The sequence below is a fragment of the Zootoca vivipara genome, chromosome 2 (assembly GCF_963506605.1).
Source record: "Zootoca vivipara chromosome 2, rZooViv1.1, whole genome shotgun sequence".
NCBI lineage: Eukaryota > Metazoa > Chordata > Lepidosauria > Squamata > Lacertidae > Zootoca > Zootoca vivipara.
Genome location: NC_083277.1, coordinates 65,161,741 through 65,710,286, shown reverse-complemented (window position 1 = coordinate 65,710,286; position 548,546 = coordinate 65,161,741). Strand labels below are relative to the sequence as shown.

The following is a 548,546-nucleotide window of genomic DNA, read 5'->3' as shown; positions in this document are numbered from 1 at the left end:
CCTGCTATAACGATTTCCCCCTCCTCTGTCCACACGCTATTCTGGGGGGTTCATCTTTCAACTCATCCTAGCCTATTGGTGGTGGTTTGGGGGACAGTGGGGACACACAGTGGGAAAAGAGCTTCTGGGAATATACCACAAACCACCCACATATCTTTAGCAGCCATGTGGAAACATTCCTCTTCTTCCAGGCCTTTGCCTAATTAAACAACCTATGGCCTTTTAAAATCTCTCTGCGTGGAGGTGTTGTGTTATTTGTTATTATGTTATGTATTTTTGTGTGTTTATACTGTAAACCGTGCTGTGATCCTCGAATGAAGAGTGGTATATAAATTTAATAAATAATAAAAATGAAAATAAATAAAAATTTCACTCATGGCCTGTGATCTTTTATATCAAGATGCTGTAAATATAGTACCCTTGAAAGGCTTGTGAAAGGGCAGTGGGTCAGCCATGCAGCAGCACGCACAGGATGCAGAAGTGGAAATGGGTACTTCTCCTATGACGAAAAACACTTGGGAGTTAAGTTTGCTAGCATGGTATCTTATTACAAATGTTCTGACACTTAAAAAGAGGTCAGCAAGTCTTTTGATAGTCTAGGGTTTTGGCACTTGTGGTTCTCATGCGCCACAGTCAGTGCATGTAGCAATTAAAAAAACAAAACAATATCGATGTAAAGAAATAACCTAAATAGGTCCTGACAAAAGAGCATATGCGAAATGTTTGTAGGACAACAAAAGACAGAAGAGAACGAAAAAGTGCTTTGGGAAAGAGGCTTACCGTATTTTTTTCCTGATGGTGCAGTACAGAAAGCTGACTCGTAAAAACAGACAAGACTCTGACTGTTTCAAAGCCCTAAACAATTAAGCCTGACAATTGTTCTAAACTCAACTTGGCACAGATGGCAGTCATGTATTTAGGGGTAGTGATTAGATGGCAAAAGCATAGTCAAGGAAAGGAGCTGTATAAAACTATTATAGAGCAGAAAGAGGAAGAGGTTACAGTACACACATCTGAGGTAGGCTAGGCAAGCTTCTCATGCTGAATATGTGAAATCAATTCATTAGGATATGTTTTAACACCATAGATTGCATACTAACCATGATACCAGCTTCTCCAGGTTGTCCTTTCTCACCCTAAAGAAACACAAATTATTTAAATAACACAAGTTATTTAAATAGAGGCAATGAATGCATTTCTAAAATTACTTTTTCAAAACCCTCCCCTCCCACCTAAAAAGCACAACAGTGAAGAAAAGAAGCTTCAGGAGATTGCATTATTTCATTGACTTAGGGAACGTAGAAATGTTGCCATGTCTTGATGATCTAGATTAGTGTTATTAATAAAGTGAAAATACATACAGGTATGCTATGGATCTATTTATCGTGGATTTACATTGAACACATAAACTGTATCTCATCTCAGTTATCTTTGCTTGGTAGATAATGACTGTTAATTCTCCTAATTCAACAGCAGGGGATTTAGTGATTAATTTAATGACTAAGGACTGAGTATGAATAGCTAGTTAATAAAAGGCTACTGTGAATATCATTTTTATGACACAACTACCACTTGCCCTACAGAACAATCCCATGGGCACTGCCAAAAAAGATTGCTGCTGTAGCAGCAAGGGAAACTCAAATTTTGATAAACCCCGAAGCCTGCCATGTTGCTAGAATCTACAAGCAGAATTGTCAAAATATTAGCTGCTCATTGCAAAATGCAAGATACCCATTCCAAGGCAAGCCGCCACTACAAAGCTTTGTTGACTAGATTATCGTCCCTGTCCAACGCAAGCAGTTTGAAGATGAGTTCTGCCTCTGGTTTCAAGATATTGAAGAGTGATTTCTCTTCGCTCTTACTCTTTGCTCCAAAAATGCCTACATCCTCCCCCAGGCACCTTGATACATCTGACTTCTAGGCTCAGGAACTTATAGTTGAAATGCATTCATGGGCAGGATATCCCCGCAAAACATGCATTTTAGTTTTCAACAGTTATCTTAGCTAATAACTACGCCTTACAGGAAGGCCTGGGGCTCCCCTTGGGCCATCTTTTCCTGTGTCTCCAGGGGGCCCTCTTGCACCCGGCTGTCCAGGAGGACCTGGTGGACCAGCAGCACCATCATTACCTTGATCCCCCTATAAGAAGTTTAGACAAAACATCGCAATGTGAAAAAAATAAAAACAAAGTCCTTATGGATGGACTGTGGCTGCAAACTCACTGCATAGCAAAATGAGAGAAGGAAAGAAAGAAAACAGGACACATGGTCAGGGAATCAGTATGTTTGAGTTAAAAGATAAAACCTTGAGACCTTTCTATGGTACGTAAACTTACTAAAAGAAAAGGAATTTATGCCTAAGGTTTCTTGGTGTTTGTTTTATTCCTCATTGGTAATTAGTATTTCTAACTCATCCGTGTCCAATTTGTGTGCCTGCATGGTACAGAATGTCGTATTCTGTTTCTGCTTGCGAACACTGGACTCCAATGAGAAATGATTAGTAAAAGGTCTTTTCTCTTCCAATGAGAAACAGGTAAAGCAACTAAAGAATGAACCCCAGTTCTTTAAATACCACAGTACTATCGCGAGAAAGTAAAAGAGAAAACTACCACCCAGATTATGATTGTAAGACAACATTTGCAAAATTAGATTCTTTATCTGAGTACTGTATGCATTTAGTAAAGCAAATCTTTAAAATATCCAAAAATGCTAAGCCTCAAAATTAGCATTCCAGTTTATTTTTACATGGATAACTTAAGAGTTCTGGCATCTAGAAGATGCCAGAATTATTGTAATTATTACATTTATATCCAGCCTTTCTTTCGCAGACATAAATGAAATTTATTTTTTACATAGGGTTCAAAGGCATTCTCCCATCCAGGTATTGACCAAATCCAGGCTTGCTTAGCTTCAGCAAATTTGTTGCATCATGTGTCTTTAGATCATACCTAATTTATTATCTTGGGGGGGGGGGGAAGGAGGAATCTAGCAACTTTCTGTTTTTTTTTTACAACATTTTAATGCATTCTGTAAAAAACACAAATCATTGATTTTAAAGGAGAAAGGGTTGGATGTCACAGCAAGAATACACACAGATGTAGAATGCTAGCATACATTGCACACCATGCTCATGGAGCGTGTACATTTTCTATCAACATCTAGTGAACACAAGAGAAGACTCAAAACAGATATAATGTTGGTTGTATAATAAGTGCACCGATTATATAATAAATGCACTAGTAATCTGGTCACAATCTACAGAATTATGCAACTGTGTGAGCAGCAGAGCTTTTTATTTCCTGTTTTCAAATAAGAAGACTTTTATCTTTAAATGACGAACTGCTTTTTATATGTTAAGCTAGTTTCCAAAAGGACTTGCAACAAAGCATAGCCAGATATTTCATCTCTGATCATGAATTCTACACTTAACCTTTGTTTTATGTACAGAGCATACTTCTGATGCAGGCCACACTTATTTCATTTTTACTAAAGCCAAGAGAATGGTTTCTTTCAGAGATCTTCTGGCTAAAGCAGAGAATTGACACCAGGTCTCCAAGATCTATCATAGATGACCATGACTGCCTATTAACATTACTGTTCCTGGGGTTATGATCAACTGTGGGTAAGTTGGGGTGAAGAGCTCAGCATCTAGAATTGGTCTGCTTGAACATATGGAAGCAGCACTGAAACCCCCCATGATAAGGGTAGATTATAAAGCTCTTTATAACATCTGGGCAGGATGTCCCCAGTGACAGACTTGTACTTAAAGTCATCATGCTATAAATCAAAAACCTAACAGTGAATGCCATTCTACATTCCAGTTCAGAAAGCCATACTACTAAGGTCCAGTTCAGAAAATTCCCTCACTGAGCAATGCTACGAGTACAAGATAAAAATAAATGGATCTAGCTCTATAAAATTTCTCAGTATATTATTATTTACTAGTGTCATTCAGCCCATTTAATAAATGGGCGCTGGAATATTCGGCCGTTTTCAGCGGCGGCTCATGGGGGGCCGGCTGGCCCCTCCTCACGGCCGCTGCTTTGTCGGGGTGCTCCGCTGAGCTCAGCTGGCCAGCGGGCGCCCAGGAGAAGGCTGCAATTCTTCTGAGGACTGCGAGGGAAACGGTAGGCAGAGGGGTGGGGTGGGGAGAGTGTGTGTGTGTGTGTGTGTGTGTGTGTGTGCGTCAAGTCTCTTCATCCAATCCCTGTGTCCGTGGGGCACATGCACAGTAGCGCGGACACAGTGACACAGGGACTGGACGCAGAGACACTTGCACTTTATTATATAGGATTATCATTTCTTTTATACACCAACATATTTTTATTCACGAAATATGCAGGCATCCTCCAGCTATAATCCTGAAAGTACAACATTTCAAAATCAGTCTTCAAACGCTCTGCATCCAATAAATCAGAAAGCATGGTCCTTAACAAATTTGCCGTTTTAAAGCAAATGCTTAATTTGTGTACATTTTGTGTGCAGGGACCATATCACTTATGTATTCTATACTGTGTGTGGAACTCAGTACATATAGTAGTGAACCCAGACAGGTCACTCTAAACTCAGGTATCGTCAACCTATTATTTATTTATTTAGTCTGAATTTTTATTGAAGAATACAATGATTACTTTTTTTAGATCCAGGACCTACTTTTAACCCAATCTGGCATTTGGGGACCCATTTCTTAATCTCCTATTGTATATCTGCATGGTGGTAGTGCTCCTGTTGCAACCCACCAGTTGAAGACCAGTGGTGACTCATCTGATGGAATGACCATCTACAGAAAAATTCCTTGCACATAGAAAACTAGATGTCAGGGAGAAGGGTTCTCGTCTAGCCTCGCCCGATAGACGCCAGTTTCCCATTAAAGGGAAACACTAACAGGGCTTCAGGGACGTGTGTTTTTTCTTGCTCCTGGAGCTATGTGACAGCCTTTAGCCCTTTGTGTGTTTATGGCATACTTTAGGAGCTTTGTGTATCTTGTAAAGGCTACCTACCTGAGAGAGATGATCAGGGTTCCCACTTGCAGAAGGAGCCTTTAAATGCCATAAGGCACCCCGATGCAGATGTCCACGGTAAACAATTCTATGGCCTGAAAGTCACATGGCTCTGGGGGATGGGCTAAAAGTGTGCACCCCAACTCTGTTCAGTGTTCCTTTTTCAGGCAATAATATGTTAATGCCTGAAGAGGGCTCTGCTGCTTCTGAGAACAGAAACACTGTACAAGTTTCTATTAACCTATCCTTCGTTTCAGATTTTCAGGGAGACTGCTCAATATAATAATAATTATTATTATTATTATTTATACCCCACCCATCTGGCTGGGTTTCCCCAGCCATTCTGGGCAGCTTCCAACAGAAAAATAAAATACAATAATCTATTGAACATTAAAAGCCTCTCTAAATATTGTAATAGAGAGGATGCAATTCTGGCCAGGGGGAAATTAGATTTAAGAATTTATCTTTGGGAAAGTCTACTAGTCATCATGACATTCAGCATGGCTTTGATTGTGTAGATGACAAAGAATGTTAGATCTGCTTTCATGAAAGCAAATGTGAAATCCTGTTAACACAATGAGGCTAAGTAATTTGCTCAAAGTTAATGGGAAGACTGCTTTGAATTGTCTCATAAGTTGATGTTTACCTGTGAATGTTTCTATTATTATTTTTGGCGCTATTGCAATAGGGGGGGGGGAAACTCTGATTCTAGTTGTCATGGCAATGGCTCCATTTTGTTTATGATGAAAACTGTAGGGGGGTGGTTGTTAGATTGTAAAAGAACAGAACAGGAAAACGAAAGAATGGAAATGAAGGAGGGATTATCAGATCATAAATTAGAAAAGTTTTTAAAAAGCAACCTCACAAGAAAACACAGCAAGCCAGAAGATTAAAAGCGATTCTACCTTAAGGATACGTCGGCTAAAAATAGGCTGGTCAGAGAGAAATCCATGACTGAGGCGAGGGAAAGCCATCTAGTCAATGTGTGGCAGGAAAGACAAAGAGGTCAAGACAAATGTTATGATGGTAGAGAAAAATGTTTCAATCAGCATAATATATGAGAGGGAGCCCAGTATGGAACAAACAATTGGTATCACAAGGTGAAATAATAAATGGAACAGCAACAATAGATTTAAGACGCATTATTCAATAGCTGTATGGGTGGCACCAGAATGTACAGCTTTCCATTAGGTCAGTATCACAGACTTCAGAACTACAAAATAATGGCGGCAGTGGTGGGTGGGGATCTTACTAATTCCTCAGCTTCACAGGACATAGTTTAAGATATTTTTCAACATTTCTTTAAAGGGCAAGAATTGCTATCACTTCAGCAACCATGATTTTATAGGCACGTGTGTTCCTTGGCAACTGATATATATATATATACCCACCAAGGAAGAATCTAGACAAATTCCAGCTTTCTAATGCTGGCATACCTTAACCATTTGGGAGTTCATGTTTTCCATTTTGAGTATAGGTGTTTAAATATTCAATTTTCAAAATTATCTATTTTGAAAGTGACCCAAGTGTCTAACTATATGAAGCTGAAATTCTAAATAAGCTTACTTGAAAGCAAGCCCCATTGAATTCAGTGGTACTTACTTCAGAGTAAGCATTCCTAGGATTCTACTACATGATCTTTGTATTTGAGATTTGAGCTAAACTGTAAAACCATTCACAGGGCTGTTTGCCAACCTGTCAGCCACAGTAAATCTCATTTATATCCAAGTATGTTAAGCCCTAAAATAAAGTGTAACTTGAGTTACTGTACATACTTACAAGTGGTTTAAATATAGAAAAACATGAGCCTGACTGCTTTGCCAGTCAACCCGTTTGGATAAGGCTAATGCCTGACAGCCAAGTAAACTCAATTCATCTGCTTGATGTACAAGAAAGGAGATAATTTTTGTATGTGGTTATGGGTGCTTTCTGTAAAGCTCATCTTCCTCAAAAAAGAAAGAAAAATCAAATAGGATTTAAAAAAATCTAATTCATATAGTATCATTACATATATCAAATGTTGTCCTCCACTGCCAACAGCATATAAATACCCTGGAGTCAAGCAATTTAGTCCTAAAATGCAATTAAGTTAGACATGGAATGTGGACCAGATTACAGAACTGGATACCAGAAGCATTGCTCCTCTGTTCGATAAAAGGACCGGGGGGTGGGGGGTGGGCTGTCTACTACCATGGGAGAACTACCAGTGCTTCCATGAGTTTGGTTGAGGGTTATCTGCAGTCATAAGATGCATGTAGCATCTGCAACACAGATGTAACATTTTCATATCCTCATTCTCTGCCCTGAGGCAAGTCTCATTGAACAGCATGTAAATTGTTTTAGTTGGGTACACGGACGATTACAATCTTAGCTGAAGAACAGATCAACATGCAAGAACTACACATTTGTTTTGGTATAACTGCTAGCAACACCAAATAAGAAGCACCTCTTGGAAAAGAAAATGAAAAAAAAATAAGTTGTTTTTGTAGAAAACAACTCATGTTGCCCAGGGCTGAGCAAAGACAAACTGCAACACTCTTGGAAACAAATGGTCATGATTTTAAGTAAAACGGTTGCATGACTTAATGAGAGTAGAACCCACTTTCTTTCTACATCCTATTTCTAATTACTTTGACAACAGAGAGGACTCAGCATAGATTAAAGAACTTTAGTTCTTGTTCTGAACAACACTAAAACAATAGAAGGCAGCAACTGCTTTATTCTAGGGCAGCTTTCCTCAACTTGGTGTTCTTCAGATGCTGTGGTCTCCTATTCCTATTCCAGCATTGGCCGGCATGGTCAAAGACCAGGGATGGTGTACTCCAGAAACTTCTAGAGGGCACCAGGTTGGGGAAGGCTCCTCTAGAGAACTGGAATTTCAATCATAGTCAATGCCCAATATATCACTGACTTTTTGGAAATACATAGCTATGGGTTGCAAATACTTCATGGTTCCCCCTGAATGTATTTTTGCATACACTTATTATCTTGTTTCCTAGTACATAGATAACAATGGTAGCATTGCTACTTTTTTTTTAATACCCATTCTATACAGTTTCCCCATTTCTTTTTACTTTTATTAAGTATACAGTGGTGCCTCGCTAGACGAATTTAATTCATTCCACGGGTCTATTCTTATAACGAAAAATTCATCTAGTGAATCCCATAGGAATGCATTGGATTTTTTTTTAAAAAAATTGCCCATAGGAACGCATTAATTCAGGCATCCCCAAACTGTGGCCCTCCAGATGTTTTGGCCTACAACTCCTATGATCCCTAGCTAAAAGGACCAGTGGTCAGGGATGATGGGAATTGTAGTCCAAAACATCTGGAGGGCCGAAGTTTGGGGATGCCTGCATTAATTGAATTTCAATGCATTCCTATGGGAAACCGCGATTCGCTAGACGAATTTTTCGTAAAATGAATTCGTCTAGCGAGGCAACCTCCACTAGAAAAATCCTTTCTTTAAGTGAAAATTTCGTCTTACAGGGCGTTCGTTAAGCAAGGCACCACTGTACTGCAGTAACTGTCAAGAACTGTTACATGTGGTATATTATTATCAGCTCCTTGCTTGTTTCTGTGTGGCATATTTATATTCAGTAAAAGCTAGTCAGCAATAGGACAAACTGTGGCACTTGACCAAGTTCTGCAAAACAATAGTACAGCAACACCCCTCTCCTTTTGTTGCAAATGTTGTATGCTTCAACCAGAAATTCGGTCTCATTAAAAATCCCAATCAAATTTCAGCAGAAGACACTTAATTTCGTGTTCTGAAGCAGTATTGTTCTGAATGCCTGGTCTGAGATACAAAAACATGTCCTGCTTGTGGGCTTCCCAGCAGCATCTGCTTGACGTCACTGTGAAAACAAGGAAGCTGGACTACAAAGATGGGATATTTTTTTTGCCCAGAGTTGAAGAATTTGCCGTTTTTGAGCTATTTTTGTGCAGAATCAGCAAAACAGGCACTGCCGACATGGGTTGCCATACGTCCAGATTTTCCTGGACACCCCCCCCCCAAAAAAAAATTTCGCCCAGACACTGCTGCTGATTGCAGTATTCTGGATATGTCTGGGAAATTATGGATATATGGCAACCCTAGTTCTAACCTTTTGGCTTTTCTGTTTTTGATGTTCTTAAGTCTGTTTGGGTTGCTCATGCATTTTAATGATGACATATTATTTTTATTTGTGTGTTTGGCTTGCTTGTTAAGGCACTTTGAATGATTCCTTCAGGATGGGAAAAATGGGTATTAAAAATAATAACAATTTAATTTTTTTTAAACTGTCTTCTTGAGAATTTATGAGCCTGAATTTTATTTTGTTTTGCTTTGAAAGCAACTGAAAATGCTTGGGGAATTGTATGCAAGCAGATCATGCAAAATGCATGATTGATGAAACAGATTCAAACATAGTTGTTTCAGTTTCAGTTAAATTAAAGGAAATACATTTTGGGAAAGTTTGAGCTGATGTTTTTTTGGTAAAATAACTGTAATTTTGAACTGGGAAAAGAATACCGGCACCATGTTTTTCCATGAGAAAGATGTTGTCAAACAGAATAGATGCATTAAGCTAGTACCACTCAAGCTATGCTTAAGATAGCATAGTTTCAGAACAGGATGCGCTCAAAGAAAATTATGCAATTTCCATTTTAATTAAATGATTACCCTGTCTCTAAAAAAATCTCTTAAGAAAACTTGTTCTCTCAGAGGCATTAGCAGCTGCTGATTGTTTTTTCTTTACTGCCACCACAGAACATGTACAGTAATCTGAAATAACGCATCCTCCCATATAAACCAGGAAACAACTTTAGGAAATAAAGTCTATCACTGAGGCTAAAGAAAAGATACTGCTGAAGTTAAGGAACTAAAGCTAATTGAGGCCAGGTGGTGTCACAGGAAAGGTCCCAGGAATTGGAAGAGAAAACAGAAGGACTGAGGAGCCAAATAAATGTCCTAAACATCCAGAATCATTAACATTTGTACGTGTGTGTGTGTGTGTGTGAGAGAGAGAGAGAGAGAGAGAGGGAAAATCACAAACAGTTAGTACCATAATCTGATTACTTGATGATCCTGCTGAGCGACTGGAGCTCAGTTTTCCCAAGGGATACAACACATTTGAGAAACTGGGGCATGAACATATTTCATAACATGAATGCTTCTAAATGCAGACTGCTTTCATGCATAATTGATAACATCTGGGGACTGCTTGCAACGATTTCCATCTTTTTAAAACGTAACATATTTCTGAATGATCTCCATTCAATGGTTTCTATTTAATGGTGACAACTCTCTTCTGGGAACAGATATCAGGCATCACCAGTCACCAAACACCTTTTCCTTACTACTCTTTCAGGTATAATCTTGTCTTAGGAACCTATACTGATACGGTTTTGTTCATAAAGTAGCACAAGATTTCCTACATAGATAGTTTGTGGATGAAAGCCTCCAAATCCTACTTTATGAGGTGCATCCAGATATAATTTGCCAAGTGAAACAGAGCAATATCATAATATAAAGTGTGCTGTCCTACTTCTGATAAAGTACAGGAAACATTTCCCCTACAGAATATATTTCACAGTAGTTTGTATCACAGTGAGTATTGTGTAATTTGAAAAACGAATTCCTCATTTTCTTCAAAGTTGTTATATTAGCTTAAAAAGATTACACATAGGGTATACTGTACTTCCTATGATCAAGGGCCTCCATAACATTATTAATTATAAAGTTAGAAGGTTCTAGAATCTAATCAGTGTTTTTTTCAGCACTCATTGATTCACTGGCCTTGCAGACGGGTTTTTTTCACCAACACTGTACTGATTTGATGGCATATGAGGAAAGTATCAGGATGGCAAATGCTGATCTAATGTCTAGCATATTCCTGGATTACTCAGCTATATGGCTGCCCTCACAGGAGATGATACAGAATCAATCTGCAGCATTGGCACAGCATGCATGCGCATGCTGATGCTGAAGCCAAATACCAGGCTTCTCCATTCCCTTGTTGTTTGTTTGTTTGTTGTTGTTTAGTCATTAGTCGTGACCCCATGGACCAGAGCACGCCAGGCACTCCTGTCTTCTCTCCATTCCCTAGTAGCTGCAAAGGCTGTTCTCCATGGCAGCCACTTTGGGCACAACAGCAGCAGGATTCTGCGCCTTGAATTCACTAGCCAATATTGAACCAGGCATGTCTTCTTGTGCCTCAGTGTTCTTCAGCCATGAAATGGGATCAATGTTCTCTGAATGGAATAAATGCAATATCATACTGATAATGCATATTATATGTTTGACATTCTGTGTAGCCTTTGTCACCTGGAGGAACTCGTGCTTAGTTTCATTTCAAGATTCCTGCTTGTGCTGTATTTGAGTATGGATTATATTTATTGATTTTATTAATGATTAAAAAACCTTTTAAAAGCATAAGCAGTGGAGTTCCAGCAATAAAACAATTGCCATTTAATAATTATAAAAAATTCTAAACAGCTCTTTTGCCTATTTTTCACCTCTCCCACAAAAACATCCCTACTATGGATAGATAACTGTGACTATTACCTCAGTGGAACCTCGGTTTATGAACACCTCGGTTTACGAATTTTCGGTTTACGAATGCCGCGGACCCATCTGGAACGGATTAATTCACTTTCCATTACTTTCAATGGGAAAGTTACAGGTAGGTAGCCGTGTTGGTCTGGCTCGAAACAAAATAAAAAAATTCCTTCAGTAGCACCTTAAAGACCAACTAAGTTTTTATTTTGGTATGAGCTTTCGTGTGCATGCACACTTCATCAGGTGCATGCACACGAAAGCTCATACCAAAAAAAAACCTTAGTTGGTCTTTAAAATGCTACTGAAGGATTTTTTTTATTTTGTTTCAATGGGAAAGTTCGCTTCAGTTTAGGAACGCTTCAGTTTATGAACAGACTTCCGGAACCAATTACACCCATGCTTCGGGTTAAGTACGCTTCAGGTTGAGTAATCCACGGACCCGTCTGGAATGGATTAATCCACTTTCCATTACTCTCAATGGGAAAGTTCGCTTCAGTTTATGAACGCTTCAGTTTAAGTACTCCACGGACTGTCTGGAACAGATTAATCCACTTTCCATTACTTTCAATGGGAAAGTTCGTTTCAGTTTATGAACGCTTCAGTTTATGAACAGACTTCCGGAACCAATTGTGTTCATAAACCGAGGTACCACTGTATTTCAAAACTGCAATCCTTAAATACAAAAACTGCGACATTAGAAAAAAAAATTGGACTGCTCTTTCAACTTGCTTGGGTTTTTGCTACCACATTTTCAACCAAATGTCTTTGTTCATGGGGGCTAGAAACTTATTTTAAAACAGATGCAGAGATACTGAGAATCCAAATGGAGTCTTTAGGTCAAGGGTTGACCCATATGCTGGCTAAGTTTGGCGAGTCCATTTTATAATTTCCCATACCAGCATTCATTATTTTACTTGCTGTAAAATCTAAGCTGCTGTGATAAAGCTCCTGGTCCTATTTATCAGTTGATGCCTGCTCTATTTCACTACTCTCAAGTTTAAAAACAATATTCTTTGAAGTAATTTCCAGAACACCTCATTCATTTCATTTGTTTTGCGTTTTGTTTTGTTTTGTTTGTTTTTGTCTCTACCTCATACAAATGCACAAGAAGACACTTAATAAAGTTGATTGCAAATCCCTGAGGAGTGGGGGTGGGAAATAGAACAATGCTTTGCCTAGAAACAAACAAAAAAATGCATCTTTTCAGTTCACTGGAAGTGGAAATCCTGTTGTGGACATGTATGTATTACAGCTGAACTCAGTCCCACTCCATTAAAATTAAGTAGAAAGAAAATGAGTCAGAGGAAGGATGCCCATATGCTAGCTTGTATGACGTTAAGAAAGGTTTATTAAATTCTAACTTTTATAGTTTAATGAGGCAGTCTTCCATATGGATGAGGACCAAGAAAAGGAAAGATGAAACAAGTTCACTATCAATTTCCTCATTGCCCTATGCTCTTTCTCTGCCTTTAAAAAAAAAAAAAAGCTGAGAATCATCTTAAATTTGGGCTTCGATTTTCTAATACTTGCAAAGAATTTAAGGCACCAAACTTCCTCCTGAGTTATCATAGTCATCCTCTTCTTCCAATTAATTTGTTTTAGTTATAGATATCATTAGAGATCTTTGTAAGCTGACAATTAGAAAAGTGATGGAGGAAGCAGGGGCATCGCAATAGGGGGTGAGGGGGCGGGTTGCCGGCGCCGCCCCTCTAGCATCGGGATCCTTGGATCCGGGCGCTGGAGCACCACCCCCGGCGCATGCGTCATGACGTAGCGACGTTATGTCTTGACGTTACGTCATGACGTATGCGTCACGACAGAGTGGGTTGCTGCCCCGGGCAGCAGAGAGGCTCTGTACATGCCTAGGAGGAAGAACAAAAGAGGAGATAGAGAGAGAAATGTAAGTGGAGTGGGATGAATATGATAAAGTGCAGCTGCACACACAATTTTTCCTTTTTCACCTTGTTTTGCCTTCACATGCAAGTACATCTGTCTGTGCTTATCAAAGCCATGCTCTAACATAAGCTTTAAAAATGTTCATAGTTAGTAACGGTGCTTACTCTTGGGCCGATGTCTCCTTGATCCCCCTGCAAAACAGAAAAGTCATCACAATTCTTCTTTCCCCCATTTCATTTATTTGTTGTTTAAGCATTGCTGTGATGAGAGAATTCATTTCTTCCACATACAATAGAAAAGCGTAACCAATTGAATGAAGGAAGGAAGTTTACAAATTAGCATTTGACCATGTGATGGATGTCCTTTACACATTTCATGCATGTAAGGGCCTCAGTCTTTCCATTTAAAGGACTGCTGATCTATACGCAAAAAAACAATAAAAAAATAGGAAGGGCATATGCAAGGCGCCCGCCCTGTGGAACGCCCTCCCATCGGAGGTCAAGGAGATCAACAACTACCCTGTTTCTCATATTTTAAGACATACCCATAAAATAAGCCATAGCAGGATTTTTAAGCATTCAAGGAATATAAGCCATGCTCCAAAAATAAGACATAGTGATAGGCGCAGCAGCAATGCCGGCCGCGGCAGGAAGAGGAGGAAAAAAATAAGACATCCCTTGAAAATAAGCCATAGTGTGTTTTTTTGAGGAAAAAATAAATATAAGACATGTCTTATAATATGAGAAACACGGTACCTGACATTTAGAAAACACCTAAAGGCAGTCCTGTTTAGGGAAGTTTTTAATCTGTGATATTTTAATGTATTTTGCTATTTGTTGGAAGCCGCCCAGAGTGGTGGGGGAAACCCGGCAAGATGGGCGGGATATAAATAAATAAATAATAATAATAATAATAATAATAATAATAATAATAATAATAATAATAATAATACAAGGAATTCCTGTGGGACTGTGGCATCAAGACAGGGCATGGATAAAATATCTGTGGAATTTTTTAAAAGAATTATTTTTAATTTCAAGTAACAAAACACATCCATACAAGGAAAACAGAGCTTAGTTGTATAGAAAAGAAAGACAAATAGGGGCTGATGGTTGTAGTTCTAGATGTTCCAAGAAAGGCAATCAAATGAAAGTGTCTTTCCATGAGTCAATAAAATGATATCTTGTTGTATAGAAGGTGTGAGTCTCCCCCTACACCGCCTGATTGATATTCCTTTTGTGAAATAATTTATTTGTCCATAAGCACATTATCCCACACTTGCGAAATCCAGCCTTCCAAAAGATTTGCATTTAAAGTTTTCCTATTATTTGTAGTGCTTTGGCGTGCTCTGGTTCATAGGGTCACGAAGAGTCGAACACGAATAAACGACTAAACAACAACAAATTATTTGCAGTCACTAATCTAGCTGCAGTTAATTTAGCTGCATGACTGTACTATTCCAAGTCAGAATGCAGAAGCACAGCCCTTCTTGATTCCTCCAACAGAGCACACTGGACGTTTGGAATCTCCTCCTCTCTGCCCGCCAATTTTCACCCATCCGTTGTTGGGGTGATGGAGCTGCTGGAGAACCCTCCCCAGCTGGGGGGGCTGGTGCTATCACCTCTGGCACCTCCCCTTCCTGCGCTCTCTGATCCAACCCTCCAATGCTTCCCTCTGAGGACCTTCCCTCCTCAGCATCCTCAAGGGTCTGCACTGCTTCCTGAGGTTCAGCACCATCTCCAGCGGACGGCTCCGCCTCACTGCCATCTAGGGCTCTGGCAGCATCGAAGAGCCCTTGTTCCCCCTTCCGGGATTCTCCGCTGACCCCTGGTGGTTCCCTGACAGCACGGAAACACCATTTATCTTCCCACTGTAGCGGTACCTATTTATCTACTTGCACTTGACGTGCTTTCGAACTGCTAGGTTGACAGCAGCTGGGGCCGAACAACGGGAGCTCACCCCGTCACGGGGATTTGAACTGCCAACCTTCCGATTGGCAAACTCAGTGGTTTAGACCACAGTGCCACCCACGTCTCGTAAAATTAGATAGTGGGGCTAATTTGGGGCTGGTTGTAGCGATTGTTCCATTATTTGGGAATACGTTTTGGGCAAAACCACCCCATATGTAGCAGAGAGCCAGGCAAATTGCATTCCCTCCAGCAAAGGTTGGATGTATAACAATGAATTCTATATAATTTGGATGGGTGATGTAATATCTTTAAAGCATTTTCTTGAGTTCTAATTGAGATGCATCCAAATGGTAGTTTATTCCCCATTTGTTTCCAGAGTTGTTCCTCTAATTCTTCTCCAAAATCTTTATCCCATTTTATTTGTAATGAAGTAAGAGGAAGTTCATCCCAGTTGTGTGAGAATGTTATACAGCTAGGAGATGATTGTCTTTCCCAGTGGGTTGGTTGAGTTGAGTAGTTGCTCAAAACTATTGAAAGTGCCCTAACCCTTATATTTGGCTAATTTAGAAAATGTCTAATTTGGTGTGTCTCTACTCTCTAACCCAGGCATCCCCAAACTTCGGCCCTCCAGATGTTTTGGACTACAATTCCCAACTTCCCCGACCACTGGTCCTGTTAACTAGGGATCATGGGAGTTGTAGGCCAAAACGTCTGGAGGGCCACAGTTTGGGGATGCCTGCTCTAATGAGTCATATGCTACATTTCCCAATATAAAATTTATTTCTAGAACTGTAAGGAGCTTTTGGTTCTGTGGAATTCTTTGATGGCAATCATGTCAAGATCAGAGGGTCCAAGCAGCAACAGGTAACCTGTGGCCCTCCTGATGTCATTGGGCTCCACCCACCCCAACCAGCAGGGCCAAGGGTGTGGAAATGTGGTCTGGAAGGCCACAAATCCCCCACCCTTCTCTAATGGAATGCAAAACAATATGACCGAAAGGCCAAACAAGAAGATGTTTTTTTAAAAAAGAATTGAGACAACTCTTACCGGTACTAGAATACTTAGGAACTTAAGAAATTTTAAGGCAATGACCAATCTTACCTTTTCCCCTTTTGCTCCTGGAGGCCCCTGTAGAGATCAACAAGAGGATAGTAAGGAAGCATCTGATTAATCTACAGTTCAGCTTTCCCCCCTCTAAACTTTTACTAAAACAAATAATTTCAAGGAGAAAGCGGAGCCATTTACCCCTAATGTAGGGATGAGGAACATCCCTGATTTAACCTCTCCCCTGTCTTTATTTGTGGATATTTATGCTAGACCCTTTCCCCTGACTTCTATATATTTATGTATGTATGTGTGTGTGTGTGTGGGGGGGGGGAAATTCCCCTCTATAGAGATGCATTTAATCATGTGAACAATCTGAAGCAGTACAGCCGAGACCTTGGTTGACTAACTCAGTGACTGACAGCTAGACCATATTTGGGGCCCACAGAGCAGCTGTGACTCTCAGGTGACGGTTTTTTATTCTTGCTTTATTAGAACATAAATATTTTATTCTTCAGTAAAGCTTTCTCAGAATACTCACTTTCTCAGAATACTTTCATGAGCTCTGGGCCCATTAGTGCAACCTAACAAGGTTCACACAGTTAAATCAATGGATTTTAGATACCGTGGAGCCGTGCCATGGAGTTTCTCCTCCTTATGCTTTTGCACATAGCTAAATAATGACACTTTAAATTCATCCACAGTGTGTGTGTGTACTCAGAGCGCAACTTACTGGTTTGCCATCCAGTCCAAGAGGCCCCTAAAACAAAAGAAGACAACAATGTGTTATAAAGCAATATTATTTTTGTAGCACAGTAAATCCTGCCTTCCCACCTCAGAGGGTTTTCCCACATGATCAGTGAAAAGCATGTCCCAAGGGCACCGCAGTCTTTGCACAATAATTTTGAAAAAGCTCCTTTACAGGCTAATAATACAAGAGTGCAAGACTGGCGTATAGGGTCTTCAGTGTGGTGCTACCCATACTTTGGAATTCCCTTTCATTGCATATCATATAGGCACTTTCTCTGTTGGCTTTTTGGTGCCTGCTAAAGACATTCCTCTTCCAGCAAGCCTTCTAAAACTTTGATCCCAAGTTGGTTTCTGTCCTGCATCTGAACTGATTTCATGTACGGTATCTGCTGTTTATACTTTAAACTGTTTTTTTAAAAAAAATATTTATAGGTGGTTTTTTTAATTAAAAATGTTATTATATGCAATTGTTTTCAACTGTTTTTTATATATGTAACTGTTTTTTATATATGTAACTGTATCCGAATAAGTGTGCATGCACACGAAAGCTCATACCAAAATAAAAACTTAGTTGGTCTTTAAGGTGCTACTGAAGGATTTATATATATATATATATATGTCATTATATTGTAATGTGCTTCAAGATGCCTCATGAGAAGTGATTCATAAATGAAATCACCACCATCATCAATGCTTTTTGTTATGTATTGAAGTTCTCACCCTGGGCCAGCAGGGGGATAGTGTACCATAGTTTTCACTCAGGTCATTGTCAGTTAGTTTAGGCGGGAAACCCTGGGTTGTTGTGTTGCTACAATGTTACAATAGTGTAAGCCGGCTGCCTATAAAAGCAGGCTGGCTGAGCTGCCAGTTAGTTCTGTTCCAGCTCCCAAATAAAGAGCTTCTTGAAGAAATCACTGCGTCGTCTGCGATGTCTACCCACAACTTAACACTTTTGATGTGTCAGTACTCACCAACAGAGAATGCCAGCACCTCTTTTTTTTTTTTTTTTGCTGTCCATAGCAGCCCTGATGTCCTGGCACTCATGACACTTCAATCAAGATAAAAGAGTGCCAGCAACTCATTGATTTATTTGTTTTTCTTTACCAAAAAGTACTGATAATATTGGTGCAGAACTAGCAAGACATCCACCCATGGCTCCTTTGGGAAGAAGGGGAGGATAAAAATTTAATAAATACAAGAGACATGGAAAGGAGTAGCCTCATTGTGTGGGAGTATATGGCTTACAAGTATTTATTAAGACATGAGCATAGGAGAGGGTCAGAGCAAATTATGACAAAGAAAGGCAAATGAGGAAATCAACAGCAATGGTGTTTGTGGGTTGTTGTTTTTTAAATGGATGCATCTCATGATTACAATTTTAAATGAGTAAATGATTAAATGGGAATTCAAAAGAAGAGAATGGGATAAAAATTAATGAAATGATGTAAGTGCAGAATGAGGAAGGCTGTGCCACTAATCAAGTCACATGCAATACTTATTAGGTGCCTGACGTACATTCCAAACAATAAACATAATACATACGAACATACTATTTCCTTTGGGCAAATAATACTGCGAATTTAAATACTGTACTGTGAAAATGTGATATCCTCAGGACAGTAGTACAAACTTGAGAGACAATTTGTTGACTTTGTACACTATTAATTGCACAAAACATTGATCATGTGGGAAAACTCTAGGCATTTCGAAAGGTGTTTAATTATTGAGTAATATTTTGGTTGGTTGTTTTTGAGGCACCACATCCTTTTCTAATTCTTTGTAAAATGGAAACCAGTTGGCCTTGTCATGCAAGAGTTGGTACCCACCCTTTAATGTGCTACTTTATTTGGAGGCTGTCCCTCACTGCATCTGCTTACTAATTTTAAAAATGATTAATTACTAACAGTGGTAAAAGCAGGGTTGCCATATTTCCCAGAAATCCAAGTATTATCTGGATTAAAGAAACTGCAGATGGTGCCTGGGCAATGCATCACCTGGTTTAGATTCTAAGCTTTTATGTGAAAAAAGAACTTTTCAAGTTGCAGAGAAAAACAGGAAAATGTGCCAATCACCTGGTACTTAGTAACAAAGTTGTTTCTCCTCCCAAAGTTGTTTCTTTGTTCTAGGCAATGATGCCTAATCTTTAGCCACTCCTAACCAGCACATGTAAATGGAAAAGAGTGGCTAAGTCAGGCATCCCTAAACTGCGGTCCTCCAGATGTTTTGGCCTACAACTCCCATGATCCCTAGCTAACACAACCAGTGATCAGGGATGATGGGAATTGTAGTACAAAACATCTGGAGGGCTGAAGTTTGGAGATGCCTGGGCTAAGTGGACCAAATGGTTACCTAAACACTTGAAGGGACAGAGCTTAACATTTGCTGAACACCTCTCCACTCCCCTAATTTCCTTCTAACAGTGAAGGTAGTGCTTGTTGGTGAAAAGGTTCTGCCTCTTTTTATTTGCCACTCTGGGTGATGATGGGGACTGCTACTGCTGCCATTTCTCTTTTCTGCTTGTGTATGCATGGACTCTTAAATTAAAAGCAATTATATATATAAAAAAGAAGCTGTGTGATATCAATGAGCAGATCAAAAAACCATTATCAGAGTATCATAGAATTTGTAGAGTTCAAATGGTGATCTAGTCTAACCCCTTGCAATGCAGGAATCATAGCTAAAGAATCTCCGACAGGTGGCCATATAAAAAGGGTGTTAAAAACTCCATTGAAGTTCAACACCTTCTTAGGTTGTCCATTTCACTATTGAACAGCTCTTTCCATCCAGTTCTTCCTAATGTTTAGTTGGGATCTGCTTTCTTGTAATCTGAATCTACTGGTTTGGGTCCTGCTCTTTGGAGCAAACAGAAAACAAGCCTGCTTAAGGTCACCCAGTAGGTAGTGACAGAGAGGGTAAAAGACCTGAGCTAATATGTCAATTCTTTCTTCCCTGGTATTGTAATCGCCAAACACCCACAAGCCTTTCCATGGGTTCTTTTGTCACTGCTTAGTTTCTTGGCAACTAGTAGAGAGATAAAAAAAAATTATATTGAAGTGGTGTGGTGGCAGCAAGGTGGTGGCGGTGGCAAATGAAGTAAGATTGTCCAGCTATGTCCAATTTAAATAATAATTTGCTGTTTAGTTTTCTGGGGCTGTGATATGGCAACCCTACGTAAGAGTTATTTTTTTAAAAAAGATATTTCTTTATACAAATATAATGACAGTAAGAACCAGAAATCATCACATATGATATAATAAGAGTGTCAAAGGAAATGGAAAAATTATTGATTTGTAGCAAGGTTGAAAGAAGTGGGGAGAGACGATAGCGAAAGAAGTGGCCCTGAAATTCCTAAACATTTTCTAAGAGAAGTAACACCAAGAGCAGGCTTCCTCAAACTCGGCCCTCCAGATGTTTTTGGCCTACAACTCCCATGATCCCTATCTAGCAGGACTAGGGGTCAGGGATGATGGGAATTGTAGTCTCAAAACATCTGGAGGGCTGAATCTGAGGTAGCCTGACCAAGAGCATTAGAAGTGCATGCTTGATCAAGTCTTCCTGACTGCACAGAAGATTAGATTGCCTTTAAGGACAAACCCTCTCAGTGCTGCTTATAGAATAAAATAAAGTATAAAAGCAACAGCAATGAATAATAAACAGCAGTAATCATAATAAAAGAAATATCCAGTTAAAAAATATTAAAATCCAACACACAAATGCTACTAAAAGCAATCAGCACTCCAATACAACAACAACAACCAGAAAAAGCCAAGCAAACCAAAGGGGTCTTTAGGTTTTGCTAAAGTCCTGTAATCTCTGGGCCTGACAGACCTCACATGGCAATGAGGTATGGCAACCAGAAGGCTCTTTGGCGATTGTAAGGGTTGCACCAAAGCACCTCTGGAAGGCTGTGACTGCAGCCAAAGGAAGCAGCAGCAGTGGAGAAGGAGGAAGCAGAAAAGGGGGGGGGGAGTGAGCTAGCAAGTGAGCGGGGGCGGGGAGTGGTGGCAGCAAGGTGGTGGTGGTGGAAAAAGAGGTGGCAGTAGGCTGTACCGACACGTACTGACCCAAAAAGCAGCATGCTGACTTGAAACTGAGTCCCTGAATATGATGGTAAGTAAACATGCATACAATTGGTTGGAACACCAACTCATTTAATTACCAATTTCAAGAGGGATTTTAGAAATACTGTGTGATTTATGCAGCATGTACAGTGTGCACATTCATCTCCTACAGTTTAGCATCCAAGTAATAAAAGTATAAACCAAGCCTATATATAGCCACCCTTGTATAGGGCCTTCATAAAACATCAAAATAAAGTTTCAATCATCTGTTAGTGCCAGGCCACGTCTTTATCCTAAGTGGCTGCACACATGGGAGGCAGACAGCTGAAAAGTAAAGTCATTCCACCACTGAGTGTCCACACTGAGTGTCCTGAAATGATTTGGCAATTGCTCTGTTAATTTTTCATACTGCCATTTTGTATGGTGAAGTTAAATTGGGAGAAATCATTTGGCAGAGTAATGTGGTGAGGGACACACTGACATCATTCTTGCTTAAATGCAGACCTTCATTGCTATAATCAGTCCCACAACATCCATCTGCAGTGCAGATGGAAGCAGATCTTTTCCTGAGTTTTACTATGGACAGCAAGGACCATTTTGGGGTGAATTCAGGATTCACTGGAGCCGTGTGGTAGTCACTTAAGTCTACCTTGAGTTGCTGCCTATACACAGAGGGGTGATGAAGTTGTTTGTAGCCTTTTATCATACTGTTGAGCCCAACATTACTATCTCTCTGAAACTTTATATCTGGAGCCTTGGGTGATTGCCAATGTTGGGCTTCATTGCATAATCAAACTGCTGCCACCCTATGTGATACAACTGCTAACTATGTAATAAGCTTTGAGCAAAGACCCATAGTTCCCAGTTATCTGAACCTAGCAGTTCCAGATCAGGAGCAAACCTGGCCCTCCTCTCATCTGATCAGCACATAAAGTTGTCCCAGCAAGTTCTATACCCAGATCACTCATCACACTAAAATATGAGCAGAAGACAAATGCCCTCAGCCACCACACCGCTGCAACATTTTGCCAATAGTACAACTTCCAGGTCCTTGAGAGGCAGCAATCTCAAAATGACACTTCTCTTACAATGCCTTTTAAGTATTACAAAGCTCTGCAACTATTTTCTACAAAGGTAAGGATATATAGTGGAAATCTATCTTTAAACTGGCCACAAGTATTGGACATACATTTTGGGTTTCGTTTATTTTACACAGTGATACTTCAAATGAGTAAGTACTCTAATAGGAAAAAAGATTGGATAAGACCAAAAGGAGTTGTGCAGGGTCAGCCTAAATATCCATGTTGCTCAGTATCCTCTTTTGGACAGAGGCCAACAAAGAATGCTTCAGTTGCTGTATGGGAAATCAGGCTATTAATCTCCTTTGTTCAGTTGCAGTCAGTACTGTCATTCTAGTTTTATGCTGAACTGTAATTTTGAACCTTTCACATCTCTGACCTAGGCTTTTCTCCTCTGCAAATACTCACATACAAAGCTGAACACACAGAACGCACCAGTCTTTTTATTAAAAGCATGCTCATCCAGCCACACATATTCTATAGCAGACTGGTCAGTCAATGGCTATCTGAAATTGTGCTCCTCCACTGAGTGTAGCCAAGCTAAGAGAACGGCAATTCTGAATTGCATGGGATTTTTAAAGCATCCCATGCGGGCAACAGTACTCTTTACAATAAGGAAATCCCAGATAATAATTGCACCATATATAAGCTACTCCTCAGACTGTTTGAGGCCCCTGCTTTATATAACCTTCTACACAGCTATTTAAGTTTTAGGAAAAGTGGAAGAACAAGCTGACGTTCCATGGCCATATTGTGGCTGCATCTTGGCTGATAGCAATAGGCAGACTCAGATATTGGATTTAGTAGAATATACCATGTGATGTGAATTTCATTTGTGTGTGTGTGTGAAGATCACTTCTGTAATGCTTAGCAAATCCCAGCACATCGTGTAAGAAATTCAAATACATGGATCTATTATAACTACTGTACTGCACTTTGCATATCAATCCGAACTAGGAAGCAGCTGATCATCTCACATGCAACATTTGACCTCATGTATTATCATCTTCCTCTCTAGTGCCAAACCCATTACTACACAGTACAAATTAGGAACACTGCAGCCACAAAATAAGACCATAGAACAGCTATGCTTCTCTAACTCATATTTGCACATAAAAGTTGCCACATGTTACACATACACACATTACATCTTCCTCTAAATCTATACATACATAGTGGGTTATTAGTGTTCATTACCAGCGTAAATCTGAAATAACCACAAATGTAAATCTGAAATAACCACAAATGCAAATGCAATGAGGTTGAGTTTGGACTTCCACCTCAAAAACAAAATCTGAATATTCCTCTGTGCTTTAGCACAAAATTCACAGGGCAACCAGCTCAGTCAAACAGTCTGAAATGATGCATGCTGGGGGTGTGGGGGTGGAGGCAGAATCTATGAAAAGCATTATGGCTATGTATTGAATTCCCTGCTGTCAACTTTCTCCCCACTTTTTGCAATTCAAAATAACCAGAACTTCTGACTGGAGCAGTCCTGATGAATGTCAGAATTCTCAGTTGTTCCAGAATTCATGTGCTTTCAGAAAGGCAACCTTAAACCCTTAAGCTTAGGATCTAGGGAATATTTTTTTTAAAAAAATGTTACAGGACCCCCCAAAAAAACTCAAAAGAAATAAACATACATATTTTAAAGCTCCTATCGGAGTGCTTGTTTACTCCTTTAAAAATACCCTTGTTGAAACTAAAAATTTTCCTTTGAGCAATTTCTTCTTTTTTTATAGAGCTGAAAGGAATAAACTTCCCCCTTTCTAGAGAAGTGTGTGTATTGGGGGGGGGCAGACAATCAACACTGCAAAACATTCATTTCTTTCCAGAACAACCCAAACAGAATTGAATTTTAGAATAGTAACAGTGCAGAACTGAGGAAATCTGTTCATACCTGCTTATTTGATTTATCATTTGCGCATACAGATCCACCATTCTTCATTAACAAATTATACTGTTTACAAGAATTACTAAGCATTGTCGCATGACGGTCTGGAGTTTGTACAATGCAGCTGTATGAAAAAGAGTGGGGACAGCTGTCAAGAGGTAGCTTTGTTGCTTACAACAGAACAAGAACATTGGAATCTGCAGCTTTCTATATGGGGAAAAGCAAGTTTGCATTGTACGTGGAAGCAGGGCTTTTTGTTTTAAAAAAACATTACTGTATTAGCTGCAAATGAGATAATCAGTAAACAAGAGTTGTATCCAAACAGTAGTCCTCCTGTTAATGCAAGGAATTCCTCCTACAGAATGGTACTTCCTATTCTGCCTGCCAACCCTCCACATCTCCCCAAATCTGCCCCAGAGCATCGGGTGAACCCCAAGAATATTACTGGTAGTTACACGTGATTTACCCTCAAGTATGTTGGGAGTATGTTCTCGAAGCTACAAACATGAGTTTGACCAAACTGCGGGAGGCAGTGGAAGACAGGAGTGCCTGGCGTGCTATGGTCCATGGGGTCACAAAGAGTCGGACACGACTAAACGTCTAAACAACAACAACAATGTTGGGATTGCCTGTTTGCAGTCTAACAATTTCTAAACAGTAGGTAAACTTTGAAGTAACTTAGTTAACAGTAGGAAAAATAGTTAATCTGTTGGTAAAAGTGGTAACTCAAATTATATTAATAGAGGTTTTCATCTTCTCCTCTCATCATTAAGCCATTGTTCATTTTCTTGTACTGCTCTGAGGCTGGATGCAGAAAGATCCTCTGCTTCCACAGCTTCTAGTTATCTCTCTCTTGGACTACTGCAATACGCTCTATGAGGGGCTACCTTTGAAGCTGACCCGGAAACTACAACTACAGTAATCTAGAATGCGGTAGATAGACTGGTGACTGGGAGCGGCCGCCGAGACCATATAACACCGTTCCTGCAAGACCTACATTGGCTTCCAGTACGTTTCCAAGCAAAATTCAAAGTGATAGTGCTGACCTTTAAAGCCCTAAATGGTCTCAGCCCAGTATACCTGAAGGAGCATCTCCATCCCCATCGTTCTGCCCGGACACTGAGGTCCAGCGCCGAGGGCCTTCTGGCGGTTCCCTCACTGCGAGAAGCAAAGCTACAGGGAACCAGGCAGAGGGCCTTCTCGGTAGTGGTGCTCACCCTGTGGAATGCCCTCCCATCAGAGGTGAAAGAGATAAACAACTACTTGACATTTAGAAAACATCTGAAGGCAGCCCTGTTTAGGGAAGTTTTTAATGTGTGACATTTTAATGTATTTTAATGTTTGGTGGAAGCCGCCCAGAGTGGCTGGGGAGACCCAGCCAGATGGGTGGGGTATAAATAATAAATACTACTACTACTACTACTACTACTTTGAACTCAAAGTATTGTTATGAGTTCAAGGATGCCAGACTCCCTTAAATTCCTGCACCCAGTAAGTGTTAGAATTTAATCAAGCCTCCTGAATTCTTGGATCCAACAGGGGGTTAAAATATAAGCCAAGCTAGCTTCTCCATAAGGTAATCACCTGAGCAATGGGCAATTAAGAGAACAAAGGGGAGGTGATGAGCCATCAAGAAACCAAGGAAAAGGGGCTCTGTACCAGACAGCCAAGTGGGTGGTGCCCTTCCTCCTTTTCTTCGTTAGACAAAGCAGGCATTTGGAGGACAGAGTTGGCTGTGATGTGAACTAGAGGAAGAAGATGGAAAAGCTGGAAAAGGCTGGAAAAGCTGAGAAAAAGTCATGGCTGATTTTCTGCTTGAATCTATGGGAGAAACAAGACCCTTTGGGGTGTTAATGCTGTGAACCCTTCCATCATAGGCTCAGGTTGTATATATTTGATAAACCAACTATCATAAGGACACCACAGTCTTTGTGAATTATTGCCAAAAGGAAACATGGACTCTGGGTGAGTGGCCTGAAACCCCTGGAATCTCGTACTGCTCAGAGATTGGGGTGGCATGCAATAGTTTGTTTCCTGTGTTTCTTTTCTGGTCTGAGTGCAGCTTCCAGAAAACACCAGGCACAAAATACAACTAATCCATAGGACATGCCAACATAAATCTTTTTCAGAGCTGAACTGCTGGCAACAACAAGAAGAAAACATGTTGCTAAATGAAGCAAAGGCACGTCTGGCTGCCACATGGATGTTGGAGACAACACCCTGGATATGATTGTCCTGGGGTTTCACGACCTGCCATAGGCAACGCACCACCTGAAGGCACATATGCTGCATCAAAGTACAAAACCACACAATGGTTTATTTATAGACTAATTTATAGCAGTAAAAAATATATATAGCAAAAAATGCTGGGAGGGGGAATCTAAGATTCAAGCAGGTTTCTTTTAATTGTAAAATGTACTGTAACATTTATTCTACACCTCTGCAGGCATGACATGTGGCATTTTTTTAAGAGTAAATTCTTAGATTCAGAAATATTTAGTCTGCTTTAAGATTCAGATTAAAAAAAAACCAAACAACAACAACCCAGAAATAAGGTACTTAAATTTTATGATGGGAGTGTTTGTGCATGTTTGGTGCTGCCTTGCAGCAGCAGTTACATTTGAAAACCAGATTTATTTGGTGGGAAAATATTTATTTGGTGGGAAATTCACACCCAAGCAAACAGTGAATCTGTCATGCTCTCTAGTGCAGAGCACAGTTATTATGACTACTGACTACCTTAAACACATTCCTCTCGCAGTCCACAACACAATGTAAGACTGATCATCTTCTCTCCCACAGGCTTTTCTCAATGCCACACTGAGCTGCAAATTAGTAAGCACTCAATTGTATATGAACGCTTATGGTTTTGCCTTCCCTTCAGAACTTGTGGCAGCATGTGTGAAATGTTTTAAGAGGAAAACATGTTGAATGGAGTCTGCATGAACAACTGGGGGAAAGATAATTGCCAGCATCTCAACAGATGAATGAAGACAGCTATTAAAGTACAACATACAAGACAACACAGTATTAATGGCTATTAGCCAGGTAGCTCAATTGAACCCCCATGGGCAGGAGCAGGTCATATCAGTACAGTGGTACCTCGGTTTACAGACGCAATTGGTTCTGGGGAGCCGGTCACTCCCCGAGCAGTCCGTAAACGGAGTGCCTCTTCTGCGCGAAGCACCGATAGAGTGCTTCTGTGCATGCGCGCTGTGCAGAATGCTTCTGCGCATCCACGTGCCGCGGAACCCGGATGTAAGCACTTCCGGGTCTGCGGCGTTCGCAAACCGATTGATCGCAAACCATAGTGATCGTAAACCGAGGTACCACTGTACTAGAAGCTGGATACGAAGATCAGACAATGTCAGCATCTTCATGCCTTGGGTGGCTTTAAAAGAGGATTTCACAGATTCAAGGAGAAGCCCATCAACAGCTACTAGCCAGGGCGGCTATGTCCCACCTTCACCATTATTGGAAACATGGTCCTGAAATACCAGTTGCTGGGCAGAGTGCTCTAAGCTCTGGTCCTGCTTGCAGGCTTCTCATAGGCCTCTCTGGTTGGTCACAGTGAGAACAGGACACTGGATTGGACAGGCCAGCAGGCTCTTCTTATATTCTTATGCCTGACTTGATTCCCCCCCTAGGGGCATTAGGCAAGCCTGGGTTGAAAAACAATGGGCCTTGATGTGATTCAGCAACCCATATAGTCTTTAATGTTGTGTGCCTACCAAATTATCAGAAAATGCAACCCCAGCTGATAAAGCAGCAGTAACAAGAGATGATTGATTTTCAGAATGCATCCCAGATAAATTGTTTAGAATGCTAATGCTCCCTCCTTCCACCTGCCAATCCACTACCTACAACAGGGATTCCAAAACACTAGCTCTCTTCCAATTCTCTTTCATGTGTGTTTCTGATAATCTCACCACTAAACCCAGCAGTGTAATCTCCAGAGTGTCTACCAGAGTGTCTAAATTTCATACTCAAGAAGATTTGTTCCATTTACTTATTTGTTCACAGTATGCTGACCAAATAGAGCCTCTAATACTCTACTACAGACCTTTACAGAAAGTTATTTCAGTTAGTTAGACATGGAAACTAGTTCCGCTACTAATATGAGCTGACACTTGAGGCAGTAAGGGGGGCGGGGCGGGTTGAGGGGACCCAAAAGTAAAAACCAGCTACTGTTTCCACATGAGCTCTAATGAAAATTGAGCAATATTAAGAAAAGCAAATTAAATGTTATTGTTAAGACCATGCTGTAAGGGCAATTTGCTTGATTGTAGCTTCCAGTGTCATTCCCTGAAATCACAAGGATCAAGGAATGAAAAATCATTTTCAAATTTAATCTTGCTTGGGAGAGAAAATGGGCCACTGGGCCTTAGCACTGAAAATGCATTTGACGATACAGGCAGTATGTACACAACACACACACACACACACACACACAAACGTTCCACCAGGGTTCCGAATAACCAGTCACTTACTTGCCATTGTTACCATTCTCTCTTCTAAAAACAATGCAACATGGTTTGGAACGACCGTACATTCCGATTTAACTTATGCTTTTTATTAAGCATTACAGCACCATGCTGCATTAATTATGTGACAATCCCAGAGTAGCATTTTAAGTGACTGATTGGTTTTGTGAAATAAGAAATTTCTGGACTGAAGGATTTATGGGCTCGACCAAACATCAGTTGGAGGCAGTGTTTAAACATGTTTAAAAAATGTTTAAACATAATTTTTGCTAATACAAATTCCAAGACTTTGATTTATTTTTTAAATTGTTGTTTTCAACGTAAAATAAGACATCATAAGGACAAGACCTATAGAAAAGAGCTACAAAGATGGTAGTCTGCTTTATAGCACTAGTCCAAAAATTCAATTACAATCAGTAAATAACTGTTGCACTATATATTTCCCCTAATTTAGAAGACATGCTGCATGAAAAGTGCCGCAATAGCTTTGCATTTAACCTATGTAATATGCATGGCTGGCGATCACACATGCCCATGGTCACATGGAAGAAGTATTCTGTGTACTGCAAGTGGTGTACAGTGGCATAAAGGATTCCAGTGCACAATTTTTAAAACTACCATGACTGTGAGAAGCTCACTGGGCGACCTTGGCCTAGTCACTGTCTCTCAGCCTAACCTACTTCACAGAGCTGTTGTGAGGATAAAATGGGGAGAAGAATGAAGTGTACCACCTTGAGCTCCTTGGGAGAAAAGGTGTTATAGAAATGTAACAAACAAACAAACAAACAAACAGTCTTTGCAAGAAGGTATACTATTTCTTGATTTACTCTAAGTTAAAGAGATGCTACAGGAACTGCCTGCAAACATCTACCTTTGCTCTATGTTAGCATCTATATGCACTGTGATGAATCTTACATTTTTTTTACATGTTTTGGGATGGGGTTGTTTTTGTGCAGTTGTGATACTTTTTGTGTTTCATTCTGGTATTATGGTATAAAATTTATCTTGCTAATATTTAATCATTATTTGGCGCATGTAGAGCCTTAACTTTCTGCTTTATTTTTAAGGTCACTGCATAAATACGAAACCAAACAAATAAATCTATTGCAAAAAGCATCGGGAGGGATAAACTTGCTCACGAGAACCTTGCTTTTTTAGAGAATTGCAGTCTAATTCTGAGTAGGTCCAAAATATATCAGCACAAACTAAAGTAAAAATCAGCACTCTATATACCGTATATTCCTGTTCATCTTATTGTTCTGTTATGAGCTCACTGGCAGAAAAAAGTCCAATTTTGAATGTTCTCCAGTCTTAGAGCTGCCTATTCCTGGGGGAAGCATTGCCATAATCATGTGACTTGGTGAACTGTAAGTAATCTGGCAATTTCCCCATCCTATCAGAAGGAGGAAAGTGTTCTGAGTCTGCATGTTTAGCTAGGATGGAGATTAAAAAGCAAAGAAAACATACTTTGGGTTACAAAGTAAAGTATTGGCTGAGAAAAACCTTGTGACAACTAGCCACTTGCTCATTCAAAGCCATCCTCCTTGTTTTCCATTAGGACCCCTCTGCACAATCACTTCATTGCACAATAAATGTACATATGTTTCTCATTTGCTGCTCGCAGTGCTCATCCCTTCCTCTCAATACTGTACTTCTGTTGCTTTTAGTTTTCTTTTGTTTTAATGTTGTTGTTGTTGTTGTTGTTGTTGTTTTGTTGTTGTTGTTGTTGTTGTTGTTAAATATAGAATTACCACAGACCTAGAATAACAAGTCTTGTTGATGAAGAACCAGCATGGCTTTTGCAAGTCCTGTTTAACTAGCCTTTTAGAGTTTTTCAAAAGTACATGGATATGAATGATTCAGTAAACATTTCAAAAAATTCCTACACCAGAGACTTTTGAGTAAGCTTAGCAGTCATGGGATAAGAGGGCAGGTCCTTTAATGGATCAGTACCTGGCTAAAGAACAGAAAGCAGAGAGTAGGAAGAAATGGGTGAAGTGAAGCTCCTAAAGGACCTCTGCTTTTAAACTTGTTTGTGAGTGACCTGGATTTAGGGGTGAGAAGCGAAGAGACCAAATTGTTTGGGATGGTAAGAAGAAAGACGGATTGCAAGGTGCTCCAAAGGGTTGTCTACAAACTGGGTAAATGAACATTAAAATGGCAACTGCAATTCAATGTAAACAAATATAAAATGCTGCACATTAGGGCAAAATAATCCTATTCACATATGGGCTGAGCTGATGTTGATTGACCAGGAAAGAGAACTCAGAATCATCAAAGATGGCTAAATTAAATTTTTGACCCAGAGTACAGCAGCTGTGAAAAAGGCAAGTTCCATGTTAGGGATCTTTATGAATGGGATTGAAAATAAAACTGCCAGTATTATAATGTCATTATACAAAGCTATAGTCCAACCATACTTGGAATATAAGGCTATCAACAAACAGGTTGGAGAAGGCTGGCATATACATTTTGCAGATATTGTCTGAGGTTAACCAGAACCTCCACCAGCATCTTGTCTATGTCTCACATTTGGCTGACACCTCTCTTCTTTCTTCTCACTTTCTGAAGACTTGGGTTTGCAGTTTTCCTTAGTTCCAGAAATCAAGCAGCAGTTGCAACTCCGAAAAAGGAGTGGGGAAGTGGAGGGACCCACAAGCAGGGCAATGCTCAAGAAAGGGATATATTGGGACCACAGGGAAAGTAGGGCTGAGAAGGGGAAAGGACGGGTGCAAACCAGTGTTTTTGTTTAATCAAAGTTCATGCTTATAATTATGTATTTCACATGAAATCAGTTTTGCTTTTTTCAAGCCATAGTGTTATTCTGAGTGTGTTTCCCATCATTGTTGGGTTGTTGGTTTTTTTATTGTCTGTGCAATAAGCAGCTGAGGTATGGGTTATCTGTCAGCTCCAACAGCTGGCTCCTGCACTAGCCTTGTGGATTATCCCTCCCTCTTCTGGAGCCATTCCCACCTATTCTCCTGCTGATATACTTTACATCACTGCAAAGAGTAGAGAAATTATAGGTACACAAAACCAGATGATCTCTTCCTTGAAATGATTCCAAACATCCAGTTTTGTTGCAAAAGAATATTTGAACATCAATGTAAAAAACAGATAGAAGACTTCTAAAGTACCTCATGGGAATTTGTTGCTGCCAACGATTTCACTTTCTCTTGTGAAAGCAATAAATCCTTGTATTTCTTTCTAAAGTTGATTATGCCAATAGAGACCATTTTATCTGTTCATCAGGCAAGCTTTGCATCTCCCAATACCCATACAGATTTGCAAGGAGAAAAAAGAAATCTGAGAACAACCTATGGTGCAGCATATCAAACACGTTTTGAAGTGCAACATGCTTTTTAGCATACACAATACAAGCACATACTAAGTACTTAATATATGAAGCAGTCTGGGAACCAGGAGGACTATCCATAAGGGCTACACTTTATCTGCTACAGAATCAAAGAGTTTGAAGAGACCTCAAAAGTTATCTAGCCCAGCTTCTGCCGATGCAGGAAACCCATCCCTGATAGTGGCTATCCAGCCTCTGTTTAAAAACTTTCCCAGGCTATCTGTTCCATTAAAAAAAAAAAGCTTGCACTGCCATGAAATCCTTCCTAATGTTTTGTCTAATCCTGTTCCTTGAAATTTGAACCCATTGCCTCATGCCCTACCCTCTGGAGCAAAAGACAGAGAAATTGCTCCATCATCTATGTGGCAGCCCTTCAAACAGCTATTGTATCACCTCTTATAAGTCTTTTCTCCATGCTAGACATACCCAACTCTTTCAACATTTTTCTCATAGGAAATGGTCCCTGTAACTCCCCTCTGGACACATTCCAGCTTGTTGATATCCTTCTCAAACCGCACTGCCCAGAACTGGACAAGGTGCTCCTGATGAGGTCTGAGAGCAGGGCCTTTACTCCTCATGCTTTCCACATTTCAACTGCTACAACCCAGAATTGTAGCAGCTTTATCTTATTTTATTTTTGGCCACCATATCACACAGCTGACCACATGTGTCATGAAGTTCTAAGGTTTTGACTATTGGGCTTGTTCCTGTATGCTTTCTGCACTGGTCAGGTCTTTATTATCCATATTGTTGCTAACGAACCCCCAGTTTTAACTGAGCAGCAAATAGCATACCAGAACCATCACCAAATATCAAGTCACTAACTTCTTGGAAAGTAGGTACCAAGGCAACAAGAAATGGCTACATGATGGAGCATTAGAACATACTGCAGAAAAATAACCACATCAGTTGCTGCCTCAATGGTTTTTTGATCTACACATGGGTTATGGTTTTAAGGTGCCGCATAGGACTCTTTTTGGAATCACTAAACTGACCTTTCATCCTAAACCAGATGAACTCCAAGGCTAGGCGTAGAGAAAATGAGGACTGAGATACAAAGAGCCCTTGTGAATGTATAAAGCACATTTACATTCTCAATGAGAGGGAGGCAAATTTACCCTTCTGGCTGGAACACCTGTACCATGTGAAATACTGAAGCAGAATCCCACTCTGCCTCCAAGTAGCAATGGGAGATTTATTTCCAGGGTTAATCAGCTGGTGGGGATTTTTGTCTGGATTACACAGGGAAAAAATATTAAACCTTCTCTTGTCACATAATACAATCCTTGCAAAACTCCTGCCCCCCCGTGCCCCCCCTGTTAATGTTAAAGTGCAACACAGACGTGGTTGTTAATGCTCAACACCACATACATACTATCACTGGTGACCCACTGTACTGCAGCTCCTTTACTTTGCTAATTAAAGAAAACAATGGAAGCTATGGAGAACTAAGCCAGTTCCTGTCTCCATAACCCCACTCTGACCACAGTAAAGGTAAGGGTAAAGGGACCCCTGACCATTAGGTCCAGTTGTGACCGACTCTGGGGTTGCAGCGCTCATCTCACGTTATTGGCCGAGGGAGCCGGCATACAGCTTCCAGGTCATGTGGGCAGCATGACAAAGCCGCTTCTGGCGAACCAGAGCAACGCATGGAAACACCGTTTACCTTCCCGCTGGAGTGGTACCTATTTATCTACTTGCACTTTGACGTGCTTTCGAACTGCTAGGTTGGCAGGAGCTGGGACCGAGCAACAGGAGCTCACCCCATCGCGGGGATCCGAACCGCTGACCTTCTGATCAGCAAGCCCTAGGTTCTGTGGTTTAACCCACAGCGCCACCTGCGTCCCTCTGATGACAGTAGAGTGTGGCTAAACACTGGGACATCCATATCTGATTCCTCTTTATTGCACAGTTTCAAACTAATTTCCCTGTGAGCCTGGAGCTCCACTATAAGGCAACAATATACAGTTTGGGAATCATTGCTAGGCCAAGCCACTGACATACTGGTTGCAGGAGCTGCTTTGGGGGTATGGGATCTCCCACTGCTCAGGGAGCTAAATTGTTCATTCACCTTCCACAGAGGCAGAGAAAGTTCAGCTGGGATTAAACTTTCAGGGCAGGCTGGAAATTGGGAAATATATTTCAGGATGTAGAAAAGCTTTTGATAGGGAGCCCAGAAGCAAGGAGACCAGAGAAAAGGCACATAAGGGAATAGACTGAAAATGAGGAAGGGTTGTGGAGTTGAGTAAAAAGGCAAAAGGAGAAAAGGGATTTGAAGCAAGAAGGGGCTTTGAAGAAACAAGATCATGAGAAAGCTCATGCTATGGACTGGAGGGCAAAAGAGGAACTGAGGCAGTAGTGCTGGAAAGGTTGGTCAAGGGACTGGAAGTGGATGTTGGGTCTCACAGTCTGCAGTGATACTTCTACGGACACCTCAAAGGAGCAACGAGAGCCAAAAAGCAATGCTGAAGTTGCATGGGCTGATGTTTAGCTATTTATGTCCTAACTACATGTGACTTTAGCCAGGGTGGGGGGGGGCACCAAATGGGAGTCATCTGTACCCCGCCCCCATGCTAACTGTTGCGTAGGGAACAGCAAGTTTCATAGAGACTGCAGCTTGGGAGGGCACACTGCACACTTAATAACAGTTGTCACATGTAGTTAGAACCCGCTTTGAGCTAATCAGTGAGTTCTTTGGCTGCAGGCCAAAGTAAGGAACTTATTGCACTACTTTGCTAAGCTGCTGGATGAAACTGATTACTCACCGTTAGTATTCCGTCTTACTTCCATTATACTTATCTCCCGGCATCATTTTTAGAACTACAGAGATAAACGATCTCACATGGGGGAGCTGTAGCTATAAGCAAAACTACTTGCAAGAGAAAGAGTAGACATGAGTAGACATGAGAAAGAGTAGTATTACAAGGCATGGTTGAGCTACCTAGTCAGTCAAAGATGTTAACAGAATTGTTCAGCTGGACACCATTTGGAGCGAATAGTAACCAATGTCACAAAATGTTCTTTTAAAAAACCCTGAACAGTAAAACAGATGGTCTGTGCTACTTTTTGAAGCAAATGACCCATGGCACTGTTGGACAACTAGTTCCTTGTGCACGTGCCTGTCTTAATGCTCTCGAGGGCTTTATCTTGAATTAAGATGGAGTGATTATCACACATATGCTGACAATTCACTAACATTCAAGGCTGTCACGTTCTGACTGGGTTGTAAATACTCTTTTAAGAAAAGTTTACTATGGTATCACTGTTTATATTCATGTAGTCTAAGGTTACCAGATGTCCCTGTTTTCCGGGGACAGTCCCCAGATTTACAGCTTTCTCAGCATTCACATGTACATAGTGTCCCCAGATTCAATGAAAAAAATCTGGCAACCTTAGTGTAGTCATGCTTCATAAAGTTTAGATAGCCATGTGTATTCCTCAATAAGTTCATTCCGTGCAGTAAGTGGGCATTATTTAGGGGCAAGGATTTACTGAGGATTTGTTCTTTGGCACACTTTATTTCTTGCAGATTTGGCTGTCTACATTTCTGGTATGTTTATTAGATATTATGTCGGCTTTCCCATGTTTAATTATCTAGACTGGGTGAAACTCCTAATTGCTTATTGGAGGAGGAAACATAAACAAGTTGATTGAGGCCAACATATAAAAGCTGCTGTTATACTGCTACTTATTTTTATTCTACAAAGCATTAGCGTTGAACAATCTGGATCAGAATTCCTGTGTTTTGTCCCCAGCCCCAGTTCTATCTGATCCCACCCACCCAAATTAGAATGCTGTCAAAGCATTCCTAGTTCCTTGGGGAAGAAGACCCAGGAAGAGTAAAGTGTGTGGCTGGGAGAGGGGACTGAGAAAAGAGAACAGGTCCAGCCTTAGTTAAAAATAAAATAAGAAATTTGGGCATTTATTTATTTGAAATATTTCGAGCCCATCTTTCATTGCAAAGCTATACTAGGGCGTGGGGTACAGTAAAATAAATTGCAACTAAAAGTTCAAAACCACAAAGCATAAAGTGAGAACACATCCATGTCACAGAATCAATAACAATATGCATAATATAAAACCTGGCCAAGCATAATTCAAGGGGGACAGCATTCCAAGACTACCCTATGAACTTCATAGTTGAATGGGGATCGGAGCTTGGGTCTGCCTAGTCCCTAAATATCACTACACCATGCAGGCTCTTCAGGTGAAATAGAAACATTAAAAAGAAATTCCACAAACTCATTTTTACAATTTTATTTTTATCCTGCATTTCTTTCAAATACTTCCCAATTTATCCTCACAATAACAATTTAACACACAGACACACACACACACACAGACACACACACAGACACACACACAGACACACACAGACACACACAGACACACACAGACACACACACACACAGAGAGAGAGAGAGAGAGAGAGAAACTGAAATCCACCCAATGAACTTTGGAGCTAAGTGCGATTTGAACTTCAAACTTTATCTTCTTCAGTTTGAACTTCAAACTGAATCTTTGGAAAAATTACATCAATACAGGTCAAAAGCGCAAACTGCTGACTATCCATGTACTGGGTATTTTTAGAAAACGAGCCAGTGTTTTATTTATATTTAGCAATTCTGTATACAATAAATCTTTCAACCCTTCCTAATTAGTACTTTGAATACTTTATTAGGAATAGTCAATCCCTTTTCAGCCATTTATTCAAAGAATAACAAAACCCAGAATTGAATAATAAAAATCCTATAAATTCTGAAGCCCAGCAATTACTGGATGTGATAGTTTTTTGGTAGAAGTTGGTGGTACACAAGAACCAGTTGTAAAACCGAAAATGTTCAGGTAAGGTACAGGTAAAGGTAAAGGGACCCCTGACCGTTAGGTCCAGTCGTGGACGACTCTGGGGTTACGGTGCTCATCTTGCTCTATAGGCCGAGGGAGCCGGCATACAGCTTCCAGGTCATGTGGCCAGCATGACTAAGCCGCTTCTGGCGAACCAGAGCAATGCATGGAAATGCTGTTTACCTTCCCACCAGAGTGGTACCTATTTATCTACTTGCACTTTCACGTACTTTCGAACTGCTAGGTTGGCAGGAGCAGGGACCAAGCAATGGGAGCTCACCTCGTTGCAGGGATTCGAACCGCCGACCTTCTGATCGGCAAGCCCTAGGCTCAGTGGTTTAGACCACAGTGCCACCTTGATTTTCTATTTTTTGTTGGCATCCATCTGTCTTGGGAGATAATGGAGGAGTACGTCTTTGGGGGTGAGGTCAACATGTTGGAAGGTTGCAGAGCCTGCTGTAGCTGTACAGACTGATGCGGGAGAGACGTGTTTTGTTGCAGCTGGGGCAGATGAAGGCGTCCAGTTGTGCTGCTGCAGGTGCACCATGTCCTGCCTTTTTGAAAACGTGGACAGCATGGCTGAACACAGATGCAAGGTGGGGAATATGTGCCTTTGTCATCAATGGCTTTGTGAGCACTTTCCAATAAGGTCTGCCTGACCAGCTGCAGAACCTTCTACCATACACAAAAGAATCTTATGACATTTTAGGAGCTATCTGAAAGGAGAGCTGAATTTAGCTAGCAGCAACAAATCTTCCTGATCCAAGGCAGTGAGGAGGCATGGCACAGATGGAAAGTATCTCTATCAAAAGAATTGTGAGACTGTCCTCACTCCTCACAAAAAACAATTCCTTGCCTATGGCTTAACTTGTTTCATTGTTTCCCCCCGCAAATGTATTGTAGTTATTTCTTGTGGAATGCATGAGAAGAACAATAGATATAACTTGCTCCAACCCCAAATTACAAACTGGAGTAACCAAAATCCTACCACACATGTGGGGCAATAAAAAGTTGCTACTATAGCAAGGAAATCTCATAAAATCCTCAAAGTGGAGTCTACTTTGCTTTTCCGTAACAGATTTTCCATAGTTTTCAAGCAATGCTTTCTCTTAATATACAAACAATGTTTTCGGTTTCTAACATCCATTGCTTCCTAACATACAACGCAACACAAAAGATTACAATTAAATCCTTAAAATTATAAAAACAGTGCTGAAATCTATGTTCCTCAATAACAAAGTATGTCCCTAATCAAGGCAATATATTTTCCTAAAATAAGGACTTCGACTCAGATTTAGATTTTGAGTTATCAAAACTTGGGCAAGTTAAGATGTCCTTTGTTTTTTCTGCTCATGATAGAAACTGCTATACATTGGATTTGAGCTTGGGCACTGAATCAAAGCAACTTTCTGTTGAATAGCTTTGGGAAGAAGAGGGTGATGCACCAATTAATATCTAATGAGGAAGGAACTGCAAAATTCTAATGAGAAAAGAAGAAATGCTGACTAATTCACAAAGTGTTCAATGTTGTACTGGGGATTGAAAGTCAAAGTGATGATGAATGACGATTAAACATGTTTCTGCCTTGGGATTCAACTGATGACATGCTATCATGGAGAAGATCCTCCAAGCAAATTTTGCCCACAGCAGCTCTATTTGTTGACTGTATGAAACTGTCTTGTATGTGGTGAGATTGTCAATCCATGTACCGGTAGTCCAGTATCACCTAGGAGCAACTACTCTAACTGACTGTATCTGTTCAGGGTTGTTCCCATAATCTTCTACTTCAGATATTTTCAGATGGAGATGCCTTGGCTTGAATCTGGGACCTTTTGTGTGCAATGCATTTGCACACAATGCATTAAGCTATGGTCGCTCCCCTAAAAACATACACTGAGGTTCTCATTCCTTTAGCTCTTCTTTCTATCTTTCTTACCAGTGCTCATTGCATGTACCTGACTCTTTAACATGCTGTTGAGTGTATCTCAAAGACGGGGCCAGCTGATCAAGAGTTCACATTTTTTTTTAACCTTTTCTTCTTCCCAGTCCCCAAAGCACAGTATGTTGTACTGGTACTGCTAAAATAATCAGGTCATCGCTGCTTATTTTTTGTATAAATAATTTGAACCATTAAATAGCAACAACGGGAAAATCTGGCTGCATTTATGGGCTAGCTGAAAAGGTCTACTTCTAGTGTTTGCACTTGCATCTGTTTTTCATTTTCCCCTTTTCTACTCTCTTCCAGATGTAGCTGTCTACAGTGCTAATATAAGCATCAGAAACTATCCCTGTCCTAGCTTTTCTTTAACCCAATCTCCTTCTTTATAATATATTGCTGTTGTAGTTTTATGAGGATAAATGCCCACCAGCAGGCAAACACAAGACTGGGCAGCATATAAAATCAAAATTAACGAGCCCATGTCTGAGGACCTTCTAATAAGCCATTAAATCAAGAACAGCTAAAATATGTAGAAACTGGAAAATAGAGCATATTCTGCTTTATCCTCAGCCTCAGTAATTTATTATGTCCTTACCGCTCCATTGACTCCAATAGAACTACCGGTACTTGCAAAGCAAGTGGCATATGCCACTTAGAGTAAAGGGTAATGCAAACTGGACCTAACACATGCTAATATTTTGGCAAACATGAAAGCAGATCCTGATGTTCTATGTTCTCATCCCTATTGTTTTCCAGTTCATTGTGGCAGTGTTTATTCTTATAAATTCTGGTGAAGGAAAAAACAAAACAAATGTTAGTTCTGAAACTTTTTTTTTAATCGTAATGGCATATGGTTTAGTAGAAGGAAAATGCATCCTGGATGCATTTAATGTGATTCAAAGAAGGCTGTAGTGTGCATGTCACAGCACAGGCAACGTATCAGACTGAAGTAATATAGCCAAGTTGATAACTTGCCCTCCACCCCCAACTGAAGGTTTGCTCAGCACACTGAACCTCTTTTCATAGGTCCCTCCTGAATACTCTTGCCATGCTTTAAGAGTATCACAATGCATAATAAATACAACACAATAAAAGGTCTGGGGAAATACTCCACAGACTTTGCAGTATGAGGAGATTCTAATCCAGAAGGATAACTTCTACATGCACTTACTTCCCTGATCCCCTCGGTAGAAAGATTGGCAATAAGCAAGAACAACAGACAAACAAAATTGCATTTATTTATTTAACACCCTGCCTTTATTTATTGCATTTACTGGCTTTATATCTAACCTTTCCTCTAAGAACCTCCAGGTGGCATACATAGTTCATTTCCTCTCCATTCCATCCTCCTAGCAACACTGGGAGGTAGGTTAGGCTGAGAGTCTGTGACTGGCCCAAGGTAAACTGGGCAAATAAACTCTGGTCTCCCAGGTCCTAGTTCAACAATTTCTCCCAGTACAGGACTCAAAGCGGCTTACAACATGTAGGTGTAGTTAAAAGACACGCCAATCAGTTATCAATATTAAACCAAAAAAGTTACCATATTAAAAATAGTACCGAAGCATAACAACTTGTAACCATTTCAAAGAACAGCAAGGCAAGAAGAAAATATACACCACTCATTAGTCAGAGACTCCACTGCGATGGCCAGTTAGCAGCCAAAGGCCTGTCTAAACATCAAAAAGTACTGTATTTGCCAGCCAGTGAAAGGAAAGCATAGAGGGTTGTTAGCAGTTACATAATTAGAAATGCCAAGAAGCTGATATCTACAATAAACTTTAAAAGCCGATCCTTGGTTTATTATGCATTGCATCAGCTAAGCATACCTGAGGTATACAACAACCAGGGCCGTCTTAAGCATTTCTGGCGCCCTGGCGCTGTGGTGTGAAGACCCCTCCGGCGCCCCCCCCGCCCCGTTTCCCAGCGCCCGCCGCGCGGCTGCCGCGGGCACAGCAGCGCGGCGCTCCCCTGGTGGCCCGGTGCCCTGGCGCCCTGCACCACCCAGCCTTGCCGTAGGGCTTGCCCTGACAACAACTGAACACAACAAGCATTTCCTCTGGACCTGTGTTGTGTGGCAGCAGTATCAGGAAGTGCATGCCCCTTTGAAAGAGTAGCTCCACCTGCAGGAGGAGGAGATCACAGAGCTCTGCACTGAAAAATTGCTGCAGCATCTGGATTTTGAAACCAGTACATCAGTTTATCTGACTAAGCAACCTGAACTGTCCAGTGACTCAAATCTTTGCATGAGGCATCCATGGACTGGTTAAGAAGATACAAAACTCTGTAGATCTGCAAAGCTACAGTGAAAATATGATTCTTTTCAGTGCTCTTTAGTCCCTAATTATGAGGTATGTGGTAGGACCCAAGATACAAGGGTTCTGCAGCTCATAGAAGCAACTTGCCTGCCTCCTGGAACTGTCCATGGTTTCTGCATTTAACAGTCCTGGTTCACGTGTTCACCTCACCATCCTTTGAGTCTATCAGTTTCTGAAGTGATGCAGGCAGCTGTAATGAGATCTTTCCCTGTTCTCACTGGAAAATAGCAACGTTTCTGCTACCATCATTCACTTACACTCAATGGTAGCACAGCTTCTTGCTTTTTACCATCTGTCCCATAACTGCAGAAACTCTTGATTCATTCAAACTGAGGATGTAAGATGTCATGGTGTACTGAAAAAAAGTGTGCAAAAAGGCCTGGAAACAATCCTGCATAACTGATGAATATTGAAAATGTGAACATTGTCTCTGCAGCAATGTTCTTAGTAGTCCGGGATAGGACTGTGTTTGAAAGAAAATCGGTTTGAGGTCCATATCTCAATATTGGTTTCATCTTTTTTGACCTGGAAATATATCACGAATCATGATGTGTGTTAGGGGTGGTCAATGAATGAATGAATGAATGAATGAAAATTATTATTTATACCCTGCCCATTGGCTGGGTTTCCAAAACTGGTTTCAAGTCCATATCATGATGTTGATTTCATAATTTTTGACCTGGCAATATATTGCGAATCATGATGTGTGTGTGTGTGTGTGTGTGTGTGTGCTATGCAAAAATCACAATGTGGGAAAAACCGTGAAGCCTGCCATTGCCTCTACACAGCTCCATTCTTATTTCAGATATTACAAATATATCCAAATATGTTCCAATTTTATCAATGATATGATGTTAAAAGTTTATCTGTACAATATATTAAAGTTAGCCATGCTGATTGCCTAGGAGTATTTCTGTACAATTTCTTAACTCCTTTCCATATCCTCTGAACTCTCTGCCTGTCCTTCCACTGATTGACATTGACTGATATGCTTGATTTTAAAAAGAGCTTTACATGTGGGGATGCCAGATTCTCTACGGCTGCCATTAGCTCACTCTTGATGGAACAGAGGAGCTGGGATAGGCTAGGTGCTAAGGGGTTCTTGGGTTAGATCAAAATGTAAACTCTAAGGTTGTTAAAGAACTCATCTTATGTTAAACCCTTCCATCTTTGTGTCTATAGCATGGAGATTCAATTTTTTTCTACTTTAACATTTTCAAATGGTGTTTTCTTTCTAAAATAGTCTATATTTTTGGTACCTACCTCTTTATTAATCTACTCCTTCTTGCCCTTAGGCAATGACAGCAATCTAGTTGCAGTGTCATCTGTGGGACTGCATGGTGCCTAGCTATCCCACTGATTCAAGCTTTTGTGTTGTTTCTGCATCTGCTTTATATCTCTGCTGTGGCTGAATACTGCATCTAGATACAGATCAGTGCACAGAAGAGCTAGGAATAGCTATATTTTCAAGTAAACACTTTCCTGAAATAACGTAACATAAGACTGTTGTCTGCTTGCAGTCCCAAAAGCACTAGAGGGCGCCTTTAAGCTTAGGAAAAATGTGCAAGGCAGAAAAAGAAGAAAGGAATACAAACACACAGAAGCTTTTGACTCAAAACAGGATAAATGAGTTGTTTTGTAAGGCCACTATAAAAAAATATACAACATGGACAACCCCATACATAAGCCATATTGTACCAAGAGAGTACTGACTTTTACACAAACACACACACACTGAGTTGGGAGAGGATATCAGAAATTATTTGTGGTCTACACAAGTCACTCTCAGTACCTATAGGTTGTTGTTGTTTAGTCGTTTAGTCGTGTCCGACTCTTCGTGACCCCATGGACCAGAGCACGCCAGGCACTCCTGTCTTGCACTGCCTCCCGCAGTTTGGTCAAACTCATGTTCGTAGCTTCGAGAACACTGTCCAACCATCTTGTCCTCTGTCGTCCCCTTCTCCTAGTGCCCTCAATCTTTCCCAACATCAGGGTCTTTTCCAAGGATTCTTCTCTTCTCATGAGGTGGCCAAAGTATTGGAGCCTCAGCTTCACGATCTGTCCTTCCAGGGAGCACTCAGGGCTGATTTCCTTAAGAATGGATAGGTTTGATCTTCTTGCAGTCCATGGGACTCTCAAGAGTCTCCTCCAGCACCATAATTCAAAAGCATCAATTCTTCGGCGATCAGCCTTCTTTATGGTCCAACTCTCACTTCCATACATCACTACTGGGAAAACCATAGCTTTAACTATACGGACCTTTGTCGGCAAGGTGATGTCTCTGCTTTTTAAGATGCTGTCTAGGTTTGTCATTGCTTTTCTCTCAAGAAGCAGGCGTCTTTTAATTTCGTGACTGCTGTCACCATCTGCAGTGATCAAGGAGCCCAAGAAAGTAAAATCTCTCACTGCCTCCATTTCTTCCCCTTCTATTTGCCAGGAGGTGATGGGACCAGTGGCCATGATCTTGGTTTTTTTGATGTTGAGCTTCTTTCACCCTCATTAAAAGGTTCTACCTATAGGTATGGATAATATTTTCCCATTTATGTAGGAAAGAATCCCAAGTTTGTTAATACTAAGGACCAAGATTAGGCGAAACACTAGCAAGAGGAATACTATGTATTATGGGGAAACCTCAACTAGGTATGGCTAGAAAGAGTCTCGTCTACCAGCTCTGGGATTCCCTGCTGCAGAAGGTGGTTTCTTATTTCTCCAGGACCTAGACACTTTTAAGTAGCACCGGCAAGACACTAATTTCTGTTCGCAGTGTAGACTGCTGAGCTTTGCTCTAGGGATCTTTATCAACTACAGTGGGAAATTCTCTAACTAGCAAAACACCCAAAATATAAACTCAAGCTCTACTAATGTCTGTGGTGTTTAAACCATGTACTTTACTAAAGTGGAGCCAAGTTATGCCTAAATCTCAGTGAGGTGCTTGGGCCTGTAAATGTCTTCCAAATATAGAGCCTGTCACTTTTATTATGCTGACTCGTACTTCGTTACTCATATAGTTCAACAGGCCGCTCCAAGATGGTAAAAGGTTAAGCAAGGTGAGGGTATCAAATTCGGTTCCTTAAGGAGACTGATCTATTCCTTTCTGCCCCTACAAGCAGTCCAAAGGAAACACTTTCAAAGCTACTGCTTTGAGACAAAGCACAATTTCTACCTCTTCCCTTTGTAACCTGATCATTACCATACAATCAGGATACTGCTGCACATGGTATTTTTAATACAGCACTTTAGCTTAATATGAATTCTAATTCTATATCCTTTTGGGGTGGGCTATTCTAAATGTTCATAGGACTGTAAATAAGCTAATATCACCTGCTCCTCAAGAATCATGGAGCCAAATAAATTCTAGAAGTGAGAACCAGTGGTTAGAGTTGTTGTGGGGATTAAGTGATGGAGGAGAGAACCATGTATTCCACCTTGAGCTCCTTGGAGAAAAAGGTGAGATATAAATGCAGCAAACAAACAAATTTCCAATTCTCTGGGTTCATATCTGTTGATAAGCTGGTGCACCTTGGAATAGGAAATTGAAATATTTGACCCTACTTTATTATAAAAGGGTTTTTTTATTACTAGGGATAACAAGTCAATAATTACAGATAATTTAAAAATCACAATGTGCTAGTACTACACTGACTTTCGAACACTAAGCAAAGTCTTCAGTTCTGGTTATCTGGGGGGGGGGGATCTATAAAGGTTCATCTAGCTCTAAGTTCATGAGTAACATTCTCCTTTTAAACATATTATGGGAATGATTCCATCCCAGCAGGTGCAGTACTCATACACAGAGGAATTATCATAGTACTCAGTGTAGCCCTGTTTTCTCTGTATTTGGCATATACAAAGACAAGTAAGAGTGCAAGACAGGAGTGCCTGGTATACTATGGTCCATGGGGTCACGAAGAGTCGGACACGACTAAACGACTAAACAACAACAACAAGACAAGTAAGAAGGGCTGGACAGGAATAAGAGGCATGGAAAGAAACTTCGAGTACTTGTAATTACTTGGTGTGCTGATTGCGCGCGCGCACACACACACACACACACATTATGTGCATGAATTGGGGAAATTTGGTTCTTTTGATCCCTATGGAAAACTGTCTGCTTGTGGATGCTGGGCTGTACTTGAATTTGCCTAGTGATTTTGCCCACAATTAAAAATAACTAGACATTAAATAACTGATGCAGAAGGGCTAAATCTAAGGAATGATTCTACACAACTGCATGGATAGACAAGGCAGTTGAAAGCTCATACCAATGACAAACTTAGTTGGTCTCTAAGGTGCTACTGGAAGGATTTTTTATTTTTTTATTTTGTTTCAACAACACAAGACTTCTCGTTATGTCTTCCTCCTTGTGCAGCTGTTTAATTCTGAATACATAGAACAATTTGTTGTTGTTGTTGGGGTTATTACGTTTTATAGGGGAAAGCACATAACATTTTACCACTTGCTATGTGTACCTAAGCTCAAACAAAACTGCTTACGTTCAAACTAGCTATGAGTATGCTTCTTTGCCAGGATGTAATCTCTATTTCACGATAAAAATAGAGTGGCTGTTTCTATATAAAAAAAGTTTATGTTTGGTGCACCATTCTTAATGCTTAGCTCTTTTACTAACTAACAGAAATAATACGGTGATAAAGTTTCATTTTACCTATAGGAATAAGGTAATAGGACAGATTTTGAATGTAGTCTGGCAAATTACTCAGTGCGTTGGCTAGAGTCCCTTTGCTGGGAGTACAAAACTGTCTCTTAACTCAGCTAGGTTTCATATATATTCTGAGCCCCAGAGACCACTGGAAGAAAGAACTCCATCCGGCCAGGAGGTCAGTGGGAGGGTACAGAAATCCCTATCTGGGACATAGTACCAATTTTAAGCACTGCCTCGGCTCCAGACCATATTCAGCAAAAGCACCTCATTAAGATACTTGGAGATACCCCACAAAAGCTTTCCACCTGCCTCCTGCTTTAAGAGAAAGCAAATCCAAGACGATCAAGATCATGACTAAGGTTTCTGTCGCAATCAGGGATCAGTAGCTGAATACATACCCTCTCTCAGAAACACAGACACATTCACTGAACTCTTGTTTCAAAAGTTAGATACTATAAGAGAACAGGATGATAAATATTTTTTAGGCAAGTTTGCATCATAATAATTCATTGTTAAGAAGAAATATTAGATACTTTCTGCTCCCTGACCCTTTGTTCTTTCTTGAGGTACTTATACTTCTCCTGAGATGGTGCATACAGCACCTTCATCTTGCCCACCATGACTAAGTAAGGGGTGTGTGTGCAGAACACACATCCTCACAACAGACCTTTCTTAACCTGCCCCTTCTTAGAACTGGGTTACAAGTGTCATTAGGACACTGGATAACATTGGAGAAGATAATATTACTGCCCAGCATTTCTAGTAAACATAGAAACTGCATCACCTCCACTTATCTTTAAAAAAAACTACATTCAAAGTACAGTGGTTATGGCCTGGATGTGAAAAGCCCAGCTTCAAATTCAGCTCCATGCAACATATTTCCCAACCCTGGGGCCAATGAATTCCTGTAGAGTGCCTTTCTCTTGTGGTCAAAACGCCTCAATTTTCAACTTCATCTTTTTTTAATCCCCCCAAAGAGCAGGATCTACTATTGCATCCTGTTGCTCCTGAGTCTCACTCCCTTGATCATCACCTTGTCGTGGTGAGTGGGCTTGCACGTTCCTATGACCCTTGTGTGTGAAGCCATCGGAAATCTCGTACTCCCAGCAGGGTCACTCGAACACAGAACGCAAGGGAGAAACTAAGAGGAAGGCATGCCTGGCAAATCCACACCGTGATCAACTCCTGCCCGAGAACCAATGTCCCCACTGTGGAAGGGCGTGTGGATCCAGAATTGGCCTCCACAGTCACTTACAGACTTATTGTTCAAACCTTGTTTATGGAAGACAATCTTACTTGGCTACGAGTGATCGAAGAAGAAGAAGAAGAAGAAGAAGAAGCAGCAGCAGCAGCAGCAGCAGCAGCAGCAGCTCCTGAGTAACATGTGCATTAAACTGGTTGTTGCACAACCCCAATGAAGTGGTGCCCCAGGCACTTTTCTGATGACAAGCTCAATTCTACTCACGCCAAGCTACATATTGCAGGTGTTGGAGCGAAACATTTTGCCTAATCTTATTTTATCCTATTTCTAGCAAAATACATCTCCACATAAACTTTGAATCCTTCGTTTCTTATCTCTCCCCCCCCAACCCTCTTTCAGCAAGTTTATTCAGTCTTCCATCATACTGGAAATCATTTCCCGCTTGTTAACACACCACAGTGACACCTCCCCACTGCCTGCTGGACACATGAGATCTAACGGCAGTCTGCATTCTGCAATTGCTTTTTTTTAGCTTTTGCCGAGAAACTTTTAATTTAAATATAATGGGTACTGAAATCTGTTCTCACATTGCAATGATATTGTGAGTCCCAATATTTCCCAACTGTGCGTGACCTAATTGCAGTTCTTGAAGGATTGACTTGACAGACTTCAGACACAGAGACACTGTTTGGAGGTCACCAATGTGTGCAGGGATGCCAGAAAGCAGTAAATTGAACTCAAGTGGTTTTCATTCTGCAGGGCACGGAGAGGAGCAAGCAAGGTCACTAACCTTCCAACCCTATTCCCTGTAATTAAAATCCAATCAGACCATTAGATTGATTCAAAGTGCTTCTTGGTGAGTCCTGGGGGGATTCAGGGATGCAAGACACAAGGAAAACACACTTTGCTTCTCAGCAGTTGCAAGAACATTGGAAGACAAAAATAAATTTGGCAATAGGCAATGGAGAAAGGGAGGAGGGAAAGGGAATAGAATGGTTTTACTCTGTTTGACAAAAGCTGTTCTTATAAATATAGTTCTAGGATGAAGCACAGTAAGTCACTGCTTTCTCTTCCAAGCCTTTTGCAGAGTTTTCTCATTTCCAGTTCTAAACCAAATTGCAAGATGAAAGCAAACCATATCCCAAAATGTACTTGTGGTATGTGTATGGTGGGCATACACCACCCATTTGTGGTGGGGTTTCTTTTTAATTAGCGTTTTTTGTTGTATTTGTGTGTTAGCTTTCAGTTTCTCCGGGTGGTTTTTGTTGTTATTTTGGATTAGGTTTGTTTTTGTCTTGCAATTTGTTTTTAAAATGGGGAATGAGTACTGAAACAGTACTGTCTTATACTGCTATCTTCTTCTAAAAAGAAAGAAAGAAAAATCCTGCATTTAAAAACTCAGAATTTTCTCATTATTGACCCCAAACAACTTTGCACTGGTAATGCTATTTTGTGTAAAGTAAAAAGGTTGCTTTTGAATTATTTGGTTGTGAGCATAGACTTATTTGCAGGTGGACAGCTGGTGTCCCAAGAGCTAGTTGAAGATGCTTGCTTTGATCCTAAAAGAAATTCCATGAATGGGCAGAGATGGTTGGTGTTTACTACCTAGAACACATGCAAGATACTTGAGTGTGGACTAGAAAGAGATATGTGCTGCCCAAGACAAAGGAGATGATGCCTGCCCATTGCACAACAACCAATAAGACAGCCAGGTGACTCTTACTTCAATGCTGGTGATGAGCCAAAGTTCTCCACTGCACCTAGGCGACAGGCTAACTTTGCAATCAAATATATATCTTAAAAATAACTTAAATTGGCAATTATCTCTCCTTATAAGAAACAGGTACTTTAGCAGCTGCATCTGGATCTTCCCACAGCTTTAGGAAGCAGGGAGCCGCATGCACTTAATATTATTTCTCCTTTCCGCCATAACCATTTATGATACCTTTTTACACAACACATGAATCCAACAAAGAAGAGAAGAAGAGTTTGGATTTGATATCCCACTTTATCACTACCCTAAGGAGTTTCCAAGCAGCTAACATTCTCCTTTCCCTTCCTCCCCCACAACAAACACTTTGTGGGGTGGGGTGAGTGGGGCTGAGAGACTTCAGAGAAGTGTGACTAGCCCAAGGTCACCCAGCAGCTGCATGTGGAGGAGCGGGAAATCAAACCCAGTTCACCAGATTATGAGTCCACTGCTCTTAACCACTATACCACACTGGCTCGTACATACATACTATCCATAAAACCTGGTCAGTAGGCCTACTGTCGTGCTTAATGAACGAGGTGCTTCTCTGTACAACCTTTAGAATGCTTGATTACTCTACTCTGCAGGGGAAATAATTATATATTTCAGGGTAGGTAAGAATTCGCTGCTAAATATGTGAATAATGACTACACACTGACAAAAAATAACATCAAATGGGAAGTATATAAAAAATTTAATAAAACATAAATCACTAGGCTAGTTCACTATAAAACATCCAAACAGATTTTAATTGGAAAAACAACTTGTTTCCTTCCCTTTTTGCTTCGTGGTGCTTTTTTTTGCCAGAAGCAACAATGGGAAGGTCCTGCTTCAGTTGGCAGAATCCAGGAGCAATGAAACCTGTGTTCATTTTCTTCTTGCTTGCTTGCTACTTGTTAGGGGGAAATACCATGGGTCTGCCTGTATTTTGGTATTGGTGAGGATTAGGTCTGACAGGAGGAAACTTGTAATGTTGAAAAAGCATATAATGTAGCTTGGAAGGGCATGCATTGCACAGCCTCAGGGCTGTCATGGCATGGAGAAAGCCCTCGCATGCGCTACCACTGCCTGAACTGCACCAGGGCCTCTTAACATGGATAGACATGTTAATATGGGTGGAGTCTCTCCACCAAGATATTTGGGGCCCAAGTCATTTAAGGCTTTGTATGTTAAATATGGTCCTTGATTGAGGCTTGGAAGTAAATTGGTGAGTAGGTCAGATCTTTTAAAGCTGGCATAATATGTGTCTGGCTGGTGATGCCCGTTAGGACACTAGCTGCTGCATTCTGATCCACCTGCAGCCTCTGTAGTGTCTATAAGGGGAGCTCTACATAGAATGCATTACAAGTGTCCAAACCAGAGGCTACAAGAGCATGTGTTACTGCAGGCCAGGGGTAGGCAATCTCAGGCCCGTGGGCCGGATGTGGCCCAATCGCCTTCTCAATCCAGCCCACGGACGGTCCGGGAATCCCTGTGTTTTTACATGAATAGAATGTGTCCTTTTATTTAAAATGCATCTTTGGGTTATTTGTGGGGCATAGGAATTTGTTCATTATTTTTTTCCAAAATATAGTCCGGCCCACCACATGGTCTGAGGGACGGTGGACCAGTCCACGGCTGAAAAAGGTTGCTGGCTCCTGCTGTAGGCAGACTTTTTCTATCCTAGAAGAACCTGCAGGTAGGCACTCCTAACCAATAAAACCACCTGGGCCTCAAGTGACAACACTAGATCCGGGAAGATCTTTCCCCCCATGGCAAACTCCTGATCTGAATTAGCCCCCAGAGTTGTACCTCCTATTTACAGATTTTTTTTAAAAAAATTGCACAGTTTCTAATTGCGTGAATGGTGTCACATTTAGCACTCACAGTCAGAGTCTTCACCTGTTTGCGTGCAGCTTGGATAGGGGAGATACATAAGCTGAAGTCGGGGCAGGGCCTCTCTGTTGCTGCAACTGCCTTATTGGGTGCACACCTAGGAGTAGCTGAGAGATGCTGACATACCTTTCCCTAACTTGAAAGTATAATTTTGACAATAAAGCATTAATTCCCCACTCTGAACATCCCGTGCCCGACAGCATTGTGACTCTGTCACTTTTTATTCAATCTATCCACTTTCTTCTTCGAAGGACCGTGCAATTGCATTCTTGTTTTGGCCACGATACCTGATAATGCTTACTGTACTTTTAATAGCTATTCGAAGGCTGAAGCCAAATCGGTATCAGTTACGCTAGTGCTGGCAAGGATTATGATACTACCAGGATTAACTGGGTTGAAGAGCACTTAAGTGACTGGCAGGACAGCCAATGGGTAGCATTATTAGAATGTAAGCATGTAAAACATCAGTTCCACCCACAGAAATTTATCAGATGGTGTCATACCAACAGAAGTGGGATACTTATCTCTCTTCATACTCCTTAGGCTGTCATACCCAAGTGCAGTAATAAAACTACAGAGAGGAAGGAGAAATCTTTAACTCCTTAGTACATGGGAGGTTTTAACCTTTTTCACTCAACTGTGGTCCCAAGCTAGATCAGGTCACTGCACCTGTAATTTGGACTTCCCAAAAAGGATCTGTTGTTTTATGTCAGGGATTGCCAACCTATTACCTGTGAAGGCTTTGCCTTACCCCCAGGAAAGGCCCCTAGACTGAGCTTTTTATTTTATTTTGTTTTGTTTGTTTTATTTATTTTATTCTAAGTATCTAGTCCTCCTAGAAAGAAAGTTAAGAAGCAAAATGTGCAGGTACCCTTCTAAGCATTTTATCTGAAATAGCCAGCTTGGCTGTTCCTGCCTGTCACAGTGTTTTTACCCGCTGTATGAAGTCAGCTATGACTGATAAATGAGTCGTTTGGACACCAGGCAATGGCTGGACACCCTGGGGATCTAAAGAGTTATGGTCAGGGCCGTCTCTAGGCCTAGACTGGGTGGCGCTGCTGTGCCAGGGCGCCTGGCCACCAGGGGCGCTGCTGCGCCCGCCAGACAGCTGATGTCTGTGAGAAGGACTTTCCTCCCTTCCATTCGGTGCCGCACCCAGAGGCTCCGTCCTGCTGCCCGCCCAGAGGGCTGCCTCTCGCCTTTCCCATCTCCCCTTCAGCAAAGGGGCCCTCAGGGCACGCCGGCGGGAGCTGCCAAAGCACCAAGGCACACCGCGATGCGCATGCTTTGCCAGACCCTCGCAGCACACGAGGGCTGCCAGGAGGCGGCCGGCTGCCGAGGGCGAGGCCCGGAGCTGCCGCCTCTTCCTCACCGCCAGGAGCCCACGCCTGTCCTGACCTGAGCTCAGCAGCAGCAGCAGCACCAAGGAAGGGAAGCATGGTGCGGGCTCCTCCTGGGCACCGCCTGTGGCTGCTCCTCCTCGCGCTGCTCCTCCACGCGCTGCCAAGGCTAATGTGGGGCCACCTGCAGTGCCTGGACTTCAAGCCGCTCCATTTCTGCATGCAGTACTCAGACTTTGGCTGCTGCGATGTGGAGCGTGCCATTGCCCTGCTGGAGCGCTATTACCTAGTGGCTGAGAACTTAGACCAGGCTGCCTACGCCGCCTGCACCAGCACCTGCAGAACCTCTTGTGCCAGGTGACCTTGGTGGGGCCATCGCCCACCCCTTGCCTCCCACCCGCACCCCCAAATCCTAGTGAGAGGGGCCATGGTGGTGTTAGAGTGTGGGACCTGTGAGACCAGGGTTCAAATCCTCACTCAGCCCTGAAGCTTATTGGGTGACTTCGGGCCAATCACTCTCTCTCAGCCTGACCTACCTTACAGGGTGTTGTGAGGATAAAATGGAGCAGGGGGGGAAAGCGGCATACAACTTACTTTAGGGTTCCCCCCTTTAAAAAGGTCAGCAACTCTGGGAAACAGGGGGGGGGGGGCGAGCGCTGGAGGGACCTTTGCACCACAGCACCGGATGGGCTTAAGATGACCCTGGTTATGGTCCCCTTGCTTACTGCACTTTTCCTGCTTCTTTCTTTTCTAGTCCTTGGAATCTCCCTTTGTTTTTCCTCAGCAACCAGGACCATAGCTGCCAAGTTTTCCCTTTTCTCGAGAGGAAGCCTATTCAGCATAAGGGAAAATCCCTTTAAAAAAGGGATAACTTGACAGCTATGACCAGGACGCATCTTTCCTGTGTTGGATTTGTTTGAGATCAAGTAGTTCCTAGAAGTTATTTTCTGCAAATACTTATCTCCTCTCAAAATGTGAAAACTTTGCAGAGGCTTAGGAATGTTTCCTGCTGTGCAGGAAGTAGAGGCCAGGCACTCGTTATGGATTCACTGTATAGTAAACTTAGAGCACAGTGAAATCCATGTCTACTCAAAAGTCTGTGGCCATTTATGACTGGTGCCCACAGTACTCTCTCAAAATTTGAAATGTGCCCACTGGTTGGTGGAGTTGTTATGTCCCTCTACCTCAATGGAGATTTTGTAGTCACACCGAAAACAAAGCTAATAGTGGAGCCTTAAGATTGAGTTTCTCAACTGTGCTCCTGGAGTACTACATACCAGTTTGAGTCCAGGGGAAGTAATTTGATGCTTGCCAAGGACAATAATGGATCATTTGCTCTGGAACAAAGGGTGAGCCTAGGAATGAATTTTAATGTGCCAGTATCCAAGCATCCCCCCACTGAGGATAGATTATAAATGTATTACTGACCCATTGGTATGTAACTATAGGGGATTAGTACATTCCAACATTTCCTGTTTGCAGGGTATTGTGACTAAAAATAGAGCTAAGACTCCAAAAAATAAGCATTTTTTAAACACAAACACACAGACACACACACATGATTAGTCAGTAAGAGTATTTCTACGACCCATGCTAATTCATAAAAGAGCATTCAAATTCTTAGTGACTATATTTAAGCAGACCACTTAGAACAAATCCTGTTTGCCTAATCTTTAATAAATTAAATTCTTAGCATTTGAAAGCCAAGAAGGTTTTTACACAAGTTGGTACCTTTTTTTTTGCTTTTGCCCTTCGCAGAACTCCTCCCAGTAGGTAAATCTTTGCTACTTCTATAGCTAGTCCTGCTTTTCTCTTATTCAGAATGCTCATTTACACCCTATACTTGCCTTTAATACATGAATTAACACAGACATCACCAGAAGAGTTTCTCCTCTTAGGACCAACCCCACCCACAACTCACATTATCAGTAATTAATTGCTACACTTACGTAATTGCAACTCATGCTATGCCAATGTAATGAATGGGAAAAAGAGCTAGGAGCATGCCACTTGTTCTTTTAAAAAAACACCAAACAAAAGTACTGTATTTGTACAGTGTTTACAGAGAAATAATGCACCACCGTCTGATTTTAACCTTAAAAAATGGCATCCAGGTATGTAAAAAGGAAGTAACCTTGCTAATGTTTGCTTCAACAGACTTTTTTTTAATGCTACATGATGTTGTCATACTGGAGTACTAAAATGACGAAGCTGTCTGTCTCTAACAGTGCAATTGTATAATCAGCTCAGAAATCAGGCAGAGATAACCTGGAGCTACTTCCAGGTAAATGGCACTTGGAACTGCACCCTAAAGCTGAAAAAGTTATTAAATAAAACTAAACAAACAGTCATAAAAATTGCACAGGTAATGGGAAGGACTTAAGACACCTTTATCATTTCTATCATAGCAATATCAAATAGGTGTTCGTGATAGTCATGCAACCATATTTCACACAGTAAAAACAGCAATGATGGATGTGTTATCTGGAAAACAAATTGCATTTCCCCAGATACAACTATGGTACATTACATGCTGGAAATTGTGATGATGATGATGATGATGATGATGATGATGATGATAATGTTCCAGCAATAGAAGCACAGGTTTGAGAGAATATATCTGGAGTGGACAATACATAACAAATGCCTATCAAATGATCTTGCGGCAAGGCAGATCCCAGATACTAGCCCTAACACATATTCATGCAAATGACTTCCAAAACATCCCAGCTGTTCTTTTCTTTCACAGCCAGAGAAATAACTGTGCATTTGCTGTACTGTAATAATCTGTAGATCACAACTAAATATAAGCCTTTCTCTGTTTACAATTAAGCAAACTCTGAGATATCTCAATGGAAATCTGTTCAGTGTCGGCCTTCCTAAAAACAAACAAACAAACCGAGCCAAACAGGCTTGTAATTCCTGTGTGAATGAAGACTTTGAGAACGCTTATTTTGTTTTTCTAAGATGCATATTCTATTGCATGCACATCCCCCTTACACTGGACAGAAGGTGGAAGCCTGTGCATGTGGGTGTTTCATGTAGAAACCAAGGAGCTTTGGATGAGATCCAAGACTGCCAACCTGCATTTTAGTTGCTCATCCACTAATGCCAATTAAATAAATTGCTACCAATGCATATTGAAACAGCTCTTCAAAGATTTAATATTAAAACCTTAAAACTGTGGTAATGATTGAAAGGAGAAGTGGGAGGGTGGAGAGAGAGTGAGCGAGTGCTGAAAAGGATAGGAAGAAGACTATGAGGTTCAGAATGATGTGCAGTTTGGAGAAAATATTACAAAATAAAGGGAAAGGCAAAGTTACCGGGTAACCAACTCGTCCTGACTGCCCCTGTGATATTAAATAAGGAAAACAATAAGATCAGTCAATTGCACTTAACAGCAGCAAGGCATCATAGAATATAAAAAGTCAGGGGTTGATCTGAAAGGGAACAGAAGCTCTGTCGGGGACAACCCCTGTCCCCAGGGCAGCAGGAGAGCAGAACAGAGCTCATGGCTGGGTATAGTATATCCTTTTTTAATTTTTATCTTTGCAACAACCATATGAGGTAGTAGACTGGGTTGTCAGATTGTGATCTGCCAAAGACCATTCTCCATTACGGGTAGTATTCAGCTAAGTTTTACTCAGACTGCACCTATTGAAATTAATGGACTTAGTCATGTTCTTTAATTTCAATGGGTCTCACTGAGTAAAACTTAGTTGAATACCACCCTATGCCTCAGCAAAGATGGAAACTCTCGTCCTGCAGGCTTAGACCCAACACTGCATTGAACCATTAGTCCACATGAAACAACTTTTTCTAAGAGTAGTTTTCCTATTAACAGGGGATACCTGATATATCTCAGAACTGAAAGCAGTGTAAAAACCCAAAATTCAGCTGAAAAGTAACCTTCAGGTGTCGTTGTTAGTTAATGTACGTGGTGGTTTCCCCAAACATGCCCTCATGATCCCATTTGATTTTGTAGTCCTTAATGCATCACCATGTGCAAGTCACTAGGATCACACATAACCACCTTCATTGTTAAAAAATAATTATAAGCCAAATGTTTGATTCCGTAGCTCTATGGTCATGCTGTTCAAGTGCAATTGGAATACTCATGGTGAACTTAGAGTGCAATTAGAGCACATGGCTGAACTTTGCCTCCCTGCTTTTTCTTCTTTTTGAACTACAAGTGGACATCAGCTGGGAGGAGATGAGTCCTTTTCAGAGGGAGAGGGAGACTGTCTTGCTTCCTTGACCCTTTTGCTTTGCCTTAGGCTGGACCATTGCCTAATGTTGCTTCCAACCAGAGATATAAATTATTTTCTGCAAATGTAAGGCAGCAAGAGCTGCATCTGTGCAGCAGGTTCAGGTTACACTATGCAGTGTGTACATATAACAGAGGCATAAACCTATATTATTTATATATACATGCAGTAGTGGTATAAAAATGTATTAGCTGACACACTCTTTAATTATATGCTGTGAAGTTCATGCCTCTTCTATTACAACCCTTGAGAAGGTCATGAGCCGAAGGGGAATATGCAAGTATTTTTATGGGCATAAGTTTAATATGTATTTGGCATCTGGATCACTGAATGATATCTGGACAACAGTAACCCAGTTTACACCTTCAGACAAATGTTCCTCCAATTTTTTTTTAAAGTTTGTGCCTGGTTCCACAGCCGAAATGCTTAATAAGAAACGGCTTTAAATAATGGAGCACTTTGATCCATTCAAAATTCTCCTCACACCAAACTGACCCATTGTGATAATTTTGTTTAGCAAAATAGGAACTCAGAATGAAATATAGGATTGGTTCTGGATATCTGAAGATTACCTGGGGCAGAGGCAATCTGTGCACTCCTTACAGTACTTTTTCAAGCTGGCTCACTTCTGCTCACAATGGGGGACATTCAGATTAGAGGAACTCCTCATAAGAAAGGAAGGTTTAGAGATGACAATTGGGAGATGAGGGTGAACAAGGAAAAAATATATGTCTCTCCACGTATTTTATCTTTTTTCACCTGCTTTGTTCATGTTGCCTCTAAAATGAGAGACACATGTCCACCTCTCACTCCCAGAGGGAGTGCCTAGGGCCAATAGGCCTACCCATTTTGGTAACAGTAGTAGAGGTAGTAGTAAAAGTAGTAGTGGTAATAGTAATAGTAATGTTGTTGTTTAGTCGTTTAGTCGTGTACGACTCTTCGTGACCCCATGGACCATAGCATGCCAGGCACTCCTGTCTTGCACTGCCTCCCGCAGTTTGGTCAAACTCATGTTCGTAACTTCGAGAACACTGTCCAACCATCTCGTCCTCTGTCGTCCCCTTCTCCTAGTGCCCTCAATCTTTCCCAACATCAGGGTCTTTTCCAGGGAGTCTTCTCTTCTCATGAGGTGGCCAAAGTATTGGAGCCTCAGCTTCACGACCTGTCCTTCCAGTGAGCACTCAGGGCTGATTTCCTTCAGAATGGATGGGTTTGATCTTCTTGCAGTCCATGGGACTCTCAAGAGTCTCCTCCAGCACCATAATTCAAAAGCATCAATTCTTCGGCGATCAGCCTTCTTTATGGTCCAGCTCTCACTTCCATACATCACTACTGGGAAAACCATAGCTTTAACTATACGGACCTTTGTAGGCAAGGTGATGTCTCTGCGTTTTAAGATGCTGTCTAGGTTTGTCATTGCTTTTCTCCCAAGAAGCAGGTGTCTTTTAATTTCATGAGTACTGCTGTCACCATCTGCAGTGATCAAGGAGCCCAAGAAAGTAAAATCTCTCACTGCCTCCATTTCTTCCCCTTCTATTTGCCAGGAGGTGATGGGACCAGTGGCCATGATCTTGGTTTTTTTTGATGTTGAGCTTCAGACCATATTTTGCGCTCTCCTCTTTCACCCTCATTAAAAGGTTCTTTAATTCCTCCTCGCTTTCTGCCATCAAGGTTGTGTCATCTGCATACCTGAGGTTGTTGATATTTCTTCCGGCAATCTTAATTCCGGCTTGAGATTAATCTAGTCCAGCCTTTCGCAAGATGAATTCTGCATATAAGTTAAATAAGCAGGGAGACAATATACAACCTTGTCGTACTCCTTTCCCAATTTTGAACCAATCAGTTGTTCCATATCCAGTTCTAACTGTAGCTTCTTGTCCCACATAGAGATTTCTCAGGAGACAGATGAGGTGATCAGGCACTCCCATTTCTTTAAGAATTTGCCATAGTTTGCTGTGGTCGGCACAGTCAAAGGCTTTTGCATAGTCAATGAAGTAGTAATAGTAATAATAATACTGAAAACCCAATAATAATGGACTCAGTATGTACTATGCAGTTCAGAACACTCCTGTGTCAGTGACCCTCCATACTCTCTACCTTACCATACAGAGTGTTTTATAATATTTTGTATGGTTGGTGCTAAATTACGAGAACATGTTAAATATATCCTTCAGGTTGCAGAAATTACCTACTCAGCATGTGACTTTAATATCCTCTGTAACCAGCTCTTTTGAAGCACTTTTGAACAGCATACTCATTCTGCAGACAGGATGGTCAGTCATCTAGCATCCATAAATACTGAACCACAAAGTTTAATATTTAATATGTGAACCCAATTTATGGCAACTGAAAAGTAAGAAGCAGCTTTGGTGGCACAGGGAGTGAAGAATGAATTCTCGGCATAGTATGATGCTTTATGGTATGTGTAGTAATGAATTCCTTATGGCAGAAGAAAGAAAATAAAGGGGGAGGGGGTGCGCAGAAGAAACCAATTGTCTTAAATGTAATGCTGTCCAAATACAATAATATTGGGGACAGTAGAAGGACTTTGTCATTGTTGTAGTTAGGGTTGGAAAGAAACTATGCTTTGCAACTATGCAACAGTATTATACGGAGGTAAATGAAAACCTTATTTAGGTGAAAAAGGCATATTTGCAATTCAGTCATAGTACAGTACATCAATTCCAAGTGAAACTGATTGGATGCAAAAAGGGAATAAATCTTGCATGAACAGTCCAATTAAAAAAGTAAGCAAACTGTGCAGTGGAAGGAGTATCAGGGTCTGGTCTTGCAAGTAGCAATGGATGCAATCTAAAGCCACCAAGTACAGTACAGTCCTTTTAACATCTATGGAGCTCTACATGGAAACACACCATAATTCACATATGTTATTGATAGCTAAATTGGAACCCAATAAGGTTACATTTTCAGTTATAATATTATGAGGTATGGCAAGCAACAACATTTAATTATCTCCATGATTTTAAAAAAATCCAGTGAAAAGTTACTATAAACAAGTTGGCTACACTTTGTCTCTCATGAATTATCAGTGAGCACACATTGCAAATTCTATTGTAGCAGTTCCTGCAGAATTGGCTAAAAAACTCTAAACAGAGTGCCAAGCTGTCATATAGCCCAGCATAAATCCTCAGTGCAATGGTTTTAAAATGAGCTCCCACCACCATAGTTAAATTCTACTAATAATTACCAGTGACACACAAATTCCATGAAACCGGTAGATTAGTGCCGTATCTATATTTTAAAGCCTGAACTGGAGAGTACTTTGAGCAGATCTGTTTCAAAGAATCCAGTAGAATAAAATACATCACTAAAATATGTTTCTCATGAATTTCCTTTATAACATCCATCACTGGCTTAATGCTCATGCAGGATAACAAAGCACAGCAAGAACAAGTTTTCTACAACCTCCAATTTCTGATTTTTCTGCAGCAAACTCAAGAAGGGGAAAAAAATAGTTTCAACTCCTATTGCATGACATGCCTAACGTTCAAAATACAACAGCAAATTTCAAAACTGGCACTTTGATAAATAAATATCTGAAACCTAAAATCCAACCTCAAACAGTTTAAAATTTATTTTAGCTAATATTAGAAGGATGTTTATGCAGGGGAGAAAAACTTTTTTTAATGTTATATTTTAAATATTATATGGAAAGCATTTTCTGAGTCTTAAGGGTACTGAATTGCATTTCCACCATTCACAATTGCAGGCAAGTGCTAAGAAAGATGTGAAATGGGGCACAAAAACTTCACAGTTGATTATTAAACTAAGAACACACTTAATACCCCATTATGAAATTGCCTCGAGTGGCAGAATTCAACAGAGTTCTAAATATGTCTTTTCTTTCTTGATAGATTTTGGTTGTTTGTTTTACTACCAGACACTAAGTAAATCTAAATGTTTATTTGTATTTGCTCTGATATTTGAGAGGGAGCTTACTAATTTGAAGGAACCTCTCTATACAACTTTTAGGAGCCCAGCTGATGAAACCACAGAGAGCAAAGCTATTCAAAGCAGCTTCACAGCCTGACACAGTGTTTCCCTTGGAACCTTTGACAAATCACATCCAACCCAACTTAATGGGTAAATGTGAAAAGCTTTGTAGATCACCTATGCAAGGCACCCCTCCCCTCCTGAGGTGAAACAGGAATTGCCGCCTCCTGCCCCCCTGCTGTGCCCCCACTTCTGCTGCTGCCACACTCTCGCTCTCGAACTGCTGCTCAAAGAGTTGCTGCTTGGCTTTCCACTGTTGGGAAGCGGAGCAGATTGGCAACATGGCACACAGGAATGCCCCAGCTCTCACTGAATCTGTCAGGAGCCAAGGTGCTCCTCAAAGTGCTGCCACTCAGCTTCCCTGGTGGAGCTGTGGTGGAGCCCTGGCTTTCACCAAACTTGGCGGGAGCTGGGGCAATCCTTACAGTGGGCTGCTCACTCAGCTTCTCCGCCTTTAGGTGGGGAAGATGAGTGGCAACGGTGCATGCCAGAACGCCTTCCTCTTGGTGGCAGAAGTGGTGGAGCAAGCAGAGCATCACCTCTTGCACTTCCACTGCCTGAGGCGGGCACTTCACCCTGTTTCATGGGGAGGCCAGCTCTGCCTCCTCTTCTCCCACTATAGCTGCCTCCCACTTGCCTTTGTGCTACTGAAGGTACACTGTGCCCTTCTGGATGCCAGAATATACCTTTAAAGCATGTACAAAGCACATCCCCCCCAACACACTCACACACACGAAAAATTTTTCCAGGAAAAATGGTGATTTAAATGTGCATGAGTGTTCATGACTTGAAACAATATATGTGGATACTGTATGCATCCATCCACATCTGATGACAAAAAATAAAAAGTACCCAAAGTATTACCTGTAATTCTAGTTCAGGTAGGTAGCCGTGTTGGTCTGCCGTAGTCGAAACAAAATAAAAAAATCCTTCCAGTAGCACCTTAGAGACCAACTAAGTTTGCCATTGGTATGCACACTAAGTTTGTTGTTGGTATGAGCTTTCGTGTGCATATGAAGAAGTGTGCATGCACACGAAAGCTCATACCAATGACAAACTTAGTTGGTCTCTAAGGTGCTACTGGAAGGATTTTTTTTTTTATTTTGTTTCGACAAAAAACCAGGGCACTGCAGTCAATCCCTCAGACAGTTACGATTTCCAGGAACTCTTAAACTACAGTGTCCGGAATTCTCTGAGGGGGAGAATGCGTTTCAAATGTGCCTTAAAGTTATAGAGCATATAACTGGTCTCTCCCTCTTTATACCCTCTTCATGTTATTGCTAAGGGCAGCACATGTAAGGGTGAAGAGTGTAGGCAGGAATGGAAAGCAGAGCTAGAATTTAGATGACTGCCCCATTAAAACACATTTGCAACGCTGGTTTAAAAGTTTTTTTGAGTAGGTTCTTGGCCTGCAGTGTTTACAACTTTCTGAACAACCTCAATTGCGCAGCTCCCCAGCCACAATGCGGCACATTTAGTCACAGCTTTGTGCCATCAGCATCAGTAGCAACCACCCCTCAGACATGTTAGAGGCTGCTGGGAGCTGGTGAGGTAATTTAACATTTGCAATAAATAATACAAGCATAAAACAGGCATATTGTTCATTTATTTTTGAGACCCACAAAAAGATGTTTGAAAAAAAAGGTTTTTACTAGACTTTAAATGGTCAAAAAGCCATGTAGGCAGAGAGTGAAAAAAGCATTTCCCAAACATTCCTATAACAAGCGCAGGGAAAAGCAGCATCTGGTACCAATTTATGCCCTAGACACACCTCTACAAAAGTACTGTTCCCGTGAAATGACACAGAAAGGAAAATAAATGCCTTAACTTTGTTGACTCATGATCAAGAGTAACATCCATGTACTTACTGGAGGACCTGGAAAACAAAACACAACACATTTAGCATTAATTACAGAGAACATAGAGTATTTTCCTACCATGTAAAATGTTCATTCTGAAGATGACAAATTGTGCGAGAACTACCCTCTTCCAAAGCATGAACAGTACAACATATTACACAGTGTAGCATCAGTTCACAGTGTAGCATCAGTTCTTAGTGTGGTATTATGTAGTATCATGTCAAATTAGTATAGTAGGTTTAGAAATAAAAGAAAAACACCTCCCCCCCAAACACTTAAAGCAAAGAAAATAGTAAGACAACTTCACTGCATGAGTGCTGAACCATTAAGAAAGGACCTAACAAATTTGACTCCTAAGGGTGAAGTTGGAAGAATGTAGGGTCTAAAAAATGCCATTTCGGGGCCAGATTAAATAGGGCAGGTAACCATCCTACTTCTAGTTTGTTAAACTTCCAACTTGCATGCCACAAGGGCTGCTTATATATACGTTAACCAAGAAGCTGGTAGAATGTATCATGTCATGTTTTTCCTTGCCCCACACAGAAGGAAAAGTTCAGCTGGAATCAGTTCCCTCTTGGAAAGGGCATTGAACATAAATGGCTTCCTAGGTATCTCTCATATCTTCATGTGTGAGATTTTACCTACAAAGGAAGACACAGTATACATATATGTCTTTTTTGGACACTACAGGTGGTGGATCACATGTTTGGATTACTTTGCAGCTAATAAATCAGAGACAATGGTTTCAGCCTTCTCTCTCTCTCTCAAGCTAATAGCTCCCCATCTGAAGTCTAAAGTAGTACTTTCTAAAGAAGACTTTACCTTGAACTATTTTTTTGTATATTGAAATTGGCTCGCAGTCAAGCTCAATAAAGTGAAACCTCTGGAGTGCTAGTATTTGTTTCGCTAATAAGGACAGACTCTTCATACCCCTGCTCATCTGCTATATCCTCACAAAGACCCCTGCCCAACACTGAGGTGAGCATTTAGTTTGAAGAGACTAATGGAATCCACATTTCACTCCTATTTAAAAGAGGCGTTTTACACTCTCTTTTCTTTCTCCTTTAGCTTCTTCATGCTCCATTTCCTACATGATCAAAACCAGAAGGATTAAAGGAGGGGGGGGGAGGGATGTGGGAAAAATTAAAGAAAAACTGAACTCCCTGAAAAACAATATAAAATGAGAAACATGCTTTTGTTTGTTTATGCAAGTATCTTCAAACACTAAACCTATTTTAAAGCCTCTTTTAATACCATCATCAACCTGAAGAATGGAATTAATAATCACAGGCTCATTACAGAATCCACTGACTTCACTGTGCCTTACAATCACTTACGCTGCTGCTGCTGCTGAAGAACCACAGCTCAGGGTGGTGTGGGAAACCACCCCCAGTTAAATAGCCTTTTATTAAAGCTAATGTGTTGAATGCAGACTTGGATCCTGCAGGGGCTACTGCTTGAGGAAGGGGGAGTGATGCAATTTTCACCAGTATTCCCTGCAGCCTCCAGCACCGCCTCCCATGCTGCTCCAAAAAGTTATCCAATCCTTTTTAAAAGGGTGGTGGGTTGCAGGGTGAATCAATCAAAATTGCCTCTTCCCACTTGTGTTTCCCAAGAGAAGAATTCTTCTCATGTTTAGTGTGGATCCAACCTTTTGCACATCATCATAACACTTCCATACATTGGGTACGGTGTGTGTGTGTGTGTGTGATTCATGAATCGATGATGGTCTCCTTATGCAGGAAACTGGCTTTTTATGTCTGCTGACTCTAAGAAGGTAGATGGAAGTACAGCAAGTTCAGTCTAGATCAGAAATTAAAAGGCTTTCTTATACAAGGAAATGTATTTTGTCTGTGTAGAGAACTAAGCTGGGGAACACTGCTTTCCTTTCTAGGGATTGTATGCAAGCAGATACATTAGAGAATATTCCATTGTGCAAAGAGAACTCCTTGTGCCTATTGGAACATTTTGCTTAGCACTACATTGAACGCAACGCAAATCCAACAGCCATGTCTACACAGAAGCAAGTTCTACTGTTCAAAGGGGTCTTCCTCCCAGGTAAGTAGTGTTAGGATTGCAGCCTCAAATGCTCATAAAATCAAAATAGTCGCATGTCTTAAACCAAGCTCATAATTTCAGCAGGCCTAACAATTTGTGATTTAAAAAATAAGAACATTTGCATTGGCCATCGTTAGGCTCTTGGGTCAGCAGCATAATTAGCTGGCAAGTGGAGTTGTCATGTGTTACATCACATAACCACTTTCTTTCATTATGAAAATAACTTCTACAGGAAATAAATTAATTTCAAAGATTAATTAGTTCCCAGCTAAACCCTGCATTTCCAGAATGATTTTGTTAATGATCACCCACATTAACACAAGGAACCCATGTTGCTGGACATTTTCTTGGACTTGGCTATGAAATACTTGCAGCTGTGATTAAGTGAAGAAAATCTGAAACACACACACACTATATTTTATAACATAATTGGAAGTGGGGCGTCATTTCATCATCCACACGCAGGCATTGTATTTCAGTACAGTGCATTTCAAAACAAGTTAGGTATTTTTGTGAGGCACATTCGATTGTATAGTCTTCTTTTAAAGCCCTCAGTCAAGCTTCTAAGTATACTCTATGGGTCCAGGTCCATTGATTTCAAGAGGTCTACTCTGAGGATGACTAGCAATTGATTTCACCATATACCTTTTATTAATAAACTACCATGACATGTCTACAATACTGTCCTCACATTATATCAGTGTTGAATGCCCTCTAATGGTATTTCATGTCTCAGGATGGTTCACAGGATAAAATCAGAATATAAAACCACAAAATACATAATCAAAATAAGAACAACAACCCAGTAACGCCCCCTCCCCATTTTAAAAGAGCATAGGATGTCAATAAAATCAACCAAAGGCCTGGTTAAAAACAAAGGCTTTTGCCTCTTGCCTAAAGGTATATAATGAAGCATTACACAAATGGGGAGCCACTGCAGAGAAGGTCTGTTCTTGTCTTTTATGTATTAGTTGTAAATTATTCTGAGTACAAATGCAGAAGACTGGGGTTAGAAATAACAAACTATTCTTGATGTTGTTAACAGAGCCTAGCTATTTTCTAATCAGCACCACTGCAATCAAATGTCATTCATGTTCAATATCTTCAGCCAAATCCTGTCCTCCCTCAAAGAGTTGCGGTGTGACCTGGCAACCAAACCCTGTGTTGTGGGTGGGTACGATTGGATAGCCACAACACCCTATTGGTAGGTCCCTTGATGCTGGGTTTAATCAGGCCAATGGGACACTAGCCAAACCAATCAAGGGACCTATATATGCCCATGCATGTGACCCAGAGCTTCCTCTTTTGGTCAGTGCATCGGAACACCCGCCCACCTCTCCCTACTTTTAGGGCTTGTGTGCTTGACCTTGCGATGTGGTTGTGTGTCTTCTCTCGTTGGGACAGGGGCACAGCAGGAATTTCCCCCACTTGGCTGATTGGCTGCTGCCACTTGGGTTTCGCCTGCCACATAGCAAATCGTCACAACTTGTAAGCTCTGATTCAGGTGATAGGGATGGGGGAGCGCTCTCGCCATCCCTATGTGAAGGGTACTCCGTTAAAGGAATCCAGGGACTCTATGGTTTGGTCAACCCTGTGAGGGGGTTGTGCCCGTGCCTGAGTCCAGGGGGACATCTGGGTGGTGGACATAGCATGTCCCCGGCTTTCTGCCTATCCAGGTGTTCATCCTAGGCTGGCCGATGCTGGTGCCCTGGGTCAGCGCTACCTGCAATGGTGCAGGGAGCTAATTGAACCAGAGCCTATGCAACCACTCACTTGCTGTAATCAATAAAGTTGTGGCCTAAATTCTGGCAAAAACCAAACCAAAATTTGAGTCTTGTCTGAATTTATTTAAGGGGGGAGGTTCAAAGGTCTAAACATGCAAATTGAAGTGCCAACCCCAACAGTAACTAATGAGAAACCTGGAGCACTGGCAGGAATATCACATTTTAACATTACATTAAACAGTGAGTGCAACCTGGAGAGTTAAATGACAAAGTAATTAACCTTCTTAGCTCACATCCGGCATTATCATCTCCCATGTGAAGAGGACTATGTGGGAGGGAGACTTTGCCCGCTGGGGGCACACCTGGAACCTCGTATTCATGGAGATTCCTGAACAATCTAGAAAACTGATATTCCAGCATTCTATATCATGTAGTGAGTCTCCACAAGGAGTGATGGGCGACAAGGCTGAAGGTGTATCTTAGCATGCTTGTCCCTGTTCTCCTTCACATGATGCTACTTGGGCGGGAGGTTGTTATAATGCTTTGAGAGAGCTATTCTCTACAGTAATAACAGTATCAATAATAGCAGATGGCTAAACAAAGATAAATTATTACATAGCATCTTTTATGACTGGTAAAAAAAAGTTTGAACTATTCCTTCCTTTCCACAGTACTGAAGTATGGAAGTAATTGGGTGATGGTGCTGGGTGAATTAATGCAGACCTGAAGGGTTTTGAGTACACTATGAAAGTGTGTTAAATGGTAACCATGATGTGATCTTACAGATTGTCAGAGCTGGGTCAAAGGCAAACACACAGTGTGTGGAAAGTATGGATCCAGGAAGCAGAGACAGCAATACAGCTTTGGATCAGATCTTACTGAAAGGCAGAGGAAGAGCTGCATAAGCCAAACATTGCATAATAGGGTAAATCTCAAAGCAGGATCAGTCACAGACCAGGGAATACAGTTGAGCCAAGCAGTTTACTGGAACAAAGATGATGGGAAGCAGCAAGTTGAAAGGCAAGCAGGCATAAGAACAAGGGAGCTGGATGACATTGATGTGCTGGTGGGTGTGTGGGTGTTGGGATGTGGCAGTCCAGCAGACCAGAAGACAATCTGGATTCTAGCTGTGGGTATTCTAAAGGGAAAGTAGAGATTCATATAGACAAGGCCAGAATCTTGATGTCATCTAGGCAAAGATCATTCTAGGCTTTACTTGGAACTATTTATAATCAAATCCTGACCTGGAAAAACCAATAGACTACTTGGGGCATGGAGCCTAGGAAGATAAGCTTGTCCCTTTCCGTCCAAGTTTTCACGTACTTACAAAATCAGGCATCCGTGTGCAGACCAGGAGGCTCCATGTCGGAACCCTAACATGTCCTGAGGTCTGAAACTTAATGGAAGGATGAATTGGTTTTACTTCTCAAGTTGACCAGTACAAAGACTTTGTGGTTTGGCTTAATTACAAGTTATTGGTCAGAAAATCACAAGTCTTCATTTATTCCTCTTAAGAGAAATTTATATGCTCTCCAGGATATATTTTATGACCTATACTGCCTAAGTGATGTATGAATTAGGTGACAAGTAAAAATTCTACATAATGTACCATGAGATAAACTTGCAGAGAAACAGGAATGCTTTACAGGGCAAAATAAGAACATGACAGCAATATACTGTGAAACAACGAGCCTAATAATGTAAGAAGAGACTACTGGATCAGGTCAAATGGCCATCTAGAATTGCTACTGCTAACTTAGCACTTCAAAAATTGGCCATCTTTGGCTGCAATTCTGTTGTTGTTGTTTAGTCGTTTAGTCGTGTCCGACTCTTCGTGACCCCATGGACCATAGCACGCCAGGCACTCCTGTCTTGCACTGCCTCCCGTAGTTTGGTCAAACACATGTTCGTAGCTTCGAGAACACTGTCCAACTATCTCGTCCTCTGTCGTCCCCTTCTCCTAGTGCCCTCAATCTTTCCCAACATCAGAGTCTTTTCCAAGGATTCTTCTCTTCTCATGAGGTGGCCAAAGTATTGGAGCCTCAGCTTCACGATCTGTCCTTCCAGGGAGCACTCAGGGCTGATTTCCTTAAGAATTGATAGGTTTGATCTTCTAGCAGTCCATGGGACTCTCAAGAGTCTCCTCCAGCACCATAATTCAAAAGCATCAATTATTCGGCGATCAGCCTTCTTAATGGTCCAGCTCTCACTTCCATACATCACTACTGGGAAAACCATAGCTTTAACTATACGGACCTTTGTCGGCAAGGTGATGTCTCTGCTTTTTAAGATGCTGTCTAGGTTTGTCATTGCTTTTCTCCCAAGAAGCAGGCGTGTTTTAATTTCGTGACTGCTGTCACCATCTGCAGTGATCAAGGAGCCCAAGAAAGTAAAATCTCTCACTGCCTCCATTCGATGAGACATGCTTCTGATTAGTCATGTATAGACTAAATTCGATGAGACATGCTTCTGATTAGTCATGTATAGACTCCCACCATTTATCACTTACTAAGACAGAAGGAAACATAAGTCACCATTATTCCTGTTTCACAGAGGAGGAATAAAGCTAAAAGACAGTGACTTGCCCAACTATGTAACCAATTTACCCACCTCATTAGGATGGACAAGTGATAACAGATATGTGGCCACACCAGTTTATATGTTAACTCCTCTATGTGGCTGCATCTCTCCATATGGAGGATTTTAGAACATATGAACTGGCCCTGATCACGCCACAAACACTTTTTGAGATTCTTCTTCATGCTGTTTGCCATGTAGTTGAAAGACTGCTGCCTGAGAAAACAGTGCCCTTTGGACTTCTTGGTACAAATCTATTTATCAACGTACATCCTGTTTAATTAATTAAAAATGTACACCCCATTTAATGAATTAAAAATTCTCAAAATTACAAAGATGGTGGATTGAAATCACAACTGAACAACTATTTAAATGACCTCAATCAAAAATGCAAGCAAGCAGCAGTTAAAACAGTAAACAAATACTATTCAGTAAAAACTTACTTATTCAGTAAACCAATACTAAATAGTTCAGCCATAATTTTTTTGTGTCCTGGCTCCTAGCTACTGAACCGCGTTTGTTCTTCAGAGGATGGCTAGATGACAGGACCGGAACAGGAATTTTCCATTCCCAATTTTAGAAAATGAAATATGACTTTGTATCTGTTGAACATATAACATGATGGAACTTGAGAGAGAGCAAAAGTGATGAGATGAGAGAATTCTTTCCAAAGAGTTTGAAGCCTTGGAAAGCAGTCCTGCTAGCATTTAAGAAAGCTTGGCTTTGTATACGCTAGGAAGTATGGCTCAGATAAACAATCAAGAGAAACAAGGATAGGGACTGAAGAGTTGCAACGAGAAAAACATGTGGCTATGCAGACTTGTTATGGAGCTCACACTTATTTGGCTTGATGTCATTTAAATACAAATCTATTTAAAATAACTAACAAGCAAACAAACAAACCTTCACAGTTCCTGTTCCTGCCTTTCAGGCGTAAAAAAATGTGCATCTACCAAAGTGAAATTGTGGGGAATGCCTGACATATACCAAACCCTATGGGCTTGATCATCTCCAGTCAGAACTGAAGAGCAGGATTAATAATGCTTTAAGTACCTAAGTAAATTGGCTCCCTAATACTTGTACTGTACTTTTTTTTTAAAAAAAATTGACATATAGCTATTTCAATGGGTACACCAAAAAAGTCTTTAACATGTGCTGAATACAAATATAATGTACTAGCTGGCCCTGCACATGTTGCTGTGTGTTAGTCTGTGAAATGGAGGGTAATAGCCCCCCTTCAGATCCCCCTGAGCCTCAGAGTCCCCCTGAGTCGAGGCGAGATACTGTGGAGAGGGCAGGTTTCATCCCTGTGTCTCCCCCCCACCCTGTTCTGACCCATTACGTATCCCTGCCCCCTATTCGGCCCCCCATCCCCCCCAGGCAGGCCCCTACCTCCACTTGGCAATGTTGGGTCTTGTTGCTGGAAAAGGCCTGTTTTCAGTTGGTTTGGTCTTCAACACCTCTGCTGGATGGATGTATGTGAGTGGTGGATCTCGTGGTGGAGGCGGAGTTTGTGGGTGTGGTGTAGATTTCCCAGGAAGGGAGGGGGTGTACTGTGGGAGGAAATCCACTTGAGGGCGCTGTTTTACTTTGTTGAAAAAGAGGTTTGTACCTGCGGAGGTGTGAGATTTGAGGGATTTTTTTTTCCTAACAACGCTCGGGGAGTGGCCTGGATCATTGTGTCAAAATTTCAGGACGATCGGTCAAGCAGCTACGGAGAAAAGTGGATCCTGCACTTTCACGATTTTTACATTTTTATATATATAGATGAAAGAGAACACACAGGATGGTGCTTGTGACCTGCCTTTCAGGAAGATCACCTACTTCCAACTCACCCAGTGTGCAGTAAATCTTAAGATACTGAGACACTCAGAGCAAGGAGAGAGTTTCCTTATTTCTCTATGATCATGTAAATACTATGAATGGGAGCTTCATTCCAAAGAGAGTCCTGTATATATAAATGCATCCTTTCTAATGGTCCCAGGAGTGAAAGCACAACTGTGACCTTCGTTTTTTCCTCCCTGTAACACGGCTGCTATTCTGAGAGATTTGTAAAATTTATGGCCACCATGTGACAAAGCTAAAACAAAAAAACCCAAAGAGCACTATGTTATGTTATTCTTGTTATTATTTATTAAATTCAAAGTTACATTCATGATTTTCACTTGCTTGCATTCTTCTTTACATACTTCTGTAATCATAAATGTACTTTGGGACAAGACAAACATCTGCTGAGACTTGTTAGATAGTTTTGTCCTGGGAATATTTTGTGGAAAGTTGTTAAAACAACTGCAGTGCTGGAAATAATTAACCTTTCTGAAGGGCTGGGGAGCGGGGGCGGGGGGAAGGTTTGCTGTACATTTGAGCTACTATTAAAACAATTTTAAATAAATGCTGTTTATTTTCTCGAATTCCTGTATGGTACATTTATATTTAATCCATGAAGAGTATTAATATAAATACTATTCGCCGAAATCTCCATCTTCTTCAACACCAGAGTTCCTTTTTGTTGGATCTAAGATACTGGCAATATCAAGCTGTGCCTACAAAGATTATTTTCATTGCTAACTTGAACCCAAGCTGTGAGATAAAGGGACATTTTTCCTTTGTAGGTGCAGCTTGAGTCATGCCTGCAGAGAATCATCATTTGCACTGCCGGCTTGAATTCAAGTTGCCAATGAATATTTGCACTTGCACATATATCAGCACATCCCAGAGAGTTCAAATATACTACAGAGTTTTCCCACTGGGAATTTCACAGTGCAGCCCTGCCCAATACTGTCATCACCAGTGACACAGCACAGCAAGCACTGGTAGGACTGGATGTGCTATGGAGCTCCTCCTGCGAAGTTCTGTATTGCACCCCATCCCACTGGGACTTGTGGTTAGTGCCAATTAGCTGATCAGCACCCCTAGCATCCTTAGCTTGCCAAGGAACAATCAGGAGTGGATTTTAAGGTTCTCAGAGGCATCTGGACTAAGATACAAATCCCAACTCAGCTATGGCAGACCCTCCAGGTGTCACTATTTTTCAGGGACGACCCTCATTCAGAGAAGCCGTCCTGGTTTCTGCTTTGATTCCAGAATGTCCTTAGGATCATTAGGATGTCCCTATTTTCATTGAAAAAATGTTGGAGAGTATTATAGGATGTCCCTATTTTCACTGGAGAAATGTCGGAAGGTATGCTATGAAGCACCCTGTGTAATCTTGGGCCAGTAATGATGTCTCAGCCTACAAAGTTTTGCTGTGAGTGTAAACTGGAGAGGGGGGAGGGAACTCCTGGGGAAAAGAGGGGGCAAAAATGTAATCAATCAATCAATCAATCAATCAATCAATCAATGTTACTAATCTTCTAACTAAGGGGCCCTCAATAAGGTTGCAAAGAAACCCAGTGTTCTGCAGGATAGTTTGAAAGCAAGTATAGACACTGCATTAGTGAACTGTTGAGAGCATTAGTGAACTGTTGCAAGGCCAAGCAAGGAAACTACTTTCATGCAGAGGCACATCATAGAAGACTGGAGAAGACCAGGTTTTCCAAGTGGTCACTTTTAAGCATCTTGAAGTCATAGTCCAATTTTAAAACCAATTGATTTTAAAGAGCAGCCTCTTTCAAAAGAGGCTAGCCCATAAAACCTATTAGCAAAGTGAACACTGCAGTTTACTAGCCAATACCATGAAGTGCACAGTGACTGCTCTCATGAGACAGACATGTGGAAACAATTAAATGAAGCAACCAAATTACTACCAGAAATACATAAAACGGATCATGTAGAATCAAGTGACTCAATATATTTGAGTTTCTTGCTATATACACACTGCAGGGGAAAGACCTTCAAAATCAATGAACTTTTCCTGTTTAGAAATGAAGGTCAACGACACAATGAAAATACAAACAGAGGACGAAATGCATTGGGCTGGGCCTGAAGAAACTCTTATCATCTGAATTTTGTATGTGTATTGTCATTACAGAAATTCTGAAAAAAAATAAGATCAGTCAGCGTCTGGGGGCCAACAGTACCGCAACAACTGATTCAAGAGATTTTGAGATTTAAAGATATTTTGCAAACAAAAATAACAAAAATGTTAACATAAGACAGGAGATATAGGAAATCTGATGCTAGATTATATCTGGAACAAAATGGCTTGTAACGGATAGTTTACAGTTCAGTTTTAGCCATATTTACATGGAAGTAAGTTCCACAGAGGCCAACCATTCAGGTGCTGACATTCCTACATCATCAGTCAACTTACTGGGTAAGGGCCACCTTGGATGTAAGGAAATCATGTTTTTTCTATTATTACAGTGATAGGATTGGGCACTATCTCTCGCCACTCCAGTTCAGGCAGGGGTTTAAGTGGGATCCAACCTTGAAAGAATGAACTGCAGCTGCTACTTCTCCTTTCTGCCCAATGACAGGCATCATGAAGAGTCACAGGCTCTTCCTTTAAATGGCTTCCCACCCTCTCTTGAGTGAAGAAATATCTCAACAGACGTTGCTAAGATGATTGCCTTTCCCTAGCTGCTGCACATATATGAACATAGCTGTCAAGTTTTCCCTTTTCTCGCGAGGAAGCCTATTCAGTATAATGGAATTTCCCTTAAAAAAGGGGAGAGCTTGACAGTTATGTATATGAATCAGACAGGAGTTCAACCTTGAAATTTTGTACAGAGTGCCTGAGACAAGAGGAAGCTGTGCTGCTGCCTCCTCACCTCTTTCTGCAAACCTTGTACCGAATGAACGGACTGTTGCCCTTCCTTTCCTGCTCTGTGCATAGCTGCCAAGTTTTCCCTCTTCTCACGAGGAAGCCTATTCAGCATAAGGGAAAATCCCTTAAAAAAAGGGATAACTTGGCAGCTATGGCTCTGTGCCATGGGGTGAAGGTGAAAACCCTGTTCCTTTATGATAATTTTGCAGATAAAAAGAAGAAACAATTATCAATGGAAAACAGCAAAAAATGTTTTTGTCACTTGCCCAACAGTATCACACTTAAGAGGTCTGGTCGACGAGTATCAGAGTTCATAAATTATTTTGCAAGGTAAAAGAGTTAAGGGTCCAGTGGATTGTGAATTGACTTAATTATGACAATAACTAATAACTCAGCTGCTGTTCTGTGATGAAGTTGGTAAAATGTCCTGGCTTGAAAGTGCTGTAGTGAGGGTTTCACTATATAGGGTTTTTTTTTCTAATTTTCTAATTTTCATTTCGATAGCCAGAACAAAGCTCCCTCAAGCAAGCCAAACTACTGTTGGGCCTTTGGCTCTATGTCAGAATTTGTCTGGAAGCTGTAAAGTTGTAACCACATACACGCCTCTAGGGAAGGATGCTATCATACAGAGCAAATAAATTTCTACTCCCATTTATCAGCTGTGGTAAAGAAGCAAGGACCTGGTTTCTGTGTGGTAAGCCTCTGAAACAAATATACAAATATATATATCCAAGCTATCTGTGATAACAAACATTCGGCAGCTAAGCCAAAACCAATACACCAAGAACTTTCTGCTCTTTGGTTAGGCTGTATTACAGATAACGGCAAGCATTCTCTGGCACAACATTACAGAGCCCTTGTCTATCCAGCATGCTGTATTTCAGTTTTGTGTTGTATTTGCCCTTGTGCCTCCCTATTTTTATATATACTTTCCCTCTATTACGGAAGAATATATCAGTATAACCATCTGCTTAAAAAATGATACAGTGCATGGGATTCCTTGCCAAGAACAACTAAAATCACTTCTTAGTTTTCCTCCCCAATTACAGAAAAATCTAAATAGACATGGCTGAGTCATATTAATTCTTTATAATTCCTCTTCTGCTGGCCGTGTTTGTAATATGATCCAAGGGCAGCCTTTTACTGCTGCAGATGAGCAATAATTATGTGGTTAAAGCAGTAAATCAAAATATGTGAAGTTTATGTTTAATGCTCTGCCCTTCCGCACACTTCCAGTCTAATCTTTGGTCCCCAAGGCAGAATTCTGGAAAAGCGCTGGAGCAGAAAGAAACAAAAGCTGTGGAAAGTAACTGATCAGAACCAAGGCACAGGGATAGATTACATCACACACTAAATAATCAATGTAATTAAGGTCTGTCCTTAATTAGTACACTCATCTCTAAGTTGGATATAAGCATGAAATTCAATTATGCAATGCAAAAAAATCAGATATTTTTTCCTGACAATGGGGTGAGATTGAACTAAAGAATCACACTAGCAGAAGCCAGTGCAAGGGATCTCACTAGTGCAATGGAGTGTTGTCTTTTCTCTCCCCTAAGTGACCCCCACAAATTTGACTCACCCCCCAGAAAACCCCCCAGAACAGCATGTGAGTGGAGGAGAAAGGGGATTAGTCTGTTTGGCAAGCTGGAAAGCTTGCACAGACAGAACAATTGCCTTAGTGCTATTCGTATTATCTGTCAGAACAAATAAAAATATATATTAAGGTTTAAATCTGAAGCTATTAATAGCTAGGCTCTTGCTCCAAGAAAGGTTCCCAAAACAGAAGAGCAGGAGTTTCTTACTAAGATCTATAGCAATATATTTCTTCTTCTTTATATCCATGGATCAGGCATACCAGGCATGCAGCCTTGGCTGTGTATTTCATCCATCTCTCTTGTTCTAAACTGTTATTGTTCATCACCATCATTATTACACTGTTTCTTTTGAGAATGAAAATGTAATTGTACACAAGACACACATAGTGGCCAATTCCAAAATGTAATGTTTCAAAGTAAAATTCATATGTTGAGGAAAAATACCTCAGTGGTGGAACATGAGCTCTGTTTGCAGTAAGTCCCACAAATGTACGAACCTAGGCAGCTCAGTAGCAGATTTCTTCACACAATTAATTAATTAATTAATTTTAATACCCCACTGTTTCTCCTTTAGGAACCATGGGCAACTAACAACAAATATTGTTTTCTACTGACAATATTTTTTATAATAAAGGTCAGTAAAACACAGTGCACTAGACAGTAGTTCTTGGATTCCACTCTATGCTCCATGACAATAACCAATCTGGAACAGGCTGCCTCCCTAATTCCTGGACACAGGAACCACCTATCTACAGCATCTTGTTCTTATTGAGATTCAGCCTCAGTTTATTGGCCAGTCCACTACTGCCTTAAATGCTGGGTGTCAGCTGCACATTGGTGCTACAAATCCCCAGATGCCTCCTTCCAGTGGTTTTATATAGATATTAAATAGTATGGGAGACAATATGGGATCAAAGTGCCAAGGGTTGAAGCAGAGAGACTGGGCAGTAGTTATCCAAAAACCTCGGTGTGCTCAGGGAGGGTGACTTCATAGGTTGCTCTACCAGTGATTCTGGGCAACACTCTCTTCCATCTCAAGGCATTCACAATTCCCTGGACATGCCCCACTCCATCCCCAGCAGTCGATCTCTCCCTCCTAGATTTCACAAACCAAGATGGGCAAGTTTCAAAAGAGCAGATGGTCACTCTAAACCAGGCATCCCCAAACTGCGGCCCTCCAGATGTTTTGGTCTACAACTCCCATGATCCCTAGCTAACAGGACCAGTGGTCAGGGATTATGGGAATTGTAGTCCAAAACATCTGGAGGGCCGAAGTTTGGGGATGCCTGCTCTAAACTCTGCAAGTATACCTGTCCACATCTTCAATTTGTAGTAACTGGAAAAAGATCCCATTAACTATGATGAGACTATGGTCTAAATACCTCTACAGGACCTGCCTCAATTGGGGCAATCAGTTTGGTATAGATACAAGTGTGCTTTACTCCTTGTCATCTTTAAGTACAAAAAGTTAAATACAGTGGTAACTCGGGTTAAGAACTTGATTTGTTCTGCAGGTCCGTTCTTAACCTGAAACTGTTCTTAACCTGATGTACCACTTTAGCTAATGGGGCCTCCCACCACCGCCACGCGATTTCTGTTCTCATCCTGAAGCAAAGTTCTTAACCCGAGGTACTATTTCTGGGTCAGTGGAGTCTGTAACCTGAAGCATCTGTAATCTGAAGCTTCTGTAACCTGAGGTACCACTGCAGCAGGATTGGCCCTTTATGCAACATTCTCTATAACGATTTCCAGCGTCAGATTATGAATGAGCTTTTAGCTCCCCAGACTAGGACATGTATGGGAGCTGCTCTCATATGGCTTATACCACGGGTAGACAAACTAAGGCCCAGGGGCCGGATCCAGCCCAACCACCTTCTAAATCTGGCCCACGGACAGTCCGGGAATTAGCGTGTTTTTACATGAGTAGAATGTGTGCATTTAAAATGCATCTCTGGGTTATTTGTGGGGCATAGGAATTTGTTCACCCCCCTCAAAAAAAATAGTCTGGCCCCCCACAAGGTCTGAGGGACAGTGGACTGGCCCTCTACTGAAAAAGTTTGCTGACCCCTGGCTTATACCCATGTGACTTGTATATTTCCTTATCCCCCTCTGCATTAAGGATGTTATGACTATTTATAGAAGGGATGGGGAACCTCGGACCCCACGGCCAAATTATGCCTGCAAAGCTATTTCTCCTAGTCATTGGTGTTGGGCAGGGAAAGCTTCAGCTGCAAAGGAACAATCTGGAGCCTTAAAGCATGGTCCTGATTGTTCCTTGGCAAGCATGGCTTGCATCTTTTAAATTTGGTGCCAAATGCAAGCTCTACTGGGATGGATTCCACTTGGGAGCTCCCAATCAGACTCGATCCCTGCTAAAAACACTAAATGCAAACCATGCTTTCAAAAGGAATCTTTGCTTGAATTCAACCCATGGATGCAAAAACAAAACATAACACAACCAAAAAAACAAAACAAAACCTTTCTTTGCAGCCCTGGCTTAAATTAAAGTTGGGGCTGTAAAAGAAGGGAAGAATCAGAACCACACTTAAAAGTCTGCTCTTGATTTTTCTTTGAAGTTTGAATCACCTGACATCATGTGAAGTCAGGTGATTGACAGGTAGGTGGCCATGTCCATCTGTCAAAAATGGACCACAGAGGACAAGCCAAATCTGAACCCAGCATTAGCCCTTACCACAGAAAGAAATGGCTGAACATGTAAGTTTTTATTTGGTAGTCAGTAATTCAATAGGCTACTGCTATAAACTAAGAAAACAGTAAACATTTCACAGTTGGTGACGTATTATGCATGAGAACGAGAACACTACTTTTCAAGCAACCATTTCAAACTTTCATTTCCTAAACAAAAATTTAAAAAATCCTTCCAGTAGCATCTTAGAGACCAACTAAGTTTGTCATAGGTATGAGCTTTCGTGTGCATATACTTTCCTCTCCTAGTTCATGTCGACAACTTACAGTGGAACCTCGGTTTATGAACACCTCGGTTTATGAATTTTCAGTTTATGAACGGCGCGGAACCATCTGGAACGGATTAATTCATATTCCATTACTTTCAATGGGAAAGTTCGCTTCAGTTTATGAACGCTTCAGTTTATGAACAGACTTCCGGAACCAATTACACCCATGCTTCAGTTTATGAACGCTTCAGTTTAAGTACTCTGCGGACCCGTCTGGAACGGATTAATCCACTTTCCATTACTTTCAATGGAAAAGTTTGCTTCAGTTTATGAACGCTTCAGTTTAAGTACTCCGCGAACAGATTAATCCACTTTCCATTACTTTCAATGGGAAAGTTCGCTTCAGTTTATGAACACTTCAGTTTATGAACAGACTTCCGGAACCAATTGTGTTCATAAACCGAGGTACCACTGTACTAACGTTTTTGCACAAGACATAGGGACTTACCTGGATCTCCTCGTCGTCCAGCCTTTCCTCGCCTTCCAGGTGGACCTGTGCAGGGGAAAAAATATATACATGTAATTTTGGTCCCACTTATGTACCTTTCAGAAAGCTTAAACCAGTTTACATAGGGATCCCAAACAGTCTTCCATTGAGGCAGTGACCAGGTTGAGAGGCCTCTTTGGCTTTCACAATGCAATAGCATCATGTGCTGGGGTGAGGAATCTGCAGCCCAGATGTAGCCTTCCTATTTCAGCAGCATGTGCCATCAGCCTCCTATGATACTGTGGCCCACACTTGCCTCTTTCGAATGCCCCTCAAGCACCTTCAAATGCTTCCTCTTTGTTGACTCCTGAGGGATTGATGGCAGTGTTGGAGAAATGCCAGGGGAAAAGAAGCTGAACAGAAGTCTAGTGTCCAGACCAAGGGAAGTAATAGTACTACTCTATTCTGCAGACCACACCTGGAATACTGTGACCAATTCTGGACACCACAATTTAAGAAGGATGTTGACAAGCTGGAACGTGTGCAGAGGAGGGTGACCAAGATGATCAAGGGTCTGGAAACTAAGCATTACGAGGAGAGCTTGAAGGAGCTGGGTATGTTTAGCCTGGAAAAGAGAAGATATGATAGCCATCTTCAAATATCTTAAGGGCTGTCACATGGAAGAGGGAACATGGTTGTTTTCTCATGTTCTGGAGGGTAGGACTTAAACCAATGGCTTCAAGTTATAAGAAAGGAGATTCCAAGTAAACATTCATAAAAATTTTATGGCAGTAAGAGCTGTTCAGCAGTGGAACAGACTCCCACAAGAGGTGGTGCTCTCCTTCCTTGGAGGTTTTTAAGCAGAGGTTGAACGACCATATGTCATAGATGCTTTACCTGAGATTCCTGCATTGCAGGCGGTTGGATGAGATGGCCCTTGGGTGCCTTCCAACTCTAGGATTCTATTATTCTATGACACCACTGCCTTGCAGGGCATCCCTGGAGGTGGTGTGGGTAGCAAGTACAGGCAAGAAAGGGGGAAATGGGGAAGTGGATGGGGGATGGGGAGGAAAGGAAAGGGTGTGTGGAACCAAAGCAGTCCTGTTAGGAAGAGGATAATAGGAATGGCAGAGAGATGGAGGAGGAAACCAAAATTAAGTTGTGGCCCAAAGGCACATGAGGCCACCACCCTGCGGAAGCTAAGTAGGTCTGGGTTTGGTGAGCACTTGATTGCCTGAGAACCACGTGTGTATGTCACTTTCAGATCCATGATGGAAGAATGGCAGAATTTAAATTTAAGAAAAATTCTAAACAAATAAAGTTGAAATATTGCTGTATTGCAATGCTGTATGGGGAAGGGGGACAGAAAGATGGAAGGATAGGGGAAAGTGGAATGGCCCTCCTGTCTTGCATCAAGCCTTGGGGATGGACAGAGAGGAAGAATGGGCCTTGTGATGGGGTGAGTGGGAAAGAGATATGTGTCTGTGGTTGGTGGTCTTGCTTATTCAGCAGGGAAGATCTGGAGCCAATGCAATCAACAGGCAGTGAAAAAAATGATAGAAGTACTACACCTTTTTTAAAAAAACAAGAAAGCTTTCCATCTGTAACACTGTATTGTCAGCTTTTACAATACTGCATGTTTTCATCATCTGCGTTGTTGTATAAACGCTTCAGTTAGTGGAAACCATATAAAAAGATCTAGACTATTAGACATTCCCAGTCTATGAAATAATTGTTGAACTGCCAAAAAAGTTTCCTTTCTACATATGTAAAAGAGCTATTAGCCAAGATCTAGAGATCTCACTTGAAGTACAAACAACACTTGTTAAGTCTTGCCTGTACTGCAATACTCTTGTGAACCCCAAGGGGGAATTTCATATATACAGACCAAGAGAGAGAACAAACTTAATTAAACAGTTATGTATGTGAAAATCCCACAAGTCCTTGAAGATGGCAGTGTCCTAAAACTACAGCAATATAAGCATACTAAAGAGGCTGCATAGCACAGAGGTCAGTGTACTCATAATAGTTTTCTTTTAAACCTTAATCCTGTGGCAAACTGACCCATGTAAAATATTACAGATATGCATTACAGACTTATTTCTTTTTTGGGTACTGTGTCGTCTTGCCCTGCCTTATCCCACCCAGCAGTTGCTGTAGTGTCAAAGCATCAGCATGCTGATTCACACACTTGATTTCATAATGTACTCTATCAGGACAGCAGCTCACATGATATCAATATCTAACAACAAATTGGTTAATATTACCTACTAGCTAGCCTGGCCACGCATTGCTGTGGCTCATCCCTGTGACTGCCTCCACCCTGTTCCGACCCATGACCTATTCTGCTCCCTCCTCCCCCCACTCCTGGCTCATCCCTGTGATTGGCCCCACCCTGTCCCGACCCATGACCTATCCCGGCCCCTTGGCCCAGTCTGCAAAGCCAAGCTGAGATGCTGTTGGAGAGGGAAGGTTTCCTAGCTGCAGTACCAGTGTAGCCGTCGCTAGAGGGTGCTGTTTTGCAACTTCTGCTGTGCTCCCAGCATCCCTGGCTGTCTGAGTTTTGTGTTTGGGAACAGTGGGTTTTACCTGCTTTACTTGCCTTTCTGACTAATCCAAAATGAGGAAGGGTGTAGAGTAGGGGATGAAAGGCATACAATGAGATTCACACACTGACTTATGATTCAAAACAGCTCAGGGTTGTTTTTGCTTTTTACAGATATGCAGTATCAAAATTTTGGAAAAGGCATACACATCCCTTTCCCCAATGCCAGTTACAAGACAGCTGGATGAAGCAGAAAGACTCCTTCATAACTGAATCCACATGAAAGAAGTCTATTTTAAATGGAGATGCTGAAGCTGCCAGTTGCTTCAGGCTCTTCCACAGGGACCGCTATACAGAGCACAGGCTGGTTGTTTTTGTGTGGGTTGTTTTTTGTGGGGATGGGAAGGCTTGGGTATGTTGGGTTGGCTGTTTGGGGCCAGAGACCATGAGCAAATTTGGAGAAGATTTTGACTGTAGGTGGACACATACTCATTGGACATGCATGGCGGCAAATGTGGGCAGTGGGAAGAGTCCCAGTTTGTAAACAGTTTGTATACAGTTATGTATTCCCGACCCTGTCCATAGGGAGCTTAAATCTTTGGTTCAGCATTCCTAAGCTTGTTTGTAACATGACAACTCTGACGAGCACTGATATATTAAACCTCTCATGGGTTCGTTCAATGCATGAGGGGATAGTCTGCCTAAAGCAGAGTTGGGTAAGATGTGGTCCTCCAGACGACGTTGGATCCAGCGCCTATCAGCCTTAGCCAGCACAGCCAATAGTAAGGGACAATGGGAGTTGTAGTTCAGCAACATCTGGAGACTCACAGGGTAGCTACCCCTGTACTAGAGAAAAGGGGAGAAGCAGCTTGAACAATTGATCATCAGCTTATATTGTATTCCATTGAAATAACTTGATATACAAATCCAATTGTGTACGTGACTAAAACTGAGGACCATCTATCACAAGTAGCTACGACTAAGGCCAATGAATATTTCCATATACTTTTATACTCTGCAAGAAACCTACAGTCTTGGGTTTGTTTGTTTTTAACAATAATATCTTATTCAGGGATAGTATATTACTGAAAATCTGTACTATCTCTCCTGCTTATTGTTGTTTTATTATTATATCTGTGTTGCTGGATTTTAGCAGTATGTGGCAATGGAAATCATTATAAATAACTTGGATATAAGATTTGCACCAAGGTATCCAGAATAAGATGGTTAGACTGCAAAACAGTACAACAAGGAAAGAGTCCTGTTCCAACTTTCATGGGGAAAGTAGTTTAACTGGTTGCAATTTATTGAGTGGAAGAATATGTACTGTTTTTAATTTTTACAGCATCTTGTAGCCAGTGATGAGTGCTAACACAATGCTCATTTTAATGCCTTGTTTACTAGCCATTCAACAGTGAATATAAAGGAACTTCAGCACCAACTAGTAAACTGGACTGATTATCACTTGTTATCAAAAGGCAACTGTTTTATGATGTATATCAACAATTCCTCATAATGTTTCCAGATTGTGAAGTGTTTCTTGTTCTGTTCTGTTGTTCCTAATAAGCTCAATATTCCTATAGAAATAGGCCTGCTTTGCTGGAATGTGACAAGATGTTGAGGAATAGGCTGTTTTATGCTTTGTATTTACACTGCACTCACAAAAAACTTTCATAAAAATGTAAATAAAGAACTCTTGTTCAAAGAACCACAAGAAGAAATAATCTTTGTTGTTGCTGCGTTGACATTAACGAGGGAAAAATTGGAATTAGACTGCACCAGAATGAAAAAAGTATGTTTTGATAAAAGCACAAACTTTTAATTACTGCTAAGCATTGATCTTTAAAAGCAAACAGAACCCCCCCCTTTATTCTCATTTTTAGTTCTTTTGGGAAGAGTAAATAGTATGACATACAAGAATATAGGAATCAATGCCAGTTTATAAAGTATTTGCTGCCTCCACATCACTATAAGAAGAGGAATATTTTATTTACACACCTTCCCCTTCTATTGCTATTTATAGACAGAACTCAACCAGAATTTAATACCACAGGCTATTGAATGGTTGCACTATGCTCTGCTGAGTGAATGTCTAATTACAACTATGCTGGAAATGGCTTTTCTTACTCAATTGTCATGGGTGGTTTGCCAGTGCTTCTACTGAGAGGAAATTGCAATTCCACCAGTAATCAATTTACAATATTCTGTCAATCACCTTTGTTCCTTTTACAATTTATAGTTATTCACACAGCTCATTCCCAGCTCGTGGGCTTCCCATGGCCATCTGGTTAGCTACTGTGAGAACAGTATGGTGGACTAGATGGGGCTTTGCTCTGATTCTTCAGAACTTTTCTCATGCTCTGTGTAGAATAGGATTGTGCAGGTATCATAAGCGCCTACTGATTAGTGCCTGTGGAAGCAGGTAATTTAATTTTGTAATTGTGCATATTATTTTTAATGTAGACACCTTGTAATGCTAAGGACCCAAACTATGACTTAATGAGAATGAGTAAGCATCTCCCTCCCTCCCTCCCTCCCTTTATTTGTATGCTGCCTTTCCATAGCTGAAACAATGCTCAAGGCGGCTTACAACATGACAAGATTTACATAATTACCAACATAACAAAAGTCATAAACAATAGATAAAACACATCAAAAAGTACACAACCAAATGGAAAACAATTTCCATATAAATCATAAAATCTAAAACTAAGAATACAGCATTAGTATCACAATTTAAAATTACATAGATAAAAAATAAGACCAATTAAACAAAAAACAAAAAGGAGCCCTCTCTGCCCAGCAGCAGCAGCAGCAGCAGCAGCAGCAGCAGCAGCAGCAGCAGCAGCAGCAGCAGCAGCACTCCTTTATGTGAAGCCCCCAGGGGGAATATCACAACTGCTTTGTTCTTCCCCCAGTCCTCCTGCTGCCACAAGACCTGGAGTTAAGCCATTGTTTGGTTTAGTGTTAAATGCAAACCTGGGCTACAGTTTGTTTTGATTCAAACAAACTCTGAGCTATAAGCAAGGTTTGTTCTTGGTTAACTACTTGCAGTTTGTATGCAGGAGGCACTACAGTTTAGCTCTAAGTATCACTGCGCTGTGGGTTAATGCACAGAGTCTAGGGCTTGCTGATCAGAAGGTCGGCGGTTCGAATCCCTGCAATGGGGTGAGCTCCCGTTGCTCGGTCCCTGCTCCTGCCAACCTAGCAGTTCGAAAGCACATCAAAGTGCAAGTAGATAAATAGGGACCGCTCCGGCGGGAAGGTAAACGGCGTTTCCGTGCGCTGCTCTGGTTCGCCAGAAGCGGCTTTGTCATGCTGGCCACATGACCCAGAAGCTGTCTGCGGACAAACGCCGGCTCCCTCGGCCTATAGAGGGAGATGAGCGCCACAACCCCAGAGTCGGACACGACTGGACCTAATGGTCAGGGGCCCCTTTACCTTTACCTATCACTGCAGCAGCAGCACTGGGGAGGCCAGGGGCGCCGGTTTTCGCCCTCCACACTCTCCCCACCTCAAAGGGATGCCCAGCCATCCCAGCAGACCTGGCCAGACATGTCATGCCCATGCAACACCCCCTCCCCCAACTTGGCTTGCCTGGGGGAGGCTCCCTGCATGCTTGCTTTTCACTAAGTCATAGTTTGGCTTAGCATCATGTGGAAACGAGGCCACTGAGTGTTTCCTGCAGTACCGCTTCACTATAGGAATATGGCTATGAACACCCAGCAAACATTACCAAGTAATATTTCAGCATTAGAGCAGCACAATTTAATAAACCACCTACCAACTGCCTGCCCCCATTTGCCATGAACTACAGCACATTAATCCTAAATTGTTTTGTTTAGTGGTAAAAAAACTTTCTCAACACACGCACATGAAGGACAGGAGGTGGGGAAAAGCTTAGGCAACATTTCCTCATTTGGATTATACTCGAAATCCCATCCAGGCACACACTGATGGTGACATGGACACTGCACATACTTTGTATGACAAACAGGATGGGTGATGTTTAAACTATGCCGGATGTGTAGTGCTCCACCATCAGGAATCACTTTTTGTAAGCCCCTTTTACAGCTTCCTATGGGAAAATTGGTTTAAATTGAAAGAACAAAGCAATGTGAAATGAGGCAATTTTATATAAAAATAGATATGAAGCAATACTGTGCGAAGAAGTATCCAAATATTTGGACAAGATGGCACTAGTGATGCTGCAATTGACATCTGGCAGTTTCGAAAACCTAAATGGCCAGAGCAACTAATTACATTTCATTATTAATTTGGTGAACGTCATCCAAGGGGCCTTCAAGCATAACTGCAGGGAAACCGAAGAAGAACTAGGCAGCATTCTTTTTCAAAAACCGAGACACAATTTAGGTTGCTATCAGAATATCCCTAGCAATTGGAGACATTTGTGAAGCATGCCACCCACACTTTACAAATGTATCATGCATGGGGTGGGCTCAATATTGGATAAGCAGATAGGAATCTTCCTTAAAATGAGTCAGGCCACCGGTCCATCTAGCTGAGTATGATTTACACTGAGTGGCAAAGGCTTTGCAGGGTTTCAGACAGGGAGCATTACATGGAAATGTCAGAGATTGAACATAGGAGCTTCTACATACAGAGCAGTTAAACTATCACTGAGATACTATCCTCTCACCCCTTTTCTGAATATTTGTGTAGGGGGAATATGTACTGGTAGACTTGCCCTAAAACAAGGGCTTTTTTCAAGCTGGAATTCTCCACCACTCAGTTGGGCACCATTGCCATTATAAGAGAACAAGCGTTCATAGTTAAGTTCCGGCAACCCTTCTTCTAGAAAAACAGCACTATCTAAAACCCTAGCACTGCCATCTTCCAGAGAGGCATATATACTGTTCAATGACACACCTTTCAGTGAAAATGCAGTTGAATTCAACCATGTATCTTTATAAGCAAAATAAAAAATTGCCAAAGGCATTTGTAACGCTAGGGATTATTTCACCAGCATATTTCTCAAGAATGTAATAACTAATATTGGGGATTTTCCTACCTACCTCCATACCAAACAACTTCTAATATTTGAATTAGGAATTCAAAATGTGAAGTAAAAAGTTATATAACACTACCAAATTTCAAGCAGCAAACAAAATGCAGCTTTCCCCAAACTTTCCAGGTGTTCTAGTGAAGGCATGGAAGCGTCTTATGGCTCAGTCATTAATCAAGCCTCTCTCTCTCTCTCTCTGTGGGGTCCCCACACATAATTCCCCACCCGTTCCAGACAAAAAAAAGTTACATATGGAAGCTTTTGCATTGTTCATTCAGTATTTAAAAAGTAATATTCTTTTTTATAGAGGCAGTCAAATACATGTAGGATACCTTGTATGGGAACACTCAGAACTCCAAAAATAAAATGAAATTTAATTTATTTTGTGACCTAAAACTAACAATGGAGCTATTTGTAATGTTCAATTTCAAGAGACAATTTCATGCTGGGAATTTCAGCTATAAAAATTCCAACAGCATTTATTTCAAGAACTATTCAAAATAAAACAAATAAATTACGTATTTGGCTAAATTACATATTTCAGCTTCCACCTCCTAGTCCTGTGCTGTTATACAAGCATATGCCAACATAACAACACTTCCCTCTTTCTGTTCTTATAGACATGAACACACTGTGTAGCAGAAGCATTGCAAACTGGATCTAAGAGGCTGAAATATTTCTGTGCAGAAGTGATATACATAAATACGTAATTTTTTTTAAAACACAACTAGCATCCTCAAGTACTAAACAGTGATGAATGAACTACCCTTTGCATGATTTGGAAAGCATTTTATTTTTCTACACACTCTGAATGATTTTTTTAAATAAAAAAAACACCTTCTGAGCCACTTCTGAAAAAGCATGACAAAAACAAATGTGAGGAAGGGAGACCTCAGCTCTCTCTTCCAATTATATAAACATACTATCTCCAAGCAAACTTATGAAAGGACGGAAACTGGGAACAATGATAGAATGGCTTATTGAAGCTAGGAATGAACCCACTAACATTGCAGTTAAGCAGAGGCCCATACAGCATTTTCTGCTTCCACCAGTGAACTTTCTCATCTTTCCTTTGGAATAAAATATGGCTGGAAGAGAGGGTCTGCAGGAGAACAGGCTGGAGAGGGGGGCAAATTGCATCACTGTACAGTGGTACCTCTACTTACGAATTTAATGCGTTCCGAACACACATTTTTAAGTCAAAAAAATTTGTAAGTCGAATCCCATAGGAATGCATTGGGAGAAAAAATTCGTAAGTCGAAGCAACCCTATCTAAAAATTCGTAAGTAGAAAAAATCCTATCTAAACTGCATCCAAGATGGCGGACGGAGCTCCATTTGTAAGTAGAAAAATTGGTAAGTAGAGTTATTTGTAAGTAGAGGTACCACTGTACATACTATACCTGGGTTCTGAGGGGTTCTGAGAGGACAGGTTCATAGAAAGGAGTGGATTTCTAAATGGGGAAGTTCATAATCCAAAGTCCTCCAATTTCAAATTCATTTCCATTCCTAGTGCCATAGCGTTTGAATGGCACTGGTGTTTGAATGCTAAAATTCATTCAGTCATACAGTCTTCTACAACCCAGATGTTGCTGGATAACCTGTTCCATAATTCAGGCTAAGTGAGTTGTGATCCCAAATAGATAAAGGGCACCAGGTTGGGAAAGGTTGTGATAATAGAAGTTTGTGACTTTGCACCTTCTGGAGAGTAGGCTTCTTTGACAGTTGGTACTCGGTACTTAAAAAATCAAGAATCACTGTGAGAAAATCTAGCTTTACCATAAGACTACTCCAACTATAGGGGACATGGGTGGCGCTGTGGTCTAAACCACTGAGCCTAGGGCTTGCCGATCAGAAGGTGAGCAGTTCGAATCCCCGCGACAGGGTAAGCTCCCATTGTTCGGTCCCAGCTCCTGCCAACCTAGCAGTTCGAAAGCACATCAAAGTGCAAGTAGATAAATATGTACCACACTGGCGGGAAGGTAAACGACGTTTCCGTGTGCTGCTCTGGTTCACCAGAAGCAGCTTACTCATGCTGGCCACATGACCGGGAAGCTGTCTGCAGACAAACACCAGCTCCCTCTGTCTATATGAGTGTGCAACCCCAGAGTTGTCCGCGATTGGACCTAACGGTCAGGGGTACCTTTACCTTTACCTTTACTCCAACTATAATTTTAATATAAGCCCAATGCTTAGCCATTTAGATGACCTTAAAAAAAACCTCAGCTAATATTAGACAGTACACAAATTTGACTCATTATGCCAAATGAATCTGCCTCATGAACACCACACACTCACATACCCCATAGCTAACAAACATAATATGACTATATGTGGGAAAATTGGTTTTGTACTAAACATGAACCAAAGAGCTGTAGTAAGCTGACACCATAATAACACTACTTTAAGCTTCTCCAGAAGTATTCTGTCAAGAGGCATGGGAGGATTAAAAAAGCAGGGTGTCTAAAATGAACCCTCCCATGGCATTCACAAGCAATCAAGAGAGGGAACACATTTAGGAACCACTTTACTCTAAAGTCCTTTGCCAACAGGTCAAAGCATATCAATTACCCAATTGGCCTTCTCAGAGCAGCGAGACAGGAGCTGGCTTAGTTTTAATTGCTCAGCTAACATTTATCCTCTACACATAGAAAAAAAGCTAGTTTCCTATCCAATTAATCCTTAACTTTTACCTTTAAAGAGCAAACATTCACTATTGTGCATAGCACCACAAATAATTATGTATGTATTATTAGTCTGGGAGATAGTTCAATCAATAAAAAGAAAATGTTGTCATTAATCTCTTACACACATCCCACCACCCAATCACTACAGCACACAGATGCTAAGAAAATTGCTGCGGCTGAATACAGAGCAGCATTAGTGATGTTTTGAAGGGGCCCAACTGAATGAAGGGAAACAAAAAAAATATTGCAGAGTAAGGGCTAGCATTCAGTTTTCTGAGGGGGGTCATGGGCACATAGAAGCTGTTTACAAATCTCCCTCTCCCCTTGTTGCTTCCAAACCTCCCTTCCAACCTGGCATTTTCTTAGCAAATTGTTATCAGGCATACACTGAATTGTCACAGACAGTACTACTCAATGTTATTCTTATTAATGAAAGATGCTGTGGCATCAAACTGTCTTAAGTGAATGCAATCTGGAGGTCAGCAGAGGTAGATCCCACATTTTGGGAGTGATTCCCACTCACTGTTGGGCAGAAGCCTAGTCAGGGCAAAGCAGAGGTGGCAGCTGCAGCAGAAAACCAGACCTTGGCTTCTTTCTTACTCAGATGATTTGGTGCCAGTGTGAGTGAAGAGTGTTCCTAGCAGATGCAAAGCTACCTCTTCCTTCACCTGACAATAGGCAGCACCAGTAACAAGGAAACAAAACGAAATGAAACTGAAACAAAACAAACAAACAAACAAAAATAAAGGATCGACATTCCCAAGTTCCTGCTTCCCTGCAGCTGCTCTCCTATTCTGCTCCAGCCTGGCTTGGCCTTGACGGGCTGAGACTGGAAATCCAGACTTCCCACACTAGGGGAACACAAGTGGCATGAAAATCCCCAGTGCTCAGTGTCTATGTTCTGTTCTTAAAGAACATAGTCTCTCGTTCTTCCTGCCACAGAAACATGCGGCAGAGAGCTTAGTTTGGTTTATCACCTCATTATAAGCTAGCCTTGTGAAGTGGCTTTTAGATTTTTGAAAATGTAAGCTGTACATTAAGAAGGGACACAAAACCCACAAAGGTACTTTTAGCTGGTCATTTTTCTCAGCTGTGGCTGCTTTTATCCTTGCCATTTTCTGATAGCTCCCTGGCATTGCTGCCACTACCCTTGTAGAAGGGTGAGCATAACTGAATTTATGACGTGAACACTCACTTTATATATACACTTTCCAACAGAGAATGCTTATTTTTTTGGCAGTAGTTTATGCTTCCATATGTTTGGAGGAGGGGAAGAAACAGTTCAAGGCCAGATTTCTATTCTGAACATATGCTTCTGGGTAGCTGCTTAAGTTAAAATTTCAGGAAGAAAAGAAAAGAAAAGCTGATATAGTTTGAATTTTTCTCTTCTAAACATAAAACATATGCATATGTTCTCATCCTTATCATGTCTTGGAATATTGGCCACTACATGTATCTTATCTATCCAACACATGCACTCCATAGGGACTGTCAATTTAACCCCATGTTAGTTAAAACCTACATTGTTTGTTTGCAGCGTTTAACTACCTTGAAAACCAGAGAGTAAAGCCAAAACATATTAAGATCACTGACTATGATCTAACCGACTTAAGAACCCTTAAGGCCACTGAAATAAATGGGATTAATCAATCACTCTTAATTCCACACTGGGTTGTAGCCAATCACAATGTGTCCGTCTAACCTATACCTAACCAAACCTAGATTGGTATTACAAGGACAAAATGAGAGACAAGTCATATATCAGCCTGATGAGGACCAATCATGCTCACCAGGCATGGAATAATGCTTGACTGTTGTGGGATAAGGGAGAATGGAAAATGTGGAGAGGAAATGGAATGGATTGGATGGAATTCTGAACAGGGACTCTACAATGAAATATTTTGTGGAAAGTCCCATTGGCAACAGATAACCCACTACCAAAAAAACCCCCTCTCTTCCAAATTGTTATGACCCTGAGACCTTGCACTGCATGGTGGAGGACTTGGGGGGGGGGACCACCAGTACCTTCTTTAAGGATAGAGAACACAGTCCTGCCACCACCCTCAGACTCAGAGGATGAGCCTCTGTCTCTCCAACCTTGAGACGTCAATTAAGCAGAAACCCTTTAACCAACCAGCCAGCCAGCCAGCTCCTCTAGACAGGCAGAGCCTACCACACTTTAGGCCTGCTCAGTCTAAACATGTTTACTTGCTCTAGGTCCTTGTAGAAGAAATGTCTGTTGCAGCTGTTTTAGCAAAGCTCTAAGGAGCTGTCCAAGGTCCTGTAGGCTCTCTGTTGGACTTGTGGTTGGGCACTGCCTGCTTCCCTTGTGAGTCTCATGTGCCAACTGGACACAAATGCTATAAGTGTTATGAGAATAAATGATAAATGAAAGTTAATCAAAGAGCATACTCTTGGGTGGAAGTTGTGGAGAAAAGGGTAACATATATTAAAGTGTCTGGAATCTACCATATTCTTGAGGTTACAGTCCTTGTTTTCATTTATTTATAAAACCCTGAAATACAGCATTTTTATTTTATTTTATTTAAAAAAACTCCTTTCTGTTAGAGGAAAATGCAATCAATTAACAACAAAACACAACTTGCATAATGAAAGCCCGGATTTTGTTAAAAGGCCTGAGTGAGTCAAATGCCCATAAATTACTTGGATCAACTCAAAATGTACAAAGCCCTGAATGACTTTGGAGCCAAATAATTGAAGAAACTTTGTCCATGGAGTTTTCTTGGCAGGGATACTGGAGTGGCTTGCCAGTTCCTTCTCCAGGTGGATCACGTTTAGTCAAAACTCTCCACTATGACCTGTCCATCTTGGGTGGCCCTGCATGACATAGCTCATAGCTTCTCTGAGTTATTCAAGCCCCTTCGCCACGACAAGGCATTGATCCATGAAGGGATCCCTGCTTATTTAACTTATATGCAGAATTCATCATGCAAAAGGCTGGGCTAGATGAATCCCAAGTCAGAATTAAGATTGCCGGAAGAAATATCAACAACCTCGGTATGCAGATGACACAACCTTGATGGCAGAAAGTGAGGAGGAATTAAAGAACCTTTTAATGAGGGTGAAAGAGGAGAGCGCAAAATATGGTCTGAAGCTCAACATCAAAAAAACCAAGATCATGGCCACTGGTCCCATCACCTCCTGGCAAATAAAAGGGGAAGAAATGGAGGCAGTGAGAGATTTTACTTTCTTGGGCTCCTTGATCACTGCAGATGGTGACAGCAGTCACGAAATTAAAAGATGCCTGCTTCTTGGGAGAAAAGCAATGACAAACCTAGACAGCATCTTAAAAAGCAGAGACATCACCTTGCTTACAAAGGTCCGTATAGTTAAAGCTATGGTTTTCCCAGTAGTGATGTATGGAAGTGAGAGCTGGACCATAAAAAAGGCTGACCGCCGAAGAATTGATGCTTTTGAATTATGGTGCTGGAGGAGACTCTTGAGAGTCCCATGGACTGCAAGAAGATCAAACCTATCCATTCTGAAGGAAATCAGCCCTGAGTGCTCCCTGGAAGGACAGATCCTGAAGCTGAGGCTCCAATACTTTGGCCACCTCATGAGAAGAGAAGAATCCTTGGAAAAGACCCTGATGTTGGGAAAGATTGAGGGCACAAGGAGAAGGGGACGACAGAGGACAAGATGGTTGGACAGTGTTCTCGAAGCTACCAACATGAGTCTGACCAAACTGCGGGAGGCGGTGCAAGACAGGAGTGCCTGGCGTGCTATGGTCCATGGGGTCACGAAGAGTCGGACACGACTAAACGACTAAACAACAACAACAACAATTGAAGAAACACCTTTCTCATACAAACCTGGTTTTGTATTAAGATGTGCAGAAGAAACCTACTTTGTGGTCATGGGGACAGGAGAAACTCATTGTTGTTGTTTGTATTCTTGTATTCTATTGTGTTTTGATTATTATGCTGTTTTAGTATTTTGTAACTTGCCTTTGAATTGCAGGCAAGTAATAATTTTAAAAAAATATTCACCAGGCACCAAACATACCATCTGAGGAGGACTTTTCATGAAGGTGACAATATACACTGAATTTTTGTTAGTAGTATAAGCTCTACTTCATGAACATCACAAAAATGTAAAGAAGTAATTGACAAAAATGCCATTCTCCCTTGAACATTTCCATGAATTGCAAAAAATTGTACTTAAAAATGAGAGGCGCTTAAAACTCAGGGCTAATGTAAATGAAAGCTTTTCAGCTTTACTACTGGCTCAGCTTCGTGAATGCAGTGGCTATATGAAGCTAAGATCTCTATTAAAAAAATGTGGGCAGTGCTGAAATAGGAAATGCGTCTAACAATGGGAAGTAATTCATACAAGCAAGCAGACTAGATTACTTTTATCTATCATGTTGGTCACCAGCAACAGCAAGTATAATATATGTAATGTAATACATATATGTAAACAGAAAAATTACATCATCATAAGAAAACCAGAGGTCTGGCAAATGTCTACAGTTATATTAGAATGCTTATATTTCTGACAAGGGGCAGATTCCTTTAATTATCTCACCGCACCCTTGTAATCGGCTAATGTAAAAGTTGGGGAAAAGTTTTTTTAGCTTATTTGATATTAGTAAGTTTACATATTGGATAAATTCTGAAGATTACTGGGATTTATTCAGATTAAATATACACTGGATCATGCTGCATAGCTATAATCCTAAACAGATGCAGAAGGGAGCACACCTCATGGAACTTGGTGGGACCTACTTCAGAATAAACATGCTTAAAACTGTGCTGCAAACAGATTAATGGTTTTTGTAGCCCTAAGTGATCCACAATCAAATGAAAGCATTCTTGGAACACAGCAACAGATCCTGATAACAAAGAGGCCATAAAAATGTATATGGTAAATCTGTATACATAAGAAATGTAGTCTACCCAGAATATACAGAATTAACAGCTTTGGGTTGTTTTATGGCAAGCATGGGCAAACTCGGCCCTCCAGATGTTTTGGGACTACAACTCCCATCATCCCTAGCTAACAGGACCAGTGGTCAGGGATGATGGGAATTGTAGTCTCAAAACATCTGAAGGGCAGAGTTTCCCTATGCCTGTTTTATGGTGTTGGCTGGGGCAGGGTGCTCACTTTCATATTTGGTAAATTGCTTGCTTAACCACAATAGTTTATTCTGAGACATTGCAACTTAATTACAACTGACACACATAATGAAGTGTCCTGTACATATGCCCTAAACAGCAAGAGCTATACGATGAAATAACATCTCCCATTAAAATTAACCAGATAACACATTATCAACAAATGTACTTGAATTATTGTACCATTGTACCAAAAGTTGACAAAATGACTACATATCAATTTGTTTGATTGTCATAGCCTCCAAGCATTACTTCTGCTTAAACTTGATGCCGAAAAGAAAAAAGCCAAACATTGGTTCTACTTCTCTGTTTATTTGTAACAAATGTATAAATACAATTAAACTGCATATTATTTGTTACAATTTTGGCTTTTACTTCAGCATTTGATCGTTAATTTGGGACCAACTTTCGTCTAAACCAGAAAAGTCAAATAATCACCAGAGAGATCACTCACTTTTGTTACACAGTGAGGCTTGCAATTCATGTATTCAAGAAAGTTTTAGCATTTAATGACAATTCAGACTCCATCATTCTATTACTTCTAGATATGTAAAAATATCACTGCTTGTTTGCTTGCTTTTAAAAGTTTACATTATTTTAATGTGACTAAACTTTTTAAAGGCCCTCAGCAAATCACTATGTTAATGGATACTGATGATACAATTTTGTTTTCTTAAACAATGATGGGGATGAGATAGTATTTGAAAGACTTCAATTCTTACTACATCATTTATGAATTAAGTTACAAAAGAACTTTCAGTTTTTAGTCAGCTAGCCCTTTAATATGTGTGTGTGTGGTAACATAGTGTTTTTGTTTTTTATCGTGGGGCATATTATATTGTTTTTATATTGTGATATTTGGATGAAGGGCAGTATAGAAATTAAACAAACAAAACAAATGAAAATTGAAAGAAGTAAACTGAACAGTGAAAGACTGTAAAGATTGAAGTATTCATTTTCAACCTGCAACCATGGAGGTTTCAACAGTGAAAGACAAGCACATGGTGTGTGATGTGTTGCAATTCCTAAGAATAAGTGAGGACAATCTAATTATTCTAGCCATTTGGATTTTTGAGAGCCAACTACAGGAATCAATTTTGCAATATTATGACTTTTTTTGGGGGGGGGGAATCCATTACTACAGTCTCACTTGTGGAACAACTTTTGCTTTTGTGGAAACATCTGCTAACATGAGAGGCAATGTTCTGATTCCCCCTGCAACCCCCAAAATTTGTTCCAGAACAGCATGGAAAGCAAAGTAAGAGGCTGCAGTGGGAAGGGGCAACCAGAGAAATCTGCCTCCTTCCTCTTACGCCAGTTGATGCCTCTGCAAGTGGGATACCAGCATTAGATTTCACTCAGGGACAAGTACTTCCCCCCCCCCACTGAACAGTGTTAAAAACAGATTCCTTAGGGTTGCCTTAAATAATTCTACAAAGGATGCATACATATATTTTTTCAGAGATAAAATAGTTTGCATGTTGTAGGGATTTCAACTTCTTGAAAAAAAAATTAAGCATGGATAATTCTAGGCTACCTCCTGTTGATGCAAGAACTTAAAGTAAATCTGGAAAAGGAATAGTTTCAAAACTTAGGGAAGTCATTATTTCAATCGTAATTAAATTGCTTACTCTACCATATAACAGGCTGTTTAATGTATTTAAGCTTAGATATTCAGCCGCAAAGAGCAACACACAAGTAAAAACAGGAGATTCATGTTCAACATTGTTGTAGAAAGCTACAAAGAGGAAGTAGTTGCTGCTGAAATATCGTTTAATTTCATCCTTTTTGGCAAGACCATTATTTTTCTGCACATCAACTTTGTTGTTACTATAAGCACTGCTATTTGAAACCAACAATTCATTTGACAAACTTGGGAGACATCTAGTGATGTCTACCCACTTGTACAACAGGGGGACTTCTGGTTACTGTTGCCCCTTTCAGTTTTTCTCTCTCCCCCCCATCCTGCTCTGGAATCTTTCCCAGCCCTTTGGAACAAGTGGAGGGACTTAGAACACCTTTAGCCTACTTTGTTAATTCTTGGAATTGAAATATACAATAAAGTTATGTACATGAAAGCAACAGTTTGAAGACAGTAAATCTCAAATGCACTACTGTCTTGATGTCCACGTCTTCAAGAGTGACGTCATTTACGTAGCATCCACTCTTATCAAATTGATTTTGTGTTTTTTTCATACATGAACATTTGCAAAAACATTGTTAAAGAACGACGATGACTTCTTCTAGGACTTTTATCACAATTCTCAGCCGAATTAATGTAATACAAATTTGTCACATGTTAACTGTTGAAGATGCCCGAAATCTACAAGGGGGGGGGGATGAGAAGACAAATAATTCCTGACAGTGAGTCTCAGGATGGCAACAAGGCTGACACCAACAGCTAGAGCTCATTTTATAAAGGATGAAAATTATAGCTTTCCTGTTTCACAATTCAAACAGATTCATGTTATTTCAGTGTCACCATTGCAACCCTTTTCAGAAACCTGTTAAGAAGTCTTCACTGTTGACTTCAAAGAAAGCATCATATTTTCCTTCTGTTTTACTCCCATCTTAATGAGTTTAGCATGTACAATATATTTCATTTTGACCTTTACTGTACCATTAACAAGACAATTCACCAGCAAGTACTTTAGGGTGGTTTTCTTGGGTTTTTTTTTTAGTAAGGGATATTGAAGTCTGATTCTGAATGAAGCATGATTAAAAAAAACTTTCTCTATAAATATACTTGTAAGGAAAGCATATTGAGAATATAATTGTGCTGTGGCAGAATATGAACTGTTAAGTGTGTTCTACCATTCTCAAGGTACCGTTATTTGTAAGCCAAGAGAAATTTGACCCCAGCTCAGATCAGCCATTTGACACTATCATATTCCTAAGGACGCAGTTTCTGCATACAAAAAAAAAAATCACATCTTTTGAGGCTCACCAGTCAGATTACTACAGTAGACACAAACACTTAATTGAGCTATGATATGATAAAGCAGCACATTTTTTTCTGATGAAGCCATGGTAAATATAATTAGATACAAAAGCTGAAACAATCTGGATTTGTTTAAATTTCACCACCTCTCATTGCAAAAAAATTCAAGATGTCTTTCACTGAAACAAATACTACAAATTTGTTGACTGGAAAAGTATGTTTGTTCTAGCACTAAAAGCCATCATTTTCAATATAATTTTAAACATAACAGATAAAATATTGGCTACATATGTGTTGTACTCTTCGTATTGAGGAAGTTACATACAAAAGAATGAGGACAATACAGCCAAAGTTGGCTCTCTTTTTTAAATCAATGGGATATAAAGGGACATAACTTTAATGAACTGTGTCCTATGTCTTCCAGGCACAAAATTAAAATTCCTAGAATCCTCCCGCTCCCTTTGAAATTTTTTGAGCCTCCATGACTATAGAGAAAAGATTATTATTGTAGTGTAATGTCTGTTAAGAGGCCCAGAACTGGGAAAGCTTAATGTTGTCAAATAGCGTCAGAGGCCCAGATTTGGGAGGGGATACTTAGTTTGCCTGGATAAAGCTGATTTCTGGTACAGGAGAAAAACAAGTCCCAGTCAGTGGTCCCAGATGGCCTGAACTTCCCCCAGCCAGAACATGCATGTGTTGAACTCTTAACTAATGACTTGCATCCCTCCAAGCACCACATCTGATTGACAGATAAACTATAGAAGCAACTCTACCTCAAATTCTGTAAGGAACTAGGCATAATTCCCATGTTACCAATGTAGTAAGGCAGACACCAGAAATGTGGTTAGGCTCCTCATCAGTAATGTTGTGTTCTCATCTGATACCAGGTCGTACATGGCAAGGCAGATCAGGAGTTGTAAGGGCACAGATAGGTTTAAGTCTCTGCTTCCAGATCGGCTCTCCTAGATTCTGTTTCCTTATGGAAAACTTCAGATTTTTAAGAGGGCCAACCCTTTGGCTTAAAGATAAGTGCTCCTCCTCTATTCCATAGCCTCCTATCTAGCACACTCTTTGCACCACTGTACTGGTATGGTACTGTGCGAGGAATTTGGTTCCTAAGGTTCAGGGGAAGGCACCTATGAAAGCACCCTACAGGCCCTGGTGGTACATGAGGTTCTTCTGGGGGAACCTATCTGACAGCCTCAGATGCAGTGGTCTCCTGATTTCCAACAGCAGGCTCAAAGCCCCCAATTTGGTCCGGCTCCTTGTCCAGCTCCTTAGCTGGAGACTCTTCAAGCCTCCAAATACAACTTGAGTGCTGCACGACTATTACGAGCTATATACATGGTGAATTCTGATACATGGGTCATCTAAATAATGCAATGTCATCCCATACCAGCACCCGGCAAACACTAGAATGACAAAATGGTGCTGGTGACTCACTCCATGGTCACAGCTTCCATAAATCACATGTGATGAAAGTAGGACTCCCAAAAGTAGGAAATCAATTTTTGCCTGTTGTGCAGCATGCCTGCAGCAGCCATGGAGACCCTGGTACTTCCTTCTCATTCCTCCCAGTTTTGCATAGACGGTCTGCACGGGCAGAGTGGCATGCAGGCAAATCTGTACTAATGCTTGGACCTTGCCTTTTATCAGTAACAGCCCCTGTCAGTCTTCTTCTCTCATGCTTTCCTGAATTTGGTTTTAAGAATGGTACTTAGGGTAACACTTCTAATAAGCACTCATTACATTTATTACATTTATTATTTTTATTTCAGATGAATACTAATGATTTGTTAGCATTTTTCAGACTAAAGATTAACCTTACATCTGCACAGAAAGTCTCCAATTTATACCCAATTAGCTGCAATTCATCGGGTCATATCCAACACCGGCTGTATGCATGTGGGATGGACTTCTGCTCATGTCACATCCTCTCCTTCCCCATGCAGCTCCCATCCACAGTGCCCTCAAAATCTGTTCCAGGGGGTTGGAACGTCCTCTGGAGCAGATCTTTGAGGCATGTGGGAGGGCTACAGAGGGAGGAGATGAAAATGAAGTCCCAGTGTGCAAGCACAAGTCCACTTGCACAAAGTTGTCTTCTGCCCATGTTGGCCCGGTTTATAAATTGTATTTTCCTGGCAATGTAACTTCCTGCTAAAATGGGAAGAAATCTTTTTTTACTCTTTGTTTGAAGACAAACATCTAATTTTCACAACTATAGGGTAAAATAAATCTGGGACGGGGGACAATTAGCCTGTCTTTGGGCTTATATTTGTATTCCTATAGTGTCATAATATACAAATCTGAGTTATGAACAATTGGGACAGTAAAAAAGTAAAGGACCCTTGACAGTTAAGTCTAGTTGTGGACGACACTGCGGTTGCGGTGCTCATCTTGCTCTACTGGCCGAGAGAGCCGACATTTGTTTGCAGACAGTTTCTCCAGGTCATGTGGCCAACATGATTAAGCTGCTTCTGGCGAAAGCAGAGCAGCGCACAGAAACACCATTTACCTTCCCATCGGAGAGGTAAAAGAATTCCCACATTGATTATTTCCCATTCCTAACAGTTGTCTACTTGATGAGTGGTGTTAAAATCCCCCCCCCTTCCAGGACTTCATATGCCATAAATATTGAGGAACAGCAGAACTCTGATATTCCTTCAGCAACACATTTAGTACTCAATGTGTATGTAATAACCCTTCTTCTTCAGCCTCTTTGAAAATCAGATTTCTCTGTGCATAAGGCACGTACAAGAGATTACAATGCAAAGATTCAGTATGTGACTGAGTGAGAATGCAGACATACTGCCAATTCCTTATCAAAGCTTTGTAGTTTTAAGCTAGCTATTGCAGAGCGTAACTAATTTTCTATAAACACTAATCAGATCTATCCCTTTAAAAATTCTGAAGAGCAGGTGGAGTCAAATAAGTAATCTTCCCAGAAAAAAGCATTATTACAGGTAACTCCTAGAATTCTTAACCAGTTCATGTACCCTTACCGAGAGCAGTGGCTCTCAACAAAGGCTTTGGATCTGTTGCAAAAGATGCACTGTTTCAAACTGCATTCTTATTTAAAATTACTGTAAACTTCATCTTCCTATATAATTACCCATTCATTCTAGATAAATAATTTCCTACAATTTCATTGTAGCAAGTACTTGTTGCAGATTATCCATGCATATGATTTTTAAGTGGCTACACTTAAATTTCAAACAAAATAAAGGGGCACTGCAGCAAATTATGATTCCCCCTCAGAGTGAGCACACAGTTTCAAAAGCAGGAGTTGGCTAATATGAATCTTTATACAAGCAGCAATATTTTATCTTATTGAGAGTGTCAAAAACTGTACAACATAATCCCTTTCATCAGTGTTTGCAAGTGATGTATTTTCTTACAAGGTAAGAAAAGGTAGCAAACATAAGGGATTCCCCTTGTAATTAGACAATTTAATTCAAAATTGGAAGAGAACAAAAGGGCTCCTGAGCATCATATAGGATATTGTGATATTAACTCAAGCAGGAGATCCATTATGAAATTATTAAGGACAAAAGAGAGCAAGATCCACAGGGTCCCATTACAGCTGTACAATAAAAATTATTATTTTGTTGTTTAGTCGTGTCCGACTCTTCGTGACCCCATGGACCAGAGCACGCCAGGCATTCCTGTCTTCCACTGCCTCCCGCAGTTTGGTCAAACTCATGTTGGTAGCTTCGAGAACACTGTCCAAACTTATTATTAATAAGTGGCAAAGTATAGTATTGCCTCAAATATAAAACATGATTTTATAGATGGTATCTAACCCCTAAAACCTGAATAAGGCACACAATACTATCATGAGGGGAGCATTGAAGCGATGAATCAGACTTCATTCACTCTGGGTTAAAGTGTAATAATATCTGATCCAAGGAACATAAAAAGGCTATAACTAAAATATTCTGTGCTTGATGATTAGCAACAAAAAGTATTTGATATCTGAGTGCTTGATAGAATGGAAATAGCAGGAAGATGCTGCTTATTCCAAGGAAACTATGAAAAAGGAACTTGTGCTAGATTTGCTATGAGAACAAGATTACAATATCGAAGAACCTAGCTAGGATTTGAAACAGGCAAAGAGGAACTAATAGTTTTAAACTAAGACAGGGTTCTAAGAGGGTTCTGGCTGGGAGACTCCACCAGTATTTACAACATTCCAGTTCAGGCATGGAAACTGACTAGGAATATTCTATAGTCATGAAGTGAATACCTTGGGTCTCCCAAGTACTCTGATGGCATTAGCAAGGAGAGCTTGGAATCCACTGGCATGGGAAGATTCTGATGGGTGAGTCCGCTGAAACAGGTGCCAAGCAGCCAAGGAATTCCCCCCACCCTTTGCTAAGCCCCAACCTCCACATCTGCAGCAAAGAGTCCAGACCAGGCACCCCCAAACTTCGGCCCTCCAGATGTTTTGGTCTACAATTCCCATCACCACTGACCACTGGTCCTGTTAGCTAGGGATCATGGGAATTGTAGGCCAAAACATCTGGAGGGCCGCTGTTTGGGGATGCCTGGTCCAGACTATTCTCTGCATTGTGACTAATCTTCCTAAAGAAAAAAAAGGAGACATTCATTTTGATATTTTTGGCCCATGTAAAATGTTATTTGCTTTAGCGAGGTCACCTTATTACAGTGGTACCTCTACGTACGACTAACTCTACTTACGAATGTTTCTACTTATGAATGGAGCTCCGTCCGCCATCTTGGATGCGGTTTAGATAGGATTTTTTCTACTTACGAATTTTTAGATAGGGTTGCTTCTATTTACAATTTTTTTCTCCCAATGCATTCCTATGGGATTCAACTTACATTTTTTTCGACTTACAAATGTGTGTTTGACATAGCTGCCAAGTTCTCCCTTTTTTTAAAGGGAAATTCCCTTATGCTGAATAGGCTTCCTCGCGAGAAAAGGGAAAACTTGGCAGCTATGGTGTTTGAACGCATTCAGTTCGTAAGTAGAGGTACCACTGTATTCAGTTTCTTGAACACCTCTGATGACTAAACAAGCAGGAGAAAAACAACAACATTAGTATGGCTTGAGAAATTTTTCTCCACCTTATCTGATTGGAATACAGAGTTGAAGAAAAAAATGTAATAACAACTGCCCCCCCCAACCTACCCTATCATGCAATGCAATCCTGTGCATGTTTACTCAGAAGTAAATCCCACAGAATTCAACGGCTCTTACGGTGAAATGTACATAGGACAGCAAACTTAACTGAGAGCAAACTAGAAGTGCTTGAGCATGGGTAGGCAAACGAAGGCCCGGGGGCCAGATCCGGCCCAATTGCCTTCTAAATCCGGCCCGCGGATGGTCCAGGAATCAGCATGTTTTTACATGAATAGAATGAGTCCTTTTATTTAAAATGCATCTCTGGGTTATTTGTGGGGCCTGCCTGGTGTTTTTTACATGAAAAGAATGTGTGCTTTTATTTAAAATGCATCTCTGGCAGGGCCGTCTTAAGGGTATCCAACGCTGTGGTGCAAAAATGCCTCCGGTGACCCCCCTCCCATATTAAATCAGATTGGGCAGCGTGCACAAAGGATTCGTCTATTTCTAGCAATCCCCTGTGCTAAGAAATAAAACGGTGCACGAGCTTCAGTTCCATTCATGAATTCGTCTTCTCCTAGTGCTTCAAGGAGAAAAGCGAATCTCCTGCGGGGTGTGTGTGTGTGTGCTTTCTCTCCTTCAGGCATCCAGATTCTCTGCTGCGCTGCTGCCGCCCACGTTCACGTCGCCCAGGAGCTTCACGTCCTGTCGGGCTTCAGGCCCGCTCCACGTCTGGAGCCGCTGAGGGAAACTCCGCCAGGCTGGAGGGACAGGGGCGGCGCAGAAGAGGGAGGGTGGTGTCAGGGCGGGTGCTCGGCAGGGGCTTCACTGGCCGGCCCATGCTGCCGGGGCCCGGGCGCTCCTCTTTGGACAGCTGCACGGAGCATCGGTGCGCCCCGTGCTTTTGCCCGGACGTGGCTTCAGGCTCTTCTCCCGCTGCTCCATCCAGCCAAACCTCCGGTGGCGGAGTCGGGGGCTCCAGGCGGCGCTGCGCTCACTCGGCTTCAGGCGCCCTTGAGAGGCCAGGTTCCCTGGCGCCACGTGCCAGTAAGCCCAAAGGCTGGGTTATTTGTGGGGCATAGGAATTAGATCATTTATTTATTTACTGTATTTCAAAATATGGTCCAGCCTCCCCCTACCAATGTCTGAGGGACAGTGGACCGATCCCCTGCTGAAAAAGTTTGCTGACCCCTGTGCTTGAGGATCTGCTCCAATAAGATTTTAGGTCGTAAGTGCCTGTGGCTTTTGTCTGCACTTACTACATAAAGCTCACACATATGCAATTTAAACAATATGTATGCCTCCCGAAATCAACAAACCTCACCCAAGGCACACTGGCCCTGTTAAGACAGTAAGGCTGTGACAGAACAGAAAATTTAAAATGAGAGTTTAAAGACCAGGCTATCCTTAAGTGCATCCTGAACCAAATAACATGTTCTTCTTTGACAACATTTTATAGTTTTTGGGATGTGACTGGAGGGCTGGTGCAAAGAGGGAACAGGACTCTTTAGTTTGCCCAGTACTGTTGTGAAGTTGCACAGGGGGGAAAAAGAGTGAGTGAAAATCATTTTTGGTTTAGGTTACATAGAAAAATATTAATCCATTGACCCATAGAAAGCTATGTACCAAACTGTTTTGTTCTCAAAAATTGGGAGCAGGTAAGCTGTCCCACTCTATGACACAGCAGTTGCTCATCTCAAACTGGAGAGCAGGGCAATTGCATTAGGCTGCTAAGTCAAACCTAAGCTACAAGCAGCTGTTTGGCTTTCATTTCACATAAGAGCAGTAAAAGGAATTCTGGCCCAAACTCAACAGTTACATTTGTGCCTAAGTGCCATGCTCATTTTTATTCTTGATAATGGAACGAAATCCACAATGAAAAAATCTGAACAAACATGAAGAGAGGAAAACTTTTACCGCAGACTTTCATTTAAGCGGTCGTTCTCATGTTCTGGTGTTCAGGCCCAGTTCTTTAATTCTCAATGTGTTTAACTACCTTTCAGCCATATGACAAACATTAACTGAACAATCTAAACTTCTGACAAAATTTGTATTCAGCAGTTCAGTCAATTATCTTGGATGCCTCTAATGATGAAATAAATGAATCTAGACATGTGTGTATGAAATATATAAACCAAATTATCAAATAACTAAATATTAGCTTTTCTGAGTTGACAAGGCACTTAGTATTATATTATTTCAGTAATTCTTACAACAGCCCTATAAGGTGGGTCACTATTATTTCCAGATAGGCTGCTGAAAAAGAGTTGTTTGTCCTTGGCCACCTAATAAGTTAATGGAGGAGGTGAGATTTTAACAAGGGATTTAGCAGAGTCCCTAACCCACTTTATTAAACCAGCTATATGTATTTGGATTATTTTCACTTACACAATAACAATGATTTGACAATTGACTCAGGTAGAAACCTCTATTTGGAGAAACAGGAAAGCAAGAAGAGGGAGGAAATACCACAACTACTGTAGGCTGCTGCTGTATCTCCACTCGTGTACGGTAATTTTACATAACATTACTTTCTTTTTCCTAGAAGCACCACCCATTAATATGACACAATTTCTGGTAGAACTGGATATCTGCTGTTGATAATTTAATGCAGAACAAGTGACAAAAGTCGCTACTTTAGTAAAGTACTGTGGCCACAGAAGGCAAATCTAAGTACAACCATTGATGAATATCTCCCTTCTACTAAAATTTTCAGAAACAACCAACAACGGGACACTTGTTAAGAGTGCTGAAGAAATACTGCATAAGCAACTTGCTCTAGGAAGAACAGTTTCATCCTTTGCAACAGAGCAACTACTACTACTACTACTACAACTACAGGAGTTCTTTTTCTTACAATTCCCACAAACAAGGACAGTGACAAGAGACTTCATATTTTAATGATGTGATGCCAGCATCCTTGTGTCTCTGGATTTTAAATAAAATCAAATTAGTGTCAAATGCTTCTTTTGCAACACAACAATCTGAATTCTGCTTCTTGTTAAACCCAAAATAAATCTTGAGACAGACACACAGTCTGCAAGGCTTTGTTTTCGGCACTAGTCAGCCCATAGAAAAGGGACAAGAGAAAAGATTTCACTACAATAGCTAGTTAAGTTCCAATGCAATGGTGTCTAGACTCTCCATCACATGGCTCCTCAAGGTCCTCTACCAAATGAGCACAAATGAGGGAGCATTATGAGGACCTGAGTCTCAAGCAGAATTATTAAGAAAACGACTATGCTCTTGTTTTCTTAGGGAGGGATTCAATACATGTATCTGCATAATACATGCATACATGAATTGATGGAACATCAGTCTAACTTGCTCCCAGATTCACATGCTCTAGGTTTACACTTTTCTATGTATGCCTGACTAAAAAGGGAGGGGGGAAGAGTAGCTGGGCTTCCCAACTGTGGGCACTGCAGAGGGCTTGTTGGTTTTTTGGATGTTGAGCGATAGGCCAAGCTTTCCGTAAAATATTTAGGATGGTTTGGAAGTCATCCTCTGAGTGTGCACACTATACATTGTCATCAGCGTACTGAAGCTCTATGACAGAAGTTATTGTAACCCTACTCTTTGCTTTCAGTCTACTCAGATTAAAGAAATTTCCCTCTTTTGGATATATGATTTCTACCCCGATGGGGAGTTTCCCTTCGACAATGTGAAGAATCATGGTGATGAAGATAATAAATAGAGTTAGGGTGATAACACACCCCTGTTTAACGCCTGATCCCACTGTGAATGGTTCACTTTGAGAGCCATTGTTATCTGCAATTGTTGCCGTCATATTGTATTACCATGGAGGAGCTGAAATATATTCACAAATTTATCTGGGCAGCCAATTTTCAGAAGGACAGTTCACAGGGCAGTGCAATTTACAGTGTTGAAGGCCTTAGTCAGGTAAATAAATGCCATATACAGGGGTTGGTTTTGCTCTCTGCATTTTTCTTGAAGCTGTTGAGCAGTGAAAAATCATATCCACTGTCCTTCAATAGGTTGAAAACCATTTTGGGATTCAGGAAGTGTATCCTCGGATATAGCTAGGAGATGGTTTGCTAAGATCCTTTAAACAACAGCAACAACCCACTGAAGAATAGTAACCATGTGAGGCAGAAGGCTATAGATAACCCCTTATCTCTACCTGCTAGCTTTCTAGGTATGGGCAGTTTTGAGGTGGGTTGCCATACAAACAAACAATTCTAAAGTGATATAACTGAGGGACCCTGAAACACGTGATGCTTCTGAAAGTTTAATTCAAATACTTGCACAACCCTAGAACTGATTTCTTGTGCAAGTATATATTCATTTCCAAAAAAAGAAACCATTTAATTTTTATTAAGTGTGGGCTCAAGACTGAAGAACCCTGCTCCCCTTAAAAACCGAAAACCTGCTGCAAGTTCAGCTCTCAGTTATGGACCACGAAGCCAAACAACGGTATCAAATTTTATTTTCTAAAGTAACACTTCATATAACCAATAAGAATGATGTATCTTATATTATTACCCTATGTTTAAATTTATGCACTGGATTAATAAATAATCTTTAAAAAGACTCTGAAACCCTATGACATGTTTAGAGCATTAAAGTATGTAACACAATCAGTGTGTGTGTGTCAAATGCAGGCTGTGTGCATTTTAATGGATTCCTGGCAGTATTCTGTGGTGACGGAAGAAAGTGTTCAGTGAATGGTTTTTGAATATATGAAAACATTTCTCCTTTTAAGATCTATAAAATGTTTATTATATATATATCATGAAACTATGCATAATAATACTGGATTTCTGTGGAAATTTAACAGAATTCTTTGACAAATAGAATATTAATAAGAGGCAATGCTTTTAAGGGTCTTAAAATCTATTCCTTGAAACGCTGCTGAAAGTTCTATCCCTGTTATCAGAAATGCATAGATTAGTTTACAAATTCCAATGAACTCCTTCTGCCAGGAAATGACACTATTATATAAATACAGAATGAATTGAATTGAGAGTTTCTTTCACAGTTGCCTGTGCTCTCTGAGTGGTTGCCACCAAAGCAGCAGAGCTGATGGAAACAGATGTCAAAGTCAGCATCTGACCCAACAGAAAAGCTGCTCCATAAACTATAGGATCTTATTTAGCTATGCTGAATCTGACTGTGATGCTAATTTAGTGAGAATATAAAGATGAAACCAACAGCCTTTTAAATCCTATGCTTTTATTTAGTATGAATGCCCACTCCACAAGTTTGTTTGCAACAAAACTGGCATTATAAATTATTAGAAAGTAAGTCAGACCCAGAGATAAGTGTTTGTACTCCTCAAGAAAATTGTCTTAGGGGAAAAAAAAACTGAGAGCAGGCTAAATCCTTGCTGACTTTTCAACCACACACACACACACATACACACACACCCTATGGCAGGGGTCAGTAAACTTTTTCAGCAGGGGGCTAGTCCACTATCTCTCAGACCTTGTGGGGGGCCAGACTATATTTTGAAAAAAAATAATGAACATATTCCTATGCCCCACAAATAACCCAGAGATGCATTTTAAATAAAAGCACACATTCTACTCATGGAAAAACACACTGATTCCCGGACCGTCCGTGGGCTGGATTTAGAAGGCGATTGGGCCGGATCTGGTCCCCGGGCCTTGGTTTGCCTACCCATGCCCTATGGCATGGAATTTTGGTGTGTGTTAGGTCTACTGCCCACAAAAAGTTTAATAATGCGATTCACGGGAAGGGGCATGATTCAATGGCAGAACTCATGATTTGCATGTTAAGGAGCCCAGCTTCAGAGCCTGACCTCTCCAGGTACAGCTGGGAACAACTGCTGTATGAAAAACTGGATTGCCTCTGCCAGTTGGCATAAATAATGCTTAGCTTGATAGACAATTGTCAGAAAATCCCCTGTTCTTGTGTTCCGTTATTTCTATAATCAGTGCCAGCTCAAGGGTTTTTGGGCCTCCACTTCTCACCATTGTCACCATGGCCCATTCAGTTGTCCTCCCCCACTAGCCCAATCTTAACAACCTCCCAAGGAAGTGTGCAGGACAAGTGGAGGATGCTACTTCATTTTTAACATCCGGGATAGGAATCCTCAAGCCTGGAGACCAAATGCCACTCTACAAGCCTATCTAGCCCTTGAAATTTTTCCCAATGCCACCCCCTGAGAAGCACTGCTTTGCACCCTGAGTGTTTCTGCCTTCAACTCTGATCATGCATTTTGCTTGTTGGGATGGAAAATAGAGCTGGGTTTGTGAGTGTGTTTAAGGTAAAATTTACATTCTTGGTTTCACTGTTTTTTTGTCTCTGGTCTTCTCCACCTGTGGCATGTGGCTCCTGGAAGGTTGCCCAGAAGGAACGTGGCCCTCAGGCTGAAAAAGGTTCCCCACTCCTGATCTGTACTAATCACTGCTTGGAGAGGCCAGGTGAAGAAGCAATAAGAGCAAAGAGAAGGAGCCGGCCCAGGCAGCTTCAGGGTTTGGACATGGGTCCCTTACAGGGGTGGGGACTCCAGTAAAGTACCCAACGATGCTGAATCCTGATGCAGGTTCTGTCTATAATGCACTTTATTGCTAGTTACAGGTAGGTAGCCGTGTTGGTCTGCTGTAGTCGAAACAAAATAAAAAATTCCTTCCAGTAGCACCTTAGAGACCAACTAAGTTTGCCATTGGTATGCACACTAAAGCTCATACCAATGACAAACTTAGTTGGTCTCTAAGATCAAACCTATCCATTCTTAAGGAAATCAGCCCTGAGTGCTCCCTGGAAGGACAGATCGTGAAGCTGAGGCTCCAATACTTTGGCCACCTCATGAGAAGAGAAGAATCCTTGGAAAAGACCCTGATGTTGGGAAAGATTGAGGGCACTAGGAGAAGGGGACGACAGAGGACGAGATGGTTGGACAGTGTTCTCGAAGCTACGAACATGAGTTTGACCAAACTGCGGGAGGCAGTGCAAGACAGGAGTGCCTGGCGTGTTATGGTCCATGGGGTCACGAAGAGTCGGACACGACTAAACGACTAAACAACAACAAAAAGGTGCTACTGGAAGCACTTTATTGCTGTAATTATCAGTAGAGTCTATGGCGGTATGCTTTGAATTGCTTGTGATCACAAACCGGATAGTGATTTTGTGCTAATCTCTTACTTGAGGTCTTCCTAGCAACATCTTGTGGGCCATTGTGAGAACAAAATGCTAGGCTAGATATAGGCCTGATCCAGCAAGGATCTTCCTATGATTCAACAAAACAGCCTTTTCCTACGAGTCCTCCATAGGAAAGGGTCTATAAGCCAGTTAAGATAGAACCTCTCTGTATATCACGTCAGCTAGGGCAAAACAACAAGCTAGGGCAAATATTAGAAGCTAGGATGAACATATTGCTCTGGGTATTTTCCTTGACTACAAATCTATGCTGTTCATAGAATAAATTGGTGAGTTCTGATCTGGGGAAATTCTGTTGGTCTTCTTAGTCAGGTTTATGAGAAGAAAACACACACTAATATTCATGGAGAGTTGGGTGGCTTGAGAATGGAAACTGATATAGTTGTAACTCACTAATTTCATTACATCTCTTCCCATCAATACAGAAGAGTGTGGTATCAAATAATCAAGTAGGTATCAACTGCAAAATTCTTTTTTTTTTGGATTTCAGGGTGGATTTAGTCCCAGTGGTAAAGCTGGGGCAAGTAGCCATGCACTTAATCTGAAATATCAGGTACCCTAGCCCCACACTTCTGGATGCCAGGATAAGCAAGTGATGCTCCAGTGTAGCCCATTGATGCCAGAATATAAAGCATCTTCTGAACACTTCGAGGAACATTCCTTGAAACAGTAGCGCATCACTAGGATTGTTGTGGTATCAGAATCAGTGCATACAAATCTGACAGCACAGATTTCGCACACAGGAAGCATTTCCATGAAATGGCTGTATATTTATTTAGATCAATGCACAAAAAAGCCCTGAATATAAACTACTAATACATATATAATTATGGTTAGTAATTCCTTCTCCTTCTGACACTCTTCCCCCACTCAACACCTCCTGGCTTCCAGTTAGGACTCCACACATCTATCCATGCCATATATGCGAATATTACACAAGCTTCTACTTTGTGGCACTGTAATGGATCTTGCCTGTCAGCTAAGAAAGAGTATTGGAGCGATGGACATGTTCATACAGAGACAATGTAACTGTGTGAGAGTATTACCAATGTAGCCCAAAGTATGCATAACTGAAATAATCACTAGATTCAGGTAGGTCTGACACAGTCGAAATAAATTAAAAAATTGTCCAGTAGCACCTTGGTAAAGGTAAAGGGACCCCAGACCATTAGGTCCAGTTGTGACTGACTCTGGGGTTGCAGCGCTCATCTTGCGTTATTGTCTGAGGGAGCTACTGTACAGCTTCCAGGTCATGTGGCCAGCATGACAAAGCCGCTTCTGGCAAACCAGAGCAGCACATGGAAACGCCATTTACCTTCCTGCTGGAGCGATATCTATTTATCTACTTGCACTTTGAGGTGCTTTTGAACTGCTAGGTTGGCAGGAGCTGGGACTGAACAATGGGAGCTCACCCCGTCGTGGGATTCGAACCGCCGACCTTCTGATCGGCAAGCCCTAGGCTCTGTGGTTTAACCCACAGCGCCACCCGCGTCTTAGAGACCAACTAAGCACCTTAGTTGACCAAGTGCACCTTAGAGACCAACTAAGTTTGTTCTGGGTATAAGCTTTTGTGTGCATGCACACTTCTTCAGATACACTGGACAATTTTTTTAATTTTTGAAATAATCACATAATCAAAGTATTTCCCCTTGCCCACCCATGTCTCCATTTCCTCCCCTCTTGTATTGTTTCCTCATGTTTGAATACAGCTGGTGCTACATAAAATCAATAAATAATAGAATTGATAAACACCTTTTTTTGGTGCTGTCAGTTGGATCTATTTAAAATTGTCTCTACCTCACAGACCAAATCACAGGGTTTTCAGAACTTATTCCAAGTTTTCCTTCCTTTGTTAAATGATGAATAGATTTACTAAGTTTCCTGTAAAGCATGTGGCTTGGCTATATTTTATGTCATTCAGATTCCCTCCCCTCCCCCCCTTTCTGGAATAAGACACTATAGGATGCACTGCAGAGGAGGCCATGCCGGAAAACCTATTGACCTCAACAGGAAACTGTTTAAAAACTGGAGTACGCTGAACATTTGACAGAATAATTAGAATGCATTTAGACTTTAATTTCCATCTGCCCAAAGCAAACAGGCAGTTGCCAGAAATGCAACTTAAGCTGCTGGAACTGCAAAATAAACAGAAAAGAGCATGGACTTAGTAACAATACTTGTCATCTGCACAACTGATAAAGCTCTCCAAGTTCAGTGTTGCCACAAATAGTGTTTGGATAACGCGGTACTGCTCAAGCAGAGTACTGGTAATTACCCACAATGAGGCATATAATTGAGAATGCATTTGTATTATAAATTTGTACATTGGTAAAACCTCTTCCAATTACTCTATCTTAATCTCTTCCCCACCAACTGTAATTAAATAAATTACTAGAAGAAACAGTCCCTGTTCTGGAAAAAGAAAAACATGAACTGGATACATAGTTAAAACAGTACAGTATCTCTAAGGAGATCACTCTATCAAGAGAGCATTTGCCTCTGTGCACATGCTATGCTCCTGACCCTTCCTGAGCCAATTTGGGAGGAGATGGAGACACTTACCGGTAGCTCAGGAGGGAAGCCCCTCTGCACTGGTGGAAATCCTTGCAGGGGCTTCAGCTAGTGGGACCAATTAAATATGGCCCTATGGTGGGGGTTTGCCAGAGTTTCTACATTTGGCACAATGTCCTAATGAGTTTATAAGACCACACAACACACACCTGCTTTTACCAGGATTGAGCTGTAGAGTTTGCTATACATAAAGTATTTTCACCAATTGTTTTCTTTTTTCTTTCAAGCATCACCTGGTATGATTGACCAAGGCTGGTCACTTTGTTTCAGTTGATTTAAGATTAACTACTGTTTGTCATTATGAAAAAAGAATAGTGTCACTAATCATTTGTCTTTCAGCTTTGAAAAATATCTCTCCAGTCACATGTGATCCTTACACTTCTGCTCATCATACACCTCATCTTTCAGCTTTGTGCTCCCCGCGAGAAATAGTCCTCCCCGCGAGAAATAAAGACCCAAAACACATTGCATAGGGTTAATGGGCATAAAAGGCCACAACTTTATTGATTACGGATGTAGAGGGGTATTGGCATAGGCATTGGATCAAACCGACTATATCTGACTCCAGCCCGCTCTGCTGGCAGTCTGTGAAGGGTTAACCACCATTGGATGAGTCCTGCGATGCACATCAACTAGGAACTCATCCTGGGGCCACCGCTAGGGGCGTGCCCTCTGGCCCTCACCTACCACGGCTTCGGACTTGGCAACGCCCCGGACTCCTTAAGGGAGTACCCTTCCGCATTTTGGGGGAGGTGATGGTAGCAACCTCCCCCCCCGCACCTGTACCTTCTCGAGATAATCCAATGCCTACCGCCAATACCCATAAGTTGTGACGATTTGCATACGCAGCAGGCAAAAAACCACAAGGCCAGAGCCAACTTGCCAAGTGGGAAAAAGTCCTACCAGGTCCCATACAGCGACCAATCAAAGTGCGCAGCAACGTCAAAGAAGAAACCTGCCTAAAAAGAGGGGGGTGGGAAATGCAGGAGCCGGGTCAGGAAAAAGCGAGGTCGATTCCCCGCCGCGCGCTCGTTTAAATGCCCGAGCCGCGCCCCCATGGCACATCCGGATTGGGTGCGCCAAGGGCGCGCCGCGACGGGAGAGCAACCAATGGGCTGGGGGGGGAACGCTAACCATTCCCCCCCCCGTGAAGTCCTTGTGGGCCTACAACATCTCCTCCCCCTGAGGAGGGAAGAGATTTTTGAAGACAACATATCTGATGTGGGCATTACTGCTTGGAATAGAATTTTCTGCCTCACTAGGCAGTTCAAGATTACTGTATCTTGGCATCTGCAATAATCCTTTGTTTCTGAGAACATCTACCTCTGCCTATCCCAATTAGCCCAGCATCAACCCAGAGAGCAGCAAGATTTAATCCTTTCCCTGAAATGTTTCCAACAGCTCCTTTTCGCTGCCAAGAGAAAGAGTCTGCATTCCTTTGTTTCTAACACCCTCTGCCATACAGCTTGCCAGCTTCCATTACCCAATTGTAAATATAAGTGTTTTAGAAATCTAACCTCTGGAGAGAAGCTCACATTGTTTTACAGAACAAATCCAAATGGTCACCAATCCTACGTCCTAGAATAAGGTATGCATGATATATTAGTGGTATGGTTTCATGTATATTTGCTTAGCAAAAGCAGGGGAGCTATCGCCAGCCATACTTGATGCACCAGGGATTTCAACTCAACAGCAGGAGACACCAACATTAAACTATAATGATTTTAAACAAAAGCATACCTAAACCACCTTTTGCAGTATATTTTAAAAGTGAGAACTAGGATAGACTAGAGCCCCTTTCAGATGTTTTCAAATGAATGCAGGAGGAACACCATGGAGACAGGCCCTACTTCTGATCTATGTACTTTCACTTGAAGGTCTGGAGACAGCCAAATCAATGCATGCATATAACTGTACACGTAAATGGATGTAACTGGGACCCCTGATTTTTTCTTGTAAATATTGTATCTTATCTTGATTCTGTAAACTGCTCTATAAGGTCCTGTAAATCTTTTAGATAAAATAAATATATATTAGGACATTTACATTAGGCACCTCTACCTCTGGTATTTCCTGATTTCACTAAAGAAATGCCTGCATTGTTCAGAAAATACATTTCAGAAGTCTTTTAAAAAATAAATTCATGCCTCTATCAAATTTTGATTTGTACATTTTAGCTATAAATCAACACTCCATCAATTCTACTTTTAATAGCAAAAGGCACAGATGGTCAATGGCCTGCCCTGAATAACTCTCTAGGAAATATGACATTTCATCTTTTTGTTAATGCATTGTGAGAATCTGACCATGATGCCCCAGAGAGTAAAAAACAAAACAAAACTATTATTAGGGAAAGAATGCAGCCACATTCTGAATGTTAGCTTAATCATAAGGATTGAAACTGAGACAACAGATAGGAAGTGATAATCGGTGGTGTGATAAGGACTCATAATTTTTTCTTAATAGACTGCAGAAGCACCACATGTGTACATGTTTTATGTGTAGCAAATAATGGGAATTAAAACCTTTGCAGTGTCCGAAAATGGGATGCTGCAAGTGAAGAGGTGAGCTCTCCTTCTTAGCCTGTGCCAGAGCAGGTGACAGGCAGTTCCTTTACTTTGGACAGCTGGTTCTATAATAGATATGGCTCTGGTGTTTCAGATAATGGGGGTGTTCACTTCTTCTAGATGGTACTATCCCTTCCATGCTTGTTGGAGATCTGAATCTGTATTGCCTATCCTGGCTGACAGTTGATCTCCAAAGACTCAAGCAGTGCTCTTTACCAGCCCTACTACCATAGTGCCTTTGAAGGAGAGATAATAGGAACTGGACTGGGAACCCACTGCATACACAGCATGTGCACCACCAGAAAGCATGTGCTTTACCAGCTTGTAGTATACAATAAATTCCTACACAAATATTACTTACGAAATTGTAATTGCTAGATCTCTGCATGCACACAACCGCATACAAATATATGAGCCTGTAAAACTGTGTTTCTGTATTGGAGTGGCAGTAAATCAGATTGCTATGGATCCATGTGTATAGTTTTTCATATTTGAAAATGATACATGTGATAGAAATTCACCATGGGTACAGCAGTCCTATGATGGTGAAGTGCACTAGTCAGAATACTGATTTGGTGCTCATTTTCTTCAAACATCTAAATGCGTGTTCTGCTTAGGTTGTTCCAGATGCTCTGATGATAGCAAAAGCAACTGTCTCTCCTGGAAACTTTCTGAATGTTAGAAGTCATTCCATAGCAGTTCTGTGAGTGACAAGTGTCACCCAAAGCCATACTTTAATACAGGGGTGTCAAACTCAAATTCATCGGGGGCCACATCAGCAGTTTGGTCACCCTCAAAGGGCCGGTTGTGTCTGTAGGACTATGTGTCCACTCTTTATTATCATAAATTATTGTCACTGCATTCAATTATTACTGTTTTTTGTAATAATGTAAGCTCATTCCCGCCCCCACACGGATCACATTCCTGCGTCGTGGCGCGTGTGTGGGAAGGAGAAAGCCACTGCTGGGATTAAAAACCTGCAGATTGAAAGAGGGCTTCCCTCTCCCGCCCTGCGCACGCCCAAACCCCGCTAGGCAGGATGCCACACGCTGCAACCCACCCCATGCTTTGGAGAGGGGCAGGAACATGTGGTGCAGCGCCAACTCCCTGCTTTGCTTTTGCATCCTCCCTCCTCAGCGCCAGAGTCCCTTCCCCCTTGCGCTGAGGGAGGGCAGCGGATTTCCCGAGGAGGAAGGCGGCGGCAGCCCCAGCGGACGTGCATCTTCGCCTCAGAGCTGCTCTTCCCCCCACCCGCGCTGTTGTCGTCTTCGCCGCCGCCTCTCCCTACCGGGACTGCAGGCAGAGGAGGCTTGAAACCCCCCCAAATTCCCCTCCCACCTACTCAAACCGCGAGGCGACATCACGAGGGGCTGAGAGGAGGAGGCGGCAGAGCGGGAAGAGCAGGAACCCGTGCCGTTGCCGCCGCCTCCCTCCCGGCCGCCCCCCGGGGAGCAGCTCCGCCGGAACTGAGAAGCCAAAGGGCGGCTCGGGGGTGGGGGGCAGAGCAAAAGCCAGGCACCCTCCCGAGTGTCTATGAGGAGAAAACGGGGGAAGAGGGAAGAGAAACCCAGCTCCATCAAGAGAGCGGATGTTGCGCTTCGCCTACTTCCCCCTCAGGCTCACTCCGCGTCCCTTTCGCCCGCTCGCTCGCCCACCTCCCGGATGCAGCCGAGGAGAGGAAGGGAAGCGGCGGGCGGTGGCTCCCCAGTGCCGCCTCACTCGCTCTCGGAGACAACAGCAAAGCCCGCCAAAAAAAAATCCAGCGCTGCTCCGTCCCGGCACCAACTTTGCCGGCGGCGCCTGTAGGGCTTTCCTACCTCCTCGGCGGGCTTCCTCCTCCTCCTCCTGCATCTCACTTCCCTGTCTGGCCACTGTGCCACCACCTCCCTCAGCCTCATTCGAAATTGAAATTCCCTGGCCAAGGCAGTCAGCGCGGCTCCAGCGCCCCGGCCTCCGCCTGCAGCCCCGCCCCCGGTTTTGACCCTCGGCCAATCGCAGGCTCCAGAACTACTGGTAGCGGGTTGTGTCGGCGGCGGCTACGCGGGCCACATGATGAGGTCTGGCGGGCCGGATTAGGCCCCCGGGCCTTGTGTTTGACACCCATGCTTTAATATATGGCATAAAAAGCAACCAGCCAACCAGAGTTAGACATTAAGAAGTCTCTTTGGGATTTCCAAAGCAAAGGTAAAATTGCTTTAAGTTATTTTAATGACACACCAAATTATGTATTCTTTCTATGAAGTTATATATTTCTTTGTGATGCATGCAACTAAACTGGAAGAGGGTGGAGTCAAAATGACAACTCTAATTCTCTTCTAGGTATAATTCTCTTTTCTCTCCCCGCCCCCAATGTAATATATATATTTCATTGTGTTGTGTTGTCTTAACAAGACAGTAGAATAACTTTGGCTGATCCTCAGATATTCCAGCTACTAAGTTCCTTATGGTACAATTGTTATTTAAAGATTGCCAAAAACAATTTAATGTGGTTTGAACAGCCTCACTCTAAGTTCTAAGACCAGATGTGCCATCTTTATGGTTGCCAGCCATTCAGAAACTCCTGAATCAAGAAGCTTTTAAAACTCACAACACTTGCTTTTATTTATTTGCTTGTTTTAAGGAATAAATATATGGGGTTCCTTTTATTTGAGCCCTACATTTCACAGGGCACCCTGCAGTGCTATTTCAAAGAGCTTCTCATATTAAGTAGTAAATTAAAATAAATTATTGAAATTTTGATTATGATTAATGTATGCTTATTTGTTCGCTTTTATTTAGGAATCACTTATGAAACATCAACAATAAAGACATACAAAAATAATTTTGTACGTCTCTGTTTAAAATCTCTGTTTAAAAAGCTTGTTGAAAAGAGACAGTCTTGAATACAGTAGGTGCGTAAAAGACAATGGAAACTGTGTCTGTCTAACATGTATCAGAAGGGAGTTCCAAAGGGAAGGTATGAAACAGACCTCCTGATGAAACAATGTCTGCAGCAAGCCTTATTCTGTAGAGTGCAGTGATTGGCTGGGTATCCTGGTCCAAGCTTATAGGGCTTTGAACACCAGCACAAACAGCTACGTAATTGACAGCCAGTGCAATTATTTCAGCAGCGTTGTTACATAATGACAATAACCTGCTAATGGGCTGTCAATCCACTGGAACACACATGTACCCAGTCTATGTGAGGGTAGTGGATGCCATCTATTACTACAGCATTTCCTCATTTCAAGATGTTTCAGATAACTTTTCACAAACCATTCACTCGGCTAAAATTATCACATGGCACATTTTAATGTTTATGTCGAAGACTAACCTAGCAGCTTTCGAGTTTATCTTGAAAATATGAACGTGGTGTACAAGGTCGTAAGATTCCATATGGAACAGAGCTCCTGTGCTCTTAATTCTTCTACAGAAAGGAGATATGTATTCTGTGCAGTTAGTTTCTCCTCATTACCACGACAAGAAAAACTACATTAGCTGAAAACTCCTTACAAAAGTGTAAATTGTCATATACTGAATCTGGCAGTCCTATCTTTTTTGTGGCAATTTTAGACATTTTAGATTTGCAGGATTAGAGCTGCAAAAGTTCTATGTCAATGAATCCTCTACAAAAAAGCTGTATGTTGACAAAGTAGAGAAAGTTTAAGAGTGTAGCCATGAAATTAAAAGTTTTGAAATGCTATAATGGAAGCATAAAAGAACTCGCCACACTTTAATAAATAGGATAAAACACTGACAAGGGTTATGGCTTACTGTTCTCAAATACTTCACAGCTGATTTAAACAGACTATAGTTCTTTGTGGCTACTGAAAGTAAACAAGGCTTAAGCATAAGACTAAATACTGCTACTCAATAAATATTTAGGCTAAATTTGAGGAAGAATTATCTGCTTGTAAGCAAATTGAAGAAACTGAAGATATAAAACTTAGGTTTGTGAAGAAGATGCTATTTACCAGTTTTGTTTTTTTACAAGGCAAGCACCATGACCAGGATCTGGAGAAATACTTTAGGTGCTTTTACGGGCTTAGGCATTCCCCATGGGATTTTGATTACCATAATTAAATTTCTTAAGAGCAGATGCCCAAGCTGTAGCACAACCTGCTTTTCAAAGCCCCCTCAGGCTCAAAAGTGGTTTTCCCTGTGGCGTGGTAGGCTACTATTTAAGAAATAAAAGCCCCACTGCTCCAGGCATGCAGAACTAGTAGTTCATTGGATCTCATCCTTTGTTATTCTCTTTTAATATTATGGGGATAGAGAAGATGTATTGATGACTCTGATTCTAAGGCTCTGCCTTGCAATCTGTAGACAGGCTTTCTTCCTTTGGGGACACTTAGGGTCACAATAAACTGTGACAATATTCCAGTCATACAGGAGCCATGAAAACAGGCCCAGATTTTTGCAAGAGTCTGATCAAAAGCGAGTGCAGTACATTAAAAGGGAAATTTGCCCAGTGATGTCACCACTTGGGTGGCAGGCCACCTTCACCCCCCCCCCCAATGCTCAGCCTCACATTAGGTAGAATTTAGCATAAAAATGTGCAAAGTGCATTTCAGACATATGAGGCCATTTTTTCTTAATAAAAGGGAACTGTTTGTTCTAACAATCTTCAAAAGATGAAATTAACATTTGAGAGGCACACCCATTTCTGTGGTAGCACAATTTGCACTTCCTTATAATTCATAGCACATAGCAACTCAGAAAACTGTAGCACATAATACAATAAACCATGTGAAAGCCAGATGACAAAACAATATTCGAGTACTAGGAGCAGCAATACATTTAAACATTTTAAACTTGTGACGGCGGATTGTGGGCAATTCTCACAAGGGTTAGAGAAAGTTGAACACTTGAACAGATCTGCAATATTAGAAGATTCCCACCTCTTCTCAAAGAAGTTTATAAATCTGTATTTGTGCTGCAGGAAGAAAACGTATCACTGTGGCTCCCAAATACCACTCAAGAGTCAGTGTACTGCATTTTTACACTTTTATGGTCAAGAGGTTTGGCTACAGATTTGCTCTTAAAGTGTATTATGATTACTTTGGGTTGAATCCCACCAAGTCACAAAGTGAGTGGAACATTTTCCACCTGCACAATGGAACTTCCCCTTTGCCTTCATCCACACCCCCAAATTTACTCTAGAGGATTGGAGAAAAGCTCAGGGCAGATCTCAGGGCGCAAGGGAAGGAGAGGAAGAGAAAACTTTGTTACACAAGCAGAAGTCATTCTATTCATGCAGTGACTTCGTTGGATACAACCTTTTATAGCTGTGGTGGTAGTTCAGTAATTGAGTATATAATCTGCATTCCATTTAAAAGGCACCCAGGTTGTGGGGCTGCAAATTAAGGGCTTGCCCTTATAAGACTATCTCATTTTAACATATACTTCTTCTCTGTTCCCTGACTTCTATGGATGGTACCAAATATCTCTGCCTGAGACTTTGGAGAGCTGATGCTGCCAACTGGAGTAGATCTGACTCAGTATATGGCTCCTTCGTTTGTTTATATAAGGCAGTGTGTTCTGAACATTAGGAGCCAGCCCTAAGATAGATGTCCTTGTGGCTATTGAGTCACCGCATCACTCAATGAAGTGCTGGCTGCTGTCAACTGATACTGAAATGATATTAGAGTCAATGCAGTAATCATGCAACTGGGACAATTCAAGAACAGTAAAAAAATAAAGAATTAGATAGGACATGAACAGAGAGAACCCAAAACAGTATTTGTATGTACACAGAGGCATTTATGTGATTGGTTTTTTAAATTACAGGAGTAGGTTCTATAAGGTATTCTTTAATTATTACACAATATCACGCATGAACTGCTGTAGACTTCATGACCCTCAGACCCAGCCAGCAAATACATTTAAAACATATTCCCCATTATGAAAACACACAAAAAGAATTGTCAAGGCCAACTTTCTGAAACTTTAGCACACTACTGTTTACGCCTGGGTGATTCATGACTAGGATAAGGTTGCCAGTTAGAAATTTCACAAATAAAGAACTTCTTTTGCAACTGATGTTGGATGGAAATATGGTCAATCTGAAATAAGAACTTTCATTATTTTCTGAACAGCGGGGTTTTCTGAAATAAAAAATATTCATTTGCAGAAAAAGAGAGAGATCCTTAAAATGAGAAACACCAGGGCAAACTCAAATTACAAGGCTTTAAAAATGCAGACTGCAGAGGTAGACTGGTGCGAAAAGGATGCCTAGGTCCTGTGCGAAAAGGATGCCTAGGTCCTGTAGAGATCTACAGCCAAATGAGCAACATTTCCTCATAAATCCCATCAGGTGTTTAGTTTAGTTAATCAGGCTAAGCACTTATTGGAGAGGTAAACATTTAAGTTTAAACAACTCTAAGCATAAACAAAAGTCCCAACTTTAGTGCAATAAACTGCCTACACATGTTTAGTGATTAGATAGCCAGGAAATTTAACAAGTTAGATAATTTAAGTACAGGGGACTTTTCTATTTGGCATGCTATAACAGGAGAATGCAAATACAAGCTTCTAAATAGGCAGCTGAACCAGAAAACAGTTGGCGTAACTTAGTCTGTGCCTCATTTTAAGTCTGTGCCTATGTCATTATGACACAGGATTTTTGATTACAGTATTATCATGATCATGCTATGGTCTAGACCAGTGTTTCCCAACCTTGTGCCTCCAGATGTTTTGGGACTACAACTCCCATCATCCCTAGCTAGCAAGCCCAGTGGTCAGGAATGATGGGAATTGTAGTCCGAAAACAGCTGGAGGCACAAGGTTGGGAAACACTGGTCTAGACTAGAGCTTGAGCAGTTACTAATTTCAGGAGCTGAAATTCATTGTATGCCTAGAACATCTCACCTGTTTGCTGGCTTTCACTTTGACCAAGTGAAAAGCAAGTTTCCCACTCACTTACTCATATATACATATTCTATTTTTACTGACTATGGAAATTAATTCTTTAAATAAAAATCATAGAAGCTTGATTGTGTTTAAAAATGTTCTAATAGGCTGAACACATTGAACTAATGTTTGCAGTCAAGGCCTCAAGCTGTTTTTCAAAACAATGAGCCTCCACATCTTTGCCCACAGTTACTAAGATGGACAATGACAAACAGCCACTTTCATTTAAAGATGCATCTCTGGAGTTAATCAGCTCTCATTGTCAGGCCACAGCAGAACGACACAGTGATTGCTTACTGCAAACATTTTCCTTTTACCTTGGTTAAGTGGCATACTTTCCCCTTTTAAGTAAAAACATCAGGCTACAGGCATCTCTGCCCAGTCAATTATTTGTTGCTTTTAACTTCTACCAGCTCCTGTTTTTACTCAAGCAAAAGAAATTACTGCACATTGCCATGCCCTTTCTTACACATGAGAATGAAAGAGTCATGCAATTCATATTTCCATTGCCTGAATCAGGCTGCAGTAACTTGACAACATCTCAATAGTAATCAAGCTACTTTCCATCACAACTTATGGGAGTGTACTTAGTTAATTTTGTACTGAGAATGAAAAAAGGGCTTCTTCTACAACCCTGAAAATGCAAGTGTATGAGATTCTCATGACTGCCTATGAACTCACATCAAGCCAACTTCACAGCCAACCTCTCGCATCCTTGTACTTTCACAGTTAGTTAAAACATTTAATTTGTTTAGCGAATACTTAATTTGTTTGAGCTGATTTGTATAAACATTGGCAAGCAACTGCATAGAGTTTCCATATGTATAGAAATATATTTATTTGCAGGGTCTTGCCATGTAGATCCAGCATACCATGATTTCCAACATAAAGCAGGAAGTACCATATAAAGAATTGCAGGAGACTGCTGGCAGCAGTTGTTGTTGTTGTTGTTTAGTCGTTTAGTCGTGTCCGACTCTTCATGACCCCATGGACCATAGCACGCCAGGCACTCCTGTCTTGCACTGCCTCCCGCAGTTTGGTCAAACTCATGTTCGTAGCTTCGAGAACACTGTCCAACCATCTCGTCCTCTGTCGTCCCCTTCTCCTAGTGCCCTCCATCTTTCCCAACATCAGGGTCTTTTCCAAGGATTCTTCTCTTCTCATGAGGTGGCCAAAGTATTGGAGCCTCAGCTTCACGATCTGTCCTTCCAGGGAGCACTCAGGGCTTTCCTTAAGAATGGATAGGTTTGATCTTCTAGCAGTCCATGGGACTCTCAAGAGTCTCCTCCAGCACCATAATTCAAAAGCATCAATTCTTCGACGATCAGCCTTCTTTATGGTCCAGCTCTCACTTCCATACATCACTACTGGGAAAACCATAGCTTTAACTATACGGACCTTTGTCGGCAAAGTGATGTCTCTGCTTTTTAAGATGCTGTCTAGGTTTGTCATTGCTTTTCTCCCAAGAAGCAGGCGTCTTTTAATTTCGTGACTGCTGTCACCATCTGCAGTGATCAAGGAGCCCAAGAAAGTAAAATCTCTCACTGCCTCCATTTCTTCCCCTTCTATTTGCCAGGAGGTGATGGGACCAGTGGCCATGATCTTGGTTTTTTTTTGATGTTGAGCTTCAGACCATATTTTGCGCTCTCCTCTTTCACCCTCATTAAAAGGTTCTTTAATTCCTCCTCGCTTTCTGCCATCAAGGTTGTGTCATCTGCATATCTGAGGTTGTTGATATTTCTTCCGGCAATCTTAATTCCGGCTTGGGATTCATCTAGTCCAGCCTTTCGCATGATGAATTCTGCATATAAGTTAAATAAGCAGGGAGACAATATACAACCTTGTCGTACTCCTTTCCCAATTTTGAACCAATCAGTTGTTCCATATCCAGTTCTAACTGTAGCTTCTTGTCCCACATAGATATTTCTCAGGAGACAGATGAGGTGATCAGGCACTCCCATTTCTTTAAGAACTTGCCATAGTTTGCTGTGGTCGACACAGTCGAAGGCTTTTGCATAGTCAATGAAGCAGAAGTAGACGTTTTTCTGGAACTCTCTAGCTTTCTCCATAATCCAGCGCATGTTTGCTATTTGGTCTCTGGTTCCTCTGCCCTTTCGAAATCCAGCTTGCACTTCTGGGAGTTCTCGGTCCACATACTGCCTAAGCCTGCCTTGTAGAATTTTAAGCATAACCTTGCTAGCGTGTGAAATGAGCGCAATTGTGCGGTAGTTGGAGCATTCTTTGGCACTGCCCTTCTTTGGAATTGGGATGTAGACTGATCTTCTCCAATCCTCTGGCCATTGCTGAGTTTTCCAAACTTGCTGGCATATTGGGTGTAGCACCTTAACAGCATCATCTTTTAAAATTTTAAATAGTTCAGCTGGAATATCATCACTTCCACTGGCCTTGTTATTAGCAGTGCTTTCTAAGGCCCATTTGACTTCACTCTCCAAGATGTCTGGCTCAAGGTCAGCAACCACACTACCTGGGGTGTACGAGACCTCCATATCTTTCTGGTATAATTCCTCTGTGTATTCCTGCCACCTCTTCTTGATGTCTTCTGCTTCTGTTAGGTCCTTACCACTTTTGTCCTTGATTATGGTAATCTTTGTACGAAATGTTCCTTTCATATCTCCAATTTTCTTGAACAGATCTCTGGTTTTCCCCATTCTATTGTTTTCCTCTATTTCTTTGCATTGCTCATTTAAGAAGACCCTCTTGTCTCTCCTTGCTGTTTTTTGGAAATCTGCATTCAGTTTCCTGTATCTTTCCCTATCTCCCTTGCATTTTGCTTGCCTCCTCTCCTCCGCTATTTGTAAGGCCTCGTTGGATAGCCATTTTGCTTTCTTGCATTTCCTTTTCCTTGGGATGGTTTTCGTTGCTGCCTCCTGTATAATGTTACGAGCCTCCATCCATAGTTCTTCAGGCACTCTGTCCACCAAATCTAAATCCTTAAACCTGTTCCTCACTTCCACTGTGTATTCATAAGGGATTTGATTCAGATTGTATCTTACTGGCCCAGTGCTTTTTCCTACTTTCTTCAGTTTAAGCTGGAATTTTGCTATAAGAAGCTGATGATCTGAGTTACAGTCAGCTCCAGGTCTTGTTTTTGCTGACTGTATAGAGCTTCTCCATCTTTGGCTGCAGAGAATATAATCAATCTGATTTCGATGCTGCCCATTTGGTGATATCCATGTGTAGAGTTGTCTCTTGTGTTGTTGGAAGAGAGTGTTTGTGATGACCAGCTTGTTCTCTTGACAGAACTCTATTAGCCTTTGCCCTGCTTCATTTTGAACTCCAAGGCCAAACTTGCCAGTTGTTCCTTTTATCTCTTGATTCCCTACTTTAGCATTCCAATCCCCTGTAATGAGAAGAACATCCTTCTTTGGTGTCATTTCTAGAAGTTGTTGTAGGTCTTCATAGAATTGGTCAATTTCACTTTCTTCAGCACCGGTAGTTGGTGCATAAACTTGGATTACTGTGATGTTAAAAGGTCTGCCTTGGATTCGTATCGAGATCATTCTGTCATTTTTGAGATTGCATCCCATTACAGCTTTTGCCACTCTTTTGTTGACTATGAGGGCCACTCCATTTCTGCTACAGGATTCTTGCCCACAGTAGTAGATATGATAGTCACCCGAACTGAATTCGCCCATTCCCTTCCATTTTAGTTCACTGATGCCCAGGATGTCGATATTTATTCTTGTCATCTCATTTTTGACCACATCCAGCTTACCTCCACTCATGGTTCTTACATTCCAGGTTCCTATGCAATATTTTTCTTTACAGCATCGGACTTTCCTTTCGCTTCCAGGCATATCCGCAACTGAGCATCCTTTCGGCTTTGGCCCAGCCGCTTCATCAGCTCTGAATCTACTTGTACTTGTCCTCCGCTCTTCCTCAGTAGCATGTTGGACGCCTTCCGACCTGAGGGGCTCATCTTCCAGCGTCATAACTTTTATATGCCTGTTGTCTTTGTCCATGGAGTTTTCTTGGCAGGGATACTGGAGTGGCTTGCCAGTTCCTTCTCCAGGTGGATCACGTTTAGTCAAAACTCTCCACTATGACCTGTCCATCTTGGGTGGCCCTGCATGGCATAGCTCATAGCTTCTCCGAGTTATTCAAGCCCCTTCGCCACGACAAGGCATTGATCCATGAAGGGGGCTGGCAGCAGTTATAATCGAGATATTGTATTTGGCCATTATTTCTACAAGGTTCAGAACTGAATCTTCCTCTTGTTCAACAGGGGGGTCATTCATCAGCTCAACTGCAGGAACAAATTCTACTCTGCCATTTTAGCTGGTTCATTACTACTTACTGGCTTTTTCAGTTTACTTTTTAATAATAAATACTATGGTGGTCCTGAACAAGTTTCCCATACCTGTGTGCTTCATCAGGTTCTGGGGCTGTATTAAAAACATAGAAACATAAAAAGAGCCCTGCATACTAAAGTCCCATGTGGTCCAACATCCAGCTCTTAAAGGGTCCAACCTGGTTTTAAAGGTTTGCTTGGTGGGAGATAGGTCACAGCTTGCATTCTCAACCCATCTGCATTTGAACCAGAAGGTTCTACCTTTGGGGCTTTACAGTCAGGTGACTGATGGTCAGTAGGAATAGCTTCTTAAGAACGACATCCATGCTGGCTTCTTTCCACGTAATTGTCCATGGGCACCAGCAGTCTAGACTCTGAACTTTTGCCTCTGACAGGGATTTGAAATGTTATCTGAGCACCTGCATCATTTCTAATCCTATGTTTTAATCTGCAGTTGGACACATGACAGCTCAACATGCCACTCCTAAATGGACATGGTTGCTTTGTACTGTGAGCATTTCAAGAACAATACAGCAGAGGAATTACATGCAAACCAGAGCTGCTTCTAGTAGTTTGTTTGTTTGTTTAAGTTGGTGAATTTTATTTTGTTTTGTTTAGAAGCAAAAGAGAAATCCTCAGTAAGCAAATATTGATTAGTGACATCAGAGAATCCCAGAACCGTAGGAATGAAGAATCCTCAAAAGTAATCTAATAGCCTTCACCAGTGCAGGATCTTCCATACTCAGCATTCCTAATGATAGCCCATATAATAAAAGGCAGCCACCTACTTAATCATCCAGCTTCTAGCATGGAACAAATGGGAAGCAAGGAAGACTAGAGTGCACTGTTTCAGATGCCTGCGGTCAGGGCTCAGTAAGCAAATCATAGTAATAACTAACCTGATCTAAGAACAAGATTCTTGCTGTTAACTTGAGTAGTGAGATATGCAGCAAAGCAACATTGCCCATCACGCTTTGCCTCACAAGAAAACATATTTAGCTCTCTTGTACTACTTTATTCCTATCCAGTTGCCCATTTACAGCTGCGGCCACCTCTGATTCCTCAGAGAAAAGTAAAAATAACCACAGAAGTTTAGCTCTAACACACCACTATTGGAGTCAGATTATTATTAATTGCAGCAATACTCCTCACCAATTTATCCAGCTAAGTCTCAAAAGTAACGAGACTCTTTGCTCCAGTTACTTTTTTAAAAAAAGTACTGACCAACTTTAAAGGGACTATTATTGATGTACATTCTACATAAATTAACACCAGATGAAGTATCTTTCTGACCACTACTTAGCACACAATTAAATGGGCACTTGACACAGAAATAACCATGTGCGGAGATTTGGCCATAAATTCCTCTGCAAGATTCCAAGTTTATTAATAAAATATGCCATATTATTCAGACTTCCTTAGATTTAGGCACTTCACCTAGCTCCCAGAGAGGGCAACATCAGTGCCAGGTTCTCAGCTTTCTTTTAAAACTTGTGAAATGTCTCCCACTACGATGTGATGTACATGTCTAAATGAGGAGACCCGTGGGGCCTGTTTGTAGCAGACGGATAATGCAGTATCCATCTGCATTATGGATATGCTCTCTTGTTCCCAAGTACCTTTTAGGAGCTAAGCCTCCCTTGCACAGATGATTCCAGTGACTGGGATGAGTAGCAGCTTTATTTATTTCAATATTTCATGTACCAATTAAACACAGTCGTCTTGAAGTAGAGACCAAAAGCAATAAGAGTAGAAAAGAGTTTAAAAAGCAAAAAGAGTAAAAAAAACCTATACAATCAGAAATCAATTAAAACATCTGCTAGAATAAAAGAAGTATTCAGTAAGCTCCAGAAGTTCAACAGGAAAGGGGCATGCCTGAACTCAACCTGGAAGCGAGTTCCACAAAACTGAGACCATAATACTGAATATATAGCCTCAGTGATTGAGCACAGATCTAAGGAATCAGGCAGTCCCTGGGGTATCCTGGACCCAAGTTGTTAAAGGCCTTCTAAATTAATAAAAGAACCTTGAACCTGGCTCAGTAGCATATGGGCAGCCAATAAAAGCTTTTGAGCACAGGAGTTATATGCTGGTGATATCAGTAGTCTAGCCACAGCAATCTGTGCCAACTGGAGCCTCTGGACCAGGCCCAATTGCAGCAATTGAGACTTGAGGTTACCAATGCATCACCCACAGTCTCCAGATTATCCCTGTCCAAGCAAGATCATAGTTAGAATACCAACTGTAGCTAGTAAAAGGCACTCCTTGCCACTGAGGCTGCCTGAATCTCCAGCAGCAAAGATGGATCCAAGAGTATCCGCAAAGTCCAAACCTGTCCTTTCAGAGGAAGTGCATGCCCATCAAGAACAGGCAACTGGCCAGTCTCCTGGACACTGGAATCACCAACCTAGTGTCTCCATCTTCTCATAGTTCAAACTCAAATAATTAGCCCTCATCCACTCCACCTCTGCACCCATAGAGCAGTAGAAATCAAGCACAGCTTCTCTTGATTTCCTGCAGCCTGCAGTACACCATAGGGCAGAGACCATGGGGCCAAAACACGGTCCTCCAATGCTACTCTCTGGCCATGACCCTGTAGGTGGGAGCAGACACACTATAGAACAGTGCCCCCAATACCCATCCCACAGAGCTGGTACATGAGGATACCAGGGTCAATGATATCAAAAGTCATTGAGAAATCAAGCAGAAGCACAGATGAAGACCCCTATCCCACTCTCAGTAATGGTAACCCATTAGGTTCATCTCATCTGCATACCAAAATACCACCAGTGAGTGCCACTTTATCCCTTCTCATTTATAAAGTACATAACCATTTTAGCATACTCCCACAGTTCTTCTAAAACAAAAGCTGATCTACAATAAAAAATATTCTTGATGACCTATGAGGTACTTTTTATATATACAGTGGGCTTTCTTTCAAAAGCATATGATAGCTTTTGGGGGGGTAGGTAAGAAAATTTGCCTCTTATTTTTGTTAATAGCACAAAACTACTTTGGCAGCAATATATATTTTTCAAATACCCCAAACCTCACTAACCAGTGGAATGTGCAACTGAAACCCATGCAAATCTGCAAATAATACAAAAGAGGTCAAAAATATGGAGTGAAGTGTTTTCCAAGATTCCCATTTTGTTTTTAGCAATTTTTTGTGCTTTAAGGAGAGGTGTGTAGAGTAACGTGTCAACTTGTGGGTGGAAATAGCTTAAACTATAAAGAAGAATTTTTTAAAAAAGAACCTTGCAGTTTTTGACTGGTTGGCAAAGCAGATACTAATATATTAAATACTTGGACACTAAAAATACTAAAAAGCCAATAATTTCTGTTAACATTTATATGCGGCAGATAATTATTTGATTTACTGGCAGCCTCTATGACTTCCGATAAAATTCTGGCCTTGTTTAAGCCAACTGTTTCCAAAAATTTGATAAACAAAGAGACCGTGTGCAGAATTCCAAGTATGCTGTGCTGCCTAATGTGCAGTTTGCTTGTGTGAACACTCTTGTGCGTAAAGTGAGTGAAAATACATTTATCAACAGCTCACCCTCAGCTGATTTGAGTTAACCATTTCAGCAGTGGCGGCAGCTGGGAAAGCTAAGGCTGCAACCTTACACCCCCCGCCCCCACCTGATGGGCTTTGTGGAGTGACTGCCCCAATTGCCACTCATGGTAGCAGAGATTGGGGAGGGGTTGGGGTTGGGTTGGGGCACAACAATTGAGCCTGATTCCAGCCAGTGATGCGTATGAGACTGATTAGGGATCCAGTGGATCCCAGGGTTCCTCAGCCTTGCAGCACCCCATTTAGACACTTTCCACTGGGTTCAGCTGGCAGGGATAACACCACTGGGTCCCCTGTCCACATGAGAAAGCTCAGCATAGGGACATATCCATTGAAGGGTGGGGGGTTGAATTGCTTTGGCCATTCAAGAAAATCCATGCCTTCCAAACCCTCCTCTTCTGGCTCTTCAGCAATAGCTTTGAAAAAAGATTCTAGAAGCTCACCATTAATTTACTCAGAGCTAGCTAGTAGTGTTAGATAGCACATTAATGAAAGTCACCACTTTCATGACAACCAGAATAGTGATCCACCTCTGACCAGACCATTTATTGATGGGAAATGCTGGCGGGGGGGGGATATAATATAATTTTTTGGCAGCACACTAGTTGTACATGATAATATTCTCATTCACCTATGAAGTGGGGGAGTTGTTGGTAAAAGGAATTGAACCTTCTGATATGAGCCAGGGCTCAGATTTGCTATCATCAGGAGAAGAAGCCATGGATTCAGAGGACATATCTGACTGGGAATTGAATGTGTCTGCTGAATGAGTATGGCCCTACTCAACTCTGCAGTGGTGGGGCTAGCTGCTCAAAGCAAGTAGCAGGCCTATTTAAGGGTCAGTCTTGGTTTGCCGGTTCGAGCAATAGCCAAGCCTGCCTCCTAATCTAGGAACTAACCGACCTTAAACAAAAACCCCTTACCTACTTTCCCCCCTTCCCCTACTTGCCTTTTGGACTTTGACCATTGCTTACCTGGACTTATTCTCTGCTGTGTTCGACCATGCCTCACTAGAACATTTTACTGCTTCTTGGATTTGGAACTGATGCTAGAGGTACATGATCTGATGTCTCTGGACTCTGTGATCAGCACAAGCTCCCACTCACCTAGAACCCAGTCCCCTCCCCCCGCCATGAGACAATTTTCTGAATACCCTCCCTTCTCAAAGTCTGCAGCTCCCGAAATAATAATAATAATAATAATAATAATAATAATAATAATAATTTTGGTGTCCTTAAAAACTTACCTGCCATTCTGAACTGTAAATGTACTGTTATTTTCCTAACTTCACCAGAAGGCAGCCTATCCCTATGCGATACTTACCAGTATTTTTCCTGCATCCATCAGTCACAAATAGCAGCTTTAATACATTTCACTAATTCCAACATGTATTTTATTCCAATAGTAGGTTTTTTTTTACATGCAAACACACTCTTTGTACTAAAGAAAACAAAGTCTACATATAATGCCAAAATAATATGTTGCACCTGCCAATTGTGGTAAGAACCTAAATGTTTAATTTATGCACTCTTTTTAATTCTCGTTCTTTTTTTTAGACGCAATATTAGTACCAGAGAGAATCTTGTTTTTGATACTTCGAAAGCAAAATCAAAACTAATTCATGCTTGGATTAATAATCTTTGCATGCAGTTTTCTCTATTAGATTACCATTGGCATTATTGACTTGATTTTAAGCATTTACCTTATCAAGCTTTCAAATGCAGCTTTCAACTGTATTTCCAAACCAAACTTTCAAATACAAAGAGATTAAGAAGCGGCTAAACTGGGATAAGTAATTGTGATTTTTTTACCCTGGTAAAATCATCTCTTGGGGGAATCATAGGTAGAGCTACCCATTTTAAAAAATGGTATCACCAGTGAGTAAATAGCATGCACATGTCATGTCAGTGTGATTTATTAGTTTTCTCCTGAATCACATCTGGACTTTTATTCCTTCCCCTCTAGCTTTTGGCAAGGTTGTCTTTTCCTGAACAACCTGACTATAACTTCCCAAGTGACCATTCTCCTGACAATGGTCAACTTCATACTTTCCTGTTCTTTGCTTACTTTGAATCCCCTTCTTGTCAATGTATTTGGCCATGATTCATGCCTCTTCCATCTCTGTAAATTTATTTGGTCATATTTCATGCCTTTTCCACCTCTGCCCTTCCTCTTATTTCCCCCTTTTGCCAAGCTTTGTACTTTAAGATTGTGGAAGCCAAAAACAAAAAGTATGAGATACATAAATTAAAATACAGAATTCTTGAAAATACTCATGCACACAGTCTTCTCATCTGTCAGATATTATTTTCAAAAGTGCAAAATATTAATGTTCTAACAAATATCAAAACAGCATTTGCATAGGTGATTTCTGCATATTATCAACTAAACCAGTGTTTCCCAACCTTTGGTCTCCAGCTGTTTCAGACTACAATTCCCATCATCCCTGACCATTGGTCTTGCTAGCTAGTGATGATGGGAGTTGTAGTCCAAAAACAGCTGGAGACCAAAGGTTGGGAAACACTGAACTAAATTACCCTAGCTGCAGCTGGGAAAAAAAATAAGAACATTGAGGAAGTCACCTTGAAGGGACAAAATTTCACAGCCAAGTGATAGAAGTAAAAGTATATTTTACGAGGTTAAGGTGTCACATCACTAATACTACATGATACTCATCAGCTCTCTTTCAAAGGGATTCCATTTTTGTTTCGGCATTCCAGCTCCACTTAACAGTGAAAGGAGCATACTGTGAGAAATGACACTGGATTTAAGCCAATTACAGCAGCTATAATTAAATTATACAATAGGGAGCTCAAAGATCGGAAGTATGTTTATGATCCAGCACCAACCAGATTGATATTCTTTTGTATTAATTGATATTCTGTCTCCAACAATAGCACAATCTGATTTAGTAATAGGTTTTTTTTATATAAAAAAAAGGTGGCGGGGATACCATTTTCTCTTGACCTATCTTTTACATTGTTTCATAGTTGTGGCTTTATTATACATAATCTTGGATATTATGTAAAAGAAGATCAAAATTTAGAAATACACAGTTTGTTGCCCCTTTCATGATACCCAAACTTATCACAGTGTGCGTAATGGCAGGGCCACCACTGGGCTAAAAGTGGGGCAAAGGGCAGCAGTGCAGACAGCCACGTCTCTCTTTGTCATATTCCATGGTTGCCGTAACTCCACCCCTAGTTACTGATTTATTATGTTGCTATGGAGTGAAGACCTATACCTCTATGCATTGCTGCAGTGTTTTGTTGCTACTTCTTGCTTATTTGTTTAGGGAAGCACTGTAGATGGGCACGGTCTTCTCACAGTCTTAAGTTTCTTGACAGTCTTAAGTTTGCTGAGAGTTGTTAGAAGACCTGTGTCCCTCACAGAACTTTACTTCCCAGATTTCCCCAGAAAGAGGCATTGGCTGTCAAACCACTCAGAGAACTGGAGCTCTGTGAAGAGAAAAGGAGTCTCCTAACAAGTCTCAGCATCCGTAACAAAGGCCCTGTTAGCATATAACACTAAGCCAAATCATGGCTTCTTGTGAACAAATTTCACTATGGCACAGGTTCCCAGGGTGAACACTGTGGCTGCTTTGCTCCTCCACTCCTGGTGCTGTGAGCTAAGCATTAAACCAGGCACCCCCAAACTTCGTCCCTCCAGATGTTTTGGACTACAATTCCCATCTTCCCTGACCACTGGTCCTGTTAGCTAGGGATCATGGGAGTTGTAGGCCAAAACATCTGGAGGGCCGCAGTTTGGGGATGCCTGCATTAAACCATGAGCCCAGAGTCAAATTGAGCAAATTTTTTTGTAACCGTGGTTTGTCCCCATTAAGTCAGGCTTAAAATGATCCACATGCAGCCTTGGTGTGGGTATATTCAAAGGTAAAAGGTGAAGGTAAAGGTCCCCTGGACAGTTAAGTCCAGTCAAAGGTGACTATGGGGTGTAGCGCTTCAGGCTGAGAGAGCTGGCATTTGTCCACAGACTGCTTCTGGTGCAATGGAATACCATGACGGAAGCCAGAGCGCACGGAAATGCTGTTTACATTCAAAGACAACAAAGGAGTGACATACATAACTGAGAAGTCCATTCTCCTATATTCAGAACTGCATGCTGTCTCTTGGATAAAGTTACTTACTACAATTGTCTAAAGCTGTAATTTGATGAGTGTGTTCAATTTACATTTAATTCAAAACACTGTGCTTTATCATTAACATGGGGAATATTACTATAGTGGTTTTCAGATTAATAGTGCAGCTACAATTATTACAGATAAATTTTTATGAGGATTTCATTCCAACCATCTCAGATGTCCAAGAAACCAAAGATAAGTTTGTCTTGCTACTTAAACAGCCCTCACTGTTTAGATTACACATTTTGTTTTGTGACTAGATAATTATATCTATACAGAAACAATAGAGCCTTGCTTCTATTCACAGCTCTAGACATTCTGGAACAGAAGCCTTCTAATTCCAGAGAGGGCCTTAGTTTCAGGAGCAAAGATAGGATAAATGACACTTCTTCACCAGACTAGCTGCCACATTCTGGATAAGTTGTAGTTTCCAGGTCACCTTCAAAGGTAGCGCCACGTAGAGTGCATTGCAGTAGCCCAAGCGGGAGATAACTGAGCATGTACCACTCTGGCGAGACAGTCCACGGGCAGATAGGGTCTCAGCCTGTGTACCAGATGGAGCTGGTGGACAGCTGCCCTGGACACAGAATTAACCTGGGCCTCCATGGACAGCTGTGAGTCCAAAATGACTCCCCACAGTTTGTTTAAGCTTTCACAAAAATACCTAAAGTAAGGCAACAAGACCCAGCAGCAATCCTATACAGTAGAAATAAAATCTCTCAATTTCCTTATTAGTCAGCACAACTTCTTTCAACAGCCTACAGAAAAAGTGTATGAGCTTTATGTGGGTGTTGTAATAGGCAGTAACAAGCTTCCCTCCTAACACACAGCTGAAGTAGTCTACCATGTGAGGGCAGTCTAGGTACTTCCAAACATCTAGGTACTTCCAAGCAACAACAACAACAACAACAACAGGTGATTATGTAAATCAGGTGGGTGGGTGTACAAGCCTGTGTGTTTAGCATGTAAATTGAATGTTATCTGTTATTTATTTCTTGGTGTGTGGGGGCCTGTACACTCCTCAAGTGTTCACAGATTGACAAGTTATATGGAGAACTAAGGGCAATAAATACATATGTAGAAAGTGTGTGTGTGTGTGTGTGTGTCAGAGAGAAGCAACAACTCACTTGGGATACTCTCCTAACATTTTTGAGATGTATGAGAGAGACATGTAATTGAAAATTCTAACACTTGAGCACAGGAGCATAACTCCTGAAGTAGTGGCTGAATTCTAATATGGATAATTACAACCAACCCTTTCAAAGAAAACCCTTTGATGCTCTCTACTACAAAGCATTTTATACCGGTATTTATTTGCTGCCTCATCAAAGTAATACGTATGAGTATCAGCAGCTGCTCAATTTTTTTATCCCCTTCCTGTATCACCACATTTTAGTAGTAGCCAACTAATGTGAATCTATGCAATTTGTAAAGTGCTTAAGATGAAAGCCACCATATAAATGCTATGTATCTATGGCATTTCCAAGACCCTCACCAGCTGTGCTTGAACAATCATCATGCGAAGCCCTGGCTTGCACTGAAAGTTAATGACAGGAACTTATTACCCTGCTGAAGCACGTAACTTCAGAAGATAGTTAACTTCATTGCATCTTCATTTCCTTCTTGGACTCAACATTTGAAGGTTCTGGATATACAGTAGTAGACTACCCTGTAGCTCCAGCTTTTTACTGCAAAACGCTTATAAGAATGATTATGTTTGTACTCTAAAATAATGATTTAGCAAGGCCATCACTATATATTTTAGAATAAGTATGCCTGTGCGCAAAGGAATACAGAACACTGGCTTGTTTTAGATTGTTCTGCAACTTCTTATCTATACTTCAAGAAAGAGAAATCAAGGATTTTTTGTGTTCAAAAATACTAATGATATTGAGTATTAAAAGCTTTCTCAATTCAATTACTCTCACATCAAAGTCCTCACCTCCTTTTATTATGTGATAGTTATAACACCATTTCCTTACTAAAAGGAGTCTAGGATCTGATCAGTCAAATTACTATCATCAGCTTTCATGGGCTTACCCAGTTATCAGGGAAATATCCAAGCGCCTCAGCATTCCTGTAGGACCTGAATAAATGCAAAAAGCAGTTTTCCCTAAACTCAACATTGTATTCAGTGTGTGAGTGTATCTGCACATGTTCATAGAATTGTAGTCAGAACAGACCTAAAGGGTCATCTACTTCAACGCCCTTTAGTTTTAATGTATAGTATGATCTCTGATATGTTTAGTATACATACCCTCTTTTTTAATATATTCCTTTGTTTCTTCTCTGCTTTCCATATCCCCCCTCCACTATTTCCTACTAGAATGAAAGCCACCATATAACCATATAACTGCCTCCCACAGTTTGGCCAAACTCATGTTCGTGTTCTCGAAGCTACGAACATGAGTTTGACCAAACTGCGGGAGGCAGTGGAAGACAGGAGTGCCTGGCGTGCTATGGTCCATGGGGTCACGAAGAGTCGGACACGACTAAACGACTAAACAACAACAATGATCTTCTCTGATATGTTTAGTATACATACCCTCTTTTTTTAATATATTCCTTTGTTTCTTCTCTGCTTTCCATATTCCCCCTCCACTATTTCCTACTAGAATGCTTTTATTGCTTTTTAAATTGGATTTATTATATTGAAACTATTAAATATAAATGTTTGTCGGTCAGTTGGTTTATGGTATACACCACCTTATACCGTAAACCAACTGGCCGACAAACATATCTACATGCTTCTAGCTACCATCCCAAACATACCAAACAATCCATTCTAAATAGCCAGGCCCTACGCTACAGCCGCATCTGTTCCACCTAAGAGATCTACAGCAAACCTTTTTAGAACTAAAATATCCGCCCGGTGAAGTTAAACAACAGATCAACAGAGCCAGACTGATAGCCAGAGAGAACTTGCTGCAAGACAGACCCAAAAAACCCCACTAGTAATCACATACAGCTCCCAAGTTAAAACAGTACAATGCATCATCACAGATCTACAACCTCTCCTAGACAATGACAGTTCTCTTTCTCAAGCTCTGGGAGACCTTTCATTGCCTACAGACAGCCACCCAATCTTAAACAACTCCTCACCCACAATAATACTACCACCAGACTTAACACGGACACTGGTACCAGAGCCTGCAATAAACCCAGATGGCAACTTTGCTGCCACATATACACATTTGTGTTGTATACACATACCGGTATACAACTTTCCTGCCACACCTGGACAACACCATTACTGGCCCCAACAACATCAAACATACCATCTCAGGTCTATTTAATTGCTCATCTTCTAACATTGTGTATGCCATCAAATGCCAACAGTACCCTTCAGGCCAAACAGGCCAAACCCTATGCTAAAGGATAAATGACATAAATCTGACATCAGGAGTCACAAGACAGAGAAACCAGTAGGAGAACACTTCAGTCTCCCAGGACATTCTATACAAGATCTCAAAGTAGCTGTGTTATTACAAAAGAATTTCAGAAACAGACCAGAAAGAGAAGTTGCTGAATTGCAACTTATTACCAAACGTAAAACCATGGAGGGACCTGGTATGAATAGAGACATTGGATACTTACCTCATTATACATGATAAAGCTATTTTTAGCCATCTAACCCTTGCTTTTTCCTGTAAGACCAATTGCAGTCATTAACAGTCGTCAACAGGTTTACCACACCTATCAGTCAACCACCCATTCCCACCACCCTTCTGAGTAGTACCCCTCTCCACCCTCTCACTATATATAAGGGTCTGGTGACTTCTGTTTCAGTGTATCTGAAGAAATGTGCATGCACACAAAAGCTCATACCAATGACAAAATTAGTTGGTCTCCAAGGTGCTTCTGGAAGGATTTTTTTTATATTTTGTTTCGACTATGTCAGACCAACACGGCTACCTACCTGTAACTAGAATTACAGGTAATACTCTGGGTACTTTTTATTTTTTGTCATCAGATGTGGATGGATGCATACAGTATCCACATATATTGTTTCAACCCATGAACACTCATGCACATTTAAATCACCATTTTTCCTGGAAAAATATACAGCAATGACGGAAAATCAATCAGCTCTTTTTCTATGTATTTTGCAATTAAATAGACATACATACACTATTCAGAACTGACATGAGGCATGTGTATTTTGTATTTGGCTATCTGTACCAGTGTATTATGAGAAGCAGTTATTTGATTCATCAGCCTGGTTGCAGGCCAGTATAATTAAGCCTCAACATCATCAGCTCCTCTCTGCTTGGCTTGAAGCAGGGCCTTGCAGCTGGATAAAGGCAGCTGCGGATAAGACCAAGTTGCTCCCTGTTTTGGCTTCAGGAAACACTGACTTGCTGTGGGGTCTTTAGTCAAGTGCAGGTGGGTAAGCAAGGCTTTGCTGGCTCTCCTTTCAGGGTCAATTCAAACACTGCAGTGCACACGTGACAGCTACTGAAAATTATTACCACATGGCTGGGCTCCACATGGGGACTATATGTTAGTAAGCTTCTTAACATGTGTGCTAAGCACTAGGCATGGGAGTCCAACAGTACAGATGAGGCTGAACTAAACTTTCACAAGGCTATTGGAGTAATCAGTTGGCTCAAATGTTGGTTACAACATCTAAAACAACTAGAGAAGGGGCTAGAGCAGGCATCCCCAAACTTCGGCCCTCCAGATGTTTTGGACTACAATTCCCATCTTCCCCGACCACTGGTACTGTTAGCTAGGGATCATGGGAGTTGTAGGCCAAAACATCTGGAGGGCCGCAGTTTGGGGATGCCTGGGCTAGAGCAAAGTAGACCTTTCTGAATTACTTTACAGCAGAAACCTAATTATGTCTATTCAGAAATAAGTCCTACTGTATTCAGTGGGGCTTATTCCTACACTAGTCATGAAGCCCGTTAAATTAACGGGTGCTAGAACAGACCTGTTGCTCTAGCAACCTCGGGGACATGCACAGAGCTGACATTGCTCGCCCACCGCCACTTGTAACGGCCACTGCCGCTTAGAAGTAAGTCCACGAGAGAAGTAAACGGCCTCGCGAGTGCGCCTGCGTGGAGACAGAGCGCGCTCGCGAGGACGGGGCTATCTTGCGCGTTCTCTGGATTCTCTCGCAAGAGCTGCTCCAAACGCCGAGAGGCTGAGCTCCCTTACGTGCCTGCCAACATGCTCCGTCTCTGCGCTCCAAGTCGCAACGGCTGTCCGTGGGGCACATGCACAGTAGCGCAATCCCATGGACACAGGGACTGGACGCAGAGACACTTGGACTTTATTATAGAGGGTAAGTGGGGTTAGGATTGTAGTCTCAGTTATCAGTTGCTTGCCTGAACTACCGCAAGCCTACAGGGAGTTCAACCTTACCATCAGCCTTATGAAGACCAACATATTGGGTCAGGATATCGTCTGCACTCCATGCATCAGCATTGGTGACCACATGCTTGAGGTGGTTAGACAATTTGGTCTACCTGGGTTTCACCATAAGCGGCAATCTCTCCATCAATGCTGAGCTGGAGAAACATATTGGCCAGGCAACTACAGCAATGGCTCACCTCTCCAAATGAGTATGCAAGAATGTGATGCTAATGTCCAATACAGTCATACCTCGGTTTAAGTACGCTTTGGTTTGAGTACTTTTAGTTTAAGTACTCCACGGAACCGTCTGGAACGGATTAATCCACTTTCCATTACTTTCAATGGGAAAGTTCGCTTCAGGTTAAGTACGCTTTAAGTTAAGTACTCTGCGGACCCGTCTGGAACGGATCAACCCACTTTCCATTACTTTCAATGGGAACGTTCGCTTCAGGTTAAGTACGCTTCAGGTTAAGTACAGACTTCCGGAACCAATTGTGTACTTAAACCGAGGTACCACTGTACCAAGATTAAAGTCTACTAGGCTTGATAAAGCACACTACTTTATGGTAGTGAGTCATGAGCAACTTACAACTGTCAGGAGCAACACCTCAACACCTTCCATGTGTGCTGCATCAGGAGGAATTTGGGTATCAAATGGCAAGACAGAATTCCAAACAAAGATGTGCTTTCCCAAGCTTACATTCCCAGCATGTTCCTGTCTTAGTGACGTCTACACTGGCTCAGTCATGTCCACAGAATAGAAGATGGCAGAGTCCCCAAGGACGTGCTGTATGGGAAATTGGCTTCTGGTACCAGGGCAGTTGGCAGACCAACTCTGCATTACAAAGATTTCTGCAAACATGACATGAAAGCTGGCAACATCAACATTTCCATGTGGGAATCCCTTGCAGACGACTGCAGTGCCTCAAGACAGGCAATCAAGTCATGTATCCATAGTAGTGACCAGAGGAGAAATTACTACTGGGAAGAACACAGAGAGAATAAACACCATGGTGCATTTGCAGCAGCACAACTCGACGCCTTCATCTGCCTCAGCTGCAACAAAACATGTCTCTCCTGATTTCGTTTCTACAGCCACAGCAGGTACTGCAACCTTATGGCAGCTTGACCTCACCTCCAAAGGTGCACTCCTCCATTGTCTCCCAAGACAGATGAATACCAGCCTGATCTACAATGCTGTGATTGTTGAGTATATCTATGACATTATCTAAAATGTTTTAATGCTTTGTTTTTTTATACAGGGTGGGCTACCACAGGATACTGGCTTCCCGTCCTTCCTTTCCCCTGAGTTTCTAGTGATATGATAAGCATTTATCCATGTTATAAGAAGGTAAAAGTTAGGAGAAAGTTTCCTAGAGGAGCCACTCATCCTTGTACCGTGTTTCTCCAAAAATAGGACACCATCTTATATTTATTTTTCCTCAAAAAAACCCACGGTGGCTTATTTTCAGGGGATGTCTTATTTTTTTATTAAGTATGGTACAGTTTAACCTACAAGGTTAAACTGCCTATCACTATGGCTTATTTTCGGGGTCTGGCTTATTTTCGGAGAAACACGGTATCAACCTGGAATGCTGGATCAATGTGACAGAGATATGAACAATGCAGCATTTTCTAATATGTGTGTGTGTGTTTGTGTAAATCTTTTTTTTAAGTGGATATTTTTGAAGCCAACAATCCCATGAATAGCTTATGTTAAAAAGAAGGTTCTTCTGCTTTCTACTGTTGTATACTTTTTTTAAAAAATATTTTCAATTTAGTGCAAATTCAGCAAGATATAAAGATGGGCTCTAACCATTCTACTTGCATGCACAAATGTTTAGCTTCTGCCCAAGTAACTTCTGTGATTCAAAACCACCCTTTCTCCATTTTGAAACCCTTTAATTGGCTTTATGAAATGTGAAGGTTTTAAAAATGTTTAATTGATTTCAGTTCCTAAGCCGCATGCCTTTCCAGTTTTTTTTTTGCATAGAATAACAGAAGTACATATGATTTTACTTTCATTCCCTATGAATTATAGCCAAAAACTGTTCCATGTATTAAAGCCAAAAATTAGTATTGGGGAATAGAAGAGAGGTATTTTCACAAATTCCTGTAATGTTTGATACACGCACACAAACAAACCCTCGTACACAGAATTCTGTGCTTTAAACCATTTTAAGTAATGCCAACTTCCTCATCTCTCCAATATTTGCTTCAACTACTATCAGGAAATAGGTGAAAATCTGTAGAATCTTGGAACTCTCTTGCTTTTTGAAGGGGAAAAAAACCCTCTACATGTGCTGTTTGACCAGTTGTAGCACGTCTGCAATCTACACATTTGAGTTTTTAACCCAGGGGTTGCCAACCCTTTTGAGACCATCAGTATATCTGCAAACCGAGAAATTTTTGTGGGTACCATACAATACCACAACTGTGCTCTGCAGTCACAGACACACAGGTGCACATTCTCCTCTCAATCAGCCATTAGGCTGGTGGGGTGAGGGAGCAATCCCCCCCAAAGTCCTAATTGGGGTGTATGTGAGATCTTTTGGGGGAGTGTAGCTGGGAACGTAATCTTCCCTCCCCAGTGGCAATAGGCAGGGAGACCAGACACAGAACAGTTAGGCGGGTGTGTGTGTGAGGAATTTTACCTGTGCCATAGAAGGCTCATTTTAAGCCTACCTGTGGCAAGGAGAGGTGCTTTCAGTGGGGAGGGGAGATTTAACTCTCCTCTCTCCAGCCGAAATGCCTCTAAAACAGCCATACTACACCTTTCCTGACTACAACAGAAGGTGTCTTTGAAGCCTGACTGCAGCTGAGGGAAGAAGCGGGGGACATTATGGGTGTCTGCATCAGCCCTTGTGGCCACAGCACTGGCAACTTCTGTTTCATTGGTTGTAATCCACAAGTTATTATGTGCAGCACAGCAGAAATCAGTGCGAACCAGAATCCTCAAAGACCAAATTCCTCAGGGAATCCCTACTTGCTGGTATTGAAAGAGGAGATAATTGAGCACTGAGACTTAAGGAATTTTTAAGTGAAATAATACAGCGTAATTTTGTAATTTATACTGTTACAGTACTCCTGCTGCGTTCTTATATTCCTACATTAGGCCCTCTGACAAAATCTTGTATTAATGAATAATGTGTGTGCTCATTTGAGTAAATTGCCTTCAAGTCTACCTCCATAATACTTTCCAATAATGCTTTCCTGTTCGACCGCTGAGGAAAGTAACAGATTACCTAAACTGTCTACGAGATTGCTTGGATTCCAGCCTAGGTGTTTGGATTCCAGCCTAGATGTTTGAGTTGCTTTTGAAGAAAGGAATTACATGCCTAATCTTTTTTACTCTGTGAGGATAAAAGCAGTTTGGGAGAGAGGGTGATTTTAACTTTTAGGGAAACTCTGGGAACCAAATTACAGTTGGCTTAAAACTGTGTGAAGTACATCCATAAATTTAAGATTAACAGGACAATCAGCGCTTATTAATCAACTTAATACTGTTCTTAAATCTGATGGATTAGAATATGATGCAATGTACCAAATAAACATTTTCACTGAGAAAACAATAGATTGCTATTTATTTATTTATTTATTATTGCATTTGCACCTGATACTTTTCTCCAAAGAGCTCATGATGGAGCTCATGTTTCTCCCCTTCCACATTTAATACCCAGAACCACCCTGTGAAGTAGATAAGGTTGAGAGGAAGTGACTGGCACAAACTCACCCTTCTTGGCTCAGTTGCTGAGTTCATGGTCCTGCTACAATTGTTCTCACATTTTACTCTGATTTCAAATCACAGTTAGATCTGGTTTGGATGCTACCTTATTCATTCCTTAGCTATTTTCATCATGGTAAATTTCCATATCTTTGTACAAATGCCACATTATACATTATTATGTTGTGGATTTCATTGCCACCACTGCCAGAAGCCCACCATTGTGAGGCTGGGACACAAAAACTTGCTCTAATGAGGACCATAAAAAACACAAATATAAGCATTTGATAACTCCTTTAATATCTTTAAACTTTATTTAATTCCTAAGCATAAGGAAAAGCAGCTTTAATGTGTATAAATATCATGTACTTTTTTTTAAAAAAAAGATGTTCTTCAGGTATTATACAAAAAATACAGATTTCTTCTCTGTATTTTATTTCCTATATGCTCCTTTTAACTTTCAGACATTCCTGGTTAAAAGGACATTTTGCTCCATAATTCCCACAAATTCAATACAGCAGTTTGGAAATGAAGTACCACTTTACTGCATTCATTTTCTTAAACATGACTAAAAACCATGCAGTATGCTTAATTAGCTGAAATGGGGCTGTTTTTAGAAGCCAAATAAAATATTGAGAGCAGACCATTTCCTTAGGGCAAAAGTGACTATGTAATCATATCCACATGACACTGTCATCTACAAATCAGAGCTGCTCTTATTTGGAATGCGACAAATACTGCTTTTTATTTGGCTTGCCATCATCCATGCACCAGTCAAGTGTCATCACAGTTGCCCGTGAAAAATGGGCAGCAGATGCTGACATCTTCATTGAGAAAGCAGAATTACTATCACTGAAGTCACAGGGAAATATAAACATCCCTGGTCATGAAATAATAATAATAAAAATGCTTCTATTAGCATCACCCAAAACTTGAGCGAGATGCAAGCAAGTTTCTGGCAATCATTCAAGCACAATCAAATATAGAGGAAATGCATTTCATTTCATGGCCATTGTAAGACTCTAACTTTTCACCGCCTTCATCATCTTAAAGGTCCTCTGCATACTTTGATGCTTTGATGGTGTTTCCTGCTTGGCAGGGGGTTGGACTGGATGGCCCTTGTGGTCTCTTCCAACTCTATGATTCTATGATTCTACTTTCAAGCACCAAGAAGGTGACTATCACAGCTGCTTCATATATTACAAAAATTTCGCATGTAAGAGGATTGCTGCATAGGAACAAGGGTGCAACATGTATTTTGCTGTGCACATGAAGGATCTGCCAGAGCTTCCCATCACATGCACACAAAGGAAAATATATAATAAGCTAACATATGACAACCTATACGTGTCTTGCATGCCAATTCTTACACAGAAATGCCTTCCAAGTGGGAATTTGGTGATGCTTGGGAATGGAGAGGTACAGTGAATCTGTGTATTCAGTGACAGTGGCAAGAGCAACACCAAAGGCTGATCTCTGTTCATACTAAACCACTGATTATGACAGAGCTTTAGGGATTAGATCAGGTCCTCATTTATATGCAGGTTAGTTGAGAAAGATTAAAAGAGAGTTTCCTGATTTGAACTAAATGGGAGATTCTGCCTTAATGTAAGCCAGGAATGAAGTGCCAAAGCCAGCACACAAAGGGAGGGAGGGGTGAATTTATGAAGGAAGCCAAGAAAGACAGCTGGGACCTGACTTTTCATAGTCAGAAACAAAACAAACCTAAGGCGTACTAGTGTATACTGTGCACCTTAAAGAGATTGAAAAGTGAGATGAAAGGATGTCCTCATTCAGCAAAGCATAAACAGAAATGGTGGTCTATCTGATTAGGATGGAAAAGTGAACTGTACTTGGATGTAAATGAGTACTGGGCAGTTCACCTGAGTGAAGTCACTTTGCATGGAGTGGATAAATGGCACCCTACTATGCTATAGTACAAGGCATCAGAGTACATTTGCCTCTGGTAGGAGCTCCTTAGTTGCCTTCAGGGGTGAGCTGCTTTCTAGTTCGTTGCTCCTTTCTATAAAATAGTTCTGAAAAGTTTTTAAGTGGGTGGAGATGGGGGTGGACATTTTTTATTTACATTTCTTGTCCCTATTTGCACTGGTCGTATTTGAACACCAGAATAAAGAAGACAGTATGACTTGTCTTAAAACTTATGCCCAGTAGTCCTGTTTAGTCTACATGGCTGTCTTCCCTTTACACTGGCCACAAGCACCCACTACTATTATCCCCTTTGTCAATATTGTACCTTGGTCAGTATTGGTTTTTCTCCTAGTGATAAACTGGAAATCTGAAGGGATAAGGGAAAGTAGAGCAGGGTAGACATAAAATTAATAGACATAAAATAATTAAATTAAATAGAAATAAGACCCCAGTCTTCAGTGAAAGTGAGCAAGAAGAGCTGAGGAAACCTATACCAAAAGTTAGAAGTTAAAGACAGGTAACTTAAAGCATAAAAAACCTGAATACAAGTTAGTTTGGCTAAATTATTTTATGTTGAGGCATCTTTATGCTAGGATCCATCTAGTCTTGAACATATTTAATCTTGTGGTCACTAGAGGATCACTGCAGGGAACAGTATTTTCCCACAAAACAGTTTTGCATGGAAAAGCAACTATGATATAGTCATTAACTTAGCAAATTTCACTCAGAATGTGAATCATCAGAATCAACAGCTGGCCTCAGACAGTTTCTTCAGCGCTGTTTGCCTATCCTCTGAAGCTGACTTTTGCAAATTGTCACACTGCTAGCATGTAAAGCACAAATACTGAGCTTGCCAGGAACTGCAGCTTTTCCAGAATTACTGACCACAGTAAGTTGTGTGGTTCCTTCTCAATGCTACTGTTGGAAAAACACAGGCTTTCTTTTCTGTTCACTAGAATTTGCTTTTTAAATGCTAAGTACAAGGAACATAAAAAATGACGCTCATCCCTACCTTTATACTCCATTAGCTTTGTTGAATAACTATATGCAATTTTCTATTTGTACACCAAACTTTTTAAGGATTTCTACAACTTTATTGCCTACATCTGACTGCAATTTATCAAGAGTTACTGATGGACTTTTTAGCCTTTATCTCAAAAATATCAAAACTCATTCAATATATCCCAAGTATACAGCAAACATCCAGATATTAATGAATGTTTGTAAATACTGTTCGTTTTAAACAATTACACTCGTAATTAGATACCTTGGGCAACTTATTGATTCGTTTCCCCTTAAGCTGATACTCAACTTGGTGAATTATGTCATAATATCACATGTTCTGACAAACAAGCTAATGAGAGGGGAAAGTGAATTAAACTGAAATAGAGTGTTCAACAGAAAAAAACATCTACACATACAGAGGACATAGAAATATAACATCACATAATCTTACCACCTCTTACCATCAGTCAGCCTCACCTTAGTAATTTCGTGGTTTGATAAATGAAAAGCAAACTTGTGAATTTCATGGAATCAGAAAAGGCATGCCACAATTATGAATAACCTGCCGAATCTGATATGCAAGTATACTAACTCCTGCTCTGCTATTCTTCACCCAGATAGGACAAGAGTAGAAGTGAGCTAGTACAAGAGAGAGTGAAAGAACTATGAAAATTATTGAGCTAGCCTTGTGATATTGGTTTGCCTGTCCTCCTTGCTCGTCTCTCCTGCCTGCCTCCCCAACCTCCTTCCCTTCCCACAAAGCACTTGAAACAGTGACTTTTGATCAGCTGACTGAGACCAGATTCAGCTAAGGAGGGGTCATTTTCCAGTTTTTAGATGCAGTGCACAATTTCTGTCATTCCACAGTCTCTGTGGTGGGATATATAGACGAATACCACAACTATTAGTAACAACATAAGGAAAACAAAAAAGACATTTTAACAAACCTGCTACAAAGTTATTTAACTAATTGTCTTGACAGGTATAAAATATAAATAGTGCCTATTTCTTAAATCCATGCTTCCAACAACTCTTGGCTCCAGTTTTGTGCCGAAAAGTATCTACCCAAAGCACATTTCCCACCCACCCTTCTACATAGCATCATAGCTGCCAAGTTATCCCTTTTTTAAAGGGATTTTCCCTTATGCTGAATAGGCTTCCTTGCGAGAAAAGGGAAAACTTGGCAGCTATGCATAGCATGATTTCCCCTGCCCCCTCCCATATACTGCGCAAAATTTTCTAAAACTGACATTAATTTTGCTATAGAAAGCATTGGATCCCATTACTGCAATATGCCTTAATGTCAATATAACTGGCAAGTATCCTGCTCTACAGCTGGAACAGCAAAGGGACACATACAACTGTGCATTTTTTGGCACACAGATGAATCAAAGTTGTATTTGAAAGCTCACCACCCAGAAAATGACCAGGCAGCAGCAGAAGGGTAAAGGTTGCGTGTGTGCACTGGGGCAGAAAAAAGAAAATCACCCCCAGATGTTCCACTGGAGACGACACAAGAAACTATTTCACCCTTTGTGAAAAAATAGAACTGTCAACAAAGACTCTTGGATGGGGCAATATTTTCAGAGGTGCATATTTCTTGCCACAGATGTACTCTCAAAGGAAGATTTCCCACAGTGAAACTGGGCAGTGTTGAACGTCAGGGACAGAGCTTGACTTCCTGCCAAAACTACAGGATAGCACGGCCAGCATACATAAAGCAGGTGAGAATGGACAGCATAACAATCTCATTAGTGCTAACAAGGATAACCTTCATTTTCAGTGCCTCTTTGGGTGGTTGCAGATCTGCTTATTGTCTCTTCAACCTGCATGGTGCTATAAAATCATACACATTGTGTCACTTACTGACAAATTATTTTCATGGTGAAGGTCCACAGGCAACAGGTTAAGTTTTTCCATCTCATATTTCTGAAAAGGAAAGGGCTTGTGTCAAACCCAATCCTAACAAATGGCTCTTCACTGTCATCAGCATCTTCTAGCCATTTCAAATAGTAAAGTCTCAATAGATATAAACTGTTATGAACTTCAGTGTTAGAGAAACCCAATGGTAACAGCGAGTAGACAGGAACTCACAGCATTTTGGAAAGCTTACTATAATCAGATTTGGGGGAAAAAGTAGCTCAAGATCTACTGGTAGATTGATATTTAGGCAATTTGCAGGGCATCAGCAAGCACTTATGATAGTTTAAACATTAGTAAATTAAAAAATTGTCCAGTGTATCTGAAGAAGTGTGCATGCACACGAAAGCTCATACCAATGACAAACTTAGCTGGTCTCTAAGGTGCTACTAGAAGGAATTTTTAAATTTTGTTATGACTACGGCAGACCAACACAGCTACCCACCTGTAACTGTGAAAATCTAGTTTTTTTTAAAAAATAATCCATGAGGCATACTAGAAACATTTTGAGAATGAGTCTATGGGTCCATTAGAATAACATTAGGAACCACAATATATTCTAAAACATGGTGCTGTGAAATCTATGGACATTCTTGTATTATTATAATTATTGGACATTCTTGTATTATGAGAATAAAAAAAGAATAGATCCTACCCTGTAAAATATGTTTAACTATAATGATACTGAATATTAAACATGAAAAAGAATCTTGTAGCATTCTTTAAAACTACTGTAATAATTTGACTGAAGCAAGACCATTCATAGACAAGACATGAGGTCAGATGTCAAAGGAGGCTCTTGCCTATTAAACCTTATGCCAATATAAATAAGTCTCTAAGATGGGACATGATTCTTTGCTGTTTTCCCTGCAATTGATTAACATGGTTACTCTTCTATAATTTATGCCAATGAATGTGAAAGCAACTGTTGTCTTAACAGATAAAAGGCAAGTTGAAACTCAAAGCAGAAATCAATGGGCAATTCAAAGAGCTGTAAAAAAAAACCCATTAAAAATTGCAATCCTGGAATAAGTTATTGTAATGAGGACAGCACAAGAAATAGCTCATCAATATTACTAAGAGTAATAGATTCATGTAAAAACATTTATTTTTCTAATACATATTTTAAAAGAAAAATGATCTTATGTGTATTAAAATGCCTCGGGTAGGTCATTAATCTTCAGATACTGAATTTCTCTGAACAATCTTCTGGCAAACTTACAGGAAGTGACCTGGTGGCCTGAACACCCCAGTTGTTTGTTCTTTGAAGTCATGGAGCCTTTTTAAAGAGTCTGGACAACACCATCTCTAACATCTTTCGTCTGAACACCAGATTGTGACCTTTCATCCCCACAAAGCCTTTGCAACTCTTGTCCCACATTACAAGAGGAAACGGAGTCCCCTTTTAATCAATTAGATAAGCAGCGCAGCACTGATTTAGACTTATGCCAGCCTATATGCTCAAATCAATATCGATTGTATTTAAAATAAATAGGTCAAGCAAGATCAACTAGTACATCATCTACAAGACAGCTTATAGCAGTGGTGGCGAACCTATGGCACGCGTGCCAGAGGGGGCACTCAGAGCCCTCTCTGTGGGCACGCACACCGTCGCCCCAGCACAGAGCCGGCAGAAGGCGAGGGCGGCGCATTGAGTCCTCAGCTCAACTTGGGCAGCCAGAGCGCCATGTGCATGGCGGGTCAGCACAGGAAACTGCGCAGCAGGAGCAGGATGTGACTCCAGGGCGCAGGGCGCAGACTCTCTCCAAAACAGGGGTCGCAGCTATTCTCTGGCCCCAGTTCATTGCACCCAATTGCATGGAAGCTTCTGGAGCATATTATGGCAATTAGTATTTTGTGCGAGCGGGTCGCGAAATAGCACTGGCAATGATTATAGTGGGCCTTCAGTTTTGGTTGCTGCAAGAGCAGGACAATAAAGAGGCAAAATTCCCAAACTGGCCCGTCTGCTGCAGTGCCTTTAGGGCTCCTTTTGCTCAGCCATTCCGTGTGGGATGCCCAGACCGAGAAGGCGTCCTCGTGGCCAGGGAGGCGCAAAGGGAAGGGGTGGGTCCCATTGGGATATGTGACACTATCCCCAAGCAGGAGCTCATATTGTTTTCAGAGGCTGGGCGTGGATCCTGGGACTTGTATTCGAGTAGAAGCACCTCAGATGGAGTGTTGGGGGGGGTGCAAAATGGAGCCACAACCCCCAGGGTGTGCGTTTCCCCTTGGGAAGTCTCCGCTGTGGGTGGGGAGGGTGCAGCGCCCTGTACTCGCTCAAAGGTGTGCTGCCATGTTGGTGGGCCGCCAAGAGTTCCGAGCAGCCCACCAACATGGCAGCACGTCTTTGAGCGTGTACAGAGCGGTTGAGGCTTTATATACTCTCTGGCTACGCCGGACACCCTGTGTAGGGGCCGGTCGGGGCTGGGCAAGGGAGCAGGGCTCTTTCAGGAAACAGTGGCGCGATGGTGGGGCACCGTTCTGCACATGCTCAGAGGGCCACGCCGAAAATGCTTGCTTGCTCAGGCTGGAGCTTAAAAGTGGGGAATCCTTAAAGTGTGGGATTCTCTGCAAATTTTAAGTCAATGGAAGCACTTGGGATTGCTTTCCTAACTTAGTTGTGATCACCTTTAATGCAAACTTTTACAAGTTGTTTGTATCATTGAAAGCTCTGTTATTGTGTTTTTCTTTTAAGACAAAATATGTTAATGTATGAGTTGTTTTTTTTCTAAACTAAAACCTTAGTATTCAGGTTAAATTGTCGTGCTGGCACTTTGCGATAAATAAGTGGGTTTTGGGTTGCAGTTTGGGCACTTGGTCTAGAAAAGGTTCGTCATCAATGGCTTATAGAAACGGCCCACCACAGAAGTCTTATTTCTTTCTGAATATTAACCAGCAGTTCAGAAAGAAAAATATATATTATTTTATATCTCTACAGGTGAAATCCAATGCAAATGATACTCAGAGTAGACCTATTGAAATTAACAGACAAGTTACTGAAGTTCATTGATTAAATGAGGTTATCCAACTAAAACTGGATCTCATCCTATATCTACATAGCTAATTCAGGCTAGACAGCAGTAAATATATTATGGTCAACCAACTATTAACAATAAAAACAAAATCACAGCCTCAATAAAACAGATCATAAAGAGTGATAGTCTGGTAATCCTAAAAGACAAGAGAGAAGGAAGCAGGGATGATCGCAAGGGATACTATAATATGTAAGGTATTGTACTATTTGTAAAGCATGCAGCCTTCATTAAGGTGGACAAAAAAGGTAAGAAATTTAATTTTTCATTCTCACTGTGAAAAAAATAGCAAACCTGCAGGTATAGTCAGGAGCTGGCTGTTGATACAGATGCCAATCCACAACAGCGGCTCTTCAGCTGAACTATACATACTCACTCACCTGAGTACACACCTCTCAACTGCTTTATGTGGTGTACACAGGTACCCTTAAGTTGTTGTGTACATATGGAGCTGATTTGCATACACACACACACACACACACACACACACACACACACACACACTGAGAACACTGCAATGTGAAATAAATAGCAGAACATTAGTCACACACCTAAATCTTAAACACAGATACTGCTTTCAGGCACTATATGTAACACGGACCCTTGCCTTCATATATCATCCCACAAAGATGCAACAAGTGAATATTGACCTCAAATCCATAGGTTTTCTGTTGAATGTGTTCATTCTTGCAGGTTGCAAGAAGTATGTTCTGTATTAACACAGACAGGTTTTATATTAAGGGTGTGTGTGTGTGTGTGTGTGTGTGTGTGTGTGTGTGTGTGTGTGTTCCACATTAAAGATACTTGCTAGTAACTCTCTTCATTTGGCTTTTTAAAAAAATTATACGTGTGTTAGCTGTCCATTCTGTCAGCTATGGATTATGCCTTGGCATATCTTCTTCCTAGATTTAATTCATGCCAGGGAGAAAGAAAGGGATCTTTGTTTTTATGGGGATTTTTATGCTGCTGTTGTTGTTGTTTGCATTTATTTCTCATGCATTTGCAAAGGTGGTTCCTTTCCATAACCTTGCTGTTAATAGCAAATTTCTCTCTCGAGCCCCATGTGCGGCATAGTCAACACTGGCTCTTCCAAGTGGTTGTGGACACATAACAGAGTGGAATGCACAAGTATCTGAAATATGAGCGAGGACAAATGACTGAGAACAAAACAGCCACCCCATGATCTCATAGCAGAAACCTAAAATATGGAATATATTAAAATGTTTGCTTAAGGAACATAATACCACAGTGTCATCTTCAAAGGCAATTGGTTTCATTATTTAAACAAAATGCACACATTAACAATGTAAAATACTTAAACTGTGGCTCTTGCAACCCCACGGGTTGGGTTTTTGTTTTTTTTAAGCCACAGAATAAACATGCAGCATTGGTTTAAAATATTCCATTAACATTAGCAGAGAATATCTTCAAAGATGTAACTGAGACCAAAACCCACCACCACCAACCCCCATGTTGCCAAAAACGTTTTTATCAGAATACAACTTTCACTTGTCTGGGGCATCCAGCAGATTGGATGCACCAGTAGGGCTGGGATTTCCTACCACCTCACACTTTCCCAAGTTGATGGGAATTTCATTTGGAAGACACCAAATTGGGGACAGTCTCTATAGGTGGATAGCCTGCAGCCTCTCTCTGTGCAGCCCATTGGCACCCCTGTGCAGCTGTGGTGAGAAACAAAATAACTGTCAGGATGTACAATCCAACCTCAGAGAGCATTGTTCCTATACTGTTCTAGGCACACATGCACTGTGCTTTGGACACAGGGCTGTGTGTGGCACATGGAGTAGTATATGTTGGGTTGCGCTCATGCCCAGCTTTTCTGCTGCCTCTTCTGTTTCTCATTGTGGCTGCAGCATAAAGTTATAGGGTGTCACACAGAAGGAGATACACAATTTATTTTAGAGGCCAGCACTGCACCTACTTAGATTCATGCACATGAATTGGTCTCAGACGGGGAGAGATGTGATGTGCAGTGGCTAGTGATCTGAAAAAAGACCATGTAGCAGAATGGATGAAGGCTGAGCAGGACTCCTAGGAAGGTACTAGGGTACCAGGGGCTGAGGCTCTGAACTCCTCCATTCAGATTAGCTAGAATCATCATCATCATAAACTTTATTGCAACACTAGCCAAAGGCCATGGCATCATTCACAAAGGGAACAAAAAGAAAAGCAATAATAACCATAAAAACATCAGGCACTGCAAATACAATAAACCACGGTCACATCTCCTAGAAGTTATTTGTTGCATATGATAGAATAGCAGGGGGTTCTCAAGTAGAATACGCCATCTTAAATGTCCGATCACCTTTGCAATTGACCGCTATTTTACCTAGTTCTTTTCTCCTGATCATCTTAGCTGCCAACGCATATAGTGCTACTTTATAAGTTACGAAGTCATCAGTATCACTCAGAAGCCATTTCACCCTGTTTGAGTGTGTTCCGTTCGTAAGCAGGCATTGCAATAAATAGTGAATAGCTAGAAGGCAGGCAGACAGGGCGTGAGTGGAGGCTGGTGAGTACTGTACATTAAAGGTAAGGAGTGGTGCCCCACCTACTTTTGACATTGGCATTGCCTGCTGTTGGTATGCAGCCAACCACTTTTCCTTGCAGGAATGCAGCCCTTGGCTTCAAAAGATTGACCATCCTCGCTCTAGCTGAAGGAAAGAGAGCAGCTGGCTGCTATTCTTCCTGCTTCCACACTCGTGTTTAGAAGTAGGGTGCCCTTAGCCTGGGAAAAATGGGAGTGTTTGCAGAGTCAGCTAGGGCCCATACACAGAGGGTCAAACTACACATTAATTATAAGCATGTAATTTCACACACACAAAAAGCAATGGACTTGGAACACAGTGCAGGCAACTAGTCCAACTATGGACAACAGATGCCTCTGGAAGATCATAAGCAGGGAAAGGAGTTTATGATTTCCCTCCATTTCCAGCATCTGGTAATTAAAATAGTGTACTCTACAACCCAATTGTGCCTGCAGTGGGGACCAAGAGGAGAAATACAAAGCCCAGCTGTGTGAGAAGCATGCCAGAACCATGCTGGATAACTATCTTTCAACAGTTGTGTCATTAGGAAAGTAGGGACTATGATGTCAGAGCACCAAGTGAAACAGCTGGGTAGGACTTTGGAAGATAAATGGTGCAAAGCAGAAGACAAGACAAGGCCTGCCGCCCACAGTCATCCTCCATTGGGCTGCGGTTGTTAAACTATCCCTGCCACTGGATGGAGCCAAGTAGGACATTCGAGTCAGAACAATGTGGTTTGTAGTCATGTTCCATTGCTTGCAGTGCTCTAGCTCCCTTTCTACCAGCCAACACAACAGGCCCTTCAAGTGAGGGTGGGAGCTGCTGCCTATTTCACAGGAAGTTGTTTTTGATAATTATATGATATTATAACATTGATATTGAATTATGAAAAGCATTATTAATTCAACTTTGCTAAACTTCAAGTGGAATATTTCTTTATAGCATACAACTTACTCTCATCTTAAAAACACTAGCTGATCCAGTGTATTGATAAACATATGATATATACAATTTACTTGAAACTGTGAAATGTAAATATTGCCTTCCAACAGCTAATATCTCTAAAAATATTCAGGTAGGTTAACTGTTAATACCCACTACTATGAGCAACACTGATAAATTTAGGAAGTAAAGAATGAAGTTTCATAAAAAAAACTTTCTTGCTATCTGGGGTCAAGAAAGAATCTCCAATATGCTATGGTGTCATTATTGCAAATTCCAGGGCTGGTACTGAAAATTCCCAGGCAGGGTCAAAAGGGCATGACATGCTTACATCGAAAGGGAAGCCAGGCACAAGTGGTTGAGAGACCATTGTTAGAGAGCATGGTTTCTTTCCCAATATCAATTCATGGGAAATTGTTTACCAGTCTAGAAGTGGTCTTCCCTTGCAACTCGAAAGCACAGCTCAGTATTATTCCACCGAAACGAAACGAAGTTCACAACATAGCCATTTTTATTTACATTTAAATCTGATGAGGAACAGCAAAAATAAATAAGCTGGGTCTAGCATAATGCAATGCTGGCTGAAAGCTGAAAAACAAGATATGGTAAATCATGCAATAGCATCATCTGGCACAGGGAAAGTCTAAAAAGAGAGAAATAACATTCCCTCCATTTTATTATTTTCCATTGTAGTGCCTGCATTTCACATTGCTTGTTTGGGTGCACATTGTTCCTGGACATTCCCTATAGTGTTAGATAAATAGTTGATCTCAAAGCAGTGGTGCGTTTTGAGAGCTCTGCAAACTGTTCTGGCTTTGTGTGTGCACGTGTGTGTAAGCAATAAGAACCAGACCCACCCTGGGTGGTACTGAGACAGTATATGCTCATCAAGTACCATGCGAGATGTTGTTTTATTTGATGCCAAAGAGGAAAGGGGTTGGGAGGGGAAAGGGGTGCCTTACATTCACTTCTTCCCTTTCCTGCCTTTGCCTCTCAGCTATGATACAGTAATTTTTCCTTACATCCATCTCTCCAATGCATTTCCTACCAAAGGGGGTCCTTCCATGGCCTCTTGGATATCTGTTCCAGGTCTTTAGGCTGCCAGATCCAATATAAAACAAAGCAGCAATCTGCTTTCTTGTATTCCAGTTATGAGCTGCACCAAATGGGTTAACCATGGTAATTACAGATCTTATGAAATGCTCTCATAGTCCTTTTTAAAAAAGGCCGAAGGGGAGTGAACTACTACCAACTATAGGAAAGCATAGAGAAGTGAAAAAAGAAAGGTGAATTATTGTCCGAGATCCAAAATTAATCAGTCAGTAAAAGTGCATGGATTTTGGTGTGAGTGTGAGCAACAATTTATTATTTTTATTTCATCACTGCTGCCTGGGATTCCATTTTCAGCCTCAGCATTTTTCCTCATTAATGTCAAAATGGATTTCATTGAATATGATTTATCAATTGGAAAACATAGGCACAGTGGATTTCTTTTAATGATATACCCCAGTAAAATAGCTACTAAAGATTTATTATCAACAGCAAAATTGTACTGTAGTGATTTCAGTTTCACTTTTATCGTTCTTATTAGGGGAAAGTAGCCTCTACACTTCATAAATTCTTCTTTGGTTACAAGGAAAGCAGCTAGAAATATCTTCTGGAGGAAAACATCCAAGCATGACATGCTAGCAGCAATATGTCTGCAAAGGGAAAAAAAAAGGGGGGGAGAACAAAAGCAAATAGCTGTCCCTAAGAATGCCAAGGGAATTAAATAACTAAATCTAAGATTGTATATGACCATTTCACAAAGTCTCATCCCTTATGATGCAGTGCTAATAATTATGAGATGGCAAGTTCTTGAGGATTCTCTTCTATGTACTAGGTATGACCAATAGAGGTTCAGAGAGGTATTCTCAGAATGGCGGCCGAAAGAGAATTCTAGAAGTAGGAGTAAAGTATAAAAGTAATTCAAAGATAAAGATACAAGTGCCTAATAGATACAAGTTATGTTGCACTCAAATGTTGAAAATTTAAGGTCCATGGACACTGGCCACAGAACTCTTTTTGCTTATGCTTATCACTTCATAAAACCCTCTTGCCCTGCAGCCTCTTTTTTCAACCTGAAGGGGTGGGGGACACCCTGAATTGCAAACAAATTAAAAGCAAACCTTTGATCCAACAGCAACTGATTTTGGCCTAGTTTTATTCCATCCCTAAACTACCCCCAAGCTTTAAAAAAAGAAAAAGAAATGCTGCTATGGTTTAATGAAAGCAACATGTGAATTTAATGAGATGACTACAGACTGGCCTAAACATCCATGTTTAGTCAATCAGTGTTACATAAGGCTTGCTGAGATTTACAATAGAGCTCTGCTTTATAGCTCTGGAGGAGGGACAGCAGTGTCACAAAGGCAGCAGCACTGCTTGAACAAACAAAATTGAAAATGCAAAGGAATTCAATTTGGCTGGACACGTAGGAGACACACAAGATTAAATTCTCTGCAGAAGTAGAGATGTGTATTCCTGGTTTTGTTAACATCCAGGATTTAGCAGTATTAGGGGAGTTTTTTCTCAGTTCAGTCAATTAAGTGGAAGACGGTTGAGCTGTTGGAGTTACAGGGCTGGTTCTTTTCCTTCCAAGGGCTTCCAGTTTCTTCATTATGTGAATATTGCTCTACTACATGAAGACTTGTTTCTGCCAGAGAAGCAGTGTTTGTGTGGTGCTTCTCCTTTCTCACACTGGTTCCAGATTATGTGGAGGCAATCTATGCCCATTTGCGCCCTTCTAGGCGCACCATGTGACATAGAGAGAACAGCACCACATATGACAACTGCAGTAGGCACTGGATATATTTACCTTGTCCAGTAGTTTCTGTATAATACGCATACTGCAGTGTCCATGAAAGTAACAAATGTTCATTCACAGAAACAGTGCAATGCCAATGCAACCATTTAGCATTTAAATGTTGTGCATTGTTTCATGACCTATTCATAGTTAGGAGTATATGCGCCATTTGCCTGCAATTAAGCACAAATCTGGAAATACAGAAAATATGGCATTGTTAATATGGGTTTGCAGTATTCCACAAACCTAAATCAACTAGTGGCATCATTCTGAAATGGGGACAGGGAAAGCCAAATAGCAGTTATTAGCTATCAAGAGGTCACAGACAACTAATGTCAAATTCAGAATCTTGGCAGTCTAGGTAGGGACTGATACACTGGGGGAAAGAGTAACACATCTAATTTAAGCAGCAACCAAAAAGAAAAGAAAAGAAACCAAACTTGAGAAGTTGCAGTACCTTTTTTTGTTGTGTTTTTGACAGCTGCTAGTACAAAGGCACAGTTTCCCAAAGTACAACAGTTTATGAGGTTGGGGTACAAAGTCACTTTGGCATGAGAAGATATACTGGAAGTGGAACCAGTTTGTTAAACAAAACCAGACATGTCTGTTTCGTTAGACTGCCTTGCCTTCAAATTTCATGGAAACAATCAACAGTAAGAAAAGGACAAACTCCGTTTATTTCCACAGTGAAGAATTAATTCCACAGTGAAGAATTCCTCTACTGAGAAGTATGATCATTCCTGATGGTAGAAAAAGGACAGAATAGACTTGTACCTGCTCCTTGCATCTACTATGAACAACAAGCACATATACATACACTCTCTCACATGCATACATACACACACACACTGTTAAGACAAACTGCATGTTTGTGCGTGACAGGTACACTATGCATCACATAAAAGCATACATGACTACTGGAAGAAACATGGTAGCAAGAGAAGTCATTTTGTCTTACAACCCCCTCCCCATGCTTGTGGAATGTGGGGCAGCTATGGGGAGAGAGGTGGGAAAAAGTCCTTCACATAGTCCAAAAAAGAATTTCCCTAAACTGGGTGAATGGGCAAAAAAACAGAGCAAATGAGGATCAAGGTAATTGTAAAGTAATGCACATATGAGCAAAAAATCCTAACTTCACATTTACAGAGATGGTATTGGAACTGGCAGTGTGATGTCGTAGCAGATAACTCAATAAAATCAACCCCATGAGCTGTGGCAGTAAAAAAGAAAAGAAAAGAAACGAGGGGGGTAGTGGAATTCCAGAATGATGTACTCCATTCTTGTCACCCATATCTTAAAAATGTTTTTTTTAAAAAAAAGATTTTGGCAATGAAAAAGGGGTCAGCTAAAATGATCTATGGGTTGGAGCACTTCCTTTCAGAAAAAATATATAAAACATTTTGGACTTAATATTTTAGGTGGTGGAGGGAAGTCACAAAATTTTGCGTGATATGCAAAAAGTGGAGAGACTTTTTCTCCCTCCCTCATAACAATCAGATGCCAGAAGCCCACTCCATAGAAACTAGGAGCAGAGCTTTCAATGCAGCTGTTCCTGTTCTATGGAGCAACACTGCAGTTGAGATGTGGCAGGCGCTCACTTTCTGCATTTTCTGGAAACAATGGAAGACATTTTTGTTCTGGTTGGCTTTCCCAGATGAATGAATGGCCATTTGCCAGTGATGTGTCCTGTGTCTACTGTTTTTTTATGTTTTCAACTTTTTATTTATTTATTATTGTACATTACCTGGAGATGCTTGTGTAGAAGGCAATTGGTAAATTAATAATAAAAACAACTAGAACACAGAAACCATCCAATGAAGCAGATTGGAATGATAGTTGATTCAGGACTGACAAAGGAAAAAATATCTTCACACAGTACATAATGAATATATAAACCCAATTCTACACAATGTCATATTGGTCACTGGCATGAACTATTTTAAACGGAGGTTGAGCAAATTGACAGGGGACAGGGCCGTCTTAAGCGGGTCGGGCGCTCTGGCGCCGTGGTGTGCAAATCGCTCTGGGGCCCCCACCTCACCCCGTTTCTTCCCGCGGCTGGTGGGTGGGCGCAGCGCGGTTTCCACACTATTTTGCCGTGCAGCGCCCCCCTGCCGACCCGGCGGCCAGGCCAGCCTACCCCTAGAGCCAGCCCTAACATGGGACATCTATCCATAGCTATGGAGTGGTTATATATGGAATCTCTATGTACTACTGCCTTCATGTCTTCCTTCTGTGTTTCCTGGAAGAGTCTGGTTAAACACTGCAAGAAGCAGGGTGCTTGAATAGAACTTTAGTATGATTCAGCATGGCTCTTACGATATCACATTCTTATGAAGCAGAAATCTTGTCACTTTGTATACCCTTTACATGTTTATGAATGTATAGTAAAAAAAAATATAGCACTTTGATCTGGTCCCAAGCAAATAGCGGTCTGTGTGTGAACTTATTTTTTTAATGAACTCAAGCTGGCTTTCAAAAAAATAATAATTTGAAAATCCTAGATGGATACACTCGATATCACAATGTAATACATTATTCTGCAGTCTGCTGCCGTGAAACGAACATCCCTGGTTTTAATTTATCAGGCATGCTGTAAGTGCCAAGCATTGCAGAATTGTTGTCAAGTTTAGGAACCAAATTTCACAGCGATATAACTCTGTGTTATTACTTATTTCCTCAGAGGAAGCGCCAAATGCTTTCATTGGAATTCTGCCTCATCAGCCCACACAAACTGCTGTCCTTGAACAGACAGGTGCATGGACCTAAATATCCAAGCACAAAACAGAACAAGATTAATGTCACATTATAGCAACAGTTTAAGATAAAATACCGTGTTTTTATCTACCTTTGGTGGGTCAATTTGAACCTAAACCGTGCCTTGCTTATAGAAACAGAACCTTCAAAACAATTGTCAGTCAACAATATCACACAGGATATGTTACAGGATAGCCAGAAAAGGGGATTGGACCACTTCCCCTCATTTGGTGCTTTACCTTTTTGGTCTTTTAAGTATTATTTGTGCAAACATACACACATTTTAAAAATGCAATGATTAAACATCCCCAAGAGGAGGTAGACCTCTCTTTCTCTCCCTCTCCCCCTCCCCCCCCCCTCTCTCTCTCTCACACACACACACACCTCCCTTGCTCCAGCCTGCCCTTCTTTTTCCCTTGTGGGATAAGGTAGCCTTTTATAGGCATGCTTGAAATCCTTCATCCAGCTCCAGATGGTTTACATTATCCACAGAACACTCAGAGGCAAAGGACTTAGGCAGTATGGTACTTCCCTAGAACAGAATTCATACAAATACTGACTGTTAAAACTGCAAGGGCACTCTATCACAGGACAGAATCAAAACTGTACATCTACTCACTGTTATCAAGTGAGATCTCCAAAAGCAAACACAAAAGTGAAGAACAACAACGATTTTTTCGATGATCTCTCTTTTGGAAACTGGCAGCAAGCCACTCCATATAACTGGCAGCAAGGTACTCATTATTACTTAAGGCAAGAGAGAGCTGCTTATGTACAAAGTATATCATATTGTTAGAGGAGGTAGTATGAGCATTTTTTAAACACACACTTATTCTTCCACTGGTTTGAGAGGTTTGGTTTTTTTTGTGGGGTAACACTCAATAACCAATTCCATATTCTGGAATATACACAAATAATTCAGAACTGGTTTAATGCCAAGAACTAAAAGATCATGACTATAGATTCAGGTAGGTAGCCATGTTGGTCTGATGCAGTCAAAAAAAATAAAAAAAAATAAAAAAATGTCCAGTAGCACCTTAGAGATCATGACTATGTTTGAGTATAGTACAATCACTATGTAATGTAGATTACTTTGGTTTCAGAGTATTATGCTTGAGTTTATGATACTAATTTGATGATGATGTGTTTTAGCCCAAAACATGGAAGGGGAACCTAAGAACCAAAGGATGCTTGTGGTCCTCAGCCTAATTTCATGTGGATGGCAAGGAGGAAAAATCACTTTTGATTCTGGCCCTGCCCATTGCCAGCATACGACAAACTCACCCCCCCCCCCCCGCGCAGCAGATTACTCCCCAAGGGGCTAATGCATGAGTAGGCAAATTAAGGCCTGGGGGCCGGATCCGGCCCAATAGCCTTCTCAATCCGGCCCACGGACAGTCCGGGAAGCAGCGTGTTTTTAAATGAGTAGAATGTGTCCTTTTATTTAAACTGCATCTCTGGGTTATTTGTGGGGGGGGGCTGCCTGGTGTTTTTACATGAGTAAAATGTGTGCTTTTATTTAAAATGCATTTCTGGGTTATTTGTGGGGCATAGGAATTCATTCATTTATTAATTTTTTTTCTAAATATATTCCAGGCCCCAAGAAGGTCTGAGGGACAGTGGACCGGCCTCCTGCTGAAAAAGTTTGCTGACTTCTGGTAATGTTACAGAATTACAACAACAGTGTCAAATTGACTTTGGCTGCAATCACAATCTCACTTTCCTAGGAATATGCCCCACTAAATTCAATAGGACTTACTTCTGAGTATACATGGTTACGACTGCAGCCTTAGGGCTATAACCAATGAAACTGCCCTATTCATGAAAGTTTCTCCTCTTCTCCCCCTGCATGCCCCAAATCTGTCAGCGGAATAAATCTGGGGTGGAGGTAATGGGGTGGGGTGGGGGTGGGGAGTTGCAGAAGCAGAAGTCCTTTTGGGAATGGAATGACTCTGTCAGAAACCACCCATACAGTACAACCCTGAGAAGCAAGTTCTATGGAATTCAATAAGACATACTCCTAGGTATAAGTGTGTTAGGAGACTGCAAACTAGCATATTTTTTGACTAATATCCATAAAAAGGTAAAAAGTTAGAAGTCACACTAAAAGCTTGCTGAATTTTGTGCATGCACAACCAGAGTTTTATCTCTGTCTACAGAAAGACAAGTTAACAATGTTTTTGGTGGCAATAGTTCACATGAATTTAAGAAGCTTGTTTTAAAAATCTTGCCCCAGCATAAAGCAAATTTTTCCATCTTTAGCATGGTGAATGCTGCGAACAAACACAAAAATGTATAAACAGGGAGTGGAGCTTATGTCCTTGGATAACCTCCCCAAGACCTTTTAAATAGCCAAAGGAATTGGGGCACACATGCAATGGAGAAAGTCATCTTTATCCGTTTCAAGCTCTTGCAAGTTACTATAAAGTGCAATTGCTAATATTTAATAATTGTGTTAATAACATCCTTGCAGCAACCAATTGATGTGGCTTAGCATGCTCTTACAAAAATGAGCCCTTTTTGACAATACAGTTACTTGGTACAGAAACCATATGAAGACAATATACAAGCATTGTGGCATTGTGAAACAAGCACCTGTTTATCATTTAGCATCACATGACACTGAATATGAAAGAAACAAAGCAAGTCATGGATGAATTTAAGAAAATGACTTGGTGATCAACCTAAAGCAATAACACTCTCCACATTCTGAAGCCTATAAATACTTCCTGAGCCCCTCAGGCAGGAATTTTGCTCACTCAGCCACAATCTCTCCCTGGGCATTTTCATGGATTTGATGCCCTCAAACTACCCTTGCTTCATCCCTTCTCTATATGATTGGCCCCAGGACATATATGCCCCTGCACAATACTGTATCCTCTTCTCACCGGCACTCTCTCTGCAAAAGACTCTTTCTAAAAACACTGCTATCCAAACCCCATTTCTCCTTGCACATGCCTAGGCCTTTTGCTCTAGCCTCGATGTCCTTTTCAACATTTCCACCTGTTATTATGGATATGGCACCAGAGTTTCTCACAAAATATTTTGTTTCTCTTACAGTGGGGGGGAAATTATTTTTTAATTACTGAGATATACCACCTTTTCTTGCAAGGAGCTCAAGATATTAAACATGGTTTCCCCCCTTCCCATTTTATCCTCACAACAACACTCTGAACTGAGGCAGATTGGGCTGAGAGACAGACAATGACTGGCCCAAGGTCATCCAATGAGCTTCATGGCTGAGTGGGGGTAATTGTCATGATTCCAATACTGCTCTTGGTGACTCAAAATGCTTTTGTAGTCAAGACTATTCTGGCCAACTGAGGGTTGGTTTAAACATGCATGACTGCAATTTAGGGGTTAGACAATGTGTGAATTAATTGCCATAAACCAAACCCACAGGTTGGACCATAAAGAAGGCTGATCGCCAAAGAATTGATGCTTTTGAATTATGGTGCTGGAGGAGACTCTTGAGAGTCCCATGGATTGCAAGAAGATCAAATCTATCCATTCTTAAGGAAATCAGCCCTGAGTGCTCACTGGAAGGACAGATCGTGAAGCTGAGGCTCCAATACTTTGGCCACCTCATGAGAAGAGAAGAATCCTTGGAAAAGACCCTGATGTTGAGAAAGATTGAGGGCACAAGGAGAAGGGGATGACAGAGGACGAGATGGTTGGACAGTGTTCTCGAAGCTACGAACATAAGTTTGACCAAACTGCGGGAGGCAGTGCAAGACAGGAGTGCCTAGCGTGCTATGGTCCATGGGGTCACGAAGAGTCGGACACGACTAAACGACTAAACAACAACAACAAACCCACAGGCAAAGTGTTTTCATTCCCATATCTCACCTCAAATGCATTAATGAAGACCGTTCCAACGCTTAGCCATCGATATTGAGAGTTGAGTAATCATACCTCTTTTCAGAAGTTCTATAATCATGCTAAGCAAGCATGCAATGGCAAGGGGGATTAAGCATGCTAGCTTTGCCTCCCTGCCCTGGGTCACCATTCTGATTGCCCTTCACAAAATGAAGAGCATTCTTCTGAAATGAGGAGGCTCCTGTACCCTGATATTTCTAGAATGTGTGGGAGCTGAATCCTAGGGGTGGATGAGCCTGGAGGAATGCAGTTTACCTTGCAGTACAGTCGAGCGGTTGCACTAAACAAAAACCAGAAACCTGGATTAAATTCCATACAGACCTAGCTACTGGACAAGGCAGAGAAAAACAAAAAATGGTAGGCTTAGCCATCAGCTCAGGTTCAGTGTAGGTTTCAGTTTTAGGTTATAAAGGGAAGCATATCAGCTGAAAGTGATTTTTTTTTGGGGGGGGGTACATCAGTCCAAGTTAAAAGTGTCAGATTTCAGAGCAGCTAAAAACTAGTTTGCTCTGTTTTAAAACACACAACCCTAATCAGTGTCAGCTTTCAGTTCAGTTTTTTAAAAGTTAAAAACTAATCTGTTTTAATTGTGTAAATCAAGCTTAAGACTAGAGGGTAGCACTTAGTGTCCTCAATGTCCACTCCCCTGAATTAATCCCAAATTCTCACCTAACATCTTTCTTAATTACCACTCATTGTCCACTTCTCTGACAAAAATCTCCTTACCCAGGAGGCTAAATGGACAACCTATATGTAAGTGGGAATTGCCATGGAAGTCTAACACAGTCATATTTGGCTTCAAGGGTGGAAACATCTAAAACGGGGAGGTGCGGGAGATTGGTAAAAAGAAATTGAAAGGGAAAGTGAAGATCAGATCTTTCCAGAATGTGCATTGGTTATTTAAAACCATAATAATATAAGCTCAGCTGGAATGTATACTAGAGATAAGGGAAGATACCACCTCGGCCATGAGGACAGCAAAGTGGTTAACAAGTAGAGACAAGGAAACTGCTAACAGTTTCTAACAAGGTATCTCTGTAACTTTGAAATGTAAGATTTACTTCTGGATTTCCAACCCACACCCCCGGCCACTAGAAGCATGACAGAATTAATTTTATTGTACAGTTGTAAGCTTTATGAGCCTGTATCAAATTAAACATCAGGGGAAACAAGTCAGTCCACTTCTAACAAGTTATGCCAACATCTGAGGCAAAGTGAGTTTTTGGCCATTCCAGTCTGGTGGGTAGACAATTGTTTCCTGTTTTCAGAATGTTCATTCCATGGTGGTAGACTTGCCCGTAGAACTTATTGTGGTTCATATTGTATGCATCATACCAAATACTATGATACTGTGAACTGATGTCAGACATTACATTGTTGCAGTTGCATTATTCCCTTGTTTTCTGTTATTCATTAAATATGCTGGGAACATGATTTAAATGGTTGATTTCTGTTGCACAGCATGCACTAGTTTAAATACTGAACGAGAGGGAGATTAAGGATGAGGGCAAGTCAAAGGGGAATGAAAAACAATAGAAGCTATAGATGAGAATAGAAAACATGAGGTGCGTGAAAGTTACCAGAATTGTCAGGGGGAAAGAGACTGCCATTAAAATGCCCATCAATCTCCTCACACAGTCGCAGTAAGGAATCACAACAGCAGACAGATGGTGGGCTAACTCTAGGGGACAGTCCTTGATGCTGACATTGGCACTCTTGATGTCAGTACATAGTGCTTTGGAAAAAGAGGTATGTGGAAGGGAAACTATGAACAATGCAAAAATAAAATAAAATAACATTATGGTTGTTTAGAAAGCTTCAGCTACAAAACACCATCAATTTATACCTGTGCCAAATATGCCTATTCCTATTGGATTGCTAAACGGAACTGTACCCATATATTACTTTGGTGCTTGGTCCATGCTGCTCACTTTTGAATTTTCTGAAGATCTTTTCTGAAGGAAGCATCACAGTGAGAAACCTTTCTCACAAAAACTCCTCTTCCCCATTCTTTTAGATTGTCACAACTTTTAGGGCAAAGGGGACAATGGAGTGGATCCTTAAAGAAGGAGCAGGGGATGGGCACCCTGCTTCAACCCATGAGGGGTCCACTTAAGGAATCTTGGTATGGGCAACTCCTGTCCAGAAGCCCAGCTCAGGGGCTGATGGGCCATGGTATCCACTGCCAGTTACTAGGGGAAGCTCACCATACAGAGGTCCATGCTGTGGTGGGCAGCCATATTGGTCAAGCCCAGCTATCAAATGACAGGCAAGCTGGTTGACTGCATGGATTCATGTCCAATGTCCATGCCAAACCTATTGTAGTGTAACCAATAAAGTTGTGGCCCTATTTTATCCAAATCAGAATGTGTTTGTTCTTGATTATTCCTGCCTCAGCATTTCCTGTGGCTATACTGTGCATGGGTCCACAAACAAAGTCATCAAAAAGGACAAGATTTCGCCTTGCTGACTTCCAGAACAATTCTTTTTTTAAACAATTCTTTTAAAAAACAATTCTTTTTTAAAATTTAACTTGCTGCTATCTCCAGATTTATTTACTTAATAGTGATAGATCTAGCGGTGGCATGATCTTTCCTACTTAAGAAATACCAGCAATTCAACACATCTCTTCAACCCAAAAGAAAAGAATTAAGTGGATTCAACATATGGCCCTTTCAAGAAGGAATTTAGTTCCATTTAGCAAATAGGTGTGTAGAAGAAAACAAGGGGATGAACTCTCTTTATCTTTCAACTGCCACTGCCATTTTATGTACAGGTACTATTACAGCAAGATGCCAACAAATATTTTAGCAAAACAAACACCTTAAACCAGACCAGGAGAATTTCAACTTTCTTTTACAGTTGTTTCCTTACACATTTCAATGAAAAGGCATTGATCTACATCAGTGTTTCCCAAACTGTGTGTTGTACCACACTAATGTGCTTGAGAAAAGTGCTTTTGTGTTGTGAGAAATCAATTATTTCATTCATTAGTGCCCCCTGCCAAAAATCCTCACTGCCAGACAAATGGTGTTGGTAGTTTCACAGTGTCCACCTCTGATTGTTGGTATGATTGATCCCTAATCACAACCAGTGCAGAGAAGCACAATGATTTGCACTCAGGATAGAGTGAACATACATGGTTTAGAACTGGAGCATATGATGGACCACCTACTTCCACATATGATGAGATCATCTTCCCCCTGGGTACTTCCATCCTCTGGGTTATGGTGGGTGGCAACTGTGGTGAGGACCTTCTTGGTTTTGGAATGCTCTCCTGCAAAGAGGCTTGCTTGGCAGTCACTCTGTCATTAGGGTGTGGGGTGGGGTGCCTGGTGAAAACTTTTTTTTGCTTTAACAAGTGCTTTAAATAAGAATTCTAAATTCCTGATTAGTCCACGCTGCTTTTATCCGCTGTTTGTACTTGTGGTTTTCACTTGTATTTTGTGGATTGTATGGTTCGTATTTCTTTGTTTTTAATCTGTTTATAAGCCACCCTGGAAAATATTATTTTTGAAGGGTGGGGCATAAGTTCATTAAATAAATTAAACTCTGAGCCTGAGGCATTTTTCTGGGCATGGATCTTACCAATCAGGAGCAATGCCCAGAGCACTGACGCAGTGCAGAGATAGAGAGTGCAGCTTCCCCTAAGGGTTGGTAACGCTCTGCACCTTGGAGCACCAGGCTTCCCCCTACGCTTCCCTCAAAGTGAGTCAAGGAATGTAGGATCAAACAATCCAGAGAATGCTCCAAAAGATATCCCCTTGAAGAAGTCACAGGGAGCTGGGGAGCAATCACAGACATGCAAAACAGCGCAGAATACTAGAGCTATTTTTACAACGCAGCTGAAAATGAATGGCAACTATTGCTGTTTTACTGTTTGTTCTTATGAAATTTACAGCATACTTTGGGGTACACTTTTTGTTGTTGTTAAAACATGGGATACAGTCCTTTCTTTTTTTAATGAAGCAATTTCCCCTTTCAGTAAAGTGCCTTGCTCAGCTTTTCATTTTAGCACATATACGGGCATCACCTTGAGAATTTATAGAAAGGAGACCCAAAAGCTGTGTTATAGATCAATATAAAAGGTTAAATCCTAAGCATATTTATCTCCACTGCTGTTAATGGTACTTACTTCTGAGTAGATGTGGTATGGGTAATCTCACAAGTTTCGGACATTTTTAAGTATATACTTGGAAAAAATGATCCTGCTTCTCAGATCCCCATTTATTTGCCTGAACAAATAAAGGCAGTTCAGCACAGGATATACTACAGTATAGTAGTTGCTTCCACTGGCTCTTCAGACTGCTGCTCAGAGTTGTCTGTGTGCGTGCATGTGTGGATCCTAACAGTGCTTGATCTCAAACATATTTTGGTACTCAAAATGGTTTGCAAATGCCCAGTAGGAAAGCAGACGTCCTTCCCTTCATCCCCAAGGTTTTTATTACATTCTGCTTTTAAAACACATTTCAGTTTCAAAGGCAACTCTCCATCAGCATTGTGGCTGCTGTTCAAGAAGCACGTCCAAAGCTCCCTTGGATCCATGTATAGTTATTTGGATCTTGGCACGTGAGCTTTTAAGAGTTATTAGGCAATTAGAGTGATGAATACAAACTAAACGTTTAAAGAATATATCATTTCATATATTCCAAAAAGATACCTTTGGTCTATACAGCTCCAATAAATTTGCCCATATAGTTTATTATAAAGAATGAATTAAATTTGTTGTGTTGAGTTTCACTGCAATAGATGGATATATCTGAACAATGTTTCTCACAAAAGCAAATTCTCTCTGAGTTCCACTCCACAACTGGAATCTTCAAAATAGTTTGAGGCAGTTCATATCATTTCACTTTCAAAATGATAAAAATAAGGGGGTACAATTTCAGATTGGGAAGGTTATTCTGAGACATAGCCAATGATGTGGTATAGTCAAGTGCCAAAGAGAAAGGGTTGTAGTAATAGATGAATACAATTACAATTACTGACTACAGAGACTGTGCCAATGTCTGGTTCAGTCACAACAAGAAGTAAAATTTCTAGATGGTCATTGTTGTCTAATAAAGATATGAAAAAAATAACTATTTTGACCATCTTGTACAAGTTCCTAGGACACTTGCATTCATTGGCTTTCCTTATATAACTATTGTGCATGAGACTGGCCTGGTTAAGTCCCAGGCTACCTCCCCTCAGTTTACTTCTGTGACATATTAGTTCTAGCGTGAAGTCATTTTGATTTTCTAAAAATGATCAATACACTTCTAGCCATTTAACATAATATACTGGCCATGCTTGCATCCAACACTAAACCACACTTTAAAATAAACTATGGCTTAATGTACACAAACCTTTTGCTCCTCCTCTGACAGCGCCAACTAAGGATTAGGAAGCAAGACAGAAACTGGCATGTTGTGATGTGTGAACCAGGTCTCATTGTTTGTTTCCTCCAAACAAGAGCAGACCTTGGCTTCTGCTTATATATTCTAGTTTGGAGAGAAACAAACAATAAGTCCAGGTTCCCACATATTGACAAGCCAGACTCTGGCTTGTTTCCCCCCATGCAACACAGTCAGGAGCGAGGGAGAAGCAATTTGCTTGTGCAGGTCAGTCTCATACACTTTAGATCAGGTAATAATAATAATAATAATAATAATAATAATAATTTATTATTTGTACCCTGCCCATCCGGCTGGGTCTCCCCAGCCACTCTGGGTGGCTTCCAGCAAAGATTAAAATACAATAAAATGTCACAGATTAAAAACTTCCCTAAACATGGGGAACAACAACTCCCATCAGCTCTAATCAGCATGGCCAATGGTCAGGGATGATGGCAGTGTTCAGCAACATATCTCAGATCAAAGTTCCCCAAATCTGCAACAAGAAACAGCATTGGAGGCAGATGTCTCCTTTAATTTATGAGGGCCAGATTCAGCTAACTAGTCCGGCTAAGCAGGACACAAGGACTTTCCCCACTCCTCCACCTGCAAGAACCCCCCCCCCAGCTCTCTGGTGTGTGTGTGTGTGTGTGTGTGTGTGTGTGTGTGTGTGTGTGTGTGTGTGTAGAATCCCCAGAACAGTGCAAAGGGGAAGGAGAAGGAGGAGAGTTCTGTCTTAAAAGCTTAAAGGCAATAAAACACAGCAGTTTACTGAATTCTTCCATTTATTACTAAACTGCCCTTCCTTGCAGCAAGGACACAAGCAATTAACACAATCAAAACATCTCAAAACAATTCCAATACAGATGTAGGCTGGGAAAGATGTTTATTTTGTGTAGCCTTTTACACAGAGTACACTGTATTTTTTTATAATATTACCGTATAGTGATTGCAATGTTTTGTAAACTGCTTTGACTTTTTTTTTACAATCAGGCGGTGTATAAATTTTATGAAATAAATAACCATTATTATAATGCTGTTGTTACTGTGAAATAATGCTTTGAGCTCAATATTTGTTGCTGGAAAAGAAGAATACAAATATTAATTCAAAATCAAATAAAGTAGTGAATCTGTTGAATTTGCATTTGTTGGAAGGAAAGAACCACCCACCCCTAACCTTCACCTCTGCCAGAATCCATGACTTTCTTGTTCTGAGAGAAAATAGACCCAAGATCCCAAAGGATCAAACAACAAGAGCACCAGAGTCATATACGATTCATGGTTGCCTGGTTCCTCTTCATTTCATGACTGACAAAGTAAAATAAATTAAAACCAACTGACTAGAACAAGCAAAAGAAAGAAAGAAAAAGAAATGGATGAACCTGGAGAATCAAAAGCTTATGACAACATTAGCAGGAAAGCCTGCTTCTGCATGCAAACAGCCCTCACTGTGTAAATGGCCAATTAATTTATGAGAGCCAGATGTTCTTGTATACTGGAGCTGTTTACCTTTCTGCTAGGCTCTTTGATGGACTGATAGATGTCACCATGTTACAGCAGCAGGGAAGAAGAAGAACACACACAAAAGAAAGACCAGCCCATTCTTCTCCTTTATTTTTCCCTTATTCTCTATTTGCAGTTTAAAGGATCCATAGGAAAAACAAGTACAGTATTCATAACTAAAACAAATACACACTTCCTTTCAACAAATCCCACCACAAAGTTAGGAGTGAATCATCACAGAAGAAGAAGAAGAAGAAGAAGAAGAAGAAGAAGAAGAAGAAGAAGAAGAAGAAGAAGAAGAAGAAGAAGAAGAAGAAGAAGAAGAAGAGGAGGAGGAGTTTGGATTTGATACCCCGCTTTATCACTACCCTAAGGAGTCTCAAAGCAGCTAACATTCTCCTTTCCCTTCCTCCCCCACAACAGACACCCTGTGAGGTGGGTGGGGCTGAGAGACTTCAGAGAAGTGTGACTAGCCCAAGGTCACCCAGCAGCTGCATGTGGAGGAGCGGAGACGCGAACCCAGTTCCCCAGATTACGAGTCTACCGCTCTTAACCACTACACCACACTGTCTCTAGTAGAACCCCACTCAAACAACAGCATTAAATACATACTTTACAACTACTGCTCTGTGCAAATAAATCTCACTCAAATAAATAGCCTAGTATTAAATATATAGGGACGCGGGTGGTGCTGTGGGTTAAACCACAGAGCCTAGGGCTTGCCAATCAGAAGGTCGGCGGTTTGAATCCCTGTGACAGGGTGAGTTCCCATGGCTCGGTTCCAGCTCCTGCCAACCTAGCAGCTCGAAAGCACGTCAAAGTGCAAGTAGATAAATAGGTACCGCTACAGCGGGAAGGTAAACAGCGTTTCTGTGCACTGCTCTGGTTCCCCAGAAGCGGCTTTGTCATGCTGGCCACATGACCCGGAAGCTGTACGCTGGCTCCCTTGGCCAATAACACGAGATGAGCGCCTCAACCACAGAGTCAGTCATGACTGGACCTAATGGACAGGGGTCCCTTTACCTTTACCTTTGCTTAGGAAATCCAAAGATACAAACATGGCACAAAAATAAGGAAAAGAACCACAATTGTGCCAAGTACTAAGAACATTAAGAGGAGCTCTGCTGGATCAGAACAAGGGTTCATTTGTCTGTCTTCTTATTTCCCACACTGGTTAGTAAGTTTCCTCTAGCAGGGTGTATGAGCAAGTGCAGAATCTTGCCTACCATGGCCATCCCTAGGCCCGAGCTGGGTGGCGCAAGGCGCCAGTGCGCCTGGCCCATAGCTGCCAAGTCTCCCATTTTCCCCGGGAAAACCCCTTTTTTACTAACCTTTTCCCGGTGGTCCCCCGTATCACTTCGTCTCCCGTTTTTCTCCATTATTTTCTCCTGCCGGCGGCCGTTTTTTTTCTTTCCGATTTGCCCTTCTATGGGCACCCAAAATGGCCGCCGCCGGCTTCAAAAGTCGCTTGTACGCATGTCCGGAAGTGCATAGACGTGACATCCGGTGTTGGTGGCGGCCATTTTGGTGCCCATAGATGGGCGGAGCAACACTGGAAGTTGCGTCGGCACACTTCCTGACATGCGTACAAGCGACTTTTGAAGCTGGCGGTGGCCATTTTGGGTGCCCATAGAAGGGCAAAGCGACACCGGAAGTTACATCGATGCAACTTCCGGTGTCAAATGGCTGCCAGTCCCGGATTCTGCAGTCCGGAACTTGGAAGGTAAGGCCTGGCCATCAGGGGCGCGGAAGGGGCACCGAACGCTGGTGTCTGCCTCCGCGCGCCTCTGCTGTTGAGCGGCTTCAGGCAGCTCTCCAGAGGCGCGCGGGGAGCGCGAGCCTGGGGCCGCCTCTGCCGCGCCTCTGTCTCAGCTGCTGAGCGGCTTCAGGCCGCTCTCCAGAGGCGCGCCTGGGGCTGCCTGAACAGCTGAGAGGTGCAGCGCGGTGCCCCCAGGCTCTCACTTCCCGTGCGCCTCCGGAGCTTCGCACGGGGAGCGGGAGCCTAGGGCCGCCGCCTCAGCGCCTCTCAGTTTTTGAGCGGCTTCAGGCCGCTCTCCGGAGGCGCGCAGGGAGCGCGAGCCTGGGGCTGCCTCCTCCGCACCTCTCAGCTCCCCGCGCGCCCCTCCTGCCCGCCTCACTCACGGGGGCGCTGGAGGGATCTTGGCACCAGGGCGCCAGATATGGTTAAGATGGCCCTGTTGCCTACTATAAAAAGCTAAAATTTGCATCCATGGTTTCACCCATTTTTGCCTCTGCCTCTTGCATTTTCCTTAAGGAGTTAATATGAATTTTCTCTTCTGGTGTTCTCCATGTATATACTTTCTCAGAACACGAACTTGCTAACCTATTTTGAAGAAATTTTCAACTTAAGAAAAACATCATGGAATTATATCCAACACAGCACTAAACTGAATGCATTGAAATAATTCCGCTAGCAGGTTGTATTCTGTAAGCAGATCAACTTGCATAAAGCAGATCTTGTGCTAGAGGTTCCACAAGCGACCAGATTTTATTGTATACACTATCTATGGAAGACAGGAAAATAACATGTAGCTTTGCATTATTTTCACCAGCACAATCTTTTACACAACAGTTTTGCTGGTGGATCTGTTGCATTAGATTCCTCTGCTGCACAACATTAAGAAATAGACCACCACTTGCAATAGATTGACAGTGTTGGATACAACCCAAAATGTATAAATAATGTTCAGACATCTTCAGCTTTAACTCCAAAGCAGGCAAAGAAAGGTGCAGTACATCCCGTAATCCTTCACACAGTAGATATCAAACTAACCGCAGAGCATTCCAAGCATCCATTATGGGATGGATCATCTCACTAGGGAATCTTCTGATAGAACATTTCATCCCATGCTGTGATCAACACCATGAAGCTTCTATCAGATCTGGAGGCAGAAGTTAAAGAGGAGGGGAAAGTCTAGGCTGTCTAGGGCAAATAAAGGGTCTGTTCAAACAGTGAACAACAGGACAGAAAACCAGTATTCTAAGGGATTAGGGAAAATGCTAAGACTTGAAATAGAATTAATGGTCTATCCCAGATCTGAACAGAAAAACAAGACTCCACTCACGCTGAAGCAGTTACAAAACCAACAGGATACATTCTGTCATTTAAATAGAGTATGGCAAGTTACCACAAATATTTAACATTAATCATCCTGATGCTCATATTACTCAGTCTTAATCAGCCACATGGCCTATTTATAATTAAAATCATCCTATGACTCCTAATGTGAATAAAAAATGTCTTGCATTCTGACTGTACTTTGTTTGCCTATAGTAGCAATTTTTCAACATGGAGCAGGAAAAAACCCAAAAATGTACACATAATGAAACTCTGTTTAATTACCTTCATTCACCAAATACAGTGGTACCTCTACTTACGAATAACTCTACTTACGAATGTTTCTACTTATGAATGGAGCTCCGTCCGCCATCTTGGATGCTGTTTAGATAGGATTTTTTCTACTTACGAATTTTTATATAAGGTTGCTTCTACTTACGAATTTTTTCTCCCAATGCATTCCTATGGGATTCGACTTACACATTTTTCGACTTACGAATGTGCATTCGGAACGCATTAAATTCGTAAGTAGAGGTACCACTGTATATTAATTTGTATCAAAGTAATGTAAAAAAAAATCGAGCGAAATTTATGTTATTGTTCATCCTTAGCAAACAACTGATTTTGACAGAGGAGCAAGTATTTATAACAGACTTCCTCAAACTCGGCCCTCCAGATGTTTTGTCTACAATTCCCATCATCCCTTACCACTGGTGCTGCTAGCTAGGGATCATGGGAGTTGTAGACCAAAAACAACTGGAGGGACAAGTTTGAGGAAGCCTGATTTATACACTCTGCTGCCCCCTTTTATTTATGGAGGAGGGGAAGTGGAATATTTACTCTTGGACTGCCCACCTGAATATGAAAAAAAACCCCTATGATCTGCTTTAAGGCCTTTGCAATATGTGTGTGCGTGTGTGTGCGTGTGTGTGTATGCACAGTATATATATATATATATATATATTATTATTATTATTAAAATTTCTATACCTCTCTATACCCGGAGGTCTCAGTCATAGCGGTCAACCCCCAGATATGAAGATAAGGAATCCTATGGGGCTGTCAACTCCCAGATATGAAAGTAAGGGCGCTGAATAAGGGAATAGCCCACAAAAAAAGAGAAAGTTGACAGCACTGCTCAGGGTAGCACCCCAATATGGAATACACCCCCTGTAGAGGGAATACACTCCCTCTAGAGTTTTAGCTACCAGATAAAAACCTCTCTCTTCTGTCTGGCTTTTTTTAATGCAAAGATATGCCTGAACTTCAGAAAACTGACATATCTTCTGTTTACTATATTGTTGATCTTAAAGGTTTTTATTTTATGTATTTATTGTTGTAACCCACACTAGGTTGCAGAGAATGGTGGAATTGTAGAGTTGGAAGGGACTCTGAGGATCATCTGGTCCAACCCCCTGAAATTCAGGAATATGCAGCTGTCCCATACAGGGATTGAACCTGCATCCTTGAAGTTATCAGCACCACACTCTACTCTACTCAACTGAGCTATCCAATAAGTAATGTACAATGCACTAAGTTACTGCTTGATTAAAAAATGTCATTTCAAAATAAGTCTTTTAAATTGTCATTTTAAAGCCCTGAAGATAAAATAAAATAAACATCTGCTTTATCAAGTTTCTGACGCAAGAGCTTTGCAGCCTTTAACAAGAGGCAAAGTCCTAATAATGTTTGAAAATTCCCACTGACTGCTCTGGAGCCAAGATTTCCACACTTATCTTTCACATTTCAACAAACTTCTATACGGTACTTAAAGATCTTGTGTTTCATGCAAACCCCGCCCTCCCACACACATTCCTATCACAAAGAAACATTTCCATCCTTTGGGGGGAAGGCCTCTTTCCTCATAGGATAGCAGCCTAAGTGGAATCTAACTCCCCCTCTCCAGTGAAATTCCATTTAAGTTGCTATCATAAACACAAACAGAATTAAGTCCCATTGAAATTAATGAAATTTATTTTCAAGTAGGTGAGTTAGGACCAGGATGTTAGTTCACAGCACTTCAAAGCCTATATCCTTTAGAAAATGGCTTTAAAAGGGGGTGGGAAGCAAGTTTAGGCAACAAAAGACATGTGTTTTTTATTCCAAGTGTGTGTTATTAGTTTCACATTCTGACCTGTTGCATATACATGTCCTACCCCAAGTCTCTCTGGAATTTGGACACAGCGAGAGTTTCATTTAGTAGAATATTTATATTAGTCATATGCACACAAAATATCAATGGTATGCATTTTCAGAGTGCATTATTTCTTCAAAGACCCTTGCACATTTCATAATTTAAAGGACTCTTGCACTGAGAACTTGGGATGTGCAGAACTGTAAAGGAAATTGAGGAATTAAAGCATATGGTTATATCTGTGGAGAATTATAGGTTCAAATCTTGGGAGGAAACTGAAGATATTACATTATCTTTTGGCAGCAAGAAAGTGATAAAAATGTGTAGCAAATAAAAGTAATCCAATATGTGCTGCAAGAATCTGAAGATCTGCTGCATTTCAACAGTCGTTCTGCACCCAGTCGCTATCTGATTAAATATTAAGTAGCCAAATCAATACAAGGGAGAAGGAAAATTCTAGCAACCATAACATATGGAGGTGATTCTGGGCTTATATCTGACTTATTAAAAAGTGTGTATTTTGCGGGGTGGGGAACTGATCACTGAGGGTTGAATGCAACAGAATAGAAAGCAATAAGAATGACACATCACTATCTATATTCCTTGTAATAGCTAAATGATTTTATTGGAACTCAGGTGGGACCAACATAGTCTGGATCCAATCCATAGCAATGAATGCTATATTGGCCAAATTTTTCATCAAGCAAATTGCTTGGTAATTACCCAGGCTATGCAAGGACTATCACTTCATTAGAACTAATTGTTAAATGATATTTCGGAATGTGAAACCCATCAGAACTTGGGGGGGAACACTCCTTCCCTGTCCAGTTGAGAGGATAAGACAAGCTAGATGTATGTGTGTATATATGTGTGTGTGTGTGGAAGGAACAATAAAAATGTTTTTGGGAACAGTAATTCTATGAAAAGAAATAGATTTGGGATAGAAAAGAGAGAGGCAGAAAAAAGCAAGTTTTTGAGATGCAGGGTGTATATACCTCCCCTCTCTCGTAATCTGATGTGGAACAGTGGATCTGCAACTTATTGATGTGCTTAAGCTGCCTATGCTCTACTTGGAAAAATAAAACAAACCAAGTGTTGTAAAACGCTTCCAGTAATATTTCCACTAAAGCAGGAAGCTGAACACCTCCAGGTTTCATTGGACTACAGTTCCTATCATCTTTGACAACTGGCTATGCTAGTTGGGGTTAATGGGAGTCAGAGTCCTACAATATCCACAGGTCCCTCACCTCTGCACAAAAGGAAGTCATATCAAGGTAAGTGGTGCCCATTGAATTTATCACTGCTCAGGGAAGTAGGGAGCATGAGAGTTTTATTTTACATATTACATTCGTGTTGCTAATAAAACATCTAGGTATCTTTAATGGAACAGTCAAGAAGCCTCATTTGGTGAACACCTTGCTGGATCATATGGTAATGGAGATATAACACAAGTACCTGAAGACTGTAGGTACCAGGATCACCATTGTTCACTAATACAGAAATTGTGATTTATCAGCTACTGGCCACCTCATTTCCAACATCAATCCACTATTTGCTTATTACTGTCTCGGATCAGGTTTTCAATAATGCTGTTAAGAACCACCACTTAAACCCTAGACCTACAATTCTCAACAGTCCAGCCAGGAGGTCTAGAAGTTCTAATCCAAAACAACTGGAGGTCACAAAGTTGGGAATGTTGCCTTAGACACTGCAATTAGCTTTTCCTACTTTGATGTGCAAAATAGTTCAACGGTGATAAAATAAAGCTAAAAATAAAAAGCTGTACTTTCAGCAACTAACCAATTGGCTATTCTCAATATACATACATTGGGTGTTGGTGCCATGTCAAATGAGGCCACTGGAGAATTTTTTATAGATGACATAATTAACTGGAGAAAATCTCACACTTGGGACTAAATTAGAAGTTACTAAGCAATAGAGATGTACAATAAAAGAGCACTTGACATACCTGGGCAAAAGATATGAAGATATCGTGGAACAAAAGACATCCGAGTCATCAGAGGGGACAGAAGAAACATGCAAAGGAAAAAAAAAAACCAATATTAGCAACACAGTAAGTAAGTAACATGTTCATTTAGGACAGTGTTAAATGTGCATTTACAACTTCCAGAGCTGCCACCCAGCAATGTGCACAGACATACATAAAAGTGTGTATTTCTAGAGAACTCTGGAAGCATGCTACACTCCAAATACCACACATGTATACAAAAGCAGCTTTGAACATACAGAGTCATCCCTCAGACAGTATATTCTTCTTTTTATAAATGAACCACACACAATGTTGACACAGATTATGAAATTAAAATACTTAGCGAGAACATGTTGTTAAAATAGCATCTTAATTGTGCTATCAGGTCTTTACTGCGCTGTGTATATATTTTATTATTTATTTTAAATATATCTTAACTGTCTTTACCAAAACATTTCAGGTCGATGTGCAATGGTTTGACTAAAATTCACTCAACATAAAAAATAAATCACAATTCCTAAACTATCCGCAATAAATAGCATTCCACATTATCCTTCCCATTTTTATTGTTATGTTTGACTAGGCCTCAGTCTCTTTTCCATATCCTCTTTGGAGTATGCTACTTGGAAATGTTTTTGCATTCTGCTTTGCTATACATACCATGGAACATTTGGATGTTTTGGTTTATTGCTTTGTTTTTATACGATATTCAACACAGTTGCTCCGCAAGCGCCATCAAACGATGCAGCCCATTCCATGAGAAAACATGTAAGGAGATATTTGATTAAGACCCACTCATTCGCTAGTCAGTTCTCTCTGCTGTGCTGTCCAACATAATCAAAGACTGCCAACAGCTGAACATCAACTTCAAGCACACCCAAGCCAACACTGTAAGGGATTCAGTTCTCCCAAATGATACATGACCAACTGTTTTGCAGACAAACAGTTCCTGAGAAATTGGCATGCCACATTACTTGCACTGAGGTACAGTTACAGTGTACATACACAGTATGATATAAATCAAGACTGAAGATCTTTGGTCCTCTGAATGTGGGACAAAATGGCCTTCAAGGGACAGCAGATGTATGCTAAGTTGTATAAATTGGAAGAAGAAACAAAAAAAGTTTCTTTTACATTTGACAGCTGAAGGTAAAAGCAAGTAACTGAAGATGTGAGAAAATGCAATTTTTAAAAAGAATAGAAGCATTATTCTCAGTATTATTTTGTCTAATAATTTTGATTGTGTCTCCTTCTTAGCATAAAAAATAATTGATGTAAAAATGAAGGTGGGTGTGTATGTGCATGTTGATACTTATAAAACCTGTGACTGCTCATATTTTCAAGGAACAAGATGCAGACTGGAGAGCCCAGATTGTACCTCCCTTATTTAGACGTGCAAGAGGAGAAACTCATCATACTTTGTCTATGCAACTTTTAATACCCAACCAAATGAACTGAGGAGAAACAGAGAAAACCCATAGTCCTTGGCCTCAGCCACAACTGAAATTTGCGTAGAAGTGGTTTACATTATAAAAGAACTACTGAATGGCAAAATTAGCAAATTAGAATTGATATTGTCAAATGGCCTCAAAGACAATATTTTTTTTTCTGTTTCCAAAAAAACCAATTCGTGATGAGGTCAAATGCATTTTGGGGGCAACGCTTTCAGTGAATGCCAAGATAAGGTGTAGGCAAGGTGTGCTCAGTTCAGTACTTCCTAGTAAATGCAATCCTTTCATAAACTCTACAAAGTGCTTGTCAAATTCAGGCCCACAGAGCAGATGTGGGGGTTGGTGGGCTTTTAAATTGGCTTTGTGAATGTGAGATACCGGTACTTTCATCTGGCTATTTAGTCACAAAGAATAGTTGTCACATCAATAAAATCAGACAGTCCTTGTCTCCAGGCTTACCATCTAAAAGACATGGCACACAAAGTAAATGGGGTAGGGGAAAACACAGATATCAGTTCTTAGTGGCAAGTTCTTTTAAAGACCATTCAGGGTGAAAATAGTTCAAGGAGATTAGGAACCACTTTATGGTCCAGTGAGAGCTGGGCCATAAAGAAGGCTGATCGCTGAAGAATTGATGCTTTTGAATTATGGTGCTGGAGGAGACTCTTGAGAATCCCATGGACTGCAAGAAGATCAAACCTATCCATTCTTAAGGAAATCAGCCCTGAGTGCTCACTGGAATGACAGATCCTGAAGCTGAGGCTCCAATACTTTGGCCACCTCATGAAAAGAGAAGACTCCCTGGAAAAGACCCTGATGTTGGGAAAGATGGAGGGCACAAGGAGAAGGGGACGACAGAGGACAAGACGGTTGGACAGTGTTCTCGAAGCCACTAACATGAGTCTGACCAAAGTGCAGGAGGCAGTGGAAGACAGGAGTGCCTGGTGTGCTCTGGTCCATGGGGTCACAAAAAGTCGGACACGACTAAATGACTAAACAACAAGAAGGAACCATAAATTGGAATCTATGCATAATCCTCCCCTCAAAAACCCAAGCAATCAGTGGTAATCACTTCTTTTACCTGTTAGTTGGAAGCTTCCCATATAGAAATGGAAACTCGCTTATCAGGTGGACTCACTTATCAGAAGGTAAGTCAGTGGTTACTCCAGAGATGGGTTCAAAGATATTCATTCAAAGCAGCATGAGTGAATCTTGCTAATTGCATTGCACTACCACTTCAAGACTTCCACTGAAGGAGAAGAGAACTATATACCACCTCTGTAAGATGCATGAAAGGGAGAACATGCACCTTGTCATGAGAGGTGTGCATTAACTCGCTTCACACAAGACCGGAAAATAGTAGACCAAGCATGCTAAATTCATGCTTCATTTTGTCAGGTAAAATGCCTACAAAAGTAGAACAACTATAATGCGCGAAGACACCCCCCCCCCCCAAAAAAAAGAACTGGCAAAAGCAAAGACCAGATTTGGATGAGATTGATAATTTTGTAACAAGAAACCTCTCGTGCTTTGGCTATGAATTCTGATGTCTTCAATAAAAGATACCAGCATTAGCCAATTTGCAGAAAATTTGTAAATCTGGTGCCTATTCCATAAAGAAGACTGTGGGATTATGCCAATTACTTCCACCCTGTCAAGCAGCTGGCCTTCTATGATATTTACTGGACAAATAAAAAGGCATTCTCTTTGAAGCCTGCAATCCCCCCCTGCAATTTTTTGGAGGCGGGAGGAGCAGAGCACAGACTTGCCAAAAGAATTCAGATAACCAAATTGTCTGGGAAGAGTGGAGATGAATAGAAATTCATAGAAATTACTACCGATCAAATGTGTGCTCTGTGTAACAGACATCTATCCAACAAAAAGGGGAAACAATATTCAGGAGTATTTTTTTCAACACTGGCATTATTGACTTTGATAATAGCCATTTGTCTGTCTGTCTTATCTGGTGTACGGTTACAGCAGTGACAATAACTGGTATTTAAAAGGAGGGGGTGGAAAGAGTCAAGTTTCTTTCTGCATACATTCTTAGCTCCATCTCCTCCTCAACACACCACAGCAACATACTATGTACTATTTTTAGAGAATATAGGATAATGAGCCAAGCAGGTGCTGACATTCAAAACATAACAACTCCACTTCACAAAAACTGTGTGTGTAAAATCCCAAGGCCTACACAATGATGTGCTGATGGACTTAAACACAACAATACACATGCCACTACAGCGAGTTAGTATTCATAACTTTGGCAAACAAATAAGAGCTAGAAACAATCAAACCCTGGCAAAGAAAATCAGAGTAAACTAAAAATATCAAAATTACTTAAAAAAAGGAGAGAGGTTTAGCCTTTAATCTCCAGCCCATAATGGTAATGATGCAAAGCTGTTAATGTTTGATGCATCATCACAGACCCCATGTGCTATATTACTACATCAACTCATGGGACAAATCACTGCTAATTACACCCCTGATTACTCCTTCATGTCTCCTAGGGCTTGTGAAATGTGCATCTTTCAAGAGCTTGGCATTCACATCTTAATGTTTGGCTTTAATATACAAAATTACACTGACGTACAAAAACAAATAGCCCGTGCTCTTTGCCAGTAGCAAGGGATCTAAAGAGAAATCTCCACACTACACTGTTGTTTTAGTAACTTGCATCCCTTACAATGTGTCCATTTAATGCAAGGTAATGGAAGTTAAAAACCAGACATATACTCTACTTTCTTCACACTTGTACGTAAGGTACAAATATAAGGAATGCCTATACTGTATCAGACTGAGGATGGCTTTACACACATATGCCTCTAGGTGTGATACTCTCCACTGAAATCTAAATACACTGAAGAAAACTGGAAGAGTAACAAGATAGGTGGTTACTAGGGGAAAGGCCTTCTCAGTGGTGGCACCTTGATTTTGAAATACTCTTCCCAGAGATGCTTGGCTGGCTGCTACTGCATTGGCAATACAGGGTGCTTTTCTTCTAAAAGATTTTACCTGAGTCTGTCTGAATTTGTTGTTGAGAATCCTCAGGATGGTGGTCTGGAAGACCTTCAGATCCACATTCAGGCCACCTTGTATAGCTGAGGAATTCAAGACCATGGCAAGCACATGGCTGCCCCAACTTGCCACTGGCCTAATGAACTTAGTAGGACATACTCTGATCTGGTTTTCTTCACTGGGCAGGAAGACTCTTTTGTCATGGTCTGATCAACTGTGGTTTAAAGGTAAAGGGAGCCCTGACCATTAGGTCCAGTCGTGACCGACTCTGGGGTTGTGGCACTCATCTCGCGTTATTGGCTGAGGGAGCCGGTGTACAGCTTCCAGGTCATGTGGCCAGCATGACAAAGTCGCTTCTGGCAAACCAGAGCAGCACATGGAAACGCCGTTTACCTTCCTGCCTGACCATCTGCCTGACCATCCACAACTTTCGTTAGACTAAAGACTCTATGGCTCAACAATGAGAAAGTCAGGTCCCAGGCAACTACTCTCCCAATATGCAATAGCATTCTCTTTTCAGTTGAATCTGTCTGACAGAAACCCAGGAGGAGATGCTTTGATCTTGTACACATGAAGATGTCTAGCAATTCTAATAGAGCATCTATACAACTGGAAACATGGTCACATTAAGTAGCTCCTGAGAGCATTTACTTCTCAATGTTGGAAAAAGTTTTCTCTAACTATGCCAATGTAATCAATTTGTTACATCGCTCATTCCCCTTAGCCGTTTGGCAGAAATAGTATAAGGGAAATTTATTGCTAACAGATTACTGCTAGAGATATAACAGAAAACACAACACTTCTCCAGATTCAGAAAAGACTACATTTCTGGTACTTCTCTTGCATTCTTCCCAGAACAACTATTTATGGTACAGAGCAAAAACAGCCTCTCACAAAAACAATGTATAAGCTATAACTCTTTTCTTTCTCCTGCACCTATTTTCCAAAATATACACATGCCACTGAGCTCTGCCACTCAGGATGTATGATTTGCCAGCAACAAATTTTGCTGATTTTTTTCATGACTAGTTAGGAAAACACAACATGCACAACCTCTATACAAGCCTGAGCTTTCAACCCTGTTAAAATTGCTACCCTCAGATTAAAGATAATCAGCCAGATATGTCATCTGGGTGTGTGTGTGTGTGTGTGTGTGTGTGCTTTCTTCTACAGCTGGGAGGGGGGTTGTAAGGAGAAAATAAATGTTTCAATATTCATTAACAATTGTAAAATGAATCTTAAACTTAGTTATAATCACTGATGGTAGAGGGATATTTTTAGAAATGCTTTTAAATGGTGAATGTATCTTATACTACCTCATCAAACATAAAGACAAGAGGTTACACGGAAAATGAGCCAATTAGGACACAGGCTATACGGATGCTAGCAGAGTTTCACTGGCAGACAACAAAGCAAGCATCTGAAAAAAAAGCACACACCATCACTTGTGGCAACCAGACAACTGAAATCATGCAAAGCAATCCAACAATTGGCTGCACTTTTGCAAAAAGCAATGTAAGAATGACACTATGCAATAGTTCTAATGAAAAGGTTGTACACCCTTCCAAACAACTCTCAGGGGACATTTTGTAATCTGTTAGAAAACATGTCAAACAACATCTTAATTGCACAGTAATTAAATATCAACAACATGAACACTAAGAGAGGGAGGGAGGGGAAAGTGGAATAAATTCAGAATGCTTTTCAAGTTCCACGTTTACTCCCAGTTCACCATGGAGAACTGACTGAATGACTGATTTTAACACGAGAAGCTGCCATTTTGTATACAACCTTCTAAACACAGGTTGAGAAGTGGCAAGCACTTGCTCATGATCAAGTGTAATTCAGATGACTCATTCCTCAAGAAGAGGATAACATACCTCAAACAAACCTCAGGCATCAGTTACGGCTAAGGACTGGAGTATATGTAAAGCTGCAAATATGACTGGTCTGTTTTTAAAACCCTAACTCAGATATGTTCCTCCATGCACCGGTATATGGCTAACCTCTGGTACTTTACCCCACACAAATCCTTCCCCCACTCTCCACTTTATAGAGCTTGGCTGTCTGAAAAGAGATGGCTACTCATGCAATAGGGAACAGAATCCACAAGGGGTGCAACTTCAGGGGCCTGGCCAGGAAATGATGCCACAGTCCACCCTCCACTCTTACGCATGCATACAGGAAGCATACACTTATGAATGAATGCACTGCTTTTCTTCTCTTAACTCATCTTCAGGTTACCCAGTTTTCCCCCACTGAAATACGTTGCAGAGGAGAATTGCGAGAAATCCCCCTCTTAGTTCCTACCTGAAGTATAAATACATACAACCTTTCTAAGCAACTGTCACTTAATCAAACGCAAGCAAGCTGAGTATTCCACCAGGTGGGAACCAGATCCTTGTATGTGGAGAAGTCTGGCAACGTTTACAAAATAGCATCTGAAAGCACTGAATTCACTGTCAAGAAATTCCTCTGGTTCTTGTTACTACAATCTTTTAAGTGTGCTACAAAATCCCGAGTTTTAACATTTTAACTAGGAATTCCTCTCTCTTTTTATTTTCAAATGTTAATGAAAGATAATGTGAAAATTTTAAATACCTGTAAACAACAACAGAAAATGCACCTTTCATATAAGAATAAAGTAAATACAGTGGACCATAATGTATAGTTAACAAGGAGGAAGTACCGTAATCTGAAACACATATAGTACCCATTTTTGGGGCGGGGAAACAATGTAATCCTTTCTCCCAGATAAGAGTTTATATGACTTCAATCTAAATAATCCAAGTGATAAACTTCCAAGATTATCAAGATACAGGGAGCATACATGTGTATTTTTAGTTTATTTCTGTTTTAATTAGTTGTTTTTACCAATAATTTTATTCTTTTACTTAGCTGCTTTGAGGGTTTTTGTTTTGTTTTTTACAATCAAGTGATAAATAAATGTTATGAAATAAATGATAAACGCATCTGGCTGAATCTACATATTAGGGAGAAATCAGTAATTCAGGAATTCCACAAAGAGTTAAACATCATCCATGGGGCCGGTGCGGTGCGGGTGGTAAGACTATGATGCTACTACAGGTGTAAATATAAAAGACTTTTATTCAAAATGGCTTTCATCCAACCATGTAAAATAAGTAATTCTTGAGAGTGGATATTCCCCACCAAACTGCCTGACAACTGAGAACTATTTTGTTGGCACAATTGGGTTGTAGCAGCTGCTTTCAGTTTTGTGTCACTTTACTCAGCTTTATCATGCCTAATCTATTTTCTAATGAGATATTTGCTTTAACTTGTAATTGATTTCTTGATGGTCTAGTAACAGAGAGAGAGAGAGAGAGAGAGAGAGAGAGAGAGAGAGAGAGAGAGAGAATAAATGAACTGTTGACAAAGATAAAAGAGCTGATAGCATACCAGGATTGTGGCTTCCATTTGACTTGCCTGTCAGAGTAATGCAATGTCAACAAGAATGTAAGCGATCAGCCTAGAGATAAGAGCTGTATCTTCCATTATCATACAGCTGAATCTACTGTGATAACCTTCCAAGACCATTTAACCACCCACTAGTAATTTTAATTAACCCTGTATATATTTGCAGAAACAGAGCTCCTTGAAATATAGGAGGTGAGCGCAATGGGCGCTTGGACTGCTAAGATCTGTCTCTCTCCCTCTTCTGCCATCTTGGCTAATTTCTGCAGTATAACCTACAAAACAAAGCTTGAGGTATTTAAAAGCATTATTTAAAATCTGTAGTCACTGATAAACTGAATCAAATATTACCATTTCTGAGATAGATAGATTAGATTAGATATAACCAAGGATTACCATTTCTGATATATATATATTGCCTCCAACTCTATTTTCTCATTTTGTATACAGGTGTGTGTACAGAAATTACATTGCTACTTGCTTAATAATTCTGCCTGTTTTGTTGCCAAAACTGCAATCCATCTTAAATATAAATTCAATCTTTTTGCTTGTGTTAACTGAATTGTGAGTTTCACAGTATGTTAATACTTCAGGAAAGAGAGTAGTTGGACTACTAGGAACAGTATTTTGCCGGATTTTTTTTGGGGGGGGGTTGGTAAGCTATTCCACTAGCTTACTTATGGAAGAAGCTGAATCATTACCATGCCATAAACCCACAGTATAACAAACATTAAATACATGCCTGTTTTTCTCTCTCCACCAAGCATTGCAAGATACTAATAATATTTCTGTGGATTATTTTAGTTGCTGTTTGATGCTGTAAAGTGGAAATGGTGAACCTATGGCCCTCCATATGTTTTCCGACTTCCAATTCCCATCAGCTCCAGACAGCCTAGCCAATCATCAGAGAGGATGAGAGCTGTGGTCCAGCAGCATCTGCAGAGCCACAGGTTCCTATTCCTGCTTTATAGAATTATACAGAAAATAGTAATATAATATCGAACCCCATAGGTCCTGCCAAGTTTGGGAAAGGGGGCAGGCATTCCCACGAAGGTGGATGTGGGTGGGACATGGCATTCGGGGAACAGGGAGCAGAACATTCCACTCCCTCCCATCTCAGGAAGGGCCACCCTGATGGCCAGGGATGATGGGATCTAAAGTCCAATGGTGTTGGGAAGGCACTATGTTGGTGGCCACATGGTTTAACATTATATGCAAACACAGCCTTTATGCATCCATAGACGGCTGATATTTCTAAAAACACCAGCACAATCATAAAATGTAGCCTGATTCCACAGATTGTGGGAGAGAGCAAAATGAAACATATCCAAAATGGGACTAGTGGAAATATCCATGACAAAACAAATGCTAACATCAAACTTTGCTTAAGAATTCAAAAGATTTCTGCTTCACTAAGTCCTTTTCACTATTCAGGAAGAACCTCATTAACAATTAACATCAACATAATAGGTCACATTTACCACCACAAGTTCTCCCAGCACAGCCTTTGTAAAATTGTAATTTATATGTCAATACTCATTATATAATCTGTCTATCATTTCTCTCTGCTTGGCTTTCATCTTTCAAGCTCAATCTCATGCACTGTGCTTGAGACCTTCTTGAAGATGCATAGAGGGCATTTGAACTGATGTAACAAAGGTGGCTACAAGGAAGTTTATCATTGTGCTGGGTGTGCAATACTTCAAAAATAAAGTACTTGTGCTGCTTCTTAAATTTATCTGGGGTGTAACCATTAATATTTTGCAGAAAAGTGGACAGTATAATGCATCTATTGAATACATCGTTGTTTCTTAAGTTTCAAATTTTCCTTCTCTGCTCTAATGTTAATTAGATTACAGTTTAAAATGGCTACAAATTATGTTGGTATTGTTCTTTACTCTCTCTGTGTGATACTGAAAATTTGGATTGCAAAAATAAAAATGGGCCAAAAATCAATTGACAAAAATGAGATGAGGGGAATCCCAACAGTTATTAAAATTAATTCATTTGGTGTATAAAATCCTTCTCCAGGGCAATTTTAACAAACTTCACCTCAGTATCAACTTTGTATTGTGCTCTGACAAGGAGAGCATTATTTTTGGTCCTTATCAGACAGTAGCCCAGATTGTCCCTACCTACCTCTGCTGGAGCCAACACTTTTTAAAAGTCTTGCTGCAACTTCGGACACCATGCTTCTTCTTCACTTTACCAAAGCTCATAGCTTGCACAGAATATAGATAATATACACAGGAAGACAGATCACAACTATTTCCTAATTGGAAGCACATTCATACCAAAAGGCTTATAACATGGAAACTACAAGCATTTGAGAATCTTGTGGGATTTCCAATATGATGTTAATTTCAATATCGGGCACTTAACTGTATGAGATTATGTTCTAGGGTAAGCATGAGTAATTTGAACATGCTCATACAAAGAAAGGATAAAAGTAGCACAAGGAGAATAGGCATGAATAACAGAGTTGCTTTAAAAGATTTACACTTTACTGCAATAAATTCAATTTACAACAGCATGAATTACTGTCCCTATTCACTTATGTGGTACTAGAATGAATGTAAATGTGACCAAATCTATCATTTATTCTCTCCCAGCGAGTCAACTTCCCACCCATCCATAATGCATGAACCACATACTTCATTCATCATGTTCAAGGTTTGTCATGCATGCTCTGCAAACTAATCAAAGAGGACTCTATTCAGGGATCTGGCTCATTGGGGTCTAGAGAGGACCCTGAAAGGACCACCAAACTTAGATCGCTTGGCAAAACAATCCAGCTGCTATGCCCAGCAGGATAACAGAATGGAATGAACAACTTCACTTGCTTCACACTCCACTCTTATTTGCTCAGGTGTCAAAATGATTACAAAACCAGTGGCTAACCAGAACTCAATAGCATTAGCAGATGCTCTGATATGAAATGCTGCTCGTAATTGGCAGTCCCATCCATTGAGTTCAGCAGGAAGCTGAAGCTACTCAGCACCTTTTGAAGATGATTCAGAGCTGGGAAATTATATTTCCTTAAACAAACATAGCACTCAACATGCTCAACAGCCTATCCCATCCAGAATCATATACAGGGGCTTTTCTTCCTCAGATTTGTACGGCAACTTCTGTATTATAAAAGGAGATGTACTTGGAGCAAGCATAGTTATTAGTGTTGGGTCTTTGATCTGCATCCCAGTTATTTATTGAGATTATCTGTAGAACCCTCAGAGAGTAGTAAAAGTGTATGAATCAGTGGGAGCAGGCCGATTTTACATTTCACTGAGTTTAAAAAAGCAAGGGGGTGGAAACCATCCATATTTTGACCATAACATCATGTGTAAAATAGTGCTGAAAATCACAACACTGATTACATTTGAAGACAATCTCTTTCCATAAAGAGAAGTCAGCATGGTCCCCTTTTATCATAAAATATCCCTGCATATCTCAGTGCAATCTCTTGGACTAGACCTGAAGGCAAAACTGGAATTCACTGCTTACAGCTCACTTTAATTACTTTTACTGATCATCACCCCACAGACCTTGTACTCACAGCCTAAGAGGATCATAACAGGGTATTACCTCTTCTGTTAGGTCCAACTTTAATTTAACATGTCATACAAATAGTACAGAAGGGAAAATGAGACCAGAAAACCCCTCCTCCCATACCCAAGAATTAACAGAACAGACCATCTGCAGTTTCAAAAGAGGTTCTAGAGAATAAAGTTCACATATGCATTCAATAAACATCTAAATCAGAAACAATTGCTATCTCTCGTTTTTCCAAGAAGAGAAGCTTTGAAGTATACAAAGTGACAAACTATCAAGGTAACATGTATGAAAATATTGATCATACAAAAGGGTTCAAGTTTATCCTACAGATCCTAAGTAAGCAACAGAGAGAGCTAAAAAAGAGGGTGGGTGTGTTAAAATATCAAGTCCCTTTCCAGATGATGAAAGCATGGTGATGGCCTGGATAGAGGGCAAACCTGCTCCTTGTGTTAGATTAATGTTGGCAGATGAGAAAAGTAAAATCATGAGTTGATTTTTGAAAAGAAGTTTCTTGATTAGGAACATAGGAATGACCTTATAATAGCCGGAGATTCTGTGTCGGGGAGGGGGGAGGAGGAGGAGTTCATATTAGCAGTTTTGATGCAAGTGGACTGCTAGATTTATGCTGGTGAGTCTCACTCGTATAATATTCTTAGTAATAACTTTTGCATTTACTTGCTCTTCCTGCCAAATGTACTTTCTATGTTGACTTTCAGTGGCCCTCCAGAGTTTCATATAGGCGTCATTCCCAAATCTACTTAGAGATGCCAAGCACTGACCCTGGGATCCTTTGCATGCAAAGCATGCTCTGTACCACTAAGCTACAGCCCTTCCCTGCCTTTCACAGTCTGTTCTCTTTCCTACACTGTTTTTCATTCATATGGATAAATTCCATTCTCCCTCCTTCCCCCTTCTATATCACAATGTCATGGACTGGCTGGATAGAGAGAAGTGATGAAAGGCACCAGCTACAGAATCCCCAAGGAAAGAAGGCTCAGAGCCCTAGGGTTTGGTGGTGGGACAATGATGAGTAGTCTGAGAGAGAAGTCTGGGAGAAAGAGGTGTTGGAAGCTGAAGAGTTAACAGTGTTTAGTGAGCAGGAAGAGGCTGTGGCAGAGAGCAGCCCAGAATCAAGAAAATAAGCCTATGGCTTATTTTCGGGGGTGTCTTATTTTTTTCATTAAAAAAAACACGTCCTCTTCCTGTTGCGGCTCGGCGCCCGGAACTGGCTGCTGCGCTGCTGGGCGCTTTGTCGGCGCTTCAGCAGGGTACGCTGCTGGGTCCCGCCAGGTCTGGGCTCCACGCGGCGCACGCGGCGGCTCTTGTCGCGTCCCACCTCCGGGTCGGAGCTCGGCGCGGCGCACGCTGCGGCTCTTACTGCGTCCCACCACCGGGTCGGCGCTCGGAGCGGCTCTTGTGCCGCCAGGTCGACGCTCGGAGTGGCGCACGCTGCTGGGCATTTTGGAGGGGCAGCAGCATCCGGTTCTAGGCGCTGAGAGGCATCTTCCTCTTCCACGGCGCCATCCAGACGTGCTCCCACCACTGTGGCTTATTTTTGGGCTATGTCTTATATTTTTTCAACCCAGAAAAATCCTGCCATGGCTTATTTTCTAGGTGCGTCTTATTTTATGAGAAACACGGTAGGCTGTCTCCATCTTCCACAACAGGCAGCTCCCCTCCCCCCCCTGTTCTCCCAGAATCCAAAGAGGCATGAAGACGGTGGAGCAAAGACAGGGAAGACAAAGCAGCTTCATCTTGCTTGGAAAGGAACTGCGGGAGATGACTTAGGGAGCTGGGAGAAGATGGGGTCCTTCAGTCCTTGCAACTGCCTCAGTGGGGAAAGATCTACTGGGAAGAGTTGTTGTGCTCGCTAGGCCTGGCCTCCTGAGCTGTTTTATTTATTTTAATACTGAGAGTTAATTTCACTGGCAGCGTGTGAGTTATTGCTGACCTGCCCCTGGCATCTGCCCTGACACGCAGCTATAATCATGTGGTGACTAACTGAAGCATCTAATTTTTGTGGCAAGATAGAGAAGTGTTACAATCCATAGTTATAAAAACGAACCCAGTTTATACTGTGTATTACTGAAACAATACAGTATTGATACTCCACTGTGGCTAAGGTCCTATGCTAGTCTGATAATATCTGGATGACTCGATCACATCAGGACAAGAGTGCCACCACACCTAAGTCCACTGCACACATTCCAATATCGGTTACTGATACTGGCATGGGTAGCATTCAATAGACCCTGACAATCCTATGGGATGCAGTTATGTAAATATATCCAGAGTGGAACAGGAACCAGACATCAGGAAGCAACTTCTACAATATTCTGTTACTGTATTAAAAGTGAGCCTCAGAATGCTGCTGGGTAACAAATATAGGCTCAGTGTGGTATCTACAAGGCCTTACCAAAGTTACTTTACAGCTTCTCACTGCAGTATATAGTTTGATTGGGGAAAACTCAAGTCCTTGCCAGGTTTACTTCTACATTGTTTAATCTGCAGTTGCACAAATGTCTGAACAAGTTTTCCACAAATCCTATAAATAATATAGAAGTGATTGGTCTGCAACTTACTGTAGTGTCCTCAATAACTGTAAGGAAATGTGAGCAAACTTTGGCATGGCCTCTGGGAATCTATGAGTGCAATGAAATTCCTCAGTGACAAATAGTCTTGATTTTAAACAGATTAAACTAACATCCAGACAATTAGCATAAATAAGTGAAGTACATCATTTAGAAGACAACCATGTGCTTTGATACAGAGTAAACATGATATCTGAAATAGCTGGGTAGGAAAATGGTTTAGGTTTCATTTTCTCAGTTTATAGATCAGTTCAAATTTTCAGGATTTACTGTGTTAACAGCAACAACAGTTGGGTTGCTTTAAAGGAAATATTATAAGTGATAATGGGGAAAAAACTTTCCTAACACTACTTTAAGCCCCCAGTGCAATGCAATACTATGTTGTGAAACACTGCATGGTGATATATACGGTAATTGGTTTAGGATTGGTGGAGCATAATTCTTTGTTCTTTGTATGGCTGCTATAAAAACAATATGAAATGCTTCATAATGAAACAGAACCTACAACTTTTATACAGTGGCTTTCAATCAATGAACGGCAAACAACAAGAGTTCCCACTTCCACAATGATATTTAAAATTATTTTTATAGCTCTCTTATGTGTGGATAAATTTGGAGCAATTTAAAGCTCATTGTGAGCAATGAATGAATGCCAATTGCAAATAATTTATTCAGTAAATTTGGGGGCATCAAAGTTTTCCACCTACTTACAAAAACAAGTAAAATATACATGCCAAATTAGATAATGCTTTAGTCTGGAACATAATAATTTTCCCCAATGCAATTTTCCCCAATGCTCCTCCACCAGGGGTCAGAGTTCTGTTTAGCTTCTGTGAGCATGTTAATTCTAAACACCAATGGATGGGAGACTAATTTCTATCAATAAAGAGCTATGTGAAGTAAACACATTGCCTTATTGGATCTGACCAAAGGTTCTGAACATTTTGGGGAATAATGTATCATCTTCCTACCTTTTTTCACAAAATTGCAAATGGATAAAAGGAGGCTTCCTCAATTCCAGCAAACAGGCTGCTATAAAATCTTGCAGGCACCACATAGGCAACCTTGAAAATTCAAGAAGCACCCATGTTTTGCAAGGAGGTTTAATGTGCTACACTGCAGCAACCTTTCTTTCCTCTTTATAGAAATTTCACTCTGACATGAGTGGGGATCATTTTGTATAGCAAGTTTCACAGAACCATAAGTAAGGTATCCGGTGTATAGTGTTTAATCATCATCATAATTTTATTTTTTATAACCTGCCCATCTGGCTGTGTTGCCTCAGCCTCTATGGGCAACTTCCAACACATATAAAACATAATAAAACAACAAACATTAAAAAACTTTCTGATACAGTGCTGCCTTAAGATGTATTCTAAAAGTTGTATAGTCATTTATCTCCTTGACATCCAATGGGAGGGAATTCCACACAGAGTTGTAGCTAGGTGATCTTGCGCCCTTGGCAGAACTGTCCAAATTGCCCCTCCCCCCCAGCCATGGATAAATTAGCTCTTCTTACTGCCTTTCCACCAACCCCCCCTTCCACCCATTCAATTCACCCTCTATTTAAAACCATTTCTTGTGAGGCAAGAATCGATATTTATAGACATATTTTAGCCAATTTTGTGCCCCCTTCCCATCACCTGTGCCCCTGGTGTGGGCTCACCTCACTACCCCCTAGCTACGGCCCTGATTCCACGGGGAGGGTGCCACTGCCAAGAAGGCCCTCTGCCTGATTCCCTGTAACTTTACTTCTCACAGTGAGGAAACTGCCAGAAGGCCCCTGGAGCTTGACCTCAGTGTTTAAGACTTTTTGACCATAATGCTACATTACTATGTTCTTACATTTTGTAATACTGAGCATCACTATTCTGGTTTGCTTGTTTTTTGTACACTGTTTCTTAACCTGTGCATCCATAGCATTCGAATATATCTGGCAAAGCAATGCAGCTTCACTATGTTGTAACCAGAATCTGAAAATGAAAAGTTTGCTGTAGAATCAATTAACTGCAGTCCTAATTTCTTAAAAATTACAACCTGACATATGTTTAAGCTCTTCAAAATTACACATTTGCCAGTGTTTGTAATACAGTAACATAGTACATAAATCATATTATCAGAGTTGACAGTGTTGAGTAAGTGCAGCTTACCTAGAAGTGCACCAGGGATCACAGCTGGAGAACCACTGCTATTTTGTATGGCTCAGTTGTGCAGCACCTGTATTTTTGTTGTACTTAACATAATATTATGTCAGTGTTCAATGTATTATGAAGAGTCACTTCAAAATAAGCTGCAAATAGCTGTTGTGCAATGTTATGGCAGACTCCAGGGATTGCCTCCAATGCTGTGTGAGCAGAAGGCTGCACAAGGAATGGATTTTTCCTCCCCCTCTTCCCTCATGCATCCCAGTGTATATCACCCAAAAGGATGGTGGGGTCTGCAGAATATTGTGGACTGTGTCTTGAACAGGCAACAATTGACAGTGTTTGGTTGGTCTTTTGGAGAAGAAGGGGCAGATGCACTGCACGAGCTTGACTTTTGCTCACACAACGTTGGATGGAACTCGTAGCTCCTATCATACATTTCAGTATCACATACTGAATCATGAGTGAGAAACCTCTGGCCCTGCCAGGCCTCCACATTTGGCCTATGGGGCCATTTTGGCCAAGCCACACCACCCTCCCCAACGGGACAAGTTTGGTAGTTGCAATGACATCAGGTGAGCTTTTTTTTGTGCAAAACGGCCTTCAGGCATCCCTAAAAGGATATGGTCTGGGGAAGGGACACAGCTAACAAGATTTCCAAGGGCCGGATATGGCCCAAGCCTGCAGTTCCCCACCCTTTTTCTATGTTTATTTATTCTATGTAAGAGAAAACCATCAGATGAAGATAGGTAAAACTGTTTTGTTTTTTTATCATGTCAAATCCTTGCTTTACTTTGATCATTAGACAAATTTCCCAGTATTTCTGAGTATGGCACCAACTTGGTTTTTGCATTTCATGGGAGGATGAAAAACATGTCTAAGATTCTTTCTATAATACACGCAATTCAAAAATTGGTGTGTTTCCCATTTCTTGACTTTAAAGCATATTTATACAAACAGACCCATATATAGGTGAGCCACACCCAGTTAAAATGTGGGAATTGTAGATGGCATGGACATTCTGGCTGATTTCAAAGCAGTCAGCTGGTTACCAAATGGCATGAGCAGTGCAGACTTTTTAAAGGAAAATATTATTATTAATTTAAAATAGGGTGGGGTTTTTTGTAAATAGCTTCTAATATCCATATTACTGCCAAATATAAACAACATGGAGAAGTTATTAACAATTGGGCCGTTGACTAAATAAAACTTGTTTTCTGTATGATATGGAGCAAAGGCTACTTCAAAGGGTGAGCTGAAAAAGAAAAGGGAGGGGAGGCGAAGCTAACCCCCAACTGGTTTGAGCTTGCTTGTAAAAATGTAGCTGCTCAATACTGGCCCACAGAGTTGGAACCACTGTATCTGGCTCTTATCGCAGCCAAATGGTCTTTAAGATGTGATTTACAACTCTACTCCCCACCTCCCCCATAACAGACGCACACCAAATTTAATGCCATTAAATAGCTGTGTATAACAGGGATTCTGGGAATAGTGTGGATCAGTGTAGAGGGACTGGTCCACTCTGCTGCAGTGGGGCAAGAATGAAAAGCAATATCACATGATTTTATGAGATAACTAGGCACAAGGTGCGGTGCTGAATTCTCACATAAAATGTGTTTTCTGTATAATATTTGATTAATTTTGATTATGGTTCTCATGTGTTATAGAATGGATCAGAAGGCAGGAGGGAGGTCTGTTCATATTTTAATTTGAGGAAAAAAGATTCCTATGCAGATTTTGAGTTTTGTAGGTATGTTCATGACCTTGAAAGCAAGCAAATAAAATAATAATAATAATAATAATAATAATAATAATAAAAATCCCAGCCACACAAGGACTCCAGGTGAAAAAATATATCATCTAAACATAGTTATACTTATGTCTCAGTATTTCAGCTTCCAAGGGAATCTCAAATATATAATGGAAAGATGATACCTCCATATTTACAAAAATGAAATAGCTCAGAGGTGGTCTCAACATCCAAATTGCTCTTCTGAGTCCGGAATTAGAAGATGAGAGAAAGAATACATATGGAACTTGGAAATGTGAGGATACAGCAGAATTTTTAAACCCCGCACCATCTGCTCTGAACCCATTGTAAGAACACACTTGATAGATAATGAATTGATCTCACATATTTTGCTGTTATTGTTAGCTCATCTACAAGGCTTTCCAAACTAAGGTTTACAAAGCTCTCTCTGCTTTGTCCCTCTTTCCTTCACTGGGTTATCTTCATTAGTCTGACACGTAAAGTGCCCCTAAATGTTTACAAATTAAATGTTTTGTATCTGTATTATGTACAATGGGGGAAGTATCTACTCAATCTAGGGTTTAGTTTTTAAGGCCTTAACCTTGGCTTGCAGCAAATTCGTAAACTAAGATTAGGATTCTTTACTTAGCCCTACTTAGGGCACAGTCAGACAAAAATGATTTCAAGTTTTAAGTGGGAGAAATTTAAACATGTGTTTGACACTTCTATTAAATTTCATGGCACATAAAACTGTTTCACTTAAACTGGAATCCTGTGTACAGTAACTTTACCATAATACCCACTGCATTTAGTGAGACTTCATGTACAGGACTGAGTTATCTGAATGAGTAATACCCTCTTTCTTGGGCTGTATGGGATGTTAGGGGAGGGGTAGTACCTCTGGTGGGGGACATGTTAATCCATTTTTGGGGTAACTAATCCACCATTGCACTCAGCTTTCACATGTGGCTCCCAGAAGCTATAAACATGCAACAGCAGCCACACCCCAGGAAACAGCTTTGACTGGTCGGCTAAACCAGGTGGAGGAGTTTGGATTTGATATCCCGCTTTATCACTACCCGAAGGAGTCTCAAAGCGGCTAACAATCTCCTTTTCCCTTCCTCCCCCACAACAAACACTCTGTGAGGTGAGTGGGGCTGAGAGACTTCAAAGAAGTGTGACTAGCCCAAGGTCACCCAGCAGCTGCATGTGGAGGAGCGGAGACACGAACCCAGTTCCCCAGATTACGAGTCTACTTCTCTTAACCACTACACGAGTCTCAAACCCTTGGTGAGTTAGGGACTTCCCCTGCATGTGAGTGGGCGAGACCAATAGTGGGCCCAACGGTCAAGAAGGCAGTTTCTACACGTGGTGTAGGGAGAAGTGAAGGGCATATGGGGATCGTCAATCTGAGAAGGTAACCCATCTTGAAGAACGAAAACTCTGGTCCTAAACATCCACTGCCTTGTGGGATGCTTTTTGGAAGAAGGAAAGGCTCAGAAGTCTACACAAATCTGGAGTAGAGTCCCTAAGACAGTTGGATGGCACCTTGTACGCCTCCTTCCCACAACTCCTGTAGCCAAGCTGGTGCCAAAAGTATTGCTCTGCTTTCCTTTGGACCACATCAGCAAGACTTGACATCTGGGCAACCCAGGAACTCCATACACACTGCCCAGGCTTGTGCCCCAGGAAGGTTGCTGCTGTACTGCTAACACAGTGGCTTGACTTCACCCCCAGAGGTGCACTTCACTGTTTCTCAAAACAAACAGATGCCAACAAATGCCCTCTCCTCTCCAAACAACTAAAGAACACCATCCATGTTGAAGAATGATAAGGAAGAATTGCCACACAATGTAACCAACTAGTTTCCAACAACACTTCTGATCTAAACTAAGTATCACAGTTCCTCAGTGGCTGGCTTCCCTACAATTACTCAAAAATCTTAATCTTATGTTAAATCCACTGAGATGGTTAAGATAAATGGTTTTTTTTAAAATAACTTAAAAAAACAGAGACAAATGTTTACAAGAAGGAGAGAGAACTCTGCCTTAAGGGAAAGATGATGAGTAAATGAATGAGTAATGAATGACACATTTACAACTGACACGTACATAAAATAGGAGAGAAGAAATATACATAGTGGCTTAGAGACTATTTTGCTTTCCACTTCCTAGCTCCTGGGAATTTCCAGGTAGCTTCAGGCTCTCATCAGCTCTTTCATCACGGAAATACAAAAGCTTTAGAGAAATAAAAAAACTGACCCACCACTTCTGAAATTCCCCATAATTTAAAATGACAGCATTCTTCTTGGAAATATCTCTTAATTAACAACAGGAATTGTTAAGCAACTTAACACTTGTATATATTAATATAACACATGGAAATGACAACAGCTGCCCAGAGGAAACACTGGGACAATGCTCTCTAATCATTACACATCTGCGTGGTAATTTTTTCTTTTCTCAAAACAAGAGACAGAAGGGAAAGAAAGCCAACTGAATGTAAAAATGAAGGGCACTTTATGGTCATTTTTGTCTCTGAGAATCCATCCAGTTCATTTACTTCTTTTAAAAAATAGGCAGAACAAAAGAGAACATTTTTGTGGTGGCCTTAAGTGACTTATGTGCATCCTCAAGCGTAGCTGGCAAGCCATAAAAACAAATCACAAAGTCAGGGACCGCCAAACACTTTCAGATTGCTATTGGTGTGTTTCTTGGGAACACTGACACATACATGTTCTACCAAGCATTTAACAACAGGAGCAAAGAGTGGACTGTCAAACACAACAACAAAGCTGGAAACATATACATGCCCATTTACTTCAACATTATGCTTTTATATGTTATTATGCATAAAGGTCCCACTGATCTCAGTTGCTCACCATGAGACCATTATGGAAAGAGTTCATCTTTATTTAGAGCTGCCTGACTTAAGATTTTGAATGAAGAGCTGCTCTGCATTAAAACACAGCAGTCCCAAGTCTTGGCTCAATAAAATGTTGGACAAATAGTAACTTTCAAATTAATTACTTAAGCTGCTCATAACAGATTTAATAACTGCTTTCTCCCTTGCTTTACATCAGGAATCTTTTAGGGAGGCGCATCCAGTCTTCTCCTTTAAACTAAAGGAAGTTGTACCCATTTAGACATATTGAAAAGCCAAAATGTTTGTTAGGACACTGCATTAACTGACACGTGATCCACTGATGCAGCATCAGAAGCTGGACAAAGTCAAAGCTTTCTCAAGCCAAGCAATACTAAAGCGGTGGAAGAGGGAGACTCCAAGGAAGAAGAAGAAGAAGAAGAAGAAGAAGAAGAAGAAGAAGAAGAAGAAGAAGAAGAAGAAGAAGAAGAAGAAGAGGAGGAGTTTGGATTTGATATCCTGCTTTATTACTACCCGAAGGAGTCTCAAAGCGGCTAACAATCTCCTTTCCCTTCCTCCCCCACAACAAACACTCTGTGAGGTGAGTGGGGCTGAGAGACTTCAAAGAAGTGTGACTAGCCCAAGGTCACCCAGCAGCTGCATGTGGAGGAGCGGAGACGCGAACCCGGTTCCCCAGATTACGAGTCTACCGCTCTTAACCACTACACCACGCTGGCTCTCAGCGTAGAGAGACCTCCAAATTCCAAACTGCCCCCCCTCCTCTTCATTTCTTTGTTTACCAGATGCTGGTCTCAATGGATGGCATGTATGTATGCTAGTTCTGAAACTGGTTTACTCTTTTCCCTAATCTAGATTAGAGGCACAATATGCACCCCTGGAATGCCCACTTGTTGCAACTACTTCCACTGAAGAACTGGATGGTGCAGCAGCAAGGACAGCAGAGGTTTCTATACCCGAAACAGAGAGGCTTGTGAGGGCAGATCAGTTGTATCCAGGGATACCTTAAATGTTCCAAAACAGAGAAAGGAATGTTTAAATTGGTTACAGGGTAGTTAAGGGTATGGGCAGAAGTCACCTAGCAGCTTTGTAGAATAAAGGCACAAGGTATGGACTTCCTTCTTCTCATTACCCTGTACCTTGGGAAAGTAATGATCGCTTCAGTGAGAGCTGGACCATAAAGAAGGCTGAAGAATTGATGCTTTTGAATTATGGTGCTGGAGGAGACTCTTGAGAGTCCCATGGGCTGCAAGAAGATCAAACCTATCCATTCTGAAGGAAATCAGCCCTGAGTGCTCACTGGAAGGACAGATCCTGAAGCTGAGGCTCCAATACTTTGGCCACCTCATGAGAAGAGAAGACTCCCTGGAAAAGACCCTGATGTTGGGAAAGATGGAGGGCACAAGGAGAAGGGGACGACAGAGAATGAGATGGTTGGACAGTGTTCTCAAAGCTACGAACATGAGTCTGACCAAACTGCAGGAGGCAGTGGAAGACAGGAGTGCCTGGCGTGCTCTGGTCCATGGGGTCAGGAAGAGTCGGACACGACTAAACGACACTAAAAAAACAACATGGAACCAACATCCCAACTTCTCAACCGTTTCTGAGTTTTTCCCTTATTGTTCCTTGTATATTCTCTACATACTATTACCCCATGTGGGTTACAACAAAAATACAAAATACAAACATAGAAAAAAAATAACATACAGAAATGAAAACAACCTTAAAAAGAAACAAAGAATAATGTAGTCTTGTTTGTACTGTATATCTAAATCCTTAACATTGTTGCCTTCCTCATGTCCCTCCTATCTGCGTTACATTGTGTATCATCTTTAGTAATTTCTAAATCATGGTTCAATTCTTGTTTTAATAAACTTAACCTATTTTTTATTTTTATTTCACATTTCCTAATCCATTCAAAGCTTAATTAACACTTAAATCTAAAGCTTACTATATTAAAATAGAGGGGGGTGTGAAATATCAACAAATCCTTTTCTACAACCTCTGTGTGCTCCCAAATCTTAAACATTCTCAATATTTCAATTGGTATTCAAATAGATTTTAAATTTCTTCCAATCTTCTTCCACCGACTCTTCCCTCCGGTCATGGAGTCTCCCGGTCAATTTAGTCAGTTCCATAAATTCGATCATCTTCGACTGCCACTCATCCACTGTAGGTAAATCTTCATTCTTCCAATTCCTAGCCAATAAAATTCTCGCTGCTGTTGTGGCATACAGAAAAAACGTAACATATTTCTTATGTATTTCCTCTCTAACTATCCCTAGTAAAAATGTAAGCTACAAAACTTGCACCTTAAACTATTATAATTACAAAATACTTTTTAAAAGAAAAAGCTCATCACTTCCTGACAGAAGAGTTGTTTTATCAGTGATAAATTACAAAATATACAGTCAAATTAATTTACCAGTTACCAGTAACCAAGCTAAATGGGGTTAGGGGGGTAGATTTCAGCATATTGACTGCAAGCTTCAGGATAAAGGATATTTTAGTCATAAATTGTACTTTCCATGCATCAATTCTGTAGCTTCATGTTTGATGAATAATTTATCTAGGTAAAAATATTTTCCTGCTTCTGAGGTTGTCCTGAGGACTTACATCAACTGAAAATACCAAGTAATTTCTCTAACTTAACTAATACCAAAACTAAAGTTAAATGCACAATCTTAAGTTTCTAAAGCTATTATAAAATTGTAATTTATTACCTAGAGCAGTTATATGTTAAATGCAACTATAAACATTTGGAAACGTCTTGCTTTGCCAAGTCCTAAACTAAATTCCCACTTAAATACAAAATGATAAGTAGATTAAAGGGAAAACGGAAATAGGTAACCCTCAAGAATGTTAAGCACATCTAATATCAAGGGGGCAGGGAACAGAATCATTATTTCCTTAAACCATCCGCAGTGCAGAAAAAGCTTACCCTTTCCAACAGGCATATGAGACAAATTTCCAATGGCTTTAGGCACTTAACGGCAACATATGTTTTAAGAAAAGCATGATAGTATCTAAGTACAAGTATGTCTTTATACCTAAGCCAACTTACAAAAGGTAGCAGAATACTAAGGTTGAAAATTGTTCTAGAGAAAGCAAAACCAGACAGCTGTAATTTGCATAAAATCTGGGCATGTTTACTTAGGGAAAATTGTGCACATTCAAATGTTGCAAATAAAGGTGGGGGAGACAGTTTCCACTTTTTTAAAGCACCCTGGGAAGCTGGGACAAATACAGTCATGCTAGAATGGGATAGTAATATGGGAGTAAGGCTATTGCTGGCCACACCTAGAAGTTTGTACTACCAGCAGAAAATAATTTCTACTAGTAATACAGTTGGTTTTCTTGGAACACAGAATTTATCTTTTTGTCATGTAGTAAAATAAGGTCCCCAAATACAGGCTTCCTGAAAACATACTTCTAGCAAGCATCTAGGCCAAGAAGTTGACTGATTCAACACACGTCACTGAAACTGAAGCCTGTACAGTTATTATGGAAATTCACAGATGAAAGATGGAACATGACTATAGGCCAAAACAAGGCTGCAGTGGCATCATACATCATATGAAGAAGAAATATATTCAGATTTACAAACTTTGAGGTCAACATTATACAGAACTGTGAATCTCCAGTCTGTGATGGATCATGGCTTAGTAAGCATTTAAGAGGAACACAAGGACTAGGGAAACAGGGGTGACCAATTGCCTCAGATGTGCCTTTCATAGCTCCCCGCCTTATTTAATTAGGTCCAAATGTGCCTTTATCTGACTTTTCTAGTCCTCGGGGCCAACATTTAATACTAGCAAGAGGCATAGTCTTCCTCTGACCTTTTAGTCTGCTGCTGATTCATGTTAACTTGTAAACAACTGCAACTAATTGTACACACATAGGCATCTGTTCTTTCTTGCCTGCCGTCTTCAGTCTTATTTCCTGTGCCCTCAACTATGTTTCCTTCGACCAACATGGCCACCTAACTAAATATTTCTCTCCAAGCAAATTGTCCATCGTATCACATAGGCAGTTATCCTCTGCCCCTAAAAGCAGCAAGAGCAAGGGGGAAGGCCTAGAGAATTGGAGAAGGGGCTGCAGATCAGCAATAAAGTACCATACTAGTTTTCCAGACAGGTGGACCAAGCTTCAATCCTGGGCATCTTGAAGTAGGGCTGGGAATGCCCCCTGCCTGAAACCCTGGAAAGCCACTGCTAGTCAGTGTAGACAGTATTGAGCCAGATGGAGTTATAGTCTGACTCAGTAGAAGGCAGCTTCCTATGTAACTGATTCTGTCCCTCTGCTTTGCTCCACAAGATGCTGGAGCATTATTGTGCTCCCAAATCTTCAGTTTGCCAAATTATGCAAATCAGACCTGCTGACTATACTGAAGTTGCTTCATTACCATATCTGATTTGTTTGATTCGATCAATTATTTAATTTATATACAAAAACCTGAAGCAACAGACAACAAACAAAATATGACAAAAAATTTATCCATTCATATTCTTTCTGACACACACCCTCTCTCACTCTCCTGGTTCTCAGCCAGGATCCAACAAGTTCAGCTCACCCACAAAAGTCTCACAACGAAAATAATACCTGGAAACAGTAGTCATCACCCTAGTCTCTCACTCTAGACTTGCTTTTTACAGGCAAACACAAGCGGGACAGTACTTCCTCAGGCTGCTCATAACTGTGTCCTCTTCGGCTGCAGTCTCCACACCCAGTTCCAGGTGCAGCAGGTTTGTTGAGTTTCCCAAGGGGTCCAGGATGAGAAATGGGCCCCCCTCCACACACACACCTCTGTCTTCACCCTCTGTCCTCTCCTCCTCCAGTTGCTTTCGAACATATTTCAAAAACACAGCTCAGCCTCTGCTTCTGCACATATGTATTTAAGAAAACGGGCAACCAATGATATTCCCAGTACTAAACATAGTTTTCACTTTTGGAAGAAGGAATTCAATCATGCATTCTAACTCCTTCTTCTGTGAATACAAAAAAGGCACACTACAACAGTAACATCACAGAACTGACACTGAATCCATAGAATTCCCCCCCCCCCATCAAGTCACCTGTAGAACTACAGTACTACTTTACTGATGCAAATGTGTTCACAGATAATAGGACAAATAGAGCTGAAGAAAAAAATGCTTTCTGATTTGTGACACCCATTTCAGTACTACTCAGTTCATTTAGTAATGTAAGCATTTCTAATTTTTAAAAATCTAACACAAAGCATCTTCCATAAGAGAAAAAAGGTGGGTTTCTGTTTCGTTACTGATCTGCTTTCTGACTTTTACATTCAACAGGACACAGTGTAACGATGAGTGATACTAAACATCATATGTGCTGACATACCTGAACATAATTAACATCCACCAAGGCAGAAGCGGGATGTCACAACAGAAGTAGCAATAAACTAAACTACTTGATGCTGCCTCTGTTTACAACATTGTTCTAGTGAGACATGAGTAGAAGATTTCTTTCAGATGTGTGCAATGCATGCAAATACAACTACTTGAACATTTTGGACATTTCAAGGCCACAGCATGAAATGATGGATCTCTTATGGCTGATACTGTCATTTGCATGCAAAATTAAAATGTGAAGCCATAACATGCAGTCTGCAATGTGTTACAGTATCTTAATTTAAAGAGACAAATGTATATTCATTTATAAACTGAGAAGCATAGAAAATTTAAGGCAAACTTACTGATTGCAAGGAATTAAAGGGGGGGGCTTCATTTTTTATTTTCCTCCCCAGGCCCCATCCCTTTCACAAACCCAACTATGGAATATCAAATAAATCTGCCTTATTTGAGGAATCAGACAGGATGAAATCTATAAGCCACCAAGGGAACATATTACATAATAGGAACAAACAAAGGGCAACATTTTCTTCTAAGATCCATATGGCAGATCTGGGTTTGGATACTCAGTGTTCCCTACAGAATGGGAACTCCCAAGGAGAATGGAATATCTGAGTCAAGATCAGCCATGCATGTCTGAAAGACTTTCTTTCAGTTTCTCTCCCGCTCTCTCAAGTCTAGTTACTGCAGTCTTCACTAACCAAAAAGCGCTCTTCTCCAAAAACATTTATTAACAGTTTTAGAAAGAGGTAGCAAATTAGAACTCTAGAAGAACCTGTCCAGCAGTTATTAAGTATCTATGACAGTTATAGCACTAGTTGATTTATATTCTTTACTTAAAATACTTATATCCCATCTTTCTGCTTAACCATGGTGGCTGTAGCTGTGGAACCAGTGTGGTGTAGCACCCAATGGCCCTAGATAAAGAAACCCACACTCCTGTTCAATGATGAAAATCACTGGGTAATTGAAGACGTCACCATCTCATCTTAAGAGGGTGGTTACGAGAATAATACATCTGGGTGTAGGCTTCTTGAAAGAAGGATAGAATAAACATTAACAGATAAAATAAACAGTAGAAGTAGACAATAACACCGCTGCCCAACAGGCTGTGTATAGAGTTACACACACACACACACACACACACACACACACACACACAGGAGGTTTTCACTTACCCTTCCACTTCAGCCCTTCTCACTCTTGAAAGCGGCTTCTGAAAATTAGGTGACCCTCTGGAGTGAAATTCAACATGAAACGAAGGGGGCTGCATTTGGAAAGGAAAACGAACAACCTCCCTTTCTGCAGCTCACAGCATCTTAACTATTATTGATAACCTCAGTGTTCATTCATATAAACGTTCTATATACTACACGTCAGGAGTGAAACTAGGCTTTATTTCATCCAGGTCAGTTTGGCACCCTTACCATGTGCGTACACACACACCACACACACACAGGCTGGGACCCTCAATGGCGCCCCTTGGGAGACTTCATCCAGGGCTAAAAGTCCAGCTAGTCCCCCCACCCCCCTAACTACGGCACTGCTGCAAATATTACCGGTATACCGTCCATGATATTTGAATTATTCCATTGTTTCCATAAGAGAGACTTCCACTAGAAATTACATATGTGCTTAAAAGGTAGTAAAACATTTCCACCAAAAATGCCGATGAAAGACTCTAATGATACTATCCCTGCTATTTATAAGAGGTTAAAACACTGACAGAAGCCAGCTCTACTCAGCACAGCACAATAGCGGTTTTATGAGCAGAAAACCATCTGAAAGCCTTTATAAGGTTGGGCTGCTATCATCACACAGATACTAGCTGGAGAGAAGAATCTGGTAATCAGTTGCATTTCTTTAATAGCAACCATACTTAGCAACCATCCCCCCATAATATTAAGAATACAATATAATTATGTAATTCATACAGCAGTCTCCATATAATTACGGTAGTACACTATATACTTTTATTTAGAAGTGTGTTTCTTTTTTACTATTTTAACTTTCAGAAATTACACACATTTCATTATTTTCCTTAGCCCAAATAAATTTGTACTGAGTTTTGCTTTCATTTTTTTTAAAAGTGAACATACACCACAAGGTGTCTCCACTGGCTTACTTGCTTAAGAAATGAATCAGTGATGAGTTAATTCATTAATTATTTTATTTATATCCTGTCTTTCTCCCAGTGCCGGACCCAAGAAAGCTCACAGCATAAATTAAGAGAGATACAACTAAAACATACACAATAAATATGATATTAAAAACAATTAAGTAACTTTATTAAAAGCAGCACTGTAAATACCATTAAAATGGCCATGCACACACAGAGAGAGACAAAGACACAGAATTTGAATTGCTTTCTGCCAGGGTACTTGGAAAATTCCAATCAAACACATGTAATGGGAGACTGGCTAGCCAGATCAGTTTGGAAGTCAGTGAGTTTTATTCTTCTAAAGGAGGCAGTAGCAAAGCTTTTACTCAACTGATTAGGGATTGTACCATTTGTGCACAAGGTTCTGAAGTGGTTAGTGGCATGCCACCTCCAAGCATTCTTGGATAATGCTGATTATCCAACCTGTTAATCTCTAGCCTCTCGCCTGGTCTGGGATGGAGACTACCCTGTTCACACAGATGAATGATCTATGCTCCCAAAATACAAAGACATATGGCCCTATTAATTTTCTTGAAATGTTCAGCTACATTTGACACAGTCTATCATAGTACTGTATCCTTTTAGTACTGTCTGAGTTAGGAGCAGGTGGCTCTACTTTTCAATGGTTCTACACTTTCCTGATATCTATCCCCACATGCATTATATTTTTTGTCTCCCATGCCCTTCCAACACCCGAATTCATTCACAGCATATGCATACCATCCTTCAGAGAACATTCCAGACCTATTTACATATGAGAGCTTCAACAGAAACAAGACATATAAATCAGCACAAAAACAAACATTTATGTATCTATATCTACGCACACTCAGGGTCTGGGAAAATAAAAACACTTTGGTACCTAAATGTAACAGGAGGGAGATTTCCACAAATGCGCATCATCACATTACTTTCCCTTACCACCACCTCTGATGGTGGAGGAACCTGAAGGAAGACAGGTTGATATGGGATTAAGTGTTCCTTTAGGTACCCGTGACCCAAGCTGCTTAGGTTAACACCTGAACCTTGAATAGGACCCTGAAACACACACACACACACACACAAACACACACACACACACACATGATTTTGGTTTCTGTTTCCAAGAGGTTATCAGGAGATGGATTACTGTGGCCTGGCTATCCCTGTCCAGGAGTGGCTGCATTTGGTTTACCAACCTCATCTAGTAAAAGACCCTGCATGTCACTGAAGACACTGGGCCTCCAGTGTCAAATCTATACCAAGGAACATCCCCAAACGACAAGTCTGCAAAACTGATCCTTCAGGAGGAGTGCAACTTCATCCAGAACAGAATCCCTCCTCCCCCAAAAAGAAACACCCAGCCATAGTACCTCTGTTTTACCGGGGTATTCAGTTTATTGATCCTCATCCAGCCCATAACCCTTCTTATGCACAGCAATTTAATTACCTGAGCTGATTTGGGGATTTCAGGATTCTTAACTTCATTATAATTTATTCAGGTGAGAACCTATGTTTAAAAATGTTATTGAGATTAAAAATTATTCTTACAACTTCTCAAAGATTTTAAATTCAAAATCTGTAAAAATGCTATGGGAAAATATTTTGAAGAAAGCAGACTAAAGCATTCATTCGCTTGTCCTTTGACATTCCTTTTCTCCCAACATTACAGTGTAATTTCCTCTCAAAGGTATTCTTTATCACTGGAGATTAAAGACACATTCTGGTGCTGTTTGATTTGGCCTTTGCTCAGATAAACAAGTAAACTGCAAGACTGCAGAAGTCAACAATTAGGATCAGGCAAACTGACAGCCCCCAAGATAAAATTAAGCAGGTCACAGTCTGCTTTATTTCATTTTCTTACAAATCCTGGAACACAGCTATAAAGATTTATTTATGCACCATAATTTTGTAGAGAAGGGGTACATCAAGAACCTCAGTGAAATGAATAAAACTGAACACACAAAGGCACTATTTTCCTTATCCAACAGACTTCACCAATGAAAGAAAAAGAAGCACTCCAGGCTTCCATAAATGCACTCAGCAGTTCACCAATTGTGAGAACGAATCTTTCCCTGATTATACAGTACTTACATGTGAAAGACAATAAAGTGAAGGATCCTACTCTTGTTGAACTTGGAGGGGAAAGAACTCTCAGCCCAGAAAAAAAGAAGGATCTTACCCTTCTCCCACTTTTCTGGCATGAGCAGATGGTTTGGGAGGGGAGGGAAGAAGCAGCCTCACACCCTGCAATCATAACCAAACTTGCACAGAGCTCTTATTACTGCTTCTCCAAAGCATGGCACAACATGAAAGGCCCATCTTTCCTCTCAAGTGCAGGACAGAATAGTTCACTCATGTGACACTAGACCAAAACAGACTCAAAAGCAGAAAGACTCTCAAGGGGATGCCAACTTGAATAAATACTGGGTGGGACTGTTAATTGATCACAAGACATCACACACAAACACCCACCCACCCACCATTTGAATGGCAATGCCCATTGACCTGGTTGGGGGGTGGGGCTCGAATATTTTATGGAGCAGGGAGCGAAAGGACTTTGTCCCTAGGAGTTGGCTCCTATGTTTCTGAATGTGGCTCAGGCAAAGAGAATTGAGTAAAGGATACCATCTTTCTAGAGCACTAGACTAAGGACTTGCTACTAAAGGCAAAACCTGTAGCCTTCTAGAAAACCAGGAGTTCCCAACTCCTTTTCCTCCTTTCTAAAACATATGCAACAAGGAAAAATGAAAATTTTGATGTGCACATATGGATTGGACCGGAAAATAGATTGCATTTCAGAATCGTTATATACATCTGGAAAACTTCCATTGTAACATCTAAAGAAGTGTTTCATTAGGAACCAGTTCCTGTGTATATTAGGAGCCAATTCCCATGTATGTTCAAGGAACAGCTATTGAAATTACTTCAGTGGACATATTTACTAATGAAAATGGTTCAGCAGAATGATTCACTCATGTAGCCTGTTTCAAAACCATACAATCAGTTTATTTACTAAGAACCAAATTCAAGATTGTTCTTGAACAGGATGTCGTGGATATAACCACATATTATTATAACTACGTTTTATTAAATTTCTTATGTATAAAATCATTTGTGTGCCTCTTTTCGGGCATATCCCACCTAATACAATATCATAAAAACAATGCAATCTAAAAACTAACAATGGTATTACAGTAATAACCTAAAACACAGGACACTTAAAACCAATCACAAACATCAATACCCCTTCTAAAATAAATAGGGTTGTTACTTAAGGAAGTTAGGAAAAAGTGGTCTGGAAAAGATGGGCTTTATAAGACCAGTTCAAAAATCTGCAGCTCTGAGGCTATCTGCACCTCTTTGGGGAGGTAGTTCCACAATGTGATGCCACCCACAGAAAATGTCCTATAATGCAATGTGGGAAAAGTGTGATGTCTACAAGCTGCAATAAGCTTTAGGCTTGCACACTCCATGAGCAAAGCTAGGAGGAGTTAGGATGCATTGGCTTCCACTTTTATTTGAAAGACTGTATTCACCCATATGTAGGGTTCCCACAAAGTTGTTGAGCTTTTTTTAAGAAGATTGTTGAGCAGGCATGGGCAAGCAAACACATTCTAGCAAGCAGGAATACATACTCAGCGGCGGGGGGGGGGGGCAGAGGCAGGCAGGCAGGCAGAACATAAGGTGGGAAGGCTGTCCTGTCCCAGTGTTGTAAAACAAATTAATGGAAAGGTCTTCTTTTCTTACAAAGAAGCCTCTTCTCTGTCTGATGGAGTACCATGTCAAAAACAGAAGTGTTTATCCCTGTTTCCTTTTTTTTAAAAGTAACATAATAAGTATGTTTTAAAAATGCAAAATTATTGGAAGTCTTGGTTTTATTGAGTTGTTGAATTTTTAGCTATAATTACTTATTGCATCTTAATGCTAAGAGCCAATAAATAAGTATAATTAAATCATAATTAAAACTGGGCTGGATGCCTTTCTATTTGATTTTATGCTGGTTCTTATCTGTTCTTAACATTTAGTTGTGCATGTGTGTGTGTGTGTGTGTGTGTGTGTGTGTGTGTGTGTGTAACCCTGTTGTTCTCTATATTACATAGTGTCATGGCACTGTCAGGCAAGGAATGGCCAGGGCGAGGAAATAGCTCTTTATTGTCAAAAGCAGGGCCGTCTTAAGCGGGTCGGGCGCCCAGGAGCCATGGTGCGTGGATCGCTCCGGCGCCCCCGCCCTGCCTCATTTCTTCCCGCGGCTGGTGGGCAGGCGCAGCACGCAGCATGGTTTCCGTGCGGCTTCTACGTGCAGCGCCCCCCTGCCGGCCCCGCGCCACCCAGCCTACCCCTAGAGCCGGCCCTGGTCAAAAGTACACTCACTAGTTAGGGAAAGGCATGTTCATCAGTCCTACACCTCTCAGTTACTCCTAGGTGTGCACCTGATGAGGCAGTTGCAGCAACACAAAGGCCCCACCCCTAATCTCATCTTATGTACCCCCCTCCCACCAAGCTATGCACAAGCCAGTGGCGGAGAACAGACGGGGGCAGGGCTGGTGCACATCCTGGGGGCGTGTCACCCACAACGGGCGGGGAGGCAGCCATGATGGCACCCCACCAGGATCGCACTGCCGGGGCGGTGCGCTCCCCCCGCACTCCTCTTCCTCTGCCAGTGGCACAAGCAGAAACAGACTACGCTTAGGTGTAACCTGTTTCTGCTCCCCCGGCTTCAATCCTCTTCTGGTCCTGGGAGACAGTGGGGCAGGAGAAGAAGCCCTTGACTTCTATACCCACCTGATCTCTCCCTCCCTCCTACTGCATGCCACCTCCTCCTGTTCTTTACTCTCCAATCTTGCAGTTTCTCCAACCTCTGACTATATTCTTCCAGATGTTACAGATTCCCCAGATCACTAATCCCTTCTTACAAGTCAGTCCCCAACCCCCAATGCCAACTCATAAGTATCCAGCCCACTCCTCAGTGTCCAGCCATTCCCGGACACATACTGATTGTTGAAAGCTTCCTTGAGAGGGTTTGCGTCCTGAAAAAGCAGTGTATAACTATTTTGAATAAGTAACTAAATAAGTTAATCTTCCAATTCTATGGTAATCTAATTTGTGATGTTTGGGTCACAACAGTGAATACCATATTGATGACTCTCTTTCTAGCCTAACAGTAGCGTGAATCAGGTCAAACTAATCAGGCTTTATTACCATGAAACATATAATCCCTCTAAATGTTTCCTGCAGTGCAAAAACATTGTCAGCTGCAGGGTGATAACACTTTGAGCAACTGATGATCAGCATTATAGCTGCTCGTCATCTGCTATTCACAGCAGATTGATTTATTTATGCTGAAGGTATTCTGGAGACATACTACTGAAATTAAAATCCTAAACATTTTCCTGTTTCTGCATATTTCACCACATTTGTATATTTTACCAGATTTGTTCTAAAATGTATAAATGCATTTAAAGGATAATTTAGTTCTTTCTGTACTGTGATTACCAATCCCAATTCTTTCCTCCGAAAATGAAATAGTCCAAGGTAAAAATAACATATAAAGACACTGACAGTCCCTAGAGTCTGCTGCACCCATTGCAGCGTTGTTCCAACAAGGCATGAGTGCCAGTAGTTATAAAGATTACATTATAATACTTACTCACTGCATTCTACTTCTATATCTGTAATTTGAAAGCTGTTTGGCATGACGTCTTATTTCAAACACACCAGGTCACTGATATTTTGGACTGAGAGTACTGCTATGTTGACAACTGTTCTTGCATAGCACTTTTCCAGGTGTAAACACAACCTTGGGCAGATGTGAAGTAATGCAGGATCAGAGGCAGTTCCTATCAGGGTGTCAGTTTATCAGTGGTTTATGAAATATTCTCCCTATTTTTCAATTTTTATTTAACATGAAAACTATCCAAAATTCCCCCAATCTTCCTGGAAGTAAAAGAGAGAGGGGATTAACCTATCTAAAGAAACAACACTTGAAAGCAGGCAAGATTTAAGCCTTTCATTTTTCTGTTGCTCTGGGACAAAGAGCAGTCACATCCACCCACCCAAAGAAGCTGCTATTGTTACTTTTGGCACAATGGACAACATATGAACAGCAACTAGATCAGCTGGGAGCAAGAAAAGGCATCTGGGACTGTAAAATAATCAAAGGAGGCTATCTCAGAGTAGCACCAATAAGATTAGCATGGGCTGTGTATCTTAATGTATTGTTCTGTTGTTGTTCAAAGACTGTTAGTTAAATGTTGATGGTACTGATTTTTTTTTTAATATTTGTTGATTTATCATTATGAATTTGTGGGCGTAAATTTATTTACATATTTTATCAACTTTATATTACTTGTATTTTTGATACAGTTGTACTGATTGCGCCATACTTACTTTCTGCTGCTTGAGATCTCCTTTTGGAGACAAAACACTTCCTGAGATTTTTTTCATGTAATCTTCCATGCAAATCATTTCAAACTGAAATATTAGCCAGTCACAATGCTCTTTAAGCGATTTCCATCAGCATTAGGCATTTTCAAGCATCTGACAGCCACACATCTTCTAAAAAAACTTTGAAAACTTTCTAAGATTTAAATCTTAGAAACCTTTCCATTTTCTCATACTGGCACATGTCCTTACAACACATTCTGAAACATTTCAGCAATCCTAATATACAGATGCACTATAAAATGTTCTGATGACAAAATTAGGAATGTTTGGTTTATTCAACCAAACCCTTAGAAAAATGTAAGTCACCTCATTAATAAGGCAGAGCTTCAATTTGTCTTCAGATCATGCTAAAGAAATGTGTGCTTTTAAAGGCCATCATCCTAGCAACATGTCAGAAAGATAACTGGTACTAAAAGGTTAGCACCTCATAAATGCTTCCGACAGCTACTTAACAGGAATCCCATTCTTACTATTTATCAGCTGCAAGTTAGTACTGTAGTATGATTATGTAGTCAAGAGCAACACAACTTCCTTTCTATCCTAAGATACACAGAGCTAGGCATAAGATACATAAGCCTGTAAAACAAACAAGGTTTATTCTTGAAAGACCTTTAAACAAGGAGGCAGCCAAATATTACAGTCAGACGATGGTTTGACGTTACATGAACACTCTCAGGCTTTACCACAGAAATGAGTGTACTGCAAAGTGAGCTGATTCATTGCTTGCTACGGCCTTAAACGTTCCTCAAAGCTAAGAACACTAACAGCAAAGCTCTTAGTTTATGTCCCACAAACCTTCCCTCAGTGCACAAAGAGTCCAATGCACTTCATCTGGAATTGAACTGCTAAAATTAAAAGAACACATTTATGCTCACACTTGTCTTCTCTGCCTGAGCTATTTCCTATGGCATTTGACAGTATGACAGCAGCCTGCTAGCAGACACAATGGAGTCACACTTCCTCCCTGAACTAACTTGACCCTGGAAAGATGCTGTTGGGGGATAACTCACTGCTGGGACAATTCAGCCAAAATGTGTTCCAATTTTTAAAAACCGAGATCTAGCAGAGGCAGCCCTTGCAAAAGTAACATAAAACAGTGTGATGGAATTTAAGGCATCTTACATTAGCACTGGAATAGGCAATAAACTTAAAAGGCTTGGGGATATAAAGTCCAATGGATTGTATATGAGCATTGTGCTTTATCAGGCTTTTCAAATATCTTGCAGAACACAGCCTTCTAAAATATATTGTTTCTGCAGCAAAAGAAGGTGGGGGGGAGGGAGCAGCAGCAGCTAACAGCTCATACAGTGGTGTAATATTCCATATGCAACTATCCAGCACCAATGGGATTAAAAATCCCAGCTGAATACAGAGTGATAAATGCTGGCATATTTAGACATTAAAGACAAGCCAAAACTAAAATTAGTCTACAGCACCAGATCCAGATCCTAGACACAGACCTGTAATTACAGGGATGTATAATAAATTGTTTCTGTCCAGAGAAGCAGCACAACACTGTACCTGCCAGTATATACAGTATATGCCTTCCAGAAGCTATATCTGGTCCCAGATCAGGAGATTTAGAAGTAGCAGTTTTGAAGCTCCATGACATCAGGGTTACATCAGAAAAGGCAGAGAGTGAGTTTATTTACCATTGTCTTGCTATTTCTTCCATTAAAATCCCCTAGCTTAGTACAATGTGACTAGTGAACACAAAACACAAGCCTGAAAGGTCTCTGGCCATTAAGACTTTATGTAAGGCCCTTTATACAAATCTAAATGTTGAGAATCTTTAAACACAACACAATATTTATGAAATGCGAGTTTATAGTTTTTGTGTGGACTTATAATTGAGTTTTTGAAGTACATGACTGATGCACTGAATAAAGTACAATGATTAATTAGCCCAAGCATAATGCGATTATTCCTGCCAACCTAGCAGTTCGAAAGCACGTCAAAATGCAAGTAGATAAATAGGAACCGCTACAGCGGGAAGGTAAACGGCGTTTCCGTGTGCTACTCTGGTTCACCAGAAGCGGCTTTGTCATTCTGGCCACATGACCTGGAAGCTGTACGCCGGCTCCCTCGGCCAATAATGCAAGATGAGCGCGCAACTCCAGAGTCGGTCACGACTGGACCTAATGGTCAGGGGTCCCTTTACCTTTTAATGCGATTATATAAGCACTTCCAGTTTTAACTTATGAAGTCACCAAAATAAGAGGCCATGTGTTTTTCAAAATAAAAATATTTTCCATCTTTAATACGGTGAACTCCAGCAGATGGTTTGAGAGGTAACCTACAAGCTAGTTAAGATGCAGAATTGTATGGGGAATTGCCTTGTTGCTTAAATCTCATGATTTGCAACAAGCATTTAATACAACTTTTATAAGAAACTTTTCTCTCCAGGGCACAAATGCGGGGAAACTCACCCATGTCCTCTTAATGCACTCAAATATTTTTACTATTTTCACAAAAGTATACTTCAGAACGCAGCAGCCGAGTTGTTGAGGCACCCTGTGGACACCATATAACACCTCTGTTGAGGGAGCTACACTGGCTGGCAATATGCTACCAGGCATATTTCAAGGTTTTGCTTTTAAAGCCCTAAGAGCAACATGGGGCCAGGTTACCTCAGGGACCCCCTTGCCCTTCACATCTCTGCCCAGCATCTGCACTCTTCAGATGGGGCACTGCTGAGCATTCTGCATTTCCCAGAGTTGTGTTTAGTTTAAGAGTTTTTGAGAAGGTTTCCTTTACACAACCCTTCTTTTCAGGATAAATACCTATCAAAATGTGGTGGCAGTATTTTGGATTCTCATTCAGGGAAGCTTTAAATTGTTCAATATTATTATTTTTAAAAGAAGGTAAGTGTAGAATACTTTTAACTGTAGAATACTTCACTAATAATCAGAGCACCTCAGAAAGGTTTTAAGTGTGGAGCTAAAAAGTGAACCAGCAAAGAAATTGTTTACACACTGAAAAAACAAAACAAAACAGGCTGATTACCACAATGCCTGCAAGGCTCTCAAAAAGAGCATTCTTATTGGATAACATAAATGTAAAAGGCAGTGCTTTTCTTCGAGGAGAAAAAAGGGTGCTGGTACCCGAACTCACCATGAAGTTGTTGCAGTAAGTGCCACACTTTTAAACAGTGATTTTCTTGTAGGAAAAGAAGGGCTGGTGCTGAATACCCTTGAGTACCACCAGAAAAAAAGCACTGGTGAAAGGAATGAAAACTCTAGATTCCCTGAGGGCTTAGTACTGCATTTTTCTCCATCTGTTCTGCCACCCTGCAGCATGATATTTACCAGCAATGCAAAAGCTTGGCTAAGGCAGGAGATGACATTTAACAACTGTCTGTTACAAAATCCATTATCTGCATTTGGACATCCTCGAATGTCAGAAGGAAAATGCACCAAGGTGACCTTGTTTCAGTATGTTTGGATCTTAATTTCCCATCATCCATTAATAAAGGGTCTATAAGAAGTGGATAACGGAGTATGATTTGGTTAACGGGGGAATCTGCTTCTGCATTACTGTATTATTATTTTTAAAAAGTTGGACATAGTGGCAACCATCCTAGAGGGTTCCAAATCAGAAATAGGGACTCCAGATATTATTATTATTATTATTATTATTAGAGTTTATTTCAATAAATCTGTAAGAAACCTATGCATGTAACAACTGAATACTAACATGATTCATTAGCTTAATAAGAACTAGTCTACATGGTAGCAGAACACAGTTCAAATACCAGTACATGTTGGCATATTTCAGGGGTTGAACTGCTTTTGTAGCTGAACATCTCCCTTTTACAGATACTTTCCTAATGAACTTTACTCCCCAAGTTATCTTGCGGGGGAGCTGCTGCCTTTTAAAAAACAACACCTATGAATAATTGCATAAATTGGATAATTAAAGGTTGGAAGAAGAATGAACAAGGCAATCTAAAAAACAAAAAACAAATGACAGCAAACCAGGTAGGCTTATATTGTACCCAGAAGAACAGAGAATGTGCAACCCAATGCATGAGAAATGTTGGTACCACAATTTAGTTGGGTAGATTAAAGCAAGACTGCAACCAATAACCAACGCCGACATGCTTATAGAAAATATAATTGTTTGGACAAGGGTATGAATTTTTATTTGTTCTGTAAAGATTAAACTTAACTACATCATTGTGTAAGATATGAAACCATATAAAACCATGTAAAATCGTTAAAAGATGGTGACCAAAAGAAAACACACCAGCAGCAACACACAAATAGCGATAAACATCCGCTCAAAAAACATCTGTTAGTGACTGAATTTGGGGAGGGAAACCAAAAACAGGAAGTTTACGCTTATTTAAAATAATCTTTCTCTTGCATGCCACTACAACAGTGTATATGGTCAATGAATTTATATAAAAGTTGCAGTCCTTAGAGATGTAATCCCACAAACACAGTAAATAGGACTACATGCAGAAGACAAGTTTATAATACTGCTTCCAGCTCTCTGAAAATGTTTTATTAGCCATGGAACACACATTCATATTTCCTGTCCCAATAAGCTCTTTAGTGAACTTGTTTTGCTTGTATCTTGGAAATGTTGGTGCGAATGTGCATTAGTACCTGCATTGCAGCAAAAGATGTATGTGTGTTTTGGTAAAAGAGCATCACAAAAAGTGAATTAATGCAGAGATAATCAATAGGTCCTCCAGATCTTGAGTTGATGGGAGCCAGGGCTGTCTTCTGGCAGGTCAAAGTTGTTGAGCTTTTTTTAGGGGTGCAAGTCTAAGTTGCTTTTAAGGAGGGGAGCAGCAGAAACCACTAACATGAAAAAATTTAAAGCGGCAGCAAAAACTCCGTCTTCTGTTTTTGCGATCATGAGAAAATGAAAGACACCATTGATTCTGCAGCTCTTCCACAAAAAAGAACATAAATGACCCAGTGATCATGGTCCACTGGTTGGACATCCCGGAGGCTGATAGTTAAGAGCTTAGGCGGTTTCAGCAGCGGGCGCCTGGTGCCCCCCAGAATTCTGCGCCTCGGTGCCCTGCACCCCTTGCACCCCTGGGTAAAGATGGCCTTGATGGGAGATGGAGTCCAATAACGTGGAGGGGGTTATACTGATGATCCCTGAGTTAACTGTAACATTGCATTAAGACTTTATCTATGCATAGCGGCAGACTTGGATCTCTCAAATTTCAGTGGTGTCCGGTACAATGCTAAAATTCAACACACACACCCCTGGGCTCTGTTCTACATCATTGTTGCAGTGCCCCCTGCACACCCAATGCGGCCGAACTGGTTGCACTACCGTAAAACTGCTTCTGTCTGTGCACTGAGGATGATGGATTGGCTGCGTACATGATATGCATGCGATGTAGCCTACTTCCTGATTCCACCCCCTCATAAAGTGATGATCATCAAGAAGGAAAGATGGCGGAATCTGGGTATGGTGTTAAGTGCATACCTTGATTAAAAATGCTACTTCAGGTGTGCAACAGCAGACAAATAGTATAGGCTTTAGCACATCCTATCTCTCTGGCCAAACACGCAAACCGTCCCAAAGATATTTCAAACTGGTTTCTTCTTCCATGAGAATTTAAGTAGCAACAGTAACACCACGTCTGCATTACAGCTTGTGGAAGGTCCTAAGAGGAAAGAGAATAAATGCACACACACACACACACACAGCAGCAGCAGCAGCAACGAAGAATGTTCAAGACAAACTTCAACAGTTCCAATAGAGACTCTGTATGAAGCCAATGTGCTGTGCATATACACAGTTCTAGTTGTCAATTAGAAAAAGTGCATTTAAAGAGTTGTTATTGGGTTTTCTTTTACATTTTAAGATCATGTTTAGGAATCTTTCTGAGCCAGCTCCATCAACACTTTCACTGCCTCTTTTTTAAAGGCAGCAACTGCTTTAGAATAGGGATTGGCTTTTCAATAGCGTATGCGGTTCTCTTTCCACCTGGAGACCTGAGGCACATATGTAATCCAAGTTAATAAACATGGTAATCAGGGGTATGTGTAAGATGTGTGGCATGGTACAATTCTAAATCAACATTTATAGGGTGTTCATGGCTGTTTGCAGTGACTCATCTGTCATTGTTTTCACAGTAAGTTGACATTAGCAGTGAATGTTTATATGTCAACAAATTCTCTCTCTAAAGTGTCCTACTTTGGAGAAATCATGTCTTGGACTGCAAGAAACACCAGCAACATAACAAATTTCAATCTCAAGGCAATGTCAGTATATTTACTAATAGCAGTAATAGCAAAGGAAGGCAATTTGGAACAGAAACATTTATAGCAAATACAGGCATCAGTGATAAATTCACAAACATAATTAATTAGCAGTTGTCTGCTCAATAAACATTTAATTATTGTGTTTTTTAAACTTTAGATATGTAAAAGCCACATGATTTTTGGTTAGAAGAAGGTCCAGGGACAGCCATAAACACAGAGGACACCATAAACAAATCTAAATTAGCTAGGTAAATAAACAGACTCTTGATATATGTATCCAGGCAATGTTTAGCCTTGTGAATTATCAAGTTTGAGTCATGCATCCAAAGTCAAACAAAGACATGTTCACATGTAAAACTACGTATTTTTCCCTTTAAAACCTGTACAGATCACTCCATACAACTTAAAGAAAATAATTATCAGTTCTCCAAACAAACTGTAATTCAAAAAAGGTCCTTAAGCTCAACCTGGCTCAAAATGAGAGCTCCTAGTTCAAACTAAGCGAGATCAAGTCATGCAGTTCATTAAAGGAACTGGGATGTTCAATCCCAACCTGAATATGCATTATGCATCCAATGTGCTAACACTGGTCATTTGAGAAGAACTGTACACACAACCATAGCCACAATCCATAGCTATCTTATATCTACACTGCCACATCTTATGAAATGCTTCATTTTGTTACATTTCCCCAAAGAACAGCTTTGATCTGAGCTGAGAAAAAGAATAACCTAACTGTGTTTTAAACTAGTAACATATAAACAGCCTCAATCTCTTCCCCTCTTTTGAATATGTTATAGGAATTGAGACCTAGTTTCCGAGGCTTAATCAGACATGTGGTATGAAATGGGAACCCATGGATCTCACTAGAAGAGAGAGTACCACTTCAGTCATTGATATAGAAAATGGAAGCAATGCTCATTAATGCACCTGCCTTCCCTGAATCTATGTAACATGCTAATAGGCATTATTCCGTATACAGTGGTACCTTGGTTTACAAACTTAATCTGTTCTGGAAGTCCGCTCTTTTACCAAAGCGTTCTTAAACCAAGGCGTGCTTTCCCATAGCAGCGTGGGACTCAATTAACAAATGGAACACACTCAACAGGAAGCAAAACATGTACTGTGCCGCGGAACACCGGTTGAGAAACGCTGGTCTATTTGGTATACATAAATTGCCTGCACAAAATACAACCAGGCTTTTAGAAAACAGAAGCATAGCCCCTTTCCTCAGCAACTGGAATAGTTAGTCTTTTCTTTGGCATTCTGGTCTGTTGCTGATATACCCTTTAGGAAAACCACAACAGTGAGAAGGTGAAAAGTACAGTTCAGTATAGATATACGGTAGTTTAGTACACTCAGCAAGTAGTTAAATAAGTTGCAGACCTGCAGAAATCCCCAAGCACTGTGCCAGCCCCACTAGAAATTAAATGTGATGTTACCAACTTATATTTCCATCACTTTCCCAAAACTAATGTAATCTTTTCCCCTCTAAAGGACTGGTCCTTAAGTTTAAGCTATATATAAATACAACAAGATACTTCAACAATTTCTAACTTCATGATAATTCTTTTTCCCTACAGATTTCTAACTCAGAGGCAAAGCACTTTTCCCCAAATTCATGGGCATATGGTCTGAGTGGAAAGAAACAAGAGATGCAAGCATGTAACATTTGAGATAATCTTTTTTCCCAATCTTCCTGCGCAGTTTTGAAGTTCATTGATAGTGCTTGTATGACAGCAAGGGTATGACGGCATAGAGATAATCCACTCCCTGTTCAGTTTTTATCTTCTCCATAGCACTTTTAGCACACAAAGTCATTCCAATTGTTTACCTTTTACTGATCCTTGCAAATAGTGAAGTAGATAATGCCTTTTTCTATTTTACACAACAGGAATTGATACTAACAGGTAACAGCTTGCCAACAACATCTCAGTCCATTGCCAATATGTGTGAATGCATAACTTTGTAGAATGAGCTGTTTAGGAGTTTTTCTGCAAATCTCTTCTACATTTAAGATTATTATAACTGAAGCAGAACGTGTAACCAACACAGAACTTATTAACTCTGCTGGTTATGTCTGTGTGTATATGAGGAGTTCACAAAATTTTGTATCAATGGACCCATCAATGTTGAATGCAGAACTATTTTAAAAATGACAATTTGATTCCTTATTTCACAAAGCAAGGGAGTTTGAGATTACAATATGGAAAGTCATTGATTGAGGTGTGCCCTCTTCCACTAAATACATGAGAGAACAGATTAACATGGATAAAAAAGGAATTAACAGTCTCCCCAGAACTTTTCATCAGTCTAGATCACGGGTGTCAAACACAAGGCCCGGGGGCCTAATCCGGCCCGCCAGACCTCGTCATGTGGCCCGCGTAGCCGCCGACATAATCCGCTGACAGTAGTTCTGGAGCCTGCGATTGGCCGAGGGTCAAAACCGGGGGCGGGGCTGCAGGCGGAGGCCAGGGCGCTGGAGCCGCGCTGACGGCCTTGGCCAGGGAATTTCAATTTCGAATGAGGCTGAGGGAGGCGGTGGCACAGCGGCCAGACGGGGAAGTGAGATGCAGGAGGAGGAGGAGGAAGCCCGCCGAGGAGGTAGGAAAGCCCTACAGGCGCCGCCGGCAAAGTTGGTGCCGGGACGGAGCAGCGTTGGATTTTTTTTTGGCGGGCTTTGCTGTTGTCTCCGAGAGTGAGTGAGGCGGCACTGGGGAGCCGCCGCCCGCCGCTTCCCTTCCTCTCCTCGGCTGCATCCGGGAGGTGGGCGAGCGAGCGGGCGAAAGGGACGCGGAGTGAGCCTGAGGGGGAAGTAGGCGAAGCGCAACAGCCGCTCTCTTGATGGAGCCGGGTTTCTCTTCCCTCTTCCCCCGTTTTCTCCTCATAGACACTCGGGAGGGTGCCTGGCTTTTGCTCTGCCCCCCCCTTTGGCTTCTCAGTTCCGGCGGAGCTGCTCCCGGGGCGGCGGCGGCGACGGCACGGGTTCCTGCTCTTCCCGCTCTGCCGCCGCCTCCTCTCAGCCCCTCGTGATGTAGGGCTCCAGATGGAGTCGCCTCGCGGTTTGAGTAGGTGGGAGGGGAATTTTCTTGGGGGGGGGGAGGTTTTCAAGCCTCCTCTGCCTGCAGTCCCGGTAGGGAGAGGCGGCGGCGAAGACGACAACAGCGCGGGTGGGGGGAAGAGCAGCTCTGAGGTGAAGATGCACGTCCGCTGGGGCTGCCGCCGCCTTCCTCCTCGGGAAATCCGCTGTCCTCCCTCAGCGCGAGGGGAAGGGACTCTGGCGCTGAGGAGGGAGGATGCAAAAGCAAAGCAGGGAGTTGGCACTGCACCGCATGTTCCTGCCCCTCTCCAAAGCATGGGGTGGGTTGCAGCGTGTGGCATCCTGCCTAGCGGGGTTTGGGTGTGCGCAGGGCGGGAGAGGGAAGCCCTCTTTCCATCTGCAGGTTTTTAATCCCAGCAGTGGCTTTCTCCTTCCTGCCGAAGGTTTAGTTGAGCCCCCCCCCAAGCCATCGATCCCCACCTTTTGTTCAAATTTCCCTCGTTTACATCCCCTCCCACACACGCGCCACGACGCAGGAATGTGATCCGCGTGGGGGCGGGAATGAGCTTACATTATTACAAATAACAGTAATAATTGAATGCAGTGACAATAATTTATGATAATAAAGAGTGGGCACATAGTCCTACAGACGCAACCGGCCCTTTGAGGGTGACCAAACTGCTGATGCGGCCCCCGATGAATTTGAGTTTGACACCCCTGGTCTAGATGTTTAAAAATGCAGTATGTGGGTGGGGGTGGGGTGGGGTGGGGGAGATAAAGGCTGTTGTGGGTAAGGAAAACCACCCATGGAGTTAAGAAATGGTTTTCATGCAACCTAAACCATTCCAACGGTTACGGTATAAGATCTTGGCAAAATGCAATTTTCTAGTGCAGAGGTGGCTACCCACTTGCCTCCAGTCAAGTACAATTTTTTATTGTGGGTCCCCAAGGTTTCCCAAAATTTGTCATATTGTTACTGAAATTATCATTATCTTATTAGATTTATATCCTGATTCTGCCTTGAGATTCTTTGATTGTTAGTTTGGTTCTTTTATTTTCGTTATTCCAAACCTGGGCCCACGCATCCTACTATTGCTGTAATTCAAGAAAATTTCTAGTGAGGGCAGTAGAAAATAATGTTTGAAAGCCATTCTCGTCTATTTTCTAATGAAGTAAATTAATGGCAAGATATATATTTTTATAATATGTAAATACATATAGTCTCCATTGTACATGCAGTCTTATATTCGCAAAAGTCAATAATACAGAATCTGATGGGCAACAATGAACTGCCCTTTGATGTAACAGGGCCTGCTGGAATACTGTGGGAAAATGTTGTAATGTTGTTCTCTTCTACAAATCACTGCATAAACATCCTGTGTGGCTGAACATGTTAACAGGCTGCTTCGAGAGACTAGCTGTGCCAGCACTTAAGTGCTAAGAATGGAACATACCATAGTCACACCAGTGCAGCAAAATCACAAATCAATACATTGCAGCAAAATGTTTAGAATCAAGCAGTAGCCTATTTTGGAGTTTTATTAGTGGCACAGAGTATTTTAATCATCGCTGGCAACTTCTAAAGAGACGGAACAACAAGTACGGTACCAGGCTCTCACACTTTCTCTATGTTCTTCTCACATAATTTAATGGCTCAGTGAAATAATTTGCTATGCCTCAGGGTACTCTTGTGGCTGAGACATTCAGGTCATTTGAAGCCATGGCATCTACCCTTCCTCAGTTTCCTAGCACTTAGCCCAGCTAAGGAAGATAGGTTGTAATGGCAGAATTCACCAGCTGAAAGCCTCCCTCCTTCCTCTGTGGCACTGCCCCCCACCCCCATGAGTGTTATTTATGGATATCTTCCTTCTCCCAAATAGTCTCTCATATTGTCCAGTTGCTTAAATATCTCTAGTGGACCAGGCATGTTGTAAGAGCTTACATACACCATGCACAATATGGTCATTTATAGGATATTTAATTAAAACTTAAACAGACAAACACCCACACATCCACCCCCCCCCCAGCTTCTAGCAGTTATGACTGCTAGAAAAAAATATTGATTGTATCCAAAATAGTCATCCTGTTAGTGTAAAGATATTGGCCTGCATAACAAGACTTGCCCGCCATCTCCTCTCCTATTGCACCAACACCTCAAAACAGATTGGTGGGTGCAAAGAGAGAGGAAAGAGAAAGGAAGTCCCATTGCACAGTTGGAAGTCCTTGTGCTAATGGAACAACTTCATTAGATGCAACCCATAAATCATAAATTCTTGAAGCTACGAACATGAGTTTGACCAAACTGTGGGAGGCAGTGGAAGACAGGAGTGCCTGGCGTGCTATGGTCCATGGGGTCACGAAGAGTCAGACACAACTAAATGACTAAACAACAATAAATCACACACACCCCTCAGTTAAAATTGTAAAGCAGACTTAAAACACATTTTTTAAAAGTAAAAGGAATGTTACCAATAATTAAGATTCATACAGGACACTCACTACATAAAACTACCAATGTTGCTGCACAACAGCTTTGAAGGCAAATATCTGCAAGTGATAGCATTAAGTTTCCACTCACAGCAAGTTATTTATTCCATTATTAAAATGTGATTCACTCTTATGCCGCTCAACACATCTGCAATCTATTGGGTAACTTAGGAAATATTTAACTACAGCTATGGAACAATTTTTTTTAAGGCAAACTTTTTAAAAATGAAATCAATTACATGTGTGCGGGGTGGCACTGTGGGTTAAACCACAGAGCCTAGGGCTTGCCGATCAGAAGGTCGGTGGTTCGAATCCCCGTGACGGGGTGAGCTCCTGTTGCTCGGTCCCTGCTCCTGCCAACATAGCAGTTCAAAAGCACGTTAAAGTGCAAGTAGATAAATAGGTACCACTCCGGTGGGAAGGTAAACAGTGTTTCTGTGCGCTGCTCTGGTTCGCCAGAAGCGGCTTAGTCATGCTGGCCACATGACCCGGAAGCTGTATGCCGGCTCCCTTGGCCAATAAAGTGAGATGAGTGCCGCAACCGCAGAGTCGTCCGCGACTGGACCTAATGGTCAGGGGTTCCTTTACCTTTAACTTTACAAAATTCTTTTAGATCAGCTTGAACACTAAACTATCCAACATCTTTCTGGAAGTAGTACTACTTGAGCTAACGATGCAAGTATACGATTTTAAATTCAGCCACCGTAAGTTAAAGTGAACTCTCTATTAAATTATACTGTTCAGTTACATTTCTCTGTTGTTATGGTGGTTGTTGTTTTGTTTTTTTGTTTTGTTTTAAATAGCCACGGCAAGGTATCCACTATTCAAAAATCTGAATTTTAACTCTGACCAGATCTCAGGAGCGAAGCACAAATATCTGTATAAATTCAAATTCACTTTTCTTTTTCACTTTGGGTGTCCTGAAGTGACAACAGCAAATTATACTGTCCTCTTCTATATAGAGTATAGACTGAAAACACCATTTGAAAACATGAGGTTACTAAAGCCTTCCTTAAAGAATAAAATGTTATATCTTGAACAAAGAGTGCCTAAGACTGACTGTTTTAAAGAAATAAACCACTGGGAAAACTTTAATTTTATAAGATCAAGTAAGGCCGTGAAGGTAATTTTAATGTGGTTGTATCAGAGGTGGATCTAAGGCAGTGGAAATGAGGCAGCCCCACAGGGCACGAACCAAACAGGGAGCCATTGAAGGAAGAAGATGGAAGCTGTGAGCAGCCAGTTCTTCTGCTTGTCCTTGGGCTCTCCTGCATAGTGCGCTGACCAGTCTCTCCCTCAGAAAATCCCATTTCTTTGGGACATTCAAAGATAGGGTTGCCAGACTTAATAGAGGACAGGACTTCTGTGCCTTTAATTGCCCTGCTTTCTTTTGAGTCTTAAAGAGAAACCAGCAGACCCTTTGCTTGGAAATTAAACAAAGGGTCTGCTGGTTTCTCTTTAAGGTTTCCAGACTCAAAAGAGAGCAAGGCAATTAAAGGCACAGAAGTCCTGTCCTCTATTGAGTCTGAAAACCCTATTCAAAGAGCAGATCCCAAGGAGCGAGGGATGGGGAGCAAGCCCCGCCCCACCCTGTGTGGTGGCTTCTGTGCTTATCGGACTGGCTTCTGTCTCAGCTTGCAAGGCATAGAGGGTTTCCAGCCTCCACCCAGTAGGGTAGCCCCTCAGTTCCCTGTTCCAGACAATCATTCCCAATTAGGTGATGTCCCCCAATCAGAGTCAAGCTAGGGCTCCCCAGACAGCCCCTGCACTGGAAAAAAAAAACTTCAATAAAATCTAAAGGTTCGATTAATTACTGCCTGCCATAGCCAAAGCCACACTTGGTTCATTCCAAGGAGTGAGTCAGAGAAGAGGATACAGTTGTGCAAGGTGACAAAAAAAGTGTTGGCATTTGGCTGGGATGCACTTAGGGGACACTCCCAATTCCTGCTTTAGCCATAGCTTGAATTTTCCTGCACCTGACATGGTATTAGGTCTGGCAAAAGTGGTCATGGTCATCCCAAAACTGCCTGGTGGGCAAACATTCAAGGGCTGGTGGGCCTAATTAGGCCTAACAAGTTGGAGGTTCTCCTCCACAGTTATAGGGCTTGGGGGAGGGGAACTGAAACCCCTAGGGAACCACTCTGAATCAGTGAAGACAAGGAATTGCTCTCTTGTTCCACATGACTGTGATCAAAGAGAAGATAACCACTCTGGACACAATTCCATAACAGTCAAGGCAAACATAGGATTAAAAGCTGAGCCTTGATATATCATTAATTTTATCTATTTCTTGGTAGAGGAAGGTAGGAATTGTGGTGGCAATTATTTATGTTTGTAGAATGCAAGTTTTATTTACATGTGCACATTGTGTGTATAATTCACAACCATCTTCTTTTTTCAGATATATTAATCATTTCTAGAGCAATCCAAAAGGGGCTGGGCAAGGAGAGCTCAAAGTGGAAGAACCATAAAATACAAAGCTTTGCCAGGTTATGTCTTCCCTTTCTACTCTTTTTTCAGTCTTTGCTTTTTTTGAATAAAGGTTTTAGACCAGCTCTGAGTGTACCTCAACCCCCCGTTCAAGGGGTGTGCCGGGCGTAAGGAGAGCTTTGGACACAAAAGGACCGAAGCTTTCCTCAATCTTCCCAACACCCCTTGCCAAATAAAAAACCTTCTTTTTGTCCTGTCCACCAACAGCAAATGAGGGACAGCTGTGGAGAAATCAGTAGCTGAAATGAGGTAGCCTAAGTGGGTGGACCCCCTTCCCTGCATGAACCATGTGCCTTCCTCTTTGCCATAGAAAAAAAAGCTTCACAAAAGGGCTCCCAGGATGCCCCCCTCTACTGACTACAGGTTTCCATCATAAATGTAATAAAAAGAATGGGAGTAAGAGAAATGGCAACTACATTTCTCTTCCAAGAAGCCTTCAAAACACCTTTCTGTCAGTCTCTCTCTTTCTCTCTTAAAAGTCAGCAATAATAAATTCAGATAGAAAACCACAAAGCTAGAATGGTGATGTAGGATCTTACATTGACTATTTCCTTTGAATAGTAGTATGTAGTATTTAAAGAAGCACAGGGCCCCTATAGATCTTTAAACAAAGAGCTTACATGTGCAACACCCAAGTGTTTTTAAGCTTCCTCTCCCCTGACATAGAGGTTTGGACTTCTTCCAAAAAATCAGTGGAAATTTTTCACATCTGTGCTATACCGTAAAAATGTCAAAGTTGGAGCTCGCATACTGTACTAGGGATAAACCTACAAAGAAAACACAGACCTCTAAACTGCATAAAGTTGCAGAAACAATAGCTCTAAACCTATTGTTTTGGTCTGCTGAGTTTTCGATACGCCACATAGTCCAGAGAGTGTTACAGAATAAGAAAAGAAGAAAAGGAAATTCTAGTGGCTTACAGGTCTAGAGAGTTCCTAGATTCTACCTTGCTTGAATTAACCACCCTAGACACTGTCAGTCATTTGTTACTTTATCCAGTCCCTTCACCACCCTATAATACATTTTGTAGAACTTTGATCGTTCCAATGCATTTATAAATTATTCCTGTTGTAGAAAAAACCTCATCCAGCTATTTAGCATGGATGTTGGGTATACTTTGCAACAGGGATGGTCCTCCACATGCTGCTGGATTACATCTAGCTCCCTTGCTAGATGGGAGCTGGGAGTTTGACTCCACGAGAGGGCCACAGCTTAGCCATCCTTGCTTTACAAATTCTGGGCGTAACAGAAAACTTTGACTCATACATATCCTCCCTCCTAACCAAATGGTCTCATTTGAACTCAGTCATCTCACAAAACACTCATACATATTTATTTAGAACCAATTCAAGAAGCTTGACTACATATATCAAAGTAATTTATATAACTTTAGGTTACATTGTCACTAATAATATTGTTTCAGTACATTTTTCTTTTATTCATGAATGTTCTGGTTCAAATATATAAGCAGAAAAGGGTCTTAAGTTTCTGGAATCTGAATTGTAGTATTACTTCCCAGCAAATACTTCATCTGATTAAATGTCATGACTTTGCATGGGTTGAAAGGGCACTGCTGTTTCCATGCTTATCTTATAAAAAATTGCCTGCAGAGTCATTGTGACGTGACTAGTGGAAAGGCAAAGAAAAGGAACTGTGCGTTTCCAACCTCTATTATTGTTTGGGCCTGTATAGTTATTAGAGAGAGATAAGATGATTTTGTGGCCCACAAAATTCCAAGCTTCCCTTCAATGTGCTGGCAGCTGTAAGAGAAAAACAAGGAATTTTGCTATGCAGTTATTTTGGACTGAGCTGATCTTGTGGGCAATCTGCTTTCCCAGAGCTCTTACATATACACAGACTCGTTAACACTACAGATTGCCTTAATTTAAAATCACAACATTGCACTCAGCGGAAGAGAGATGGTGGTTTCCAGTAGAATACTTTGAGGAAAAGTCCCTTCACTGTGTATTCTATAAAAATATTTACATGCTAAGGCACAACCCTGAAAGAAAATTCCAGCGCAGGTGATATGCCAAATTGGGTTGCAAAGGCCAGTGATTAGAATACCAAACTTACTAGAGTGACCTGGGTTGAAAACCCTTGTCATCCAGGATGACATGGACTCAGGCACACTTTCCCAGTCCCAACCTACTCCACCAGGTTGTTGTGAGGGGGAAAAGACTTATACAGGCTCCCTGAAGTAAATGAAGCATGCATATGTTAGCTGTCATTGCAATCAAAACTTCCATTCATTTATATGAATCCACATGGTGGAGTCTGTGGATCCCAAAGAAAAGAAAGACAGATTACTGTATATGCATTTTAAAATAAATTCATCAGTGTCCAATATGGTTTCTAGTTCTCTAATAGTACTCAAAAAGAATAGAGAAATACTCCTATTTAACACCAATGATTTGTGCTTTTTGCTAAGGATAAACAAGTAAGTGACAGCCTACTCAATCTTTTATAGTGACTGCCTGGGGGGCCTGACCTAACGAAGCAGAAGTTCAGAGCTTAAACTTGAGCTGGAAAGGCTATCATGGGAGAAAGACAAACTAATATTAGCATCATCTTTTTAAAATAATAATAATCTGCTTTTGGAACTATTCAGCTTTTTAAATCAGCGTGAGATAACTTCTATTGTTTCTTCCTGTTTATGGTCTTCGCATCATTTCAATTCCTCCCCCAGAGCTTATTGATTCCATATAGGCACTGGCAGAGGAAGAGGAGTGCGGGGGGAGCGCACCGTCCCCGGCAGCGCGATCCTGATGGGGTGCCATCGTGGCTGTCCCCCGCCCGTGCTGGGCGCCAGGCCCCTCAGGCACCGTGCCACGCCCCCAGGATGTGTGCCAGCCCCCCCCGCCTGCTCTCCCCCCCCCCGGTGCGGGAGCATGAAGCTCCACCAACTGCATATAAGTAGGGAAATCAGAGCTGCTATATATTACTGTGAGTAAAAGGAATTCTAGTATTGCTTAATCATTGGTTAACAAGTAGACCAAAAGGATTAAGATTAAACAACTACTTTTGTGGTTTCTACACAGTATCGCTAGCTATTCGTATTTCACCACAATCATTGCCACTCTGAAGAAGTAGTAATGGCAATAGCTGAATAAACATTAAACAAAAAAACCCCACTGTCTCTCAGAAACCACCTTTATGTCTCTTACATCATAGAAATATTAGCCACTATCATGTTAAAAATACACAGTCAGTAATGACTACTGGTAATTATGTTTCAGAATGGAGCTTAATGAACATGGAGCAACATCGGCACAAATACGCTGTTTAGCAATAGGAAGAGTATTCAATTATTCAGAATAAACTTCTCATCCCCAATTAGGCCATGTGTGAGATTTCTGTTCCTAGCATGTCTCTTTCCGTGTCTTCCGTGTCTTCACCTTCCTTCCTCTTTCCCTCTAGATCCGTGCAGTGCATTTCATTGCCAGCTCTCCACCTATCAACCTCATTTTCCTCAGCCAAACCCTGCTTCCTCCTGTCTCTTAACTGCCCTGTTTACTGGCCCCTCTTACCACACTGGTTTCCAGCCACAAATGTAAATACCATCAACCAGATCCCTTGTGACTTTTACACCTTTTAGCAGAATGAATCTATCTCTGGAAGGAAAACGCACATATCACTCTTATTTCACCTTCCTTCACATTCACTTAAGAGTTAATAAAGTTTTATTTTTAATTCAAAAGCTGATATCAAGCATTTTCATCCCCAAAGGGCTTTCAAAGCAGTCCATTCTTAAAAACACAAATGTGATTACAACTACCTGTACAGTATGAAAATTTCAGTCTTAAACAGTGAAAAAGGAGCATAAGAGATAGCTAGGAATAAAGCGGCTCTTAATTGATCCCAACAATAAAAACATATTCCTCAGGACTAATACAAATAAATAAGTAATATTTGTAATCAACAGGAGGGAACTGGCTAGATGGGCTTCCTTGTGCAAAGAATTCTATACAGAGGTTGCCACTATGGCAGGGATAGGGAACCTGTGGTCCTCCAGATGTTGTTGGACTTCAGCTGTCTTCAGTCTCAGCCAATGGTCAAGGATGATGGGAGTCAAAGTCTGGCAATATATGAATATTTTGTTTAGACATCTTTGAGTTGTGGCTTCTACATAATATTTTGTATTTCTAATCTGTGTACTTTGTGTGTTTATTTAAGGGGGGGAAATACAAAACAGGTTTTCATTTTTTTTAAAAAGTTTTCTGCAAGTTTTCTGCTTACAAAATAAATTACAGTACAGTGCAATCTACACATTAGTCCTCTGATAGTTCTGCGCTGCTGACATTTGGCCCTCCTTGCTATTACCCCCACCTTCCCCCCCTGTACTTTACAAAGCAAAATATAGCTTTGCTGTCTTTATAGAAAAGTCAAATCTGATTCCCTTGTTTGTTCTTATCTTTCTCATAATAACAGCATGTTTGCCAGTGGGATTTCAGAGCTTGGCTCTGGCTAATGTCAGATATTCCAAACTGTGAACCAAAAAAGTGCTGAGACTGCTTCATCCAGAATGTTAAAAATAATTGTGCACAGGGGTTATAATGGAAAACAATGCATCCCTAGTTTCTTATTTTTTAAAAAAACCACTCAGCTTTTCCTCCCACGAAAGTGTAAGGCAGTGAACAACTGAGTCAATCAAACAGTATATCTGGAAGGGCCCTAAAGCCTGTGCTGCTATGCAGGGTACATTTGACAAGACTTGTATATGTGTGTTCAGCTCCCAGCTGCTGTCAGCTAGACAGTCCAACTAGACTACCCAGAGCAGTGTCCAGGACTGAGGAGCAAGGAGATGGAGGGCTCATTCTAGCTCATATACATTATATTTTGGCTGGTGGAGGCTGGTTCATTGGGGCAAATGGGGCACTGCTCCACCAACCTCAGGCAGCTCTCACCCTGCTCCCACATGCCTGGCTTGTTACTTACAACCAGTCCAGAGGGTAGCACTGCCCTATGGCTTCTTCCTTCTTAATATCAGAAGCTGCTTTTGAAGAACTCAGCAGGGAAGAGGATGTGGAACAAAACTAGAATTACTTGGCTGCCCCTGTCATTGGCTCTGACTCCACCTGCTGTTGGCCTCTCTGCCTTCTGCTCTACCAGTCTCAGTGGGCACCAGACACCATGAGCTATAGCTTATTGTGATGTGCAGATATAGCCAACCAGACAGACAAAGGAGTATACAAAGCAGAAAGCATTCTACGCATTTGTCAAGTTTACTTTGCCCATAGAACTCAACAGCATCTGGAGGGCTGGAGGTTAACCACCCTGGATATCTACAGTGACGTGTTTTCTTCTTCTTCTAAAAACCTTATCTAAAGCATAACATTTATTGTTTATTGATTCAGGGAGCAAATTTAAACACCTGAATAGTTATGAATTATTTCCGAGTGTTCCATTTTGTAGAATTTGTTTTACACATCCATGTATGACAAGGTTGGTCAACATATTCCAGAATTGAGGAGATTAATAAAAGCCCAAATTATTATTGTATGCTCCCTTCTAGGGGAAAAAAAAACTCCCTGCCATTTAACTGTAGTGCTGTTTGGTGCCACTGTCAAAACTGTAGGCTAACTCCAAAATTAGAAGTTTCCACTAACCTTGGTAAACCTGAAAATGCAAGCTGCCCTAAGTTACCAAATGCCCAGTCACTTTCTGCCACCCCACTATCATTACCTTAGTCAACCTTTCCCCTTTAACTGGATATGGAGAACAGAAATGTTGAAATTGATGAATGACCTTTGCATTGGTACAAACGAAGTCTGGTTCTCAATGGCGCACCCATGGGCATCACAGCACCCTCAGACATCTCCTTGGCACATATCAAAGTCTTCTACACCTTCCTATTTTTAATTCTTTTTGGAAATGAGTTTTTGTCTGCTTTTTGTACTTTGGTTGCAGGTACCTGTTTTTTTGTGAATTGTGGCTTGCTTCTTTGTTTTATTCGTTTTGGGGAGTGTAGGTATTTTGCCTGTTTTGGTGTAGTCTGAAGATTGCCAGTTTTTATTTGCAAAATAAATGGAAGCCAGAATACTTAGATGTCCAAATGTACCATTGGACCTTAAAAGGTTGGGAAATCCTTGAATAAGCACACTGTTAGATGACACAGGACCTGTACTTATGCTTCTGAGGGCAGCATTTGTCCTAGCAACACTTGTGTAAGCAGAAGTGAAGTACAATACCTGTTTTTAAAAATCATCTTCCATTTTGAAGGATTGATGCAGAAGCTAGGCTTTATAATTCTGACTAAAAATGCTATCTAGCAGTTTTGAAACACCCATTCTCTAAACATGCAACTATCTCAATTACTATAAGACTCAAAGGATATGTGTAGCTCAAAAATATTTTAACAATAATTTCCTTACAGTGATGATATGTTTATACAGCAGTTAACAGCATCCTAATGGTAATAGGATATAGATTTTGTTAAATGGATGCCCAAATTCTGAAGTGGCAACCTCAAGAACACACACAATTCTAGCAAAACATCCATTAAAAAGACAATAAAAGCAAACTGTCAACAATAATTGGACTAAATCAAAAACCATAATGAAACTCAATAAGAGGAAATAAAAGTTTATTCATTGGGGCAAAAAGGAATGTAGTTGCTGGTCTCTCTGCTCCTTTGTTTTTAGTTCATTTTCCTCTGCTCACTTTACTCTAATCAGGCCTAATGAGTTCCCATTTCCAGAGTTCCTGCATTACCAAAGAGAGCTTTGAACTCCTCTCAGAAGCAGTGCTTAAAATGCTTGGTTCAGTATTATTCAATACTAAATGATGTTATTTGTAAAAAAAGTGAATAGACAACTGACCACTCCAATTTCTTTAGAACCCAGGGATCACTAAAGATGGGCAGATGAAACTAAATATGGCTTTAGTTCACCTACTGAAATTTTTGATAAAAACCTACCGGTATCTCTTAACACAAGCAAGAACCATTACGGCAGAAAATAACTACATGAAATAAATATTTTCAACAATGCCCAAAGTTAAGACTGAACTGCACACATGGCAACTCCGGCTGGGCTTAACTAACCACCAGAAGAGAAAGGTACATTCAAAAAAGTTGTGCTTCCCTCCACAAAGCTCTTAACAAGCCGCATGTATTAATAGCACTCACATGCAACAGACAGTGATGGACATGAAAGCATGAAGTCCCTAATTAATGGAGCTTTAAGCCAAAAGTGAAGTAGCTGTTTTACTGCAAGCATGGTGGCCTCTGGCCTCTCCCACAATCTTTCAGTACAGAGCAAGAGAACAATAGAACTGGTTTGTATTAGATGCTCAGAACCAAATTAGAGTGTCAATAAACAAGGTGATGCAAGCCAGCAAGATTGTGATATGACCTCTTCAGGGAAGGAAAGAGGCCTCAAGTCATACTGAAACTTCGTCATTCCTTGAATAAGCCTGGAGTGAGAACCACGAAGGCTACTGTGTAACACCCTGAATTTTAAAGGTACTAGTTGCTAACACTAGTATAACCATATACTGTATTGAATTGGGGGCTCTACTAATGCATATGTGTTAAATTCTAGTTAAAAATCCAGAGGGTTGATGTTACTTTTCTATAATTGCTTCTGAAAAGTCAGCTCTATAAAAAAACTATGATATAAGCCAGAAATCAAGACCAAAGTTCCTGTTTAACATGAACTGCACATCCAACCAATTACCAGGACTCTTGACAAAAACAATCACTGCCCATGTATACACAACATAACTATTTGTTCTGAGTAAGAAACCATTTTGTCCCACACATAGCACATTCATTAATGTAAAACATGTATTGCCTTTTATCAAGGAAGGTTAACCCTTCCCTCCCCAGCTGCACTCTCCAGAAAGAGCCTCCAGCCCCCCAGCCATTAGGCTTTTTCCAAACCCAACTGCAGCATGGGGGCACTAGGGGGTGGTGGTTTTGCAGCACAAAGGGAGGGTTCACCCTTCTCTCTACAGTTGTGAGCCCCTTAAAACACTTCCTGTGTCTTGGGCTTGGAGAGAGAAGCTTTATATTGGCTATAATAGGCTGCTTTTTCTTTTCTTTCTTTCATTTAAATATATTATAAAAAATTCAATTCAAAGTGTGTTTGTTTGGGTTTTCTGTTAGAGAATGAATTGCCCTTGTTGTTGTTTTTTAGAAGTTGGGACTTAAGTGCCTTCCGCCTTGAAAGACAAAAAATACACGCTGAGAGCAAGTAGTCCTGACCTGTTGGAGTGCTTTGATGTGCTTATTATTCACTTTTTTGGCAATATGGGGTTGTGCATTCCTTTTTGAAAAAAATATACGACATGGCTTCAAGAAGATACATCATGTGGAATGGTTTAATTGTAAATGAGAAGTGCTGGGCTGGAAACACGGTCCTGCTCATTCCTTTTCATATAGATGCTGTCCCTTTACCCATGAGTAGGGTTGCCATATTTCAAAAAATGAAAATCTGTACACAAAAGTTGTTGTGGGGGGGGGGGGGGAACCAAAGGGGACCAAGACTTTTTGAGCTAAAATCAGCAAAAATGACACTACCGACATGGCTTGCCATACGTCTGGATTTTCCCAGACATTTTTGCTGATTACCGCCTGGACACAGCTTCCGACTGCAGTATTCTGGGTATGTCCAAGAAATTCCGGACGTATGGCAACCCTACCCATGAGTGGCCGGGGGCAGGGAGTGAGGTTTCTCAGTGGAGAGGCCATGGCATCCTATCTGTTTGCACATTCTACCAGAAGTGAAACACTAGGGCAGGGGTCAGCAAATGTTTTCAGCAGGGGGCTGGTCCACTGTCCCTCAGACCTTTGGGGGGGGGGCGGAGTATTATTATTATTATTTTTTAATGAATGAATTCCTTTGCCCCACAAATAACCCAGAGATGCATTTTAAATAAAAGGGCACATTCTACTCATGTAAAAACACGCTGATTCCCAGACCGTCTGCGGGCTGGATTTAGAAGGCAATTGGGCCGGATCTGGCCCCCGGGCCTTAGTTTGCCTACCCATGCACTAGGGCCTCTGCAGTCATACTGAGGTCTTGCTGACTTGCAACAGTCTGAAACCAATTACTGCCATTATAAATGCCACCATATATGGATAATTTAACTGGGCTAAATTAGAAAGTCAATATATTCTTATTTAGTTGCTTTCTTTCCATACTTTAATCAGTATGCAAAAAGAGATTGTTGAAGCTGCATTGGCTATCTTGCCTTGTTCCATTTTGTCTTGGGGCCAAACTTCTAGTTGTTAAGAAAGAAAAGGAGAAAGGGGAGGGGTTGCACATTGAAAGTACAAGAATATTGTACTGGAAAAACTCTAGATGACAGTTCTCAGAATAGACTGTACCACACGGCAGCCAAATGCAGCCTGGCCCACACCAGAACCAAGATATATGCAGCAAGACCTGGTAGACTGCCATTTTCTGTGCATTTTGTAATTTTCCGAGCATCTTCTCTTAGGGAAAAGCTGTGTCTCGTTTTTTTCTGCCCATCAGACAGCCACTGAAGCTAGAACCTTTGTTGGGACAGTTAATATACAGACAGTATAATATAAAGACAGTATCCTCCAATTCTGCAACACCTTAAAGACAGATGACCTGATCCATGTGGAGAAACGGTTTCCAAACATGAACAGGTTTCCTTGCATATGACCACCTGTTTCCAGAAAATGAGAAATACAGTACAACACTCAGACGGCAACCAAAAAGATTCAGCTTGGGCCTCTGGAAGAGCTTTCTGGATTATAGACTAGTGGAGCTGCCTATCTAGCAGTACAGTGGTACCTCGGTTTATGAACACAATTGGTTCCGGAAGTCTGTTCATAAACTGAAGCATTCATAAACTGAAGCAAACTTTCCCATTGAAATAATGGAAAGTGGATTAATCTGTTCCAGACGGGTCCACGGAGTACTCAACCTGAAGCGTACTTAACCCGAAGCATGGGTGTAATTGGTTCCAGAAGACTGTTCATAAACTGAAGCGTTCATAAACTGAAGCGAACTTTCCCATTGAAAGTAATGGAAAGTGAATTAATCCGTTCCAGATGGGTCCACGGCATTCGTAAACCAAAAATTCGTAAACCGCGGTGTTCATAAGCCGAGGTTCCACTGTACAGCACTGCGAGGTCAGCCTGATCTTAATGTTCTGCAGTGACGATGCCATTGCACTTGCTTGTATTGTTTTAAATTTATTTGATCCATGAGGGAAAGCTGATCCATTTCCAGTCCTTTGTCTAAAAATATTTGTCCCTGGGGGCAAGGAAAGAGAGGATTTGTTTCTGCCAATGAGGATTTTTATGCTACTGTCAGGGACTGAACTTGTTGAACCATTAGCTACTTTCAACAATTTTCTGTGATTCTGTTAAAAATTTATGTTCTCCACGTCAAGCTTACATGCAAGTTTGCTGAATTAAATTAAAATGTTGCATTGGGGCTAATAAAGCATAATATGAAAAACATCAACATCCCTTTTTTTCATTAAGTACAGAGATGTCTTGAGAGAACCTACTTAATATAGTCTCTGAGCACAGGGAACTCAGTGACACTTTTCAGTCATTCTAGTCAGAAAAGTTTTGGATACCTGGTGAATTTCCCTTTTACAGCCTGGCATGCTAAGAGGGTCAGAGTACCCAGAGCAATTTCAAAGGGAAAAACAATGGAATATTTGCTTGTGAGTGGGGGAATCTTTGAAACATGGCATTGGGCCATTCGAAAAAGAAACTTGCAGGCAGTTGGAAAAGCTACTTAATTCCCTTTCATAAAATCTTCATTTCTTTGAACCTGAGAAACTGTAAATGGAAGTTGGTTTACTACAGTTTTCTAAAGTGGTGCTCCAATCCCAAAAGTTCTATCCCATAAGGTAGGGTTGCCAGACGTCTCCGGTTCCCGGGGACAGTCCCCGGATTTCCAAATCTGTCCCCAGACAAATTCCATCCCCAGAATGTCCCCAGATTTGAAAATCTGTCCCCGGGAAACGTGGCAGTGGCAGCCTCAGCAACCCGGAGCCAGCCTGGTAGCGCAGTTGGCACTGGCTGGCTTCAGGAGCTGCTCGCTGCCGCCGCCACTGGCAAAGGGGAACTAGGGACGTCAGGCGGTACAGATCTCCTGCCCCCTGCCCCCTTTGTTTTGACAGATCGGGGGAGGCTCGGGAGGGCGGCCGTTGCCCAGGAGGGGCTCAAGGTGCGCTGTTTCTCTGCCAGGCAAGGTGCAAAGCCCTTTTTTCACACCCTGTGAAACATAGGTGCACAGTTTTTTTTAAAAAAACTGGGCAATGACGCACTGCCCACCTGTGACTCCCAAGCCTCTCCCGATCTCCTTCCCCCTTCCCCCTTTGTTTTGACTGATTGGGGGAGGCTTGGGAGTCGAGGGCGGGTGGCCGTTGCCCAGTTTTTTAAAAAACTCTGCGCATTTATGTTTCACAGGGTGCGAAAGAATGGCTTTATACCTTGCCTGGCAGAGAAACCACACACCTTGCGCCCCTCCTGGGCAACGGCCTGCCTGAGCCTCCCCTGATCTGTCAAACAAAGGGGTAAGGGGGCAGGAGATCGGGGAAGGCTCGGGAGTCATGGGCGGGCAGCGCACCGTTGCCCAGTTTTTTTCAAAACTCTGCACATTTATGTTTCACAGGGTGCAAATGAAGGGCTTTGCACCTTTATACAATATGCATGTGTGCTTTGGCCCAGGGTCTTTTGCCTCACTACCCCCACTACTGACTCCCTGTTGCTACTCAACTCCCCCCCCCCAAAAAAAGTGTCCCCGGATTCATTGAAAAACATCTGGTAAGCATACCGTAAGTGATCCAAAGGGACAAGGTCAACCCTTATGGGTGTCTTTACATAGCCTATCATTGGGAATGCTTTTAAAAAGTACATCAAATAGATCCTAGACTTTTCTCAGGGACACACTGTGGCTGCAACTGGAAACAATGGGAAACTATTCAGTCAAATCTACTGGATGACACCAGCACAGTGGGTTAGATCCAGACTCATGACTAATTTTCACATATGTGCCATCTAACTGCAACTAACTGAAATCTCTTTACAATGGGAGATGTTAGTCTTTAAGGTGCCAGGAGACTTTTTGTTGTTACACGTGCAAGTGACTAATGAACTGATTATTGCGTAATTTTTTGTGGATTACAGTCCACTTCATCAGATGCATAAAGGCGTTGGGTGGCTGAAACCTGAGATCTGCTGGCTTGTAAACAGTGAGGTCTGAAGGAAATGAAATGCATAAAAGTACAGAGTGTGACAATTACATTACTGACAACATCCATTCACAAAAAATATCCCAGTTTATAACACACACATCCTGATATTGGTAAGTCACTAGCACATCTAGTGGAATAAAAATCCATTGTCCCAATTCATTACACAAATGTATTGCACATTTTGTTTAATGGTAATCTGAAGTCTCTTTGTTCCATAATGGTCACCTTATGCTCAGTGGCAGAGTGTCCTGGAACTCCACTGTAACCCCCACCCACCACTGGTTTTCTTCATTATTTTGCAATGTGTCGGGCTCTGCAGTCTACATCTACTTTATTCACATACCTTGAACACCAAATAAAGCACAAGGTTTTAGAGCACAGAAGTATTCTAAGTGAAACAGGAACCTGTACCCCTAGTTTCTCATCTGATATATTGAGTAAGATAATTCTCTATTATTATAATTTCAGTATAAACATTTTCTTCACAAATTTCAAGCATTAAGAGATTTCCACTCACAAAAATATACACCGCAACTTTGCACTGCCTAACAGAGGTTCTTTATCTAACTGCAGTTCTGCAGAGGCTTATCAGCTAATCTAAAGTGCACTGAATCAATTGAAAACCAGCTGTTGGTACTGCTGGCCAAATGTAAAAGGATAAAGTTTTGAATTCAAGATTTTAGTCTGATTTGTGTTTTGGTCTTAGGAACTCTACAGCAGTTCCAAATTCTGCATAAAAAACAAACAAACTGCCATTTATAGAACCCTTGCAAGGGACAGGAGAGGGACAGAATGAACTTGTCTTGAACAGAAATGAAACAAGTTTCCTCTCTCCATCCAAGGCATGCCCAATTGGCGTAACTAAAAAAAAATATCTCCTGCCTCTTCCTGAAACTAAGACATCAAAGTATAAATACATGTGACATGGTAGCTCAGTCAATGGCTGCTGTGAGACCTGCAGTCTCTTTATCTAAGCAAGTACAGTGGTACCTCGGGTTACAAACACCTCAGGTTACAGACTCCGCTAACTCAGAAGTAGTACCTCGGGTTAAGAACTTTGCCCCAGGATGAGAACAGAAATCACTCGGCAGCGGGAGGCCCCATTAGCTAAAGTGGTACCTCAGGTTAAGAATGGTTTCAGGTTAAGAACAGACCTCCGGAATGAATTAAGTTCATAACCAGAGGTACCACTATCCTATCAGCTTATGTACTATTTATTTCATCTGCCCCCCCCCCATTTTGATTGTGGATGTGTACACTTATGCCTCAGAAGGCTTTCACGGAGAAGGTTACTGCAGGGGTAAACTTGCCCACTCCCCACACCCTAAGACTAAGGAGCAAAAGCTTAGGAGCAGAAGGAACAACCACCCTGAAATGTACAAAATGGCCAACTCTCCCTTGGCACTGGTGCTGTGACAAGGCGCATCACAGAAGAATAATGGAAAAGTGGGAAGTGACTGGAGATCTGGTCCTCTCTTCATATAAAGGCTCTCTTGTATTTCCCCCACCCCTTGCTCTCTGCAGTGTACCCATCACCATCACCTCCTTAACATCTTTTACGTGCCCTGGTTTTAAGAGAAAATCACACACACATGAAAAGATTACAATGTTTCTGGGAACTTCTACTCTCTGTACAGACTGTCAGAAGGGAAGTGGGAAAGGAAACTCAGTGATAGTGACTCAACTGAGCTCTGCAACACAACACAAAACAAAACAAAACAAAACAAAACAGAAAAGGAAGGGAGGAAAGAACATGCAGCAGGAAAATATCCTCTACACGATAACGTGATCCGATAACATGCCCTTGCTAGTCTAGTTATTACTTGAATATGTTCAGTCCTTTAAAACAACTTTTCTATCTCTCAGATTCCTAAAACTAAAGTTGGACCAGGTGGATTTTAAGATATGGTCTTTGAGGTTGGGCTTATCCAATGCAACATTTCTCCATATGTGTTAAACATGCTAATGAACACTCACATACTTGCATGTTCCATAATGGAGGAATTATCTGCTCCTGGCCTCACTGATGATTTTCTAGATATACTGCAAGCCTTTCTGTTTCAGACTATTTTTAAGATTTGAATTAATCAACTATGGAGTAATTTTAGTTCTACATCATATCCAGAATTCAATGTTTCCTTTATAATATACTTAACAGCATTCCTAAATGAAAACTTGAAATTGGAGACTGAACAATGATCGGCCTTCTCAGACCATAGATGCAGGTCTGAAAGAAAGCATAAATACTCACAAAAGCAAATACATTCTAAGCTGGCCTCCTCCAGTCTGGTGCCCTCCAAATGTGTTTTGAATCCCGAGGTTCCGGTTTCCGCCTGCAGGAATGGCGGACCTGTTTTCCATCTCTCTGACCTTTGTAAGGAATTTGGCGGTTGCTAGGGGAGTAAATGGCAACCCCCTACCCTCTCCGGGGGTTACGGAGAGGGGCCGCTGGCCCGCGATGCCCCCAGACCCACTCCGACTGTTTTTGGAGTGGGGGGAGCTTGGGCTGAGCACTTACAAGGGCCAGGACTCCCGGACGCTAATCTGCATGGCGGGGATTTCCATGGTTAAAGAAGATAATTAGGCTTAAATCTATGGACATACTTCAGAAGGAGGGAAAGAAGCGCTGTTTACTGCTGAGAAATTTATGCTGCCGAGTGAGAGGAGTCAAAGATTGTACTGCATCTGGAAGAAGGATTGATGGGGACGGAGCGATAAGGGGAGTGAGTTTTTATTTTATTTTTTTTCTTCATATTGTTGCCTCGTACCTTCCCGGACGCGATGTCCTGGCTTGTTTGGAGTGAAAGAGAAGCAAAAGACTGTGTGAGTTGAACCTTATAACTGTTGTTACTGATGAGAAAAGCCCCCCCCTAGTCGGACGGAAGGAGTTCTGAATGCGTTTGGAGGATTTATGAGCTGGGACGCACTTTAAATTGGAGCAGCGACCTGAAGCTAAGTTCAGCTATAGGGCAAGGAGATCCATTAATTTACCAAGAGTCTATGGTTTGATGTTTGGGTCTCCTGCCTGGAAAAGCTGTAAATTCTATAATGATCGTAAATCTTCATGGCTATGAGAGAAAAGCGAAAGTGATTTGAGCTTTTTAAGATGGCGCTACTTCGAATTGCTTCAACGCAACAGGAGCTCCATTAAGAAGATTTATGGGGAGGCTGGACTGATTAACTCACACAGGAGAAAGAACATCTGTGAGACTTTGTTTGATATTTATATCAGCAGCTGGGAAACAATCGTGAAAGTGGAAAACATCTATGTGACTGTAAGGGGAAGATCTGGATTATTATGAACTTGAAGGACGATTTGAACTTTAGAAAAAAGACGGCAGTGGACAGTTGCGAGGAATTCCCAATTTCTTGAAGCATGGGAACCCAAATAAAAAATTCTTTAGATGATTTGGCATAACATTCGGTCTGATTGATATATATATGTGTATAATTTGAAATATTGAATGTGATATAATTGGTTTTAATTGGAAAATTAATAAAAATATTTAAAAAAAAAAACAAATGTGTTTTGAATCCCAACTTCATGCCACAGCCAGGCACAAAACATGGCAGAAATTCCACTGTGTCCATGTCAAAGGGCACTTTTTACATCATTCTGACAATGTGCATCAAAGTGATCTCCACTGCAACCTGTCCCACTGACTGCTCAAGATCTATTCTGTCAGGACTCCTGCAGTGAATCACTGCCTGACCTGTTAGAGGTCAACCTTCAGGCTGACCTCAAATATCAAAAAAGATCCCCATCCCTGTTTCCTCCCCACCCGCCACCCATCCTCAAAGGAGCAGGTTGGTTTAAATTGTGAAAAGAATGGTAACCCCTTGCTATCACCCAACAGTTTCAAAAAATCTATTTACGCTCTGTTGTAGGTATCACACTCTTCAGCGCACATGTATCACAATTGGTACTGTCTGCCAAGGAGCCACCAGGATAGGTTCAAGGTGCTGGTTTTGGTGGTTAAAGTCCTATGCCGCATGGGACCAGGATTCCTGAAAGATCATCTCACCCCATAAATAAATAAATAATCAATCAATCACTGCGTTCTGCAAATGAGGGCCTCCTGCAGATAACATCTTATCTGGAGGCCCATTCTGTGCAATATAGGAATTGGGTTTTTAGTGTTTGGCACCAATCCTTTGGAATTCCCTCTTGTTAAATATTAGACATATGTCGTCACTGTTGTCTTTTTGGCACCTATTAAAGACTTTCTTCTCCTAGCAAGCCTCTTAGCTGGAAATTTTCCCAGTCTGCATCTGTATTGGTACTTTTAGATATCAGTTTTCTTGATTTTACTGATTCTGTAGAAGACTCCCTGGAAAAGACCCTGATGTTGGGAAAGATTGAGGGCACTAGGAGAAAGGGACAACAGAGGATGAGATGGTTGGACAGTGTTCTCGAAGCTACCAACATGAGTCTGACCAAACTGCGGGAGGCAGTGGAATACAGGAGTGCCTGGCGTGCTCTGGTCCATGGGGTCACGAAGAGTCGGACACGACTAAACGACTAAACAACAGTAATCTAGCAAGGGAGAAGCTCCTGACTGTGGCAGAAGAATGGTCCATTGAAGGGTGCAGAAACAGAATTATTCCGCATTTTAAAGAACACTATAAGCCAACACATTCCAGGCCACAGATGGCCTCTTATCGGGAAAATTGTGTGTGTTAAGAAGTGTCAGGGATTAGGCTGAGGGATGTTGCTCTGAGGAGGAATGGTGGGAGCAGCTCTCTCCCTCTGCGCAAGGCCAGGATCCTGAAGCTCCACAGGAGCAGGAATATAGTATCGACCAATGGTTTGTGGTAGGACACAGAGTTATGCTCCTGCTACCCATCCCCACTCTGTCAACATTTATCTAAGGATAATAGTGTCATAGAATCATAGAGTTGGAAGAGACCACAAGGGCCATCCAGTCCAACCCCCTGCCAAGCAGGAAACACCATCAAAGCATTCCTGACAGATGGCTGTCAAACCTCTGCTTAGAGACCTCCAAAGAAGGAGACTCCACCACACTCCTTGGCAGTAAATTCCACTGTCGAACAGCTCTTACTGTCAGGAAGTTCTTCCTAATGTTTAGGTGGAATCTTCTTTCTTGTAGTTTGAATCCATTGCTCCGTGTCCGCTTCTCTGGAGCAGCAGAAAACAACTTTTCTCCCTCCTCTGTATGACATCCTTTTATATAGACATTCATGAGCCAAAATTACAATGTGAACTTAACCAGAGGCAAGAACTTTCAATTCTGTTGCCTCTGTTTACCGGAATAACCCATCTCAGTATGATGGGAGACTCCTGCATCAATTTGATTGCCACATTGGGGGGGGGGAACCTATATAGAGGCACCAGGGGATTAAAATGATCTATGTTGTGAAAATGTAGCAAAAATGAAGAGGAGGCACTTGCAACACTTTAAAGTCTTAGGATACTACCAGATTGGCATTGTCACAATAGTAACCTTTGGTCTCATGTGCATGCCACTTTCCTCTTGAGTCACCAACACATCACTGATTTATTAGTGTAACCAATAGGACTGCAAACATTTACTGTAAGCAACTTTGGATGGGCATCTGCCCAGAAAAGCAACCTAAAAATACAGAAAATGTTTCATTCCATTTACTGCCTTGCTTTGAACAGATTAACATGTTAATAGATTAAAAACAAGGGACGTGGGTGGCGCTGTGGGTTAAACCACAGAGCCTAGGGCTTCCTGATCAGAAGGTCAGTGGTTTGAATCCCCGCGGCAGGGTGAGCTCCCGTTGCTCGGTCCCAGCTCCTGCCAACCTAGCAGTTCGAAAGCAAATCAAAGTGCAAGTAGATAAATAGGTACCACTCTGGCGGGAAGGTAAATGGCGTTTCTGTGTGCTGCTCTGGTTCACCAGAAGTGGCTGGCCAAATGACCTGGAAGTTGTACGCCGGCCCCCTCGGCCAGTAAATCGAGATGAGTGCTGCAACCCCAGAGTCGTCTGCAACTGGACCTAACGGTCAGGGGTCCCTTTACCTTTACTAGTTTTAAAACACCCATAGAAACATTTCAGGCACCCATGAAGCCTCTGAGCTCCCCTCTCCACTCAGTGCCTCCTTCATCATGAGGTGTCAAGAGTAGCTATCTCTCGCCCTGCCCTGAAGCTGAAGGAGGATGCTTCCACCCTTCCTCTTCCAGCTCTGTGCTTTTCAAGGCTCCTCTCGGCAGCCAAGTGACCAAGATGGTAGCAAGCAAACGGCACTGATATGGGACACTGGAGGGAAGAAAATGGAGCAGCCGGAGATGGGGAGAGAAAGGGGTCTGGCTTAGGGGGAGAGAGAAGAGAGAAGAGATCCAGGAGAATGGATCCTCTTGAACAGGCTTCCTCAAACTCAGTCCTCCAGATGTTTTTGGCCTACAACTCCCACGATCCCTAGCTAGCAGGACCAGTGGTCAGGGATGATGGGAATTGTAGTCTCAAAACATCTGGAGGGCCAAGTTTGAGGAAGCCTGCTCTTGAAATTCATCATCACTAAAATAAATCCCATTGGTCTGCTGGCTGAATAATCAAAATCACTGATCAGGTGTTTTCCGCTGCTGCCATGGCACAAAAACATGGATCCTTGTGGAGCGTCATTATTTTCACAAGTGATCCGCTCAGGTGACCTCATTGTCCCCATGGGTTTTGTGGTTCACAAATGGTTCTGCTGTCATCTTATGAAGGAATCAGACTAAACTAAAAAATACTGTATGTAGTTTGGTTTGGGAGTCAAGAAGTTAGTTTGTTTCCTGCTGCCAAAGACTTGTCTGTCCTGATAAACAAACTAAGAAGTGTTTTAGAAAATTTTGATATATGTGGCTCAGTTAAGTCCATTGTGCTTCTTTGATGATTTGACCATTTGTGGATAGATTCTAGAGGAGATAACATATAACCTGTGTATCTGATGAAGTGTGCATGCACACGAAAGCTCATACCAAAATAAAAAGTTAGTTGGTCTTTAAGGTGCTACTGAAGGAATTTTTTTTATTTTGTTTCGACTCAGACCAACACGGCTACCTACCTGTAAATATAACCTAAGGGTATAACTAGAAAGTGACTTGAAACAGATATTAGATTAGACTGGAACAAATAGCAAAAAGCAAACTCAGGCACAAAGCTACACAGCTGTAAAGTTGCAACTTTTCAGCAAATGAGGAATAGGAGAACTGTCTGCTGGGACAATGTAGTACAGTATTGAGAAAACTGAAGCCAGAAGTATATTTGTATCAAGCATATCTGCTGTGAGGATAAAATTAAAGCAGTGCATTATATTTCTGCACACTGCCAAATTTTAATGTGAGCAGAGAATGTTGACCCCCTTGTTGCACAGGGAAAAGTTTGCCTATGACAGCTAGAGATGTTGCAACAACAGGTGTTAGCTTAATTAGACTTTGAAAATAGTTCACCACTCACCAGCAATAATATATCCAGCAAAACTGGCTGTACAGGAAGGTATTGTCCTCTGCAAGATCCTTTATGGAGTGGTCAAGGGAAAACTTAAGTTAGGGGTGCACAACATACTAAGACACATGCAAATATTCTAGTTCTGAGCTGAAGCATTCTGCTGTTTGAATCAATATGGGGTGCACACGCACGCACGCACGCACGCACACACACCACACACACACAAACACACCTGCATTATCTTGTCCTTGCTTTGCAGAGTAGCATTCCTCTGGCTACTTTGCATTTTTATTTTCTAAAATAAAATATAAAATTACAAGATTTTCTAAAAAATCTTGACCAACCATTCTTTCATGAGCGTATGTGCCTTTTATCAAGTCAGACCCACTGGCCCATCTAGCTTGTCCACAATGACTGGTAGTGGTGCTTTCCCAGACTTCTCTTTTCTCAGAAGTCTTTCCCAGTCCAACCTAGAGAAGCTAGAGATAGAGTGGGGACTTTTTGCATGCTCTCCCACTGAATTATTATTATTTTCCACACAACAATCCACTTCTCAGGTAAATCATTTAAAGAACTGAGATTTAGACAAAAGTCTACTACTCAGTCCCTTTGCAATGCTGACTCACTGGCCTTCGTTTTGACCAACAGTGCTGTTTCTTTTAATACTGGAGTGACTGAAAGGTGCAGATTCTCTGCGAGTCCTGGCTCCCATCCCAAGGTATGGCAATAGATGCTCTTACTAGTAGGTAAGGGTCTTCATTAGGGCAGAGGAATAGTACAGACTCAGCAGCAGGAAAAGTGCTATTCCAGTCCCAGAGCTTTCAAAAGGAAAAGGTCTTTGTTGAGTTGTATAAGTATAAGTGATGAAGGGGAACCATACCTAATCAAAACATCCTCCCTCCCCACTCACACAAGAAACTAAAGATCATCACAGCCAACCACAAATGAGCACTCGCACCCTAAGACGAATCCCGACCTCTCTCACCAACAGAGAAGCACGAACAAACAACAGAGAACCTGCACAAGCGACGCTGACGTCGAACCCCTACACATATCAAGAAAAACAGAAACATTGACATTCCACCACATCCAACTCCCCATCCCACCCACCTCTTTCCCCCCTTCCTCATGATGTCTCAATAAGTAAAATTGTTATGTAAAAATGATGCATGAGACATTGCACTACCTTTGTAACCCACGAAAATCCTTAATAAAAATAATTATTTTTTTTTAAAAAAGGGAAAGGTCTGGCAAGATTGGGACCAGTCTAGGAACAAGGGCCAAGGTTCACGAGTTCAGGGTAAGTTAAAATAAGTTTAAGACTGCATGAGAGCTGAGAAACTGTTCTAACAAGTTTTCCATGCTCAACCTTCCAGTTTTAAAGCTGAAGTTGGCACAGCTCTTACTTGCAAGAGACTCTGTTCCTTCACGAGCCATTAGCCTGCAAGCAGGTCTGTTTTAAACCTGCTTCTCCTGAGGAGGCATTTGAGCCTGGGAGAGAGCACCGAACCCACCTCTCCCACTGAAAGCTGCTTGACCACCCCAGGTTGTGGCTCAGATCCTCCCCACCTTACGACAAGGCTCTTTCCCCTTTTGAGGGGAGGGAGCTGAAAGTCCTGTCTGCACATCAGAGCCAGATGGGATTGGGGAGAGCGAATGGCTTCCATCTGTTCCAGCCTCGTCTCCCATTCCTCATCTCCCTCTCCATCTGCCAGGAGTCACTTCTCTGGGGTTGGGCAATATAAAGTCATGGAGATGGAAGTTAAAAGGATGTTTAAAACTATCAGCAAACAGCAACTCCAAGACAAACTGTGCTTATTCATTTTTTTAAACGTGGAATAACCCAGAGCAAACACAAGCATAATAACTTACTAAGTTTAATTGTGCTACATCCAATCACTTCGTAAACATAAATAAGATGTTTAGGAGTGACTTTAGGTGTGTGTTTCTGTGTGCCAAAAGGTAAAAGCACGCATTAAAATAACTCCTTGCCTAACTTTCCTGCTCAAGAGCTAACTATTGGAAAACTTTTTTTTAAAGCTATTAAGCAAATTCTGTCTTCCTTCACAACTTAATGATTTGCTTTGTTTCAGTTGCCTTAATCCAATTTTATACATAATACTGATGACACTGAGTTCTCTCTTTCTTGGGTAAAGAGGGATGCTTGAGTTCTACTTTCATATTGACTCTTCACACAACATCAAGGGGACCTCACAATACATCTAATGCAAATACAATCCATATGTTGACAGCTGCAGGACCTGTATACTCCCTTCCTAGATTGCCAAACTAATGTGGCTTTACTTTTTCAGAAAAAAGAAGAGAGTAGAGGTAACACTTAGCTGTTCAACTGGATTTTTACTTTCACTCAAGTCTAAAGAACTATCATGGCCTAAAAAACACCAATATTGCTCAAGGATTCATTTATTATTCTTCAGCAGATTTTTGTATGTTAAGACATGTTATTTACCGTAGTATAAGCCTTTTCAGCACTGATTTAGGTAGATTAAAAAGACAACAACTCTGGAGTAGGTATATTCAGAACTTCCAGGACATGATAGATGTGTATAAAATTATGCAAGGCATGTAGAAAATGGGTAGAGAACGTTTTTCTTCCTCTCACCCTCTCTCTCCTAACACTACAACTCTGGAACATCCAATGAGGCTGAATGTTGGAAGATTCAGTACAGATAAAAGAAAGTACTTCATCACACAAGTATGGAATTTGCTTCCCCACTACTTTGCCAACCAAGTAGTGTTGTCCACCAGCTTCAATGGCTTTAAAAGAGAATTAGACAAATTCATGGAGAATAAGGCTATCAATAGCTATTAGCCAAAATAGCTATGTTCTCCTGTCACACTCAGAGGCAATGTGCCCCTGAATACCAGGTTCTGGAAACCACAGGAGGGGAGAGTGCTCTTGCACTCAGGTCCTGCTTTCGGATTTCCCATATGCATCTGCTTCGCTACTGTGAGAACAGGATGCTGGACTAGATGGACCAGCGGCCTGATCCAACAAACTCTTCTGACGTGCTGTTTAATTTAATCTTAATCTTTCCACAAATGCATAGTGACTGCATTAATTACACAGGCCACATACTAAATAAGTTTACTTATCGCCAATAATGTTGGCCTTTCCATTTTAGTAAAAAAAAATAATTCTATGCAAATTAGGACAATTTGCACAGGGTAATTTGTAGTGGGAAGCTCTCAGTTTGCATTGGAAAATCTTCTGATGCCCTAGGGAGTGATCTAATTTGGCATGTTTATTTTACTGAGCAAACAAAGTAAAATCTAATAAACTTTATTTAGTAAACAAAGCTATAAACTTTGAAACTGCCAAGCTTTCCTAATACATTTGCAATTGGTGTCCATTCATTTTTAATAATGATCTTATGAAATGTGAAATAATCCACAGAAAAACAAAGCACTGGAAAAATTTCCACCCCACATCTCTGTTTATATAGCCCCTTTATGCAATTACCCATGACAGTTACTACTTGAGTACAGTACTCCTCCCACCCCAGTAAGTGGATATAAGATTGTAACCTAAACATGGTTCAGTCCCTTGTACCTCCAGGTAGGACTACGAATGTCCCCTATATGAAACCTTGGAGAGCCAGTCAGTCAGTGTAGAAAACACTGAGCTTTATGGACCAATGGTTTGACTTGGTAAAAGGCAACTTTGTATGTTCACATGTTGACCAATACAGAGTCATCTGCCTCAGGACATTGTATTGCAGGGAATTGGATTACCACAAGATTATCTGTCTTAACATGTAACAAGTTAAAAAACATGCATAATTTCCTAGGAAAACACTAAAATGGCATGTACCAGAGTTTTCTTGTACAGATTTTTTCCCCAGAAACTTTACTGCATGAACCCACTGAACTGCAATGTAACAGTAACAAACAACAACAACAAATCTCACCCAACATTCGAGCACAGTTTAGAGGTTTGGCTCAATCCCAGTTAAACAATAAAACAACAGGAAAATTCACATGCTGAAACAATAGTACCACTAGCACGCATATGACCACCACCTTCTCATTGAATTACAGCTAGAATCACTTCTTAGTATCCTTGTTCCTTTCTTCACAACATGATATTGGTGGTAGTATCAGAGGATTTAACTATTGTTTTTGCATCTGTACTTCTGTTTTTAAAAGCTGTGAATTGGTCATAAACATTTATCTTCTTCTTTCTGCTCCACCATAGTACAAATACTGTATCACTATACAGTGTTACCTCGGTTTAAGAACAGTCCTGTTTAAGAACAATTTGGTTTACGAACTCCGCAAAACCGGAAATAGTGTCCCGGTTTGCGAACTATACCTTGGTCGAAGAACGGAATCCAAACAGTGGAAGGGCACCGGCGGCAGGAGGCCTCATTAGGGAAAGCGTGTCTCGGTTTAAGAACGGTTTCGGTTTAAGAACGGACTTCCAGAACGGATTAAGTTCGTAAACCAAGGTACCACTGTATATTGTTATGAGAGATGGGCAGTTAAAATGGTTCCATTTACATTTGTGAGTCTTTCAAGTTACAGGTTTTAAGGATCAAACTTCATGTTACAGTACTTTAAAGGCTAGAGCTGTGTGTTTTCATTTAGTTAGCTGTAGAAGCCCTCAACATCACTGGGACTGCACCCTCCACAGTTATGATCCCAAAGAAAACTGGGGTCCTCCACATAAAAATTTGAGGTTTAGAGTATGTTCCAACCAGCAACAATGAAAGCTTTTCTAAGCTTTATTGCCATGGGTGGGGAAGGAAGATTTTCCTCATGATCATGGCTGGAGAGAAAATGGATAAACATCATTTTCCTGCATGTCGGGCTCCTGGAGATTATCTTGCTTCCTACACACACACACACACACACCTGTAACTAAAAAAGAAGTACAGACATAACTAAACACTGCTCTTTCAGCATAACCTGTAGTTTGCCCTTTAATGTAACCTTTAAAAAGAACCACATAAAAGCCACACGCATAAACACACACTGTATTAATTAGCCATTTAAAATTAACCTTCCATCCCTGCATGAAATTCCAATGTTTGGAATTTTGGAATAGAGTATGGCATTCATTTCATGGTGAGGTAATCTGAATCATTCAGCATTATGACGCTAATGGTCAGTCACAGGTGTTTCCAGCTGGAAATAACTCTGTAATTCAAAAAATCTAAGAGCAGCATCTCTAACTAACTGACTGTAGGAGAAAACAGGTTCTATGATTCTACATCTACAATGCCCCTTTGCTGTTAGCAGGTTCTTTTTTCATAAGAAGCAGCAATGCAAATGTATTAGAAAGCAACAATGCATCTTCTTCTGTAACACCTCTTCAGTGTGGCTCAGTGAACACCAAAAATGTTGACCATCAGTTGAATTGAACTGAGAAGTTATAAAATAATCTGTCTTTGTCAATTACAATGAAAATTTTATTTTGTTTTGGTTAGTCTCTGCACTACTAGGAATTCCAAGAGACCTGTACAAAGCAAACAAACAACAACAATAACAACTGCTTACTCTCCAGTCACTGTATTTGTACTTCTTTCATTTTACTTGTATAAAGCATGTAATAAGAGCCCTGTGGGAAGAGACCAATGACCTATCGAGTTCAACATTCCATTTCCCACACTGGCCAGCCAGATGCATCCAGAAAGTCCACAAGCAGGACATGAGGGTAACAGACCCATTTCCGTTTTTATTCCTTAGGAATAAGTATCCAGTGCAATACTTTCTCTAATCTGAAAGTAGTATACAGTCATCATAACTAGTAACCATGGATAGCATTATCCTCCAGGAATGAGTCTAAACCATTAAAGCTGCTGCCCATCACTACATGTGGTAGCTAATTTCACACTTTAGCTACATACTGTGTGAAGTGTGTGTGTGTAATCAGTTTCACTGGATGGTCCCACATTTGGTCTAAACCACTGAGCCTAGGGCTTGCCAATCAGTTTCCCCTGACATCAACTCAGTGGTCAGCAACACCTGCACCTTAGCTTTCAAAGGCCTGCCTTAGGAAGGTACCGGAATTAGCCTGCTGACGGAAGGATAAAAAGGAGAGAGCCAATCAAATCCCTCTTGGGAGTGAATTCTGCAATATGGGAGCAGCCACAGGAAAGGCTCTCTCTCTCTATGTCACCAGCAACTGTGCTTCTGATGTTGATGGGACCAAGAGAAGGTGCTCACCCGAGGATCTTAGCATCTAGGCAGGGTTGTATAGACAAAGATGCGAATTTCAGGTAGCCTGGGTCCAAGGTTCTAAGGCATCTCATAAACCACTTCTATCTATATGCTTGCTGATACTCTTAAATAATTTGAAAAGGTTAGACAAGATTCACTTTTCCAGAAGTCGTCCTGATTCTTCTTCAGTAGGGCTTGTCCTTCTGTATGCTTGATAATTTTATATTTAATAATACTTTCCACCAATTTACCCAGGCGTTAAGCTAACTGGTCTATAATTTCATGGAACCATGACCATGTTTTAGTCCTTGGGCACAGAGTGTTATTTTATTATTTCAGTTAAGAGTTGAGAGCACTTTCCTATTTTTTTGTTTTTGTTTTGTTTTAGGGTGGGGCTGTTGCCTGCTCTTCTTTCCCCTGTATTTTTATTTTTTGAGAGGGGAGAATTATTTGCCTTTCTTTCTTTCTTTCTTTCTTTCTTTCTTTCTTTCTTTCTTTCTTTCTTTCTTTCTTTCTTTTTTTCTTTCTGGTTGAAGACTTCCCACCCCCCTTGTGATATTATTATTTTGTGGTCCCTGTGACAAGTTTCTCCCTAAAGGCAGAAAAATATTGGGCATTACTACAATACTTTCTCTTTTGGGTGTCCCTTTTATTTCATTCTAATTTATATGCTACTACTTTGTTACTGAAGAGCTTAAGAAACCAAAGATCTTTTTAAAAATAAATAAATCCTGAAGCCTAGAGAGGAACAACTGTCTTTTAACCTAATCAATGCTCTTTGCTCTGAAGGTTGGAAAACAGAATCAGACAGCCATTAGCCAGGAAATGCTATAAAAGCCTCTCTTTTTTTCAGAATACATAATGAAGAACTCAACATTTAAGGGCTTGCAGGGTTTTCAATTACTAGTTGCTTCAATAATGTTAGTTTTAGATGCTTAGTGTTTCTCATTCCATATTACAGAGTATTCTTCACTACGGATTAATCATATTCTTGACCGTGTTCTCAGGCAGCATGAAGTCCTTTGCTCCTGAGAGCCATTTCAGATGTGCATTACTTCACTTATTTCCAGGAGACTGCTAACTACTGCAGGTAATTGCTTGGCAAGCCAACCTTCTGCTGCAACATCAACACATGTGGTGCACAGATATCAGTCCAGATGCCCCTTTGAGACCTGTCATAAATATGCAGATGGAGCCAGGAAGGGCAGCTCTGTCATCTTTTGGACATGAACATGGGAAAGTGCAATGGGGACAGATTTGGCAACAGGTCTACAACTAATAATACTGCCAATTGCTCCTTCTTTAAACGAAATTGCTAACAGATCTCTTGACTGGAACATGTGATACTCTAAGTGTGCCACTCTGTCTTTGTTTTTAAAAGACTGAAATCAACTTCCCAATAATTTGTCATGTTTTAAAAGTTTGGGAGCTTTTTAAAATATAATAATAATAATAATAATAATAATAATAATAATAATACTTTAAAGACTGACCTAATTTGCAGTGCAGGAAATGTTCTGATTTTGTTAAAGTTCACCACAAAATTCAACCATGATTTTCTCAAGGAAAAAGGTGACACAAAAAGATTAAACATGGGCCAAGTTCCTAGGTTGTTATAAAACATCAACTAACAATTATGCCCCTTTATTTCAACCACCCAACACTAAGTGAGATCCTGCCAACTGCTAACAGTAACTACCCCACTTACTATGTCATATGTGGAGTCACTGAGCCCACCAAATTAATTTTGGTTCACCTATTCTTGCCACATGGCTTTCACTCTGAGAAATGAAGCAACATGTGGCATTAACAGGAATCATTTCATTCTTTTTGTAAACCAGCACATTATTGGGAAATACTTGTTTTGAATTAACTTAATGTTCCATGAACAACTCTGAATCTTTCATAAAATTATGCATGCAGACATTATTAATTTGAGAAAGAAACATCATTTTTTTAATCCTTGAGGAGAAAAGACATTATGAATGGAGGTTTATTCTCAAATTTTTTGCTTGTTTGAGGCTAGCTACTGTAGCACTGTTGTGAAATAGTCATGGATTTGCTAGACACACAGTTATTTCACACACCAGAGTAAAGTTCTTACAAGAAGGATCTTGATCTGCTCAGAAGTTCAGAGTTTTCAGAAATGAGAGTTACTCTCCTTTACCCTATAGGTTGCTTCTTAATACAATAGACAAATAGGAATCATGAAAGAAAAAACCATTACAAGGTAAACCCCTTAGGATCTATTACCAGTTCGTTCTGACAATCTCAGGATGTCTGTTACTGAAAGAGTGACAGTTATGTGCCTGCCTCGCTATACATTTTTCAAATGAAATTGGCCTACTTTATATAGGTTATGTTGCAATCAATTTTTTAATGAACATTTGTCTCAGATCTAACACTAACAACACTGGTCTGTGCCTCTAACTTTGCAAAGAGAAATCCCTTGTTACACAGTGAAGAATAGCTCTCGTCTACAAACGGTAATGAAGAAGAATACCTGGTCATGTATAAAACATTATGTCTTGGATACAAGACAAGCCTGCCAAAAATGGATTTTCCTTCCCCCTCATCACCCCAGCAGCCCCCATCTCAAAAACAAACAAACAGACAAACAAACTTGCTCCCGATGACTGAGGCACAAGGAGCTGATAGAAAGGAGAGGGGCATTGTTGAAAGGAGAGCAGAGGTACCTCCCATTAGTGTTCACTCATGCTAGCTTTTATCTGAACGAATCCAAAACTTGTGAATACACAAGTTTTACTATACATAAATACATACATACCGCACCTACACTGTGAGTGGTTGTATAACATACACACAGAGAGAAATTGGATTAGGGCACAAATTTACTTTTCAGCTTAAAATCAAAGCAGAAACACTGTTTTTCAGAAGTGCCCATTAGGGGAGGAAAGCCCTGTTAGCAATAAATTCTACAATTTGAATATTTAGGTGAAATATTCTACAATGCTGCAACCTTCCAATGCAACAATGTATTTCTATTTAAGAACCATTTGCTAAATTCATAGAAATGTAAGTGGAAAGAAACTATTTCAAAAAGTAAGAATCAAAAAATGCTTGCACTAGCTTCATACTGTGATACGTTAAGTAGGTTACATAGTAGTTACCGTCATTCTGCTTGTACAAAAAGCAGAACGTTGCATTTTGATTCAGTTTCCCTTTCATCATGCAATGTTCTAGTCCAAATTGTAAAAAAAAGTCCTTATTGTACACACAATACTGTTGAGACTGTAGTTGAGCTATGGCACTTGCATAAAGTTCCAGGCACACTACAGCAGAAAACATTATCTAGATGCATTAATAGCCAAATAAAGAGAACAAATGAGTAAATGAACAGTTTTTCTAAACTATTTGGCTTGCAAAGCTCTAGAGCAATTTTCCACATTATAGAATGGATTTCAGATGATTTATTAGCAAATTTCTCTTAATGGTTTCAATACTTTGGTTTCTATGGTATTCATGAAATAATATTAGCTCCCTCTGGTGGTCAGCTATGCCAAAGGCGTTACAGAAAGATTGCTACTTGAGTGTTTCAGAGGACACTTCCAGTGTAAGGTCTGCACTTTCCACACAACTTGTATCTCATTATGCATGATCTAGCTTTCTTTTGTGCCTCATTATGCATGATCTAGCTTTCTTTTGTGCCTTGCTTCCCCCCCCCCCCCCCCCGCAGGACCAATTGCAGCCATCAGCAGTCGTTAACAGCCATCAACTGGTTTACCACTCCTAACAGCTCATCACCCATTCCCACCCACCCCCACCCTCTGAATATATATAAGGGTCTGGTTGATTCTGTTTCAGTGTATCTGACGAAGTGTGCATGCACACAAAAGCTCATACCAAAATAAAAAGTTAGTTGGTCTTTAAGGTGCTACTGAAGAATTTTTTTATTTTGTTTCGACTCAGACCAACACGGCTACCTACCTGTAACTTGTCGTTAGTTGTGGCTAAGGCTGTGTTTCTGTACACACTTGGTTGGGAGCAAGTCCTATTGAACTCTATATTAACAAGAGATCAATAAACCTCCTAATTTATTTTTTTGAAAGTTAAAAAAGTTAACTTGAGATCAATAACATTTGGTTATTTGTAGACAACTGGGATCCTATCCCTCAGTAAGGCCAATGCTGAGCAGGCCCTCATCCATGGGCTCCATAAAAAAAGACAGGACATGGAGAAGTTCCAAACAGTTATTTTATGTCGCTGGCATTGGCATTGAAGTCTATAGTCTGGCTTCTCTCTCAAGAAGTGGAGCTCTGTCTAGCACCCACTGTGGACCTGAAGAAGCATTCTTGTGCCCCCCCCCCGGGCCGTCCTTGGGGTGTCAGCCACAGATCTTTCCCAGAGTCATCTCTCTCATACTTTGTAGTGGAATGGTTCCTCTCCAATCAGAAGTTTCTCCTGGTCCCACCTGTGCCTCTCAGGGGTTGCCCTGGTTGTGCCAGGCCGTGTCAGGTGTCCATGAGCCCCAGCTGGAAGACTTAGTCAGAAGGACCTGTCTCCTCTCCTAAAGAATGCCCAGCTTAGATTGAATACCCTAAACAGCCTGAGATCCAAATACCATACCACAGTGTCTATGAAATAAGATCAGGTAGCCTCTTTAGCAGAAGGCCTTTTCTTGAGTAGCATCCCACCTTTGTAATGTCATTCCTAAGGAGGCATGTTTGGAGCCAACATTCATAGCTTTACTTATTTGCACAAACATTTTGGATGGTTTGGTGTGTGTTTTTAGATTTTCTGTTTTTGTTCGGCTCTTGTCTTGTTCCATGTTTTCATGCTTATTTGTTGGTTTTAAATTAAGAAATATTTTAAATAAAGGCTCCATCTTAACTGTACTGCTATTCCCAGGACCTCTGTTCTTTGCCAAGGGTATGAGTACGGATCACCTCTTTCAAGTGGGCAATTTCCTACTGCTTTCTCCACCCTGCCTTCCTCTCACTGCCCAGAACGGCACTTACTCCTCCTGACTACCAGGAGTGGTGCTAGGGCTTTTTGCGCCCTAGACAAAAACACCTTCTGGCGCCCCCCTCCCGCTGATGCCCCTGCGTCCCCTCCATTGGCGGGAGGAGCGCAGGCCAAGGGGGGAGCTCGGCGCCCTCCCGTCTGTGGAGGGGACGCTTTGAGCTCCTCAGCAGTGGCGGCTGCAGCGAGTGAGTGAGTGGCAGCAGCGGCAGCAGCGCCCATAGCTGAAGGCTTCAGCTGCGGGCGCTGCTGCCGCTTGCTCACTGCAGCCGCTGGGGAGCTCACAGCATCTCCTCCGTGGGTGGGAGGGCGCTGAGCTCTCCTTTTGGCTCGCACTCCTCCCGCCTGTGGAGGGGACGCTGGGGGCTCCTCGGCGAGTGGGCGTGCGGCGGCGGCAGCACCCATAGCTGAAGGCTTCGGCTGTGGGCGCTTGCCGCCACTACCATCGCCGTTCGCTCGCTGCGGCCGCCGCCGCCGCTGGGGAGCTCTCGGCGTCCCCTCCATAGGCGGGAGGAGCGCGAGCGTGTGCCTTGGGGGGGCGGCGGTGGCGCGGGAGTTTTGCGGGGCAGGCTCGGCAGCGCCCCCTCCATTTTCGCGCCCTAGGCAATGGCCTAGTCCACCTAAATGGACGCACCGGCCCTGCTGACTACCTTATCTCCTTCCTCAAGCACACATGATGAAGGTATTGTGTTTCCTCTTCCCATGTCCCAAATAGTCATCCTCCTTCATTCTGTTTCTCCGCCATGCTTTCCTCCTTAATCTCCAGTTACGGTACTTCATCTGCCCTCCCTATATCGCCCCAGAGTCATTTAAAGGGTTCCACAGCCTCTGTGGCTCCTGTTGATCACTGGGCCAGGAGTAAGTGAGCAGTACACCCCAGTGATATTACAATAGGTCCTAACATAGACTCCAAGGCAGCAAGGCAAGTGTCTGAATCTTTTGATCAATTTTCAATTATGTGTCGCTATTTATAACAGTGTTTGAACCCAAGTTATTTTTGTTTAATGAATCATGGTTCTGTGGTTTCAGGCCAAGATCCCAAGAGCCTATACCACTGGTTCCATATGTCTTAATCAGCAACCTACATCCCATGCAACAAATGTTTTCTTTTTCCAAAATAGTTTATGTTACATCACATGTGTGCCTGCTATTTAAAATTAAAAAGGCCAGTCCTACTGGCCATGCCCCAAGACTCTGAGCACAGCTAAGTGGTAGCTCTTTGGATACTGGCCATAACTGGCACCTCATATACTGATCCAGTTAAATGAGAATTTTGCCACAATACTGGCCACATCTCCTGTAATTGCCCAGTAAGTGGATCTACCAATAAATTAGCCTGTGTATGAGTATAATCACTCTGCTGGAAGGCAACTTTACCATGTTCCTGGAATATTTTTCTTCTCCTTTTAAAGCAGAACTATAGGCATGGCAGTTGCCAAGCTGAAAGCCACAGCCACATGCTTCCCTTGTTCCCAAGTAACAAATTTAGTTCCATACAGAAATTGACATGATTTTCTCCACAGTGAGGGGCAATGCAGATAGGGAAAATCATGTGCAGGGACGGATAAAGGTCCCTCTCCTCAGCACTGCAGCTCTCCCTATATATCTAACTTTAAATGACTGTCAATCTGAGTGCAGATTTCTTGTCCAGTTTGGGCCTGAAGAGACCAGAGAATGGAGGAGGATGGAGAAGGCGGCAGGTAGGCAAGAAGATTGCCTCTCAGGAAGAACGGAAGGACAAAAAGAAGCACATAAAGGAGGAGAAGGTTTCCCTCAATCCTTCCTGTCTCACTCTCTTATTTTGTCTTCCCGTCACATTTTTAATTCTACATTTATATCTCACTGTTCTCCTGAGATGGAGCCCAAAATGGTACACATGTGGTTCCCAAGCAGTCACTCCTCCAGACACTGACCAGACACATACCTGCTTAGCTTCAGAAAGGTGGTGGCTTTATGACCCAGGAGGCAGGGTGAACAAAAGGCCAGCAACAGAACCTTCTAAGCTATTCTAATCACTTAACATTAGCAGATATCAGTTGACTGCAAAATGGCAAATGCAACCCCAAACTCCCTCACTTACCCAGATCCTGCATCACTTTCCCTAGCTAGCAGACCAGTGTCATCATAATCAGGGAACCTAGCTGTATTTTGTTTTCAAGTGTAGATATTAACACAAAAGAGAAGTCAAAAATAAGGAACAGCTCAATTCTAAAAATCAGCCTCACATGTGCTTTCGTGCTGAGGATAAGGTCTGCCAACAGTAATGCCAGCTCATTGTAACAATAATGCTATGTCTACTCTGCTAGGAATTGAAACTAACTCTGCAGTGGAAGCATACATATCAATGCAAAATGGACATAAGACTGTATTCGGAAACCCCAATGAAAGATATTCATTCCGCTCCAACAACCAAAACATACATTTAAAAATTAGACAGACTTCCTGTTCCTCAAACGTAACTGACATTTTGACATGCAAGAAAGAATTTTAGATTAACGTCTCAATCAATCTAGCCTATTTTAAAGAAAGTCAGTCTAGACTTTGAGCTTAAAGACAGCTATCAATTTATTTGCTAGTGGTTAGCTAAGTAAGAGGACTGCAATTATACTGTTATGTTTAAAAGAGCTATAAGTCGAATATTTAAAACTATTATACATAATTTAAAGATCAAAAGAAGATAGCATGCTTTCCCCTTTCTCACGATTTCAGAAACGATGCTGAGCCAGACTTATAAGTTTTATGTCCACTTAGGTCAGGAAAATTCCTGCAAACAATCTTTTGTCTGTTATGGTTCCAAATGCTGGAGCCTGGGATGTTTTCATTACTAAATAATATATGAACCAACGATGTGTAGGTAGACTTTGGTTTCTGTACAAAACAAAGATATTCATATGGAAACATTTGACCCCATCATCTGAAAAATGACCCTGCTCATATGATGCGCAGACATATCTAATATGGGATAGTATGCTTCATGGTGTTCCAAGTCTTATGCGCAATATTCATTCAAACAACTGAGTATTTGCATACTTTGTCCATACTGAAGCCATTAGACACTTAATCGTTAGTTTGACCTCACAAAACACATCTGTAACAAAAACATATCTAAACCATTCAATTATTCATTTGAGTTATTTGCTACAATGAGCAGTGGAAAGCTTACAGTGTGACTATGTAAAAGCAGTTCCTACATAGTAAGTCAGAGGTGGTTTTAGGGTAGTGCAACTGGTGTGGCTACACTCGGCGCTGCGCTGCAAGGGGCGCCACAACAATGTTGTAGAATGGAGCAAGAGAGGTGGAGGGATGCCAAATTTTAGTGTCACACAGGACGGTGCTGAAATTTGAGAGCTCAAAGTCCACCACCGACTCAGTGAAAGGACTTGGAGATTTGATAAAGGTTACTTTGGATAAACAGAAAAAAGCATGTAAGTGTATAATTTACATACTGTATCAGGCAATAATTTATAGCACGATGAGAGCAAAGCCATTGTAAAAATCCCAAAAGGCAATGAATTTATCAAATCAGCTACCAGTACTCATTTCTTACCATCTGCAGCAGAGAAGTCTGTCAGATTACTTTGAGAGAGAAAACAACCTTTCTACACTCAAAACGTCTTTGCAATTGCACACAGACAAATGCATGTCAGGAGAACAATTCTCATCGTAAAAAAAATCACTGCAGGTGTTTTTCATATTTTTCTGGTAAGACATTCTGAGCAACAACAAGTGACCATTCTACATACCTGGTGGGCACCTGCATTCAGATGATACGTCTCTTGCTGTACGTAGTTTGGCTAATCCTTCACTCAGTTTCTGGGGGGGGGGAGGACAAAAACATATAATTACTGAAAAGAAGTGGTGTGGGTGTGTGCATGCAAGTGCGCATTTTAAAGTGTATTACTGCTATAAACATACAATCCAAAGTTAAGCATTAGAATCATAGAATCATAGAGTTGGAAGAGACCACAAGGGCCATCCAGTCCAACCCCCTGCCAAGCAGGAAACACCATTAAGGCCTACTGATTTCCTTAGGAAAGTTAAACACATGCTTACATTCCCCCCCCCCGAAACCATGAGATTTAAAACTGTACAGATTGACCACAATCTGTATTGTTAGCAAGTGATGTGCCGTCTTAACTTTCTTTGTAGAAGACTTCATAGAATCATAGAACCACAGAATTGTAGAGTTGGGAGGGTCCTGAGGATCAGGCTTCCTCAACCTTGGCCCTTCAGATGTTTTTTGGCCTACAACTCCCATGATCCCTAGCTAGCAGGACCAGTGGTCAGGGATTATGGGAATTGTAGTCCCAAAACATCTGGAGGGCTGAGTTTGGCGTTACCCGATCTAATCCAACCCCCTGCACAGCAGGAATCTCAAGTAAAGTATCCATGACAGATGGCCATCCAACCTCTGCTTTAAAACTTCCAGGGAAGGAGAGTCCACCCCTTCTGAAGAAGTCTGTTTCACCCTTTTAGCCTACAATCATGAGATTCTATGATACAGTACCACACTCCCAAATACATGGCAATGGTGGAAATTTATTAGGGTATGAAAGGTTGTCCCTACCTGTATATGAAGAAGGCTTTTCTAATCTCTGGGTCACTTTTGGTGGGGGTGATGGGATTTTTAAAAACCAAGTGTGATGAATTGATTCAGAAACAGAGCACTCTTTGTATATTGGTGACTAGCGTACTTCCCCATGCTCTTCTGTGCAGAGTTCTAGAAGGCTTACCTACAAATCCCTAATGTAGTTATTTGTTTTATGAAATGCTTAAGGGTTGTCACTTATAAACACTGCTGAATTCCCAACAACATGGGTAGCAACACTAAACAACTCTTGATTGTATTTCACATTAGCTAGCATCCATTGGACTGTTTTGTTTTTTAAGATGAAGAAATGCAAGTTTTGATTTTTATATTGTACAGATATTTGTGCTGTAAGTTGTAAACCGCCTTGCAGTCTTTTGATGAAGGGCAGTATATAAATTTAATAAATAATACTAAACAACAAAAACAGCAGCAATAGCAATCATAATGGATCTGCTTGTAGCACGAACACCACAACCATTTTGCCATGTTTTGCTTCAATTCTCTCCCACAAATGCCAAGCCATGGTGTTTCTCCTTAAGTGGTGATTTCCTTTGGGTGTGTGTAGATCATTTATGGTCTGGGAGAACGTGCAGGGGAGAATTCAAGGAAAGGATTAAAACACCCACATTTTGATTCACTCCCTCAATTGCAAAACCATATTGTTCCAAAATGTCTAGTTCCAACTGTAGTTGCAGACACTTCCAAGTTTTAGGATTGGCCGATAAGCTGAATGTTTTAAGGCTACTAGGAAACAATATAGTTATTGTGAATTAAACTAGTGTTGTTTGTTTACAACTACATACTTCTTTAATCTGCACTCATTAACATTTCTGCTCTAGCATGAAGACCATCCACTTTGAATTGAGGTCTTTGTTTCAAAACAAGTAGAGAGGTATTACTACATCCCAGTCTTTGGGCAGGGGGCGTTAACGCATTAAATAGTGCTTTGGAATCTATACAATTTTTTAGTTAAATGGTAACTTGGTACCAAAGTAAAGTTTACAGAGAAGCCTTTGACTGTACTGTAGTATTTAGAACTTCATTTGGCTGTACTTCCAAAAGCTCTTTGTAAACTTATTAAATAGTTGAACAGATAACCATATTCGGATTTTGCACCCATTGCAAAGTTTTAATTACTTCCCAGTGTCTCTGCTGGTTTTCTGCCCTATGACTCAAATTTTAACTAAACAATGACAGGCATTTCTAACAATATTTTACATTAAAATAAAGTGTAAAAACTAGCTGCTGAAACCAATTTTCTAAAAATTAAATGTTGCAAATTCAAATTACAATTAATTTTCCAGGTGTAAAATTCACATCGATGACATGCAGTTAACGATGTAATAAGAATCCAAAGTGGAGGATGCTGAACTGCCATATCTAGAGCTTGAAGTGTACATGACAGCAAAGAAGAAGGTAGGACAGAATGGCATTTTTCCTTTCTGAGTTTTGTCATTTAAAACAAAACAAAACTATATCCCTGCTCATGGAGAATATATACACCAGCTACATGACTGGCACATGTCTTGCTTGCCCTGCCCTCTAGGTTCAGTTGCACCTAACTACTATATATTTCAAATCTATACCTTCACTAAAATGCCTCCAGCATGCTCATTTTTTGCTTCTACCAACATTGGAACTCCTATATCAACAAGGCAAGGGCCATGGAGGTTTCTGCAGTTGTGAGGTCACATAAGGTTGGATCTCACTCTCCAAGGGCACATCTCTCCTCCATCTGCAGAAAAATACCTGAAGCATTCTAGACCCCCGATTCATGCTCCCATGAACCATAGGTTTGCATAGTATGGATTTAGCTTATACATTCATGCATTTTAAAACAGTAATTTTCTTAACTATTGCATTGCTGAGAGAGAACCTTTAGGTACATTTTTTTGCCTTACAGTGATACACACCAATAACTTTTCTTGGCTGCAATCCACAGCCTATACTCTCATATAACCTACCCTCTGGATGAAACTCTGGGAATTAGTATTAAGCATTTTGCCTGCACCCACACTAAAGAGATTCCTTCAAGCTTTATAATTTGCTCACCTAGTATCACTGGTAACACAAAGGATCCACCTGTTCAGAGTCCGAAGCAGTTTTAACAATTCACTGTTATATTTCCTTCTTTGCTTTCTTTAGGTTATTTATATGGTGCTCACCTACATTCCTAACTAAAACTATTTTTTTCCCTAACACAGTAAGAGGTAATCCCTGCCTTTAAAAGTTCATATAATCAAAAGCAGACAAGAAAAACACACCTGAATTTCCAGGTAGGGCTTTGATAATAATAATAATAATAATAATAATAATAATAATAATAATAATAATAATAAACCCCTGAGTTTTGACTCATTTAGCAGCTGTGGTCACTCCTACAGAAGGATGGCCTCTGAGACACATAGCTTTGTAACCTTCAGCATGGACTACTGTAATGCACTCTGTATGGGGTTGCCTCCAAAGGCTATCGAGAGACTTTGCCAGGTCCAAAAGTGTCTGCCTGATTAGTTACAGGGTGAGCCAAAGGGAATACATTAACCAGTTGCTTTCCACCTTCTTTTCAAGTGCACTTCTGAGTGCTAGTTTTAACCTTTAAGCCCTAAACAACTACAGCCAAGATTGATTGAGGAAAAACTTCTTTCGTCAAACTCAAGAGTACACTCAGAATACTTACGGGACTGTCTCTCCTGGTATGCCCCGCGGAGGACCTGTAAGACAGAGTTGTTCCACCTGGCATTTCGCCTGGAGCCAACCTGATTCCCTCCCCCATTTTCCCTTTCTTTTTCCCTTTTATATGAGGCTGCATTTTTACTTTTTAATTTAATTTTGATGTATGTAGTCTTGTTGTTGAGTTGTATTTTAATCAGTTGTTTTATATTTGGTGTTAGCCGCTCTGAGCCCGGCTTTGGATGGGGAGGGCGGAGAATAAAAAAAATTAAAAATATGTTATTATTTATTATTAAGAGACCCAGCCCAGAGCCTTTTCTTTGCCCAGACTGGCAGACCCAAAAGAGCAGGGCTGTCTCAATAGTTAACTCCTCCTCTTTATATTGTAAACTGCCATGTGAGGTGAAGGGTGGTACTGTATATAAATTTTAAAACTAAGAATAAGAATTCCCTTCCCAGTAAATCCTGTGAGGCAGATTCCAATCTAACATGAGAACGGTGAAAACATAAATTTTAGCAGGGGTTTGAGAAGTCAGTTGGGTGTTATTTCAAGCAACTTTTTATGTTTACTTTTTGGAGTGCAATTTGCACTTGTTTATGGGGATTTAACTGATTTGTTTGATTTTGTAAGCCATCCTAAGGATTAATCTGGAACCAAAGTGACAAAAGGACAAGTGCAAATACAGTGGTACCTTGGTTTACGAACTTAATCCATTCCAGAAGTCCGTTTTTTAACCAAAGTGTGCTTTCCCATAGCAGCGGAGGACTCAATTTACAAATGGAACACACTCCACAGGAAACAAAACATGTTCTTATTCCAAGGCAAAGTTCACAAACCAAAACACCTACTTCTGGGTTTGCAGCGTTCTTAATCCAAGTTGCTCATAAACTAAACTGTTCTTAAACCAAGGTACCACTGTAAATGAAAAAATGCAGGGCACAACATACAAATTGGAACTGTCATTTGGGCTGTAATCCTATGCACAATTTACCTGGGAGTGGACTCCATTAAACTCTATGGGACTTGCCTCTGAACAAGATTGCATAGGATTTCACTAAAAGTGGCAAATGCGTGATAAGATGGGGAAATATTTCATGAAAAGCAGTAATCTTTTTTTTATTTTTGAATCAAAATGCCTTTGTATAATGAAACTCAAAAAGACACGATCACTTCCTCCCAAAGTTTCCAGTACTTCCACGTTGTTGTCGATCAGTTTCTCCCTGTTGATGAGGATCAGTTCCAAGATAATGATGGATATAGCTGGGCAAACTGGCTGCCTCCAAAGTAACTCTGAATGTTTGTTGGAGGAAGGCAGTTTACCCAGCTATATACAACAATCTATTAACAAAAACAGAGAAGTTTCCCTACTTAGCTTATTTGCTCTGTGTATTCAGCAAAGTAATTGATTTCCTAACATATTGATTAGAGGAATTCTACAGGTTTCCTTTAGGACAAGGTCTGACAGGTCAGAGAGGTGGTAGCTGGGAGAAATGTTCACCCTTTGACGACAAGCTGTTCTTGTCCTTAAGAATATTTCTATGCAAGTTCATTTGAGATCTCCATGACTGTGTGGTTTCACCTACAAAGATACTCTTGGGACATTTTGTGCAGTATGAGAGTGAGCTATACCACATGCTGCAGTGCCCCCTTGGAGCTCTCTTCTTTCAGCTAGCATGCCATCACTGATCTCCCTTCAGTGACATCTCCTCCCTTCTTTGGCACTGTCCCACAACAACTAAAAATAACAAGCTGGCAATGCAGTTAATAGGCAACATTACATTTGCTTCCCTTAAGGACATGCTTTAGCAAAAAGAACTTCTAAGGTTTAAGATTGCTTTTCTATACCGCCTTCCATTATTCCTTAGTCAACCAGTGAATTGTTCAAATCCTGAAGCCATCAAGTCCATTTGTGGCTTATGCACGTGAGCAAATAGCATCAAGGAAACCAGTGAACCATCTTATAAAATACAGGAAGGCAATGAAGAACTGGTTCTTCATACCGTGGATTTTGAAGCTAAGAATTATCTTCTGACACACATGACAATCTTATAAAAGGAAGTGATTCATAAAGCAACAAGTAATGCACAATCCTTAACTGTCAAAAACCTAACATGTAGTAGTAGGTTTCAGGGAGTGTTGCTAAGTATATGAACCTACTACTAGGGTGACCAAGTAAAGGAGAGGCAAGGGCTCTGGCAGCTTTAATAGTTGTGGAGAGAATGAAATTTCATCAGGTGTAGCTTACATAAAATTCCCTCTTCTACACACCTAATAAAGGTGCAGGAGCCCTGGTTTTTTCTCTTTCTTTCTTTTACCTGGCCACCCTACCATCATAAGAACATAAATAATAAGAAAGCATTCCCTAAGGAACATATGGATTTCCATATTATTTGTTTATACGAATGTAAATACTGTATAATCTTGGTAAATGCCCATCTTAGAAATGTAACCTTCACCATAGCTAATACTTGCAAGACATTATAGTGTAATTCTAGGTGCATTTATTGAGAAGTCCACTGAGTTCAATGGGGCTTATACACCACTAAATGTGTAAAGTTGTGCAGCCTCAGACCATAGCTGCCAAGTTATCCCTTATTTTAAGGGATTTTCCCTTATGCTGAATAGGCTTCCTCGTGAGAAAAGGGAAAACTTGGCAGCTATGCCTCAGACTGCAATCCTACACACACATACCTGGATATAAGCTCAGAACTTAACCTGGAGCAGACACACATAGAATTTCCCTGACACTCACTTAAAACAAAGTAGCTGACCTAGTAGTAGTAGTAGAAATAATAATAATAATAATAATAATAATAATAATAATAATAATAATAATATCCCACCCATACAATGGAACCATAAATCAGTGGTTCATTGATTTATCATCCAAGTGCTTCAGTACAGTATAAACACTTCAAAAAAAAATGCTCAAATATGTGTACAATTAAATATTATCCAACAATCGATTTCTATTTTACAGGGCAAGGAACAATTTGTAATACTATACAAAAATTAATGATTTGCAAAATGTATCTGGACAGGGATGAAAGTTCCCATTAGAGAGCTAATATTTTGCCTCCCATCTGTATTTTGCTATCTTTACAATGATGCCTCTTCAACCTAAAATGAAACCAACGTATATATGCTGTCCATATATTATCTGTAATTACTGGTATCATTCCAAGTAAAGAACTGATTCTGCTATGTCAGTTCCTTTCGCTGCACTACTATTATTACTACTCCAAAAACAACTTCCCCACTCCTCCCCTCTTGCTCTTATAGATCAGTCTTTCCTAACCGTGTGCCCTTCAGATGTTTCAGACTGCAGCTTTCATCAGTCCTCACCAACCTGGCCATGCTGGCTGGGACCAATAAGAGTTGTCGTCCAAAACATCTGGAGGGCGCCAGGCTAGGGAAGGCTGTTCTAGTTTTTTATCGCATACAAATAACCTTGAACTGACCTTGAAATTCCATCCAAAATCCAAAATACTGATATAAGTGCTCTATCTATAGTCAGGAGCGCACTCCAGGATATACTGCAAGTTTTACAGTGGCAGCAAAGGGATTAAGGTGGAATATGCTTAACAGTTATTGGACAATTGCCTTACATGAGTGAGCTGTTAGTAATACAGCAGACTTAAGAACCCATGTAGCCTGGGAAGCATGCCCACACTATCCAGAACTGTCCATGTTTGATGAATGACATTTGAAACTCTGCAAGATCTGTATCCATCAGGTCCATCTGAAAACTCCCTGCTACTATTACCTTGGCTTGGCTGCTCACAATCAACAGCAAAACGGGTTAAAGACAGCCTATATACATTGCTGTCAGGTTTAAACATTGAGCAATTTTGGGGCAATTTTTCCATAATGGAGCTATATCACATAATGATTTACTCTGGCCTTATTTTACACATATTTTTCATAAAGTAAAGGTAAAGGTACCCCTGACCATTAGGTCCAGTCGTGACCGACTCTGGGGTTACACGCTCATCTCGCATTATTGGCCGAGGGAGCCGGCGTATAGCTTCCAGGTCATGTGGCCAGCATGACAAAGCCGCTTCTGGCGAACCAGAGCAGCACATGGAAACGCTGTTTACCTTCCCGCTGTAGCGGTTCCTATTTATCTACTTGCATTTTGACGTGCTTTCGAACTGCTAGGTTGGCAGGAGCTGGGACCAAGCAACGGGAGCTCACCCCCGTCACAGGGATTTGAACCGCCGACCTTCTGATCAGCAAGCCCTAGTCTCAGTGGTTTAACCCACAGCGCCACCTGGGTCCTATTTTCATAAAGTATTCACAACCAAAAGACCTGAGCTGTCTTGTACAATCTAATATCAAAACAACTCACAGGGGAAGCTGTGCTCTTAGTGCGAGTCTGGATCTGAAGCATTTAACAATTAAAAGGTCTATCCATGATCTCCAGAATTCAAACAGCTGGCCGCACACTCCAAAGCAGGCATCCCCAAACTGCGGCCCTCCAGATGTTTTGGCCTACAACTCCCATGATCCCTAGCCTAGCTAACAGGACCAGTGGTCAGGGATGATGGGGATTGTAGTCCAAAACATCTGGAGAGCCGAAGTCTGGGGATGCCTGCTCCAAAGTCTTATGGATAAGAAAACCCTAAGTGTCATCATGAATGTTATCTAAAACTACTAGTCCAATATCATTCTCTGACTCCTCTGGCATGAACCTTCACACTGGTCTCTGGAGAGATCATCAATATTAGCTCATTACTGTACAACGGAATAATTAAAAAACATTGTGCACTTTAAAGACTTGTATATTTATATTATAATGAAAACTTATGCAATAAATAAATAAATGTGTTGGTCTTTATGGTGCCACAAGGCTCTTTCTCACATTTATATTAGTGGTTCTCACAAAAAGAGAACCCACCAGTGAAGAATCATGAAGTTTCATCACCACACGGATCAAAGAAGCTGGGCAATTAGGAAGGTCCTCTTGAAGAAACACAATTAACTTTTGTAAGCAGTAAAATGTTTGGCACTTTGCTTCCATACAAGCCTTAGCATCCATCAAAATGCTTTTCATCATGCAATTAGCACACAAGCTCCAAGATATGGGTCACACTTTTTAAACTTTTGCAACTCTATTCAGAAGTACTTGAGAAATGCAATTAAATTTCTCTTTAAATCTTACAATAGCACTAACATGAAAAGGTTACTAAAGTACCTCTTATTTTGAGGAATTGTTATTAAAATGATGGGGATTTCCTCAGTCTTACCGAATGTGATGTTTGTAATATTCAAACTTCTTCGGTGGTCCATAGCAGAGACCTGCAGAGCACTTATTTTTGAAAATTTGATTCAATCACCAATGCATGTTTTCAAAAGGTGCTAATGGCCAAGCTTTCCCCTGAGGGATAACTTAGTTGGTAGAGCATAAGACTCTTAATCTCAGGGTCCTGGGTTTGAGCCCCATGCTGGGTGAAAGATTCCCGCACTGCAGGGGGTTGGACTAGATGATCCTTGTGATCCCTTCCAATGCTACAATTCTATGATTCTATGAAATCACACCCTTTGATCTGAAAGCTCTTTCTCCTCTAATCCCAGATTTACTGGAGCTGGCTGTAGTGTACTGATGGACAGCATTCTGCACATGCTCAAAAGCACTCTTTTGCTCCCTGCGTTTTGCAACTCATAGCCCTGGAATCTGAACATATTTTCCTGGCAGTGTCTGACTAGGACCAAGGAAATCTGAGTTCTAAGCCACCCAGTTCACTGCATGACACTGGGCCAGTCAATATATCCTAGAACGTTTTAATGAGGAAGAGGGCGGAAAGAGAAGGATAAGGAACGCTCTTCCAAACTCCTTGGAGGGAGGACGGTGATAAGAGCACGCAACCATGGGCACCCCATAAAGATGGAGACGCTAGTCTGCCTGCCCCTCCAGCAGCTAAGTGAGAAGAGGTAACCCGATTCGCCTGTTGCAGCAGAAGCGACACCAGTCAGTGTCCTGGAAGGCACTTTCCAGGCGAACATAGCACAGCGCGTGCTTGGGAAAGCTACGGTCTGCCAGCGCTTCATCCGATCGAAAGCTCTGGCCACGACACGTTCGTGAAGCTCCCAGGCTTGGTCAGCCTTGGAAGGCACTCTTAATGTGGCTCAGGGCTCTTGGCATAAGCCACGGTGGATCCCTGTCAATCAGCGCGAGCTTTTGGAGAAGTTGGAGACGGAGAGAGCCGCAGCCCTACCCGCCTCTAGAGCCCCAGCCAGGCGCCTACAACGGCGAAGCAGCCCGTCTGCCTCCCTGTCCACTCACCTCCTGCAGGAGCCCGTCCACCTGAGGCTGCAGCAGGGCGAGCAGGGGCTCGGCGCCGAGCTGCTCTCCGGGGCTCCACGCGCGGCCGGCGGCCAACTCCTCCTCGAGGGCCACCAGCCGGCCCTCGAGCCGAGAGGTCTTGGCGTTGAGCAGGAAGCAGGCGCCCACCGAGAGGAGCGAGAAGAGCAGCGAGACGACGGCGGGGCCCTTGCCAGTGCCGCCGGGGGGCGAAGCCGCGGGCGCCTTCTTCTCCCGGGGCTCGCTCATTGCGCGGGGCGGGCGGCGAGTTCACGGTCCCCTCAGGGGGCGGCGGCGGCGGCTCCTGAGGCGGCTCTCTCCTCGCTCCTCACACTTGGGGCACGCTCGGCGGCGGCGGCGGCGGCACCTCCTGGCAGCCGGCTGTTGAGGAAAGTGGGGCAGGAAGTTTGGGAAGCGTGGCCTCTTTCCCTAGCATGGCCCTCCAGCTGCGCGGGGCGGGGGCGGGGATGTAGGTGGGTGGGTGGGTGGTGGACTCTCCTCCTCCTCCTCCTCCTCCCTCAGAGCTCTGGGACTGGGGAGGGGGAGAAGCTCGCCAGCCCACTCCTCGTCCTCCCCGGGGATTCCGACGCGGGTAGCCTCCCCCCCCAAATGGTTTCTCTTCAGTCTCCTCCCAGCGCGCGCGGGAACTGCGCAAATAGCCCCGGCTGAAAGGGGAGAAGGGCACTTCCAAAGCTGGAGGTGGGTTAAGAAGGGGCTTGTCTGCGAGCCTCGAGTCGCGCCTGCAGCTGCGGAGGTGTCAAATGCGGAAGGATTCTCCTCTCTCCGCGCGCCTCCGCGCTTTGAGGAGGGTGTTCGCCGCCGTCCTGTCCGTCGCTTGCTCTGGGAGAAGGGTCCCGTCCCTTGAAGCCACCCGGGACTATTTCCAAGCGCTCGTCTTCTGCAGGCAGCCGGGCGAGGTCTGTCAAGGGACGTGGAAGGCGGCGGGATTGAGGGGTGAGGGCTCCTTGCCCCGACTTTGCGAAACGGAAGGGCCACAAAAGTCCCGAAAGACCCAACGAAGCCACTCGGAAAGAGGCATTTGTTTGTGACGCTTCACTTATTATGGGGAACCCGTCCTTCAAATTCGCAGGACGGTTACACACAGAGAGAAAGAAAATAAATCCGTTTTAAAACATATCAGTGTCCTTAGGCTGCAGTCCTGCACCCACTTACCTGGAAGGAGGTGCCGCTGAATCAATGGGACTTCTTAGTAGATATGCGTAGCGTTGCGCCTTAGTATTTGAACTGCAGGGAAATTAACTCTGCAACACGCCTACTCGGAAGTCAAGATTCCCACGGAATTACTGGGCCTTACTCCCAAGTACCTGTAAGCGGGTAGGAGATCGCAGCCGGAGGGTCCCTATTAATTTGAGCCAGAGCAAAGCGACGGTGCCCGTTTCCAAAAACCCTGGTCCGAGTCGGTCCCCCAAAGCATTTACTATATTTAGAGCTGTTGTGGGCAGCACGAATTCAAATCCCAGCTCAACTTCGGTTGCAATCCTGTGTGTTCCGCCGGCCTCGTTTCTGAGCGAGCATTCATAGGATTGGCTCCCTTGGCTGATGTGAGGCTAACTTGCAACACTGCTAGAGAAGGGTCTATCCGAAACTTGAAAAACACAAATCCCATTAACTGTAAAAGTTTAAGTGAGTACAGTCATTTAGGATTGGGCTCCAAGAGGAAAGGTGGGGCAATGAATAGCAGAGCATTCCTGTCTATGGTTACTCAGAAGTAAGTCGCACTGTGTTCAGTGTGCATGCTGAAATATATACTGAATTGGATCTGAATACAGTGTCCCCGAGTTGTCTCCTTAGCAACCACAGAAAATTTGTAGCAATGGGAGGAAAGCATGTTTAGGTTGGAGAACACAGCTTCTAGCACAGGCATCCCCAAACTTCGGCCCTCCAGATGTTTTGGACTACAATTCCCATCATCCCTGACCACTGGTCCTGTTACCTAGGGATCATGGGAGTTGTAGGCCAAAACATCTGGAGGGCCCAAGTTTGGGGATGCCTGTGCTAGCACTTGCTTGTGCTGCAACACATCTCTCATGTAGATTAAGCAGTGTGTACAACAACAACAAAGGAACACAGGTAACTGCCTTGCATGAAACAAACAAAAATAAATCCTTCCAGCAGCACCTTAGAGACCAACTAAGTTTGTCATTGGTATGAACTTTCTTGTGCATGCACTCTTCAGATACACACATGTGCCTTGCATGAGTCATCTAGATCACTACAGTCTACCCAGGCTGGAAATGGCTCTTCAGGCTTTTAGGCAGGTCTTTCCCAGCCAGCCCTACCTGGAATTGCTGGAGACTGAACCTGATAACCTTTCCATGCAAAGCAGATGCTTCTGCCACTGAGCTCTGTATTTATTTCTTTATTAAATTTTTATATTGCACTTTCCCCAAAGTGTGCTAAACACATAAATATTAAACCAGTACAACTAACTTTCAGCCATCAGATGCCCTGGTAAACAGGAATGTTTTAACATTTATCCTAAAAGCCAATAGCAAGTGAGACTGAAATAAATAATTAGGCAAGGGATTTAGCAAACAGGGAGCCACCGCCAAAAAGGCCGTGCCATGGGTCACCACAACCCAGCAACCCCCCGTGGCGGAACGATGGCCCTTACCCATTGAGCTAATTCCCTTCCCTAGAGCAGATTCAGTCTCTGTGGGGACTGTTTCCCAGAATTAAGGAGTTCTGAAAATAAGATATGGTACTTCATTTTCTTAAATGTGAAAATAAAACAGGGAACTTTAAAATAAAATAAAAAACTCTGCAATTTCAAAACGGCTATATTCCAGGACAGCTTAGACTGAAAAAGGAGAATTGAGCACCACCAATCTTTTCAGAGCAGATCATAATAAAATAAGGACAAGCTGGGTATCTGGCTCATAATTGCCCACATATTTTATCAGAAGCAAGTCCCACTGATTTCAATGGGCTGTATTCCTTAATGTGTGGATAGGATTGCAGCTTTCATTTGAAAAAATAGTCCTGTTCTCTGTGTGGTCCTACGATCCATGTCCACTACTAAATGAGAAAGTTGGGCCTGCTAAATGGCTGGGGTTGCTCCTATCTGGCAAAACAGCATGGCCAGGACAAGTTTTAGCAACCCGAATCCTAATTATTTCAGTAACAATAAGCTGTCCCTGTGTGTTAGGGTGGTGCAGTGGTTAGGGTGTTCTGCTACAACTGAGAAGAAACTATTCAATCTTGAAGTTTACTGGGTGGTCTTGGGCCAGTCACTCTGGGTTGTAAGTTGTAACCAATTAAATCATTGTGTGCCGAAGAACTGCCATGAGCATGACAGAACTTCCCCTCTGTCTCCTTTTCCTGCATGCCATTGCACAACACCCAAATCTGCTCCAGAGGATTGGGGGGGACGGACGGACCCAGAGCACATTTGGGGAGCATGGGGCGGGGGGGAGTTCTGTTGCACTTGTTTTATACTTAACTGCTCCTGCTTTGATGTCTGCTTTACTGCTTTTCAGAAACCCGTTGATGCTGTTTTTCTGATGAGTTTGTTTTAACAACTGATGTTACAATCTTTTTAGATATCTTAGTTGTTTATACACCCCACCCCTGGGAAGGTAGCCCATCTAGAAGGAAAACTCTTGATTCAAAACCTCTGCCGTTTTGCACGATATCTTTGGGAGAGGAAAAGATGGAGTAAACCCTACACGAATTCAGTGAAGTCCCTAAGACAGTTGGATAGTACCTTGTATGTCTCCATCCAGCAATTCCTACAGCCAAGCTGGTGCCAAACATATTGCTCTGCTTTCCTTTAGCCCACATCAGCGAGGCTGAGAGGGGGATCTTGTCATCTGGGCAGCCCAGGACCTCCACACACACTGCCCAGGGGAGATCACTTTAGTGCTGCTAACACAGCAGTTTGAGCCCCCCCCCCAAGGCACACAGATTGCATCTTGAGACAGACAGATCCAGCAACAGTTGCTTATAGTTTTTTTAATGTTTCAAAACTGCAATATTGGCTGCCTCCTTGGGAAGGGTAATCTCTGAAAGCCAACATATTAAAATAAATAAGCTGTACATTTAATTGGAAGTAAACCCCACAGAATTCTGATGCCTGCTTTTGAATAAAAATACTTAGGATTGTGCTTTATGGGACATTGACATAATCAAATCTCTGTGCCTAAGGGCAAACAAAATAGGTTCTCCCTCTGTTCTTCTTAGAGCATGTTCGTGATCAGGTCTGTCCAGGCTACTAAGAACATGCTTCTATTCTGTAAATATTGTTGTTGCAGAAAAACCATCAAATGAACGATGGCTTACTTTTCATCTCTAGGCGGTTTACAGTCTAAAAAACAAATACGGTCAAACCTTGGTCCCAGAACGCCTCCGTTTTGGAACGTTTCTGCTCCTGAAAACCCGAAAGTAAATGCTCTGATTTTCAAACGTTTTTCAGAAGCCGAATGTCTGACGTGGCTTCCACTGAGTGCAGGAAGCTCCTGCAGCCAATCAGAAGCCGCACCTCGGTTGGCCAACATTTCGGAAGCCAAATGGGCTTCCGAAACAGATTATGTTCGACAACCGAGGTTTGTAATGTAAAATGAAACCGAAAACAATATAAAAACACATTCAACTATTATGCTTTTAATTCTGCAGCTGTTCAACCTGTGCAGAATTGTAGCAATTCTAATCTACTGTCTTTTGCTAGGATTGAGATTCTCTGTAGACAACTGGTTCGTGTTGATGCCCTCTACTACAAAAAGTATTGGCAGCATCAAGATAGAGGAAGGAAATAGCAACTGCCACCCAAAACTAGTAATAGTAACTACAGTCCACCAACATAACAAGAACCACTTTTATGGAGGTACTTCCTGTTTCATTTCCTGGTTTTGCACTACAAGCAGAGTCGAAAGCAAACATCTGGAAGTCCCTTAAATCTAAATGTGCTTTGATAACATTCCCAGGTAAGCCTAACCATTTTAATTCACAAAGTCCCCATAACATCTTCTAATTTGTGGGTTTATTTCCTGTTACACGATTCGGAAATGCCAAAGATCCCATTCTACAAACCCAAGATGGGGGGGGGGGGAGAGAGAGAAAGGGATTCTCTTTCGAAACGTGCTTCATCTGACTTGTTCATGGCACACACAAATAATGTTTTGAGATAATCTACAAACATGTAGGGAACTCTTCAGGTAGCTTGAAGGGGAAGCCAAACCAAGCTGTTTTAACATTTCCCATTACACCATGGATGGGGAACCTGTGGAGCTTATAGAATGTGGAGTCAAACAACTTATGGATTGCCACAGGTTCATCATCGTCAATGTTTGGGGGTTTTTTTTTGTTGGTTTTGTGTGTATGGTCAGTGTCAATAGCACAGTTATCACCACCTGTACTTTCTGCATTTCATTTCCGTTTGACCTCACTGTTCAAGTTTACAATCCCCACTCCTACTCCAAACACATATTTTTGTAATGAAACTCAGGGTAAGATTCAATTCATGAATCTGATGGAATGCACTGTAATCCATGAAACCTTGTGCTGATAATAAATTTGTTAAGTCTTTAAGGTAGAAAGTCTTTCATTGTTTTTCCTGTAAGACTCTACCACAGCTACCTCTCTTGAAAACAAATATTCCAGAGCAACTCATTCATTCTACTTCAGGTTCAATCTGAAGAGATGCATGACTTTACTGGTACATTTTGTTGGGAAGGGGAAGAAAGGGAAGCATGCAGTTGCCCAGTCACCACAATGCAGAAATTATGGCTGTTCCTGTTATTTTATGTGGGCTACTCAGGGAAAGGAAAACAAAGGAAATGGCATTCAAGCAGACTGTGAGACTCTAGCACCTGTGGTCCCATCTGCACTATACAATTTAAGCTACATCATATTGTGGTTTGTTAAGGGTGCTGAGACTTGTTAGGATACTCTTATTCCCCTCAAAGAGCTACACTTCCCAGAGTTTCCTGGAAAGAAGCATTAAATTATGGTTCTGCGAGGGGAATATGGGGTCTTCTAACAATTCTCAGCACCTTTAAGAAACCACTGTTTGGGGGGAGGGATGGTACTGCTTCAAGTGGATAGTAGAGATGGGGCCTAAGTCTCTTGCTGACAGCAGATCAGCATGGAAGCTCTTAACATATACTACTATCCTGGCTACATAGCAATAAAAAACTCTGGTTCTCTGTTGGCTGCTAGTCCCAGTTCTAAACCCTGTATATAATGTGCTGGACTTGGGAGACCAGGGTTCAAATCCTCAGTCATAAACCTTACAAGGTGACCTTGGGCCAGTCACCATCTCTCAGTCTAACCTGCCTCACATGGTTTTGCAAAGATAAAATGTTAAGTGGAAGGACCGTATCTACACCGCCCCGAGCTCCTCAAAGGAAAGGCTGGAAATGGAAAGCAAAATAATGCAACAGTTCAGAATTTATTGTGTTTAAGTACTAGCATATAGTGCCACCTAGTGGAAAAAGAATGCCCAAATTGCAAATACGTTCAAAATGTCTTGGGAAATATCTTGTCTCTTTTATCCCCTACTTCTAAACAAATATTCTTATAACTCTACCCCCTACCCTCCATTTCTGAGTGTTAATACCACAAACATAAATATGTTTAAGTAGAACACTGCTAAACTGGACTGTTAATATTAATTTTTACAATAAACGCTTGTCATGTCCACGTCAAGCTGTTGTTGGTATCAGTCTGTCTCTAGAGACAGTGCACCACAAGGGGTGAAGTCAAATGGCTGCGTTAGCAGCACATAAGTGATTTTTCCAGGACATAAACCTGGGAAGTGTGTATAGAAGTCCTGGGCTGTCCATACTACAAGGCCCCCAACCCACCCCGGCCTTCCTGATGTGGCCCGAAGGAAAACAGAGCAATACATTTGGCACCAGCTTGTCTGCAGTTCTCAGAAGGAGGGGTACAAGGCGCTATCCAACCGTTTTAGGGACTTCACCCTAGATTTGTGTAGAGTTTACTCCATAGCCTTTTCTTCTCCCATTCCCATTCTCTCCTATTCCCATTCTCTCCTATTCCAGATGTTTTGGAACTACAACTGCCATGATCCCTGCCCACTGGCCTTGTTAGCTAGGGATCATGGGAGTTGTAGTTCCAAAACATCTGGAGAGCCAAGGTTGCCTATGCCTGACCTAAATAATGACCTTTACCCACGGATGACTACTTGTCTTCCTCTTTAGTTGGAGATTTTTGTAATTACAGCAGGTGGGCAGCAGATGTATTCCTGTGCTTCTAGGTTTGCCCTCTGACTTCTGCACAGTTGGAGAAAAGAATCCCTCACTTCTTATTCTTGCTACAAGTCATATAACAAGCTGTCACCTACACAATGACAACCAAATAATATCATTTGACTGGGCAATTGGCTGATTTGTCAACCCTATCTGGATTGTGACAATACATATTCCCTGGCATTTTCTTTTGTTAACATCATTGAGTGCTAATTACCATCTCTTAGACTATCCTACCACACAGGACTGTTGTGAGAATAGGAAGAATCCTATGTACACTGATCTTGGTGAAGAACAGGATATACATGTAATAAGTACATTTATTATTACTTTTCCTTGGATTGAAGTTACTATACAGGATGTTAAACATCATGTTACAAGGCTCATTACATAAAATCAAATGCTGTAACAGATCTTAAATATAATATTAAAAGATTCAACACATGCTACTTTAAAGTTAATAATGAAAATGTGAATAATATTGCTAGCTGCAACTTCTGGTCTCTTTAACAGACCAGGAAGTAGATTTGTCTACCAATTTTTGCCAAAGGTAAAGCATGGCTTTTTATCGACACCCCCAATATTCAAGCACCGAGAACACAATCTGCCTACCATAAACAATCACATTCATGTGGACAATTGGTGAAATCCAACACTGGACAGGTGAGGTTTTGCTTGCACAACTGGACTTTCCTTTCCTCCCCTTGCAGCTGACCCCACCAAATCTACTCCAGAGGATCAGATTCCTGTGGAGCTGATTCTGTAGGCATGAAGAAAAAGGGGAAGTCCGATTACATGAGTGGAAGTGTGAATGCTCACACATGAACAACACTGGATTTCACCCAATTAATACAATGCTTTTACTATTTAACTATTTAATATCTCCCCTAGCAAATGAAATAAAGTAGATTTTACAAATCAAAAATGGGGAAACAATGTACTCATTAATTAAAATGGTTGATAAATATATTCTGAAAAAATAAAATGGCAGGCAAGCAATCAAACTAGATCTCACTTCAAATACTGTAGTATTCTAAAGGTTAATACCATTTTAAACCTGTCTAAACACAACAATTTAAGGAAACATTCAAGCTTGAAAAAGTACCTTTCCCAAACACCGACTCCAATCCCAAAAGCATTCGGTATTAAAATGGTCCAGCAATGTTTAACCATGTTACAGTCTTCAAAATATCAATAGTTGCCTCAATTCAAAAAAGTGCAATCACTTGTAGAAAATGAAAAAATTTAATGTGTAAATTAATGCATCCATGATCAGTAATACCACAACTGTTCAACAAGAGAGCCACAACATTGATACAAAAAATGTATGGTAATATTTACAAAATAAATTGTAAAAAATAATTTATTATTTACATCTTCTCACATTATGTTGTTAACTGACACAGTCTTATCGTCTCTTTGGAGGAAGGTAGATCAAATGAGTTTATCTGTTTTTTAAAGGGTCAAAAAAATGATGCTCCAGGGCTTCATCTAGAGTAATTCTCTTGACAGGGTCATATTCCAACATCCTACGAATAAGGTCAAAAAGATTTTTATGGTCTTTATCATGACAGTGCATGAATTCCTGGAAAAAGAGAAAGAAACTTTAGATACATCTCTTTTGATTCCAGAATCAAGTACTATAGAGGGAAGAAAATAACGCTCTCTTACCTTTAGTGGTTTACACCGCCTCCTAACATAGCGACCTGAAGAACTATGTTCATCCCAGTCCAACTGGTCATGGTGGAAGTAACGTTTCCTGTATACAAAAAGGCTACATGAAATATACCCTTTCTTTTTTAGTTGTTGAAGTGCAGCCTTCTACCCCTTGCCCTTGAGATATTTTTAATTTCCAGCTGATTCTCTTTTATTCCTTTCTCTCACCATTTCTGTGAGCTCTGGGCTACCTCCTTTACACATCCTGACAGGTATAATCTTCATCAGATCTTTTCCCAACCATAGTTTCTAAGGTTCCAAAAGTTCTTCCTCTGAACAATCTGACCACTGTCAGCTTTGTGGCCATTGCTACCTAATCCTATGCACGTGTCCTTGGAAGGAGGTCCCACTGAGATCAGTGGATGTATTCCGTTGTGTGCATAGGATATCAGTCTTAAATCTAGAAGCTTAAATGCAAGCTTCAAAGAATGGGTGTCCATCCTTGTCTCTTACCTAAGCTCCCCTGTGCTCTTTCATCTCTTAAGCATATTTCCTCACTTCCCCTACCACACTTCTCTTATTTACTCATGGATTGCTGTGCTGGTCTTACTCTGCTGTTTCTCCTCCTCAGGAATCCAAGAGGAAGCTCTAGAAATCCTACAGCAGCATCTCAATATAGAGCAGTTGGGGCGGGGAGGGAAAAGGAGAACTTCCCTACCACTTTGGTCTCTACAAGTCAAACAATGAAATTAAACAACTGCTAAAATCAACTGCGAATTTCAAATACAGGGGAGAAAGAGATGAAGAACCCAGAGTACATATTCAGATCCATTATATATGTTGTAGCTCAATAGGACTGAAGTGATAAATTTCAATTGGACAGACCGACTCCCCTTGTTTCACAATAACTACTGGTGCCTCCTGTTGTTCTTATGCATTTTCATGTACCGGTAATAACATAATCACAAAATCATGTAAGAATTCCAACAGTCAATGAAATGGAAATTTTTGTTCAATTTAATTTCTTAACTGCAGAATGTGTAAGTGGCATATACAATTATAACTTCATGCTTAAGTAGTTTACAAAAACAGAAAACAAAGCATATTTTAATCACTTGTATAGAACATGTGTAATCTCACTGTATACAAGTTGTACAAGTGACAATAGTATTTCAACATTTATTCAATTTAAAATAAATTTACCTTGATTTTTTAATCATGTGCGTGGGTAAAGGTCCTAGTATCCTCTCCATCATTGCCAGATGTTCCTTACTATCATGTGTCTGGAAAGGGGAGGGGCAGGAATTGAATGTATGCAATATTTATACTACTGAAGTTAGAATCAAAATATACTTTGCCCATAAACATGATTTAAAACACAGTTATACAGCAGTATAGAGGCATTGTTTTCCTCCTCTGACTCAGTGTTGTTAATTTTCCAAGTATAACATTCCCACCCACCGCTCAGGTTTCCAGCTTTATGGAACACCAGAAGGAAACAAACCAAGGAATACAGAATAAAGAAAACAGAAAAAAGAACTGGTATAATCAAGATCATACAGAGAAATGAAATTTGTAATTAAGTCTTAAATGATGTCAGAAAAACATTAAACTTCCCAAATAACTGAAATTAGTGTTGTTGTGTTTTTTGGAGGCTGTTGTTAGAAGCAGATGGAATAAATATCCAACAAGTGGCATAAAAAGGCTGTGGTTTTTCCTTGTCTGTTATGTGTCAGTTTTTCTGCTGTTACCACCAACCAGACATTTGTAATACACACAGTAAGTCCCAGTGTTCAGAAACGTCTACTGCTGACCAACAGTTTGTCTAGCAATGACCAACAGAAGTAACAGCAGGTCCTTGAATAGCATATCCTTGTTCTGGACCATAAAAATTGATAACAGAAAGAACTCTGGTATACAGTGAGGGGGGAAGTATTTGATCCCCTGCTAAATTTGCCTGTTTGCCCTCTGACGAAGATATGACCAGTCCATAATTTTAATGGTAGGAAAAACTCCAGAAACCCAGAAGACCAAAGTCAGAGATTGATGTGCAGTATAATGAGTGAAGAAAGTATTTGATCCCTTTGCAAAAGATGACTTAGTACAGTGGTACCTCGGTTTACGAACACCTCGGGTTACGAACTTTCGGTTTACGAACGATCGAAACCCGGAAGTAAGTAACCCGAGGTTTCCGAGGCCACGGAAGCGCTCCGGTCTTACCTCACGGGTAGAAAAGGGCTCCCAGCAGCAGCAGCAACAGTGGCTGCGGAGGAGGAGGCAGGTGGAGACCCCTGCTGCAGCTCCCGCAGCCCCTGCATGACACAGCCTCTCCCCTGCTTGGCAAGCGGCGAGAGGCTTGTTGAGTCGTTTCACTGCGCCGCGGCGGCGGCGGCTCTCCGTCTCTCTCGCTCCGCGGTGCCGGCGGGCGACCTTCCTCCTTCTCAGAGCAGCCGCCGCCACCACCAGGCGCCAGGACTGGCCGGGGTGGCTCGCGGTGGCTCGCGGGGTGGCTCGTCGTCGGCTGCTTCTCTTGACCCTGTGCCGACGTCTGTCTCCACCCCGCAGGGGCGCAACAGTGAAGGTCTGGCTTCGCTTCTCTCGACTCCTCCGCGAGGCTGGGCCTTCGCCGCCGCACTCCTGCGATGTCTCTCCACCTTCTCCGTCGCGTTCCTGGATGGCGCGACCTCCAGGAGCGCAACGGCGAAGGTGGAGAGACGTCGCAGGAGCGTGACTGCGAAGGCCCGGCTTCGCTTCTCTCAACCCCTCCGCGAGGCCGGGACTTCGCCGTCGCGCTCCTGCGACGTCTCTCCACCTTCTCCGTCGCGTTCCTGGACGGCGCGACCTCCAGGAGTGCAACGGCGAAGGTGGAGAGACGTCGCAGGAGCGCGACTGCGAAGGCCCGGCTTCGCTTCTCTCGACTCCTCCGCGAGGCTGGGCCTTCGCGCCGTCCAGGAACGCGACAGAGAAGGTGGAGAGACGTCGCAGGAGCGCGACGGCGAAGGCCCAGCCTCGCGGAGGAGTCGAGAGAAGCGAAGCCGGACCTTCACCGTTGCACCCCTGCGGGGTGGAGACAGACGTCGGCACAAGGTCAAGAGAAGCAGCCGACGACGAGCCACCCCGCGAGCCACTGCGGCCAGTCCTGGCGCCTGGTGGTGGCGGCGGCTGCTCTGAGAAGGAGGAAGGTCGCCCGCCGGCACCGCGGAGCGAGAGGTCAAGAGAAGCAGCCGACGACGAGCCACCCCGCGAGCCACTGCGGCCAGTCCTGGCGCCTGGTGGTGGCGGCGGCTGCTCTGAGGAGGAAGGTCGCCCGCCGGCACCGCGGAGCGAGAGGGACGGAGAGCCGCCGCCGCCGCGCAATGAAACGACTCAACAAGCCTCTTGCCGCTTGCCAAGCAGGGGAGAGGCTGTGTCATGCAGGGGCTGCGGGAGCTGCAGCAGGGGTCTCCACCATGAAGCGGCTCGGGAGTCTCCACCTGCCTCCTCCTCCGCAGCCGCTGTTGTTGCTGCTGCTGGGAGCCCTTTTCTACCCGCGAGGTAAGAGCTTCCGAAGGGAAACCCCCCCCCGGTTTTCAGCCTCCTTAAATGAGCACAGCGCAGCGTTTCCCATTGTCAGGAATGGATTAATCCACTTTCCATGACTTTCAATGGGAAAGTTTGCTTCGGTTTATGAACACTTCGGTTTATGAACAGACTTCCGGAACCAATTGTGTTCGTAAACCGAGGTTCCACTGTACTTGGTGGCAAAACCCTTGTTGGCAATTACAGAGGTCAGAGGTTTTTTGTAGGTGGCCACCAGGTTTGCACACATCTCAGGAGGTATTTTGTCCCACTCCTCTTTGCAGATCCTCTCCAAGTCAGTAAGATTTTGAGGCTGATGTGTGCCTACTTGAGCCTTCAGCTCTTTCCAGACTTTCGATGGGATTAAGATCTGGAGACTGGCTAGGCCACTTCAGGACCTTAATGTGCTTCTTCTTGAGCCACTCCTTTGTTGTCATGCTGGAATACCCATCCTTGACCCATTTTCAATGCCCTGGCTGAGGGAAGGAGGAGCTCACCCAAGATTTGACGATACATAGTCTCGTCCATTGTCCCTTTGATGTGGTGAAGGTGTCCTGTCCCCTTAGCAGAAAAACACCCCCAAAGCATAATATGCCCCCCATGTTTGACTGTGGGGGTGGTGTTCTTGGGGTAGTAGGCAGCACTCCTCCTCCTCCAAACACGGCGAGTTGAGTTCATGCCAAGGAGCGTGATTTTGGTCTCATCTGACCACCAACACTTTCACCCAGGTCTCCTTTGGGTCATTCAGATGTGCATTGGCAAACTGAAGGCGGGCCTGTACATGTGCTGTCTTGAGCAAGAGGACCTTGCGGGCTCTGCAAGATCTCAGTCCTCCACGGCGTAGTGTGTTACCAACTGTTTTCATGGTGACTATGGTCCCAGCTGCCCTGAGATCATTGACAAGTTCCCCCTGTGTAGTTCTAGACTGCTTCATCACTGTTCTCATGATCATTGCAACTCCACGAGATGAGATCTTGCATGGAGCCCCAGACCGAGGGAGATTGGCAGTTATTTTGTGTTTCTTCCATTCGCAAATTATTGCACCAACTGTTGTCACCTTATCACCAAGCTGCTTGGCAATAGTCTTGTAGCCCATTCCAGCCTTGTGCAGCTCTACAATCTTGTCCCTGACATCCTTGGACAGCTCTTTGGTCTTGGTCATGGTGGCTACTTTGGAATCTGCTGGATTGATTGCTTCTGTCAACAGGTATTTTGTACAGGTAAGACCTTCCCCCTTACAGCAGGTGCTTCTAATCTCAGCTCGTTATATACAGTGAAGATACCAGGTAGCCTGACATCTGGCTGGTTGATGGGGATCAAATACGTATTTCACTCATTATACTGCACATCAATCTCTGACTTTTGTCTTTCTGGGGGTTTTCCTGTTGTTATTCTGTCTCTCACAGCTGCAATAAACCTACCATTAAAATTATGGACTGGTCATTTCTTCGTCAGAGGGCAAACGGGCAAATTTAGCAGGGGATCAAATACTTCCCCCCCCTCACTGCAAGGACGATAGAAGCCCCAGTGATGTGCAGCAGTTTCAGATCTACATTATACCAAAAAGGGTGCCGTCCCTCCAAAGATGTTATCGACAAGTATACCATAAATATATTGGATTGTATCCAACAGTGACACTCAGTTAATGGCACAGATTCCTTCAACAGAACAGAAAGGGGTGCAATTTTTGGTGATTGCCCCCTTCTGACTTCACAGCCCACCCTAAATCTGCTGCAGAGGTTTTGGGGACTGTCAGGGGAGGATTTAAGGGAGACCCTGAGGTAAGAGCTGAAAACTTCCTTCCCTGATCTGCAGGTGGAGGCCTTACCATCAGCTGAGTGGCTCTAATGCAGGCATCCCAAAACTGCGGCCCTCCAGATGTTTTGGCCTACAACTCCCATGATCCCTAGCTAACAGGACCAGTGGTCAGGGAAGATGGGAATTGTAGTCCAAAATATCTGGAGGGCCGAAGTTTGGGGATGCCTGCTGTAATGGGTGCAGCTCACAAAAGCTCATACCAATGACTTAGTTGGTCTCTTAGGTGCTACTGGATTTTTTTTTTATTTTCTTTCCACACATATTACAAAGTAACTTTATTCTCCAAACAATCTCACCGAATGTCTTTAAATGTTAGTGTGTTATGAAACATTTGCAGGACTGGCGTACATTTAACATTTTGAGCATTTCAACTCTACATACTTGGATAAATGCCAAAAATCAAATAAAAGCATTAACATATATTTTAAACCAGATTTTGAACTGCAACTCTAGTGAAAAGTTCTAAATAAAATGACATACACATACCTGAAAGACTGTAAAACCGAGGTAATATTCAATCAGAATGCATCCTATGCTCCAGACATCACAGGGTTGGGACCACCCAAGTGCTATAACACAATTCACAAAACGTTAAGTTAGTTGAAAATTCAATTCAGACAAGAAATCCATCTCCTGAACAATCTGGAGCTTATTTCATAAACTACCCACCATTCTTAGATCTACTATTTTCCTCAATTTTTATGGAACACAACTAAGCAGTAATATTATACATGAATAGTAAAAGTAATTTTTCAAATGTTTAAATTATATAAATATTATTTAAATATGTTTCCTTGTTACATTTCCAGGAAAATTCTCTACTAACCTAATATAACTTCAGGTGCTCTGTAGTGCCTTGTAGACACTAAAGTGCTATGATGTTCATTGTCATATGTTGCACTTCCAAAGTCTACAATTTTAATATCTGTATTTTTCAGTGTCCGTTCATCCCGCCTCTGTAACAAAGTCAAAATGCACATTATTTTTTAAAAAAGAAGTTGAATCTCATTGTTAACCTGCTCTCATTACAAAGACTTAACAAACCATCCTTTCTGCAGATTAACTCCGTCCTGTGTCTACTGTTCATGCACATGGAATTGGCAAAATGTTATACCCTTTACTCTCCTTCTTCCTATTTGGGGGTGGGGGAGTCCTCTATACTTACCTAAGGCAAATGTAGTTTAACAAGCCATGCTTTTCGTATTAAGAGCAATGATACAACAGCTAACCTAGGTGAACTAATTCTTACATAGGAGATTCTAATCCAAATCCATAGTTTCACAGTTCCTTAGCTATAGGTAAAGGTAAAGGACCCCTGACCATTAGGTCGTCGCGAACAACTCTGGGGTTGCGGTGCTCATCTCGCTTTACTGGTCGAGGGAGCTGGCATACAGCTTCCGGGTGATGTGGCCAGCATGACTAAACCGCTTCTGGTGAACCAGAGCAGTGCACAGAAACGTCGTTTACCTTCCCGCCAGAGTGGTACCTATTTATCTACTTGCACTTTGATGTGCTTTTGAACTGCTAGGTTGGCAGGAGCTGGGACCGAGCAATGGGAGCTCACCCCGTCGCGGGGATTCAAACCACCGACCTTCTGATTGGCAAGCCCTAGGCTCTGTGGTTTAGACCTTAACTATACTATATCCGTAAGCCTTGTGAGAAATCACACCAACATAACAGTAAGTAGTACAAGTACTGGTTTGCTTTGTCATCAGCATGTTCATATAAATGTGAAAAAATTACCGATCTTCTGTTCAAGGCCTTTACTATCATTTATCAATAGATTTTGGTCTTAGCACCCACAAAGTACTTAAGTAGAATACCTGAATATGCACTTGAACACATCTTGTGTTACGGTAAAGGCTGCTTGATGCGAGCAAAACTTAGAAATTGTATATGGCATGGTTAACCATAAAAAAGTAGAAATAGCCCACTGGGAAGAACCCTGAAAGCAAGTGAACTTACCATTTTAGAATTATACTTTACTATATAATCAGATTCTACAAATAAAATATTTTCAGGTTTCAGATCTGTATGAGTCAACTTATTGTGATGCAAAACTGCCAAAAAGAAAGAAAGAAAGAGAAAGAGGTAGGAACGCAATACTCAAATCAATGCCTATAATTTTAGGATATGGAGAAATTCTTTAAAATTTAAATATACTGTACTTACAGTTTATAGAATGACAAATCTGATAAGCCATCTTCCTAATAAGTTCAATAGGAAAAGGCAAAAAGCTATTTTCTTTAATAAAGTCATAGGTACTGAGTCCCAGCAGCTCAAATACAATGCAAACATGACCATGATGTTCAAACGATTCCAGCATCTGTACACAACAGCTAGAAAAAAGAAAACAACCATAACAATAACTGAATAAAAACAATTGGTAATTTAAAACTGCTTAAAATAATGCTTTCATTCTAGTTTATACTTACAATCTGCTGCCAGGATCCAAGGCATTTAAGTGCTCCAATACCTGAATTTCTGAACGAGCTGCTTCTCGGTATCTACCAACACTTTTCACAATTTTTATAGCTACATGCATCCCTTTCCTATGGAACAAAGTAAAATACTGTCATTTAAATTTGCCCATTCTCAACCAAGTGTCAAGCAATCTACTGTAGACTGGGTGCATCAGTAAATCATGGTTATTTTACACTTATTATAACACTTTCAAGGCTGAGACAAAAAATATTTTTGAGACAAAAAAGCTAACAATTTTGTGTTACTATCCGTTTTATTTGTTGTACATGTTCACAGAAGAACATAGCAACTGCAGTGAGCATCTAATTATTAATGTTAAGAATGAAATAACTTCTACTGTTAGCCCAAGTATGATTAAAAGTTGCATTACACAAATTAAAGCCAGGTGCACCCAGATGCCCACAAGGAGAGTTGAAAAAACAGTTGTGGGTGGGGAGAACTACTTCTTACTGTGGAAGGTGTATTTGTTGAAATGCACTTGTTATTTATTTCAAAATACTGTATTATAGAAATATTGTCTAATTTTCTGTTCATAAGTCTCACAAAACTTCATGTACATTGGGTAGCATGTACACTGTATTTCTACCTTCAGATGGAAAACATTGCATTGAAAATATTGCATACTTACATGTGGTGATCAATGCATTCTACTACTTTTCCAAAAGCACCTTCCCCTAAAGTTGAAATAATTTCATCTAAAAAATAAACCAAAGCTTTTATTGAAGTAGCTGAACAAAGATTAACATTGTTAAGCATGTCATAGTAAAAACATTAACTTAGTGTTTGCCTTTGAAAGCATTATTTTATCAGATAGGTGTCATGAAATAGCTATCTAGCTATCAGTCTAAACTTAAGCTTCATTTACTACTGTTGCATTGAATAGCAATATTTAAGAATACAGAAATGAAAGGAAATGTAAAATAATACAAAGACAAAAGAAAAGACAAGAGAGGGTAATGAAGATTTTTTTATCCCCCCACCCCTACTCCTCTTCTAACATACTAGTCTAAACAGATTTTTTGCTGAGTTTTTTAAAAAAAGGGTTGAAAAATATTCTATACATCTTGCTCTTAGTACGTCTCCACTTTGACAGATCAGATGACCCTCCTCATCCTCTACACTCCTGGATCTTTTCCTTCGGTGACTCTTCTGGAAACGGCACCAAGATCGTCCAGCCAATCAATATATCAGTGTGAATTCAGGGTAGAATACGCAATTCATTCAGCGGGGATATTCAGGCATTCAGTTACGCACCAGGCCACGAACAGTTGGCAGGAGCAATTTCAAATTCAGTCCCCAGAAATTCACAGGGCACAGTTTATGTTACAGAAGAAAAACATGGCAAGGAACAGATTTTCAGATAAATATTTAAGAGTAGTAAGACAACAGAAACACAACACAATTTTGTTCTGAAATTATGGATTGAAGACTAAAATTTAAATTTGCAATGTAAATATTTACTTTTGCTATTTGAAAAGATTTTGTCATTTGTGTCTACTTTTTTGAAATCATAACTAGGTCTGATCTCCTTGAATATCTAGCAAAGTATTTTAAAATAATAATAATTATTAAAATAACAGAACTTCCAAGCAATTAATTTTTTTCTTCCATGTTTCAAAAAGCTAAAGGGAAAATATTCACAATTCATGAAATGCAATCTGCAATCTAATATTCTGAGTGTATTGATTCAGAAGTACAAATATTATTTAAACCATAATAATCCTAAATTTGAATGTAGACATCAGCAGTGCCATACGGTTTCTGGAAAATCAAAACTCCATTCCTTGCTAATTGGTAGAGGGAAATGCTTTCTGACAGATCAGTGAATGATCAAAATTTGCATGGGACTGAACTAAACTACTGAATAGAAACATGCTGAATTCATTACTTTTTTCATAGCCTAATTCCATGTAAATTAATACCTTCTGTGTCTTTGGAGATGGGGTGGAAAGAATGGCTTCAAAAGGATATAAAACTCATTCAAATGAGAACAGCACTTGACTGCTTCTCTCTACCAGCTCAACTAAGAAATCATTCAAGTTTTCGAAAGCTTCAGACAAAAACTCATGTGGTTGGCACCACTCACTAGGTAAACATTTTCAAATGTCTGAATACATGCTATGTATATATTTACAGCAGATTAAGAGAACCCACATTTAATTGTAGCTCAGGCAACTGAAAATTTTTAAACATTTATACTCAGAGAATCTGATACTCCATGAAGGAACTTAAAACACTAATACATTGTTAATACATTTTTAAAGTATGCATACCGAATACAAGCTGTCATGGGGGTCATGTTTCTTATGCTTTCTTTTATGACTACTTTTCCCACTTTGACCAGAGGATTTGCTAAAATGATGTTGGTGACTCTTTTCATACTCTCTGCAATAATGCTTATAGTCATCTACGTCACGGAAGTCATTTACATACTCCTCAACATATCTTCGGTCATGACGGTCTCTCTTAGTTATGGATCTATCTTCCAAGTAGCTGCTGAAAACAAATTAAATTTATTTTTTTCAACTTTTTTTAAAAAACCTTGTTGAAAGATAAATCTATCCACCATCAAAATTGCCTTCTTAAATAGTGCTTTAAAAGCTTTTGTTCATTTCCATACTCTCAAGATGAAATAATGAATAGCATCACAGTAGCTATTATTCATTTTTAAGTGAACTACCAAAGAAAAACTCTGATTGAACAGCAATATGAAAACTTAAAAATGACAAATGTAAATCAATAAAAGATTTAAGTTACATCTCGTTATAATTAGATGATCATTAAGTCAAGAGTCATTTACCTGTTGGCACTTTTAAGTGATTTATAGCATCTGCCTTCTCTTTCACTGCTGTGAGACTTCCGCCTGCGCTTTTGGCTGTGTGCGCTCTTTTCTTCATCCCAGCTCCTTCTTTCACCCTGCCCAGAGCACTGGGTTAGCTTTGAGTGCTTCATCTAACACAGGAAAATATACCAAAGCAAAAAATTACATTACAATGAGAAAATAAAGATGAGAAATCAACAACCCCCTCCCGCACGTGTTTATTTAGATGTAAATAGACTGTTTAGATGTAAAGAAGACTGGTCAAGTTTTTGGACTTCACTTCCCTACCCTTTGCTGTTTACCTGAGTAACCAAATTTCCATCCTCACCAGGATGAAAAATTTTGACTGACACTTTTTTAGAGCTCCTGTATTTCAGTTAATTGGCCTCTCATTTAAATAGCCATTTCAGCTTACATTGAGTTGGGGAGGGAAGAGCTGTTGGGGTTGCTCCAAATGGCATGAGAAGAGTGTGAAGAAGATAGTGATGCAATTAAGCCCATCAACCCTGGATTATCTGCGGTGTCAAGAAAGCTACAGATTCTCCAGCTTGTTGCAGGTCTGTTTCAGAATTGATTGGTGAATTTCTAAAGTGAAAAGAGGGCTGTTCTCACGCCTGCAGCCTAAGGTCTCCACTAATCCCAAAGGGAATGAGACATAACCTATGCAGCTATCAATTGGGAATGCTTTGGGACTCAATTTCCTGCATGAAGCAGGAGGTTGAGGTTGGACTAGATCAGGCATCCCCAAACTTCGGCCTTCCAGATGTTTTGGACTACAATTCCCATATTCCCCGACCACTGGTCCTGTTAGCTAGGGATCATGGGAATTGTAGGCCAAAACATCTGGAGGGCCACAGTTTAGGGATGCCTGGACTAGATGGTCTGCAAAATGACACCATTCCCAAGCCTACATTTCTGTGTCTGCGATCACTTGGTCAGAAAGTTATTTGTGCACACTTTCAGGGTGTTTTAAAATTAGTTCTAACGGGAAGCTCCGCATGTCTAAACACTCGGATTGAACCGTCACATCTGTCAATGTTTATGAAACAAAACATGCTTTCTATTCCAAAACTAATTGGCTGTTTTATTGTGCACGCAACCTGAACCCAATGCTTCCATCAAGGCTGTCTGTGTAAAATATGCATTAGCTATAAGAAGTGTTGCCTCTACGTGGGAGGGTTTAATTTCTAAAACTAGAAATGCTGGGCTTTGCCACTCTCTGGACGCCATGCTCACATCCTACTGCACGGAAGTGTGTCCCCAATCCGAGAGCTGACATTTCATCAGGAGAGAGACCTCGGGCCCAGTGCCAGATTTACGTATAAGCTAAACAAGGTATAGCTTACGGCCCCACTCTCTTCGGGGCCCCCCAAAAATTTAAAGGAAAAAAAACCTGGATGTACATTTCCAAAATATAAGATAAAAAACAAATAAAATAAAACCTACATACAGCAACAGTGTTTTGTGTTGTGTAGTCTCCTATGATGTAAGTAATGGACCCTGCCTGCTGGCCTGCTCCCAAAAATATCACATATTTTGTTATGTGCAAATGGCTTTAGAGGCCTATTAGGTCCATAAATTACAATTTAGCATATATTCAACGCAAAAAACAGAGATAATTTGTTGTTGACAAAGGACAGCTGGACATATAAAGGACCCTATTACCTTCAGTAGCTTAGGGCCTCATCAAACCTAAATCCGGCCCTGCCCACCCACCTACCCCCCCCCCCGCCCCAGGTGCACAAGTCCAGGGGGTGAGGGAAAGGTTTACATGTTAGGAAGTGCAGGGGGCCTCCGTCTCCGAAGCTCATATCTGCCCCTCCAAGCGAGGTCTTAAAAACAACAACAAATCTTTCAACGCGTAAAAAATTATTCCCTACCTTGCATCCTCCTACTCTCTACAGTCTATCCCAACGACTGGGGGGGGGAGGGACTGAAGCACCACAGAGCAAAATAAGGACCTGGTTTCCCCGCTTCCCGTCCCTCCGCCACTTACCCTCAACGGCGAGCTGCGAAGGATAAACGTCTCTCCTTCCATCCGCAAACAAACAAAATGGCGGCTTCCTCCCTCTCTCTCTCCGCAGCCACGCCCGTAATTGCGGGGTTCCGTCATACGTGATGATGCGTAGACTTATAATATATAGAGGCACGCGCGCACACGCAAACAATGCCCGACTTCTGCGTGGGCTATGAACGACGCTTTTTGTTTCTAGTTTGTCGCAGCAGCTGCGGCAGAAAGCACCGACAAAAAATAGAAAGCGCTTCTCCTGCTTCCAGGCGGAAAGGCGCAAGAGCCGGGGCGGGGAGAGGAAGGATGCTGAGCAAGTTCATGGGCCCCCGTTACGGGCAGCTTCTGCGCATCTGGATGCCTACGATGAGCATGTGGGGCACGGTGGGAGCCGTGGGACTGGTGTGGGCCACGGACTGGAGGCTGTTCCTCGACTACGTACCTTGGATCAACGGCAAGTTTAAGAAAGACGACTGAGCGGCAAACCCTTCCCCGCAAGGAGCGCAACCTGTTTGGTCTTGGAGAGGCTTCCTTTTCTCTTTGCCTGCTGGCACTTCGAACTGTGAACCCCTGAAACTGCCCGAAACCTTCCCTTTCCTCTCGTCGAACGGGCAGATGCTGCGCCGATAATGTCAAAATGAATAAAGCCTCTTAGAAAAGAAAAGAAAAGAAAGAAAGCGCTTCTCCTGTGCGCGGGTCCTGCTTGCGGGCTTGTTTGATGTTTTGCTATGCTTTTTATATACAGTATCTCACGTCAAAGTGCAAGTAGATAAATAGGTACCGCTACAGCGGGAAGGTAAACGGCGTTTCCGTGCGCTGCTCTGGTTCGCCACATGACCCGGAAGCTGTATGCCGGCTCCCTCGTTCAATAACTCGAGATGAGTGCTGCAACCCCAGAGTCGGTCACGACTGGACCTAATGGTCTGGGGTCCCTTTACCTTAAGCCCTCGAGAATGGCTAGGGGAAAGCAGCCAAATGGGCGGGGTATAAATGTTGTTGTTATCGAAGGCATCTAGTTGTTGGCCACTGGTTGGGATTTTATATAAGACCTTGACCTCAGGGCTCCTACGTTCCCAACTTATGGAAAGGGTGGAACCCCTCTGTTTCTGATGCTACCTTTTGGGGTTTTGCTGTTGTTTGAAATGGCGGGGAGGAAGAAACGCTTTTTTAAGATCTTGCGAGGTTCTCTCACTTCAGCTCTGTGAATTCGAAACAACATGAAATGCAACCAGGAAACTGTCTCTAGACCATGGGATTATCTCCTCTATTATTTCCTATCTCTATATAAAGTGGGCTGGGCGCGGGGAATGTAGGTTCTGCGTTTGCATTCCAGCTGAGGCTCCGCCCACAGCGAGACCCCCGCTGGGAGGATAGCCAAAAGTTGGCTAGACGAGTGATGATGGTGGGGATGATAACAGCCTTGCTTACTTGGGAGTAAGGTAACCGCCACTGAATCTAGTAGGACCTACGTCTGAGCAAACGTGCTTAGGCTTGCTCTGGATATCAGGAGCAGCAAGCTCCTCTTTCCCAACTCATCCATCTGGTGTGTTCGCAGTTGCAGCCCGATTTTACGCACGCTTCCTCGGGTGTAAGCCCTAGTGATGTACTGTAATTGGGACTTATCTACCTACCGGTAGTGAGTGCTGTTCAAGATTGCACGACTGGGGTAAAATAAGTGGAAGTGAACTTTTGAATGTTTGGAGGAATAATCGGTTTGGGAAGTTATTTTGCGTAGAGGATGGGGAAATTGAGTTTTGCATTCACATATGAAATTAAATTTATATCTAGGCTGTAGGTGGTCACGGGTGAAATTAGTATACTGCTAATAATATGGTACATCAATAGCAAGCTGTACATAATGTATAATATAAAGTAGGCATCTACACATGCTCAGTAATGGTTGTACTGTATTGATTTCCCTGAGCTAAAGTTGGAACAATCCTTAAGATATTACTAAATAACGTGTATCCCATTATCTTGCATGCTTAGGCTTGGGAAAAAAATGTCTCTGGGGTTTTGGCGTTTCGTAGGGCTCAGACTCCTCTTCTGTGGTTCTGGTTCAATTGCACAAAACGAGTTCTTCCTATAGGAGAGGGCATCTCCAAAAAGAAAGGGTAGCAGTGCTTGTAAATACTTCTTCCCGTGATCTTTGTTTGGGAAGAGTATGGCTAGAAAAGGTAGGAGAAACTTTGGGTGAGCACAACTGAGGAGGAGGTGATTTTGCAGGGTGGGTAAAATTAGTAGCACCCTCTTACTTTCAAAACCCAAGTATTTTGTCACATTGCTGTAATATACATTCATAGCTAATACCAAAGGTTCTTAGCCAATTATATTTGACAAGATACAAGACACTGTCTAGCACAGGGCTCACCTGCCTAGTGCTCTGGGGTTCAAGGCCTTTTTGGGGGGATAAGCCATAATACGTAGGTTTCTAACTTTCATTTTTTTAAAAAAAGTTTCTAGCATTTTTAGAACCTGAGGTGTGAGGCAAAAGATACAAACCCCATTATTATCAGTTTGTGGGCGAAATTAGCCTGATCTACCATGTCGGTGTTTTACCTCCACCCTGACAGATTTACAGTGGTACCTCGCAAGATGAATGCCTCGCGCAACGAAAAACTCGCTAGACGAAAGCGTCTAGTGATTCTTTTTTGCCTCGCAAGATGAAGCTTTCTATGGCCACGTCTCTCAAGACAATTTTTTTTTGCCGTCTGCCTTTTGTTTCCGCAAGACGAAAATTTTCGTAAGACGGAACGACCCGCGGAACGAATTATTTTCGTCTTGCGATGTACCACTGTATGTGCATGTGAGTCAGTGCAAGATGGGAGGAGGGGGACAGTATGTGCCGTCTGTGCAAGGGAGATACCGGTATATATGTGGGGTGAGAAGGAGGCATGTTCTCTGTGTGTGAGAGAGGTGTATATGTGACGTGTGTGTGTATGGCATGTGCATATGAGTGAAAAAGATGCAGCTGCTTGTGTGTCCATGGTCTGTGTAAGTGCAGTGAGTGTGGTGTAGTTACCTTGGGGTGCGTAGGAGTAGCAGCAATGGCTGTATTCTCTCTAATTTTGGATTATGTCATGCTCCTCATGGCAGCCATGTTGTATTTCACAAAATTAAAATATGCCTACTAGTCCAAAAAGGTTGGAGACCCTTGGTCTCACCTAAACCTATGTCTGGGTCACACTGAGTTTAATGGAACAAATTCCCCAGTAGGTAGGCACAAATTTGCAGCTTAGGTAGTACTGAACACATAGTAGTACACATTATATCGAAGCTTGAAATTACTTACTTACTTATTTAGCTTTCTAAAACAATAGAGGTGGGAGGGCATGCTTCTTTTCTGAAGCTTGAAATTCTGGAAGTTTTGAGTGCCATAAACTTGTATTTTTTGGTCATAAATAAAATGCCAAATTTGAAAATGTGTGCTTCTGGTTAAATATTTTGAAAAGAAGTTTTTTTTAAAAAAAACAACAACAAACAAAACCCTGAAAATTTGGAAATGGCTTATTGTATAGCACAATTATAACCATGTCTACTCAGAAGTTAAGTCTTGTTAAATGAGGCTTACTCCCAGGTAAGTGGAGTTTATGATTGCAGCCATAGTAACTACAGTATACTTCTCCAAACAATGCTAAAAATCCCTAAAGGCTGTTAAATTAGCTGTATTTCCCCCATCTGGTAATATATATGCTGTAACTTAATCTGGCACATATCTAGCTCTTTTCTGTAAAAACTTACTGACAGACTAGTAATTGTTTTGTATTCACACACACAACCTTTTTAAAGGTTTAAAACTGTATGGACTTTTACAAAGATATTTCTATTCAAACTGGCATTGAGACATTAGGGACAGAGAGGCTAGAATAATTAGTATATTGCTGTTCGCCCAGAGCCTTTATGATGGAGAGCTAGAAATAACTAAATCATAAATTATTTTATAGATTAGTGAAATAGTGTTAAAGCTTTTTAAATTTTATCCTCCCTGCATCCTGAATGTCCCTGAACCTGTGACGAGGCTGCACATTAGAGCGTGTTCTCTTAAATTATACCCTGGTTTATGTTAAAATGATGAAATGATGGAAACGTTACCATAGTTTTAAATAATTGTTACTTGTTCTCTTACTGTTCAGCAGGTGGCAATAGCGCTACAGCTATAGCCTGCTTGCATTCTGCATGTCTTTGAATAACAAGGTCTATTCTGAGACCATGAAGGGGTTACACAGTTCAATGACCAAAATATCCCTCCCATACCAGTAGTTTTTATGTCCTGCTTACCAGAAATAAAGAAGACTATGTTATGTTAGTTCATATTTTAGCAAAGCCGCAGATTAATTATGGTAAGCATCTAGGTACTAAGGCAAGAAGAGCAACACTGGTAAAGCAGAGGGAATGGCAATGAGCTGGTTTGCAAACAAACAAACAAACAAACAACAATGAATCAAACTATGGCTTACTAAGACTGTGCAGGGTCCTGGAGAGCAATTTGCAACCACTTTGCTCTGCCCTGTTCCTTTCTGCTGCTGCACTAAGCCAACCATGGCAGTTTGTATTTAGTGAGGCGAGAGCTTAAGCACAACTCCCAGTCCAGAGGTTACTGCATGGCAGCAAAAAGCACCAGGTTGCTTCCAGCAGTCTACAACAGGGGTCAGCAAACTTTTTCAGCAGGGGGCCGGTCCACTGTCCCTCAGACCTTGTGGGGGGCCGGACTATATTTTGAAAAAAAATATGAATGAATTCCTATGCCCCACAAATAACCCAGAGATGCATTTTAAATAAAAGGACACATTCTACTCATGTAAAAACACCAGCCAGGCCCCACAAATAACCCAGAGATGCATTTTAAATAAAAGGACACATTCTACTCATGTAAAAACATGCTGATTCCCAGACCATCCGCGGGCCGGATTTGGAAGGTGATTGGGCCGCATCCGGCCCCCGAGCCTTAGTTTGGGGACCCTGGTCTACAAGTTCACATGATCTCCACTAAGCCACAGTTGTAAAAAGAAAGGTTGGATATCAGGCTTGTTGTTGCATTTCACTGTGAGAATAAGATGTATAAAATAGCTACTGGGGAAAAAACTGATACAGCAAGTGCCTGCTATATAAGAACTACCATTATTTAATTTTTTTACATTTGTATTTATTACATTTGTGTCTTTCCTCCAAGGCGCTCAAGTAGCATACATAGTTCTTTCCCTCCCCATTTAATTTCATCAACCCTATGAGATGGGTTAGGCTGAGAGTAAGTGCCCAGCTCAAGGTCACCCCAGTGAGCTTCATGCCTGAGTGGGAACTTGAACCCTGGTCTTCCAGGTCCTAGTCAGACACCCTAACCACTATGCCATGCTTCCACCAAATGCATCACTGTAACTATTTAGAACAGAAGTAAGGAAAAGAATAGTTGTATTATAGGACTTGGGAAAGGGCAATAAAAATGATTCAGGAGTTGGAGGTGCCTTTCCTATAAAGACGAGGTAAAGGAAACCGCTTCTGCGTATTGCATAGCAGGGGGAAACAATTACCAAGAATAAAAATACATACACACTGAAGAAAGACAAAAGTCTGGACTAACCACATGTCCATGTTTTTAATCTTACACCCACATTACAAAATTTAGAAATCATAGACAGTTCAGGCAAACTGTTAAAACACAGTATAAATTAGGCTTGTAATACAAATTCTGTACATAGGTAAATTAGCTTGTATGTGACTGACAAAAGGGTTTCATAACAATCTCACCACAGTAGTATAAAAAAGCACGGGTAGGAGATGAATACTGAAAACAAGAATGCAGCATGGGATGGCTTCATCTCCAACAGCTATACTTATGACCATGCTCCTATGTAGTATTAATGAAAAGCAGGGTAAGTATATCACCATTAACATTTTATAAAGATATGTACAACCACAAAACAACAACAGCCTTCCCCATCCCCACCCCAAATACCCTACTGTTTGTCTGCCAATGGGATCAAAGTATTGGTCATAATTTGAGAACTTCAAATAACAAAGCAAGTCACAATATGAAGAGAGCTGTTTCTGAAAACACAAATTACCAATTGGGAGGGATGGTATATCTACACATTATTCATGCTTACATATTTGGGGAACTGCTTAAGTGTTTGTATATTTTACTTTTCCATTGCTTTATGTTCTTAGCTTTTAAAATGGTTTGTCTTTTTAGAGATTATTTTCTATTAGTTTAGTTAGCAGGTTAAATTCAGACCTAGTTTGTGTTATGATATGGCAGCCTACTTTTTTTAAAAGAAGGGAATATTAATCAGATCCCAACAGAACATGCCCAAACCCCTTAGGGATGCCTAAAATAGCTCTTTGGATCCTCTCTGAAGTTTGATATGAACAGGAATGCATCTAAGGCTATAATTCTAACTCCCTGAACCCTTGCTGCTGGAGGTTAGGATGTAACAGAGTTCTCTATCCACTGGCTGGGGTGTGTTGTCTTGTGTCTGTATCTGTCAGTAGTGATGACCTGGCAGGAGCTCCCAAAATGGGATACAGTATTATGGTTTTGGGCAGCGATGGATGATGAACCAATCCATTCCTCAGAGAGAGGCTCAATCTGGGTTCCTCAGTTGTGCCAGCCTGGAGTTAACAAGGCAAAATTGGGAAAAATACCCCCAGCATCCATCCTATTCAGCACTTGCGGACAGGGCTTCAGATACAGTGGTCAATTTGTGGCTCCATTCCACCCTTTTGCTCCCAGATAGGGCTGAGGATTGCTCTAGAACAGGCATCCCCAAACTTCGGCCCTCCAGATGCTTTGGACTACAATTCCCATCATCCCTGACCACTGGTCCTGTTACCTAGGGATCATGGGAGTTGTAGGCCAAAACATCTGGAGGGCTGCAGTTTGGGGATGCCTGCTCTAGAAGTTCTACTATAAAGGGCAATTCATAACAGTAGGCAAAATCGCAGCAAACCTTTTCCCTCCACTATACTACTGCAGATTCTGATGCTTCAGTGTTCCCCCTACTGCCTCCACAATATCATGCGAGGGAGAAAGCTAGGCAACGCTTTACCCTAAGCATTCTAGTTTTGTACATGCTGGAATTTTATATCTGAGAGCAGACATGGAATCCCCCACCAACAGTTTAACAAACCTGAAAATAAACCCCACATAATTCTGCCGCATTGATGAGCTAGTCCTAGAGCAGCAATGGCAGATCCTGTGAAATGTTTGAAGGTAAACAGAGTGGACACACATTTGAAACTGCAAGGCATGAACCCAGCCTTCTGAAATGCAGAAACTGTTTTAGAATTTTTGACACACAGCTTTTTTTGCAGTGATTTCCCTCCTGTCTATTAAGTCTTTGATCCGTGGCAAGTTACTAAGGATGCAGTTGTAAGAATAATGGCTGAGAGCCCAAGGGTGCCGTGTGCAACGTGAAGGTTTGTTTGTGCTGCTGCTTCGAAGATTCTCCAAACTTGAGGAGCAGATTTTTGAGAGACACATGGGGCAGCAGTGCAAAGCTGCCAACCCCCCCAAAAAAACTAGTGTGTAAGCAGAACAATGCATATATTCCTAGTTGCAGAATTAAAGCCCAGAATAGCTTTGCAATGAGTCTGTACAATTTCATATGAGCAAATTCAGATACTTTGTTTCTCACACTCAGTATTCATAAAAATAAAATTGATTTTATGTATGGTTACATTGTTTTCTATCTCCCTGTGTAAAGCAAGGTGGTTTGCGGGGAAGCAAGATGTTTTAACATGCTCATAAGTTTCAAAAGGCATTTGTTATTGCAACAAGGTCATGTCTATAAAATATAACAAGTGTATAATTAAGGGTTATACACAAATAAATGAAATGTTTGAAATTTGCAGATTTCTGCACAACTATGTTCTCTGGATTGAAGCTGTTCCCAAGCATTTGTCTCATGCCCCAATCCTAATCCCAGTTTCAATGGAAAGCTGCCTGATCCAAAATGAGTTTACATTTGTAACCTTAATTATGTGGACCACAATCTAGAATCCTGCACCGGGCTTTCTGCTGGACAAAACAGGTGCTGGATTTCCTACCTTAAAAAACGGCTTGTGAATAGCAGAACCAGAACATCCCCCCACCCCAATTTAGCACAGGTTCATATTGCAACATAACGTGATGTTTGGCACATCATCAAGCCTTGACAGTTTTTGTAGTGGAATAAATGAGAACAGGTTTCTTTGGTGGTGAGTGGGATCTGTCTTGCCTAAATAATAAGCCATTCCCAGTTATCATCACTGACTTCAAGAGATTATTAAGAGATTATTCAAGAGATGATTATTATCCTCCTAAAGCTGCCCAAAGGTGAGTTTTTGAAGTGCTGCAAGTGCTGCTCTGCAAACACTTCTGCAATTGGAGGCACATCAGAGCCAAGGACCATAAACAGTCTTGTTCTCCTAACACCTCCCCCTGCAAATGTGCTGCAAACTATGCCAACCCTGGAGGTGGCACAGTAGTTTTTTTGGGGGGTGTGTGTGACAAATGATTATATATTATTATGTAACCAGAAAAGCACTCACTGTGGTCACAACGAGCCCACAGGGTTTAGGAAGTGGGGGTATTACCACTAATCTGCCGTCTACCGCTGTTAGTAGCAGCACCAGAGAGAGCTAGAATCATTGGAAAACATTGTAAATGACTTTTTATAAAAAAATAGCCATAGCTATTGTAAAAGCCTAACATATGCCATTTTTTAAAAACAGCACATATTCTCAGCAGGTCCAGCTGCTATTCTAAAATTAAATATGGTCCTTTATCTAGCTTCTTGAGACAAATCTTCTATAGTAATGCAACCCAAATGAGTATTGGATGCTGCCAGTTAAGTAGATCTGAATTCTAATATGCTTTTTTACTTGTTTATAATAAAATGCAATACCTAATGAGCCAAATAATTCTGTGTTAGAAAATACCATGCATGTGCATTTTTAACTTTAAAGCCATTGGGGTATAGCCAACATGGTGCGGATTTCTACTTTCTCAGGAGAACTTTCCTTCCTCTCCTCATCCTTTGCCACTACTCTCTGCCCCAGACAGTGTCTCAACACAAATCTAAGGGGAGGGGAACAGCAGGAGGAGAAAGGAAAGTCCTGTTATGCACATCAACACATCATTTGAGTTTCTCAGTTTTGCTCCTTGAAAGTTAAGTGATATATGAAGATAACAAGGATTGCCATACTAAGAATATATGTGTGTACATGGGAGACAACCTCTTAAGTTTAGAGTTTCTTTGAAAATATATCCTTTAGCTGCTTGCTTACCAAAACAGGTAAGCTGATTTTCAACTGAAATAACATCTTGCTCATCCAGGTGTTTGTATGTCTGTAGCAGCAGCTTCAAGTTTCAAAGACATTTCTGCTCTTGCATAAGGTTCTCCCATAGCTTTCTGTGACTGTGGTTTAAGAGTTGAAGACTGCGAGGGAAAAAGTCCCACTGAACTTGTTGGGGCTTGCCTGGAAGTAGCCACATATGGGTCTGCAGTATAAATCCTTTACACTTGTAATTTTAGGAAACATCTGGAAAATCTGCTGAGTTAACAGTTTGTACCTTTGGGAGAGTACGGTCAGTTCATACATAATATACAAACCATGAGCACTAGCATGGCTAGGGGAGTGGGGTGCAACTGGGCAGCCACTTAGTGTGGAGGCAGCCCTTACCATGGGGGGGCGGCGGCTGCAGTGTGCCAGAACCACGTGTCTCTCCTGGGAGTGATGCAGTGGCTCAGGTGCCTGCAGGTACCACGACACCCGAAAAGGTAGTGTGGGGCCCAGGTCCGCCTGCTACCTCCCCTGCAGCTGGAGCGCAGCTGAGGGGGAAGTGGTGGGTGGATTCCATGCAGGTTCCAGCTCCCCTAGTGGCTAGATACAACACTGACCATGAGGTGGTGCTACATGAGTGAGCTCTGTGTTTGTGCATTGCTTCTTTCATTTCCAAACACATTTTAAAAATAATAATTTTATATTATTTGGTTATGTGTAGTTTACTGTTCTAGGCAATGGCACCCGTCCTGTGGAATGTCCTCCCATCAGATGTCAAGCAGGTAAATAACGATAGAGCTTTTAGAACACATCTGAAGGCAGCCCTATATCAGGATGTTTTTTAATGTTCAGTGTTTTATTATGTTTTCATATGTGTTGGAAGCCACCCAGAGTGGCTGAGGTAACCCAGTCAAGTGGCTGAGGTATAAATAATAAAATTATTATTATTCTTATTTTTATTAAAAATCCAAAGTGGCAAAATGCTTGTGCTTGCCTTGACTACTAGGATTATAGCCAGGGTTTGATTCCTGGATACAATCATGGTTTGCACAGTAAACACATACCATATTTTGCCAGTTCAGAGTAATACCATACTATTATTAGTTGCAATATGAGAAATAACAAGCTACTCTTGAGTGTATAAATGAAAAAAGGAGCATGTTAGCAAAGGGCTTGCTCCTGTAGCATCAAACCTTGCTTTAGCATTTTCGATTACCTATAAGGTAATCGAAAATATTCTTCAGTTGCTGTTTTAATTAAAAACAAGCCTCATACTGGGAGTTTCAAAATTAAGAAAAACAGCTATTTCATATGCATGGACTGTCCCAGGCTCACACTGAATATTAACAATAGCTAACACTATTTTGATAAAGCCATGAAAGCTTTGTTCCAAGGTTGCACTACATCCCCAAGAAACTGCATTTGTATATCTGAAAGCATATACTCTGCTCTCCATCCCAACGGCAGATGATGCAAATTACTTATCAGCCTAGTAGGTTCTTGCTGGTATGGCAACGTACTTCATGACAGCAGCACTGATACTGAAAAATTAATTGTCTCCTGTCTGGGATTCTGATCATTCAGTTTTTGAATATTTCAATGATTTCTAAGCTAGGTAATTATATTAAACCCTGGTTTTTCTGGTTATAGTGTTATGATTAGCAAAAATACAAGAATTTCGGCTAACAGTTATGTCAGCATTAGTCAGCCTCAGCATGCTTTAAAACAAACCAGAACAGGGCACTTCTGGCAACTGTTTCATTTTAGGTAGAAATACATTTCTTTGCCTGCTCCTGTAGGATAGTTTTTGCCTGCGCCTGTAGGATAGTTTAGAATCTAATCAATAATAGTCTTTTATATTACACTAAGTTGTAGCTAAGTGGTAAGTGCTTTGCATCCAGAAGGTCCTACCTGTATCTTCCGGTAGGACTGGGAGAGACTCCTGCCTGAAAGCCTAGAAACTGGTCCGATGTCCCAGTGTTGTGAATCCCTACAAGGTGAATCCCTATCACTTATTTTGTGATAACATTCTCTTTAGCTTCTTATTGCTGGGAGTCTTCTTAAGATGGAACACCAGGGGGGTGGGGGCGGGGAAAGAGAATATCCTGCTCTAGTTAAAACATATATAAACCACTGGCCTATTTTTCTTTTTTGAACAAATCTACAGTATATCCAATACAGACTTAGGCAAATGTAACAATTCCCATCTCTTTAATATCATTATAAGAAAGTGTTACCATTAAATGTAAAAAGGGAAGGGGAGATGCAAGTCCCATCCGCTCTTGTGTGGTTCTACTCACATGCAACAACTAAGTGCAGCACAAGTAGATAAACCAGGGCCTTTAGGTCTACTAATTAATTGAGATTTTGACCCAAATAACAAATTACTGGGGTTATCATGGTTGCTTCTGATGAGATCTAGGTGAATTATTTCAATTACCCCTCTCTTCTTCCTCCTCTCACCTCACCTCCCCACAAACATCCTTTTGTGCTAAACAGAAGTATTTACGCCAATGCTCTCTAAAAGGATTTGTATAATATATTCATGTGCTATTTCTGGAGAATAATTTGCTTTGCTCCTCACACGTAGCAGCCTCAGAGGGAGTTGTCACAAGTGCAGTTAATGGAATTAGACACCAGCAGCAGTTCTCAGCTGGCTACTGAGAGCTTAGGTCAGCCACAGTATGCTTTAAAATGGACCAGGACCTGGGTGCTTTGAGCTGCTCTTTTAGCTTCTGCCAACTAAAATGATGGAGGGAAATGTCTTTACCAGCTACTGTGGAATAGTTTAGGTCATCTATCACTTTAAAGAGCTGGTAAATATGACAAGTCTTTTGGAAAAGTCCATTTCCCAAATCACTCATTCAATGAAGTACTCCAGGTGCTCGGCTACTATATGTACAGTGGAACCTCGGTTTATGAACACCTCGGTTTATGAATTTTCGGTTTATGAACGCCGCGGACCCATCTGGAACGGATTAATTCATTTTCCATTACTTTCAATGGGAAAGTTCGCTTCAGTTTATGAACGCTTCAGTTTATGAACAGACTTCCGGAACCAATTACACCCATGCTTCAGTTTATGAACGCTTCAGTTTAAATACTCAGCAGACCCGTCTGGAACGGATTAATCCACTTTCCATTACTTTCAATGGGAAAGTTCGCTTCAGTTTATGAACTTTTCAGTTTAAGAACTCCGCGGACTGTCTGGAACAGATTAATCCACTTTCCATTACTTTCAATGGGAAAGTTCGCTTCAGTTTATGAACGCTTCAGTTTATGAACAGACTTCCGGAACCAATTGTGTTCATAAACCGAGGTACCACTGTATTGGAGTTACTTCGGTGAATACTTGCAGATGCTAAGTGAAACTGCAGTGTCAATGTCACCAAGTGACAAGTCAGCTCCCTCTTTTTGGGGGACTGCTGTGACTGGCAGTGGGCAGAGTATTGTAGCCCATGTCAGTAGGAACCCCGGCCGTGTCACGCCCCCAGCCAGCTAATTGGATTTGCCTGGGGGCGTGGCTACAGCTGCTTAAATTGCGGCAGGGCCGGGAAAGCCTCCTTTGCATCCATTCTTGGGATCTCCCAGCCCACCCACCCTCTTTTCTTGTGTTGATTACCTTGCTATGACTTATGTTGGTGGCCTAGTTATTGGGGCTGGGTAGGAATTTTTCCACTTGGCAGAATTGGCTCTAGCCATTTGGTTTTCGCCTACCTAGTAGCAATCTTTTGTAAGGTTAGGCATTGGGTAAGCCTTATTATGGGAGGGAAGGTTGTTGCCTCCGCCTGGCCCTCCTCGTTAAGGGTATCCTGTTAAAGCAGGCATAGGCAACCTTGGCTCTCCAGGTGTTTTGGAACTACAACTCCCATGATCCCTGACCACTGGCCCTGTTAGCTAGGGGTCATGGGAGTTGTAGTTCCAAAACACCTGGAGAGCCAAGGTTGCCTATGCCTGTGTTAAAGGGATCCAGGGGTGTGGTTCCTGTCTGAAGCCTGGACGTGGGCTAGGGTCATGCCACACCCCATCGGTGACCCTGATGTACATCATAGGGCTCCTCCTTCCAGTGATTGACCCTTATGAGACTTCCTGCAATCAGGCAGGAGTCAGGATATAGTCTTGCTTCACCCAATTGCCTAAGCCAAACCACTCATATCTGTAACCAATAAAGTTGTGGCCTTCTTTATCCCATTACGCCAATATACTTGTGTTTGTGTATTTATTCCAGAGGGGACTGCAGGGCCCAGCGCCTCGCCAGGCAACCTGCTGTCTCAAGGACAATGGAGAGTTTGCTACCACTTTCCTGCTGTATTTACTGTAGGTTACTGTGCTGAGCCCCAGGGTAAATATCTGATAGGTGGCAGACACAATGGGGATTACACAATATCTCATTCCATTCATATTCTGAGCCAAGAAAGTTAAAATACGTTTACTCAAAATAAATTGTGCATATCAACAGTATATGCAAATTTGGCTAGTTTTACATAAGTGTGGTTAACTTTTTGCGAAGTTTTACATTTTTTCCCTGGAGTTTTGGTTGTAGGGAAAAGGTGGTGTAAGGGAAGGAAGTTGGCTGGGAAATTAATATTAGAAATATTGTTCTTAAACAAAATGTATCCCTTTGTTGGGTGCGGAGTAACAAAACAAGGCACAGAAGCTCATTCCATCCTAACCTTAGAGCAGGGATGGGGCATCTAGATGTTGTTGGACTCCAACTCCCAGAATCCTTGACCATTGGTCATGCTGGCTGGGGCTGATGGGAGTTGAAACCCAACAACATCTAGAAGCCAAACATTCCTTTTCCCTGCCATAGAGACTCCTGTTGACTGCACATGCACACTTTCAAATATATTTTTACAACTATTAAAGCTAAACTTGATTAAAACCAAAGCACTCCTAGAAGTTTTTTTTTTTTTAAAGGAATCTAAGCTCTTCACAGATACCTGACGTACAATTCTTAGATTGTTTGCAGTTATGTTCAAGCCAAATAGACTTTAAACAAACAAACAAACAAATAATGCTGGATAGATAAGGGCTGTTCTGTAGTGATGTGGAACATCACCACAGGAAGCCAATTCACATAAACAGTGTAGAGAAAGCCTTGCTCAATTTTTCTAGCGCTGTGAGCCTTACGTGAATTTTCAGCTGCCTTCAAGGTTAAAAGAAAAAGGTGCTCAACAGCACATTTGAGAAATAAGGCCATTTATTCAAATATATGGCTTTGTTTTACATCTTCACAATCTTTAGTTTCAGTTCAATGTCTGACAATTCTACTTTCCGTTAAGATGCCCTGATATTAAGATCAGCTGGAGTTGCAGAATTCTTTTCAGACAACATACCAAATACTCTTGTATGATTTATTGTTAGGGAATTACTACAATTCTAGGACTATCTCACCAGTGTGCAAGCGCTTAGGAGCAGACAGATGAAGAGTGATGCCTTTCAAATATCAGACAATATGTCGTTGCCTCAGGCAGATGTACAAGCACACCCGTTTTGGATCAGAGTATAAGTCATCTTTCCAGCGTGCTATTATACATTGTTGGGAATTTGGTTTTACTTCCTACAGACATATCTGCTATGGACCACTGAAAACAAATTAGAATTTTCACTTTTAAAACGCAAGATCATCATTCACCGCTTCCACATAATGTTAGCCATTATAGTCATAAACAGGCAATTTGAAAGATGCATGTACTTAAGTGAATGGCCATTTAGAGAATGCACATATGGCTCTGATTGTTATTCATGAATACATTCTAGAACTGGTTGGAATCTACTGAGTCTACACAGAAACCATTTTTGGGACTGATTTCATACAGAAGGCTGTTAAGCTGAAAAGCACCTATTTTCATCAGTACATATTCAAATGTTAATAGCAAACTCTTTAGGAATATCAATACTGGCTCTGGTTTTATCATCCTGGTTATCAGATAGCCTCCCTAAAAACATACCCCCAAGAACAGCCTATTAATTGACCAATAAAGTTTTGTTAAGGTTCTTTTTTTTTGGGGGGGGGGGGTTGAGTGATCCAGTAACAACTAGTTGTTGTTTTTTTTAAACTAAGGAGAATGGACTTAGTTTTCAACTTCTCATTCCCCTGTAACATCAGTGAATTGGGCAATGTGTAATGCTGCAACTATAGAGTGCAAATGTAATGCCCAACGAGCAGCCCCTAACATTTGCTTCATAGAATCATACAACTGGAGTCCACCTGCTAACTTCTTGGGCCCATGCAGAAAATCCAAAATTCGATCAGTCCCAACAGACTTCTGTCTGAAGACTTCAACATATAGGGAGAGACCACTGCTTTCCTTGGCAATTGATTCCATTGTCAAACTGCTCTTCCCATTAAGGAATTTCTCCTAATGCTCAACAAAAATCTGCCATCCTGTAATTTAATCCTACTTGCTCTAGTTCAATCTTCTTCTGCCCTCTTCTGTCTTTCAGATATTTGAGGAGTACTATCATGTCCTCCCTCAGCATTCTCTTTTCCAGCCTAAACATACTGAATGGAACTCAATATAGCACTCTTCTCCATGGGTGTAGTTCTGGAGGTTCTCCTAACCTACACTGAGCCCATTTTGGGGGTTTTGGAGGGCAGGCAGGGAGGGTGGAGGGGGGGGGGAATTGCACAAGTGTATGTCCTTGCACAGGGCTTCTGCTGACAGGCTGGCTAGGTGAATCCTGCCCATTCAGTTCCTTCAATTTTGATCAAAGGATTTATTTTCTACACCTTTGACCCTCCCCTGAACCAATTTGAAATGCCCAGAATTGGTCACAATATTCCAGATTACGTCTTCCTATTTGTACATAATAAAATGAAAGTCTTACTTCTATGACTTGTAAACTGTTGGTTTGCACACTATGGTGTGAAAACAGACTTCCAACATCCACCCTCTTTCCCCACAACCCTTCATACACTCCCCTAAATTTACTCCCTAACCCTCTGCAGCAGATCTGGAGGGTGCACAAGGGGCTGCAAGGGTGACAAGAAGAAAGGGAAACCCCACTGTGCAGGCTGAAGTCAACTTTTGATTTACTGCAGTCCCAAGACTCTTCTCACCTGTACTGCTGCCAAACCATATGTCTCTCGCCTTATACCTTGGCATGATCTCCCTCCACCCTCACCCAAGTGGAGGATTTTAGCATTTTTCTTACCTGGATTTCTTTTTGTTAAGGTCGACCCAGCTTCCCATTCTATCCAGGTCATTTTGAATTTAAATCCTGTCTTCTGGAGCAATCTCTCCCAGTTTTGTGTCATCTGCAAATTTGATAAGGATAGCCTCCACGTGAATCCAGAGGTGGTTAACCTGTGCCCCTTCAGGTGCTGAACTCAAAACTCAATTGCCCATGGTCATAGATGATGGGAGCTGTAGTTTGTCAACATCTGGAGAACAAAAGATTATCCACCCCTGATCTAAATAATGGGTAAAGATGCTAAAGAGTACTGGATCCAGGATGGAGCACTGTGGCACTCCACTTTAAAACCCTCCAGTTTGATGAATAACACTGATGAGCACTATTTGAGTAGTTTTCTAGCCAGCTCTGAATCTACTTGACAGTATTATCATCTAGCCCACAATTAACCACTTTGCCAATCAAAATATCATGGGAGACTTTGCCAAATGCTTTGTTAAATCACACCCACTGTGTTTCCACAATCCATTATACTGAAGAAGTATCTGAAGAAGTGTGCATGCACACGAAAGCTCATACCAATGACAAACTTAGTTGGTCTCTAAGGTGCTACTGGAAGGAATTATTTTTATTTTGTTTCCATTATACTAGTTAGCCAATGAAAAAGAAGATAAGATTAGTTGGGCAGAATTTATTATTGAAAAATCAATTCTGGCTTCTGCTGATCACTGCTTATCAAGATGTTTACAGACTGGCTGCTTCACATTCTGTTTGTCAAGGGAGTGGCTGAGACCACCTCTCTGGTTCATTCCTGGTAGGGAACTCAATAAGAAATGCAACCAAGGATTCCAGCAATACAATACCCTTTATTAACTTTACTGCAGCATCTTCTCTAGTACCAAAGGCAAACTGACTGGTGTGTTGTTTGCCAGATTCCCCCCTTTTGAAGATTAAGACAACCTTTCCCCCTTCTCCAGTCCTGCAGCAACTCACCTGTTCTCTAAGGTTTCTCAAAGTTGGGTCTCTTACCTCCCAGCCAAATGCTGAAAACCATTACGGAAAGAGACCTCAATAGATTTAACGGTGGGTCCAAACACTGCAGCTCTCATGCAACAGCCACCCAAAACAACTTCTACATTGTGGCACTCTATGCAAAAAAATGTAAACTTTGTTAAAAACAAAAAACCTTAGCACATAGTGGTACCGATCACACCAACCAAGCTTGTATATAGACACTTGCCTGGTTGTCTCTGACAAACAAGAATCTGCCAGGGTGATCAGGCAATGAAACTTACAAAGTATTTCCCCATCTCTCTCTCTTTTTTGTCTGGTCTCTTTTAGGCTACAAGTAATTCACATAGGTTTGGGAGGGTGGGCGGGCAGGCAAGCATACATTTTTATGAGCTAGTAACTTATTTGTAGAAGACTGGCAATGAAGTGTTTTCAAGCCAGCATTAGCTGCCATGATACGAGATGTCACTGTAGAACACAAATAACAAGGGAGTGTATAAACAAGCTTTTCAAGAAGTGATAACACAAGTCCCTGTAGATGCATAGAGTTGCATTTCAGAGGTTAGGACTGCCTCATTTAAAAGAAAGCACCAGTGTCAGCTTCTGAGCAGCCCCAGAGGAAGTCTCATGTGGGTAAACACTCAGAGCTTGAAATCAACAGTCTAGCTAAGTTACTGTTCAAACACATCCTGGTGTCTAATGCTTGTTCAGTAGAGTGTCTGTTTCATCCTTGATCATTATGCTAAAAGCTTACATGTGGTGGGAAACAGGTGGCTCTGTGGATTGTACAAGGTGCCACTAAAGTGTGGCAGTCAATTGTTCACAGGATACACCCAATTTCTATTTTCCTTCCAGCTTTTTTTCCTTTTTTCGAGATGGAATAATCCTGAAATTTGGCTGACCATGAATGCATTTATATGCACCTAAAGAGGAGTGTCAGGTATCTTTTTTTATATGTACCGTAGTGAGCACATGTCATTCCAAGACCAAACTTACAACATGTATAGTGTGGTTGTCGACATCTGAACTGGTAATCCTGTTACAAAAACAGCCTCAGTTACTATGTGAAGGCTTGCACACCTTCCCATAGTTCTATACAGTTAGTGACAAGAGCTATGAATTTTACTTCCATCCTATTACTCATATTTAAATTATTAAAAAGAGTTAAGTTACATCTGTTTTACATGAAAGTACAATAACTACGCAATTATTACTTGGCATTTGTATTATGCATCAGCTTCCTGATCTCTATCGAACAACACAATAGATGGCAAACTATTCATGTAGAGGGAGAGCAGTGATAAGAAACCAACCTTATGAACAGTGTGTAGACAATTCTTTTACCAAAGTGCAACATCTCATAGAGTGAAAAGTGTTCTCTCAAATGCACTGGAAAAAGAGCCCCAATGTCTAGTAATTCTCCCTCTCAAATATTGTTTGCCTTAGACATGAAGACAAAATGAGCAGGCAAAGGGAAAATAACTGTTAGAGCCCTTAACAGATTAATCTTCCATCAATTGTCAATGAGGTAAGGCCCCTTTGAAGACTATTCTCTGAGTCATCAGTCAACAGAACTAGAGAATATGCTACATGCTTTATACAGAGGTAAGTATGACTGAAAGCCATTGACTTCATCATAACAGCTGAGCAGTTGACTGTAAGGAAGAAATAATAATGATATACACCCCACACATAAGGAGAAATAATGAATGTTCACAGCTCATATGCTTCTGTATTTTAAGGGATGCGTTTGCATGGATTTTTCCATACTGATGTGGCTTTGTATTAAGTCTTTTATCTCCTGCCATCAGAATATTGTTCACTGAGGCTGAAAGCTGTAGAGGAAAAAACAAGGTTTTCCTCCCCCTTATGTAGCAAGTGGCCAGATTAATGCTGTGTTTAGCATAATACACTTTTGACAGCTCTTGGAGAGTTCTATTGTCCGATACACCCTGCTTCAGAGATACACACCCTGTACCTTTCCAGTGAAAATCTTTTGTGTTTGCAGCACCATGGCTCTCCGTGCCATTTGCTCTTCCTTCAGAGACAAGCGTAAACAGTGATAAGAACTCTGTTCTGGTACAGCCATGAAGAAGCCACCTCCTGGCCTTTTGCTGTTCGAGAGTAGCTAGAAAACATCATTGTGCGTGCAGTAAAAATACACCTCTGAATCCAGTGAACCACAAAAAAATGCACACAAAAATAAAGAATAAAATCTCATAAATCCCAAATAGGCATCTTTGGAATCAGTAGTGCAAAGTAGTTTTGCTGATTTTTTTCTCTGTTTGTTTGTCCTACTGCAATATAGATCTTTAGCTTCAAGTCTTTCCTAAGATAGTTGTCCTGCAAAGGAGAAACGTGAGAATAGGTGAAAGAGCAAGAAAGTTAGTGTGGCATAGAGTAATTCAGAATAGCCATGTTTTCTGTTCTGCACTGGATAGATGACTGGCTATGTCAAATGCCCAAGGGAAGTAACAGGAGCAAAGGAGAAAGTCAAATGGTGTAGCCCAGGCACCCCCAAACTTCGGCCCTCCAGATGTTTTGGACTACAATTCCCATAATCCCTGACCACTGGTCCTGTTAGCTAAGGATCATGGGAGTTGTAGGCCAAAACATCTGGAGGGCCGCAGTTTGGGGATGCCTGGTGTAGCCCTTACCTCAGGAGAACCTCTGGAATATCTACACTGCTGGGGCACATATTAAGCAAGATGCTTTATTGACCAAGCAATAGAGGAAACTATCACTCCCCATGTTACCACTTTTCTTACTCGCATTTTGATATATTATCAGATGTTTCTAAGACACAAAGACATGCATCTTCCAGCTATTTCCGTCCATGTATTGTGAGGACATTTAGGAAAGATAAGTGGCCACAAACAGCATTTTCAGTCTTAAAATTTGTAGCAGTAAAAAGAAACTAAATAGTGTAGTTTTCTGTATTTATGCTTTCTAACTAAGTCATATTATGAGCATTGCTATGCACTTTTTTTAAAAAAAGGTAATAGTCCTGACCCTTCAATCTAATTCAGCTTGTTCATTCTAGAATCAGTATGTCACAGCAGAGCGGCTCCCATTTAACTACGTAAGTCATCGTCTAAAAGCTAGGCTTCATGTGATGTGCCCTTTTATTCTATTGTGAGGGATAGAAACTAGCACAGCTGTCTCTATGGTACAGTATAAGCGACACCAGCAACTCCAGCGGCATAATGCAACATAATCACTGGTAACAATTGGGTGGAAGAGAATACCTAAGGGTTCTCAAGTGTTGGAGACTTAGTTCAAAGGTCAATCTGAACCCAAGCAGCCATGATTGTGTTCTGGCCATTAGTGTACTTTAAGGCAAAAGTAAGTATCTTATGGTATTACTGCCTTTGAGCCAAGCTACACACACAAGTGTGTGTCACAGTAGTACACCCTCCTCCTTCCTCCACTTCTCCAGTATCAGTTGCCCCTTCCCAAAAGGGTTCTCCCATTAAAAGGAGTCGTCCATTACATGTGTGTACGTGTACCGGTATGTGTATGTGTATGTGTTCACAGAATCATAGAATTGTACAGTTGAAAGGGACCACAAGAGTCATCTAGTCCAACCAGGAATATTTTGCCTAACTTGGGTCTCGAATCCATGACCCTGAGATTAAGAGTCTCATGCTCTACTGGCTGAGCTATGTGTGCAAACTCCAGTAGCCACCCTCTCTATGCCCATATCTACCTATTTTCCACTTCAGAAGATCATGACCCAACATAAATGAAATAATACCTCAAGGTTTTCCACCTCTCTTTTTCAGTTTGGTTTTCCGGACTTTCACTTTCATAGGAAGCCAGATACAAACCTAAAAAAAAGAGAAGTTTTAAAAGTCAACATTCCTTATTGAGATGATCAGTAGCCTACAAGGTAGCATTCTAATCAAACAAGGAGGTTTGTGTTTCTTAGGTAAGCTGACACTCAACTGCACACTTAGTGGGACTCACATCTGAGTAAGCATGCACAGGATCAAGCAACACATGCTCAAAGTGCTTAAATATCTGTAACTACAGTCTAAACTTAATGGGTGATTGGAGCAAGCATGAATGGAGATCCAGATGTGCATCTGGATCTTCATCCCCACCCCTATTCAAATGTTAATTGACTGAATTGGCTGCAAGCAGCTTTTACTAAAGAGGAAAAGATGTCCATCTTCATTCAGACCAACCACTTGTTAGTGCAACCGGTACTGGACCAAATCAGTGTACCGGTATGTATCATCACGAGTGATAACTACACATATAATGTGTAAAAGGTTCTTCTACAACAGGACTGGGGAACTCCAAGTGGTGCTGAACTACAACTCCCAACATCCCTGACTACTGGCCATGCTCACTGGGGTTGATGGGATTTGGGGTCCAATACTATCTAGAAGGTCACAGCTCTGCTCAAATGAGAAGTAGCATCAACTAGGAGAAATAGTGTGCAAAGCAATCCTAGTTGGGGAAAGGGATTGGCCAAAAGTAGCAGCCGAGAGTCTGACATGGAACACAGGAGGAACCAGTCTGGTTAGGAGAGTCAGCTTGGGCTGTGGAGGCTCCAGCCAAGAGCCCCAAGAATTTGTGGATTAAATCTGGGCTGCCTGGTTTATTCCTGCACTCTCTGGCAGCCTCAGAAGTCTTACCAGACTTGCTTTCTCCTTGCCAACCTGTGGGCTTTACCTTCCTGGAATCAATATTTAAACAAGTTAGAGTTCCTGTCTTGGACTCTAATAGCAGATCTTCTGAAATGCCCTTGGCTGTTCCAGAAGACTCCGAGCAGTGCCAGAGTTATGCTCTTCTTGTTTCCTTTTTATAGAGCTCACTATAATTGTTATATAGATATATGTTAGCTTGGGCAGCTGTTGCTTGTGGAGCTTGGACATAATTTTTCCTTGCTACATTCTAAATTCATGTGTGGCCAGTGAAGTCTCAGCTGTCCTGTTTGATTAATGTGGATGAGTTTTAAAGACTGCTCTTTAAAAATCAAAAAGTTCAGAAGCAATCCAAAAGTCAGTGAAGCCTATGGGCATGTCTAGGCAAAGCTAGCAAATTCAGCCCTTATATCCGATGCTGATGATAATGGGATACGACTGATTTAACCCATTAGGAGATGCAGAGAGCAACATGATAGATTGGATGGGTAGGAAGAGAAGTCAGACAAAAACTCATTTGCAAATGGGTATGATTAATTACATGATGAAAGAACTGAATTGAAAGGGTTCTCCCCCTTTAAGCACATATTAAGAGGTAACTAGATCTCTGCTGTGAGCTGAGCTCTGCTTTCCCTGCCTACAGCCATCACAAACTCAGAGAGAGATAGACTGGTTGACTTATAGGGAACAGTAACTCTGTCTTTGAATGCTTTCAGCAATGACATTCAGAACTGCCCCTCATAGTATGACTGTCAGGCCTGTTTCTCTGCATGCTGATGATTTGCCACAAGCAAGATGCCTTGTCAAAAAGTTATGGAAATGATAAAGGCCCAGATAATCATTATTATATTGTAGACAATGGATCTGTGTGGTGACACATTTTGAAAATCACATTTTATCATGAACTATGGAACAATGTTTGTAGTGAACCACTATAGCATTTGTTAAAAAAGGAATTTCTTACCATCTTCAGTAAAGATGGGCGCAGTATGTAAATAGTGGATGATGTTATCATCTCGCTCAAATGGACATTCTACTTGTTTCCATGTTATAAATTCACCTACTTGCTTAGCCAGTTCCAGGAATTTCTGTAAGGATTGGGGAAAAAGAAGTATTGTCTAGGTAAAGGGAATTTGTATATCAGTAAAATTATTTCTGTGGTTTTAACATTCCTCAGAAATGTTAGCTGCTTAATGTGTCTGGTATATTATTTTTAAAAGGTGGGAGCAAGTGGATTGTTTGTCCAGCACAGCTTTCCTTGTGTTTCTGTAACACATGGAAGGAAATGATGGTGCTTTGGTAACTGCATATGGAAGGCAGTATAGAAATATTTTAAAGAATAAAGAAAAGAGCAATGCACACTTCTCACATAATACACAGGCTACTCTTTTCCTCTGCTGCTATTAAACTGTGTTTTAAATGACAGGCATTTCATGCAACACTTGGAATATAAAATTACAACAGTTTTGGTGGCACTGAATATGAACCAGAAGTTTAATCCCACCAACTGCTCTACGAAAACTTTTGAGTAGTCTGGGGGGGGGGGTTTCAGCATGAAAGGGAGTTGGGGAAACCCCCCGGTGTGTGCATGGTGTTTCTGCATATGAGCTTTTGGATCACGCCATCTGAAATTGAAAACTGTTAAGTAACAAATGTTTAAAGGATTTATATGAAAATGTCTGCTGGGAATTGTTTGACTTTGGGGGTAATCAAGGTAATAATTTTTTGTTCACGTATGGTTTTTGTTGCACTCTGGAATGTAAGCACAAGGGTTCAAAGAACCTATCAACCACTTGCTTGACAAAGATGTTGGCTGCACTTACTTCAAAGTTGACATGTCCATTTGGAAGGCGGTTGGCGCATCCTTCATTCAAAAAGTAAATGTCTTTGATCAGTAGGCTGAAGAACGGGATCACAATCTGTGAAAATAATGACATGACTATTATCTTTTGCAGTTCTGTTCTTTATGCATGAAAGAACTGTTCATTCACAAGAAGAAAAGAGAGATTAACTTTTCAGTGTACAGTACTACTCTAATGACGAAATACTAATACTAGTGAGGCCTAGAGGAGATACAAGAGATAACAACCCACAAAATAGCTGTCATGTTGAAGAGATTTTCTCTGTGAATTGGCAAAACACAATCTGTCTAAGCTTTGTGGAATTAAGGTTTCAGTTTATTACCTATTAATATTTCAGTAACATCGATATTTAAGATCATTTTGTTAACATTAACATTTTAATAAGCAAAGTGATTAACTTTCACCAGTGCACAGACAGTAAAGAGGCAAAGAGCACAATGAAGTTGCATAAGCCACAATGAAGTTGATTAAGTGAGCATTAACAATTAAACCCCAATCAAGCCAACATATGGAAAAGTAGATGCTCATGACTTAACATGACAAAGGCTCTGATTTAAAGAAGTTTCACAGGAGGGAACCGTACCTATCTGCTGGATGTTTCACACTAAGTTTGATCCTCACCTGGTGTAAATTTCAAAAGTATCAAATGAAGCAACATGGATTTACACTGGGTATCTATCTTGTCTTATACCATGTTTGGTACCCTGTATACCAAAATATACCATACTTATTTTTTATTCAGATTCGGAACTGTGCTTAACTTACCAAGTCTGGGGACTAAATGGTTTTCACTGCATGGATTTATGTACTTTTGTTTTAAACTGCTTTGATTTTTTTTTACAGTGAAATGGTGGTCTATAAATACTTTTATATATGAAAATAATACTTGAGTAATACAAACTTAAAACATTAACATAGCTCGATCATAATCTGTGAAATGCCTGAAAAAAGAGGGAAGGCTTAAGGACCCAAAAGATGTCAGTATCCAAGCCAGGTGGACTTCACTTGAGAAAGTATTCCATAGCATTCTATTCAAATATATAAACACAGATGCACTACAAATTCCTCTGCCACTGCCCTTGACTCTCTTTTTGGGTTTCCCACTGTAGACAGTTTTCTCTCAGATGCTTTATCAGCAAAGGACAGGGCGAAGGTAGGTAAGCAAGTCTGCTAGGTTATCCTGCAGAGCAACAGTGGTCTATTCATTTCACTAGAACTTGACCTGGAGTGTAACTTGCAAGGGTCTTGCAAGGCCAGCTCCTCTTTACTCATAAAACACTGTGCCAGGCTCCCTGAAGAAGATTTAAACTCACCTAGCTAGCGAATTCCTGTCTCTCCTACAGGAGCTATAGTTTCTATTAAAGTGAGAATGAATATGTCAGGTGGGCATATCTTTCAAATATATCCCCTGGTCCTTTGGTAAATGAACTGAATTGTAACTTAAGTACGCACTAGAGTACTATAGCCTTGAGGAAACGCAAGACTCTGGAAAAGTGTAGCAGTAAAGTAGTCATTTGCTTTGGCAACCAATGTCCTCAAGTTATTTATGGTACTGGTGTGCCTGAGCAGTATGTGCATCCAAAAAAGAAAGCGAGTGGGAATCCCAGGAGGGAGTTTGCCCTTGCTGAAGCTAAAATATTCAAGAAACAAAAATAAATGTATGTTAAAAGGAGAAGGTAGCTGCTCCTCTCCTGTTACTCTCCCCTATCAAAAGCCAAACTTCATATTGAAAAATTAGCCCTAATGTGGTTCCACAAGTAAGTGAATTGTAACAGGATATAATTATCAGTACTTCCACAAATTAGGATAATTTGCAACAATGTTCCAATGCCCTAGAGAATAGCCTAACTTAGAATGTTTACTTTGCTTGTGTTTAGTAAACAAAGCTAGCCTGATTTCTTATTTGCAATTGGCAGCCATTCATTGTTACTAATGACCTTAAGACACAGAAAATTTTCCTCAGAACAACAGAGCACTCTGGGGGAAATTCATACCCACACCCCTGATGATAATAGGGTCTAAAGTGGCGGTGAATAACTGCCAATGAAAAAGATCTTGAGGTCATAGTGGATAGATTGTTGAAAATGTTAACTCAGTTTGTGGCTGGCAAGTGTGAAAAAGGTAAATGCTATGTTAGGGATCATTAGGAAATGGATTAACATTTCCCTGATTTTAAAAAAACCCTACACTAAGGGCAACAATTTGAATTCCCCACTCACTCCCACTCTGTCATACAAAGAGGGCCCCACTATTTCCACACTTTACGTCATTCTTTTCTTTTTTACTGTTATACTTTTTTGTACTTTTCCTTATTGCTTTGTTGAGTGTCTTGGAAGCGTAAATACATATTGAAGGGGCAGGATATAAATTATGTAAATAAACAATGAATAACTTAACTATAAACAATTTTTTTAAAATCAAACACAAAGAGTCATGGAATGTACTCCAGCTTTCAAAAGTAGAAAGCATCAATACACACTGTAAGAATGTCATTTTGGCTTCCCTGTTCAGATCCTATTCTTCTGCACAGCCCTAAATTAAATTCTCCACACAGTTACTTTCTGATAACAGTCCATTGGAATGCATGACACATTGAATGTGTAGTCTACTGTGAGCAGCAGTCACTGTGTCTGCTTCAACGTGCTGAGAATTTGCAAGTCAAATCAGATAGTCAATTAAGGTCTTAAGATATTCATCTCCTGCACTTGCCTGGAAAAAAAATCTACTCCGTGATGCAATATACACTTCCATTCAAATAACAAATCCTCTGTATGCATGTGGGCATGCACACTTTCCACAGCAACTCACAACTCAAAGCTGTGCTTTTTAACTTTCAAAAAATATATTCAATCACTACCCGATTTAATAAATTTAACCTCTGTCTTTCCCCCGACTTCTATTCAAGCATTAAAAAACTAAGCCCAAAGTGTCAGATTATATTATATATTTCAAAAGAAGAAGGGAGGGCTTGGATATACAACCAGCAGTGGACAATATTTATCTTTAAATTAGTAGCGATCACATTTCATTTCATTTGATCCAGGGTGAGTAAAAATATTACATATTTTTTAAAAATGAAGAAATGACATTGAGGCTTGGAGAGCAGAATTATAGCTATAGGGGCTGTGGGATTTGAAAACACCAACCATGATGAGGTGCTGGATTTGATGCATAAACACCTTCTTGGCAACTATCACATTATGCATTCAGTTAAAGGAGGATGTAGTCTTTATCCCTTGCGTTTCCATCCAACTATTAACCTTCTGTTGCTCTTGGTTTAAAAGAGATACTTTCCCATGTAACCAGCATGAATGACTTCCACAGGAAATGAGATAAGTAATAGAGAAACAGGCTTGCATGGCTATACCTTAGAGACAGACTGCATAAGCACCTTAAAAGTATCAGCTTCTCATTCAAGCATGAATGTGGCTGTCTCATATCCATTTCCTTATTATATATATCCTTTCTTATTATACCTCTTATTATCTCCCTATGGATCTATTTGTTCAGACTAGGGCAAAAGATTCCCCAGTGGTGTGGGCTCTTCCCCACCTCGCTACTTGCAGCTGAGGGAATCAGGGAGCCAAATTCTGAGCCTATATGATTGCAGAATCTTCATTTCAAAGGACCCGCAGCACATTGTCTTGCCTCTGCACCAGAGGGCTGGGAATCCTCCAGTGGGGGAACTAAGTATTTCTTCCCTCCCTGCTCTGCTGATAGAAGACTTACTGACAGCTGAGCAACAGTTGAATGCAACCTTCAGAATATCACAGTACTTTGCCTCTCATGTAGGGATGCTGAAAAGATGAACAACTACAAAACCAGCCAGTATGGGCTGTGAAAAGAAACAGTTTTGCAAGTACACAGGATTGTACCTAATGATCCAGTGTAGCATGGTGATCTGGAGCAGGTGAAGGAGACACAGGCTGAGTCGCTGCTTGGTCATGGAGCTCATTGCGTGACCTTGTCCAGTCAGTTATCTCTCAGCCTAACCTACCTTTGCAGGATTGTTGTAAGGATAATATGGGGGGGGGGGAGAAGCATGTTTGTTCCTTCCTGGAGAAAAATTAGATGATGGTGATGATAATAATAATACCTTTTCCCTGTTGCTGTGTGCTGTTAGCGACCGATGTGCAGCTCCCCGCAATGCAGTTCTGTAGTTATAAAAATTACCTGTAGGGTCCATTTGATGCTAGAGAGGAAGAAAACATTGGAAGGTCAGAATATATTTTGAATTGCCTTTGCAGTGCAGAGGTGACGTGCTAAGCGATAGAGGTGAACTGGAGAGAAAACTACCCAACACCTCCGTTTCAGGTCAATTTTTATTCATTTATTTTCATCTAGTTTCTTAAGAGTGACCAGTCCGTAACATTTTTGTCATGATAAAAGCCACTCAGTCCGCTAAGAGTGCTTCTAAAGATGCTTCCATATGATGATTTTTGTTGTTGTTAGTGGCCACTACTTATTTTGTTGTTGTTAGGCACAGACAAGCACACAGAGCACACATGGTTCACCCTAATGGCAGAATATTAAACGGCAACTGCCTCTCCTCAATTAATCTGTTTCCGGAGTGCAGAGCGATGCCAGGATTGTACAGTGGTGTGACCGTGTAATTACACCAAACACTTATGCGTGTGTATGTGAACGTGCACAAACATCTACAAACGAGACATGCATGCTTCAGCTTTGTATGCGGGACAAACTGGCAGTCCACTCGGGTTTTTCAAGAGAGAGCCCACTTGTACAAAGACAAGCAAAGGTGTGTGTATAGTATGCATAACTTGTTAACTGAATTAAGAAACACAGGTATATCTGAGGGTTGCTCCTTAAAATGATCTTCTGAAAGTACCCTAAAGAGGAAATGGCTCGCCTAACCTACCTTGACATAGGGAACCTCAGCAGTAAGCCTCACAATTGATTCCAAGCAAATACAGACATTTCCCAATTGTGGACAAATTACCACGGGATAGTCTGATGTGCCATTTCCCCTGTTGACAGATTTCAGTCACTGATCGCTCATAACTTGGTAGCTGTTTGATAAATTCTCTGGTTTTAATGGCCGTCAATCCTAGCATGAGGGTTGCTAGTTGAGTCAAGATAATGCCAGAACTCCGTATAGCTCTTAACTATGGCCTGCACTAAATAGACAAGACTGAAAAAGAATACATTTGTACCCATTTGTGGTTTGGACTTTATGCCTGATATTTCTGTTTTTTACTTCTTTTCCATCTTTAATATAATGTGATATGCAAAGCCCATCATATCATTTGGCCCTTGCCTATGAATATTCAGTTTAAATAAATGCATGAATAGCAAATATGTAATTCTGAACATTTTACCTCGAGAATAAAAAATTTGGCTGTTTTCACTTTTGACCAAGTCTTCTTTAACCTGGAGACTGGACTCATGTTCATACCGGCTGGAGGAAAAGAAGAGGAAAAAGAACAGAGGAGGACTTTATTGTTATTGTTGCTGTTACGGTTATTGTTATTGTTACTATTATTACAATTTATTATCCACTCTTCACCCTAAGGTCCCAGGGCAGGTTACAACAATTAGTAAAGGGAATCCACTTTACATATCCCTAATATCATTCAGAAATGACAATAACATACTTACATATGATTGCCATCAGCGAGTTAAAATTCCCGATGTTAAAGCACTCACGAGCAACATCAATGAAAAACTCAATGACTTGTGCTCTCTGCTTCTTTTTTGCAGGCTGCAAATAAACAGACAGATAAAACAGCTATGGAAGACAAGTGTAAAAAAAACCCCTGGGAGATGTCAGAAAACTGTGCCAGACAGAGATGCCCTATTCTACAGTTCAATCAATTGATTTCAAAACAGCTACAAAATCCCATTCAAGCTGTTTGATTAATGACACTCATTGCTGGCAACTTGCAAAATCAAAGATCCTACTAGGGAGAGTGACCAAAGTCTATTATACCTTTAAAAATGTCTTCAAGCAATGACCCAACATTGACACATAAACCTGTACTCTAAAGACTATTAATTCCACTGATAGTCTGTCCAACTAGCTATCAATAAAATGTCAATTACTGTAACTTTTTCTGGGCTTGGCGCTAATCAGTGCATTTTTTTCTGGACTTGATCTTAAGAAGAGAGAAAAGACTGAAATTAGTAGATTTCTGGAGAATTTTCTTTTGTGTTTCTTGTATTTCACAATACTCTCACCCAGTGCAGGATTTACATAAGGGCTGCATGGGATATAGCCCAGGGCCTCGTAATCTAGCTCCCCCCCCCCCAACTTCTTGCTTTTTAAAAAACGAAACAAAACAGGCACATTTTACTATCTAGGCCCAATTGCTTAGTAACAATGTTTGGTTTCTCATATCAAATGCTATTAAGTTTGGGCCTCCTAGGTCCTCCTAGCCTAGGGCTTCCCAAGGCCTCCAGTTACTTTAATCTGGTCCTGATCCTATCGCTCTCTTTTATACTATTTTAATTTTTACAATAACAGAAAATAAAAATATCACATCACAACTCCCCAATGTGGGATTTCCAAAATCCGCAGACTTTCCTCCACTTCCCTTCTTGGTTCTTGCATTTTACATTTGTAAATGCACGTCCTTAATATCTTCAGTTCACAATAATTTGAAATGTTAAAATTATTGTTAAAATGTTAAAATGTTACACATTGTTCATCATATTACAAGTGCTTTTCGTGCTCCAATCTCTTTTTAATGATAACAAAGGAAGTTAAAGTCAGAAGGACTGAATCGTGAAAGAGATTTAGCTGGAAACGGATCTAGTGAAAATTACCTAACATCAATCTACCCAGTATTCTGTCACAGACAATGGGCACTTCCGTATGTTCTAGAAGCAGAGTGGACAACCTCTAAGTTAAGGGCCATATTTTCTCTGGGGGAAATGGTCAAGGGCACATAGCACCAGTGATGGACTAGAGCTGAGGTGAGCAGGAACACCTGTGTTCTCTCCCTCCTATACACATGCATATGACATCTTTAGGCAGATAGGTCTTGGCAAGAGAATAGTTATCCCAAACATTCTCAGATAAGACTGCATACACACCACACGTTTAAAGCACATGACTTCCGTCAAGGTATACTGGGGACTGCGGTTTACCTTTCACAGAGCAACAGTTCCCAGCACTCTTAACAAGCTACAGTTCCCATGATTCCTTGGGGGAAGACAAATGCTTTATATGTATGGGGAGTGTGTAGCCAACAGCCATATGGTACAGGGTGATACTAGAACGAGAGCACCCCATACTTCTGTTTGGTTTTCCTTCAGACCATGATTGGAAGAAAACACAATAATAAGTTATTTCCATTATTTACTGTACAAGTCTATTGCATTCAAAGGGTGGTATCCAACTAATGTGCATCGTCATTGCAAGATCTCTGCTTGCACAATGGAACTTCCCCCTCCCCTCATGCACCTCCTAAATCTGTTCTAAGGGTTTCCCCCACCCCACCTGGTGAAGATTTGGGGGAGTGCTCCTCGTGCATGCAGGAGGAGGGAAAGGGGATCTCTGTTGCACAGGTGTGAATCTTTGTGCTGATGGGACATGTTAGTTGGATACAGACAGATGCCAACCAACAGCGTTCAATTGGAGCAAAGAGCAATTCAGGTTTTCTCCAGATTGACGTGTGCTCCGATTTAACACTAAAGTTCGGGTTTTCCCTGGGAGAGGAGCAGGGCAAGAGGAAAACTGTTCAGACACAGTCCACTGCTCTATCATTGCATCAATAGCCTATTTCACCATTTATATACCGCAGTGTTTCTGTGAAAAAATATAACCTCCACTTTTGTGAGTAAATAGTCTCAAAGTTCCACAGTCAGACAAATGGTATTCAACTTACCATGCAGATTTCTGTTGCTACAAGATAGCAGAGTCTATTGAACCATTTGACATAGGCCTCAAGGTTGCTAGTTTTTTTCTGTTCACTGAAACAAGGCTGAAAAACAAAGACCTGACATGACATAAACTAGATTCTGCTGTGCCTTAAAAAAAACAAAAAACAATCACCGTAACTGTAGAGTGTTGTTCTATAATCAATAGCATACATTGCTATCATCATCAACATTCAAAAGCATGTGGACATATACCTATAAACACACACACACACACACACAGACAGTGCATGTAAGACTGAGCTTCAGAAGTCAGTGGGTGGGTAGTGACAGATGTGTTGGGCTTAACAGAATGCAAAGCTTTCTACAAATCAAATCAGTGAATGATGAACAGTTCCACTTTGCCTACAGCAATTGCACACAAGGCAATTTATTCCGATTGGTGCTCCCTAGGATATTAACAGCCAGGATATTGCTGTATGCAACAAGAATCTGGATAAAATAAAATCAGACAAGGATGCCTTTCCATGTAATATGTATTTAGTTTGTGCCTTTGACTCCCAAGAGTTCCTACAGTTTGGCAAATCCAATTGCCCATGGTGTTGTCTTGCATGAAACAAAATTTCTGATTAAGTTGGGGGGAATCAACAGCAAAACAAAATATGATAGAGTTACAGTACAGAATATTTTTTGCCTAAAATATTATTTCCTTCACATGCTCTTGTCTTTGAGAAAATATTATGTACACTACCCAATTCTTTATCGCTGACCTATTTCTGTATCATTGGTTGCTGTGAAACAAGTCGCTCAGATGGCAAGATTCATCAGGAAATGTCATTTTTGTGACATGTGCTCTTTCGGCTGTGGTTACTAGGCAATTGCATGGGAGTGAGAAGGTTAGTTTGGTATCTGAATTCTTTTGATGATTTAAAATCACCTCCACCACCTTCACCTTAGGATAATCTTCCAGAGATGGCTGATTATTCTGATTTTTTTTCTATTATTTTTTTTGTTTGCAGCCACTAGAGGGTATCAGGAGATTTTTCTTCTTCTTCTTTCATTAATGTGATAATTGATTTCTATTTTAGAGCCTGAGGATAAGATGAGTAAATTGTGAGCTCCACGAGGACGAAGTTTTTCTGTTGGCGAAAAGGGGCTCTCATGCATAGGGTAATCTGGGAAATCTGGGATTTTGAGTGTTCGCAATGTTTGCATATATATCTGTATTGTAGAAATGTATCCTAAGGCTAAAGAAGATTAAAAGGGGGCATTGGGGAATCATATGAAACAGCAGGCACTTCTAAAATGTAAGCAGCCTGGAGCCCATTGCAGTATGATGTGATGCAAATTCAATAAATATAACTCTCGCTTCTCTGTCTCAGCGCGTGGCAGCAGGAGGAAGTGCCTCGATCATACTGAATTAATGGGGTTTGAAGTTGCGTGAATGACCAGAAAAGGGATCTTGGGGGTCATAGAGGATAGCTTGTTGAAAATGTTAACTCAGCAAGCAGCAGCTGTGAAAAAGGCAAATTTCATGTTGGGGGTAATTAGGAATGGGAATTGAAATAAAACTGCCAATATCATAACTCTTGTTACACAAATCTGTGATACAACTGCACATGGAATGCCGTATATGGTCGCTGCACCTCAAAAGGGTCATTGTAGAGCTGGAAAAGGTCCAGAAAAGGGCAACCAAAATGATCAAGTTAAACTATGAAATATAGTACCACAATGGACCATTGGCTGATCACAATGGTGAAATGGATAAGTAAAATAAGCTGATCTAGAATCTGGCAAGACAGAGCCACTGTGGGTAAGTAGTTCCTGGGTCTGAGAAATTGGTCAGTTGCCTGCCCTTATGGGGTTGAACTTGAAGGAGCAGGGTTGCAGTTTGCTTCTGGATCCTTGGCTTCCTATAATCCCCACCCACCCCTTTTTACTCCCTTGCAGCACCTTGCCATCTAATGAATGTAACCATTCATTAACTCTTAGTTAGGTGAAGCGACCCATATTAGTATTTATTTTCTGGTTGACAAAATGGATTTGAATTCTATTTCCGCCACTTTCCCATTCACTCTCTGGAATTCACACACTGTTCTCTTCTGTCAACTCCATCTCATATTCTGTTGCATTATCCTTAATTACTCCTTGTACTTTTCTCCCTTTATTATACTTGGATCTTTTATATCCAAGTATCTTTAATGCTACATGGCACGCAAAGCCCTTGGGCATCCATTAACATAGCACTCAACATCTCCACTCCTTGTTTTTTTAGTTCAATTTAGTCTCACTCTAGACGTCTTTCTGTTTCAACCAACATTTACTCCTATGTCCTCATTTCATCATCTCAACTTTCCCCCCTTAATTTAATTTAGTAGCTTAGGTCAGTCACTGTCTTTGGACTGTGCATGTGTGTGCGTGCACACACACACACACACACACACACACACACACACAGTTTTGCAAATGAATATGAAGTGTTTCATGCAAGGATGGCAGTGCTAGTGCAAAGCTGTAATTTGTCTCACACCCTGTGCTCACCCTACTTTGTGACAATAATGCACACTATCACAAGATGACACAATTGGTACGCAAAATGCTATGCAGGACTCTTTTGTCCAATGTGGGACTTGAACCCACGACCCTGAGTTTAAGGGTCTCATGTTCTACCAACTGAGCTACCCCAGCCTTGCAGGGGGTTGAACTAGATGACCCTTGTGGTCCCTTCCAACTCTATAATTCTATTATTCTATGAACGCTCCCTTGCTTGCTTTTAAAAATCTCATTCCATTTCAGTCTAGACATGTTTTAACCCCATAGTCACCTTTGACTGGACTTAATCGTCCAGGGTTCTTTACTTTTTTTTTTTAACCTTTACTATGTCCTCATTTTATCATCTAATCTACAGGTTTTCTTGGTTCTAACTTAGAGATGTGTATTAAACCTTTACATTCCCCACCACCACTTCTTGCCTGTGCCCCCCACCTTGCCCAGTCCCATTTTCTGCCCCTATTCCTGTCTGCTGAACTGAGCAGCACTTGAGGATATGTATGCTTCACAAGCAATTGTGGAGAGGGGAAGATGACAGGCCTATGGGAGGAAGGAAAGCAGCAAGGAATTTAAAGTTCTCTGAGTTGCAGTTTGGAGGTCAAAATAATCTACAGACTCAAAAATTATTTGGAAGCCAATGAAAGAAAAAAGCAGTTTCCTCCCATAGCCTGCAATAAATAATGCAGTGACCAAGCACCCTAACTCAATCCCTGCAAAATAACAAGCAAAAGCACAACATGCTCCCCTTTAAATCCCACTGGAAAATGGATGGCAGATGTTGCAAGACACATGGCTAATTTTGAGGTATTTGTTGATTTATGCAACGTCTGCTGAGAAGAACCAACAAGGGAAGAGGCCAGTTTCCTCATACCATCACCCCAGGTATTTTGTTCTTTGTTTCAATGTATATTCTTTACTTCTCTTTGTATGTATTGTAAATGAACAAAATCTATACTGCATTAAGAAGTTTAACATATTTCATCTCCAATGTGCCAGCCTTACAGGTATTATCAGTCTGAGGAACACTTTGCTTTTAGTTTAGTGCATGTGACCCAGCTAGTCACATGCCAAAACCTGCTTCTGAAGAATTATCTGTGCACCAATAGTGCATAAAGCAGCATCTTCTCCTATTTTCTTTCTCACAGACACTAATGGGCATGTTGCCCTTGACGTTAACAAGCATGGAGCTGAGTATGCACAGGCAGAGGCTAATTCCCCCCCTACTGGGATTGCAGCACAGAATATTAAAATATGCACTCTCTAATTACCAATACAAAACCATGCTTTTCTTCTTATTCCAGCTACGAGGTGCACATCAGGGGCATTTGAAACCCCAAAAGAACATCAGGTAGGAGATGGTTCCGTGGACTTATTTCAAATGTGCACTGTGTGCATGAGCACCATGTCCTAAGCACCACAGCTTCGTGCAACTGTGAAAAACATGTTACAGGAGCCTCCTATAAATATAAACAGATGTGTACTGCCTAGTCCCAATTGCTGCACATCCCACTCTTTGAATTGCTCACTCAGAATGGGTAATGCAACTAGGGGCAGATAGGTCCCTAATTCTGGAGGGGCCCCAGAAGCAACTTTACTCCACATTGCTTAGAAAAGTTGCTTTTATTTTATTAAAGATTTTCTTGATTTACAGAAATATGTGCAATGTCTCTCATAACATTTTTACAAATCAGTTTCATTTGTTGAGACATTGGGGGGGAAAGGGGGGAAAGGTAGATGGGGAAAGATGGCTAGAGGTGGGGTGGGGTGACGATGTTTCTATTCTAATTGGTATATGTGGGGGGGGGGCTTTGTCAGCGTTGCTTGTGCTGGTTCTCTGCTGTTTGCTTGTGTTCCTTTGGAGCTGAGAGGCTGGGGTTGGCCTAGGGTGTGATTGTTTATTTGTGGTTGGCTGTGGTGGTCTTTGTGTCGTTTGTGAGTGGGGTGGGTGGGTATTTTGGGTCGCCTAATAGACTTTTATATATAAAAAAATTGCTTTTAAATGTCTATCATGAATGTATATAATATTTCCCTCATTTTCCCTCATCTTCACCCCACCCCAGAATCATAGAACAGTTGGAAGGGACTACAAAGATAATCTATTCCAACCTCCTGCAATGCAAGAATATTTCGCCCCATGTGAGGCTCACACCCATGACCCTGAGATTAAGAGTCTCATACTCTACCAACTTAGTTATAACTCGAAAGCTATAAGGCATAGGGAATTTTTATTCACACCAGTGACTTAGACATGTCGGTGCAGCTATTTTAATCCAAATATGAGATGCAGTAGTTAATTTAAAAATAAATAAATGGTGGTGATCTGTCATGGAACAAACCCACGGAAGAAGATAACAGTGGTTACCCAGACCTCATTTTTGGTTGCAATGGGGGCCCCATATCAGTTCAAGCTTCAGGGCACGAAAAATGTAGGTCTGCCACTGAATACAACTGGAAATAGCAGCAGCAACAATAGTGCTAGTCATACCTTTGTGCTTTCCAAAGGATCTTTATGGACAAATGCTTGAACAAATTCTTCAGGTCCAATGTGACCCAGTCTTTCCTTTTGCAAGAAATAAAGTGGGAAATAAATTGTAATATAGCACGGCTGGAATCACTTATTCACTTTATGGTGCTTGAAGTAGCACCCTTCAGATCTGGAAACAGAATTTAAAAGGAATTTATGAAACCACTGGCTGGCAGACTAGCTCTGCCTGGTTTACTCTCCATCAGGAATTGCTTAGGGATGGACAACTCGTAGCCCTCCAGCTGTTGCTTGATTAACATTCCCATCATCACCCAAACAATAGCCATGCTAGCTGGGGCTACTGGGACTTGCAGTCCAACTTGCAGTCCGACAACATCTAGCAACATCCTCATCCTCAACAGAGAAAGCAATTACAACATGGTCAGAGTCTATACTGTATAAGCAGGAAAGACATTCCATCTGAAATATAATAGGCTACTGGTGTTCTGAGATTAGACTCTCCTTTGGTTTTTCTTTTCTTTTGAGGTCTTTCCTTGATCATAACCATACCTGCACTGAAGTGGCTATGAGGTGCACTGCTGTGGGGCAGTGGGAACCCAGCTGCACAGCATCTAAGCCCATCACACACATATGACCTGTGGAGCTAATAGTAGCTTTGTGTAATTAGGAGTGTAATTTACATCAAGGAAAGTGCTAGTGGGAAATGGACAAGAGGAAAAAAGTTTAAAAATCAACCCAAGAGCATCAGTTCCATGTAAGGCTGCTAAAATAAATGCCATGGGCGTTCCTAATCATGAATCTTCCACATCATGTCTACATTGTCCTAAGACCATGAGTTATAGAAGTAGATATGCATTTGTTGGTAGAAAAACAACACATCACACCTATGATGACTTGGCACCTCAGTGAAACCTTGTGAAATCCTCACAATAAGAAACAAGAATGGACTAGTAGATATAAACAAGGAGTGATTGTTACAGCAGTGGTTCTGACTGATGAAAAGGTTGATGAAAAACTTGAATGCTTCAGGACCAAACTAGTCAAAATGACAGGTCTGATTTTGTGTGTGTGCAAACAACATATATGGGATGGATGATTTGGATTGGGACCATGTCACTTGGGAAGAAGATTTAATCCTTTCTACCTGAACTATTTTCCTGACTAAAATACCACTCACCCAGTCTGTTATTTGCCCCAATTGCAAAAATGTAACATGTAATTAACAGTTTGGAGTTCCTGGAGAGGATATTTTCATCAGAAAGATGATGTAGAAGGAAGGGTCAATCCCCTCTCCCAGATCCAAATAGACCATCCTATCTCAACTTTTTGCAAATATTTAAGGATGAACACTTTCAGAAAGGTTATTCAGATATCCTTTGTGTTCTTCATTCACCAAGACCAACACAAATCAATATCATATTGCAGCATGTGGGAAGAAAAAGATGGTTGCATCTGAAACTAGTATTAACCTGAATAGTACATATTTGGTCTATTATAGGTGCACCAGCTTCTTAACTATATAACTTAGCTTTTGTTATTATTAGTAAAATATATTATTCCCTCCCAATGGGCAATTGTTTGGACTGAAGGATTCACATGATGCCCTGTACTTGTGGTCCTACATTCAGAAACTTCCCACAACACATTTGAGTTCCTGCCATGGGGAAGGGGATTTGATAAGATTTTAACACTCTCGAAAGTCTTAATAGGAATTTGCTAGAAAATGTTTTCTTACCTAAATTAAAGATAAAGCAAAAAGTCTTGCTTTCCACTTACCAGTTCCACATGTGTCAGCTGCTGGGCCAAGGTGTAGGGATCACTGCAGACACTCATCATTTCTCGTTGAATGGATGGGGGCTTACTTTTAAAAGCAACCACCTTGTCTGAGACACCTGCGTTGATCTTGACTATCCCTTCCTGCCCATGGTTAAGAGTTGCGAGCTTCTGATTCAGGGTTTGCAGAAGCTGATTCATCTTTTTCCAGTAGGCCTGAAGTGAGGAAAAGGGAAAGAATTGGGGGGGGGGAGGAAAACATTACAAACCATGAGCTGGAAAAAAAGGTATGATTGAATGTTCCTATTTGGGAAATATCCATAAACCATCCGTGGCTGAGAATTTTATTTTCAACCAAACTATTCCAGTCAGCTTAATTATAGGTCCACCCTAAGCTCCATCCTATGGATCTCTACCACAAGACTGGCTAGTTCAGCCTACTGACCACAATGCCAGTTCAACATGTGTGGAATACGGAAGCAGGAGAGGTGGGGGTGGGGGTGAGGAAACAGCACCAATTAGCTTTCACCTTCTCATTTTAGTTTTGCTCTGTGAGGCTGCAAGAAACAGAACATTCTGCCCAAGCTGACCATTTTTGTCCTTAATCTGCACCACGTAGAATTGGGAAAGGGCTGTGCTAATTTAAAATGGAATGTACATTTCAGGGCCCAAATCAAGGTGCTCATATCAGTGTTTAAAGCTGCAAACAACTAGAGCCCCAAATATCTGAAAGGCTGCCTCTCTCTTTTTTTTACAAACTCTCTTGGCTGTTAAGATCAGCAAAGGGGGCTCTCTTGGTAATACCACCTCCTTCAGAAGTTTATCTGGAGGGGTGGCAACCCGGGAGAGGGCATTTTCTGTGGCAACCCCCTAAGTTGTGGAACTCCTCATAGAGGTGCATTGAGGTGCATTAGGTCCAGTCATGACCGACTCTGGGGTTGCAACACTCATCTCGCTTTACTGGCCGAGGGAGCGGGTGTACAGCTTCTGGGTCATGTGGCCAGCATGACTAAGCCGCTGCTGGTGAACCAGAAAACGCTGTTTACCTTCCCGCTGGAGCAGTACCTATTTATCTACTTGCACTTTGACGTGCTTTTGAACTGCTAGGTTGGCAGGAGCTGGGACCGAACAATGAGAGCTCACCCCGTCGCAGGGATTTGAACTGCTGACCTTCTGATCGGCAAGCCCTAGGCTCTGTGGTTTAACCTAGAGCGCCACCTGCATTCCTGTTTTTTCTTTTTTTTTACTATATAGCTTTCTTTTTTTTTTGTTTTTTTTTTTTAAAAGAAAAAACTTTATTTCAATTATACAACGATACAAAATAGACAAAGCAAAATCAAATAGACAATTAACAAATTAACAAATCAATAAACAAATTGGCAAAACAACAAATAACAAATTAACAAAATTAACAAAATAAAGAAATTAGCATAATATAAAGAAATTAACATAACATAACCTATCTTAATCCGAACCTTTACTCAAACCATAATTTCGATATTTCAATTAAGACTTAAGTAGTAAAGGAACGAGGATAGATCTAAAATACTTACTTATAATACATAAAATACACAAAAAAAGAAAATAAAAATACAGCAAAAATACTTCCTACTATTCATGCATCGCTTTCCTTCTTTCTTTCCCTCTGTTCTTGCTTTAACTTACTTCTCACTCTTTATTTCATTAATTACATCATTATATCTAATAAAATTTCCTGCTTCTTTTTCAATTTAGACAAATCACCAAATCAATATTAAATTTTTCTTTTTTGAAATACTCCTCTACACCTTTCCATTCAATCATATATTTTTGTTTGGGGATGTTTCTAATTACCGCGGTCATTTTGGCCAAATTCATAAACTCTACTAATTTTTCCTGCCATTCATAGATTGATGGTACTTTCCCTCCTTTCCAATTTCTGGCTATAAGTAATCTAGCTGCTACAATTGCATACAACAATACATTCTTTTTCTCTTCTGGGATGTTATTCGGGACCATATTCAATAGGAATAATTCAGGTTTTTTTTCAAACGTTAATTTCAGCATCTTTTTCAGTTTTTCATAAACATTGTTCCAAAACTTCCGAATTTCGTCGCATTCCCACCAACAGTGGTAATAGGTGCCAATTTCCTTATTACATTTCCAGCATATGTTGGAATTCTTTTTGCAAATTTTCGCAATTTTGGCTGGTGTTATGTGCCATCTGTAAAACAGCTTTAATATATTTTCTTTTATACTTGAGCACGCCGTGAATCTTGTCCCTTCCTTCCACATTTTTTCCCATTGGCAGCTATATATGGGCCTTCCTATATCCTGGGCCCATCTCACCATTGTAACCTTTACCACCTCATCCTTAAGTTCCCATTCGAGAAGGTAATTGTATAATTTAGACATTGCCTTGTCCCCATTTCCCAATAATAATTCTTGCAACTTTGATTTATTCCCCAGAAAGCCAATTTTCTTATGTTTTTCGAAAATACTTTGAATTTGATTATAATGTAGCCAGCTTGTACACTCCTGTTTTATCTGTTGGTATGATTTTAACTTTATCTGTTCTCCATTTTTTTCCAGAATGTCTGAATAAGTCGGCCAGGTCTTTCGTCTGCTGTCTTTGATCATCATGGTCATTTCTATTGGAGATGCCCACCAGGGCGTTTTCGGCTCCAGAATGTTTTTGTGTTGGGCCCATATTTTTAATAAAGATTTCTTGAAAACATGATTTGTTATTTCTTTATATCCCCCTTTCCTTTCTTCTAATAAATAATTATGCCAGCCCCAGATATTATTGAAACCCTCTAGATCTAGAATTTCTTTGTTTCTCAATTCAACCCAATCTTTTATCCAGCACAAGCCCGCAGCATCATAATACAGTTTTAGGTCCGGTACTCCCCATCCACCTCTATCTTTTGTATCCGTTAATAATCTATACTGTATCCTTGGTGTTTTTTTTTCCCATATAAATTTACTTAGGCTTTTCCTCCATTTCTCAAAACATTCCTTCCTGTCAATAATTGGTAACATCTGAAATAGGAACAATAATTTAGGCAATACTGTCATTTTGATTGCCGCTATTCTCGCGGACAGGGTCAGATGCAAATTGCTCCACCTTTCTAAATCTTTTTCTATTTCTTTCCATTTCTTTTCATAATTATTTTCAAACAAATTTACATTTTTAGCTGTTATTTCAATTCCTAAATATTTGACCTTTCTCGCTATTTCCCATCCTGTTTTCTCCTCTAATTCCTTCTTATCTTTTTCCCTTAAATTTTTTGTAATGATTTTGGTTTTCCCCTTATTTATTTTAAAGCCCGATATTTTTCCATAATTATTCAAGATTTCTTTCAAATAATGTATATTTTCTAGGGGATCCTCCAATATTATGACCACATCGTCTGCAAAGGCTCGTGCTTTATAGGTATTTTCTCCTACTTTTATTCCTTTAATCTTTTTATCTTCTTTTATCTCTTTTAGCAGACTTTCAATTGTCAAAATGAATAAGAGTGGTGAAAGCGGACACCCTTGCCGAGTGCCCCTCGATATCTCTATCTCTCCGGAGATGTCCCCGTTTACAATCAATATTCCTTTTTGCTTTTGATATATTGTGTTTATGCCTTTAAAAAAATTTCCTTCTATGCCCAATTCTCTCACCGTCCTTTTCATAAAGTCCCAATTCACGTTATCGAAAGCCTTCTCGGCATCTAGGAATATCAGGGCAGTTTCCCGACCGGGGTTCCAATCTAAATACTCTATCAAATTTATCAAAATCCTGACATTATTGTTCATTTTTCTTTTAGGGAGAAAACCCTGTTGTTCACTTCCTATCAACCTATTCAATACAACTTTTAATCTACTAGCCATAATTCCTGCGAATATTTTGTAGTCAATATTTAGCAAGGAGATAGGTCTAAAATTTTCAACTTGGTCTAATTTCTTATCTCCTTTTGGTATGAGGGTTATAAAGGCTTCTTGCCACGATTTGGGTATAATTTCTTTTTCCATTATTTTATTTACTAATTCGACATACACTTCTCCTAGCTCTTCCTTAAACAATTTATAATGTTGGCTAGTGAGGCCATCCGTACCCGGAGATTTCCCCAATTTTAAATTGCCTATGGTTTCATATACTTCCTGCAATGAAATTGGTTTATCTAATAATTCTTTTTCTTTATTATCTAATTTGTCTAATTTGTGGCCTGCAATATATTTATCTATGTCCTCCCTATCAATTTGATCTCCCTTGTATAATTTTTCGTAATATTTAATAAAACACTTATTTATATCCTCTTTCTTTGCCCAATTTTTCCCATCCATCCTAATATTTGTGATTATTCTTTCATCTTGTTTCTTTTTCAGCTGCCACGCCAGCATTTTGCTTACTCTTCCTCCCATCTCAAAGGTTTTTTGTTTGGCCCACTTGATTTTCTTTTCAATTTCTTGTCCCAATAACATCGATAATTCCGTTTGTAAAATTTTAAGCTCAGATACTATTTTTGAATCTTTAGGGTTTTTTGCCAATTCTCTTTCCTTTTCTTCAATTTTCTTTTTTATCATATTTTGGTTGTTTTCCCGTTGCCTCTTTATTTTATTTTTCTGTTGTATATATAAACCTCGTATAAAGGCTTTGCTAGCGTCCCACATTACTTCCACCCCTACTTCTCCCGTTTTATTTATTTGGAAAAATTCTTTTATCGAGTTCTTAACCTTACTTACAAATTCTTCATCAGTAAGGATCCCCTCATCTAGCCTCCATCTGGTCTTTCTCTTGTAGCCCTCCTTTAAACTTAACATTACTGGATTGTGGTCTGTTAATGATTTTACCATAATTTGACATTTCTCTAATTTAGTTATTAATTTATTTGTAAGCCATATATAATCAATTCTTGCTGCCGATTTCTGTACTTCTGAGTAAAATGTATATTTTTTCTCCTCCGGGTTCCTTAATCTCCAGCAATCTTGTAATCCATAACTTTCTATTACTCTAAAAAACAACTCAGGCAACTTCCCCTCGTATTTTTTCCCTTTGTTCGATCTGTCTAGATCTGGTTTCACTACTCCGTTGAAATCTCCGGCTAATATAATTTCTTCATCCTCAACCCATTCACCTAATTGACTCCATAATTTCTTAAAAAATTCTGTTTTACCTCCATTTGGGGCATATATATTTACCACTACCACATTTCCCTCAGATAGATATAACTTTACCGCCACCACTCTTCCTTCGTCATCTTGAAAGATCTTTTCTGCTCTGATTTTAGGGTCAATATATGTCACTACTCCCTTCTTTTTTTTCTCGTTTGAGGAGATATATTCATTACCCAAGCGTTTATTAATCAATACTCTTTCATGTTTTTTCGATATATGGGTCTCTTGGAGACAAATTATTTTCCAACCACCCTTTTTCAAGACATGCTCCACCTTATTCCTTTTAAGCTTATTATTTAGACCATTGATGTTCCATGAGATTACATTAAGATTCATTTCTTTATTACTATATTTAATTTATTAAACTTTAACCTGGCCGTAGCCTTCGTCAATTTTAAAATAAGAACTAAATTCCCCAACAACTTACACAATCAAATAGAATAATGAATAGAGAGAGATCTTCTAGAAACAGAAAATAAGGAAACCCCCAGAATTAAACACACAAGTCTTTGCTGTCCTCTTATCCGTCTCCCGCCGCTGCCAACTCTTCTTCTCCACTGTTTTCTTCCTTCTCTCCTAACAGTTCTTTCCAGTTCCTTTTGCTGAACCTTTCGGCCTCTTCTGATGATTTTATAGTTTTCTTCTTCCCTTTGAAAATAAAAGTAAGTCCCTCCGGATACTCCCACACGTACCATGCTTTCTTTTTCCTCAGAATGTCAGTCAACATCTTGTACCTCTGCCTTTTCAGCCGAATTCTCTTAGGCAATTCTTTGTAGATGTCCACTGTTCGTCCTTCTATTACAAGTTCTTTTCGTTTTTTCATCTGAAGTATTTTGTCTTTAAGTAGGGCAGAATTCAAATGTACCATACAGTCTCCTATCGCTTTGTCATTCTTCTTTTTATCAATTCTTACTCTATAAATCCTATCCACGTCCAGCCACAGGTCGTCCGCCTCCACTTGCAGCCAGGCAGCTAGCTCTTTCACAATCTTCTCATCCACCCGCTCACTAGATCTCTCTGGCACGCCTCTCAAGCGAAGGGTAAGAGCATTTGTTTTCATTTCAAGCATCGCGATCTGGTCTGCTAAGTCCTCGTGTAGTTTCTTCATCTCAACTCTTTCTTTTTCATCCTTCTTTTGTTCTTTTTGCATCTCTTTATTTTCTGCCACTATTGTTTGCAATGACTCCTCCTGTTTGTTCAATTTTACATTCATCTCTTTTACAGCTCTGTCCAATTCTTTATTTTTGCCACTGAGTTCCTTAATTTGGTCAGACATCTCTGTTATTACTCTGGAATTTTGTTCTATCTTTGATCCCATTAGGTCTAATTTCTCATTTAAAGATTTATTGCCTGAGTCCAGTTTCTCATTTAAAGATTTACTCATTTCAGTTATGAGATCCTTGATGTCTGTTAATGAGTCGTTCTCTGGCGTGATTGACAATCTCTTTTGGTTACTTGTTGAATTTGCCGCCATTGTTGCTTGTGCTCTTCTTGATGAAGTCCTAGATCCTGTCATTACTTATTTCTCTTCTCTCTGAATGATTCACTTCTGAGGTTTCTCTTTCTTTCTGGGAGCCCCTCCGGAATTATTACAGACTCATCTAGTTCATTTAGGTGTCAATTCGGAATGGTCTTTCCCTCTGGTTCCCTCTACTTATCCTTTATTTATCAATTTTGGGCGCGATTTCTATTTTAGCCACTAGGCTATAGCTTTCAGCAAATACTGAAGACATACCTCTTTTCCCTGGTGTACAGAGATTTGTGTCTTCGGGGCTCACCCTTTCCCTGTGTTCATAATCTGTTTTAACTGTTACTAATCTTGTCCTGGGGTTTATTGGTGAAGGGTGGGTAATAAAAATAATAATTAAGAATAAGAATAATACAGAATAGTGTCATCATTTTCCCCAGTTGTAAGCTAGGGGAGCAGGGTCTCTCAGTCGTTCTCTCTCCCCCCCCCCCCCCATCACTTTGTGTGCATGTGAGAGAGGAGGGGTGGAGAGAGAGACTGCCCTGGGAGTCTTGGGGCTGAAGAGTGGGGTAGCAACTATTTAAATAATAAAAATAGTATAATGACTCAGCAGCAAGCATTAAATGCATCTTTTTACTCATGGCAGTTCAGGAATAATTTTTATGTTTTATTTTCTAGTTCTACTCAATACCACCTCACCAGCAACAGATTTATTCTTTTGTCTGGAAAAGGACATTCCTGGAATATGTTTGACTGTTTTATATTTTAAAAACTTTTCAATGTGGCAACATTTTGTGGGCTGTGCCACACCTTCCACCACAGTTATTTTGTGTTCTGTCAAACCACCATGGCAGACATTTTGTGACTGGTGCCCACAGCATCAGAAATTTTCAGAATTTCAAATGTGCCCATGGACTCAAAAAGGTTGCAGTCATATGCAGTTACCAATCTCTCAAAGGGAACTGCCCTGGTTTAAACTGGGGTGTGAATCAGGACCAGTGAGACATGTCGTCTGGGCACAGTGCCAGACAGGGAAGTCTGAATGCCTGCATTTAGCCCCCTGGAACTGAGGTTCCCCATCCTTGTTATAAAAAAATTATGGGCGGAACTCTCTTGAGGGAGAATGTATTTATTTAATAAAAGCCTAGCTAAGAGATATATGAGCGTTTACAATCCTCTGCATTGCCCGTAAATCCTGAAGGGCATTTAACAAGGTTTGACAGTTTGAGAGGAAACTGCTTATGAGAAAACTCTCTTCTCAATCTCTGCCTCAGACAGCTATGATTTGAGCCTACTGCTAATCTGGACATAAAGCGCTGCAAGGAAGGGAAGTCTGCAGTGAGGAAGTTGACAGCTGGATCAACACAGCAAGCGAGGCAGGTCAGAGATACACCGCAGAGTCCACGGATTATGTCATCCAGTCACATATCACTCAAGGCAACTGGAAGGATACTGGCGCACACATCAATCAGCTATACGTTGCTGATGTTCTGGGTGACTAAAAAAGAGTGGCACGGACAACACATCACTGCTTTCGGAAGAGGCAACAGAGCTGTCAGCTGTCAGACCTCAGTAGCTTGTCCACGTGGAAATATAGTGAAGAAGTCTTGCCCCTGTTTCATGGCCTTCTGGAAGATAGTATAAAACTGTCCTTTGAAAGAAGGCATTGGGTCCACAGAGGATTGCTTTATTGTATTGGTTTTTAAAGTCTCTGTATTTGAAGTAATTTTTTTAATGCTGCTTTTTGTTGTTTTCCTACTGCTGCTTTAGTGCTTTAATCGTTTTGTAATGCAAGTCTTAAATTGTTTATTGAGGATTTGATCCTGTTGTCAGCAAAGGGAAACATCTATGTAACATCTACCATAAACAAACCGGAACAAAAGTATAATCCTGAAGGTGTATAATGACTCTTTGCACAAAAATAAATCTTAAAAATTTAATTCCAATAGCCAATAATAATAATAATAATAATAATAATAATAATAATAATAATAATATATTTATATCCCGTCCATCTGGCTGAGTTTCCCCAGCCACTCTGGGCGGCTTACAACAGAACATTAGAATTAAAAGCTTCCCTCAACAGGGCTGCCTTCAGATGTCTTCTAAAAGTCTGGTAGTTGTTTTTCTCTGACATCTGGTGGGAGGGTGTTCCACAGGGCGGGTGCCACTACCGAGAAGGCCCTCTGCCTGGTTCCCTGTAGCTTTGCTTCTCGCAGTGAGGGAACTGCCAGAAGGTCCTTGGCGCTGGACCTCCGTGTCCGGGCAGAACGATGGGGATGGAGGTGCTCCTTCAGGTATACTGGACCGAGGCTCTTTAGGGCTTTAAAGGTCAGCACCAACACTTTGAATTGTGCTTTGAATTGTGCCTTGCCAAATAAGGTGCAATAGGTGGCTACTAGAGAGGGGGAGAGGCTTTTGTGTGCCTAGTGCCTATTTCTGTATTTTAGAATTTCTGTTTTGTTGGAAGCCGCCCAGAGTGGCTGGGGGAACCCAGCCAGATGGGCGGGGTATAAATAATAAATTATTATTATTATTATTAATTATTATTATTATTGTGCCCCTCAGCAGAGAAACTCACTAGGCAACTACGGTCTTTTTATTTTCCAAGTATTTTAAATTACTAACCATTTAGTGCTTTTGAATGCTATTTTATATTATTTGCTAGTGGTGGTTTTATCACTTCTATTTTTATTGTGATTATTTAGTCTGGCATTTATCATTATTATTATTCAGCATTAATTATTTGTTTGCTTGTGTTTAGGTTTTTACTCATGCCTTGTAAATTTATGGTTCATATCCTAGAGGATATTAATTTATTGGGTGACATACATAAGTTGTAAACAAACAAACAACTGTCCTGAGCACTGTGGCTAAGAAAATATTTAACAAGCACAATGTGTTCCTGAATATCTTTTTTTCTCTAATAGAAATAACCTCTTTTTTAAACTCTTAACATGCCAATGACTGTGCAGTTTAATTTCTGCTGCTAGGTATCTACAGTATATGAAAAATCCTATTTCTCTTTAAATATCCAGTTTGGGTACCAAAGAGTACTTTTGTTTAATATTCAAGAAAAACATTTCATTCTCAAGCAGAAACACATTTAAGGAAAATGGCAAGCCACAGCAGGTGGCTTAGAAATTCAGATTTTAATTAAGCTTTCTCTTTCAAAATGCAAATTGTAACTCTTGGCAAAAGAAACTGCTTCTCAGTATGCATACCTTTCCAAGCACTGCAAGAAGCCTCCAGAAACCAGGCTGGATAAAGAGCAGGAAAATATTGCTGCAAGGAATCATCCCAAGCTCATTTCAGTAACAGATAAAATGGGTTCCATAATCCTAGGATCCTTTTGCACCTTTGATCTGATCTGCCCTTTTCCCTTCAAACAAGTACATACCCCACCATGGAACAGTTTCTCTTTCATGCTTCCCTTTCAAAAGATAGCTGCATAAATAGGACCTTATGACTTATTCCTTTAATTAATTGGTAGTTTTGCTCAGGGAGACTGGCATGAATGTTTTTTGTTTTTTTCCAGCTCTCCACCCACCACAGCCAACTAATATAGATCTAGTTACAGGTAGGTAGCCATGTTGGTCTGACGTAGTCGAAACAAAATAAAAAAAATCCTTCCAGCAGCACCTTAAAGACCAACTTTCGTGTGCATATGGTGGCTTCACTAGCTGCCAGTCAATGTTCAATGAACATTGAACTGGGTATGTTGAAGATTTTGAGCATGACTAAAGTAGCTCTTTGGTTGCTGGCTATGACCTTAGTCATTAAGAGCCCAATCTGAATACAGCTCCCTGATGTCTAATCTGTTATTCATATTGTGCATAACTTAAAGCTCCTCCTTTGAAAGCTACGCAACTCAATATTCACTGTTTGGTAGCTGGCTAATTAGGAGGAATCTAAAATGATTCAAGCCTCCACTGCCAGTTTCATGGTTAACTGTTTATATCCTAAAAAGTTAATAGGCCACAAAATGAGCTAATGTTTGGGACTGTTGGTTTTGCAATCTTTCATGTAAAACATCAGGATATTAGTCAATCTGAATTAGGTACTCTCATTAGGTACTGCTTGTTCCAGTATCTTCCGTTCTGCAATATCTCACACTACCATATTAGTTAGCTCAGCAATTAGGTCTGGCTTTGCTAAGCAGAATGTCAGAGGATACAGAAGGGTAAAAAGAAGAAGAAAGGACAATGTGCAAAGATCAAAATAAAAACCAAAAGAGAATTGCCTAGTGTAATTCTAATAATGTCTACACAAATATAAATTGGCTGGCATTCAATTGGATTTATGACTATGTAAGTTAGGATTGCACCCTTAGCCATGTTTAAACTAGAGCAGTCTTTGCTGACCTTGGTGCCCTTCAGATTCCCATCACCCCCAGTTAGTTCAGCTGCCCAAAACACCTGGAAGACACTGTGTTGGTGAAAGCTGAAATAGATCCACTACCTTATGTTAGGGATGCCACTTAAGTTCCTTATATTTCAGTAAGTCTACTCTAAGATCTGGATCCAACCTACATTCCATAAACTTTTTTAAATGGAAGTTTCTATTTCCATTTTTTAAACATTAGTCAACAAATAAAATAGGTCACCTGGGTGAACTTTATAGTTTACCACGCAACTAGCTTTTTACATCTTAGCTCAGAAATAATTAAACATTATTATGTATTTGTTTCTATTGATAATCATATTTTCAGAAAATGTTATTTGAATATTGACTAGGAATTTCCCCCCCGTCTCTCCCATAGTGAAAGTAATTTTTAATAACAAACAGTTGACTGAACAATTGTTGATTATGCACCTCAGTATATCTCTTAATTGCTGCCACCCTCACCTCATCACATGGAGCTATCCTGTGGATAATGTCTTTTAAGCAGCCAATCATCTTTTCGTCCTGAAAATCATATGGAAATGTTTCTGTCCATTCCGTCAATAACTGTAGTATTTTGGGCCCAAATTTTCTGATTCGTGCCTGAAATTAGAAATAAAAAAGATAGATGCAAATTTAATCTCAGCAAAAAGATCTGGTGGATTTAACCTAATGGTGATTCCAGAGTGGTGCTACTTGCAAAACACCAACATGCCTATAGAGTGAATTAAATTAGTTTCATAGATGGCCTTGGATTAGGGATGGAAGTCTATTTCCAGTCTGCAGCACTTCTGCATGTGTTCACTCCTAAGCCTTTTCTGCCCTATGGCATTTAAACACTTATTCTATCTCAAAATATGCATTTCTAAATAATTAGGTTTTTGTTTTTTTACTTTTTACTTTTTCCAGCCAAACACAGAAATAAAATGTTCTGTTTTGTACTTTAGTCTGGTGTGTGTATGTGTGTGTGTGTGTTGGTTTACACTGGAATTTGCAATGATAGAATTCCACAAGTATCCCCTCCTTTGGATGCCCTCAATATTTGGCTCTCCACTTCTCTGTTTTGTACAGCTATAACCTATTCTTAAATGTTTCTTTTTGAACCTAACAAGTATTTGCCAAAGGAAACCGCTTTGGCTTTTCCTGCTTTCTGCCTCTAAGATACTTGGGGTCAGATCTTCTACACTGTGCATTATAGTACGATATGCCAGACGACGAAATGTTTTAGGAGCGATCTAAGAAGCCTATTTTCAAACACCACACGTATCCATTGCATCAATGGAAACCTTGAACGAGAGGAGAGAACTTCCTTGTTTTAGCCTCTGGACGGAAGGCACCCTCTAATCAAACAAAATTATATTGTGTGCCTTGAAGCTTCCTGCTTTTTCAACCAAACTCATCAAAGTGCCCATTTTAGCATGTGATCAAAACAGGTCGCAAGGCAAATGCAACATTCTTAGTATCAGTGAACATAATATAGATGGCCTATGAAATTTCATGAGCGTTGTTGTGCGTGGTTGAGCAGGGAGGCTGGCAGGGGATCCTTCATCCCCTTCCCCTGTGACTTTTCCTCTGCCCATATACCATCACACCATTGTCCATTTAGGATCATTATTACCCATGCCTAAAGACAGATATGTGGTTTAGGGAAGAGAAGCACTGAGAAAGCATTTCATGCTGCCTCCCCTCCCAATGTTAGGCCCTGTGTTAAAGAGACACCTGGCTGCTTGTACATTCTCTCTCTAAATATGGAAGCTCAGGGCTTGTTGAGGAGCTAGAGTACCAGGACAAGGAATGCTACAGAGATGAGGAAGTCCTGATTCTGTTGAACCACAACTCTCATCTTCCCTCACCACTGGCCTTGCTGGTTGGCACTGATGGAAGCTGGAGTCCAACACCATCTGTAGGGTCATAGATTCCCAGTCCCTGAGCTATTACACACAGTGGTACCTCAGGTTACAGACGCCACTAACCCAGAAATAGTACCTCGGGTTAATAACTTTGCTTCAGGATGAGAACAGAAATCGTGCTCCAGCGGCGCGGTGGCAGCGGGAGGCCCCATTAGCTAAAGTGGTACCTCAGGTTAAGAACAGTTTCAGGTTAAGAACAGACCTCCAGAACGAATTAAGTTCTTAACCCAAGGTACCACTGTATTAGTAAAAAGTCTTCCTAATGAGGGCTTCTGAAAATAGCAAAATATCTGACTGAGGCTGTTAAGCAGGTCTGTGACTGTGTAATAAGACTGACTGAGGCTGCAATCCAAATCCTGCTTACTTGAGAGTCAGCACCACTGAATTTAGTAGGACTTACTTCTGAGTAAACATGGTTAGGACTGCATTGTGAGTCTTCACAGCCAGAAAATAAATATTTACCTTGAGAATTTTCTTGTTGGGTCACATGAGATAAGTCAGCAGTCTGAATATTTCTGGGTGAATTAGTACCTTCCTGAGGCTAAACATGGGCTATTTTTATAAGCTTTAAAGGCCAAGTTCACACCACAAACTATCACTCTTAACACCAGGTGTGTTTTATTTCCAGTGACAGAATAGCCAGATGGGGGATGTATTATAATATTTTCCCTGCACCAGACTCAGCTTTGAAGAAGCAAAAGCACAATACAGTCCTGCTATTCATGCACTGCTGACATTCTAACAAAAGTTGTGACAGTTGAGGGTGGGAACTATTCTGGGAACTAAACTAACCCAGTTTCCAAGTTGTGTTTGTAGAAGCAGTTTCAAAAATGGCACTTGCAGAAAGGCATGATGCAAAGAGAAATAATCTGCGGTGTCCATGCTGTGACCTACATAATGCAATGGGGGGAGTATTGCTTTTCATATATTGATGAAAGAGCCATAAGTGCCAGTACAAAATGGGTGCCAGGGGAAGGGGGGGGATAGGTGCCAGTACTCTATACAGGTGAGAACTGTCACAAGCAAAACTCTGAGAGAGCAGGAGGCATAGACATTGCTGAAAACCATAGTGTTGTGGGGATGTTAAGGAAGTTAGGAGAGGATATATTGTTTTGATATTAACCCTCCTCACTCACGCTAGTGAGTAAACAGCAGAGCACATTCCCTTTGCAACTTATTGGAAACAAGTTGATGATTAGTTAGAATCCTTAAATTAAGCAATCCATTCTGGCTTGTCTAGTTTGGATTGTTCCTGGTAGGTTTCCCCTTTATTTCCCTTTTAAAATAATAGTAACACAACATAGTCTTTTTTAAAAGTAAGAATAAAGCTTTACTCACATTTGGTTCACAGTAGTAATTTGGAGACAGGCTTTATCTAGTGGTTAGAGTGAAAAGAAGTCTGAGCTACATCTCAGACTTTCTGCTTGTGGGCTCCATCCTATGCGAAGGTTGAGCCATGTGCTGGCTAAAAGCCAAGAGTGTGAGAGTCCAAGGGTAAGAGAGTAAGAGTCCAAGAGAGAGGTGGTTGCATGATCAAGTAGGGTCAATACCCATCCACCTGGTCACACACAAGGGTGGAGGAAGCTCCAGAGCAGGTATGACAGGAAGTCCTCCCTGTTTGGAGCCACATTTGTGTGTGTGTCCATTCTAGGCAACAGGAAAATAATGTACTTGACTGCTCTACATCCCACAAGTGTGTCCTACAATTCTAAGGTTCAACAGATTGAGCAAGCAAGACCACTGTATTTATGAAGAGACTTTACTACAAATAGAAACAATACCTTTCTGCATTCTGTTAGGGAATCATTACCCAACAACGGCACAATTTTGTTTTTGTTGTTGATGTGTAGCTAGATATATAGCCGTGCTTCCAAGTACAAATATATTAATGTTTTGTCATGCAGGCATTCATTGCAAAGTTAATGGGCAATTGCAATTCTGCTATGGGGAGTTGTCAGTGACAGGTAACCCTGGAAAGATTGCAAACTATGCCTAGGGCTAAGGGACGATGCATTAGGCAAAACTGAGATATATAGTGTTGCAGTGACATCTGCTCTTGACAGCGCACAGCTTAAATGATTCTTCCTGGAACCCTGAAGGCTTCAGCGAAACCTTCAAGAAAGGAAAGGGAAACCACCTGGGAAGACTTGAGACAGGCTGCAAAAGCAAGGTAGAAGGGGATTTGAAGTGTTTGCTACACCCAGTGCCTGCAGCTTTGCTCAGAGGCACTGGTGTTATGTTAGAATGCAACCATGCTAGACACTCAGCATCAACAAAAAAAAAAACCCCATGGGAGTGAATGCACACAGGCAGCAAGGAATCAAAAGATAAAAGTACAGAGCTTAAAGCCAGGGGATTTCTTTAGTTTGTTCTAGCACTGGCAGCTCTTTGCAAAGGCAATCCCGCCCACCTGCCATTGGTAGTACTAACCTTATCCAGCACCGGGTCATCCAGCTGCTGCTGCTCGATGCACTTGTGACAAACTCGGGAGAGAAGTTCATGAGGCTCAATGAAGAGTCTTGAGCTCAGTAGGAATGTAAAGATATAGGCCTTCTGGAAAAGGGAAATAGGCAAAGTTATCTGCAAATAAATATGAGCAATGATTTCTCAAAGGGAACCCACAACAAGACTTTGCAAGGAGCAGAGATTATATATATTGAAAAGAAGACAGAGCCTTACTCGTGTACAAGATAAACAGCTGTAATATAATAATTGCTCTCCTTGGGGCATGTATCATAGGAGTTGGAGCCCTGCTGGATCAGGCCAAGTGCCTGCCTAGTTCAGCATCTTTTTTCTTACTCTGAAATGAAACCCCTGCAAGCAGAACATGACACCCTCTGGATCTCCAGAAATGTGTATTCCCAAGACAGCATACAGCTACCATGACTGGTAGCCACTAAAAGCTTTATCGTCACTGAATTGTCTGATTCCTCTGTAAAGTCATCTGCTAGAAAGAAATCCCACAGATTAAATATGTGAACTGAGAAAAACTACTTCCTTTTGCTTGTTCTGAATCTATCACCGTTCATTTGATTGGATAATCCCCAGGTTTTATTACAATGATGGGGTAAAATATATCCGTTCACCACCATGCAAACTTTTACAAATGTCTATTATGATCCAGCTGTACTTACATTTTTTCCTAAACTAAAAAGTCCTAAAAGTTCCTCATTGTTCCAGCCTAGTGATGGGTGACTCTCAGTTTTGGTTTCTCTCAGTTTCTCATTTTTTCCAACATTAAAGGTCAGACTCCATATTTCCACATCTCAGTTTGCAATTTTAAAAAAGCTATCGTGAAAATCCATCAACATTTTAGTGCCATTTTTTTTAAAAAAATAATTATTATGATTACAACAACAGATGTATGTATAGTATTGCATGTGCATAGGATTGCATTTTCCAATCTTGTCTTGTGTCCATCAGCTTAGATAGATAGAATCAGAGTTGGAAGGCACCCTGAGGATCATCTAGCCCAGACATCCCCAAACTGTGGTCCTCCAGATGTTTTGGCCTACAACTCCCATGATCCCTAGCTAAGAGGACCAGTGGTCAGGGATGATGGGAATTGTAGTCCAAAACATCTGGAGGGCTGAAGTTTGGGGATGCCTGATCTAGCCCAACTCCCTGCAATTTATGTATAAGATCACAGCCCAAATGTATGTATTTTAGATTGTAAGAACAAGATGAGACCTGCTGGATCACACCAAGGGCCCACTTAGTCCATGCTGTTCTCACAGTAGCCAATCAGATGCCTATGGGAAGCCTGAAAGAAGGACTTGAGAGCAACAGCACTCATCCCACCTGTGATTCCCAGCAACTGGTATTCAGAGGCATATTGCCTCCAACCCTTTACATCCAACCATGGATGTAGCATATAGCCCAGGGGTCAGCAACTTTTTCCAGCTGTGGGTCGGTCCACCGTCCCTCAGGTGATGTGGTGGGCTGGACTATATTTTTTTGGGGGGGAATGAACGAATTGCTATGCCCCACAAATAACCCAGGGATGCATTTTAAATAAAAGGACACATTCTACCCATGTAAAAACATGCTGATTCCCAGACCATCCGCGGGCCGGATTTAGAAGGCAATTGGGCTGCACCCAGTCCCCGGGCCTTAGGTTGCCTACCCCTGATATAGCATAGCTGCCAAGTTCTCCCTTTTTTTAAGGGAAATTCCCTTATGCTGAATAGGCTTCCTCGCGAGAAAAGGGAAAACTTGGCAGCTATGATATAGCCATTGATCCTTTTTTTCTAATGAGATCCAGCAGCTTGAAAGCAGAATGCTGGAAAGCCTACACACTTACTTGGGATTCCATTCTATTGAACACAATATGATTTAATTTCAAGTAATAAGTAGATCAAAACTGTTAACCACATTTTTTTGAGACACACGGTTGAGGATAAAAACCAATATTGTTGCAGCTAATTAAACAGCACCTATGCAAAATGCATTAGGTATTGTATAGTCCAGCAGTGTTACATGAAGAAAAAGCCAACAACGTTAAGATTAAACATCTGCTTCACAACCAAAAACAAACAAACCAACAGGCAAAGAAATTAGATAATTTTGTCATACTTTTAGTTTCCATTTTTTTTCATGCTTTGTTCACAGGACAAAATTAATCTATAAATATATGAAACTGTGAGTATAAGATGGATATATATCATGTTCATGTGTGTAAGTTGCTAAAAATGTCAGAATTTGCTGAACTTTGCAATTATTGACTTTGAAGCTCTAGATCAGGCATCCCCAAACTTCGGCCCTCCAGATGTTTTGGACTGCAATTCCCATCATCCCTGACCACTGGTCCTGTTAGCTAGGGATCATGGGAGTTGTAGGGCAAAACATCTGGAGGGCCACAGTTTGGGGATGCCTGCTCTAGATGTAACAACAAAAGCCAAGTTAACAGTGGCTGCAATTGAGCCCTAAGTTATACATGTTTAGAAGTAATTGAACTAAATAGAACTTAAGATCTTTTAACTGTGAGTGCAATTGAAAGCAGCATTTAGCAAACTAGAATTAGCAATAAGTTGGTTATTCTTAGTATATGATATTTGTTTAACATCCCTTCCTCCCCTTGACTTTGCCCCAGTGATTTGGATAAAGACTAGGAAGAATAATACAAACTTCAGGTTAAATCAAAGGGTTACACAGAACCATTTATCTTGCAGTTTATCCTACATTTCATCAAACATTTACAATTCTTGTCATCATACAAATTTCGTTTCCACTTGGGCAACCATGCTACTTCAGTGTGAAAGAGCGCTACAAGAATCGCATAATCATAAATATTTATTCCCTATCATTCCACTGAATACAGCAATACCCAAGGTGGGTTACAACTCACATAGTATAGAATACTGTTGATAAAACTTGAAGTGATCCAGTAAAACAGTTTGGGAGATCACATTCAGTAAACTCAAGCCCATAAGCTCATTCAAACAAAATAGCATTTTAATGCCCCATAAACCAAGCAGACCTCCTTCTACTATGTTGAAAGCCCTCAACCAAACCTCCGACAACATTGGGATTCAGATAAATCTCCCACAATAACTGAAACATGAATGAAGACTTACATGGGAGATGTTGTTCCATTGGTAACTTAGTCCTAAATCATTTAGTACTTTTAAAGTGGTAGCTAGCACTTTGAAATGGATGAGTCCCATCACTGGCAGCACAAGGACCACCACTTGTGCAATGGGGCTTTCCTCCCTCTCCTCCCCTCCCCCCTGAAATTGGCTCTGGGGATTGCTGAGAGAACTCCCAGAACAGTAAGTGAAAACAGAGGGGGAATCATTCTGTCTGGCAAGCTGAAATGCATGCTGTGATAGTATGATGGACATAGCACGAATTCCTCCTAATGATCCAGTTCATGAAAGCAATGTGGCAGCTTACATTAGCAAAGGACTTACCTCGGGGTAGTAGTCAGCTGTAGGTATAAGATGCTGAATTAAAGCATCAAGAGATGCTGAGGTGAGGTTTCCATCTTGAAATATCAGCCCTCCTTCATCACCTTCTTTGGATGGATGTAGATGATGAGGGCTGAAGCCACAAGGAGTAAACATGCTGGTAGAGCTCAGTGTTTGGGGCATCCCTGTAACAGAAGGCAGAGCAAGATCTTAATGTCAGCAGAGAAATTCGACTAGAGCTATGGCCATGAACTGAAATGTTGCCTAACAGTGAATAACTAGGGAAAGATTTAGGTTTGCAAAATCCCTCAGGTGTTTGGAAGAAGAGTTGCCCTTTCCCCAAAAATTCCAGAAATAATTTTGCTGCCTGCTGGGACTCCTGTTCCAACATTACCATTACCATTACTTCCTTGGCCCAGCCTCCCCTCCCCATTCTTCCTTATCTGCCTCTTCATCTTCCTCCAGAGCCTGCCATCCCACATCCGACCCTGAACATGCTGAGTGACACATGACACTCTGATGGCCATTTTCAGGAACAATTAATTAATTGTGCACTGCCTGAAGAGTCTCCCCTCATTTTTTGTCCTTAATCTAGGCCAGGGATGGGAAAACTGTGGCCTTTCAGAAGTTGGATTCCAAGCCCCATCATCCCTTACAGTTGACCACACGGACTGAGGCTCATGGAAGCTGGAGCCCAATAGCAGTTGGAGAGCCACAGGTTCCCTGCCTGTAGCTTAGGTGAAAGCCTGTAAGAGCCCTGTCAGGCAGCTGTATATATCCCTATTAATAAACCTGTCAAGTTTCTAACACCTGAATTCAGTAGTTAACATTCCGCAGACAGCACATCTTGATAACTCAAACAACTCAATGTCTATGCCTGCTTAAACTAAAACATTAAGGAACCAACTCTTATTAGAGGGGAAAGAAATTAAGAGTGTGTGCCCCAGCATTGTGCCTAGGTTCACATTCCACAGGGTGGATATGTATTACTGTTCTCTCTCATTCTTAGTTTTCCTTCTGCCAGAAATTACTTGCCTCACACAGTGCTTTTTGCTGAGGGTAAACAAGGCAAAGATAATAAGTGCCGAGTGATGACAATGATAAATTACACAGGGGCTTTCTATGGATTGTGAAGATAGCAGCAATCTGACGCTGTGGCAGCAGGATATAAGTGTGACAGTGCTTTTAAAATGTCCCACAGGTATCTCCCTGGGCCTCCCATGGGTGGGAGAAGAGAGGATAAATCCTTGCAAAAGCAGGTGGTTTCAGCATTGGCAGGGCAGTTATAGCACTTACTTAGCCTCTTAAATGGCAAGGGGGCCTTCTTCCGCCAAAGCTACTGGTATTTGGGATCCATCCCTGGCCCTGTTCCTACTTCCAGAAGCAGGCTATCCAGCTACACCATCAGTAGCAGCCAGCCTGCCTTGCTGTGGCCCACAAAATTGCTCTTGGGGGGGGGGGTATCTCTTGATGTAACCAGTCCACTGAAGTTCACTCTGTGGTCATGAGGCAGATCACACTTTGCTTGGGGCCATCTACTGGACCCCTTCATCGTGCAAACATTAGTCATTGTTCAAAAGGAATAGAAAACATCAAGCAGATCTATAGAAGAGGTCTATTCTGGTAACTCTCTATTCTCATGTTGAATTATCCAGGAATAAGGAGTGGGGCTGCACAGCGATGGCCCTGCTATTAACTGCAAATCTTCAGACTTCTGTGCACCCAGTGTGAATGGCTATAACAAATAGTTGTGTGCATAAAGCCTTTGCTGGGACCTCCAACTCTGAATGACCAGGACTGCAGATACTAGGAAAACCTTAATGCACACAACTCTATGCACAAAGGTCCCCTTGCTCCGGATGTTCACACTGTATTTGCAGACATCTGATGTGGGGCTACTCTATGCAGTCCTACTGTTTGTTCCTGTAGTGTGCAGCACAACAGCAAAGAACATCCAAATAGCGCATACAACAACAAAAATCCTGAAAAATGGCTTGGAGAAAGTATTTGGCTTAAAACGTGCAGAGGGAATTATTTTCTTTTCTCTTCTTTTCTACCTTGCTTTTATGCACTCCTTACCACTTTATTCATGCTTCTTCTTCTTTGGCGATCACTCGTAGCCAAGTAAGATTGTCTTCCATAAACACAGTTTTAACAATGAGTCTGTAAGTGATTGTGGAGGCCAATTCTGGATTCACATGTCCTTCCACAGTGGGGACATAGGTTTCCGGCTGGGAGTTGATCATGGTGTGGATTTGCCAAGCGTGCCTCCCTCTTAGCATGTTTCTCCCTTGCATCCTGAGTTTGAGTGTCTTCAAAGCCCATTACACCTTTGGTAAAGGCTGTTCTCCAATTGGAGTGCTTGCAGGCAAGTGTTTCCCAAGTGTTGGTGTTTATACTACATTTTTAAAGATTTGCCTTGAGACAGTTTTTAAACCTTTTTTGTTGACCACCAGCATTACGCTTTCCATTTTTAAGTTTGGAATAGAGCAGTTGCTTTGGAAGACGATAGTCAGGCATCCGCACAACAAGACCAGTCCAACAAAGTTGATGTTGAAGAATCATTACTTCGACACTGGTGATCTTTGCTTCTTCCAGTACACTGTTATTAGTTCGCCTGTCTTCCCAAGTGATGTGTAAAAATTTTCGGAGACACCGTTGATTGAATCTTTCGAGGAGTTGGAGACACCAAAAATATCTTAAGAATAATAATGAGGGCCATAGCTCACTCGTAGAGCATCTGCGCTGCATGTAGAAAGCCCTGGTTCAGTTTCCTAAAGTCTCCAGGTAGGTATGGGAGAAATCCCAGAGAGCCACTGCCAGTCAATGTCAGCAACACTAAGTGAGATGGACCAATGGTCTGGTGCAGAATAAGGGAGCTTCCTACGTTCCTAATAAATTAATACATGGAGCAGCCATTCTGGGGCATATTAGCAGCATTTAATGCAATGTTCTGTCCCTGTTGTCCCTCTAGATTTGGACCACTGCCAGGGTATAGTCTGAAGGCACATAAGACCACCACCTTGTTAAAGACAAGTAGGTCGCAGTCTGCTCAGTACCGGGATGGGAGACTTCCTGGAAACCACGTGTGTGTTGACTTGGATCCCATGTTGGATGGAAGAAAGGTGGGGTGTAATATGAATAATCCTTCGCTAGTTTTAACTATGAATAAAAGATGGTGGTGGGAAAGAGATGTTACTTCACTTGGATCTGAATGACAAGGTTGTCAGTGCACTGAACCCTATTCAGGCTTCATTGATAGAATTTTCATTATCTCGTCCTTCAATGAGAAAGTCCCTGCAGTTTGGTCTGACTCACTGCTATGTTTGTTTCCAGAAAATCTGTAATAATATTGCCGGTGATGGATCTCCAAAAGAAAGGGGGGGAGGGCCTTCTCTTGATTTAAAGCCAAATAAGACACCAAGAAGGCTTGATTTCGAAAGGACAGCATGCTCATTAACAGTAATTGAATGTGTGTTACTCTAGCAAGGAAAGAAGCTATAGAAGTACAGTATCTTGTTTTAAAGGGGGGGGTATGCAGTGTATTGATAGTAATCTTCCCAGCCTCAAATGATTGATGTTCATCCTACATTATATTAAATGCAGTGTACATACTGTATTAAAGATGGCCAAATCCCACTTATTGCCAGCACTCCCCACCATATTACTGTTTTGCTTCTATGGCAATAATCTCTATAAAAGTATGTAGCTATATAGAATGAGGAATGAATTTTACAGATGTAGAACTACCAGAGCCAGTTTTGTTTTTGTTTTTTGTATTTGCTTTTTTTTAAAAAAAAAGGTTGCAAAACTGTATCAGTTACATGTCTCACACATGCATTCTGTGTCATAATTTATGCCCCACAGATCCCCTCTTTCGGCCCCAGATTTATTAGCTAACAGAAATTAAGCAAAAGACTTCCCAAATATTGTTAATAAATGCACATTATACAGTACTACTTCAAATGTCTTTTAAAAGCTAAGCAGAAGCAACATGCTCCTGAAATCACTCCTGACTGAGGTAATATATAATTACCCCATTTTAACTCCATACCAACCCTATGCCACATAGATTTTAGCAACAGTGATTTTTCCAAAGCTTTTAAAGATGAGCAGGGATTTGATAGTATGTATTTCTATTCCAGATTCAACGCTCATCCTGATAATGCCCAAAACACACGTGTAAATATAGTTGTTGAAAGGCTGGCATGGCATGTTAGCCACAGAAGAATTGCTTTTCATTCAGTGGATGTGAACATTTTGCTTTAAGGGATGTGCATTTCTCTAATAATGAGAGACAATACTGTTAGACTTTATCCTGCTGAAGTAAACAGACAAAAACAGGAGTTGCCTGGAAGGACAGATTATACTGCACACATTAGAAAAGCAAAATCCTGTTTTTTCCTTATTGTGCAGGACTAGGATTTAGTTTTTTCTTTATTTCTTTTATGCACAACAATAGGGGAAAGGGATCAGCAGCCACATATCTTCTTCTCTTACTTTTCTCAGTTCTTCCTTTTTTCATATTCATTGCATTTGTTATCTTCATTTACATGACAACAGAGCTCTGCTGTCTTCAATGACTTATGGCTAATATAAATGTAATTCATTTGACTCGAGCTCTGCTATGGGATTCTTTTGTTACACTTTGCATATATCAACTGGGGATAGCCAATGCGACACCTTCCAGATGTTGTACTCCAACTCCCATCAGTCCCAGTTAGCATGTCTGATGGTTTGGAATGATGGCAGCTGAGGTACAACATCTGGACAATACCAAGTTTGCTACCCCCAGCATAAATGAATAACTCAAAAAATATAGTACAATACAGTAAAATAAACCCACTGAGTTAAACAAGTCAGGTAGGCAGCATCACATCCAACAGCTGCTGGGTGAAGAATAGCACTGGCACTAATTCCAAGGAGGTCAGGATGTTGGGGAGATTATGTCAGAATTGGCCTCATGGCACAGAGAAAGACAATCTAGGCTGGAAGCAAAGTGCAGGCATGTTTGCAGGGCGGAGGAGAGTGACATTCTCAGTGAAGAAGAACTTAGAAATATATAGAGGCAGTTTTGGACGATCCATACTTATAACCTGGCAGAGAGCCATTTTTTGGTTAGTGTTACAAGTCTGCTCTATGCAGCGTGTGTCAACAAGAAGTATGGATTCAACAGGAGCCCTTTCTGCTTAAACAGAAAAATGTGCTCCAGCCCCAGAAGAGCAGGATTCTTTTAAAAGCAATAGAAAATCAGTCACCCAAGAGACTTTTGTTAGATATCATCCTACTTTAACCATAGTCCCTGTGCCATCATCATAAGTCAGCATGCATCTGCAAGAACCATTCAGGGCTGTTTTTTTCCCTCCCTAACAGCCAACTTTTCCTGAATCTACAGGCATTCAAGCAGGGAGCTTGGCATAGGCGGAGACTTGTTTGAATGATTGTGAACAGCCTCAGGGTGGGCACAGCTCTGTTTACCCTGCTTGAGGACTTGAGGTAATAATTTGTGAGAAAACCTTTGGTCCCGCTTTGCAAACCATGAGGTTAAGAGCCCCATCCCCTCCTACTTTGTTCAACAGCAGCATGGAAATCACTGCAAAAAAGACTGTAATAATCAGAGGTCCTTCTCCAGGTCTCCCCACTTACGTAATGAGGTGATGTGGATAGTTTGTGCCCCCATTCTGGAATGCTGTCCCTATGAAGGTTCATCTGGTGTCTACAAAAGCATATTTTCAGCACCAAGGGAAGATATTTCTGTGTCCCCAGGCTTTTTAATAATGATTGCAAGAACTGGACCAATTCTGCTTCACCTTTAGTACTGCTTGTTATTGTTTTTATTAATCTTGTACAGCTTTGTGATGGTTGTAGGAATCGGCCACAGGTGTGAGGCACACCACCGCCCGCAGATAAGCCAAGGCTTGACCTCTGGGTGCGAGGCAAACCACCGCCCATGTACAAGCCGCAGCTGTCTGAACGCCATGCCCTCGGTCTCGCCTTTTGCTGCCTTAGCAGCCTGCCGTGCCCTGTCTGTGACCTTTGTCTGCTTTCGATTAACTTTTGTTCAAGGGGAAAGTGATGCTGTGCAAACAGGTACCGAAATAACTTTGTACCACCCCACGACCTCGTGATTGGAGGATGCGAAAGGGGATAGTCCAAAATGTATCTGACTGGTCCTGCATTTTGTGTGGTGATGTCCCTCGCTCCCCAGGAAATAAAACGCAAGACACAGTGAAATGATTTTAAGTGGGCAAAAAGGCCACAACTTTATTGGTTTCGGATGTTGAGCGGTATTGGCTTAGGCATTGGCACCTAACCGACTATATCCGACTGTAACCCGTGTGTTACAGTCTGGGAGAAATTAACCACCAGAAAGGAGCCCAATGATGTACATCTACTGAGACACCTCCTGTGGCCACCGTTGGGGGGTGCCATAAGGCCCTGACCTCCGCAGGCTCAGGACAAAGCTACCGCCCCCGGAACCCCTTTAATGGGATTAAATCTCCAATTTCTGGGCAGAGGATGACGTAATCTGCCCCCTTCTTCTTTTATGCAAATTTCCAATGCCTAACCGCCACTCGAGCCTCCAGAGGCTCGCCGGGGGCAGAAGAGGTGTGTCCATCACTTCATGGTTTTATGGTGCTTTTTGAATTTATTGAATTGTACCCAATATTAGTTCTAGCTTCAGTAGCCAAACTGAAACCAAGAGAGCTAAGTTAGTCATGTCCATTCATTTCAATGGGTCTATTCTGAGTAGAACTAGCTTTCTAAAGTATTTGGATTTTATGAACCATTCAGAGGATCTGGTAAATTGGATGGTGCTTTGAATGTAATAAATAAATAAAAAAATAAATAAATAAATAAATAAATAAATGCAAATTGATACTTGAGAGAAGAACTTGGGCATCTTGGAGCTGGTGCTTGTTTCAGGGTAGTAAACTAACATTTAGGATAAGTTCACCCAGAAAAGCCAATTATCACTGAAAATACTTAGGAAGAAAGCCTTAATTTTGGGATCAAAAAAGCTAAAGAATACAGCACTTGCCAAGATGTCTTACACATACTTTGCAATGCATTGCCCAGTTGATGGTGAAATACATTAGCAAGAGGTTCAACATACTAAACTATGTGAGTAACTCTCACAATGCAATCCTATGCATATCTACCCAACAGCAAGACCCTCTGAATTCAATGGGACTTACTGCTATGTGTGAGGGATTGCAGCCTCATTATCCTTCCATGGCTCAAGACCATTATTAGGCAGTGGAATGATCTTACTGTTTACGACCAAGCAGAGCATAAGGTAGTCAGAAAATTGGTTAAATGGATGTTTGTTTTAGTATTTCCTTCAGTGAATTGCCATTCACTATTTGCTGCCGATACACAGTCTTTTTTGCTTTCATCCCAATAAAACAAGTTTTATCACTGTAAACCCTCAGTGAATTATTGCTAAAAGCAAAACAGCTGCTTCTGCTTACTTATATAGCTACTGTGTCATCGGTGTCTCATGCATCAATTTGCAGAGCAGTTTAGGACAGCATGACTATGAAGCCTGTTCTACTATTTTTTAACAAGTTGCCTATTTAAGATATCTGATGCAGACAGTCATTAGTTGTTGTCAAATTATCAGCAGTGCAAACACTGATGAAAAGCCAGCTGTGTTGGTATGAAAATAATCTATGTCCTGAACAAGAAGAATTAGTCTGGCATCACTGTTGGCTCAGCCAGGTAAGTGGGGAGTGAGAAGGCTGCTCAAACCTCCCTGTTCTACTAATGAGGAATCCTATATAATAATGTCCATGTTGTCCCTGCGTCCAGATGTCCCGTGTGTCCCTGGGGTACTGCGCATGTCCCCCAGAGACACAGGGATTGGACGGAGGGACAACCAGGGACACAGGGATTGGACCCGTGCTCTCGGGACACAGGGAACAGCCAACTGCCGCTCCGCCAACCGCCGCTCCGAAGCCCAGTCTCATGCTGGAGGTGCGCGGTGAGGCGGCGGGGGAGAGAAGCGCTCCCCCCCCCGGCAGCCTTGCCGCACACCTCCGGCATGGGACGGCGCTTCCTCGGGGAACCCGAGGAAGCCGAAGCGGCAGCGGGCGCGGAGGGAGGCCCGCTTTGGCTTGGCAGCGGCGGGAAGAAGGGGAGGAATTCCTCCCCTTTTTCCCGCCACCGCCAAGCCAGTCCCGGAGCCGAATTGCGGCGCGGCGGGGTTTTTCGCTGTTTGCCTCCCCCAGGGGAAGGCAAACGGCGAAAAGCCCCCGCTGCGGACTGGCTTGGCGGTGGCGGGAAGACCCGCCACCGCCAAGCCAGTCCCGGAGCCGATTTGCGGCGCGGCGGGGTTTTTCGCCGTTTGCCTCCCCCAGGGGAAGGCAAACGGCGAAAAACCCCCGCTGCGGACTGGCTTGGCGGTGGCGGGAAGACCCGCCACCGCCAAGCCAGTCCCGGAGCCGATTTGCGGCGCGGCGGGGTTTTTCGCCGTTTGCCTCCCCCAGGGGAAGGCAAACGGCGAAAAACCCCCACTGCGGACTGGCTTGGCGGTGGCGGGAAGACCCGCCACCGCCAAGCCAGTCCCGGAGCCGATTTGCGGCGCGGCGGGGTTTTTCGCCGTTTGCCTCCCCCTGAGGGGGAGGCAAACGGCGAAAAGCCCCCGCTGCGAACTGGCTTGGTGGTGGCGGGAAGACCCGCCACCGCCAAGCCAGTCCCGGCAGGCCGCTTCCTCTAGCGCCCGTTTTTAAACGGGCTAAAATCCACTAGTAAGAATAATAAATGGCCATATTCCACATACAGTATTAAGGAATATAAATGTATCCTTGGGTATTATGTGAAGGTACACAAAACTGCCACCTTGCTGAAGCAAAGGTGTGCTTGGATGGAAGACAACTTGTGATGTAAGAAAGGCAGGATATTAATGAAAGAAAACAAATCAGTAACATTTATAGATCTCTTAGCATATTGTCATGTGCCTCACTCTTGTTAGATGCCACTGCCTGATTTTTTGGAATTATCCCCTCATACAGCATCCCCCTGTTATGTCCCGGGCCTTTCATGAAGTCCCCCAAACACTCAGGCAAGGATTTTCAGGGACTACAAAAGGCTGTGGTGGTGAACAAGGATGCTAAACACTTCCATTGTACAAGAGGCCTTCTGCATACATAACTCTGGATATACGGTATCCCGAAAGGTTGTTTAAAAATTATGATTGATCTCTTTCTTACTTGTTACTCAAAAAAAGCAAAAATTTTGCAAGTGTTTTGTGAAAGCAGAATAACTAGGCTGCAACCCTATTAAAGGTAAAGGGGCCCCTGACCATCAGGTCCAGTCGTGTCCGACTCTAGGGTTGCGGTGCACATCTCGCTCTATAGGCCGAGGGAGCCAGCGTTTGTCCGCAGACAGCTTCCGGGTCATGTGGCCAGCAAGACAAAGCTGCTTCTGGCGAACCAGAGCAGCGCACGGAAATGCTGTTTACCTCCCTGCCGGAGCGGTTCCTATTTATCTACTTGCACTTTGATGTGCTTTCGAACTGCTAGGTGGGCAGGAGCTGGGACCGAGCAACGGGAGCTCACCCCATTGCAGGGATTCGAACCGCCGACCTTCTGATCAGCAAGCCCTAGACTCTGTAGTTTAACCCACAGCGCCACCTGGGTCCCTACTCACATTATCTGGTGTTAAGTCCCATTGAACTCAGTGGCGCTTACCTCTGAGTAGACACATAAGGGATTGTATCATAAGCCAGGGCAACGTCACCATCAAAGCTGTTATAAATTGCCTTCCAGTAGGTTTAGAAAATTATTAGGTACATAATACTGAAGCCGATGGCAGTTGTTGCTTTCTTTTCACATTTTCAACAGGCCATAAAACATTCAATTTACAGCCTGCAAAGTTGTCAGATTGCACAAGCATCATCCTATACATCACCATGAATGAAAGAACCTTGGCGATGCTCAAACAAGAAACAAATACGTATTACTGCACAATGTATTAATTCAAGGAAGTGTAAGAAGGTGAGTGAGAAAGGAGAAAAATAAGTTTTTTTTAGAGTCACACTCACATAGTGGCAATCAAGCATAAATTTGGAGAATTTTGCCTGCTTATTCCTCAGAAGCAGGAAAGAAGCCACTATCTGTATAGTAACAACCAATACAACTAGTGAGACCAGCAGCATTAGGATGTCCCCTTTAAAGGGGCATCACTGTAAGGAATAACTGATAGTAGAAAAATGCAACTATCATGAAAGGGTCACTTTCGCCCTTGGCCAGCCATCTGGCATCTACATGCTGGCGCAGTGAGCCAAACTGGGCGTTGCTACCCATACTCTCTCCCATGTAAGTACATATCACATTTACACCATATACACACCACACATGCACCATGCCCTTCTTTACTGCTGCTGAAATTTTCCAGTTTGTAGTGGGGAGAGATTGTTGGCTGCCTGTGCTCACATGAGCTACTCACCCACTGCTGTCTGCCAGCCTTTGCAGCTTGAAGAGTCCTGCCGCTGCCAGGCTGATACAAGGCAATCAAGACTGGAGGAGCAGCCAATAGCAGTTGCCTCTGGATTGCCCCAAGACATTTTGACACTTGAGGTGAACCACAAAGTGGCACCTGTCCCCCACCCCTGCCACCAGGGGAGAAGAGGTGAGTGAATATCAAGGAGAATCAAATCCACCTTCTGCAGACCAGCAGAGCCTCCTATTTTTTGAGAGGCCCCTGTAGAGATAGTATGCAGGGGCTGCTGAGGAGGGGGTGGATTCTGCCCCTGTGGATCCTGCCACGTGAGACAGTTGTCTCACCTTGCCTCATGGGTAACAGATACATATCAACAAGAATTCTAGCAGCATAGCATTCATTTATCTTAAGGGCAAATGGGGCATGTTCATAATACTTGCTCCTGTTCTTCAGAAATGTTTTAGCAAAACAAAGTATTTGCCAGCTACTCTCAATAATTCTCTATTTTAAAAAAATCTACCCATCTTTATGCCCTGAAAGATGCCCAGTGCATCAACAACAGTGTAACATTAAAATCAATTACTAACATGCTGCTTGTGAGAGAGCAAGGTCACCTTCCTAGCAGAATGCTTTTGTTTATGCTCATGTCTGTAAATTTTATTTGATAGGAAAAAATGAGTTACTGATTAGCATGAGCTTGAGAGACAGTCCCAAGCAGAATATAAATCAGAAACAGAAAGATTTCCAGGCAATTATATTAATCACCAATCAAAATTCTATCCAGACAGTTCTCCAGAGCCTTTATATCTTACCCCTCCAAATTTTTAATATAACTTTCCTTTTTATTTCCTTTTTAAAATTTTATTTATTTATTTATTTATTTTATTTATTTTTTCGACTCAGACCAACAGGGCTACCTACCTGTAACTGTTTCCTTTTTATGTTAGCATCAGCTCAAAAAAAGGAGAAACATCTTCAACAAGAGGCAAAGTGGATAAATTATTTGATCTTAAAATATTGTCAGTCATCAGAATTAAGGCATATGAAAGGCAATCACTGTAAAAGGACATAATACTGAGCTGAATTAAATTGCTATTATTGCCTTGTTTGAGAGATCAATATAATTGCACCTGTTCAGGCAGCCTTAGGGTGAAACTACAGCTTAGGATCAGGTTAGTCTCTTCCCTTCCTGATTGCTATGATTGGCTGATGAGGTCATCCTGGCTGTGGGACAACCAATAAAGGTTCATTTAGCAGCAACGGTGGGGGGGGGGGAGGGAGAGAAAGCCTGTTCTGTAGTGACTCCGCCCCTATTGAATCACCTCTCCTCTGCCAACATTAATAAGTATATTTTAAATGAGCACCGAAATACCATTATCTCAAGCTCTTGTGGGTGTTTAATTCTAGTGCGTTTGCTGTGATTTTAACTCTGCACAAGCTGCATTTTATTTGTGTCATATTATTTATGTTTGAATTTATAATGTGAAAGATGGTGTATAGAAAGTTAAAAATGAATAAATATTTCACCTAGGTCTGAGATTCTTTTCCTCCACTTTTTTTAAAAAACAAAAATGCAGAACAGCCATAAGCAGCTGTGAAAGAAAAGTGGAGGACCTGTAGGTCAGTGGTTCACAAGCTTTTTTTTTTTTCTGGGCCACACTTCCGGAGTAAAATTTTGCTTGTGCTACAAGCAAGCTGGAACTGCAGTCCAGGTGGTCCCCTCTAAGCCTCAAGCTCAGTTTCAGACATACAGTAGAAACAGAATGCTGGTAGCCAGGGCCGGATTTAGGTTTGATGAGGCCCTAAGTTACTGAAGCTAATGGGGCCCTTTATGTAGCAGGCGGGGCCCATTACCTACATCAGGGTCAGCAACCTAAGCCCATGGGCCACAAGTGGCCCATGGGGGTCATTTAACCAGCTCGGGGACCCCCGCTGCCCACTCAGTTGACTCCTGTGCGCTGCGCTAAACTGGCATGGAGCAGAGCGGGAACCACCTTACCGCAACACTGGCCAGCTTCCCATTGGCTGTCGGAAGCTCCTGCAGCCAATGGGAAGCTGCGTATGCCTCCTCTGCACTGGAAGGAGTGCCGAAAATAGTGTATGCGCATGCGTGTGTGAATGTGTGCACTCCAGCCCACTGTGGTGCCTGTGGGACTGTGAACTGACCCAAGCCACAAAAACTTTGCTGACCCCTGACTCACATCATAGGAGCCTACAGAACACAAAACACTGTTGCTGTATGTAGGTTTTATTTTAAATGTTTTCATCTTATATTTTGGAAACGTACATCCAGTATTTCCCATTTAAATTTTTTGGGGGTCCCCAAGAGAGTGGGGCCCTAAGCTATATACGTAATTTAGCTTATACATAAATCCGGCACTGCTGGTAGCACAAGATATAAGGTGCTGGAGCCTGACTGTTGGAAGCCTGGATTCAATGTGTTTTCTTGCCCTCTGCACTCCACCCCCCCACCTCCCACAGTTCTTCACTCAAGACTTGTTTGTGGGTTTTTCCTAAGTAACACTGACTAGTCAAGGACAGTAATTAATTTAACATTTAAAGTTCAATTATTAATTCATCAACAGTTAATCAAGACTAGGAAAGAAAGCGGGTAGGAAATATATTGCAACACAATCATAAGTCAAGCCTCATTGAATGTCATGTTTCTTACTCTCTGGTAAGTGTGCATAGGATTGCAATCTCAGTCTTAAAATGTCACCTCCTTACAATAGTACATGTTGCTTGAAATCTTAACACAGAGTGAATGTGCTTTCCAGCAGTCTTAATAGCCACAGCAGGGTGGATGTGGAAAATAAGACTTCCCTATGCTGGCATAGTTTGGTGGGGATGGGGAGCATCTCCAAAACCAGTGGTTACATCCAACTAACATCTACTCAGAGTTGATCCACTGAGATTAATGAATTTACAATAGCCATGTTTATTCATTTCAATGGGACTATTCTGAGTAGGTTCAGCATTGAATACAACCCTGAGCTTGAAAGACCAGAAATGTCTTATCATGTTAGTTCCACTGATGTCATTGGGAAAGGAAATCCAAATAAGTATTTATTAATTAGGTACCCTATTGTTGAGATGATCAAGGTGGCCAGCAAAGATTGCTATCAGATATGGACAACTGCCAGAAATATGGTTTCACTGTTCAGTATAAGCAGCAGCATAACAGTGAGGTGAGATCAGAATCACTCTCTTTCAAGCTTGGGGTTAATCCAAACACATTGCTGCTCATCTGAACGAAGGCCAAATCAATATGATAAGAAAAGAAAAAGCAACATAGTATCTCATACTCATGTCTTCTTGGCTAAAACTCTCAAAGAAAAATCACCCTCATTTTCACCTCTCAACCGGTCAGTGAATAAAAAACTTGTATAGCTATCAGCATGTGCAACTTACATTGCCCGCTGATTGCTTCTCACACAATTCTGCAGTTGTATCACAGCTCTGCAGTTTCTGCAGAAAGCTGCATGTAACAATGCTTCACTCACAAAGTCTTTTCATTTACTAACACCTCCTGTTACTCGTCTCCACATCAAAAGTAAGAGAATGCATATGAAAACTGTCTTCATGGTGTCTGTCAAAGCAACTTAAGAAATAATAAATCACCTGCTCCTATCTACAATTCATGTCCATACCCACCCACCACTCAGACACACAGAGATGCAAAAGTGTTCTTGGACATGGCATAGCAGGCTGTGTATATTTCAAGGCCTTTCAGTTAATAAATAAAATGGATGGAGGAAAAGCATCTGTCTCAATCTATAAATATTCACCAATCCACTGCAAACCAAACAGAGCCAGGAGCAAGCAACCTGTCAACTTGCCACTATGGTTAATTGAACCACGTTGCAATTAATATTAAACATCACCCAATCAGCACATGAAGAATGTTCATGACCAACGTGAAAATACTATGAACCTGATTTATTGGTTGGATTGCTGCCCTGAATGGATATATGATAATATACAGAGACACTTCCAGGTATAAATGACACTTCATGAATGTGAAATATCTATATTTCTCTTAGATCAGATTTGTGACTTCACTGATAATAGTTTTTTACATTACTGTAGAATGTTGGACTGAATGCCAACATTGTCCTAATCTTTAGCAGAACTGGTCAGAGCTACTGCATGTATTTCTTTAACATACAGTACATCATTCGCTTGATGATACTCAAATATCAAAGCTAACCAAGTAGAGATTAATAGTGTGTGCCGTGGGGGAGAGGCAGAAACTTGCTTTCTTGCTTGAAAAGAAAATCAACACTCAATTTATATCACAAAGCAACAATGTTTGCTATATATCTGAACATCAAGAAAATCACTGCAAGTATGGAAGACCAGTATTTTAATCTTTAAAAAGTTCTAGTGATGTACATATTGTTTGATATTTCTAGAGTTTTAAGATCTGTGAACACCTATTAAAGTTGTTATATTGTTTTTATCCACTGCTCCTGATTTATGCTGCATTTAGATTTTATGGTTTCATCTTATTAGGTAACTGTTTTATTTTTAATGATATACAGTCAGATATATATTGCTGTTGGGCAGAATAGAAATGTAGCAAACAAGTAAATAAATAATAAAGCACTCATATTTTCATAGGTTGTGCAAATCATAAAGGTTATACGGTAACACATGTGACAACAAAAATTCTAACAATACAGTACTCCACATCGCGGCCAAATGCAAAACAATCTGGGCAGGCACAAGACAACCAAAGTCACTTTTAAAGGTGTTGGTTTCAAAGGGGAGTTAACCTCAGTGGCCGCAGATCAGTGGTAGAGCATCTCCTGTGCATGTGGTCCCAGGTTCAATTTTCAGCACCTGGAAGGGTGGAAAGTTAGTTTGGATGTTGTTGTTGTTGTTGTTTAGTCGTTTAGTCGTGTCCGACTCTTCGTGACCCCATGGACCATAGCACGCCAGGCACTCCTGTCTTCCACTGCCTCCCGTAGTTTGGTCAAACTCATGTTCGTAGCTTCGAGAACACTGTCCAACCATCTTGTCCTCTGTCGTCCCCTTCTCCTAGTGCCCTCAATCTTTCCCAACATCAGGGTCTTTTCCAGTTTGGATAGTATGGACCAAAGGTTTGACTCCAAATAAGGCAGTTTCCTATACCCCCAACCTTCTTGTATTTGGGATCCTCCCAGATCATTTTTATTTCCCAAATAAGAGGTGCATTGTTCATTTCAGCTGGAAGGAACTTGGGAGATATGCTTCAATCTCTTCTTCTGCAGTGGTTCAATACATGTGCAAGCAACAAGCAATGGGATCAACAGCTGAGGTGGGCAGATGGGCTCCATTCTCCCAATAGTTCAAACTTTAAAATGGGCTTTTAAAACCAATTAATTTTGACTTCCTTTTCTTTCTTTAAGGGATTTATATTGCCTCAAAAAAAGGGGATAGGAAATCACAGCATCTTCTGTCACACATTGAATCATACAAATGATGCTTATGTGTTGTACAAACTAGGCATTTGTGAATCAGCCTACAGCAGTCTACCCCAATAACAGATTAGTTGCTTCAGGGGTCTTATTATGGCCTGTGAGTTGTCTTTGTGCTCATATGAATGGAGCACATATAAGTACTATGATTAGCACACGTCTGGTCCAACCCGCAAAACCAATTAATGTGGAGCACATGAATCAAAGCTAATTATGCCTTCTTGAAGTCAAAATCCATTGCAAAAATCCTGTGCATTTCCTCTGTTTGACTTAAGCCATGTTATTTGATGCAGCAAAGCAAGATGTCTCCCCATCAGTTTATACCTCTGACTGAGTGGGGAGAGCAGCTCAGCGCTCTGTCTCTGTGCTCCAGTGAAGCATACACAATCACTGGGCTGCATAGGATGTCAAGGGAGTACCTGCTTCTCCTTATGGTTCCATAGGAACCCATTTCACACTTTGAAAGTCCTGGCAATATTTTTTTTCATTATGCACATCTTGTTCAACACTGAGCTGTATTCTAAAGGGATTCTCACGAAGACAGAGAGCTTGAGCTGAGGCAAGTGCCAGAAAGCACAGTACAGATTACACAGCAGCTTGGAAAACTCCCAGAATGTATAGCTCTAGCAAACAGAAGGCCTAAGTCCCACCCCCCAATGGTTTCTCTGGGAAGATGCAGGTGAGGGAGGCATCTAGCAGCCAAGGAAAAATGATCTGATTCTGGCACAGCATCAGCTAGTTTGGTTAATCTGTTTGGCACCTTGTCAAAACGTCTGTGTTTTCTCGGGCATTTTAGTTGTTTTCATTGTCCTATTGTGTTTTACTGACCCTCTTTGGTTTTATTGTGTGGTTTTGTGAACAGTTTTGGACATCCTTTGCACACTGCCATGTTATCCAATTGAAGAAGGGCACTTTAAAAATCTTTTGATACGTACATAAACATCCTGTGCTTATCTCAACAGAAGCCTATTCAGCACCAGCCTTCTTAACTTGGAAGTGGACAGCTCCCTAGGCTCATCATACCAATTCCAGGTGCTTGGCAAACTTTTCTGTGCCTCTTTTTAAATCCAGTGACACCTACCTTACCATGTGTATGACGAGGGTTCTCTGTGTTTCATGCTTGGAATCACACACCCCTCCCCGAACTGATCAGATCAGAATGGGAAGGATCAGCCCTACAAAGTGCTGGTTTTATGCCATACGTCTTCATTCTCCCAGGCCTGTTTTCTATGAGCACTAACCCTGTGGGAGAAAAGAAGAGAGTCTCCAGAAGGCAGCCCTGTGCTAAAAGAAAGCTACAGTTTCTAATTTGTGTGCTAGGCTTAGATCCAACATGTGGACGTAAAGTTTTAAGTGTTGGCACCACCAGTAACGTCCAGAATGCTACTTTTTTTTACTGCAGTGCTGGTGTATAGAGGGGGTTGTCCTACTACCCATCACATCTGTGAGAAATGAATGGGCAATGTTTCTGGCACAGGAATGGAGCAGGGCTCTAAGATGTGCTAAGCCATGGAAGAAGAGAGAACCCCTATCCATAGCGTCCGAAATGCAGGCCTTAATTATCACTTATTTTTCTTTAGGAAGCATTGGCTTTATTCTTCTTTAGGAAATGTGTGCTGGTACTTAATCCTCTTTCAGAAGCAGTTCCTGGCAAAGCAGCAAAAAAAAGCTTGGCTTTTCTTGATCTGTAGTGCAGCATTTCTGCTCTACCAAACCCAAAGACAATTTAGCAGATTTAGAAAGGAGGAAGTTAAAAGTAAAGCTAAACTGACATTGCTATGGAAGCAATTTGTTTTGCTTATGATGATGGTGTATGACAAGCGTTATCGGTACCTCCAGGGACAGAGACTCAGAGAACACAGCTGGAAACAGACTGTATCCAGGATTCTGCATATGGAAAAAAACCATGTCTCCCCACTCTGGGAATGGGCAAATCACTCCCACCATACTTTATACCAGGTTTGCATGCCGGAAACGCCAGTCTCCGTTTGCTTAATTTTTTCTAAAGTGTAATTCAAAAGATTGGTACAGCTTTTAAAAAACGTAAGAGGACATGTACTTGTTATCACACAACATGTACTTAAAATGTTATCACAAGACATGTACTTAAAATGTAACCTTGAATGCATGCAAGAGAGGACCTTTGAACTTTGCTGAATCTTGCTCCCCACCCCAGAATCTCATGTTTTCTCCTCTCCCTTCCAATGGTAGGACTTCCAGGTTTTCAAAGGCAAAGGGATGTTTCATGAGCACCCAGTCTGGAGGCAGGCATCATAGCTGGCCTTTTGATCCCCACTGACTCTATAATTCTGTAATTCTACAACAAACAGTAAAATATGAAAAGAGCAACTAGCACTTACGACCTGGCAGATTCTCCAGTGAGCAGTGACTTGCAAGTGATAAGGCAACGAAGCTACTTAAAATTCAGGCTTGTTCTTTTAAAGTTTCAGCTTCAGTGATTTAAAATGAGTATAGCTGTAGGCTTACCATACAAAATTTTTGAAGCTCTCCTTTAAAATTTAAATTTAAAGTCATGCTGCATTTATGTCAGGTTTGTGTGAAGTTGCCACAATTTCCCATTTGTGTATCTACTTTGATCTGTCTGTAATCCAGAGGTTTGTGAGCTCTTTGAAAAGTGTGGCGTGCTCACTGGTTTTGCGTGTGTGTGCTTAGATAATGTTTCTGCTCAAGTGCCTATAGGTTTTAAACTATAGTAATTCTTATTTGCTTCATTTATTTTTGTTTGTTTAAATATTTCTAAGGTTGTCTTTTAGGGCGAGGCCCTTATAAGGCAACACATATAAAATACAACATCATATTTAAATAAGAATAAACTTGTATAAACATGCTTTAGCAGTCTAAAATAAACATGTTTTAGCAGTCTAAAACAGTCCAAAAGTCAGCAACACACAATTATAATAATCAAAAACAACAATTATTTTCCATTCAGAAGGTGTACACTGACCATTTGTCATTTATGTTAAAGGAAAGTTAAATCACCTCACACCTGCACTTTCCTACAAAGTCAGAACTATGCAAGAGCTTCTGAGAAGGTTTCAAGGATGCCCACCATTCAAAATATTTCCCTCTCATACTGGCATCAGAAGAAACTGTACGTCAAGCTCTCTAATGATTTTTAGATGAATATCTTCCTCTCCTACAATATACAGTTATTCTTCTACTCTCCCTTTGTAAACTGCCTATCACAGGAGCACTACAGATGTTGCTGAGCTACAACTCCCATCAGCCATAGGCAGCATGGCCAGTGGGCAGGGGTGTTGGGAGTTGATAGTTCAACATCTGGAGCATGCCACACTGGCTGTGCCAGATCTATACAAAACATGCAGACAATAGATTGGAAACTGTGTGGTAAAGTTGGGAGCTGCTGGGAACCATTTAAAAAGCTTCATTCTCCTGTAAAGCATTGGTATTTACCGGTACCTCTTGAATTGGCACAAACAACTGCATCACACACTGAGTCTCAATGGTAGCACCACCACTATTTTCTTTTTATTCATTCACTTGAATATATATATGGAAAATTGTGGTGGTGGGAAAGATACAAAGCAAAACAGAGTTTCACTAGGTTAAATTCAAAGTTGCATTAAGAAGATTGTCCCATCAGCATGCACTTTTCCGTTTGTCCAATAGAACTATCTTCTCCATCCTCTACTTGTGCACCATTCTAGATATTATGGGAGGGCACAGGGGGTGCATAGGGGAAGAGAAGGGGGAAAGCACCATTGCACTAGCAGAAATTATTGCATTGGCTTCTGCCAGTGTAAGAATTTAGTTGAATACAGTCCTTTATCTCTAAAGAATCTGATATGTTAGTATAGTACTGGAGTTTTCCCCCAGCCTTGAATGGCAAGTTGCACCACCTAAATCTCCCCAAATGTTGAAAACCACTATTGTAAAGAAAACTGTACATACACACACCTCTTATGTCAGCCACGTTGGTACAAACTAATTTTGGGCTACTTCAAACACTATTCATTTTCTTCACAGGAAGCATTTTTCTACACAGAAAAAGCCTGGAATTAGTGGCAGACTGCTTGCCATTTGGGACATGGATGGTGTGTGCTCAGCAATCAATGGCACATTATTACCACCCTGGTAAAATTTTTAGACCACCCTTCATCACATAGGATCCTTTCACCAAACCTACAATGCGCCTGAATTTCTGTTCGCTGTCCTTCCTACTCAGCTGTTTCCTGAGTAGATAAACTATGGACCATTGGCTACCACAATATTTGTTCCCATCATCATGGTCGCCAACTTGGATTGCTCCAAAAGGGAATTAAACAAATTCATGGAGGATAAGGCTATTGCTACATCCAGGTTCAGAGGCAACATGCCTCTGAACACCAGTTTCTGGGACTCTCGAGTGAGGAGAATGCTACTGCACTCTGGCTGGCCAACATGGGTGCTAGGCTGGGTAGGTCTTAGGCCTGATCCAGAAGGTCTCTTATCTTTTTGTGCTCTTACACTTCTTGAAGACCAAGACAATTAACATTCTTTTATTAAAAATTTGGCTGCTGAAGGGGTATCGATTTAAACTCCATGGACTCACCTGTTTTTCTCCTCTTACAACTCAGGTGACTTTGCTTTCTTTATTTCTCCACAGTGACTATACAGTGTATGAAACATTCCTGGTTTGTAGGCTAGAGGCAGATAGAGATTAAATGAATCAGGTTTTAATCTCCCATCCAACATTTCTGTTAAAAAAACGTGCTAAATGCTTACAGCGGAAGTAATAGCAATTGCACCATAATGATATACTGTCTGCATCTTCCCTACTCTGTTTCCAGTCATTTTATTTTCATATGCTTCTCTTTTTCTTTCACACAAAAATTCTATGAATTTTTTCTCTTTCAATGCAAACAGAGTTTACACAAAATGTGCTGAAGCAGCAGCAGCCCATATACATCCCATTGTTAGAATATATGCATTAGGGTAGTTCAAATGCCAAATTATAATATAATATAATATAATATAATATAATATAATATAATATCCACAGGTACCAGTAAGTTACAATAATAGCAAAACATCTCCTGTGTTTTAGAATGCAAGAGTCTTAATTTAATCTACATGGTGTAAATCAAGGAAAACCAAAGCCCAGCCAAAGTTATTTTCAGAGGGTATTGCTAGTGCATTCTTAGTTCAATCACCCATTATGGTGCAAGATGCTTAGAAGAAATTTCCATGAGACACAGCCTCAGAATCTACATAACAGCTAGGAATTGCATCAACAGGCTGAAGCAGTGTATCATTTTGCTTATGTTCAGAGTAGATGGATTCTTGAGCCAGAATACCAAAGCAGGCCACTGCTAATATACTAAGGATAACAACTGTTGCCAGGTGTATCACAGCATGCCTCATAAAGCTCTTAAGAGGCACAAAAATTGAGCATGACAGGAGATGAATCATTTATCACAATCCCAAAGGTGTTTGGGTCACTGCAAGGAATTACTAATGCAATGTTATATGCAATTATGGAAATGGAGCTGATGTGCAGGGTTGTGAGAACAACAAACCCCACCTGCCTCAAACAAGTTGCTGTTATGGTTGCATCAGCATCTATTTGTTGTTGTTTAGTCATTTAGTCGTGTCCGACTCTTTGTGACCCCATGGACCAGAGCACGCCAGGCACTCCTGTCTTCCACTGCCTCCCGGAGTTTGGTCAGACTCATGTTGGTAGCTTCGAGAACCCTGTCCAACCATCTCGTCCTCTGTCGTCCCCTTCTCCTTGTGCCCTCCATCTTTCCCAACATCACGGTCTTTTCCATGGAGTCTTCTCTTCTCATGAGGTGGCCAAAGTATTGGAGCCTCAGCTTCACGATCTGTCCTTCCAGTGAGCACTCAGGGCTGATTTCCTTAAGAATGGATAGGTTTGATCTTCTTGAAGTCCACAGGACTCTCAAGAGTCTCCTCCAGTACCATAATTCAAAAGCATCAATTCTTCGGCGATCAGCCTTCTTTATGGTCCAGCTCTCACTTCCATACATCACTACTGGGAAAACCATAGCTTTAACTATACAGATCTTTGTCAGCAAGGTGATGTCTCTGCTTTTTAAGATGCTGTCTAGGTTTGTCATTACTTTTCTCCCAACAAGCAGGCATCTTTTAATTTCGTGACTGCTGTCACCATCTGCAGTGATCATGGAACCCAAGTAAGTAAAATCTCTCACTGCCTCCATTTCTTCCCCTTCTATTTGCCAGGAGGTGATGGGACCAGTGGCCATGATCTTGGTTTTTTTGATGTTGAGCTTCAGACCATATTTTGCGCTCTCCTCTTTCACCCTCATTAAAAGGTTAATTCCTCCTCACTTTCTGCCATCAAGGTTGTGTCATCAGCATACCTGAGGTTGTTGATATTTCTTCCGGCAATCTTAATTCCAGTTTGGGATTCATCCAGTCCAGCCTTTCGCATGATGAATTCTGCATATAAGTTAAACAAGCAGGGTGACAATATACAGCCTCGTACGTACTCCCAATTTTGAACCAATCAATTATTCCATATCTATATATTCTATAGGACAAGATGAAATTCAAGAGAGAATGTGTAAAGATATCAAGCATCACAACTGCCAAGCCAGGTCTCCCCCATCCTATATTGTTGCTATTGGTTTTGGAGCCCTAACTAAGGACTTTACATCTCAGCTGAAAATCTTAAGTGTTTATCCCAGCATTCCAGATTTGAATTATGATATTTTTTAGGAGATGCTCTTCCCAGTTTAAGTGTCACCTGCAAATCTGATTAGCAGTCCCCCTAGGATATATGTCATTAGTTTTCAACTAGATTCATTGGAGGATCAGTTTGTAAATATAGTTGGAAGTGCAGACTCTGTGCCACAGAGAGACAAGTTTGCAACATGTGTCTTCCCGTTCCACTGATGCCACTTTCCTTTCACCATCTCTCTTTCCTCTGGATTGGGAACTAGCAAGGGCAGACAGTGTCCTTTGGTAGGGATTTAGTTCAGGGACCTCCAGTAGCTGTTTACCTTAATATGCAACAGACATATTGCTGTTGACACTGACATTCATATAAAGTCTAATTTCCTCAGAATATATTCATAAATATATTTGATAAAGCCATAGAAGATCAGGACAATTTTATATCCATACCTGGTATTCTTTGTTGTCTCTGAAGTTGCTGGAAAGCATTGGCTTATCACAACCAAATTACAGTACTAGCTCTGAGCACTGGGGCTTGTTATTGTGTTTATCAACAGCTTCCACTGCTTATTCCAGATGAGTCACCTATAATACCTCATCATGAACCATGACTGCAGCCTATACTCATCACTGAAAAAAAGGAATGACTGTTCTGATCCTTCTTTATTCGTTTGATCCTGACAGAAGGCTGAAGTAAATTTGTTCCTCTTTGCGGAGATGAATCTACTATATTTCTTAAGCAAATCATTTCTGATTAGGATGTTTTCCTCCCATGGTCCATGGCTTTTGTCCAGACAGTAGAACCTTTGTTGTTATTAAATAAGACAGAGAATTCTCTTGCTATACAGATCCATTCTCCACCCTTCATTTAGCTGCCTTGATATGATGTCAAATGGAAAACAGCACAATTAATTCTGAGCCCAATTTGCACTTTGTGCTGCCCCTTATTTAGGTCTTTCAGACCACAGTGGGTCTGAATCCCTTATCCCAGCCTCCTGTGAGCCCCAAACCCTCATGATCCCCCTAAGCAGGCACCCCCAATCATCGGCCCTCCAGATGTTTTGGACTACAATTCCCATGATCCCTGACCACTGGTCCTGTTAGCTAGGGATCATGGGAGTTGTAGGCCAAAACATTTGGAGGGTCGATGGTTGGGGATGCCTGCCCTAATGCCTTACCAGGCTATGGCAGTGACAGTGGTAATATCAGTGGCTGCTGCTGTTGTGTCTGTTTCTTCTTTCTTCTCCCCAGACCCAGTACAAATATTGTTGCTGCAACAATGTTGCTACCACTATGGATGATGGGAAATGTATTTTTTTAAATGATCTTTATTAAGAATTATATCAACACAAATAAAGTATAACACAAATAAATAGATAAGACAATACATCAATACGATAAAAGAAGATGTCACATAATTAACAACCTCCATCACCTTGATCTTTAAAATTCAATACCTTTTCAATTACTACTTATAATCCCTCCATCCCTCCTCTCCCCCTCCCTCCCCCCCTATTTCCCTCACTTATGTGCGATATTATTGGTATTTACCTATTTTATTCTGCTATGTTGCTTATTTTTATTCTTGATATACACATTCTTTTCATTATATTATCCAATAACCTTGCAATTCAAAAATCTACTCTATTTCCTATTGCCTACTTTCCCTTTCCCTATTTCTTCATCTACCGGTATCTTTCTTCACTTTCCTATTCTTTATTATCTTTCTTTCATATATAATTCTACGCTTTCCCATTCTTTATTAGCTTTCTGGAAAGAGCCTCCTCTTACTAATACTGTTAATTTTGCCATTGTCATGAACTCACAAATGTTGGGAAATGTATTTCCCCCAGAGTTCCAGAAAGTGATTGGGCTCTCTGGGAAAGTTAAATCTCTTAGGCTTCTGAACATAAGGCATAGCAGCACTTCAAGTATCAGGAAGGGAGATGACAGAAAGAAAAAGACCCTACTGTTGCCACCAGCACACCAGTTGTGGCCAAGTAATTTGGTAAATGGGAGAGGAAGGAGAGAAAACTTCTTTGGTTAGAATTACAAACCAAGACAGAGAAGAACTGGGGTGGAGACAAAATGATTCATAAGACTGGTGCATTTCATAAGGGTACCAAGTTTGCATTCTAAACTGTGTAATTACGAAGGCTGGTCACATCACTACATCCAGCCCATTATCTTTTGTTGTTATGGTTTTGAGATAAGATTCCATCTGAGGCTTTCTTCAGCATTTTTTGCTGAGTTCTTATTTCCCAGCACAACAATTCACCTTCCCTTGGGTAGAACCCCCAAAGAAAAAGCAATCCAAGCTCATCTCAACAAGCCGACTGATATAGGCAGAGTAACCTGTATTCCACTACAAAGACATGTTTCAGCTTTGGGTTTTGCCATTGTGTATTCCCCCCAAAGATAGTTGCAAACTTTAATGTTTGCTCTGGAGAGTGAATAATCTGCTACAAGCATTATTTTCTGCCTTCTGTCACAAAACAAGCTTAAAATATTAAAGAAGCAGGCAGAAGCCTTCATGGGAAAAAGAAATGGGGTAGTGAACCGCCCCAAGACCTCCGGGTATATGGCAGTATATAAAGTCAATAAATAATAATAATAGTGCAAGGCAGTGTCCCACCATATAAGCTAATATTTTTATATGAAGTTGGGAAGACAGGTTCTCAAAAGGGAGTGCTGAAGTTGCATGGGTAGCGTTGAACTAGGAAGTTGTCTATGTTCCTATAATATTTCTTTTTTAACAGCTGTACCTTTTGGACTCTTTTGAAAGAAGTGAATGAAATTTCCAGGTATACTAGCCCCTCCAGACTGGGCAAAGTCTGCCAAATTAAAGGCAAATAGGTTCAGGGGCTTTCGTGCTAGAAACCTTTGGAATTTGATGTTGTTGTTGCTTTTAAAGGAAACATCTAATCTGTTTATTTTCGGGAAGAATAGCATGCAATTTGCAGGCAATATCACTTCTTCAGAGGGCAAGAATGTTGCCAAACTGCAGAAAGTCAGGTGCAGTGTTTATCTTGCAAAGGCAGTCATTACAGTTTTAGAGAGTGTGTGTGGGGGGAAATGAATCAATCTCCAGTAGTGTTTGAGAGACAATTGGTCTGGAAACTGCAGACATGAGAGGTGCCTGTGTGTAAGAAACCTGCCAAATTGAAGACAAACTGTTCCAGGGATTTTTGTTGCATGTAATTCGAATTTTTTGCCAGGCATATTTAAAGTTGATTTTGCGGTGGGAAGAACTAAAAGGGGTTAGCTTCCTGGATAACATAATTCCCTCTGATTGCAGGCTTGACTCATCAATCATAGTGGAGCTTTCCCTCCATCAATAGCGGTCAGTGAGATGATACAGGCAGGGCAGTGTTGTTCAATCGGCTTCCCAACAATGAGCATCACTGCTGGTTCTTTAGAGGTAGTTCGCAAGGTGTGGACAGTTCAGTGCAGGGAATGGTGGCAGGCATGTTGGATTGGCTCTACGGCCATGGTCGCAACACTCTGGGATCCCCACAACTCCTTCCCCTAACAGGAACTGGCAGTGACATTCTGTGTTGGGAAGGCAAATGAATAACCCTGCTCTGCCTTCACCACCTCACTGACCACTACTGCCCTCCACTCTCTGCCTTCCCCATCATCCCACACTGGCATTATTGTAGTTTAGAGAAATTGCTTTCACTTTCAGCAGATGCTTGTCTGCAGCATTTTCAAAAAATGCCTGGATAGCCAAAGCACCATGAAGCACTTCAGGTGTCCCTGCTCTGACTTACGGATTCTACTTTGCCTCTGCCAGACCCAAGATCCCTCCAAGGAACACTGCTTCATCGGAATCCAATGCACAAAATTACTAACTGGAACTGACTGGTGGGGAAGTATCTTGCCAGTTCTCACACAGCTTTGCTGGCTGACAGACTACTTCAAAATGCTAGTGTTTGCCTTTAAAGACTTGGGGGCCTGAAAGACTACTACTGTATATCCCACATTAATTGTCTCTTCATGGCTACTGTAAGGGTAGAATCATAGAATCATAGAGTTGGAAGAGACCACAAGGGCCATCCAGTCCAACCCCCTGCTAAGCAGGAAACACCATCAAAGCATTCTTGACATATGGCTGCCAAGCCTCTGCTTAAAGACCTCCAAAGAAGGAGACTCCACCACACTTCTTGGCAGCAAATTCCACTGTCGAACAGCTCTTACTGTCAGGAAGTTCTTCCTAATGTTCAGGTGGAATCTTCTTTCTTGTAGTTTGAATCCATTGCTCCATGTCCGCTTCTTGGGAGCAGCAGAAAACAATCTCTCTCCCTCCTCTATATGACATCCTTTTATATATTTGAACATGGCTATCATATCACCCCTTAACCTTCTCTTCTCCAGGCTAAACATACCCAGCTCCCTAAGCCGTTCCTCATAAGGCATCGTTTCCAGGTCTTTGACCATTTTGGTTGCCCTCTTCTGGACACGTTCCAGCTTGTCAGTATCCTTCTTGAACTGTGGTGCCCAGAACTGGACACAGTACTCCAGGTGAGGTCTGACCAGAGCAGAATACAGTGGTACTATTACTTCCCTTGATCTAGATGCTATACTCCTATTGGTGCAGCCCAGAATTGCATTGGCTTTTTAAGCTGCTGCATCACATTGTTGACTCATGTCAAGTTTGTGGTCTACCAAGACTCCTAGATCCTTTTCACGTGTACTGCTCTCAAGCCAGGTGTCTCCCATCCTGTATTTGTGCCTTTCATTTTTTTTGCCCAGGTATAAGGCAGCCATGAGAGAAAAGCTTCCCAACAAATGGCACCCTCTATGCAACATATTTAGCAACATACCTAATTTGGCCCTCAGAAACACAAAAATCCTGTGAACAGGATTAAATGCTTTTAGTCCCTAAATAACTAGAATCTGGAATAACAAAATGATGAGATTCCTTTCTTTAGAGCTATATATTGAATGTTTGTGTTGTGTCATGTACAGTGTATGTACCATGAGGACGTTTATTTTTCAGTAACTGCTAGATTACTATGGCAGACTTCACACTTAGGAATCCACCAGTGCATGGCTGGGATCTTTCTTCTGTGCTGCTAGATTTAACATGTATCAACCTAAGGCTATAAAATGCCACTAAAGTTTTTCCCTCCCAAAATGAAATCTTGGGCTGTGCCAACCTGTGCTATATTATGCATGTTGAACAAAACCCTTCAGCTCCACTCTGCATTAGCATGCTGCAACACAACTTTCTCTTCCTGCCTCAGAGAACAGCCCCTGCTTTACATAAATCTTTCATGAAATGCTCTGCCTCAAGCACTAGCACCTAAGCACAAAAGGCAGCATTGAAGGAAAACATAGTTTTTGCTTCCAAAAACACAGTTAGTTCCACAGATAGTAAATGTAATTTTTATGTGGTGTGTACTCACAGAATCCCAGGGGCTCCATTAAAGGGACACGACACCATTAATAGATGTGGGATGATGGGAATAATTGAAAGGACTTTTGGGGTGAGAAGAGAGAAGTTCTTTAAACTGTTGTGCATGCTATTACAGAGAATAAATTTTCTGATGTATATTTCAAGTCTAAGAAGGCAATGCATTTATTTCATTTTCCTCTGATCTCTCCATCTTTTCCCCACCCCAACCATGCAGACAGATCAATTCATTTCCATCCTGCATGTGGAATTTTGCATGTGTTTGTTCATGTCCATTCCATTCTGTTTCCTCATTATTATTTTTAAAATTCTGTATGAAGATGTCAGACAAGGACATGGGAGACCAGGGTTCAAATCCCCATTTGGCCATGAAGCTCACTGAGTGACCTTGGGCCAGTTACTGTCTTTCAACCTAACCTAATTCACGGGGTGGTTTTGGGGGGAAAAGGTGGGCTATACATGCAATATTGGACAGTGTTCTCGAAGCTACGGACATGAGTTTGACCAAACTGCGGGAGGCAGTGGAAGACAGGAGTGCCTGGCGTGCTCTGGTCCATGGGGTCACGAAGAGTCAGACACGACTAAACGACTAAACAACAATACATGCAATAAATGAACAAACAAAATTATCTGATGCATGTCTGCTCTCTTACTCATCACTTTCTCCCCTATTCCAAATTTTCTCTGGTGGAACCACTTTCTCTCTCTCTCTCTCTCTCTCTCTCTCTCTCTCTCTCTCTCTCTCTCTCTCTCTCTCTCTCTCTCTCTCTTTATGGTGAGGATTCACAGCTACAAGCAACAATGTAAGATAGCTCCTTCTACATGACAGCTTGTCCAAAATAGATAACTATGCAACATGGTCCCAGGACTTCAGTTAGCATGCACGACTGCGTTTCAGAAGTAGCTGTTATTAGCAGAACAGCAGGAAGCAGCATTATTAGGCAGAAAAGGAGAGTGTGGAAGTGACCTGGAAATTATAAATAAAAGGCAAGGGCCAAAAATGAGCGACATGGCATCCACATTAGCATCGTTATCTAGATAATGGACACCAAGAAAAATGCTTGTTATGTTATGAACTGCAGAGGTTTGCTATCTCTTGCACAGGCAACAGCAGCTTTGCAGACTCTCCATCTGATGATTAATTTGAAGCCACTCCAACAGCAGTGAAGGAAATACATGAAAACAAGCTACTTTAGCTTTTTATCACGTAGGATTGCACATCAATCGGCAGAAATGTGGAGTCCTCCTGACTGCAGCAAAGGCTTCCCAAGTGAAATTAGATCTTATCACAAATAATCCATTGCAGGGTGAGGAGGGGGATATACTTTGAATACAGAGTATCTTTATTCTAAGGTGCAAGTCAATGGCAAAAAGGTTCTATATCTGAACATTCAATATCAAATCCCAATCCAAGGTAGATATTTGCAAAGTAATATATATTAAGTAGTACCCTAAATGTTAGGCAACTGCCTTATTTTCCCCCTAAGAGGGTTGTTAAATTCACCCCCATCTTTTTAAAGCATGTGTTACTATGTGTGATTTTTAATTATCTGATTCTTTCAATTAATTATCTTCTGTTGTTGCTGCTGTTATGTTGTTTCCATGTACATGGCATTTTACAAATTATTTATTTCCAACCTTTCCATTCCACTTTTTATCCAAAGAGCTCAAGACAGAGGCTACAAAGTTCTTCTGTCTCCACCTAGACTGAGAGCTATTAACTGGCCCATGCCTATCCAGTGAGCTTTGGTGCTGAGTTAGGATTTGAGTCTAGGTCTTCCCAGCCACAAAGAATTAGAAGTTTGGTCTGTACACTGAGGACCTTTCCATCTAGAAAATAGAAACAAAGGAATCAATAGAGGCAGGGGAAGGGAGTAGTAGACCAAAGGACAACCCTTTGTTAATGGCCTTCCTGTATTCATGCTCCATCAAATCAGTACACCAAAACTGGTATCAAATTGTATCCCCTGTAGCACAGATGGAGGCCGGTAATGCATAAAGCTGAGGCTCCAATACTTTGGCCACCTCATGAGAAGAGAAGACTCCCTGAAAAAGACCCTGGTGCTGGGAAAGATTGAGGGCACAAGGAGAAGGGGACGACTGAGGATGAGATGGTTGGACAGTGTTCTCGAAGCTACCAACATTGAGTCTGACCAAACTGCGGGAGGCAGTGGAAGACAGGAGTGCCTGGCGTGCTATGGTCCATGGGGTCACGAAGAGTCGGACACGACTAAACGACTAAACAACAACAACAATTAACTTGGAAATAGGTAGGAAGTATCCAGATTTATTGATTCCTTTGTTTCTATTTTCTAGATGGAAAGGTCCTCAGTGTACAGACCTGGGACCCAGGTGGCGCTGTGGTTAAACCACTGAGCCTAGGGCTTGCTGATCAGAAGGTCGGCGGTTCGAATCCCTGTGACGGGGTGAGCTCCCGTTGCTCGGTCCCAGCTCCTGCCAACCTAGCAGTTCGAAAGCACGTCAAAATGCAAGTAGATAAATAGGAACCGCTACAGCGGGAAGGTAAACGGCGTTTCCATGTGCTGCTCTGGTTTGCCAGAAGCAGCTTTGTCATGCTGGCCACAAGACCTGGAAGCTATACGCCGGCTCCCTCGGCCAATAATGCGAGATGAGCGCGCAACCCCAGAGTCGGTCACGACTGGACCTAATGGTCAGGGGTCCCTTTACCTTTACCTTTATCCAGATTTTGATCCAAAATCTAGTTGGACACGACTAAACAACAACAATGCATATTAGCATTAACTGGATTGGTTAAATACAATAGCAGATTTGATGCAGATTTCCGCTACAGTCCTAACCTGACTTTCCTGGTAGTGAGTCCCACTGTGCTCAATAGGTCTTACCTTTGAGTAGACATGGTTAGGGTGCTGCTGTCAGACTGTGGCTGAGTGCACACAATATATTTAAAACACGACTTCCTCCAAGGAATCCTCAAAACTAAAGGGTGCTGGGAATTGTAGCTCTGTGAGGGGCAAACTACAATTCCCAGGATTCTTGGGGAAAGTAATGTGCTTTAAATGTATGGTGTGCACATAGCCCCCAAGCAACCAGTACTTACCTATTGTAAATGCTGCACTGTTTTGTACTAGTATGTAGAGTCAGTAAGGTAAATCTGGTTCTCACACTTTCTCCATGGGCCACACTTTCGGAATAAAAATTGTGCCACACTGAATTGTTTATTGACAAGCAAGACACTGGATAACAAAAAGAAACAACTCTTAGCAGTGCTTGATTTATAACAGAGAGTACAACTACCAGTACTTTACAATATGAACATGGGGCATCGAGAAAGTATAAAATAATGCAGCTACATAAGAAAATGAATTTCCCAAAATATAATGTGGATTGCCCTTGAATCTTCCCATTGTGCTTGCCATCCTCTCCTGTCACACCCTTTGAGAACCACTGCAGTACAGGGTGAAGCTGCTTAACCCTTTCCTTGACAGCCATTTCCCCGCCTGCTGCTATTCTAGCCGTGGAAAGAAAAGACAAGGGAATATTAAAAATGCAGCTGCAGAGTTGGGTTTTGAACATTTTGATTGGAAAACAACAACAGGAAAGTTCTTTCCTACTGGCTCCAGGCATTCCCAAACTGCAGCCCTCCAGATGCTTTGGCCTACAACTCCCATGATCCCTAGCTAACAGGACCAGTGGTCGGGGAAGATGGGAATTGTAGTCTTAAAACATCTGGAGGGCCGAAGTTTGGGGATGCCTTGGCTAGGCTCAGGCACAGATTGCAGCCACTTTGCTTCTCCTTGGGTGTGTCAGGTCAGTGCAGCATGGCAGCCAATCCAAGGTTTGGCTTATTGTACTACAGTACACTGAAATGTTTAAATATTTCTTTGTCACTGAATCTTCCCACCACACTTGTCATCCTCTCCAGCCACACCAGTGTGGCACACCACGGATCTACAACCTCATGTTAATGATACCAGTCTAAAATTATACAATCTGTTTTATATACTGGATAAAACATCACAGCTAAATTTAATTGATCAAAAAGTGGGCTAAAATAAATGTGTCAGAGGCTGATTTCTGGAGGCTTTACAACGGTTGTTTTATGCATAATCACTATATATCCCCACCAGTGCTTGGCCATTTGGAATATGAACCACTCATGAGGCTGCATTTAGAGCTTGTAGTACGCATTAATGTATTATTACAGCTCTTTTCATAGCAGGATGTTGTCATACTGAAATACAATGTGCAGCCAGAGGAAAAGCTGCCAACAGTGATAAAAAGGCTCCAGCATTACAACAAGAGCATCAGACAATGTCTGGGGGAATGTAACCATTTTGAGCGACACTGACTGCTGAATGACTAGCTGAAAGCAGTTTTCTGCGTAGGTGTTACTAAATGAAGGAATGAAGTGTTTTGTCATCTGCAGGGTCCTTCTAGCTCAAAGTTAGCCATTTTGTGAGCATTGCAATGGGTGGTGTGAAATGTTTTGCAGCCAAATTACTTCCCCTTCTGCTTCTCCTAGGAAGACAAACCCTCAAAAACGACAATTGTCCATTCCATTTTCACACACACGAAGGGGCCATGACATAGTCCCAACACCACTGCTAGATGTAAACATTCAGACAGTGGCAGTTTGCGACAGTAAATGAGGAGTTAGCAACTTCTGCAGCTGTGTTTCTTGGAGGAGGGGGGGAGAGGTGGGTGGAATGTCCTTACTGGAGGGCTCTGGAAAGCAGCAGAGGCTGTTAGTCTAGAACCATGAAACTGTGCAGCTGCTATGCCAAGGCAATAGTGCCAGATTAAACCCTGTGGAGGCCCCTAGGCAGTAGAAATCTTGGGTCCCCCCTCACAATTTACCTTGAAACTTCTACTCGGCTGCTCTCAAATATTCTACTAGGATCTGAAGTCGGTGGGAACTCGCAACACACCGATTCACAGAAAGCTTCATATCTGGAGGTTTATCATGTGCGTGCGCTAACGGGATATCGTTGAATTAAGAAAGCTTGATTGTGATTTTCTTTCAATATCAAATCGACATTTTGATCCATTGTCACGGGGCCTCTAAAAGGTTGCTCTCAATTGCATCTTTGGTTGCAACCCATTTACTTGAGCTCACCAAAGTCCATGAGAAAACCAATGCATCTTCCATCAATAGCTTTTCCATTTGGATCTGTTTCTTGGTCATGCTAAAGTGTGACATGGAAGGAAGGGAAGGAAGCTCAAACTTGTTGATAAACAGAAATAGGAAGACAGTGTGTGTGTGTGTGTGTGTGTGTGTGTGTGTAATGAAAAGCTCCAAATAGCAAAAGTCCATTTGTAGGTTTTTGTGCAAATTTGTTCTGTCTCTAAATACTACCTCTGTACTTTGTGAGTTGCTCATTCAGAGACCTACTGGAATTTGCCAGGTGTAGACCGAAATGCTTATTTGTAAATGGGCTCAATTTCAAAGTTGATGAATTGAAATGGCTTTTAGGAAATAAAGTTGCAAATCTGGCTTGACAGGCTATTCTGGAGAAAAAAGCATGACCTCTGTAAGACTCCATTAAGTACTCAACTCCATTTATATTCCAGCTTTAAGTAAATGCCAAATAAGAAAGCCAGCATGTTGATGTGGCAGTTTCAGATGGAACTTAAAAGTTCACTATAGAACTTAGAAACTGCACCCTAGCACATGCCACAGGGCAGAAAGTTACTTTGGTTGTTTACCCTGCTCCAGAGTTACAAGACTAGCCCAATGGAGACTTTATCATATTTGCTAAGCCAGAGGGAGGCAGCTATTGGTCTACTCTTTGCTGTGTTGCAGTTTTGCCATTCCAGATAGCAGCTACCAACCCAACAGAGATCGGGTGACGCAATGAATGGCCAACAGGATTCTACTTTGACCGAAATCTAGATTCAAAGTAGGATGCTGGAAATATGGCAGCTGGAGAGAATGCAACCACACAGAGCATTTTCCTGTGCTACACAAGGGACATCTACAACTATGGAAGAGGCAGAGGAAGTTGCCAGAGGAAGGCTGCAGCAGGTGGAATTCATCCACTGCCATGCTGATGGAGGGACACTTCTCAATAGCTTCACTATCCTCATCAGTGAGGACACCTCCAGCACTCCTCCGCTGTGAGATGCCTCCTTTCCTGTCTCCCACCCTTGTATAAATGCCTGAGAGACTGCTGATCATTATGCTCAGATGGCCCTGATCCCTCTAAGCCAGGCTTCCCCAAACTCGGCCCTCCAGCTGTTTTGGGACTACAACTCCCATCATCCCTGACCACTGGTCCTGTTAGCTAGGGATGATAGGAGTTGTAGTCCCAAACAGCTAGAAAGACGAGTTTGGGGATGCCTGCTCTAAGCCAATTCAAGTAACTTTCTCCATCCTTCTCATCCACACACACAAACTCAATAGCTAAGTTTTCACCTATATTCCCTGGTGTTGAGTTAGTAATGTTTGGCTGTTGTTTTGTATGGGGCTCTAAATTCAGTCGTAGCAAAGTATGATGCCGCCAAGATTATCCGGGACAAGGCCAACAGCACCAATGCCCTCTGCTCCAATACCCATCCAAGTGCATGGATGGAAGTTGATTGAAGAGGGCTTTGACTCAGAGTTGCTGATATTTCTAAATGCAGACCTGTGTATGTTTAAATATAAAATGGATTGTGCAGGTTCATGGGTTTCAGTGGGATTTTACTATTACGTATCTAGTGCTATGCTTCAATTGCACTCAAACTGAATCCATTTGTCACTTCCAGAGTACCATCTGCTCCTCAGAACAAATGTCATTTTATTGACAGCAGTTGTCACAATGTCTTCACTTACAGCCATCTAAAATTACTTCAAATGCATGCATTCTTCTGTGCGTGTTCACATAAAAATCTACATGCCATGTAAGAAAACTGACAGCCTCCCCTCTAAAATGCCTGGACCCGACTTCCATGTTATTCTAATCACATAACATCTGAATTTTTATCATCTTTGATCTCTGAAAACATGACATTTATTACACCAAAACATCACCGGAAAGCCTAAATATATCTTTAGGGCAGGGTGTGGCAGAGATCTAGTCAGTGGGTCAGATCCTGAGCTCACCTATACACCATGGGCAACTTCAACAAGTGGGTGAGGCTACCCCACTCTCAATCACCTAACACCAGGTGATTCAACTTCAAAGGAAAGAGATGGGAGTGCACTTTATGTACACACCCAATTCTTTCCTTTCTTGCTTTGCAGATGCAGTTTCAACTCAAAGGAAGATCGTTTGAATACAAGCCAGGGATGTAAAGGGATAATTTTTCCTTTGCAACTACAGCTTGAGCCTTGTCTGCGAAAGACTATCCTCTGCATCCCCAGCTTGAATTAAAGTTACATTTACAAAGGAAGAATCTGGAGTGCACATCAGAAAGTCAGCATTTTTTTAAAAAAATATTGCTGCCCTTTTCTGTTGCAGTCCTAGTTCTTTTTTAGCTGCAGCGTGAACTTTCAACAAACTAGTCCTGTTAGTGGGCGCCCTCACAAAGAGGTTCTCAGTCTAGAGCAACAGTGCTTTTTGCCCTTCTCTTTCCTCCTGCCCTGTGCCTCCAGAAATTGGCTCAGTGGGGTCAGGAGAACCCCAAGGATAGCACTGGGAGGGAGATTATTCAATCTGGCAAGCTGAAAACCTTGTGCTGATGGAACAATGGTAATGACACTATGCTGAATTCCTCCCATAAACTACAAGGTATGGGGAAAGATCCAATGTAGTACAAGTGTCTGCTTATGCAGCAAGGCTTATTCTTTTTAACCAGCCCCTCAAATTTTCTCCATTGACCTGGGGGACCCCCCAAGAGCAGATTTTGGGGGAGCAGGGGGTCTGGAGGGGAGAGAAGATAAACAAGAAGTCCCAATGAGGGCAGACCTCATTGGATGTTATAGGTATGTGTTTGAGGCAGCATGGGCGTACCCAGGAACAAATCTGGGGGGGGGGGCAAGCCATGGTCATCCAGGTTGTGACATTTCAGCACGGAAAAGGCGAATGAAACCAAAATTTTATTATATATAATTATAGCAGTGTTTTATTACGGTAGTTATACGGTAGTTATTACAATTATTTGCTTGAATTTTTTAAAATTTCTATTCTAATTACATGTCTTATACTAATATCATTTTTCTTGGGTTTGAAGAAAATGTTGAGGTTTGTTTGGTGCGGCCTTTTTACGTACCTGGACTAAACAAACCGGCAGTTGTGTGGTATAGTAATGCATATACAGTCCTGCCACCATGTACACTGGTTAAAGCAGACTACTGTGCTACACAAACTCTTCACCAGGAACAAAACTGAATTCAATAACCACATCTTTTAAAGATGTAGGAAAATTAAGGAGTACTCTCACCGGAGGAGAGTATGGTAGGGTGCCCCTCTTTGCCTCAGAAAATGTTGAAGATTATGGTGTTAAGCGACCCCCAAGCTACATCTGCTCCTGGTGGTCATCTAATCCCACCCCCTGTAATGCAAGAACATGCACCTATCCCATATGGGGATTGGGCCTGCAAAAATTTGGCTTTATCAGCACTACTATCCTGCCAACCAATAATATGCAGCTTGCCCAAATGGGGATTGAACTTGCATCATAGGGGTTATCAGCACTATTATCCTGTCAACCCAGGAATAGTACCTCAAAGTTTTGATGGGGCCCTGGGGGTCATCTAGTCCAACCCCCTGTAACGCAATAATATGCAGCTTTCTCATATGGGGATAGAACCTGCAACCTTGGCGTTAATAGCACTGCTATTCTGCCCAGAAAAGTACCTCAGAGTCGAGGGGGTCCTAGTGGTCATCTAGTCCAACCCCCTGTAATGCAATAATATGCGGCTCTCCCATATGGGGATTGAACCTACAAGTTTCATAAAGAAGATTCCCAATCCTACCTAGAGATGCCAGGGACCTTCTGGATGCAAAGCAGGCTATCTTCACTGTGGTATAGCTCTAAAATTAGGTTAAGTAATTAGGCCAAAGGTCATTTAGTAATCTCGACAATTTACTGGAGATTTGAAGAATATAATTTATTATTGATAGAATTTTATTTATTTATTTTCTATATTAAATATTATTATTATTATTATCATTCTTACTACTACTACTATTACTACTACCGATTATTATAGAGCATTATTTACTCTTTATGCAAGGCGAGCATAAACTAGCAGCTATGAGAGTAAAATAATCAAGCAACAATAACAAAAGCAAAACAATGTAACTAGGATTAGAGTGATTTAGCTGCTGGCTAGAAAGGGACTTAGAGGGAACCTTTACGATGCAAAAACCAACAGAGGTGACCCAGCAATCCTTCCCTGTCCCAGGGAAAGGTCCACACTGAGGATGAACACTGCAACTCCGCTCTCCGCTGCCGGCTGTTTTTTTTTTGCTGCGCAGGAGCTCCCCCCTTTTTTTGCTTCTCTAGGGAGGGGCAGCTGCCCCCTCCTGTCCCATGTGAGGCAGGGAAGCAGGATGTCTGCTAAGACCTTTCTAGCCTCTGAATCCAGCAGGTGTTAAATATATAAGCCAGGCTAGCTTCCTGGTGAAGCAATTGCCTGGGTGATGGGCCATTAAGGGGAAGAAAGGAAAGGGGCTCTGTGTAAGGTGGCAAATGGGTGGGGCCCCTCTGTCAACTTGTGGACAAAGCCAGAGTTGAGAGTTGCAGTGATATGAATCAGAAGAAAAGCAGCAAGGTAGGGAGAGAGACAGAGCCAAGGCTGCAGCTGTGGGAGAAACAAGACCCTTTTTGGGGTGCTAATGCTCTGAACCCCTCCATCGTAGTCTCAAGTGTTCCCCCTTCTATTTCTTTCTTTTTTTTAAAGGCACATGAAACGTGATCACACATATGTGTAAATAAATCTTATATCATAAAGACACCAGTCTCCACTGTGCCTCATTCTGAAAGAACTGCGAACTCTATAAGTGCCTGGAACCCCTGGAATCTTGCACCATTCAGATTGGGGTGTCATGCGACACTATAAATACCAATAATTTAAAAATATGTATATTAGCTATTTGATAACCTTGCAAGCAAGGACAAATGTGTGTGGACTGAATGAGCAAAGAAATGTGTAAGTGGCAAGAAAGGCTATATTTTGTTTCAGATTTCAAATGAGATTCTTTTGAAATCCAATCAGAGATTTTTTTAGTAGGGCGGCAGAAATGTAATTATCACAAACAAAATGCACCAGTGGCAGAAGCCAGGATGAAGTTGATCTGCAGGATGAGAGCTGCTGTCACGTTTCATAATCCCAGTTTCAAAGTTTTTTTGTCATGAATGACCCCCGGAGGAAATAGGCAGCAAAGATGCATGTGGGTAAGCACATATTCCATGTTCAATAGAAAAGCTTGCACCTTAGAAAGGATTACTGTCTAGTAATTAGGTTCTAATGTGTTAAGTGCCTTAGTAGTAGTGCGAAGGAGGAACACACTACATTCTGAAACTGACAGACAGTCTTTGTTACTAGAGGGGGTGGAAAGCCAAGAGCCCATTCAGTGCACATAACAAGCAACGAATGTTAAAATTCTGTTAATTTAAAAGACTGCTAATGGAGGAAGACAATAGATTAATTTCCAATTCATAACACTATATGCACTTAGGTCCTCCTCAACTAAACGTATTCTTTGACACCTTTCTAAAATGGGACTGCTTTGCTGAAGCTACCGGTACATTGATAAAAACCCATCCCATCCAAGTGCCTAATCCATTCCTCAGAGGTTAACAGGCAGTTCTAAAAAATGAGCAGCTGATGCACAAGCAACTTAATTCTCCTTTTTAGCTGCACTCTGTTTTTCCTCAGACGTAGTGACAAATTGGTGCCCCAAATCAGCTATGGGGGTCTTATAAAGTATTAGGTAAAGGGACCCCTGACCATTAGGTCCAGTCGTGACCGACTCTGGGGTTGCGCGCTCATCTCGCATTACTTGCCGAGGGAGCCGGCGTACAGCTTCCAGGTCATGTGGCCAGCATGACAAAGCCACTTCTGGCGAACCAGAGCAGCACACGGAAAAGCCGTTTACCTTCCCGCTGTAGCGGTTCCTATTTATCTACTTGCACTTTGACGTGCTTTTGAACTGCTAGGTTGGCAGGAGCTGGGACCAAGCAACGGGAGCTCACCCCGTCACAGGGATTCGAACCGCTGACCTTCTGATCAGCAAGCCCTAGGCTCAGTGGTTTAACCCATAGCGCCACCTGTATTAGAAGGGGACAAATTGAAGTTTCTATAGAGAGAATGGATTTGGCGTGTGTTTCTAAAAAATGAAGTGAGCTTTATGTCAAGTGGGGATTTGAGCCCTGGTCTCCTGAGTCCCAGTTTGATCCTGTAACCACTATAACACACTGGTTCCCCTTCCCACATGTCATCACCCTGTTCCTGAATGCCATGTAACTGCCATCTCTTTCTTTTTGTAAAAGGTACATGAAACATGATCACACATTTCTTACACCATCCAGTTTGGCCTTGGAAGCAAGCAACCCCTTCCATAGCAGTCAGGAAGTCATACTTCACTAGCCACAAGCAGTGTGAGAAAAATGCCAACTGGATAGTTCTGTATTTAAATTTTCAGCCAGTCTCTATTTATATACAGTTCAGAATGTGCTGAAATAAAAACTAAACAAAACCAGGCAGAAAACGCAAGATGAGTCACAAATGACATTAGTTAAATGTCAGAAATCTGAAACAGCTATGATATGCCTACTAGCTGTTGGCTCAATACTGTGGTACGCCTAATATATAAATGTGGTGTTGTCTGCAAATATCATTCAGTGCCAACTAGCCTTAAAGCTGGCTCAGAGTACTGACCAACACATTGCCCCCCCCTTGCATATCCTGCCTGCTCCAGTGCCTGCCATCCTCAAGTACAGAACACAGAGCTGCAGGACAATGTTGAGATCAGACAGAAGAGATGGCTGAGTGAATATCCATTAGATTCAATCCTTCACTGCCATAAAGTTTACCTGCATCATCGGCTCCAAAGTTACACACATGCCACACAAGATGGAAAGTAGTCTTTATAATGGTACCAATTGATGATTAATAAAGAAGCATAGAGGTGCAAAGAAAACATTGTCACAACATAGTACTACCATAGTCATTAACTGCACCACTTCCTAATGACTGGGCACCCGCCCTGAAAGGCAGGCTGCATGCCATGCTCTCTCTCTCTTGCCATCACTTTCCTCATCGCTCTTACTTCTGAGTAAGAGGGAATCTTAGGGACTGTAACCTGTGGGAAAGTCTGCTGTTAAGTAGCAGTCAATGGGGTAGAGTGGAGCCGCCCTCCCCAAATACCATAGGAATCAGAGCTCCAATTGAAGTCAGGGATGGGTGAATCTGTCAATTTTTGTTTCTCACTTTTATTAACTGTAAACTCAGATTGCCACATGTCCACCTCAGTTCACAATTTCCACCAGCATTTTGGTATGATTTTCTCTTAATACAGATATTTATGCAAAGCAAATTTCCCTAATAGAATGCATTTCTTGTAGGTTATCTTTCACTAATATACAGTATGCATTTTTATGCACACTTAATCCCAGCACGACAGAGGGACGACAGAGCACGAGATGGTTGGACAGTGTTCTCGAAGCTACGAACATGAGTTTGACCAAACTGTGGGAGGCAGTGCAAGACAGGAGTGCCTGGCGTGCTATGGTGAATGGGGTCATGAAGAGTCGGACACGACTAAATGACTAAACAACAACAATCCCAGCATATGCCTTTTTGCATACATTTCGTGGCCAGAGATCTCTGTTGCAAAATTCAGAGATGTGCAAATTTTGAAGGATGGATTGGTTTCGGTTCACGTGCTGTTCATAAAAGTGCAAATCAGGTAAGTTCACCTTCCATTGTGGACTGAATCAAAGTTCTCCCCCATCCCTATCTGGATGGTGCTGGAGAAGGCAGGGTGGTAGTGAGGCTAGACCTGTGCAGAGGCACCAGTGGAGCCAATCCAGCACCTATACAGCCCCAGCCTCTCCACTGCCCTGCCCTGCCCTGCCCCACCTCTGGGCCAGATGGCCACTGTCAGGATGGGGCTCAACAGCTCTCCCCCACCACACCAGCTACTGCTGTCACTGTTCCCTAGCATTGTCCATTGCAAAAAAGAAACCACCTATAAAGAGACAACTACCACCACCCAGCTGCCAACAAACTCCACAGGTGCCACTGTGTGATGTTCAACCTGTGTTTCCTCCTTCCTTTCCCTGCATCTGGGGGGTGCAGCCAAAGTGACCAAGCATGTGGGAGATTGCTCCATAGGGTCTTAACACAGGCTGCCAACTCCATAATCCAACTTAGAAATATTTTATTAAACTTATAGGGAAATGAGGATTGGATATAAAAATCAAGGTGGCTCCACATTTGTGGAGTGCTGCCCCTCATGGCTCACCTGGCGCCTTCATTACGTATCTTTAGGTGCCAGGCATAAATGATTCTCTATAACCAGACCTTCGGCTGATTAATCAATTTATGCCCCTTTAAAATGTGGGGTCAGGGTACTGTTTTTGGTTACTATGTGGTGTACTTTTGTGTTCTTATATTGTAAACTGCCCTGTGATCCTCAGATGAAGGGCAGTATAAAAAAGTGATTATTATTAATAGTGTTTGTCATAGCTGAAATGAAATCACTACTTAAGGGGTAATCAGCACAGGTACCCACTCCCCTCCCCACAGAGGTTCAAGTGAGGACCACTGAAGACAGCAACACAGCCAAATCACCCCATCTTCATGCTAGTGCTGTGCTTATATTTTCAGTTGATCTGTTTGGGGCCATTTTCTGGGGGAGGATGGAAAGGAGAAATGCACCCAAAGAAGGAGAGAGGCAAGGAGAGAGAGAGTTTAATGGTGGTGGCAGCTTTCACCTAGTTACCCTTTAAATAAGGTAGTGAGAATTTAAGGGGGGGAATCAGGCCAGATAACCAATCTTATTTGGATTATTGTTGCACTCATGGTGTGATCTTCAAAACAGGAAGAATTCTCTCTAGAGGCTGCATTGCTCCCACCATGTTCTCTGCATTGAGACCCTGCACCAGGCATAGGCAAACTCTGGCCCTCCATATGTTTGGGACTACAATTCCCATCATCCCTAGCTAACAGGACCAGTGGTCAGGGATGATGGGAATTGTAGTCCCAAACATATGGAGGGCCAGAGTTTGCCTATGCCTGCCCTACACCATCAAAGCTTCCAATGCCTACATGAAATGTCATGAAAACCAATAAAAGCCATAGCTCCCAGAAATCATTATGATGAAGCCTGCAGCCCTCAGATATAGAAAACAAACCCTTCCAATATGTTTAACCAAAGTATTTAATGTAAACAAAATTTAATATAAACATGTTACCTCTATGTGCATCAGGGATCCCTCTCCTAATTAACATGGGGTGCCTTTCATCTACAAAATGCTGTGCAAACAGTCATTAGGCTTCAGGTTACCCCAGATACTTATGCAAGCTGTCATTAGACCCATTATCCAGAAGAAAAAAATGAGACTCCAATGGTTGACATGGTTAAATTACCCAAGCTCAACCCCAGTAGTACTTGTCGTTGTTGTTGTTCAGTCGTTTAGTCGTGTCCGACTCTTCGTCACCCCATGGACCAGAGCACGCCAGGCACTCCTGTCTTCCACTGCCTCCCGCAGTTTGGTCAGACTCATGTTGGTAGCTTCGAGAACACTGTCCAACCATCTCGTCCTCTGTCGTCCCCTTCTCCTAGTGCCCTCCATCTTTCCCAAAATCAGGGTCTTTTCCAGGGAATCTTCTCTTCTCATGAGGTGGCCAAAGTATTGGAGCTACAGCTTCAGGATCTGTCCTTCCAGTGAGCACTCAGGGCTGATTTCCTTAAGAATGGATAGGTTTGATCTTCTTGCAGTCCATGGGACTCTCAAGAGTCCCATGGACTTATCCAGTACTTATCTAGGTGTAAAAATGGTGTTCATCTCAGTAAATCAGCCTCCATAATATTCAAGTTAAATGTCAATGCAGAGCCAGATGAAAGGCCCATTGAAGAAGAAAGAAGAATATGAACATTTAACTTGAACAAAAATTGGGATTTCCACTAGTACTAGGGGTAGTGATGCTGGGAGCGTGATTCTGAGTAGCAGAACTGAATGGAAAGAAAACCCACTCTTGGCTACTGTGTTGTTGATGGGAGTTGTAGGCACCAGGTCAGGGGAGGGTGCTTTAAATTAGGGGTTTATCCAATTCAGTATCCCATTATGAGAAGGTTCTGTACCTTTAAAACAGATAAAGAAATTTTTTAAGGATCTTTCCTGTGTGCCTTAATTCTTTACCATATGATGCATGCATGTTACCTGATCCAAGTATACATGGATTGCCTCACAGAGCTACTCTGCTCTGTGGCTCCTGTTAGTACTTTGTTCTTTCTCACTATTGGCGGAGCTTTAGCCTGGAAACATGGGGTTTGATGCACGGGGACATTATATCTCGTACGGATGGTATGCTTGGTGGCTGGGACATGTAATGACATGAAAAAGGTCCATGTCAGCTTTTCTGTTGGGGTCTGTCCCAGCTCTGTGCGAAGACTCTTCTCAGGTACCAGAATCTTTGATTTCAAGAGCTGGTAACACTACTGTTGACCTTCATGCACCACTACACCACTAGCCAGCCAGAACTAAGCTTCTGTGATCATAGTTTGACTCAACTTGCCAACCAGATGGGTTATAACCTACGACTTCAATGTCCTTATTTTTTGGGGGTGGGTGTCATCCCCTAGAATGGCTGGGGCAACCATTTTATTTTATTTTATTTTTATTGCCATCAGATTGATGGCATATAAATAAAGTACAACTGCAATCTGACAATAAACAAAGCAGTATTTTTTTCCTAACAAGACCACATAACACTGGTCTTGAAAGATTTACATTGGCTCCCAGTACGTTTCTGAGCACAATTCAAAGTGTTGGTGCTGACCTTTAAAGCCCTAAACGGCCTCGGCCCAGTATACCTGAAGGAGTGCCTCCACCCCCACCGTTCTGCCCAGACACTGAGATCCAGCACCGAGGGCCTTCTGGCGGTTCCCTCATTGTGAGAAGCCAAGTTGCAGGGAACCAGGCAGAGGACCTTCTCGGTAGTGGCGCCCGCCCTGTGGAATGCCCTCCCATCAGATGTCAAAGAGAAATACAACTACAGTACCAGATTTTTAGAAGACATCTGAAGGCAGCCCTGTTTAGGGAGGCTTTTAATATATAATCAACTATTTTATTTTATTTTTCTGTTGGAAGCCGCCCAGAGTGGCTGGGGAAACTAATAAATAATATAAAGTATAAATAATAAATTAATTATTAATTATTATTATTATTATTATTATTATGGTTTTTGTCTTTAAATCCAGATCCTCTCCTTCCTCAAGTAGTAACTGTTGGTCTCATGCCCATAGCCTCCTCATCCTTGCACTTTTAATTATCCCCTTCATGCTTAAAGTATAGTATTCTCCAGCGCTATGGAGCTACTGCAGTTACATACTGTTACAGGGAAGACTAGTGAAATTTTTTGCTCCAGGTTCCACACCCCCAGTAAATCTAGCCTGGGTGCACTTTCATTTATGCCCTGTACCAAATCTGTGTGACAATGCTAAGTGTGTTATCACGTCCACCCTGAAACAATTGGTTCAATAGCATCGGGAAAATATTTAATACTAAAATTGAAAAGCATTCATCTTAGCATTCATTTTGTGTCAATAAGGCCCACAGGGTAATTATGTATTCTATTTTTTTTTTAAAAAAAAACACCTTTCCTATCAGGGAAGTCTTACTTGCTTGAGCAACACTCCTTGTCTGATCAATATTAACAGTACAAACAAAACTGGCTTCCAGCTATGGAAAGTTATCATTTTAAAATGCACTAAAGGTAAAGGTAACCCTGACCATTAGGTCCAATGGGCCACAAAATAAAGCTTGATTTCAGTTAAGTCTTATACGTATCACATAGATTACCTAAAGAAACACCATACTGTTGCATGCTACCCCAATCTCCAGGCAATGCCAGATTCCTGGAGTTCCAAACACAGGGTTTGGTTACCTTGGAATGAGGTATAATGGGGACTGAGATATCTCTATAATGTGTGGTTTATTTACACATATATACAACCTGAGTTTACGATGGAGGGGTTCACAGCATTAACACCTCAAGGGGGCCTTGATTCTCCCATAGCCGCAACCTTGGATTGAAACAGAAATCAAACATTGCTCTCACAGTCTCTTTCCAGCTCACTGCTTTGCTTCTAAGCTCACATCGCTCCCCTCTGGCCTTCTGTCTTTCTACCTGTGAGTTGAGGAACTACCTGTGCCATCTTGCACAGAACCCCTTCCTTTGTGCTCCCATTATCTTAGCAGGAAGCTAGCTTGGCTATTCTGGGAACTAGAAGGGGGCCCAGGCATTCACCCTCACCCCACAAAAAAACTCATAACAATACTAAATCAGTAAATAACTTAAAAGAAAAACTCCTCAAGTATCACTCAGCAGATTGAATCATCCAGAACTTTAGCACTGTTTAATTATTCCTAAGGGCTTTTAAATAGATCAACCTTGTGTTAATTATATTTTCTGAACTTGACTCAAAATCTTTTTAGCAGTGAATCATTAAGGAAACTTGGCTTCATGGAATAACAGAACACTAAAGCAAAGGTGGATTTAAGGGAGTATGACCACTTCAGTCGCACTGGGCGGGGAATCTCATAAGCGCTGCCCTGTTAGCTGCTTTATTTGTGAAGCTGTAGAGGACATCTAAAATTGTGTGAGATTCTGCAGAGCATGCAAGATATAAAGCAATCTCATGCAAAATTGGCACCAATGTTAGTGCCACTTCTTTACCAGCAGCAGAGCCTGCAGGATGGGCAGAGAAGTGGCACCAGCGCCAGCAGGTAAGACGGCAGCGCCAGCAGCAGAGCAGGCCGAGGCAACACATCCTGTTTCACCTCAAGTGGCAAAATGGGACACCCCGCCCCAATAAAGATGGATGTGTGTGTTACAACTAGAATCTGTATGCTCCCATCATAACTAACATGATTTTTCAGGCCTTCCTAAACTTTGACAGGCAATGCTTTATAATCCTCTAGCAAAACGCCTCTGAAATAGAAGTGTGCGCACACACCATTGGCCCCTAGTGCTATTAGATGTCACAACAAGAAGTAGATATGCACACAACCATCACAGCATCAACAGTTGACAAGCACCCACACACATAAGCCAAGCTAGGGAAGGAAGACAAGAAAGATTAAGGAGCTGCATTGCATCAGGTCAGACCACTGAGCCATCTAGCCCACTGTTATCTACTTTGATTGGAAGTGTCTCTCCAAGTTCTCACGCCTTCCATCACCTGTTATATGATCCTGTTGTCTGGAGTTACCAGGGATTGAACTTGGGAACTTCTGTATCAAAAATATGTGCCCTGTTATCGAGCCAGGGTCCATTCCCGAATCAAGTGACTGCTTTCTTTAGAGGGGATTTCTTAGGGAGGCTCTATTTCAGTGGACAATCACTAGGCCTTTATTATCTGGCTCCCTAGGGTGGGTGGGTGGGGTTTTGTTTTAGAGAAATGAGAGGTATAAGTACTCCAACCTGAATAATTCCAACGGGAAACTGCAATTCTCATCAGCCCAGGTGTGCATGGTCAGTGGTCAGGGCTGGTAAAGAGTCCAAAACCAAATATACTCCGTTTGTAGCGTACAACTTGGTGGTGGTATTTTAAGTCATAAGACGTGCAGGGCACCCATGCATAATGAGGAAAATAAAACAGTCAACATATTACCTTGTTTAAACAAAGGCAACCAATAGCTGAATTATGGCAGCAGAAAAGAAAGAAATGTAAGTTGGCTAAACCTATTAGCAGGGCAGGAAAACCTTTGATTGCATTTCGTATAAGGAGATACATTTTCATCAGGCCTAGAAAACAGCTATAAACCTATAAAGTTTCAAGTGGCAGCATGACTGCAAAAGGATTGTCTCTTCCATCAGAGACTACTGGCAAAATCAAGCTTGGTCCAGGTAGACTTACCCCCAAGAGCCTCCTTGGCTAGTTCTGCCTTTAGTATGAAAATACGGTTTCATACTAACATGGAAAGTAGGCTGGTGATTGGGGGGAAAGGTGGCCTCCCACCACCTCCAAGATGGATCAGCTGGTGCTGTGCAATTCATAATGGGGGATTCAGATGATCCCCCTCAAATGTGCCATGGGACTGTGGAGGTTATAGACCTACACATGTAGAACTCCACACAACGAAAGATCCTGGATAATCAGGACCTCTCATACACACATAGCGGGTGGAGCTCTATGCACATAGATCAATATGAGTGTGGAATCCATCCCTTTTCAAGTGCACTGAACTCATGGTTAGTGAAGGTGGGGGGGGGGGCGGCATTGGGCATGGTGGCGGCAGGTGACAGTTGCCCACACAGCTTCATGACCTCTATATGTAACATTTGAGTGTCTGGGGGTGGTAGGAGTCAGGCATTTGAATCTCCCAATTGTGACTACAAAAAGCAGAATTTAGGAACACATGAAGGAAAATGCTTCCCGCCGTCTCCCAAAGGGTTCTCAAGAGGGAGTTCCATTGCAACCGAATACTCTATGCATTAAACATTAAGTAAAACATAACATTTCCTCACCAGAGCAATTTCTTCAGATTTTGTTTTACTCCTTTGGAAACGACTTCACTTCCACTATATGCACCCACACAGTTCCATTATTACTATTATTATTGGCATAATTATGGCTTGTTTGCACAGCTTTCACTTAACTTGCATTTTATGATGGGGGTGACTGTTCTTCTGTGTCTGCGGGCACCAAGGGGATCTATGCTTACCTGTGCACACAACTGTATAGACTGTCACATTATGATGACCTTTTTTTTGCATCCTTTGCATCTTCCACGTTTCCATTAAAAAAACCCTGCATATTAAACATATTTGTACAAATGAATTCTCACATGAATAAATACCCAGGGTGGGGGGAGCGAAGTGTGCTTAGCCAGTGATGCGCTCAGAATTGGTGCGGGTTCTTTCTTACACCCAAGTGGGGATGCATAGGACTACCCCTCACCTGCCACTGGAGCTTATTTCTCACACTGGTTTTCATAGTAAAGTCAGGTATTGCCAACCTTTTTAGGTTGCAGGAAAGTTCAGATGTTTGAGTAAGAGCTGTGGGCACTGGACAGAAGTCAGATCCCAAACAAAACTCATAAATTAATCTGAGTTTTGAAAAGTACAGAGAGCTAAAAGAAGAAGTGGGAAAGAGCATCATCACCCTTATAAATACCTCCGTCAGCTCAATGGACTTTTCAAAGGGGGAGGAAAGTGACTACATTTCCCAGCTCATGATTAAGGGGGCACTGAATGTAGAGGTGCTCAGAGACTTTGTAGGCAGTGAAGGAAGACTTCAAGGGCACTACTGTGCCCATCACAGGGGCCACATTGACAACCCCTGGGAAAACCATTACAAACCATACATGTGAACATAGAGATAAAAACAAAGGTTTTAAAAATGCAAGGGGGAATTCGTCTCGCATGTACTGTAGTTGCATGGATAGAAGTATGACATTTCATATACATCATACCTTTACGAGATCAATTACATTATTTTTCTCTCCCTCACACATAAAATTTACATTCTTTCACATGACATTAAAGAGAGTTTGACCTAAAAACACCTGATATCATCATCAAGGAATCCAACCGGAACAAATCTCATGACCTAACCCACAGCTAAGGGAAAGAAGTCACCCTTAAATGCAATGTTGAGTGCCAGATGTCCCCCCCCCTATAATTATGCAACAAGTGTGTGAGATTAGCATTGAGTCTCTTAGCAGAACAAGGGGTCTGTCAGAAATGAAAGAAATATATGGGCAAAGCCCTCACTGTATCAGACCGCCTCTGATGTGAGCCCAGTTCATTTGCACATATCATCCCACACTCTAGGTTTCCACTATGTAGGTAGAGTGTAGCATTAAAGTAGCCACTAAAAATACAGGGCAGTTGGCCCTTTGCAGTAGTAATTACTATTCCTGCTCACAATGTTAAGCAGATCTCTGCAGAACAGCATTTATAGAATTCATACCATACCAAACAATTATGAAAACATAGGAGAGGGGTTTCATATTGAGATCATAGCAAAACCAGGAATTTAGAAGCATGCATCCAGAGGTTTGTTTTCAGAATGTGTGTGTATTTTTAAAACACTCGCCTCAAAAACACCAGTAGATTATTCTGATGATCCTATAAAATGCCATTTTTAGGAATGTACATTCAGCTGTCTGCAAACCAGAGACACATTTCCAGTGAGAGGGAGGGGGGATTATCCTGTGCTTTCTGATAACAGCTGAGTCAGATTCAGATCAAATTTTGTTCCTGGAAAAATCACACCTGATCTGACACTGTACATGTCAGGATTTAGCTTGAAACAAATGTTTCAAAGCTGAAATTTAAGCTGCTTGGAATTACGATCTACAGCAGAAATAAAGATAGTCCATTTTTTCTATCAGAGCAAACCGACAAGATGATGTTCTCCTAATGCTTCTGTTAAAAAGGGCTAGCACCACACAGACCAAGGCAGAGATCACAGCCAGTTAGTATCATGGTGATCTTTTTGTAAGCTAGATATCCTTTAATACACATCTTGGTCGCCGCCACATTTCTCCCCTTTGCACAAATACTTGGATTGGCACGTCTCTCCCAACAGCCCTGCCTGAAACACATTTACGTGGAAGCAAGTCCCCGTGACTTCGTTGTGTTTACTTCCGCATAATGCGATTAGAAGCAGGGTGCCTAACAGGTGTTAAAAGACTCAAAGAAAGGCACAGGTATATAGAAGTCTATGGCACACTCTTCAGTGAAAACACAATGGCTCACACTCCCAAGTGCAACTGCAAATAATCGGGGCTCGGTGTTTGGCAGAGAAACGGCTCAGACTGAGGGGCTGTCCAGACTGACGGATGGAGGCGTAGCGTTTTGAATTAAGGAGTCGTGCATTATAGGACAGCACTACTTTAATAACCTTTAAAAGGGGGTGGGGTGGGGTCAGAAACTTTTAATTCTACACAACAATAAGAGCCTATAGCCCTAGTTCAGCAGCTCGGAGATCGATCCCCTCTTTGATTTAACTTAATTCAATATACATTACGAGCTTTCCAGTCACACAGTTCGGAAGGAGTTCCCATCACCTTCCTTGAGAACACCCAGGTCAGCCTCATTAATCTCCCATCCACCTCGCCACCACCAACCTCGAAGACGCCGCCACCAACCTCGAAGACGAACGCAAACGAAACAAAAAACACAAACCCTCGGCTCCCTTTTGCTAATTCACTTCGGGCTGCAAGCACCAATCGATTGGAAAGTGCATTATTAAATTAAAAGTTTGCGCCATTGAGTAATGGTTATAGGGTTAAAAGGCCCGCCACGTTCCTCAGCTACGTGCCCGTCCCCGGCCGCCCCCAACCATGCCTGGATCAGTCTATTATGCCCTGGAATGGACGTGCCCACCGTCCGGGGTCGGGGCTTGGCCTGCGGTCAAACGCCGCTTCCGAGCCCCGCGCCTGCCCAGCCGAGCGGTTGCTCGCTCGCTCCTCCTGCGCAAGGTGCACATCCCCTCCAGAGGCCACGCCGCCCACCGGAGCCAAAGCGCGAAGCCGGCGCGGCAGCAGCCCGCCTCTGCGGGAGGCAGGAAAGGCTCGGCACGTTCCCAGCCGCTCGGAGTTTTCAAGCGGGGCTGCCTTCTTCTAACGAGGTGGGATCTGGACAGTAGGAAAGGAACGTGCGCGCGAGCGCGTTCGGTTTCCAAAAACGGCTCTAGAATGCGCCCCCCAAATCGCAGACCTCTCCTTCCTCGGCTCACCCACTTTCCTACCCTCCCAGTCGGAGAGAAGAAGTCCGCCGCGAGGAAAGTCGCCTGCACTCACCGGAGCTAGGCACTCCCCGCCCCGCTGTGCCAAGCCATGGGCGTCGAAGGCAGCCAGCAAGTCCCAGCTCGGGTTAAATCCTCAGGCACATCTGCCGCTTGCAACCAATCCCCACCGGATCCCTCCTTCCTCCTGCTCAGGTGCCCAGAAACTCCGCGCGCGCTGTCTCCTCAGGCGCCCGCCCGTGCCCGGTTACTATTCCACCCGCTTCCACGGCGCTTATCGAGCTGCTGCTGCTGCTGCTGCTGCTGCTGCTGCTGCTGCTGCTGCTGCTGCTGCAAGAGGCTGCGTTTCTCCACTTGCGTGCCGCACCTCGCCGCTCCAAGCGGAGCGCATAGCGCCGCCTGGCTGCCGCGCGCAAGAAGGGCGGCGGGGACGGCGTCCAGAAAGCTCGGCACGGTGCGGGCGCCCTTCCGCCTATTTAAAACACACCTCAGCTGAACGGAAGGGGAGCGCGCGACTTGCTCGCGGGCGCGTGCCGTTGTAGGCGACTGCAGCCAATAGGGGAGGGGAGCGCCTGCCCGCCTGCTTGCCCGCCTGCCTGCGCGGGCAGGTACAGGCCGCGCAAAGCGGTGGCTTACAAGCCCCAGCTGCGGCCCGCCGCCCTCTTTGCCCCATTTGCAGCTTTTCAGTGGCTCGCGCCTGTCAGTGGACAGGCGCTGATTGCCTGCCTCACAAAAACCCTGTCTCGGTCATGCGGAAGGAGAAGGCGGCGGTGCCCTAAGCCTGTGGGCAGCTGCTGTTTTCTTCTGCTGGGCTATGGGTCAGTATAGCAGGAAAGGGTCATGTTGCCCAGGACACATTCATCATTGCACCCCCAAGGGTGACACTGCAATAAACAACACTCATTTTGAAGGTAGAGTCTGAGAGGGTTTACAGGCAGTCAGGAACTAGCCAGACTCAGACCCGCTTAGCTGCTTTTACACACCCTCGGCTTATCTACCGTAGCTCTGTAAAGGCGACTGAAGTGATGGTGTTTATTATGCATAATTTGAGTCGGCATGAATAAGCCGCCTTGGGAAACTGGTGAGACAATATTTAGGCCTACTGCCAGAAATTCTGTGGTGGTACAATGTACCCAAATATGGGTAGCCAGATAGGGGGAGAGTTCTTTACTTTCTTTGAAATTAATAAATATACCATTTAATTGTATAAAATGATTAAGCATCGGCCATCCCAGTGCCTTTACACTTGTCGGCATTGTAACACACTGCGAAGTGGCAGCAGGTTTAGTTCTTACTGAGCAGTGAACCTGCAAACTATGTCTGAAGACGGGGGATATGCCATTGGGTTACATGCTCCCTCTTCCCCTATTTTGGACAGATTCTTCTTTCCCAGTTGTCACAAGTGTAATTAAAAACTTGTTAGTTTGCCTCTCATATCTGATCTGGTTTGAGATTGCCTCCAAATTTTGCATGCCAATTTGGGAATATGGAATTGGCACATGAGAGGGAAGAAGGAAGCACTTTTTTTGATGCTGTGCAAATGTGGCCAGTTGCACCCAAACACAAACTGATGTGAAGCTTTGCTCTTGAAAATGAACTCACAAAGCAGCTTGTGCTGATGCTACAGAAATCTCCCTATGTCACTGCTCCCCTGCCCTTACACCAATACAAACCCCCCTGTCTATGGTTTGCTACCACACAATGTGCTGCTGCACATGGACTATACATCACCACCTGCATTCAGTTTTATATGGCATCCATCCATGCTGCTTGTCTGAAGCAACATCCATCTGGCTGCTTCACTGTTTGATGCCTGCATTGCAATTAGCACCTCCTGCATCACAAGACCCAGGAGCACTGGCACTTGTTTTGTTTTTCTGTTCCTTTCTGAATAGCAGTTTCCACCCTTGAAACTACAGAGCATCATGTTAATATTTTCTAGCTGCTTTATACAAATATGGAAGGCTTGATCTCATAGCTAAAATGCTCACAGGTGCTGTTCCTTAAGCATCTCAGGTGGCCCAGGTATTCCTCGGCTTGTTCACCTTACCTGTCTACTGGGCTACAGGGTTGCCTTCTGCCTCTGTGTAAGGTTTGCTCTGCAGTGTCAGGGAAGGAGATGGAAGCAAGTTCCTGGCTCTTGTGATCCAGGATGTGCTAATTGCAATGCAAGCATCAAACTGTGAAGCAAAGGCTTCTTAACAGCATGATTCTCCATCAAGGATTTTGACAGCAAATCCACCACTGGGGGATTGCTTTTCCCTTTTTGCAATACATTTTAAATATACAGTATGCGCAATTAAGTTTCTATTTGCTATGGCAACTTTCCCATCCAGAAATTTGTGTTGTGCTCTCATTGGGAAAGGGTTCTGCATTTGGCCCCTTATTTTGTGGCTATGGCTGAAGAAGGAAGAGTGAGCTACAATTAACATTTGCTTGCAAAAGGATTTGCTACTTTTTGGTTGAAAACAGCTCTCCTGTAAATTGATCCTTTGCTATTCAGATGGTTTCCTGAAGTATCAGTACCATTTGCCCCTAATGCCCCCAGAATACGTGACAGAGCTTGCTTCTTGCAAAACCCAGATGAAATAGCCTTATGCATTAGCTCTGGGAATCTACTCCTGATGTTATGCTCTGTTGCCTTTTCTACAATAGAGCACAGCACTAGGTTGATAGAGAGCCACAAGGGATTACATAGGGGAAAGCACTGAAATGCTGAGAGAAACAGTTGAGTCAACTGGATGATAAATGAAAGGCAGGCTCTCATTACAAAGGGAGGCAACTGTACTTGTTTTTGGAACTTTGTATACTTTGTTAATGCTCCTGTAGCCTTTTTCTTAAGAGTAGAAGAAAATATTTGGCAACTGGTCAGTGTAAGAAACAGCAGAGCTAGTCAAATGAACAAAGATGTTTCAATAACTACCTAAGTAAAAAGTTTAACAGGGAAAAATGACAAGAAAAGGCTAGAAAACTAGAAAAGGAGGAAAGGAAATACAGGGTGGATGGAGAGGAATTACAAGAACGATTGCACTTAAATGCCAGTTTTTAACTATGGTATGTGTGAAGTTCTAAGTTAAAGGACACAATGTGTGATTGCAAGGGTGACCTCATGTAACCGTGATAAAAGTAACAAAAGTCCCCCTACAAACAAAAGTAGAATTTGTTGATGACAAATGTATTGACAGGGTCCCTGGACAATTTGTGGCCTTTTTAATTGCAGACTATTTTTAAACTTAATTCCAACATCCCCTTATCTGGATGAATCTCATCTTCATAGAGCAGTTTCTATTTTTCTCTCTGGACTTGAATAATGGTGCAGTTGAGTAGGATGAAATAACGAGCTGCTTTTCAGACCATTCAACAAAAGACTTCAGTTGGGATAGCTACAAGAAATTCAGACCACAGCTCAGAGGGCTTGTATTGCCTAAGAATTTTACTCCAGCCCAAAGCTTCTGTGGAAATAATCTGTTCATGATGACCACCAGCTGGAATTCATGGGATGTGATTAATTGAAGTTGAACATTATAATACAGAATGGGACTTTAGTGCTTCTGGCTGGACAGAACAGCTTCAGCTTGGGATCTGTGCAGAAGATAAACAGCACTAAGAATAGTTGCAAAAGCTTAAATGCAGTAATGAAGGAATGACTAACAAAACTAAGGAGTGTAAACAGAGACTTATTTTTTATATACGGTGCATAAATTCTTCTACTACAAATTCATTGTCGGTGAAAAATTTGGATATTGATAGCATTAAATGTTAGGTAAATTAATGGAGGACTGATGCATCAATCACTTTTATTTTCAGAAATCCTGTTATTCTTGAACTAAAATGATTGAGGAGTCAACAGAACCATCTCGCTTATGTTAATTCTACAGTAAGCCCACAACTTAAGTACATTTAACTTGTGTGCATTCAACTTTATGCACTTAGCTAAAAATTAAAAATAAAATAAAAGGGAGGAGGACATCCATGAAAAAAGACTTTGGCAAACCCACTAACAATTGCACACAATGTGTTTTGTCTATGCATTATTTTGGCTTTGGGTGCATTTTGGCCAAATTCGTTGCGAAAATTAAGGAGTGCATTAGATTCGATGGTGCATTAGGTAAAGGTAAAGGGACCCCTGACCATTAGGTCCAGTCGTGACCGACTCTGGGGTTGCGCGCTCATTTTGCATTATTGGCCGAGGGAGCAGGCATATAGCTTCCAGGTCATGTGGCCAGCATGACAAAGCCACTTCTGGCGAACCAGAGCAGCACACGGAAATGCCGTTTACCTTCCTGCTGTAGTGGTTCCTATTTATCTACTTGCATTTTTGATGTGCTTTCGAACTGCTAGGTTGGCAGGAGCTGGGACCAAGCAATGGGAGCTCACCCCGTCACAGGGATTTGAACTGCCGACCTTCTGATCAGCAAGCCCTAGGCTCAGGGGCAAAATTTGCCAAGGCAGCCCAAAGTGGTGCAGCATATGCAAGTACGGCAGATACTTTCACATTAAACAGCCTTCTTTATGGTCCAGCTCTCACTTCCATACATCACTACTGGGAAAACCATACCTTTAACTATACGGACCTTTGTCAGCAAGGTGATTTCTCTGCTTTTTAAGATGCTGTCTAGGTTTGTCATCACTTTTCTCCCAAGAAGCAGGCTTGATCACTCACTGCGTACTATAGTATATATAATGAGTTGGTATCACATTTTTTAAAGCATGTGGAATTGACTTTTTCTAGATTGCTTTGTTTATCAGTGAACCACATCAGGGCCGTCTTAAGCGCCCCTGGCGCCGTGGTGCGCCAGATCCCTCCGGCGCCCTCCCGCCCCATTTCCCAGCGCGGTGGGCAGGTGGGCGCCGCACGGCTGCCACAGGCGTGGCGGGCAGACGGGCAGGCGCAGCGCGGTTGCCGTGGGCGCAGCTGCGCGGCGGACCGGCCGGCCAGCCAGCCAGCTGGTGGACGCAGCTCGTGGCGCCCTCCTAGCGGGCTGGCACCGTGGTGCCCTGCGCCACCCAGCCTGCACGTAGGGCCGGCCCTGAACCACATCTTTGTTGGTAAAAACTTCATTGGTTTGAGATTCATCACATGGGAGTATTTATCATTGTTTGAATAAAATAAGGCAAATCTGTGGAATATCCAGACTTTGGCTGATCAGTAGTTCGAATATTTCTGTTTCCTCTGTTCTGCAGATGGTAGCAAAGTGATAGTAACAAGTGTATCTCTAATTATGCAATTTGAATGGGAGTGATAAGGCAGAACAGATTTATTTACACTAGTAATCTAACTTGCTGATAAGAAACTTCAGTGAAGCTGCTAATTGGAGATCCTGTTAAGCAGGACATCAGCCATCATTAAATATTCTGTTTAAACATTCATTTTTGCACTGGTTGGGTATAAACCCTTTTGCTGGAACAATTATGTCCTTGGAGGAAGCGAGATTAATTTCCAAATGAGAGAGGGAAATTTTGCTTTGGAATTGGCTTCTGAGGGCAGATTTCATATGAAACCTTTCCTACACAGATTACCAGAGGGAGGGGGGGGGCAGAGAAGTGTGATGAGTTCTGCATGTAGTATGTGACAGTTGTTTATTGGGTTTTCAATAACTCAAATTACTGAGCTGATTGTTGATGGTGCTTTTATAAGGTAAATATAGATGCAGATATTTTGATTTGATTTTTTTTATAAAAAAAGTGTGTTATAATTATTGAAAATGTTAACACTGTATTAGGAACATATTGCTACAGAATTCTTATTTGGTTATTTTTATGTATTGCTCTTTGTTTGTCTACTGTGTATATTGTGAGTATCCTTGAACACTATTTCTTGGCAAAAAGGTGGCAGAAACACTAAATATTTAGGAGTACTGCACAGTGGTGTCCAGTAATATTTAGCAGTTGTGTTCTCACAGAACAAGAACATTTTTAACTGATAAAAATATCAGTAAGATTTTAATATGTTTTTTGTAAATCACACACCGATGAGGCATGTGATGTCAACATGAGGATTTTACATAAGACATCTCTAGAGAGTGAAAAAACTAACCAAGCCAAGATACTTTATCAATAAATAGTCAAAGAGTAAAAAGAGTTCCTTACATTAGCTTAGGTAGAAGAAATTGGTTATAGAAGAAACACTCATATATTTTTTCTTTCTGCAGAAAGAGAAATATTCTAATAAGAATAAGCACATATTCTTTCATTTTGTTGTCCTGAAGTCAACCTATACTGAACTGCAAATGAAACACATTTTTATTTAGAGAAGTACTGAAGGGAAGTAAAAAATCAATTAGAGGGATTTTTTTTTATCTTCAAGGGCAAGGAGAAAAATAATTACAAAGTTCAGCCAGTTCAGTTCCTCTAACAGAAGCTGTATCTGGGATGACCAGAAAGGGTATCAGTCAAAAGTATCTAACAGTAAACAAGGCACCATGTACAAATTATGTGTTGTCAGCTGCAGTCCCAAGAGTGCCCGAGATTCTAAGAAATAATGTCTTGTTAGTCAAGCTCCAGAGAACTTGGTATTTTGATTTGTTGGCATAAAATTTTGTGGTGTGATTCTGCCTGAGTGAGCAAGCAAGAGAAAGAAGGGGGTATGGTGCGCTATCTTCCATTCAAAGGGAAGGTAGTTCAAATTATGTAAACCTGGAGTTGTTCTACTCAGAGTAAACTCAGGGGAAACAATTGAACTTAGTTAGCTATGGCCATTAATGTCAGTGGGTCTGCTGTAACACTGGATACAACCCTTTCATTCCATAGTACTGAGGTGAGATACTCTGAAGCCCAGCTTGTAAAAAATGTGCCTAAGATTAGTAGTTGCTCCACAGTCTAGGTTTGCAATATTTCAAAAAGTAAAAACCAGGACACCCAAAAAGTTGTTGAACTCGGAAAGTCTCCACGGATGTCAATTCCAGCTTTGAAATCCCGGTATTATGCAGGAAAATCCGGACATATGGCAGCCCTACAATAACACAAAGGAAAAGATACAATTATTAGTGATCATTTAGGTCTATAATGGCAGAATGCTTATTTCCTTCACTTCTTTTAACTCTGTGTGGTTGAGGCACAAGTCAGCCACCTGTCAACAAAGGACTAGGGGTTCTTTGTATTGTGTTAAAGGTAAGGGTACCCCTGACCATTAGGTCCAGTCGCAGACGACTCTGGGGTTGCGTGCTCATCTTGCTCTATAGGCCGAGGGAGCCAGCGTTTGTCTGCAGACAGTTTCCGGGTCATGTGGCCAGCATGACTAAGCCACTTCTGGCGAACCAGAGCAGCACACGGAAACGCCATTTACCTTCCCGCCGGAGTGGTACCTATTTATCTACTTGCACTTGATGTGCTTTCAAACTGCTAGGTGAGCAGGAGCTGGGACCGAACAACAGGAGCTCACCCCAACGCGGGGATTCGAACCGCCAACCTTCTGATCGGCAAGCTCGGTGGTTTAGACCACAGTGCCACCCACGTTCCCTGTATTGTGTTAGGCCACTCCGAAATCAGGTATTAAGGATGTTCAGCCCTTTCCCTCTCTGTACAAAGCATAGTTTTTTTCTGTCTTCCTGTGTAGCATTGTTTTCTGTCGCGAGAAAGCTAAAAGAAAGACAAAAAAGCAGATATTGATTCTGCTGCTGGGCCTACCCCTTCCAGATTTGGAGATCTGGAGGGAGGTTGCTCATGAGCTTAAGTATTTTCCAGAAGCTGAAGGGAGGGAGGAAGAGGGGAAAGAACATTGTATCAACAAACTTTTGCTTATTAAGCCATCGAAAAGGGGAAAAGAACAACACAAACATATGGGAGACAAAAGGCACAGAATAAAAATGGGAAATAAGTGTTTGTGTGAAAATGAATTTTCATTGAACTCCCTTCAGTAGCTATCCATTATATATGGGCATGCGATACAGGAAAAAAATGTAAGATCAGGAATAGAAATTTGTAATGGTTGTGGCACGCAAGGAATTCAGTGAGTGGAGAGAAAAGACTACATTCAGTATTCATTTCAAGCAATCGGGAAACAGTAGCAACAGTGAGAAATAAAATAGGTAGTAAAACCCAAAGAGCATAAAGGCATTAAAAAAGTTCTAGCAACAGAAGAATTGTAATCTATCTGGGCAAACTAGAAAGCACTATTAATAGAAATAAAGTTCTCAGTAGGTATGCGGATTTAGAATGGCCTGCTTTTTAAAACAATAACAACAAACCAGTGATAGTAATAAGAATATACTGTATATCAGTCTAGATATGATGAAGCATCAAGAGTTGATTAGGTAACAAAGATGTTCAATGGAGGCCATAAAAACAAGGGGAAATCTGGACAGCACTAAACACAATCTGGTTAAGCCTTAAATGAAAAGGAGCATTAAAGAGGGAAAGACAAACAACAGCCGTGCAAACCTTTCAGTGCACATTATTCTGTGTCGATGTGATCATAAATCCAAGGCCTGTGCTATTCTGTTCTCAGTAGTAAATATGTGAGATGCATTCCAAATGGAAGACAAACCTCGTTGATTTTCCCAGGAAGTTTACACTTAAAGGAACACAGGCATGCTGACAAATCATTGAGGCAAGCACTACAGCATAATAACAAAGACACCAAAGTTGGGATTGATCACATCGTGGCAATACAAAACAACTCTCCTAATGCAAATCTCGCTATCCAAATATCTTTGCTATTGCAATCCATTTAGAAAACGTGGGCAATTTTACACATCGATATCCTGTGTCCCTCAGAATGAGGGAAATCAGAGGGCCAAAACAAATGAAAGAAATGACTCATGGAAGTTTTCAAAAATGCAGTGATCTGGGTAGGCTCATGACCATAGCAAATGACCTGGAGTCGTTTTTTTAACCTTAGGTAACCTGTCTTCCTCAAAACTAAAAGGGAGGTGTTCTTAAAGGTCACCCGATCAACAAAATTTTAGCATTCCCATACTAGAGCCCTGAGCAGAGCCTTGAGCACACCCAGCACAAATGGGCAGTTTCTTTTATTGACAAAGCACCAACTTACAGTAGCTCCTGAGGTGCTCTAAACATGCAAACACATGTTTCTGGGGGCTAGGGGGCTGGTGCCCCTCCCTGGTCAGAGCTAGATTGTTGGAACAACGGGTGGTCATGCCTACACCCAAACTTAAGTACCCTCGAGTGCAAGCAACCTGCAACAAAGTTGTCGCTGTGACCGCCTGCCCCACTAGGGATACAGGAGGGGATGGAGGGGATTCTGCATGCCCCCTCCCTTCAGATACTCCCTTTCCCCTCTGCTCCTGATGCGTTCTGTCCTTCCTCCAACTCCAGCTCCTGTCCTGTGTTCTGCAACCATCCCCCCATCGCCAACTGTTCAGACCCCTCCCCATCCTCCAGCTCCGGCTCCTTCCCTGTGGGAGGCACAAAATCCCATAAAGCACTACATCCTTCCACTGGATCACCCTCTGACCCTGCTCCCTCCTTCACCCTTCACTGCCAGTCCTTGACAACTAGCTAGAAAGTTGGGTTGTGGTATACATGTATCCCAAGAGACATTGACATGGATCCAGGATATTTGGCCCAGTTTAAGAGGTGTATGTGAAGGAAATGGTATCCAAGGAGTAGAATAATCTTCAGTGGTTGGGTGGTTTTTAAACCCTTAAAAAACCCTTATCCCTATCCCTGAATTGTTTTGATGATGGGTCCAAGGTGGGCTGGATATCTACCAAGATGGCACAGGGCAAATCTGTCTGATATCGGGACCACACATCAGCCCCACAGGATGACTTGGGCAGTCTGTGCACAGCCTTAGTCTTCGACACCAAGAAGAGACTCTCCTACCCTGCTCCATCCATTTAGGCACCTGGAGGACATCCCACTTGACTTTACAAAGAAGCAGATAGTTGGGAACAAATATAATGATGGTGAAACTTGGATGCAGATGGCTGAAGCAGAATGGAACACAGGGTCATACTCAGATACACTCATAAAGGCTTGAAGGTGATGTTCATGGCACTCTTTAAATAACCCGATTTGTTCTTAAACATGGACCCAAAGCACAGCCAGAAACATTTGGCTAATTATGCAGACAGCCAGTACTAGGCTGGCCAAGTTAATTATGAAGACTATCAACAATGGGCAAAACAAATTACTTGGGCAGAATAAGACACTGCTACTCAGTGACTAATAGCAAAACAGCTTGCCCAGACAGATAAGTAAGGGAGGACACAGATTCATACCACACACCAGATGGGTTTTCCAGTGGCAGAGGCAAATAATTTCAAAAACACGCTCCTCCAGCAACTTTAAATGACTGTTCCTGCAATCCCATAATGAGCTTGTGCCTTTTGAATAAAGATGCTTCCCCTATGCGCCTCCAAAATAAAGTAGGCAAAATAATCTCTCTCTCTCTCAGAAAAATAATTTATTCACATCCCACCTTACTAATTATTGGTCCAACTGTGTGAAAGTTATGGGACTTTTATGACCCTAAATTTGCTCATATTTAAAATGAGAGTTAAAAGCTCTCTAAGCAATTTTTCATTTTGGGGCACAATGGATTATGGCAGCCAACCAAATTCTGGAATCCCCACTCCACTCCCAGTGTCTGCATGCTGGATAAGAGATTTATATATGAAAATATGCATGTAAGTCCCATTTAGCATGAATGAAGTGGAGAAAACAGATAACTCAGCATACTAATTGATCTGTGTATTCTCTGGCCCCTGTACAAATGTATCATCCATTACACAGTTGTTGGAAGATAGTGTTGCAGCATGGGAAGAGGACAGTCAGAAGGAGCAAGATCTCAATTACCTGTACATACACTGAACTGAATGTGTGCAAAGGTAAATGAAACAAATCATTTCCCCTAGAGGACCATTAATGAGCAAGCCATAACAATTATGAATGGGTGGCGATAGCCTGTGTGGCAAGTAGAAATGGACAGATCAGTCTGTTTCTGGTGCCCCATCAATTCCACTTGTCTTCATTCCTAAGTCCATTTTGTTTGGTTGCTGCATTAATGTGCTGTTTCTTAAAAAAGAGAAACCCATGAACTTTGCTCTTGAAGTGCCAATTCTTCCTTGTACAAGAGTTCTTCATTGTAAAATGGTCACCAGGGTATCTATGGGAATGCCTGTTATTGTTGCTAAGTTAGCTCTGTTTCCTAATGTAATAATCTAATAATTGAGAGGTCATTCTCAACTGATCTTAAAAGATTGTTCACTGAAACATAACTGAATAGATGGGTTCTAATGTATACCTGTATAAGACCTTAGTAATTTCATGCTTTTGAGGTGCAGATATTATTTAATTTTTGATCATAACATTATTTTCATTGCTTTCTTGTCCAATGCCACCTCACTTTAACGTGGCTTTCTATAACATTTACCTTGTACTATAGCTGAAGAATTTCCAAGACACTGGGGAACCTTTTCTGCCTTTCACGAGGCCATAGCTCTTTGGACTTTTATTTAGAAAATCCATTAAAGTTTACAACACAACTGAACTAATATTTGCAATAAGGGAGTTGGAGATAAGTAATGTGTCTGATAAATGGAAAACTGCCCCAGGGTGCCTGGAGATTACTGTAATTTTGAAGAAGGCAGCTTATTTACAGGGGGGAATTCTTCTTGTATTATTTCTTAGTTTGCTGCATTACAGGGAAGGGAAAGTGACACAATGGGGATCGTGGTCAGGGAAGAAGCATTGTACAAATGCTGTAATTGCCCAGGAATTCCTTCTGGTAAAGATACTGTTAAAAGCTAAAGGATGACCTTGGATGTAATGAGGTCTTTGATAATTCCAGACTCTCCAAGTGTCATGGGCGTACCCAGGACCAAAGCTAGGGGGGCACACCAGCCATGCCCCCCAGCCACCCGATTGGCTAGCTGGCAATGACATGGCCAGGATCCCCCCAGGAGGCATGGTCAATGTGCACACCCCCCAGAGAAAAGGGGGCCATTTGCAAGGCAGCACACGGAGCCACCCACACTTGCACTCCTGCCTCGCCCGCTCCTTTAAGGGCAGCGGTGACCAAAAAGAGGCAGCAGCAGCAAAGCTGCCTCCGTTGAAGGAAACCTGGACCTGGACCTGGGCTAACTTCAGCCAACACTCTTTCAAGTCACAGCGAGCACAGCACAGAAAGTGCTGCCCCACAATGCTCCACGGCACTTCATTTGCCGTTTCGCCGCTGCCGCTGCCGTTTCACTTCAGCCAAGCAGGATGCACAGCATGCAACACCCCTGCCTGTCCTCTCCAGCTGCCCTGCTTCTAGGGGAGGGCAGCTGCCCCCCTACCCCATGCTGGGTACGCCCATGCCAAGTGTCCCTATTTTCCAGGGACATCCCTGATTTAGAGAAGTCATCCCAGTTTCTGATCTGATCCCGGAATGTCCAACTTTCCCCTATTTTCATTGGAGAAATCTTGACAGGTATTGTAGGGTGCCCCTATCTTCATTGGAGAAATGTTGAACAGAATGGAGCTATCTAACCCCCAAGCCAGGCATCCCCAAACTGTGGCCCTCCAGATGTTTTGGCCTACAACTCCCATGTTCCCTAGCTAACAGGACCAGTGGTTGGGGAAGATGGGAATTATACCGGTGGTCCAAAACATCTTGAGGGCCGAAGTTTGGGGATGCCTGCCCCAAGCTGTCTGAAGGCAATCCTGTATAGGGAAAGTTTAATATTTTATTATGTTTTTATATATGTTTCAAGCTGCCCAGAATGCTGGGGCAACCCAATAAGATGTAAAATTATTATTATGGAGTGGGACGTCCCTATTTTCATCAGAGAAATGTTGGAGGTTATGCAATTCCTCAGTCTCCAGCTTGATGGAGGAAGGCGTTTGTTTGGTAAGCAGGAAGTAACAGATGAGAAGAGTGCATTGGTCCATTTCCAGTATTATTGCTGACTCTATTAACTTGAGGAACCAGAGACCAAATAGCAAACATGTGCTGGATTATGGAGAAAGCTAGAGAGTTCCAGAAAAACGTCTACTTCTGCTTCATTGACTATGCAAAAGCCTTTGACTGTGTCGACCACAGCAAACTATGGCAAGTTCTCAAAGAAATGGGAGTGCCTGATCACCTCCTCTGTCTCCTGAGAAATCTCTATGTGGGACAAGAAGCTACAGTTAGAACTGGATATGGAACAACTGATTGGTTCAAAATTGGGAAAGGCGTACGACAAGGCTGTATATTGTCTCCCTGCTTATTTAACTTATATGCAGAATTCATCATGCGAAAGGCTGGACTAGATGAATCCCAAGCCGGAATTACGATTGCTGGAAGAAATATCAACAACCTCAGATATGCAGATGACACAACCTTGATGGCAGAAAGTGAGGAGGAATTAAAGAACCTTTTAATGAGGGTGAAAGAGGAGAGCGCAAAATGTGGTCTGAAGCTCAACATCAAAAAAACCAAGATCATGGCCACTGGTCCCATCACCTCCTGGCAAATAGAAGGGGAAGAAATGGAGGCAGTGAGAGATTTTACTTTCTTGGGCTCCCTGATCACTGCAGATGGTGACAGCAGTCACGAAATTAAAAGATGCCTGCTTCTTGGGAGAAAAGCAATGACAAACCTAGACAGCATCTTAAAAAACAAAAACATCACCTTGCTAACAAAGGTCCGTATAGTTAAAGCTATGGTTTTCCCAGTAGTGATGTATGGGAGTGAGAGCTGGACCATAAAGAAGGCTGATCGCCGAAGAATTGATGCATTTGAATTTTGATGCTGGAGGAGACTCTTGAGAGTCCCATGGACTGCAAGAAGATCAAACCTATCCATTCTGAAGGAAATCAGCCCTGAGTGCTGGAAGGACAGATCGTGAAGCTGAGGCTCCAATACTTTGGCTACCTCATGAGAAGAGAAGACTCCCTGGAAAAGACCCTGATGTTGGGAAAGATTGAGGGCACTAGGAGAAGGGGACGACAGAGGACGAGATGGTTGGACAGTGTTCTCGAAGCTACGGACATGAGTTTGACCAAACTGCGGGAGGCAGTGGAAGACAGGAGTGCCTGGCGTGCTACGGTCCATGGGGTCACGAAGAGTCGGACACAACTAAATGACTAAACAACAACAACAATTAACTTGGAAATAGGTAGGAAGTATCTAGATTTTGATCCAAAAGCAGTCCAAGAAAGATCCAGATAATTTTGAGGTTTTTTAACAACCACTTTTTTTCTTTTCAATTATATATTTGGTTTTATAAATCTATATTCTAGCAATGTTGTCATCCTGATTTTGTCCTGGCTTCTTCACATGGTGATCCTTTAGCATTGCTGTGACATTGCTTTTCTATCAGTTGGGAATGGAATTAAGATGTGCAGCCACATGACACAGTATATTGCTTTATATACAGCAGTGCTCATCCCCAGAGGCCAGAATCCTTCTATAATATTTCCTAAGAAGTAAGTTGCATTCCTCAAAAGACCCCTACAACTCTAAATGGTGGTACCACTCACTGGCCACAGCATTTCATGTTGCTGGGGATATCTTAAATGTACTTGCATTCATGGCGCATAGCATATTTTCAAATGTTGACTTGTATAACAGGTGTGTGCACTTTATATGCTAATCTCCTTTGATTATACCAAAATCTCCTACACAATTTTTAAAGTTGGGTGAACATTAACAATGCAGCAATAAAAAAAAAACGAAGTCCTGAAAAATCATTTGGCTGAAGAACGTGATTTGTTCTTTCACATTATCTGAGTCTGGAAAATGAGGGGGGGGGGAATCAAGGCCTAAAGCTAGCACATAAATGCTTTGAAGTGATTGTCAGAAAGCTTATCTATCTATTCTGGGCCCAGTTAAGAATCAAAGCCACTAGTTTCAGAAGGAACTATGGACTATAACTGATCATCTTACCTGACAGATTCAAGAGGCATTCCAACAGTAAAATAAGGGAGAAAATGCTACTCGCTTACCTACTGCTGTAACAGCAAGTAGCTGCCAAGTACAGGAGCGTTGCCAGGCACAGCCTCAGTTGTTAGCTTTCTTCTAATGAAAAAAGATTAGGTGTTCTCATCTCATCAGATGTGATGATGCAGGGAACCCTGCAGCCCTAGGCTTACCATGATGCAGACTTGGCAAAAACTGGACCAGGTATCTTTATTTCTTTTCTTTTTTTAAAGCCTCCTTCTGTACTCCTGATTACTGCAGAAAACAATCTCCATTTTGTTTGATTGTGCCAAAATGAACGCAAGCTTAAAGCAGATGCCACTAGGCATTCTGACAAGCTACTACACCTTCATATAAGAACATTAATTGCTGCGCGCAGCGTCTGATACAGCTCAAATAAGACATGCCCAGTAGTTCTTCTATAATCCCATCATCCTTCCTCATGGTGCATCCTGGAAAATTTCCTAGAATATAAATTAACAGAGAGCACCAGATTAGTGGCCGATGGCTGATAAATTATTAGCTGCGAACAGGGCTTTTTTTCAGCCAGAACTCACTGGAAATTAGTTCTGGCACCTCTCAGGTGGGCGCCATTGCCATTATAAGATAGCAAGGGAGGTGTTCAAGGTGAGATCTGGCACCTCTTTTTCTAGAAACATAGCAGTGGCTGTGAGGGTATGTGGCTGTATTACATGTTTTTAGATATTCTTCATTTCTAGGGTTTAAAAAAATGTTTTTAATTTTTGTATTGTTTTATCATTTTGGTACTGTATTTGCCACCCTGGACTCCTTTGGGAGGAAGGGCAATATATAAATTTAATAAATCAATAGTAGTAGTAGTAATGCTGAAGTTTGATTTTCCTTAGCTGTGACTTTAACATTTCTTCCCTCCACCCCAGGATGCTACACAGTTGAGTTTCCTGACAATTCTCTTAATAACGTCCAGCAAGTTCTTTGGGGGTTCAAGGCTTCTGTGTGTTGGGACTTTGCAAAAAAAGGTAACTCAGGTATAAAATGAAGCCTTCTTTAAACACACTCACACCATAGCTCCCCTACACTTCTTTAATCTGTTTCTTTCAATCAGAGTTAGGCTGGCATCTTGTTCAGTTCAAATGCTGCGTTAAATAGTCAATCAATCAAGAAATTAAATGATATGCCCTTTGTTAAAGTTAATTATGTGAGGATGGACATGCTCTGACTGAGCAGGACCTACTATATTTTTTTAAAAAAACTTTATGCCATTTCGCACCAAATGTTTTGGCAGCTTAATTACAGGCAGGTGGTGTAGCTGATGTAATTACACAGAAGGCTTCCTATTTTGTCATCACACTTAATTAGAGCTGTCTGGATATTGCTCTGGCCTGAAAAGGATGTTTCTTGGATCATGTTTCCATGTTTCTGAAAAAAGATGAAAATGTTAACAAGCTGAGAGCGAGTTGCCTGTTGAATCAAACACTGATGCTGGAATTTGCTTCTCCTTCAACAGAGGAAAAATCATGACATTCATAGGACTGGACTTTGGCCTCTCTTTAGAAAGGCAAAACAAAGGTTGGGATCTCAGTCATGTTTAACTGCTTTAATGAAAAGGCACAACCAGAACAACTAGAACTGAGATAAGTATCTAGAGCACAAAATTGAAAGGCACTACTGTAATCTTAGGCTCTAGAGGGCACTGAGTTGAACTCCTGCTTTGCTGTTTTCCTGGGAGGTCTGCTTCATCTTTATTTTATGCCTGTGCCTTAATTTACCCAAGAGAGAAGAAGTCTTTTTGTCAGAGGGGTTGGTCTTTCAAATTAAAATGCATAAAGTGATGTCCTTCCTTAAACTGAGAATTCTCCGGCTTACCCATAGTGAATCTGAATAATGATGCTAATGGCTTTGAAGGCTTAACAGAGGACAAAAGGCCCTTTCCAGATTGAAGATAAGTCAACCAACAGATGAAGGAAAATGCATTAGAGGACAATCCCATACATCCCTATTCAGAAGTGAGCCCCACCTGAGTTCAACGAGTCTCTCTCCCAAGCAAATGCGTACAGGATTGTAGTCTTGGTGAAGTGGCAAATTGCAGGCCTTTAAGAGAGACTGAGAAATCTTCCCTAGTGATTTGAAGCACAAAAGAAACACTGATGCTGTTCATGACAAATTTGAATGGGATTTCGTGCTTACATCAGAAATGTCTGGTTGTTGCTAGGGTGATCAGATGTACTATTTATCGAGGAAGGTCCTCTGTTTGAGAGGCTGTCAGAGAGCAGGGCCCTCAAAGATGTCCATCAACAGTAAATTAGCACTTGGCAGACCTAGCAGGTGCACAGATTACCTAGTCATAGCCTTTCCCGCTGTGTTGAGAAGTATTGTACTTCTATTTAAATAAAGTCATTCTTTCTAAATGTGCAGCTATACATTAGTAAAGGTAAAGGTAAAGGGACCCCTGACCATTAGGTCCAGTCGTGACCGACTCTGGGGTTGCGCGCTCATCTCGCATTATTGGCCAAGGGAGCCGGCGTATAGCTTCCAGGTCATGTGGCCAGCATGACAAAGCCGCTTCTGGCAAACCAGAGCAGCACATGGAAACGCCGTTTACCTTCCCGCTGTAGCGGTTCCTATTTATCTACTTGCATTTTGACCTTCTTTTGAACTGCTAGGTTGGCAGGAGCTGGGACCAAGCAACGGGAGCTCACCCCGTCACAGGGATTCGATCCGCCAACCTTCTGATCAGCAAGCCCTAGGCTCAGTGGTTTAACCACAGCGCCACCTGGGTCCCTATACATTAGTAGCATGTGCAAATATAGGGTTGCCCTAATTCAAAGAGTGAAAATCCAGACAGAAAAGTTGTTGAGCTTTTTGCCCAACATTGTTGAGGTTCTTTTTTTTTTTTTTGCAAAATCACAAAAACATGACGATTTTGATCTATTTTTAAGGGAAATCGGCAAAAACAACACCAGCTACGTGGGTTGCCATATGTCCAGATTTTGCCAATTTCCACCCAAACACTGCTTCTGATTACAGAATTCCAGGTATGTCTGGGAAATTCCGGACATATGTCAACCCTCTATGCAAATCTGTATCCTCTTTTGTCCTGTTCCTCCTCCTCCTCCTCCTCCTCCTCCTCCTCCTCCTCCTCCTCCTCCTCCTCCTCCTGATGTGTAAACAGTTACTCTCATTCTAGCATTAATAATATGCTGCTTGGGCATGAACAGGATGCTTCCAGGATCCATTCTGACGCTGCTATTAGGCTGAGCAAGTTGCATGGCACATCGCAGGGCTGGGGAACCTATGGCTCTCCAGATGTTGTTTGACTTCCATCAACCCCAGCCAGAAATGATGGGAGCAGCATCCAGAGAGCCACATCTTCCCTCCTCCATGTTGTGGTGGCCAGCAGCAAGGACTCCTTTTCCTCCTCCTATCCACAGCCGGCAAGGCAGCTGTGCCTGAGCGCCCCCCCCCCCGGAAAAGGATGCCTCGCTAGCTGGCTGCGGAGAATGGAGCTGAACTGCTTCTCTCTCTCGGAGGAAGCACCGCTGCCGCCTGCTGTCTTTTTTCATTGACTTTGTGGGTGTCAGTACTGGCGGAGGAAGGGGGTGTGGTGGGTGTGGTTCACCCCGGGTGTCATCCCTGAAGGGGGGGTGACATTGCCGCCCCACCCCCTGGGATGCTCGCCCACGGGTGCACAGCATGTGCATCGCTCCAGGTGCCAGAGCAGCTAGCTCTGCTTCTGGGTGTCAGCCCCCCCCCATTATACTATTGTGGGTGCCCAAACACCCACAGCTCCCCTGAGTTGGCTCCTATGCCCACATTTAAGGGTAAATGCCAGGTGGTTTAATTTGACTTCTTAAAGCCCTGTCACCATAAACTCTGCAAACGAGTACAAATAATGTCCTAGCACAGCTTTTAACAATCCCCCGCCTCGAACATGGAGTGCTCTGAGAAAGCAAATAGTTGTCAACTGGAAAACCTCCAGTCCCGGTATGATCACTCTATGCCTGGTATGAAATATCTACCTTATCATTTGCATGTGCCTTTGATCCTGGACAGTTTCCTTGTTGTGTTAAGTGAGTCAATACTCTGAATGGATAACATTGTCTCAGCTCTGAGGGGAGGAGATAAAAGTACACACACATTTCCAGTATGGACCGATGCAAGTATATCCCTACTTCTGGAGAAAAGTTATTTGTCTTGTGGAGGGAGGGTAATACAGGCAGTAATATAACATGCTACCCTGGCTGCATTTCTTTCAGAAATAAAACATTACTGGGAAATCCAGTGGACCTCATCCAGACTGGCTGGATGAAGCCCATTGGAGTGCCTTCCCCTGCTACCCTAAGGGCAGCACTAGAATATTATTTCATTACTACATTTTGTTGCTGTACAGCAGTGTGAATACATACCTTTAGCTCTGCCCCACCCCAGGATAGACCTGAGAACTGCTAATAGACATCCACAGGGGAAACCTTGGATTTTATGGTACCTGACAATCTCCCACCTCACTCAGCAGACCGATCTTGGCAGAAGTCTGCACTGTTTGTGTGTAGAGGGCTTTTGAAAACGGGCCACAAGCTGCATAAAATATGTGGAAGACCATAGAGTTGGAACTTGGACCAAACGTTGCCCACTACTGACCTAAGAAATGTGTATCGCCCTCCCTGTGCACACGTGAAACTTGCAAAGGAAACTTGGAACCCTATCTTACTGGGCACTTGCTTCTCCTTGTCTGTCACTGTCCCCTGAACACAAGATAAAAATGGATAGTCTGAACATGTCTTCATCTTTGTTTTGCTGAAGAAAGTGCTGCTTATCTAGTTCCAAAACAGAACCCTCAGAGAAGGCTGCTATGCTTTCATGTGTAAGTTACTGAAAATAGTTTTGGGATCAATAGTGTATACAGTATAAGGGTACTAGTTAGAAAATTACCTGGATGGATCACATTATATCCCACACAGACAAGAAGGGCACTGCCAATGGGAGCTAGGCTGAAGCACACAGACTAGAAAAACAACTGTTCTTGCTTGCTTGCTTGCTTGCTTGCTTGCTTGCTTGCTTACTCAGCAACCCTTACTTCTCAGGAACTCTCTTGAAATAGCTACTCATTATCACACCACGTCTGTCTTGTCCTCTGCAGGCAACATGCCACCCACTCAACATCCACAAATGCTGCAGCTTCAAGCCATACAGACTACATGTGAGGTCTAAAGCCAGGTCTAAAGTCTTCCAACTACTAACCAGTCGGATGTCAGCTGCTCCTTTGTGGGCGTTGCCATTTTGATGCTCCAGGAGGGTTCCATTGCCTTGATAGAGTGCATGACCCTCAGGTCCAGAACTACTTGGGATGTGTCAATATGTCATTTTCTGTGGTTTCTGTCACCTTCTCATTTTTCTAGTCTTTAGTTTAGTTCTCTACATTTTCACATCAGGTTTGGAGGGGTTTTTTATTAAAAAAAAACCCAAGAACAAGAACAACAACACAAAAATTTGTGAAGCTGGAACTCATGAAGAACCTAGGTATGCAGGATTGCACCTAAGTCAAGGGTGCATCTTTCCTGCTGAGCAATTAAAGATTGGTCAATTGGCAAAGAAAACACACACACACACACACACACACACACACACACACAGGGAGAGGGGGAGAGAGGGAGGGAGGGAGGGAGAGCGAGAGCGAGAGAGTTGTAGAGGAATCAGGCTTATCTATGCAAACCATTCCTAATGTTGCTGCCCTCCAGATGTTTTGGGCTACAACTCCCATCAACCCCAAGCAGTATGGTCATGCTGCCTGGGAGTCTTGTAACCTAAAACATCTGGAGGGCACCAGGTTTGGGGAGGCTCTTCTATGGCATTTCCAGCACTATGGAATATATTGGCTCATTATTTAGTATGCAACTATATCCATATTGTGATTTCCCCCCATTGAAATCTTCCAGAGTTTAAATTATCTTATGCTCTGAGTATCCCAGTTTTATTCACTAGCTGCCTGTTTGAAGGTTTAAAGGTGATAAAATTAATTACTCCTCTGGTTCATCATGAGGCAGTAACCCAATTAGTATGTGGCTAAACTTGGAAGACCAAAGGGAATTGGATTAGTACTGAGAACGACAAAGAAGCAATTAAAGCACCGCTATTACGAGAGACACATTTAATTAACACACACTGTTTTTATTTTCTTTCATGTTTGAAAAGCTAGGGAACTGACCTCCATTTTGTGTCTGGAGACTGCAAGAACCCACTCATTGTGCTGACTATGAACAAGGCAGATGGAAAAGGCCTTCAACAGAACTAGGCATGAGGACTCTCTGAAAACAACAGCACTCCTTTTGGGTGATTTTTGACTAAAGGCTCATGAAAGGATTTGCATTAAGGGATGATAAAGAATATTGCAGTGTTCTCTTTGTGGCAAAATCTGGACCCATAAACTCTATTACGTCTCAATAGTAATGCATGCTCCTTCCTAAGCAGCCCAGAATTTATTAATTAAATCCTGTCTGGAGGAAGATTGAGAAATCCTGATGATTATTAACACCAATGTAGCCATAATGTGTCAGCCATCCCAGCCCCACTTTCCCTACAGGTATTTACAGACTGCCTGACAAATGTGACCTGGGATATAATTGGCTAGAAGGTGCCAGCTGCCACTAAAATGCTTTTAAAAAGGACTAGGAAAATGGTCCTTTGCCCCTCATGGACCATCAGAAAACCCTGCAACTGGCCAGCTATGATATGTTAGTCATGAGGAGACCAGAAGCCTGTTTGTCAGTAACTTGTTCTGGCCGTTCTTAGTTGGTGGAGCGATTTGTCTTGTTCAGGATAAGATAGAGTTAGAGAGTTCCTTTTGCTTTCAATATTTTGCTTTGTCCCTTTGTTCTCACCCTTGCCTTTTTCATTCCTAAGAAACATTAAGTAATTTGACAAGTTGGGTCTTGCGTTCACAGCTGTCAACTCACAGGTTTGGTGGGGGGGAACCATGTGCCTAAGCCACCTTGTTCATGCTACAGAGCTAAAGGAATTGGGGTTGGCATAGAAAAGCAGGCTGCTCTATTCAATGGGACAGAAAGAGAGGTGGGCACCAGCTCTGCTTGCCTTGTAAATGGAGAGGAATCTTGGTGGTGGTGAAACAATTTTGTTTTACCTCAGGGAGTGTCAAATAAACTGGATGCTATCTTTAAGAGTTTCTGGAAAGTCCCAGAATTCCCTCTCATTTGGGGCCTGGAGGAGAGTGGCGGCGGCAATGATTACCAGGCAGCTTGGCACATGCCTGGCCTACTTCACAAGGCAATTGTGTACAGAAGGGCATTATTAGGCTTTCCTAGCCCCCCTTCCCTTCCCTTTACAATCTTGGCATCATGAAGCCAGCCAGACCTATGGTGATTTGACTGAGATCAAACAAACTCTTCCCAGTACGCTCACTCTGAACAAAGGATGAAAAGGGGGAATATGTTCACCTGTTATTGTATAAATTGGGCCCACACTCTGTGTCTTGCCCACCATACATTCATTATCTGCTGGCAAAGTGTAAAGGTAAAGGGACCCCTGACCATTAGGTCCAGTCATGACCGACTCTGGGGTTGCAGCGCTCATCTCGCTTTACTGGCCGAGGGAGCCGGCGTACAGCTTCCAGGTCATGTGACCAGCATGACTAAGCCGCTTCTGGTGAACTAGAGCAGCACACGGAAACGCCGTTTACCTTCCCGCCAGAGCGGTGCCTATTTATCTACTTGCACTTTGAGGTGCTTTCGAACTGCTAGGTTGGCAGGACCTGGGACCAAGCAACGGGAGCTCACCCTGTCGCGGGGATTCGATCCACCGACCTTCTGATCGACAAGCCCTAGGCTCTGTGGTTTAACCCACAGTGCCACCCGCAAAGTGTAGACCCAGTTTAATACACTCTTTGTAACGCCACCCCCATCCCTGTGGGATTGCTAGCTGGGATTGGATAATATCAATCAATCAATCAATATACTTTATTCGACCGATAGTCAGAAACAACAACAACAAAAAACCATTTCTCAATACAAAGATAAACATATAAAACTGAAGGCATCAGAGGGATACATAAATGGGGTATCACCGCGCTACTAAACCTCCTACAGATAACCCACATCAAGACATTTGATTATACGTTTCCAACACTTGAGCGCCAGGAAGAGGAATTTAGCCACTGAGAAGGTTATTTTCCCAGTGGGCTTGTTGAGCAAATATGCTGCCTGCTGTTCTCTTGGTCGGGAACTAAACTGAGATAAATACGGGTCTATAAGATATTGCCTTAAATCATTATAAAAGGGACAACTCAGTAGAATGTGTTCTGTGGACTCTACCTCACCCAAGGCACAATGGCACATTCTCTGACCGTATGGGACTCCTCCAAATCTTCCCCTCAAAACTGCTGAATCAAGGACATTCAGTCTAGCCGCAGTAATTAGTCTGCGGTATTCCACGTAGTGGATATCCGCCAGGTAACGGGCTGCTGCAGACCGATACACCTGCTCCCCTAAAAACATCCCAGATTTCACGCGGGCTATGTCCTCCTGTCTGGAGATATCCCCCAATCTCTGAGCGATCATCGCTTTAGCGCGGCTGTATGTCATGGACTCAATATAAAGGGAGGACAGACCACAATTTTGCACTTCCTCTACCACTTCCCTTTCCCATGGAGATTTAAAATTATCCCTCAGAATCAGGGGGGCCAAACCCATCGGTCTGAAACATAGTTTGAGCCATAGCCACAATTTCGCTTTCAGGGCCACATACGTAAAGGCTTGACAACCGGTCTCCAATCTCATGATCGCACCCGCAACAGAAGGAGGGATCCTGAGAATGGCCCTGAGGAATTGTGATTGGATAGATTCCAATCTTACAAAGTCCCTACGCGAACCCAAGGCAATGCCCACCAGAAGTAGTGGGAGAACTTTCATTTTAAAGAGTCGCAGGGCAACTCTTTAAATATGTCACGTCAGTGCTTCATCATCTTCGCACCTGATCTCTGTACTTGCCCAGGAAGGGAATGTGCCAGCCTTGAACATCCCCCTCAAGAACATCCCCCTCAACAACCCAAGAGAACAAGCATGTTTGTTTCTTCTGAAGTATAAAGGAGACTCCACCTTGTTCCACACCACAAATAAATTAATTCCCTTTAAAAATAACCCTGCTGTTACCACTCTGTTCTTCCCTCTTGCATAAGTTGATGAGTGGGATGTGCTTTGAAGACAGATATTTAAAATGGGCCGCTGCAACCCTGGACCATCATTCTCTCCCCCTGCACACGGTGTTCACGGTAAGAGCAGGAGAGAAGCAGCTCCAGGATGATTGCTGTGCTGCTGTTGGTGTTTGGAATGACCCCTGACTACATATTTCCTGTCAGTGCTGACATCCCTGTGGTCCCAAACTTTGACGCCCAAAAGGTAAGACGTTTACAGATGGGACTTTCAGATAGGGAAGCCTTACCTGGATAGGATACCCAAGCAGCTTTGCTCTTGAGTAAAGGCCCTGTTGCTTTTGGGTCCCCCTTTTCCTCTCCCCCAGGTCCAGAAGTTTGGCTATCAGCAGATTAATAGTTGCCTGATTTTGATATATACTCCTAGCTTTGGTAGGAAAATACTAGAGATGAGGTGGGTTGTGTTATATAACGAACCCTTGTCAACTTTCTCTGATCCCTAAAATGTCAATCAAAATTCTTCTGATTTAGACTGTCGGGAAGTGGCACCCCATCGGGATGGCTTCCAAGCTGCCTGAGTTGACTGAGTATGAGCAGAAAATATCACCGATGGACCACATGGTGGAGCTTACAGATGGAGATATGAAACTCACCACTAATTATATGTATGTCGTTAGTATCTTACAACTGATACCTCTCCTCCCATCATGCATAGGCTGAGAATTGAACCTGGGTCCTTGCACATGCAAAGCAAGTGCTCTGCCACGGAGCCAAAGCCCTGATTTCCCCTGAAATTGTTTTGAGATGGTTTGGAAAGGGCATAAAGTTTCTGGCACTGCCAGTCAGTGTAGGCAATATTGAGCTGGGTGGAGCAATGTCCAGATTTTGTGTAGAGCTGCTGCTTAGGGAAGACCACAGGTTTCCCATCCCCAATTATCTCTCTTTTTTGGGGGGGGTGTCTGGTTTTATCTTAAAGAGCTACTTAGGTTGGGCATAGTGATATAAATAAAACATTGCTGGAAAGTCAGTGGAGACATGAGTAATCCTGCAGAAACCTACATTTGATCATGTAGAGGCCTCCAAGAAGGCCTGTTCATTTTGAAGGCATTGGTCAGGGTGCCATTCCTCTTGACGCTCCAGCTATCCTTCCCTCTGGTAGACAGAAAGGCATTTTACTGGAACTGTATTTCTTCCATCAGTGGCTCTGACACCCTAAGAAATACAAGTGGGAGAGGCAAGGCAGAAGCAGGCTGGGTATCTGGTTTTGAAGTGCTTTCATTTAGCTCTCTTTTCCAGGGACGGTGTCTGCAAAGAAGCAACTGCTATGTTAAAGCACACAGACAAACCTGGTGTATTCAAATTTACCGGTGAGTACGACTGCCATCAGCCACCCTATTACCTGATGATAAAGTATGTTTTATGATCAGAAGATCCAGATGCTGTGATTTGGGCAAATGTTCAAACATCTGTTCTTTTCCCCATTTATATGCTTCTTTTGAGTGCAAAATCGAGTTTTGTGGGGGAGAGCAGTGCAATCACTTGCCCCCCAATAAAGATGTTTATTTTAGGAAATACATAACAAGGCTAGAAAAAGGTTTCTAAGTCTAGGCAGTGCTTTTTTCTGGCGGGACACAGGGGTACACATTCCCCTAAACATTTTTTTCAATCTAAGTTTGGCCTCATTGAGGGGCAGTATTTCAATATGAGTAGGAAAATGAGAGTGCCCTTAAACATTTATTTTAAAGAAAAAAACACTGGGTCTAGCTAAAGCTAAGTAGTCTGAGAAAACAAAGGCAGCCATGCTTGCTCCATAGTTCTTTCGGAAGATCGTTTCAAGCTGATCTCTCATCTTGAAATTAAAGAGAGAAGTGAAGGGAGGAGGAGGAGGTTGTAAAGAGGATTCAGCATAAGACTATCAGTCTAAATAACAAAGAGATAGGAAGGGCAAATGAGGAGTTAAAGACTCATGGCAGATGGTTAAACCAATGCCTCTACTTCCCAACTCAGAAATATATGGTTTGCCTTGTATGCCATTCAAAATTAATCTTGGGCCTTTCAAAATGGAAGACTCCTGTTTTCTCTTTAGATCTCCCCTCTGCTTAACCAGGAGGAACTGGAGTGTTTCACTCCAGGCTGCACAAGGGAGTTCTGGGTAACAGCTGGGATCTATGTTCTCAGACCTGGGGAGCAGCCTTTGCTTTTTTTATCGCAGAATCCCAGGTGGCCAGACAACTGATCTGTATTGGACTGGGAAGGGACTCTGTCATCCTACAATCTTTATCTCGCAACTGACCCTATACGCTGCCCTCATAGATACCAACCCAGTCTGATTGGTTTTTTGGGTGGGTGGGTGGATTAATCATTCTTTTGGTAATATTGTGCTCGGTGAAGAGTGCTGGAGAACTTAAAAGTTGGCCAGTCTTTCCTGACACTAGGGTTGGCTGAAATAAATGTAATGCTCACCTAGAGGGTTTTCTTATTTTTGAAATGGACCAAAACAGCTAGTTTTTGCTTTCCTAGTGAGGTTCTCCAAAGCCCTTGGGATGCCACAGGAAATGTTCTAGTTTAACAGAGCCAGGCAAATAACAACAACAAAAACAATAATTTTATTACTTACCGGTATATCCCATCCATCTGACCGGGTTACTCCAGCCACTGTGGGCGGCTCTCAACAAAGTTAAGGAGCTGCAGAAGGGGTAGCAAGTTCCCACCGTCTGGAGCCTCTCTGCCACCTGCTTGCTTTGCTACTCTCCAAACAAGACTTCTGCAGGGTCTAAGGATCCCCCCCTCCCTGCCACACATTGAGAAAAGGGACGGGAGGGGGGTCCTTCCTCAAAGCAAGGCCTTCTGGGACAGGGGTTGAGAGAATGTCCACATAAGGACAGGGAGCAAGACGACTGGGGGGGGGGGAGGAATGGTGGTTCCCACTGCCTGCTTTAGGTAGGGCAATCTGTGGCACTTAAAATTACTTCTGAAGACATATTAAATGAGGGGTTGGGAGAAAGAAGGAATAATTAAGATGACTAAGAGTGGCTGATCCCAATTTGCCTGCCCCCCCCCACTAACAGCCAAGATATGGGGAAACCGCTTCCTTCAACTGATGTCTTGTGTTGTTTCCTGTATAGGTGGTGAAATCCGCATGATGGATATTGATTATGAAAAGTATCTCATTATGTACATGAAGAAATCAACTTTTGAAGCCATGTATCTGTCTGGTATGTGTTATGGCCATGGATTTTGTTTTTATTTATTAAATAAAGCGCTTTACCCATAGATCTCAGAGCAGTTCACAACATAAAACAGGAAGATAAGAAAACACAAAATACACAATAGAAACAAAAACAAACCTATAACCTTCACTCCACTTGTTAGTTCTCTCTCTCTCTCTCTCTCTCTCTCTCTCTCTCTCTCTCTCTCTCTCTCTCTCTCTCTCTCTCTCTCTCTCACACACACACACACACACACACACACACACACACACAAACACCCTAAGATTCACAAAAGGAGAATGGGTTGGGAGGGGAGGAAAGACGCAACCTCTGTTTCAAGTCTGAGTTTCAAGTATTTCTATTGACCAGCCAGAGCAGAAAAAGTTCAAAGGTAGGAGGCAGAGCCAGTGCTGCTCATCACTCTGCTGTCCTGAAGGAGTTGGCCCTGCCCTGCCTGTCCCTCCTGTACTACACTTTGGTGGCTGGTGGAAGTTTTTGCCTAAAACATCTGGAAGGCATCTGTTTATGGAAGGATACCCTAAGTTCTCTTCAATCCAATTATGGATCTAGTTAACATACAAAAATAGAATGCAACATTATTGAATATCTTTATCTATACATATACATATATACATATATACATATACACACACACACACACACACACACACACACACACACACACATATGTTTTTGCACATATTTTTAAGCTTAACATCCGACTTATAGATAACATAGAAAACATTTGGCTACTACAGCCTGAGACTTCCACCCTCCTCGACTGATGGTTTTCCAACTTACTCTCCAATATTGCATTTTGTTGTTATACTTATTGCTATTAAGTCCTTATCATAAGTAAACAAATTATAGATTTTTCTATGAATTTGCCCAGTTAGTTTCGCCAACTCAGCATAGTCCATCTATTTCATCTGCCATTCTTCTTCCATTGGAATCTCTTCCTGCTTCCATCGTTGGGCTAATAATATTCTTGCTGCAGTTGTTGCATATAAAAACAGTCTCTTATCTTGCTTATGTACTTCAGTACCAACAATACCAATTAAGAAGACTTCTGGGTTTTTTTTTAAACAAATGTATATTTCAGCATTTTAAAAAGTTTATTATAAATCATTTCCCAGAAAGCCTTCAATTCCTTACAAACCCACCTCGTAGGTTAAAAAGTACATTAGTTTTCTTTACATTTCCAACATTAATTATTTGTTTTATACATTTTTGCTGATTTCGCTGGTGTTATATACCATCTATACATCAATAAGAGAACTGCAAACTGTAAAATATATTCCACATTTCCATAGTTTTCCCCCAGTCTTCTAACTGTATATTATAACCAATATATTTTGCCCAATGTATCATAATTGATTAACTTCTTTATCTTTTACATGCCATTCCAAAATTAATTTATACATTTTTATAATATTTTTACCTTATTGCTTAATAACTCTAATTCAAACCTCAATTTTGTATACCAAAACCAATTTTTCTTTTTGTCATCTTTAAAAATTTCATTTATTTGATGATAATGCAACCAATTATTCACCAAACCTTTAATTTCCTCATACAGTTTTATTTTCCTTTGGTTATCCATCTCCATCACCAATTGTTCATAGATGGTACAATTTTTGGCCATATTTAACTTTTTTACATTTATTGCCTCTAATGGCGACAGCCACCATGGTGTTTTGCATTCTAGTAAACTCTTGTATCAATTCCACACCTCATATAGAGATTTTCGAATTATGTGGTTCAAAAAGCCTTTATGAACTTTTAACTTTTTGTACCATTAATATGCGTACCACCCAAATTTGTTGTCAAAGCCTTCCAGATCTAATAGATCTGTATTTTTTAACAATATCCAATCCCTTAACCAACAAAGGCAAGAAGCTTCATAATACAATTTCAAATCAGGCAAGGAGAAGCCACCACTCTCTTTTGTATCTGTAAGTAATTTAAATTTAATTCTTGGTTTCTTCCCTCGGCAAACATATCTTGTATTTACCTTTTTTACCACCTCTATACCTTTTTGTTATTGCAATTTATCTTTTAGACCCTGATTCCTATTCTTAACAAGCATTTTCTTTTTCATTTTATTTAATTTAAAACCTGCTACCTGTCCGAATTGTTCAATTCTTTCCAGTGCTTCTTTAGCACTGGTTAATGGTTCTTCCATTGTTATAACTAAATCGTCCGCAAAGGCCTTTAATTTATATTCATTCTGACTGACACTGATTCCCTTTATTTTTTCTGCATTTCTCAAATTTCTTAGAAGGACTTCCATGACCGTAATGAATAATAATGGAGATAACGGACAACCCTGTCTGGTACCTTTCGTAATTTCAAAATTCTCTGTTAACACATTATTTACAATCAATTTAGCTTTTTGATCTGAATATATAGCTCTAATACCTTTTATCTTTTTAAAAAACTGTCCCACTTCCCTTAGTTCCAAATTCTTTATCATAAATTCCCAAGAAATATTGTCAAAGGCCTTTTCCGCATCAATAAATATTAATGCTGCTTGCTTATCATTCCTGACCGTCAAATACTCAGTTATGTCAACTACGGTATATTCCTTATGTTATCTTTCATTTGAGGTTATGTGGCTAATTTTTAAACACTTTTTTGTTGTTGTTGCTATCAGCAGCCATCTATACTGTAGAGTGGAACTTCTACTAACAGACATAATCAGTTCCAGAGGTCCGGCCGTATATTGATCTGGGTCGCTGGTAGAAAGTTGTGCGCAGGAGCATTTGACGGTAGCATGCTTCTGCGCATGTGCAGGTGGCGGTGGCTGCGAGTGCGCAAACAGCGGAAGCTGCTTCTGCACATGTTTGAATCGTGGCAAACCCGGAATTTTCTTCCAGGTTCGCCGCGGTCATGACTTGGATTGGGCCCGAAGTAGAGGGAGTCCTAAGTAGAGGTTCTACTGTACAGAGTTAAAATGAAGGAGGAAAACATATTTAAAATCTTGGCTACAATAATCTTCTAGAATAAAAGGTGGCTAATGGAATAATCAACCCTTCCTGGGATGAAGGGATATATTGGAAAAGGGAGCTGTACCCTAAAGAATGGCCACTTTAGCACATCACATGAAGAAAAAAATGTGTCCCCAAAATAAAAGGCAATAGGGGGCTGCAATATTAACAATGATCCAGCAGAAAGAGCAGCTACCATAAAGCCTCCCACTAGCAAATATGGACATCCAGCCCCTGTGTATGCTTTCAGTTCCTTTGCCATGGCCAGACTTGGCCCTCCAGATGTTTTGGGACTACAACTCCCATCATGCCTAGCTAACAGGACCAGTGGCCATGGACTATGGGAATTGTAGTACCAAAACTCTCTGGAGGGCCAGGTTTGGCCATGCCTGCTTAGATCCTCTTCTCTGGTTTCATGGGGGTTCTGTTCCTGACTGTCTAGTGGACAATCCAGAGAAGATGGTGGGAAGAAGAGACTTCGGGTGCTCTATAGCAGTGTTTTTCAACACTGGTGTGCCGTGGGAGAATTACTTCATATATAGTCAATATAGGCACAGAGTTAAATTTTTTAACATTTTCTAATGGTGATGTGCCTCATGATTTTTTTCATGAAACAAGTGTGCCTTTGCCCCCAAAAGGTCGAAAAACACTGCTCTATAGACATAAAACAGATATTTCAGCCTTTCTGAGAACAACAATTTACTCAACCTTTGCTTTTGTTTAAAGCTAGGGGGTCGGACGTGGGAGATGACATCAAAGAAAAATTCAAGAAATTAGTCTTGGAGCAAAATTTTCCTGAGGCACACATCAAATATTTTAATGCTGGTAAAGCAACCTGGTCTCAAGATTTTTTTTATTGTAGATAAAAAATGAATGTCTCTGTGTGAAACAGAATCTGAGGATCTATATTTAGTCCCAGAGAGATTCACTGATCTGGATCACAAGTACAGTTCAAGTACAGTGGTACCTCGGTTGTCAAACGTTTCAGAAGTCGAACATTTCGGTTTTCGCCGAAAAGCTGCAAATAAATGCTTCCATTCTGAACGCACCTCGGAAGTTGAACGGCTACTGAGGCGCGTTTCTCAATTTTCTCAATTGCCCATTGCACCTTGGTTGTCAAACGTTTCAGAAGTCAAACAGTCTTCCGGAATAGATTACGTTCGACAACCAAGGTACCACTGTAGTTAAATCATTGAAATTAACTGAGATCTGATTTCCATGCTTAATCAAGCTATCAGGAAATGAGCAAGGGGTTGATTGGCTAAGAGCAGCAGACAATTTGGACCTAGCTGTGGGGATGGATAGGAAGGAGTTTGTTCTACATCCCTCAGCTGGGGTGGTGGGACATTGTGGTTCCTGGGCAGGGTCTGGCTAGAGCCCAGCTGAGGGACACAGGTGCGCTGTGGTATACACCACTGAGCCTCTTAGGCTTGCCAATCAGAAGGCTGGCGGTTCGAATCCCCATGATGGGGTGAGCTCCCGTTGCTCTATCTGAGCTCCTGCCAACCTAGCATTTCGAAAGCATGCCAGTTCAAGTAGATAAATAGGTGAATGGCATTTCCATGCGCCCTGGCTTCCGCCATTGTGTTCCGTTGCACCAGAAGGTGTTTAGTCATGCTGGCCACATGACCCGGAAAGCTGTCTGTGGACAAACGCCGGCTCCCTTGGTCTAAAGCAAGATGAGCACATCAACCCAATAGTAACCTTTGACTGGATTTAACTGTCCAGGGGTCCTTTACCTTTACCTTTTTACCTAGATCCCAGCTCTAGATCGTGGCCTGGTTGGGACTAGCAACTCTGTCTTCGGCTGCCTTATGGGGCTCAGATTCCAGTTAATTATAATTAAAGTAGCTTCAGTCCCAGCTGCAATGAGTCAGCTTCCACTTGGCTGTAGACTGGAAAACCCCATCTCCGTGTTGCCCCTGTAGAACTCAATAGGTGAGGGCAAAACAAAAATGACTTCCCTCTGCCCTGGTGTTGCATCATTTGCCCTGGTGTTTGCATCTGCTGTTGGCCTCCCTGCCTCCCATGCCAGCAATCCCAATGGGCATCATCTGCCACTGATTCCGAATAAAGAAATAAATATGAGTTTTCTTCCTCCTTACCAGTTTTCCTGAAACACTTCTCTCCCTTTTCCCCTTAGAACAATGCACTCCAACAGCTGCTTAATAGCCAGATATTCATTCACAAACACAGAGAACCTTCGTTTGGCGTTGGTTTAATAGCCAGATATGGCATTTCTCCATATATATTCACACCATCGGTTAATAATTAGAAGCACCCAATCATTTCTTTTTCTGAATGGTGGAGACGATGATGAATACGGATCAATCAACTCACCACATTTCTAGCTTGTGTAAATTGATGCAATCAGAACAACAATGTCTTTGGGTTCCTCCCTCTCCTGAAATTATTTTAAAAATAAATACATTGCTTAGATCTTGAAAATGTTGTCAGATGCATTATTGAAGGTCAAAATGGGAGAAGATAAACATATATGAACCCATCAAGCAGCCAAAGCATCTGCCCAGTGAGTGCTCGGCTGTAGAGGTTGCCAATATGGTTCTCCAGCTTCAGCCATCCATGCCCATTGGCCAAGCTGACTGGGACTTATAGTACTGATGGATGGAGTTCAACAACCTATAAAGGTCACCATGTTGGCCACCCCTTGTCTACTCTGCATTGGCAGCAGGTCTCCAAGATCTTGGAATGAGAAAGGCTTTGCCCATGACATGCTCTTCCTTCAATTAAAGGAAGGCAGGCAACTCCTGCATGTAAGCCAGTGAGCTCCACCTGTTGCAAAAAGCCTTGGAATGAGAACTGTGGAAAGGGAAATGGGTACAGAAGGGTGAGAGAATATAAGTGAGATGCTGGTTGTAATTCAAAAAAGAAAGACTGATGGAGAAAGGTCAGAAGAGAAACTGAGAGGGACAAAATAGCAGGGCAGAGAAGATACAAATACAAAGCTTTCCATCAGCTCACCTGCTGACCCTACTTGGATAGGAACAGCTAGGCTTTGTTAGCTGCCTCATCAAATGAAAAACACAGGTGGCTATTAGTGAGAAGGACTTGTCAGTGGTGGCATTTCAGTTCTGGGACACCCTCTCCAGCAGAGCTAGCCTAGTGCTTGCAGTTTTCCCTTTTTGGCATCAGGCAAAGCCAGGCCTCTTAATACTTTCTGTATAGATTGTGTTCTCTTCTAGATTACCACACTTATCAGCCAATCACCCATTCCCACCACCCTTCTGAGTAATACCCCTCCCCACCCTCTCATTATATATAAAGGTCTGGTGAATTCTGTTTCAGTGTATCTGAAGAAGTGTGCATGCACACAAAAGCTCATACCAATGACAAATTTAGTTGGTCTCTAAGGTGCTGCTGGAAGGATTTTTTTATTTTGTTTCGACTATGTCAGACCAACACGGCTAGCTACCTGAATCTGTGTCACACGGGTTCTCTGTGTTCCACCAGATTTCTGATATGCCAACTATATCATAGAATCAAAGAATCAAAGAGTTGGAAGAGACCACAAGGGCAATCCAGTCCAACCCCCTGCCAAGCAGGAAACACCATCTAAGCATTCCAGACATATGGCAGTCAAACCTCCGCTTAAAGACCTCCAAAGAAGGAGACTCCACCACACTCCTTGGCAGCAAATTCCACTGCCGAACAGCTCTTACTGTCAGGAAGTTCTTCCTAATGTTTAGGTGGAATCTTCTTTCTTGTAGTTTGAATCCATTGCTCCGTGTCCGCTTATCAATGCTGTCTCCACCCAAAGTGCTACATAACAGTGCTACATATTTGTATAAAAAAGGGGAACTGGTTTATTTGTGGGCTGGCAATGCAGCCCATTCCCTGAGCAACTGAGAGGAGTGACCTTCAATGGCAGCCTATAGAGGAATAACATCGTTAGTTTTTATTTCCTTCCTTCCCACCTCTCACGTACAAAGATGTGGCTGGAGATTCATCTTGCCCAAGTGGCCATTTGGCTTCAGAAGAAGGGAACTAATATGTTTGTTCTCTTGGGATGTAGAGGGGGATGTTTTTGAAGGCTGGCACATTCCATTCCAGGGTGGGTGCAGAGATAACATGATCTCTGAGGCATTGCCTTCCTCCCCTCACCCAAGTTTGCCCAGAGCTTAAAGACTTACATCTGCCGCTGCCCCCCGCCCCACAAAAGAGGTATTGTAGAAGGCTTATCACAGAATGAAATGCTTAGGTTTAGCCAGGATACCAGACCATTGGATTATCGAACCTGAGTTTGGAGGGACTACCACTCCACAGACCGGATTCATCCCTAAACGGCCTCAGTCCTATATACCTGAAGGAGCATATCCACCCCCATTGTTCAGCCCGGACACTGAGATCCAGCGCCGAGGGCCTTCTGGCGGTACCCTCACTGCGAGAAGCAAAGCTACAGGGAACCAGGCAGAGGGCCTTCTTGGTAGTGGTGCCCGCCCTGTGGAACACCCTCCCATCGGAGGTCAGACAGATAAACAACTACCTGACATTTAGAAAACACCTAAAGGCAGCCCTGTTTAGGGAAGTTTGTGATATTTTAATGTATTTTCGTATTTGTTGGAAGCCGCCCAGAGTGGCGGGGAAAACCCAACCAGATGGGCGGGGTATAATTAACTAATTAATAAATAATAATAATCCCACCAAGCTTTCCTCAGTGGCAGTATTGTCATAGTGGGGTTGGGGGGTTAGGGTCTGTGCAGAAGACCAGCAAGGACAGAGTGATTATACTTACCCTGACTTGAAACTTGTCTTCTCAGCTCAGTGCCACAATGGGAATACAGATCAACTCTCCCCACAAACCCAGTTCAGAAAGATAGATAGATTTATTGCAGCTTTTAGCGCATATACACATAAAAATAGACACAATGAGACATACTTGCTTTACAATCAGTAAAAATAGATATAGAGCTAAAATTATAATTACAGAGGGTATAAAAATTAGGCAAAACAATATGGTAAAAGCTTTCTGGGTTCATGTAACAGTCCATTTCACCTCTTATAGAACACAACAGAAGTTAAAGATCTTGCCACTTGCAAGGTTACAAACGAGTCGGTGTCTCGCAGTAATAGGGCAAGATGAGTCTCTAATGGAAGTCCAGAGAATTTTTGGACTAATGGTCTCAGTAGGTTCATCCGGACAGCACTATACAGAGGGCAAGTAAAAACTATATGCTGATGGGATTCTGTCGACTGGTTATCACAGGAACATAGAACTGAGACTCGGCCCTTAGAGAATCTGTGAAGAAGGACGTTGGATGAAAAAGAATTGAACCTCGCTTTGATAAACGCAAAACGATGGCTGGCAATAGAGAGGGATGATAAATAAACTGGAACATGCTGTTCGGAAGTAATGCCCATGTGCCGAGGCAAACATTACCCCTCCCGCCCGGCCCAACATAAGATTACGTTGCAACTCTATATCATCCAATCTCTGATTGATAAATTCTTTACTGTGGTAAGATCAAAATTTAAAGATGTTAGGGGGGAGATTCCAAAAAGCAAAAGCTTGGCATGGATCTTACTGGCCCGGGGACTGATGAATTCGTCATGCCATAAACATTGGGCTAGATCTGTGCCAGATTGTTAGCCAGTAATTGAAAACCCGTTTCCACAGAAGTGTCTCTAGCAAGGGGATCTTCAGTTCCAGACGTATAGCCGCATTGCTCACACATGAGGGAAGTTTCAAAAGACGGCGTAAAAATTGATTTTGCAGGATCTCAAGAGGGCCAAAATTTGCCAAGGCAGCCCAAAGTGGTGCAGCATATGCAAGTACGGCGGCTACTTTCACATTAAACACCTTCAACCCCAAAGACACGCGGAGAGCCCCATCTGAGAAATAAAAGTGGAGAAGTGCGTGGGACACAGTTTTAGCCTTATTGAGTAGATATTGAATTTGTGCTTTCCATCTCAAGTTTTGTTGAAAAAAATATACCTAAATATTGGAATTTGGAAACTTGTTCTACTGATGCTCCATCGAGCTTCCACTTGCATAGTTTTCAGCTTCTGGAGAAAATCATTATTTTAGATTTAGAATGGTTGATGGTTAACTGATTGGTTTGACAATAGGTAGCAAAGATCTTCAGTGCTCTATTTAGGCTAGTTTGGGAATAGGAAAGAATTACTGCGTCATCTGCATACAGAAGCAGTGGGCAGCGGTAATCCGCAAGGCAGGGGGCATGAATATTGACGGGCGACTCAATTAGGGGTTTTCTCATATCACTTATATACAAATTAAAGAGATAGGGGGCTGGTATACAGCCTTGGCGGACTCCCTTGTTTATAGGCACCGAATTCGTGAGTTCGCCTGCTGGAGTTAGTCTCACTCTGGCAACTGATCCCTCGTGCAATTGGATCATAAGCCATAAGAGTCTTCTGTCAATGCCCCAGTTAGCAAGTTTCACCCATAAGATGTTTCTGGGGATGCTGTCAAAAGCTGCCCTCACGTCAATAAAGGCAGCGCATAAATAGCCTGACTAGGGGTAGAGTATTTCAATGCAAGGTGGTAAAGAATTATAGCATGGTCCGTTGTGGAATGCTTGGGTCTAAAACCTGCTTGTTCATGACCGATTAAGTTGGACTCTTCCGACCATTGAGCGAATTTGGACAGCAGAAAGCGGGCAAAATTTTTCTCTAGGATTGAAAGTAGGCTGATGTTACGATAGTGCCCCAGGTTAGCGGTGGATCCTTTTTTGTGGATTGGGATGATAATGGCCTGCTTCCACGACTTGGGAATGAGACCTGTGGAGTTTATAGCATCAAAAACTTTGGCCAGAATTCCAGCCCGCCACTCAGGACACGACTTAATGGCCTCCACTGGGACCAAATCAGGCCCAGGTGCCTTACCCACTTTCAGTTGACATATCAAGTCTTTTATTGATCCCGAGTCGGTAGGAGGCCAAATGGGTAAATGGCAAAACAGGTGCTCCAAGCAGGCAGATGGTGCGTCCACCTGTGAGAAGCACTTCCTCAAGAACTGCTCCCAAGTAGGAGCAGGGATAACGGCCAGGGGGTATTTTCTCACTCTTCTATTAATTAGTGACCAAAATTCACGTGACCTATGTGATTTGGATGCTGCAATTAAAGCCTGCCAGTGATTCGATTGCCAGGAGCGTTTAGCCTTTGTTAGGGCCTGTCTATAGGCCGTTTTGGCTTGGAAATATGTAATTGGCAGGTTAGTAGCACCTGAGGCCTTGTACTCATTGTAAATTGAGTACAAAAGGGTTCTAGCTTGTTTACACTGAGAGTCATAGTATCATAGAATCATAGAGTTGGAAGAGACCACAAGGGCCATCCAGTCCTACCCCCTGCCAGGCAGGAAACTCCATCAAAGCATTCTTGACATATGGCTGTCAAGCCTCTGCTTAAAGACCTCCAAAGAAGGAGACTCCACCACACTCCTTGCTAGCAAATTCCAGTGCCGAGCAGCTCCTACTGTCAGGAAGTTCTTCCTAATGTTTAGGTGGAATCTTCTTTCTTGAAGTTTGAATCCATTGCTCCGTGTCCGCTTCTCTGGAGCAGCAGAAAACAATCTTTCTCCCTCCTCCATAAGACATCCCTTCATATATTTGAACATGGCTATCATATCACCCCTTAACCTTCTCTTCTCCAGGCTAAACATACCCAGCTCCCTAAGCCGTTCCTCATAAGGCATCGTTTCCAGGCCTTTGACCATTTTGGTTGCCCTCTTCTGGACACGTTCCAGCTTGTCAGTATCCTTCTTGAACTGTGGTGCTCAGAACTGGACACAGTACTCCAGGTGAGGTCTGACCAGAGCAGAATACAGTGGTACTATTACTTCCCTAGATCTAGATGCTATACTCCTATTGATGCAGCCCAGAATTGCATTGGCTTTTTTAGCTGCTGCGTCATACCAGGGGGCATCAGAGGTATACTGGCTGCGATTTACCACTTGGGGAGGTATCGCAAAAAGGGCAGTAAGATCCACCATAAAATGATTAAACAGTCCCAATAGTACGTTGGGGTCATGGGAATCAGAAGCTGTGTCAGTTAGCTGCACACTGATTTCTTTTTGATAAAAGTCCAAGTACAAGGCTGCTGGTACAGTGGAACCTCGGTTTATGAACACCTCGGTTTACGAAGTTTCGGTTTATAAAAGCCGCAGACCCATCTGGAACGGATTAATTCACTTTCCATTACTTTCAATGGGAAAGTTCGCTTCAGTTTATGAACACTTCAGTTTATGAACAGACTTCCGGAACCAATTACACCCATGCTTCGGGTTAAGTACGCTTCAGGTTGAGTACTCAGGTTGAGTCGAGAGTGAATTTCATTCTCTGTATTCAGCTTGTAGTAGCAACAGAAAAAGAAGAGAAGAATGGCTCTTTCCCCAAAACGTCTGCTTATATACATTATTTACACAATGGGCCTTGCATGATTGTCTACTTCGGGGCTGCTCCTGCAGGCCAATCAGGTTGCTGACTTGCTTCGTCCAGGAGCCTGATTGGCTGCTCCTGCAGGCCAATCAGGTTACTGCTTCGCTTCCACCTGGAACTGGATTGGGTGGCTCCTGCGGACCAATCAGACTGCTGCATTCTGGATCCTATTGTTCTAGGATTCAGCTCAGTACATAACAATGACCATCTCCCCTCTGCTCATCAGATCTATTTTCTGAGGAGGGAGGGTGGGTGGCAAGGGGATGATCTATATTTTCATTTTGGCACTGGGCTGGGTGTACTAGTTTCAACCCATGGTTGGGATAATTGCTCTGCACCTGCTGGTCTTCTGCACATTCCCCTACCTGTGGGAGTGCTGCCGCCGGGGAAGGTTTGGTGGGCCAGATCAGGTCTTGAGGTGGCAGTTCCCACCACCAGCCCCCGGCATGTGTGATCCAGTGATCTAATATCCTGGATAAGCTTAAGCATTTCATTCTGTAATAGGTCTTCTATGTCTTTTGCTGAAAAGACCACAAGACATTAAGGGCTGGGCAAGCTTGTGGAGATGGCGTGGGGAGGGAGGAGGAGATGCCATGGAGCACCCCTGATCTCTGTACTTGCCCAGGAAGGGAATGTGCCAGCCTTGAACATCCTCCTCAACAACCCAAGAGAACAAGCATGTTTGTTCCCTTCTTCTGAAGCACAAAGGAGACTCCACCTTGTTCCACAACACAAATAAACCAATTCCCCCCCCCAAATAACCCTATTGCTCCCACTCTGTTCTTGCCTTTTGCATAAGTTGATGAGTGGGATGTGCTTTGAAGACAGATATTTAAACTGGGCTGCTGCAACCCTGGACCATCATTCTCTCCCCCTGCACACGGTGTTCACGGCAAGAGCAGGAGAGAACCAGCTCCAGGATGATTGCTGTGCTGCTGTTGGTGTTTGGTCTGACCCCTGACTACATATCTCCTGTCAGTGCTGTCATCCCTGTGGTCCCGAACTTTGACCCCCAAAAGGTAAGACGTTTGCAGATGGGACTTTCAGTTGGGGAAACCTTACCTGGATAGGATACCCAAGCAGCTTTGCTCTTGAGTAAAGGCCCTGTTGCTTTTGGGTCCCCCTTTTCCTCTCCCCCAGGTCCACAAGTTTGACTATCAGCAGATTAATAGTTGCCTGATTTTGATATATACTCCTAGCTTTGGTAGGAATATACTAGAGATGAGGTGGGTTGCATTATATAACGAAATGGAGAAAGAATATACATACTTCTCCAATTCTAAAAACACAGCAAGTAGAATTGATGCAATGTGGTCATCATCGGAATTAGTAGGAAGGATACAAGAAATTAAAATTATACCAAAAACACTATCAGATCATAACTAAATACTATTACATCTAAGACCCGAATTGAAAGTTGGAATGAAGAGGTGGAAATTAAACAATTCATTATTGTATGATGAGAAAATAATAGAGGGAGCTAAAGAAACCTTAAAAGAATTTTTCGAATTGAACAATAGCAAAGAAGTGGAAAATAGGACCATTTGGGACACCAGTAAAGCATTAATTAGGGGTTATTTTATAAAACAAAATGCCATATTGAAGAAAACAAAGGAAAAGGAAAAAAAGAAAATAGTAGAAGAATTAGAGAAAAAAGAAAAGGATTTGAACAAGAACCCGAAAAATGAAAAATTAAAGAAAGAAATTAATATATTAAGAACAGAGTATAAAATTAAAATAGAGCAGGAGATGGAATGGAGGATAAGATCATGGAGACAGAACACCTTCGAGTTTGCAAATAAACCAAGCAAGTATCTGGCCTGGCAGCTAAAGAAAAGAAAAAAATGAGAAAATGATAAATAGGATAAGAGAGGGGGGGAACAATAGACAAACCCCAGGAAATAATGAAAAAGTTTGTTAAATACTATGGAGAACTATATAAGAGAAAGGAGGAAAATAAGGAAGAAATAAAACAATATTTGGAAAAACATCGGTTGAAAGTTAATATTGAAGAAAAAACAAAAGAGATAGAAAATCCAATTACGATACAAGAAATAAGAGATGTAATGAAAAAAAGCAAACCAGGGAAATCACCAGGTCCAGACGGGCTTCCAACGGAGTATTATAAAAGAATGGAAGGTATACTCCTAAACCCGCTAAAAGAATTAATGAATCAGACACTAGAAAATGGAATAATTCCAGAATCATGGAAGGAGGCATATATCACATTATTACTGAAAACAGACACAGATCCAGAAATAATAGCAAATTACAGACCGATATCCCTTTTAAACAGTGACTATAAGATCTTTGCTGGGGTAATCGCGCAGAGGATAAAAAAATATACTTAAAGAAATAATACATCCAAACCAAGCAGGGTTCTTACCGGGGAGGCAGATAGCGAGTAACACCAGGAACATAATCGACATATTAGAATATTTGGAATTTAAAATAGATAAAAAAGCAGCATTATTGCTGTTAGACGCCGAAAAGGCATTTGATAATGTCTCTTGGGAGTTTCTCAGGAGACAAGTAGAAATGCTTGGGTTTAAAGAAAAGATGCAAAAAGCCATAGGAGCCATTTACAATCAACAAAAAGCCAGACTAATATTAAATGGAAAAGTGACGGATAGCTTTTCAATAACAAAGGGCACCAGACAAGGCTGCCCCCTCTCCCCTCTGCTATATTTAATGGTACTAGAAGTTCTCCTAAATAATATCAGGAATGAAAGCAAGTTGAAAGGTGTTACGGTCGGAAAGAGATCGTATAAAGTTCGTGCCTTCGCGGACGATATAATAATAACGACGCAAGATCCAAATGAAAGCCTTCCAAAAGCACTAAACATTATTAATGAATATGGGAAGGTGGCAGGTCTTAAAATAAATTATGGGAAAACCATGCTGTTAACTAAAAATATGGATAAGAAAGAAAAGGAGGACACAGGTCTAGAAATAAGAAAGAAGGTAAGGTATTTAGGGGTCTGGATAACAGCAAAGAGCCTAAACCTATATGAAGACAACTATAAAAAATCTTGGAACGAAATAAAAAGAGATATGGAACAGAGATATGGAACAGTGGAGCAAACTACATCTATCACAATGGGGTAGAATATCAGTGGTAAAAATGAACATACTTCCAAAATTAATGTATTTGTTTCAAGTTATATCAATATTGGGGGGAGTGAAATGCTTTGCCGAGTGGAAAAAAGATATAACCAAATTTATATGGAATGGTAAAAGACCACGCATTAAATACCAGCTTCTTACAGACAAAAAAGAAAGAGGGTTTTTTTCACTCCCTAATCTGGAGTTATACCATGCCGCAGCTGGACTGGTTTGGGTAAAAGAATGGATAACCTTGGAGAATCCAGAACTGCTAGACCTGGAAGGAGTAGGAAATCATTTTGGATGGCATTCTTATCTGCTACATGAGAAGGTTAAAGTCCACAGGGGATTCTTAAACCATCTAATAAAAAATCATTATATATAATTTGGTCAAAGTATAAAGGAATTCTAGAAACAAAGATTCCCCTGTGAAAATCACCGATAAATGTAATAACAGTGAAAAAATTAAACATGGAGGAGAAATTAGCCACGTACCATGACTTATTGAAATTCAAACAAAATGAACTAAAATTAAAAGAGTATGATGATATAAAAAATTACCTCTCGGATTGGCTTCAATTTTTCCAAATTAAGCAAAATTTTAATGAAGATAAAAAATTGGGAATTGCTAAAGAAAAATCTAAATTTGAAAAAGCATTGATGAATAAAGAAGGAAAACACATTTCCCGTATATATGATCTGTTGCTGGAGTGGGAGCTCATGGAAGAGCAAACTAAATCAGTAATGGTGAAATGGGCCCAGGATTTTGGCTATAACGTCCTCATGGAGCAGTGGGAAAGGCTGTGGAGAGTGGATCTAAAATTTACCGCCTGTTATAATTTGAAGGAAAACGTCTTAAAAATGATATACAGGTGGTAAATACCAGATAAATTATCTAAAATGTACAAAAACCAATCAGATAGATGCTGGAGGTGTGATACGGAAATAGGAACGCAAATACATATGTGGTGGAAATCTCCAAAGATGTGTAAATATTGGAGTGAGATCTATGAAGAACTAAAGAAAATGACAAAAACCACATTTTAAAAGAAATCAGAAGTGTTCCTCTTAAACATAATTGCAGAAAACATTAAAGGAGCCAACAGAATACTATTAATGTATGGAATAGTAGCAGCAAGAATATTAGTCGCAAGAAACTGGAAAAGTAGCAACACACCCAGCATACTTGAATGGCAATGTTTAATGAAAGAATATGCACAGCTAGCAAAATTCACTGGAAAAATAAGAGGGCAGACAAAACAAAAGATAAAAAAGGAATGGAGGATTTTTGATGATTATTTAACGAATAACAAGATATCTAAAATCCAGTTGGCAGAATACAAGTGAACCTAATGTAAATAAAGGAATAAACAATGATGTAAATAGGTTAAGAATTGTGCGATACAAGAAGACTAATATTTATAAATTGCAGAGAAGTAAACGAAGTCAAAATAGAAGATACATAAATGATGTTTATTTAATGACCTTTTTAGAGAGCTTTTTTTCTCCTCTTCTTTTTTCTTTTTTCTTTTTTTCTTTATCTTTTACTTACATTTGTGTGTCTTGCTTCCGTGTTTTCTGATCTTTCTTCTTATACATTTGTTCCCACAATGCCTTTTTTTTTGTAAAAGAAGCATGTGGATGAAGATTGTTTACTTTTTGTCACTATGTTGTTTGTTAATGTTTTTAACAAGAAAACCAATAAAATCCTTTTTTTTTAAAAAAAGGTAAGACGTTTGCAGATGGGACTTTCAGCTGGGGAAGCCTTACCTGGATAGGATACCCAAGCAGCTTTGCTCTTGAGTAAAGGCCCTGTTGCTTTTGGGTCCACCTTTTCTTCTCCCCCAGGTCCACAAGCTTGGCTATCAGCAGATTAATAGTTGCCTGATTTTGATATATGCTCCTAGCTTTGGTAGGAAAATACTAGAGATGAGGTGGGTTGCATTATATAATGAATCCTTGTCAAATTCTTCTGATTTAGACTGTCGGGAAGTGGCACCCCATCGGGATGGCTTCCAAACTGCCTGAGGTGCCTGAGTATGAGCAGAAAATATCACCGATGGACCACATTGTGGAGGTTACAGGTGGAAATATGAAACTCACCGCTAATTATATGTCGTTAGTATCTTACAACTGATACCTCTCCTCCCATCATGCATAGGCTGAGAATTGAACCTGGGTCCTTGCACATGCAAAGCAGGTGTTCTGCCACTGAGCCACAGCCCTGATTTCCCCTGAAATTGTTTTGAGATGGTTTGGAAAGGGCATAAAGTTTCTTCAGTGTAGACAATATTGAGCTGGATGGAGCAATGTCCAGATTTTGTGTAGAGCTGCTGCTTAGGGAAGACCACAGGTTTCTCTTTGGGGGGGGGGTCTTGTTTTATCTTAATATATCATAAAGAGCTACTTAGGTTGGGCATAGTGATATAAATAAAACATTGCTGGAATGTCAATGGAGAGATGAGTAATCCTGTGGAAACCTACATTTGATAATGTAGAGGCCTCCAAGAAGGCCTGTCCATTTTTAAGGCATTGGTCAGGGTGCCGCTCCTCTTGACACTCCAGCTATCCTTCCCTCTGGCAGACAGAAAGGCATTTTACTGGAACTGTATTTCTTCCATCAGTGGCTCTGACACCCTGAGAAATACAAGTGGGGGAGGCAAGGCAGAAGCAGGCTGGGTATCTGGTTTTGAAGTGCTTTCATTCAGCTCTCTTTTCCAGGGACGGTGTCTGCAAAGAATCAACTGCTATGTTAAAGCGCACGAAGAAACCTGGTGTATTCAAATTTCCCGGTAAGTACGAGTGCCACGAGCCACCCTATTACCTGATGGAAAAGTATGTTTTATGATCAGAAGATCCAGATGCTGTGATTTGGGCAAATGTTCAAACATCTGTTCTTTTCCCCAGTTATATGCTTTCTTTTGAGTGCAAAATCGAGTTTTGTGGGGGAGAGCAGTGCAATCACTTGCCCCCCAATAAAGTTGTTTATTATAGGAAATACATAACAAGGCTAGAAAAAGGTTTTTAAGTCTAGCCAGTGCTTTTTTCTGGGGGGGGGGACACAGGGGTACACATTCCCCTAAACATTTTGTCAATCTAAGTTTGGCCTCATTGAGGGGCAATATTTCAATATGAGTAGGAAAATGAGAGTGCCCCTAAACATTTATTTTAAAGAAAAAAACACTGGGTCTAGCTAAAGCTAAGTAGTCTGAGAAAACAAAGGCAGCCATGCTTGCTCCATAGTTCTTTCGGAAGATCTTTTCAAGCTGATCTCTCATCTTGAAATTAAAGAGAGAAGTGAAAGGAGGAGGAGGAGGTTGTAAAGAGGATCCAGCATAAGACTATCAGTCTAAATAACAAAGATATAGGAAGGGCAAATGAGGAGTTAAAGACTCATGGCAGATGGTTAAACCAATGCCTCTACTTCCCAACTTAGGAGGATATGATTTGCCTTGTATGCCATTCAAAATTAATCTTGGGCCTTTCAAAATGGAAGACTCCTGTTTTCTCTTTAGATCTCCCCTCTGCTTAACCAGGAGGAACTGGAGTGTTTCACTCCAGGCTGCACAAGGGAGTTCTGGGTAACAGCTGGGATCTATGTTCTCAGACCTGGGGAGCAGCCTTTGCTTTTTTTATCGCAGAATCCCAGGTGGCCAGACAACTGATCTGTATTGGACTGGGAAGGGACTCTGTCATCCTACAATCTTTATCTCGCAACTGACCCTATACGCTGCCCTCATAGATACCAACCCAGTCTGATTGGTTTTTTGGGTGGGTGGGTGGATTAATCATTCTTTTGGTAATATTGTGCTCGGTGAAGAGTGCTGGAGAACTTAAAAGTTGGCCAGTCTTTCCTGACACTAGGATTGGCTGAAATAAATTTAATGCTCACCTAGAGGGTTTAATTATTTTTGAAATGGACCAAAACAGCTAGTTTTTGCTTTTCTAGTGAGGTTCTCCAAAGCCCTTGGGATGCCACAGGAAAAGTTCTAGTTTAACAGAGCAAGGCAAATAACAACAAAAACAATAATTTTATTACTTATATCCCATCCATCTGACCAGGTTACTCCAGCCACGGTGGGCGGCTCTCAACAAAGTTAAGGAGCTGCAAGTTCCCACCGTCTGGAGCCTCTCTGCCACCTGCTTGCTTTGCTGCTCTCCAAACAAGACTTCTGCAGGGTCTAAGGTTTTCCCCCTCCCTGCCACACATTGAGAAAAGGGACGGGAGGGGGGGGGGGTCCTTCCTCAAAGCAAGGCCTTCTGGGACAGGGGTTGAGAGAATGTTCACATAAGGACAGGGAGCAAGACGACCTGGGGGGGGGGGAGGAATGGTGGTCCCCACTGCCTGCTTTAGGTAGGGCAATCTGTGGCAGTGGACCTGCGCAGGACACTTATTAAGGCATGGAGATTCACCACACTTAAAATTACTTCTGAAGACATATTAAATGAGGGGTTGGGAGAAAGAATGAATAATTCAGACGACTAAGAGTGGCTGATCCCAATTTGCCTGCCCCCCCCCACTAACAGCCAAGATATGGGGAAACCGCTTCCTTCAGTTGATGTCTTGTGTTGTCTCCTGTATAGGTGGTAAAGTCCGCATGATGGATATTGATTATGAAAAGTATCTCATTATGTACATGAAGAAATCAACTTTTGAAGCCATGTATCTGTCTGGTATGTGTTATGGCCATGGATTTTGTTTTTATTTATTAAATAAAGTGCTTTACCCATAGATCTCAGAGCAGTTCACAATATAAAACAAGAAGATAAGAAAACACAAAATACACAATAGAAACAAAAACAAACCTATAACCTTCACTCCACCCTGTGGCATATATGTGGTTCAGCAAAAAGGATACTTGTTAGTTAGTTCTCTCTCTCTCTCTCTCTCTCTCTCTCTCACACACACACACACACACACACACAAACACACACACGGCCTAAGATTCACAAAAGGAGAATGGGTTGGGAGGGGAGGAAAGACGCAACCTCAGTTTCAAGTTCTGGGTAGCAAGTATTTCTATTGACCAGCCAGAGCAGAAAAATTTCAAAGGAAGGAGGCAGAGCCAGTGCTGCTCATCACTCTGCTGTCCTGAAGGAGTTGGCCCTGCCCTGTCTGTCCCTCTTGTAGTACAGTTTGGTGGCTGGTGGAAGGTTTTGCCTAAAACATCTGGAAGGCATCTGTTTATGGAAGGATACCCTAAATTCTCTTCAATCCAATTATGGATCTAGTTAAAATACAAAAATAGAATGCAACATTATTGAATATCTTTATCTACACACACACACACACACACACACACACACACACATGTTTTTGCACATATTTTTAAGCGTCACATCCGACTTATAGATAACATAGAAAACATTTGGCTACTACAGCCTGAGACTTCCACCCTCCTCGACTGATGGTTTTCCAACTTACTCTCCAATATTGCATTTTGTTGTTATACTTATTGCTATTAAGTCCTTATCATAAGTAAACAAATTATAGATTTTTCTTCGCAATAATTAATGAGATTAACCTTACAAAACTTCTTGAAACCCTACTAACCATGTCAATTGTTTACAATTGTCTTTCAAATACACCATAAATTTATTCCAGTCTTTCAGGAAAGTCTGGTCTTGCTGGTTCCGAATTTGCCCAGTTAGTTTCGCCAACTCAGCATAGTCCATCAATTTCATCTGCAATTCGTCTTCCATTGGAATCTCTTCCTGCTTCCATCGTTGGGCTAATAATATTCTTGCTGCAGTTGTTGCATATAAAAACAGTCTCTTATCTTGCTTATGTATTTCAGTACCAACAATACCAATTAAGAAGGCTTCTGGAGTTTTTTTAACAAATGTATATTTCAGCATTTTTAAAAGTTCATTATAAATCATTTCCCAGAAAGCCTTCAAGTCCTTACAAACCCACCACACCTTCGTTTTCTTTATATTTCCAACACTGATTATTTGTTTTATACATTTTTGCTGATTTCGCTGGTGTTATATACCATCTATACATCAATAAGAGAACTGCAAGCTGTAAAATTTATTCCATCTTTCCATTGTTTCCCCCCAGTCTTCTAACTGTATATTATAAACAATATATTTTGCCCAATGTATCATAATTGATTTAACTTCTTCATCTTTTACATGCCATTCCAAAATTAATTTATACATTTTTATAATATTTTTACCTTATTGCTTAATAACTCTAATTCAAACCTCAGTTTTGTATACCAAAACCGATTTTTCTTTTTGTCATCTTTAAACATTTCATTTATTTGATGATAATGCAACCAATTATTCACCAAACCTTTAATTTCCTCATACAGTTTTATTTTCCATTGGTTATCCATCTCCATCACCAATTGTTCATAGGTGGTCCAATTTTTGGCCATATTTAACTTTTTTACATTTATTGCCTCTAATGGCGACAGCCACCATGGTGTTTTGCATTCTAGTAAACTCTTGTATCTATTCCACACCTCATATAGAGATTTTTGAATTATGTGGTTCAAAAAACTTTTATGAACCTTTTACCTTTTTGTACCATAAATATGCGTACCAGCCAAATTTTTTGTCAAAGCCTTCCACATCTAATAGATCTGTCTTTTTTAACAATATCCAATCCCTTAACCAACAAAGGCAAGAAGCTTCATAATACAATTTCAAATCAGGGAAGGAGAAGCCACCACTCTCTTTTGTATCTGTAAGTAATTTAAATTTAATCATTGGTTTCTTCCCTTGGCAAATATATCTTGTAATTATTTTTTGCCACTCTCTAAAGTTACTTATACCATTGGGATTGACTGCAATAAAAATAACATTTTTAGTAGCACATTCATTTTGATAACAGAGATTCTACCCCATAGGAATAGTTTCATTCTTCCCCACACCTCTAAATCTCTTTTAATACCATTCCATACGGCTGTGTAATTGTCTTTAAACAAATTTAAATTTTTAGATGTTTACCAGACTCCTAAATTATTTACCTTTTTTTACCACCTCTATACCTTTTTGTTATTGCGATTTATCTTTTATACCCTGATTCCTACTCTTAACAAGCAGTTTCTTTTTCATTTTATTTAATTTAAAAACTGCTACCTGTCCGAATTGTTCAATTCTTTCCAGTGCTTCTTTAGCACTGGTTAATGGTTCTTCCATTGTTATAACTAAATCGTCCACAAAGGCCTTTAATTTATATTCATTCTGACTGACACTGATTCCCTTTATTTTTTCTGCATTTCTCAAATTTCTTAGAAGGACTTCCATGACCGTAATGAATAATAAGGGAGATAACGGACAACCCTGTCTGGTACCTTTCGTAATTTCAAAATTCTCTGTTAACACATTATTTACAATCAATTTAGCTTTAGGATCTGAATATATAGCTCTATTACCTTTTATATTTTTAAAAACCTGTCCCATTTCCATTTGTTCCAAATTCTTTATCATGAACTAGTGGATTTTAGCCCGTTTAAAAACGGGCGCTAGAGGAAGCGGCCTGCCGGGACTGGCTTGGCGGTGGCGGGTCTTCCCGCCACCACCAAGCCAGTCCGCAGCGGGGGTTTTTCGCCGTTTGCCTTCCCCTGGGGGAGGCAAACGGCGAAAAACCCCGCCGCGCCGCAAATCGGCTCCGGGACTGGCTTGGCGGTGGCGGGTCTTCCCGCCACCGCCAAGCCAGTCCGCAGCGGGGGTTTTTCGCCGTTTGCCTTCCCCTGGGGGAGGCAAACGGCGAAAAACCCCGCCGCGCCGCAAATCGGCTCCGGGACTGGCTTGGCGGTGGCGGGTCTTCCCGCCACCGCCAAGCCAGTCCGCAGCGGGGGGTTTTCGCCGTTTGCCTTCCCCTGGGGGAGGCAAACAGCGAAAAACCCCGCCGCGCCGCAATTCGGCTCCGGGACTGGCTTGGCGGTGGCGGGATGTTCCCGCCACCGCCAAGCCAGTCCGCAGCGGGGGCTTTTCGCCGTTTGCCTTCCCCTGGGGGAGGCAAACAGCGAAAAACCCCGCCGCGCCGCAATTCGGCTCCGGGACTGGCTTGGCGGTGGCGGGAAAAAGGGGAGGAATTCCTCCCCTTCTTCCCGCCGCTGCCAAGCCAAAGCGGGCCTCCCTCCGCGCCCGCTGCCGCTTCGGCTTCCTCGGGTTCCCCGAGGAAGCGCCGTCCCATGCCGGAGGTGTGCGGCAAGGCTGCCGGGGGGGAGCGCTTCTCTCCCCCGCCGCCTCACCGCGCACCTCCAGCATGAGACTGGGCTTCGGAGCGGCGGTTGGCGGAGCGGCAGTTGGCTGTTCCCTGTGTCCCGAGAGCGCGGGTCCAATCCCTGTGTCCCTGGTTGTCCCTCCGTCCAATCCCTGTGTCTCTGGGGGACATGCGCAGTGACCCAGGGACACACGGGACATCTGGACGCAGGGACAACATGGACATTATTATATAGGATTCCCAAGAAATATTGTCAAAGGCGTTTTCCGCATCAATAAATTTTAACGCTGCTTGCTTATCATTCCTGGCCGTCAAATACTCAGTTATGTCAACCATATTCCTTATGTTATCTTTCATTTGTCGTTATGTGGCCTTTGTTGTTGTTGTTGCTAACAACAGCCATCTATACTGTACAGTGGAACTTCTACTTACATACATAATCAGTTCCAGAGGTCCGTCCGTATATCGATCTGGGTCGCTGGTAGATAGTTGTGCGCAGGTGCATTTGACGATAGCATGCCTCTGCGCATGTGCAGGTGGCGGTGGCTGCTTCTGCGAGTGCCCAAACAGCAGAAGCCACTTCTGCACATGCGTGAATCATGGCAAACCCGGTATTTTCTTCCAGGTTTGCCGCGGTCATGACTTGGATTGGGCCCGAAGTAGAGGCAGTCCTAAGTAGAGGTTCTACTGTATAGAGTTAAAAGGTAGGAGGAAAACATATTTAAAATCTTGGCTACAATAATCTTCTAGAATAAAAGGTGGCTAATGGAATAATCAACCCTTCCTGGGATGAAGGGATATATTGGAAAAGGGTGCTGTACCCTAAAGAATGGCCACCCTAGCACTTCACATGAAGAAAAAATGTGTCCCCAAAATAAAAGGCAATAGGGGGCTGCAATATTAACAATGATCTAGCAGAAAGAGCAGCTACCATAAAGCCTCCCACTAGCAAATAGTAACAGTCAGCACCTGTGTAGGCTTTCAGTTCCTTTGGCATGGCCAGACTTGGCCCTCCAGATGTTTTGGGACTACAACTCCCATCATGCCTAGCTAACAGGACCAGTGGTCATGGACGATGGGAATTGTAGTCCCAAAACTCTCTGGGGGGTGAGGTTTGGCCATGCCTGCTTAGATCATCTTCTGTGGTTTCATGGGGGTTCTGTTCCTGACTGTCTAGTGGACAATCCAGAGAAGATGGCAGGAAGAAGAGACTTTGGGTGCTCTATAGACATAAAGCAGATATTTCAGCTTTTCTGAGAACAACAATTTACTCAACCTTTGCTTTTGTTTAAAGCTAGGGGGTCAGACGTGGAAGATGACATCAAAGAAAAATTCAAGAAATTAGTCTTGGAGCAAAAATATCCTGAGGCACACATCAAATACTTTAACGCTGGTAAAGCAACCTGGTCTCAATATTTTTTTTATTGTAGCTAAAAAGTGAATGTCTCTGTGTGAAACAGAATCTGAGGATCTATATTTAGTCCCAGAGAGATTCACTGATCTGTACAGTTAAAGTACAGTGGTACCTCGGATGTCAAACGTTTCAGAAGTCGAACATTTCGGTTTTCGCCGAAAAGTTGGAAATAAATGCTTCCATTTTGAACGCACCTCGGAAGTTGAACGCTGAGGCGCGTTTCTCAATTTTCTCAATTGAATTTGCCAGCTGCCCATTGCACCTTGGTTGTCAAACGTTTCAGAAGTCAAACAGTCTTCCGGAAAAGATTACGCTCGACAACCAAGGTACCACTGTAGTTAAATCATTGAAATTAACTGAGGTCTGATTTCCATGCTTAATCAAGCTATCAGGAAATGAGCAAGGGGTTGATTGGCTAAGAGCAGCAGACAATTTGGACCTAGCTGTGGGGATGGATAGGAAGGAGTTTGTTCTACATCCCTCAGCTGGGGTGGTGGGACATCAGCAATTGTAGTTCCTGGGCAGGGTCTGGCTAGAGCCCAGCTGAGTGACACAGGTGCGCTGCGGTATACACCACTGAGCCTCTTGGGCTTGCCAATCAGAAGGCTGGCGGTTCGAATCCCCATGATGGAGTGAGCTCCCATTGCTCTATCTGAGCTCCTGCCAACCTAGCATTTCGAAAGCATGCCAGTTCAAGTAGATAAATAGGTACCACTGTGGTGGGAAGGTGAATGGCATTTTCATGCGCCCTGGCTTCCGCCATTGTGTTCCGTTGCACCAGAAAGTGTTTAGTCATGCTGGCCACATGACCCGGAAAGCTGTCTGTGGACAAACGCCGGCTCCCTTGGTCCTTTACCTTTACCTTTTTACCTAGATCCCAGCTCTAGATCGTGGCCTGGTTGGGACTAGCAATTCTGTCTTCGGCTGCCTTATGGGGCTCAGATTCCAGTTAATTATAATTAAAGTAGCTTCAGTCCCAGCTGCAATGAGTCAGCTTCCACTTGGCTGTAGACTGGAAAAAACCCATCTCCATGTTGCCCCTGTAGAACTCAGTAGGTGAGGGCAAAACAAAAATGACTTGCCTCTGCCTCTCATTGGCTGTAGTTGCAGCTGTAATTTGCCCTGGTGTTGCATCATTTGCCGTGGTATTTGCATCTGCTGTTGGCCTCCCTGTCTCCCATGCCAGCAATCCCAATAGGCATCATCTGCCACTGATTCCAGATAAAGAAATGAATATGAGTTGCTCACATTTTCTTCCTCCTTACCAGTTTCCCTGACAAACTTCTCTCCCTTTTCCCCTTAGAGCAATGCACTCCAACAGCTGCTTAATAGCCAGATATTCATTCATAAACACAGAGAACCTTCGTTTGGCGTTGGTTTAATAGCCAGATATGGCATTTCTCCATATATATTCACACCATCGGTTAATAATTAGAAACACCCAATCATTTCCTTTTCTGAATGGTGGAGACGATGATGAATACGGATCAATGCCCCTATCAACTCACCACATTTAGAGCTTGTGTAAATTGATGCAATTAAAACAACAATGTCTTTGGGTTCCTCCCTCTCCTGAAATTATTTTAAAAATAAATACATTGCTTAGATCTTGAAAATGTTGTCAGATGCATTATTGGAGGTCAAAATGGGAGAAGATGAGCATATATGAACCCATCAAGCAGGCAAAGCATCTGCCCAGTGAGTGCTCGGCTGTAGAGGTTGCCAATATGGTTCTCCAGCTTCAGCCATCCATACCCATTGGCCAAGCTGACTGGGACTGATAGTACTGATGGATGGAGTTCAACAACCTATGAAGGTCACCATGTTGGCCACCCCTTGTCTACTCTGCATTGGGAGCAGGTCCCCAGGATCTTGGAATGAGAAAGGTTTTGCCCATGACATGCTCTTCCTTCAATTAAAGGAAGGCAGGCAACTCCTGCATGTAAGCCAGTGAGCTCCACCTGTTGCAAAAAGCCTTGGAATGAGAACTGTGGAAAGGGGAATGGGTACAGAAGGGTGAGAGAATATAAGTGAGATGCTGGTTGTAATTCAAAAAAGAAAGACTGATGGAGAAAGGTCAGAAGAGAAACTGAGAGGGACAAAATGGCAGGGCAGAGAAGATACAAATACAAAGCTTTCCATCAGCTCACCTGCTGACCCTACTTGGATAGGAACAGCTAGGCTTTGTTAGCTGCCTCATCAAATGAAAAACACAGGTGGCTATTAGTGAGAAGGACTTGTCAGTGGTGGCATTTCAGTTCTGGGACACCCTCTCCAGCAGAGCTAGCCTAGTGCTTGCAGTTTTCCCTTTTTGGCATCAGGCAAAGCCAGGCCTCTTAAGACTTTCTGTATAGATTGTAACACTGTTCTAGATTACCACACTTATCAGCCAATCACCCATTCCCACCACCCTTCTGAGTAATACCCCTCCCCACCCTCTCACTATATATAAAGGTCTGGTGAATTCTGATTCAGTGTATCTGAAGAAGTGTGCATGCACACAAAAGCTCATACCAATGACAAATTTAGTTGGTCTCTAAGGTGCTGCTGGAAGGATTTTTTTTTTTGTTTCAACTACGTCAGAGCAACACAGCTACCTACCTGAATCTGTATTACTCAGGTTCTCTGTGTTCCACCAAATTTCTGTTACGCCAACTATATCGATGCTATCTGCAACCAGAGAGCTACATACGGTAACAGGGTTATTTTTTAAAAAGGGAACTGGTTTATTTGGGGGCTGGCAATGCAGCCCATTCCCAATCAGGTTGCGGATTCACTTCTGCCAGCAGCCTGATTGGCTGCTCCTGCAGGCCAATCAGGTTGCTGCTTCACTTCCACCTGGAGCTGGATTGGGTGGCTCCTGTGGACCAATTAGACGGCTGCATTCTGGATCCTATTGTTCTAGGATTCAGCTCAGTACATAGCAATGACCATCTCCCATATTTTCATTTTGGCACTGGGATGGGGATTGGCGTCACAAGCCCCCCTGGTACCGGGGCGGCACCCTGCCCCTTGGCACACAGAACCTCTCCATTGTGACGTGCTTCATAGTGACTGTCACGGTCCGGTCGGCGGGCGTCAGGACCAGAGTCAAGATGGTGGTGAAGAAGCAGGGTCGAAGGCAGAGGCGAAGGTCCACGGGGCACGAAGCAAGGCGAAGGCAAAGCGAGGGTCCAGGAACAAGAAGCAAGGCGAAGGTCCACGGGGCAAGAGCAAGGCGAAGGCGAAGCAAAGGTCCAAGGAGCAAGGAGCAAGGCGAAGGATCCAGGAACAAGAAGTAAGGCAAAGGTCCACGGGGCAGGAGCAAGGCAAAGGCGAGGCAGGGGTCCAAGAAGCACGGCAGCAACAAGGCAAGGGTCCAAGGAACAGGAGGCCAGATGCAACCAGGCAGGGATAGCGTTACTGTGGCCAAAACCTCGTCCCGGCCAGGGTGCAAGATGGACGGAGCCCTGCCTATGGACCTCACCGCTGTGCTACAGAGCCTCCACACACAGGTAGCTACACTCCAGGGGGAGGTTCGAGCACTCCGAGCAGCCCCTGCTGCAGCCCCAGCCCGACGTGCTCCCCCCGTCCCATCGCCAGAGAGGTTCGGGGGAGAGCGTGGCGCCCTGCGGGGTTTTGAAATCAGTGCCGGTTGTTGTTCGCCACCTGTGCTGCGGACTTTCCAACTCAACAGAGCCAGGTGTGCTTTATGGTGGGTCTGCTCACGGGGCCGGCCCTTGCTTGGGTTACACCATACCTTGAGGCCGATGACCCTCTGCCGGGGCATTTGGACAATTTCATTGCCGCCCTGGAAGGCATGTTCGGGGAGCCGAATCGTGTCCAAACGGTTGAGATGGCCCTGCAGAAACTCCGGCAGGGGGCCCGCCCAGTTGCTGAATATGCCGCCGAGTTCCAGCGCTGGGCTGCGGACACTCAGTGGAACGAGGCAGCCCGCCGGTTTCATTTTCGTCAGGGACTGCGCTCCCGCATAAAGGACGAACTGGCACGGGTGACCTCCCCGGCAGCCTTGACAGACTTTATCACGTTGTGTATTAATATTGACACCCGCCTGTCGGAGAGGGATTCCGAACGCAGGTCAAGGGACCCTCCGGGGGCTAGCGCTGCGGTGGAGCTGGAAGAGGAGCCCATGCAACTAGGCGCAGCCCGCCGTTCCCTCTCTAGCCAAGAGAAGAGTCGGAGGCGGACCCTGGGACTATGCTTGTATTGTGGGGAAAGGGGCCATTTTGCTGCAGAATGCCCGGCAAAGAGGTCTGCGTTGGGAAACGCCAGGCCCCGGCTGAACTAGGAGGGGTTCAGCCGGGACCCAGTCTTCACGCCCCTCACTTCCTGCTCCCTGTTTGCTTCCTCCTCCCCCAGGGGGGCATGCTGACCCTGGAGGCAATGATCGATTCTGGGGCCTCTGGCGTTTTCATGGACATAAAGTTCGCCAAAAAATACCAAGTCCCGTCAGTGGCGAAAGCCTCGCCTGTTCCTGTGGTTGGGTTGGATGGAACTCCCCTCGCTTCCGGCCCCATTACCAATGAGACCTGCCCGCTGGCCATGTTAGTGGCGCCCCGACATCAGGAACTATTAGTCTTCGACCTGGTCCAGACGCCTCATTTCCCTGTGGTCCTGGGTAGTCCCTGGTTGATCCGGCATGATCCCACCATTTCATGGGCGCGACGGATGCTGTCTTTTTCGTCACCCTTCTGCCAAGACGTTTGCGCCCAACCTCCAGTGCTACCCCCATCGCCGCCACCAGCGCTGGCGACGTCTCACCAGCCGACCCTTACTTCTTCCACCTTACAGGGGACTGTCCCTGGGGGAACAGGGTCTCCGGATGTCCAGCTAGTCCCGGAGCCCTACCGGGACCTGGTGGATGTGTTTGAGAAGAAAGGGGCCGAAACTTTGCCTCCCCATCGGACTTATGATTGCCCTATTGATCTGCAGCCGGGAGCAGAGATCCCCTTTGGCCGCATTTATGCCTTGTCGGCTCCTGAACTTGGGGCCCTCCGAGAGTATCTCGACGATAATCTGGCCAGGGGGTTCATTCGCCCCTCTACTTCCCCTGCTGGGGCCCCCATCTTCTTCGTCAAGAAGAAGGATGGTGGGTTGCGTCCGTGCATCGATTACCAGAAGCTGAACGAGGTGACCACCAAGAATCGCTACCCTCTACCCTTAATTCCAGAATTGTTTGAGCGGCTGCAGGGCGCCAAGGTCTTTACGAAATTAGATTTACGTGGGGCATACAACCTTGTTAGGATCCGGAAAGGAGGCGAGTGGAAGACCGCGTTCCAGACTCGGTACGGTCATTTTGAGTACCGGGTCATGCCTTTCGGACTGTGTGACGCGCCAGCTACGTTCCAACACTTTGTGAATGACGTCCTGCGTGACTTGCTAGATTGGTTTGTAGTCGCATATTTGGATGACATCTTGATTTTCTCCGCATCCCTAGAGGAGCACCACCAGCATGTCCGCCTGGTCCTGCAGCGACTTCGGCAGCACAGGCTGTACGCCAAGCTGGAGAAGTGCGCCTTTCACCAGGAGCGCATGGAGTTCCTGGGATACATCATCTCTCCTACAGGTCTCCAGATGGATCCCAGAAAGGTGCAGGCAGTACTGGATTGGGGTCCTCCCAAAGACGTTAAGGGGGTCCAATGGTTCATTGGGTTTGCCAATTTCTTTCGCCGCTTCATTCGGGGCATTTCACACGTGGTTGCTCCCATTTGCGCCCTGGTCCGAAAGGATGCAACGTTCCAGTGGACACCGGCTGCACAAGAGGCTTTTGAATTCTTGAAGGAGGCTTTTACATCTGCTCCCATTCTGGCCCATCCAGACACCCAGCTCCCTTTTGTGCTCGAGGCAGATGCCTCAGATAGGGCAATTGGGGCCGTGTTATCGCAACGTCAGGGGGCACAGAAGTTGCTTCATCCCTGTGCCTTCTTTTCCCGTCAACACACGCCTGCGGAACGAAACTATGATATTTGGGATCGGGAACTCCTTGCAATTAAAGTGGCGTTCGAGGAATGGTGCCACCTGCTGGAAGGGGCTCTGCATCCAGTTCAGGTCCTCACAGATCTTCGGAACCTTGAGCATTTTCAGGCCATGAAATGCCTAAAGCCACGCCAAGCACGTTAGGCCTTGTTCTTCACCACCATCTTGCCTCTGGTCCTGACGCCCGCCGACCGGACCGTGACAGTGACGTAGGGACGCAGCATGTCCCTACATCACTACGGAGGGAAGCTGCGCGCATGGGCGCTACGGAACGGGTTTGGCTACAGCGGTGCTGGAGCTCCACCACTGTCAAACTGCGAGCAAGCCTTGGCGCAGAGTGAGTTTTACAGGGCCGCCCAAGCAGAAAGAATCAAAGCTCGAGCCGAGCAAGCTGCTGCTCTGAGCGAGTTTTACAGGACGGCAAGGAAACCTCGAGCGCTGGCGCGGTGAAGGAGGGGGGAGGTGCGAGAGCGCCGCGGACCCCCAAAAGAACCCCAGATTGAGATTTCTGGGGTTGTGGAGACTAAGTTGCGCCCAATAACAAACTTAGTTGGTCTCTAAGGTGCTGCTGGAAGGAATTTTTTTATTTTGACTACGTCAGACGAACACGGCTACCTACCTGAATCTGTGTCACACGGGTTTTCTGTGTTCCACCAGATTTCTGTTACGCCAACTATATCATAGAATCATAGAATCAAAGAGTTGGAAGGGACCACATGGGCAATCCAGTCCAACCCCCTGCCAAGCAGGAAACACCATCAAAGCATTCCTGACATATGGCCGTCAAACCTCCGCTTAAAGACCTCCAAAGAAGGAGACTCCACCACACTCCTTGGCAGCAAATTCCACTGCCGAACAGCTCTTACTGTCAGGAAGTTCTTCCTAATGCTTAGGTGGAATCTTCTTTCTTGTAGTTTGAATCCATTGCTCCGTGTCTGCTTATCAATGCTGTCTCCACCCAGAGTGCTACATAACAGGGGTATTTTTTTTTAAGGGAACTGGTTTATTTGTGGGCTGGCAATGCAGCCCATTCCCTGAGCAACTGAGAGGAATGACCTTCAATGGCAGCCTATAGAGGAATAACATCATTACGTTTGATTTCCTTCCTTCCCACCTCTCACGTACAAAGATGTGGCTGGAGATTCATCTTGCCCAAGTGGCCATTTGGCATTTGATCAAAGACTGTGGAGACTCCTTCAGAAGAAGGGAACTAATATGTTTGTTCTCTTGGGATGTAGAGGGGGATGTTTTTGAAGGCTGGCACATTCCATTCCAGGGTGGGTGCAGAGATAACATGATCTCTGAGGCATTGCCTTCCTCCCCTCACCCAAGTTTGCCTAGAGCTTAAAGACTTACATCTGCCACTGCCCCCCACCCCACAAAAGAGGTATTGTAGAAGGCTTATCACAGAATGAAATGCTTAGGTTTAGCCAGGATATCAGACCATTGGATTATCGAACCTGAGTTTGGAGGGACTACCACTCCACAGACCGGATTCATCCCTAAACGGCCTCGGTCCTATATACCTGAAGGAGTGTATCCACCCCCATTGTTCAGCCCGGACACTGAGATCCAGCGCCGAGGGCCTTCTGGCAGTACCCTCCCTGCAAGAAGCAAAGCTACAGGGAACCAGGCAGAGGGCCTTCTTGGTAGTGGTGCCCGCCCTGTGGAACACCCTCCCATCGGAGGTCAAGGAGATAAACAACTACCTGACATTTAGAAAACACCTAAAGGCAGCCCTGTTTAGGGAAGTTTTTAATCTGTGATATTTTAATGTATTTTGGTATTTGTTGGAAGCCGCCCAGAGTGGCGGGGGAAACCCAGCCAGATGGGCGGGGTATAAATAAATAAATAAATAAATAAATAATCCCACCAAGCTTTCCTCAGTGGCAGTATTGTCATAGTGGGGTTGGGGGGTTGGGTCCTGTGCAGAAGACCAGCAAGGACAGAGTGATTATACTTACCCTGACTTGAAACTTGTCTTCTCAGCTCAGTGCCACAATGGGAATACAGATCAACTCTCCCCACCAACCCAGTTCAGAAAGATAGATAGATAGATTGATTGCAGGTTTAAGCGCATATACACATAAAAATAGACACAACGAGACATACTTGCTTTACAATCAGTAAGAATAAATATAGAGCTAAAATTATAATAATTACAGATGGTGTAAAAATTAGGCAAAACAATATGGTAAAAGCTTTCGGGGTTCATGTAACAGTCCATTTCACCTCTTATAGAACACAACAGAAGTTAAAGATCTTGCCACTTGCAAGGTTACAAACGAGTCGGTGTCTCGCAGTAATAGGGCAAGATGAGTCTCTAATGGAAGTCCAGAGAATTTTTGGACTAATGGTCTCAGTAGGTTCATCCGGACAGCACTATACAGAGGGCAAGTAAAAACTATATGCTGAAGGGATTCTGTCGACTGGTTATCACAGGAACAAAGAACTGAGACTCGGCCCTTAGAGAATCTGTGAAGAAGGACGTTGGATGGGAAAGCATTGAACCTCGCTTTGATAAATGCAAAACGATAGCTGGCAATAGAGAGGGATGATAAATAAACTGGAACATGCTGTTCGGAAGTAATGCCCATGTGCCGAGGCAAACATTACCCCCCCCCCGTCCTGCCCAACATAAGATTACGTTGCAACTCTATATCATCCAATCTCTGTTTGATGAATTTTTTACTGTGGTAAGATCAAAATTTAAATATTTTAGGGGGGAGATTCCAAAAAGCAAAACCTTGGCATGGATCTTACTGGCCCGGGGACTGATGAATTCGTCATGCCATAAACATTGGGCTAGATAATAATTTGGTAATCTGTGCCAGAGTGTTAGCCAGTAATTGAAAACCCGTCTCTAGCAAGTGGATCTTCAGTTCCAGACGTATAGCCGCATTGCTCACACATGAGGGAAGTTTCAAAAGACGGCGTAAAAATTGATTTTGCAGGATCTCAAAAGGGGCAAAATTTGCCAAGGCAGCCCAAAGTGGTGCAGCATATGCAAGTACGGTAGCTACTTTCACATTAAACACCTTCAACCCAAAAGGCACGTGCAGAGCCCCATCTGAGAAATAAAACTGGAGAAGTGGGTGGGACACAGTTTTAGCCTAATTGAGTAGATATTGAATTTGTGCTTTCCATCTCAAGTTTTGGAATTTAAATATTGGAATTTGGAAACTTGTTCTACTGATACTCCACCGAGCTTCCACTTGCATAGTTTTCAGCTTCTGGAGAAAATCATTATTTTAGATTTAGAATGGTTGATGGTTAACTGATTGGTTTGACAATAGGAAGCAAAGATCTTCAGTGCTCTATTTAGGCTAGTTTGGGAATAGGAAAGAATTACTGCGTCATCTGCATACAGCAGCAGTGGGCAGCGGTAATCCGCAAGGCAGGGGGCATGAATATTGACGGGCGACTCAATTAGGGGTTTTCTCATATCACTTATATACAAATTAAAGAGATAGGGGGCTGGTATACAGCCTTGGCGGACTCCCTTGTTTATAGGCACCGGATTCGTGAGTTCGCCTGCTGGAGTTAGTCTCACTCTGGCAACTGATCCCTCGTGCAATTGGATCATAAGCCATAAGAGTCTTCTGTCAATACCCCAGTTAGCAAGTTTCACCCATAAGATGTTTCTGGGGATGCTGTCAAAAGCTGCCCTCACGTCAATAAAGGCAGCACATAAATAGCCCTGACTAGGGGTAGAGTATTTCAATGCAAGGTGGTGAAGAATTATAGTATGGTCCGTTGTGGAACGCTTGGGTCTAAAACCTGCTTGTTCATGACCGATTAAGTTGGACTCTTCCGACCATTGGGTGAATTTGGACAGCAGAAAGCAGGCAAAATTTTTCTCTAGGATTGAAAGTAGGCTGATGTTACGATAGTTCCCCACAATTCTAGATGACTGAAAAATACTCAGAGTCGAAAGTGAATTTCATTCTCTGTATTCAGCTTGTAGTAGCAACAGAAAAAGAAGAGAAGAATGGCTCTTTCCCCAAAACGTCTGCTTATATACATTATTTACACAATGGGCCTTGCATGATTGGCTACTTCGGGGCTGCTCCTGCAGGCCAATCAGGTTGCTGACTTGCTTCATCCAGGAGCCTGATTGGCTGCTCCTGCAGGCCAATCAGGTTACTGCTTCGCTTCCACCTGAAACTGGATTGGGTGGCTCCTGTGGACCAATCAGACTGCTGCCTCTGGATCCTATTGTTCTAGGATTCAGCTCAGTACATAACAATGACCATCTCCCCTCTGCTCATCAGATCTATTTTGTGAGGAGGGTGGATGGCAAGAGATGATCTATATTTTCATTTTGGCACTGGACTGGGTGTACTAGTTTCAACCAATGGTTGGGATAATTGCTCTGCACCTGCTGGTCTTCTGCACATTCCCCTACCTGTGGGAGTGCTGCCGCCGGGGAAGGTTTGGTGGGCCAGATCAGGTCCTTGAGGTGGCAGTTCCCACCACCAGCCCCCGGGATGTGTGATCCAGTGATCTAATATCCTGGATAAGCTTAAGCATTTCATTCTGTGATAGGTCTTCTTTGCTGAAAAGACCACAAGACATTAAGGGCTGGGCAAGCTTGTGGAGATGGCGTGGGGAGGGAGGAGGAGATGCCACGGAGCACCCGTGATCTCTGTACTTGCCCAGGAAGGGAATGTGCCAGCCTTGAACATCCTCCTCAAGAACATCCCCCTCAACAACCCAAGAGAACAAGCATGGAGACTCCACCTTGTTCCAAACCACAAATAAAACAATTCCCTTTAAAAATATCCCTGCTGTTCCCACTCTGTTCTTCCAACACTGATTATTTGTTTTATACATTTTTGCTGATTTCGCTGGTGTTATGTACCATCTATACATCAATAAGAGAACTGCAAGCTGTAAAATTTATTCCATCTTTCAATAGTTTCCCCCCAATTTTCTAACTATATTATAACCAATATATTTTGCCCAATGTATCATAACTGATTTAACTTCTTCATCTTTTACATGCCATTCCAAAATTAATCCATACATTTTAATAATATTTTTACCTTATTGCTTAATAACTCTAATTCAAACCTCGATTTTGTATACCAAAACCGATTTTTCTTTTTGTCATCTTTAAACATTTCATTTATTTGATGATAATGCAACCAATTATTCACCAAACCTTTAATTTCCTCATACAGTTTTATTTTCCATTGGTTATCCATCTCCATCACCAATTGTTCATAGGTGACCCAATTTTTGGCCATATTTAACTTTTTTTTACATTTATTGCCTCTAATGGCGACAGCCACCATGGTGTTTTGCTTCTAGTAAACTGTTGTATCTATTCCACACCTCATATAGAGATTTTCGAAGTATGTGGTTCAAAAAACCTTTATGAACCTTTTACCTTTTTGTACCATGAATATGCGTACCACCCAATTTTTTTGCTGATGTTACGATAGTTCCCCAGGTTAGTGGTGCATCCTTTTTTGTGGATTGGGATGATAATAGCCTGCTTCCACGACGTGGGAATGAGACCTATGGAGTTTATAGCATCAAAAACTTTGGCCAGAATTCCAGCCCACCACTCAGGACATGTCTTAATGGCCTCCACTGGGACCAAATCAGGCCCAGGTGCCTTACTCACTTTCAGTTGACATATCAAGTCTTTTATTGACCCCGAGTCGGTAGGAGGCCAAATGGGTAAATGGCAAAACAGGTGCTCCAAGCAGGCAGATGGTGCGTCCACCTGTGAGAAGCACTTCCTCAAGAACTGCTCCCAAGTAGGAGCAGGGATAACGGCCAGGGGGTATTTTCTCACTCTTCTATTAATTAGTGAGCAAAATTCACGTGACCTATGCGATTTGGATGCTGTAATTAAAGCCTGCCAGCGATTCGATTGCCAGGAGCGTTTAGCCTTTGTTAGGGCCTGTCTATAGGCCGTTTTGGCTTGGAAATATGTTATTGGCAGGTTAGTAGCACCTGAGGCCTTGTACTCATTGTAAATTGAGCGCAAAAGGGTTCTAGCTTGTTTACACTGAAAGTCATACCAGGGGGCACCAGAGGTATACTGGCTGCGATTTACCACTTGGGGAGGTATCGTAAAAAAGGCAGTAAGATCCATCATAAAATGATTATACAGCCCCAATAGTACGTTGGGGTCATGGGAATCAGAAGCTGTGTCAGTTAGCTGCACACTGATTTCTTTTTGATAAAAGTCCAAGTACAAGGCTGCTGGTACAGTGGAACCTCGGTTTATGAACACCTCGGTTTACGGATTTTCGGTTTACAAAAGCCGCGGACCCATCTGGAATGGATTAATTCACTTTCGATTACTTTCAATGGGAAAGTTCGCTTTAGTTTATGAACACTTCAGTTTATGAACAGACTTCCGGAACCAATTACACCCATGCTTCGGGTTAAGTACGCTTCAGGTTGAGTACTCCGCGGACCCATCTGGAACGGATTAATCCACTTTCCATTACTTTCAATGGCATAGTGCGCTTCAGTTTATGAACGCTTCAGTTTAAGAACTCCGCGGACCGTCTGGAACAGATTAATCCACTTTCCAATACTTTCAATGGGAAAGTTCGCTTCAATTTATGAACGCTTCAGTTTATGAACAGACTTCCGGAACCAATTGTGTTCATAAACTGAGGTACCACTGTGGATTGCTCCCACAATTCTAGATGACTGAAAAATACTCAGAGTCGAAAGTGAATTTCATTCTCTGTATTCAGCTTGTAGTAGCAACAGAAAAAGAAGAGAAGAATGGCTCTTTCCCCAAAACGTCTGCTTATATACATTATTTACACAATGGGCCTTGCATGATTGGCTACTTCGGGGCTGCTCCTGCCGGCCAATCAGGTTACTGCTTCGCTTCCACCTGGAACTGGATTGGGTGGCTCCTGTGGACCAATCAGACTGCTGCATTCTGGATCCTATTGTTCTAGGATTCAGCTCAGTACATAACAATGACCATATCCCCTCTGCTCATCAGATCTATTTTGTGAGGAGGGTGGATGGCAAGAGATGATCTATATTTTCATTTTGGCACTGGGCTGGGTGTACTAGTTTCAACCCATGGTTGGGATAATTGCTCTGCACCTGCTGGTCTTCTGCACATTCCCCTACCTGTGGGAGTGCTGCCGCCGGGGAAGGTTTGGTGGGCCAGATCAGGTCCTTGAGGTGGCAGTTCCCACCACCAGCCCCCGGCATGTGTGATCCAGTGATCTAATATCCTGGATAAGCTTAAGCATTTCATTCTGTGATAGGTCTTCTATGTCTTTTGCTGAAAAGACCACAAGTCATTAAGGGCTGGGCAAGCTTGTGGAGATGGGCTGGGGCGGGAGGAGGAGATGCCACGGAGCACCCCTGATCTCTGTACTTGCCCAGGAAGGGAATGTGCCAGCCTTGAACATCCTCCTCAAGAACATCCCCCCAAAAAACCCAAGAGAACAAGCATGGAGACTCCACCTTGTTCCACACCACAAATAAAACAATTCCCTTTAAAAATAACCCTGCTGTTCCCACTCTGTTCTTCCCTCTTGCATAAGTTCATGAGTGGGATGTGCTTTGAAGACATTTGAAGACAGATATTTAAAATGGGCTGCTGCAACCCTGGACCATCATTCTCTGCCCCTGCACACGGTGTTCATGGTAAGAGCAGGAGAGAAGCAGCTCCAGGATGATTGCATTGCTGCTGTTGGTGTTTGGACTGATCTCTGACTACATTTCTCCTGTGGGTGCTGCCATCCCTGTGGTCCCAAACTTTGACCCCCAAAAGGTAAGACGTTTGCAGATGTAACTTTCAGATGGGGAAGCCTTACCTGGATAGGATACCCAAGCAGCTTTGCTCTTGAGTAAAGGCCCTGTTGCTTTTGGGTCCACCTTTTCCTCTCCCCCAGGTCCACAAGTTTGGCTATCAGCAGATTAATAGTTGCCTGGTTTTGATATATGCTCCTAGCTTTGGTAGGAAAATACTAGAGATGAGGTGGGTTGCGTTATATAATGAACCCTTGTCAACTTCTTCTGATCCCTAAAATGTCAATCAAAATTCTTCTAATTTAGACTGTCGGGATGTGGCACCCCATCGGGATGGCTTCCAAGCTGCCTCAGTTGGCTGAGTATGAGCAGAAAATATCACCGATGGACCACTTTGTGGAGGTTATAGATGGAGATCTTAAACTAACCGCTAATTATATGTTGTTAGTATCTTACAACTGATACGTCTCCTCCCATCATTCATAGGCTGGGAATTGAACCTGGGTCCTTGCACATGCAAAGCAGGTGCTCTGCCACTGAGCCACAGCCCTGATTTCCCCTGAAATTGTTTTGAGATGGTTTGGAAAGGGCATAAAGTTTCTTCAGTGTAGACAATATTGAGCTGGATGGAGCAATGTCCAGATTTTGTGTAGAGCTGCTGCTTAGGGAAGACCACAGGTTTCTCTTTTTGGGGGGGGGGTCTTGTTTTATCTTAATATATCATAAAGAGCTACTTAGGTTGGGCATAGTGATATGAATAAAACATTGCTGGAATGTCAATGGAGAGATGAGTAATCCTGTGGAAACCTACATTTCATAATGTAGAGGCCTCCAAGAAGGCCTGTTCATTTTGAAGGCATTGTTCAGGGTGCCGTTCCTCTTGACACTCCAGCTATCCTTCCCTCTGGTAGACAGAAAGGCATTTTACTGGAACTGTATTTCTTCCATCAGTGGCTCTGACACCCTGAGAAATACAAGTGGGGGAGGCAAGGCAGAAGCAGGCTGGGTATCTGCTTTTGAAGTGCTTTCATTTAGCTCTCTTTTCCAGGGACGGTGTCTGTAAAGAATCAACTGCTATGTTAAAGCGCACGAAGAAACCTGGTGTATTCAAATTTCCCGGTAAGTACGAGTGCCACGAGCCACCCTATTACCTGATGACAAAGTATGTTTTATGATCAGAAGATCCAGATGCTGTGATTTGGGCAAATGTTCAAACATCTGTTCTTTTCCCCAGTTATATGCTTTCTTTTGAGTGCAAAATCGAGTTTTGTGGGGGAGAGCAGTGCAATCACTTGCCCCCCAATGAAGTTTTTTATTTTAGGAAATACATAACAAGGCTAGAAAAAGGTTTCTAAGTCTAGCCAGTGCTTTTTTCTGGGGGTGGGGGGAAACACAGGGGTACACATTCCCCTAAACATTTTGTCAATCTAAGTTTGGCCTCATTGAGGGGCAGTATTTCAATATGAGTAGGAAAATGAGAGTGCCCTTAAACATTTATTTTAAAGAAAAAAACACTGGGTCTAGCTAAAGCTAAATAGTCTGAGAAAACAAAGGCAGCCATGCTTGCTCCATAGTTCTTTCGGAAGATCGTTTCAAGCTGATCTCTCATCTTGAAATTAAAGAGAGAAGTGAAAGGAGGAGGAGGAGGAGGTTGTAAAGAGGATCCAGCATAAGACTATCAGTCTAAATAACAAAGAGATAGGAAGGGCAAATGAGGAGTTAAAGACTCATGGCAGATGGTTAAACCAATGCCTCTACTTCCCAACTTAGGAGGATATGATTTGCCTTGTATGCCATTCAAAATTAATCTTGGGCCTTTCAAAATGGAAGACTCCTGTTTTCTCTTTAGATCTCCCCTCTGCTTAACCAGGAGGAACTGGAGTGTTTCACTCCAGGCTGCACAAGGGAGTTCTGGGTAACAGCTGGGATCTATGTTCTCAGACCTGGGGAGCAGCCTTTGCTTTTTTATTGCAGAATCCCAGGTGGCCAGACAACTGATCTGTATTGGACTGGGAAGGGACTCTGTCATCCAACAATCTTTATCTTGCAACTGACCCTATATGCTGCCCTCATAGATTCCAACCCAGTCTGATTGGTTTTTGGGATGGGTGGGTGGATTATTCATTCTTTTGGTAATATTGTGCTTGGTGAAGAGTGCTGGAGAACTTAAAAGTTGGCCAGTCTTTCCTGACACTAGGGTTGGCTGAAATTAATGTAATGCTCACCTAGAGGGTTTTCTTATTTTTGAAATGGACCAAAACGGCTAGTTTTTGCTTTCCTAGTGAGGTTCTCCAAAGCCCTTGGGATGCCACAGGAAAAGTTCTAGTTTAACAGAGCCAGGCAAATAACAACAACAAAAACAATAATTTTATTACTTACCGGTATATCCCATCCATCTGACCGGGTTACTCCAGCCACTGTGGGCGGCTCTCAACAAAGTTAAGGAGCTGCAAGAGGGGTAGCAAGTTCCCACCGTCTGGAGCCTCTCTGCCACCTGCTTGCTTTGCTACTCTCCAAACAAGACTTCTGCAGCGTCTAAGGTTCCCCCCTCCCTGCCACACATTGAGAAAAGGGACGGGAGGGGGGTCCTTCCTCAAAGCAAGGCCTTCTGGGACAGGGGTTGAGAGAATGTTCACATAAGGACAGGGAGCAAGACGACTGGGGGGGGGAGGAATGGTGGTTCCCACTGCCTGCTTTAGGTAGGGCAATCTGTGGCAGTGGACCTGGGCAGGACACTTAATAAGGCATGGAGATTCACCCCACTTAAAATTACTTCTGAGGGGTTGGGAGAAAGAAGGAATAATTAAGACAACTAAGAGTGGCTGATCCCACTTTGCCTCCCAACCCCCCACCCCCACTAACAGCCAATATATGGGGAAACCGCTTCCTTCAACTGATGTCTTGTGTTGTTTCCTGTATAGGTGGTAAAGTCCGCATGATGGATATTGATTATGAAAAGTATCTCATTATGCACAAGAAGAAATCAAATTATGAAGCCATGTATCTGTCTGGTATGTGTTATGGCCATGGATTTTGTTTTTATTTATTAAATCAAGCGCTTTACCCATAGATCTCAGAGCAGTTCACAACATAAAACGGGAAGATAAGAAAACACAAAATACACAATAGAAACAAAAACAAACCAGTAACCTTCACTCCACCCTGTGGCATATCTGTGGTTCAGCAAAAAGGGTACTTGTTAGTTAATTAGTTCTCTCTCTCTCTCTCTCTCTCTCTCTCTCTCACACACACACACACACACACACACACACACACACACACACAGGCCCTAAGATTCACAAAAGGGTTGGGAGGGAAGGAAAGACGCAACCTCTGTTTCAAGTCTGAGTTTCAAGTATTTCTATTGACCAGCCAGAGCAGGAAAAGTTCAAAGGAAGGAGGCAGAGCCAGTGCTGCTCATCACTCTGCTGTCCTGAAGGAGTTGGCCCTGCCCTGCCTGTCCCTCCTGTAGTACACTTTGGTGGCTGGTGGAAGGTTTTGCCTAAAACATCTGGAAGGCATCCGTTTATGGAAGGATACCCTAAGTTCTCTTCATTCCAATTATGGATCTAGTTAAAATACAAAAATAGAATGCAACATTATTGAATATCTTTATCTACACACACACACACACACACATATTTTTGCACATATTTTTGCACATATTTTTAAGCGTCACATCCGACTTACAGATAACATAGAAAACATTTGGCTACTACAGCCTGAGACTTCCACCCTCCTCGACTGATGGTTTTCCAACTTACTCTCCAATATTGCATTTTGTTGTTATACCTATTGCTATTAAGTCCTTATCATAAGTAAACAAATTATAGATTTTTCTTCGCAATAATTAATGAGATTAACCTTACAAAACTTCTTGTAGCCCTACTAACAATGTCTCTTATCTTGCTTATGTATTTCATTACCAACAATACCAATTAAGAAGGCTTCTGGGTTTTTTTTTAACAAATGTATATTTCAGCATTTTTAAAAGTTCATTATAAATCATTTCCCAGAAAGCCTTCAAGTCCTTACAAACCCACCACACCTTCGTTTTCTTTATATTTCCAACACTGATTATTTGTTTTATACATTTTTGCTGATTTCGCTGGTGTTATATACCATCTATACATCAATAAGAGAACTGCAAGCTGTAAAATTTATTCCATCTTTCAATAGTTTCCCCCCAATTTTCTAACTATATTATAACCAATATATTTTGCCCAATGTATCATAACTGATTTAACTTCTTCATCTTTTACATGCCATTCCAAAATTAATCTATACATTTTAATAATATTTTTACCTTATTGCTTAATAACTCTAATTCAAACCTCGATTTTGTATACCAAAACCGATTTTTCTTTTTGTCATCTTTAAACATTTCATTTATTTGATGATAATGCAACCAATTATTCACCAAACCTTTAATTTCCTCATACAGTTTTATTTTCCATTGGTTATCCATCTCCATCACCAATTGTTCATAGGTGACCCAATTTTTGGCCATATTTAACTTTTTTTTACATTTATTGCCTCTAATGGCGACAGCCACCATGGTGTTTTGCTTCTAGTAAACTGTTGTATCTATTCCACACCTCATATAGAGATTTTCGAAGTATGTGGTTCAAAAAACCTTTATGAACCTTTTACCTTTTTGTACCATGAATATGCGTACCACCCAATTTTTTTGTCAAATGCTTCCAGACCTAATAGATCTATATTTTTTAACAATATCCAATCCCTCAACCAACAAAGGCAAGAAGCTTCATAATACAATTTCAAATCAGGCAAGGAGAAGCCACTTTTGTATCTGTAAGTAATTTAAATTTAATACTTGGTTTCTTCCCTTGGCAAATATATCTTGTAATTATTTTTTGCCACTCTCTAAAGTTACTTATACCTTTGGGATTGACTGAAATAAAAATAACATATTCGGTAGCACATTCATTTTGATAACAGAAATTCTACCCCATAGGAAAAGTTTCATTCTTCCCCACACCTCTAAATCTCTTTTAATACCATTCCATATGGCTGTGTAATTGTCTTTAAACAAATTTAAATTTTTAGATGTTAACCAGACTCCTAAATTATTTACCTTTTTACCACCTCTATACCTTTTTGTTATTTACAATCAATTTAGCTTTTTGATCTGAATATATAGCTCTAATACCTTTTATATTTTAAAAAAACTGTCCCATTTCCATTTGTTCCAAATTCTTTATCATAAATTCTTTCATACGTACAGACATAATCAGTTCCAGAGGTCCGTCCGTATATCGATCTGGGTCGCTGGTAGATAGTTGTGCACAGGCACATTTGACGGTTGCATGCTTCTGCGCATGTGCAGATGGCAGTGGCTGCTTCTGCGAGTGTGCAAAGAGCAGAAGCGGCTTCTGCACATGTGTGAATCGTGGCAAACCCGGTATTTTCTTCCAGGTTTGCTGCGATCATGACTTGGATTGGGCCCGAAGTAGAGGGAGTCCTAAGTAGAGGTTCTACTGTACAGAGTTAAAAAGTAGGAGGAAAACATATTTAAAATCTTGGCTACAATAATCTTCTAGTATAAAAGGTGGCTAATGGAATAATCAACCCTTCCTGGGATGAAGGGATATATTGGAAAAGGGAGCTGTACCCTAAAGAATGGCCACTTTAGCACATCACATGAAGAAAAAAATGTGTCCCCAAAATAAAAGGCAATAGGGGGCTGCAATATTAACATTGATCCAGCAGAAAGAGCAGCTACCATAAAGCCCCCTACTAGAAAATAGGAACAGTCAGCACCTGTGTAGGCTTTCAGTTCCTTTGCCATGGCCACACTTGGCCCTCCAGATGTTTTGGGACTACAACTCCCATCATGCCTAGCTAACAGGGCCAGTGGTCATGGACGATGGGAATTGTAGTACCAAAACTCTCTGGAGGGCCAGGTTTGGCCATGCCTGCTTAGATCCTCTTCTCTGGTTTCATGGGGGTTCTGTTCCTGACTCTCTAGTGGACAATCCAGAGAAGATGGCGGGAAGAAGAGACTTTGGGTGCTCTATAGACATAAAACAGATAATTCAGCCTTTCTGAATATTTCAATAATTTACTCAACCTTTGCTTTTGTTTAAAGCTAGGGGGTCAGACGTGGAAGATGACATCAAAGAAAAATTCAAGAGATTAGTCTTGGAGCAAAATTATCCTGAGGCACACATCAAATACTTTAACGCTGGTAAAGCAACCTGGTCTCAAGTTTTTTTTATTGTAGATAAAAAATGAATGTCTCTGTGTGAAACAGAATCTGAGGATCTATATTTAGTCCCAGAGAGATTCACTGATCTGGATCACAAGTACAGTTCAAGTACAGTGGTACCTCGGTTGTCAAACGTTTCAAAAGTCGAACATTTCGGTTTTCGCCGAAAAGCTGGAAATAAATGCTTCCATTTTGAACGCACCTCGGAAGTTGAACGGCTACTGAGGCGCGTTTCTCAATTTTCTCAATTGAATTTGCCAACTGCCCATTGCACCTTGGTTGTCAAACGTTTCAGAAGTCAAACAGTCTTCCGGAAAAGATTACGTTCGACAACCAAGGTACCACTGTAGTTAAATAATTGAAATTAACTGAGGTCTGATTTCCATGCTTAATCAAGCTATCAGGAAATGAGCAAGGGGTTGATTGGCTAAGAGCAGCAGGCAATTTTACCTAGCTGTGGGGATGGATAGGAAGGAGTTTGTTCTACATCCCTCAGCTGGGGTGGTGGGACATCAGCAATTGTGGTTCCTGGGCAGGGTCTGGCTAGAGCCCAGCTGAGGGACACAGGTGCGCTGTGGTATACACCACTCAGCCTCTTGGGCTTGCCAATCAGAAGGCTGGCGGTTGGAATCCCCATGATGGGGTGAGCTCCCATTGCTCTATCTGAGCTCCTGCCAACCTAGCATTTCAATAGCATGCCAGTTCAAGTAGATAAATAGGTGAATGGCATTTCCATGCGCTCTGGCTTCCGCCATTGTGTTCCGTTGCACCAGAAGGTGTTTAGTCATGCTGGCCACATGACCCGGAAAGCTGTCTGTGGACAAACGCCGGCTCCTTCGGCCTGAAGCAAGATGAGCACACCAACCCCATAGTAACCTTTGACTGGATTTAACTGTCCAGTGGTCCTTTACCTTTACCTTTTTACCTAGATCCCAGCTCTAGATCTTGGCCTGGTTGGGACTAGCAACTCTGCCCATCTCCGTGTTGCCCCTGTAGAACTCAATAGGTGAGGGTAAAAAAAAATGACTCGCCTCTGCTTCTCATTGGCTGTAGTTGCAGCTGTCATTTGCCCTGGTGTTTGCATCTGCTGTTGGCCTCCCTGCCTGCCATGCCACCAATCCCAATGGGCATCATCTGCCACTGATTCCGAGTTGCTCACATTTTCTTCCTCATCAGTTTCCCTGACACACTTTTCTCCCTTTTCCCTTAGAACAATGCACTCCAACAGCTGCTTAATAGCCAGATATTCATTCACAAACACAGAATGGTGGAGACGATGATGACTACGGATCAATGGCTTGTAGAAATTGATGCAATCAGAACAACAATGTCTTTGGGTTCCTCCCTCTCCTGAAACTATTTTAAAAATAAATACATTGCTTAGATCTTGCAAACGTTGTCAGATGCATTATTGGAGGTCAAAATGGGAGATAAACATATATGAACCCATCAAGCAGTCAAAGCATCTGCCCAGTGAGTGCTCGGCTGTAGAGGTTGCCAATATGGTTCTCCAGCTTCGGCCATCCATGACCATTGGCCTAGCTGACTGGGACTGATAGTATTGATGGATGGAGTTCAACAACCCAAGAAGGTCACCATGTTGGCCACCCCTTGTCTACTCTGCATTGGGAGCAGGTCCCCAGGATCTTGGAATGAGAAAGGCCTTGCCCGTGATATGCTCTTCCTTCAATTAAAGGAAGGCAGGCACCTCCTGCATGTAAGCCAGTGCTCCACCTCTTCCAAAAAGCCTTGGAATGGGAACTGTGAAAAGGGAAATGGGTACAGAAGGGTGAGAGAATATAAGTGAGAGGCTGGTTGTAATTCAAAAAAGAGAGGGACAAAATAGCAGGGCAGAGAAGATACAAATACAAAGCTTTCCATCAGCTCACCTGCTGACCCTACTTGGATAGGAACAGCTAGGCTTTGTTAGCTGCCTCATCAAATGAAAACCACAGGTGGCTATTAGTGAAAAGGACTTGTCAGTGGTGGCATTTCAGTTCTGGGACACCCTCTCCAGCAGAGCTAGCCTAGTGCTTGCAGTTTTCCCTTTTTGGCATCAGGCAAAGCCAGGCCTCTTAAGACTTTCTGTATAGATTGTAACACTGTTCTAGATTACCACACCTATCAGCCAATCACCCATTCCCACCACCCTTCTGAGTAATACCCCTCCCCACCCTCTCACTATATATAAAGGCCTGGTGAATTCTGATTCAGTGTATCTGAAGAAGTGTGCATGCACACAAAAGCTCATACCAATGACAAATTTAGTTGGTCTCTAAGGTATTGCTGGAAGGAATTTTTTTATTTTGTTTCGACTACGTCAGACCAACACAGCTACCTACGTGTAACTATTATTGTGTCAGACCAACATGGCTACCTAATTGAATCTGTGTTACACAGGTTCTCTGTGTTCCACCAAATTTCTGTTCCGCCAACTATATCAATGCTTTCTCCACCCAGAGTGCTACATAACGGGGCTATTTTTAAAAAAGGGAACTGGTTTATTTGTGGGCTGGCAATGCACCCCTTCCCAATCAGGTTGCGGATTCACTTCTGCCAGCAGCCTGATTGGCTGCTCCTGCAGGCCAATCAGGTTGCTGCTTCACTTCCACCTGGAGCTGGAAGGAATTTTTTTATTTTGTTTCGACTACGTCAGACCAACACAGCTACCTACGTGTAACTATTATTGTGTCAGACCAACATGGCTACCTAATTGAATCTGTGTTACACAGGTTCTCTGTGTTCCACCAAATTTCTGTTCCGCCAACTATATCAATGCTTTCTCCACCCAGAGTGCTACATAACGGGGCTATTTTTAAAAAAGGGAACTGGTTTATTTGTGGGCTGGCAATGCACCCCTTCCCAATCAGGTTGCGGATTCACTTCTGCCAGCAGCCTGATTGGCTGCTCCTGCGGACCAATCAGACTGCTGCAAGCTGGATCCTATTGTTCTAGGATTCAGCTCAGTACATAACAATGACCATCTCCCCTCTGCTCATCAGATCTATTTTGTGAGCAGGGTGGGTGGCAAGGGATGATCTATATTTTCATTTTGGCACTGGGATGGGTGCAGCGGTGTCACCCCGCCCCTTGGCATGCAGCGCCCCTCCGTTGTGACGTGCTACATCGTCAGACTAACACGGCTACCTTCCTGTAAATATATATATTACTGTGTCAGACCAACACGGCTACCTACCTGAATCTGTGTCACACGGGTTCTCTGTGTTCCACCAGATTTCTGTTACGCCAAATATAACATAGAATCATGCAATCAAAGAGTTGGAAGGGACCACAAGGGCAATCCATTCCAACCCCCTGCCAAGCAGGAAACACCATCTAAGGATTCCTGACATATGGCCATCAAACCTCTGCTTAAAGACCTCCAAAGACGGAGACTCCACCACACTCCTTGGCAGCTAATTCCACTGCCGAACAGCTCTTACTGTCTGGAAGTTCTTCCTAATGTTTAGGTGGAATCTTCTTTCTTGTAGTTTGAATCCATTGCTCCGTGTCTGCTTATCAATGCTGTCTCCACCCAGAGTGCTACATAACAGGGCTATTTTTTTTTAAGGGAACTGGTTTATTTGTGGGCTGGCAATGCAGCCCATTCCCTGAGCAACTGAGAGGAGTGACCTTCAATGGCAGCCTATAGAGGAATAACATCATTACGTTTGATTTCCTTCCTTCCCACCTCTCACGTACAAAGATGTGGCTGGAGATTCATCTTGCCCAAGTGGCCATTTGGCATTTGATCAAAGACTGTGGAGAGTCCTTCAGAAGAAGGGAACTAATATGTTTGTTCTCTTGGGATGTAGAGGGGGATGTTTTTGAAGGCTGGCACATTCCATTCCAGGGTGGGTGCAGAGATAACATGATCTCTGAGGCATTGCCTTCTTCCCCTCACCCAAGTTTGCCCAGAGCTTAAAGACTTACATCTGCCGCTGCCCCCCGCCCCACAAAAGAAGTATTGTAGAAGGCTTATCACAGAATGAAATGCTTAGGTTTAGCCAGGATATCAGACCATTGGATTATCGAACCTGAGTTTGGAGGGACTACCACTCCACAGACCGGATTCATCCCTAAACGGCCTCGGTCCTATATACCTGAAGGAGTGTATCCACCCCCATTGTTCAACACCCTCCCATCGGAGGTCAAGGAGATAAACAACTACCTGACATTTAGAAAACACCTAAAGGCAGCCCTGTTTAGGGAAGTTTTTAATCTGTGATATTTTAATGTATTTTGGTATTTGTTGGAAGCCGCCCAGAGTGGCGGGGGAAACCCAGCCAGATGGGCGGGGTATAAATAAATAAATAAATAAATAATCCCACCAAGCTTTCCTCAGTGGCAGTATTGTCATAGTGGGGTTGGGGGGTTGGGTCCTGTGCAGAAGACCAGCAAGGACAGAGTGATTATACTTACCCTGACTTGAAACTTGTCTTCTCAGCTCAGTGCCACAATGGGAATACAGATCAACTCTCCCCACCAACCCAGTTCAGAAAGATAGATAGATAAATTTATTGCAGCTTTAAGCGCATATACACATAAAAATAGACACAACGAGACATACTTGCTTTACAATCATTAAAAATAAATATAAATATAGAGCTAAAATTATAATAATTACAGATGGTGTAAAAATTAGGCAAAACAATATGGTAAAAGCTTTCGGGGTTTATGTAACAGTCCATTTCACCTCTTATAGAACAGAACAGAAGTTAAAGATCTTGCCACTTGCAAGGTTACAAACGAGTCGGTGTCTCGCAGTAATAGGGCAAGATGAGTCTCTAATGGAAGTACAGAGAATTTTTGGACTAATGGTCTCAGTAGGTTCATCCGGACAGCACTATACAGAGGGCAAGTAAAAACTATATGCTGAAGGGATTCTGTCGACTGGTTATCACAGGAACAAAGAACTGAGCCTCGGCCCTTAGAGAATCTGTGAAGAAGGACGTTGGATGGGAAAGCATTGAACCTCGCTTTGATAAACGCAAAACGATGGCTGGCAATAGAGAGGGATGATAAATAAACTGGAACATGCTGTTCGGGATTAATGCCCATGTGCCGAGGCAAACATTACCGCCCCCCCTCCCCGGCCCAACATAAGATTACGTTGAAACTCTATATCATCCAATCTCTGATTGATAATTTTTTTTTACTGTGGTAAGATCAAAATTTAAAGATTTTAGGGGGGATTTTCCAAAAAGCAAAACCTTGGCATGGATCTTACTGGCCCAGGTACTGATGAATTCGTCATGCCATAAACATTGGGCTAGATAATAATTTGGTAATCTGTGCCAGAGTGTTAGCCAGTAATTGAAAACCCGTTTCCACAGAAGTGTCTCTAGCAAGGGGATCTTCAGTTCCAGACGTATAGCCGCATTGCTCACACATGAGGGAAGTTTCAAAAGACGGCGTAAAAATTGATTTTGCAGGATCTCAAAAGGGGCAAAATTTGCCAAGGCAGCCCAAAGTGGTGCAGCATATGCAAGTACGGCAGCTACTTTCACATTAAACACCTTCAACTCCGAAGGCATGTGCAGAGCCCCATCTGAGAAATAAAACTGGAGAAGTGGGTGGGACACAGTTTTAGCCTTATGGAGTAGATATTGAATTTGTGCTTTCCATCTCAAGTTTTGTTGAAAAAAATATACCTAAATATTGGAATTTGGAAACTTGTTCTACTGATGCTCCATCGAGCTTCCACTTGCATAGTTTTCGGCTTCTGGAGAAAATCATTATTTTAGATTTAGAATGGTTGATGGTTAACTAATTGGTTTGACAATAGGAAGCAAAGATCTTCAGGGCTCTATTTAGGCCAGTTTGGGAATAGGAAAGAATTACTGTGTCACCTGGGACCCAGGTGGTGCTGTGGGTTAAACCACTGAGCCTAGGGCTTGCTGATCAGAAGGTCGGCGGTTCAAATCCCTGTGACGGGGTGAGCTACCATTGCTTGGTCCCAGCTCCTGCCAACCTAGCAGTTTGAAAGCAGGTCAAAACGCAGGTAGATAAATAGGAACCGCTACAGCGGGAAGGTAAACGGCATTTCCATGTGCTGCTCTGGTTTGCCAGAAGCGGCTTTGTCATGCTGGCCACATGACCTGGAAGCTATACGCCGGCTCCCTCAGCCAATAATGCGAGATGAGCGCGCAAGCCCAGAGTCGGTAACGACTGGACCTAATGGTCAGGGGTCCCTTTACCGTTACCCTTTACAGCGTCATCTGCATACAGAAGCAGTAGGCAGGGATAATCCGCAAGGCAGAGGGCATGAATATTGATGGGCGACTCGATTAGGGGTTTTCTCATATCACTTATATACAAATTAAAGAGATAGGGGGCTGGTATACAGCCTTGGCAGACTCTCTTGTTTATAGGCACCGAATTCGTGAGTTCGCCTGCTGGAGTTAGTCTCACTCTGGCAACTGATCCCTCGTGCAATTGGATCATAAGCCATAAGAGTCTTCTGTCAATGCCCCAGTTAGCAAGTTTCACCCATAAGATGTCAAAAGCTGCCCCCAGAGCCAATAAAGGCAGCACATAAATAGCCCTGACTAGGGGTGGATTATTTCAATGCAAGGTGTTAAAGAATTATAGCATGGTCCGTTGTGGAATGCTTGGGTCTAAAACCTGCTTGTTCATGACCGATTAAGTTGGACTCTTCCGACCATTGGGTCAATTTGGACAGCAGAAAGCGGGCAAAAATTTTCTCTAGGATTGAAAGTAGGCTGATGTTATTATAGTTCCCCAGGTTAGCGGTGGATCCTTTTTTGTGGATTGGGATGATAATAGCCTGCTTCCACGACTTGGGAATGAGACCTGTGGAGTTTATAGCATCAAAAACTTTGACCAGAATTCCAGCCCGCCACTCAGGACATGACTTCATGGCCTCCGCTGGGACCAAATCAGGCCCAGGTGCCTTACCTACTTTCAGTTGACATATCAAGTCTTTTATTGACCCCGAGTCGGTAGGAGGCCAAATGGGTAAATGGCAAAACAGGTGCTCCAAGCAGGCAGATGGTGCGTCCACCTGTGAGAAGCACTTCCACAAGAACTGCTCCCAAGTAGGAGCAGGGATAACAGCCAGGGGGTATTTTCTCACTCTCCTATTAATTAGTGACCAAAATTCACGTGACCTATGCAATTTGGATGCTGCAATTAAAGCCTGCCAGCGATTCGATTGCCAGGAGCGTTTAGCCTTTGTTAGGGCCTGTCTATAGGCCGTTTTGGCTTGGAAATATGTAATTGGCAGGTTAGTAGCACCTGAGGCCTTGTACTCATTGTAAATTGAGCGCAAAAGGGTTCTAGCTTGTTTACACTGAGAGTCATACCAGGGGGCACCAGAGGTATACTGGCTGCGATTTACCACTTGGGGAGGTATCGCAAAAAAGGCAGTAAGATCCACCATAAAATGATTAAACAGCCTCAATAGTACGTTGGGGTCATGGGAATCAGAAGCTGTGTCAGTTAGCTGCACACTGATTTCTTTTTGATAAAAGTCCAAGTACAAGCCCTCTCCTGCCCCCCTGCCTACGCCCATGTTTCATTCTATTTATTCAGCTTGTAGTAGCAACAGAAAAAGAAGAGAAGAATGGCTCTTTCCCCAAAAACGTCTGCTTATATACATTATTTACACAATGGGCCTTGCGTGATTGGCTACTTCGGGGCTGTTCCTGCCGGCCAATCAGGTTACTGCTTTCCTTCCACCTGGAACTGAATTGGGTGGCTCCTGCGAACCAATCAGACTGCTGCATTCTGGATCCTATTGTTCTAGAATTCAGCTCACTACATAACAATGACCATCTCCCCTCTGCTCATCAGATCTATTTTGTGAGGAGGGTGGATGGCAAGAGATGATCTATATTTTCATTTTGGCACTGGGCTGGGTGTACTAGTTTCAACCCATGGTTGCTCTGCACCTGCTGGTCTTCTGCACATTCCCCTACCTGTGGGAGTGCTGCCGCCGGGGAAGATTTGGTGGGCCATATCAGGTCCTTGAGGTGGCAGTTCCCACCACCAGCCCCCGGCATGTGTGATCCAGTGATCTAATATCCTGGATAAGCTTAAGCATTTCATTCTGTGATAGGTCTTCTATGTCTTTTGCTGAAAAGACCACAAGTCATTAAGGGCTGGGCAAGCTTGTGGAGATGGGCTGGGGCGGGAGGAGGAGATGCCACGGAGCACCCCTGATCTCTGTACTTGCCCAGGAAGGGAATGTGCCAGCCTTGAACATCCTCCTCAAGAACATCCCCCCAAAAAACCCAAGAGAACAAGCATGTTTGTTTCTTCTGAAGTATAAAGGAGACTCCACCTTGCTCCACACCACAAATAAATTAATTCCCTTTAAAAATAACCCTGCTGTTCCCACTCTGTTCTTCCCTCTTGCATAAGTTCATGAGTGGGATGTGCTTTGAAGACCTTTGAAGACAGATATTTAAAATGGGCCTCTGCAACCCTGGACCATCATTCTCTGCCCCTGCACACGGTGTTCACGGCAAGAGCAGAAGAGAAGCAGCTCCAGGATGATTGCTGTGCTGCTGTTGGTGTTTGGACTGACCCCTGACTACATATTTCCTGTCAGTGCTGACATCCCTGTGGTCCCAAACTTTGACCCCCAAAAGGTAAGACGTTTGCAGATGGGACTTTCAGCTGGGGAAGCCTTACCTGGATAGGATACCCAAGCAGCTTTGCTCTTGAGTAAAGGCCCTGTTGCTTTTGGGTCCCCCTTTTCCTCTCCCCCAGGTCCACAAGCTTGGCTATCAGCAGATTAATAGTTGCCTGATTTTGATATATGCTCCTAGCTTTGGTAGGAAAATACTAGAGATGAGGTGGGTTGTGTTATATAATGAACCCTTGTCAACTTCTTCTGATCCCTAAAATGTCAATCAAAATCCTTCTGATTTAGACTGTCGGGAAGTGGCACCCCATCGGGATGGCTTCCAAGCTGCCTGAGTTGACTGAGTATGAGCAGAAAATATCACCGATGGACCACATTGTGGAGGTTACAGATGGAGATATGAAACTCACCGCTAATTATATGTCGTTAGTATCTTACAACTGATACCTCTCCTCCCATCATGCATAGGCTGAGAATTGAACCTGGGTCCTTGCACATGCAAAGCAGGTGCTCTGCCACGGAGCCACAGCCCTGATTTCCCCTGAAATCATTTTGAGATGGTTTGGAAAGGGCATAAAGTTTCTTCAGTGTAGACAATATTGAGCTGGATGGAGCAATGTCCAGATTTTGTGTAGAGCTGCTGCTTAGGGAAGACCACAGGTTTCCCATCCCCTATTATCTCTTTTTTTTGGTGGGGGGTCTTGTTTTATCTTAATGTATCATAAAGAGCTACTTAGGTTGGGCATAGTGATATAAATAAAACATTGCTGGAATGTCAATGGAGAGATGAGTAATCCTGTGGAAACCTACATTTGATAATGTAGAGGCCTCCAAGAAGGCCTGTCCATTTTGAAGGCATTGGTCAGGGTGCCGCTCCTCTTGACACTCCAGCTATCCTTCCCTCCGGCAGACAGAAAGGCATTTTACTGGAACTGTATTTCTTCCATCAGTGGCTCTGACACCCTGAGAAATACAAGTGGGGGAGGCAAGGCAGAAGCAGGCTGGGTATCTGGTTTTGAAGTGCTTTCATTTAGCTCTCTTTTCCAGGGACGGTGTCTGCAAAGAAGCAACTGCTATGTTAAAGCACACAGACAAACCTGGTGTATTCAAATTTACCGGTGAGTACGAGTGCCATGAGCCACCCTATTACCTGATGACAAAGTATGTTTTATGATCAAAAGATCCAGATGCTGTGATTTGGGCAAATGTTCAAACATCTGTTCTTTTCCCCATTTATATGCTTTCTTTTGAGTGCAAAATCGAGTTTTGTGGAGGAGAGCAGTGCAATCACTTGCCCCCCAATAAAGTTGTTTATTTTAGGAAATACATAACAAGGCTAGAAAAAGGTTTCTAAGTCTAGGCAGTGCTTTTTTCTGGGGGGGGGGCACAGGGGTACACATACCCCTAAACATTTTGTCAATCTAAGTTTGGCCTCATTGAGGGGCAGTATTTCAATATCAGTAGGAAAATGAGAGTACCCCTAAACTTTTTTTTGCAAAGAAAACACTGGGTCTAGCTAAAGCTTAGTAGTCTGAGAAAGCAAAGGCCGCCATGCTTGCTCCATAGTTCTTTCGGAAGATCGTTTCAAGCTGATCTCTCACCTTGAGATTAAAGAGCGAAGTGGAAGCAGGAGGAGGGGGTTGTAAAGAGGATCCAGCATGAGACTATCAGTCTAAATAACAAAGAGATAGGAAGGGCAAATGAGGAGTTAAAGGTATGGTTATGTAAGGTACGTAAAATCTGGTTATGTGGAAGTCCTTTGCCCGTCTTTACCTCGTGCAAACCCTTCTTTTGCAAGCTGATTTTCCCTCAGTTCAAACAAAACCTATAAATATTTTTAAATCCCAATCTGCGTTTTGTGATCTCAGGGCAAAAGAGCAGGATACAGAGGTTATTAAAGGAGACATCACAGTAACAGGAAACTCCCACAAACTATTTGTCTGTTTGTCTAAGATTGACCCACTTGGACTGACGGTGGCTCTTTGGAGTCAGGCGTCTCTTTCTACCCCAGTAACAGAATCCTTTTAAGTTGCACAACATCTGGGATTGAAGCACGGACATTCTACCTGCAAAGGAAGTGATTTACCCCCTGATTATGGGGTTCCTTCTTGATAAGGCAGACAGACCCATGGCAGATGGTTAAACCAATGCCTCTACTTCCCAACTTGGAAATATATGATTTGCCTTGTATGCCATCCAAAATCAATCTTGGGCTTTTCAAAATGGAAGACTCCTGTTTTCTCTTTAGATCTCCCCTCTGCTTAACCAGGAGGAACTGGAGTGTTTCACTCCAGGCTGCACAAGGGAGTTCTGGGTAACAGCTGGGATCTATGTTCTCAGACCTGGGGAGCAGCCTTTGCTTTTTTTATCGCAGAATCCCAGGTGGCCAGACAACTGATCTGTATTGCTCTGGGAAGGGACTCTGTCATCCTGCAATCTTTATCTTGCAACTGACCCTATACGCTGCCCTCATAGATACCAACCCAGTCTGATTGGTTTTTTGGGTGGGTGGGTGGATTATTCATTCTTTTGGTAATATTGTGCTCGGTGAAGAGTGCTGGAGAACTTAAAAGTTGGCCAGTCTTTCCTGACACTAGGGTTGGTTGAAATAAATGTAATGCACACCTAGAGAGTTTTATTATTTTGGAAATGGACCAAAACAGCTAGTTTTTGCTTTTCTAGTGAGGTTCTCCAAAGCCCTTGGGATGCCACAGGAAAAGTTCTAGTTTAACAGAGGCAGGCAAATAACAACAACAAAAACAATAATTTTATTACTTATATCCAGCGGCAGAGCTTCATGCTCCACCACCGGGGGCAGAGAGCAGGCGTGTTGCTCCCAGTGATGTGGCACACATTTTGGGGGCGGGGCGCACCATGCACAATGAGGTGGCGTGCTTTTTGGGGTGGGGTGCACCGTGCGCAGTGACGTGGCATGCCTTTTGGGGGCGGGGCAGGCAGCGGCGATGGCGCCCCTGGGATCGTGCCGCTCGGGGCGATCCGCCCCCACCGCCCCTATCTTCCTACGCCCCTGCTTATATCCCATCCATCTGACCGGGTTACCTCAGCCTCTGTGGGCAGCTCTCAACAAAGTTAAGTAGCAACAGAAGGGGTAGCAAGTTCCCAGCGTCTGGAGCCTCTCTGCCACCTATTTGCTTTACTGCTCTCCAAACAAGACTTCTGCAAGGTCTAGGGTTCCCCCTCCTCCCTGTCACACATTGAGAAAGGGACAGGGGGGGGTCCTTCCTCAAAGCAAGGCCATCTGGGACAGGGGTTGAGAGAATGTCCACATTATCATACATTTCCTATGGTAGCTAGTCAACATTTACATTTAACTTTAGATTTTCAGCATAGTACTTGTAGCCATGGCTACACGAACATCTTCCTTTTGGGAAGGATGCCGTCTTCTCTGACTGAGGAGCTGGAGGAGAGTCTGCCATGCCTAATACCATGGCTAAAAGAGGGGGAAAGTAAGAACAGGGAGCAAGACGACGGGGGGAGGAATGGTGGTTCCCACTGCCTGCTTTAGGTAGGGCAATCTGTGGCAGTGGACCTGGGCAGGACACTTATTAAGGCATGGAGATTCACCTCACTTAAAATTACATCTGAAGACATATTAAATGAGGGGTTGGGAGAAAGAATGAATAATTAAGACGACTAAGAGTGGCAGATCCCAATTTGCTTGCCCCCCCCCAACAGCCAATATATGGGGAAACCGCTTCCTTCAACTGATGTCTTGTGTTGTTTCCTGTATAGATGGTGAAGTTCATGTCATAGATGTTGATTTTGAAAAGTATATCATGCTTTACGTGAAGAAATCAAGTCATGAGGCCCTGTTCCTGTCTGGTATGTGTTATGGGGATGGCGGTTATTTTTATTCACCCATAGATCTCAGAGCAGTTCACAACATAAAACTAGATAAGAAAACACAAAATACACAATAGAAACAAAAACAAACCAATAACCCTCACTCCACCCTGTGGCATATATGTGGTTCAGCAAAAAGGATACAGTGGTGCCTGGCTTAACGAATGCCCTGCTTAACGAAATTTCCGCTTAACGAAAGGATTTTTTGAGCGGAGGTTGCCTCGCTAGATGAATTCGTTTTATGAAAAAAATGTCTAGCGAATCGTGGTTTCCCATAGGAATGCATTGAAATTCAATAAATGCGTTCCTATGGGAATAAAATAAAATAAAATTCAATGCATTCCTATGGGATTTGCTAGATGAATTTTTCGTTATAAGAAAAGACCCGTGGAACGAATTAAATTCATCTAGTGAGGCACCACTGTACTTGTTAGTTCTCTCTCTCTCTCTCTCTCTCTCTCTCTCTCTCTCTCTCTCTCCATCTCTCTCTCTCTCACACACACACACACGCCCTAAAATTCACAAAAGGAGAATGGGTTGGGAGGGGAGGAAAGACGCAACCTCAGTTTCAAGTTCTGGGTAGCAAGTATTTCTATTGACCAGCCAGAGCAGAAAAAGTTCAAAGGAAGGAGGCAGAGCCAGTGCTGCTCATCACTCTGCTGTCCTGAAGGAGTTGGCCCTGCCCTGCCTGTCCCTCCTGTACTACACTTTGGTGGCTGGTGGAAGGTTTTGCCTAAAACATCTGGAAGGCATCCGTTTATGGAAGGATACCCTAAGTTCTCTTCAATCCAATTATGGATCTAGTTAAAATACAAAAATAGAATGCAACATTATTGAATATCTTTATCTATACATATGTGTGTGTGTGTGTGTGTGTGTGTGTGTGTGTTTGCACATATTTTTAAGCATAACATCAGACTTATGAATATCATTACATACTGCTGTGTAATTGTCTTTAAACAAATTTAAATTTTTAGATGTTAACCAGACTCCTAAATTATTTACCCTTTTTAACCACCTCTATACCTTTTCATTATTGCAATTGATCTTTTAGACCCTGATTCCTACTCTTAACAAGCATTTTTCTTTTTTCTTTTTATTTAATTTAAAACCAGCTACCTGTCCGAATTCTTTCCAGTGCTGCTTTAGCACTGGTTAATGGTTCTTCCATTGTTATAACTAAAATCTTCCACAAAGGCCTTTAATTTATACTCATTCTGACTGACACCGATTCCCTTAATTTTTTCTGCATTTCTCAAATTTCTTAGAAGGACTTCCATGACCGTAATGAATAATAATGGAGATAACGGACAACCCTGTCTGGTACCTTTCGTAATTTCAAAATTCTCTGTTAACACATTATTTACAATCAATTTAGCTTTTTGATCTGAATATATAGCTCTAATACCTTTAATATTTTAAATAACTGTCCCATTTCCATTAGTTCCAAATTCTTTTTCATAAATTCCCAAGAAATATTGTCAAAGGCCTTTTCCGCATCAATAAATATTAATGCTGCTTGCTTATCATTCCTGGCCATCAAATACTCAGTTATGTCAACTATATTCCTTATGTTATCTTTCATTTGTCGTTATGCGGCTAATATTTAAACACTTTTTTTGCTATCCACAACTATCTATACTGTACAGTGGAACTTCTACTTACAGACCTAATTAGTTCCAAAGGTCCGTCCGTATATCGATCTGGGTCACTGGTAGAAACGCCGTTGTGCACAGGCGCATTTGACGGTAGCATGCCTCTGCGCATGTGCAGGTGGCAGTGGCTGCTTCTGCGAGTGTGCAAAGAGCAGAAGCTGCTTCTGCACATGTGTGAATCGTGGCAAACCCGGTATTTTCTTCCAGGTCTGCCGGAGTCACGACTTGGATTGGGCCCGAAGTAGAGGCAGTCCTAAGTAGAGGTTCTACTGTACAGAGTTAAAAAGAAGGAGGAAAACATATTTAAAATCTTGGCTACAATAATCTTCTAGAATAAAAAGTGGCTAATGGAATAATCAACCCTTCCTGGGATGAAGGGATATATTGGAAAAGGGAGCTGTACCCTAAAGAATGGCCACTTTAGAACTTCACATGAAGAAAAAAATGTGTCCCCAAAATAAAAGGCAATAGGGGGCTGCAATATTAACAATGATCCGGCAGAAAGAGCAGCTACCATGAAGCCTCCCACTAGCAAATAGGAACAGTCAGCACCTGTGTAGGCTTTCAGTTCCTTTGCAATGGCCACACTTGGCCCTCCAGATGTTTTGGGACTACAACTCCCATCATGCCTAGTTAACAGGACCAGTGGTCATGGACGATGGGAATTGCAGTCCCAAAACTCTCTGGAGGGCCAGGTTTGGCCATGCCTGCTTAGATCCTCTTCTCTGGTTTCATGGGGGTTCTGTTTCTGACTGTCTAGTGCACAATCCAGAGAAGATGGCGGGAAGAAGAGACTTTGGGTGCTCTATAGACATAAAACAGATATTTCAGCTTTTCTGAGAACAACAAATTACTCAACCTTTGCTTTTGTTTAAAGCTAGGGGGCCAGACGTGGAAGATGACATCAAAGAAAAATTCAAGAAATTAGTCTTGGAGCAAAGTTTTCCTGAGGCAAACATCAAATACTTTAACGCTGGTAAAGCAACCTGGACTCAAGATTTTTTTTATTGTAGATAAAAAATGAATGTATCTGTCTGAAACAGAATCTGAGGATCGATATTTAGTCCAGGGAGATTCACTGATCTGGATCACAAGTACAGTTCAAGTACAGTAGTACCTCGCTTGTCAAACGCTTCAGAAGTCGAACATTTCAGTTTTCGCCGAAAACCTGGAAATAAATGCTTCTGTTTTGAACGCACCTCGGAAGTTGAACGGCTACTGAGGCGTTTCAGAAGTCAAACTATCTTCTGGATGAGATTACGTTCAACAACCAAGGTACCACTGTAGTTAAATCATTGAAATTAACTGAGGTCTGATTTCCATGCTTAAACAAGCTATCAGGAAATGAGCAAGGGGTTGATTGGCTAAGAGCAGCAGACAATTTGGACCTAGCAGTGGGGATGGATAGGAAGGAGTTTGTTCTACATCCCTCAGCTGGGGTGGTGGGACATCAGCAATTGTGGTTCCTGGGCAGGGTCTGGCTAGAGCCCAGCTGAGGGACACAGGTGCGCTGCGGTATACACCACTGAGCCTCTTGGGCTTGCCAATCAGAAGGCTGGCGGTTCGAATCCCCATGATGGGGTGAGCTCCCATTGCTCTATCTTTGCTCCTGCCAACCTAGCATTTCGAAAGCATGCCAGTTCAAATAGGTACCGCTGTGGTGGGAAGGTGAATGGCATTTTCATGTGCCCTGGCTTCTGCCATTGTGTTCCGTTGCACCAGAAGGTGTTTAGTCATGCTGGCCACATGACCCGGAAAGCTGTCTGTGGACAAACGCCGGCTCCTTCGGCCTGAAGCAAGATGAGCACACCAACCCCATAGTAACCTTTGACTGGATTTAACTGTCCAGGGGTCCTTTACCTTTACCTTTTTACCTAGATCCCAGCTCTAGATGGTGGCCTGGTTGGGCCTAGCAACTCTGACTTCGGCTGCCTTATGGGGCTCAGATTCCAGTTAATTATAATTAAAGTATCTTCAGTCCCAGCTGCAATGAGGCAGCTTCCACTTGGCCGTAGACTGGAAAACCCCATCTCCGTGTTGCCCCTGTAGAACTCAATCGGTGAGGGCAAAACAAAAATGACTTGCCTCTGCTTCTCATTGGCTGTAGTTGCAGCTGTCATTTGCCCTGGTTTTTGCATCTACTGTTGGCCTACCTGCCTCCCATGACACCAATCGCAATGGGCATCATCTGCCACTGATTCCGAAAAAAATAAATATGAGTTGCTCACATTTTCTTCCTCATCAGTTTCCCTGACACACTTTTCTCCCCTTTTCCCTTAGAACAATGCACTCCAACAGCTGCTTGATAGCCAGATATTCATTCACAAACACAAAATGGTGGAGACGATGATGACTACGCATCAATGGCTTGTAGAAATTGATGCAATCAGAACAACAATGTCTTTGGGTTCCTCCCTCTCCTGAAACTATTTTAAAAATAAATACATTGCTTAGATCTTGCAAACGTTGTCAGATGCATTATTGGAGGTCAAAATGGGAGATAAACATATATGAACCCATCAAGCAGCCAAAGCATCTGCCCAGTGAGTGCTCGGCTGTAGAGGTTGCCAATATGGTTCTCCAGCTTCGGCCATCCATGCCCATTGGCCAACCTGACTGGGACTGATAGTATTGATGGATGGAGTTCAACAACCTATGAAGGTCACCATGTTGGCCACCCCTTGTCTACTCTGCATTGGGAGCAGGTCCCCAGAATCATGGAATTAGAAAGGTTTTGCCCATGACATGCTCTTCCTTCAATTAAAGGAAGGCAGGCACCTCCTGCATGTAAGCCAGTGAGCTCCACCTGTTCCAAAAAGCCTTGGAATGAGCACTGTGGAAAGGGAAATGGGTACAGAAGGGTGAGAGAATATAAGTGAGAGGCTGGTTGTAATTCAAAAAAGAGAGGGACAAAATAGCAGGGCAGAGAAGATACAAATACAAAGCTTTCCATCAGCTCACCTGCTGACCCTACTTGGATAGGAACAGCTAGGCTTTGTTAGCTGCCTCATCAAATGAAAACCACAGGTGGCTATTAGTGAAAAGGACTTGTCAGTGGTGGCATTTCAGTTCTGGGACACCCTCTCCAGCAGAGCTAGCCTAGTGCTTGCAGTTTTCCCTTTTTGGCATCAGGCAAAGCCAGGCCTCTTAAGACTTTCTGTATAGATTGTAACACTGTTCTAGATTACCACACTTATCAGCCAATCACCCATTCCCACCACCCTTCTGAGTATTATCCCTCCCCACCCTCTCACTATATATAAAGGTCTGGTGAATTCTCTTTCAGTGTATCTGAAGAAGTTACCTACCTGTGTCAGACCAACATGGCTATCTACCTGAATCTGTGTTACACAGGTTCTCTGTGTTCCACCAGATTTCTGTTACGCCAACTATATCAATGCTATCCCCACCCAGAGTGCTACATAACGGGGCTATTTTTTAAAAAGGGAACTGGTTTATTTGTGGGCTGGCAATGCAGCCCATTCCCAATCAGGTTGCAGATTCACTTCTGCCAGCAGCCTGATTGGCTGCTCCTGTAAGCCAATCAGGTTGCTGCTTCACTTCCACCTGGAGCTGGATTGGGTGGCTCCTGCGGACCAATCAGACTGCTGCATTCTGGATCCTATTGTTCTAGGATTCAGCTCAGTACATAACAATGACCATCTCCCCTCTGCTCATCAGATCTATTTTGTGAGGAGGGTGGATGGCAAGAGATGATCTATATTTTCATTTTGGCACTGGGCTGGGTGTACTAGTTTCAACCCATGGTTGGGACAATTGCTCTGCACCTGCTGGTCTTCTGCACATTCCCCTACCTGTGGGAGTGCTGCCGCCGGGGAAGGTTTGGTGGGCCAGATCAGGTCCTTGAGGTGGCAGTTCCCACCACCAGCACCCAGCATGTGTGATCCAGTGATCTAATATCCTGGATAAGCTTAAGCATTTCATTCTGTAATAGGTCTTCTATGTCTTTTGCTGAAAAGACCACAAGTCATTAAGGGCTGGGCAAGCTTGTGGAGATGGCGTGGGGAGGGAGGAGGAGATGCCACGGAGCACCCCTGATCTCTGTACTTGCCCAGGAAGGGAATGTGCCAGCCTTGAACATCCTCCTCAAGAACATCCCCCTCAACAACCCAAGAGAACAAGCATGTTTCTTCTGCAGCACAAAGGAGACTCCACCTTGTTCCACACCATAAATAAATTAATTCCCTTTAAAAATAACCCTGCTGTTCCCACTCTGTTCTTCCCTCTTGCATAAGTTCATGAGTGGGATGTGCTTTGAAGACATTTGAAGACTCTGTGGCCTGCCCCTCACCTCGCCCGAGAAGAAAGAATCAAAGCTCGAGCCGAGTGAGCTGCTGCGCTGATCGAGTTTTACAGGACGGCAAGGAAACCTTGAGCGCTGGCACTGTGAAGGAGGGGGAGGTGCGAGAGCGCCGCGGACCCCCAAAAGAACCCCAGATTGAGCTTTCTCGGGTCGTGGGGACTAAGCTGCGCCCAATGACAAACTTAGTTGGTCTCTAAGGTGCTGCTGGAAGGAATTTTTTTTATTTTGTTTTGACTACGTCAGACCAACACGGCTACCTAACTGTAACTATATATAACTGTGTCAGACCAACACGGCTACCTACCTGAATCTGTGTCACATGGGTTCTCTGTGTTCCACCAGATTTCTGTTATGCCAACCATAACATAGAATCATGGCATCAAAGAGTTGGAAGAGACCACAAGAGCAATCCATTCCAACCACCTGCCAAGCAGGAAACACCATCTAAGCATTCCTGACATATGGCCGTCAAACCTCCGCTTAAAGACCTCCAAAGAAGGAGTCTCCACCACACTCCTTGGCAGCAAATTCCACTGCCGAACAGCTCTTACTGTCAGGAAGTTCTTCCTAATGTTTAGGTGGAATCTTCTTTCTTGTAGTTTGAATCCATTGATCCGTGTCCACTTATCAATGCTGTCCCCACCCAGAGTGCTACATAACAGGGCTATTTTTTTTAAAGGGAACTGGTTTATTTGTGGGCTGGCAATGCAGCCCATTCCCTGAGCAACTGAGAGGAGTGACCTTCAATGGCAGCCTATAGAGGAATAACATCATTACTTTTGATTTCCTTCCTTCCCACCTCTCACGTACAAAGATGTGGCTGGAGATTCATCTTGCCCAAATGGCCATTTGGCATTTGATCAAAGATTGTGGAGACTCCTTTGTACTTCAGAAGAAGGAAACTAATATGTTTGTTCTCTTGGGATGTTGAGGGGGGTGTTTTTGAAGGCTGGCACATTCCATTCCTGGGTGGGTGCAGAGATAACATGATCTCTGAGGCATTGCCTTCCTCCCCTCACCCAAGTTTGCCCAGAGCTTAAAGGCTTACATCCGCCGCTGCCCCCCGCCCCAAAAAGAGGTAGAAGGCTTATCACAGAATGAAATGCTTAAATGTATCCAGGATATCAGACCATTGGATTATCTAACCTGAGTTTGGAGGGACTACCACTCCACAGACCGGATCCATCCCTAAACGGCCTCGGTCCTATATACCTGAAGGAGCGTCTCCACCCCCATCGTTCAGCCCGGACACTGAGATACAGCACTGAGGGCCTTCTGGCGGTTCCCTCACTGCGAGAAGCAAAGCTACAGGGAAGCAGGCAGAGGGCCTTCTCGGTAGTTGTGCCCGCCCTGTGGAACACCCTCCCATCAGAGGTCAGACAGATAAACAACTACCTGATATTTAGAAAACACCTAAAGGCAGCCCTGTTTAGGGAAGTTTTTAATCTGTGATATTTTAATGTATAATGTAATTGTTGGAAGCCGCCCTGAGTGGCGGGGGCAACCCAGCTAGATGGGTGGGGTACAAATAATTAATAATAATAATAATAATAATCCCACCAAGCTTTCCTCAGTGGCAGTATTGTCATAGTGGGGTTGGGAAGTTGGGGTCTGTGCAGAAGACCAGCAAGGACAGAGTGATTATACTTACCCTGACTTGAAACTTGTCTTCTCAGCTCAGTGCCACAATGGGAATACAGATCAACTCTCCCCACCAACCCAGTTCAGAAAGATAGATGGATAGATTTATTGCAGCTTTAAGCGCATATACACATAAAAATAGTAAAAGCTTTCGGGGTTCATGTAACAGTCCATTTCACCTCTTATAGAACAGAACAGAAGTTAAAGATCTTGCGACTTGCAAAGTTACAAACGAGTCGGTGTCTCGCAGTAATAGGGCAAGATGAGTCTCTAATGGAAGTCCAGAGAATTTTTGGACTAATGGTCTCAGTAGGTTCATCCAGACAGCACTATACAGAGGGCAAGTAAAAACTATATGCTGAAGGGATTCTGTCGACTGGTTATCACAGGAACAAAGAACTGAGACTCGGCCCTTAGAGAATCTGTGAAAAAGGACGTTGGAAGGGAAAGCATTGAACCTCGCTTTGATAAATGCAAAACGATGGCTGGCAATAGAGAGAGATGATAAATAAGCTGGAACATGCTGTTCGGGAGTAACGCCCATGTGCCGAGGCAAACATTACCCCCCCCCCCCCCGCCCAACATAAGATTACGTTGCAACTCTATATCATCCAATCTCTGATTGATAATTTTTTTACTGTGGTAAGATCAAAATTTAAAGATTTTAGGGGGGAGATTCCAAAAAGATAAAAGCTTGGCATGGATCTTACTGGCCCAGGGACTGATGAATTCGTCATGCCATAAACACTGGGCTAGATAATAATTTGGTAATCTGTGCCAGAGTGTTAGCCAGTAATTGAAAACCCGTCTCTAGCAAGGGCATCTTCAGTTCCAGATGTATAGCCGCATTGCTCACACATGAGGGAAGTTTCAAAAGACGGCGTAAAAATTGATTTTGCAGGATCTCAAGAGGGGCAAAATTTGCCAAGGCAGCCCAAAGTGGTGCAGCATATGCAAGTACGGCAGCTACTTTCACATTAAACATCTTCAACCCCGAAGGCACGTGCAGAGCCCCATCTGAGAAATAAAAATGAAGAAGTGCGTGGGACAGAGTTTTAGCCTAATTGAGTAGATATTGAATTTGTGCTTTCCATCTCAAGTTTTGTTGAAAAAATATACCTAAATATTGGAATTTGGAAACTTGTTCTACTGATGCTCCATCGAGCTTCCACTTGCATAGTTTTCGGCTTCTGGAGAAAATCATTATTTTAGATTTAGAATGGTTGATGGTTAACTGATTGGTTTGACAATAGGAAGCAAAGATCTTCAGTGCTCTATTTAGGCCAGTTTGGGAATAGGAAAGAATTACTGCGTCATCTGCATACAGAAGCAGTGGGCAGTGGTAATCCACAAGGCAGGGGGCATGAATATTGACGGGCGACTTGATTAGGGGTTTTCTCATATCACTTATATACAAATTAAAGAGATAGGGGGCTGGTATACAGCCTTGGCGGACTCCCTTGTTTATAGGCACCGAATTCGTGAGTTCGCCTGCTGGAGTTAGTCTCACTCTGGCAACTGATCCCTTGTGCAATTGGATCATAAGCCATAAGAGTCTTCTGTCAATGCCCCAGTTAGCAAGTTTCACCCATAAGATGTTTCTGGGGATGCTGTCAAAAGCTGCCCTCACGTCAATAAAGGCAGCACATAAATAGCCCTGACTAGGGGTAGAGTATTTCAATGCAAGGTGGTAAAGAATTATAGTGTGGTCTGTTGTGGAACACTTGGGTCTAAAACCTGCTTGTTCATGACCGATTAAGTTGGACTCTTCCGACCATTGGGTCAATTTGGACAGCAGAAAGCAGGCAAAACTTTTCTCTAGGATTGAAAGTAGGCTGATGTTATGATAGTTCCCCAGGTTAGCTCTGGATCCTTTTTTGTGGGTTGGGATGATAATAGCCTGCTTCCACGACTTGGGAATGAGACCTGTGGAGTTTATAGCATCAAAGACTTTGGCCAGAATTCCAGCCCACCACTCAGGACATGTCTTAATGGCCTCCACTGGGACCAAATCAGGCCCAGGTGCCTTACCCACTTTCAGTTGACATATCAAGTCTTTTATTGACCCTGGGTCGGTAGGAGGCTGTAGCGATCAGCTTAAAAGTTAGCCAGGTTGTAGAGGGTTAATCTTAGTAGAACTCTGAGAACCCAGGGGGGAGGGCTCTGGGAGAGTATAAAACCCCCACCCCTGGAGCCAGAGGGGTTGTTGAGTTGGTGATAAGTTAGGAGTTGGTTGGTTATTCGCAGAGAGAGAGCTGGTTTAATATTGAGGTGGATAATAGATAGTGATATATAGGCAGACAGGATACAGAGCTGTGTGATTCTTTACAAATATTTATTTAGTTGACTTTAGCGGTAATAGGCCGGTAATTTATATTTAGAGGTAATAGGCCGGTATAGGAACCACCTGTAATTTGGAACATCTAATATTTGTACTGCAACCATTAAGCTTATGAACACAATAAATCATCTTGTTTTATTTTACCTTATCCTGGTCTGAGGTGTGTGAGTGTCTGAAGGTATTTATTTTGTCTTTGGCACATCATCAATAGACCGTGAAACATCTGGGGGTGGTGTGCAGGTCAGAGTGACCGCGACACCAAATGGGTAAATGGCAAAACAGGTGCTCCAAGCAGGCAGATGGTGCGTCCACCTGTGAGAAGCACTTCCTCAAGAACTGCTCCCAAGTAGGAGCAGGGATAACGGCCAGGGGGTATTTTCTCACTCTTCTATTAATTAGTGACCAAAATTCACGTGACCTATGCGATTTGGATGCTGCAATTAAAGCCTGCCAGTGATTCGATTGCCAGGAGCGTTTAGCCTTTGTTAGGGCCTGTCTATAGGCCGTTTTGGCTTGGAAATATGTAATTGGCAGGTTAGTAGCACCTGAGGCCTTGTACTCATTGTAAATTGAGCGCAAAAGTGTTCTAGCTTGTTTACACTGAGAGTCATACCAGGGGGCACCAGAGGTATACTGGCTGCGATTTACCACTTGGGGAGGTATCGTAAAAAAGGCAGTAAGATCCATCATAAAATGATTATACAGCCCCAATAGTACGTTGGGGTCATGGGAATCAGAAGCTGTGTCAGTTAGCTGCACACTGATTTCTTTTTGATAAAAGTCCAAGTACAAGGGTGCTGGTACTCTGTGCCAGAGTGTACCTTCAGGAAACAAGAGCACTCTCTTTATATATAATGTGTGCATGTTAGAAAAAGAATCACGTTTGCTGTGGAGAGTTATGCTAAGGGTGGATTTCTCCCACAATTCTAGATGACTGAAAAATACTCGGAGTCAAGAGTGAATTTCATTCTCTTTATTCAGCTTGTAGTAGGAACAGGAAAAAAAGAAGAAGAATGGATGGGTTGGGGCGGGAGGAGGAGGTGCCACTGAGCACCCCTGATCTCTGTACTTGCCCAGGAAGGGAATGTACCAGCCTTGAACATCCTCCTCAAGAACATCCCCCTCAACAATCCAAGAGAACAAGCATGTTTGTTCCCTTCTTCTGAAGCACAAAGGAGACTCCACCTTGTTCCACGCCTTAAATGAACAAATTCCCTTTAAAATTAATCCTGTTGCTCCCACTCTGTTCTTCCCTTTTGCATAAGTTGATGAGTGGGATGTGCTTTGAAGACAGATATTTAAACTGGGCTGCTGCAACCCTGGACCATCATTCTCTCCCCCTGCACACGGTGTTCACGGCAAGAGCAGGAGAGAAGCAGCTCCAGGATGATTGCTGTGCTGCTGTTGGTGTTTGGACTGACCCCTGACTACATATTTCCTGTCAGTGCTGACATCCCTGTGGTCGCGAACTTTGACACCCCAAAGGTAAGACGTTTACAGATGGGACTTTCAGCTGGGGAAACCTTACCTGTATAGGATACCCAAGCAGCTTTGCTCTTGAGTAAAGGCCCTGTTGCTTTTGGGTCCACCTTTTCCTCTCCCCCAGGTCCACAAGCTTGGCTATCAGCAGATTAATAGTTGCCTGATTTTGATATATGCTCCTAGCTTTGGTAGGAAAATACTAGAGATTAGGTGGGTTGTGTTATATAATGAACCCTTGTCAACTTCTTCTGATCCCTAAAATGTCAATCAAAATTCTTCTGATTTAGACTGTCGGGAAGTGGCACCCCATCGGGATGGCTTCCAAGCTGCCTGAGTTGACTCCGTATGAGCAGAAAATATCACCGATGGACCACATTGTGGAGGTTACAGATGGAGATATGAAACTCACCGCTAATTATATGTCGTTAGTACCTTACAACTGATACCTCTCCTCCCATCATGCATAGGCTGAGAATTGAACCTGGGTCCTTGCACATGCAAAGCAAGTGCTCTGCCACGGAGCCACAGCCCTGATTTCCCCTGAAATCGTTTTGAGATGGTTTGGAAAGGGCATAAAGTTTCTGGCACTGCCAGTCAGTGTAGACAATATTGAGCTGGATGGAGCAATGTCCAGATTTTGTGTAGAGCTGCTGCTTAGGGAAGACCACAGGTTTCTCTTTTTGGGGGGGGGGGTCTTGTTTTATCTTAATATATCATAAAGAGCCAATTAGGTTGGGCATAGTGATATAAATAAAACATTGCTGGAATGTCAATGGAGACATGAGTAATCCTGCGGAAACCTACATTTCATAATGTAGAGGCCTCCAAGAAGGCCTGTTCATTTTGAAGGCATTGTTCAGGGTGCCGCTCCTCTTGACACTCCGGCTATCCTTTCCTCTGGTAGACAGAAAGGCATTTTACTGGAACTGTATTTCTTCCATCAGTGGCTATGACACCCTAAGAAATAGAAGTAGGAGAGGAAAGGCAGAAGCAGGCTGGGTATCTGGTTTTGAAGTGCTTTCATTTAGCTCTCTTTTCCAGGGACGGTGTCTGCAAAACATCAGTTCTTGTGTTAAAGCACACGGACAAACCTGGTGTATTCAAAGTTCCCGGTAAGTACGAGTGCCATAAGCCACCCTATTACCTGATGACAAAGTATGTTTTAGAAAAAGGTTTCTAAGTCTAGCCAGTGTTTTTTTTGGGGGGGTACACAGGGGTACACATACCCCTAAACATTTTGTCAATCTAAGTTTGCCTCATTGAGGGGCAGTATTTCAATATGAGTAGGAAAATGAGAGTGCCCTTAAACATTTATTTTTTTAGAAAAAACCACTGGGTCTAGCTAAAGCTAAGTAGCCTAGAGAAAACAAAGGCAGCCATGCTTGCTCCATAGTTCTTTCGGAAGATCGTTTCAAGCTGATCTCTCATCTTGAGATTAAAGAGAGAAGTGGAAGGAGCAGGAGGAGGTTGTAAAGAGGATCCAGCATGAGACTATCAGTCTAAATAACAAAGAGATAGGAAGGGCAAATGAGGAGTTAAAGGTACGTAAAAGTCTGGTTATGTGGAAGTCCTTTGCCCGTCTTTACCTCGTGCAAACCCTTCTTTTGCAAGCTGATTTTCCCTCAGTTCAAACAAAACATATAAATATTTTTAAATCCCAATCTGCGTTTTGTGATCTCAGGGCAAAAGAGCAGGATACAGAGGTTATTAAAGGAGACATCACAGTAACAGGAAACTCCCACAAACTATTTGTCTGTTTGTCTAAGATTGACCCACTCGGACTGACGGTGGCTCTTTGGAGTCAGGCGTCTCTTTCTACCCCAGTAACAGAATCCTTTTAAGTTGCACAACATCCGGGATTGAAGCACGGACATTCTACCTGCAAAGGAAGTGATTTACCCCCTGATTATGGGGTTCCTTCTTGATAAGGCAGACAGACCCATGGCAGATGGTTAAACCAATGCCTCTACTTCCCAACTTGGAAATATATGATTTGCCTTGTATGCCATCCAAAATCAATCTTGGGCTTTTCAAAATGGAAGACTCCTGTTTTCTCTTTAGATCTCCCCTCTGCTTAACCAGGAGGAACTGGAGTGTTTCACTCCAGGCTGCACAAGGGAGTTCTGGGTAACAGCTGGGATCTATGTTCTCAGACCTGGGGAGCAGCCTTTGCTTTTTTATTGCAGAATCCCAGGTGGCCAGACAACTGATCTGTATTGCTCTGGGAAGGGACTCTGTCATCCTGCAATCTTTATCTTGCAACTGACCCTATACGCTGCCCTCATAGATACCAACCCAGTCTGATTGGTTTTTGGGATGGGTGGATTAATCATTCTTTTGGTAATATTGTGCTCGGTGAAGAGTGCTGGAGAACTTAAAAGTTGGCCAGTCTTTCCTGACACTAGGGTTGGCTGAAATAAATGTAATGCACACCTAGAGGGTTTTCTTATTTTTGAAATGGACCAAAACAGCTAGTTTTGCTTTTCTAGTGAGGTTCTCCAAAGCCCTTGGGATGCCACAGGAAAAGTTCTAGTTTAACAGAGGCAGACAAATAACAACAACAAAAACAATAATTTTATTATTTATATCCAGCGGCAGAGCTTCATGCTCCACCACCGGGGGCAGAGAGCAGGCGTGCTGCTCCAAGTGACGTGGCACACATTCTGGGGGCGGGGCGCACCATGCACAATGAGGTGGCGTGCGTTTTGGGGTGGGAGGCACCGTGCGCAGTGACATGGCATGCCTTTTGGGGGCGGGGCAGGCAGCGGCGATGGCGCCCCTGGGATCGTGCCGCTCGGGGCGATCCGCCACCACCGCCCCTATCTTCCTACGCCCCTGCTTATATCCCATCCATCTGACTGGGTTACCCCAGCCACTGTGGGCAGCTCTCAACAAAGTTAAGGAGCAACAGAAGGGGTAGCAAGTTCCCACCGTCTGGAGCCTCTCTGCCACCTATTTGCTTTGCTGCTCTCCAAACAAGACTTCTGCAAGGTCTAGGGTTCCCCCTCCTCCCTGTCACACATTGAGAAAGGGACCGGGGGGGGGGTCCTTCCTCAAAGCAAGGCCATCTGGGACAGGGGTTGAGAGAATGTCCACATTATCATACATTTCCTATGGTAGCTAGTTAACATTTACATTTAACTTTAGATTTTCAGCATAGTACTTGTAGCCATGGCTACACGAACATCTTCCTTTTGGGAAGGACACCCTTTTCTCTGACTGAAGAGCTGGAGGAGAGTCTGCCATGCCTAATACCATGGCTAAAAGAGGGGGAAAGTAAGGACAGGGAGCAAGACGACGGGGGGAGGAATGGTGGTTCCCACTGCCTGCTTTAGGTAGGGCAATCTGTGGCAGTGGACCTGGGCAGGACACTTATTAAAGCATGGAGATTCACCTCACTTAAAATTACTTCTGAAGACATATTAAATGAGGGGTTGGGAGAAAGAATGAATAATTAAGACAACTAAGAGTGGCTGATCCCAATTTGCCTGCCCCCCCCAACAGCCAATATATGGGGAAACCGCTTCCTTCAACTGATGTCTTGTGTTGTTTCCTGTATAGATGGTGAAGTTCATGTCATAGATGTTGATTTTGAAAAGTATATCATTTTTTACTCGAAGAAACCAACTCATGAGGCTCTGTTTCTGTCTGGTATGTGTTATGGGGATGACTTTTATTTTTATTCACCCATAGATCTCAGAGCAGTTCACAACATAAAACTAGATAAGAAAACACAAAATACACAATAGAAACTAAAACAAACCAATAACCCTCACTCCACCCTGTGGCATATATGTGGTTCAGCAAAAAGGATACAGTGGTGCCTGGCTTAACGAATGCCCTGCTTAACGAAATTTCCGCTTAACGAAAGGATTTTTCGAGCGGACGTTGCCTCGCTAGATGAATTCGTTTTATGAAAAAATTGTCTAGCGAATCGCGGTTTCCCATAGGAATGCATTGAAATTCAATAAATGCGTTCCTATGGGCAAAAATAAAAAATAAAAAAATTCATTCCTATGGGATTTGCTAGATGAATTTTTCATTATAAGAAAAGACCCGTGGAACGAATTGAATTCATCTAGTGAGGCACCACTGTACTTGTTAGTTCTCTCTCTCTCTCTCTCTCTCTCTCTCTCTCTCTCACACACACACACACACACGCCCTAAAATTCACAAAAGGAGAATGGGTTGGGAGGGGAGGAAAGACGCAACCTCAGTTTCAAGTTCTGGGTAGCAAGTATTTCTATTGACCAGCCAGAGCAGAAAAAGTTCAAAGGAAGGAGGCAGAGCCAGTGCTGCTCATCACTCTGCTGTCCTGAAGGAGTTGGCCCTGCCCTGTCTGTCCCTCCTGTAGTACAGTTTGGTGGCTGGTGGAAGGTTTTGCCTAAAACATCTGGAAGGCATCCGTTTATGGAAGGATACCCTAAGTTCTCTTCAATCCAATTATGGATCTAGTTAACATACAAAAATAGAATGCAACATTATTGAATACTGTATCTTTATCTACACACACACACACACACACACACACACACACACACACACATATATATATATGATTTTGCACATATTTTTAAGCATAACATCCGACTTACAGATAAGATAGAAAACATTTGGCTACTACAGCCTGAGACTTCCATCCTCCTCGACTGATGGTTTTCCAACTAACTCTCCAATATTGCATTTTGTTGTTATACTTATTGCTATCAAGTCCTTATAATAAGGAAACAAATTATATATTTTTCTTCGCAATAATTACTGAGATTAACCTTACAAAATTTCTTGTAGCCCCACTAGCCATGTCAATTGTTTACAATTGTCTTTCAAATACACCATAAATTTATTCTAGTCTTTCAGGAATGTCTGGTCTTGCTGGTTCTGAATTTGCCCAGTTAGTTTCGCCAACTCAGCATAGTCCATCACTTTCATCTGCCATTCCTCTTCCATTGGAATCTCTTCCTGCTTCCATCGTTGGGCTAATAATATTCTTGCTGCAGTTGTTGCATATAAAAACAGTCTCTTATCTTGCTTATGTATTTCAGTACCAACAATACCAATTAAGAAGGCTTCTGGGTTTGTTTGTTTTTTAACAAATGTATATTTCAGCATTTTTAAAAGTACATTATAAATCATTTCCCAGAAAGCCTTCAATTCCTTACAAACCCACCACACCTTCGTTTTCTTTACATTTCCAACATTGATTATTTGTTTTATACATTTTTGCTGATTTCACTGGTGTTATATACTATCTATACATCAATAAGAGAACTGCAAGCTGTAAAATTTATTCCATCTTTCAATAGTTTCCCCCCAATTTCAAACTTTGCCCAATGTATCATAACTGATTTAACTTCCTCATCTTTTACATGCCATTCCAAAATTAATTTATACATTTTAATAATATTTTTACCTTATTGCTTAATAACTCTGATTCAAACCTCAATTTTGTATACCAAAACCGATTTTTCTTTTTGTCATCTTTAAACATTTCATTTATTTGATGATAATGCAACCAATTATTCACCAAACCTTTAATTTCCTCATACAGTTTTATTTTCCATTGGTTATCCATCTCCATCACCAATTGTTCATAGGTGACCCCATTTTTGGCCATATTTAACTTTTTTTACATTTATTGCCTCTAATGGCGACAGCCACCATAGTGTTTTGCATTCTAGTAAACTCTTGTATCTATTCCACACCTCATGTAGAGATTTTTGAATTATGTGGTTCAAAAAGCCTTTATGAACCTTTTACCTTTATGTACCATAAATATGCGTACCACCCAAATTTGTTGTCAAATCCTTCCAGATCTAATAGATCTGTATTTTTTAACAATATCCAATCCCTTAACCAACAAAGGCAAGAAGCTTCATAATACAATTTCAAATCAGGCAAGGAGAAGCCACCACTCTCTTTTGTATCTGTAAGTAATTTAAATTTAATTCTTGGTTTCTTCCCTTGGCAAATATATCTTGTAATTACTTTTTGCCACTCACTTATACTTATACCATTAGGATTGACTGCAATAAAAATAAAATATTCAGTAGCGCATTCATTTTCATAACAGAAATTCTACCCCATAGGAATAGTTTTATTCTTCCCCACACCTCTAAATCTCTTTTAATACCATTCCATGCTGCTGTGTAATTGTCCTTAAACAAATTTAAATTTTTAGATGTTAACCAGACTCCTAAATATTTTACCTTTTTTACCACCTCTATACCATTTTGTAATTTAATTTTAGACCCTGATTCCTATTCTTAACAAGCATTTTCTTTTTCATTTTATTTAATTTAAAACCTGCTACCTGTCCGAATTGTTCAATTCTTTCCAGTGCTTCTTTAGCACTGGTTAATGGTTCTTCGATTGTTATAACTAAATCGTCCGCAAAGGCCATTAATTTATATTCATTCTGACCGACACCGATTCCCTTAATTTTTTCTGCATTTCTCAAATTTCTTAGAAGGACTTCCATGACCGTAATGAATAATAATGGAGATAACGGACAACCCTGTCTGGTACCTTTCATAATTTCAAAATTCTCTGTTAACACATTATTTACAATTAATTTAGCTTTTTGATCTGAATATATAGCTCTAATACCTTTTATTTTAAAAAACTGTCCCATTTCCATTAGTTCCAAATTCTTTTTCATAAATTCCCAAGAAATATTATCAAAGGCCTTTTCCGCATCAATAAATATTAACGCTGCTTGCTTATCATTCCTGGCTGTCAGATACTCAGTTATGTAAACTATATTCCTTATGTTATCTTTCATTTGTCGTTATGTGACTAATTTTTAAACACTTTTTGTTGTTGTTGCAATCAACAGCCATCTATACTATACAGTGGAACTTCTACTTACAGACATAATCAGTTCCGGAGGTCAGTCCATATATCGATCCGGGTCGCTGGAAGAAGCGCCATTGTGCGCAGGCGCATTGGATGGCAGCGCGCTCCTGCGCATGTGCAGGTGGCGGTGGATTCTTCTGCGAGTGTGCAAACAGCAGAAGTCGCTTCTGCACATGTGTGAATCGTGGCAAACCCGGTATTTACTTCCAGGTTTGCCGCAGTCACGACTTGGATTGGGCCCAAAAAGAGGCAGTCCTAAGTAGAGGTTCTACTGTATAGAGTTAAAAAGGAGGAAAACCTATTTAAAATCTTGGCTACAATAATCTTCTAGAATAAAAAGTGGCTAATGGAATAATCAACCCTTCTGAAGGAATTTTTTTTTTAAAAGGGAGCTGAGCCCTAAAGAATGGCCACTTTAGCACTTCACATGAAGAAAAAAATGTGTCCCCAAAATAAAAGGCAATAGGGGGCTGCAATATTAACAATTATCCAGCAGAAAGAGCAGCTACCATAAAGCCTCCCACTAGCAAATAGGGACAATCAGCACCTGTGTAGGCTTTCAGTTCCTTTGGCATGGCCAAACTTGGCCCTCCAGATGTTTTGGGACTACAACTCACATCATCCCTAGCTAACAGGACCAGTGGTCATGGACGATGGGAATTGCAGTCCCTAAACTCTCTGGAGGGCCAGGTTTGGCCATGCCTGCTTAGATCCTCTTCTCTGGTTTCATGGGGGTTCTGTTTCTGACTGTCTAATGGACAATCCAGAGAAGATTGCGGGAAGAATAGACTTTGTGTGCTCTATAGACATAAAACAGATATTTCAGCTTTTCTGAGAACAACAATTTACTCAACCTTTGCTTGTGTTTAAAGCTAGGGGATCAGACGTGGGAGATGATATCAAAGCAAAATTCAAGAAATTAGTCTTGGAGCAAAATTATCCTGAGGCACACATCAAATACTTTAACGTCGGTAAGGCAAACTGGTCTCAAGATATTTTTTAAATGTCGATAAAAAATGAATGTCTCTGTGTGAAACAGAATCTGAGGATCTATATTTAGTCCCAGAGAGATTCACTGATCTGGATCACAAGTACAGTTCAAGTACAGTGGTACCTTGGTTGTCAAACGCTTCAGAAGTCGAACATTTCAGTTTTTGCCGAAAACCTGGAAATAGATGCTTCTGTTTTGAACACACCTCGGAAGTTGAACGGCTACTGAGGCGCGTTTCTCAATTTTCTCAATTGAATTTGCCAACTGCCCATTGCGCCTTCGTTGTTGAAAGTTTCAGAAGTCAAACGGTCCTCTGGATGAGATTACGTTCAACAACCAAGGTACCACTGTAGTTAAATCATTGAAATTAAATGAGGTCTGATTTCCATGCTTAATCAAGCTATCAGGAAATGAGCGAGGGGGTGATTGGCTAAGAGCAGCAGACAATTTTACCTAGCTGTGGGGATGGATAGGAAGGAGTTTGTTCTACATCCCTCAGCTGGGGTGGTGGGACATCAGAAATTGTGGTTCCTGGGCAGGGTCTGGCTAGAGCCCAGCTGAGGGACACAGGTGCGCTGTGGTATACACCACTCAGCCTCTTGGGCTTGCCAATCAGAAGGCTGGCGGTTCGAATCCCCATGATGGGGTGAGCTACCATTGCTCTATCTGAGCTCCTGCCAACCTAGCATTTCGAAAGCATGCCAGTTAAAGTAGATAAATAGGTACCGCTGTGGTGGAAAGGTGAATAGCATTTCCATGCACCCTGGCTTCCGCCATTGTGTTCCGTTGCACCAGAAAGTGTTTATTCATGCTGGCCACATGACCTGGAAAGCTGTCTGTGGACAAACGCCAGCTCCTTTGGCCTGAAGCAAGATGAGCACATCAACCCCATAGTAACCTTTGACTGGATTTAACTGTCCAGGGGTCCTTTACCTTTACCTTTTTACCTAGATCCCAGCTCTAGATCAGGCATCCCCAAACTTTGGCCCTCCAGATGTTTTGGACTACAATTCCCATCTTCCCCGACCACTGGTCCTGTTAGCTAGGGATCATGGGAGTTGTAGGCCAAAACATCTGGAGGGCCGCAGTTTGGGGATGCCTGCTCTAGATCATGGCCTGTTTGGGACTAGCAATTCTGTCTTCAGCTGCCTTATGGGGCTCAGATTCCAGTTAATTATAATTAAAGTATCTTCAGTCCCAGCTGCAATGTGGCAGCTTCCACTTGGCTGTAGACTGGGAAAAAACCCATCTCTGTGTTGCCCCTGTAGAACTCAATAAGTGGGGGCAAAACAAAAATGAGTTGGCTCTGCCTCTCATTGGCTGTAGTTGCAGCTGTCATGTGCCCTGGCTCCATCTGCTGTTGGCCTCCCTGCCTCCCATACCACCAATCCCAATGGGCATCATCTGCCACTGATTCCGAATAAAGAGATAAATATGAGTTGCTCACATTTTCTTCCTCCTTACCAGTTTCCCTGACACTCTTCTCTCCCTTTCTCCCATAGAACAATGCACTCCAAAAGCTGGTTAATAGGCATTTCTCCATATATATTCACACCATTGGTTAATAATCAGAAATACCCAATAAGCATTACTTTTTCTAAATGGTGGAGACGATGATGACTACAGATCAATGCCCCTGTCCACACACCACATTGATGCAGTTAGAAGAACAACGTCTTTGGGTTCCTGCCTCTCCTGAAACTATTTGAAAAATAAATACATTGCTTAGATCTTGCAAACGTTGTCAGATGCATTATTGGAGGTCAAAATGGGAGAAGATGAGCATATATGAACCCATCAAGCAGCCAAAGCATCTGCCCAGTGAGTGCTCGGCTGTAGAGGTTGCCAATATGGTTCTCCAGCTTCGGCCATCCATGCCCATTGGCCAAGCTGACTGGGACTGATAGTACTGATGGATGGAGTTCAACAACCTATGAAGGTCACCATGTTGGCCACCCCTTGTCTACTTTGCATTGGGAGCAGGTCCCCAGGATCTTGGAATGAGAAAGGCTTTGCCCATGACATGCTCTTCCTTCAATTAAAGGAAGGTAGGCACCTCCTGCATGTAAGCCAGTGAGCTCCACTTGTTCCAAAAAGCCTTGGAATGAGCACTGTGGAAGGGGAAATGGTTACAGAAGGGTGAGAGAATATAAGTGAGAGGCTGGTTGTAATTCAAAAAAGAGAGGGACAAAATAGCAGGGCAGAGAAGATACAAATACAAAGCTTTCCATCAGCTTTGGCTGGTGGCTCACCTGCTGACCCTACTTGGATAGGATCATCGCTTAATAATTAGAAACACCCAATAATCATTACTTTTTCTGAATGGTGGAGACGATGATGACTACGGATCAATGCCCCTATCAACTCACCACTTTTCTGGCTTGTAGAAATTGATGCAATTTGAACAACAATGCCTTTGGGTTCCTCCCTCTCCTGAAACTATTTGAAAAATAAATACATTGCTTAGATCTTGCAAACGTTGTCAGATGCATCATTGCAGGTCAAAATGGGAGAAGATAAACATATATGAACCCATCAAGCAGCCAAAGCATCTGCCCAGTGAGTGCTCAGCTGTAGAGGTTGCCAATATAGTTCTCCAACTTCGGCCATCCATGCCCATTGGCCAAGCTGACTGGGACTGATGGATGGAGTTCAACAACCTATGAAGGTCACCATGTTGGCCTCCCCATGTCTATTCTTCATTGGGAGTAGCTCTCCAGAATCATGGAATGAGAAAGGTTTTGCCCATGACATGCTCTTCCTTCAATTAAAGGAAGGCAGGCACCTCCTGCATGTAAGCCAGTGCTCCACCTCTTCCAAAAAGCCTTGGAATGGGAACTGTGGAAAGGGAAATGGGTACAGAAGGGTGAGAGAATATAAGTGAGAGGCTGGTTGTAATTCAAAAAAGAAAGACTGATGGAGAAATGTGAGAAGAGAAACTGAGAGGGACAAAATAGCAGGGCAGAGAAGAAAAAGGAGAAGAGGAACTATAATATTAAAGGAATAATTTAATGTTCAACGGCTTAAGGCCTGGGAAAATATATATGTTTCAACCCCAGTTCCTCTGTGGAGAGAAGGTTTTTGCAAATGACATAGCCAATTGCCTGTGTTGCAACCCTTCATACCTGGCTGGCTGCGGAAGCATTGCAATTAAATAATTTAAAGTGGATTGGTTACATCTTACTATTAATGCCAGTTTCACCATTCCTTTCATTTGGTGCAGGGATTTTATTTTATGTAGAAGCAGGAGTCAGCTTTTGCAGCTGCACATAAAAACGCACCACTTTTATTTGTTCTCCAATATATGGAGGGGAGGAAAAAGGAGAAGCAGGACATTCTGGGATAAAATCAGAAACAGGGATCGCTTCTGTAATTCCAGGACTGTCCCTGTAAAATTGGGACACATGGAGAGTATGCCATAATGGACAGTTCTTACTTTGTGTAAAGATTTATGCCCCTTCATGGATCTCTGCCTTGTGTGGTGAAGGGGCTTGAATAACTCAGAGAACCTATGAGCTATTCTGTGCAGGGCCACCCAAGACAGACAGGTCATAGTGGAGTGTTTTGACTAAACATGATCCACCCGGAGCAGGAAGCAGCAAGCCACTCCAGTATCCCTGCCAAGAAAACTCCATGGACAGGCATATAAAAGTTATGATGCTGGAAGATGAGTCCTTCAGGTCGGAAGGAGTCCAACATACTACTGAGGAAGAGCGGAGGACAAGTACAAGTACCTGTATATACAGAGCTGATGAAGTGGCTGGGCCAAAGCCCAAAGGTCACTCAGTTGCAGATATGCATGGAAGTGAAAGGAAAGTCCAATGATGTAAAGAAAAATATTGCATAGAATGTAAGATCCATGAATCATGGTAAGTTGGATGTGGTCAAGCATGAGATGGCAAGAATAAATATTGACATCTTGGGCATGAGTAAACTAAAATGGACGGGAATGGGCAAATTCAGTTTGGACGATCATCATATCTACTACTGTGGGCAAAAATCCCGTAGAAGAAATGGAGTGGCCCTCATAGTCAACAAAAGAGTGGTGAAAGCTGTCCTGGGAAGCAATCTCAAAAATGATAGAATGATATCGATATGAATCTAAGGCAGACCTTTTAACATCACAGTAATCCACAGAAATCAGCCCTGAGTGCTCACTGGAAGGACAGATCATGAAGCTGAGACTCCAATACTTTTGTCACCTCAGGAGAAGAGAAGACTCCCTGGAAAAGACCCTGATGTTGGGAAAGATTGAGGGCATGAGGAGAAAAGGACAACAGAGGACGAGATGGTTGGACAGTGTTCTCGAAGCTACCAACATGAATTTAACCAAACTGCGGGAGGCAGTGGAAGACAGGAGTGCCTGGCGTGCTATGGTCCGTGGGGTAACGAAGAGTCAGAGACGTCTAAACAACTAAACAACAACAAAGATTTATGGCAGAAACTAATCCTTCCAGTTGCATAAATGAACACTGGATTCTATAATTAAAGAGGTAAACTTTAAACATAATTCAACTACTGCATTGCTCTTGAGATTCATCAGTGCTGAGAGTAATATGAAAACTAAATACATTTCCTAACCACAATAAGTCCCCTGCCCTTTTTAAAGCGGGTTTGTTGTACTAAGGTGACAGAGCACTATATTCCACTTTAATTGCACAAACTTAAATTTCCAGTATGCACTTGAATCCCTCCTATGGAATAGTGGCAAACTAGAGGCACCCTAAGAGAAAGAAGGGCAGTTGGGACAGGGTACTTTTCCATTTCTCCAATCATTTTCTAACTCAAAACCACCCTCCCCAAGGCCTTTTCACCTCTGGGAAGAAATATATGGGCTCCCCTATATTTCCTACCTGCAGGTGACAAAGCAGCCATGGGAGAGTGATACTTCACTGGAAAATGTAGCAGAAGAAAGAGGCTTTTTAAAAGCCTTTCTTCTGGGGATCAATCACAGTGTACTGGTTTGGGTTTTAAAAAATGTGGAAAAAATAATCACAGAACTCTCTTTAACATGCTGTTTGAGCACTGGTATTCTTTATTTTGCGCTTAACAAGATCAGTTTCTCTTCTCATGTACTGATACATTCTGTCCGTTTTGTAATACTAAATAGTGCTTGAGCTCATTCACGAAGATTGTTGCACGCCACCCCAATCTCCTAGCGGTTTGAGATTCCAGGAGTTCCAGGCACTCACCCAGCGTTCATATTTCCTCGGAATGAGGTACAGACGAGACTGTGGTGTCTTTAGGTTGTATGGTTTTTTAATACATCTATACAACTTGACCCTATGATGGAGGGGCTCACCGCATTATCACCCCAAGAGGGTCTTGCTTCACCCATAGCCACAGTCTTGGATTCAAGCAAAATTCAAACATGTTTCTCCCTCACAGGCTTCAGCCTGCTTTTCCCTCCAGCTTCTAGCTTGCGCACAACGAAAAAACACCCTCAGCTCTGGCCCTTTTCTTATCTAAGTATTAGCGAGTTGGGGGACGGCCCCCCCACTCATTTATCATAAGGCACACAACCACTTCCTTTTTCACCTTAACAACCCATATTTAGAGTGCCAATATCAAGAAGCTGGTCTGGCTATTTCAACAATTTGAATCCTTCCTTAGATTATTGTGGGATCTAGAAATTAGAAGGGTCTCGGCATACAACCCACTCCCAATAATAATAATAATAATAATAATAATAATAATAATATATTTAAATGTAGCATTCTTCTATAGTATTTATCTTCTCCTAATAGTTCTTCATTCAAACATGTGGGCAACCTGTCTGGATTGAGTCACATTGAGACATCAATTTGGCAGCTTACAGGTATTTCTGGATCTATCATTGCCACTAGAGATACAGAGAGTCTCCATGGCATGGGGTGCTTTTCATCAGCTTTGGCTGGTGGCTCACCTGCTGACCCTACTTGGATAGGAACAGCTAGGCTTTGTTAGCTGCCTCATCAAATGAAAAACACAGGTGGCTATTAGTGAAAAGGACTTGTCAGTGGTGGCATTTCAGTTCTGGGACACCCTCTCCAGCAGAGCTAGCCTAGTGCTTGCAGTTTTCCCTTTTTGGAAAAGATACTTTATTTGGAAAAGTATCTAAGATGCTACTGGATACTATATATATATATATATATATATATATATATATATATATATATATATATATATATATATATATATATAGTATCCAGTAGCATCTTAGAGAGTTTGTATATAGAAGGCTTCTGCGCATTTTCCACAGGTAAGGCTTCCCCATCTTGTTAATTTGGATGATAGTCCCATCTATATCTATTACTGTGTGAGACCAACACGGCTACCTACCTGAATTTGTGTCACACAGGTTCTCTGTGTTCCACCAGATTTCTGTTATGCCAACTATATCAATGCTGTCTCCACCCAGACTGCTACATAACAGGACTATTTCTTAAAAAGGGAACTGGTTCATTTGTGAGCTGGCAATGCCGCCCATTCCCAATCAGGTTGCGGATTCACTTCTGGCAGCAGCCTGATTGGCTGCTCCTGTAGGCCAGTCAGGTTGCTGCTTCACTTCCACCTGGAGCTGGATTGGGTGGCTCCTGCGGACCAATCAGACTGCTGCATTCTGGATCCTATTGTTCTAGGATTCAGCTCAGTACATAACAATGACCATCTCCCCTCTGCTCATCAGATCTATTTTGTGAGCAGGGTGGGTGGCAAGGGGGTGATCTATATTTTCATTTTGGCACTGGGCTGGGTGTACTAGTTTCAACCCATGGTTGCTCTGCACCTGCTGGTCTTCTGCACATTCCCCTACCTGTGGGAGTGCTGCTGCTGGGGAAGGTTTGGTGGGCCAGATCAGGTCCTTGAGGTGGCAGTTCCCACCACCAGCCCCCGGCATGTGTGATCCAGTGATCTAATATCCTGGATAAGCTTAAGCATTTCATTCTGTGATAGGTCTTCTATGTCTTTTGCTGAAAAGACCACAAGACATTAAGGGCTGGGCAAGTTTGTGGAGATGGGGCAGGGCGGGAGGAGGAGATGCCATGGAGCACCTGTGATCTCTGTACTTGCCCAGGAAGGGAATGTGCCAGCCTTGAACATCCCCCTCAAGAACCCAAGAGAACAAGCATGTTTGTTCCCTTCTTCTGAAGCACAAAGGAGACTCCACCTTGTTCCACGACACAAATAAACCAATTCCCTTTAAAAATTAACCCTGTTGCTCCCACTCTGTTCTTCCCTTTTGCATAAGTTGACGAGTGGGATGTGCTTTGAAGACATTTGGAGGTAGTTATTGAAACTGGGCTGCTGCAACCCTGGGCCATCATTCTCTCCCCCTGCACACAGTGTTTGTGGTAAGAGCAGAAGAGAACCAGCTCCAGGATGATTGCTGTGCTGCTGGTGGTGTTTGGACTGACCCCTGACTACATATCTCCTGTCAGTGCTGGCATCCCTATCTACCTGGACTATGACCCCCAAAAGGTAAGATGTTTACAGATGGGACTTTCTGCCAAATTAACAAGATGGGGAAACCTTACCTGTGGAAATGGGTGATGTTTCCCCTCTGGCCTTGCTTCTCTTAGCACCCTGGATAGGACACCTGAGCAGCTTTGCTCTTGAGTAATAATAAACAAACAAACAAACAACAACAACAACTTTTATTTATACCCCGCCCTCCCTGGCCAAGGACCGGGCTCAGAGCGGCTAACAAGACGAATATAAAACATTAATATAATATCAAGCAGGGAATTAAAATACATTCTAAAATCAATGAGTCAAAGTAAATCCATTCAGATGGCAAGCGGCAGATTAGGGTTGGGGACCTTGAATGCTCACAGTAAAGACATCGCTGCTTTATATAATTACCGGTAATCCTGTCAACTTTATCTGCCCCCTAAAATGTCAATCAAAATTCTTCTGTTTTAGACGGCTGGGAAGTGGCACCCCATCGGGATGGCTTCCACGCTGCCTGAGTTGACTGATTATGAGCAGAAAATATCATCGATGGACCACACGGTGAAGGTTACAGGTGGTGGAAATTTGAAATTCACCACTAATTATATGTCGTTAGTACCTTACAACTGATACGTCTCCTCCCATCATTCATAGGCTGGGAATTGAACCTGGGTCCTTGCACATGCAAAGCAGGTGCTCTGCCACTGAGCCACAGCCCTGATTTCCCCTGAAATCGTTTTGAGATGGTTTGGAAAGGGCATAAAGTTTCTGGCACTGCCAGTCAGTGTAGACAATATTGAGCTGGATGGAGCAATGTCCAGATTTTGTATAGAGCTGCTGCTTAGGGAAGACCACAGGTTTCCCATCCCCAATTATCTCTCTTTTTTGGTCTTGTTTTATCTTGTTTAGTCGTGTCCGACTCTTCCTGACCCCATGGACCACGCCAGGCACTTCTGTCTTCCATTGCCTCCTGCAGTTTGGTCAAACCCATGTTCGTAGCTTCGAGAACACTGCCCAACCATCTCGTCCTCTATCGTCCCCTTCTCCTAGTGCCTCAATCTTTCCCAACATCAGGGTCTTTTCCAGGGAGGTGGCCAAAGTATTGGAGCCTTAGCTTCACGATCTGTCCTTCCAGTGAGCACTCTGGGCTGATTTCCTTCAGAATGGATAGGTTTGATCTTCTTGCAGTCCATGGGTCTCTCAAGAGTCTCATCCAGCACCACAATTCAAAAGCATCAATTCTTCGGCAATCAGCCTGATCTTAATATATCGTAAAGAGCCACTTAGGTTGGGCATAATGGTATAATTAAAAAATAGCTGGAATGCCAATGGCGACATTGAGTAATCCTGTGGAAACCCTTCCTGTAGCTATTGAGAAGGCCATTTGATAATGTAGAGGCCTCCAAGAAGGCCTGTTCATTTTGAAGGCATTGTTCAGGGTGCCGCTCCTCTTGACACTCCGGCTATCCTTCCCTCTGGGAGACAGTAAGGCATTTTACTGGAACTGTATTTCTTCCGTCAGTGGTTCTGACACCCTGAGAAATACAAGTGGGGGAGGCAAGCAGAAGCAGGCTGGGTATCTGGTTTTGAAGTGCTTTCATTTAGCTCTCTTTCCAGGAATGGTGTCTGCAAAGTAGCAGCCCATAAGTTAAAGCGCACGAAAACACCTGGTGTATTCAAATTTCCGAGTAAGTACGAGTGCCACGAGCCACCCTATTACCTAATGACAAAGTATGTTTTACAACCAGAAGATCCAGATGCAAATGTTCAAACATCTGTTCTTTTTCCCATTTGCAAAATCAAGTTATGTGGGAGAGAGCAACCACTCGCCCACCAATGCTCATAGTATAAGAAACTAATAAGGTTGTTTATTTTAGGAAATGCATAACTTGGCTAGAAAAAGGTTTCTATGTCTAGCCAGTTCTTTTTTTCTGGGGGGACACAGGGGTACACATACCCCTAAACATTTTGTCAATCTAGGATGCCCTTTTCTCCATGTGAAGAGCTGCAGGAGAGTCTGCCATGCCTAATACCATGGCTAAAAGAGGGGGAAAGTAAGGACAGGGAGGAAGACAAAATATGTGGGGGTGAAGGAATGGTAGTTCCCACTGCTTGCTTTAGGTAGGGCAATCTGTGACAGTGGACCTGGGCAGGACACTTTTTAAGGCATGGAGATTCACCTAACTTAAAATTACTTCTGAAGACATATTAAATGAGGGGGTGGAGAACAGAAATTGAATTCATTGCATGCTACAACCTCAGGGAAAACACTATGAAGATGATTTACAGATGGCACCACACCCCTTTAAAACTCGCTAAAATGTATAAAGGCAGGTCGCCAACATGCTGGCGATGCTAAAAGTACATAGGCTCATATTTTCATATGTGGTGGAACTGTGTAGTTATCCGTGAATTTTGGAATAACATCTATAGTGAACTTTAAAAACTATTTTAATTTCAGAGATTAGACCAGAGATTTTCCTATTAGGTATACAACATACACAGTGCAGGTGGCACTGTGGGTTAAACCACAGAGTCTAGGGCTTGCTGATCAGAAGGTCGGCGGTTCAAATCCCTGCGACAGAGTGAGCTCTCATTGCTCGGTCCCTGCTCCTGCCAACCTAGCAGTTCGAAAGCACGTCAAAGTGCAAGTAGATAAATAGGTACTGCTCTGATGGGAAGGTAAACGGCGTTTCCGTGCGCTGCTCTGGTTCGCTAGCCACATGACCTGGAAGCTGTCTATGGACAAGTGTCAGCCCGCTCGGCCTATAGAGCAAGATGAGCACGCAATCCCAGAGTCGTCCGCGACTGGACCTAATGGTCAGGGGTCCCTTTACCTTTATACTACCAATAGAATTTTTTAAAAATAAGGCCATTGTTTATGTATTCAATCACGGCAGCCAGAATAATAGTGGCAAGAAGCTGGAAAAATGAAACTCTACCAATGATAAGAGAGTGGCAGACTCTTATGATAGAATACCTGCAACTAGCAAAACTGATGGGAAGAATCAGGAGTGTCAAACCAGAAAGTATATGGAGAATGGAAAATATATTTAAAATTGTATTGTACAAACAACAATATACTTGCAGAACTAGTTTGATACTTGTAAAGTAAAAAGTGTATTAGATACCATATCGGATAATATATACAGTGGTACCTCGGGTGAAGTACTTAATTGGTTACAGGGTGCCATTCGCTGTAAGGGCACTGAGTGGCTTCTCGCAAGTAAGAGGCTTCAAACTCCGTAGCTGTTTTTTACAGAGTTTTATTATATACATATATACAAGACAGAACTCAAACGTTCATGACCGTTCATTCTGAGTCAGAATCCGGAAGTGCTGCTTAGCAGGAACGCCTCCAGCAAAGGAACCTTGGCGCCCTGAGCCTAGCCGTTTGCTCCCGGCGCTTATCCCTCCTGCGTACTTGGGGCGAAGGGGCGGGCACATCCCCCTTTCCCCCTCAACTGCTCAACTGTCTGGCGGCTTCTCTAGTTTCTGACACCTCCCCTTCCACAGCCCTCAGGTCCGTCACTTCAGACATTCCCCCCTCCTCCTGTGAACCATCAGCATCCCCAGAACCTTCCTCCATTGCGAGAGACTCAGCACCCCCTCCTGAGTGATGCTCTGAATCCCCAGTATACTGAAGCCCTGAGACCACCCCACTGGGCTCCCTGTGAACCTCTGGTAGACCCCTGACATTCGCACCCTGAAAAGTCCTTAACCTGAGTGGCGCTATAGCACATGCGCGAAGCGCTGATAGATTGCTTCTGCGCGTGTGTGCGCGGTGGAACCTGGAAGTAAACACTTCCGGGTCCGCGGAGTACTTAACTTGAAAGTACTCAACCTGAACCATACTTAACCCGAGGTATGACTGTGTGTGTGTGTGTGTGTGTATGTATGTATAAAATGAAATAACAGAAATCTGTGCAAGAAAATATAGACAATACAGGTATAAGCAGTATAATGAGAATGATTGGAAGTTTTACATTTTAACTTGTTATTTAATATATTGAAATAATTACATAATATATTTAATATATTGTATTTTCTTTCTTTTACTCTACTCTTTTCTTTACTTTTATTGCTTTTGCTTTGTATGATTCATTATCTATGTATATATGTCTGTGTGGGAAATTAATAAAGATTATTTTTTAAAAAATGAGGATTTGGGAGAAAGAATGAATAATTAAGATGACTAAGAGTGGCTGATCCCAATTTGCCTGCCCCCGCCCCCACTAACAGCCAAGATATGGGGAAACCGCTTCCTTCAGTTGATGTCTTGTGTTGTTTTCTGTATAGAAGGTTTTGTCCACATGATTGATATGGATTATGGAAAGTATCTCATTATGCACGTGAAGTTTTCAACACATGAAGCCATGTTTCTGTCTGGTATGTGTTATGGCCATGGATTTTATTTTTATTTATTAAATACAGCTCTTTACCCATAGATCTCAGAGCAGTTCACAACATAAAACAAGAAGATAAGAAAACACAAAATACACAATAGAAACAAAAACAAACCAATAACCTTCACTCCACCCTGTGGCATATATGTGGTTCGGTTCAGCAAAAAGGGTACTTGTTAGTTCTCTCTCTCTCTCTCTCTCTCTCTCTCTCTCTCTCTCTCTCTCTCTCTCTCTCTCTCTCTCTCACACACACACACACACACACACAGGCACACACACTAGCCCTAAAAGGCACAAAAGGAGGATGGGTTGGGAGGGGAGGAAAGAAGCAAGCTGAGTTAAAGGCTGAGTTGCAAGTTTTTCTATTGACCAGCCAGAGTAGAAAAAGTTCAAAGGAAGGAGGCAGAGCCGGTGCTGCTCATCACTCTGCTGTGCTGAAGGAGTTGGCCCTGCCCTGCCTGTCCCTCCAGTAGTAGAGTTTGGTGGAATGAAGGACTGTTTCCAGGGGACAGCTGATGGAGGGAGCAGCCTGTCATTATCCAGTTGTGCTGGCTGTGCCTGGTGGAAGGTTTTGCCTAAAACATCTGGAAGGCATCTGTTTATGGAAGGATACCCTAAGTTCTCTTCAATCCAATTATGGATCTAGTTAACATACAAAAATAGAATGCAACATTATTGAATATCTTTATCTATACTTATCTCGCTAATTTCTAAACACTTTCTTTTTGCTGTCAACAGTCATCTATACTGCATAGATTTAAAAAGGAGGAAAAACTATTTAAAATTTTGACTACAATAACCTTCTAGAATAAAAAGTGGCTAATGGAATAAACCCTTCTGAAGGAATTTTTTTTAAGGGAGCTGAACCCTAAAGAATGGCCACCTTAGCACTTCACATGAAGAAAAAAATGTGTCCCCAAAATAAAAGGCAATAGGGGGCTGCAATATTAACAATGATCCAGCAGAAAGAGCAGCTACCATAAAGCCTCCCACTAGCAAATAGGAACAGCCAGCACCTGTGTAGGCTTTCAATTCCTTTGGCATGGCCAGACTTGGCCCTCCAGATGTTTTGGGACTACAAACCCCTCATCCCTAGCTAACAGGACCAGTGGTCATGGACGATGGGAATTGTAGTCCCAAAACCTCTGGAGGGCCAAGTTTGGCCATGCCTGCTTAGATCCTCTTCTCTGGTTTCATGGGGGTTCTGTTTCTGACTGTCTAATGGACAATCCAGAGAAGATGGCGGGAAGAAGAGACTTTGGGTGCTCTATAGACATAAAACAGATATTTCAGCCTTTCTGAGAACAACAATTTACTCAACCTTTGCTTGTGTTTAAAGCTAGGGGATCGGACGTGGGAGATGACATCAAAGCAAAATTCAGGAAATTAGTCTTGGAACAAAAATATCCTAAGGAATACTTCACATACTTTAAGAACGCCGGTAAGGCAACCTGATCTCAAGATTTTTTTAAAATTGTAGGTGTGTATGAATGTCTCTGTGTGAAACAGAATCTGAGGATCTATATTTAGTCCCAGAGAGATTCACTAATCTGGATCACAACTACAGTTTGAGTACAGCGGTACCTCAGTTGTCGAATGCTTCAGAAGGTGAACATTTCGGTTTTCGCCAAAAACCTGAAAATAAATGCTTTCGCTTCGAATGCGCCTCAGAAGTTGAACGGCTACTGAGGCTCATTTCTCAATTGTCTCAATTGAATTTGCCGACTGCCCATTGAGCCTTGGTTGTCGAATGTTTCAGAAGTCAAACGGTCTTCTGGGACAGATTACGTTCGACAACCGAGGTACCACTGTAGTTATATCTCTAAAATTAACTGAGGTCTGATTTCCATGCTTAATCAAGCTATCAGGAAATGAGCAAGGGGTTGATTGGCTAAGAGCAGCAGACAATTTGGACCTAGCTGTGGGGATGGATAGGAAGGAGTTTGTTCTACATCCCTCAGCTGGGGTGGTGGGACATCAGCAATTGTGGTTCCTGGGCAGGGTCTGGCTAGAGCCGAGCTCAGGGACACAGGTTGCGCTGTGGTATACACCACTGAGCCTCTTGGGCTTGCCAATCAGAAGGCTGGTGGTTCGAATCCCCATGATGGGGTGAGCTCCCGTTGCTCTATCTGAGCTCCTGCCAACCTAGCATTTCGAAAGCATGCCAGTTCAAGTAGATAAATAGGTACCACTGTGGTGGGAAGGTGAATGGCATTTTCATGCGCCCTGGCATGAAGGTCTGATTTCCATGCTTAATCAAGCTATCAGGAAATGAGCAAGGGGTTGATTGGCTAAGAGCAGCAGACAATTTGGACCTAGCAGTGGGGATGGATAGGAAGAAGTTTGTTCTACATCCCTCAGGTAGGGTGGTGTGGGTGGTGGGACCTTTGTGGCTCCTAGCCAGGGTCTGGCTAGAGCCCAACTGCGGTACACGGGTGGCACTGTGGTCTTAACCACTGAGCCTCTTGGGCTTGCCAATCAGAAGGCTGGCATTTCGAATCCCCACGATGGCGTGAGCTCCCGTTGCTAGTCAACCTAGCAGTTCAAAAGCGCAGTTCAAAATAAATAGCGCTGTGGCAGGAAAGTGAACAGTGTTTCTGTGCGCTCTGGTTTCCGTCACAGTGTTCTCTTGCACCAGAAGCGGTATAGTCATGCTGGCCACTTGACCCGGAAAGCTGTCTGTGGACAAACGATGGCTTCCCTGGCCTGAAGTGACATGAGCACCACAACTCCACAGTCACCTTTGACTGGATTTAACCATCCAGGGGTCCTTTACCTTTACCTTTTAACCTAGATCCCAGCTCTAGATCATGACCTGGTTGGGACTAGCAATTCCGTCTTCGGCTGCATTATGGGGCTCAGATTCCAGTTAATTATAATTAAAGTAGCTTCAGTCTCAGCCTCAGTGAGGCCGATTCCACTTGGCTGGGGACTGGAAAAAAAAAGTTATGCATGGAATGCTGGTCTAGGTGGCTATTGTATTTGAAGGTTCAAATTCCCCCAAAGTCCTTAGTGAGGACCCATCCTTCCTGGCCACATATGAAAACCTTTTCTTGCTGTGGCAATATACTTGTTTCTGCTCTTTCGTTTTTACACCTCAGTGTTGCTTATTTTATCTGCCCTTCCTTCATTGGCATAAATTTTTACATGCTCTGTTCCCCACCCCAAAAATGTCTACATTTATTAACTGTGTTGAGTGGCTCAGTTTTGAACTAGAATGGTGAGATGCAACTATTCTTCACAGTGGAGGCTGACCCATTAAGGCAAATAGGACAGGGCCCCACCAGCCTTAGTCTGCCCCTAGGGAGTCTTCACATGGCACCTTCTTACTGACCACCAGCCAAGGAGTGGAACTGCTTGAGAGCTTCCTCCTCCATCTCAGTGTTGCCCCTATAGAACTCAGTAGGCGGGGGCCTCTCACTGGCTGTAGTTGCAGCTGTCATTTGCTCTGGCTCCATCTGCTGTTAGCCTCCCTCCCTCCCATGCCACCAATCCCAATGGGCATCATCTGCCACTGATTCCGAATAAAGAAATAAATATGAGTTGCTCACATTTTCTTCCTCCTTACCAGTTTCCCTGACACTCTTCTCTCCCTTTCTCCCATAGAACAATGCACTCCAAAAGCTGGTTAATAGCCAGATATGGCATTTCTCCATATATATTCACACCATCGCTTAGTAATTAGAAACACCCAATAATCATTACTTTTTCTGAATGGTGGAGACGATGATGACTACGGATCAATGAACCTATCAACTCACCACATTTCTGGCTTGTAGAAATTGATGCAATTTGAACAACAATGCCTTTGGGTTCCTCCCTCTCCTGAAACTATTTGAAAAATAAATACATTGCTTAGATCTTGCAAACGTTGTCAGATGCATTATTGGAGGTCAAAATGGGAGAAGATGAGCATATATGAACCCATCAAGCAGCCAAAGCATCTGCCCAGTGAGTGCTCAGCTGTAGAGGTTGCCAATATGGTTCTCCAACTTTGGCCATCTATGCCCATTGGCCAAGCTGACTGGGACTGATTGCACTGATGGACAGAGTTCAACAACCTACGAAGTTCACCATGTTGGTTATCCCTTGTCTACTCTTCATTGGGAGTAGCTCTCCAGAATCTTGGAATGAGAAAGGCTTTGCCCATGACATGCTCTTCCTTCAATTAAAGGAAGGCAGGCAGTTCCTGCATGTAAGCCAGAGATGGAGAAAGGTGAGAAGAGAAACTGAGAGGGACAAAATAGCAGGGCAGAGAAGAAAAAGGGGAAGAGGAACTATAATAATAAAAGAATAATGTAATGTTCAACTGCTTAAGGCCTGGGCAAATATACATGTTTCAACCCTAGTTCCTCTGTGGAGAGAAGGTTTTGGCAAATGATCCAGCCAATTGCCTGTGTTGCAACCCTCCCTACCTGGCTGGCTGCGGAAGCATTGCAATTAGATACCAGTAATTTAAAGTGGATTAGTTACATTTTACTATGAATGCCAGTTTCACCATTCTTTTCATTTGGTGCAGGGATTTTTTTTTATGTAGAAACAGGATTCGAATTTTGCAGCTGCACATAAAAACACACCACTTTTATTTGTTCTCCAAAACATGGAGGGGAGGAAAAAGGGGAAAGCAGGACATTCTGGGATAAAATAAGAAACTGGGATGGCTTCTGTAATTCCAGGACTGTCCCTGTAAATTTGGGACATTATCCTTCAAAATTCAAGACTTTCGGTTGATCGCGGAGCCGCCATCACTCAAAGATCCGCTCAGCGGAGCAGACCTTGACGTGAAAACCGCTCTAGCACAGCGTACCCCCTCAAGAACCCCAAATCGAGCTTTTGGGGGGCATCGTCTTCCGGCGGGTGCAAAAAGTGGCCTCTTCCCTCCCTGGTAAGGTTCTGTTTTGAGCCCCCGAGAGCGAGGGAGTTGGAGCCCCAGCGCATTGGATTAAGACGCTTCCCCTGAAGCGAAGCTGCAAGACTGAGTGGAATCAGCGGTCAATTCTTCCAAAGCAATCTTTAAATTCAAGGACTACACCGTGAGTAATTTATATTGGCTTGAAAAATTGGAGGAATTGGCTACGGGTGGAAATTTAAATACAGAAGTCGAACTCCCCCATTGAGAGAAGTAAGAAGCTGTTACCTTTCCCAAAGCTGGAAAGATTTTTAGGAAGTTTTAAATTTCCAAAGATTGGACTTACATTCTTCCCTTGAGGCAGGGTAAAGGGGAGAAAGGCTGAATTTAAGTAAAAGCCCTGTAAAAGCTTATTTGGGACTGGGGAAAGTCCCCTTGTATGCTGGAGTCGGCACCCTGGAGGGATCAGTGAGCCACCATTATGACGTCACAAAAGAAAAGAATTTGTTTACCTCTTTGAGGCTGTGAACTGTCAGTAGTGAAGAGAACACAAATTACATGATAGTGAACAATAAGATTGCTAAATGTTTTCTCCACAAATGGCTATAAGACTATTAAGGTATGAAGAAGAATAGAGAATGTTAATTTGCAACCAGTTTGGATATAACTTTTGTTTCTGAAGTTTGAAGATTTAAACTGCGCCATTTCCTGTTTTGCAACCTTGGCTGTGCTCGTGAAATTTGAGACGTGCAAGATGCCACTAGACAAAATAACACCTGACTTTCCTGATTTCCAAGAGGAACTCTTTAAATTGTTATGGGAAATTAGAAACGAGGTACAACAGAATACAATACAGATTGAAGGGATAAACCAGAAGTGCGTGGAAATCGAAAAAAAGAATGGACATATCAGGGAGTCCAGAGAAAGAAAAGAAAGTTGAACATTTAGCTGTGTTGGACAATGAAAATGATCTCAAAGAAGAAATGGAAGGGAAATATCAATCTGTTGAAAAAAATAATCGAGATTCAGCATGGAACACTGTTCTCTCAGTGGGGGGGGGGACAAGACCCATGTCTGGGTCAAAAGGTTTTTTAAAAAGAATTGGGAAAAGATCAACTTGATGTAAAACAGCATCGAAAACCAGTATGGAACATTGCTCTCCCAGTGTGAGAGAGAAAACAGGATCCATACTGGGGCCAGAATCTAAGGGGAATAAAAATTGTCAAAGGATGGGAAAATAGTAATGTTAGTGGTTGGCATCGTGGTGCATTTAGAGAATTAGGGGGGCAGCAGGGGGGAAAGAAGGAAGTGTGGCAGTTAAGTTGTGACAGAGTGGGAGTGGGGTGAGAAGGAAAAATGGATCATATTTTCTGATTGGTAAAGATGGACCGAAACTGGATTGCTCTTTGGAACTTGCTGAACCATCTGGGAGACTCCGAGTACAGGGGAGGGGGGGGGCAGAATTAGATGTAAGTGCTTAAAGGTTATTAGGATAGAAGAAGTAATATTTGAATTTATGTATTTTTTTGGGAATTAGTTCTAGGCTAAGGGGTGAAATAGAAGATAGATGGTTGGGAAAATAATTATAGGTTAGGAATAACTGATGAAATGTTGAGGGATAATGAAGAGGAAAATGTTAATGAAACAGAGGAAGATGAAAATGTATAGGTTTTGGAAAACGATTTAAGATATAATATGAAAATTGCTAAAGATAGATTAAAAATGGACCCAATGAGGGGGGAATCATGGAAGTCCATATAACAATGTTAAGTTAGATAATAATAAATTTTGTTGTTATTGTTATTCTTTTTTCTTTTTGGTTTTTGTCTTTTCTTGTTTCTTTCTTGTTTTGCTTTTTGTATTCTGTACTTTGTTATTCTTATAAAATGAATAAATATTATTTGGGGGGGGGAATTCACACTCCTCTGAATTTTGCAGTGCAGTTCTCTAGCCAAGCAATATGTATAGAAATGCATATATATTGGGTGAAAGAGTGCATAAAAATGCATATATTCATGAAAATAGCATGCAAAAATACACTATATCAGGGGAAATTGCTTGTAAAAATGTGTATATTAGGGGAAATTGTGTTCACAAGCTCAAATTATTCCCTTCAGTTGTTGCTGATAACAAGTTCCGCCTTCATCAAGGATAACTGAAATCGCATGTGACCTAAACCATTTATCTTGGTTTCAGGTGAGATCTTCTTGTCTCATGTTTCCACAGTCTATCAAGTTTGGCAAGTGTTCCTACTGCAAAGCCACATCTCCTGCTTTGGCTTTTCCATCATTTTATGTTGGCTTTAAGGTACGGTAAATGAAAGACTAGACTTGTTTCAGTTCCACCTTTGAAACACATTTCTTGTTGAGCCTAACTTTCCCAATGCTTTCCTCCTCCTTTTTGCCAGTTGATTCTCATTAGGGTTGTGAAATGTCAATAAAACAGAAAGAAGAAAACACTACACAACATGAATGACAGCAATCAACCATAACAACTATTACACATTAATGAAATAATGATAATACAGACTCTCAGCACAGGGTGCTTTTGCAGCTGACAGCTCTGCCCCTTCTCCCTGCATAATGATGTTTTTGCTAGTAAGAACCCCGAGGGTTTGGACTTAGTTTCATAATGCATAATTATTTTTAAAGTTTCATCTAGCTGTTTATCAAACACCTTTTAAAAAGCCTTGCCTCTTCCAGAAGAGAGTGACACACATGTCGGGAACAGGAAGAAGAGAGCAGAGCTGTAGAACAGGAGCTGACAACAACCTGCCATTTTTGTTGTAAATCAGATGTTGCTGGCCTACCTCTGGCCATGCTGGTTTGCAGCCAATGCGAGTTGGAGTCCAGCAACATAGAGAGGGCGACAAGTTAGCCACTCTTGTTGTAAATGTCCAGTTTTTTGCCACAGATTATAGCAGTAGGGAAATGGTGGTGGCCAGCTTAACTGAGGGGTTAAAAGAAGGAGGAGAAGAATGCTTGTAGAAGAGGGGGGAAGTCATGGGAAGGGATTCAGCTTTGTGCTAAGGTTATTGTTTTGTCAGGGTAAGCTTCTTGACTTGCTAGACAAAGCGACCCCTCCTCTCCTCCCTCCTGCACATTGTCCCTGGGGGTTCTCCTGACCTGTTTCAGCCTGACCAATTTCAGGGGGCATATTGGGGGGAGAACAGGGGAAAGCTTCTTTGCAAAAGTGGAAGGGCATGCACAGATTATTTTCCCACTCATGGAACTAACTAGGCAAATCCTGCGCCGAGAATCCCTGCATCGGGTAAAGACAGATTAAAGTTGAATGGCATAGCCCTCTTTTCTCTAGTTGTCAGGTTGATCTGGATGTTGGGAAACTATTATACCTCTTAAACAGGTGGTAAGAATCTGTGGAGTCTTAAAGGGCTGGTGTTTGCCCCTCCCCGTTAGTGCCCATTTCTTGCTTCTGTCTTATTTTCTAGTTGTCTTCGGAATCTCCATAGTTTGCCCTTCTACTACACAACATGTGCTGGTGGGTGCTAAATAATCTCCCCCACAAACTGGCAAATGCGAAAATTTTGCAAAGTGGCTTAGGCATGTATGCATAGCTGCCAAGTTATCCCTTTTTAAAAGGGATTTTCCCTTATGCTGAATAGGCTTCCTCGCGAGAAAAGGGAAAACTTGGCAGCTATGATCATGTATGTCTACTGAGAAGTGTTAATGGGGCTTACTGCTAGGATGGTAGCCTAGGCTTTGGTTTTGGAAAAGCATGGTTCTTGTGTCTTTACCAGCTGTGCAGCAGGCAGAAATTCAACAGGTTAGTATGGAAATGCAATCATTTGAAAACCTTCACCCATTCACATTCTGTTTGTCAGACATTTTATTACATGCGTGACCACTGATTTATTTGGGGGGCCCTCCAGTCCACCTACAAAAGAGACAAATCTGCATATGATGCATGGCATATGCAAATTGTATGCACATCTATGGTCTCTTTTTTGTGAGCAGGTCAGAGGGTCCAGTCAACATATACTGGACATATACTAGACCCAGACAATCCTGTTGGATTTTCTGAGGATGGAGGAAGAGATATAAAAGTTCTATTTAAATCACATTTGCTTTGCTGGGTTCAGATTAGCAAAGGGCTCCTTCTCCACAGCAGCACCTTCAGAGTAAAGGCAGGTCTGCAATAAAGCAATGTTTGCTTTAATAACCCACTTCAGGGGAAATTCTCGCCCATCGTGCATGTAATTGCATACAGTTCCTGTTTGAACAAAGAGGAAGGGTGCTTATGATGTGCACACAGCCCTTGACACATATGGAAATTTGCCAAATCATGCCCCAAATTTTCTGTGTATAACGCTTTCCTTTTGATATGTATGGTAACAACAGAGCAAGCAAACTACACATGGATGTACCTAACAGAAGGTGGCACACTGTGGAAAATGCAACCATACATCTGAAGATAGGAGAAGAAAATCAACAGCTGTGGTTTCATGTTAAATTTCACACACACACCAGCTATGAAACAGTGAAATGACACAAAACACAATACTGTATATAAAAACAAGCAAATTATTTGCAGCCACAGGGGGATCTTACAATGGTAATAAAAGACTTAGAAAGATCTTACATGAATACAATACCTACAATAATTAATATATTTTTATATTTTGCCTAAGCCTTTCCTACCGCAAAAGACGGTTAGCATCAGGCTATTGGATTTGGCCTAACTTGGCAAATAAAGCCATAAGCAAGTAATTCTTAATCCTTTACACATTATTGCCCCAGCCAGAGCAAACACACAACACACACACACCATCCCTTCAACTTGAATTTATTAACTCTGGGTTAAATGAAATCTGGGGGTCAATTTTATGTGTGTTAATGTCGTGAGTGTGATTTCAGCTCTTCGTGAAGTCAACTCAGAATAGTGATTCAGCATACTAGCAAGGAACTGCTAGGAGTCAAGTATAACAAGAACAGTCTTCTTTATTGCAGTAGGAATCTTGACTGACTGGAGGGAAAGGGTGAGCTCCTTTTATACTCTCAGGAGCAGGGGTTGGGGAAAGGATACATTTAGATTGTGGCGGAAACCTATCAGAGTGAGGATCCAAATTGTGCTAACAAGTTAACCAATAGCAACTGTCACTGCACCCATTTGAATCGCCCAGGAGCGGGAAAGGTAGTTACAAGACTAGCAGAGAAACTCATGTACACAAATTAAACCAATACATAACAATGTGTTTACATACAAGCACAGCTAACACAACCTATGAAGGCAGCAATGTAGCGGTACCTATCTTTCAGTCTTCTAGAGAGGAGGAGTGGGGATCCTGAGGCCCTCCAGATGTTTTTGGACTATAGCTCCCATCGTTCCTGATGTCTGGCCATGCTAGCTGGGGCTGGTGGGAGTTGCAGCCCACACCTGGGGGGCCATAGGTTCCACATCACAGTTGTATTTTCTAGATTTGTCCCAGGTATTTTGAAGCACTGTGCAGTTTTTTCCTGGACCTCTGTGTATGGACCCACATGTTGACTGTGATATTCTATTTTGCCACCACATTCCCTACCCCTGCTCTAGAGATCTGGAGAGCAGCAGCTGGAGTAAAGACCCAGGAGAAGCTGGTGCACAAAAATGTCACAAAAGCGTCACAAAAAGAGGTGGGGCAGGGCAGGAGTGGAACAGGGGACTTGCAGGTTTTTTCAATGGTGTTTCAAACATACTTAAATGTCTGGTGCCTCAGAATGTAATCCCTGCATAAGTGTGGAGTTGCCTCATTTATAGCAAGCACTTAATAATGGTAATCAAGAATTAGGCAAAATGTCAATTTAGCTCAGCAGCACCCCATTTCTGATTGATTGTAGCTTTTATCAGGTACAAGTTATCTGTTGGAAACACACACCCTTCTGCCAAGGGGGGAAAGAAAAAAACCTGCCACGGGCAAGGAGCTTTCCCTGACATGATACTTAAAGCAGCAGGGGCGGGGGGGGGGGATGAATAGTTGAAAGAACACTCTGAGGCTCAGTCTCAAGGTAAGAGAGGCTCTGATTTTCAAAGGCTGCGGAAGCCAAGGGAGTGTAAAGCGAGAAGCCGTCCAACCAAAGGTGCACTTCAAATGTGACATTTAGAGACACAATCTTCCCCATCCCCAGCAGGTGAGCAGGAGCACGCACACACACACACACACACACACACACGGATAGCTCATAACCTTAAGATTCTTATCCTGATTCTATTACAGTCAATACACTGAAATCATAAATAAGCTGGGAAATGTTGCTTCCCCATCTTTTATCATGAAGAAAGGCTGTCAAGCTCAACTTTTTCCTCTTATGTTTTATGGCAGGATATGAAGCATACGTTTCCCACATCCTCCAAAGTGTGTAGCCACATTTCTGCCTTAACTGGATTCATAGATAAGGACAGGATAATTCTGTACTGGGGGTGGGAAATCCTCTCCTCCCCCCCCCCAACTCTGGGGCTAGTGAGGTGGGGCTGTGTACTAACACTGCGAAGGAGGAAGTTCCCAATTCTTTTTTAAAAAAATAATTTTTATTAAGTTTTTTCAAATAAACAAACAAAACAAAACAATTTTTTATACAATTCATCTTAAATTCACCCATCTCAGTTCATTTTGCTCTGCCGAGCTGTGACTTCCCTCCCTCCCCTCATCCGGTTTTCTTGTTCGCTCCTATCTTTGTTTCCCTTACTTTAGTCGGTTCGTAGGATTTATTTCAATCCTGCAAGTGTCTTTAAACTTCTACAGTTCTTCTTCATATAATCCACAAATTTACTCCAGTCTTTTTGGAACCTTGTCTCTCCCTGGTTTCGGATCTTGCTAGTCAGTCTTGCTAATTCCGCATAGTCCATCATTTTCATCTGCCACTCATCAATCGTTGGTAACTCCTGGGTTTGGAGGAAGTTCCCAATTCCAGTATGGCTTCTTACTACTAGCTACTGTAGCCATAATCTTTCAGCCTCAACTTCCCTGCCCCCCTCCCCCCGTGGCAATCTCTAAGATGTGGATAATAAAATTGATCTAACTTAGAAAGCTGTTGTAAGGATTGTTGTTGTTGTTTAGTCGTGTCCGACTCTTCGTGACTCCATGGACCAGAGCACACCAGGCACTGTTGTAAGGATTACTGAGTAGTAAATATGAAGTGTTTTGAACAATTAGCCTGAGTCAGGGATAAGTGAATATGTCATTTTTGGTTCCTCTCAGTTTCTCATTTTGCGTGTTCAGACCTTTAAACCTCCCCCTTAAATAAATTCACACAAGACTCATGATTTTGGTTTGGTTTTTGGAAGAATTTAGGCCACAACTTTATTGATTACAGCAAGTGAGTGGTTGCATAGGCTCTGGTTTGACTAGCTCCCTGCCATGCAGCAGCACTGACCCAGGGTTCCAGCATAGGTTAGCCAAGAGTGAACACCTGGATAGGCAGAAAGCCGGGGACATGCTATCTCCGCCACCCAGATGTCCCCCTGGACTCAGGCACGGGCACAACCCCTCACAGGGTTGACCAAACCATTAAGTCCCTGGATTCCTTTAACAGAATACCCTTCACATAGGGATGGCGAGAGTGTTCCCCCATCACTATCACCTGAACCAGAGCCTATCCGCAACCTTACAAGTTGTGACGATTTGCTACATGGTAGGTGAAACCCAAATGGCAACAGCCAATTAGGCAAGTGAGGAAAATTCCTGCCATGCCCCTGTCCCAACGACACACAGCAGCATAGCAAGGTGAAGCGCACAAGCCCTAAAAGTGGGAAGCGGTGGGTGGGTGTTCCGATGCACGCACCAAAAGAGGAAGCTCTGGGTCACATGCATGGGCATATATAGGTCCCTTGATCCGTTAAGCTCACGTCCCATTGGCCTGATTGAACCCAGCATCAAGGGACCTACCAACAGGGTGTTGTGGCTGTCCAACCTTCCCACCCACAACACAAGGGTTTGGTTGTCAGGTCTCAACTTTAAGGAAGGACACGATTTTCCAGTATTCAGTTCTCAACATTTCCACATCAGGAAGCTAACTTTTCATCCGTGCTCTTTGTGCTTCTCCTGGTTCTGGGAGACCGGGGGGGGGGGGGAGCTTGTCGCAGCATGAGGGGAGACACTCGTGCTTCTTCACCAACCAGACTTATCTCTGCCTCTTGGCCCCTCTTCTCTCCCAATTTGGGTTCTGCCTCTGATTCTGGACTTCCATCTGCCACAGATTCCCCTCGCTCACTAAACCCTGTTCCCTCTTTAGCTTCTGAAGCTTCCTCCCAGCCTTCTCCCTCTTCTCCCTCTGACCACCAATCCCCAGGCTCTAGGCCTTCATTCCTTGAGGGATCCCTTGGTTCCTTCCACCATTCCTCTGCATTCAACCTGTCTGTGGCACTCCTCCAGTCAGAGCCAACAGTACTGGGTTAGATGAACAAATAATCTAACCTGATTTAAGGTAGCTTCCTATGTTCCTCCTGCAGGTGATGTACACATGAAGTACCAGTCACACTTTGGAGAGGAACTGATTTGATGTACTCTCTCACCCCTTTTTCTGCAAAGCTGAGAGTGCTTGGGGGCTTTTATGCGGAGTAGCATATACAGTATGCTGCATTTTGTTACTGTGCATAAGGATGTCTGGGCTAAGCTACTGGGATTTTTAATTGCTTAGTCCCACACACTGATATGTTTTCAAATGAATGTTTGGTCTTGTGACATGCACCACATTTGGATCCATACACTCTTTAAAGGTTATTGAGCAGAACCATAAATCTCATCAAATTCCTGGAGGCCCATTAACCCCAATTTCTAAGTAGTATTGCTGCCTGTTGCAGTGGGCATAATGAATGGAAATGAGGTTGCTAGTGCCGTAGGTGATGTTGTACTAGAAAGCTCATATAAAACCCTGACAAAGTCAACGTGCTCTTCAAGAATAACTTCCCAGCCAATCTATTGTGATAAGCCCTTTGTCATACGCAACATGATCTTTTAGCTGAATCAAAGGCTCTGGGAGAGAAAGTTAGTTTACATTGCTGCAGTATTTCCCTCCCCTCAAAATGAAATGCCTATTAAACTATGTTACTAAATCAAGTTGAGGTTAGAAATGAATAAAATGTAGGCTGTTTCCAAGGGATGTATAAAATACATGTCAGAGTCTGAAAGCTTGCATAACTCAGGCAGGAATTCTTGAATGAAGTTATTTAATTATGTTGGGAACCTGACCAGGCAAACACAGAGTGATTCATTTCCTTTTAACTAAGCAAAAGGTGCTTGGAGGGGATTAAAGATGCATGTAAATTGTAGAAATGGCACCAAGCATTAATAATAAAAATGAACTACTGTAACTGTATTGAAGTATATTCATTCTGCAATTATCTGAGAAAACAGCACCCAAACTGAGGCTGCTCCAATACAAATTTACTTTCTTGAAAGCACAGTGTTATGATCTGTGGGATGCTGTCTGTGGACTGCTTCATGTTTTATATATTATTCATAAACAAATGAAAACTGCATATACTGATGTATGAAGAGTGGGGAAGCCTCTCTTTGTTTTGCAGCATATGTCCATATTGTGGAGTTGCTACACATTTTCTTAATACAGTGACCAGGTTTGCACATAATTCCAAGCCATGGTTTATTAAACTGTGACTTAGCATTTTATGTATGAGCCCTGTCTAGTGACTTGGCTATGGTTTGTTTTCTGCTAACAAACCATGATCTGAAGCCATGGTTTGCTGTTGGCTTATGAACATTGGTTTGTTTTAACTATGGCTTGGTGTTATGTGCAAACCAATACCGTTCCTTAACCATGGTTTGGCCGCTGCACCCAGGATGCTCACATAGTTGCAAAGGCATGAGGCAAGCGCAGTTAAGGGAAAACCCAAACTTTGGAAAAACAAGCCAGAATTTTATTGTCTGTTGTGATTAGTTGAGGTCAGCTTGTGATTTGTTAAATTTGTTAAATTGTGGGATACCTGTGGCCCTCCAGTGTTGTTAGTCTACAACTCTACCATCCCTGATCACTGGCCGTCCTGGCTAGTGACCCATGAATGAGGTCATATTCTCAAAAAATAAAGCTGAGTAGAAAATGTGTTTGGTTTTTTCAGGCAGTTGATAAGACAACTACAAAACAGGGGATACCCCAAAGAAGTCTGAAGCAAGCCATGGGCAAAGCCAAAAGATGGAAAAGAATAACTCGAAGTTAAAAGAGAGAGAAGTGAAATTAGGATAGTGGTTTCACTCACATTGGATGGATATAATAGGCATATCTAGCAGGTATTGAAACATTGGTATTGCTTTCAGGAATTTGTAGGCGTAAGAAAGAGCTCCTTTTTATGATTAAGTATGCCTCTTAAGTATGCCTCTTAAGGACCCAGGTGGCGCTGTGGATTAAACCACAGAGCCTAGGGCTTGCCGATCAGAAGGTCGGCGGTTCGAATCCCTGTGACGGGGTGAGCTCCCGTTGCTTGGTCCCAGCTCCTGCCAACCTAGCAGTTCGAAAGCACGTCAAAGTACAAGTAGATAAATAGGGACCGCTACAGCGGGAAGGTAAACGTCATTTCCGTATGCTGCTCTGGTTCGCCAGAAGCGGCTTTGTCATGCTGGCCACATGACCTGGAAGCTATACGCCGGCTCCCTCGGCCAATAATGCGAGATGAGCGCGCAACCCCAGAGTTGGTCACGACTGAACCTAATGGTCAGGGGTCCCTTTACCTTTACCTTTATGCCTCCTATTTAAGAGAGATATTTCTTTAAACTACTGTGTAACAGTTCAGTACCAGATATGAGTTTGTTTAAAAAAGGAAGCTCAGAACATATTTTACCTCATACCAACTCAGACCATTTTTCCATGTAGCTCAGTATTGTGTGCTGATTTCCCCTGAAACCATTGCAGCGGATTTATTAACTGAGTTGAATTAAAAGAATGTGTACATACTGCAGACAGACGGACATATGTATTGAAGCGGTTTTTCAGCTGTAAAATAAAGGGTGTAATCTGTGCTGTACAATGTCCCTGCAATCTCTTTTATTGTGATAACTATGGGCGTGGACTGCCCTGTATTGCTGAGAGGGGGAAAGGTTGAGAACGTGACAATGTGGCGCTTTGCAAGATATAGCAGTGGGAGTGCCAGATTGGTGTGTCTGTGCTGCCTCACCCCTCCTGGTAACTGGTAGTGGTTCTGCTACCGGGAAGCTATAGGTGCAGCTCCACTCCCTGGGCAAGCTGCTCCTGGGTGACTATGAGAAAGGTCAGAATAAGAATCTGCAAGCATAAAAACTGCTTTAAGAGCAGAAGACTGACAGCCTTTTTAAATTTGTGGTACTGCTGCAGTAGTTGGCTCTCCTCCTCTCTCTCTTTTTAATAGAAGAATAAAGAAATGCTTTGCTGGATAGGCTCAAAAGCCCATCCTTCTGACTCTTAACAGTGGACAGTCAGATGCTTCCGGGAAACCTCTTTAAGTTTAGCATTTGCATTCTTCAGTACAATATATGAGTTTGGGGGGGGGGGTCCATCAGAAAGGTGCAGTTCTGAGTTTCAGTGGCCACAGATGTTGCCATGACATTATTCATCAGTGCCTGCCTCTCACATTACACTGCTGGCAAGAGTGCATCACTCTTGCAAGTACTGTAAAGATAATAGGGAAGAATAACATCTGAAGTTACCAGACCTTTGGTAGAGTACATTGTGGCTCTTGTCCAACACAGACACACTTAAGCCCACTAATTTCAAGCGCATAAGAGTGTCTAACTGTGCTGGATTGTAGCCAGGGTCTTCACTAGCACAAATCTATAGCTGCTCCGTGCATATAAAGATCAAATGTGCTTTCAGTATCAATCACCATGCTTAGGGGGGACGTTGCAAACATTTACAAGACAATCTTTGCTCTCTTTTTTAGGGGTTTCAGCCTTAGGGATCGGTGGATCTGCCAATTTTGTTTTTTTCTCAGTTTTTTCTCAGTTTCCCCCCTAGTCTTCTGGTTCAGTTTGCCACATTTGTGAATCAGTTAGTGCATATCTCATGAAAACCCACCAACATTCTGGTGTGCATTTCTTCTAATAAACACATTGTGCATGATATTGCCTAATATTTTTAAAAGACATTCTTGCTAATGTAATGTATGTTTGTATGCCATTTTCTCCAATATATTAATATCTGTTACACATTACTTGGTTGGGTTGGGATTATTTGTTTTGTTCTTGTTTTTATCATGTATTTTGTGTTTTTATCTTGTATTTTTATGCTGTGAACTGCCCTAAGATCTACAGATGACAAGTGTTATACAAATGTAAATAAATAAATGGCAGGGCTTGAAAGCAAGAGGTCATCTGTTAAAATTACATGTGCTGGCATTGTTTTCACGACATAAATAGCAATATGAAACCTAAATCCGTTATATACAGATAATAGCAGGTTTCCCACTAAATGTATACAGTACAGCCAATAAACAACAACTGAATGTTGAATGCAGCTGGATGATACATGTTTGTACACTTTTCTGCCCCATTGATGCTATATATCAGGCCCGGCCCACTGATGAAGCAAGGTGAGTTACCTGCCTCAAACGGAAGCAAGGTGAGTTACCTGCCTCAAGTGGTAGAAGCCCAAGAAGCAGCGCTCACCTCACCTCTGCCACCCCTGCTATGGCAGATATTAATATTCTGCAGCCTGAAGTGACTGGTTGCATAGAAACTGACTCCTTTTGGAATGAAGCATTGTCCGGACCAATTAGATATCATTCAAACACTTTACTTGCAGAAATTTCTTCAAAACAGTACAAAAACATCAAAGATCATAGAGTTGGAAGAGGCCACAAGGGCCATCCAGTCCAACCCCCTGCCAAGCAGGAAACACCATCAAATATGGCTTGACATATGGCTGTCAAGCCTCTGCTTAAAGACCTCCAAAGAAGGAGACTCCACCACACTCCTTGGCAGCAAATTCCACTGTCGAATAGCTCCAAATAATTCCATACAACATCATGTGCAAGTCCAGCGCAGGTTCATCTTCTTAGAAATGTAATAAACTTATAATCAGAGCTGACAAACATAGTTCTCTCACACACAGGCTCAATTAGGCCAATCCCTTAGGCTATGCAGTTCCTGGAGAGGCATCTTATTCTCACAGAGCCTGAGAACAAATACTCAAAGGCAACTCCCCTTCCCAATGGAGATTTGCAACTCAATACCTTTGTCACAAGGAGCACAAGGAGAAGGGGACGACAGAGGACGAGATGGTTGGACAGTGTTCTCGAAGCTACGAACATGAGTTTGACCAAACTGCAGGAGGCAGTGGAAGACAGGAGTGCCTCGCGTGCTCTGGTCCATGGGGTCACAAAGAGTCGGACACGACTAAACAACAACACCTTTGTCATCTGATCTAAGGTTAAACACTCATGTGTTAGTTCATAAAACAACAATAGTTAATTATCAAGGAGCTCAAAGACCACTTCCGGTAGTATACTTTAATGGAATCTTCAAGGTTAAAACTTTTCAGCAATACACACAGGCATTTTCCATTCTAGTGTCAATTCAACAATTATACTTAACACCCGCCACCAGTGGCACTGGTTTCTGGCAAGATCTCACCAGGATCTCATAAGATCTCAGGCAGCACACAAGATCTCATGAGATTTCAGTGAGATATCATGAGATCTCACCAGCAACCAAGGCCACTGTTGGCACTTCACAGTCACTGCCACACAACAAATGAGAGGCAGCGGTTATGGGTGTGGGTGGAAACGGCCCATTCCCATTTTGCCTCAAGCAATGAAACAGAACATGACACCCCTGATATAGGGGTGTGTGTGTGTGCGCGCGCGCACACACACACACACACACATTTGCCCCATCCATGCTATGAATGCAAAAACATCTTAGGCCTCGTCTCCAAAAATGTAAGATGTGAAGAAGTCCTACATTGCCTCTGCATGCAAGTGAGATATAATTAATCACAATGAATTCATGATACATTTCATCAGGCCATGCTGTCTTGCTTGCTTAAACTGTGAATACTGACTTACTCATTTTAATGACAGTGTCAAGATAACAGCAGTCGGGATCCAAGGAATCCTGTGCAGAAACAAAAATGTATTCTGTACATTGAGGAGTTGAGGAAAAGGAAAAGATTGGGACTGACCAATTTTCCTTTCAAGATGCGTTCCTTTGTACCTCATTGGATTTCACTTAGGACAGTCCTCTAACTTTCAAGCGCAAATTTTCAGGGTGTGCGAGAGGCTGCAGTGGAAACTGCATACAAAGAAGTAGCCTTTGGGCTGCTCTTCAATGCCTCTAACATAATAAAAAGGAGGGTATAATTTTATCCAAACAAATTAACATGAACATGTTTGCATCTCTGCATTTTTTGCAGAAGGTTCATTGAAGGTTGATAAACCATTGGTTTGGGTTGGAAGAAAACTTGTCACACTGCACATGATTGCATAAATGCAGTGAGTAAAAACCCACAGAATAGATTTTCTTTCCTCCTCCTCTTCCTATGACCTACAGAGAATTAGTTCTGTCGCTGCTACGGCCCTTGTGATATATTGCTGCTCAATCATGCATGCACCTTTGAAAGAGCATCACAGGCTCTCCCTGACAGGAAGAAATGCACTCACCCCTCCAAGGTTACCTTTGTTGAAAACATACAGTGGAAAACAGATGCTAATGAGAAAATAAATGCATGGCACAATCTTTAGAAAGCGTTTGCCAACGCCATCCTGCATTCTCAGGCAATGAATTCCAACTAGAAACTCACCTTGGTTTCCAATATCGCACCCTCCTACATGAGCAAGCATTGATTATATGTTTTGTCGTGAGGTATGCTCAGTGCTATCAGTTTGGGAGAGGGAAGTAGCCAAGAAATTTTCAACTAAAATATATGATTGCTTTGCTTATAGACAAAATCATACAAAGGACAGGAAACAGAGAGCTATGGACATCCAACCTCTTTTCAGTTGTTCAGCTAGAGATGCCTACATGGTGCGCATGATTTCATTAAACTCAGCAACCCTCTTGAATCTGGACTTTTCTGTGCATGACCTTATTCTCTCCTCTTGTCTTCCCATCCACCCTATCATACCTTTGTGTGATTTAGTTCTTCCATTCCTAAATTTCCATAATCTAAATTTATTTTTATGTATACTTCCTCCTAATAGCCAATATATACTGGGGCTGGGATGCCAGTGGTCCTGCTGTTTGGTTGTGGAGGAAGCACTGCATGAAAGGGAAGCTTCTGGGCCCATTTGAGCTCTTGCTTTCTATTCGCCTTGATAGCTTTCGTCTTCAGTTATGAATATCAGATGATAGGGACAAGCAGTAGGGGAGGGTTGCCATCTTTTTGGCCAACTTGGCCAGTAGAAGCTTCCAGATTTCTGCTTGTTCGATAGAAAGATTACACTTGATTACAGAAAGTGAGTGGTTGCATAGGCTCTCGTTCGACTAGCTCCCTACACCGTTGCAGGTAGCGCTGACCCAGGGCACCAGCATAGGTCAGCCTAGGGTGAACACCTGGATAGGCGGAAAGCCGGGGACATGCTATGTCCACCACCCAGATGTCCCCCTGGACTCAAACACGGGCACAAACCCTCTCAGGGTTGACCAAACCATCAAGTCCCTGGATTCCTTTAATGGAATACCCTTCACATAGGGATGACAATAGCGGTCTCCCATCCCTGTCACCTGAACCAGAGCCTATCCGCAACCTTACAAGTTGTGACGATTTGCTACGCGGCAGGCGGAACCCAAATGGCACCAGTCAATCAGCCAAGTGGGGAAAATTCCTGCCATGCCCCTGTCCCAACGACAGACGACACATGACGGCATAGCAAGGTCAAGCGCCCAAGCCCTATAAATAGGGAGAGGTGGGCGAGTGTTCCGATGCACTGACCAAAAGAGAAAGCTCTGGGTTACGTGCATGGGCATATATAGGTCCCTTGATCCGTTTGGCTAGCATCCCATTGGCCTGATTAAACCCAGCATCAAGGGACCTACAGTATCAATAGGGTGTTGTGGCTATCCAATCGTACCCACCCACAACACAGGGTTTGGTTGCCGGGTCCCACTGCAATGCGTGCCCTCTTTGAGGGAGGACACGATATATAACTTTGGCAATATCGAGAGCAGTTAGATCTGATACTAGCATAACAGCTCTTGACTGCTCTGTCAGTTCATTTAATGTCTTACTTGTGCATACAATTCTGTTCACAATGGATGAACTTTTTTATAAACACCAATGGAGCTATGGAGCTCAGACCAGCAGAAAATGTACTTTGACAGGTGCGTCAAAGTTAATAAGAAAAGCAAACCACCCTTGTAGAAAGACTGGGCTTATATTTGAGAAGCTTGATCACAACACAGGAGCTTCTGGATGCTTAGTTCTTATTAAAAATCTAAGCCCTTCCTTAATCTTATTGGACATTAACTTGCATCAGAAATAGTGTCCAAAATTCTGCTAAGACAAATATTTAAAAGAACCTCAAATTTGCACCACAAATAAAACAAACCACTTATTTGCTCCCATTTCTAGTCTGCCTTCATTACACATGGTTGTGTTTATTTCAAGCTGCAGCTGTTCAATTGATGCATTTGTTTAATTAACACAATCTATATACCACTTGACGGTAAGAAAAGCTCTCAAGAACAATTTTAAATTACTGCTTCGGCCCATTGGCAGAAAAAAAAGTCTTCAAGAGACGCCTGAAAGTCAAAAGTGAGGATGCCTGCCGAATCATTGCTGGGAAACATTCCACAGCATAGAACTGGCACTTCTGGTTGAAGCCAGTTGGGCCTCTGTAACAAAGGAGACAATAGTGTTCCTTCAGATTTAGAAGCAGTTGAGAAACATAGAATAGTGATGGGAAAATAAAGGAGAATGCTAATTGTGTGCTTCACAATGCTAATTGGTAGAGCATGAGGCTCTTAATTGTGGGTTCAAGTCCCAAATTGGGCAAAAGATTACTGCACTGCAGGGTGCTGGGCTACAATTTTATGATCCTATGATCCTATGACAACTGTAATGCACGGAGCCATTTAAAGCCCCCACCCTGTCAAATCCCACCAGCATCATATCTAGGGTCTAAAAGGCAACTGCGCCATCATTCTAAACTCTTGTATCACTGGTTTCATTCCAGTTGCAAGCCTGGTAGATTAAGCTCTGAGCTTCAATGCTACTGTCTAGGTTGCAGGATTAGCCTAAACACCAGCCAGCTGATCCCAAGGGCCAATCTCAGTGCACCCACCGGCCCTATAAAGCTCAGGCCTCAAGGCTAGACCTTTAGCATGAGCAACTCACCATGTCTAGTTCATCCTTCCCACACCACCCACAACTTCCTAATTCCTAACTGCTTCCTTGGATTTTGATTTTGACCCTACTCTCCCCACATTCACTCCTAGCTCCTTTGAAGGAACAGCCAGTACCTGGCAGTTATGCATGAAATTAGAAGGAAAGATCAATTTCCTGCAAATCAGTAAAGCCTAGTTCATAAAGAGTGAATTATCCTCTTGATTTAAGATGCAATTTTTGGCATTATCTTCACTGTGGCATTATATAGCTATATTAGCATCCGTATATTGTTTTAGTAAGCCACTATGGAAGCTTTGCTGAAAGGTAGTATATAAAAATCATAAACATTTCAGTTCCTAAAAATGCACTTCTTTGAAAAGAATTAGTCATAGGTAGGCAAGAGAGCTTTTAAGAAGCTCAGAGAGCATTAGATACACAAACTGCACATTTTATTTTGAAAGTATGGAGGCTAATTGCTTAAATGTGGAACTTTCAATCACCATTTACCCTACCAACTTCTCCCCATGGACTTGTATCTGAGTAATGCAGTTGTGACAGCATTACAGCTTGTAACAGGCAAAATCATTACAGCATCATTAGCAAGAAATTGCTCGAGCAATTAGTAATAATTCCCAGATTCACAGTCAAATATTAATGTTCTCCTCATTAAATTAATCTGCTTCTGTCAAGAACATGGAGGTGGTGGTAATTCCACATTTGAGCAAACCTCTCTGCCTCTCTCGGCTTATGTGTTTTCTAACACATTGGTCTCAAAGACTAAATTGTCTAGCTGGATATTTCACAGGAATTGAGCTATATGAGCTGTCAGATTAGCCAGTTAGGTACAAAACTGATTCTCTCATGTTTGACCTGGTTCTACATGTCGTCTAAATGGAAATCATGCCCTTCAGAAGATATTACAGGAGATGAATGATAACAATAGATGGGGCAGAATTTTTCCTATCTAGCCTAAAGGCCTTCATTTGGTATGGTGGACAAGTAACTCACATCATGAGTCCCTATAAAGACTCTAGGACTTCTCAGTGTTTAATCTCATGACGCTGGGCCAGAGAATACTTGGTAGCAACAGAACCAGTAGTGTAGTGGCAAATTCAGAAGTGCAACATCCCTTCATGATAGTCAAAGCCACACCTCTTTTAATATTATAAAACATTCTAAGATTATACAACAATGATATAATTATACAATAATTATAATAACTAGGGATGCATTGCCATGGTCAACACAGATCTCCATGCCTTTCAGCTAGATCTACTATTTCCTGTGCATATACATGGGCAAATGATTTGAAATTCTCTAATAACCTTCTTTCAGATTGATGTGTGTACCATGAATTACCATTATACATCATAGAACTTGCACAACATTCCTTTGAAACTGAAGCAAATTGTTTTTTCAGTGTTCCTAAATCCTTAGCTTTGGAGCTTCTTCTTTTTTGGCGATCACTCATAGCCATGAAAGATTGTCCTCCATAAACACAGTTTTAACAAAATAAAAAAATTCCTTCAGTAGCACCTTAAAGACCAACTAAGTTTATATTTTGGTATGAGCTTTCGTGTGCATGCACACTTCTTCAGATGTGTATCTGAAGAAGTGTGCATGCACACGAAAGCTCATACCAAAATATAAACTTAGTTGGTCTTTAAGGTGCTACTGAAGGAATTTTTTTATTTTGCTTCGACTCAGACCAACACGGCTACCTACCTGTAACTAGAACAGTTTTAACAGTGAGTCCATAAGTGACTGTGGAGGCCAATTCTGGATCCACACGTCCTTCCCAGTGGAGACATAAGCTTCCGGGCAGGAGTTGATGATGGTGAGGGTTTGCCAAGCATGCCTTCCTCTTAGCACATTTCTCCCTTTCATCCTGAGTTCGAGCGTCTTCAAAGCCCGTGACACCTTTGGTAAAGGCTGCTCTCCAACTGGAGCACTCGCAGGCAAGTGTTTCCCAGTTGTCAGTGTCTATACTACATTTTTTAACGTTTGCCTTGAGAGAGTCTTTAAACATCTTTTGTTGATCTCCAGTATTACGCTTTCCATTTTTAAGTTCGGAATAGACTACTTGCTTTGGAAGACGATAATCAGGCATCCGCACAACATGACCAATCCAACAAAGTTGATGTTGAAGAATAATTGTTTTGACACTGGTGATCTTTGCTTCTTCCAGTACACTGGCATTAGTTCGCCTGTCTTCCCACGTGCTATGTAAAAAAATTCAGAGACACCATTGATGGAATTTTCCGAGGAGTTGGGGATGGCGTTTATGAATGGTCCATGTTTCACAAGCATACAGTAAGGTTGGTAGTACAATAGGTTTGTAAATAAGTATTCTGGTTTCCCTGTGAATGTCCTGGTCCTCAAACACTCTGCACTTCAACCAGGAGAAAGCTGCACTTACAGAGCTCAGGCAATGCTGGATTTCGGCATCAATGTCAGTCTTTGTGGAAAGATACTGCTTTGGGTAACCCTGCTGGGAGTAAGAGACTCCCAACTGCTTCACTCACAAGGGTCATAGGAATGTGCAAGCCCACTCACTACAACAAGGTGATGATCCAGCGAGTGAGAGCTTTGGAGCATACACTGTCTAAAACATGGGTGGCTCTAAGACACGGAGGACAGGGCCCCTGCCTGCACCCTGCTGCAAAAAAATAAAAAAAATAGATGCTCCCTATGATCAATACAAAACTGAACAAAACAAAGCCAGTCTCCACACATTACAGAAGATGTGGACCTCTGTGTTTTCAGATGCAGCTCATCCATATGCACTGAATCCATTCCCCTCCCCCTCCCCCCTCCCCCCGGGATACAAGGCTGCATGAAGACTTATTCCAAGAAATCTGTAAGTTGCATTGTTCTGGAAGGCTCCTAATTCAATGTGGTTTTGGCCACTAACTCAGAGGTCAGATCCAATTTTGTGAATGAAAAATTCTGGCATACATTTAACGATACAGTAAAACACAAAGTAAAAGCTGTTGCTTTGGCAAAGGATGGCTGCCACTCGCAGCATACAAAAGCCCTAATCAACACCCCACAGACTCATTGATGTGTGTGCTTGTAAAAACCTCCTTGACAGAGTGGCAAGAGTCTGCTAAATAATTTAGAGCTTGACTGTACAAAAATACGGGTGTGATATGTCATCATTACCGCCAATACTCCAATTGTTTCGTTGCTACAAAACTTGGCTAGGGAGCTCTTACCATCAGCTCCCGGAGAGACTACCAATGGCCTGAGAGAATCCTGAGAGAATCGATTTATCTTTTCCATTTTATTTATTTATATTTGTTTCTGTAGTTAAAATCGCAAACTGCCACAAAATGCCTTGGCAGGAAAGCCGTATATCTCTGTATATGTCGTGAAGAAGTACATAATTCAACATTACACATGTGGATATCTTTTTCAGAGCATTTCAGTACACTAATTTAGGATGGTTGGAGGAGAGGCACAGACACCATATCCTTCAAACGCTCAGCCTGGGAGGAAAAGGGGGGGAAACACACCACCCCCAAGCGCAGACACCCCCTCAGTGTCCCTGGAGATACTGCTACTGTCCTATCAGGATGTACTGTCAGCGTTACTCACACTCAATCCCTGGCATCTCTAGGTAGGACTGGGAGAAAGCCTCTATCTGAAACCCTAGAGACCATCTGACTGTCGCTGTCTGTACATGAAACAGCCAGATAGACTGATGGTCTGACTTGGTAGGAGGCCACTTCCTAAGAGCGGGGTCGGCAAAAGGCTTACAATTAAATAACTGGTTCCTTACCTCTCTGTTAGTACTGGAGACTTTCAGAAACCCACCTCTGAAGCCAAGTGCTCCAGTTTCTCTATCATCCACATGTCCTTCTTTCATTTATACTCTCTTCAAAAGCTTGAAGCCCAGGAACCTGGTCTTGGTATAGCTTTTTCACAAAGTAGCCAAAATAGCTAGCAGCTTTGATAATGGAAGAATTCTTTCATTTATGAGGGAAACCTCTATGGTACCTATGTCCGTTTGTTTCTTATTGTATTTTAATGTTTATCCGAAAGGCCGGTGTAACATATTTTGGTACCTATACAGACCTCAGATCACACACAAAAGGGAGCGTGTCAGTGATAACGTATTTACTTCTTCAGTCCAAAATATGTTTTTCTTTTAAGTAATAATGACACTGACTGCCATTGCATGGCCAATGTGGGGAATGTAATGGGATTTTGAGGAATGGGGCAAGTTTCGGAATGCTGTAATCCTGTCAGCTGTTCTCCTCAACGATCTCTGGATCCAAATGGCCACTAGTTATTATCAGGTAACTGAAAATAGATCACTGGTGAATCTAAGTGAAGTAACAGAAACAGTTAAAAAGAAGGTGGCACAATTTGGGGTATGTCTGTTGAAGCAAAGGAGAAGAACAGTTTTCTCAGTGTATGGGCATAAACAAATATATCTCCAGAGTAGGGATGGGTGAAGCTGTTGATTTCAGCTTCACCTACTTTCTCATTTTTCCACATTTAATGTTCAGTTCTCCATGTTTCAGCATCAGTATATGGGTTGTTTGCTTTTTTTTTTTTTTACAAAAAATCGGCATTTTAGTGCAAATGCCTCCTAATATACACATTTTTCTCTATTAAACACATTTAGCAAAGCAGTGTTCCCTCATATAATGCACGTTTGCATGCTGTTTTCACTAATTTTATATCCATTTTTTTGTACACATTACTTGACTGGAGAACTACACTGCAAAATTCAGAGAAGTGCAAATGTCAAAGTATGGATGTGCTTAGATTCATATATTGTTTAAGAAAGTGGCTTGAGAAAGTGCAAGTTATATAGATTCACCTTTAAATGTGAACTGAATCAGATTTCTTCCTCATCGCTCCTCTGGAGTGACGACTAGTTTCTGTCTTGCATGAAGACTCTATAAACATATTCTCTATAATATTTCATTCAGTAGGTTGGGGGGGAGAGGGGGAGGAAGAAAATCTTAGTCAAACAAGCTATTCATTAACACAAAGCTTTTCTGGCATTTCACTCTACTTAATACGTGCTTGCCTCATGTCCCAGTACGTGCCCAGAGCAGTTCCGGCTTATAAATATAATTGGTATGGATTGATGCACTCGCAAGAGTTCTATTTTAAGTGTTACAGTTTCAGATGCCTTCGTTTTAGGCAGGAAGCCAAACTTCAAGACACAAGCCCAGGAACATCTTGTGTCAAACCTGGAAGAAAAAGGCAGCTGCATCACATAAATTGTGATGGGACCTTGGGAAAAAGTAGACATTTGTGAAGCATTGCCAAAGAGAGGAGCGATGGAATGGATAATTCTGACTTTAAAATAGTACGCCCAGCGTATTCAGACACAAAACGTGCCTGTTCAAATAGAGCACTTGGACAGCAGGTCAAATTTAAAAGGCAGATTCTTTCATTGTAGGGTGTATATGAGAGTCACATATCAAAAATTATGCAGGTTTGAGGTTCAGTTTGCAGAACTTTGAGGTTCCTGCTCAGCAAATTTAAATGGAAACAAGAAAAAGCAAACACAAGAGCTACAGAGCTCTGCATTTTAAAAGTCAACTCCTGAAACAGAAACCACCATAGACTGTATAATTGCATACTGGGAATGAAAATATTTTAAGCTTTCTGTATTACTATCTGCAGTGATGATGAGCACTTTTAGTGGGACTGATTTATTGGTATAGACACTGAGATCCAGCTCCGAGGGCCTTCTGGCGGTTCCCTCACCGCGAGAAGTGAGGTTGCAGGGAACCAGGCAGAGGGCCTTCTCGGTAGTGGCACCCTCCCATCAGATGTCAAGGAAATAAACAACTATCTGACTTTTAGAAGACATCTGAAGGCAGCCCTGTTTAGGGAAGTTTTTGTTTTTTTAATGTTTAATGCTGTATTGTTTTTTTAATATCCAATTGGGAGCTGCCCAGAGTGCCTAGGGAAACCCAGCCGGATGGGCGAGGTATAATTAATAAATTATATTATTATTTCTACTATTGCTGAAGAAAGCTTTAGGACAGGAGTGAAAAACCTTTTTCAGTCCAGGGGCCAGATCTTTCTCGCACCCCACTCCACCCATTAAAATGCCCTGTTTCAGGGCCTCACACTAGCTACTTCCAGTGGAAACCTGCCAATGGTAGCTTCTCTGCCACCCAATGCTTTTAGCAGATACAAAAGAGATAATTCGCTTGATCCTAACCACCTTCTGCTGCACTGATCAGGGAGGAAGGACTGTTGTCTCCACCTCCATCATTCTGCCCAGACACTGAGATCCAGCACCGAGGGCCTTCTGGCGGTTCCCTCGCTGCGAGAAGCCAAGTTACAAGGAACCAGGCAGAGGGCCTTCTTGGTAGTGGCACCCGCCCTGTGGAACCCCCTCCCACCAGATGTCAAAGAGAAAAACACCTACCAGACTTTTAGAGGACATCTGAAGGCAGCCCTGTTTAGGGAAGCTTTTAATGTTTAATAAATTATTGTATTTTAACATTTCTGTCGGAAGCTGCCCAGAGTGGCTGGGTAGGCCCGGCCAGATGGGTGGGGTATAAATAATAAATTATTATTATTATATATTATATATTATTATTCTGGCAGCACTTGTAAGATGCAAATGACTGACACCATGCTTTATTTCAATGCAGCTCAAGAATGCAATAAAACCCATTGAAACCAACCAAACGTTAAGTAAATCCCACTGATTTTAACTGAAATTGCTCTAAAGTAGTTACACTGAGGCCTGTGTGTGTGTGTGTTTTTAACTGCATAGTTTCTCCTGATATTTCTGTCTTCGCAAATCTTAGCACTGACTAAGGAACAAAGCGCCTCACTGACAGCCTCGCAGCTGAAATGTTGGCACTTTGTTGGCAAAGGTAACGGAGTGACATTTCATCTCTCTATGAATAGATTAAAGGCTTTGCTCTGAACATCATTATTTGGAGATCAAATTATATAGAAAACTACCTGGGGGTTGAAGGCCAGTTCAGTTTTCTGCCCTTTCTGAAGAGGGCTTTTCTAGACATGCGCAGAAGCGATTTTCGGTGCCCAGACATGTGGACATGGGCAGCCGCCACCGGAAGTCATTTCTGCACTTGTCTAGACATGCAGAAGCGACTTCCGGTGCCGCGCTGCTGGGTGAGTCTGCTGGTCCCTTGTTTTTCAATACGGAAGTTGACAGCTATGCATTTTGTACAACTGCTGACACCACCCATCCTCGAGGTAAGGAATGGGGGTAGCCTTGGAGGACATAGGAGGTGGCAATTCATTTTTTTCTAGCCCCTGGACTGTTGTGGTGGTGCTGGTGCTGGTGCTGGTGTGTGTGTGTGTGTGTGTGTGTGTGTGTGTGTGTGTGTAGATTTTGGATAATTTCTAATTTAATCTGAGGCAAGCGTTACATGATTTACACATTTCTAGTAAAGACCATTTCACATCTTATTTCATTGTTGTTGTTGTTGTTGTTGTTTAGTCGTTTAGTCGTGTCCGACTCTTCGTGACCCCATGGACCAGAGCACGCCAGGCACTCCTGTCTTGCACTGCCTCCCGCAGTTTGGCCAAACTCATGTTCGTAGCTTCGAGAACACTGTCCAACCATCTTGTCCTCTGTCATCCCCTTCTCCTAGTGCCCTCCATCTTTCCCAACATCAAGGTCTTTTCCAAGGATTCATCTCTTCTCATGAGGTGGCCAAAGTATTGGAGCCTCAGCTGCACGATCTGTCCTTCCAGGGACCACTCAGGGCTGATTTCCTTAAGAATGGATAGGTTTGATCTTCTTGCATAGTTACCCACTCAAAAGCCATGAACAAGCAATCTGCTTTTACTGCTTGTTTAGCAACTGAAATCTGAATGCCCTTTTCTTTTCCTATGGTGCCATTGTGCTTCCAGCGGTGCAATATTTTTGGACAGCCAGCTCTCTTCAAACATTAAAAAAAAGTATTCAATATATTGGATAGTGGAATTTTCATTGGAGACATAGTATAAATCAATGGGCATTGGGTAACAATTATTGATTTTTCCCTGAGGGTTGTTTCGCTGTGTGGCTGACAGGTCTGATATTAAGAGACAATAAATGCACTCATCTTACAGCTCAGTACCTATTAGGTAGCAGTATGAATGTGCAGGGGAAGAACAAGCACACACACAATTTGTCACTGGAATGAACTGTAGATACAACCAGTAAATGCTTGGGGAAAGGACATGAGGGAAACAGTCTGCTTTCCCTCCCTTTCCAGAAGCAAATGAGGGAGGGGGAGGAGTGATTTCAGTGGGGATGAGACAAGAAAATAAATTCAAATGGAAACAAAAACATATTTTAAGAGCAGCTAGCATAGTGACTATTTTCTGGTTTTCAACACAGGACAACCTTCTTTTGAGGGGGAAAACACACCCCTTTTCTTGAAGCAAAGGGGCTTAAGGCTTTGGCATGTGTGCTTTGAAAATAGACCTGCTTCATTATTAGAAGACTATTTATTTATTTAAAGCCCAAAAGGTTCCCAAAGCAGCTTACAAAGATAGCTCCTGCCCCAAGGCTTACAATCTAATAAATAAATAAATTCGTGGCACACAAGGAAAAGGAGAGGATGAGCGAGAAGGGGAAAAGCAAGCTCATGTGCCAGTTCTTAAAGTTATGAGGTGAAAATCAAAGTTGTGTTAAAGAGATTGTGCCATCAATGCAGACATTTCTGCTTGCCTGGTGGAATGTTCTCCCCTCTCCTCCCAACTCTATGCTGTTGTGGGGGGTTCTCTCCACCCCACCCCACCTGAGCTGATGGGTGGGGCAGGAAGAGGAGGGGTAAAGTCCCATTGTGTTAGTGAGACTTGATGGGCTGGGTCCTGCTGGCACAACTATTTAGTCAAATCCAGCCCAAAGTTTCTATAATACCGTTCCATAGATCTCTCTATGCAGATTTTGAATATCTAGGAGAGCTGTCCTTATTCTGGACAAAACATTCCCCCCAATCAGAGCTGGGAGTAGAACAGGTGACACTGCCCAGGCCAAGAGGACAGGTCTGCTCCTGTTGCATAGCTATTCAGATCTCTGACTTAATAGCAGCTGGAATCCTCAAAGGAGAGACTTGTTGGAGTTGTCCTTCTCCCTCACTGATGTACATAGTTACTTGGTGTAGAATCATCATCAACATTTGAAACAGGGCAGAGAACTTCTCCCACTACCTTCCCTAAAGAAAGTTCTGAAGTGAAGCCCAAAAGTGGGAGGTTAAAGACAATAAACATTGGCTGTCAGCTTGGAACAAATTTGTGCCATTCTTTCCCATGTCCCCACTGACACACCTCCATCTTGGTTTGTCCAACCAGAGACGATACTGAGCAAAGCTGCAACTCCCCTCCACAAATCTCATACAGCCCTAGTGATGGGTCTGAAGGCTGCCTCAAGCTTTTCTTCCTCAGGAGCGAATGTCTGGAGTCTGGCAGTGCTTTGGTGTTCCGCCTGCTGGCATTTCAAGCGAATGTTGGCACTGCCTTGGGGTGGCTCGGATAACTTGGGCTGTCCATTGGGGAGCTCAGAACGGCTGGCGACTGTTATTTTGAGCTGTGCCTTAACAAAGGCTTCCTTCTTCATCACTAGAACAGGTCAGATTGCATCAGCCACAACTGTCTTGGACCCTTCACCTTTTGGGTCAGTATAATCCAGAGGCAGAGCTGTGGCACCAAAGCCGAGGCCTTGAGAGTAACTTAATTACCAAACCCTAGATCACACGTTAACTGTTGATCTATGCTGCCTCTTATGCTATGGCTGAATGAGACCCATTTTAACTCCTTTTCCTGAACTCTGGTGCAGGTGATTCTTTGTTTCAGTTAGCTGGAATGCCCATGAATTGTGAAAAGGGAAGACCTTTCAGATGCAAGTGCAAAAATATATTTGAGCATGTTTCATGAGTTAGGCAGCACTGCAGCTGACTTTAACGGATTAAGCCTCATGGATGAATGCTTTATTCATTTATTTCAGCAAATTAATTTCCACTGGATTTTGTGCTTTCTTCTCCTGTTGTCTGGGCCCCATGGTCATTCATCAGAATTGTACTGCCAACATCTTCAGGCAAAATGCGCTTTTTAGGAGCCCAATGAGGCATTTGACAAGCTCTTCTGTTAAGGATGAAGCATCTCACTATGTCACCCAGTGTACACATATTTCCTCTTGGAGGTATAGTAGGTAGCTGCAGAGTGATAACTTCTGGTTACTGCTGCAGTCCAGGACAAAGAAGAAGACGAAGCCAGGATGCAATCCAGCTCTACTAAAAATGCTGGGAATTCACACATCAATTTTTATGGGATGTGAGCCTTCTCCATTGGTCACAATGCCAAGTTACTCATCCTTAAATTTATTGATTTCCATGGTTGACATCTTTTCATCATTATCCACACACAATTCAACCAAGCAAGCTTTGAGCAAACACTGAGCATGATCCAACCAAACTTAAGTCCTCTTAAACCCCACTTATTTCATTGAAAAACACACATACACTTTAAACTCTCGCAATGAAATGGATGGGATTTAAATGTGCCTGGCTAATGAATTGTGTCCACAGTCAGTTAACTAAAGTTATAGCATGTTCTAATATGTGACCACATTCTAATTCAGAATGTTACAGACAGAAAATACTAATACGTATAATTAAAATAAGGCACGTTTTCCTAAGTGCAGAACCCCAAGGTCCTTCTCCAGCCATATCTTATTATACTCCTGAAGTATGCTTGGACTACAGGTGGCTAACCACGAGTGAAAGGAGTTCCATAAATGCTGAGTAGCCATAATAATAAAATAATAATAATATTTTATTTATACTCCGCCCATCTGGCCGGGTTCCCCCAGCCACTCTGGGCGGCTTCCAACAAAACATTAAAATACAGAAATCCATCAAACATTAAAAGCTTCCCTAAACAGGGCTGCCTTGAGATGCCATCAAGAATACAGGCAACCCCCATCGATGCACATTCAATATAGGGAGCAGCCGGCCTTCCTTAAGTAGCCAGCTCATCACCACGCCTCTTACGAGCTGCAGCTGCCTCCAATTGTTCCCTCCATTTCTCAGCTCTACACTCTACAGCTGAGAAGGGAGTGGGGGGGCCGCCGGCTCCTCTCCTCACAAGGGCCTGATTCTGACTCGACTCCTTCCTCCTCCTGTTCTGAGGAGTGCCACCACCAGTCTTCTCCAGGTATGAATTCCTCCATTCCCCCAGACTCTTCCTTGGTTGTCGCTTCGCCTAGGGGGGCTTGCCACCACTCCTGCTCATCTGGCGCAACCCTGACACTTTGTAATTGTGATCCCAAGAGCCCTTGCACTGACCATTGAAACCTGTGGAGAGTTGGAGTTTGAGGAAGGAGGGAGCAATAGTGATGGAGTCTTGCATCTGGTATGTGCTGCTAGTTTTTAAAGGGGGTTTCCAAGGGTTTCCAGAGGTTTAGAGGGTATTTGCAGGCTTTTCCAATGGGTGCTTTTATTATACTCAATTTCACATATGTATAAAGGGGGCTTGCTTGTATTCACTTTCTCTTCACAGAAGAGAACAGGAAACCCTGTGTGTGCAGAGCTTTGGGTTATACTTGGTGGTAAGACTTAGAATAGTCCAATATTTCATAACTGGG

At 42.0% G+C, this 548,546-nt stretch overlaps 10 protein-coding genes and 1 long non-coding RNA gene across 16 annotated transcripts; 7 read left to right on the top strand and 4 right to left on the bottom strand.

Moving 5' to 3' along the window:
- Positions 1–11,848: 11,848 nt before the first annotated feature.
- On the bottom strand, positions 11,849–18,985 carry LOC132591728 (uncharacterized). The gene is made up of 4 exons (XR_009557142.1): positions 17,124–18,985; positions 16,448–16,474; positions 13,601–13,627; positions 11,849–13,402 (listed from the first exon to the last, which is right to left on the bottom strand). It is a non-coding gene; the product is annotated as an uncharacterized LOC132591728 (long non-coding RNA).
- Positions 18,986–61,264: 42,279 nt separating this feature from the next.
- On the bottom strand, positions 61,265–271,266 carry LOC132591727 (collagen alpha-1(XXIII) chain-like). Its single transcript, XM_060271654.1, has 4 exons — positions 270,165–271,266; positions 260,360–260,429; positions 78,168–78,212; positions 61,265–62,096 (listed from the first exon to the last, which is right to left on the bottom strand). The coding sequence occupies exons 1-4, from the start codon at positions 270,429–270,431 to the stop codon at positions 62,044–62,046; spliced, it is 435 nt and encodes a 144-aa protein (XP_060127637.1). The 5' UTR covers positions 270,432–271,266; the 3' UTR covers positions 61,265–62,043.
- A 7,522-nt stretch (positions 271,267–278,788) lies between these two features.
- On the bottom strand, positions 278,789–291,912 carry LOC118080390 (dual specificity protein kinase CLK4). 5 transcript variants are annotated; one of them, XM_060271648.1, is made up of 13 exons: positions 291,745–291,912; positions 289,728–289,879; positions 289,201–289,423; positions 287,989–288,076; positions 287,556–287,622; positions 286,879–286,995; positions 286,616–286,812; positions 286,409–286,503; positions 285,270–285,399; positions 284,930–285,012; positions 280,271–280,350; positions 279,083–279,170; positions 278,789–278,996 (listed from the first exon to the last, which is right to left on the bottom strand). In XM_060271648.1, exons 1-13 carry the CDS (start codon positions 291,859–291,861, stop codon positions 278,856–278,858), a joined length of 1,578 nt encoding a protein of 525 aa, XP_060127631.1. In that variant the 5' UTR covers positions 291,862–291,912; the 3' UTR covers positions 278,789–278,855. The 5 variants fall into 5 exon arrangements, with proteins under 5 accessions (XP_060127631.1, XP_034961482.2, XP_060127632.1 ...); XM_035105591.2 differs by having other exon boundaries at positions 286,616–286,782; XM_060271649.1 differs by having other exon boundaries at positions 289,201–289,420.
- A 3-nt stretch (positions 291,913–291,915) lies between these two features.
- LOC118080392 (cytochrome b-c1 complex subunit 10-like) lies at positions 291,916–292,233 on the top strand. Its single transcript, XM_035105594.2, has one exon. It carries the CDS (start codon positions 291,916–291,918, stop codon positions 292,231–292,233), a length of 318 nt encoding a protein of 105 aa, XP_034961485.1.
- Positions 292,234–310,129: 17,896 nt separating this feature from the next.
- Positions 310,130–400,254, bottom strand: RASGEF1C (RasGEF domain family member 1C). Of its 2 annotated transcripts, XM_035105596.2 has the most exons (14): positions 400,052–400,254; positions 349,151–349,332; positions 345,669–345,791; positions 341,794–341,931; positions 330,339–330,551; positions 328,563–328,637; positions 323,536–323,631; positions 321,305–321,407; positions 321,025–321,104; positions 319,782–319,877; positions 315,647–315,742; positions 314,788–314,911; positions 312,926–312,998; positions 310,130–311,511 (listed from the first exon to the last, which is right to left on the bottom strand). In XM_035105596.2, exons 2-14 carry the CDS (start codon positions 349,328–349,330, stop codon positions 311,487–311,489), a joined length of 1,422 nt encoding a protein of 473 aa, XP_034961487.2. In that variant the 5' UTR covers positions 349,331–349,332; positions 400,052–400,254; the 3' UTR covers positions 310,130–311,486. The 2 variants fall into 2 exon arrangements, with proteins under 2 accessions (XP_034961487.2, XP_034961486.2); XM_035105595.2 differs by lacking the exon at positions 310,130–311,511 and having other exon boundaries at positions 311,538–312,998.
- Positions 400,255–424,094: 23,840 nt separating this feature from the next.
- On the top strand, positions 424,095–432,630 carry LOC132591628 (epididymal secretory protein 4). Its single transcript, XM_060270971.1, has 6 exons — positions 424,095–424,233; positions 424,518–424,651; positions 425,283–425,353; positions 427,112–427,201; positions 430,912–431,010; positions 432,329–432,630. Exons 1-6 carry the CDS (start codon positions 424,135–424,137, stop codon positions 432,352–432,354), a joined length of 519 nt encoding a protein of 172 aa, XP_060126954.1. The 5' UTR covers positions 424,095–424,134; the 3' UTR covers positions 432,355–432,630.
- A 6,889-nt stretch (positions 432,631–439,519) lies between these two features.
- On the top strand, positions 439,520–452,681 carry LOC118077608 (epididymal secretory protein 4-like). The gene is made up of 6 exons (XM_060270970.1): positions 439,520–439,618; positions 443,686–443,819; positions 444,426–444,496; positions 446,289–446,378; positions 451,181–451,279; positions 452,604–452,681. Exons 1-6 carry the CDS (start codon positions 439,520–439,522, stop codon positions 452,627–452,629), a joined length of 519 nt encoding a protein of 172 aa, XP_060126953.1. The 3' UTR covers positions 452,630–452,681.
- Positions 452,682–464,951: 12,270 nt separating this feature from the next.
- Positions 464,952–472,592, top strand: LOC132591627 (epididymal secretory protein 4-like). The gene is made up of 6 exons (XM_060270969.1): positions 464,952–465,050; positions 465,335–465,468; positions 466,077–466,147; positions 467,950–468,039; positions 471,141–471,239; positions 472,471–472,592. Exons 1-6 carry the CDS (start codon positions 464,952–464,954, stop codon positions 472,494–472,496), a joined length of 519 nt encoding a protein of 172 aa, XP_060126952.1. The 3' UTR covers positions 472,497–472,592.
- A 7,153-nt stretch (positions 472,593–479,745) lies between these two features.
- LOC118078896 (epididymal secretory protein 4-like) lies at positions 479,746–487,699 on the top strand. Its single transcript, XM_035102902.2, has 6 exons — positions 479,746–479,878; positions 480,163–480,299; positions 480,922–480,992; positions 483,628–483,717; positions 486,271–486,369; positions 487,674–487,699. The coding sequence occupies exons 1-6, from the start codon at positions 479,780–479,782 to the stop codon at positions 487,697–487,699; spliced, it is 522 nt and encodes a 173-aa protein (XP_034958793.2). The 5' UTR covers positions 479,746–479,779.
- A 7,131-nt stretch (positions 487,700–494,830) lies between these two features.
- Positions 494,831–504,764, top strand: LOC118081537 (epididymal secretory protein 4-like). Its single transcript, XM_060270968.1, has 6 exons — positions 494,831–495,184; positions 495,469–495,605; positions 496,223–496,293; positions 498,743–498,832; positions 502,909–503,007; positions 504,530–504,764. The coding sequence occupies exons 1-6, from the start codon at positions 495,086–495,088 to the stop codon at positions 504,553–504,555; spliced, it is 522 nt and encodes a 173-aa protein (XP_060126951.1). The 5' UTR covers positions 494,831–495,085; the 3' UTR covers positions 504,556–504,764.
- A 5,622-nt stretch (positions 504,765–510,386) lies between these two features.
- Positions 510,387–518,496, top strand: LOC118080027 (epididymal secretory protein 4-like). Its single transcript, XM_035104959.1, has 6 exons — positions 510,387–510,485; positions 510,930–511,066; positions 512,076–512,146; positions 514,758–514,847; positions 516,204–516,305; positions 518,471–518,496. Exons 1-6 carry the CDS (start codon positions 510,387–510,389, stop codon positions 518,494–518,496), a joined length of 525 nt encoding a protein of 174 aa, XP_034960850.1.
- The last annotated feature ends 30,050 nt before the right edge of the window (positions 518,497–548,546 follow it).

What these genes read in the sequence shown, in the direction of transcription:
- RASGEF1C (XM_035105595.2), bottom strand. Translation starts at nt 349,330, where the DNA reads ATGCCCCAAACACTGAGCTCTACCAGCATGTTTACTCCTTGTGGCTTC. An exon ending in TAGCAACAGAAATCTGCATG is followed by an intron (nt 321,408 to 323,535) that starts GTAAGTTGAATA and finishes GTTTATTTGCAG; the next exon opens with CCTGCAAAAAAGAAGCAGAG. An exon ending in CACACAGCAACAGGGAAAAG is followed by an intron (nt 315,743 to 319,781) that starts GTATTATTATTA and finishes TTATTTTCACAG; the next exon opens with ATTGTGATCCCGTTCTTCAG.
- LOC118078896 (XM_035102902.2), top strand. Translation starts at nt 479,780, where the DNA reads ATGATTGCTGTGCTGCTGTTGGTGTTTGGACTGACCCCTGACTACATA. An exon ending in TGGTGTATTCAAATTTACCG is followed by an intron (nt 480,993 to 483,627) that starts GTGAGTACGAGT and finishes TTTCCTGTATAG; the next exon opens with ATGGTGAAGTTCATGTCATA. An exon ending in CATCAAATACTTTAACGCTG is followed by an intron (nt 486,370 to 487,673) that starts GTAAAGCAACCT and finishes CTTTTCCCTTAG; the next exon opens with AACAATGCACTCCAACAGCT.
- LOC118080392 (XM_035105594.2), top strand. Translation starts at nt 291,916, where the DNA reads ATGCCCGACTTCTGCGTGGGCTATGAACGACGCTTTTTGTTTCTAGTT.
- LOC118080390 (XM_060271648.1), bottom strand. Translation starts at nt 291,861, where the DNA reads ATGACGGAACCCCGCAATTACGGGCGTGGCTGCGGAGAGAGAGAGGGA. An exon ending in CCCATGACAGCTTGTATTCG is followed by an intron (nt 288,077 to 289,200) that starts GTATGCATACTT and finishes TGCCGTTTCCAG; the next exon opens with AAGAGTCACCGAAGGAAAAG. An exon ending in TTGGATCCTGGCAGCAGATT is followed by an intron (nt 286,813 to 286,878) that starts GTAAGTATAAAC and finishes GTTTTTATTCAG; the next exon opens with TTATTGTTATGGTTGTTTTC.
- LOC132591627 (XM_060270969.1), top strand. Translation starts at nt 464,952, where the DNA reads ATGATTGCATTGCTGCTGTTGGTGTTTGGACTGATCTCTGACTACATT. An exon ending in CAAACTTTGACCCCCAAAAG is followed by an intron (nt 465,051 to 465,334) that starts GTAAGACGTTTG and finishes CTTCTAATTTAG; the next exon opens with ACTGTCGGGATGTGGCACCC. An exon ending in AAACTAACCGCTAATTATAT is followed by an intron (nt 465,469 to 466,076) that starts GTTGTTAGTATC and finishes TCTCTTTTCCAG; the next exon opens with GGACGGTGTCTGTAAAGAAT.
- LOC118080027 (XM_035104959.1), top strand. Translation starts at nt 510,387, where the DNA reads ATGATTGCTGTGCTGCTGGTGGTGTTTGGACTGACCCCTGACTACATA. An exon ending in TGGACTATGACCCCCAAAAG is followed by an intron (nt 510,486 to 510,929) that starts GTAAGATGTTTA and finishes CTTCTGTTTTAG; the next exon opens with ACGGCTGGGAAGTGGCACCC. An exon ending in CACATACTTTAAGAACGCCG is followed by an intron (nt 516,306 to 518,470) that starts GTAAGGCAACCT and finishes TTTCTCCCATAG; the next exon opens with AACAATGCACTCCAAAAGCT.
- LOC118077608 (XM_060270970.1), top strand. Translation starts at nt 439,520, where the DNA reads ATGATTGCTGTGCTGCTGTTGGTGTTTGGTCTGACCCCTGACTACATA. An exon ending in AAACTCACCGCTAATTATAT is followed by an intron (nt 443,820 to 444,425) that starts GTCGTTAGTATC and finishes TCTCTTTTCCAG; the next exon opens with GGACGGTGTCTGCAAAGAAT. An exon ending in CATCAAATACTTTAACGCTG is followed by an intron (nt 451,280 to 452,603) that starts GTAAAGCAACCT and finishes TTTTCCCCTTAG; the next exon opens with AGCAATGCACTCCAACAGCT.
- LOC132591628 (XM_060270971.1), top strand. Translation starts at nt 424,135, where the DNA reads ATGATTGCTGTGCTGCTGTTGGTGTTTGGAATGACCCCTGACTACATA. An exon ending in TGGTGTATTCAAATTTACCG is followed by an intron (nt 425,354 to 427,111) that starts GTGAGTACGACT and finishes TTTCCTGTATAG; the next exon opens with GTGGTGAAATCCGCATGATG. An exon ending in CATCAAATATTTTAATGCTG is followed by an intron (nt 431,011 to 432,328) that starts GTAAAGCAACCT and finishes TTTTCCCCTTAG; the next exon opens with AACAATGCACTCCAACAGCT.
- LOC132591727 (XM_060271654.1), bottom strand. Translation starts at nt 270,431, where the DNA reads ATGAGCGAGCCCCGGGAGAAGAAGGCGCCCGCGGCTTCGCCCCCCGGC. An exon ending in TGGACGGGCTCCTGCAGGAG is followed by an intron (nt 260,430 to 270,164) that starts GTGAGTGGACAG and finishes CCCCCCCCCCAG; the next exon opens with AAACTGAGTGAAGGATTAGC. An exon ending in TGGACGACGAGGAGATCCAG is followed by an intron (nt 62,097 to 78,167) that starts GTAAGTCCCTAT and finishes TTTGTTTTCCAG; the next exon opens with GTCCTCCAGTAAGTACATGG.
- LOC118081537 (XM_060270968.1), top strand. Translation starts at nt 495,086, where the DNA reads ATGATTGCTGTGCTGCTGTTGGTGTTTGGACTGACCCCTGACTACATA. An exon ending in TGGTGTATTCAAAGTTCCCG is followed by an intron (nt 496,294 to 498,742) that starts GTAAGTACGAGT and finishes TTTCCTGTATAG; the next exon opens with ATGGTGAAGTTCATGTCATA. An exon ending in TGAGGCTCTGTTTCTGTCTG is followed by an intron (nt 498,833 to 502,908) that starts GTATGTGTTATG and finishes TTGTGTTTAAAG; the next exon opens with CTAGGGGATCAGACGTGGGA.